This window comes from Alligator mississippiensis, chromosome 1 (assembly GCF_030867095.1).
Source record: "Alligator mississippiensis isolate rAllMis1 chromosome 1, rAllMis1, whole genome shotgun sequence".
Classification (NCBI taxonomy): Eukaryota; Metazoa; Chordata; order Crocodylia; family Alligatoridae; genus Alligator; species Alligator mississippiensis.
In genome coordinates this window covers 206,105,357-206,543,652 of record NC_081824.1, presented here as the reverse complement: position 1 = coordinate 206,543,652, position 438,296 = coordinate 206,105,357, and the positions used below count along the sequence as shown (strand labels likewise).

At 43.6% G+C, this 438,296-nt stretch overlaps 3 protein-coding genes and 1 long non-coding RNA gene across 18 annotated transcripts; 1 reads left to right on the top strand and 3 right to left on the bottom strand.

Annotated features, from left to right (window-relative positions):
- Nucleotides 1-70,768: 70,768 nt before the first annotated feature.
- On the bottom strand, nucleotides 70,769-107,384 carry C1H2orf73 (chromosome 1 C2orf73 homolog). Of its 3 annotated transcripts, none has more exons than XM_019500845.2 (5): nucleotides 107,310-107,384; nucleotides 95,585-95,798; nucleotides 93,877-94,030; nucleotides 75,584-75,699; nucleotides 70,769-74,521 (listed from the first exon to the last, which is right to left on the bottom strand). In XM_019500845.2, exons 2-5 carry the CDS (start codon nucleotides 95,765-95,767, stop codon nucleotides 74,078-74,080), a joined length of 897 nt encoding a protein of 298 aa, XP_019356390.1. In that variant the 5' UTR covers nucleotides 95,768-95,798; nucleotides 107,310-107,384; the 3' UTR covers nucleotides 70,769-74,077. The 3 variants fall into 3 exon arrangements, with proteins under 3 accessions (XP_019356390.1, XP_006274512.1, XP_059575360.1); XM_006274450.4 differs by lacking the exon at nucleotides 107,310-107,384 and adding an exon at nucleotides 102,266-102,394; XM_059719377.1 differs by lacking the exons at nucleotides 95,585-95,798; nucleotides 107,310-107,384 and adding an exon at nucleotides 102,266-102,423.
- A 23,613-nt stretch (nucleotides 107,385-130,997) lies between these two features.
- Nucleotides 130,998-290,605, bottom strand: ACYP2 (acylphosphatase 2). Of its 11 annotated transcripts, none has more exons than XR_009457616.1 (5): nucleotides 290,480-290,596; nucleotides 245,938-246,094; nucleotides 238,400-238,509; nucleotides 132,056-132,272; nucleotides 131,423-131,512 (listed from the first exon to the last, which is right to left on the bottom strand). XR_009457616.1 is itself a non-coding variant. In XM_059719339.1 (4 exons), the coding sequence occupies exons 1-4, from the start codon at nucleotides 290,509-290,511 to the stop codon at nucleotides 131,398-131,400; spliced, it is 414 nt and encodes a 137-aa protein (XP_059575322.1). In that variant the 5' UTR covers nucleotides 290,512-290,526; the 3' UTR covers nucleotides 130,998-131,397. The 11 variants fall into 11 exon arrangements, 7 of the variants coding, with proteins under 7 accessions (XP_059575322.1, XP_019356350.1, XP_006274505.1 ...); XR_009457617.1 differs by having other exon boundaries at nucleotides 132,095-132,272; XR_009457618.1 differs by having other exon boundaries at nucleotides 131,424-131,512; nucleotides 132,099-132,272.
- An 8,104-nt stretch (nucleotides 290,606-298,709) lies between these two features.
- On the bottom strand, nucleotides 298,710-304,191 carry LOC109286482 (uncharacterized). 3 transcript variants are annotated; one of them, XR_009457609.1, is made up of 3 exons: nucleotides 302,843-304,191; nucleotides 302,002-302,098; nucleotides 298,710-299,811 (listed from the first exon to the last, which is right to left on the bottom strand). It is a non-coding gene; the product is annotated as an uncharacterized LOC109286482 (long non-coding RNA). The 3 variants fall into 3 exon arrangements; XR_009457610.1 differs by having other exon boundaries at nucleotides 302,927-304,191; XR_002094530.2 differs by having other exon boundaries at nucleotides 302,002-304,191.
- Nucleotides 304,192-304,274: 83 nt separating this feature from the next.
- PSME4 (proteasome activator subunit 4) lies at nucleotides 304,275-419,779 on the top strand. Its single transcript, XM_019500772.2, has 47 exons — nucleotides 304,275-304,570; nucleotides 322,240-322,380; nucleotides 323,864-323,980; nucleotides 329,986-330,030; nucleotides 332,837-332,986; nucleotides 334,307-334,370; nucleotides 335,016-335,090; nucleotides 336,456-336,578; nucleotides 337,930-338,022; nucleotides 341,577-341,842; nucleotides 343,454-343,640; nucleotides 345,918-346,007; nucleotides 347,089-347,153; nucleotides 347,239-347,389; nucleotides 350,105-350,203; nucleotides 350,566-350,635; nucleotides 351,372-351,439; nucleotides 352,021-352,236; nucleotides 354,952-355,109; nucleotides 358,023-358,118; nucleotides 375,728-375,783; nucleotides 378,490-378,546; nucleotides 378,823-378,878; nucleotides 378,977-379,075; nucleotides 381,246-381,308; nucleotides 381,464-381,559; nucleotides 383,286-383,417; nucleotides 384,425-384,634; nucleotides 387,683-387,819; nucleotides 389,396-389,449; nucleotides 390,606-390,735; nucleotides 391,312-391,393; nucleotides 393,721-393,874; nucleotides 394,424-394,493; nucleotides 396,703-396,828; nucleotides 397,678-397,830; nucleotides 399,308-399,412; nucleotides 400,612-400,703; nucleotides 401,109-401,240; nucleotides 402,916-403,124; nucleotides 403,497-403,582; nucleotides 404,338-404,466; nucleotides 406,235-406,390; nucleotides 414,014-414,176; nucleotides 414,629-414,762; nucleotides 417,516-417,655; nucleotides 418,142-419,779. The coding sequence occupies exons 1-46, from the start codon at nucleotides 304,374-304,376 to the stop codon at nucleotides 417,648-417,650; spliced, it is 5,487 nt and encodes a 1,828-aa protein (XP_019356317.1). The 5' UTR covers nucleotides 304,275-304,373; the 3' UTR covers nucleotides 417,651-417,655; nucleotides 418,142-419,779.
- The last annotated feature ends 18,517 nt before the right edge of the window (nucleotides 419,780-438,296 follow it).

Sequence of the window (438,296 nt, the reverse complement as noted above, 5' to 3'; positions counted from 1 at the left end):
CACAACTCCAGGTCGATGCTGAAACTCTTCAAGGACACCTTCTTTGGTGCACTGCAAAAGTGTACTCCATTTGACAGTTCACCATAGAAGATTTTCTTCAGCAGGCGAGTGTCGGTCATTCTTGAAAGGTGGCCGGCCCATCTTAGCTGTGCCAGTTTCAGTAGCGTGTGGATATTGGGGAGAGCTGATCTTCTGAGCACCTTAGTGTCCAGAATCTTGTCCTTCCACTTGATCTTTAGTATCTTTTACAGGCAGCAGAAGTGGAAGTGGTTTAGTTTCTTGACATGACTGGTAGATGGTCCAGGTTTTGCAGGCATAAAGGAGGTTCGGGGGAATGATGGCTTTGTAGACCTTCTGTTTCATGAACGTTCTGATGCCTCTGCTCAAAGTAAAATGTCAGAGTATGTCTACACTGCCTCTCTCTCTTCTCCAGGCTGCTGCTGCTGAAATAAAAGTTCCTCCAATGTGGTTCCACTTGGTAGCACCAGAACACAGGCTGTCAGGGTGCTCTGGGGGACCACCCACCATGGCTCTTGAGCCAGAGAGACATGGAGAATGGCAGTGAGAGATAAAGAGTCCTCACTGCCTCAGGGGCAAGTTTGCAGCATGCAGAATGAGAATAGGTAGACAGGCCACCTTTTTGGAAGCAGTCTGAAAAGTATCACAATGACAATGTAGACAGGCCATCCATCCTTGTAGATGCCTAACCTTTCGTTCAAGTTGAACACGGCTGAAACATGACTTTTACTCTTCACACCCCCCCCAGAAGGATAGGTGCCCACAAACTCCTTACTTGATCAGTGTGGGCAATATCGCTATCTTGCCTGTCACTCAGGCTTTTTAATCAGGGCATCATTTCCAACTCAGATTTCACTCTGGGTCCTCACACACAGGCTACAGCTAAGCTCTAATCTTTCATTATTCATCCACACAATTAAAACTCATGTCCAAGCTCTCTTTGTCTCACCAATCATTTCAATGGACTGCAACATCCCATTTTCTGGCTTTGACAATGCAAACTTTCCCATATCCATCCATTTTGTTGCTGCAAAAATAATTTTCCTAGCCTACCACTTTGCACCATGTCACCTCTTCCTTTACCGGCTTCCCTTGGCTTATACTTCTCTATCACATTAGGCATAACCTACTCATAATTTTCAAGGCCTTCTATGACACACCCTGCCTCTCCATCGTCTCTCATTCAGTTTCCAGAGGTTGACTCCTGCCTCCGATGCCAGTCCATGACACTTGCCTCTATAGCCTCCTTGTTAGGTTTTCAAATAAGCACTTTCATGCTTCTCCCATGCTACCCTTCATGCTTCAGAGAAGCTCCCTCTAAGCATCTCAGAAGTTCTCAGAAGTGCTTCATTACTCTCCTTTATTCTCTCCTCAAAACTTCCTTTTGCCACAAGGCCTACAGAAAACTTGACTACAGTTAAGCTGTAAATCTGCTGAGACTACTGTGCATGATGTTGACTGGTATTGTCTCCTTGTGCTTGTCAGTCTATTCACCTGTTGCCTCATGTTTTATTCTTAGGCTGTGAGCTTCTTAGGGTGGGGGCTGTCTTTTAGTTCTTTTTTGGCAAGCACTTGCCACAATGGGGACCATATCCATGATTAACAATCCTAGCTCTTATGATCATATAAACAATAATTATGGTGATAATAAGGGTTACTATGTAAGCGATAGTAAACCAAACTTACAAACTTATTAGCTGTTCTTATAATGAAGAATAGGACATATGCATCAAGGAAACAGCATTTTAGAAGTTTGCATATATAGAAAAGCAACCAAACAAAATAAGCCATAAAGTTGACAAACCAAATTATTCCACTCTTCCCAACCATCAATAGAACCTAATTTTCCATATCGGCATACTGCAATTAACATCTGTTCCCACAGGGAAAAAGACTACTCAATATGAGTAGGTTGGCAGAATTTAATCCAAGTCATTTGAAAAGTTCTACAGGAAAGATAGCTTTCCAATCTAGATTTTCTTTAATACAAGGACTAAATATTATGATATTTCTAAAAATAAAATTCCCATCATCTCAGTGAGAGATTTGCCAAAGGAGGGTAAAGGCCAAATATTTGACCCTGAATAAAGGCACACAAGTGTCCAAGCATCTGTTGTAGAGCACATTGCACTCTGTTTACATGGATAAAACTTCCCAGATTTAAGTAAGCCTGCCCCAAATTTTGTATTAGTGTGGGAAGCATTGCTTAAATTACTCTGATCATCAATAACAGTAATTCAAAGACTTAAATAAAGGCAGAATAATGTATTTTGTTTGCCAGTAATTTTAATATGGAAGTTTTTTCTCAAGATTAGTTTGCAGCTAAGTTAAATTTCCTTTCTGAAAAACAACCTTGTTTAGTTGTTAGGAATTTCTACCATGCTCGTTTCATATTACCAGCCTGGTAACAGTTCCTTTAATGCAACATCTCTTTGTTTTGTAGCCCTTTAAGCTTAGAGGGGTATGATAAATGTGAAATATAGGATTGGGGGAGTCTGTGGTTTTTGCATTATTACTGTATTTTTTTCTTTTTATCAAGGTTAGATAACTAATATCCCTTTGTCAGGCATTAGCATGAATCCAGTCATTTGGATTTTGTTCAGCAATTCATAAAGTATAGATTTTAGTCAGCAAATCTTGTGTGATAAAACATCTCAAGCTTAATAAGGAGGTGTAATAGTGCTTTGCCATTGTGCCTACTACATTGTTTAAGGAGAAGAGATTAAAATTTTAGTATTGTTGTATTTCTCATATTATATATAATATGAGAAATACAACATTAACATTTCTCATATATGAGAAATACAACAATAATTACTTACTAAAATAAAAATAATAAAATCCTTACATTTGAGCGCGCGCACACACACACATATATATAATATGTGCTCAAGTGTAAGGATTTTATTATTACAGATTAGAAAGAACATTGGAAAAATTCCATGCTTCACCCAACTATTAATATCTCCTGTGCAAGTAGGCAGGGGAAGAAAAAAAGATGCCAAATGTATGGGAGAGAGTAGGCAGGGACATCCAACATATTTTAAGATTCTGGCTGTCTTAACCTACATAGCTCAAACAAGGGTGGGCCAAAGATTATTGTGGAAATAACTAGCTGGAATGAACGCCTGTGATCTGCAAGAACCAGAATAACAGCACTACTGTGGGCTCCTGCCAGTTATACCAGTCATTAACATTTGTTTCCTTCCTTCAGCTGCTTGGATTTAAGTAAATCATGCAATAGCTAAATATAGATTTTGTTCTGATTTTTTAAATTAAGTGTTACCTTTTTGCAAGAGAAACATATGTTTTCATAAATGTAAACATTTTTATGGTTTAGTGTGAATATCCCCTTGCAGGATGAGAAAGCCAAACACAACAGCATTGCACAAATTACAGTGGGAATATCAACAAGTGAAATTGGCTATAATATAATGCCAACAAATGAAATGAACTAAACAGACTAGGTTCCTCAAACTAAAGGCTAGATTCCAATCCCTTTAATTCAGTTTGAATTATGTGGGATTATTCATGGAGTAAAGTGCAACTCAAAATAACTGGTATATTATAAAATATTATTAACAGAAGTGGAATAACAAAGTAAAACAGTGTTAGTCCTTGACACCACAAAGACTTCACTTCATGCATGTGAGTATTACCATAGGGAGCAACAGGACTACTCCAGTGTGTAAAGGTAAGCACATGGTTAAGTCTGTGCAGGATCAAAGCCTAACTGTAAAATGTAGTTTTAAAATGAAAAAGAATCGTTTCAATAATCTAATGAGTTGTTCAGAAGAAAGCAAAGAGATTTAGGGTGCAATTTTAGTCTTGGCAATGTCTCTCATATTTCAGGTATGCCTTTATTCAAACTGAAATTACAGTACAGCATTTCCAAAAGGAAACAAAAAGAAAATATAAGAGCCACCAATATTAAGCAAATAAAAATCTGGACAAATGTTATTTTAGGGTGGTGCCAAAATTCCAAGAGAGAAAAACATCACAATTCAGTAAGAAAATGAAAGCAAAAACCTACTAGCAATAACCTTTATTTGACCATATACAGCATGCCCACTGGTTGGTAAAGATGTGAGGAAAACTGTTGAATTGATTTCCAGAGTGACCCAAGGACACAAGATCAGTCACCATTGCAAGCAAGTGATGCACATTTCCTATAACACTCCTTTCTTACCCTTGACTCCTCATCCCAGATTTTGAGCCCAGGACCACAGACTTCAACAGTAGCATGGACCACAGGCTTGAGAGTAAAATCTGTTAATGTCAATGATATAACAGTGTGTGTGTACAGCTCCTCCTACTCTTTGTTATTTTGCCATTGACTTATGCCCAGAAACAATAGGGTTTCTCTCTCTTGTACATTTATCCTATCTAATGTAATCATGGATACTTACATAATTGTATACATATCTATACCTACCATGAGCTCAGCTAAGCTCTTGCCTTCAATAATAGTTTGTGGCAATGAGTTCCCCATGCATTGTTTACAAACATATTTCCTTTTTCCACACTTGAATTCACTGCACACAGACTGAGATGGAATTCACAGGAGTGAATAAGATCCAGGGAAATCCCTGGTGTAATTCTCCTTTCAGCCAGCCCATTATGCTGGCAAACCTCTACCATCTTAATGAAGTTATAAATGTTCTTTCAGGGTTTCTCCATGTAGAATACATTGCAGTAATATGATCTAAAGGTGTGAATGATATGGATGACAAGAGGTGAGGTCTGCATCAGTGAGAAACAGTCACAGTCTTTGAGCACAATTCAAATTAAAAAAAGACATCACTTGCTCTGGTTGCCTCCTGGGAGCCCCAGAGCACATGCACACTATGAAAGTGTCTGTTTCTCTCTAAATATTTTACATGCAACACCCCCTTACACACACAAGTCTACTCTCTCATCAGCCATCACAAATTAATTAATAGTTCTTCCAGTTCCCCTGTCAAACGGGGGAATGTATTGTAGGCATATGAAGTGACACTCTGACCTGCACCTTCTGGAGATGCAGCTCAGGGAAAGCATGGATTATGATGCTCACCTTTGCCAGGTCTGCTGTAGCAAAAGTTCTCAGCATGACTTAGGCCCTGTGGACTACAATGTTGCATACTGCAGTCCCACACCTGATATCCCCCACCCCATCTCTACCATGACCCTGTTGTAGAGGTTTCCAAAAGGGTCCCTGAAAGGAAGCCATATGACCATCATCAGCAATGCCTGACTGACAGAAATCCCCGCCCCCTCCCCCCAGCTGGATATGGGCCCTTTGGAGCCCCTTGTCCTCACCTAGCCCTTTTACATAGCTCAACGGGGTTGAACCAGAAGTAGAGATTTCACCGAGAAAGTTTAAGTAAGTTGCCCAGGTCCCAGTGTTACTCTGTATCAGAATGGGAAATATATCTGTTCAAAGTCTTAGCTACCAGAGTCTGCTTTCTACACCAACTATTCAATGCAGTCCTAGCCAAATCTTTCAGGGTCTAGCCATACAAGCTTTGTGATCAGAGGAATCAAAGGCTGTTGGTGAATATAAAATCAACGGCAACACTTAATCTTTGCCATTCCTAGGAGGCTGTCAAACACACAAATCAACAGTGTCCACATCATAACCAGGACAGAAACCCAATTTATAGGGATGCTAGAACACCATATATTCCATATTACTCAAGAGCTCCATTGCTATCATTGTCTGTTATCTTGTCCCAAATGAATGGATTAGATACCAAGTGATTGTCTAGGTCAGTAGAACAGTTTTTTTTAATCAAGGGCCTATCTGTGTGCTTGACAGAAACAGATATCCTACCCTCTCTTAGTGAAGGATTATCACTGACCAGCTCCTTTCCCCTAGATTATCCTTTATCTAATATTTCCTCACAAGCTTTGCATACTGCAGAGGCTGGTCACAAATATTCCTCAAGAGCACAGGGGAGTTAGGCATTATATTTCTACCAGGAGAATCACTGCTCTTCCAATAGAAAGTACAAGTGTACACTTTATTTCTCCTGGGGGAAACATGCCTCCTGCAAAAGAAAGGGCCATGTAAAATAATTGATTACTTATAATTTTTGCAGCCATTCCTTCCATTCTAGCTTCCTATTTTCCACACCAGAAATCATCTTTTTGTTAATTCATAGTTTTGGTTTTATTTAGTATCAGACCAAATTACTGGTTCTAATCACTCCGGGAATCTTCTGTTTAAAATCTAAATATTGTAAATGGAGACCATTGTTGCAGCAATATGCATTTTAAATACAGGTTTCCCTCGATTTATGTTGTGCGTGCATTCCCGGAGAATGGTGCATAAATTGAATTTGCATAAAGTGAACCCACTTTGCAATGTAACAGATAGGGATAGGTTCCCATGGTGGTAAGGGAGGGAGGGAGGGAGTGAAGCTGGGACTAGGGAAGGGGTGGGGGGAGGGGTGCGCTCCTGGGGTTGCACAAGGCAGCAAAGCAGAGGGAACAGAGTGGCATTCACCCCAGCCCCAGCTGCAGAGGCCCCAGGAGCAGCTGGTGCCAGCTGGCTGCACCATGCTCTGCCTGTCCTCACTCACCTCTGTTCTTGGGCTGTGCCATGCCCTGGTGCAGGCAGCTGGTGTTGGCTGCTCCCGGGGCCACTGTAGCTGGGGCTGGGGTGAGTGCTGTGCCCCACACTGCTCAGGGCTCTGCTTGTCTGCACTCACCCCAGCCCATGCTGCAGTGGCCCCAGGAGCAGCTGACACCAGCTGCCTGCACCACGGTACGGCACAACCCAGGAGCTGGGGTGAGCCCAGGGGTGCAGGCAGAGCGTGGTGCAGCCCAGGGGACAGGCGGAGCATGGTGCAGCCCAGTGGCTGCATACAGCTGGTGCCGGCTGCTCCTGGGGCTGCTGCAGCTGGGGCTGGGGTGAGTGAGGCCACTCCCTTTCCCCTTCCCCCCAGACTTACCTGCTTGGATGGGGGTGCATCTATGCTGATTGTATAAGAGTGAATTTACCTCACATATAACGAATAATGGGACTAAATATGCTCATCGCATAAGAGTGAATTAGCATATAAAGAACTCACATAAATCAAGGGAAACCTGTAATAGTATAAGTTCTCCAAGTGCTTTCCAGACACTTGATGTACAGGTGGAATCTACAAATCCTCCCACTTCCCTGCTCACATTTGATTTTCCATCTTGAAATACTGACACCAGATTCTGTCTTCATGTACAAAGGCCAATTTTTCTATTCTAAGCTTCCATTTGCTAGAGATAATTGAACCACTCTAATGCATTGATCTGTAAAGTGCTTTGTAATATCTTGAATATGACAGCAGGCAAAACCAAATTCTGGTCTATAAGTCACTAAAATAAGGTTAATCTATCTGCTGAGACAATCATTATGTTCTGATCTCTGTTTTCTTGCTGACATTTTTCACACAGTATAAAATGCAGGAGAGCCTGCAAGAATCTGGGGGACTGTGTAAGGGAGGTAGTCAAGCCTCCCAGAGCCACGTTGCCTCCTGGCTAGAATAGTAGTGTCTTGTTGTTGTAGATCACCTGTCACACTTTCGATGTTATAAGAGATATGTTTAGACACTCCTGGAAGGCAACTGAGAATGGCTATGGACTCAAGATGTCAGCAGCTCTTCACAGGGTTCCACCACCCCCATCCCCTGCCCACACCACACTTGATGTTCTGAGCATTGTTAATTGCCTGTAAGATCAATTGCTCCCCTCATTCAAAGGACCCTCATTTAGGATCCTTGCCTAAGTGGCTGCTTGCCCCATTCTTCCCTGCATGGGACCCAAGGCAGCTATCTCTTGCCCTTCTGGTGCCCCCGTTGCCCTCCTGTGACTGGGGCCCTCTCTCTCTTCTTCTCCCTCTCCTCAGGGAGTAATTCCATCTATGTCTTCCTCTTCTCCTAGGTCCCCAAAGTGGTTCTCTTCACCCCCCAGTATCGGACACACCGGCCAATCAAGTCTCTCCGTTGGATTCAATTCCCCACTGGGTCTTGTCAGGTAGGTCCCAAGGCCAGAGCTTTTACTTTGGCTCCTGGCCCCTTGCCTGCTTTCTGATCTCCTCTTCTCCTCTCTGTTCTCTTTTTTCTTCCGCCCCCTGGATGCTCCCTTGGCATCCCTTAAATCTTCCTTTTTCCAGCTGGGTCCACCATGGCGGCTTCCCATTCACTGCCTGTCTGACCCAGGTGATTGTCCTCTGCTCTCCAGTGCAGTCTCTTTTTTTTCTCCTTTTCTTTTCCCCCACCATTTTTTTCTTCCTGAGCTTAAACCCCAGTGGCTGGGTTTGCCATGGCAGCCTTTGATTTACCGTGGCCCCAGCTGACTCCTCCTGTTGTTTTTGATGTCTCCGGGCTTGCCGCGGCTTCCCCGGCTCCTCGGGGTAAGTTTTTCTCCTTTGTTTTTCTTTCATTCTGTTCATGGCAGGGTGCTTCAGGTACCCTGTCACAGACTGGAAAAAATATGGTAGACCTGATTGGTTGTCAGCCCATTCGTTGACAATGAACAGGCAACCCTTGCTTAATGCTGCTTCACTTAGCACTATTTCACTATAACGCTCATTTGAAATTGATACCTGATTTCACTTATCACTCAGCAGGGGCAACTGGTGCCTCCCAAGTCTGGGGGGTGCCAGATCACCAATGGGGGGGGGTCCCCCAGTGACTGATCACCACCTGGGAGGGGGAACTGATCACCAAGCTAGTGGCAAAACCTGAAGTGCACCTCCAGTTTCATGGCTGGCGCTTCCAGGGGGTACACATGTGCACCCGTGTGCACCCCCTATGCATCGCAAATGGCGCTCAGTGAGTTTTGTTATAACACTTGCAGTCACCATCTTGGGTCATTAAAAACAATTGTGATTGCCATCTTGGGTCGTCAAATCCTTTCAGTTTTGCTTAATGCTAATTTTTTCAGGAACCAATTAAGAGCACTAAGCAAGGGTTGCCTATATCTTACCCATTACAATCCTCATTCCTGAGATAAAACATCTTTAAAAAAGAAAACAACCCCCCCTGCCCCCCCCCAGAATTGTATTGCCTGCAAAGTCAGGAAGTTTTCATAAATCCAAATTGTCACACATTTTTACTTTTACTACAAAGAATTCCTGATCACTTTAGAACCGATCTTTGCCAAAGTGTGTCAGACAGCATGGTATTATCCAGATAAGCAAGAACAGGGATGTTATAATGTTTCCTAGCAGCAGTTGCTGCAGCTTAGAAACATTTAAAAAAAAAGCAGATAATTAATGATATGCAGGTGAGATACCTGAATCTGGCTAGCTGGAACACTGCAGGGTTTCCATTAGCTGCTGTTGTTACGGTCCATGGTTTACAGGATAGGCCCTGCTTCACTGCTTTGTTATACAAATCTCACACTGATGTCACACCACTGATTCCAACTGATGTAACTGAATGATGAACCAGGTCCACAGCCTTCATCATGGAGCTGTATCCTCCAGTCATTCTGAACAAAGCTGCCTTCTAGAACATGGGATTCCTGGAGAGTCACTGTGTGCAATGTGTCATCCCCTGTGCAAATCTTGTTCAGTTTTGGATGGTTTTCCTTTTTTCGGTAGATGAGTGTGTTGGGCAGTAGAATTCTCTCTTAGCCTGGGTGCTGGAAAAAATTGCATCCCAAAAGATATGGAGCATTGTAGCCTGCTACTGCCATTTTGAGATGATTTTGAAATAACATCTACAGGGAATAATCCCACAATTATGATTGTATTATGCAATGCAACTTCCCACTCGCCTCTCAAATGATGCTATTTTATGATGAAAGTTCTAACAGATGGCCTGAATCTGCCAAGCTTTGATGCATGGCCAGTATCAGAATATTATCAGAACTGAAAAGCAAACTCCCCCAGCCTTGCCACATCTAGTAATGCAGTTGTAAGGGAGTAAGTGAAATCTGTTACTTATCTCTCCTTGGGATACCTTAGATCCAGGCCCATAGGGATCAGGTGAGCTTTTGACCAGCACATCTTCTCTGAAGAGGACCAGGAAATGGACCAAGTTTTGGGTCCACTCCCCTCTTTATTTGCTGGCAAGAGTAAAAGAGTGAGTTCTAGGGTAGAAAAGGTGATTTCACTGGCATGGAAAAGGCCAGTAATAAATTGCAGAGAACACAGGCATTGTATTGTGCCTCTTTGGGATGGCACAGGTGGCACATGCCACCATGTTCTGGGCCATGCATAAGCACACTGTCTAATTCAGATTAAGTAAACTGAAAAATAGAGAGAACTATGTTTGCTGTGTTCCTTCTAGGTTTTAACTGGAGCAAGAGCTGGTACAAAGAATTGAGCCAGAAATGAGACACTGGTTGTTTTGGGGTTTTTTTGTTTTGTTTTTTTATAGTGTCCCTTTAAGTGCAACAAGAGAAATGCACCTACTGTGTAACTGTTTGGCACTAAGAAAAAAACCGCTGAAATTCAAAGATGACCACGGGTCACAATTGCAAAATGCCATGTCCCCAAACACCTTTTCTGAGTCTTAAATTTTGCAGCATCAGCTGCAGTATGTGAAATTTAAGTCCACTCATGTTGATGTGGTATAACCAGTGTAGGTATATAGGGGAAGCATTGATGACAGGTTCATTAGGGAGGTGCTAGCCCCTACATAACACACGCATTCAAGGTGCTAACAGATGTGCAACTCCCCACTGGAACTCATGGTGCTTTGCAGGAAGCACCATGAGTTACAGCTATCCCTGGGACCCAAACAGACATTCCCTGTTGGGTCCTGGAGATTGGGAGATGAGCTGCAGTTCAGAGCACCTGTGTTTTTGCAGTTTCTCTCCCTCAAGCCCCACTCCTCTGCCCTCCAAACCCCATCTTCAGAATGGGGCCAGGGAAAGGGAGTGGAGGGACCTCGTTCTGGCATTGACTAACCAGTGCTGGAGCGTGGGGTGGGTGGATTGGAGCCCCCTGAAGTGGGGGGCTTCAATCCAGCCACCCCACCCTCCAGTGCCAGCTGGGCAACCCCCAGAATGAGCTCCCTCTGCTCCCTTTCCCCCTTCCCATTCCAAAGACAGTGCAGGGAGCAGAGCTTAGCTGTGTCAGCTGAGCCCATCTCCCAGCTGCTCTGACAAATGTTAATGAAGGCTCTCCACCTTGGAGCACCTTCATCTGAACCCTCATATTATGAGGGTTCAGACTGTTGCCTGATCGGGCATTTTTAAAGCACTCTGCAGCCGTGAACTTCTGTCAGTGCATAGCTGTATAGCACTTCCAGTGACTGATCGTGCAACAAACTGTTACATCTGTCAGCACCACTCTTATGTCTGTCAGCACCCTCGCATTCTCTTTGTTTCTGAATTTTCAGACTGTATTTCCTATACCACTTACGGAAAACTGCCTGGATATGTGAAGCTGGCTCTTCTTCTTTCCAGTCAATAAACTGTATGCAAAACAGCTAAAAATAAACTGAGTACACTCACTCTAATATCACTTCCCCATGTAAATGTGTGTTGCACCTACTGAAGTAAGTTTGCAAAAGCCTGGGTTTATAAGTCCAAAAGTGATTTATAAACCCAGGTTTCATGTTCAAAAGTAACACAGGAGTCTATGTGTGTGTCTGCAATGGCTCTGTGCCATTTTCAAGGTAATCAGCTTCTGCTTTGCAGCCTCCAAACCTGAAAAGGTACTGAGGATGCTCCAGAGTCTCCCTCTGGCACTGCTTGCAACCTTGTTCCTGGGCAGGCTTGAGAGTGGCAGTGGGGACACAGTTTACTGCCACATTTCCAGTTTGTGAGTATATGGAGCAGGAGTACAAGGTCAGGATTATTTTTTGGCAGCAGCCTCAAAAGCTGTGCAGAGCCAGTGTCCCATACCTTCTGTCCCATGCATGCACATGCTGATCTAAGTACCAGTGTAAGGCTTTAAAATGCGTCTTGGGCTCTTAAGTCACTTAGGCAGTTGTGGGAGTGCAAACTATTATGTGATTGCAAAGGGGAAGGGCAACTAGACCATCTTTATAAAAAGATATGCTCTAATTGTAATGCCATTTGGGAAGCCCTGCTCTTTGTAGGCCAAGCCCCTAAGGCCCACTCTGCTTGGCTGCTTTGGCTTGTCAGACAAGGCATCTGACAAACCCAGAAAGAAAGGACTCTTCATAGCTGGCACAGTCCCTTTCCTGCCATTCAGAGACTGCTGGAGTTGCACTGAAAAATCATTGTTCTTGTCCCTGCAGTTGCTACAAGGTTATATTTAAGAGGCAGACACCTGAGCCCAGGAGGTTTTTTGTTTTTTGTTGGGGAATAATATTTCATAAAAACAGATGAGGGATCTCATTTACCTGAAGAAAAGGGAATCTTAAAACCTGTCCTAAAATTAAATTTTGAGATCTTGATCTTACAAACCACATGTGAGTAGCTTTACCTGTGCGAGAAGTCCCATTGGAATATTTAAACATCTGCTGCATCAAATCCTGGAAGTGCTGAAATTGGTGATATTGAGGAGTGTCTCTACAAAACTCATTTAAAATAATTCTTACCTGTGCTATTAATAAATCCTGTTCTTGGGTTTTTCCTTTGCAGTGGGTGCCATGCATGTGGACCCTTATGCCCATGAAGAACTCCACTGAATCAGATGAGTTCCTTCAGAGTCAAAAAGGTCCCCTCCTCTGGATCTGAATACAAGATCTTGGCCTAGATGATTAAAAATGGAAGGCAATCAGGGCTTAGATGATTAGAAATGAAGCCATTTAAAATCTAATTTACTTTTATAAATTGTTTTTGTTCATTGTAACAGATCCTGAGGTCCTTGTTTGGCTTTTACATGGCCACAACTTCCATGAAGCAAGCAGGAGTTTTTCCAGAGTAACAATGGCATAAAAGCTGATTCAGGAGCTTGGAGTCTAGTTCTTCTTTGCATTGTGTATTTCTCTTGACAAACATGATTAAATCAGGTTGGCTACTTTCATTTTTTGGGTCTCCTGTATTAGCCCAGTGAGGTAGGTCTAGTTTGTCCAGTATTAAAACAGAAAGCTTTGGAAAAAAATCTTGTTTTCACATACTTGGCATATCTCCACTTCCTTTTTTCTCCCTTTCTCCTGAGTTATTTTTAAACAAAGCCTAAATTTGGGGGCAAACAACAGAAGCATTGTTAGTCCACCCTTGTTAGCTCATAGATGATCTGCTCCTGTTTTTTCCATCCAAGCAAAGCTAGGAATTGCTTTTCAGAATGGCCCAAAAGACCTAATATGTATGCATCTAATATATCTAGAAATAGCAGAGTAAAATTATAGCCGAATGAAAGAGGAAAGAAGGGAAAGAGATGTTGCTGAGCAGCACCAAAGAAGCTTTACAAAGAGAATACTTTAAAGCTTCCTGTGGAGTCAGGTCTGTCTGAATGTATTTGCTAACATCCCTTACCACTGTTCATTTGGTGCACATGACAGAAAGTCTTCCTGTGGTGGCACTTCCTAGCTTTCAGCATGTGGTACTGATCCTGTCACAGCTGTGCCAGGAAGGATGTTTTGAAATGTACAGAGTTTGTGGCTAGATGCATTCATGGATATGTATGAATATGTTCATGGATATAAGGATATGTTTACACTGTGGTCAAAGGAGCAATTAGAACTTGTGTAATAGGCACCTGTCTCGTGAGACAACAGATTTGCACTGAGTGAGGCATCAGCTTGTTGAACATCTGCAAGTCTGGCTGTAAAGCCCAATTCCTGAATGTCAGGCCCTTTTACACTTATCACATATGAAGTTCATATCTAACAGTCTTGAATGTGGTGTGTGGTTCTTCCTGAGGTTTCTTCTTTCCTTTGTATGTTAGGCTCTTCTTTCTTCAACAGCCTTCATTCCATGCTGAATAAAAGTTTCCAAGCACTTTGATCGTCAGCAATTTTCTCCCAGTCATTTGGCTCCTTGTTCATTGCCTTTACATCTCTCTTGCAAATATATTTGAAACAGAGATAAGGACACCCATATCATCTTCTTCCTGTAAAGAGTTCTCCACACAAGAGATCCATAGGTATATGATCATCCACCATTCTCTACGCAGGACAAAGCCAAGGTCAGTGCTGAGTAAGAAAAGAATGGATGCTGGAAATGTTGGCATGTCCCAAGACCTAAGCATAGGCAACTCTGTCCCACCAGGAAATTCCTAGAATGCAGCAAAGGCAACATAGGTGGAAGATGTTGAGGTGCTTTTCTTGAGTCGATATGTGGTCCAGGATTTACTGCTGTACAAAAGGGTGCTGATGACATAAGCATGATATACTTTGACTTTGATCTTAACAGTCAGTTTGTTGTTTCACATCCATTTGTTCAGCATGCTCATGATACCTGATGCTTTACCAATACAGGCAACCCACGCTTAATGCGGTTTCGCTTACCACAGTTTTGCTATAGCGCTCATTTAAAATATGTACCTGGTTTCACTTAGTGCTCAGAGCATTTTGTTATAAGGCTCAGTGTGGGGCTGGGGAGAAACAGTGGTGGTGGCGCAGTGAGTGAAGAGGTGAGTGACAGCCAGCAGGGGCCCAGAGTAGTGCAGCAGGAGAGCGGGATTTGCTCCTGCTCGTTGTGCTGCAGCCGGTGAGGAGGAGCAGTGGCAGTGAGAAAGCCCAGGGTGGGGGCATGACCACAGAGCCTGGGTGCCCAGGACCGGGGCCAGCAGGTCCCAGGGTGGGGCAGCAGGAGTGTGGCAGGAGCCCGCAGCCGTTAGGCAGGTGGGGAGGAGTGGCGCTGACAGCAAGAAGGGGCAGGTGGGCAGGGAGCATGAGTACAGGAACCAGGCTGGTGAGAGAGTGGGGCCTGGGGTGGCAGGACACGTGTGTGTTGTCCCTCGCTCTAGGCCGCAGTGGGGCTGAGCCTGTGGAGCCCCTCCTGCCTCCAGGCTGCAGTCCCCCCACACCCGGGCTACAGCCCGTGCCCCGTTCCAGTCATGCACTCACCCGCAGGGCATGGAAACCGTCCTGAGCCTGCAGGCAATCCAGCGGCAGCAGATAGTTCCAGTGTCGAGTGCCCTGGATTGTGCCCCCACTGGGCAGAGTAGGGCGTGGGCGCTGGCAGGCGGGTGACCCCACTGCTTCCCCCATGCCGGCCGGAGCCCCACTGTGTGGGGTCTGGGCTGGCAAGTTGTGCAGAACCAATTATATTTATTTACATGAAATCCTATGGGGAACTGGGTTTCACCTAACGCTGTTTCACTTAGCCACTCGTTTTTTCCAGAACCAATTAAGAGCACTAAGCAGGGGTTGCCTGTACAGTTATTCAGTTCAGCCTCAAGTGACAGGGTATTGGTTACAATGGAGCCAAGATACATAAATTTACTTACAACATACAATGTGTTTCCACCTATTGTTATCGCTGGTGGTAAATCAGTTTTCTGGCCCTTAACATTGGTCTTTCTGATGCCGATTATAAGACCAAACTCTTGGCAAGCATCAGCAAAGCAACTAATGAGGCTTTGAAGGTCGTTCTCAGTGTGGACTATCACTGCAGCGTCATGCAAAAACAGCAGCTCATGAATCAAAACTTTCTGCACTTTAGTCTTCACTATAAAGCATGTGAGATTGAATAATTTCCCATCTGAGCATGTATGTAGATAAATAGTTTGTGTAGACATAACTAAAATATGAACCAGTTGGTTTGGGTACTGAGAGCAGTGTAGCCATGGGAGCAGAGAGCTAACTGTCCAAGGATTTACCCTTGGTTCTCAGGCAGGCTTTGCAACCTGTGGTGGGCTCTGGGCTGCTGCAGCTACTCTATTATTGGTATGTGAGCCAGGTAGTTTCATGCTAGTTTGGCAGCATCTAGAGAAACTGTAGTCCCACCACTAACAGCAACATAAATGTATTCTAGATATGCCTCACCAGGTGGCTCCTGGAAAATATCTAGGCAGGACATGAGATTTATATTTTTATTTACAATCTTGCATACATGCAGATGGAAATGGCTGCATAGGATTTTCTGTTTATATTACCCATATACTTGTATCTGCTCCAACAAAATCTTCTCTCATCCCATCAGCAAGGCTTCAGGAACTGAGCAAGGACTCCTGCCAGCACTTCTGGACACTGAGGGCTGCTGTGATGCTGGCACTGAAAGCAAAAAAACTGCCTTTGCTCTTGCTCTGTTTCTGCCCCTGCTGTTGGCTCTCAACCCAGGTGGAGCTGGAAGAAGAGAGAAGGAAGCAGGCAATAGCCAAGTACCTCAGGGTCTCCTTGGTGGAACATGAGTGGGACAAGAGGAGGGTTTCTCTAAGAGGTTGGGCTAGACCACACAGGTGTCTTTGAGCATCTCACTAGTCTGTCCCTCAGAGTCTATATTCCCTTTTGGGGACTCACAGGTCGCATTCAACTGTCACATCTAGTCACTCTTCCACTTAGCTCTGTGTAGAGAAGAGAGCCCTTCCATCTTGCTGGGCAGGCCCAGGTAAAGGCTGCTATATCTGTTGTAGGCTTTAGGCATATGTGAGTAGCTGATATATTGAACACACAGGGAGCTGAGCCCTAAGTTCAGTGGGGCCCGAGAGGAATAAGTTTGAACATCACTTTGCTAATAAACTGAAGCCATGAACAAGTGTCCATTTCTAGCAGCTGAAATTTCTGAGAAAGTGCTTCTAGGAGAGGGAACAGCACAGCATTCAGTCTGCTACTGCCCCGTCTCCCCTTCCCCAGGCTGGGGTGATAGCGGGATGGGGAAGGCATGGGGGCAGTAGCTGCTCTGCTCCTCTTGTTCCCTACCCCTCCATTCCCCTCCCATAGACCAGTCTGGGAGGGGAGGGGAGGGCAGCAGTGGGGCAAAGCCCCCAGCCCGTTCCTCACAGAAGGCTTGGGGAAGTGTGGGGACCATTGCCATGCTGCTGGAGGGACAGCCTCCTCAGCCCTGGTTTCTGGCCCTGTGGGCTTTTAAACCATCCCATGGGCTGGCCAGCTGGGTGGCATATGCAGCATTTAAAGCCCACAGGGCCAGCAACCAGGATGGGGGGAGTCTCCCCAAGCTCAGTTCCTGGCCCTGATATCACCACCCTCACTACCCCGTTGGTGCTCCCAGGTTTGGGGAGGGAGGCAGGGAGCAGTGGGAGCAGCATGCCTGCCCATCCTTCTCCGTGCCAACCAATTCAGGAAGGAAGGAGGAGCAGTGGAGCTCATCCTTCAAACTGGGAAGTTCCTGGTCTGCATAACAAGCTGGGAGCATTGCTGCACCGCTCCCCGCCCCACCCAGACCAGACCACAAGGGGAACATGCAAGAATTACTCTCAGAAGGGAGATCTACCATTCACACCCCTGCCCCTCTTATGAGACCAGTCCAATGAAAAGATTACATAGAAATTCCAGTATAACCAACCTTGCTCTCTTCATGGAGACTAGTGAGATGCAGCATCCATAATCTGATCTAGAACAATACCTAAATCAGTTCAGATTTGCACAAGTGTAACTGAGTATGTGGACCCCAAACACTGATCAAAAGCTGTTGGAGAAAGTTAAAGGGAAAATAAAAAGAATTCACCAGTGCTTATTGTGATTTTGCCCCAGCATTATAAACACTGTTAAAAAACTATAGACGCAGACAGTAGCTCTGTTTACACTACAGGAAGTTGCACTTAGGATGCACTTGTATATATGATTTAAAAAAAGAAACCTAGAACACACTGTATGTCCTCTGAAAAAGGAAAAAGTATGGAATGGAAAATTCAGTGTGTTCCCACCACTTATAGTTTGATTCCAGTGTGCATGACACACGGGGCCTGACCTAAAGTCTACTGAAATTTTCCTATTGACTTCCCATAGTGAAAACTGGGGATGTGAACTATGTATTTCCAGGCAAACAGAAGAATTCAATATGGTATATATCTAAGCACTGAGGGGAAACCATGCATACTGGCTAAAAAATGCAACAGTAAGAGACTATCAGGGTTAAAGGTAGGTGCAAATGACATCCTGAGAGATTTCACTGTACTATTTTGATACATAGGGTCGGAAGGTCACAATTTCTTGAAGGGACTTTCTTCTATTTGCATTACCCTTTTTTGTTTTGTACTTTTATGCATTTATTTCTGTCAGCCTTGCATTATTCTGTGCCACAAAAAGAAAAATAAACATCACAGAATTATAGGATTAGAATATAGGATATGTTATTCCTAAACGCTAAGTAAGACAAGAACAATATTGATTAATTGAAGGGCACCTGTGCTGAGCATAAAGATGCCTTCTGTTTATCACCCTTATATGTAGAGTATAAATCAACAATAAAACATAAGCTTTCATTGTCAACAGTCCCTCGATATGACTTGAGTTCCAGTAAACGGGGAAGGAAATCCTCGGAGAGTCTGTACATGACAGAGGAGGCTAATCTGAGATCTGCACATTCAACTGCAGATATGGCAAACAGATCCAGGAGGAAGGAGTAGATGCTGCTGATGTTGGGTCACAGCTCTTTCCCTTTCCCTTTCTCATCTATTGGCCTCCATAGTGAAGTGTGTTAACTTGAAAAGATTGATGCCTTGTTGTAGATCACAGTACCACTAGGGACAATTCAGTGCTCGAATCTCCCATGTACTGATGTTAACATTACATTTCTTCAGATTCACCTTCAAGGTTTCCTTCTTTTGTCCACCCCTTGAGTGGCTGCAATTCACCCACCCCACCCTCCAGCGCTGGCTGGGGAACCCCTAGAGCCAGCTCCCTCTGCTCCCTTTCTGAAAACAGCATGGGCTAGTGGGAGGGGAAACTAGATTCCCCTCCCACCTGGAACCAACACTGAACTTCTGTTTGGTCTGGGGGATTGTTATAACTTAAAAGGCTTCCTGCAAAGTGTTTTCAATTACAGCAGAGAGCTGCACTTCTGTGTGCACCCCTTGTGTTCCCTCGAGGGTTAATGTTTCATGCAGGGGTGGGGCTGTCAGCAAGAAGGGAGGGGGAAGGGAACAGCACAAAGCTACCTGCTTGCCACTGAGCTGGAGGGGAGGAGGGAGGTGGAATGGAGCCCCCTTACCTCATGGTCCCCCCCAGCAACCCTGGCTGGGGTATTGGGGGGAGCTGGGCTGGGTCCACAAGAGGAGGGGGCTCCATTCTACCCCACCCCTGCCCCAGCCAGGCCTCTTAAGGGTAGCAGCAGAGGTACCAGCTGCTTTGCCTGACCCACTGAAGAGGGGTAGGGGTGGAATGGAGGCCCCTCACCTTGCAACCAACCCAGCTCCCCACAAAACCCCAGCCAGGGTAGCTTGGGGAGACCTGCAAGGCAAAGGGGATCCATTCCCCGCCCCCCACCACAGCTCAGGCCAGGCAAGCCAGCAGCTCCATGTTGCTCCCTTCCCGCTACCCCTGCTGACAGCCCCAGAGCTGGAGACGGAGCAGGGAGAGGGGCAGTTCAGCAGCCTCCTTGGAGGCTGATGGAGCACCCCCACCTTCCGGCCAGGGCCAGTGCAGGGAGGCTGCTTAGTCATGACTGCACTTGCTGAGTTGCACGCATGTCTCAGTTCCAAGTACAAAATGACCATTGTGCAATCATCGCCTCCCTGTAGATCCATGACTAGGGGCCTGTGTAGCATGTTGAGGTCCCAGGGACAGCCATGATGTCCCCTGGTGGCTCCATAACCATGCTCCACTCTACCTCTAGGGTGCCCTCCCTTCTGTCTTGCCTGCTATGCCTTGATATAATAATAGGATTAAAAGGAAGGCTGCCCCTGGGCCTTAGTGTGGACCCCAGTCCAGTTGAATCTGCACTGGGGTTCCCTGGCACCCTACTGGTCTCAACCTCACTATTCCCAGGTCCTTGGCTGGGTCTTCTCTTAGCCATGCCACCACAGGGCTATTACAGCCTTAAGGGCTAATTGTGTGGCTCTGTTCCTTCCCTATACCATGCCCCAAGCCTTGTGGGTGTTGCAGTATTGTTACTTTCCTGTTGGGGCTTCAGCCTCCTCCGCTGCTACCCCTTTCCTCTTAGCTAGGACTTCTAGCCCTGGCCCACTGTATTAGACCTGGATTTGAGGTACCAGCTCTGATCTAGCCCTCCAGGGCTCTGGGCCCTGGCCCCTACCTGCCAAGCCCTGGGCCCCTGTTGGGTTGTGCCTCCCTTGGGTGCAGGGCCCCTGGCCCATCTGACTGCACCTCTCTTGGGCACCTGGCCCCTGTTTGGCTCTTTGACCCCATGCTCTGTTCCACTCTGGGCTCAACACTTGCTTGAGCCCCGCCAGGGGTAGGTATTTGCAAGGCAATTGCATGACCCTCGGGCACTAATGGGACCTCCGTATACCGCCCCTTACAGTCCCAACCCAAGCCACCAGAGCTAAATTGCAACTTAAGCTATAAGCCCCCGTGCTATAACATAAACAGTCCTCTCTGGGCCCATCAACATGAAAGGGGAAGCAGCCCCAAGTCCTTTTAAGAGGGAAAACTTTCCCTCAGCTCTTGCCAGGATAACTGCCCAGCCCTAAGCCATGTCCTTGTGATGTCCCTGGGCCTTACTGGGGATCCAAAGACCAAACAGCAGTCCCTCCAGCATTCTCTGGTAGCTCACCTGGCCAGGAGTTAATACCCCTGTGGCTTACAGGGCTGAACTCCCTTACTAGCTCTGATACTGGGCTTATATGCCTTCCAAGACCTTGCCCCCTTCACGTCAGGAGACTACCCTGGGCTGCCTGCAGGTGCCTGCTAACTGACCTCATTGCCCTATTTGGGCTTGGCTTAGCTGCTGGCAGCTCTGGGCTTTCTAGTGCCTAAGGAACATGCCCTGTTCGCAGCTTACAGCTCGTCAACTGTTGTTCTCTTGGGAAGTTACTCCCCAGAACAGTTACCTCTTGTGTAGCTACAAGTCTGCCTGATGGTTGCCAGCTGATCAAATACAATCTGGTTGCCCAAATATTAGCTACCTGCCTTGCCTCAAGCCACCTCAGATTACTGTAGCTTCTCTTATTAAAGTAATGGGAACCCTCTGGCTCCCTATTACACCCGGGAATGGAGCTAGTAGGGTACCTCATTCTCCTGTCCACTCACTCTCCCTTGCATCCTGCCTCTTCCTTGCAGAAACTCCTACACAGGCAGCAGGGAGTGCAGAGCAGTAGCAGCAGGGGGGCAGGAGTGTCTATGTGCAAGAGGGAGGCTTTAGCATCCCCAGCCAAAAAAAGAACAAAAAAGAAAGGAAAAAAAAAGGAGGTGGCATCTCCCCCAGGAACAGAAAACCTCCAGTCACTGCTCCAGCCCTTCTCTGCTATCCCCACTGCTAGAGCTGGAGTTGGTACAGGGAAGGTGAGGGTGTAGGGAGGGTGGATGGAGGAGAACTGCACATAGCACAGTGCTAGCCAGTTATGTCTCTGTTTCTGAGCAATTAGAAGTTGTTAGTAGTCGTTATCTCATATGGCCAGACACCAATCCCTAGAAATCAGATGTGCCTAATATCAAAAGCACTGCCACTGTTGTCATTGACCTGAAAATTAATTATTTAATTAATTAGTAGCTTTACACGCAGGTTCAGCAGGAAGGCCAGTGACTGAATTAGTATTTTGCCTCTGCAGTGGTCCTCTCACAACACAGCTGAGCCAGTAAGTACTAAATTAACTCATTTCTATTTCTGAAAAAGAAGTCTTATGATCAAAAGTTAGGGAAGATAGGTCTGGGTCCTTTGCTTCTTTCTCCAAACAATCTGGCCACAGTCTGGCCTTATGATCACCAGAAAAAGGAATTCCACAGCTGGAGACCCCATCCAGCTGGGATCATGAACATTTCCTTTATGTAGCTAAAAAGACCTTACTTCTGCTGCTTTCCATGATCCATGATTCATGTCATCACTAGGCAAACTTGTCAGGAAGATATGATGACAGCAGTAGTGAGGCAAGTAACTCACAAATCACTCCGATTTCCCAGCAAGCAGCATGGAAGTCAATGGTTTATCCCTGGGTCTCCTGCTAGCAGTGAATCTGCCTAGTTTTCCTAAAAGAACATTTCTTGATTGCTTTTTTTATAATGTCATATTTGTTACTTACTACCTTAGACAACTGGGTTTAGGAAGCCTAACTGGATATTTCATGGCTTGGGACTATTGTCTGAAGTGCCAGTCTGAGGAAAATGATTGCAAGAAATTCCAAAATCATAGATACTCTTCAAGAGATAGCAGATTTCCCCCAGATATGCCCTGTCCAGTTCAGTTCCCAGCATTCAACCTGTGGCTAATGTGCATCTGGATGTGTATGAGAGTGAAAGTGTGATGAGCATTAACTGGTATGAGATAACCATGGTGAAATACTGTAGCTTGGGTGACTGAGGGCCTGAACTGAGAAATTTTCCCACATAGCAAAGGCCCAGTAGGGACAACTCCTCAGTGAACTCCAGTGATAGTTTTGTAGCTGTGCGAAGACAGAGTTGCACAACTGTGCCAGGGGTCATCATCAGTGCCTGGGGGTTTCTTCCCAATGCAATCTGAGCTGCACGTACTGTAGAGTCATTGGAAGTCTTGCCAGCTTGCTTTAATGCACATCTTGCAAAATATAATATCATATTCATATAATGCTTGATGGGGAGCCAAGATCCCAGTGCAGCCTGCTGCAAATATATGTACTACCTAGAAAGCAGTAGGTATGTGGGCCTATACTCATTTTAACAATTATATTACTGGTAGTAATCCTTCAACTATCATTTCCAGAATCCATCTGTCACAAAGGGTGGACTTATATCCCAATAGTGCAACCTCCGTCTGTTTATCTGCAGTCCATCTTCCAAACTCAGCCCTGATAAAAGAATTTATACAATTACACTTGCAGTTAATGAATCACAGCAGCATGTAAATAATATCTCCATCCCATTTATATGCCTCAGGTGATGATTTTCCCCACATGTAAATCACTACATGATCCTGTACACAGAACGACAACTCATTCTACCAGTGAACCAATCTCAGTGGAAGCTTTAAACTGACTTCCAGGATTTGTAATAAAGTGCTTATTTTAACAAAGTTTCTATCTTTAAAAAAACCAAACAAACAGAAAAGCTTAAACAACTTTCTATTTCTCTATTTTTTCCTGGCTTATAACTGATCACACAAAAAGTTCTGGTGAACTAATCTGACCTGTGCTTTTCCTCTGGTCTTCACTTGGTTGGCAGAATTGATCATTTTATTTCACCACATTTTAGTTTGTTTTATTATCAACTGATCTGGGGTCAAAGCAGAAAAATATGCCCATGGTTGTTAATACCCCAGGAGCTTCTATGCTGAAAATTGTGTCATTTGTTCAGGTCTCATATTAAAGGGGATTTAATACACCAGTATTCCTACTATTTTCCATCTAAGCCATTAGCTTTGACTATTATAGCATCATTGCTCTAAATCAGTACTGACATAATACTTGAAATCCCTTTGAAGTTAATGGAGTTGCACTTAGTTTTTCCTGAGGTGAACTTGCCCCAGGATTTTAGATGTAAAAATCACATTATATTTCCAGACCTTGTTAGCACTCACTTTTTGACAAAAGAAAGAACCTGTGTCAGTTTCTTATCCCCCCTTTCCCATACATTTCAGCAGAAAGAGATTGTATTTCTCCTGCATCTGACATGAGTGAGACCATTACTGGAATACTGTCTCTACCTCTGTTGTCCTCACTTCAAAAAAGCTGTTGAAAAATTGGGAAAGATTAAAAACTTATTTAAGGTCTGAAAACATGCCTTATAGTAAGCAACTTATGAAATTTGATGATTAAGTTTATCCAAGAGAAGGTTAGGAGGTGAATCTATCACAATCTGTATAAACCCACATAGGGAAGATATTAGTGATAATAACTGACTTCAGAAGAAGGCATAATGAATCCAAGAGCTCAAAGCTGAAGTTACGTAAAGCTAGAGACTTGAAGGTTTGCATTTTTAACAGTGGAAGTAATTAACTATTAGCACAGCGATTCTCTGCCAGGGTGCCCTGGGGTGCAGAGAGGTAAGCACTTGCTCATCTCCACCCTAACCCTGTGTGAGGAGGTAATTACCATAATTACATTTTTTAAATGGGGAGCTGCTAAATTCAGAGAAAGGGTGGGGGCAGGGAAGGGTTGCTTTCAATCTAAAAAGGTTGAGAACTCCTCCATTAGAACAATGTATCTAGGGATGAGAGAGATTCAAGATCAGAGGCATATCTATACCTCTTCTTGACCTCAGTCAGGAGCACAGCAGTTAAAGCGTATTAGCATGCCCCTTTCAGGTAAGCAAAACCCCAAGATAGAAGTCATCTTACTGTGTCTGGGCATGTGTCAGTAAAATGTATCCAAAACAGAGCTTACTGCCACACACACACCTCTATTCTAAGGCAGCTACGTTACATCTGTTTTGAAGTTTGGAACATGCCACGTGGTTTTCTAGGTTTCACTGGGGTGCTTCCTAGCACAGTCTGGACACAGTGTTAATGCACTCATGCGGTTGCTTTCAAAGATATGCTGTAACATAAGTGATAGACTCAATACAAAAAATATGGGACATAAGCGTTCCAGACTGCAAGGGGCTGGGGGGGGAGCAATATGCAGAGGGCACCATGTGGATGTGTTCATGCACACACATGCACATGGCCAGCAATACAGCCAGGCAGCAGTGGAAAGCAGCTCCCCCCAGCTGCCTGCAGGTAAGTCTATTGGAGGGAGCTGGGGACCTCCTGCAGCAGGGCAGGGGGGACTGGGGGGCTGTAGCTTGGGATTGAGGGGCAACAGCATGACCAGGGACAGGACACTGCCATATCAGGGCTGCTCAGAGCCAAAAGCAGAGAGGGGCGGGGGGAACAGGACAGCCACAGCTGGACCCACATCCTTGTGAGCAAAGGGGCAGGGGGAGCTGTGATTTTCCATGATAAAAAAACAAGATCAAACACCAAAATATATTATTATATACATAATGATTGAGGTACTGGTAGGCCTCCAAATTGTTTTAACATTGCAATATATATCAATAAAACATTGTGTTCAACTGATACCTACATATAAATCGTGGCGTTTCATTTTAATTGCGGAAAAATGTGGATTTGGGGGGGTTTAAATCAGAGAATTTGGGGTTTTTTAAACAGAAAAAAACAGGATCCCTGGTCATCATAATGGTTCCAGCTGACCTTAAAATACATTACATACCTTCCTAGTATTTAAATCTTGAGTCCCAAGAACCACAGATTCGCCACTTATGGGACCAACTCAGACCTAAATATTCTCAAGGCAGAACAGAGGAATTCTGCCCCCTTCACTCAGCATCAGTCTTTAGATCAGACTTTAACAAGTGATGTCTCCTTTGCCACATACCTTCTGCTGTGCCGTTTTAGTAGTGCACCAGATCCCTGTTTAAACCAAGGGCTGCAGGCCTTCTGTCAGTGCTGTAGTTGTGGTGCTGTTCTCCATATTAACCTTTGGGGTTGCGTAATGTTCATCCCCATCTTACAGCCACCCACACCCATATCAAGAGAAGTTCTGAGATCAGCGGCCAGCAGTACAGCCTCTGTAGACTCCTGCTGATATGCAAGCCAAAGAAGGCAGCAATGATTTGAAAGCCATCATGGAAACACTGGACTCTGGGAGGAAAGCCAGCATAAAAGCACTGGGCTCTGGGAGGAAGGCCCCACCCTGTAGGTATATCAAAGGATTATTGGTTAACCAGGTTGTATTCCATATAACTTCTTATCCTCTACATGAGCACAGCTTGAAAAGAAGATCTTATTCTAATTCAGGAAGATCCCAATAAAGATACTGTCAGGGCACTTTCTTTAAGTCCAGTGGCTGGCCCTGGGATCTTCAGCCAAAGTTTCCTTTTTTTCTTCACTGTCATGCAATGGCTGATTCTTGTATTTCACTCCAAGACAGCTGCATCTCTGTGGTGCTGTGCTAATAAGCACATTTCTTCCCTCAGTACACTAAAAATACAGTCCATGCTCACCAGACAAAGTCAAATTTGCTCCTTTTTGGGGGGTTTCACTTGATTAAACAGGAAATGAATATTAAGATAAAGATTACTTCAAATGTTTTCCCCAGGGTTTGGCTGCTTTTTGCTCTGGACTGCTCTGCCTATATACATCCCTCCCACCTATCTTGGATGCAGGGAGGGGAAACAGGCTTCAGACAGAAACCATTTAACCTTTTCTCAGCAGGATCAACACCTGCTACCACCTTGGGATACATCAGGAAACTGTGCTAGGCTGTGCACATACGTGTCTAGGGTGGTCTGCCTTCTGCCTGGGTGAGAATAACCCAGCAGGGGATGATAAAAAACTCAGCAGCAGGCTTTCCTGTGAATTTTCTGTCAGCTTGGAGGAACTTGTGCCCTCCCCTCAGAGAAGCTGAGGGTTCCCACCTTGAAGTCTATATACATCTTTGGAGATCAGCCGGAAGCAGGGGTGGATCCAGAGGGGGTGCAATGGTATGGATTCACCCCCCTTTTGGATTGCACCACACTGTAGGAGCCTTCGAATAATTTTTAAAGTACCAAAAGCAGGTGACAAATCCTTCTTCCCTTCCCCTGCCTGCTCAAAAGCATGCTACCTCCCTGATCCTTTCCCCCACTTCCCAGGGACAGGGAAGCACCAATCCCTTCCTGACCACCATATAGGAGCTGGGCTCAGCTGGGGACAGGAACAAACAGCAGCAGGGATGGCTGGGGGTTCGCTTCCCCTCTCCCTGACCGGCAAAGTGAGGGGGAAACTACTTTCCAGCTGCTCTGCTGCTGCTGTCCCCTCCCCAGCTAAGTCCAGCCCTGGATCAGCCCGACTGCCTCCAGATCCTCCTACCCCGAACAGTAAATAAAACAGCAACAGCAAGCAGGGGAGTGGAGGGCGAAGGGAAAGGGGAGGGGAGGAGAGGGGTCATGCCTCTGAGCAGGAAAGTGAAGGGAGGGAAGATAGTCACTAGCTTTAGGGACTTACAGTCCCCAGAGCCTCCCAGGGCATGGTCTACCTGCACTGATGGGAGCAGGTGGTACAATTGCTCCTGCAGTGTGGGGTTGCTGCTCCCACACCCCTCTTTGGGAAATCCTGGATCCACCCCTGAGTGAAAGCAAGGGATGTCATTGTGGAGGCCCAAATAACCAGTCATGCCCTCAATCCTACCTGAGCATTGTTCCCCTGAGAGCGAGTTAATCCCCCATACCCCCTTTGTCTTACACCCCCAACAGGTGTAAAATACAAACTATAGTGCACACAACAGTATTGCTTACTCTGCTTTCATCTATACATCCAGCTGAGAGACAGTTTGACTAGACCTCTCAACTTGCATCTTCCTGGCCGTGATTTCTTCCCATCCTGATATGTTTTATACATATACCAGTCATAACCAGCAGCTTCTTTCTGTTCAAGGCAGTAGAAGGGAGCATGGATGAGGGACATCTTTTATGTAGCATTTTATAATCCAACAGCAGGAGGGGTGTCCTACAACTGTAACATATACAAAATATACTATAAATTGGGATCAAATTCATTTCTGGTCTCACTCCACCTCTTACAGCACAGTTACACTGAAAATTGAATTGTTCCAAAAAGCAGTAGATTTCTTTTCCCTTTATTCTGCCTTGCAATAATTATCCAACTATTATTCTAATGAAACCTTCTGTGCAAAGAACTCCTCACATCACTTGGTTAAAAAGCCTGTAACTGAGTCACACCCTGACTCTTTATTTTAATTTACGCTTGAAAGCTTTTGATAAGAAAAACAGGAAACATTCTTACAAATAAAAAAAGATATATGCAGGGTGGATCTACATCCAGCTAAAAAGGAAGACTTTCCTCTCTGGAAAGTGCCAAGTAATATTTCAAATTCTGTTCTTTTTCGGGCAAGGGACACGTTAATACGTTGTCTTTTAAAATTCCACTTCAACAAAGACTCCAATCACGTCTCTGAAGCAATTTAGAGAAGTCAATGGTAAGGACGATGCCCTCAGCTTCAACTCCCCTAGCTACGGTCTAAGAATAATTTGCTCTCCATTAAAAAAAAATAAGGTCAGAAAAATATCCCCTTTGTCTTGCATGTGCTTTAATGACAGCTAGTAAAGACACTGCAGTTAAGGGCCTGTCTGGCCACCATAAACCCTTATTTTAAGAGTTTTCAAGAGGTTTATAATAGGTATAAAATAACCCACTTTTGTCTGAGTCTTGTAAAATAACTCAGCTTCAATGAGTTGTTTTCAGGAATGAACAATAAAACACTGTTTCTTCCCTTTCACAATGAGGTCTTTACCCAGTAGGTGTGGAGACTGTAAACAGTTAGGACTATTTGCTTTGAAAAGGAGTCTAGTTATTTACAAACTTATATTTATTGAAGTTATTTACTTGCTGCTGCTGCTCAGTCCCATCTTTTGCTATGTTCCCACTGCCTCCATGGAAAGAGTTCCTCATGAAATGACTGCTGATTAAATTTTATTCTCTCTTGCCTACTTAATGGTCCAGCACCTTTTGAGAACTCTGGGAGGTACTAGGATTCCTGGAGTTCCCTAAAGCATCAGGGACAATACTAGCCTTCTGGTTATCAGCCAGTGTAGAACAGGGCAATTTGATGGCTCTACCTCTTCTCTATTTTTCTCCACTTTGGCCCAGCTAGCACCCAAAGAATCACAGAATCATAGAAAAATAAGGCTGGAAGGGACCTCCAGAGGTCATCTAGTCCAACCCCTTGCCAGAGGCAGGCTCATCTCTACCCAAACCACCCCAAATCCATTGTCCATCCTATTAGTACAACTACACAGTGGCTAGGGACAGACATTCAAAAAGCCTGAGCCTGAATTGATTCAATCTTTGCAGGTTAGTTTAACGTGGCTAGGCTAAACCAGTTTGTAACCATAGAGACATCCTCTCTAGACTGAGGAAATGCAGGCATGTCAGGCTAGAAGCCAGGGGGGGGTGGTGCTAGAACAGCCCTCCCTTCCCTTCTACAGTACTGAGCTGACGGGGGGTGTGGCCAGGCCCCGGCAAGATGCTTTAATTAGGGAGGGGTTCCCCCCTTCCTCCTTGATAATAGAGCATTTATCAGCTCTGTTATCAGCATTTAACACCCCATCAGAAAACAAAGCTCTCATTAGTTCAAGCTCTTCTTAAACAACTTTTTGCAAGGAAGGGAACATTCCAGTTACTAGCTGACCTGTTGATTACCTCCAAAAAACCCTAAAGACACTGTCCTGTCTGCCTTACATAGACCTCTCAGCATTAGCTAGCATACCACATGCTGGCTACCATCCATACTGTGGGAGGGAGGAGGGAGGGATCCCTGCTTGAGCTGTGAGCAGTGAGGGAGGGGCGGGGGGGGAGCAGGAGAAAGCCAGGCAGATGCTCTGTGCCTGCAAGTCTCTGCTGGAGCACCAGCAAGGGAGAAGAGGGGAGAGGACAGCCCTGCTGTGGAGCAGAAAGCCCCACCCAGCCCAGAGAGCATGCTGGGATGCTGGGGGAGTCTGGTTTAATTTAAACAAGGAAGGGGTCTGGGACAGACATTGCATAAACTGGTTTGACCCAAATCAGCTAAACCTGATACTACATTCAACCAGGTTTAGCTTAAACCGGTTTTAGCCATTTTCAAACTGGTTTATGTGCACTGAATGTCTGTTCTATTACAGATTTAAACCAGTTTCTGATCACTTGAACCAGTTTATGTGTAATGTCTGTCCCTAGTCAGTCAGCCCTGACACAACTACAAGACATAACATGCTCATCCACCACACATAAGGCAAGGAGACTGTGGTGGCCATATCCTTCTGCTACAAGGTTTGTTAAAATTTGCTTGAGAGGTGCAGGAGCACCACAATAATGCCCTGTATGGCCATGCATCGCATGATGGTAGATAGTCTACATACAAACCAGCCATCTACACCTAGAGTTCAAACTTCAGTGAGTGAGACCTAAGCTTTGGTGTGGAAGGTCCCAGGTTTAAAACCTTGCTGAGGGCCCTGATGGGTGTTGCTCCTCCGGTGAAAAGCTAGTGTCCTACTTGAGAAAATTCTGGGAGAGATAAAAGAGAGGGAAGGAAAAACTTGTGCCCTCCCTGCTTGTCTGTTCTCAAGGGCAGAGGCACAGCGTGGCTCTGTCCCAAGCACCCTCCTGCAATCTACATTCATATGTGCACACAGAAGGCAGCATTAGAAACAACAGCTACATACTTATTAGCACAATAAACCTCAATGGATCCTCTTCACACAAATGAAGGACCGGTTGTGAGGGGCAGGGGAGGGAATGTCATTCTCCAAATGCACATTTTCATTAATCTCGCACTTCATTTGAAATCACCGCAGCAGGGGACACAAGAGATGGCTCAGGAATGTCGGCTGCTGAAACACTGCCTTTCTGGCCTGCTTACTAATAATGTTGTTGAAGGCTCTAAAGCCACGCTGCTCGGAAGAGAGCATTTTCTGAAGTAACGGCATTCCTGGAAAGGGCTCCCGTCTCCCCCAAGCTACAGCCTCTGCAACTTGGCTTGCACAGCTCCCTTTCAAGCAGACTCTTTCCCACAGCTTGCCACAGGGCATGTACATTAAAAGGATGGGGAAGAGTCAACCTCTGTATGCCATGCACTTTGGTTTCCCCAAAACAAGCAATTTCCTGAGCTTGTTATTATAATTAAAATTTCCATTTGTCTCATTTTAAACAGTGACAGTCGAACGCTGGGGGACTTAGTAAAAAAACCCAGAGAAACAGCAGCAGCTGCTCCCATTTGCTGCTAACACCCTCCACTCCAGCAGGGACCAAGCTGCTATGCTCAGGGCACAAGCTCTCATTCACACCCCAGTCTAGGCAGCAAGAAGCTTGGGGGATGGATGCATCCTCCTAGGATGGATGCATCCTTTCCTGTCAGAGCTATCTGTTGCTAGGCCAGCTGCAGCATTGCTAGCACTTGTTCCAGCTGCTGGAGTCACGTGATACTGAAGAAATCTCAACTTCTGTATCATTCTTAAAGTAAGTTGTATCATGCGTATGATCCTGAAAATGTGTCCTAGGTGAATCCCCAAGCCTTAAACACTCCAGATAAAAAATAATTAAAAAAAAGAAAATAAAAGGTAAGTCAATCTAATTTATGAGGGGGCTTGCCTCAGGAGTTTTGAATGCCTCAGACTGGTAACACTGAAGAAGAAAGGTGTTGGCAGCCTTTGTATTTTCTAGTGGCGTGGAGTTCATGTCACAAAAAAGACCCCAAGGCACTGAGATAGCTTACTATACTGAGTGGCATTTAGGGCTTGAACAGAGTCAGGGGAAGGAGTCCAAGGAGATGGGGTGTTGTTTTTGCATAAGTTGCAAAGTACTTTGTGCTCCTTGATTGTTTTGATGACTTCTGAAAAATCACATTTTCAAATTACCACCTAAAATAGGGGAAAAAACTCAGAAACTACCACAGCTTGTTAGCAAAGTGGACATGGAAAGTCTAGGCAGCAATCTTCCAGCTGAATCCTCCAGGTCAGGGTTGAAGCACAGTAGTACATTAAGAGTAGAGAGTTCTAGACACCCTGCATTGTACGACTTCTGTGGATAAAAAGAGGTCTGCAGTTTCCAGTTCTGTCAGTAGCATTCCCATGAGCACTAAATTCATGTTGCTTTTATGTAACCAAGTACATTTTGTGCAAAACGGTCAATTCTACGCCCTCAAAATCTTACGAGCTTCCCAGTGTATAAATCCCAGACCTTGACATCTGAAGAATGGTTGGCAGATCCAACAAGAAATGCAGCCAATCTAGATGTCAAAGGTATTTGCTGGGTTTCCACTCCACCAAAAATATTAACACCTAACTCCAGTGATTGTTAATCAGATTTTTGCGGCACCGTGGGGTGTTGCGAGATCCTCTGAAGGTTCTTGGTGCTGGACATTAGCGCTGTACAAACACCTACACAATTCACAAGATAAATCCAGAGATCTCAAATAGGACTCCCTAGTAGCAAAAGCATTTGACCAGTTATAGAATTTGAGTTCTTTGCAATGGAAGAATTGCTTTATTATTTTTCTATCTTCAAAAAATATGTGAAAGCCAAGAGCTGGCATTTGCTAAGGGGTGCCTTGAGTTTAGAAAGGTTGAAAAGCACTGTTTTACTTGATACTTAAAAGGAATGTGATTTCAGTGAGAGTCTATGCACAGCAGATTAAGGCTGATATTACAAATTTGGTGAAGAAGAATTTAGTGAGTCTTAGATCTAAGTGTCTCAGAAAGAATGCTCAGAGATTTACACATTCAAATCCTGAACCCTGCCCCTATAGCCTGGGTTTGTTTGGTAAGTTCATCATCATGAAAACAAAAGAAAACCCATGCATACTTCCATATACACTCATGGAAAGAAGTGATATATTTGGGTTCAACAGTAGTCCAGGAGTCCTCTATGGTCCAGTGGTCGAATCCTTGTCCCCCACACACGAGACCTGTGTTCAATTCTTGGACACTCATACAACTACATCCATGGAAGCACCAAACATCTGGACTCAATTCTGTCTCAGTGGCCTAAAAGGAGGCTGGAAGCTCTGGGCAGCCTCTGCTCCTCCAAAATTCCTGCCCAGGCATATGCATCAAAGGACTGGTGGGCCCTCGTGCATATACCATGATCCAAGAGGATTGATGGTTGTCACAGTAGCCCAAAGAAAAGGGGGGAACCTCAAGTGACAACCTCCCACTTTTCATTAGCTGACTTCTTGTGAGACTCTCCAGAAAATAATAGTAACTCTGATACAACCATAGGAAGTCTGAGTCTCCCCTGCTGTACTACCAACAGTCATCTACACCACAGAACAGTACAAAATGGGTTTTATATGCTACAAAATTAGAATTGCAACATTTTCACCTATTTTACCAATAAATAAAGGATAGAATTTTCTGCCGTGTTGACTAGAACTGTTTCACCGATGCCACTGGAGCTAAGCTGATTTATGCGAGCTGACACCCATAATACGTTGATAGATAACGTAGAGATTCAGGCTTGTTCAAGCTTTGCTTAAACAGCGCTATCTTTTACAGAAGGTTGGTATAGTTTTACTTTTAAAATAAAATGAAACGTGGTTAGAGCTTTACTCAATGCAAACTCAAACCCCTAGGTTCTATTTCTTGGGCAGCAAAGCATTTGTTCAAGAATGAAATCCCATAAAGGTAGTTAATATACCATTTTCCCTTTAATGCCGCTTATAAAATTCACCATTCTCTGAGCCTCACTTGTAATCTTACAGCTTCTGTTCTAGTCTCTACGTTTTTTTATGAGAAGACTCCTGTTGAAATTTTGCTTTCAGTGGCTAGAAAAATATTCTGGTTTATGTTGGCAAAGGCACAGAGATCCTAATTTGTATAGGGCTTTCTTCTGAGACACAGCTGAAAAAAGTAACAAGCCCTGTTTTCAGAAGAGGCAAGTGCAAGTCCCAGTGGGCCTGCTGAGGAAGCAGAGCCTGTCTGCCACACGTGACTGCAGGAGCACAGCTTTCTCAGGGGACCCTTGGATGCTGGAATACAGTAAACTGGGTTGCAGTCAAGGGACAGCAAATCTGCCTCCAGTCCAGTGTCTGTCTCTCTTTGGCTCTTATGGGGCTTCCGGGCTCCACCCAGCACAGAGCCAGAGCTGCAGACAGCTAGCTTCTTTCCAAAACAAAAGCCTCCTATTTTCATGATGAACCAGAGCCCCAGAAAAGAATGGGACTGGAAGATGTGTACCTTCTCTCATCCCCTGCTCTGCCCCCTCCTTTGCTTCCCAAGCCTGCAGAGAGGAAGACAGAGACAGGGAGGGAGCCGGCTTTCAGGCGCCAGGCAGCCCTGTGTGCACTGGCCCTGGCCACTGGCTTCTGAACAGCTCTCAGCACCGCCGGTGCCTCATTCCAGGGGCAGCTGCTCTGAGCAGAGAGGAGATTTCTGTCTTTTCCTAGGACCAGCTTTCCTCTCTTAATCAGTTGGGGTAGAGGCAGTCTTGATAGAGCAGGGAGCTAGGAGGAGATGAGGAGAGGAAAAGGGAGTAGGGTGGAGCCTCCCCTGGCAAAAAGTACTTGCAGTTTTTATAAACAGGGAACAGTTCTTCCACTGAACAATGAATCAAGAGGAGACAGAGTGGAGATCGCCATGTCCGCAGCTGAATCCTGCACGCTGCCTATTGCTGTGGGAAGAAAGCCCAGCCTGTGGAGGTGGGAGTGGCGGCCAGTTAATGTTCACAGCACAGAATCTGTTCTCACTTACCATCAGCCTGGGATGAAGTAGCAACATTGACTACACCCATGGAGGCAAGAGTGGGATGACTTGGACCTGGGTATCATGCAGTTGCAGACCTCTGTCAGGAAGCAATGTTTTCCTGACTAGGATTGTAGTTGTTCAAAGGCCAGCAGGCGCTAGCTGGTGTGCTCTGCTTGGCATCCCAGCCCTGGAGTACTTGCTTTGATCCCCGCTTTGATCCCCACTTGGAACCTTTGCTCCCCACTCCTGTCCCTGGTTTTGCATTAGCTGTCCCAAGAATTCTGCTGGTACATGCTTACATGCCCCCTAATAACAGAAGCGGGTAACAGTTTGTGTGGGCCCAGGCCTGCATTCCCCACGTGTACCAGATCAGGACTGGAGAAGAACACTGGCAGCTTGGAAAGGGCTGGTGCCTCTGAAATCAGCTCAGGGAAAGAACTACATTTGCAGCTGGTGGCTGCAAATCTACCTGCAAAATACACATCAGTCTGCAAACCTAGCCACTCTACTGGCAAGCACAAAAGGGCAGCCTGGCACATTTCGCTGACAGAAGGCAGGGTGGATATGCACATTAGGGCATCTGAACACATGCTCCAGTGGAAGTGGGATGTGCTTTAATTAGAGCGGCTCTTATGCAGGTTTTTGTGGCACTGGGGGGTGTTGTGAGATCCTCTGAAGGTTCTTGGCACCTCTGAGAGTCGCTCTAATTAAAGCACCCACAGCGTTGCAGACTTCAAAATGGCAGTGGGGGTGGTTTAAAGCTGGTTTAATGAGCTTTAATTAAAGCACCCTGCTGCCATTTTGAACCATGGTAACGCTGAACATGGGACATAGAGGCTGTTGGAGCATGCTAGTTAGCACGCTCCAACAGACTTGATTGATCGAGTCTACTCTGACGTGTGCTAATTAATGCATGTTGGAGCAGACATCCAGCATGTGTATAGGTGCCCTTAGAGACCACCTAAGATACCTCACCTTCTGCCTGCCTTCATACTAACATGGCTAACTGCTTCTTTCTACATTTTGCTGGGTCTTTTGTAACTATCTAGTCTCCTGTTGGTCCATTAGGGTCAGCTACACAGCTCCTCCCCTGCAGTATATTTTCCATTATTTTTCCCCACCTACTTTTGAACTATTAGTTTTTTATCGCAAATGTGTTCATATTTAAAATTTCTTGACTCAGATTTAAAGCGTTCTCTCACACTCTCTCAGGTACACACCAGCCTTTCTAACACAAGTTTTCTTTTTGACATGCAAACATCTCAGTTCAGGGGCCTGCTTTTATTTACATCAGCATTTACACAGCATATTTGGAAGGGAAGTGATTAATGGCCCATTGTAAGAAGCAGGGCATGGGTATCGGGGTGGTTCACCCGGATGACAAGGGCACAGTCCAGGAGCTGAGACACGGTCTTGGGCTGGCTGAGGAGATGAAGTCAGGAGCCGAGCAAGGCAGTCCAGCCAGACAAGACGTACAACAGTCTTGGCTCAAACACCTTGCTCCTGGATGTTCTGGGCTTGTAAGGGCCTATGCAGGCCAGGCCTCCTGACTGTAGTCCTGAGAGGTGGCTCAACCTAATTCATGACAACTTCCAGCTGGGATCTGGGGCAAAGTTCTCCCCAGCTGGGCCAAGGCTTGCTACACCCATGGCGTTTCCTCCTCTTCATTCTATGGTCTCTATGGCTCATACTTTGCTCCCAGCCCCCAAGAGCCATATCATCCTTTCCTTCTCCCCTACACCCTCCCAGGGGGAGACTGACACTAACCAGACTTTCAGAACGGCCCCTATAAGTGCCTCAATTGAACGGTATGGGCAGGGGATGCGCCCATCAAGGCTGAGAGTGGGGATTCCCTTGTGGGACAACTTAATCCCCTGTATACCTGGAAACTCCAGGAGGCTTGCCCCTCTCTCCAGGAGGTCATCCCTCCTCAAGCTCTCTCTGGGGTGGTTAGATGCACACTGACTCCAATGTGAGACAGCGACTGACCAGCACAACAGAACCTGTGACTCTCATTGGAGACAATAGGAACTTTTCCACTGGAGTCATATCAGGCCAATGACAAGTCACATAGGTGCTTTTATATCACACACAGAATTAAATTAATAAATTATTTAGTCCAACCCTGAAAAGTTAGGAAATGTCAGGAACAAGGTTGACAGACTAATGGATCTTAGGGCCAGAAGACACTATTATGATCATCTAGCCTGACCTCCTCCATTTCACAGGCCAAGGACTTGTCCCCTAATAATTCCTGCTTCCAGCCTGTAGACTCTGGTTGAAGGGACATCCAACTAAGATGTATAAACCCCAAAGGACAGAGGAGCCCTTACATCAGTAAGGAAGCTGTGACAGTGGTTGCTTACTCTCCCTGTTAAATATTTGCACCTATTTCCACTCTGCATTTGATTTCAGTTCGTAGCCATTGGTGGTATATCTACACTACTATTTAGAGTTGCCTCCAAGCATCACTCAACCAGCACCAGACACAGAAGCTAATCCTCCCTGTTTATAAGTTACTCTGGGACTTACACTACAGCCATACCTAGGGTACCTGTTGTTTCCCAAGTGGAGCCATTGTAGGAACCAGCATGCCTGAAGTTTCTGTCTCCTTTGCATGGCTCTACTTACAGCAACAGAGACAAGAAGTGGCATATAGGGGCATGTGTAGATGCAACGGGGGCCCTAAATTGAAGTGGTCGGTTTTTAAACCCACCGCTTCAATTTAGGGCCAAGTAAACCCCCTGTCATGCACACCCCCCACCCACCCCCGCCACTTACCTACCTCTCCGGCGGGGAAGGGAGGATGAGCTGCCAGTGGGTGGAGCGGTCCCTGGGCTGCGGGCAGGCTGGTGCTTCCCTCTGTGGCAGCAGCGCGCCCCCCCCCCAAGGCAGCACCCAGCTCAGGCAGTCCCCGGGGGCACCGCAGCCACATAGGGAAGCACCAGGCCTCCGCACAGCTCAGGGAGGCAGGCTCCGTGGGAGGAAGTGGGGAAAAAAAATCAGGCTCGCTGCTTTTCTTGGGCAGAGCCTGCCTTCCTGGGCAACTGGTGCCACCTTAGTCAGTGTCCTCCTTGTGACCAGTCCCACTGACTGGGGGGGGGGGGGAGGGGTCTCCCACAGCCGATCCTGCTGACTGGGGCGGGGGGTCCCCCATGGTCAATTGCTTTAGCCAATCACAGGAGTGGCTGCAGCGATCTGCCAGTGCTTGCAGGGGGGGCACCAGCGCTCTCGCCTGCCCCCCCTGCCCATCACCTAAACAGCAAGTGCAACCAGTCAGGGGGTGCACTGGCACTCTCAGGGGGTGCATGTGCACCCCCTATGCAATGCCACTGGCTACCAGGCTACCTGTAGGGGCAGCTGTGCCCCAAGTCATTTAAAGCACATTACACTGCCGAATTTCCTGCAGTAGCTGGAATTAATGCACAATACACCACCAAGGCATGCAAACACCCACACCATTAAAGTGGTACAAAACCATTTAGTCCGCTTTAAAGTGCTGTGCACAAGTGCCTCTCGTTTTGTCTACATAAGGCCTAGAATGTCAATTCACTCAGGTGCAGCGAATTGTGGGATTGCTGCTAGAGGCCTACAGAGACCAAGCTCCTAACATCCAGCAAGGAGGGACAGGGTAGGTGGAGAGGGGGTATGTGGAGACTTGATTGTAGGCCCCAAAGTTCAGCAGAATTGTTCAGGCTGCACCTCCGTCAAAGGCCGAGCCCAGGAGTTTACTGTGCAGGCTGTTGGTATGGACCCAGATGCAGTCTTAAGGTTGACTCCAATTAGCAGTGTAGACATAGCCTGGATCTCATTTTACCTTTGTCTTGTAGTTTATACAATAAGAAACCAAATTTCTCCCTCATAGATAGTTGCCTGAGCTCCCTTTGCTTATATACATTATAATGCTGTCTTTAATTAGAGACTAACCTCCTATCTTTCCATAGGAGCCCTGCCTCATTCAGTGCCCAGATTAGGCAGTACTCAGTTAATGACCCGTTAGACAATGCCTTTTTTCCATTCTCATGCTTCAACACGTGACCTCAGACCTTACTTGCTACAAACAATCAAGTCCTGCTCTAAAGTTAGAATTGTTAATTTTGTCATTTGCTTTTCAGTGGTACCCAGCACTACAGTATCTGAGTCCTTCACAAACATAAATTACTTCGTTTTCACAAAACCCTTGTGGATTGCATGGGTTATGATGATGTCCATTTTACAGCCAAGGGGCCGAGGCACCGAAAGAATGTCAAGTGACAAAATTCTGATTCCCCATTTTAACCTTACTAGGGCTGATGTTTCAGAGCATTTAGCATTATATTTAACACTTTGTATATCCACATCCTGGCACCCTATTCACTTCAACTGCAACTGTGAGTACATGGCACTTCTGAAATCAGACCCCAGGGCCTCAAGTTAGGCATCCAGATAATGAGGAACACTCACTTAGTGGTCACCTGTGGAAAAATTTGATTCAAGTGACTTGCTAAGTGTCACATAGGTCCTCTGTAGGAAAGGCAGGGATAGAAGCCATTTCTCTCTTGCAGCATTTGGCTTCCTTACACGTTAGATACCTTTCCTCTTCTGCAGTCCCATTCCTCTTTCACTACACATACTGCAGCTGCAACAACAATGCAGGAAACATAAACAAAGCTCCCTTCTTTGGTATATGCAATCTTCCCTCATCTCAAAGTAAGATGCATCCTGTGCCCTGCATGAGGCAGGAGTCTTCCGGGAAAAATAGCATGTGATCACATGTAATTAAAAACTCACTTATAATCCATAACCGCAAGGTAGGAGGGGAGGAAGCAGAGAATTAAGGTGACACACATGGGTGACTGGTGCCTCCTGAGTCAGGGAGGGCACTTGCCCTCCCAGTGACGAGTCAGCGACCACTGGCACTTCCGGGCACACTACTGGCCTTCCCTGGACAGCGCTCTCAGTGCTCTTGCCTGCCCCCCTACCCGTCGCCTAAGCAGGGAACGCTGCTGTCAGGGGGTGCACCAGTGCTCTCAAGGGGTGCATGTGTACCTCCATGCACCCTCTACGCATTGCCACCGGTGACACAACAACTTTAATTGTTACATGTTCCTTAACACATGTGGAAATTGTACCTTTAATTTGTAAACATTCTGCTTCGACAAGCTTTTCTGGAGGATTGTTGCATCCAGGTCCAGGCTCTGTGACACTCAAATGCAAGTGTCCCATGCCCCCTTGACTAGGGTGACTTGGCAATAAAAAGAACTATCCCATCATTGCTTTGAAAAAGGCAATTGCTCTAAACCAGTACAAACTGATCGCTGCCTGCAAGTCTGCCACTGACTTTTCCTAGGGAAAGGGCATTTATTTTTCTTGAGATACATAGCTCAGCTGTGCAAACAATGAAACAATTCTAAGCAATCCAATAAACCAGCAATTACCATTTAAGAGCTATCTAATGGAGAAGGGAAGATTATTCTTAAAGTTATAGCAGAAACAAAAGCCTGAAAACAAAACAGCACTCATGATCCACAGCTGAGGGAAGTCATGGCTTCTCTAGGAAATGGTTCTCTGATTAGTCAGGGAATTGCCCAAGGGCTTAGAACAGGGCACTACATACATGGGCTAAAGTTGGAAGAGCAGTGGCTCATGTGATGAGGTAGCACTGAATATTTTATCATGGTGATCCGCTCCCCAGGAATCCAAGCTTAACTGCAGTTCTTCAGGGCCTTGAAGAACTGCTTAACTGCAGTTCTTATGTTGCAGCTGTGAAATCTATGGCTCTTGATTCAAGCCATTCAGGCTTAGTCACAGCAAATGGTGCAGCCACATCCTCCATAGCTGTAACCGTGGAGACAGCACTGAAGAAACTGAATAGAGGCACTGAAGCCAGGTATAGACATTACGCTTTTACTAGTATAAGTGATCAGAATCCAGTCTATACCCATACCAGAACAGAAGTGTGGCATGCAAAACCAGTCTGTCCCTGTAACAGGACAGAAGTTCAGCACACAGACTGGTTTAAAAATGACAGAAATCAGTGAAAAATTTGCCCCCTCCCCACCCCCACTCTCCCAAGACCAAAAGTGTATTCTTTTTGCTACTGATCTAAACTATGCCGCTTACAGAAAACCATGTAACTGAGATCGATTCCAGCTTGGACCTACTAAGTACCTAGCCTGAGAGAGCAAGGAGTCAGGAAGGAGAGAGGGGTGTCCAGGAAAGATGGATACCATAACCCTGTAATAATGCAATAATCACAAAGAAGAGTCCCACCATTACATGGTGATATTGCAAGCATGCATGTAGATACCAATTGGTTCTTGTGCAATGCTGGAGCACTGACCTCCAAAGTACTGTAAGGGCATTGCAGAATTATGGTGGGGATCTTTGCAACTCTGCTCAATGAGGACACACCTCTCAAGCTCTTCAAGGCTACCTAATGCTGTCCTATATAATCAGAGGGGTCTAAACACTGGTATGAACAGTCTTCCTGGAGCTCCACCTAAGATGTTAGGAACTGGAAGTCATGCTAGATGCCATTTAAAGTGAACTTGCCTCAGAGTTGCAATAAGCTCTTGCAGTTGACTTATGCTCTTGATTTCATAATGTTTTGCCATTCTTAACATTCCTATTCCTTGCCTGGGTATCTCTGCTCCTTACTAGAATAGTTGGATGTACAGCACATTCCTGAATTTTAAGCACTCAAAGTGGTTGTGCTAAGATCAAGAAAGACAGAAAAAACCTCTGCGTGGAGTCTGAAGCTATAGATTTAGGGCCACTTTGGAGCATTGTTGAAGACATTAGTATTTTTATTGCTCTTGCTTTCAAAAAGAAAAAGCTCAGTATATGCAGAGGTTGGGAAGAAACAATGAAGCAGCAAGGACTTCAGAGGATTTAGTATATCTGAAGATTTTACAGCTGTGAAGGCATGGTTTTCAAGTGCTATGTGCATTTCAAAATATTATTTTTAATTGGCCCAGAAAGAATTCAGTGCATAGACATGCATGTTCAAATCTGTCACTTTGTTCTCAGAGCTCAGACATCATTAGCACTGCTCTGAAACAGCTGCAAGCTGGAAGGCCAGTTTGGGCACCGATATGTATGTTCGTGTACAATCACCTCACTTTGCTACTGCCTCCACTACTACTGCCGCTGACTTTTGAACTGGCCTAAGATTTAACTAGGCTAGGCAATAGTTACTAAGGACATCTGTTTGCCCTCTGGACCCATCTGGATGGTTTGGCAACTTGCATTATATAGGAAGAATATAGAATAATTTACAACAACAAAATCAAGTATGTGTTTTTGCTCTGAATTCCGCTTATTTGCCTCATATCCTTATCTCCTACTAGATACTCTGGAGTTGTGTGTTATGCCTTGTGAACCGCCTCTCTGAATTAGGGTTGTGGGAAATCTCAGGAATTGGCATAAGAGTATTCTTGATGGAACAGTCTCAGGGGAAGTAAAGATTCTCATTATGATTCAGAAAATATCTCATGCTAAACATTGGACCAGTTTCTATACTAGTTGAAACAGCTGCTACTCCCACTGAAGCTAGTATGAGTCATGCTTGCTTACTTTAGGCTTAAATTTGTCCTAGTGCTCCTCCTCCATAGTACCAGGAATATGCAAAACACTGACCTGCTCTATGTATTCAATGCTCTCTCTTGGCTTTAGCAACTTCTAGTGCCAGTGGAAAGTACAGCATGGACACTCCACTGGTGTTCATATCTACAAGTCAGGAAGCAGTAGGGCATACTCTCTTACCCCGAGTCACCAGCAGACTTTAGCTCATAATTGAACTGGCAGAATCATCTGTATCCATGATGCTGTAGAGGCTCAATCAGGGTGTGGTGTGTCTGCTGCCCAACAAATGCTTCTAACCATGATGATGACACTTAGTGTTATGCACCCAATCGGTCCTCTAGCAACATGACCTGACACCTACTGAGGTTAATGGAAAGGCTCTGATCGACTTCAATGGCCATTGATTCAAAAGCTAGGAAAGAAATAGCATTGAAGTTGGAAACTCACGTCATGGAACTGAGGTTGGACTGTAACTACATTCACCTTTTACTGACTCAAGCTAAATTCAAACCAGAGGTAAGAGGCTCCCTGAACCAGCGCACAGAACTGTCCAAAATCATATTCCTCTTGACTCTTATGGGTAGAGCTTCTCATTATCCAAAGCTGCTTAAGAGACAAATGTGGTCCAGGTGGGCTTTATTTTTTTAATCTCCATCTTGTGTATCTTTGATCTTGTGCATCTCTGTCTTTAATCACAAGTTTTGAATGAACTCCTTGCTATTACATCTCTTGCTGTATTCTGCTCTGGTCCAATGGAGGAGAGCACAATCCTTGGAAGCTTGTCTCATTTACAGTGGGGGTGTCAAATTCATCCAGCCCCACAGGTTAGGCGAGCAGTACAGGGCCAGGTGAGCAGCATCAGGCCAGAATCAAAGCCACAGACTCACCCCACATGCCAGACTTGGCACACAGGGCCAGTCCGGTGTTCTCCTCCTTCTGTTCTAGTTAAAGAACAAGTAAAAATCCAAAACCCTGAAAACTTGGGGGTCGGATGATCTATTGAGGTCCCTTCTGACCCTAGCATCTATGAATCTATAACATCTATGAATCTAACAACTCTCCTGACAAAAGTGCTTGGAGAGTTACAGGTTGTAAGCCGTAAGGAATCCTTTCCGTCAGCTAAAACACGAAACCCTTGGCCACTCTTTCCTTTCATCTCTGAGCATGAAGGCAGCATGTTTACCTTCCCCTTAGTTGTTGGGGGTGGGCTAGGGGAAGAGGGAAAAAAGAGAAGCTAGAGAAAACCAGCGTAGTCAGGACTGAGAGCTCAGAGTGGCCTGGCTAGAGATAAAAAGCAGAGGAAAGTTACTGCTCCACTCGAGACAGGCAGGCAGTCAGGACCAGTATGGGAAATCAAAAGAGCTTATTTGTGGTTGTGGGCTAAATAAGCAGAGCAAAGAAGGAGAAAACAGAAGACATGGCTGAAAATATCTTTATCATTGTACATTCTTATTCTTATCTTCTTCTGGTGGGGATTTTATGGTTTTGCTTCTGATTTCCTTGGGGAAGGGCCCTCATACACTTGCACCTACTACACTCTGAATTACAATGAAAAGAACAATATTGGTTGTGGCAGTACTAAACTAAAGGTGTAAAAGTACTAAACTAAACAGAGGTAGGTTTCTACACCTTGCTTTCTGATGCAAGGGAGATATTTTACTGGTTACTTGAAGGAAGTTTTATATCAGCTTTGTACCCCCAGAACATCACAAGCAGAATGAACAGTGTTGATCTGTCCCATTGAATGGGATTGAGGTAGGGAAAGTCCAGATTTGTCTTCAATGTGGCTTTTATCCCCAGACTTATGCTGTGCCTATGCAATTTAGGAACAAAAACCCCATTAACTCTGCATGGAGTTGATATTCTGTTACCTCTCAGCTCCATGTTCTTGGGGAACCCTGGCAAAGGACGCAGCCTGTCTGATTCACAAAGAATCCCCCTCCCCCCCCCCCAAACAAAACTGATTAAGATGCAGTGGGAGACATACCTAAAGCCCTCCAGATAAGGGAGCAACTGACCTAGGTTTCATTTGCATCCAAGATGGAACCAGATGACCATTCATTTACATGGGAGATGGAGAACAGAAAGTCTGAAGCAGAGACTGCAGTGAATTCTGGGATCAGAGAAGCAGGGGAGCACTGCATGTTGCGGAATCTGTGCTCCAAACGCTAATCAACCCACATTTACACACACCCAGCTTAGCATTTATCAGACCAGTTCTAATCTGGATTTACAAAGGACTTTCTCCCCCTCCACACACACACACTTCTAAGCAGAAGTAAAGTTTTATAGGCATCTTGGGCCATACATTCCCCGGTCCCACTATGGGAGGCCTATTTAAACTTGATTGATTAAAACTCGGTTGCCGGGTTAGGGAATGCGGAGGCAAAAAGGCCGAGTCAGAGGAGGTATGGGCAACATTTGAACAATGGTAAAGGGGTTCATCACAGCGTCCAGCCCATTGGAGCCCTGACCACAAGTGTTGTCATACTTTCCCCGGGATGACTGGTGGAAGTCCTCCTGCCCAAAGGTTATGAGCACCCCAATAATTGCCTTGAGTCTGTTAAAAGACTATAGTAAGATCTGGAAAAGTCATGCTAAGCTGAAGCTTGTTCACAAGTAAAAATCCAAAACCCTGATGCTGCAAGCTATCTATTGTTTCTGGAGAAACCATGAGATATCCCATCAGTATATCTGCTATCCATAGGAATTTCAAGCTGGCTTCTAAGTGTCTGGGTACTCCCTAACCCTATGTGTTTCCTGATTATCAATCAGGTTTTTTTAGATGTTCCAAACCAGATAACCCCTTGTCAAGAGAAAAGATATTAATTTACACTATTGAGAATGCTTCGAAGAATCTGAACTGAGGGTATAAAAATCTGTAAAAAAAGCAGCAAAGTGTGTGTGTGCTTCAAGAGGAAAAATCTTTCTGACACCATCCGCTGTTGTTCTCGAGAGGCTAGAAGAACAGATCATCTCCCTTCAAGGACTGTGCCAAGAACTTTACCTATCAGCAGTGCAACCCGAGTGCCTTGGACTGGTGAGATCCCAGCTCTCGCACGCTCTCTTTTCTCTTTTCTCTCTAGGCATAGATTTCTGAACCTGAACTGTATTAGTTAAGCTTGAGCTAAGTTTCCCCAAATACTTAGTGAAACCAGGGTAGTATTGTAATTGTTTGTGTTTGTTTTTCCTTTGCATGGCTATTACTACTAGTACCGTTATATATTTCATATGCTTAGCAATAAATAACTTTTATAGTCAAACTGGTAGTAACTGGGTATATTTTTCCTTTTCTACTTCTCCTTCCCTGCTTGCTCTGCAGCAACGCTTCTTTTACCTAAGCTAAAGATCCCTGGGAAGCCCAAAAATACTGTGGGGTCTGCTCATCAAGAGGCTAAAGATTGGGACGTGATGAGTTTGAAACATATAAGGGGATCAGCTTGTACAGGCTGATTGACCCAGTTTGGCTCAGACGTGCCCTAATGAACTGAATGCTGGCCCATGAGGGCATCAGCTGGACACCCAGCCAGATTCAGAGGTAGTCTGTTTACCTGTGTGCTTGTGTCTGACTGCAGTTTATTGTTGCTCTGATGAACTGATTCGTGGCATATGAGGGTGTCAGCCTCTCCATGCTGATCAACCCGACTGGGTCAAGCGTGTCACGTTAATCTGCGTGTGTTTGTGTGCATGACTGATTTGGTGACTGGAGGAACCCAGCCCCATTGAGACTAAATCCTGCAAGATAGCTCCATTGGGGGTGAGGACCTGCAGAAGGGAGATATATAGCTCCGTATAGAAACACAAGTAACACAAGCAGCACATTGACAGAATTACCAAGACCCTAGAAACATATCCCTAATAAATGAGCACACTCCAAGGTGATGGGCAAATCTGGTAACATTCCTAAGACTGCAAGGTAAGTTTTAAGGCATGAATTTACAATGTATGTTCTACTCCACAGCAACTGCCTGTGGGCACACAGTTGCACTGTGCTAAATGTGAGAGAGTTTGCCCCTTAATAAATGTGGGGTGACCTACTTCACATTTGTCACAAGCAGTTACGCTGAAGTAATGAACATGCTGTAACTTCACTCTCTGGCTTATTTTTCATTTAGTAAAGATACACATACCCTTGGGTAGTTTTAAAAATCCCAGGTTCCAGTTGGGAACTATATTTTTAAGAGCTGTCATGAGTGAATAGTGTTGAACAGAGACTCTTGTTATACAAAGTCAATCAGTTAGAACTTAGACCCTGAATGAAACAGACCTGTTACACCCCTTGCCTCCAGTGACTTCTAAGTAACACAAAATAACATGAGTAAAATGGAAATTAAGAAGACACCTTGAGAAGAGTCAAGCAGTTAAAAGACCCAAAGCTGAAACCCTCCAGAAATATGGAGATTGGCCAGAGAAGGTTTATGCACCATCTCACTCTGCATCTGGAAGCATGGGTGGCAACAATGAGGAAGACAGGCTGCTTGTACGTGCCACAGGGATTTACTTTGGTTTAATCCTCCTGAAATTGAAGCAGTGGGTTTTTAAAAACACTGCTTCAACTGAAACTGAAGTAAACCTCAATGGCGTGTACACAAGGGTTGGGCCTGATCCTTACCTGCCTCTCTGACAGCAAGAGGGTGGGGTGCATGGGGCCTGGTGCTTCCCTCTGTGGCTGTAAAGTAGCAAACTAAAACACCTCGGACATGTTTTATTTTGCTATGTCTCAAAGTCATTTAATGCATAATACACCTCCAACAGTGTAAACAGCAACGCCATTAAAGCAGTGCAAAAGGGCATTTAAGCCACTTTAAAGGCCAATTTTGTGGTGTGTACAACCCCCCATAGTCAGAAGGTTGTTTCAATTATGATAGTACCTGGTTCTGATACACTTTAGTAATTTTTAGCTAACTTAAGCAGAAGAGACTAACTATGAAATGTGTTATGGAAATATGATGAACACTGCACTCCAAATTACAATGGAGCATATGAGAAATATGTTTCTAAGCAGAGAGGGCAAAATGTAGGTTGAAAGCATAGAAGAATTTGGACTGATCTGAGGTTAAAGAGTTAATCTTACAATTCTGAAGTATTAAGGCAGTCTAATAAAAGATCAAGCTGTGACTGGCATTTGGAACAAATCATTCAGAAAACTTTGACAAAACAGTTGGAATCTGTAGCTTATGGAGTTGTAGCCTCTGGAGGATGAGCAGCATTCACCCAGTGTTTACAGCTCTTGAATGTGACAGAGGCTATAAAATTACTACAAGAAAGGAGAAATGAAACAGGAAAGTACATAGAGTTCTGAGCCAGTGTCCCCCTCAAAAGCAGAGGTGTGCATGCTGTGGCAAACATCACAGTTCAAGACAAACCCTGGCATATGGAGAAAATGTTCAGGGCACCGCCATGGATTGCATCAGTTTATAAGAGTTTGAGAGTGCCAATAGTGGGTGTATGCCATGAACAAAGAAGGTGACAACAGTACCAGTGGCTTAGAGGAAATGTTCATGGGGCAATGGACAAAAAATTGCAGAGGAAAGGACTGTTAGCCTGAAAGCAAATTAAACCTTTGCTAATCTTAAATTGGACACTGGCTCTCAAGCTAAAATGCTGCCAAAAGCAATACTATTAACACTGAAAGAAAACGTGAATTATAAGTGACTAGATAAAACTTATAGTGATTAGCTTCTCTCCACTAAGGGAAAAAATGGAATGGATACAATGCATAATAGTACCAGAGAAAGGAGTATTGATTATTAGCCCAAAATATGATATGCCTTTGGTCTCATTCAGAGGAACCAGAGCAACTGAAGAACAGTGTGAGGACATCTTCCTGGAGAAGGGGAAGCTCACAACAGAGTATAGAACAGAAGAACACAGCAAGTAGAAGAACCAAGAGAGGAGACGCTTACTTGTTTACAGCTTCCTGGCAATAGTGGTGGTCAGCAGCCTAGGGCTAATTAGACTGGTTGTATGCGTTTTACATTCTGTATTATTTAAATGTTGCTTGTTAATTGTTGTATTTAACCAAGAAAAGAAACAGCAAGCAACTGTACCTTGAGGAGGCTTTATTTGAACCAGCTGGAACTAGCTGTTATATTTTGCAGTAGTTCATTACACAATGTTAGTTAGAACAGATGCTGAATAAAGCAGACCTCTGCCAGACTCCTGATTACCAAACATGAACTTGTACAGTTGTGACAGAGCTGGGGTATCTTGGTCTCCAAATTCATGAAAAGAAAGTCTATTTCTAAAAGTAAGCACTTACATAAGGCAAGTATGCAAGAGTTTTACTAAAGCAGCTAGTAACTTTAAATCACAATATGCATGCATTACATCCATCCACCTTTGATTTCCCAGGATGAAGAAGGGAGGTATCCATTTACAATTCGGGACAATTAGGGAGAGACTTCAACCTGGAACTCAAGTTCAAGGTTCTGAAAGCCACAGTGAGACAACTGGATATTAAATATCTTTTAAATCTTATGTGGATATTCTTTAAACTCTATAGGATGGTTTAAAAAATGGAAAGATTTTACTAAATTTTTACAGGATTTTTTCCATAAGGTCCCACTCCTTGCAGGTTTTCAAAACTTGGCTAGACAAAGCTTTGGCTGGGATGATCTAGTTGGGAATGGTCCTGCTTTGAGCAGGAGGTTGGACTAGATGACCTCCTGATGTCCCTTTTAACCCTAACTTTCTATGATTCTATGATTAGTGAAATAAAGTTCTAGGGATGGAAAAATGCCTAAATAAATGTTCTACTGCAACTCTGCATTACAATGGGTAACTCTGGAATGAAGTAGTAATTAAAGTAGTGAGCTATAGTGGGCTAGTCATGAGCCATCCCTGTGTTAGGATGACAATTATTAGGGCTGTGCGAGGCTTCAGATTGTGCTTCGGATCCAGGGCCGCTTCAGACACTTCGGCGTCCGAAGCAGCATGCCCGAAGCAAAGCATGGGCTCATTTAAGCTGTCCGAAGTGGTTTGCAGCTTCCAAAGCGCTTCGGAAATGCTTTGGACGCTGAAAGTGAAAGTTAGAAGAGGTAGGGGGAACAGAGGAGGGAGGGAGAGCAAGAGATATGGGGGAGAGGGTGTGGGGGAGAAGACTGACATGAGTACATGGCCACTGAGAAGGATTTCTCTCTAGCTGCCTTTCCAATGACAGCGTCTGCGGGGGGGACCTAGAAACAGCATAAAAGCCTCTGTTTGGAGGCATGCTGTGCCTTTTGCTAGCTTGTTCCCTCTCAGGAACTGAGTGAGAAAGGTATCTTAGCAGACTCTAGCATCTCAGCTTGGTTACTTTATTCAGTAGTTGAACTTGCCTGCTCCTTTTTGTTGTTAGGAAGGATTGGGTAGGATTTAGCTTATCTTAGTTTAGGTATTTAATTACTATTACTATTCAATTCATTTCTTTCAATTTATATTTGCTCTTTCTTTTTTTGCAAACTTTGAAAAAAGAAAGCTGTGTTTTCCCTGCCAGCGTGATCCATCACTGTGCAGGGAGGCACACAGATTGCACACACATACACAATATAAATAAGAAAAATCAGATATTCATAGGAGAAGACAACAGACTGCACGCAATTTTTACATAGCTCTTAACACTGAAGCAAACAATCAAAGAAGAGTCCAGTGCACACACGCAACAGAGGGAATAAAACACACAACACAAAAGGAGTGACACACGCACACAGACCTTTTGCAGCACAGGAAAGATTAATATGAAGCGTGCTGGAAAGGCAGGTGCCAGGTCTTCTGGCAGGGGAGGGAGAGGGGGTAGGGGGAGAGCTAGAACTGCAAGCTCCCCCACAAGCACAGATGCATTCTATTCCCGAGCAGCCATGACATCAGTGCTGCCAGTGGAAGCGAGGTGGTGGGAGCAGTGTCTGTACCTGATGTCCCTGTACCTGTACCACCTCCCCTCAGTCCAGAAGTGGGCACCAGCAGTGGAATCACTGCCTCCTCTACCCCAATTTCATCTCTCAGCATGAGCCCCCCCACTGCCAGAGGAGGAGCTGGAGCTGGAACCAGAGATGATGAGTGTGTTGGTTCAAGCAATTCTGGGGATTGAGGGGGAATCAGACTTTGTGCTCCACACCCCTCAAGTTTCAGGTCTTCTCCAAAAAGCAGCACCTTGGAGGAGGCTGAGGTAATGGAGGCAAGTGGCTCAGCTAAGGCAGCTCCTCCTGCTGTTCAGCCTCAGCTTGCTGAGGAGTGAGATAAGGCAGGATCCTCAGCCTCAACCCAGAAGTGGGGGAGTAGTGTAGTGCAGGAGTATTTTGAGCTGGCAGATGACCCCAGGTTTGCCATCTGCCAGCACTGCCGAAGGCACATGAGCCGTGGCAAGAATGTGAGACACTTCTCCATCACGGTGATGATGCTGCATCTGAGGAGGCAGCACCCCCTTGCCCTTCTTCCTGCTCAGCCTGGCATCAGTGCGAGTGTGCCAGAAGGGAAGTCCCCCACTCACTCCAAAGCCCTCTTGCCCCCAAGGCAGAGGCAGGCCACCTTGGACCAGTGGGGGAAAGGTGGACAGAAAGCGGGGCATGTTCCCAAGGCAAGCGAGATCACCCAGAGCATTGGGGAGATGCTTGCTCTGGATAGCCAGCCCTTCTCCCTACTTGAGTGGCCAGGGTTCAGGTGGTTCGTAGCACATCTGGCCCCATTTTACAAAGTGCCCACACACACTACTTTTAGCAGGAAGGTGGTGCCCTCGCTGTATGAGGCATGCAGGGAGTACTTGAGGGAGGGGCTGTGCAAGGCAGGGCCGCAGGTAGCCTTGCACTTCACCTCCGACATCTGGAACAGCCGGGGTAGCGATCACACCTATCTCTCCCTCACAGGGCACTGGTGCGCTCAGTCAGGCTGTTGGTGGGCTCTACTGCAAGCTGAGGTGCTGGATGACTCCCACACAGCAAGGGAGATCATGGGGGATATGAACCGCATGGTGCGGGGGTGGCTCGTTGGGCAGACCGAGCTTACCCGCGGGTTCATGGTCACTGACAACAGGGCCAATATGGTGAAGGCTGTCCGTTATGCCAACTTTGTTGGCATCTGCTGTGTGGCGCACAGGCTGCACCTAATAGCGAGGGATGCCTTGGAGGGAGACAGGGCTGCCAGTGATGGTGCCACCACCACCACTGCAACAAGCCAGCTGATTTCAAAATGCAGGAAGGTGGCGGGCTACTTCCACTGCAGCATCAAGGGGGCAAGATGCTGTTGGAGAAACAGGCAGAGCTGAGCATCCCTCAGCACAAAATCATGCAGGATGTGGAGATTCGGTGGAACTCCACATACCTGATGCTTGAAAGGCTGGTGGAGCAACAGAAGGTCATCCATGAGATGGCCTTGCTTGGGGAGATTGGGATCAGCGGCCCCCTAAACAGAGCTGAGTGGGGTACCATCTCCCAGATCTTGGTGGTCCTCAAGCACTTCCTCGAGGCCACCAAGACCCTTAGCGCTGGTGATGCTCTCCTCAGTCAGGTGATCCCCCTAGTGAGGGAACTGGAGAACCAAATGGAGAAGATCCAGGGGATCAATGTTCCTGGCTGGGGCAGGCCTCTTTCACCAGATGTGCAGGCACTGGTGAGATGGCTGAAGGAGGGGATCAGGAGATGGCTGGATCCCTTGCGGTCCAGTATGGTCCACAGGATGGCAGCCATGTGCAACCCAAGGGTGAAGGGGAGCATGTGCACTGGCAGCCCCAAAACCCTCAATCACTGGACACAGGTGTTGGTCAACAAAGTCAGGGAGGCCAAAGTGCAAAGGCAAGGGGAACCATTATCCCGTGCCAGCACCGGCACCAGCACCAGCCAGTCTCCTCCACGCTAGCCACTGCCAATGTGGGCCATGGGCATGGCTTCAATGCTGGGGTTCAAACGCACCAGACCCTAGCCTCAGGCAAGTAGTGCCGAAGCTTCAGTGGCTACCTATCTCACTGAGGATGTGGAGCCACTGCGAACCCATGGCCTACTGGGCAAACTACAGCCAGATGTGGCAGGATATGGCCGCAGTTGCCTGGCAACAACTGTCCTGTCCACCAATCAGTGTTCCAAGCGAGAGGGTGTTCAGCATTGCTGGGGATGTTGTGACACCCCACTGCACCTCCTTGGATCCTACATTGGTGGAGCAGCTCGTGTTCCTAAAGGTGAACCTCCCACTGCTGGGGTTCCCCAAGCTCCACCTGCAGACAGACTGAGTGCCACCTTCCTCACTCTGTCTGCACCAATTTCCTTTTTTGAGTTTCTGAAAAGCCAAGTAATGCCCCACTTTCAGCTGGAGGGGGCACTAACTGCATCACCAGCCAGCAGGGGAAGAACATGATCCTGGTGAGCTCATTCCCCTGCCAGGATGAACTTGGAGGTATGGGATTGGGGCTATGGGGGAGGAGGAGGCCCCAGGTCCTGGGCATGACCGCTAAAACTGCACCCTGCCTGGGTGGGGAGGCCTGGTGGGACTGCATTTATGGGACTGGCATGGCAGTCCCATAAATGCCAGGACCAATGATCCCCTGGTGAAAGGCGGGTAGGAGGCAACATAACCTCCAGCTAATGCATGCATGCACAAAGTCCTGGCTGGGGAACGCCCAGATATATCACGTCTTTGACAGGCCTGACATTTGCTGGTTGCAGTGCAGTTGTGAGGTTCTCAGTGAGCTCAGCTTAACTGCCTGGGATGACAGCTTTAGGGTTGAAAACCCCTTTGTCAGGCTGAGGAAATACCTGCAGTTGCCTTGGATGGAAGGAATAGTAAAGAAGCCAGAGGCTGGCCTGGCCCATAATGCGGGCAAGAAAGCCAGTCAGTGAAAACGGAAATGGAGGCATCAGGGGGTGAGGGACAGGCTGGAGTGGGGGGCAGAGGCAGAAAGGGAGATGTAGCAACGCAGGTAAATGTGCAGAGGTGCCTGGAGTGTCAGATGTCTGGCAGGTCACAGTGTGCCAGAACTCCACTGTGTATATTGAGTCCATGAGTTTCTATGCCTACTACCTAGGAGACTGATGAAGTGCAGTTCATAGGCCCAGCTCTGAAAAGTGGCTTGCATTGTAATTTGTTCCCTCTCAGGATCAGGCCTGAGAGACTGGAGGCAGAGTGTTTTTTTGGTGAGGACTGTGCCCCCCAGGTAGTTGGGTTTTGTTGTCTTTGATAGATTCTGGTGTGCAGTGTGTGGGGGTACTGGAGATAGTTGGCAGGTTTTGTGTTTTGAGCTGTAGGAAGTTGGCTTCAGTTCTGGTGATGAGGTTAGGTGCTTGTTTGAATGTACAAACCACTTCTCAGAGCTGGGCCTATGAACTGCACTTCATCAGCCTCCTAGGTAGTAGGTACAGTAACTCATGGACTCAATATACACAGTAGCATTCTGACACACTGCGACCGACAGGACATCTGACACGCCAGGCACCTCTGCACTTTTACCTGCGCTGCTACATCCCCCTTCCCCACCTACCCCCTACCACAGCCTGTCCCTCACCCCCTGATGCACCTCCATTTCCATTTTCACTGACTGGCTTTCTTGCCTTTATTGAGGGCCAGGCCGGCTTCTGGCTTCTTTACTATTCCTTCCATCCAGGACCAACTGCAGATACTTCCTCAGCCTGACAAAGAGGTTTTCAACCCTAAAGCTTCCAAGCTACATTTTTTAAGTACTCCTTTTTTTTTCATAATACACATATAGACATAAAAACACAAGGTAAGCCATCACATACCATGAGTAACATTGTATGTCCAACACAACACAACATCCCCTTTTTCAGGCTCTGGGGCCTGGGAGCATGGTGACCTCCCCTTGCGGGGTCTGCTCCCTTTTGGGGTCTCTGGCACGCCAGCTGGAGGAGCTCCAGGCCACAGTCCACAGACTGCGTGCCATCAGGGACTGCGAGCAGGAGATAGACTCCTACTGCCAGGCCCTTCTCCCCCGGGAGGCAGAGGGTAGATCACAGTCTACCTCCATGCCAGAGGAGGACTCTGGGACCTCCTGCTGTGTCCAGCCAGGGGCATGGACCAAGGTGGTCAAGGGCCCTAAGGCCCGCCTCACCAAGGCCCCTCCCCTGCCAGAACTGAGCAACAGGTACGCACCTCTTGCTGCCCCAGCAGAGCCTGCTGAGTTGCCGGCCCCCACAGGCAACATGGGCCCAACTGCAACTCCCGCCCCTGCTCTCCCCAAGACAAAACGTAAGGTGTTTGTTGTGGGAGACTCCCTCCTGAGGGGGACGGAGGGGCCAATCTGCCACCCCGACCCCTTAGCCCGGCAAGTCTGCTGCTTCCCAGGGGCCCGCATCCGGGACATTGCGGAGAGGATCCCCAAGCTCCTCAAACCCACAGACCACTATCCCATGCTCCTTATTCATGTGGGCACCAATGACACGGCTCGGAGCACTCCCAGCCAGGTCATGAGGCACTACAGGGATTTGGGAGCGGGGCTTAAGGGTCTGGGGGCACAGGTGGTGTTCTCGTCGATCCTCCCAGTCTCAGGCTATGGGCTGAGGAGGGACAGGAGGATCTATGTGGTCAACCAAAGACTGCGGCGCTGGTGTCGTCGGGAAGGCTTTGGCTTTCATGACCACAGCCCGCTCTTTGGCGAGAGAGGCAGCGAGCTGCTGGGAAGAGATGGTCTCCACCTCTCTCCCCTAGGGAGGAGGCTCTTCTCAGCCAGACTGGCTGACCTGCTCCACCGGGCTTTAAACTAAGCCCATTGGGGGACAGGGGGACAACCGCCACTGCTGGCCCTCTGAACAATCCTTGCAAAGCCAGCGGATCACGGCACTCAAGGAAGCCCACCCCAGCCCCAGCCCTGGTAAAATCTGTGGGCAAGGAAGGAGCCCCCAGGGGGCACTTGCCTGCCTGTACACAAATGCCAGGAGCTTGGGGAATAAGCAGGAGGAGCTCATCCTCCTGCTCAGTGCAAGCAATTACGATGTCATAGGGATCACGGAGACCTGGTGGGACTCCACCCATGACTGGACCACGGGGATAGATGGCTATACCCTGTACAGGAGGGATCGTGTAGAGAAAAGGGGCGGGGGTGTAGCTCTCTATGTTAAGGAAAGCTACGCGTCCCTGCAAGCCGATATTGGCGACCAGGGTGGACGGCTGGAGACCCTCTGGGTTAAAATCCGTGGGGAACACAGCACAGGGGACACAATGGTGGGAGTCTATTACAGACCTCCCACCCAAAGTCCTGAGCTAGACCAGGAGTTTGCCCAGGAACTGGCTGAGGCAGCTTGTTCCAGGACCATGGTTGTCATGGGTGACTTCAATTACCCAGACATCTCGTGGGAGGATCGCTCAGCAAAATCTGAGCGGTCGCAGAGCTTCCTCTCGTGCGTGGATGACCTCTACCTGACTCAAGAAGTCTATGGGCCAACGAGAGGCAAAGCGCTGCTCGACCTGGTACTGGCTACTGGGGATGACCTAGTCGGCGACCTAGTGATCGATGGGAAGCTGGGTGACAGCAACCACGAGCTGATCACCTTCACCATCCGCCGAAAAGCTGGCAAGTCAGTCAGCAACACGCAAGTCCTTGACTTCAGGAAAGCCGACTTTGACAAGCTCAGGAGGCTTGTCAGTGAGACCCTAAGGGACTGTGACCACAGGGAGAGGGGAGTTCAAGAAGAGTGGTTGCTCCTCAAGGGAGCGATCCTCAATGCCCAAACTAAGTCTATTCCATCTCGGAGGAAAGGCAGCAAGAGGGCACAGCAGCCCCCCTGGCTCTCCAGGGACCTAGCAGACCTCCTGAGGCTAAAAAGAAAGGCCTACAAAGGATGGAGGATGGGAGTCACCTCCAAGGAGGATTATTCTGCACTGGTCCGGTCCTGTAGGGAGCAGACCAGGAAAGCCAAGGCTGCAACTGAACTCCAGCTAGCTTTGAGCATCAAGGACAATAAAAAGTCCTTTTTCAGATATGTGGGGAGCCGGAGGAAAAGCAGGGGCAACGTTGGACCCCTGCTGAACCAGATGGGGCAACTGACAACTGACGCCCAGGAAAAAGCCAACCTATTAAATAGGTACTTTGCGTTGGTCTTTCATCAGCCCCATGGGACGCCCATGCCCGCTACAGGGCCGGGAAGTCCGGGTGAGGGTGATCCCCTGCCCTCCATTAATGCTGACTTCGTGAAGGAACATCTTGAGAAGCTGGATACCTTCAAGTCAGCCGGCCCTGACAATCTTCACCCCAGGGTACTCAAGGAGCTGGCGAGCATCATAGCCCAGCCTCTAGCGCGGATCTTTGAAAACTCTTGGCGCTCTGGTATAGTGCCCGAAGACTGGAAGAAGGCCAATGTGGTGCCTATCTTCAAGAAAGGGAGGAAAGTGGACCCGGCTAACTATAGGCCCATTAGCCTGACTTCTATCCCGGGGAAGATCTTAGAAAAGTTTATTAAAGAGGCCATCCTTAATGGACTGGCCGACGCCAACATCTTTAGGGATAGCCAGCACGGGTTTGTTGCGGGTAGGTCTTGCTTGACCAATCTCATTTCCTTCTATGACCAGGTGACCTATCACCTGGACAAGGGAGATGAGATTGATGTCATATATCTTGACTTCAAAAAAGCCTTCGATCTGGTGTCCCATGATCGTCTCTTGGAGAAACTGGCCAATTGTCGCCTTGGGTCCTCCACGATCCACTGGCTGGAAAATTGGCTCTGGGGTCGGACCCAGAGGGTAGTAATTGATGGAAGTCACTGATCGTGGTGTCCGGTGACCAGTGGGGTCCCCCAGGGCTCTGTCCTTAGACCCATACTGTTCAACATCTTCATTAATGATGTGGACACTGGAGTCAGAAGCGGACTGGCCAAGTTCGCAGATGACACCAAACTTTGGGGCAAAGCATCCACACCAGAAGACAGGCAGGTGATCTAGGCTGACCTGGACAGGCTCAGCAAGTGGGCGGACGAGAATCTGATGGTGTTCAACGCCGATAAATGCAAGGTTCTCCACCTTGGGGAAAAAAACCCTGCAGCATCCTTATAGGCTCGGCAGTGCTATGTTGGTTAGCACTATGGAAGAAAGAGACTTGGGGGTCATCATTGACCACAAGATGAACACGAGCCTGCAATGTGATGCTGCGGCTAGTAAAGCGACCAAAACGCTGGCTTGCATCCATAGATGCTTCTCAAGCAAATCCCAGGACGTCATTCTCCCCCAGTACTCGGCCTTAGTGAGGCCGCAGCTGGAGTACCGTGTCCAGTTTTGGGCTCCACAATTCAAAAAGGATGTGGAGAAGCTTGAGAGAGTCCAGAGAAGAGCCACGCGCATGATCAGAGGTCAGGGAAGCAGACCCTACGATGACAGGCTGAGAGCCCTGGGGCTCTTTAGCCTGGAAAAGCGCAGGCTCAGGGGTGATCTGATGGCCACCTACAAGTTTATCGGGGTGATCACCAGTATCTAGTGGAACGTTTGTTCACCAGAGCGCCCCAAGGGATGACGAGGTCGAATGGTCACAAACTACTACAAGATCGTTTCAGGCTGGACATAAGGAAGAATTTCTTTACTGTCTGAGCTCCAAGGTCTGGAACAGCCTGGCACTGGAGGTCGTTCAAGCGCCTTCATTGAACACCTTCAAGATGAAACTGGATGCTTATCTTGCTGGGATCCTATGACCCCAGCTGACTTCCTGCCCTTTGGGTGGGGGGCTGGACTCGATGATCTTCCGAGGTCCCTTCCAGCCCTAATGTCTATGAAATCTATGAAATCTTTACTTCTTGCTGTCAATTCCTCTATAAAAAGAAAGGCTCTGTGACAGGTCCGTCTGGGTACCTTTGATGCTGCTGCTGCTGGTACTGGTGTTGAGCCAGCTAAGCTCTTTTACCTGTTGTCACGTAAAGTGGAGGAGTGGGTGTAAAACTGTAGGAGGGGAGGAGGCCTCACTGGGGCACACTGCCGTGTTGTGCAGAGGCCCCAGCGCCAGGAAGGGTGCACCTTAACACACACACAGTGTCACCCACCCACGTGACGAGTTTTACCTGTCAGCAGGTTGAGGTGCAGGGCCCCAGAAGACAGACTCCCCCAGTGAGACACACACACAGCTGGAAAGCTCCGTGGCCTCAGTAGGGGCCACCACCCCTGCAGTTTTCAGCCCGCTGCGCCTTAACACACACAGGGTCATCTGTGTCATGAGTTTTGCCCGTCTGCAGCTTGAGGTGCAGTTCCCCCAAAACCCCTGCACCAATCTTCTTGAAACCTGGCAGGCTTCATGGCCTCAGCAGGGGCCACCACCCCTGGAGTTTTCACCCTCTTGTGGTGTAACACAGATGTGACATGAGTTTTGCTTTCAAGAATTTAGGGTGCAGTTCCCCCCAAACCCCAGCACCTATCTTCTTGAGACTTGGCCGGCTTCATGCTCTCAGCAGAGGCTATCACCCCTGCAAGTTTAATCCAAATCAGATACATAATAAGAAAGTTATCGATATTTCATTGATCCCCCATTATACCCTATGGCTGGATCTCCAAGGCGGCTCCGAAGCTTCGGAGCCACTTCAGCCGGATTGAAGCGGCAAACCGATCTAGAGCTCCATATTGGATTGCTGACATCCAAAGTGTCCGGATCCGAAGTCGGATCGAATACCTGCCTACTCGCACAGGCCTAATAATTATAAAGCCGTTAGAGACATTCAGGAAGTGAAGTCACCCTTCTGCTTCCCTAGAACCTCATGCTGTACAATGGGGCAATCTCACTTTAACTCTTCCTGATTTCTAAGGGTATCTCACAGAATCATAGAAAGTTAGGGCCAGAAGGGACCTCAGGAGGTCATCTAGTCCAGCCCTCTGCTCAAAGCAGACCCCTCTCCGATCATCAACTAGATCATCCCAGGCAAAACTTTTTCTAGCCAGATTTGGAAGCTCCATCCTTGGATGTTTTCAACCACCTCTCTGGGTAACCTGTTCCAGTGTTTTACTGCCCTCCTAGTGAAAAAAAACTCTTCCTAACATCTAACCTAAATTTCCCTTGCTGCAACTTGAGACCATTGTTCCTTGCTCTGTCATCTGCCACCAATGAAAACAGTCTAGCTCCATCCTCTTAAAAAAAACAAAACATTATTTCCCAAACCTTGCAGGGTCACGCCCCACCACAGTAAAGTCAGATACTCTTGGGCTCCTGTACTTCAGCCAGTGCCACCGCTTCCTTCACTACCAATTCCTCCTGCCACTGACTGCTGCCACTTCCCCTCTCTGGTGGCAACTGGTGGTAGGGGGAAATTGGCTGTAGTTGGCAGTGAGATAAAGCAACAGAAGCTACAGTAGGGAGGTGAGAGACTAGGTGAAGTAGGGGGCACTTCCTATTTCACATGCAGCTCCCTATAGGAACGTTTTACATCTGATTTTGGGGGGGGGGGGGTGCATCCTACAGTTTTGGAGCTGCTGCTGTAGAGGAGTGGAGCAGCACTGGAGTCCAGTCATCTTCAGAGTTCATACAGCTAGCATGATACAGTTATATAGGCACTAAAGAGTTTTATTGCACACTTCTTTGAACAGTCAGTTTATAACCCCAGTTTGCTTCTGTGGAAGCTTTGCAACAACACTCTTGGCAAACCAAAGTCAATCCCTTATGCCATGCAACTTGGAAGCAGAGGTCCTCCAGGCCTGAGCCAGATACACTTCTCTGTCATTACCTGAATGTTTCAGTTAAAAGGCTAGCTTCCTTAATGAGGCCTAATAGCTACCTCCCCACTCCCTGTGGGACAGAGCAAACATTTTTTCTTTTCATATAAAGGGGGATATATCTACAGGGAGGAACTGAAATTGAACTTTTTTGGTGCACATTTCCCATATCACAGCCTTTCAAACAGATATTCAAATGAAAACCAGCCATGCCTCAAACATTTGAGCAAACAAAAACCAGTGTATGTGAATGTTTGCAAAGGATGAAGACAAAGGGGCACAAATGTGGTTACACTCAGCAGCTGTTCAGTGTGTGAATGAATGTTCAATATTGTGGTACACAGAGTATTTGACAAGCAAGGAGGTAAAATGGAAATGATGGCACTATGGTGGCAGCAGAAATATTGTGATGGTTTATCTGTTCTAAATCAACATTTCTTTTCAGTTAGACAGTCTTACAACTATGTTTCTTTACTTTTGTGAATAGTGCATGATCCAGAAGTGTTGTTGAAAAGAAAATGAAAGATAAAGCTACCCTACATGCTGTAATAAAAGTTTTTACTGTAATTCAGGCTTAATTAACTGACTAATCACCAATCACCAAGAAAGAATAAAAGCAATCCAAAACTGCTCAGTGCAGAGGATGAACACAGGAGTTGATGTGTTAAGCCAAAATGGCTTTTTCAAGAGGATGTTTTTTATACTGAGTTGCTGTCAGTCATAGGAAGGACACGATAAAGACTGACTTACAGCAGGTCTGGCAAAATCATCTGGCCCCGTGGGCTGAATCAGTCTCACAGAATGGCTCAACATGCTAGAGCCACCCCACAAGGCCAGTCTAGTGGAGGCTCTGCAACCAAGGACTGCCTCTATGTGCCGCTTGCAGATTTTGTACCAGCTTCAGCCCTGCACACGGAATGTAGTACATGCCAACACAGGTCCCAGCCCTAGCCCCTGAGCAGGGCCAGTCTGTGGGCCTGATCCTGACCAGTCCTGGATCCAGTGCACCTGACTGGTCTTGCCAGCCTACATGCACTGTGTGCAGCCTGAACCAAATGGGCTCTGTGTGTCACACGCAGTGCAGTAGGGCTGGGGCCAGTGCTTACTGCATGCAGTGTACTGGTCTGAGACCCACAAGCAACACTGCAGGCTAGGTGATAAGGCTCCACCAGCCACATTTAGCCCATGGACTATATCTTTGACACCCCAAATTTACAGTACACAGTCCTCAAATTGATTCCATGGTCCAAGTCTCCTTTCTGTAACTGTTGGGCATTGAGCTGGGCTGTTTGGACAAGCAGGAACATTTTTACTACATATAAGAATGGTTCATATACTGGAGTGGCATGTACACCCATTCATTTATGCTTTAATCTTTGCAAATCTCATCCTCTATAATTGCATATTGCTTTCAACTCATTTATGTCACTCTGTGCTGCTGAGTGATGGACAAAATTGTGACAGAAGCTTATTCTGTAACCTAGGCGATTGGAAGGCAGCATTTTTAGAAGAGTTAGAACATTCTGACACATATATTAAGCTCATATTTAGCTCTTCTTTCAGTTTAACACTCTAAAATATCAGCAGAGTTACACCATGACTAGCGCGAACTAGGTGTATAACCTTCACAACCTTTCTATGTAGAGGTGGCTCATGTGACCACCAGCACTGAGGTTTCTGAGCACTTTGCAAGTGAGAATAAACTGGTCTTCACAAAACTTCTGTGTAATGAAGTGTTATCCCTATTTTATACTCACTTTGCTGAGGCACAAAGAAATTAAATGACGGCCCAAAGTCACACGGGTTGTTTGGAGCTCAGGCCCAACGTTAAAACAAAAATCTCTGAGTCTCAATTGAGCACCTACCCCAAAAGATCATCTTTCTTCTGTACAAAGAGGATTGTTTCAATCAGTCTGTGCGTGCCTCTACATATGATCTGATACGTTTCAGTTAGAACACTCTAGCATTGCTGAAGTGTCACATGTATAAGCCCCTGAGGGTTTAAAAATGGCTGCTGGGGCACTTTAATTAAAGCTCATTGGATGACCTTGAGTTAAAGCGTCCCCTAGCCAGTTTTAAACAGGCAGGGGCTTACTACATGTGATGCTGCAGCATTTTAACCAGAGCCGCTCTCTAGGAACCATTCTAATTAAAATGCCAATCCCCCTCCACTCCTGGGCACACGTATAGGCACCCTGTATGTTCAGTTGGAATCCCTCCCCACCATGCTATTCACTTCCCATAGACCAGGAAATCATTCAGCTCAAGATTACTCTTCAAGGTGATGTTGTCAGGGCAACTTGACTATGCTACATCAACATGTAATGCTCATGTAAGAATAGGCTCTTGACCCAGCTCTGTGGCAAGTATAACAATCTCGGTATGAGTATAGGGTAAAACCCTCTAAAGAGCTGTAAGTTTGCTAAAAGCCCTAAAATACTATTCATTATTTGATTAAATTCCCTCTTTTATTTCTGTAATTCTGTATGGCTGGAATTATGCCAATGCTGAGTTTAGAATAAAAATCTACAGATCTGTGCTAAAAATGGCTAGACACACATTTTCCAGTTAAATCCTTCACCTGAGAAAAATGTTACACTGCCCAGCACAATCTCCATAAATCACCTTTCGGGCTTTTCTGCATCTGCTGCCCTTTCTTAGACTAGCAAGATGTTAGATTCACCACTCCCCATGGCACCTGATGTGAACAGGAAGGGGAAGAGAGAGAAAGGGACCAAGTGGAAAACAAGAGATGGAAGGGCTTATGTCAGGGATGTCCTTAAGTGCCACATCATTGGAGGCAACATGTTTAATTGGTATAAAACTGTTGGTCATTTGTTAGGCTTTGCTGGGCCCCTAAATGTTCCTGTAGAGGCTTTCTTGCACCTCTCTCTCACCACTGGAGCTTCTGCTGCCAGAAAAGCCAGAGTGTAGCAAGGCTGAAGAAAGCCAAGGATCATTGTACCACTGACTCAGGCATTAAAGGGCCATATTATTCCAAGGAGAAAACAGTAAAATGGTCCTACCATTTAACCAAGCAGACAGAACTGTTGCTTGCAGAGAAAATCCCCCCCCAAAACCTCCTTGCTTTCTAGGTCTTGTTCTACCTTTTATTTCAAAATAGCTACTGTAATATGCTAATATTTGGAATAAAAGCATTCTTTGGAATAAGGCATACTATCCTGCTTCACAAGTTGCTTTAATGCAATTACTGCACAGTGGGTGCATTGACATGTGTCCCTACGGCACCTTTGTTACTGTGACATTATTTAGGACTTCCAAAAGGAGTTTTGGAAATCCTAAATGATGGCAGTTATATCCTGTACTGCACCATGCCAGAGCCGCACTTTTTCTTGCCGCTATGTTGGCGTAGCAATGTGCTATACTGAGGGAGTGCATTGCTATGGTGACATAGCGTCTTATGTAGATGCACTCAGGGACTCCCATAGATGGACATCCATTTATTCATTACTACTGTTGTTATTGTGGGTATAAGTGGAAAATAATGTGGTAAGCACTTTCCAGACAGCAATAAAGGAATGGTCCCTATCCCACAAAGCTTGCAAATGAGGGACTCAGTCCTCCAAGGTTATCCACCTGACACATTTCAAGACAGAGTACTTACAGAGAGAAAGGAATTGATTTAGAACAGTAATGACTGGAATATTCAGAAGCTTACTGATTTCTGCTTACAGCCTGAGACTTACAAATGATTAGCTTTCCACTCAGGGCACAGACAGCAGCTCACTTTAATGCTCAGGCATCTAACACCTCTCAGTCCAAGAAGAGAGTCTTTCTACAGTAGAGGGCCAGCAGATATTCCCTGTGGAGATCTTTGAAGGACACCACGTCTTTTTATAAATCTTTACAAGTAAGACTGAAGGTTTGAACCTGCTCCCAGCGAAGAGAAAAGCAAAACTGGCATTGACTTCCACAGAAGTAGGAACAGAGTAAGCAAGAGGAGAATTCCATTGGTAAGAAAAACCTCAATTTTGCAGGGACGCTCTTGTGTCATTTTAATGTCCTCTCCCTGAAGGAGTGGATAGGTGGAACTTCCTGGGTAAAATATCTTGTTAGCAACAAGGCAGAAGTAGAAATGTGACGGGCTAGCTGGCAGTGACTTAGCCCAGGGGTTTTGAAAGGGCAAAAGATGATTGGAGGACTTGGGATTCCCTTTCCTCACCAATCAGGCCCCAGAGACTCACCCTCCATGTCCCCTGATTGGCTCCTTGGGTCACCTGGAGGGGGTTAAAAGGGGCAGCACGGCTGACTCAGGGAGGAGACAAGTGAGGGGTCACAAAGAAGGAGCTTCAAAGAGCTGAGCCAGAGGGGTGGAAGCAGTTGCCCCAGAAGAGCCTGAAGGAGCAGGACCTGCAGGCAGCAGTTGGACCCTCAGGGCATGTGGCCGGCAGGAGAGGCTTCCCACTTCAGCAAGGATCTAAGCAGTGACCTGAGAGGTTCCCAGCTCGGCTTCCAGCTCCTCCGATCGAGACCAGGCAGCTTGACATGAGGCCAGAGCTCCGGGAAGGTCAAGACCCCTAGCAGTTTGGAGTAGTACCAGTAGTAATGGTTGTGTGGCAGTGTTTTTGCCTACCATGTGGGAGAGCTGAGTTCAAGTCCCAGCTTTGGTGACTTGGGGTGAATGAGCTAACAAGGAGGATTTCCTCTTGCAGTAGAAAAGAGTCATTGAGTTTTCTCCCCTTCCAGGTATCTAGGCCCTATATTTCTTTGTCCTTTGACGTTTTGTATTTTGTGCCTTTTTTATATTTCCCCAACCAGTATTGTTTGCTCTGCTGTTTGTGTTTTTATATTTTGTTAACCCTGTCTTTTGCCAATGATTGTAATGTCTAACCTTTGTTGAATCCTGCCCCTTGGGGCATTGTGGTGTCCACTATACCCCCTGATTATGCCTGTTATGTTCCCAGTATTGTTCCCTCATTAAAAGGTATATGGTTAAGTCCCCATTGGTGGTCTGGCTCTGCTCTAGAGGGGGAGGAGAGTCCCTACACCTTCCACAGCGCTTGTGCACCTGCTCTGATCCCTTCAATTGGAGAGCGGGTACCTTTTGGAGTACCGCCCGGGTTACAGAAACAACCTGCAATAAGAAGTTAAATTGTCTAACAAAGCATAGTGCAGCAAGCTGACTAATAATTCTACTGTCCACTGTTAGAATTTGAATGGCTCAGTGTGTTATGAGGCCTTGCTAGCTTATCTTGACACCAAGAGATGCTTCTTTGGAAACACGAAGACTTCTGCTCTGTGGCTACCTCTGTGATTACTGAAAAGTTCCACATGACCATTAAATGCAGCATAAAACCCACCATGAAATCCTATGTGGCCACCAATTTGTTCCTCTCACAAAGTTCTTAATGGCATTTCAGTGCCCCTGGGACTTTCGTATGCATCTTTACAAGAAAGTCAACTCAGTGACATTAACCTCAGATGAGTATTCTGTCGAGAACTTGCTGTTACAGCTCAATGGGCAACTGTGTTCAAGTTCGGATTGTAAATTCTTCCTGTTTGATTGCTCAGACAGACATTACCTATATACCCTTTGTGGAGAGTTCACCGTGTATAGTGGCCCCATGTGCCTTCATTCTGCCATGTCCTGAAGCCTGGGAGAAAATCTGCTTCCTCCTCCACCAACATAAAGAATATCCATGATGCAAAAACCGGTGGGCAAAAGAAGGAGAAAGTAAGGAAAAGGGCAATAGGAAGAAGTAGGGGACCTGGGCAGGAAAGGGAAATCCACTGCCATGTGGATCTTCATGTTCACTGGAGAAGCCTCCCCTCTATTCCCCCAAGGACAAGTGGATGAAAAAAGACACCTGTTCCCATTCAGCAAAGGGCCTAGAAACTTAGGCTGGGCAATGAGCTTCAGGTTTCAGGCTCAGTGTTTACTTTACTTAAACAAAATGGTTGTTCTTCAAGGTTTATAAAATTCAAGGTAGTGAGCACATTCTGTACAAGAATGTATACGTTCTCAGAATAAACAGGGGCCACATACTCATACTCATATTTTACTTTGACATACATATGAGCCTTTGCCAGTATATCCTGTACCACTAAGGGGTAGTAGACAGACTATCCTATGTTTTCCGACAGGATAGATACGCTGGAATAGAAATGTCTAGGAAATATTGGGGTGGTTTCTGGAGCAGTGTGATGGGAAAATGTCCGTAAATTTGGGGCCTTACTTTTCAGAGATTAGGTATCATTAGATACAGTAAAATTCATTTTAATAGTACTCACAAAACCCAACAATGAATGAGTCAATGTTTGAAGACAATTTATCTGTCTGCATGATAAGACCCCTGATTATCTTGCAAAATAAGGTCAAATACAGTTACTCCACTCATCACAGACATGCTTATGTCAGCTAATTGGTTGGCTTTGACTAAGCCATATTTCTCAAGCCAAAAGTATTCAGTTCATATCAATATTTATTGTTTATCATGGAGAGCAGTTCCAAAAGAGGGACACTTTCTGGGAATTTATGTGCATTTTTAGTGCTATGAAGCAAGAAGAGCAGAGTTGTGAAGAGCTTTGGCAGGTACAGGAAAATAGCGGAATGAGATTTTTTTTTCTTATCCAGCAGTTATTCAGATTCTTACTGCTCATCGGGACACTGTCCATTTACATTTCCTGTGTTGTACTTTGTCATTCTATCAATAGTTGAGTGCTATAACTCTTCTGCAGCACGGTCACTGCCTTGTTCATTCTGAGAATATACACATTTTCATGCATAATGTGGTCACTACCTTGAAACCTTTTCCTGTTACCTGTTTTTCAGATCAGGACCCCATGCTGCTGCACACTGTACAAACATACAAAAACAGTCCCTGCCCCAGAGACTTTAAAGACAGCTCAGTCAAAGAGAACTCCATGAAGGTAATGATGAGAGTCAACAGATCAGTCTTAGGCCCGAGAACAGAACATGGTCCAGTTCCCTTAGCTAGTGACTACATTGTCTCACAATTTTTTTTAATGTTATGGTTATATACACAGGACTCAACAAGCCCAGAAAGAACTGGACAGGATTGTGGGAGGATTCTTATTCAGTGGGATTGCTTGCTTAAGAGTTGCCAGTTTGAGCTTCTGTACATTAACTAAGCTAGTCAAATGTGTTTTCGGTATCAACAGCAAAAGATCCCAAATATTTCCCATGGTTAGGACCACAGTTTAATAGGAAATGTTTCGTAGACGCTTTCCCTAACATTTGTGATTGGACAAGCCACTCTCCCTCTGACTTACAACTACAGCAATTGCATCCAGAATAGTAGCCTTCGCAGACCACGGTTTCAGAACTATCACTCTACCTTAAACTCATGTACTTATAAGGCTGAATGCTGAATGCAGGCATAGAGCTTTAAGTGGCAGCCTCCTGTCACTCATTACTACAGAGCAAAGATCTGTGGATACATGCCCATCAGGTTAACGCTACATCCTACCATGTCTGTGGAATCCCTCCCTTCACAAAATCGCTAGACTATAGCACAGGGGAAAATTACAATCCTGTGATAGGGCTTGAGCACGCTCCTAATAAGCTGCCAGGCCTAATTGTAAGTATGGGCCCAATGCCACATATAATGGAGGTCACTTACCCTGCTGCCTTAGGTAAGTGAGTCAGCTCTGGTTTTCCAGTACTCAGACCAGTCCATTTTACATGGAGCTATCTTAACTCCACAATCACCTGGCTTGACCAACAAACCAAAGCCTGCTGTCTTCCTCCAGATATTGAGAGAAGAGCAAGTTTTAGCTTTGGGTTTTCCCTTCATTAGTGGGTTCTCACTTGCAGCTGGCCCTCAGCCTCCCAGCTAGACACCCTATCGTCAGCTGACAGCCTGCAGTTGTTCCAAGCCCTCAAGGTGCTGAGCACCTCCTTACATCACAGTTTTGCAAAACAAAACCTGAGGGAAGGCAGCAATTCACATCTTTGTTAGTTAGTTCCTTCTTGGTAATATACCACATGCTTATAGATTTCAGCTGTTTTGGGAGAAGGAAAGAAAAAGTGATGCTTGAATTTGTCCTGGGAGTGAAATCAGAAACATCTGTTGTTGTCATGAATGACTTCTCCGCTGAATTCGGTAGAACATATCTTTGCCTGATCAGAGGTAGTTTCATTGACTGTGATTACTGCTGTTGATTTGGGTTGTTTGGGGAGATTCCAGAGATTCACTAGTCCAGGAAGGAAATTTCATCTCTTAATCTCTATTAAATTAACATTAAGAAGTGTTGACACAACAAAGAGAATTTGTATTTTCCTTACCTGGTGTTCACTGGACATTGAAGAGCACTAGGGACTGAGACCCTCTATTTTATCAACAGAACAGTTGATCCATGGGCAGTAGTGTATTCTTTCCCCACTTTGCCTTGTCAGTGTCCTTCAACTGTAACCTGGAAGGATGACCTCTAGGATAGAGAGGATAGTTCCTTTTCCACAGCCCAGGAAATCCTTTCCTCCTTTTTGAAAATGCCAACAAGAACAGTGCCCCTAATAGGTAGACACTTGTCCAGTGGGAATTGCACCAAGACTATTAACTCACATCACAACGATGCAAACACAGATAGGAATGACTTCTAACTCCCATCCTGAGCTACATTTAAAACAGAGACAGGGAGGGAAGACTGTCCAGTATCGTAGTAAGTTTCTCCTAGAATTGAATAGTGTAGGACAAAAATGTATTTTGGGGGAAAAGAAATCCCTGATCTGAATGATAGCTGCTTCATTTTTACTTTGAGTGTCTAGGGAAGGGACACGGGAGAACATGTAAAACCTTCACTGTGTTTCCCAATGAGCAGAGAGCTGCTAGGCATTTCAACAAGACTTCACTGAGTCCTTCCCCATTTCGTGGCTGGACTATACTCACTGTAAGCTAAGTTCACTGTAGGTTTATGCTGCTTTCCACCAATCAGACTAGAACACAGGGGCCCTTGGTGCTGGAAGTCTGCCATATAACAGAGGTTATTTCAGTACAAAATCCCTTTTAGCGGGCTCCTGCAGGCTGCCAGTTCAACACTAGCAGTCAGCAATGGTATTAGGGGTGGGCTGCAATCACAGGGGCTGTGAGAGTTATTTGTTCTCCACATCAGCACCGTCTCCGCTAACAGAACCCAAGCAGAGCTATCAATCTCTCCAGAGCCCAGGAGGCCCATCTGTCCCTGGGAGGGGGAACGTGCACTTCTCTGGGGCAATGCCTCCCTTGTGCTCCACTAGAGAGGTTCTACAAGGGTTTTAGGAAAGCAGAGGATGGAGGCAATAACTGGAGTTTTGGTATAGCCACAACTTCTCTTCTGTCCAGTATCTTTTTAATGCCCTCAAAGAAATCTTCCAGTGTAGAAAGTTATACTATCTGATGCAAACAGATCTAATTAACTGCCTAAGTAAGCAGGCTCTTGAGTGGCATCAGAGATGTGGAAAAACAGAACCCCCCGCTTAAAAAGGACAGTAGAGTTAAAGTTGGAGTTTGGGTCAACAATTGCTCATTTATTTTGTTGTTCTCTGTCCCTAAGCTGCACAAGCCCAGGTTGGACTCACAGCAAGACCACCGTGCCTTACTTGTCTCCACTGGGAGGGTGAAGATGAAATGCTACCTGGCCTGTCTCCATGAATGCTTTCCCCACACCTGCAAGGTGCAGCCAGCCCCATTGGTGCAGGGAGTCTGGTTGCACCCCCATTGCCATACTATCATGGGTGATTCAAGTGGATGCTGTTGGCCTGTGAGAACTTGATGACTCCTTTTATCTTCTCACTGGTGCTGCCTGGAAGAATTTTTAGTTCACAGATCAATGACCCAGATAGACTGGAACGGCTTCCAAAGTGATTCCTCATGGTAGAGCTCCTCACAATACCTCCAAATGTTATAAAAAGTCACTGCACATATTAGAGATTCAAGTGCAGATTCTGAGCAGTGGCTTTGGGAACTCTTGTAGATTTGTATTTGCTGTGAATATTCCCCAAATGTCAGCATGGGCTTTCAAGATGTCCTTCTCCCCTATTCCAGGCTCCCCCCCTCCTCCCCCCCCCCCCCCCCGCTATATTTTGAGACTCTGGTTCCTTAGGAAGTTTCTCATTTAAAATATAAAGCAAAGCCCTAGTACTGCAGCTGCACTCATTAACTGAATGGCCTGGGGCCAGGCCATTTCCATGCACACCCTCCACATTAAAATCTAAAGAAGAAAGCTCAGGAGTGAGAATCCCCTGGCAGGCTTCTTTCCTGTTGGTCCATTGTGGGCTGAGATGTGCCCTTCGGGAATGGCCTTCCTGAGCATCAGCACACAGGCAAAGGGCAGTGTAGGAAGTGTGCTCAGGCCATGCCCTACATATGGCAGGGATGTCAAACGTCAGGCCCATAAGCTGTATTCAGCCCACTCAGCTATTCTTGTCCAGCCTGCAGGGTTATCATGGGCAATGTGACAGTCAGCAGGAGGAGGGTGAGCAAAGGCTGATACAGTCCTGGTAGCCCAGCAGCCATTTGGAGCCAAAGGTAATGCCACCGCATTGCCCTGGGCCAGAGCTGCTACCCTGTACCCTGGGCTGGATCCACCTTTCAAGGATCCACCTGCAGCACCTGGGATGCAGCCTGGGACATGAGATGAATTTGACACCCGTGCTCTATGGCAACAGTAATAGACATGGAGTGGCTATGCAGCTCCTCCATATGGGGGCATTCCTTCCCTTCCATCTGTCAATAACCAGCAGTATGTGAGCCCTGTACTGGGTGGAAGGATTTTTGTCACCCAGCAAACAGCAAAGGAGGGGGAAAAAATCTAACAGGAATGTGCATGTGCATAGAAGATACACAATATAGAGACTACACGCTGGCATTCAGGGTACCATCAACCAAACAGCATGGTGGCATTTTTCAACATTATGCACAGTGCGGTATATTTCTTTCTACATTTTATACTACCGTAGATGCCATAGCCAGTCAACCCAGAGAAGCAATGGCAGGGAGAAACAGTGTAGTGGCTACTGGCTCTTAGTAGCTTGACCATTCTGGCCCACCATTGTCGACTGCTGGTCTACAAAGTTACATCCATTGAAGCCAATGTGAGTTTTGCCATTGGCTTAAATAGAAGCAAGCTCAGTGCATTCAGTAAAATCACCCCATGTCAGACCCGGTCTGTTGCAGTGGGTATTTTGGCAAACAGATGATTCCCATTTTTATTCAAACTAACCTTTTGTTCTGGTGCCACAGAGCTAAATATTGCCTTTTTAAGCTGGTGTATGGCTGTTGCCACTGAAATACCATCTCACTGTCAAGGAGCAAGCCAAGCTCTGTCACACTGTCAGACTTTTGAAAAGTCTTTTACTAAAATAACAGTTTTTTCAGTGAGATTTACATCTCTATATGCACATAATTTATTCTCTCTGCTCACAGAAGTCTCAGGAAGGAGTCTACTTCTAACAAATCACGGGCTGGTATATTTAGACATCTTAGCCAGAAGATGGCCTTTTTTAGAAACATTTGTCTATTGCCCTATGACATGAATAGCAGTGAGGTCACTTTGAAGGAAAGACATATTGACACTTTGAAGAAATACATATATTCAAAATATTTCAATGCATTTAATGTAAAGACAATTTCCAAACAAGATTGTGTATGCAAACAGTATGTACAATGCCTATAAAATGCATTCATTAATATAGATGCAAATAAAAAGCATCCTTAATATGAACAAGAAATTTGCTACAGAAACAAGTGTGCAGCGCACAGAAGATAAAATCTACTCCTTCAGTAAAAGTCTCAAATTGAATACAATCAAAGGCACAATCCACAACCAATCAACAAGAGAGGCTTAGAACAAGTAGAACATAATCAAAAGGCAGATCTGAGCCTCAAGAAGTCATGAAAAGGAATAAAATATACGTGCTCTGGTGTTTTAGTGAACTACTCATTAAAAATACATACTTCTGGCTCAACTGCTATATGTGAATTGTGTAGAACTGCAGTGCATGCAACATATATTAGTTAGGAAATATGGATTTGATCTTGTAAACAGTTGCACATAATTCACTGCTCTGTGCTATGGGTAGCAAAGAATGTGCCATCAGTTTCCAAGTCTTTTAAAAAGGTGAAAGATATAAAAGACTTAAGCATCTCGGGAAGCTGTTGGTTCAAAAGAAACTTCACAAGGAGCAAAGAAAACTCATCTATGTAAGAGCTTACATCTACTGCAATGAATGTAGTCAGATGTACGGACATTAGATTCATATGCCCTAGTAGCCCAGAAATCTGGCAACTGTTATGTTCTAGCTGAACCATATTGTCCTGTATAATCAGATAGCAATAGCCTTAGCCCCACAAAATATTGCAGCTTCTTTATCTGCATCAGATCTTCAATGGTATACCATTTACATTAAAAAAGCTTTAATTAACATGTCCAGATTGCTGAAATGTACCTTGTATGAGATTACACCAATCTGAAATCTACAAATGAACTGATCTACAAGAGAGCTTCTGGCAAGATCAACAACCAGCATGTTACTCTGGCCAATTATTTTGATTCAGAAGCATCATGAAAGTATGACATCATTTATGTGGAAGACCCAATCCATGAAATCTATATTGCCAGTAAGGATTTAAAGTTGTGAACAACTTTTTCTATGGTCCTTTAAGTTATCTTCTCCTCAAGGTGGGATGACAAAATAACCTTGGTGGAAGGTGGAGATGCTGAAAGCAGGAGAAACTGAATGGACAGGCTGAAAAAGAGAATGAACTAATGATTCAGATGTCCAGGAGTGGACTTCCCAACCCTGGTCTGCTAATAAAATTCTCCATGCACGAAAAAGGGGGAAAAGTATTTATATGAAGAAGGGTCTGCACATTCTTGCCCTATGACATTAGAATATGAACAGTATCAAGAAGAACTACTAGTAATTTTCAAATCTTAAAGAGTCAATTCTATGTTTGTACAGGATATCCTATTCCCTCACTCACCATCCATTTTTTTATCATTTTAAATTGCAAGCTCTCACACGCCATGGTCCAACTTCTATTGAAGGTAGTGATAGTCATTCCTGTGACTTTAATGACAGCTGCATACACCATGTACTTCGATAATTTAATATACATGTTATTTTGTACCATGGTATCCATCTTGATAGTTTATTCTGGCATGAAAAGCCTGTGTCTTAGTATCATGGACAACATGTTATGACTGGATATAAAAATATCTTTGCCTCTGGTGAAATTTACCTTGCCTGGTATACAATCCTCCTGAGACTGGGCATGGCTTTGTAGTGAGAGCCCACTAGCAGCCATAAAGGACATCCAGTCTTCTGGGAGCTGGGCTTTTATGTTTAACATAGATATTAGCCTTTTTGCAAAATACTTCATTTTTTTGCCAACTGTACAGTTCTAACAGACTTCACTCTCTCACACATGCTGGTCAAAAGTTTAATGAATAAAATTAGAAGACAAAAAAGAAAACTATATTACAAAAGGTACAGTTCTGATGGTTTTGGTTATATCTATATTTACAAATGTCAAAGTGCTTCAGCGTCAGACCGTTGGTAGAAACGGAGTTACATGTAATTAGTATAACTAGTGCGTACACTGAAATAAAGAGGCAGATTACTCTCAGAAATGGCCTGTGGCTCCCTCTTACATCAGTGCAATCTGAGTTTGCATATCCAAAAGTCCAAAGTTGACCTCTAGAGTAATTTAAGAAATTTTACTGGCATCTGAAGCAGAACAAATAATCAGCACAATGTGACTAAGTTTGTCTGAGGGTATTTTCATTTTTAGCTCCGGTAAGGAGGACCTGACAAAACTAGGTAGAAATTCTCTCAAAATAAGTTCTAAAGAAACTCTGAAGACTTCCCTTGGCTCTGTTAATGGCCTTTGAGAAAAGAACATATAGCATGGTTGCAGCTACAGTGGTTGTAATGTCTTACTCAATATAGCAAGCAGCAAATCAAACTCCCATTGTTCTCACTGCTGAGAAATGCATACATTAACCTCTTCGGCACATTAGTGGATCAAGTTCAAGAACCGCAGGTGATAACTTGCTTTATCTCTTTGATGAAAAGCTGCTTGGTAACTGGAGTTGAAACTTTCTGATTTTCCCTGAGACAAAGAGTAGGCGGGGGCGTTTCCTGTGTCAATAACAAAGCAGGGGGCTGGGGAATATATTCCAGAAATCTTTTCCAAATATTCCAATGTATTTCAAACTTCAGTAAAAGTTTGCTCATCAGTCTCTGGACTAACAGTTTTTCTGGACTAAAAAAGAAGCTAGAGCTCATAGGAAAATATCAACGTCCTTGAAAAAAGGTTCATTCCAAATTTGTCCTTGTTAGCTTTATAGAGTAGTGACACGTTATTTTTGCATTCCTGTAGGCTGCAGCAAATTGTCCCTCTTGGCTGTCATTGTTTCCTACGGAAGCAACAATAGCTGCCATTTATGACAAGCTGACACCATATGGTGTGTGAAATCATGCTCTATGGGGCAGCATCAAGCAGATAACACATATCACAAATGTATATGTTAAAAGCAGCAATAAGAAAACCAAAACCAAATCCTGGCACTTCTGTTCTTGCAAAAAGAAATACATTTTGAAGAATCATAGTCACTTCCAGCCCTGAAAGTGTTAAAGTCACTCAAAGTCAAATTGGGGACAAAAAGCATACAAACAATCCAGACCATTAAGTTCACGTTAGGAAGGCAATGAAATTCCACTGTAAAAAAAAAAAAAAGTTCTTATGAGCGTACAGTTTTCTAGAAACATCAAAGTACAGTGCAGCTGTTGTTATGTCAAAGGAGTATTGTTTGCACTCTAGCAGTTCACTGGTGTCAGCTTGTGTTTGGTGTTATTGATATTAGCTTAGGCAAGAACACTGGCTGCCATAGTGATTCTAGGCTCTCCTTAATTCGGTGGCTGGTGGTAATAAAAGTGACTGTGTGGTTTTATTTGCAGTAGGTAACTTATGCAGAGATTTGTTGATGGGACTTTTCAGTATTGGACATAAAGGCTCCTCCCTAGCAGGATGGATAACATTCACCTCCGTTGTCTGAGAAATGCTTGAACTCCTCCGTCCTCTTGCAGGAATGCTGGGGCAGGCTTTGGCTGCTGCTCTGACGTCTGGTTTTGATAAGCAAGTTTCAGAGCCTAGTGGCCCCTGGGAATTCTGCAGGCAGTAACTGGGTGAGGTCATTCGGCTTTCCACTGAGTTTCCTTTCTCTGTTTTTGGCTGTCCTAGTAAGCGTGACCCTCTAGCACTCTGGAATACTTCTGTTCCCTTAGGAACTATCGGCCCACTCTCTGGTTTTATCTCTGTCCACACAAAAGCTCCATGTCGCTGGAAAGGGAAACAAGGTTGACGTTAACCAGAGGAACATAAGCGGCTAGTAGATGCAGCTGTGAGCTGAGTTCATTTATTAGCTCAAGTGTTGGCAAAGCATTCACTTGTTTCTCGGCCTCTCTACTGGCCATCAGCCTAGGTCCTAATAGCTGAAAGCACTGGAATAATGGCTGGTCTGTCAGCCTATTTTATTCATGAAATGGGGCACGGCAGGAATATTCGGAAAGGAGCAACAAGCAAAAGAAAATGCATCTTATTTTCTCTGGTTCACAACCATTATGCCTCTCAGAGTGTGTGACCAGCCTACGGCTCTCCAGTGCGAGTCTATTCATATCAGATTTCATTTCTTGCTACATGGGTTGCTATGGATACAATTCTAAACGGCTGCTTTTGTGGGCCTGGAGATTTATGACGGCATCCCAAATGATTTGGTCCATCAGGGTCACACAAGATCTTTTTCCCCCTTTTTAATAAGCAGAAGTGAAAACAAACACAAGGCTGTCCTCTTCAAAATGCTTCTGAAAATTGAATTCTGCACTTTGGGCCTGATTCACAGCTACTGGATCGGTCTCCCACATTACATATGTCATCACCGACTCAGAAGACGCACCTATTCTTATCCACACATATACTTATAAACCCAAATTCCTACTATACAAAAACTGTCAACCATTTGGAACAAATATTTAAGGAAGTGACTTCAAAATACGCACTGAGTCTGGCTTTTATCTTGTCCATGCCATGCCTGCTCCACTTACCTTGAGTGTAAATGAGCATATTCAGTCACCAGAGAACCAAACTAGTGAGAATTAAATCATTAGGATTTTTTTTTTTTTTTTGTAATCAGTCACCAAAGCTACAGGAAGCCAAATAATACAATGCATGCAAACAAAAAAAATGACGTGAAGTAATATTAAAAAGCATGTCTGCAATCCTGGCAGTTCTAAGGTATGTGACAATAGCTCTTGGTTTTAAACCTGTTTGTCGGAAGTGCTGGAATAAACTTAAACCTCCAGCTTCCTGTTCACTATTAATCATACAGGATGCACATGGTCTTACCTTTCCTTGAATGGGTTCATTAGGAGTTACTCTGGAATTGTACTGATGGTTAAAGGAGATCTGTTCCTGTAAAATTTTTGGAAGCCTTTCTGGTGGTTTGGGATTAGCAAGTGGAACTAAAAACAAAAACAAAAAAACCAGTCAATCAATCAATCAGAGATGCATGAAGTGCTCCCATAGTTTTACAGCAAAAAAAATCACCATGATTTAACGGCACTCACAGATGTTAGACGTTGCATGGAAATACAAAAGAAAAATGACAGGTGCCTGTCCTGACTTGTTTAGATAAACCTGACAGTCAGATATAGATGTAATGTCTACCAGGAACAGCAGGAAAGAAGGACACTAATGACAATGATGTGATAGTAGGGATACTCAGTTAGGCATGCATACAAACCATGATGATTCAAGGGCTTTTTGGAGTGTAAATGTGCTTGTTTTTCATAGGCAGCGCTGCAGGCCTTTTGGAAGACATTGGATGGGGTGAGAATAAAGCCCAGACAAATAGACTTTGGAAGTAAAATTCCAAGGATCATTGGGGGGGGGGGGGGGGGAGGAAGAAAGAAGGAAGGAGAAAGCCTATGAAATCATCTAGTACACATGGAATTCTTCTTGTCAGATTATTTCCTACTGCTTTCCCTAGTTTAGTTTTAATTGTCCCTAGTGACATTAGACCCTTCTTTATCACCAGAATGACTATTCTGCTTTCTCTTAGGGTCAGACTGGCCCATGGATGTGCATATGTGACAAACATGAAGCTTCCCCCCACCTCTTGTGAGTCTCCACAAAACCCAAACAATGGATCTGCCTCATCCCCAACTGACCCACAAGTAGCCTGGCATACCAGGAAAAGAGGCAGCACTTTCCAGAAGAAGGCTGCATTCTGCACAGCCTCCCTATCAGATCAAAACTAGCCCTAAAATGAACCTCAACAGTCTCTGGCTAGAAACTTTACCAGCACCTTACATGCTGCCATTTACCACTACCTTTTATTTACAGTTCTTTAGCCAGTTTTCAGTCCCCAACAGAATTCTTTTCCAAGCCAACTGGAATGATTCTGCATTTAATATTTGATGTGATACAGGTTGAAATGCTATACTAAACCATGCACAATGTATGCAGTATTGATGTAGGAAAATAAATTAGACATATAAGTATACACCCCTTATATGTCCTAATATGACTAGAAATATTGGGTGTTCACCTTGTGACATTTCATAAAGGCCCAACTTGCTGAGAGCATGGTTCAACACTTCATGCAAACCAGATCCCTTTAGTTAGTCACTTAAGATTGCTAGTCACTTTTGAAAAGGTAGGCTATGTATGCTTTCATTTGCTCTGTGTAAACAGAGCTAAATTGTTCCGGTTGTTAGGAGATGCATTTTTAAAACAGTAAATGCTGAGTGTAGAAACAGAACTGAAATCTGCCACAAATACAACTACAACTTATACCGGGGTGGCAAACCTGCCATGAGTGACACTGGCAGCCTTTGTGTGTGGCACATGGCAGATCAGGGATGGGACAGGCAGCCAGCAGCAGATAGGGCAGGAAGCAGAAAGCAGAGGAGCAGATTGGGCATGAAGCACAGGGGAGGGAGTAGAGAGCAGAGCAGCATATCAGGTAGGACAAAGGGACTGGGGTGGCACTTGGAAAGGGTGAGTGACAATTTGTGGCATGCCTGCCAAAAAGGTTAGCCCTACACTGACCTATAACATAAAACCTAGAGCATGTTAGCAAATACTGACCTCATGCCATACACTGCAGGGCCACGGCCTATGCTGACCAAGTCATTTCATTTTTAACAGGCATGTGTTAAAATGATCCTATTCGTTAAATGTGTTTTAGAAGATACCTGTTATATACTAAGAAAAACTTAGAAACAACTAGGCAATGGTTCACTCCCCACTGATACTACCACCTAGCAGTCATTCAATGGCTGAGCTGGGAAGAGAGCTGATGAGGCCTATCTGGGATAGACAAACTCTACTACAACTTGGACATGTGTTTCTGTGTGAGGTGGGTGGCAGTGGATTCTTGATTTGGTCCGTGACACGCTGTTTCTGCTGCTCCCACTTCTACATCTCCTGTTATTGTCATAAAGTTTCAAAGTTTCAAAGTACAGCTAAACCATCCATTCAGTAGTTTAGCTCCGCTTCGGCTGAAAGCTTGTTGGTGGTCAGTTGTAAGATCACAACAAGGAATATCCAGAAGAGTGTTGGAGTGATGCTTAACTCCCATTTTAACTTCAAAGGGATCTGTGATAGATCCATTATTGAGAATCAGCACTCGCATACTGTCATGGAGCAGGCAGAGAACGGTGACATATTTCAGTGGGCATCTGTATTGCAAAAGGATCCTCCACAACACTTCTTGTCTGACAGTTAAAAACTTTTGTGGGGTCAAAGGAGGCCATGTAGAAAGGTTTATGTTGATCACAGCATTTCTCATGCAGCCGATGAGCTGTGAAGATCGTGTCAGTTGTGCCTCTTGATGCCCTAAACCAACACTGAGGTTCTGGGAAGAGCTCTTCAGCAAGTGGAAGGAGATGGTTCAGGAAGGTTCTCACAATGATCTTTCCTGTGGTGGACAGAAAGGCAATACCTCTGTAGTTTCCACAGTCAGACTTGTCTCCTTTTTTGAAGATTGTCACAATCATGGTGTCCTTGAGGTTGTCTGGGATTTCCTCATCTTTCCAGATCCTTAAGATGAGGGCACAACACTGTGATGTGAGCTCCTCTCCTCCCTTTTCAGAGAGTTCAGTGGGGATTCCATCCACCCCACATGCCTTATTGTTCTTCATCTGCTTAGCGGCTTCCCTCACCTCATTAAGGGCTGGAAAGGTTCTGAGATCATCTTTGATTGGGTGTTGTGGAATGGAGCTGTGAACGCTCTCATCAACAGCAGAGTCTCGATTGAGAAGGTCTTCAAATGCTCCTTCCAATGGGCACTGATGACTCCCCTTTCCTTAACCAGGTCTCCTCCATTCTTAGGTCTCAAGGGGGTTGGTCCCTGAGTGCTCAGACCATAGATGACTTTGGAGCCTCGTCTTTCCACCATTTGTTCTTTATATTATGGGTCCTCCTTTGGACCTCTGCCTTGGCCTGTTGGAGATTCAATTTATTTTGCTTAGAGTCGGTGTACTTTTGCCAAGCACAAAAGGCCTTGAACTTGTGATCGATAAACTCTTGCATCTCCTGATTTTTCTCATCAAACCAGCCTTGATCTTTTCTGGTAGAGAATCCAAGTATCTCTTCACAAGCGCTTATGACAGTGGCTTTGAGAGCACCCCACACACTGCTGCCATTCTCCCATTGTTGTTGATTGGAATTTGGCAGTCTTTTGTTGAGGCACTGGTGGAAGAGGTCTCACTTGCTTAGGTCTTTGAGTCCTTCAGCACTGATCTTCCATCGGCACTGCTTCTGCTGCAGCTATTGTTTGGGAGCCAGTTTGAGTGACATAACTAAGTGGATGAGTCAGCGATCAGTCCAGCAATCATCAGCTCCTAGCATAGCTTGGGTGAGGCAGACATCTTTGTGATCCCAAGTACAGACAATGACATAGTCAATCAGGTGCCAATGCTTAAATCACGAGTGTTGCCACGATGTCTTGTACCTGTTTTTCTGGCAGATCAGGATGTTGGTGATGATAAGTCCACATTCCACATATTTGGTCAAGAGGAGGATGCCACTGGAGTTGACCTTTTTGACTCCTTGCTTGCATCCCAGATGTTAGACTGGCATTGAAATCACTGAGAAAAATAAGTCTGTCTCCCTCCAGAATGTCAGAAAAGACATAGTCAAGGTTGGCATAGAATTCCTCCTTGGGTTCATCGGCAGCATCAAGAGTCAGGGCATACATACTGATGACAGTGGCATATTGGCTCCCCACCAGTTTAAGACAGAGAGTCATGAGGCACACATTAATTCCATTTGGGAACTCATTGAGTTGGTTTATGAGTTCATACTTAATGGCAAAACCAACTCCATGAAGTCAAAGTTATTCTTCCTGTTTACCCTTTCAGAAGAAGGTATGTTCTTTGAGCTGGTATGCCTTTATGTTCTTTGAGCTGCCCATCTCTTGCTCGCCTAGTCTCGCTCAGTGCATCTACATCAGTGTTGTGCCACCTGAGTTCTTGGGCCATGATTACAGTGCAGCATTCTGGATGTTTACTATTAGGGTTGTCCAAGAGGGTCCTGATGTTCCAGGTCCTGAAAACAACGGTGTGTCTTTGTGGGTATTTTTGACCACAGGAAAACTGATCCTACTGGACACGGTTATCCAGTCAAGAAGGAAAACATAATACTGTATCAGACAGGCTATGTTTAGGGCCCCTCTTCCAGTCCCCTCCCCATGTGGGATAGCAAAGCAGATCCTGAAGAGGCATACTCAGTCACAGTTACAGATGCCAAATTACACTTCTGCCACATCCAAGTGCTAAACAACCCTCTTGTAACTGCTGCCTTTGTGTCCATTCATGACTAGAAGTTCCAGACCTCACAATCCTGTTCCCGTCACCATTAGCTGGTTGCCAAAGGGCTTGAGAGCTTGAGGAATGTGCTTGAAAAGCTGTTGTCATGAAAGACACCTTTGCATGATTTCTTTTATTGTGGAGAAGCTGCTGCACATCAGCTTCCACATGGCTCTTCACAAAACAGGACCTTGATCCAATGGCAAGGAGATCACGACAACTGGGAATCTTGCTCCACTGCAGCTTTCACCCATCTTTGCAGCCATTGAGATTCAAACATCTTCTTCCGCCTGCTCCACCACTGAGGACTTGTAGACTCATGGCTGGGGGATGAGCAGGCTTATCATAGTGGTGACCTATACTTTCCAAGTCACAGTACTGTCAAAAGATATGTGTGGCTTTTCAGGAGGAAAACCTTTGTCATCTGTTGTCCTCACCACATCCTGGTGGTGCTGCTGCTGCTTCGTCCATGACAAAGTTACCCCTGATTATTTCACAGCTAAACTTCCTTGCAGGTCATTCTGCTACCTGTGGACATGCTGGGTAGCAGTACAGCTCTGCCCCACAGACAGAAAGTTACAGGCACATCAACAGAATAAGGGTCTGATCAGCGGCTGCTGTTATTAATGGAAGGAACCCTGTTGAGTTCTGTCCGAGTTGTACTGGGCCTAAGGTCCCTGCCAGATGTAACGGTATAAGTGTGATAGGATCTGATGCGCGATCCCACCATCACACTTTCTGCCACAGGAATCATATCCCATCATGCCTTATTGATGGTGCAGGGAGAGCCCAGAATCACAATCCCAGGCTCCCCCTGCACCAGCAAGCAGCAAGCTCCCATGACCAGGAGCCCCCTCAGCTAATGACAGGGGCACACCAGGCCACTCTTTCAATTAATGGTGTGATAGGAACCAGCTACAAAGTTATTAAACATTTTTTGTGGAATAACTTTTTGGTTTATTCCTTGTTTTATCATGTTATTAACTGATTGAACATGTGGCCGGATCACAACTTAAGATGTGATTAACTAGTTAATTATGTTTTAAGTTAATGTATGGCAGGGGCCTAAGGGATTCAAACTATAAGAGGGAAAGGAAAGAATGGTGTGATGGGGATGAACTGTGTTCTCAAACCTAGAGGTAGTCCCTTCTCATCATAATCAAAGTATATGGGCAGGGAAGTGTGAATGAATTTGTGCTGGTGCTACCCATACTCTATCACTTCAGGGGATTAAACAGAAAAAAAAGAGTCTCTAGGGCTGTCACCTGGGCACTTATTTGAGTGCACCAACAGAATTATATCTGGGGACTTGCCCTAAGCCTACTTTGACTTCAAGACTGAAAACATAACTAAGCTACCTTTAAACCAGTTACCTTAGTCACTGTTAAGCAGTGTAGTCATGGTAGTATGATGAATGGTGTGGGCTAAAAAACTTGCTGAAGAAAGTAAGTAGGCACATGAGGAATTCACTTGTGCCAAGCTTAGTGTTGCTGTGGCTGGACTGCTAGCGGTACTTCAGCTAGACAGTTTAAAACTAGCTTGGGTACATCTACATGAGTTACAGTTACAGCAGTGACTTATCCTTTGATAACATGCTATACAGTGCAAAAATAGTGTTTGGAGGCACCACTTGGAGGCAAAGGGTAAATCTGGCACAAGGATGATAACAGAGAGTCTTTTGTTAGAATCCTATTAAAGGAAACAAGATATGTAACTGAGTAGACATGGAAATGGAGGTCAGTAATCTGGTCTGCAAGGTCAACGTAAGGTGAATTCTGACTCCATATTTAAGTGCTCAGATGCCAGATACACCAGCCATTGATGAGCTGATTATATACAGACTATTGATTAAATGAATCTTCCACTCTTTTTGCAAGCTGCAGCTCTGTCAGCTAGATTGTAGTTATTGGGGGTTTGAGGCTCCAGCTAGCACGGGTGATCCACTGTTCCGGCACAAACTAGTAGCAGCTATACTGAAGTTTATTAATGTGCTAAAAGCAATGAGTTAGCAATACTAAGAAGACCTGAAGAGGAAGCAATTTTACTAATTGTGGGAGTGGACTAGAAGCCTAGAAATTCTGGAACCTAGAGGTGTAACTGGCTAGTTTGGTGCCCTGGGAGGCAGCAGCACACGCTGCAGGGCCAACAGCTGGAGGTTTGCTGCTGCTGGGGAAATGTCACTTGTTTTTTTGCGAACAAAATGCAAGTTGAAGAGCCAAAATACCACCAGTTTTCATCGGCCAAAATAGGAGGTGAAACACCATCAACTGCTTCTGCACCATGCAACACCATTGCTTCTCTGCCCAGAGCCACTGCAGGGAGCCAGAGCCACTGCAGGGAAGGTGCAGGGTGTGGGAGAGATGTGGGGGCAAGAGAGTGACCCCCATAACTCCATTCCAGTTACTCCACACTGCTTCATTATACTACTGACTATTACTGCTCTGTTGCTGATTTGCTGTGTGACCTTAGGTCTGCTACAAAACTTCTCTTGACAAAACAAGGAGCAACAGTCTCAAGTTTCAGTAAAGGAAGTTTAGGTTAGATATTAGGTAGATTTTTCTCACTAGGAGAGTAGTAAAACAGTGGAACAGGTTACTCAGAGGAGTGATAGAAGCTACATCTTTGGAGGTTTTCAAAACCCAGCTTGACAAAACTTTGGCAAGGGTGATCTAGTTGGGGATAGTCTTGCTTTGAGGAGGGGATTGGACTAGGTGATCTCCTGAGGTCCCTTCCAACCCTAACTTGCCATGATTCTTATTCTTTCCCTAGCTACGGGAGAAACAATACTTAACTACCCAACAGGAATGCTGAACGTTTAGAGAATTATCAGAGCCTGTAAAGCACGCTAACACGTGAGTGACAAATACCTAGCAAAGCACTGTTGTAGTTTTTTTCAGATTCTGAAGAAGCCCAGAAAAAATGTCCGTTTGAGGAAACTGCAAATATATGTATGGAAATGTTTGTGATATACTTGCCAGGGACGTGCACAACTGTAGCTTCCACAGATCCCTGTGTTTTTAAGGTTTGCTGGGAGTTACTATAACCTTTTTCATAAGTACACTATGTAATTAGAAGAAATAATAGTAATTTCTTTAGGTAAAGAGACTGCATGTGTTTCAATGTAGGTATGAATGGTACGTCTGGGTCCTTTTAGTAATACTTAATAACTGAATCTGGGAGTTCAACCAATGAAATAAATTTATATAAGGAAATGGTATTTTCTACGTGACTGTAAGATAACAGGAGCTCATCCATAGCATGAATATGCTTGCAGCTCAGGTGCTAATAACTGTGAATATGCATAATATCATTAATTAAGTAGATTGTGTTCTTGCTACAGTTGAGCAAAAGTTAATATATTAGCTCACTATAGAATTTCTGCAAAGCAAAAAGAGATTATTTATATTACTATCTAATTTCTAGCCAACAAAATATGGAAAGGATATTTTCATTAGAGTCCCAAAAGGTGTCATTTTTCTAGTAATAAGGTTTAATTCTACTGGAAAAATGTTATTCATTAATAGCATCTCTGTTGAATTTTTTTCTAGCTGAGCCTCAAATACATTACTCAGGAGACCAAGGTATTTGTCAAATAAAGTATTCACTCTTTTTCCCTAATGTATTTAATACATTATTCAAAATAGCTTGTTTCAGTATTAATACAGTAAAATACTATATTACAGTTGTCCTGTATTAGAAATATATACTATTTAATGAATACTCTACTGGAATATTTGCTAGCAAAACTACATTCATAATAAATTATACAATACTTCTGTAGAAAATGAAACACTAAATAAAAATATTCCCAAGAAATTCAGGGAGGTTAGGGAAAGGTTAGATCGCATTAAAAATGGCCACCCAATCTTACTTAGTTCGCCCAGTTAGATTGACCTAACTAGGGATCTAAATGTGAACTGTACAGAAGTTCAGGAAGGTTAGCTTGACCTAAAAATGGCTGACTTGATCTAAGTTAATTGTACCTCTGAGGTATTCTAACTTAGATTGGGTCTGGCAAGGCAGATCTGTATAGTTCCCAGTGTAAACCCAATCCTGCCAAACCATCCCGGTCCCCACCAACCCCCCATGGATCTTGCTAGGCCCCCTAATTCTCCTGGAGACCCAGCTTGCTTCCCCTAATTTGCCCACTCCTCCTGTAGACACGCTTGCCCCCCCCAATCCTCCCAATCCTCACCATAGACCCTGCTTGACCACTGATCCCTCCCGATCCTCCCTGTGGATCTGCTTAACCTTCTAATCCCCACCCCCTGCAGACCCTACTTGCTCCCACAATCCCTGTGATCCCCCCTAAAGCATTCAGTGAGCTTTAGTTAAAGTGCTGCCACCACCATTTTGAAGCGTAGGGACACTGATACATGAAACGCTGCACTTTAATTAGAATGCCTTTTGGAGCCACTCAATTTAAAGCGCACCCCTCCACCTCTGGATCACGTGTCAAAGCACCTTATGGGAAGATCTAGCAAGATTCAGGCAGACATTTAGACTTGAATTAAGGATTTGGGCAGGGAGGCAATATTAATTTAGATGGCACTGAGTGTACTTCACAAACCTGTATGTGCACAACTATGTACTCTATAAATAGAGAAGTGGAGATTTAGCCTCACAATGTACTTTAGTCATCATAGGTTCAGTGCTGGTAGGACTTGGTACAGGTCCTAGCAAAGGGCTCCAATTGGTGGAAAGACCACATAGAAGGGATTCATCAGCACAAGATGACTGCAGTCTTTCTTCACCAGCCAAGCTTGGTCTCAGAAATGAATGATACTGGGATCAGTAGATAGGGAGAGCTGGGAGATGAATGGAATCAGCAGCCTCTGTCACATGTTAAACTGCCTACTGTGGCAAGGTTTCACAGGCATTCATGGAAACTCCATGGAGTAAAACACATATCGTATCCTCTCCAGTGGGTAAATCCTACTACTCTTGATGCAGCAAGAGTCATTAGTGCAGCGTGTGAATCTGGTGACTACAACTTAGCATGGGGTTGGCTAATCCATTTGTGCAGCAAATGTAGCTTACACTCTGCAAAGGAATGGGTGGAGTTGGGAATCTGGGTGCAGAATATTTCAAAAGGCAGACAAGGTTCTTTGGGTGAATCTGATATCTTTTATTAGATCAACGTAAATAGTTGGAAAAAATGTTTTAGCAAGCTTTCAGGTTTAAAAACCCTTCATCAGGCTGAGGAAGTCTCTGTAGTTGGTGTGTGCTCTTCCTGGATGGAATCTATTCATTCCATTGAGAAAGAGCACGCACTCCAACTGCAAAGACTTCCTCAGCCTGACGAAGGGTTTTTAAACCCGAAAGCTTGCTAACATTTTTTTTCCTAATTATTTAAGTTGGTCTAATAAAAGATATCAGATTCAACCAAAGAACCTTATCTGCTGTGTCCTTAGACCAACATGGCAACAACCTATACCCCTGTAACATGGAGAATATTTCAAAAGGTATCAGAAGACAGAGGCGCATTCTGGCTGGAGAACTTTACACAAATAAAACTCACAAGTAGGAGAAACCAAATGAGCTCCAAACCTGAGAGTTAGAAACAGACTACCTTCTGTTAAATATGTGAGCTGCTAAAATGCCTTTGAGGTAGAACAGGTAGAAAGAATCCTTATCAGCCTCAGTAAGCAATAGCCCATGCACTTATGATAACACATAGGAAAACATTAGCTATTGTTTCCTGGACACTGGGGGGGGGGGGGGGGGGGGGGGGGCAGAGGGAAACTGTCATATACGTAGCAAAAAAGACCATTTTTTTCCTATCTCTATAAAAGCAGACTTATGGGAACCATACATTACTTCCTAGGTTACAGCTCAGCATATATAACCTTTTATGGAATAGAGCCATTTAACATACCAGTTCCAAGGTATAATCTTCCATCACTTCTAGATGCTGTAGCTGAATCCAGGCAGACAACTGGCTCAACTTCAAAACAATGAATGTGCCAACACCTGGAAACCATTGCTTGCCTCATGAGCACAATAGTGTGATTGGGGATGACGTGCTCCGGGCATTTGACAATATCCCCACAAGCAATCATCCAAAACAGTTCATTATTTGTAGTAAAAAGTGTTATTGAGCACCCCTCTAAAGACTGGACTCCCCTTTGCCCTTCCACTCTGTGAGGAGAAGCAAAAATATTGGCACTCCAACCAGTGAGAAGAGAAATCTCAGCCAGCACTGGTTGTTCAGACCACATTACATGCCTTGCATAGCATGACCCTTTCTCTAGCAGAAGGCTGCATTTCACAGAGCAGCATTGATGCTGTTTTCTAGCTAAACACAATGACCTTGATAGTCACAGTGGCTAAAGCCTTGATTTGAACTTGTACAGTGGAGCACTGCCAGCTGGTACCCCCAGAGACCTTCTGCCCCCTCAACAAGTGAAGTGGGGCAGGAAGATTCAATAATAAATCCTGGGCCTGCAGCTACACCCCGTGACAGTGCTTTGATAACAGTGTCACCTCATCTGCTTCAGGTTAGGCTGGCATAAGGCCCATGAAGAATCAGCAGGACCCTTACTGTCAAGGTGTGGTTAACATTGTGACCCTGTGCTTAGACTACACATGAAGGGAGCAGGGAGAAAGCCTCCTGATGAGAAGACAGGGAATGTTTACTTTTTAAACCCTTTGTTTAGCACAAACATGGTAATCTGCACCATATGGTGCAGAGAAACAAAGGCAGCCTCAACCCTGAAGAGCTTGCAAGAAGGCCATACGGGGCTGGGTTCTTCAACTGCACATTCCAGTATTGACCCTGCTGCATTCCCTGAGCAGCATTTGTGAGCTCAGAATCAGACGTGAAGTGCACTGAAAGCATTTCCCAGGAGCCTTGCAGAAGCTGCTTTTCTCTTGAAAGAAGGTAACAGGATGAAAAAATTGCCATAAAGGCAATGGATGGCATTTCTGAAAGGCCTAAGGGTTAGACTTGCAACCTATTCCGAGTGAAGTAGGTAAGTAACTCTGGCCCTCCTAGCTTAAGTCTCATTGAAAGTCCATGTAATTAGGCTCCAAGTGCTCAAATCACTTTTGAAAATGGGCCTTAGGTTTCTCAGTCAGTTAGGATTTTGTGAAAAATGTTACCCTGAATCTGGTGTGTCAGAAATCTGATGCACAATTTGTAATCTATTGAATTTATTTTTCAGGAATTCTGAAAAGAAGAATGGGGAAGAACACCCCATAACAACTAACTGTAGCAAAATCCCCCATATAGTGGGGGAGGTGAAGGCTGTCCTTGTGAGTAAAGCACTGCATGCATTCAGACTCAGCACATTAAAGTTCAAGTCCCAGCCTTGCCATACAGTCCCTGAGAGACTCTAGGCAAGTTGCAAAGGGCCAGACTTGCAAAGGTATATATATAGCCACTTAGATGCAGATGGGTGCCAAGTAGAATTGACATAAGTATCTAACAAGGTAAGTTGCCTATAAGCATCTGCATCAGTTCCAGATCTATAAGGTGGGGAAAATATTTGCATCTTAAATGCTTAGATTAAAGACAAATCCTGCCCTCAGTCACCTCCCAACACTTCCATATAAGTCAATAAGGGTAGTGAGAGTGTATCTAGGGCAGGATTTGGCCCTGAATAGCACAGCAATAGGAAAAAGGATTTGCTGCATGACAAAAATAGACTGAGTGCTTTGTCATGTCTGACAAAGGTATTGAATTCCATAGCACAGATCTATAGTAACTTTGTTAAATTAGAAAAGTTTCCAAAACACATGACCAATCCAAACTGATGCCTGGTCCAGGGTGGATAGGTTTTTCCAAGGGTGGAAGAGGGTTTTAGCACCTGGATAAGTCATCTAACTGACTTGCCCTCTGTTGCTTTGAGTGTTTAACCTTCTAAGTCATCCCATACAGAAGCTACAGATTAAAATAAACACCAATAAAGACTGTATGACTAGGCTGTACAGATCTTATTCAAACTGGACAACATTTACAAATTAAATTAGCAAGATAATTTCACTCAGTGTATCTACACATGCATTTGCACTGCAGAGTTGACTAATTAGCTCAGCAGTAAAGTGCACCATCTACATGTGCGCAGGTAAACTAATTAACTTCACAGTAGATAGTACTGTTGGGGACAGTACTATCTTATTGCAGAGTCATTAAGTCCAGTCAAACACTTGTGTAGATAGTGACTGTGGGGTACAAATTGTATCTGGTCAGCCCAGCCAGCTCGGGGCCAGACCCCTGGCTCCTGTCAGCCTTCTGCTACCCAACACCACCCGCCAAAGCACAGGGCTGACTCCCTCTGCTCCAGCTCAAATTACTGCAGTCCTGGGCATGTAGATGCTGAGCCCAGGAGCAGTTAACTCTGGCTTGAACAGCTCTGGAGTTTATTGCTGCACATTAATAGCACATGTAGATGCACCCAGTAAGAGCAGGGGCTGCTAAAAGAGCAGCAGGATGAACTCAATCCTTGCTTGTTCGGACTTATTTTTTTTAATATCAAATAAACTTGTATGATAGGGATAAATTAGCATAGGCCTATTAAAGCTATTCCTATTCATAACAGGTGAGTGTCTAGTCTATAGAACTGATTCACAGTTTCCTCCTATTTCCTGTACTACTTATGTCATTAAAACACATCTTCATTTATGATCCTAAAAATGTACATTTTATTATACAGAATGGCTCCACTGCCAAACTACTTTCTAAGAAATGTGATTTATCTGTGTATATAAAACGTGTCATGAGTCACATGAAACCTGATAGACGGCTAATGAGAAGCCAATTTGCCTTTGATGCAACACATATGGGCTGTACAAGATGAAAGAATCAAGGCCTCCAACTCATTTTGGTTTGGAAAACCAGACATGAACAATTATTTTTCAACAGATACAGCTCTGGTGCAGGGGGAATATTTGTCAATCTGACTATGGATGGTAGCCAGACATTTGTTGGGTGATGTGCCATACAAAGGGCACTTTCATTTTTGGCCTGGTATAGCATAGCTGAAATACCAAAGACCATGGGTAATTAAGTGGGTTGATGGAAAAGAATGATCAGATGATAAAATGAAATTGGTATGAACATTCTCATAGACTAGTTACTGAGTCTGTCTTTGAGGATCTGTCCCCTGGCTGCAGCTGAGTAATACTTAGTACAGTTTTAGGGGTAAAGGGATACAATGATGCCCTTTGCAGTCCCTCACTTCTGGAACTCTTGTCCCTAGAAATCTGGTCCCCGGGTGAAGCTCACTGTAGACTGTGCCAACTGCCAATGGCCCACAGAACTGTTAAAACAGCTGGGGAGCACTGGAAGCCCAGACAGTCCCAGTCACAACCTTTCACCCCAATCATAATCCCACACTGGCAGCTGGGGAAGGGAGGAGTTACCCATGGGCTGCTACAGCTGCTCTGCACTGCCCATTGATCGTTCTACACAGGGGAAGTTTTTTAAGGGCCTGACCCAACCTGTGTAGGGCCACCTTACACTAGTGGTACAAAGCAGGTGTAGCAGGGACCAGGATCAAGCATTTCATTTTCTGTTTATCTTGTACACCTACGAGATGAATAAGACAGATTCACAGTTTCAGTTAATATTGGCGTTTGGACAGTGTCACTCAGAACTTGACAAAATGGCATTTGTTTTGGAGCTTTGTTAATATTTGGATTGGACAATCTGCTCTAAAAAAATCCCAGAGGCCTTGGAAACAGAGGAAGTGATGAGCAACCCTACAGAGTCCTGTTACTGTGATTCTGGACTGCAAATCCCAGAGACCTTGGGGACAGCAGGAGGAGGAAGCAAACACACAGTCCATTCCAGCTAAAGGTGAGCTCTAGTGCCCCCTGATTTCTGCCCTGAGCCACTGCAAGCATGTGGCTGCATTTCCTGAATCAGAAGTAAATGTGTGTCCAGTTGCTTCTCAGTTTAATCTCTGCAGTTTAGGCTAATCTTCAAAGACTGAATCAATTCAGCCTCGGGCTTTTTGACTGTCTGTACTTAGCTTTGGAGACCAGCCTAGCTGGTACAAACTGGAGCAATCTCATAGGCTGCCCCAACTTCTGCTAAGGAAGAGAGAGAATCAGAGAGTTTTAGCTGACTCCTTGACAGTTCCCCAGCCCCAATTCTCAGCCAAAGCTTCAGAGACTAGGGAATACACCCTCAGATATTCCTTTACCTGGTTTCCAAGTTAAAATGGTGGTACCCTACTTTCACTGGCCTATGGGCAGCAACAGTGAGCAAGTAATGTGGCAGAATCAATATCATATGCTGCTCTCCCTGCCAACCTCAGCATTAGTTTTTAAATTTCCTGTGGCTTGAGCAATGTCCTGTTCCCCATGAGCCATGAGTTATGGCCCACTGAGCTAAATTTTGCACAGTAGCTTACTGAAAACATTGTTTTAAAAATGAATAAATCTTGTACCAATTTCCTTTTGGTACTGGCCAGCTTTGGTCAGTGCAAATCTGTTTAAAGAAGCAAAAACAAGAACTTGTCGTGGTATGATAGCAGCTATTTCACTATGTAATAATATTATGATACTGAGCATTAATATTAAAAGTAAGTCTTCTTTTTAAAAATACCCAAGAGTATTCAGCCAACTGCATTATCTTCAACCATACCATCGCTGGCTGTGACCTTAACTCTTATAATCTAAACAGCTTGGTCAGCAAATATATATAATCCCTGGAAAAACAAAGATGGTGGTCATACAGTAGGCAGGTCTCTTACCTCTGAGCTACGATGACCACAGTCTCAACACAAACTTAAAAGGCACTCCTGGGTATGGTCTCTTCGGGTTGACATTAACAATAAAAGTCAATAAAAGAGCCATGGTACTTTTAGTAAGAACAGAGGCATTACTGACTGAATCTGAATTAGGGTTATAATCACAGGCCCATCTAAATGAAAGTGACTTTGCATTTTAATTGGATGTAGTATTTATTTTCATTCTTTGTCCCAAGTGATTTCATTATGTTGATATACCATGTTATATAGGTATGGTGTACCTATAGCAGAGTCCAGCATGCTTCAGAACAGCATTTGACAAAGTAGTTCAAACATGTAAACTAAGAGCTTGCAACTTTGATTGGATGGTATTGTGGGCTTTCAAGTCATATTGTGATACAATGTTGTATCAGGAGGTAGTGGAATGTGGCAAGGAGAAAAGACTGGGAATCAGAAAAGAAATGCATCCTAAAATAATTCATACCCCAAGAAAGTGCATAACCAGCCAAGGACAGGGTTTGTGTGTTTGCATGTGTACATATGTAAGCATGTCACATGCATGTGTGAAACTGGGTGCCAGGATGTGCTTTCTGATCCCACCACGGTTCCAGTAGATTGAAGTCTTTTAAACTTGACAATGATAGAGAATCTAACAAAAAAGAAATCCACTGTTTCCGAGTGAGATTTTTGCATATGGATATTATATACTATCTTTTTATGCTTCCCTCCAGATGAAAGAAGGGACTGATTACTATAGATCTCTTTTCTCCCTCACCCTATAGGGAGGGAGCCAGCAGGCTGGTGGATCTCACTTTAGAAGAAAAATGATGAGGAAATTCCTAGAAAAGACACCACTTCTTTCATTTGTTGCTGGTGAGAACTCAATCTATTCAGCAGATTCTCTGGATTCCCCAACTCCAGATTCTCTTGCTGAGTCCATCTCCCCAGCCAGAGAGGAGAGGAATGCCTGTGTGAGAAGTACTTCCCCATGCCAGGATAAAAATAAGGAATTGCCTCCCTCCTCTTAGTGGAGGGGGAATAGTGGAGAAGAGGCACTGTGCTCCCTATGCTTTCTTGTACAATTTCTGACTTTTTGCAGAGGGATTTGTAGTTTTTCTGTGCTCTATAAAGCTAAAGCGAGGCATTCTTGACCTATGCTGTTGAGTCTATGTACAGAGAGCAGAGTCCATTGTGACTCTCCGAGTGGCAAATCCCCTCACCATGTTTAAAGACTACTCAGGTCCTGGTATCTCACTGGCCTATAGAAACTCTGTAAAGCATGACATCTGGACCAATATATTTTTTACTTCATGCAAATCTTTCACTAACATTAGCAAGGTCAGTAGAGTGAAAGCACTGATTTGTTAAACAGAAAATACTTTGTTGTTTTATGACATTTAAATTGGCATTAAAATGGCTTTTTTTGGTCTTTGCTAGTGAAAGCAATACAGTTCAGCTGTAGCACTTTGACATCACTGTTCCTCAAGACTTCTGCTAAATTCTTGTCGTTCTTGTCTATGGTGCCTTTGAATACCATCCAGCTGTAAGCAGCAATCTCCTTGGATCCTAGAATATTCAGTCAGGGTGTTGGTTTGTGGATCAGTTGCGCCTTTATAACAAATATGGATGGAATCAGAAAATGTAATAGGGCACCTGGTGTTAAATGCACTGTCAGAGTAAAAATAAGCGACCTTAATCATAACAGCAGCAGGACAGCTCTGCCACTGCTACCACAGTACCACTGAGCATATAGACCCAGCCCTGAAATGAACAACTGCTCTCAAAGCCAGGCAGTTCAATGCAGGTCTCCTATTCTGTACCGAGCACACTGTGGATTGCCTTTTGTTCCTCAGTTTAAGACTGATTTTATGGAGGTCTTAGAACCCTATTCACCCTGTGGCCAGAGAATGCAGCACCAGTCACTATGATGATGTGGCATGAGATGGCTTCAGAGTCCACTCAGGCAGTTTTTGAACATTTGGTCTAGACTCTTTTTTATTATTAAGTTGTTCTGGAGACAGATGGAGAAAAGGGAAAGGAAGATACTTTTTTTTATTATTATTATTATTATTAATAATAATATATTTTGTGTTCCAGGTCAAATCAGCCAAATCGGTTCCAAATCATATTGATTGAGCAGAACTCTATCATTCCAAAAACCATACCAATTGAGCAGGCAGAACTCAATCGTTCTAGACACTATGATGGTACTACAACCAGCAAGCATCCTTCGTCCCAGGCTTTCACCCTGGGACTTCAGATACTCCCAAATCCATTTGCAGGCATCCTACGTGCAGACCCAAGCCTGGAAGTCTTGAGATTCAGGTGCCGCCACAAGATGCCAAGAACTACACTTAATCTGGGCCAAAAGGCCGAGAAGTGAAGATATTTACTTCAGTTTTTAAGCACAGTTGGAACAGCCCTCCATTTAATTTGCTCTTTGCTGCTCTCCTGTTGATAAGGTGTAGTCATTCAGGGAGCATCAAAAACAGCAACAAAAAAACTCCTTGGGGGAAGAGCCACGTGATCAACTAACAAATAAAGAATATACAGAGCAGACAGCTCTTTTCTAATAGAAGTATTTACCCAAATTACAAATACCAAATATTCTTGGAAATAATGAGAATAATTCAAACACATATTTAAACACAGTTTCCAAACACAGTTTCCAAACACATATTTAAAAACTATAAGTTTTCATCATTTCCATATCCTGAAAGAGTCCATGTTTTTGCACTGAAGAAGAGAGGTAGCCAAAGTCAGCATGCATTTGCATGCATTACAGATAGTGGTTGTTCTTCAATGGTCAGCATTCATCAGATCATTGTTCAAATTTCATGGCAATGAATGCAGGATGGGTGGATGAAAAGCTGGATAATCAGAGAGACTCAGTTTTCAGTTACACTGCTGTAAACCCAACGTAACTCCATGGACTTCACTGACACAAATACTGTTGTATGGTACCTCATACCAAAATACCCTTATTATTTCCTATTCTGAGTATAAAGAAATCTAGTCATACCACAGGGATGTACCTACTTGCAAATGCTATTTAAAGTTGTACACTGTTCAATCGTAGCTTGATAACAGTTTCTAACTTGGTATATGAGTAAAAGGTACTTACCTATTCCACATGATGGTGGTATTTTACAGATGTATTTAGGTGGACAAGTTAACTTACAGGCTGGGTTCTGGAAATCAGTTCTTTGGGTGGTCTGTCTGTCATAAGATGGATTATAATGTTGTATATGGGATTTACCAGTTGGCCACCAATGATCCTTGAAAGTCAAAGGAAAGAGAAATGAAAATCTATACATGCCCTTAAGTGTGAACTGTCATTACATTGTCTATAACATCTTTTCAGATCTCACAGAGCTTTAACTCTCCTGCTAGCTCCATGTTTGCTTTATTTACTTTGGATCCTAACACTGACCCTAACCAGCCTACTCTTAAATATGATACAGTCTCATTTTATTTCCCCCTCTTCTGTTTTTCACTGTTATTCTTCCTTCATATAAACACCATTTAACTGTCTCTCAGATTCTGGGGCTTCCCCAGGTGATTTAGGAAAGTGAGATGTCAGGTATATCATTATGTACAAACTGCCTTCTCACACCACTCTTACAAGAGGCCATTGTGGCACATCAAAACCAAACCTGGAAAAAAATGTTTCTAACATTCACATGTTTGGCAACAACATCCCCAGTGCAGAGGGAAACCTGTCTAACATGTTAAAAGCTCATGTTACAAGCTGAGGATAGTCACTATTGTAGCAGAGTGCCTATGCAGACACTCTGACTGGGGGTAAATTTCACCCAAAATGAACCACCCTTTTGCTAAACCAACCAGAGAGTATCTGATTATTTCCTGGCACTATGGAGAGACTCAATGCATTTTATCAGACGGCTCACGTAGAAAGGATTCCATAACCACACTCTAAAATGTTATCTGCCATTTGTACAGGCCGCAGGACTGATCAGAACCATTTTACCTATGCAGAAAGAACGAAAATGCAGTACATTTGCAAAGCAGCCATGTTAGACTAGCCATTTAAACTATCAAGCAAGATGACACCTGGCTTGTTCTCTTCCTTCTGGAGTTCAAGCTTCTCGTTCCTCTGCACTGGGCAGGAAAGCCTACTCCTACATGCTATTTAACAGTTTAAACAGCTAACCTTCTTCCAATGTGGCTGCTTAGCCTACCATACTGTGACACACTTTCTGATGCTGAGAGGCACCTTACTTAAATGAGACAATTCACAGACCAAAGCACTCTTCAGCATTGATAAGGTTCAAAATCCGTCCCCTGCAACATTAAATCATTAGATTAGAGTTAAATTCCCCCCTGTGCAAAGAGCCAGTACACTGTTATCATGTTACCCATTCATGCTGTTTTAAGAGGTGCATCAGCTTTGTGCTCACCTTGTCTAAGGGTCACTTTCCTAGAAATGAAATAGACAATCACACCTTTAAATCAATTTCCTTTAACTATAATACACAAATCAAACCAGAAACTACATGTGATAAAGTAAATCTAAGACTGACTGCATCTGACAAAAGCAAGCTTTACTTATGATTTTCCTAACACTTCTTTGTGCCTGACTATTGTAGGTATCTTCATGCTGTGACTGGTCTTCATGCCATATGCACCGCCATGCCTTGGCACAGCAGAGTGAGTTAGAGAGTTTTAAGACTTAATTCTGAACTTTCTTACTGTGATGGGGTTCAATTCAGATCCTTAGTGCTATTTAATGTAGTTCTCTCATGCTGCATAGAGGTATATATTATTTAGAGTATGATATTCGTTGGAAAGATAATGCCAAATGATCCCACCTCTTTTTTCATAGTAGGTTTGGTTTCCATATAGACTATTGGTTCATTTAAGAACCTGACATCACAGTCAATGACTTTTGCATAACGTGGGTATGGATGATTGCGTTGCTCTGGTGAACATGGTGGCTCACGCGGTTTGTTTTCTCTATTGAGCTTTTCTAGCCTCTTAACTGGCTCTGGCATATCACGATAAAATACTCTAGAGGTATCTGGGCTGGAAGACAAAAGAAGACCAAGACATGACTATTTTCACATACAAACGCTATAACGTGTTGATAGTTAATCTATTTATATCACATAAAACAGGATAAGAAAATAGTATCTGCTAAGAACTTAAACAGGCTTAAATCCCATTTCACTCACTATTGTAACTGCAGGATCTGATTTCACTGCACCTACTGTGGGATTACATGAGTGTACATGGCAACAGAATTTAACTTCTATGGTATGCTTCTTCCCACTCACTAGTTTTGGATAAGTGTAACTCAGTGTTAGTCCCAATGCATGCTGAAGAAATCAGAATTGGCTAGTCAAATATTTGTACAACATTAGATTGTTGCAATATGAAAGTTGGCATCTCAGGTCTGCTTCCCTTTAAATATTTACATATGTCTCTAACTTGATACAGTCTGCACAAAACTATTTTGTGTTGCAAATGCTTGAGGCCAGCTCCTTTACATGTTCTACCTTCTATTCCTGATCCTTCCTAATCTGGTTTTTGCTCAGGCCAGTCTACCAGGACAGTCCTCCCAAGCATTCTTAATGATTTGTTCGTAGCTAATTCCAAACGGCTGACTTCTATTCTTATCCTTCTTAACTAATCAATAGCTCACTTATGTCTCTATCACCTTGGCACATTCTTTTTTCCTTACTCTACTCTCCAATGGGTTTTTTCCAACTTATCTAATCAATCTTCCGTAGCATCTTAAGATAATCACCTTCCTTTCCTGACTCCTTTCTCAGCGGCTGCTCCAGAACATTCTGTTCTGAGTCTCCTACTCTTCTCTGTTTATGCTCTCCCTTTGGTGATATTATCTCTGATCACAGCCAACAATATCATTAGCATGCTGATGACCTTAGTTACGCTCCCCCCCTTCCTTCCCTTTCTCCCTGTAGTGTTTCATTCTGCTCCTACCAGTTTCATCTCTATTTCCAGAAGGCAAATTATCATTAATTAAACATGAAAGTAATAAAATAAAATAGCATTCTATTAAAACAAAAACCAAAACCTGCCCAAGTACCTCAGAAACAGTTCTATGATATAAGGATTGGTATGTTATTAGAGAAGCAACATATTGACTAGATATGACCAATATTTTGACATAAAAATGGCTTCTTGGAAACCAAAACTATCCATTTCCAAAAGAAGTAATATTAACCTTACTCACATCAAAGCTTCAGGTCTTGAACAGAAAATAAGCTGCCAAATACAGGTAATGATACCAAATGATGTCAATCACTTATATAATTAATCAGTGGACTCAGGGTAATCAATAAATAAGGAGTCAATGAGAAGCCATGGCATTTGGGCACTAAAAAAATCTCCCTTTTTCCACTGAAACAGTACTACTAATAATTTTGTTAGCATTATGGCTTTGCCTAAGGTCCTGCACAGGATTTCATAGACATTAGACATTAGGGCTGGAAGGGACCTCAGAAGATCATCCAGTCCAGCCCCCTGCCCAAAGGGCAGAAAGTCAGCAGGGATCATAGGATCCCAGCAAGATAGATATCCAAATGTCTCTTGAAGGCATTCAAAGTAGGTGCTTGAACCACCTCCGGTGGCAGTCTATTCCAAACCTTGGGGGCTTGGACACTAAAGAACTTCTTCCTTATGTCCAGCCTGAAACAGTCATGGAGGAGTTTGTGATGATACTCTACTGTTCTGTGTATTGCAAGCTTACCATGTACTGGGTACTGTACAAACCCAGAACAAAAAGACAGTCTCTCTCCTGCAATCTGACCCAGCTTCTGCAGAACTCAGTGACTATTTCTCCATTGATTACAACTGGAATTAGCTCAGTAGTCTGAGGTGTTTACAACCTAGTTTCATACTATGCATCTCATCCATTTACTGTCCAACGATTTCTTTAATTTTATTTATTTACTAATTGGTTATTGGACTGGAGGAGTGCAGCCTTTACTTTGGTAACAAGCTGACTTGTAACTTTAGCAGCACTTGGCAGTTTAGGGCTGTGTTTACTGAGTACCCATGTTTATGAATTCTAGTAGTTTTGCTAAAGGCTGGTTCAGGTGCATTTAATGTATAACAAAAACGAATCAGGATTAGATCTTTCCTTCCTTTCCTGCACAATCCTTCATTTAAAAACATAGAACTCAAAGGGACTGCTTGGGTCAATGAATACAGTATCCTGATATCATAGGCAGTGATGGTATATAATCCCTTTCACAAACTGATCAAGTTCCATTTTATAACTAGTTAGGTTTCTTGCCCCAGTCACTCCTCAGATAGTTAGGAACCTTCTTTTAATTTCCAGCCTAAATTTATTCATGGCCAGTTTATTCCGATTTCTTTGCATCTAAACATTGTCTTTATGTTAAAAGAGCTGCTCTTTCTCCTTGGATTTTAACATCCTGATATAAACTTACTGTGAAAGGCAGTGATGCCCTCAAGTACACTGTGCCGCTTCAGGCAGACTAAACCAGAAGCAACACAGTCCTTTCCATAGATGGGCTAATTAGCACAGAGCTGCTCTAATTGGCACCGTCATTCTTCAATGCTAATTCACCTGCCTACTGAGCCATAGAGTCGCTGCTTGGAGCTGTGCAGCATGTTTGAGGGTGCCACTGCCTGGCACAGTAAATTTACCATGCAAGTATGGCCTTAATTTCAGGCTCTTCATTCCCCTGGTAATCCTAGTCATTTTTGCCAAGCCTGCTGCAATACAAATTCTCCATTCTTGAACAGTGTGACTAGAACTGTATGCTCGGTGAAGGACCAAAAGTAAAGTCGCTGCATTAGTGTCAGACTACATTTCGGTTAACAATCTCTGCTCTTCTCTCTTAGCTGAGAAGCAGTGTGTATGAGCCTGCTGGCAACACCACCGTAGTGCGGCTACACTGCTTTTAGTTCTGTGTTTGACTTTGCATTTTGTAGCATTAAATTCATCCCACTTCTACACTTCAGCTTTCAAGGCTATCTGATTCTTTTTGTAAGGTATTCCCAATCCTCTGTCCTGGTGATACTTCCCAACTTAGTGTCATCAGCAAATGTCATTAACACATTTACTTTATGTGCAATGTCACTAATGAAAACATTACATAAGATTATTTCCAAGACCAGTGCTTGAGAACTCCACTTGACAATTTCCCTCCAACACAACACTCCTCTTCTCAGTATCCTGCATTGCCTCCCCTTTCACTAGTCCCTTATTCAGCTTAAAATTCTGCTACCAGTCCCTGTTATATTTTTCCAAGGACATTCTGAAATAAAATTACTCCAACTACAAGTGTACAAGCTATACAGGGAACTACACGTGTACAAGCTATATGGAGATTGCCATTAACAGATTCAACAAAAAATAACTTTAGATTCTCATGTGCACAGTCAGCACGTTCACATAGTTTAAATAATAATTTCCCTTGTGTCGCTGTATTAGATGTTTTACCAAATCCCATATGGGTCTATCACATTTCTTCTGTCCAGAGCAGTATTTCTCAACCTTTTAGGTAGCAAGTACCCCCTAACTTCTGAAAAATTTAATTAGTACCCCAACACTCAATTTTCCAGGGGATTTTATATTTACAGATTAATGTGTGCTATATGTTGGAAGAAGGGCTGTGTATATAAGGCCATGATATAACAGCATCTATAGCATGTCTGATCTGGTGTGGATAGGGTTGCCACCTTTTACACCAGGGGTGCACAACTCAGGTATGTACCTAAGCTAGAGGTGACGTTGCACAAAGCTAGGAGGGCTTAACCATTTTGTCCTGTTTCTGTTTACCTCTGCTTTTTATTCTTTAACTTCTGTTCCAAAGTCTTGCATAGTCTATTTTTACTGGCCACTTTCCCCACCATAGATTCATAGATACTAGGGTCGGAAGGGACCTCAATAGATCATTGAGTCCGACCCCCTGCATAGGCAGGAAAGACTGCTGGGTTCAGATGACTCCAGCCAGATGCCTATCTAACTTCCTCTTGAAGACCCCCAGGATAGGGGAGAGCACCACCTCCCTTGGGAGCCCATTCCAGACTTTGGCCACTCTAACTGTGAAGAAGTTCTTCCTAATGTCCAGTCTAAATCTGCTCTCTGCTAGCTTATGGCCATTATTTCTTGTAACCCCCAGAGGCGCCTTGGTGAGTAGAGCCTCACCAATTCCCTTCTGCATCCCCGTGATGAATTTATAGGCAACCACAAGGTCACCTCTCAACCTTCTCTTGCGGAGGCTGAAGAGGTCCAGGTGCCCTAGTCTCTCCTCATAGGGCTTGGCCTGCAAGCCCTTAACCATATGAGTGACCCTTCTCTGAACCCTCTCCAGGTTATCCACATCCCTCTTGAAGTGTGGCGCCCAAAACTGGACGCAGTATTCCAACTGCGGTCTGACCAGTGTCCAATAGAGAGGAAGTATCACCTCCTTGGTTCTGTTCGTCATGCATCTGCTGATGCACGATAAAGTGCAGTTAGCTTTGCTGATGACTTCGTCACACTGACGACTCATGTTCATCTTGGAGTCCACTAGGACTCCAAGATCCCTTTCTACTTCCGTGCTGCCGAGCAGGTCATTTCCTAGGCAGTAGGTGTGCTGGACATTTTTCCTCCCTAGGTGCAGCACTTTGCATTTCTCTTTGTTAAATCACATTCTATTGTTTTCTGCCCATTTGTCCAACCTGTCCAGGCAATGAAGTTAATCTTCATAGTCCGCAGAGTCCTGCAGACATCAGTGACTTCTATGTGTTTCTCATGTGGCTAAATTTTGCAGATTTCAACTTCTATACCTCTCACACATCCATTAACTTTTGCTAAAAAGCAATCATGATCCATGTTCTTGTGAACTTACTCCTTAATTTCTGGAGTCCAGCTACTGAGGAAATAGCAGAGCAGAATGACCAGATTGTTTGGAGCTGTATTACGTTGGCAAAGAAAGCTCCCTGAGGCTAGAGGAGTTGATGTAGGTATCTCAGTGAGCCAGTCCAGCTGTACAGAAAACTGACCACTGCCCAGCTGTTTCCCACAGGGAGCTCTTCAAAGAAATCAGGGGAAAGACAAATACTGTCACAGCTGTGACCCACATGCACAGGGATAGTCACTCCAGAAGATTATTCTCTGGATGGGCTCAAAGTTTCTCTCAGCCTTATTAATTCTGCCCTACTTTGTGAATTCTTCCCTTTTTTAAATCATTGGGATTATAGTGACAACTTCTTTTGAAGCCAGATAATCAAGCACAGGAACCCCAGTTGATAATCTGCTCATGAATATTCTAGCAGATGATTCTTTGCCTCATTATATCCATCACCTAACCTGTGTGTTAAACCAGTTTATTATGGCTCGAGAGCAGTTGCCGCTAAAGTGGCAAGAGAATCCTGCAACCTTTAGGAACAGTGGCCTTTATGTGAGCTTGTGCCACTCAGATTCAGGCTGCTCCTGGGGCTGGTAATGTTTCTTTTACGGCCCGCACCTGCCAGAATATAGGCCAGAACATTGCAAGCCCGATAACAGACCCTTTCAAAATTCCACAAATAAGTCGCATTGGCCCCAAAAGTGGTAGGCTAGGTGCAGGGCCAACACAAAGCTATTCTGTAAGATCTGAAGTCACTTGGTTGAGAAGCTCCTTCAACTTGGACTTCCTAAATGGATGTGCAATCAGACACTTCTAATTATTTGTGGTTACACTAGAACTAAGCAGAACCTGAAAGAACGGAAGAGATAAATCATACTTTGCTACGTGCCTTGCCTTCTCCTGCTACCAGAGCTCTGCTGCCCAAGCCGAATATCACCATGTGTAAGGTGAAGTGACTGAAGTTAGCAACATTTTTCTTTACTAGTGAGCGCTGCTGTGCATAGTGTGACACATAAAAAGATTGATGTGCTTGAGAGGTGTCCCCAGAACAGCTTCAGCGCCTCATTTCCAGGTTTGGTATGTGTACGTGGAAGCTTGAGAGTGGCCTCCCAGGGGTGTCAGGGTGCAGCATAGACACAGACTAATGCAGGATCAACTTGAGTGGGCGCATGTCCTGGACTGGCCAGAACTGACACAGTCCCGGAGAATCTCACGGGGAAGGCGTGTGGGGCTCAGATCCTGGGCCGTGCACGTGCGGCTGGTCCCATGTGTGCCACATGCAGCATCCAGGTGAACTTGGACCCAGAAGCAGCACTGGGGGCCAAATGTGGCCTGCGAGCTGCATCTTTGCCACTCCTGCCATAACACAACCGGGAAAAGGCTTGTGCACCCCTTGCATCTGGCCAGCTCCTCTCATACAGTGCCTGGCACCAGGCTCTCTGGCTGCACACCACTACAGTGGTATCCACGGGACATGGCACACCAGCAACCTCCCCCATGGCGCCTGAGGAGTGTAAGGCTGCTGGGTCCTCCCTTGGCAGGGGGATGCCCGGCGAAGCAAAGGCTGCGTGCCCCGTCCCCTCCCCCCATCCCCAGGTGCCCGCAGGGCAGCCCCGCAGAGGCATCCTCCCTCCCTCAGGCAGCCCGGGCAGCACTTACGGGCGCAGCGGGCCCCGCTTCTTGCGGATGGCCGGGATCACGGGGGGCTGCCAGTGGGACATGGCGGCGGCGGGAGCAGGGCGGGCGGCGGCGCGCGCTGAGCCCGGGGCAGCTCGGAACGCGGCCCATTGTGACCGCCCCGTTGCTAGGCGACCCGCGCCGCGCGGTTGCTAGGAGCCCCGGGGGCCCGCCCCGCCCCTCGGCCTCGCTCCGTCCCTCTGAGCTGCTCCGGCCCGTCCCGCCGCCTGTGCTCGGCTCCCCTCAGCAAGGGGCAGGGGGAAAGGGACTTCCCGTGTCCCTTCTCAGCTTCCTACTGGCTGGTTGTTTTTTCCCACAGGGAAAATAAAGCCAGGGCGAGTGACAAGCCGGTGTTTTCTGAGGGGGGCCTCGAGCCCGGGGGGAATCTGCCTAGGAGGGGAGTAAAGCACAGGGGCAGGGCTGGGGCACAAGCCTAATGAGGAGAGGCGGAGGGAACTGGGTTTATTGAGTCTGGAGAAGAGATTTTGTTTTAAATTTGTGTCCAAGGCCAAATGAGCCAAAACTAATTCCAAATCCGAGTCCCGCACCATTACTACTGGCAGACACCCTCCACCCGCACCGGGGGCTTCAGATGGTCCCAAAATCTTTGGTGGGCATCTTACTTGCAGGCCCTGGGCTTGGGGTTCAGATGCCCCCAGGGTCTGCTTGCCCTCAGCCAGAAGGCCCTGGGAGCAAGCCAGGGGAGTCTGGAGAAGAGAAGAGTGAGGGGGGATTCATTTAATAGCAGCCTTCAAGAGTCCAGCAGAGGGCAGCGAGCATGGTTTGGGGGCTGGGGCACATGCCTTGTGGAGAGGTGGGGGGAACTGGGCTTACTGAGTCTGACAGGAGAAAACGGAGAGGGGATTTGATTGCAGCCTTTGCTCTCTGAAGGCGGGTTGGAAAGAGGATGGAGCTGCCCTGTTCTTAGTGGTGGCAGATGGCAGGACAACAGTGGTCTCAAGCTGCAGCAAGGGGAATTTAGATTAAATATAAGGAAAAACTCTCTCCCTAAGAGGGTCATAAAGCACTGGAACAGGTTATCCAGGGCGGTGGTGGGATCTCCATCCTTGAAGGTGTTTAAGACTCAGGTAGACAAAGTTTCAGGTGGGATGATCTAGTTGGGGATGGTCCTGCCTTGAGCAGGGGTTTGGACTCGGTGACCTCCTGAGGTCCCTTCCAACACCCCTTTTCTTTCATTCTCTGATTTTACAATCATAATCTGGGTCCTTTCTCATCACTCAACTAGCTCAAAGATGCTATGAATCCAGCAGAAAATGGCCCCTAGGAAATGACCCCTCCCCTGTCACACAAGTCACCTTGAGCCACCCTGGCCCTGACCAGGCAGCAGTGATGGTGGCAGATCAGGTCCCAGCCCTGGTACTCAAATCCAAGACAAGGCTTTTTTTCCCCTCCATGTTAAGCAAAGAAATAAACCTTATCTTGGCTTTGAGTATGTAGAGTAGTTATTGTTTGGGGCTGAATCGGCATTAAGGTTAATTCACCTCATGGTCAAAGTACTGGTGGCTTCTCCCCACCCCCATCATTCCCACCCGGTATCTGCCTCAAGCATAACTTACTCAGAAAGGAGAATCTGGTCCCCAGCATAGATAAGCATCCTGTCTTATAGCCAGTATTTTAGTCAGACATGAAAAACACAACTCTAACTGCAGGGGAAGTAAAAATAACTCCAGCTTCTAGAGTCTGGCTTGCAGTAGGGATCCACTATCAGCTCACCTGCTGGATTTCACTCTAAATTTCCCCAGGGTAGACACTGCCACAGAGTCAACCCCCCCTGTACACACCTGCCAAAAAGGGACAAGACAGACTCATAACTAGGTTCTGTCAGGGAAACTGAATGGGTCATTTGAACTAGTGTTGAAAAACATCTAAACCAGACAAAAGCATTGAAGGCAGCTTCAGGGAATTCTTTCTTGTTTTTTTAACGCTTGATGACTCCGTCAAACAGCACTGTAGAAAGGTAACTGTTATTTCACCACCAGTTCAAGGGAACCCAGAGCTAAAACCTATGTCCAACACCAGTTCAGCTTCCTGATGGGTGACAGCACCAGCTTTTTAAGCAGATTCCCCACTCAACTGTAACAAGAGTCTTTTGTCCTTTTACTAAACTTCAGCTCTAAATTCAACATTGGATGCTCTCACCTGGTCACCCAGATTTGGGTTCCATCTGGGACAAAGTTGTTCTGAATTGTTATTTTAAGATTTAGAGTTCAGCTGCCTTCTGCACTCCAAATTAAAAATCTAAATTCTGGAAACTGTAAACCTACACACTACGTGAACTTAACACCTTGACCTGCAAGGAAAAGACATTTATGACACCCGTGGTACAACTAAAACTAAATAGATTAGCTAAGAGGGTATTTAGGTATAGCCTTAGGTATTTAGAATAGCCTTATGGAAGGATTTTGTCATCCTGGTTAGATTGGTTCAAATATTGTTTCCTTCTAGCAAGCAGGAAGGTAATCAGTTGGGGCACCTGCTTTTCCAAATGTTTGCTATTCATTCAGTTGATACATGATGTGAGTATGGATCCAGAGTTTTCTTTTTAGGTGTGGAGAACTCTGTGAAACTGTATTAGATATCTAATAACAACAGCAGAAGGCAAGGCACAGTGTCACCTTATAAACCAACTCATTCAGAGCAGCATAAGCTTTCATAGGCTACAGCCTACTTTGTCACCTGCTGTGAATGGACTTGCAGAGAGCAGGATACTAAATATAAAGGAATAAAGTCATAACAACAAAGCTGTAAATAAAGTTCTAATAACAAAGGGATATAATTGATTTAGGAGGTTAATAGTTTGCTTTTCTTGGGTTAAACTAGCCTGCCTCTGGAGTTTAATTTGATTTGACCAAGCTTAATTTGATTGGTCAAACCAGAAGCTTATTTTCCCCCACCATGTGTACACAAGATTTTTTTAAATTGATGTTAAATGCTTATTTATTTATAGTGATAGGGAGGGATAGTTTGACCAGATGAAAATTCATTATTTGCCTGCAGAAAAAAAATCACAAACAAGCTTTTATGCAAAGACCTCCAAATAGAAATCAGCTAGCTCTGATCAATTAGTGGTGGCTTCACTCATCTCAAATGAGTAGAAAGGTGCTCGCCTCCTCCTTGTGTGCCATCTCAAACAAAGCTCCCTCAAATCAGCACTTGCAGACTGTTATTATCCTGAACTACCCCTTATCTTTACATAATTATAGTTGTGGTGCATGTATTGCTATAGTGATGGCTGTGTCAGCGCTTTCCTTATAAGCGCAGAGTTTAAAGGATTTGTAACTTGGCCATTCCAATTTACCCCTCTATGACCTCGCTCTACAATGTAGCAGCCTGGGAGAGTGACAGGAGATGTATCTTATGTCACTAAAAGGGGACTGATCCAAGCAGAGTGGGGGGTGCCAGCATTTTCCTGAAGCTACAGTTATGTGAAAATAAAGAAAACTCAATGTTTGCATGCAAGAAAGGACTTTGAAGTGAGGGACAGAAGTTCTTGAGGAACAGTTTTCTTATCCTTTTATCTCCACCTCCAGCTTGTATTTTTCAACATGCTTATTTGTTTTACTCAGCTAGACAGACACTTTCTCTTTTTCGCATGGGTGGTTAACACAATCCCACTGTGGCTTGACACTGTCATGGAACATCACCCCCAAATACCCAGCATGGTGTGACCATGAAAGCAGGAAATCCATAGAGAAGCTGTAACTACATTACAATGGCCGCATCTACACGAGGCGCTTAATGCGCAGTAGCCTAATAACTGTGCAATAACATGTCACAGCATGGACAGTGCTAATACCTTACTGTGCAGTATTATTAGGCTACTGCACAGTAGTATCACTAAAAAGGTGTTCGCTGGTGCTACTATGCAGTAACTGTAGTTACTGTGCATTTACTTAGTACTTCATTAAGCAAGTACTAAAGTAAATGTGCATTAATAAACGTGTAGATGTGACCAGTGAGTAGCTAAAGACATTAGCTGTTGCTATCACCTACAGCAAAAGTGCTAGAAGAGGTTGGTAGGGAAACAGAAACTGAGACTGTACTTGGTGCAGCATTAGAAAGGAAGTTACATCCTGATCAGTGGTGAAAGACTGAATGAAAATTCAGAGGCAAGTGTCAGAGGAGAATTGCAAGGATTTCTGGGAGTTTGCAGACTACCAAACTCTAGTTGATCTCAGACTCAAGGGAGGTGAGAGGAGACTGATGGAAGAGATTCCCTTGGAATATGCCATTAGGATATGAAATATCAAGTTTAGTGCAAAGTAATCCTATTGAAGAGCAGAAAGAAAGCAACTCAAAGCAGAGCATTCTGTCTATATTTCAGAATTACACAATGCAGTCATCTGTATTTACATGAAATAAGGCAAACTGTTACCAAATCTGATAACTCTCTCTAATCCCCCAGATCTAGGAACTATCACAAGTATAAAGAAGCATAGTCTATCACGGTGTAGCCTACCCACTTAGGTTGGATACAGTGTAAAATGCAAATCCTGTCTCTGAACCCTGGTCAAGTTTTGAATGTCTTAGATAGCTATGACTTGCCTTTCTCTTTGGCCCAGGTATGGCTCATTTGGGGCTCATTTGTGGATTATGCTCCAACTTTGTGTTGGGGAGTTGAGTTGCATCATGGAGGAGGTGACCAGGGGATAGTAGAATAGTGCCTCCCACTTCACACTGCACAGCTAGCCAAGCAAGCCTTCTGGCTGAAGGGAAGTGGAGAGATGTCCATAGGCTCTGCTGCTCTCTGCTTCACCCCCTTTGATGTCCTAGCCTCACTTAAGAAGAAAGGGAATCAGAGCAGAAGGAGAGATTAGAGAAGGGAGGGAGTTAATGCCTTGGTTCAGCAATAAGCTTTTCATTGAGTTACAGCACAGAGAGGAAGGAGATGAAAATAAACAGGGCAGGATGGAAGTTACTGATCAATCAAAACTATCTGTTTTAGGAGAGAGGGTGTACTCATGCATGTGTGTGTGGTCTTTTGATTAGAATACTGGAGACCTACCTTTTACTTCCAGCTTTGTCACTGAGTCACCATTTGACCTCTACATGCCAGTCTCCCATCTGTAAAATGGGGATAATGATAATAAATGTTACTGTCATTTGAAAATGCTTATGGGTGAAAAATCCGTGTTTATGTTTGGCATGAAGGGCTTATTGGCACACGTTTAGGATGACTCCATTAAGCCAAGCAGGTCAATTAAAACAAATGCCCATGAAACCCTAATCCTAGCCATCCTGGACTTGGGTTCAGTCATGTATGTTGAATGAAAAATGTAGGACTTCTTTGAAGCTGTTTATTGGTGCTATTTTCACACTGATTCACTTGAAATTTCAGGTTTCATATGCTTACCTGCATAGGTCTTTGGTGGGCAAAAATGAGAGTTAAGAAAGAGCTGAAATTTTATGCTAGAGTGAAAACAAATCTCTCTGGCATATTATCTGAAAGGAGCTCTGAGGTTTGAAATGGGATGCAGTGCTTCCAGCAGAGATGAATTAGTAGGTAGAATGCAGGTGAAACAATCACACATGCAATCTAATCTATGGATACTAATCTTGTATAACAATTATATGCATATAATTTGATAGTCCAGGATTGATAAGGGTTGATATTAAGGTCTGGTAAATAGACACTAAAAACTGAGTAATTTGAAAAATTATTTATGTATTCTTTGCTAGCCAGCTGTAGCATTGTTTTCTTTGCTGAATATTTGTTTTCATTACATGTGTTTAATTGGTTGCTTCAGGTTATTTATTAGCAAGACTTTTATCCCATGTAATTTGTCATATAGCTGTAGCTTTTAGGTCCTGCTTATTTTCTTTAAGTTTACTCTCTTAACTAAAACTTATGTTTCTGATGTTCACATATGAATTCTATTTTGATGACCTTCCCTGAAGATGCTTGCTCTTGTATCTCCTCTGTTGGAGTCATCACAGTTTTCAGCTGTTAAATATACATACAGCTGATTTTTTTTATGAACTGCATCATTTATTTTCATCTTTCTAATTCCTTAGTTTTTAAATTCTTTTTGCATCTCAGCAATTGTTGGGTTTTTCTTTTTATGTACTTCAGTTTTGGGTTGTAGTAGCTAATGGTCCACAGAGTCATGCTAACATTCCTTAGAGACCATACCTTAGCAACATTCTTACTGGAGGACCCCAAGTTCTTCCTTGCTCCAAAAGAGCTTGGGTATGGCAACCTTCAGAGCATGGTGCAAATTACAACTGTATCTCTTGTCTTTTCCCCTAAGGAGTGAAATGGGGACCAAAATAATATACCATATTTACTTGAATCCAAGATGACTTTGAATTTAAAATCCCCCCACCCCCAATAATTAGAGTTGAAACTTGCGGGAAATGATAAATTTGTTATAATTTCCATGTCTAAAATCTAATTTTGGTGTGTCATCTTAAATTCGTCCCTCCCACCACTGCAAGGAGGAGAGCAGTGGCAGGGAAATAAGCAATGGGGGATAGGCAGCCTGATCCCCACCCCTTGTCCCCATTACTTGCACCCCCACCATTTACCCCGCCGGGTAAATGTAGACTGGGTGTCTACAGCTCCCAGCACCTGCCCCTGCCCTTGGTGGCTGCCCCCTGCTACCTTTCTCCCCACTCCATGGTGCCTGTCCTCACCTGATGTCTGCCCCCCCCAGCACTTGCCTCCTCCCATTGCTTATCCCTCCCTCTACTGCTTACCCTATGTGGTGGATCCAGTGCTCCAGCTCTGGCTCCAGCTCTGGTCCCTGCCAGGTAGCAATGGTGGCAGTACTGGCTCCAGGCTGAGTCAGGGCTGGAGCCAGAGCCACAGCAGATCGCCAGATGCTGCACAGTCTTCTTTGTGCTTCCCCCTGCATGCCCCCTCCCCTGCCTGGCCTCAGCCCTGGTACTCAAATCCAAGACAAGGCTTTTTTTTCTCTTCTCCATGTTAAACAAGGAAACAACCCTCATCTTGAATTTGAGTACATAGCGTAGTTATTGTTTGGGGCTGAATTGACATTAAGCAAAACTAAATTGCTCTTTATCAGAGTAACACATTAACATTTTTTTAAATCTCATCACTCAATCAGAGGAAGTGTTTTAAAAAACTGCAAATAAATCAATAGGAATATCAGAGTAAAAAAAGAAAACTAGATACTAAATACTCCCTGCATTCCTATCTGTTTTCCTTTCCTTTGATGACCAGCTGTGGACATGTGGTACATACTTAATTTGGATTCCCTGCCAACTGCACAAACTCCAACTGTATAAATTGTACATCTCCATTGCCACCAAAATCAACACTTCACGCAATGAAACCATCAGAATCCACAGATCTTACATGTCTGTTACAGAATGGGGTATATCTTATCTGAGGCACCAAATGCCCTCATGGAAACTAGGTGGGTGAAAAAAATAACCACTATGCTCTAAAATAAAGCATTGCAGAAAACTGATAAAGGACAGAAACACCCAGTGACTTGAGGGAGAACACTTTTCAGAGAACAAGCACTCCATTTCTGATCTTGCAGTAATTCTACACAAAGGAAACCTACCAAACACCTTCAGAAGATGGACTTGGGAACAAAAATTCACAATGTTACTAGATACTAAACTCCATATAGAAAATATAGATAACAATTTCACCATTTATTGTAATTAAACTGAGGTCTCTTCTAACTTCTATGTAGTCCACAAGAAATAATGACCTTTTCCCCTTTTGATGGTCTTATTTTTCTACATAATTCTGCTATCTATTCAACTGCACTGCTTTTGTTTTGAAGCTACTTCTGAGAGCATTGCTTTGCTCCTAGTTTACTGCCCTCCTCCACTCCACTAAATGACTGGTTTTATTTACATATGGAGTTAATCACAAGCTGTTGTTTTATCTGATATTTAGCGTAGGATGAATTTGCTTCTTTTTCCAGACCTGAGGAGGGGCATTTTGTCTCCCAAATACACAGTTGGTCAAATAAAAGGTATCACCAAAAGGACACGCTTGATTGTCACAACTGTAAAAACATTATATTAATGGAACATAATGACAAACAAGTGAAGGGCTCAGTTGCAAGTTAATCAGCTGCTGACCAGTATAACTCCAGATACACTGAAGGCAAATGGCTTACTGCAGGGATTTGATTTGTTGCCCTTTACTAAATTATTTTCCTGCTACTGGGGTGATGAAAGTGATGTGCAAAACTAATAAACAGAAAGAAATGGTTTTGGGGACAAATCACACCAGCAGCTACAAGTGGAAGGTGAAGGCTAAAGTTTGCCCTGCTACAATGAAGTTAAAAAGGTTACACAGGTGTCAATGACAGCTGCATTCTCCCTCTGTGTGTAACCTGATGATATTTTTGCAGCTGTAATACAAAAACAATTTATTGGCCTTTACATCAAGCACTGAAATAGTTCTTAGTGTCACATTCATGTTTCAGACCAATCTGAAATTCTCAAAGCATTAATGCAGGCTTCTGCTCACACTGCATTTGCTCAATGAAACACCCTACAGGGCTAGCTAGGAGAGCACAGAGATCACAAGATGTGAAACTGGCTTTGTGGTTCTCACTCAATCAGCCCCTATTTCTTCTAAGGCCCCAATCCTTTGAGCAGCTCCATGTAGGTGGGGACATAACCTTGAGATTATTGAAAGAACTAAGATTGAAATTGGGCCTTTATTTACAAGGCAACGGATTCTATTCCATCTACTAGCTATGCAAATGGACTTACTCCATGTTGCCTGAGTACCGAAAAATCCATTCATGCTGCTGCTTTTTTAACAGCCATAATCTTACCCTTAAGACTGAATCATAAAAAAAGCAGCAAGGAGGAGCAAGAACCACCCACCTTTTGTTTTACAGTTTTCAGGGACTCAAGTAGGGTAGAATAGATTTGCATTCTATTCCACTCACACGCCAAATACATGCAACAGAATGTGGCTCAGGATGTATATGTTGCAAAGGCACCTTCACACTCTCAGCCCAGAAACCCACAAGCTTTTGTTTCTTGTTTTCTACTATGTTGTCTGAGTAACTCCCTGCTTCTAGAATGATCAATTTTCGTAAAGCAATTGTAATTTCAAAAGAAAAGTTCTGTAGATCAGTACTGTACTGGGCTTTCCCTCTGTGACATCACCATGCAAGCTTACTTCAAAGTTGTATATATATGTGGGGTTTTTTTACATTAAATCATCATATATGTTTTAGTATTGAGCTGGCATCATTTGCTCAGGGCACTACTAGGACTAAGGTCCAATAATGTGGAAAATGAATGATCATTTATCCATTCCTAACAGAAGAATAATCTCTCGAGTACAAAGCTGGAGTCACTAGAAGGGAACCAAATGGTATATGTCAGTGGTTCTTAACCTTTTTTTAAAATAAAGGCGCTCCTCAGAAAACATCTGCTCTTAGTTTTCATTAGCTTTCTGACTGTGAAAAAATATTTTTCTGTTGCAAAGAGCTGAGAATCAGTACAGATTCCAATTTGAAATTTCTAGGTCTATCTTGTAAATCACGTTTGCAACACCTAACAATTCCCAGGGTGCTCTGGCACCCTGGCTGAGAATAACTGGTATATGCCTTGTGTATTCCTAGGCTGTGGAAACAAGGCTTGTATTTATATCTTTGTCATGCCTTACATTTCCATGGTGATTTTCTTGCATTTCCATTGATCCCATATGTAAAGCAGTTGAGCAAAGGGACTGAGAATCAAGACATCTTGGTTTTGTTTCCAGCTCTGCCTCTGACTTGTCCTTACAGAAGATTAACTAATGTGGACTCTATTGCCTCAACAGTGTCCTATTTACCTCAGGAGAACTACACAGAGGTATGTGCCTCCGTTGCCACATATATTAAGTAGGGGAAATGACATTTATCCACATTTGTGAAGCGCTTTGGGGACTGGGTGCAAGGTATTATTACAATTTCGAGTCTTACTTAGAAGAGACAGATTTGGGAGCTGGAGGCAGTGCATGTGCAGCAGGTTGTTGGGATACCTGCCAACCTCAGCTCCTGGAATGGGGAAAGGTATATTTACAGTTCACGAGAATTTCAGTCAATGCCAAGTCAAAATTATGACTTTACTGAAAGAGTGAAGGTAGAAGAGGGGCCTTTTATCAAAGCTGTGACTTTTACTCTTTTAACTAAATGCTCTTAGAAAGTAGAACATAAAACCAGCTTAGTGCACCTCAATTAAGACAAATAACAATAATTACAAATTTAATCATTATATAGCTAGGGAATTAGAAAAAGTGTGATCTTGTAAATCACTTTGTGCCTGCAACTCCGTTTAAAATGATAGAATAGTCTTCTTTCACACAGGCACATTACTGACTGCTAGATTATACTGCCTGAATAATGAATTCAAGTAATCAGCATTATGGTATTCAGGCTATGGCTTAACTGTGATAAATAGTGCATAAAGTCCTATTCTTCCTGCTATATCACTCATTGTTTTGAGTACACATTACTATTTAGTCATCATTTTGTTTTGAAAGTGTCAGCAAACTTAGATAACTGAATAGGTTTTTTCCCCTTTCCCTCTGAGTTACATGGTGCCTCATTAATGGGTTTTAACTTAATCTGCAGAATTTTATGGCTGCCTATTTCCCAGCCAACATAAATGCAGACATTTCTGATAAATAAAATATGTTACAGTTATAACACCATCTTCATCTCACAGATGCACAATTGGGCCAGCATTCTGCATTCTCCTGCTGGGTGCTGAAAATATCCCCAAACAGTTGTCCAGTAGTGCATAAGTTATACACACTTATGTCATGTTTGCATGGCAATGTTATGATCCTAGTTGTGTCTGAACTGGAGAGTAGAGCCACTACAAAATATCAGTGATAGATTATAGTAGTTACAAGGACCTCATAATAAGCCTTGAGTAGCTACAGATATGTCCAGAACATCAAGATGCCTCTGTCCTTTATTAGAGCTTGTCTTTTTAAAAATGTATACTACATGCTGGCCCCTCTGCTTCCAACATATTTCCTGTAGCTTTCCTCCAGAAAATGTCTTCTCAGACTCAAGAATTACTTTAAGATGCTCATGCTGAGGCCTTCTTCTCCAAGTAGTTCTTGAATACAACTGTTCTTGTTCCTGCTGCTCATTTTTTGAACCCCAGGCCTAAATTTCAATACAGGTTTCCCTTGCCAACCACTGTTTTGAGTATCCATGGTTAATATTCTGTATACCATTTTGGCTACCATGGTATACAGTTCTGAGTAACCACAGTTTTCCGTGGCCGTGTATCAGCCTGTCAATCCCCTGGCCCTGCTCGTGCCTCTACTCCCCGCTCCGCCCCGCTCCGCCCCTGCTCTCCCAGCCAAAGGGGGCCCCCAGCCCTGCCAGAGGTGCACGTGGTGGTGGGGAGCTGCCCTACCCATGGTGGCAGGGAACAGCAGGCCCACTCACCGCTGTTCCCTGCTGCCCTACTTCCCTCCCCTGCAACCCGGAGCAGCAGGGAGCAAAGAAGCCACATAGGGATCTCACCTGCCACTGCCCTGGTGATGTGCCTCCTGCATATGGGGCTACACTGAGGGCAGCAGCACAGGGTTGCACCCCTCAAACCAGCAGCAGGCGCAGGAGGCGCATTGCTGGGGTGAGCAGTGGCAGGCAAGGAGATCCCTGTGCAGCTTCTCTGCTCCCTGCCGTGTTGGGTTGCGAGGGAGGGAAGCAGGGTGGCAGGTTGCAGTGAGGAGCGGGCCTGCTGTTCCCTGCCACCCTGTTTCCCTCCCCCGTGACCCGGTGCGGCAGGGAGCAGAGAAGAGACACGGGGATCTCTTCACCTGCCACTGCTCACCTCAGCAATGCACCTCCTGCGCATGGGGCTGCACTGAGGGCAGTGGCCCTTCCCCAGACGAGCCACCCACGGCCCCATCCTGCTCCCCGCTGGGGCCCTGCAGCCCCTGACCCCAAGAGGCGAACGCAGTGAGGGAGATGCTGCCTCCGCACCCTGGGCATGTTCCATCTCTGCCCACCAGCACATACCCCCTACAACCTGTCTAAATACCCTAAGGGTATACCTACGCCCAGTTGACCACCCCGTGTATTAAAGGCAAGTAAAAATGATTTTTATACACTATACTGTACAGTATTCAAGTCCCTAACCCCATTTTCCCCATAAGTCTTTAGTTTGACCAATTGTGGTTTTGCCAACCAAGGGAACTTTCTGGAACCTAACCCTATGATTTGCGAGGGAAAGCTGTAATGCTGACCACCAGCAGCTCCCGTTGATTTCAGGTAAGTTATGTATGTGCAGCATTTCTGAAAATCCAGCCCCTACTGGGTGTGTCTACACAAAATGCTTTACTATGCAGTAGACTAATCTGTTGTACAGTAAAGCATCACCTAGTAGCCGTGCTCATCAGCTACTGCACAGTAAATTAATCTACTGCGCAGTTAGCTAGTCTCTATAAATACAAGTACTAAACTAACTGAGCAGTAGATACTGTGTAGTAGGGCATGTCAAATTTGCTCCCAGTCAGCCACACCAGCAGGGAACCTGGTCCTGGCACTGCTCAGCTCTTGGCTCCCCCCAGGAGCTGGGAGCCTATCAGCATGGGGTCTGGGTCCCTCTCTGCGCCCCCCTCCCCCCCCTTCCTGGCACTGTGGGGTTTCTGACTTACCGCAGGAGCAGGAAGCTGAACAGTACTAACAGTGGGGAGCATTTCCTTCCTTGCTCAACCAGGGGCTGAGTGGGAGCTGTCCTGCTGGTGGGGCAGCTAGCAGTGAGCCCCCAGCTGGGCAGGGAATTCCTGCTCAGCCAGGGGGGGCCAGGAGGCTGAGCAAGGATTCCCTGCCCAGCTGGGGGATAGCTGCTAGCTGCCCCACCATTGGGACAGCTTCTGGATATCCCTGGCTAAATGGAGAACCCCCACCCAGCTGGGGGCTCCCTGCCAGCTGCCCCACTGGCTGACTGGGGCAGGGGGCTGGGAAACAGCTCTGGGGGTGGGGACTCTTTCCCAGGTCCCCACTCCAATCAGCTGATTGGGGTAGGTGGCTGGGAAGCAGCAGCTGTGGGATGGCACATTTTCCCTGCCCCATGCCCCAATCCACAGATTGGACATGGGGCTGGGGGGCAGCTGACTTTAAGATGAGATAGTCCTCGCCACCCCACCGCCCCCAGACCAGGCCTTGACTCTGGTGCTCTCTGCCAGCCCAGGGCTGGCACCCAGGGGAGCCTGGAGCTCCCCCTGGCTGATGTAGATTGGGACAGCAGGGCTGGAGAAACCCTGAACTGAACTGCTCCCCTTGGGAGAAAAGTAGCTCCCAATTGGAACATGTGTAGACATGCTGCCAGGGAAAGCTTACTAAGCAGTAAGCTTTCTGGGAATTAATGGCATGTGTAGATGTGCCCACTGTCTTGCTGTTCTGGCTACCTGACTGGCGCATTATTTAACATTTTGCTTTGCCTCTTCCCCACTAACATGTCCCAGCATTGTTTTCCCTCTGTCTATACAACCTCAGATCTCTGTTCCCACTTCCAACCTGAACAGCCCCATAACATTTACCTACTGACTGGTGTACGCTCTCTGCAATGAGAGATAGCTCTCATTTACCAGAGTGTTTGAAGTGGGTTGTACAATAATTCAGGTGGGTGTTTTAGGTCCCTGACAGACATGCAGGTAAATACACAATGGGATGTGACACACAATCCACACAATCATGCCTCCTGCCATTCCACATTGCATGGCAGGAGGTGTGAATGTGGGATCATGCATCAGATCCCATTATGTCCTATCACCAATGCAGGGGAGCACAGGAACATGGGTGAGGTGATGGGGCTCCCAGCCAGGGGGTACACCTGGCCACACATTCAGTTGAATGGCATGACAGAAACTAGCCACAAAGTTATTACATGTTTTTATTATAAAAATAAATTGGTATACTTTAATAAATATATTAATATATTTTATTATCCTCTAATCAAGTATAGCAATAGTATCTTAGTACTGGAAGTCTCAATACCATTTACACATTTAGAGTTAATATTGGATGACTACACAGTCCAGTGGGTGGCAAATTGGCTAGAGGGTCATACCCAGAGAGTGGTGGTGGACAGGTCGGTATCAACCTAGAAGGGTGTGGGCAGTGGGGTCCTGCAGGGCTCGGTCCTTGGACCGATACTCTTCAATGTCTTCATCAGCGACTTGGACGAGGGAGTGAAGTGTACTCTGTCCAAGTTTGCAGATGACACAAAACTTTGGGGAGAAGTGGACACACCAGAGGGCAGGGAACAACTACAAGCAGACCTGGACAGGTTGGACATATGGGCGGAAAACAACAGAATGCAATTCAACAAGGAGAAATGCAAAGTGCTGCACCTAGGGAGGAAAAATGTCCAGCATACCTACTGCCTAGGAAATGACCTGCTTGGTGGCACGGAAGCGGAAAGGGATCTTGGAGTCCTAGTGGACTCCAAGATGAACTTGAGTCGTCGGTGTGACGAAGTCATCAGAAAAGCTAATGGCACTTTATCGTGCATCAGCAGATGCATGACGAACAGAACCAAGGAGGTGATACTTCCCTTCTATCAGGCGCTGGTCAGACCGCAGTTGGCATACTGCGTGCAATTTTGGGCGCCGCACTTCAAGAGGGATGTGAATAACCTGGAGAGGGTCCAGAGAAGGGCTACTCATATGGTTAAGGGCTTGCAGGCCAAGCCCTATAAGGAGAGACTAGAGCACCTGGACCTCTTCAGCCTCCGCAAGAGAAGGTTGAGAGGCGACCTTGTGGCTGCCTATAAGTTCATCATGGGGGCACAGAAGGGAATTGGTGAGGCTTTACTCACCAAGGCGCCCCTGGGGGTTACAAGAAATAATGGCCATAAGCTAGCAGAGAGCAGATTTAGACTGGACATTAGGAAGAACTTCTTCACAGTTAGAGTGGCCAAAGTCTGGAATGGGCTCCCAAGGGAGGTGGTGCTCTCCTGTACCCTGGGGGTCTTCAAGAGGAGATTAGATAGGCATCTAGCTGGGGTCATCTAAACCCAGCAGTCTTTCCTGCTTATGCAGGGGGTCGGACTTGATGATCTATTGAGGTCCCTTCCGACCCCAACATCTGTGAATCTATGTATCTATGAATCTATTACTGCTGCAGTGTCCCAGCACTGAGTGTCAACAGTGAAGCCCCTAACATCCAGACTCCAACATTTATGTGAAGGGGAATCTCAAAGGCATTCAGTGTTGACCTAGCAGCTCTCACTGAAGTCAAAGGTAATATACCACAGCAGTCATGGGGGGGGGGGCAGAGTTAGGCTAATGCCGAATGCTTTTGAGAAGCCTACTCCTAATGTATCTTTAGCTGATTGTTCATTTGGCATTCATCACCATCGTATCTGAGCACCTTTCAAAATCTAGAAGGAAATGCATATTGGATTATTCTGCCTGTCCCTGATATATGGTAAGCAACTCAATGACTCAGATTATACCCAGGCAGAAGAGAATAGAAATGAAGAGAAAGCCTGTTCCCACTGAACCCAAGGTAAGCTCAGCAGTATTCCTTCCCAGAGCAGGCTGGTTGGACTTGATGATCTTTCAGGGTCCCTTCCAGCCCTTAATTTCTATGATTCTACCCTAAACCCTTCTCCACAGTTAGTTTAAATTTTTTATGTTATGTCACATAAAGGAGGGGAGAGAATGAAAAAAAACAAACTCTTTTTTTTGGTAGGTACCAAAGAGGTTTCACATTTAGAGTTTGATTGTCCAGATCTGAATCAGGCTTCTATTGATGTTAAAAGAACTGTGCTGTTTACGTCAATACCTCAGTTTAGAATCTGGCTGAAATAAATGACATTTCTTTTCACATACAGTATTTTTTTTTCTGACAAAATGAGTAACAAAGATCTTTTATAACTGAGAATGATCCTAGGCCTATGAACACCATAGACATAAAGAGCTTCAGTTTACTGTTTTGATTCACTAATGAACCAATTGGCCATAATTTTCCGGGCCTCTTAACTGTTTCCGATTCCCTTGGCTCCTCAAGGTCAATGCTCTTTGCAATAACCTTTTGACTGACGCACTGCAAGTTTCCTTTAGTGTTTTATATACGGTACAGCTCCACATTTCTGAAGGCTTAGGACAGTGATTCTCAATCAAAGTGGCACCTTGGGGTGCTATGAAATCCTTTTAAGGGTGCTATGGGGTGCACAAAATAGATACCCGGTTAGGTGTGCAAACACCTACACATGACTTACAAGATAAACCAGAGATTTCAAATTGGAATCCATAAAGTCAAAAAACATTCAGACCTACTGTTGTTGGAGTTCTTTACAACAAAAGAATAGCGCTATTATTTTATCATAGCCAAAAGCAAGTGAAAACTAATAGCTGGAATGTTCCAAGGGGTCTCTTGAGTTTAATGAGGTTGAGAACCACTGGTTTATGGGAACATCTGAAATCTTCAGGCAACACAGGCATTAGATAATTAAGAAAGCAATATGTACTGTATATTGACATCAGGGGATGTGACCATATGGGCTAGGGACAGAAATTACACATTAACTGTATAAATAATCGGAAAGTGGTTCACACCTATAACAGAACAGAAGCTCAGTACACATCAACTGCTTTCAAAATGGCCAAAATGGGTTTAAGATAAACCTGGGTGGATGTACTATCAGACTGAACTGATTTAAGTTAAATTGCTTTACTGAACTTCTGTCCCAGATCCCCTCCATTTTCAAGTTAACTCAGTCCTCCAGCATCCCAGGATGATTTGTACCTCCCCCACAACCACCCCTTGCAAGGTAGACAGGCTAGCCTTGGCCCAAGCTGTCTGCTCTAGCCTGGCAGGGAAGCATGCCCTAGTGCCCCTGGCTTCCGGCCTGAGCCACTCCAGGCATGTGGCTGCATTTCCTGAATCAATAGTGAGTGTCTGTTCGCTTGCTTATTGGTCCAATCTACTCAGTTTAGACTAACCTGCAAAGATTTAATTGATTCAGCCTCAAGCTTTTTGACCGTCTGTACTTAGCTAGGTTGGTTGCCTAAAGATGTTGGTGACAGGTAGAATAATAGGGTCTGTGCATCCCATTCCACTCATGTTGTTTATATTTGGTACTTGCAGAAAATAATACAGTAGTCTGTGATTATTACAGAAAAAAGGATTTTTCTCTTTTCTAGGGCTGGATCACTTAGGGTGAAAGAAAATATTAAAATCCTGAAATATATTTTCAGGGACATATTTTTGCATAGTGTTAATACTTTCATAAATAATTAAAACATGTTAAGTATCCAAGTTCCTAAACAAGGCTCAGAAGCATTGGAATTTGGAAGCCAGACTCTTAAAGCCTCCAGGATGTGTTCTTTTTCCAACCCCAGTTGAGTTACTGAACTCTGCAAGCATCCCGACTGGCTGCTGGGAGTACCACCTATCCCTTTAGCACCAGCTGGGGCCCTGGGTCTGCAGGCCAGTCAGCAGTTCTGCTGTGCAAGCCCCCTGGTTTCTGCACTCTGGGTCTCCTGGTTCCTGGCCCTAGTTTTGGGGGGTTTTTTTAACTTTGATTTTGGATTTCCCTGCAGTTCTGTTTCCTGGCTTCTGATCCCACTTTGGCTTTGTTTTTGATTTCACCCTGTGAATTGCCCCCCAAATTGGTACTTGGCATCTGACTCACGGATCCTGACCTGCACTGTGTCTCTGGCTTTGGTATCTGGCTCCTCCCCTCTGACATAGTCCCAGACCCTGCTTTCCTTTGGCAACCTAACCATTAGGCAAGACCATCTATGCCCTTGTCCCTTAAAACTTGACTGGCCTCTCACTGTTACCTGGGCCACCCAGAAGGACAGACCCATCCTGGGATGCACTCAGATGCTCAGGTCCGTGACCTGCAGACCCAGGTGAACCACCTGTGTGAGCTGACTGCCTCCCTGCAGACACAGCTGGGAACGCTCCTGAAGCAGGATGCTACCTTGCAAGGCTGTCTGCCCTTGCCAAGCCTGTGTACCCAAGATGCCTCTCCCCAATAGATTTGATGGAATATTGGGGAAGTTTCAGGGATTCATTAATCAGTGCAGGCTCTTGTTTATGTTACAGCCCCAAACTTACCCCACTGAGCATGGCAAAACTGGACTCTTAATTAGCCCCCTGCTTTGGGCATCTCCCCTACTGGAAATCTCTAGGCCCTTCGTCTGATAACTATGAGGACTTTGTGAGGGCCATGAAGGTCCTTTGTGGTAACCCTTACCTGAGGTGTTCAGCAGAAAAGGCCCTTCAGGCCCTTAACCAGGGGCGCCAGTCTGGGGCCGCCTATGCAGCTGAATTGCTGTGGTTGGTGGCAGAGACCCAGTGGAATGAAGTGGTACTGTGGTACCATTTCCACTAGAGGCTGAATGAGGAGGTTAAAAGATGAGCCTGCATGAATCCAATTGCCTCACAATCTAGAGACCCTTATTGATGTATGTATTTGCTTTGATCTCCAGCTAATTCAGTGGTGCCTAGAAAGGGGCTGTTCATCCCAGGAACACTAGATCTCTGCCTCCCCTCAGCAGCCCCAGGATATCATTGTCAGCCTGAATGCACACTAGTGGCAGAGGAGCAGCCTGAACACATGCAAGTGGACACAACAAGGACTCTCCTGTCACCAGGGAAAAAAGAGCAATGGCAGACACAAGACTGATGCTTATACTGTATGGGTGTTGGTCGCTGGGTAAATCACTGTTTAGTTAAGCACAGGGAACCTGCCTCAACCTCAGCATTCTCATCTATGCCCCCCCAGAAACTAGGAGGATCAATCCTACAGCCCTCCCCACTCCAGTTTCCCCTCCAGCTTTCCCACCCAGCTATGAAAGACTGTGTGAAGTGGGCAATGGTGGACTCAGGAGCTTCCATTAATTTCATGGATGCAGACTGCAAAAGTCTATCAAATCCCAGTTCAGTGCCAGGATCCACTGCCACCAGAGCTGGAGAGAAAGGTTACATTTAAATAACACAATCCAGGGAAGTTGGAACCAAATCCTATCTGCCTATTACTGCTGATAACTTTGACCAGATATTCAAAGTTCCATATGCCTGTACTTGCACATATGTAATGCATGCATCGCTATCAGTTTGCATGTGCAAATCAAGTATCTGCATGTGTTTTTTACCTACATGCATACACATGTACAGAGTCTAAGCTCTAAACTGTGTATTTGAAAAAGGACCATAAAGACCAATTGCAATGGAGTATATTAAAACTTGGTTTAGACAGGAGTTGGAGATGCTGAACTATAAATATTTTGTACTAATGAGCGGTAGGTGAAACGCAAATTTCCTCTCAAGCTATAGTACAGGGTGCCAGTTTTCTAGAAATACATAAACCCTTTGGTGTTAAATACAGCTTAAAGTATGATTACTATCTTATTTCAATACTGGTTCTGGCTTGAATGAAGAATTAGCTGTGAACAAATGAGCTCACTTCATGGCATAGGATACTTTGGCTGCAGTACTGTTTTTTCAGACTTTCTTATTGGATTTTTCCATTCCCTCCAGACTCTTCCTTTTCTTAACTTTCTACCCACCTTTCTCATTTTCCTGGAGTATTTCTTGATTTTGCCCTTATAATCTAGTTTTCTAGTAGCAGCATGTGACGTTTCTCTTGCTATGGTTACTATTGTTATCATAGAAATCATAGAGAAATAGGGCTAGAAGACACTTCCAGAGGTCATCTAGTTTAATCCCCTGCCTGAGGCAGGATCATCCCTATCCAAACCATCCTATACAAATCCATAATCTAAACTCTTAGTAAAACTACTGTCAACCCTGACACAAAACACAACACCCTAACCTGCCACAGGTAAAGCAGGGGGACTGTGTGGCAGGCTAGGGCGCTGTGACACTTAATGTCTTGCTTCTGTAAATGCTGGTTAATATATGCTCAAGAGATCCCATGCCCCCACTTCAGAAGAAGGCAAAAACCCCCACAGTCCATATCAATCTGACCATGGGGTAATATTCCTTCCTGGCCACAAATATGTAAATAGGTCTGACCCCGAGCAAAGGGGCAAGACCTGCTAGCCAGGAAACTCTGGCTTTAAGTCCCAGTGGGAGCACTGGCACACCCCAGTCACAACCCCCAGCTTTTGCTGCAGCTATCACATAATGCATTTAAAGAAAGCTTAAAAAAAATCCCTGACACATGTAGCAGAACAGAGGGGGTGAGGGGCAGGATTCCCTCCCCTCCCCTTGCGGCAACCAGCAAAGCTCAGAAGCATGGGAAATACCCATAGCAGAACATAGGCATAGCTATATCTAGATCAGGGGTGGGTAAAATGTGGTCCGCGTGCCAGATGCGGCCCGCCAGGCCACTCCATCTAGCGCGCAGGGCCCCTAAAACATTTAGAAAATTAATATTTATTTGCCCCTGGCTGCCTGTCATGTGGCCCTCAATAGCCTGCCAAAACTCAGTAAGCAGCCCTCTGCCTGAAATAATTGCCCGCCCCTGATCTAGATCATCCCTGACCAGTGGCTGTCCAACCTTTTTCCAAACACCTCCAGTGATGGACAGTCTGTCACTTCCCTAGGCCGTCTATTCCATCGTCTCACTGTTCTAACAGAGAAGTTTTTGCTAATATCCAATCTAAACCTTCTTTGCTGCATTGGTCCACGTCCTACTGTCTGCAGCAAAAGAGAAAAAGTGTTTTCTCTCTTTGTGACAGTCCTTCAAGTATTTGAAGACTGCTATTGTGTCCCCTTCTTAAGCACCTTTTCCTTGAGCTGAACATGTCTAGCTCTTTCATCCCCTCCTATGCTTTCCAAGTCCTTTGTCATCTTTTGTTGCCTGCCCTTTTTAAAATGTGGGGTCCAAAACTGCACACAGTACTCCAGGTGAGACCTAACCAGTAGGCCTGTGCAAAGCGGCTAGTATTACCTTCAGATTCGGATTTGTTTGATTTGGGGGACAGAGATTTGATTTGGTGATTCAAATCACTGTCCTGAATTGATTCGGCTGAATCTGATTCAGAGATTTGGCTGCCATTGAATCAGCCGCATCTCTGAAACAGACAGGCCCCATCCCCTGCCCGCTCTCCCAGCCCTGTCAATGGCTGACCCGCCCAGCCCTAGCCTCCCAGCTCTTTTAAAAAAAAAAGCTCCACACTCACCAGCTCCTGCCAGGCAGGGGGGGGATCCCTGCTGCCCCCCACTGCCCTGTGCTGCCTAGGGGTACTCTGTCCCTAACCCCCAAAAGCCCCGAGGACTGCTGCAGCAGCCGGTGAGTGGGGGTTTGTTTTTTTTAAAGAACTGGGAACTGGGTGGGCAGGGCAGCCATGGGGTGGGGCTAGGAGAGCAGATGGGGGATGGGGGCTTGTGGCAGAGCCCCCCATGCAGCATGAGGCAATGGGGGGCAGCAGGGATTGCCCCCCTCTCCCTACCTGGCACCAGCCAGTAAATGGGGGGGGGGGGTTTGTTTTTTTTAAAGAGCTGGAGTGGGCGGAGCAGCCATGAGGGCGGAGGCTGGGAGAGCAGGCAGGGGATGGTGTCTAATGGGGGTCCTCCCATGGTCCCCTCCCCCCGACCTCTACTTACCATCATGGAGTCCAGGTCCAGCTCCCTGCGGTGGCAAGCAGGGACTGCCCAAATCTCTCCAAACCTTTTCCAAATCGATTCAGACCTTTTTATTGGTTTTCTGATTTGATTTGGATTCAGAGATTCGGCCTCCAAATCTCCTCCGAATCAAATCAGCACCCGAAGCTTCGCACAGCCCTACAAACTAGTGCCGAGTAGAGAGGCACTATGGCCTCCCATGTCTTGTACCTAATGCTTCTATTGATGCATCCCAAAACTGCATGTGCTTTTTGTTGCATCACACTGCAGACTCATATAGACTCCCAAGACTCCCAGATGCTTCTCTATAGTGCTGTCATCTAGCCAGATGTCACACATTTTATATTTGTATTTGTTATTATTCTTTCTGAGGCAAAGCACCTTGCATTTGTCAGCAGTGAATTTCATCCTGTTAGAGTCAGCCCAGCTTTCCAATCTGTCCAGATGCCTTTGAATTGCACTCCCAGCCTCCCATGTGTTCACAGCCCTTTCCAGTTATGTCACCTACAAACTTGATCAAAAAGCTTTTTCTGCTAGCATCCAAATAATTAATGAACATGTTGAACAGCACTGGGCCCAGCACAGACCTCTGTGGGACTCCACTTGAAACCTCCTGCCATTCAGACATGAATCTGTTAATAATTACTCTTTGCTTACTCTTTGCTTGCAGTTATTGAGCCAGTTGTTTGTCCACCTTAGTTTTGTCCAGCCCATAGTTCTCCAATTTATATATGAGAAAGTAAAGCGAGAACTTGTCAAAAGCCTTGTTGAAGTCTAGATACACTATATTCACAGCATTCCCTTATCCACCCAAGTGGTTACTCTGTCAAAGAGAGAGATCAAGTTTGTTTGATATGATTTGTTATTAGTAAATCCATGCTGGCTTCTTATGATCAGCCTTTCCTCTTCTAGATGCTTGCGAATGGTTTTCCTTAGGATATGCCCCAGTAACTTCTCAGGTATTGAGGTGAGCCTAATCTGTTGGTAGTTCTCCGAGTCCTCCTTTTTGCCTTTTTTTAAAGAGGGGCATTACACTGGCCTTTTCCAGTCCTCTGGCATGTAGATCATCCCAAGGGCTCCGAGATCTCCTCTGCCAGTTCCTTCAATACCCTAGGATGAAGTGCATCAGGCTCTGTTGACTTAAATTAATTCAGACTCATCAAAAGCTCTGTGACTTTCTATTATTTCACCCCTAAGCTTGTCACCTTTCTTATCCAAATAATCCTTGTTAGGTGTCTGGCTGGCAGTTCCTTGTGCAGCCACATTGGTCTCTTGCCATTCCTCTTGTGCTTCCATCATGTTGGAACTGTTTCTTGTTGGGCTTCCAAAACTTTGCCCTTTAGAAGCTTCCAGCCCTCCTCGGTGCCTTTATTTTGTGGGCCACTTTCCCATAGCACCATGTGTATTAATTCCTTGAGTAGGATTGTAACAGGGCACCCTAGCCCTGCCACCAGAAAGCAGGTCCGCCCTTTAAGGCCAGGACTTTCTGGGCACGGAGTGGGAAGGGGTTAAATGCTGAGCCTGGCCAGCTAGTCAGCTGACTGGAAGGGGCAGGACTATAAAAACCCTGGGCAGAATGGCAGTAGGGAGACAGCAGCCAAAGGAGAAGGAGTGCCTCTGAGCTCCACAGAGAAGCTGGGTGAGTGGTCCAAAGGCAGGAACTACAGAAGCCATGGAGAGATGGCAGCCGCACCACAGCAAGGACTGTAGCCAACGGTGGGGAGCTGAAGCACAAACCCTGCGAATGTAAGCTGACATGCTGCTTTTCGTGATCGTATTTGCTGGTGGCAATTATTACGCACGGACGGGACTGTTTATTTTTCTCTTTTTGATTATTGAATAATACTAGTGGTTTGGGTGAGGCTATTAGAGGAAGGAGGAGGCCTCGTTTTTGGGGCCCACTACAGAGTGGAGACCTCAGTGCCAGTGAGGGCGTGGTTTTGGGGGGTACATAGATCCCGGTGCCAGTAGGGGTGCAGGATTTTGGGGTGCATTGACCCCAGCACCTGAAGACACTATCTTAAAAAGGCCAGGGAGTTCTGGTGCACCTGGGGTGCAATTTTATTTTATTTTATTTATTTATTTATTTTTGGACTGGGAGTGTGTGGGTTTGGGGCTGTCCCCAGGCCCTGAACTTGCAGCCCCCTATTTGTGGGGCCAGCAGCCGGGCCTCTGGGCCAGAGGGGCCGGGCTCCAACCTGGAGCAGGAAAGGGGGCCACGAGCCTCCAGATGCCGGAAAAGGCTAGAGTCTCAGAGTCAAACCCTGTTTAGTGGGTTTACATGGGGAGGCCTAGCTAGAGAAAGACGGGGGTCAGGCCCGCGTAGGTGGAAAGCCCCAACATACAAAAAATTATGATAGGCAGTCTCCCGCTCGCAAGAACATCGTCATAATAATTTTCCATCAAGATGTGGCAGGCGAAGAGGGCGGGACATAAGAACTTCAGGGAAGACTCTAAGGGCGCCCCACATAAGGCACGGATTACCAGAGATGATGGTGCTGGGCAGGGTGACCTGTTACAAGGATGAAATCTGCCTTTTTGAAATCTAGTGTCCTAATTTTGTTGACCTCACGCTTTCCCCATCTCAGATCTCAGGATCTATCATATCTTGATTGCTTCTTCCTGAGTTGTGCATCACCTTCATATCCTCCAACAGTTCTTCCCTATTGGACAAGCTCCAAGATAGATGATTCCCTAGATGTACCCTCCACCTACTGGAACAGAAATTTGTTCTCCACACAAGTTAGGAACTGGCTCAACATTTTACGTTTGGATACATAGTTCTTTCAGCAGAGGTCCAGAAAACTGAAGTCTCCAATCAGTACTATCCCAGACCTTTTGGATAGATTTTTCACCTCATTGAACACTACTCCTGATTTGGTGGCCTATAATAAATTCCCACCATTATATTGGTACTGCATCTTTTACCTATCATCTTCACCCAAATGCATTTGGCTATGCTGTTGTCTTCCTCTTGAACCTGGGAACAAATGCGTGTTTGACATACAAGATGACACCACCACCTCTTCTCCCAACCCTCTCTTTCCAAAACAAAGTGTAATCCTCAATTTTGATGTGCCAGTCAGAAGAGCTGTTCCAAAAGGTCTCTGTGTTACCAATCAGCTCACAGTTCTTTTCACAGGCTGCAGCTTCCAGCTCATCTTGTTTATTTCCCCTACTTCACGTAGTTGTATACATACCTCAGACATATTTTGCATTTTGACCTACTTCCTTCCCTTTAGCACCACTTGTTGCTATCCTGTGGTTCTTTCGTTTCTTTCCAAAAGTGGAGTTGCTTCTTTGGTCCCTTTCCCCTCTGGATTGTTTGCTCTGTTGCTGGAGGGTTTTGATTAACCTAGTTTAAAGTCCTCCTTGCTAGGTTGGCTAGATATTCTTTCTAGTTCTTGTCAGATGGATCCCATCTCTTGATAGCAGTCCTCCACCCCAGAACATTCACCTGCTGTTTTGAAGAATCCAAAGGCTTCACATCGATATCACCATCTCAGTCATATATTTACTTCCAGGATGCAATGGTCCCTGCCTGGGCCCTTGCCTTCCACAGGGTGAATCAATAAGAACACCACTTGTGCTCCAAGCTCCTTACTTCTCCTGCCAAGAGCACCACAGTCATCTCTGATCCGCTCACTGTTGTTCCTTGCAGCATCACTGTACCTCCATGGACAAACAGGAAGAGGTAGTGGTCTGAAAGATGGATGAGCTTTGGCAGTCTCTTTCTGACGTCCTGAATTTGGGCTACTGGAAGACAGCACATCTCCTGGGACCCCAAATCCAGATGGCAAATTGGTGCCTCTGTCCCCCACAGAAGGGAGTCACCAATCCTCAACACTATTCTTTTCCTTCCTTCTTGCAGTGGTCTTAGAGCCCCTGTCCCTGGGGCTTTGCACTTCCTGCTCTTGAGACTGCTAGGTACTCTGCATCATGCCTGAATATATCCTCTCCTTTGCCTTTTTCTCACCTCTTCCACTGAAGAATACTTGAAAGCAGATGCTGACTATAGTCTGTTCCTCTTCAAATGTGGGGGCCCTCCTCATTCAAGTGTTCACATGCTGCCACTTCTTCTTATTTCCCTTTGGTCTCTCTAGTACCAGTCTCTCAACTTCTGTCCAAGTAATCTTTTTTTTTCTTGATGCAATGCAGTGCAGATACTTGTGCTGCCAACATCTGAATCTTTTCCTCCATGCATGTTCCTTTTGGGAGGAACATGAATGTGGCACATCCCATGCAGGTCACGACTGCTGACCCAGCCTCCATTTGTACCTCCTTTGCCCCCTGGAGTACACACAAGCTGTAAAGGAGCTGGGAAAAAAAGGAAGGTGGGGAAGAAAACCACACGAGAATGCACACACCAAACACCCATACCAGGGTCCTTGCCCGTGCTCTCGCACAGAGTCTCCTGCTAACCTGGCTCCCTCCTCAGGTCTTCGTTTGCTACCCTCTCTTCACTGGGGGCTACCTTTTTTATAAGGCAGCCTAATCTAGTTTCACCCCTCACTTAGCTAAGCAAGCCCCACAAAGAGCAAGCCAGGTCAATCGGTCACTTCAGGGAGGAGAAAAAAAGGGAGAAAAACATACACACACCTGACAGGAAAAAACCCCACATGCATGCACTAGGCAAGCACTCAAGCACCAATTACGCACCCAAAGTCACTAGCTTCCAGAAATGTCTCCTGAAGGCAGTCCAGTCCCACTATGGAGCTGTTTACCACAGAGCAGCTGCTCTCTGCTTGCTTCTCTGTCACTATTGCCACAATTTGTAGGCCTGCATCTGTAATTGGGTGCAAGAAGCCAACCCCCAGTGCCCATGAAATCCCAAGCTTCAAAAGAGCTTGACATAGGAGGCCTCTTGCATTTCTGCACAACCCTGCTGAAGTTTGTAGGAGTCCCTATGAGCGTACAGGTTTCCTACCTGGCTGCAGTTTCAGAATCAGAAACTTAATTTCATGTATGGCTCCTTCTTTTTTTATATTGAGCTCGTCCCATCTGCTCTCTGACCTTCTCTTGACCATTCCTGTTCATCACAATAACAAGGCAATATAGTTGAAAATGCTTTTGATTTGAACTGGATGTCTTTTACACCAGGTATTGTCATAGAAGTTACAAATCATTTAGATCTTGGAAATGGAGGATATAGTTATCAGACAGAGGATGCATCCACCACTGAAATGCTATTACACTTTAACTTTAGGGTTTACTATTTGAATTGAACAAGGGTTATTCATGATGACTCCAACAAAGGACACTTGTGTATAATCACAAAAGCCATGTGTATTTTGAACTACCATTTATAAATAACTCTTCTAAACACCAGAATGAAATCTTTAGTGCTTTAAACATAAGAGACACCGTGAAAATGAATCTGGTAGTCAGCAGAAATACAACTTTCTATGTACATCTTGTCCTGAACATGACAGACAATCTTAAGTGTGCTGTTACGTAATGTCCTTAGCTAAAACAAGACTCCTTCAAACTGACTCCATCAGTCCCCTGAATGTGCTTGGAGCAGCCAGTAGAAGTTGCAATGAAGCTTCATCACAAACCCTGCGGATCTTCCTGCATCTTGATTTGGAAGAAACCCCTCTAGCACTGAGGAGATTGTTCAGAATCAGTGGCTGCGTCTACAGGCGATGCTGATTGCGTTGTTGTTACTGTGCAATCATTTAGTACTTGTGCATACTAAGTACACAAGTACTTACTACTTAGTATGCGCAAGTACTAAATGACTGCAGTTACTGGAGTTACTGCGCAGTAGCATTGCCAAATGGCTTTTAGGAGACACTGACTGCGCTGTAGCTCATTAATACTGAACAGTACCGTTGCGTCACGCTTCATGCCATGTGACACTACTGTGCAGTAGTAATGAGCTACTGCGCAGTCAGCATCTCATGTAGACGCAGTCTGTGTTGACTATTTTTGGTCTGTTTGCCAAGAACATAAGATAAGAATTAGACCCCAATTATGCAGACTTAGCCAAGTGCTGAACTTTAAGAATGAGTATTAAGTTCATGTGCTTAACATGACATAACTAATTAAGTCTTTGTAGAATCAGATCTTAAGTGATAATCATAACAGTGACTTTTATGATGTAACTGCCTGCCCACTTACAGCAATCAACTCCTTCATATATGTCACCAAAAAGACATTAAATGAAATTAACATTTAGGTAGTGTTGTCCTTGGCTGAAGTTGGAGACCTAGGAATGAAAGCCAATGCATCTCATTATCATATAACCTAAGCTAACCAGACCTCATTACAGAAAACTTTTAATCAGAGGTGACTAGATGCATTTCTTCTATGAGGCAATGTACATTTATTTCAGAGCGCTTGCTATGGCTTTAACTAATTGCTACAAATATAAGAGAGCTTTACAATTCATAGCTTTTAGAGTACATAAGGATGCCGCAGCATCCTTATAGGCTCGGCAGTGCTATGTTGGTTAGCACTATGGAAGAAAGAGACTTGGGGGTCATCATTGACCACAAGATGAACATGAGCCTGCAATGCGATGCTGCGGCTAGTAAAGCGACCAAAACGCTGGCTTGCATCCATAGATGCTTCTCAAGCAAATCATGGGACGTCATTCTCCCCCTGTACTCGGCCTTAGTGAGGCCGCAGCTGGAGTACTGCGTCCAGTTTTGGGCTCCACAATTCAAAAAGGATGTGGAGAAGCTTGAGAGAGTCCAGAGAAGAGCCACGTGCATGATCAGGGGTCAGGGAAGCAGACCCTACGATGACAGGCTGAGAGCCCTGGGGCTCTTTAGCCTGGAAAAGCGCAGGCTCAGGGGTGATCTGATGGCCACCTACAAGTTTATCAGGGGTGACCACCAGTATCTGGGGGAACGTTTGTTCACCAGAGCGCCCCAAGGGATGACGAGGACGAATGGTCACAAACTACTACAAGATCGTTTCAGGCTGGACATAAGGAAGAATTTCTTTACTGTCCGAGCCCCCAAGGTCTGGAACAGCCTGCCGCCGGAGGTTGTTCAAGCGCCTTCATTGAACACCTTCAAGATGAAACTGGATGCTTATCTTGCTGGGATCCTATGACCCCAGCTGACGTCCTGCCCTTTGGGCGGGGGGCTGGACTCGATGATCTTCCGAGGTCCCTTCCAGCCCTAATGTCTATGAAATCTATACATTAGTAAATGATTCTGAGATCTTGGTTAAAAAAATAGAAGTATTTAAACATTTTTAATAGATCACAGATAGCTACATTATTTTGTGCATAAAATAAGTATATTTACTTGGTAAAGATTAGATTCTATACAGTCAAGTATTACATATTTCAGTTTACACTAGTATGTACTAGTGATTTTAAGTTATTCTGTACAGAACACTCAAAGTAAGCGAAATAGATTATTTTTAATTGGCATTTTAGTAAAGATTGATTTTGTGAAATTTCTAACACAGCAAATGAGTATTCCCGCATTATAAATAGGGAATTCTTATACTTAGCACTTCTTTATTTCTGTTGTACACTAGAGATGTCATATAGTTGTATGGATCCACAGAAAGTATTATGCAGCTGAAGCATTATTTGTTGCTTAAATATTTTTCTCTCCATTAGTATCTGGTGTTAAATCCTGAAAAATCAAGCTTGGTGATCTCCTTCTCATTAGAAAAGTTTGTTCGCGCTATCCGAGAACTGGGACTTCCGACTTTACTCAACCAGGCCTTCCTGTAAAGAAAAATAGCAAATGGGTTAGCCCATAACGAAATGCATGTGTGGCATTTGCTCTTCTGTTGTGCTTTCCTGTTTAAGAGCCTTATGGAGTTTAGCTTTTCAATGACTCCTGATTAACATTATCCAAATATTTTATCTCCCTCTCTCCCTCCAGTGCGTTTCCCCTTATCTCTTTTAAAATAAAAATTATTTAAATAAAAATTCAATGTTTCAAAATATATTATAGAATATATTTGTGTCCAATAAAATCTGAACACAAGCAAAAAATGGCTGGTGCAGGCTTCTAAATCTGTGTTATTAAAATGAGTGCTCAGTTTTATTAAATGAATGCAATTAAAAGGGGCCATGTTTCTTCAGTATTGTGTGCTTTCTGGCATCATTAAAGAAATGTTCATAGTACAAAAACAGTAACAATAAAGTATAATAAGGATCTGAACAGTGTGAGGGGAGGGGGTAAAAGAATACTTAACTCAAATATATATCACATAAAAAACCTATATCGAATATTAGGTTGCAACATCAGGAACTAAAACATACCAGAATGAGGTAGTGTGCAATAATTTGACTTTTGCATACCCACATATTACAATCCAGTCTTTAATTACGTCAGGTTTATTAACTCCACAGGACACAGGCATAGGACTGTTCATACTATTCATCATAAATTAGGGTTGTAGAATCTGGTCCTTATTTCATGATTTGTGTTTCAGATAATAATTAGGAAACTTTTTCCATGTTCTGTTTTCACTGTACACTGTAAGAATATGGCGCAGAAAAAATATTATAAATGTATCCTTCCCAGGCTCACTAAAAACACATGAAAGTACAATCAATTATTAATATTTTAAGCTTCTGAAAGTCTTAATTTCTTTTGCTTTGTTGAAAGAAATAATGTATTATTTTAACTTGTAAAATACCTGTCCTAGTAAAATCTTGTAAAGTCTAAGCTGGCTTTTGCCAAAGTATCAGGCCAAATATTGTGCTACGCTGAGCTTTCTTTCCAAAAATGAATGCTTTTGTTCCACAAAATACTGCACATCCAATATGCTGTCTGACATGATAATACAGTCCCTTATAATGGTAACTGCGTATCCTTAAAAACTTGCAGCTGTGTCAACAAACGATAATACAAATTATGAATATAAGATTTAATAATTGCTGTGCATTTTACTGTTGAATGATTTTACAAAAGAGGTTCATTTCTGGATCAAATTGTTTCACAAGATTCTGGATCAGCATATACTTCATTAAGGCAAATGCAATAAAAGGGTATTTTTTATGTACCACCTTTATAAAAGAATTAATTTCTAAGTGAAAAAAATCCATACTGCATGTACTTTAGCCATGAGAAAACTATCTTAAGTAACTGTTAAAGAATTAGTTAAAATAAAAGGTTTCTTTCAGTCTAATACTAATTTGAAAAGCTAAAACAATGAAATTGTTAATCTGTTCTACTGAAAGTTACACTCAGTATTACACAGATAAAATACTCTTGTACTGGGATTTATCTAGGCATCTCTAACATGAGATCCACAAATGTATGGAGGCTGTAGACCTTGATTCAAGTTATGAAACACACCTGGGAAATAGGGTCTGTAAGAAGAGACTTAAGTGCTGAAAGATCTTTTAATGCAGAATGCCTCATGATTCAATGTAATATCTAAAAGTGCCTCTAAGACCTTTTCAGACTGTATGGAACAACAACATTTTCCATCAGTATCACCACCAAAATGGCCAAATCTATAGTTGTATTCATGGCTCTACATATCCAGGCTAAATCCCTGAAGTCTAGTGCACAGATTTCTGGTTCCAAAAAACTACTATTCCTCTATTTGGATAAGAAAGGAAATATGCCCCAAATCCTTAAGTATTTTAGGAGATGTATAAATATACTCCAGGGTTTATGACCAAGGCATACAGGATAGTGCAGTGTGAACCCTTTCTATTTGGCCACTGCAAGGGGAATCCAACGTGGGAAGAGAAAGATTCATTGCAAAACAACAAATAGAAACTGGGATGTGTGTGTATTAGAAAATAATTGGCTCTGCAGAAACAAGCCTTGATTCTTTTATTGTAAGGCTTTGCTGTAGCTCACATTAATAAATATCCAATTTCTACTGGATTTTTATACATTTTCAGACTCAAAAAGGATCATTTCCAAAGAAGTAGGTGGGGTGTTAGCTAGATAACTTGTATGTGATCAAAATTTATTTCATACTGCCAGCCATTACTTAAAGCTGGTGCTTATAATGCATATGCTTCAGTGCCCAAATACGAACTGTGTAGGACCTCCCTACCTGCTGTGCTTAATTTCAAAATCCAAGTTTATCTTTAAAACCAAACATGTTCTTTACCCCTTTGTTGCACTGCAAAACTTAAATTTTACAAATGTCTCCTTGAAGAGCGGACCCTAGGAATCTATTAAATTGTCACATGTGTGAAGTGGACAAAATCTTTGATTTTTTTAAAGACCTTTATACATGATAATAAAACAGATTAAATCATCACAATTTAAATCATTTGTAAATTTGATTTACAATCAAGTATTAATAATTTTCAATGAATATCAATGTGCTTTGTAGGAAAAAAATGCAAGTGTGTAAAAAAACAAAAAACAAGAAAACAAAAAAAAAACCCTAGTAAAATAACATGGCCAAAGTCTTTTCAAGTGGACTTTACAAATAGAATTGTTAATACGTATATTATATTGTAACGAGTCCAGTAAGGCAAGTGCTAGGCTTACAAAGATCTGATACTGTATCTAAAAGCCACACAGGACATAAATGATATTCATCTTATTGTCTCACTGCTCAGTTCCCATCTTTACCACAAGCTTTCTATGAAATCTTACTTCCTATATATTTGTATAGGAATGAACACAACAGGGCCCTCACTGGGGCATATAAGTAAATAACCATTGTACAGATAAGTAAATAATAAAAATAATATATCTGATGCAGAATGCAGAGCAACAGCTTTATGACAGACATTTTCCTCTATAATGCAAGGAAAAATATACTCCCTTATTCATTTGGCAGAAAACTCTCTGCCATATGTGGAGAATGTTCAGTTAGAAACAGAATTATATCAGTAGATACTTAAATTATTATATCATCTTAACCAAAAGCTATCCCTCCTGTAATATTTTAGCAGCACACGCACACTGTGATATGCCAGGTCTGGTAGCAGAGTCGTCAATATGCATGAATTCCACTGTACCCTCTTGTCCTAAGGGCTCATATTGAAGGCTGCCTCTGGTGGATCCAGCCACGAACAAGTATCTGCCTGGTCAGGTCTGGGAGTCAATGTGGCTAGATGTGATTCTGGCCATGCTACTCTTTGCCTATGAAACCTAGACTATTCCAAACTCATAAACCCTTATATATTAGGTGCCTAGACACTGCTCTCTGGTTTAGATAAGCTGATGTGAAGTGAAGTCACCTAGGCGTGAGGTAGAGTTCATTCTTTCAGCTCCCTCTTGTTTCTTGAAGATTATGTAGGTTTTGTCCAGCTAGAAAGTGTGTGTAAATGCCATCCAGAATGAATAGTGGCATATACAGTCATGTTCGCTCTCAAAGAGAAATGACTAGTTGAATCCATTTACTTCTTTGAAGCAGGATAGCGCTCAGTGTTATACCACTGGAAAAAACCTGTTCTCCAAAAGCAAAATGAACAAGTATCCACCTCTTGGGAATATTCTGTATGGACTCTTGGGAAACAAATTCTCAGAGTTAGTCTTTTCAGTAGGAGCAGTTTTCACCTTCATCAAGTTAATGGGATATTCTGACAGGGAGACAAGCTTATCAGCTACTGTCATGGACCTGAGAATCAGTCTCAGCTGGACCTGAAGAGTGATTTATTAAACATACCATATTTTTTGCATACAACATGCTCCAAAACAAGATACATACCTTGATCTTGAAAGGCAGAATGAAGAAAGAAAGATCTTAGTGGGTGTGTTTATGCGTGCCTATTAACGCACAGCAATAAACCCCGGCACTTATTGCCCCAGAGCTTATTGCTGCTGAGCAAGTGTCTGCATGTGCACCTGGGATCACAGCATGTTGAACTAGGGCAGAGCAGCCCCAGCTGGCAAGGGGCCCACAGAGTCAGCCTGCTAGCCGGGGCTGCTCTCCCTGCCTCAGTGTGCTGCGGAGGGGCTGGCTGGAGCACCCTTGTGTCTCAGCCAGGCTGGGCAGCGCCTGCATGTGCACTGCTGCAGAATTTTTTACTCAACAGCAGGACAGTACTTGTATTTACAAGTACTATCCTGCTGCAGAGTAGATTAGTTTACTCCAGACTAACAGCTGTGCATGTGTAGATGTGAGACATTTCCTGCTCAGCTAATTAGTCAACTGCAGTAAATGTCTCGTGGAGATGCGCTCTCCTTGTAGTAAGTAACTGAGGAGCAGCAGCTAGGGAGCCAAACCTCCTCAATGTTCTGCTCCCTGTGGAGGGCACGCAGACTTTACTTTCACTTTTACCTGGTAAGCAGCAGAAACTGTTCTCACCATATTTCCTTACATATAATGTCCACTTCAATTTCCAGCAGCTGTTTTTCTGGAAACAAAGTGTGTGTTTGTTTAAACGAAGGGTTCCTTGTCAGGAGCACTTGGTTGGTAGCTTCTTCATGGCAGTGCAAGCAGCGCCAAAGTGGGCACGGAGCAATAACAGAATTAACTTTGAGCATCACGCTTGTAAAGAGATACAGTGGTGATAAGGCACACAGCGAGTGTGTGCGTGATGTTCTTGGTATAGCCACTGCGCCCTGGCTTGAAATTGTGTCCCTAGGTAATTCAGTTTATTTCTGATAATGTAATCATCACCAGTAAAGCTATGCTTTAAGTTTTCTGCAACTGGAACTCTGGGATGCTAAACAGCACACATTTTCAATGGATCTCTCTCCAGGTTCTTGTATAAAACTCCAAGACAGATCAGACAGTGGCTACTGTGTTTTTGTTGTGCAGTGTCTGGTGGTTACCGTTTTCAAAACATCTGTATTTGCAAACCAGAGACTACAGTTACTTCCTCACTGAAATACAAGGGGGAGGAATTTGTTTCCAATAACTCTGTGTAGTGAAATTGCTGTCAAATGGAGACTCTTTTATGGTGGCCAATTACACCCGTATCTAAATGGAGAAGCCAGGAAAGGCTTCTATACCAGGGCAGTCCACCTTGCAAGCAGTTAGGGGCCACAAGCCACACAGGCCTCACAAGTGCAGGCCAGGTGCACACAGAGCTGTATGTGTAGGTGCACTGCCCCCCCGTACCATGCTGCGCACAAATGCTTCCTCTCCCCCGTGCCCACCACTGACAGTACTTCACTGCCCTGTGTGTGGATGTCCCCCCTTCCCTCCCCCTACACACTGTGCTACACCTTGCTGCGTCATGCACAGGTATTCTCACTACACAGTGCCACGTGTGCAGACCCCCAACCCCCTTCCCAGCTTTCTGGGATGCTGCCATGCCCTGTACTGCCCCAGAGACTGGAAAAGGAAGTTGAGGGAGGGGGAGCCTGGAGCCCTTGTCTCCTATTGCAGACAGAGCAGTGGAGTGGTGGTGGCCAGGTGGGAGCCTGGGGGATCACAAATAAACCCCTCACAGGCTACATGTGACCTGCCAACTATGAGTTGGATAGCCCTGTTCTACATTTCCTTGCTTCATTCTGTTCTTTTACCTGATTTCTTGCTCTTTTCCCCCCATGCCCAGCACTCTTACGATTTTTCCTTCCTGATGCCAGAATACACTGGAGCCACTAGTTACACATACTAGACATTTTATGTTTGCCAGTGGTACCAGCAGGGAATGAGTCTCTCTCTTGCACAATCTAGAGCTGTTATCCACTGCTCTTCAGCAATGTCTGATGGGTTTGCTAGAAATAGAATCCAATTCATTTGTTCCATATGGAAGAATTCAGAATCTGTTGAGGACATTTCTATAAACTGTTCTGCAGAACAGTGTGCAACTTACTCTTTGACATTAAATATTTAGATAGATACTTGTGTAGTGATCACTGAGCCCTGGTCCTCTGCACCCACTAGAATGGCTATACTTGGGGGACTGTAATAAAGAAAGGACAATTCCCAGGGGCAGGCCAGTTTACAACCCACACTATGGCTGCATGTGTTTCTGTTTCCCTCATATCACATGGTGTCAGAAGTAGGCCTGATCCCACTATGGCAGGCGTTTTCAACCTTTTAAAATAAGTATACCCCTGGTGGCCAGACATGGAGCCAGGGGTGGGACACAGAGGTGTGTGGCTGGACACAGAGCGGCGAGTGTGGGGTGGTGGGTGGCGGTGCTCTGCCCCTGCCCACCCTTGGGTACCCCATAGGGCCTTCCCAAGTACCCCCAGGGGTATGCATACCCCCAGGGATATGCGTGCCCCCAGTTGACAACTCTTGCGTTCCGGTATTTATTATACAACACACACTCAGTGTGATCCAATCCTCTAGAAAGAGACTGAAAAAGAACTGAGACACAAACTCTGGAACAGGTTAATAACCAACCTCAGAACATTATTCCCTAGAGCAGTGCTTCTCAAAGTGGTGGTCCACGGACCACTGCCGGTCCACAAACCACTGGTCACCGGTCCACAGCAAGGTGCCAGGAAAGAAAGAAATATATTTTCAGAAGCATAACATTGATATGTCATAGCACCACAGTTCATACATTCCAACACTCCAGGTGACGTCACGTCATGAGAGATGAGGAGAGAAAGAAACAGCCGGTCGCGCATTTGTGTAGCGCTGTTACATGCAGTTGCTGCCACCAGCTGAATCAGGCACCGGTCCCTGGCCCACTGGAAAAAAAATTGCTGGTCTGCCACATCAGATAGTTTGAGAAGCACTGCCCTAGAGGACTTCATTTCCTGAATATTGCATACCATGAAACCATTCCTAATCGAGCTCTGGCTGTATACAACCTCAAGAGAACACTCAAGAATTCAAAGATGCATCCAACTCTGAAGCAGTTCTTACTAAAGACCAGTCATTTAAAACATACTGATTGTTTCTGGGGTTAATTTCCTTTAAATCAGGAAACATCCTCAGGATAAAAAAGCTTTACAGTGTCTACAGTTTGCCACATTTAAAAAATGATGTATTTAAAGCAGCTTGCCATTCAAACTCTAAACCACACTTACCTGCTGATCATAAACTGGAGATGGTATATTTTGGGGAATTCAGGAAACAATTGAATCTGTCATTCTTTCCCCCTCGTCATTTCATTAACTAAAAGTGTTTTTACGAAGTGAACCTGACTTGTTACCTTGGCAACTGAGATCCTTACTGTTAACATATTATTTGAAAATGATGTCTGAATTGTTACTTTTGCACAGTCCTAATTAAGATTTCAGTAGAAATAACTTGGCTTCATGCAGTTCCTCAAATACGTGTTTTTTGCTTATAATCTTAAAAAGATGTGAGATGTGTGCCTGTTACTTTGCCATATAGGTGCCAATCACCTTGATGTCTATTACTGAAAGAATTCATTTACTTCTGAGGCTGTCCAGCAGCGCTCCCCGATACATGATGCAGAAGGAATAAATTCTGACTGGACCTGATCTGGTTGTAGACATCTTTTAGCATCTCATTCATAGTGACTCTTACACGTGGTTCACACAATAATGGACAATAATTATAGTAATGACTGACAATAGTAGAATTGGTGTTCAGTATGAATGTACAGGAGGATTTCTCTATTGGCTACAATAGGTAAAATCTTCTCTTGGATTTTTCTTAGCTCACTGCTGTTGATCATTACAGAATGGAAACTTATTGCAGTGCAAGTTCCAGGCCAGCCAGGGAGTGGCTGCCAGCATTTGTTGCTGCTCAGCAAATCCAGGATAAGTGGCAAGAGCACAAACTTGACCTCTATGTAACTTTTATCAATTTGGTGACAGAATTTGACACAGTGAGCTGATCTCAATGTTGGAGCCATAGGGAAAGGCTGAACAGTCTAAGAAATATTCTGTCAGTCACATGGCAGCTCTGTGATGGTACGTGTGGCAGGATTCACTTCCAAACTACAGAAGGCTTGTTTAGCCTCTCCATACTGTTGAAGTGGGACAAAGGCTGCCAAGCAAACTACACAGGAACTACATGCCAGTGACCATGCAATGATGGTCCACTCCAGGGAAGATCTTCATCTCCTAGTAAACTGTTCTGGTGCCTTTCAACTAATGATGGACTAAACATCAATTGGGGGAAAACTGAAATTACATCTCAACCACCACTGGAAGACAGACTAGCACTCTTTCTATGTCTACTGACGGAATTGTACTTCCAGGTGTTTGTAAGTTCACTTACCTTGGCAGTGTTTTGAATGATTGTACCAGTACTGATGGGGAGGTAGCAACCTGCATCCAGAAAGCTAATAGGGCTTTTGGCAGGCTTACAAAGTGAGCAGGCAACATGGGATCAAGATTTCCACCCAATTAAAAGTATACAAAGTTATTAAACTCACCATGCTGCTTAGATGGGTGGGAGTCTTGCATATTTTTAAAAAGGCACATCCACAGAAGTTAAACAGAAATTCCAGAGGCACCTTCAGACCCTATTTTAAGTGAACTGGTATAACAAACTGACCAATGACTAAGGCATTCACCTTGCTGACTCTAATGAGGCATTAAAAATAGAAACCCAACTGTGATTGGTCAGATCCCAGACTTGGCTGGAGAATGGGTGAAATCCCAAGCAGCTCCTATGCAGTAAACAAGAACAGTGGAAGGAGAGGCATCACTACCCTGGGATGTTCTGGAAGGACATTCTTCAGGCGCATTTCATCAAGTGCAACCTACTGGTTAATGCTTCAGAAACTTTAGCCATAAACAGGCAACACTGGAGCACCAAAATAAAGGAAGGTATAAACTTTTCTGAATTGCAACTGTAGGCCTTAGGGCAGGAAAAGCACGAGGTAACAGTTGCAGCAGAAGCAGCAGCAGCAGACTTGAGTGGTCTGCACATTATGTGACATAAGGAGCTTATTGTACACAGGCCTTTACAGTCATCTGTGCATCCACCACACTTGACACAGCACAACTGTGGCATTGTTGTCCTCAAATACAAAGGACTCACGATGCCCACAAAAGTTGTGTGACTACAAGTCAGACAGGGTTGTGTTTTTAAACATAATTTTGCTATTAAGGGAGAAAACTGGATTGCTTGGCCTGAAGGATAGTGCTTTTCATGGGCCTAAACTCTTGAAATTTTAGTTACAACCTCAACCACATGCAGCAAATCAACCAGAAGCTGAACTTTTATAATAGCAGTGTTGTTGCCTCATTTCTTTTACTCTAGGAAGCCACAAGATACTAAGTTTTATATGAAGAATTGCAGAGCAGCCAGGTCCAGTGTAAGGTAGACATACCACCTGGGTCAGCAGCAATGATGGTTAAGGTTGGCCCCTTCCAGGGGCCCTTGTGGGCTACCCAAAGCTCTATCACTAAGTGCAGACATTTGCGGGGTGGGGGGAAGGTTAGGGAGAGGATAGATCACATTAAAAATGGCCACTCAATCTAAAGTAAGTTGGGATGGGGGGACCTAGCGGTGTGGGGGGAAAGCACAATCTGCAAGAGTGATGGGGAGTAGGCACAAACCATGGAGTGGGGGGAGGGTTGGAGAGGGCAGGCGCAATCCATGGGAGCAATCAGGAGGATAGGCAGGATCTGCAAGGAGTTGATGGGGTTCAGGCACGTTTGGCAGGATCAGGGGAGTTGATGGGGTCCACAGAAGAGCTTGAGGGGGACAAGGGGCTATTTTTAGCCCCTGACACCCCCAGTGAACCTACCTCCCCATCCCTTCCTCCCTTTCCCCCATCAATACTTCCTCCATTCCCAAAATCTGAATGCTGATAAAAATGGCGCCCAGAGCAGCCTGTGGGGTGGAAGGTTTGTGGGGGGGGGGGGGGGGGAACTGGCTGGTCCACAGGGGGGCGGCTAAAAAGAGGCCAGGGGGCTAAATATAGCCTGATGCCAGGGGGCAGGTAGGGAAAGTGCAACCCCAGGGGTGGGGCAAGCAGCTGGGCTCTCTCAACCCTGGAGGTAATTGTACTGAATTTCCATGCACCAGTTGATTTAGTTTGAACATACACTGATTCAAGTCTTAGACTGGTTTATGCCATTTTTAGACCGGTCTGTGTGTATGCAACTTCTGTACAGTTAGGAGTATAGATTGATTTCCAATTACTGAGACTGGGTTTAAGCAAGATTTGCACTTGGGCAAACTAAGTTAGATCGGGTGGCCATGTTTAACCCAATCTAACCTCCCTCTTCCTCCCACAAATGTCTGCACCTAGCCTATGTTCACAGCATCTACTGCTGTGATTAGGCAACCTACTGTATTGAGTGTAGCAGTAAAGAGGAATCTGAGCACAAAGTTGAGAGTATCCAAAGGAGGGCTGAAGAAACTAGCAGGTAGGAGTGAAGCAGTCAGAGAAGTCTTGGGGTAGTAAACTAGGGAAAGGCAGGCTTTGAAATGCAAAATGTTGGGAAAAATCTGGAATGCCTGAAGAATCTGAGGAGAGAAGCACACTGGACAGGGTCCAAGCAGCCCAAAAATATAATCTCAGTTCTACCTGCAGACTGGGCCCCAGAATCCTATCAAGCTATTTACAAAACGGCTCTCTAGCTTAGGATGGACCTGAAACCTGTCAAAGCAGAATGCATCTGTCTGCACAGCCTTTGAAACTAAGGTTCCCTCTGCTGCTCCTGCCATGGAAACTGATGCATCCAATCAGTAAAAGTAGGTCAGGTGATTTGAAATTGTTGTGCCTGCTGTTTCATAAAGAACTTAAAAAAAAAAAAAAAAAAAGCATACAACAGACTAAACATCAGGTCAGGATCAAAGCCATTAATTAAACGTATGTTGTATATACGCTTAATATAATTCATTATACAGTGCATAGAGAGACAGGAGTAGAAAAGTGGTGGAGAGAGAATGATGGAGACTGCACCATTCTCTGGAGGTGACTTTTTAACTCATTTTTTAGAGTGACAGCTCCACAGGCTGTATAAAGCAGAAGCACAAATCAGACTAGGTCACTTTAGTGAGTGAAAGGAAAGCAAAAATATCTTGACAACCGGGACCAGGTGTACCAAGACAAAGGCCAAGAACTGGGTGAGCATGAACATGAAATGATGCTCTCACGCCTAGCCTGGTGTGGTCCTTTGAGAACAGAACTGATACGTTTGTGTGTGGGGAAACTTGAATTGGCACTGCCTGTGTCGTAATAGTTCTGTACATTAACAGGGGACACCAGTCTCGTAAACTGACCATTTGGGAATTTGCAGAAGTTTTAGAACGGAGAGAAAAATACATTTAGTCCCAGCCAGTCCCCACAGATTGACTTGTTTTTTTAGGTGGAAGGTGGGGTAGATTTGCACCTTATAGATTAACTAAATCAGAGATGCATGGCATAAGCATTTGTAAGCAGCAGCTTGCTTCATCACATTATGAATGGACTACAGCAGAGCTTCTAAATATTAAGCAGTGATTAGAATACGAAGGGTAGGGAAAGGAGAGCTTTACCTGGTATACCTAAGGTACATTCATGACATCATCATATGCATGCATGGGAAGGAATCTCTTGAGAAATTCCACCAAGACTTCAACAACTTCCACCCCTCCATCAAACTGACTCTGGAATACTGCACCCAGCAAACACTTTTCTTGGACTCCACTGTGAAACATGGCAGTGGCCACTGGCCCTATCACCATTACACTGAATCAGAATGCTCCATGCCAACATCTCTCATCTTAAGCACACAGCTCTAACGTCTACAAACACGCTCTATGTTACAACTCTATCTGCTCCAATCCCACTGACTGCAATTCACAACTTAAGGATCTGCAGCCCGGAGTCCTACAATAACAAAGCCATAGACACTCAAATCAACACAGACAGATTCAGCCCCTGCTCCAACCTGCTACAATACCAATCCCAACGACAACAGAATCCCTCTGGTTGTCACCTACAGCTGCCAGCTTGAACACCTTGACACATCCAACCCTTCCTGAAAAACAATGATAATCTTAAAGTAGGCTTTGGGGACAAATCTGTCCCGGTTTACAGGCAGTTCCCACAACCACAACCTCAAATGGCATCTCTTTAGCCTCAGACTATCTATCTCCTAGTCTCACCAAGCCACCAGACATTTCTCCGAACCTAGATGCCAGCTCTGCCCCCTCATCAACAAAGACCACATCATCACTGAACCAAATAACACAGATTACAACCTCATTTATCTGCACCTCTGCCAAATTCATATATGCCATCATCTGTTTACAACCCCCCTCTGTTGTCTACATTGGACAGACAGGGCAATCTGTGTGTGTAAGAACAAATGGACACTGATCTGACATCAATTCCAGAAAGACACACAAGACTGTAGCAGAACACTTTAACAGCCCTGGACAAACCACTGCTGACCTCAGAGGGGCTGTTCTTAGACAAAAACATTTTAACAACAAACTTGAATAGAAAATTTTGCAAACAGAAATCGTCCACAGACTGGATTATATTAAGTATGGTCTAAACCAAGACCAATGGGATTCTTATGCCATTACCTAGATTCGTTTTTATAACCCCCATGTCCCATAGTGGGTTAACTGCTTTGTTTTTTTCCTCTCTTTTACCCACCTTACCTCTCACAGCAGTGCATCCTCTTTTTCTTCCCCACTCCCTACCCTTTATATTCTAACCACTGAATTTTATTTAGAAGCTTCCTGCAATCCCTTCACAGCATCTGATGAAGCCACTGCTTATGCATCTCTGTTTAGTTATTCTGTAATAGGAGTGGGCAATTATTTGGCCTGAAGGCCACACAGGGAGTTTTGATCAGCTGTAATGGGCTGGGTCAGCATCCCCGCCCCCACAACTCACCAAAACTCTCTATGCAGCTGTGGGTGGGAAGAATTAGTGTTCAAAAGTGGAGTGGGAGGGGTGGGAGAGGCTGGGATCACATGCCCCTGTCCTCTGGGGTATGTGGGGGGTGGGAGGGTGCTTGTGTGTTTGTGGACAGGGGCTGCCTGGGCACTAGGTCCAAGGAGCCTGCTGCAGATGGGGGTGCAGCAGAGCTGTCCCAGGGCGGGGTGGTCTGTGCTGCCCCCACTGTGTTGCTCTGCATGGGGCCAAGACTTGCCTACTCATGCCAGGGCAGCCTGCGCTGCACTCCCACCAGCACTTACAGCCCAGCTGGGTGCTGCTTTGTGCCCCCCCACCTCCAGAAGTGGAATCTGGAGTTAAAGCCCTGCACACCTGTCAGGAGTGGTGGGGTGCAGTGTGGCAGGAGTGAGAGAAGGAGGTATTGCTAGAGGTGAGGGGTGCAGAGCATCTCCTGGCCAGCTGCAGTTGCCCTGGGAACAGCCTACTGGAAGCTGCTTCCTGCCCCAGCACATGGGGCTCTGGCTCCAGTTCCCAGGAAGGTGGTTGAAAGCTAAGCTGAAGCCTCGGTGCTGGCGCAGGAGCCATCCAACTGAATCTGCTCACCGGTCCATCTGGAACTGTGTGGCGTGGCACGACATGGTGCAGCAGAGGCAAGAGCAGTTTCTGGCAGGTTGTTCCTGGTGTGGCTGCAGCTGGCTGGGTGCTGTTTGGCGCCCCCTGCCTCCAGTAACAGCTCCTCCTCTCACTTCTATTGTGCTGCAACCTCATCATGCCCAGCAGGCGCTCAGGGCTCCAGATCCAGATCCTGGTTGCCTTCGGTGGAAGGTGGCTGGGAGCTGAAGCCAGAGCCTTGCATGCTGGGATAGTAGCTGCCCAGCTGAAACTGCTCGCTCAGCATGGCGCAGTGCAGCAGGGGAAAGATCAAAAGCAGGCATCATTGCCAGAGGTGCGGGGTGCAGAGCAGCATCCGGCTGCAGCCACACTAGGAACATCCCTGGCAAAAGCTGCATGCTGGCCTGGGGCTTGGGCTTATGGGCACCAGCAGGAGCCTGGTGCAAGCTATCCCAGTGAAAGTGGGCACAGGCTGTATTTTTTCCTGCCCTTGGTCTTTAAGGGGCAAATCTACCCTGCCTTCTGCTTGATTTAAAAAAAACAAAGCTAACTCTCTTCATGTTGGTTTTTAAATGCAGCAATGAATGAATCTTATTAATTTGTTCATACTTTATCTGTGTATCTTTTTCAGTCAGATTATGATGCTTTTAAGGTTACCATTTGTCCAAAGAATGTATAATCAAGAATTTCTTTGAGGTATAAATAAAAGTAACATCAACAACAAGGTCAAATGAACAATCTGTGACATGTAAAAGATATAAATTAGTTGTAAAATCCTGAGATTAGTGATTCAATTTTATGACTATAAATTTTAGATGTCACATCTCTATTTTTAAATATAATCAGAAAAATGACTTTATGTTAATATTCATCCATATTGTATAGTTTAATAATATTGGGCCAGATTCTCTACTGATGTAAATGCCCATCATTTCAATGGAGTTGTGCAAATTCACATCAGGAAAGAATTTAGCCCATTACTTCTTAGAAACCTGCTTCATTAAAAATAGGATGAACCTTGTATAAAGAATTTACCTCTAGTTAATTCACAATGAAAGACAGTGATTTCTGAAATGACAGGAAATTGAAAATAAAAAATAATTTTCTTTTCCTGAGAGGCACTGTGGACCTTTGCACTATGTTGCCTTTTGTCATAGGTGATCTTTGAAAAAGTATTTTGCTGAAACTTTCTGATCAGAAGTGTTGCTCTACTGAAATAGTTAGCAGAAGCTAAACATTCAAACTTGGCTTGTTTTATAGCTCTCTCACTGAGTCTTGAAAAGTAAGCCAAGTTTGTAGAAATTTGGTTCAGTAGTAGTGAAGTTATGTTTTCACACAATACATAGTTAATCTGTGAGTCTCATAAGACATTATTAGGAATGGTAGTGTTTTACATGCACATTGCACTTGTCCACATGACTAGAGACGGTGCAAGGAGCAGAGAATCATGTACTAAGCATGCGTTCTACTCTCTTGCTGCACCAGTACACAACAAAGCTCAGGGAAGCAATATCCACCTTGGCTCCTTTCTCTTCTAACAAAACTATAGAACACAAGGAAAGATTCGGGCTCATAATGCAGACTAAAAAAGAATGCTGGCTATGTTGTGCATTTCATGAAGTTCAATTAAAAATGATTTTTCACATCAAGCCTAGTAAATAACAAAAGAAGCAAAAAGTGATGAATGATGAGATGTTATGCTACTGTACCAGTTTGAATGGGAAGAGAAGACAAGTGTCTCTGACATTTGGACACTGCTGATTAACATATATGAATAACATAACAAGTGGTTGGGTTGAAAGTAAATGCCACATGTAAGTTGCAGAACCTGTGCAAGAAGTACATCTTTAACCAGCACTCATACAATTAAAATCCCTGTAGCTAGCTGAGTTAAGGAAAAATCATTTGTTTAAATTACCCATTGTAAGCATCATCCAAACTCCACATTTGGAAAACTTTATTCAGCTGTCACACTAATTACAATAGTCAGTTCTACTTGAACTCATTGTCATTTTATGACCAAGAAGAAGTACTATATTTTGTCTCATGTAGCATGCATTCCAAAAAGCAGCTGCTGGAAACTGGGCTGCACATTATAAGTAAGAAAATAAGGTAACAACAGTTTCTGATTCTTAAACTTCTGCTGGGCAAAACCTAAAGTAACTCTGCATGTGATCCCCAGGGAGAAGAGCAATGAGCAGGCTCCGCTTTATTTACTACAAGGCAAGATCTTTTTTCCTTCATTTATGTTGTATTTATGTGAGAAAATATGGTAAATCAACTACTATACTAGAGAACAGTCCCAGCAATTACAGGCATATGAGCCTTATTTCACTTTCAAATAAACAAATCAGTTAAAATGACAGGTAAAACAATCATAAAGCCCCTACAATCAGTCATCCTCAAATTTTGCCAACCAGTGAGCAACAATAATAAGAGCTTTCCCAACTATACAGTTGGTCCAATAAAAGTTATCACCCCAAAAAATCCCTGCCAGCAATAATGAGCAAGTAACAAAGCATCGTGTTGAAACAATGTATCTGTGGAGAGCAAGGCAGCAAACAACATTAGTCTCATAGGTAGGGTTGCCTTAAATGCCGTGGGTTGGGGGGCACTAACCTGGATAAATGAGATACCATAAAGAACAAACTAGCACAGCTTCTATAATGGAAAAAATCAAGGCTCATTAGAATTGGCTGAACAAGTCAACAATATTGCAGGGAAAGCAGAACTAGTTAATGTTAATTATTTTGACCTTCAAAAAGTTTTTGGCTTAATCACTCACAAAAAGTTATTAAAGAGCTATTAAAGATTATGGGATAAAATGTAAAGTTCTGTCCTGAATTACAAAGCTGCAAAGAAGCGACGTAGGAACAAATGGTCCATTTTCAGCCTTACAGGATGTTATCTAACTGGTGCTCAACAATCCTGTATTAAGATCAGTTAATACTTATAAATAGTTTGGAAAAGGAAATGAACACAGAGGTGGAAAAATATGCATCTGACATGCAAAACTCTATTTAGATTAGAGGTAAAACATGCAATTGAGAGATGGGAGCAGGTATGTCAAGGTAGCCTTAAGCCAGGGGTGGGCAAAATACAGCCCACAGACCAGATCCAGCCTGTCAACAGATTTAATCTGGCTCATCAACAGATTCAATTTGGCCCATGGGTGGACAGCTACCAATTCATTCGATCTGGCCTAGTGATGCTGGGTGGGTGGGTGGGGCTGCTTCCATCCAGCAGCATCAGCCCTTGTCATGAAGGCATCAGCTGTAGACCTGGGCAAGGCTTCTGCCACAGCGGGAAGGTGGCAGCATCAGCTTTGCACACTGCCAGCAGGCTCAAGAGCCCCAATGCAGAATCTGCCAGTAGTGCCCACAGCTGATGTCACTGCCCTCCTAGTGTGGTAGAAGCTCCTGCCCAGAGCCCTGACCCAGAACCTGCTACCAACATCAGCTGCAGACCCAGGCAGAAGCTTCTGCTGCACTGGGCGGGCAGCAGTGTTAGCTGTGGACACCACTCACAGGTTCCATGCTGGAGCTCCAGAACCTGCTGGCTGCGCCCACAGCTGCCACTGCTGCCCACCCAGCATGGCAGAAGCTCTTGCCTAGGTCCGCACCTGAGCATTGGGGCTCCTGGCAAACTACAGCTCTGGCCAGGTTCTGGAAGGAGGGGGAGGAGGAGAGAGACAAACAGAGACAGGTGGATGTGGCCTTCAACAGTCCCCAAAACTCATTAAGTGGCCCTCCAATTGAAATAATTGCCCACCCATGCCTTAAACCACCTTTGTACTTCAACCACCTCTGTACTTCAACCACCTCCTCATCCTAGATGGCTCTGAAGGGACTTATATAGGGAAGTCCCTATGTAAGTAACGGACAGCTCAAGCAACCTATCTTCATTAGAGAAGCCTTCATTTAAGTGGACCTGCTCTATGAGCTGCAGCATTTCCAGAATCTCTGCAGTGTTTGCACCAAAGTGGTATTTGAAGTCCTGTGTGTCAGCAGGATTTCTCCCTTGGGGTCCTATGCAGCCGCAAGTTTCTACTGCTTCCTAGGCCGTGGAGCTTGCCGAACAGTGAGTAGATCTGTTTAGAAGAGTAGCAGGTCTGCGACACAAGCCAGTTATACATTAAAATTCTGAGCAGCAGGCATTTGTGGAGGTATACTGCAGGGAATGAGCTTCCTCCCTCAGCTAACTGCAGCTAATACTTTGGGTACTCCCTGAAACCTGTTAATGCTATGTGACCTAAAGGAATATACCCCTTCTGGGTGGAATAAAGCAGTGTGCACAGCCACAGGAGACAAAGTGAAGAAGAAAAAAGAACAGGTCCTTGGCACAGATCTCTTTAATCTTTGTTTTTTAAACTAGCCTGCAGTTGAAAGGAGCAGGGCTTCCCCAGCTGTGAATGATGAGCCAAGATTTTGATGAGGAAGCTCACATCTGCTCATCAGTGGCTTAGCCTATCAGTCCAACAGCAGCATTGTGAAGGGACTTCCTAATTAAAACAGGAAGCCCGTTTTCCAGCTTATCACTTGGGGTAAGAAATGTTTTTGAACAATGCAAGATAATTTTTTCCTTGTTTGGGAATGGAGCTCAGCCAAGGGGACTAACTCTTTGAGATACATGAACCTTTCCAGTAAGTCAGCCAGACGACTGCCCCTTGCATTAGCATGCTCAGCACATCCCCAATAGTCTGATTTCCACTGGAAAGTCCAGATTTATTTGTTTCAAAGGCACTAAAAGTCATTTCAGCCTGAAGCATAATTAATTCCTACAAGAAGCACTCGGAAGTCTTCCTATTATCATCCTCAAAACTCCACCTTATACACCTTCCATATACATTCACTTTAGCTAGCTGAAACACAAGAAGAAAAGTCATGGGGACTCGTGGCTTATGGATTTCAACTGTTTAAATGAATTTTCCTGGCTTTATTTTTTCAGTCTAAGGCATTACCTTTGTTTTAAAAGGCAAAATGAAAGGAAAACAACTGCTAAATTCCCAGAGGTCTGTAGGAACTCTGAGCAACACTGACCAAGATGATTTTAATATTCCAAAACTTGCAGTGCTTTAAATTTCCCTCATAAGCCCATCATTTTGGAATACTCCATAAGTCAAAATGGCAAGGGACCTCAAACTAACCTCTATCTAATTTTGTGCCTGAAAAGAGGCATACACAAGTGATTATTCCTGTCAGATTTCATTATGTAAGTTGCTGTATAAAAATGCAGCAGAGAAGAGACATAGAAGATAAATTTTAATAACCAATTTTGCAATAGAAGGTTGTTCAGAAAAGTACTCATTAAAAAGCATGCCAGCAGATTTCGCTGGAGAAGAGCAATACTCCTCAGTGAATCTGATATGATGAACCTGAGCTGTTAGGAGTAGGATTCAAAGTTATGCAACATTTCTTGGCTGCACCATAAATACAGCTACAACGCAGAGGAAGCAAAGGATTAATGTGAGGAAGACATAATATGTAGTTGTTCTTCTGCTGTTTATCCCATGAGGCATAATTGCGCATTACTTGAGCACCCAACCCTTGCAGTAAAGTGAATTAGAGTTGTGTGTGTATTTAACAAATGTGTCATTGGGGCCAGGATCCATAACATATGCTTTGGACTTCATTTGATTTGTGCCAAGAACTGAGATTTGTTGTTATGCGTTATTTATTGTTTTCATAAATAGCAGTAACAGGAGCAAACATTTAAAAGCAGCAAGCCCACAATTACATGCTGCCCCTTGACTAGCTCATTCCCTCCACTAAAGAGGGGACTAGAGCAGATGAAAATTTAGAGAGCAGAGGGAGAGGCCAGTTCTTCAGTATGCTATCCCTGCAGTCTGATCCTACAGAATGTCTGGACACAGCAGACTGGCAGGGGAGGGAAATTTCCTGTAAAAATGACAACCCAATTCAATTTAATTTATAATTAAAAGACTTAGTATTTTATCAATACCAAAAACAACGCACATTCATTCACAGAATTGTATTACTCAGTTTGTATGGGCATTACCTACAGCTTCATGCTCATAAAATGAGCATTTGTAAAAAACCTAACTCCAGACTGCTTATCTCTGCTAGTCTGGGAATTTCCACAATGTTCTCAGTTCACATATTCTAAAGACTTTGTTCTTCTGCTAATTGCTCTAGTTTAGGAGTATTTCTGGACAATGAACAACAATTTTTAACTTGTTTGGGAATGCGGCTCAGCCAAGAAGACTAACTCCTTGAGCAACATGAACCTTTCCAGTGAGTCAACCAGAGGAGGACTGAGCTATCCTTTCATTAACATGCTCAGCACATCCCCAGTGTCATTCCCATGAGTGAGAGTCCCACAGGAAAGAACAGATTTATTTATGAAAGAACTAAAAAAAAATTTCAGCTTGAACCAATAAGATATCACATGATATCTTGATAATCAAAATCAGTACATGTAATATCTAAAGGAGCCTTTTAAGACAATGCCAAACTATTCTGGAAAGCATCTATGGGCATGTCTACACTGCCTCCATGATGAGCCCAGACTGCCACTGAGAAGCAAGGCCTGGTGAGAGTCAAAATGGCAAGAGATCTCTCTGATCAAGCCAAAGCCCAGAAAGCAGGCAGTGCGTCTGGTTTAGAGTGACCCCGGGCACGTTCTAAGAAGTGTACCTTAGACAGGGAGCAAGAGAGCAACACTGGGACATGCACTCATGGCTGGACTAAGTCAACTACACTGTCTAATTTTGGGGCTTTGGCATGTGCTAAGTGGGGGGAAAGGGGGCAAAGTACAATTCTTAGCAGTATTTCCAGGCTCAGCATGAAGGAAATTATAGACAAACCCTTAGATATTTCAACTGAGATCTTAAATAAAAAGCCACAGAGCTTTAATTCTTAACTATATGCTATTCCCCAGATTCCCTTCTGACTTACATTACTGAAATCAATTCTTTATCATTTCTAATGGTCTGTCATCTCTACTGTTATTATTAGCAGCAGCCACGGAAGAAAAGTGATCTACTCATGTGAGATGCAACATTGCTGTAAGCTTCCTTATGGCAAAGTCCACTGTTGGTGTCTATAAACCTTCATTATGAATATATTTAATCTATAGAGATAAACGGAAGTTAACATAACACCTACAAACCACTTACAGAAATTGTCAGAGCATAAAAACGTATTTTAACATTAATTCTCAACATTTTTCTGATTTAAAAACTTACTAGATGTTTTAAACAAAGCCCTTTTTAATTTTTTTGAAATAAAGTCCAATGCATTTCACTGATGAGTCAATCTGTTTCCATCAGAATTGAAAGATGAAATGGCAGAACATTAGCAGCTGATGGGTGCTGTAATATAAATGTTTTATAATTACCCTGAGTCTGCCTCCTGGGCCACTGTCTACAGAAGAAGCTTTTTTCTACTTCTGCAACTGCGATATAAAATGAATCAAGATGAGATGATCCGGGATTGAAAAGCAGAGCTATCCTTTACTCAAATTTGTGTCAAAGGAGTAAATGTTATCCAAAGTTAATATCTGTATAAAGCAAACCCACAGGCTTATTAATTTTTCATTGTGATTTTGTTGTGTGTACTATATAATTTATCTTCCCTTAGTCCTAATCCCTGCTTTTCAGTAACTTCATAGCATCTTGTGAGCGGGGAGGAGAAAGCCCCCGCAACTTGCTCCATGTCCTCCTTCTCCCCACCGACGCGCTCTGATACTCACTGCAGGTGCAGCAAGGAGCAACAGCTGGGGAGAAACGCTGGGAAAGGGAAAGCAGGCACAGCAGTTTTGGAGCTGCCTGAGCCTGCAAGTCAGCGGGGGAAGGGGGCATGGCTGGAGAGAGGAGCAGACTGCTCAAAAGGCAGCAAAAGACTCAGCTGGGGAGCCGGGAGGGAGAGAGCAGAGCGTTGGCAGGGAGACGCCAGCAGGAGACCTGTGGAATCCAAGCCCCAGGAGTGGAGGGGAAGAGCCAAGCACTGGCGGGAAGACAACAGCAGGAAACCCGGGGAATACAAGCCCCAGGAACGGAGGGGGAGAGCTGAACACCAGCGGAGAGATGCTGGCAGGAGCCCCAAGGAAACCAAGCCCTGAGTGCACAGGGACACCAGGTAGCACCTCCAGGGAGAAGCGGCCCACCTGGACGCCGACACAGGCAGCCGGGGCTGCAAGGGGAGACCCAGCATATGCAGCAGAGAGAGACACCAAGGGACCACCGACACTCCCAGGTGGTGCAGCAGGTAGGGGGCCGCAGAGTGCCATGCAGCACAGTGCAGGAGAGACTCCAGCTCAATCAGAAGCCTCCCCATAGAGATGAGCCAGAGGAACCATGGAACATGGGGAGGGAGAGACAGGCAACACGGCTGGTGGGACCCAGACAGCACAGTCTCAGTTCAGATGGGGCTGAGTTGGGAAGAAGCGGGGACCAAAAGAGGCTCCCCTGAGAGAGCTGGCAGAGGCCTGGCAGAGGGTTGCCACCCCTCCCGGACACCTATTAGGTAGAAGGGAGCCAAGAAGTCCCAAGCGAGATGAAGGGCCCGAGAGGCAAGATCCTAGGGACCCATCAGCGGACACTGACCTCTTATGTTTATTTGTGTTCCTAAGTTACAGTTAACCCAAGACTGGGGTATGTTTAGTTGTCAAGGCCACGATCCATAGATGAAGAACGGATTTTGGAAGACTGATGGCCAGAAGGTTGCTGACCACTAGAGGTGGGCGGTGCAGACGAGACGGTATCATCCTATAGTACGACCTGTGGAGAGCAGAGTCCTCCTTGGCTGTGGATGTGGTAAGGGTGGGGTAAAGGGGAGGTTGGAGCCCCACAAAGAAATGCAGGTGTGAGATCTCATGGGCCACCTATCGGGAACTGTCTCCCAAGAAAAAATAAAACATCTAAGACATGGCAGGCGAGTAGGAGTAGCAATGAAACCACATGGGTGGTGCTGAATCCAGATCTCAACCTGATGCTGCAGGGGAGCAAGGCCCCATTCAAGAAGGGGCCAAAGCCCTACAACACCTACCTGCGAAATAGCTCATAAGATTTTGGCTGTTGCCTGTATATTCTATATTAAGGGGAAAATATTCCTTAAGCAGCTCACAAAATTTCAAGCAAAATCAATCTAATTGCAGGCCACATACTACTTCTACTAAAGTCAATAGCAAAATCATCACAGGGTGCATCTGCATGAGATGCTTTACTTCAAAGTAGTGTAGTTTACTGTCCTATAAGCATGTGCATCTACATGCGCATATGCTTACTGCACAGTAAACCTCACTAATCGTGAGTAAATTTGCTACATGCAAATGCAAGTAGCAAATTTACCTGAGATTACTAACAGCACAATAGTGCTCATGCACAGCTGTGCAGTCTGCTACTTGTGTAGACACATCCACTAAGTATAGTATGGAAGAATTGTGTCCTTATTCGTGATATCAGAGAAAGATTTAATACTAACTCAACAAGTGCTTGCAAAACCCCAAAAGAAACATATCACAATGAACAAGAATGTAAGAAAACAGCTTTTAAAAACTACTAAGCTGCCTGGTTCCATTTTGGCATGTTTCAGACACCATACTTACATTAGATATTTATATTACTGATTATTTTCACTTGTGCTACCATCTCTTGCCCTTGTATTTCTTGTGAAACAGATAGTTATGGAACCACAGAGGTCTGTGAAGTGATGCATAGGAAAGGTGTTTAGAAGTCAGCACATTCATGGCTGCAGACAATAGGTAGTTGTATTATCTACCCAACCTATTAATACACTGATTCCTAAACTGGGCAGCATTTTCTTGGAGGTTATTCTGGAAATTCAATGGATAGATCAGTCTTTAGGGATGGACTTGAATGCTTGGTCCCTGCTCTGATCTTTTCCTGGGGAAAATGAGCACACCAGAATTGGGGAATATTAACATTGTTCTATATCTTTAGTAAAACTGAAAATTGGGTCCACAGCATGTCTATCATGTGGGCGAGTTGGAGATGACCTGGAAAAATCTCAGGATGGTCACTGGAATATAAGACACCACGAGTGAGCCTAATAGCAGCACCATCTCTAGATTGGGCAGGTACTGAAGTTTCACCAGATTCATTTGGGAAAGCCTAATAGCGGACTAGACAGTCATTCCCTTAATCCTTATGGGTGGTCAGCAGAGCTGAAAACCAGTAGAATTCCTACCTGAATCTTAATTCTGGACATGCAAAGCCAGATAGATATATCCGATGTTTTGATTAATTCTGCACAGAAGCAGATGAAAATATGATGCGAAGTATGTGATGACTCTTGTATTGCTTTACTATGTCTACCAGTGGGTCCACTTATACATTCAATTATTTTGTTTCTATTGGTTTTAGAAATTTAAGAAAGAGAACCTTTTTATGAAACAGTCTATAAAAGGTTCATCTGTGGTTCATTAGAAAATAATGATAATTCTAATGCATTTCATCCCACAGGATACCAAGCTATTTCAGAAGCACAGTCATACAGTACAACACTACCCACCAAACTGTTGGGTGGAAAGGAGCAGACAGGCTGTACCCTATTGTTACAAAACATCATGAGAAGATGTATTTGGCTAGGGGCCCAGGGAAAACTTTAAAATAACATGGATCTCTAATATCCACAGAAGGCAGACTGAAACTCTGTTTTTATAGTCTTTCAGAAAAAATTAAATTGATTAAAAATAATCTTTGCACACTGATCTCTATAGTATACAATGTATCTACCTCAGTAGGAGAGTGTTAATTTTATTCTGTTGGGGTCTGAATTTGCTGTCTTAAAATATCTAGCTAGATATTCCAAGACTGAAACTTTAAATTAAACCTTCCCCCACTTGAGATGGCTTGAATTATATATCCAGTCATAGTGGTTTGCTGTGAGTATAGAAAGTCTGGATTTCTCTCAACACTTTCTAATCTAAATAATTCCTTTTGGTTTGTTTCCATTTAGTTGTCCAGATCCACTAAAATTTCAACAGGACTATAAGCAAAACCCGAACACTTTATACTCAAATTTTCCTAGTAAAGCATTTAGTGAGGATTTTTTTTTTAAATGAGCAATAAAAATCAGGTGAAATCAGCTTTCTTCTTTCCTGATGGATGTAATTAAAAATGTATCAACTCTTACATTTTCCTCAGGAAAATTACTCAGGCAATGCCAACTTGCCAGGATTAATTTATATATTCAGTGATGATGGACAGTAACACTACAGAAAGTAAAAAGTAAACTACTATGTTTAATATATAGGGTTTCCAGTTTTAGATAGATATTTAGTGGTATGTACTTGATAAAAATTACTGGTGAAGGACACATACATTTATAATAAAATCCATACTTTTTATGCAAGTCTTGGCTTTTTATTCTCCCATTTCCTCAGGTTTCATTTGACTGCCAAAAGATATCAAACATCTCATTTGTTTTTCCCAACTGATGCCATTTCCTCCCAGAATTTCATTTAACATAGTCACTAAAATCAAACTGGTCTTTTCCTAATCAACTCCATACTGCCCACTCCTATAGTGATTAAGTAATTTAGATTTGTTTTGCACTTTGAATAGAAAATTGAAAGGACTATATGTTAAGCACTTATGCATAGTGCTGTGAAAAATATAATTTTTTATAGACCTATTCACTGAAATTTTCAAAAAGGTACGAATAAACATTTCTGTTAGTATTATGCTTTATAAAATTTATATTTTGGGCTTTCAGTACTATTGCCTCATTAATAAAAAAAATACCAAAATGAATCAATATTGCAGTTCCTGTTAGTTTATGATCCCACAACATATGCAGTTCTTGGTTGGCTCAGTACTTTGAACTAAAGCTTGTGTCTTATTCTCAACCATTAACAATGAGCCTTATACAAAGAACCTTTGCAAAGGCATGAGTCGGGAAGCTGGAATCATTCTTCATCTCCCCAGGACATGAAGTATCAGAGGAGCCATTCTGCTTAAAGTCCAATTCCTGATGGTTTTTCTAACTAGCATATGTGTACAGTTGTGAGCCAACTAGTTGTATGTACATTCATGCTTTCTGCCACTTCTGAACTGGTACACATTAAGAAGCTATGGACCATTGTTTTGCAACGGGGCTGGGGTGTTTGACCTATTGGGCACATCTATATGTGAGATTAATGTGCATGAACAAACTCTGAAGCTTATTGCTCCAGAGTTTATTCATGTACAGCATGTGGAGCCTGGTCAGATGAGCCCAGGCTAGCAGGGGTTCCAGGCAGTCAGCCTGCCAGACCAGGGCTGCTCTAACTGGGCTCCATGTGCTGCAGAAGGGCTGGCTGGGGCATGAGGGTGCTCCAGAGTGGGGCTAACCAGCAGGAAGCCCCCACACGCAAGCACCCTCCTGCCCCAGCCAGCCCCATCACTGTCTACATGTGTGCTGTGGTGCATGAAACAATGCCGCAGGGTACTATTTGTGTTTAGCTGGACTACCCTGACTGCATTTATCAGTCTAGTGCAACTTAATAGGGTTGCACATGTAGATGGTGACATTTCATGGTGGAGCTAATTAGTCAGCTCTGCAGTAAACGTCTTGTGTAGACATACCCACTATGACCTGCCTGCATGGTGGACTCAAGGCAACTTTGCTGCATTTAGGGCTTTCCACACTTGCAGTGTTGCATGTGGTTGTGACACTATGTCTGGATGCAGGATTTAACCTTTTGGCCTTTAGCTACAATAGTCTTGATTTTCAATGATGTAGAAATGTATCTTGAGTTGAAATTTGAGACTAAAATCCATTGCTTAGCAGAGTAAAGGAAAAATGCAGTTTGAAATAGCTAATATCAAAATAAGTTTTCAGTTATCTAGTGTTTCTATCAACAGGTGTACCTACTGCTATATTTCTAATTGTTTTTATTGAAGACTAATACATTTTATAGAATAAAACCTCCTAGAAGATGCACTGAAATAAACCTTGTGGGAAAGATTTTGCTTGGCTGCTTACTTGAGTACAAACACACAGAGAGTGAAAACATGGTTGACGTTTTGTAGCCAAGATGGTCCAGTAAATTTACAAAAGGAATGTAATTTACAATTTACAAGGAATGTAATTCTTTTTTTGAAAAAGATAAATCAAAAGACTAAAATATGAATAAAAACAATTTCAGTCAAAAAGTTATGTTATAACATATCTATCAGAAGAATATAGTCTTAGGAGAACAGATCTAGAATAGATACCTAGGAACAGTTATTTCAAAACTATTCTGTGCATTCATATATCAATGACAAACTTACATTCCAAACCATATGGGGCTTTTGATTCTCCAAACTAATTCTTTAGATGAAATTCTATGCCACTGAAATTGATGAGAGTTTTTATACCAATTTGAACGAAAACAGGATTTTACCATTTACATATTGCCTCTACTGCAAATTGGGCCTTCTGCAGCCGTTGTTGAGGTTAGGTGGGTAGGACTGGTTTGTAGGTTTCCTCAATATGAATCAAAATTGACATAGTCAATCAAAAGTCAAGAAATGAAAAAAAAAAAAAAAAAAGCAGAAAAGTTGTATCTGATGCATGTCAGTCTGATGGTTATATCTGATACCATCCGAACCTTTTTCTGCTCCCATGCCTGGTAGCTTAATATATATTATACTATACAATTTTACTAGAAAGCACACAGGATATGCAAGTTGTCTGAGGTAACACTGCTGCAGAATGTTAACATTTGCATTTAATAAAGGATTAGATACATTATATGTGCAGCATATATAACAGTTATAAAAATAATAATATATACATTATTATAAATGTGGGGTATATTCATATATACCTGCTGCTGCTGTGGTACAAAACTGAGCCTTCACACTTAAACACTATTTCATGCTCTTCCACGTAGTGGTGGGACAAAGGCACAGAGATTCAGGTCCCGATTCTCAAAGGTATTTTAGCACCTAATTCCCATTAACATCAATGGGAGGCAGGCATGACATGGAAATTAACTTCTGAGAATCTAGGCCTAACAGATTTGCCCAGGTCACAGGAAGTCTATGGCAGAACTATGAAATGAACTGAACACAAATTAATTGGTATTTTCCTGCTACATTTCGTGTTGCACACATAGTTAAAAAATGTGAGTGTTTACTTTGTGGGTCAGAAATGAAAGATGGTCCTTATGATTAAGATAGACTAGGAGTGAAGAACTCCACGTTCAACGAGTCAACTTGTGCTGGCAATTTATTAGATAATGGGTTTGGAAAATGATGATTCTGTTAACAAAGTTTACCCTTTATAGACGTAAGGCTATAAACTATTCAGCAAGCAGATGTGTACTCCACATACTTTAGATTTTCCTAACAAAGCAGGAATTTAGCTACAGACATTCATTAAATGTAAAGTAAAATGTGATTGAGAGCCAATTCCTGTTTTTCCTACTAGGTACCTAAGTGGCCACAGGTATGCAAGTGTGACCCTATCTACCCTACTCCAGTTTCAGAAAAACACTTGACCAAAAGTGTGATGCTATTATTTTGCTCACTGATCTTTGCGACTTCACCGTATGGCTTAGATGGGACGAGTTAGAAAAATAAATGCTTTAATGCAGGGGGTGCCAATATTTTGAAGCAGGGGGCTGCTTTAAACAGACCTTAGCTTTATGCACAGGCCACTTCTTACCCAGCCCACACCTTGCCTGCTGCCACTGCTCCCCCACTGCAATGCCACTGTTGCTTCTCCATGCTGCCCAGCCACCTCACAGGTGAAACTCACAGCCCCCTACAGAACCCCCAGCCACCAAAACACAGCTGAAGTCTCCCAGCTCAGTGGACCGGATAAAATGGTTGCTGACTCCTGCTTTAACATTGTTTCAGGGATTTAAGCACAGTAGAACCACACTGCCACCCAAGAAGAATAGGATCTGGCCTTCAATCTTCTGCACTGGTATGAGAGTCTTGAGTCTGCATGCTAATCTAAAATAATATAGGTGAGTTTAAAGCTAATAAAACCCAGGGTGTTCTAAATCCAGGTTGTCACATTTTAATTCTGCTCTATTACCCTTCTGTTTTGCAGCATAAATGCAGAACCTAAAGTACACGAGTAATCTGTACTAGAAACATATTGCCAGCAAAATGTAATTTTAAAAAGCTCCCTCCATCTTTGGGTTATGGAAGCACAACATTTCCCCCTCAATCATCCGAAATGGCAAAAAGGATTATTTTTTAATTAAAAAAAGAAATCTTTTCTGGCTTGAAACTCAGTACAAGAAGTTATAATCCAGCAACAATATTTTGGTTTAGTTATAAATCTCTGAAAGTAAGAACTTATAATTCAAGTGCTGACAGATCCTTTACTATATTGTGGTGCAAACAGTTCTGCTCTATTATCTTCCTTTTTATTCATGCTGGAGGAACAACCCTTTATTTATGTATGTAATCTTGCTTGTTCATTCATACACTACAGTATAAAAAAAATAATCTCGCTGCACCAGAAGTCCAATATTATTTATCTTCTCTTATTTTTCTCTTGCAAAGAGAAGCAGGAATGCTCCTTAGAGGTTTTTAGTTTGGCTTTAAGGTATTTATTTCCATCTTTTATTGTTTTCATAATCCTATAATTTTATACTTTTACTTATGATTTATCTTTCTTAAAACTTCCAAGAGTTCTTAAATTTATGAACACCAAGTTCATAAATTCTGTAGGTCCCCATTTCCATTCCAGTTGTTGACAGTACTGTGAAATCATTTCAGGCTCAGTTCAAGAAACATGCACAGCAATAGGTTAAAAAAGATTAGAATCCACTTATGCCCACATCAACTGCCATCCTAAAAGAGTTTCATAATCATAATCAGGGATCCTGATTCATTACAGAAGTATATATCCTGTTACTAAGGTATTTATGGCATACTGTATTAAAATATTAAGTGGCTAAACTAAGTTGATGCTGCAGAGCTTGGATTCAGCTACTTAGACAAAGAAATCAAATATCGACATGAAGAGGAAACACCCTTTCTAATCCAGACAAAGGCAAATCACAAGATCACGGCTGGGACTTGGCAGAGTCTAATTCAATTAAATATTAATAGCTACTAGTCTGCTGTCCTTTTACAGCAGCAGTAAAACCAAAAAGCACAAATAACTAAATTGCAGCTGGAGGTTGGAGAAGCCATAGCCATTCCACGCCCTCACCCCCTACTCCAATTATTTGTGGTTTTGCTACATGCGACCCTGTGCAATAATGATGATCAATAATTAGCATCCAAGAGTAAAAAGCTGCAAGACCAGATAGATTTGGTGCTGAAATAAAACACCAATACAGTGCTTACTTAGCCCCCAATGCTAAGTTAGTGGCTCAACTGGTGACGTTGTTATACAATAACACGAGAAGCACTGTGCAACTTAAAAGAAGGAAAGATTAATGTTAAATATGCAACTGGAGATGAATTTGGAGTCTATTTAAAATATATATAGATTCATAGATTGCAGAGTCGGAAGGGACTACAAAGGATCATCGTGTCTGACCCCCTGCCCCTGACAGGAAAGAGGACAAAGGTCAGACGACCCCAGCCAGGTGTCTATCAAGCCTCCTCTTGAAGACCTCCAAGTTAGGTGATAGCACCACGTCTCTTGGAAGCCCATTCCAGATTCTGGTCACTCTTACTGTAAAAAATTTCTTCTTAATGTCCAACCTGAATCTACTCTCCACTAGTTTGCACCCATTATTCCTAGTTACTTTGAGGGGTGCTCTGGTAAATAGCATATCTCCAATTCCCTGTTGTCCTCCCTTGATAAACTCGGACGTCTCTTGTGAAGGCTGAAGAGATCCAGATCTCTCAACCTCCCCTTGTAGGGTCTTGCATGGAGGACACATGCAAGTAGCCCTCCTCTGAACCCTCTCCAGATTCTCCGTGCCCTTCTTGAAGTGCAGCGCCCAAAACTGGACACAGTACTCCAACTGCGGCCTGACCAATGCCGCATATACATTTGCATTTGTAAAAGGTAACTAACCAGAAAGGCTCTACTTTTCTGCACCATATTTTAATGGCAAACAATACAATTACACTCTCCTTAGGGACACTTACCAGCAGACCACACTGAAAGGGGGAGGCAGGACTGAAGCGGCATGCTCACAGACCGCTACTCCTTAGAAGGAATATTGGCTGCAGCCCCTGGTAGGCCCACTCCCAGCGTTGCTGCCACCTGCCCTGAGCATAGCCCGGACCAGCCCCAACCAAGAAGAGCCTGGTGCTGCCCCAAGCCCAGCCCACAGCTGCAGCCCACCCTGCCCCACACAGATCTGGAGGGCACACACCCCCCATGCCCTTCCGGACAGCACGCAGCAGCAGGAGCAGCATCCCACCCCTCTGGGCCCCCTGGCTGAGCTGCGGTTCTGTCCCATGCCACGCCCCACACCACCTGGGCAGCCCCAGCCCCAGCCCCAGCTCCACTCCCTCCCTCACAAGAGGGGCCTTGATCTGCCCCACCATGCCCCTTCCCTTCCCCTCCCCTCCCACCACAACAGACTTACCAGCCGCGTGCAGCTTTTCAAGCTGCTGGACCGCGTATCAGAAATTGGATCAGTATCAGCCCATATGCCTCGTTAAAAATCAACTATCAGTACTGGCCCCAAAAATCTCTATTGGTGCACCCCTAAGGCAGCAAGGTACTTGGTGGAAGATGGCCAAATGAACTCCATTTCTTTAAAACTCATACAAACAGAGGCAGATCCAAAGGGGGTATAGTAGGATGGATGCACCCCCTGCCCTTTCAGTTGCCACCAGGGGAGCAGCAGGCAGGGACTTTTATTAAGTCCCCAAAACAAGTAAGAATTTCCCCTCTCCCTTCCACTCTGTGCTCAGCAGCATCGCTTCTACTCTCCCCCCTGCCCTACCTGGCACTGCTGCTGCTACCATCCCCTGCTGCAGTGGGGGCAGGGCAGCTCCAGAACCATTCCTGCCCATCTCTAGCTGGGCTCTATGGGGAATCATGCTCAGCCCAGGCCAGCAGTAGCAGTGGGAGCAGGTTCACAGGGGGGTAAACGTCCTGCTGCCATCACTGCCGTCTCCGGCTGAGCCCAGTTCCCCATGCAACCCAGCTGAAGCAGAATATAAGTAGTTCTGGAGCTTCCTCCCCTCCCCACAGGTCACCCAGGCAATATGGGAGCAGCAGCAGTGGGTGGGGAAGGTAGAATGGGAGGGGACATGCCACCAAGCAGAGAGGGGAGTAAAGGGGTTGCTGAGAGGCGGGGAAGAAAGATTTTTAACTGATTGGGAGACAAAAAAAAGGTCCTGCCTGTTGCTCCTTTGGCATGGTTTGCCTTCCCTGGTTGAAGGGGAAGAGGAAGTTAGGAGCAGGGGTGCAACTACCTTTGTAGCACCAGTCACTACTCCCACATCCCCTTAACAAAATCCTAGATCTGCTCCCTGCGTGCAGACAACCTACACTTCTGGGTTTCATTAAAAAACAATGTGAGAAGATACAAGAGCAAAAGGGACTCAAGGTATTGCAGGCCATATGTGCATCATTGGCCATGTGCAGCATGGGCCATGGGTAACAAAGGCCGTGTCATGACCTGACCTGATTTTGACCTATGTATTAATGACATAAGTTGTGCATGTACTATAGACAGTGATACGGTGCACTAACATAATCAAAGGAAATAGAAAATGATTGGCATAGCTCCAAAGTATAACCAAATATGGAAAACCCTGTGTTAAGTATATAATCGTGGTTAAATTCTACGACTTTGTACTTCTTCAAAGCTCAGCAAAAAAGAAGATCCAAATCAGCACAAGTCTCCAAGGGAATAGCGAAGGCTGGCAACAGAGTTGTTTTCCCTTGAATCCAAGGCTACATAAGCACAGTCTTTATTAATACAAGTCAGTATTTGTTTTTGAGTTGTGACCGGAATAGTCTCACTGGTCTTCCATCTCATTCTCAACCCCAGTTAAACGTGGAGTAACAATATCATCATTACATCGTCTTACTAAAAGTCATAAGCAGTGCACCAAGTCACTAACTTTAAGTAGAGAAACAACTCAGTTCTGAAGCTTGGTGGGTGAACAGACTCAACACTAATGTAAATTCTGAGCTAGAAGCAAGAATAACTTTGAATGTTGTTAGGACTGGCCTGAAATTATTAAGTCTTTAAAAAAAACCCTTTGCATCTGTTTTAAGCCAGGGGTTGGCAACCTCTCGGCCTGGAGTTTGCAATCCATCTGCATCTACAGGTGGGAAGTCTCAAGCCCTTCCCCACTTCTGAATGGCCATCGTCCTGGCCTCTCTGCAGCAAGGGTAAGCTCAGATGTTGTGCAGCAGCAGGCTCCACGGTACAGGGGAGTGCTGAAGAGGGGATAGGTGGTACAGCATAGTTCTGTGCCATATACATTAAGCAAATTAAAATACAGCAAAGAGCTCCCAAATGTCAGAAGCATGAGTGGTAAAACTGCTGAAATGAAGCAGAACTGAAGAATGAGGGATCAAATATAGGGACAATCAATCAGAGCATTGCCAGCATCTGCATCATCTTTTTACCACCGTGTTCAGGAAGATCAGAATCTGTACAACCACTGCTAGATATATAGCCTTTAAAAGACAGGATACTGCGACCCTTGCATGTTTTGAGGAGCTGGTTTAGATGGCATCAAGGAAGATCTGGTATAAAACCCCACACTGGTGGGCAACCAAGGCAGAACATCCACAAGGCAACCTGGGGAATCTGTAAGCCCTTCATCTGGAGTTAGAGCGTTCAGCTAGGGACCCATGAATGTGGATAAATAGAAATCAGATTCCACCATAGATGGAACAGAGGCTAATGTTGGAGGCCTTGTGTAAAAGTCTCTGTAAACAAAGCTGGTCAAATCTACTTGAAACAAAAAAACTAAAGGCTTATTTCAAGTAAAGGATCAAGGGCAGATCTATAGCTTTCTCACAGAGAGTGGGGCATGGACTGCTGTTTCTCTAAGCTTACAATCACAACAGGTAGAATACCAATCTGCACTGGCTATACTGATATATGAATAGTTTTGGGTGAAGGGCCGCTTACTGAGTTTTGGCAAGCCATCAAGGGCTGCATCACAGGCAGGGGCAGATAAATATTAATTTTCTAAATTTTTTAGGGGCCCCATGGGCCAGACAGAATGGCCCCACAGGCCACTTCCGGCCCACAGGCCGCATTTTGTCCACCCCGATCTAGTCTCCTAGTTCTGCTCAGATCCCAGTGGTGTCATTCGTGTACCTCTAGTAGTCACTGCTTCCTGGATGGTTCCAAGTTGCATGCAATTCCTCATGAAGAATACTTACATCACTATTCTATAATGTGAGAATACACATGAATATCTAGCAGTATTCTTGTTTAAAGATATATTAAAAGGGTACAAATACATTTATAAATAACTTTAATTTGAAGGACTCCAAGTAAAAAAGACTAAATGTTATTCACTGTTCACAGACCTACATCTGAATTTCAGAAACATCTATGGTTGGGAATACAGAACAAATAACTGCAGGCAGAATTTTTTACAGATAATCATGAAACTACACAATGGTGTGTTTGCTAAAGGCTAGAAACCTTTTGTTGGAAGTAGAAATATATCTTTAAAAATAAATGTGTCATTTGCATTGATTTTTTTCATGTAAAACTGCTACATGCTTTCCTAATATTTAGTCCTTTGAAATAAATTTAATTTTGGTGAATGATGTGTTCAAAAGAAAATTCTGTGGGAGGTGTCTATAGAACATAGCCAAAATGATTTTATGCTCACCCACTCACCTTGAAGGAGCTGTCAGCACAGACGAGGCAGCACTGCACTTCAATCAATGGTGTTTCCACTGCTGAAGTGAAGCCATTTCAACACGGGTCAGGCAGCAACACCCACAAATGCACCAGGCTAAGTTGTATGGGCTGCCTATACTTCTGTGCCGTGGCTCAGTGCCCCCCTCCCACCCCAACACACCGCCAGCCCCGCAGTTTTTTGCTGTGCGGGGCTGGCAGTATAGGAGGGGATATGGAGCTCTTGGCCAGCCCTGCACTCTGGGCCCACCCACAAGTTGTAACCCCCCCCCAGACTCAGGAGGCACCCCAGGCTGAAGGCACTAAAGTCACAGCTGTGTGCCACTTTTAGGTGGACTATGTGGAATTACTGAGTGATATCTCCAGTTAGCCTACCTCCACTAATTAGCAGTAGCAGCATTGCTTGAATGTGGCTACACTGTACCTCTGCCCAAATTAAGTTAAGTAAGTACACTCACTTCACTCTTTGTCACCATGCCTAATGTTAACAATAATGGATGAAATCCTGGCCCTACTGAGGTCACTGAGAGTTTTACCAGTGAAGCTAGGATTTTCTCCCTATTTCTTTTACAAATATTTTAATGTAGGAATCTCTACTTATAAATCATACCCCAATTATAACAGATTACATAAACCTTTATCATTAACATTATGGTTGTAAACAGACAGAAAGGACTGTGCTAAGAAGTGAACCAAATCACTTCTGAAATGATCAGTTACCCCAGGCAATATTATAGTATCTCCAAAAATGCAGATGGGCTAGTATTGCAAGTGACTGAGCCCCAAAACCGAAAATACTAAACTGCTTTTGAGGATCGGGACTGAGTTCCTAAAATATCTCTCTCAAGAGAATCTCTCAGTGCAGTGCTTTCAATCTGCTGATAATCTGACATGGACCTGTGGGTGCCAGGTATTGCTGGGGGGAAACGAAAGCCTGCTTTAGCCTAAAACTCTCAAGGTAAGTTTCAGTTCTCTTCCCAGTTGTTCTACATTCACATCTGGTTTCTTTTAGATCTGTATAAGGTTAGTTTAGGGCACCTATAACACTGTCAGAACGGTGCCTCAAGAGTATTTTAACTGTTCAGCTTCGTAGTTCTAAACTGTAAAGTACTCAAAAAGCATCACTTTGACAGAGTTGTAGGTCTCTGAACTAGCCAGACCAAGATATTGTATAAAAGATACTCCAGGAAGTAGACCATCTAAGATAATAAATTATGTAGAGATAGTATAGCAGTGGTTCCCAACCCTTTTCTGCCACGACCCACTGCTGGGAGTGGAGTGTGGCTGTGGTAGTGGCCTGGGGGCGGGGGAGCTCCTGGCACACAACACAGCTCATCCTTTCTGTGCAGCGCCACCAGCATTGCCCCTGCGACCCTCATTTGGGTCACAACCCAAGGTTGGGAACTGCTGTAGTATTAGAAGAAATGTAAAACTCACCAATAAAACACATAAGAAATATGATTCAACAGAAAAGAGGTCTTTACAGTTTTGATATTCAACCATCATCCAGTCCTGCAGTTTATGATATCTTAGAATTCTCTTTGGTCTAAGTTAGGACCCTATCCCTATCCTACAAAACTTATTACTAAGCATAGCTGTTACTACAATGACTAAGAAGTCATGAAAGTTACAAAGTTATGGGACTTCTGTTAGGAAGTTTACATGAAGTGAACTAATTGTATATATAGAAAAATTAACCCCAAAAGAAGTATACATAATCCAGACAAGTCATTGTATAATCTGATTTACATATCCTACCCCATTTCACCCTCTTTTACTTTTCTAGTCTTCATGTGTTGTATGTATGCTCTTTGAAATAAAGATTGTGCCCAACCTTTTGTTTTATTAAACACCCAGGAAAAAATTAGTTGCTGGTCAAACCGCTTATTCCCCAAATTTACAGATCTTCTTGTCTAAGTAAAGAATGAAATTTCCAGATTCACAAATGTATCCTGATGAAGTATGCATTACATTCAAAAGCTTGTCTAACTTTATTCCAATTATGCAGTTGGTCCAATAAAAGATCACCTCAAACAAAAAATCCTTGCCTTTTGCATAATTCTTGAACCATCATGGCTACATCACTCTAACACTGCCATTAATTAATTAATTAAATTTAATTAAAGGTGAATTATTTAAGAAATTTAGTGTTTGTGTCAGTCTTCTCTTTATCTTGAATGATCTTAATAATGGAACAGTACAGTCATTTCAGGTTTTTCACGTTTTCTTTAAAATCTTATGAAAAGGCTGTGTTTAAAAAAATAGGCTGTAATTAAACAAATGTATTAACTGTTGTTGCGTCTAATTTTTATGATTACATAAGCTATATTAGAGTCAAATCCACTGCTTAAGGAACTTTTATGTTGGTCACTGGAACATCAGAGCGTAAGACCAATCACCACACTTCTTCTACAGCTCATTTGCATACAACAATTCTATTGGTTGTCTGAAGCCTGTGTCAGGAGGTAGACTGGACATAGTGACAAGATGCATCACTGGTAAATTGTCTGACCCAAATATTCCATGGCTGTATGCTAATTTGGGTACCCAGGAACAAAAAAGCACTCCACTTTGACTCCATTGTATACTGAGGAAGTATTTCCAGAGAAACTGAGGTGGAAGCATAATTAGGGATGAACCATAATAATGCCCTTAGTGTTGATCTGTAAAGCACAACTCAATAACCCAATATGCAAATTAAAAGCCAGATTCAATAAATGGAGCTCCACTGAGCTGCTTTAGTGATATAAAGTAACTGTTTTAGCCAGTTTAACTAGCCACTATACTCTGCCTGCTTTTTGCTGCTCTGAAGTATGAGTGAATTTGCTCTTTAAAATTACACCTGATAAACATTCCTTTAGACTTCTTCTTCATTACTCTAAAATAACTTTTAACTATTAAAAAGCCAGGCCACTCCCAAACAAAACATTATGCTGAGATACAGCTAAGTCAAACATCAGTAATTTGAGAGAGAAAAAAAAACCCCACAAGGAAGTTGTAACTTTCTTAAAACAAAACATTATAAACCCAGGAAATTTAGAGTTAAAATTATAATGAAATGAAAGCCAAATATGTTAAGCATGGAAATGCACAAATAAGACATGTAAACATCTTAACTCTGACAACATTTTGGAGGTGGGCACTTTAAATACAGTTTTGTCAATTCTTAGACCAAACTGCTCCAATATTTTTTTTCAGAATCATATTATTTTTGCATGCCATCAATGCAAGCCACGGTTAAGATCATCATGGCACCCAATCTGGCATAATTAAAGTATCAGGTACTGAATTTTCATGGCTGAAAGGAATTCATGAGGTATTAATTGCTAAATTTCATAATGAACACTCTTTATTTCAGGTGCAGGCTGCAGTACAGAACAATTTTTAAAGACCTGGCACTGATCCATATTTCTATAATTTTTTGTATAAATACTGGAAAGGGTAAAAGAACATGTCAAAGGAGAGTGTCTTGAGGTGTTCTTATCCAGAACTAGAAACATTTTCTAAGTATTTCCCACGGTTGCCAATGCTGGTTTAGCTCTATTAATATGATCAATGTTATGAACTCAAGAATGCTATGACATCAGTCGGCTCACTGACTGTCCCTGGCATTTTGAACACTTGTGTCATACAAGCTTGAGGAGAACAGGTTTAATTGACATGCTTATAAAAACATAGCAGCTGAGGGGTTGTCTATGCTACCATCACTGTGATATGAGAACACATTCGGAAGTCAGCAGTTACTAAGAAACATAAAAAGTAAATACACTGCATTTACCCACAGCAAACTAACTTTAAATGACAATCACAAAGGAAAAACTTGCCAAGTACTTGAGCCCATAGTTAAAGGAAAGTTTGGACAAACTGACTCATGGGCACCAGTAGTGTTCTGACCCAAAAGAGGGAAAAGATATGAGAGGAAAATTGGCAGAGGTCTGACCAATGGTCCTACAGAGATTTGCCTTCACAATGTCTGTTGTGAAACAATCAGCTCACTGCCTTGTTTAAACAAAATGCTGCATTTTAACTGAGACTTGGCACAAAATATAATTTTATTATTCAACAAAGATCTTATTAGACATTCCATGCTTTGACCTTTTGATATAAAGTAGCCTGTTACAATGAGCACCTTTAAGAACAGACTAATCTTCATTAAAAGTTCCTGGTTCCTGGAGAGAAAAGGAAAAGGTTACAAGTAACATTTTCTTTAATGAATTCTCACTTATTTTTCCTTCTTCCTTTATATAAGCACACACTTGCTATCTGTTGAAGGCAGTGGAAGAAAAATTTAGAGAAAAGATCGATCTGTTTTAGACACTGTTCAATATACCATCTTGGTAAGGGGACAAATGGTGCATTTGTTAGTAACGGCTAATTTGTCACTTTCAGATGAGAAGGAGAAATGATATTGTCTGGGTGCTTTTATTTATATTTCTCTTCTTTCAAGAATTGAAGCCTACACATTTCTGAAATGCCTCAAGATTTTACTTTAAATTTTACTCTTTCTGTACTAGATTCAACATGTGGTACAGCCACCATTATTCTGGCAGAGAACCAAGATGTCTCACAGCAAAGTTTGAATTAATAACAAGGTATTTTCAATTTCACAAACTTTATGGGTGGGTTCCCACGTACAGAGGCGTTCACTTGTAGAGGCACAAACAGCACGAATTTGTGCCGCTACTTTCTGCTCTACTGCATGCCCCTGCACATGAGCTTCGGCACACAGCAAAACTTCTCGGGTAAGGGTAGGGAAGGCTGCAGCCAGCACCTGTGCTGGCCCCAGCAGTATTACCTGGTGTCCTGGTGTAGTAGGGGCACAGATCCTGGTGCAGTAGGGGCACAGATCTGGCAGGACAGAGCCTGGCCAGCAGCCAGAGAATTGCTTTAGATGCCCAGCCCTCCATTTGTTCCGACACATGCTACTGACATGTGCTCTGTGCCATTTTTTCCCTGGAGTTTTTTGTTGTGTTTTTTTTTGCTACCAGGAAATCCACTACACTGTAAATTTGCAGCACGGTGCATGTTTTCACATTCCCGACATGTGGTTTGTGCTGCCACAAACAGCATGCCCCGCACGTGGGGACTCACCCCATGTGTATTTGGGATTGTCTGCAGTCAGAGGCTGAATCATGCCTTTAACCAGAATTTCTGTTCTGCACTGCCCTCTGTAACAGGGAACCCCTGTCCCTGTTCCTTGGATGGCTGTAGAGAGGGTAGGCAGTTAAAAAGGACAGCGTAGATATAGCGAATCCAGGACTAATAAGTCCTGGTAGCTAACAAGCAACCGACTGCACTTGGCCATTGGGTGCAGCAAACCCAATCATGTAACCGGAAGGAGACTGGGTTAGGGATTTAAGCCCAGCCTGAGACCAGGTAAGGGGAAGAGAGGAGCTCTGGAGAATGTGGTCACTACTGGATATGGTCAGGTGCATGAGCCACTCAAGGAAGCTGGGGAGAAGGCTCCCGAGCAGGTAAGGCACGTGGGCGACATTTATCCAAGGAGGGAGACTGCTTCTTTTGTTTTGAATGTGCTGGCTTGTATTCCAGACTTATGCCTGGAAGACTGAGTTGTAGCTACAGGGGTGGAGGAGGCCACAAACAGGGGTCCTGGGTGTGACTCCACCTGTAGGGGTCAGGAGATAGCTCCAAACTGAGAAGCAGGGGTCAGGAGATAGCTCCAAACTGAGAAGCAGAAACTGGCACACTGAGACAGAAACACTTCTCTCTCAAAGCGACAGGGGGGCTTCCGTTAAGCCAAGACTGATACCCCAGAAGCTGAGGTCTTGTTCAGTGGACAGTCAGGGGCACAGCCAGGGAGATAAAGGGGGCTTAGGCTAGAATAGCTTAGAATACCTCAGAAACCTGTGAGAGTGCTGGGTGAAGGGCTGGACAGAGGACCCAAGCAGGGTGGCTGACCTGATTGGGCAAACCAGGCTATGTGCAAAGCCGCTACTAGTCTGAAGACTTCCCACTCCCCAACAATAAACAGCAGCAAAGTCATGGCAGATGACAAACAGGAGGTATAGGAAGCCTGAAAAGGGAGCAGGTGATGTTTAAAAATGTTTCAGCCAGGCTAAATGTTTCAACCACCTGTATTATACCCTCTATACTCCTGATGTGAAGCAGGGTCTGAAAAAACTGTTCCCATGTAATTCCTAGGAATGCTGATAACATTAAACCAGTACAGAGAACCAGATTTTCAAGTGCTCAGCACTAGCAGTATAACGAGGGTGGGACGAGCAGGATCCACTCCAGGTACTGGCTATAAGAGGCACTAGAATCACTCCAGCCTGGAGTCTTCACCATGGCAGGGAAAGCTTTGCACTGCTCCTGCAGGCAGGCAAGACCACCCTACCCCTCACTCATGTTGCCCTACATCCCATCCCCAATCTACCACGGTCAACGTACCCCTTTCCCTACCCTGTCCTGCATGCTCAATGAGTGCACTATGTGATCATGACAATGGGTTCCCTCTGCATCAGTAAGCTGAAAGCCATGTACCCACTGCCTGGTGAGAACTAGTGTGGTCCTGGGCCCCAATCAACGTTCAAGTGGACTGCTGATCACAGTCCTGGGACTGCATCTAACCTGGTTTGATACACTGGTGTGGTTCCAGGGCTGGGTCCAAAAATCAGGTGATTGTTCGTTCCAGCACTGAAGTTGGTTTGAGATGCTGATGTGGTCCTGGGGCTGGGACTGCTGCACATGCTATATGTATATGTATATGTGTGCATACACACAAATATACACACATATACATATTTCGAAAAAATAGCTCAAAGCTTTAGTACATTATGCAGATCTTCTATAAAATAATTTAAAGAATATAATATCTCCCTTGGTTTCAATTCTTCTTTCCCTTGCCTTTTTTGTGTTCCTTAATTCCAAAGCCATTCATGAAGCAGTAGTTGTTGCTGTCTTTAATAATAAAGGCAGAACAGAAGCTGGAATGGCAGATCAGGACACTATCACAGAACTAGCCAGCTCTGACTTGTTAATGCTTTGATGTTCTTTTTATGGAGGCAGTACTACTTAAAAACATGTAAAAAAAAATTTGGATTCCTTTTTCAGTAACTATACCAGTCAGTCAAATACACTTCCAGCATATATACAAGTTACACTTATCCCTGAATAATTGCAGTTGTGAGCTAAAACCTGGGTCTTCAGGTTTGTAGGCTAATACCTTATTAGATGAATTCAAAGGGCATCTTGTAACATCAGCTGTTGTAAGCATAAAATTAGATTGTTTTAGTTTACAAGAACATCACTATTTTTTCTCAGCTGCATTCCTGTAAGAAGAATGCTTAAAAGATACAAAAATCCTGCTTTCTATATATCAGGAGTATTCTTTTACATTTTAGGCATAACTCAAGCCTTTCGCATGTCACCAAAACCGAAGTAAGTCCAACCAAGCGAAGATGTCATATCAGCCATGTTACAAAAGGGCCAGTTATTTAATGCTTGAGTTAAACGTGACATGATTGGGACTAACTTGACCCATGTCATATATTTATTGTATTGTGCACATGGGAAATCTGAATCTGGGGAAAGGATCCAAAAGAATTCCAAGTCTGTCCTTCTTAACTGGACCAATTTAAACCAAAACTAATGTGTTACTTGTACATATCTTTAAAAATGTGATTTCCCACACCATCAGTTTAGTAATGGCCTGATATCTTGCAGTGGCTAGAGGAAATACTACAAGGACCTCAAGAAAATGGATGCCAGCATCAAGAGATGAGGAGAGCTGGCTGCCAACAAACTCCAGTAGCATTGCAACCTCAACCAAGCTTGCCTTCGAAGCAGAGAAGAGAGCGTGGAGAAAGGAAACGGAGAGGAATCTCTGCCTATAGCCTACTATCCCCTGCAGAAAGACCTGCAACTTCTGCAGACAATTCTGTGGCTCAAGGATTGAATTCTTAAGTCATCTCAAGACCCATCAATGAAGTGTGGTAGAGATCATCCTTGAATCGAGGGATTGCCAGTGACAATTATTTTTTTAATCTTTTTTTTTTTTTGACCAGTGAAATATTTTGGAAGATTTTTCCAGATTAAATTAACTAAGAAAGAGATGTTACATACTGGAGCTCTTGAATGTGTATGGTCCATATGCACATTGCACTGTGGACACATGTGAACGTCATAAGCTTAAGACTTTTACTAGTAACCTGTACTTGTCCTGTTACTAACAGTACCTGGGAGGTGTGTGTGCATCCTGATTTTTCTTACACTTTACATCAAAGGTATTAAGGGCCATATGTATTTCCTGTTCCCCAGTTTCCACTCAGCTGCATAATCCCTCAAAAACCCCCTCATACTTTGAGGAAAAAGTGTTTTAGGGCCAGATATGCAATGTGCACATAGACACGCACCTCAAAGAATCCAAGTTACTGTAGGCATGTAACCTCTTTTTCTCCTTTTAGTGCTTGCCCACATGCACAATATGAATGAATTTGAAACACTGAACAGTCCATCTGAAGGCAGAATCTCAGAGGAATTGCAGCACTGTTTTCCAAAATATGGTATCTGATTTGGAAACAAATGAATAAAGGCCCAGGTGGTAACTTTACAGTTGTCAGGTGTTGAGACATTTACTGAGAAAAGCTGGAGGCATTGCATGACCTCTCATGGGCTGCACTCCAATCATTGCTGGAGGTTCGACTAGTCAGAAATCCATTTGGGGTCTGTGTAGGGAGATCACCAAATCCTGCCCCTGGGATGTGAGGCTAGCCCTGAGCAAGAAGGCAGCTGAGAGGAACTGAGGAACAGAAGGCATGAGCTGCCCTCTATACTCCTGATGTAAAGCAACAGAGGTAAGACACAGGTCCAACATGCAGGTATTGCTAGTCAAAAGTCTCTGAACTCTAGCACAAGAGGCACATGTGTATCCCCAGCAGAACATGCATACAGACAATCCAAGCAGAATTATTATCATTAGAGAGGAAACATGTTTCAGCATTAAAACATTTCTATTTGCTAACTTTGTACAGAAAAACAAACTCATTATATGCAGGATTTCAGATTTAAATCTATTATAAGAGAGTTCTTGACCTTTAAATGCAACAGAAACTACCGTGCAACAAAAATATACCTTGACTTTAGCAAGGCTTTTGATACAGTCTCCTACAACATTCTCGCAGACTGTAAGGTGGACAGAAAAGTGGCTGGATCATTGGGCTCAAAGGGTAGCAATCAATGGCTCGATGTCTAGTTGGCAGTTGGTATCAAGTACAGTGCCCCATGGGTTGATCCTGGGGCTGGTTTTGGTCAATATCTTCACCAGTGACCTTGAAGATGGGATGGAGTGCACTCTCAGCAAGTTTGCAGATGACACCAAAATGTGAGGGAGTAGTAGATACACTGGAGGGTAGGACTAGGATTCAGTGAGACCTCGACAGATTGGAGGACTGGACCAAAAGAAATCTCATGAAGTTCAATAAGCAGAAGTGCAAAGTCTTGCACTTAGGGCAGAACTATCCCATGCATCGGTACAGGTAAGGGACCAACTGGTTAAGCAGCAGCTCTGCAGAAAATGATCTGGGGGTTACAGTGGACTATAAGCTGAATATGAGGCAACAGTGTGCCCTTGCTGCCAAAAAGGCTAAAGGCATACCAGGCTGTATTAGTAAAAGCGTTGCCAGAAGATTGTGGGAAGTAATTATTCCATTCTATTCTGCACTGGCGAAGCAACATCTGGAGTACTATGTTCAGTTTTGGGCCCCCCACTATAGAAAGGATGTGGACAAATTGGACAGAGTCCAGCAGAGGGCAATGAAAATAGCTAGGGAGGGCACATGACTTCTGAGGAGAAACTGAGGGAACTGGGCTTATTTAGTTTAGAGAAGAGAAAACTGAGACAGGAACTAATAGCAGCTTTTAACTACTTGAAGTAAAGTTCAAAAGATGATAGAGCTAGACTGTTCTCATTGGTGGCAGATGACAGAATAAGAAGCAGTGGTCTCAAGTTGCAGGAAGGGAAGTTTAGGTTAGATGTTAGAAAAAACTTCCCTATGAGGAGGGTAGTAATACACTGGAACAGACTACCCAGAGAGGTCATGGAATCTTGGTTCTTGGAGGTTTTTAAGATCTGGCTCAACAAAGCTTTGGCTGGGATGATCTAGTTGGGAATGGTCCTGCTTTGAGCAGGGGATTGGACTAGATGACCTCCTGAGGTCCCTTCCAATCCTAATTTTCTATGAACCTACAATACAGTGAATTAGAAGAAAGGAATTAAATAGAAGGCTGCCAAGTTCAAGCAATACTGCATGCTCCCAAGTTGATATCAAGTGCAAACAAATTCAAAAGCAAGTCATGCTTCTCCCAATTAAAAAAAATTAGAAGAGTTTTTCATCCTGCCTATTAACTGTGTTAACAGTTCTTTGTTAAATTGGTTCATGCTGGAGCACATGTCTAACATGCTTCTTGCCAAGAGAAACAAAGCAGGCAGGTAAAAGAGAGAATGAAACCCAGTAGTTTGGTTGTTATGCTTTTGAAATGACAATTCAGTGAGAAATAAACTGTAAAGGCTAACACGATATTATTAATAGAAGGGTCTATCCATTTTGCTCAGGTCTGCATTCCCTATGATGAAATAGCAAGCAACAGTTATAAAAAATAAACTGTAACAGGCAATTAAAAATGATAGCTCATCAGAAAATAGGGGAAATAATTCACCAACATAGTACAAACTTCCATTTCTGTTTCATACTGAAATTTCATTTGTAAACCAAAATCTTCCAATCATCTTTATTAAAAATACAGGTTTTAATTTCATTTGGCAACTCAGTGTTTATACACAAGCTTCAGGGGAGGACGAGGGCAGGAGGGTATGCTTTAAGTAGAGCAGGTCTCAGATGAGCTTTAGCTAAAACGCCCCTGCTGCCATTTTTCAGCACAGGGATTATGATACACGTGACACTGGAGTCTGCTGGAGCACGGTAATTACCATGCTCCAGCAGACTCAATTAATTGAGTCTGCTCTGACACACTGTAATTACAGAACGTTGGAGCAGCCTCGATGTACGTGTATAAGTGCCATCTGTGGCTACTACAGGTGAAAGGAGTCTCACTTAAAAATGTCATTGTCAATATTAGCCACCAGGAGATGCTAACCTGAAGCTCCAATTCAGTTCTTTGTCCTCATGATGACAATATACTGCTTTGCAATTTACATGGGAAACAAGGATACATGGGTGAAGGAAATATCTAGAATGTAATATATAATAACTGCTACATATGCAAGTAGATTGACATCTAGTGTGAAAACACAGAACTACAAATTCTACAGAGCAAGTAAATTAGGATAATTCTAATGCTGATTAAAAATTACAGCTATTTAAAGTATAACTAAAGAAAGGCATTTGCCCCATATATTAGCAAATTTCAGTTTTGCTATTTAAAATGAAATGGTTACAATGAGGCCAAAATATTAGAGCCGAAAATCACTATGCAACAAAAATTACATAGTAATACACACCATATAATGCTGCATAGGGTATGTAAATGACCACTGGACCTAGGCACAAATTATTAGGATTGAGAGTCAGTTGAGATATAGAACGGATATTCAGGGAAGCCTCAAGAAGCTGGTGAAAATATTTGAGGCTGTGTAGAGTGAGTGAAAAATCAATGCTATTCGAAATTCACAAAACTGTTCATGTTTGCAAAATGCATAATAATCCTAGTTGAATGTTATTATTATTTAGTAGTCCTCTTGCAACTTCTGCTAGTTTTTTGCCATATTAAGCTTAGTTCTCTAATATAAGCTGTAGTGACGTGGTGGCTATAGGGTGGCTGCAATGCCCCTGGGTGGTCGTGTGGCCTCTGCCTGGCTCTGGCTCAGCTACTGCCCTTTCCCTTGATCTCTCACCCACCATGCCTTGTTCTTATTGAAGGTTATATAAGGGAGGCTGCCCATGGGCTCTGAGTGAGCCTGAGCCTGTGCTGATCACCACTGGGCCCCTCCTAAGTCTCCTCAGTCACCGTTCTGTGCCCTCAGGCTCGTAGGCCCCCTCAGCCTGTCTACACCTGTGTCAGGCATCTGTTGCCTTATGGGCTCCTTACCTCTTTACCTCCCCTACACCACGCCCCAAGACTTGTGGGTGGTTCTCTCTCTAAGATGTCATTTATTCATACACTCAGCTCCCTTTGGCTCCCAGAGCCCTGGTCCTACACGCTGCCCTTTTCCTGGGCTCCCAGGCCCCTTGTTCTGTGCACTGCCGTTTCTCTGGGCTACTGGACCCCTGGTCCTGCACACTGCCCCTTCTCTGGGCTCCCAGACCCCTCATCCTACACACCGCCCTTTCTCTGGGCTCTCAGATCCCTGGTCCAATGTGCAGCCCTTCTCCAGGCTCAGGGACTCTCTGTGGGTTCAAAATAAAACAAAGGCCACTTGCCTGTAAAACCCTGACTTCCTCTGAACAGACTTGCTTCTGCTCCCAAGCCTGTGGGGTTGCTTATATCAACTCCAGTCCCTTTAGGAGCCCTGCTGCCCAGACCTCCTCACCTTGTGGATGCCAGGGAGACACTGCCTGACTGACTCAGGCTCTGAGCTTATGTAGCTTCTGCCTGAGCCCTCTTCCAGGAGGTGAGTCTCTCATTAGTTCCTTCTGCCATCTGCAAGCAGCCTTGCAGGCTGTTTGCTCCCTTGAAAGAGCAGGCATGCCCCAGTGCCCTGCTAGATAAGCACAGCATATAAGATATGCTTATTTTTGTCCCCACATTACAGCATTTATGTACTACCTGCCAGTACAGTCTCTCTTATGTGTTAAATATGTTTAAAAGGAAATCTTTCATATTTATAAAACTATGACAAAAATTAGGATGCTACTATAATTTGATTTGATGACACTCAGCCGTAGAGGATAGTCGTAACTGCCTCCTCCCCTTTTTTAGTGAATCTAGTACATTTTATATAGAAAGTCTCTATAACAAAACAATAGCAAATCTGTACATCACATAGCAACAGGTACAAATATCTATCTTAGACCTTAGTAAATCCAGCCAGAAAGACTTCATATGTCAGACTTTGAATTTTCTTAATTATATTCACATGCTAAACTAATTATTTCTCTTTCCACATGACACGAGTCTTGTGAAATTTCTTTACATCTGATCACAGAGCAACATCAAGACATATTCAGAAACTAAGATTACCTGTTCCCAGAAAGAACTCAGAACTTATTGAAAATATCAGTTATGTTTCTATGAATTTTGATATAGCTTAACTGTAGTTTGCTAACTAGTCACACCTACATTTGAGAGCTTCTCACAGTGAATTATTGTTGCCACTGTGACAATTTTGGAAATCTGTTGATGTCCAATTTAAGAAGTTTGAAAAGCAACTGGTAAATGCAACTTATACAGATACCATGTCAGGATGTCTTTGTGCTCAGTGCTGTATAGACTCATAGAGAGGGACAGTCTCTACAGTTTACCTAGGATTTCTCTGTAACCCCCTCTCTCAGCCTATCGCATATGATTAGTGTGCCCTGCCTTCCATCAGGTGGAGCTGGACTAGGTTACCCTGTGCCTCATCTGCATATATGTTTTTGGAGGATCCCAGAACTCATGACAAAAACACCAGTTTCCTGCGGGGCTAATTAGTACATGGATCCTTTGCAGGGGGCACCTGAAATACACACACATACCAAACAGTGCTGAGTAATGGAGTCACTATGGCTTGAAGCGCTGTTGACTCTGGTAGGGCCCAGCCCAATGAACTATATGGCAAATTATGAACCTTTTGGCTTTGGATGATATCATACATAGTTTGTACTACATATAAGCAGGTACAAAAGTGCTGCTTAAAAGTGTGTTTATGGAGTACCTGTCCTAAAACTTGGAGCAGTTTCCAAAAGGTAAGATGTATCATTAGTTCTGTATGAATTAAGTGTATGGGTACTATATACAAATTACTATATTCTTATTTTGTGGTTAGTGTTTTCAGATTTGCTCTTTTCTTCCATGTCCTCAGGGAGAGCAGGGTCTGACAGTAAGGAGATGGGGATGGGGCTGCAGGGGGAAGAAATTATGTGGGGCAGAAGGCAAGGGGACTTTTTGAGCTCCCCCTTAGATTTATTTTACTTGCTGTATCAGTAGGAGAGGGGCAAATTCAAGGCAAACCGCCAATAATTAGATTCTATACCTGGAAAATTATTGCAAATTTATAAATGTCCATATATAGAGTCCAATTATAGGGGGTCATCTTACATTTGAGTAAATATAGCAACATATAAAAACCCACAGAATATTGAAATAAACTATACAGTAACCCCCGACTCTCCAACAATATCCCAACTCAGCCCTAAATATCTGCTTCTCTCCACAGACTGAGACCTTGTGGGGGTGGAGAGGCTTGTGTGTCTCAATGACCCTCAGAGCTATGCCACCTGAAGTCTTACTCTCATGGCAGAGCAGGCCTAAGGAGAGATTGCAGACGAACCACAGTACAACCTCAGGTCCCAATGGTGGAGCAGGCAGAAGATGATGTCAGGATCTCAATGACTGTAAAGACAGAAAAAAGCTGCAGCAAGATGGAGGTCTCCTGTTGTCTAGGGTTCTCCCTTGACACTCCCTCTCCACTTTGTCAAGATCGTGTGGTTGCTGTTTAAATGCACCAGCTTCCTCATGTTAAACAAAGTCATGCACAGACTTTTGTTACAGAAAGTAACATACTCTCCTGTACCAACCTCCAAAAGCCCTGCAGTGATGGACCAGTGATGATGGAGACAGGACTAGTGAATCTGGCAGTCTCCTGCCATGAATCTCCATGCAGGAGGTGGTAGCCTGACAGTTGTCTTGCACTTGGGTTGAGATAGGGGCATAGTTCAGCAGCTGCTACCATGACTAAGCAGTCCTGTTCAGGATCCCCCTTTGCTTACTCCACATGAAGGGGACAGGACTAGAAAAGGTGCCCTAAACATAGGCTATCTATCTGCTCCCGGCTGGATAACCACATCCAGTGGGATCACTCTGTCTGCAGTCAAAAATATCATAAGGATTTTCACAAAATGGAATGTTCACACTTTGATGGATAACAAAGACAACAAACAACCAAAAAAGAACTGCCATTGTCTCCAGGAAACTAGTGAGCTAAAACATCAATAATGCAGCTCTGAGAAGACAATCAGATGAGGGTCAGCAGAAATAAGAAGGTGGAGGCTACATCTTCTTCTGGAAGGGGAAAGAACAGTTCTGTTCCAAACTTTGACCACATTTTCATTAATACTTACAAGAAGGACAAGATCATTCTCTTTGATGACTTCAGTGTCAGAGTTGGACATGATCTGGAACTCTGGAGTAGCACTATTAAGAAGGAAACAATAGGGAAAGCCAACTCCAGTGGTATGCTTCTCGTCAGCGAATGTGTGGAGCACGATCTTGTCATCACAAACACCATCACGAACATCATCTTCAGAAAGAGTGACAAAAAGAAGAACATATGAAAGCACCTTCTCTCTAAGCATTAGCACCTCCTCGATTATTGTTAGAGCCCATGATTCAATAGATCTCCATATCACGCAAGCCATGTGATGAATGGATAACTGCTGGACAGATCACCATCTTATCAGATACACTATTAACATCCATCAAATTTCTTGAAGACCTGAAGGTCTGACAGGATCTCGAACAGTCTATCCACAGAATGCTCTCTGCCCTGTCCACAAAAGAAAGCAAGAATGAGGAACTCTGGAAGGGGTTTAAAACCACCATTTATAGGCCTGTTTTGAATGCATTGGCTAACTATCCATTGATACCAAGACTGGTTTGATGACAGCGATGCTGAGATCCAAGCTCTCCTCGACCAGAAGAGAAGGAATTCTTTTGCTTGGCAAGATGACTCCTCATCTCAGCAGAAGGAGACATATCAGCTCCTCAAAGCCAAAACTCAAAGGAGAATCCAGGAAATCAAAAATCAGTGGTGACAAGATAAAGCCAAGGAGATTCAGCTCTGTGATGACAAACACGACATGCATAGCTTTTTCCAGCAATGAAAGCCATCTACGGCCCAACTTCCCAGTAATTGCAGGATAGTATGATGCTCCTCAAAGACAATGAATCTATTCAAGCTAGCTGGAAAGAGCACTTGGAGGCACTCCTGAGTTGACTGTGGTGGATACTACCACTGAGACCATCCTCCAACACCCTGAAAAAGGATCGTCCACCAACCATCCTATCCTAGAAGTCTGGCATGAAGGAAACTAAGAACAACAAGGACTGGCTGGACTGGGTGACATACCTGCTGAAACCTACAAGGCTGGTGGTGAGGAACTGGTACTGAGACTCCACAAATGTATTCTTTGAATTTGTATTAATGAAGAGATCCCTGGGCACCTGAGGAATGCCAGTATCATGACTGTCTTCAAGATAGGAAATAAGTCTGTGTGTGGGAACTAGTGAGGTATCGCCCCCCTTTCCACAGTAGGAGAAATCCCACCTGCATCCTCCTGAACCATCTTCTACCTCTTGTTGAGTAAGTTCCGCCAAAATGTAAGTGTAGATTCTGCCATATAGGATGGTTACAGTCATCTGGTCATAAACAAGCCTCAGGACCTTGATGTACTTTCCAGGACATCCAAATCTGGCCCGTATTTCCACAAGGCTTCATGACTCATCAAATCAAAGGCCTTAGTGAGGTCAATGAAGGCCATATACAGGTCCTGATTTGTTCCCAATACTGTTCTTGGATCTGGTGGTTAACAAAGATCCTGTCAGTTGCTCTATGGGATGCTCTACATCCATTGAATTATGGGCTCTAACAATAACATAATCGAGGAAGTGCTAGTGGTAGAGCAATGGACATGATCTTTGTTACCCATCCTATATGGCAGATCAGAGATGAACTGTTTGTCAACCAAACTGGGGTGTCATTGCTCTGTTCTCCATTTTTTGACAGTCATTTTGGTTCTCATTAAGGACCACCTACCTTCTCAAATTGACATAGAATGCTGAATGGATGGAGGGTTCTTCAATCTGGGACATTTTCAGTCAAAGACCAAAATACTCAAAACAACCATTCTTGACCTTGAATACGCTGATAACAACACCATCCTTGTGTGCACTATGGAAAACCTCCAGACCACACTGAATCTCTTTGCAAAAGTCTACTGAAGTCTGGACTTCTCTTTCAACATCAAGAGACTAAAGTGCTCTGTCAGCCTGTCCCAGGCCATGAATGTGAATCCCCTGCTCAAATTACAATTGACAGAAAGACTCTGGAGGTAATCAAGCACCTCCTTTATCTCGGTAGCTCCCTTGCTCAGCACATGAACACTGATGAGCAGATCCAGGACAGGATCCGGTGCTCAATCGCCTCCTTTAGGAAATTGCTTCTGTGTGTATTTATTTATAAAAATCTTCATAAAGACATCAAGATCCAGGTCTACAATGCAGTCATCATCCCCACTCTCTTCTACACCTTTGAAACGTGGGTGACCTACTAGACAGCTGGTCATCAGAAGCCTGGAGAGGTATCACCAACAATGTTACTGGAAAATCCTCCACATGAAATGGGAAGATCACCGTATAAAAGCCACCATCCTTGCCGAAGTCAATGTTACCAGCACTGAGTCAGTGATCCTCAAACACCAACTTCACTCAATTGGACATTGTGTGTGGATGCCTGATTCTCGATTCCTGAAATAAGTGCTCTACTCCCAGCTTACTAATGGCCTGAGATTTCACAGTAGCCATAGGGAACACTACAAGGAAAGCATATTTCAAGAAAACAGATGCCAACATCAAGATCTGGGAGAAGCCAGCTGTCAACTGACTCCAGTAGCACTGCAACCTCAACCAGATCCCATTTTGAAGTAAAGCATTTTACCGTCAAAGCAGAGAAGGGAGAGTGGCGGAAGGAAAATGAGATAAATCCTAATCTATGGCCTACTCTCCTTTGCAGAAAAGCCTGCTACTTCTGTGGACAGGTCTGTGTTTCATGGATTGGACTGTTAAGTCACCTCAAGACCCATCAATGAGCCATGGTAAAGATCAACCTCAAATTGAAGGATTGTTGCCACTGCCTCCAAAATTCCTGCTGAAAAAGGAGTTTTCTGGAAAATGTCCAAGCTCATGGTTCCACCAGGCCTCAAAGGGGAAGGAAGTTCCAAAGCTGAGGTGTGACTGTCAAGAACAATTTCCCACATATTTTTATAAAGAGAACTTGGCATATTGATAGTATTTGCAGGAGGTTCCTCTCAGCTGATTTTAAAGGACTGTAATAAAGCATAAGAAAGAAGGCAGTCCCTTAGGTAGGCAGAGCCCAGACTATTTAGATGTCAAAACCAGCACCCTGAATTTTGCCCAGAAAGCTATTAGGAACCAGGAAAGACTCTGGAGCACTGGACTGATAACTCTGAAACTCATGCTAAGCCAGGGCCTACTCACAAAAGTTAAAATACAAAATACTGATGCTAACTACATAGTGCAAGAGGATGCGAGTTCATGGCTAGGTCATCTGAGCAGAAATAATAAGGTACCCCTTCCAACTTATCTTCCTATATTCATGATGATTTCAAGCAGGGTCCTAGTTGTCTGGTATGTAACCATGTGAAATGTCTATCCTTGATTAATTACTATGGTAAATATTTCTTTTGCAATTAACTCACGTTATGTAAAGAAGGAGTCATTCTCCATATATGACAGATGTTTCCTCCTGATTTATTTCTGTTTTGGCTAGTGGTTCCCTTGATTTACCAAAGACACTCCCCCAAAACCTTATGTTTTTCCTGGTTGTTAATTAGTTTCTTGATATGTTCCAAACTTAGTAGAAATGAATAACCTCTTGTCACTGAAGAAGGTAATTTATTCAAATTGGAACTTTCTGATGACCAATAATGAGCAGTTTGATTAATATGATTTTCCTATCAATTACTGCCTGGGACTCTTTCTTGATTTACACAACTACAAGAATGCTTTGAAGATGCTGGACTACAGGTATAAGAACAGAGTGAAAACAGCTAACAGCGCACACTTCAGGAATGAAAAATCTCTCTGACAAGAGCTGCTGTTGCGCCCCAGGCATCTCGAGAAGCTGGAAGAAACAGACCATCTCTCTTGTCGCCTGTTTGGTGAGAAATCATCACCTTATAGCTAATTACTGGACTTTGGTTTGGGCTCACTTGACTTGACTTTGAATACTTGTAGTAAATAAAGCCTTTCTGTCACTCATCGAACGAGGTGTTGTGTCAATCCCTAGGCTAATCTGGAATCCAAGGTTTTTATGGGCTAACAGGACCTATGTGCTCCTAGTGACTCACCGCCATCAAGAAGTTGAGCTGCCTCATTTTGCACCAGCTGCAACTTCTGGGTCATTGGGTGCAGTCTGACAAAGTGTTTGGCATTTAGTCTACATCTAGACTTATACAAGCCAGCATAGGTTCAAAGAATAAATATAAATATGCTTGAAGGTTTAAAGCAGAGAGCTTTAGGCAAAAGCAATAAAGAAGCATGTGCTAAGCCTATTGTGTAGGCTTAAATATCAGATATAACTTTCATAAGAGGGAACAACGCACATACTTCTCCACGTTCATCCTTTTCATAGCCAGCGGAGAAGGGCATGGCCCTGGACAAGGGCAGATCCAGGGGCGGTGCAATAGTACACTTGCACCCCACTTTGATTCCTGCTCCACCCAAAATTTAAAACCAACTGCCTGACAGTGGCAGCAGCATTTCCAATCAGGCAGTGCTAGGGAATCATTTTGATTTCATGGCTCATTATAATATACCTGATCTCTTCTACACTCCTTATTCTATATGTGATAATAATCTCCCTCTCTTGTTTTTAATGAACTTGATGTTCCACCTATCAAGCTATCCTTTCTTCTGCAATTCTGATGTCTGTTAGCTGCTCCTGGTAATGACACTCCTATTTCACAGCCCTGCAGATTATTTTATCTCATCCCAATGATGTTATATTTGTTTTTGCTTTAATTTAAAACTAAATAATACAGCCCTAGGCTCCCAACATATTAGTAAAGTTTTCAGTTTATTTTTAATATGTGTTGATTTATATGTGATGATAACACACCTCACCATCTGCACCTGCCTTTTCAAAATTCTAGATCCACCCATGACCATGACTGACATTTCACTACTCCTTTTGCAGAGGTAATGTCAACTAAAATGGCAATTGCAGACTTCATGCTTGACAAGCAATAAGGCTATGTCTACAGCATAAACTCACCATGCCTAGGAGCAATGTCCTAAAAGATGGAACATGGCAATACACAGGCTGCCTTCTGAATTGAAAACTGTAGCTGGCTACATAGTCAGCACTGCTGACTGACATATGAACTGTCCCTGCTCTTTTCTGCATCCTAATTAGATTGCCTGTAGTCTAAAGTGTGTCAAGGCTGTGGCTACACTGTGTCCAGTTCAGGAGATAGCGTACCAACCATAGTAAGTTTGGGGTCTTGACATGGCCTCAGTGAGCCTGGCCACTGCACATGGAATACGAAGGGAGAACAGAGCTCTGTATCTTCTCTTTCCCATGTAAACCTACTCAGGAACCAGGTAAAATATGTCCCTTAAATTATATCAGAGCAGATACTGTATTTTCTCCTACACTACCCATAGTGTCAAGCATGTTGTTTACTCCTCCATTATAAAAATAATTGGTCATCTTCTATCAATAGCTTGTGTATTTTCCTTTTGCCTCACCATGCCAATACTTCTGCGTCCCTTGTGGGATTGCACTATTGTCTGAAATTCAGTGAAGCCATTTATAATATAAATTATTTACAGGCATTCTTTTATGTGTGGGAGATGAAGCTGAGGAGAAGCTATAAATGAACCCTAGACAATACTAGTTATATGTTCCTCATCACATATAGATTTATGATTGAATGAGGATACGTGACTATAAGGTTACTTTCCTAGTCATTTGGTATATATAGTACAAGCTGCACAATACTGGTATTTTTCTTCCGAGCGTTCCCTCAGTCTACTGCAGTGGTCAGCAACATTTTTGGGGTGAATGCCAAAACCCCCCACAACCCCGATTTGGAAGATGTTGGTGGGCCTGAAGAAGTGGGGGGGGGAGAGGGGGGGGAGAACAGGCCCCACCACAGAGCCCAGGCTGCTTACAGCAGTGCTTGCAGCCTCCCCACTGCCTGCTGCAAGCAGCCTGAGCTCCATAGTGGATGACAGGGACCTGCCCAGAGCCAGGGCTGGCTGTGGCATGCTGGACAAAATGGCGTCATGTGCCATGCTCTGGCATGTGCGCCAGGGGTTGCCAACCCCTAGTACAGTCACTTGCAGTAGCAAAACTAGGGGTGGGTGAGAGGGGCACTAGGACAGGATGTCAATTTAAGAGGAGCACCTGAATTATCCCCCACCCCCACAGAGTTTGCACCCCAGCAGCAAGAGCAGTCCCAAACCATTGTTCTTGCAGAAGCAGCTGGTGCACAGACTCCTGTGCACTATGTAAGATTCCCTCATTTCCCACTTCCCCCATCCCTTCCTGCAGGGGTTGTCTATGGCACAAACCCTGCTTGTTATGTCACCAGTGACTGGCTCTTTTAGCCCATTCTGCATCACAATCTTCATTGCTATTTTCATTGAATTTATTTAAGGAGTCTTTTAATTACATGTTCACAGTGGATCTCTTGCAAAGACTTCTGCTTGCATGGGGACCTACATCCCCTTTCCTTCATTAATTCTAGGAATTTCATTTGTTTAGTGTGATGATGACAATGCCTTTTAGTCAGGATCCAAAGCTTCAAATGACTGTCTCCTTGTGTACTTGATCTTTTTTTAAAATCAGTCTGGGTTATTACCCACAAAATAGCTGTATGGGTTCCTCATTTCTACTGATCTGCAGAACTTCCTCTTCTGTTTGTATCCCTTATCTCCCAATATTTTGCACTGAACAGATTTAAGAAATGCCTTTCTACATTTTGTAAACTGAAAGCAAAACAGATGTGTAATAACATTGAAATAATCATTTTAAAACTTCAGAGACATTTTATTCAATGGCTGCAAATGTCCTTCATAAATGACTCAACAATTTCTCACTCATTATTTCAATGTTGTTTTCCGTTCTTTCCAGCATTATGTTCAACCCTCCTGTCAGTTTGGCAGAGATATCGGATTTCCTGGCCATCTTGATCACTCCTGATTCTGATTTCCCCACCTCAGTGTGTGCAGGGTTGCAAAACTGATGTTTTTCTCTCTTGTCTTGCCCTTGATTTTGTAATAAATTTCCCACTTGTTTTAAGTTACATGTCAGCAAGAGGCATTTTTCTTTGTTTAGTTTTGATGTATTAGGTTTATAAGACAAGGGTTTTTTCCCTGGTCAAGCAAGGAGAAAAAAAGAGGTAAAAGATGGTTCAGGAGGATGCAGGTGGGAATTTCCCCTTCTGTAGAAAGGAGGGCAATACCTCGATAGTTCCCACACACAGACTTATTTCCTTTCTTGAAGACAGTCATGATGTTAGCATTCCCCAGGTTCCCAGGGATCTCTTCATTGCTTCAAATTCAAAGAATAAATTTGTGAAGTCTCAGTACCAGCTCCTTGCCACCAGACTTGTAGGTTTCAGCAGGTATGTCACCCAGTACAGTAGCCTTGTTGTTCTTTAGTTTCCTTTACACCAGACTTCTTCTAGGATAGGCGGGTTGGTGAGGGATCCCTTTTCAGGGTGTTGGGGGATGAACTCAATGCCACAGGCAACTCACAGTTCAGGAGTGCCTCAAAGTTCCAGCTACCTTGGATAGATTTGTGTCTTTGAGGAGTGTCAAGCCATTCTGGGATTGCAGGAAAGCAGGACCATGGGAAGTTGGGCCATAGATGTCTTTTATTGACTGGGAAAAGCTATGGATGTCATGCTTGTCACCATAGAGCTGAATCCCCTTGGTTTTATCTTGCCACTATTGACTTTTGATTTCCTGGATCCTCCTTTGAATTTTTGCATGGAGAGCTGATACATCTTCTGCCGAGATGATGTGCCATCTTGCCAAGCAGAATGAGCCCTTTTTCTCCAGTCACAGAGGGCTTGGATCTCAGTGTCTCTCCCATTGAACCAGTCTTGATGTTGACAGTTGCTATAGCCAGCCACAGGTTATATACTGAATAGATAGCAGTTTTAAAACCCTTCCTGAGTTCCTTAATGTTGCTTTCAGTTGTGGGCATGGCAAAGAGCTTTCCATGAAGTCACTGTGGAAATCCTTTCAGACCTTCAGGTCTTGAAAAGATTTGATGGTCAAAGTGCTTTGCATTGCTTTTGGCCTTTTTTTTTTTTTTTTGGCATTTCTGAGCAATCTGGATGTTCATAATGGATCTGACAAGACAATGATCTATCCAACAGTCATTGGTTCCGTGCATGGTTCATGGACATCCATTTGATCATGGGCTCTAACAGTAATATAGTTAAGGGGGTACCTGGAGGGTCTGTCCAGGTAGTCTTGTATTTGTCACTCAGTCTGAAGATGGTGTTCATAATGACAAAACCATGATCTGCACATTTGCTCAGGAGAAGGATATTGCTGGAGTTGGCTTTTCCTACTCTTTCCTTCCCAATGGTGACACTCTAGATTTCTAGGTCAGGCCCAACGCCGAAGCTGAAGTCATCAAAGAGAATGATCTTGTTCTCCTTGAGAGTATTAGTCAGAACATGGTCAAGGTCAGCGTAGAACTGTTCTTTGATATCATCATCAGCACCAAGCATTGGAGCATACCCAGTGAAAACAGTGGTGAACTGATTCGGCTAAGGTTAAGATGGAGGAACATAAGATGTTCACTGATGTCCACAGGGAGCTTTGTAAGTTGACAACTTATGACTCCATAAACTGAAAAGAATCACTTCAGTAATAAAACAGATGACTGCACTTGAAGGCTAAGTAGAAACAGTCAAAAAGAATTGATTCATTCTTTACAAGTTTTTTTAAACTGCATAGATTGAACCAATAAGCAAGTGAACTGATGTTCACTTTTCAAACAGGAAAGGCAGCCAGACCCCTGTAGTGGCCCATAGCCAGGGGGGCACTAGAGCACACCTCCCAGACTGCTGGACACTGCAGGGGGCTAGGAGCGCTCTGATTCCCCAAGCCACACCACCTTCTCTGCCTCCCTGCTGGCTGACCAAGGGGTAGGGGGAGAAAAAAACCCCCCTTTTCTCCTGGCACCAAACCCCCCAGGCCAGGAGTGGGGGGGGAGGGGAGGGTTACTGAGGGCTTTACTCTGCCCCGCCCCCAAGCTGGGAGCAGGGCTGGAATCTCTTAGCCATGCTCCCTTCTCAGCCTCCTAGCCGCTGAAGCAGCAGGGGAGAGAAGCTTGCATCTGGGCTTAGGTCTGCCCCCAGAGCCAGAAGCAAGAGCCATGCCCCCTCCTCAGCCTGGAGCTGGCTGAGGCGGGGAGGAGGAAGGAAAGCCTGCAGCAGAAGGCTTGGTTCCACCACCCAAAGCTGGGAGCGGGGCTGGAGTCTCCTAGCCATGCCACCTTCTCAGCCTCCAGCCAGCTGAGGGAAGGAAGGAAACCCCCACTGAGCTGGGGTCACACCCTTTCTCAGCCTCCAGGCCAGATGAGGGGAGGGAGATGGAAAAGCCCATAGCAGGGCCTTGGTTCTACACCCCCAGAGCTGGGAGACATGCCCCCGTCACAGCCAGCCTAGAGGCTAAGGGGCTGTGGCTCCCAGCTACAGGCTGTTGGGGCAGAGCCAAGCCTTGGTGCAGGGTTCTCTCTGTCTCCCTGCCAGCCCAGAGGCTGAGAAAAGGGCAGGCTCCCAGCTCCTGGCTATAGAGGGCAGAGTCGAGCCCCCTGCTGCAGACTCCCTCTCCCCTCCCCAGGTCGGCAGAACCCAACTTGGGGTCTGATTCCTTTCTCCCCCCACCTACTGGAAGCACCCACCAGGGAGCCTGGTGCTGAGGCAGAGGGATGGGTTCTCTCCTACCCCACTTTTCTCAACCACCCAGAGGAGTGATAGTGCTCTGGCTAGGGAGCAGAGGGATGGGAAAGACCCTGCTTGCTAGAGTAGACAGCCCAGGCCAGGGCTGCAAAGCACCATGGGATGTTGGGGGGCTGTGGGTTAATTTGAACCGGGTGGGGATCTAGGACAGAATTCCATAAACTGCTTTGACCTAGATCAGTTAAGTCTGATACTACATCCAGCCAGATTTAACTTAAAACAGTTTTTTGGCCATTTTGAAACCAATTTAAATGCAAAGAATGTCTCTTGTTACAGGTTTAAATCAGTTACTGATCACTTAAATTGGTTTATGTGCAACTTCTGTCCCTAGCCAAAATGACCACTTACACATACGTGTCTAACATACCTAACATAAGGAAAGGACTTGATAGTCACAAAAGTAAATGTATGGTTTGGAACTGATAGTTATGGTCCCCTGCAGGGCCATAAAACAAATTAGAGGCATTTTTTACACAATATTCATGGCCTGTTATATCAACAATATGTTAATGAAGCAGCCTATTAAAATTTAAATTTAGGAATACTACATCTGACAGTTTGGTGAGAAGTGGTATTTCCTATGTGCCTGTCCCGGCAGGGAGCGGGAGGAAGGATCCCGAACTAAAAAGGGGGAACCCTGGGAACAAAATACATACAAGAAAAAGAAAATAAACATAAAAATAAAACAAAAAAACCACTTACCTGCAGCAGGAACCACGGCGCAGCTGGAACTGGGAAGGAAACCCACACGGCTCATCAGCCGCGCCTTCGTACAGCTAAAGCCGGCTGGTGACGTCACCAGCAATCACCAGCCGGTGGGAATAAAGCAAACCACTGGTGAAGACAAGAGAGAAGGGAGAGCACACCTGAGGAGGGCACCACCACAGGGTGCCTCTCAGGAGTCTCCCAGGGAGGCAGGAGGACATCTCGTCAGGGCAGATGAAGAGCCAGAGGAGGCTCCTGACGTTGACCATGCCAGCAGCGGTGGGAAATGGCTCATTGGAGTGAAGGATGAGCCAGAAGAAGCTTCTGCAGCTAGCAAAGGCAGCAGCAGGGAAGAGAGCGGAGAGGTGGATGTGACGATGGACACCATATCAGGTGGGAGCATCAGGGACACTTGGGAGACGGAGGAGACTTCTGCTTCGAGAGGCTCCAGGCAGGATCAGCTTGAAGGGCTGCAAAGTAAGGTAACCAGAGACAGGGTGCCATCCCTGGATGTAAGGAGCAACCAGGCGTACACAGAGGGGCTGCAAGGCACCAGAATAGTGACGCCACTGAAGAAAGAGAAGAGGAGCAGGGCCATATCCCGGGGAGAGCCAGATAACGTGGGAGAGACGACCCGAGCAAGAGGCCACGGGTACCCGGCCCTGTTTAGGGGTCATCTCCTGGATTGGTCTTAGGGAGTAAGACACCTGGCACCCTGGCGTAGGGGTCAAGAAAGGGGCTGCACAGACCCCTCACAACATAGTAGAGTATTATTTTGTGTTTTCCTTTGTGTTTCCCCCATTTGGAGGGGTTGAGGGGTAGGATTACATGACACAGCTGAGGTAGCGGCGGCAGAGCTCTTATGGGCTTCGCCTTTTTGGTTAAGACACCAATCAGGCGTCATACCTTGGAGGGAGTAGGTTTCAAGGCTGGGATTACCGATCGCAAGCAACCCTAGGCTAACCAAGCGAATCAGCCTTGGGAACTTGTGCCCTGGACGGGAGGGGCTAGCAAGGCTGCCGCAACTCAAAAGGCAACAAGAGTGGGAATGTGGCCAGGAAGACCCAGTGACCCACTGAGGTGTGGTGTAAGGTCGAGTTGTAGGGGAGGTGGAGCCCCGCAGGCAACTGCTGGACAGACCCCACGCTGCAGAGGTACCCCGAGTAGTCACCCCACCACTGGGGGGTGGCAGGCGAGATTGGGGGAGGCCACTCTGGGAGTAAACACCTACTCAACAGCGAAACCATGGGGCGACCACCACTGGCCACTCAGACCAAGGCCGCATGTGACCGGATGTTCAAGGCCCAGCGGTCACAGTGCCATCTAACCTTCCGATTCATGTAAGAAACAGCAAGTGTTTTTTTTGCTGAGAGAGGAGAAAGAAAATACCAATGTTTTTATCTTAGACTGTCAAATCACATGAAAGATATGTTATTATTATGTTGAACAATGTGATCTGAAGAACTAATAATCTGGGTCTAAGGTCTAGTAATGAATTTAGGGCTATTTTATTCTGTGATAATAAAGTGTTAAACTAAAAAGTAATAAATCAATGTCTCTCTGTCTTAGATATTTTTAGCAATTTAAAGACAGACTTTTAATGTATTATTCCCATTTTTTCTTGTTTTTGATTATAGCATAATATTTAGCATCTATTATAACTTCAGGATGGCTTTTTGTTTTTTACTATATTTTAGTAATAATCTGGGCAGAACAGCAAAATTCTATTAATGATCTTTCTTAAAGATTAATTAAACATAATACATTTTACATTGTTGTATCTGGAGTGCATACATTTTAGGATAAATGAGACTGTCTATGACATTCTCATAATGGTGTATCAAATGTCTGCCAAAGAATTTGTTAAAAGCTAGGGTAACAAGTCACTCATGATCGTTGGAATAAGACTACAAGTATAATCAGAAAAATGGCAAAATTCTCCAATAGTCTTACACACAAAAATTTTAATACATTTAAGGACTGTTGATTTTCTTAAAATTTAACTTTTGCTTTCAATATTTAATGTGGCTAAACTACAAGGTATGATAATAGTTACCCTTGTAAGCAGCAGGATTATTTCTTCTAATATATTTATAACAAAGGATTGAACTGTATTGGTAGAAACTTGGGAACTTGAAAGATGCTGAACACTTGCTACTTCCACTTAGGACCTATATGTAATCTAGGGCTTTTTAAACACCAAGCTGGCAGCAAATAATTATATAAAAGGTGCCTATCCATGTAGGGGTTTTCTTGAGAAAACTGAGCTCAGATTTAATTACTTGGAGGTAACTTTTTTTTTTTTTTTTTTTATGATTTAGCACAGTTTTAGGATTTTAGAAGCTAGCTGACAGAATTATTATTTTTACCCTGCTTAAGATTCATGTGATGTATTTTTAACTTTTCAATACAGTATTAGGATTTGGTCCTGTAGATCCTTCACTCTCTCCTAAGGGCAGGTTAGCTACAGTGAAATTCTGATGGGACAGCTGATTGTTTCTTTATTTGAGGCCACACTAATGTTTGAGGGCCCTGTTGAGCTGATCAGCAGCATGAATGAACACTGACAAGTGCAAGGTCAACACTGACAAGTGCAAGGTGCTGCACCTGGGGAGGAAGAACCAGCAGCAGACCTACAGGCTGGGGAACTCCCTTCTCGTCAGTGCAGAGGCAGAAAAGGATCTTGGAATCATTATTGATGCCAAAATGAACATGGGCCGACAGTGTGGGGACACAGTCAGGAAGGCCAACCACACCTTGTCATGCATCCGCAGATGCATCTCGAGCAGGTCCAAGGAGGTGATCCTCCCCCTCTATGTGGCACTGGTTAGGCCGCAGTTGGAGTTCTGCGTCCAGTTCTGGGCACCGCACTTCAGGAGAGATGTGGACAGCACTGAGAGGGTTCAGAGGAGGGCTACCCGCATGATCAGGGGGCAGCAGGGCAGGCCCTACAAGGAGAGGCTAAGGGACCTGAACCTGTTCAGCCTCCACAAGAGAAGGCTGAGGGGGGATCTAGTGGCCTGTTACAAACTAGTCAGAGGGGACCAGCAGATATTGGGGGAGCCCTGTTCCCCCAAGCACTACCAAGAGTGACTAGAAATAATGGTCACAAGCTAGCAGAGGGTAGATTCAGACTAGACATCAGGAGGCGCTACTTCACTGTCAGGGCGGCTAGAATCTAGAACCAATTTCCAAGCGAAGTGGTGCTGGCTCTTACCCTGGGGGTCTTTAAGAGGAGGGAACACCTCACTGGGGTTGTTCGACCCCAGTACTTTTTCCTGCCGTGGCAGAGAGTCAGACTTGATGATCTGCTCAGGTCCCTTCTGACCCTACCAACTATGAAACACTACATAAACAGTTTGAATGGTTAACAGACTATGGCTGAGATTCAGTGGGAAAACTAGTCCACAGATCTTTTTTACCAAATTAAAAGCTGAAAGTAATATGCCTAAAAACTCAGATATAGGACATATAACCACTAAAGAAAACACTATTAATAAAATGGCTACCCTGAGTCACAAGTTTTTCAGTAATACTGAGGTGACTTAAACGCCTATGAATAGTAATTCAAATCTTTTTCTTTTTTACATGAGAAAAGATTTTCTGAGTCCAAAACATCTTAAGCCTCATAAGTAAACTGAAAGATGAAGAGAGGTAACAAAAGCTAGCAAATTGCAAACTATGAGATTGGATTTGAGTTCTACTTTTATCTTGAACAGTGACTGGCAAATGCACAGAAAACTAAATATAACTGCTTTTGAGCTTTTGAGGGCCCAAACTAGAAATACCCTGATATTATTGGTGTGTTGCCTTTATAAAGAAGATAGGGAGTGATTGTAAGAATTTTATAAGAGATTTATTTTTTATCTTATCCACTGTTACCCTACATTAAAATAAGGAACTGATTAGTAGTAATGACAAACAGAGGGCAAACTGAAATGGAGACCAAGACCAAGGTGAAAAATATCTCAGTGTAATAGGGAGATAAAATTATTTCTTACTACAAAAGATGCAATATATCTAGCATACTTTTATATGCAAATATGAATTTACTTCTAGGAAAAAAAATACATTTTGCATTATTTATTGAATGCCTTGCCAGCACAGAAATTAGTTCAGACTGTAGTAGAACAAATAGGTAATATGGTACAGTTCTGATAAACCAAAATACTATGTTCATTAGTATTTACAATGGGCCAGTTTTTTAAACTTGGAAGTAATTAAGTAGCAACCTACTCTACCCATTGCTTTCAATGGGATTACAGGCAACCCCCACATAACGCTGTTTCCCTTAGTGCTATTTCACTATAACGTTCATTTTAAATAGATACCTGATTTCACTTAGCGCTCAACGAGTTTCATTATAATGTTTGCAGTAGCTATCTTAGGTCATAAAAAACAATTGCAGCTGCTGCCATCTTTGATCATCAAATACTTTCAGTTTTGCTTAACGCTTGCTTTTCAGGAACCAGTTAAGAGTGCTAAGCTGGGGCTGCCTGTACTCTGTTCTAAAGCATATTTCAGCACACATTAAAAGATGCAAATTTGAACACAAAATTATGTTTCACAATGGTAGTTATTTTACCTCAGTAATTTTAAATGAATAAAAATAAAAGAAGAATAGTTTATTCATGTTTTTAAAAGTTTTTGAGATGTATACAGATAATATTCTCCTTCTGGAATGTGCTTGTTTGAAGAAGAAATTTTACATTAATGTAAAGCCAATTAAATCAACTCATAAGCACTATTTTGCAAAAATCAACATAGACATGAGACACTTTTACTTCCATTTACTATTCTTTTTAGACACCACCTAATGTCACCACGTTTATGCTAATTTAACAGAAAATAGCCACAGCAGAGTGATGAGAACTATATAAATATCTGAATAAAACAGGTACACGTCCTATTGCATTATATAAGGTAAACTTCTATAATACAAGCCTTTGGATTGATTACTAGCTGTACAACTCTGAAACAAAAAGGAAAGATTCTAACATGACAATACTGTTGCCAAAGAATTATGTGTTTCATAAATGAAGATCAGATGTTTGTTCTTGCTCTCAGTGATGTAAATATCAAAACTTACAAAGCATATACTGTACATACTTTTATTTTTGTGGCACTGCCATTGGATAATATTCATTTGAGGAGATGCAATCCTGTTCAGAGTTAAGTTGAGGACCCACCAACAGGTTAGGTTGTTTTTAAAGGCTTCACATCACCTGTTAAGACCAATCTATTACTGGATGATTTCTCTTTGTCTTTTACGTTTTCAGTCAGCTAGGTGTACTTTGGCATGTTATACCCTCATGTCAGCCTCAACACTTGCAGTCACCATTACTGGAGTCAAACTGCTTCTCCTTGCTGATCTCCCCAAATCCAAATTTGTTAGCTTTTTGTGTTGTACCTTGATGACCTACCTAGTTAAGTGTGCATTTGCCTGAGCAACTGATGTTAAGGGGACTAGATTTACTATTTTTCTGAGAGTGGTCTAATTCTGTTAATTACTAAATTAACATCTGAATGTGTTCCTATTTTGTATATGTGTCCAAAGACTTATGTTTTTATTTATGGAAAAATCCTAATGACTTCATGGGAGTTTTCCCTTAAGTTAAAAGTGAGTAAAGCCTTTTCAGGTTTGACCTCAAAATCGTAAGTGCATTTGGCAAATCAAATAAATACAGTACCATTTTTCAAAGGGTACAAAGTAGAAAACTGTAAGCCCATAAAGAAGTAAAACTTTCCTGACAGTAACTATACTGTACATTGCAAGTGAACCGGAAAATAGTTTCTTGGCAAATTTATATCCTACAGTGTTCTAAAGAGGAAGCTAACAAGAACTTGCTCAATACCAAAAGCCTTGCCAATCCCAGATACACTCAGTTCTGTTCCCGAGAGTTAATGATTCTAGGAAGCAAGGATCTGTGCAAGAGGAGAATACAAGAAAAAAAATATGCCTCACATTTTTCTCTCTGCTGATACTACCAAACTATAAAAACAACAGAATAAATACCTGTCAAGACAAATCAGATAAAAAACCCTCATCCCTATCCAGGATAAATAATTTGGAAACACATTAAGTCACCCAGTGAAAATTACATATACGTGCAGCCCAAAAATTAGTCTTGTTTGGAATCTTGTAAGTAAATCTCCCTTTATGTAAAACATAAGAGATAACTTCAGCCGAGAGGTCTTGTACGTTCAGAATTCAATATATACAGTTGGCAGTGTAGCCTTAACAGCTGCACAATAATCTTATGTAAAGTTGATTTTTCTAACAAAATTAATTTAGCGCTCTCTGATTCTTTTCAGCCTGTAGGTCCCATTTTCTTTAAGCACCAGTATGATTTATGTATATAGATGCCCATTTATGAATGTCATTCTAAAGGGAGGTTCAAACTTCAAGTGTAAAGAGTCAAAAGAGATTTTGTAACAACTGTAATATGAAAAACCCCATGCAAGCCATAAAAACAATTAATACCATACAGCTTGATGAAAAGGTGGTTCACAAGAGACCCATTCTGATGCCAAAGGTTTCCACAGTGAAAAATACAATTTGTGCAAGGAAGTGAAAGAAAAACATTTTTTCCTGTTGAAGTTTCCACAGGAGAACAATAATCAAGGGATCAGGGATATCTAGACTCCATTATAAAGCCATTCATCTGAGCCCTCTCTCCCACAGCTGTAAAGTCCCATGATTCAGCATGTTTTTTTCCTCTCCTACCTATGGTACTTCACAATTTCGCTGTCCTGTCAGCTGATATACATTGCATTGCAGTTCAGTCTCAACAGGTAGGTAAAGTAGAAGTGAATTGATTAAGATTTGGTGCATGTGATGCCCTCACACCTCCTTTGATCACTTAGGATTTCCTAGAACTCTACTCATAAAGTTTATGTTCCATGCTATACTGCAATGATGGCAGTATGGCATGGAATCCATACACTATTGGCCAATCATCCAATCACCACACTACTGCCTAATCCTACTTTTTGTGGGACCCCGATCATGAACAACGCGTGCCCCCAGCAGCTGTGGGGGCACGACGGTGCTGGCAGCAGCAGAAGTGCAGCAGTGGCAGCGGGGCAGCTGTAAGCTGCCGCAGACGCTTCTGGCACTGTCGTGGCGGGAGGACAGTTAGGGGGTGGCAAGTGCTGACCAGGGGTGGATGACCACCCACAGACGTCACCAGCAGTGTCGGTGGCGACCAGCAGCAATCACTGACTGCCAGCAGGCACCGCCGGTAGTGTTGGTGGTGAGGCGGGGGTGGTAGTGAGCAGCAGCTGCCTACAGGCGCCACTGACAGTGTTGTCGGCATCTTTTCGTAGGGGCTGCACACCATGCTCAGGGGGTGCAAGTGAACTCGCATGCACCCCCTACGCGTCGCCAATGACCCCAACAGTGATGCAGAATCCCTCCTATGGCTGAGGTGTTATGACATCTGAGAAGAAAAAAAATCAAGGTTCAGCTGAATCAATTGTCATAAAACTAAACATTTCCTCAGCATTTGATTTTTTTAAAAATAATTACATAGTCTGACTTTAAAAAGAAAATGTGCACATAAGTCAGACAGGGTTAAGATGGCATTCCTTAGCACAACTGTAGATGTCCTAATAATGAACAAGTATTATCCTCTTCAGTCTCCCTGTCTCCACTTTCATTTACTAACTCCAGTAGTATGTCTGATGATATTAGGAACAAAAGACTTCTTATTGTGTTGCTATGGACCTAGACAGAAATTACACAGAACAAGAAAATGTTCTAATGAGCCTCTGGAACCCAATCACATTAGCTATGACTATCCTCTTTTCACTAAACAGTATTACTAATCCCATGAGTTTAAATTCAGAAAATGCCAGAAAAATCATGCAACTAGCTAAATTAAACCATGAGATTTAAAAAATAATAAGTTTTGAGTTTTTTATTTGTCTTCTTGGTTTTGAGGCATTAGGGGGTCAGGCACAGTTTCAGTTTTCCTCTACAGTCAAAGGGGCTGAAACTTTTTTTTAAAAAATGAAAACTGAAATTCTCACATAACGTTACTAACAGAAGTCAGGGCTGTAAGGAAAATGCCACATGTTATGAGTATCACAAAAACTATGAAAGTTGGCAACACTGTCTTATAGGATCTATCACTGAATCCTTAGGAAAAACCACTAGTGACTTCACAGGTACAAAAAGTCTAAAGATTGGCCATGGAGTATATTTATGACAAAAATTACTTTATTCCCCAGTTATAAAACTTCATAACTAAATGATGTCACCTGAGGTATTTCTTATAGCAATGATCTCCATCAAAAACAGACCAAAAGCAATGTTAAACATTCAGTCTTCAGTTCACACATCTCCCACCCCAATATTTGCCTGTTTTTATTTTTTAAATAGTTCCATTGAGACACATGCTGCTTGGAAAAATACTAATTTGCTAACAATTTTTGTTGTTTAAGGATATAATATAACATATCCTCAGTTTAAATCAGTGTCTCCCAAACTTTTGATATCTGGGGGACACTTTTTTCAGAATTAAAATTAGTGGCGCACTTCACCCTTACACCTGAAAAGGGGTGGCAGGTGTGTGTATGCATGCATGCATGCATGCATGCATGCATGCGTGTGCATTTTTTTAAACATACAACATATTCCATTCAGCTGTCAGCAGAAATCATACCAGTACTGAGATGTACCGTTTAAGAAATGACATCAAATACACCTTCCTTTTAAGAAAAAGGTTAGTCGCTATACCAGTGGTTCTCAACCTTTTCAGCCTTAAGGCCCTCTTCACAACTTTTTTGAATTCCACAGCACCCCAGCTGAAAATCACTGAGATAGATCTAAATTCAGAAAAGATATAGAGGGGGGACTTGAGGCTACAGAAGTTGAGAATCACTGATCTAGCTGCTGCCATTTAAGGGTGGCAGGGAACAGAACTTCACCCTGTTGTGTCCTGCTCTTTCTACTGTTTGCCCACTCCTGACCCCTGCCAAGGGCAGTTCCACTGCTGAGATTACTCCTGCATAGCATCACACACTGGCAACCACCTCTGAGGCCCCTTCAACAAGCCCTGGGAGTGTGGGAAGAGTGAAGGAGATAAGCTGGGCTCCAAAGCATGGCTCCATTTGTGCATCTGCCCACTCACCCTTTCACATCAGAATGCACTGCTGGGAGTGTTGTAGGGGCTGGCACAGGGACTGCCTGGCTAGGGACAGACATTCAAAAGGCCTGAGCCTGAATTGATTCAATCTTTGCAGATTAGTCTAACCTGGCTAGGCTGAACTGGTTTGTAACCGTACAGACATTTCCCCTGGACTGAGAAAGTGCAGGCACATGCCTGCAGTGGCTCAGACTAGAAGCCAAGGGGTGCTAGAGCAGCCCTCCCTTTATTTCCACAATGCTAAGTTGAGCGGGACCATGGCCAGGCCCCAGCAGGATGCTCTGATTAAGGAGGAGTCCCCCCTTCCCTTGCTGCCCCTGACCAGTCCAGCAGGGAGTTGATAACAAAGCATTTATCACTCCATCAAGAAAGCAAAAGCCTCTCTCATTAGTTCAATTTCCTCTTAAACAACTTTTTCCAAGGAAGGAACAGAGGGACGTAACCAGCTGACCTGTTGATCAGCTCCAAAAAGCCCTAAACAGACACTGTCCTGTTTGCCTTTTTCCTGTCTGCCTTACACAGACACCTCTCAGTGTCAGATAGTATACCACACGCTGGCTATGGTCAGTGTTGTGGGAGAGGGGAGCAGGCAGTGGTGGTAGGGTGGGGCATGGGGAAGCCAAGCAGAACATGCTGTGCCTGCAGTCTCTGCTGGAGCTCCAGCCAGGGAGCAGACGGGAGTGGGCTGCAAAGCATCTGGGATGCTGGGGGACTCTGGTTTAAGGGGTCTGGGACAGACATTGCATAAACTGGTTTGACCCAAATCAGTTAAGTCTGATACTACATTCAACCAGGTTTATCTCAAACTGGTTTCAGCCATTTTCAAACTGGTTTACATGCACTGAACGTCTGTTCTGTTACAGGTTTAAAACAGTTTCTGATCACTTAAACTGGTTTATGTGTAATGTCTGTCCCTGGCCCCTGGGACTAAGAAAGCCCAGAGATAGATAGCAGCAGCAGTGGCAGTCCCTTGGGGAGCAACCCCAGGAACTGTTGGAGTAGCTGGGGCAGGCACAGGGTGCCAGATACAGGAAAACAGCTTTTACCTCCTCACACACAGGGATCTTATGGCATGCTTCTGTTGCTCACACTTCTGTTGCCACAGCATGTCTTTGGGAATCACTGGTTTAAACAGCTGAATTCATGGGCCTGATTTTCTGTTGGGTTCTGGTCATTTAGTCTCCCCATGTTCATGCAAAACAGCCCAAACCCTGACTCTCCTCTGCACAGAAGTACAGAGATGCTTAGGATGATACTGAGTTACGCCACTGCCACTCCTGCTCTGCTTTCAATGCAAACAGAAGGGCTAAGGTATCTATACATCTGGTTGACTTTTGTCTGCTGCAGTAGACTCAAGGCCAGCTACTTTACTCTACACTGGAGCCTGACTTGACTGGGGAGCTGAAAAAGCAGGGCAAGGGGTGCATTAAATATTTCTCAGTGTCATTTGAACCTTGTACATGATAAGCACACTTTGGCTAGTCCAGAAAAGCTAAGCTATAAGCTTTGCTTTTAAAGTCCAACATAATCAAGCACCGACCAGGTTATTATAATACGGAAGTGGTAAATATGCATTTGGTATTGTACAAACTATGGACAAAGGTAAAGGTCCCACCTTCCATTGCAAAGGATAGCTCTTGGTTCTTTAAATGAGTGTGAATTGAGTGTCCTAAAACAAAAAGGTTGTTGTATAAGACAATGGGCAAGGTATTTCATAGAGCTGGAAGGTGGTATAGCATAGCCCTGCCATTTTGGAAGCATGCATTTATATGTGACCTTCAGATCAATTCTAAAAAAACACTGGTATGGTACAGTTGATCTGCTTTGGGAAGAGAGGAGAGGAGGAAGGGGGTACCAACCAATGTGTTTTAAATGTGTGGCATTGACATCAACTTGGAAAGGACAGTATATTCCAGCCCCAGGCAAGTTGTTATCACCTTTGTTCATATTTATTTCACCGCTCCTACATTTCATGTAAGTATTTGCCTTAACTAATCCTGTGATCTGCTGAACATGACTATTCAGGATAGGACTTTAGGAGCTGCAGATCAGAGAAGTTATTTCCACCTAAAGGCAGCTGTTTAAAATTAACACTTGCTTCTTATCAGATATGGCTAAAATATTTTAGTTGACATCAATCATTATTTTAAGTACTATAAATTCTCTGCCCTTCCTGATTCTGTCCTTTGAGTATTTTCCTAAGGTCAGTAACAACAACCATCTGACTATCAGGGGAAACTGCTAGTGAAAAAAAAATACACTTCAAAACCAGAGGGAGTAGACATTTATTGCTTTCCGGTGATGCCAGATTTGAAAAATATTGTATGGGAGCCTCAAAATGTTCATGTTCAATTAAAACATAACTGTATATCATCAAAATAAGACTATCCAAGTATACGTGGTTTTTCATTAGTAACATATCATATTGATGTAAATAGCAAATCCAAAATTATCTCTTAAAACTTGACTATCTCAGTTGATTCCATTTCGGAAGCATGATTATGTGTATATCATTCTCTGCAGAGCTCCACATGCATAAGGAGCAACACAAAGACAATTTAAGGACATCTGAATAAGGGTGTAAAGTGGGGCTCAGGAGGTACAGGCTAAATTTATAGGTCTGTAACACACTTGCAGTGTGAATTTGAGCAAGTCACTTGACCTTCCTCTGCCAAAGTTTCCCATCTGTTAAATAATACCTCCTTGCTCAAATTCTTTGTGTTTCTTGCCTGTTCAGATTATTTATTTTGAGGACTGCCTCTTATTATAAGTATGTACTGTGCCTAGGACAAACGGAGTTCTGATTTTGACTGAGCTCTCTATGCACTTAACTAATACCAATGAATAAGATATCACCAGGCACATCTACAAGTGAAATTAATTTGAGGCAATAAACTCTGGCAGTTTGCACCAGAGTTTATTGCTCCTGGGTACAATGTTTACACATGTGCCCAGGACCACAGCATGCTGAGCTGGGGTTGGAGCACCTTTGGGGTACTCGCCACATGGCAGGGGCTGCAGGAGGCTGGGACAAAGCCAGCAGGGAAGAAAGCCACGCAAAGCCCCCAAATTTCATTCTAAGGGGGAAGGTGTGTGGTGGAGCACCTTTGGGGCACTGGTTCTGTTGTTAGGGGCATGCAGAGAGCAGATCATGCCACTGCTCCAGGCCCCAGCCCTGTGCTGTCACCACACAATGATCCTGGGGTCACTACAGAGATCAGCTGGGACCTGCATGGGCAGGGCACACAGCCAGGCGGATAGGATAGGGCTGTGGGTGGGCAGAGAGCTGTGTCTAGCGCCAGGTCTGGGATCTTGGGGTGGTGACAGCATGGGGCAAGGGCCCAGAGCACAGCCACAGTCCACTTCCTACATGCCCCTGCCCACAGAACCCATGCCTGTTGCAGGACCAACTCTGCCCTGGGCCCCGGCCCATGCTGTCACTGTCCTAAGATCCCGTCCTAAGACGGGCCTCGCCTACCCATCCTGCTCCTGAACACTGCTTCCTGACTTCCCACTCATGACCCCACCCCATCACCTGGCCATGCACCCTGCCCATGTGGGTCCTGCCCCCAGTCGTGGGTGCAGGGAAGACCAGCCAGAGTGCTTGGGCAGCGGGGCCAGATCTGATGGTGGAAATAAGTCCAGCTGCCGTGCTGCCCCAGCCCTGCTGTGTGCCTGGGGAGTGGTAGCACCAGCTGCATTTGCCACAGCCCAGGCTGCATCCTGTGCCTGGGCTGGGCAGGACTGAAGGACCTGCTGCAGGCCAGACAAAATCCTTCGGCAGACCGGATCTGGCCCGTGGCCCATATTTTGCCCACCCCTGGTTTCTCCTAAATTCTCCTAAAGTATAAATACTTGTGTCATTTGAGTTACTTGGGATATTATGCTAAATTTGATTTATCACTTCTATTTTTGTGCGGCACATATGGCAAGTCAAACTGCAATTTTAATGAATGTTTAATTCTGTACTACTGTTTTCTCTTTTAAAGGTCCCTTCTCTCCTCTACCAGGTATTAAAGTATTAACATTGTGATGGAAAGGGCAGGTTACATGAGCAATTATTTTAATAATTAACCTACCAGAGACCACTCTAATAATTACTGAACTATACTACTTTTTTTTTATATAAAGAATACAAAGTGATTCACAACATAATGAAACTAGAACCACAGAGTGAGTTACAAAAGAGCTACAGAACAAGAGCTCTTCAGCCTGGGTTTCCTTCCAAAAGCTAACAGAAGGAAAGCAAAAACTTTAAAAATGGAATTTGAGTCTTTGCAACCATTTTTATATTCTTGGATCCACTAAGCCTCTGTCTTCATAACCAGCTAAGCAAATCTTTGTTATAACTTTAACTACATGCCTCTCTGCTCCCCCGCCAAAATGCAATATATATTATTAATCTTGAAGGGCAGGATCCAGACTTCCACTCCATGACACTGCTAGACATCACAAAGGCACTTTAAGCCAGGAAAAATTGCTGATGTAGAGAGTAAACCGATTAATGTATAAGTACATTCAATACTCAACTTCAGAAGATTGTGATTCATATCTTGACACTCCTGGTATGGTTAGCATACTAAGTATTTGCTCTTCACACTGTGTAGAGTTTCCTCACCTCACTCACACTTATACTCAGCACTTTTTTCCAACTGGAAGGGAAAAATACTTTGTGAAAGCTGGAAAAATAGCTACTGGAATAACAACTGAGTTAGCAGTGTTCATCACTGGGACAGCCTACATTTGATCAGCTTTTCTCTCACTAGTACGTCTCACAGAAAATGCTGTGGGGATTACTGCGGAAGGCTTTTGAGAGCATGAGGATAATATGATAATATGACAAGTCGTGCTATAACAGAGAGATCTAGAAAAACAGCCAAACAGAATACAGTTTGTTGCAAGGATTCACAGGAACTCTATTTGCCTGCACTTTCTTTAAAAAGCTGACCATATCCTAGCTTTGACAATGGGGTTTTGATAAACAGACTGAACACATGAATGAAGCCTGGGTCTAACAGAAAAACAGTGAGCATATTTTTTGTGGTCTCTGGAGCTTAGCAGCATGGCTCAGGAACAGCCCCTCTGGTCAAATAAGGAGCAGCACGGATGGCAGAGAGGTTTTCACCAGTGATAGCATGAAGAAAATGTTATTTATCCCCCATATGAATATGGTACTATGGCAGGGGGTAATTGTGTAGAAATTAAAGCATTTCATTTCAGACAGGAATGTAATTTGACTAATAACTAGAATTAGAAATTTTCTGATGCAACCAGTCAGAATATACAAGTGCATTAAAACTGTAATTTTTAAACACCTGCTTGACAGACAATTTGGGTTTTCAAGGTCTGAAGTTTAGTGGCAGCCCCAGAAATCCTAAGATCTGGGGCTCTGGATCAGATTCACCATCTGAACTGTACCAGGCCAGAGGGCCCCACAGCTTATGGAGTGGAAACATGGCTCTCAAGGCATCTAAGGCTTATCATTCTGTGGAGTACCCCAACACTGAGAGCAGCACAAGGAGTCGCCAGGAATAGGGGGCAGTCAGTTGCCACTTTATAATTTTTCCATAAAAATCAAGGTGAAATCTTTTATTTGTTTATTTTTTTAAGGTAAAACAAGTTTTTTGGTTTTCAGAATGACAAGCTTTTTAAAAATGGGGGGAAAAAAAATTTAGTTTCAACCAGATTTACTGCCAATTTTCATAGAAGCAGTTGCCAACTAATTTCAAATTCACAGAAGTGTTGCCAGGCACCACATTCTTTTCTGGAGGACATCTTTGGTGTCTATCTGTACATGTGCTCTGCAATGGTGAGGGAGGGGGAACATTTTAATTAGAGCAGCTCCTGGACAGCTGCTCTAATTAAAATGCTGCAGTGTCACATGTGTTCAGTGCCCCATGTTTCAAAATGGCTGTTGGGGCACTTTAAAGCTTGTAGGACGAGTTCTGATCAAAGCACCCTGCCACCTTTAATCGAATCTACTTGGATGCATTCTAATCAGAACGCATCGGAGCACGTGTATAGGCATCTAAGACTATTTAGCTTTTGGTCTAGCATATTACAGCTTTCTACAAATCCCAACCAGCAAGTGTCTTTTTTGTCTGAAGTGAAAGGAGTATTATTGCATAAAAATTGAATTTTCTATCTGGAAAAATTGCATTTCTCTGGTAGAGGATAGAAACGAAATCAAGGCTTTCTTCAATGAATGTATGTATTTTAAAAGATGGTGTCTTAACGTTAGAGAAATTGTGATACCAGAATTTAGAAAAAACTTCCATTTGCAAAATCCTACCTGTATAGTATACAGTAACTAAGAGTAACTCCTACCATTATGTTAGAGAAGTAACAGAAATGGGATGAAATTAAATAGGAAAGGATACTGTACAAGGCTAGATACATAGGGCAAATCCAGATTAATCAGCTAGGTACCTAAGTGGGGCTTACTTAAAATGTAGGTGCTTACTTTCCTAAAAGCTACCCAGAATCCCTTCATTCTAGCAACCACAAAATTTATTAGGAACCTAAATTCAAATTATTACTTGCATTCTGAATTGCAAAGATCTCTGTGCTCCTGAACTTCAGCTTATGTGCATACAAGGAGTGCACCAGACTGAACAGCTGGACAATAACTGCCATGTACATTACACTGTGATCCAAAAAGGAGATAGAGAATTACCTAAATTCTGCCTAAGCCGCTGCAGAGACAGTTCATTAAGACCATGCCTTGAACTGAGAGCACTGAGTCTCACACAGTGTACAGCAAGTAGTCATTCTCACTTTAAAAGCAAGGTCAGAAGAGGAGACGGTACTGCCAGCACCCACCTAGAGTAGAGAACTCAAGCAGGAAGTGGAAGAACTGAGTTATAAGCTCTCCTTGGCCTAAAGAGATTCAAATCCACATCTCATACCTCCCAGGGACACATCCCCATATACAGGGGCATGAGTTTGCAGCAGGGGAAAAAAGTAGCAGCATAAATTCATTCCACTACTTTTTGCCGCTGTGCACATCCCTGAGCATGGGCTTTGGTGCGGGGCAAAATGCCCCTTTTCAGGGAAAATGACATTTCCCCACTCCTCCCGGCTCCCAGCATGCTGAAGAAGCCCCATCCTGCTCCCCACCAGGGCCTCCAGTCATACATTGTAGCCCCAAGCCCCAAACCACCTGGCTAAGCAGCAGCCCCAACCCCAGCCCTGCCCAACTCCTTCCCTCAATCCTCCCCCACCCCAACCTACCTGCAGGAGCTGTTCTCCAGGCTGCTTGGCAGCCACGTGCATGTACATGTTGCCCTGTGCCTGCCCACCCTCCTCCACTCCCCCAGCCCCCTGCAGCCTGGAACTCTACCAGCCTGCAGAGAGCTCTTTGCAAGAGACCAAAATCTGAGTATTGCTCTGTTAAAATGAAAAATCTGTTTTTCTTAGGCAAAAGGGAAAATCCATGTTTTTTTCTGTTTTTCCATGGGAAACAGAAAACCTGGATTCCTGCTCATGCGGGTCCTTCCATCCCTGCTTTCCTACGAGCAATAGCATAATCTGCCCATAAAAACTTCCCTAACCTCAGGAACTTACCTTGAACCTCTGTACTTTGCCAGGATCAGTTCTATGAGTTTTTGCAAACATGGCTATATTAGCCTCCAATTTTGAAGTCTGTTTTTCTTTAATCAAGTTATGAAGGCTTTACATATTGAAGGAAAGGATCTTTTTGGATCAGCAGCAAGCAAACAAATGAGAATAAGCTACATCTTCCTACTCTGCTGACACAGGAGTGCCACTCTGAACACGGACAAAGTATAAAAACTTACTAAGGAACAAATCATTCATTCTCATTGTAAATCAGACCTTTCGCCTGATTTCCAAGAACCACAAAAAATCATCACAAAATACTGTTTTTTCAAAGAAATAAATTAAGCTAATAATGAAATGTTAGTATAGTTAACTAGCATTAAAACACATGCACATGAGATGAAGCCCACTGTATCTAAACTCTTCTGAAGCCTGCCAGATTACTGTACTCACCACTTATGGGAGCAATGTAAAAAGGAAAGGCAGATATAACCAAGCTATTTTTAGAATATCTGCAATCCAGTTATGGAATAATTCTCAATCTTCTACTCAAAATGAATAATATAATAAATCTAAAAATTAGATTATTAATGCACTAGATTACAGAATAAGATCAACAGCCCCCCATAGACGACTCCAGGGTCTGCAGGGTCCTCTATAACTAGGGATCTCCATAAATCGTAAAGGAAGTGCCCCTTGCAATGGCTCCTAATTTCTTTTTCATTTTGCCACTTGCCCTTCCAACCCCTGATTGGCAGAGGGGCCCTGCCAGCTTGACCGTTTGCCACTGATCGCTAAGGAAGTGAAAAACTGCAGTTTTAAATATGACAGTTTTTGCTTCCCCACTGGTCAACAGCAAGCTGCAGGGCCACTGGGGCCCCTCGGCCAATCAGTGGCAGGGAGGCAAAAACCAGAGCATATTTAAAACTGCAGTTTTCACTTCTCTGGCAATCAGTGGCAGCATTGGTGATGCATATGGGGTGCATGCGGGTGCACATGCACCCCCTGAGCTTGGTGGTGCACCCCTTGCAAAAAGCGGCGCCAATGCTGCCAGCAGCGCCTGCACGCAGTTGCCACTCGCCCCCCCCTTTGTGGCCGACACCACCAGTGGCATCTGTGGGCAGTCCCTGATTGCCGCTGGCCACTACTGTCTGCAGGTAGTCACCAACCGCTGGTCAGCGCTCGCCGCCCTTCCCCCCCACACCGCCAACACCACCACGGCTGCCTGCAGGAGCTCCCCACTTGCTGCCAACACACCCCCACCGCCACCACCTGCAGGCAGTTGCCGTGCCCCCACCCAGCCTCCAGGGACACATGGTGTTCATGAGCGGGGCGGAGAAGCAGCGCCCACTGCCTCTGCCCATATAACATACAGTTGATGACTATTCATTCAGATTCCTCTGTCAGTGGTTGATTTTGTGCAAACAAGTACCCTGGAGAAACTGGCTGCAGAGATAGTTTAGGTTTTCGACAGCCACTAACACTCTTGCCTAACCTAATAGTTAGGATACCAGGAAAGTATATTAGCCCTTTTAATTCTTTTAGCAGTGAAAATCAGTAACACTAATGCTAGCACCATATATTTGAGAATTTGGGTTCCCTCTAAAACACAAGGGAAATAAAAAACAAAATGCATTCATACCAACATTAAAAGAATTAATACTGATCTGATGAGGTACCCTAAAGTGATATAAAGGAAAGAAAAAAAATATTGGTTGCTTACAAATGTGAACCCCACCCCCCCAAAAAAACAGTGCTTTACTTTCAGCTAGGTGCACCCCTGTACTGAGTGCAGCACATGCTCAGAAGAGGCATTGCGTTAGTTTGACCCAGCTTTCCCAACATCTGTATAGATCATGTACTTCAATGGGGCTTTTTGACGCCTTTATCCAATAGCTGATTGAATCAGCTTTACATAAAACTGCCAAAAAAGCCCTGCTAAAGCATGTGATTTATACAAACTCTAGAGAACCAGGCTGAACTAACGTGCTTCCTTTTCTGGTAAAGCTCTGTTTTTGGTTTCTTTTTTTCCACATCTGGCAGCAGCCAAAGTGTCTAGCACACCAGCTCACTCATTGAGAGCTCAAGGAACATTCCTCAGTCCTTAGAGTCAAAATTGTGCTTTGCTCTGGTGAATAATGTTCTAAAAACACCTGAGAGATGGCAGGCCATCTGTTTTAGCTAGAATTGAATAAAATTTGTGTCCATGTTGCAATTAATTTTTTACTTAATAAAGTACAAAATACTCTATTTACTTTCATATTACACCCAGCTCCTCCTGCTCCCTACCACCAAGTATTCAGAGGGACTCAACTATGAACTATTTAAGCCAAAATAATATTCACATTTATATAGCTCAATTTTAAATTCTCAAATCTCATCAGAAAAGACAGTGCTCTCAAACATCGTGGCTGCTTGCAGATGTTAAAAAAAACAAAACAAAACAAAAACCCACCATGCTTTACCAGAAGAAGCAGTGTGTTACTTTGACCTGGCTCTGAAGCATCTATATAGATTAGGCGCTTCAGCAGGGCTTTTTGGCACTTAGCTAAACTTGATTCAACCAGCTATTAGATAAAAGCATTAAAAAAGCCCTAGTAAAGCACCTGATCTATACAGATGTCAGGCGAACTGGGTCCAACTAACACACTGCCTCTTCTGGGCATGGGCTGGGCTCCGTCATTAATCCTTCACTAATTCCACCCACAGGGTCTGATCCAGGGCTCACTGAAGTCAAATTAGGGTCAGAGTGTTTTAATAGAAGCTAAGTTTTGAGTGGAGGAATAATGGGTACTTGTCCCATCTTTTTAAAAAAAACTTTACTGGATTTTTAAAAAGTATTTTAATGGACCTACCAGTATTCTGTCTGTTACTTTGCTTCCATTTTAAGGGATTTTGGTGGAGCAACATTTATATTCTATCTGAAGAAACATTTGCAACAGTCAAAATCTATAAAGCTATATGAGGTAAACCTTTAGATAAACATAGGACTGTGGATGGGACATTCTGTTCTCATGATGTTAACACATCTATGTGATCACCTTGCCTTTCTTACTTTTAAATTAAAAGTTTAAAATTAAATACCAACATGGATTTTTTTTGCCAGTTCACACACCATAACTTCTGGGTAAGAAAACATACTTTATCACTTCATATTCATGTTACTTAAGAAACACACTATGATTTGGTAAGATGAAACTATACCCACAATAAAGGTTAAGAATTTTTCAATCAAAACCAGCACTATGATTCTACAAAAGATGTCAATAAAAAAAATGTCTGATTTGGGGCCAGATTCACTCCAATTAAGACAGACTTGATTTTTCACTCATGTAAAAATTTCTACACACACTGAAAAATCATTGTACCATATGCTATTTCTTTGTAGCTGAGTAATGCCAACTAGTAAGCCAAGAAACATCCTTAAGAGCAGATGAAATATGCAAGTTATTCCAGCCAAAGCTAATTTGCAGCTGTTCTCAAACTAAAGACCTCTGTACAAATCATGAAGGAAATGTATTTATTATTTTGTCATGTTTCTCGAAAATAATTAATCAGTCAAAAAAGCTTGGTGTATAAAAGTAAACAATTTCATGCAGTTCTTCTGCCAAATAGGTAACCTGTATTTGAATGTTTTGTGACCTTTAATATGCCTGACATCTTTGTATTTGAGAATAATAATTTTGCACCAGTTATTAAAATAACATTTGTTTTTTTTTCAGCAGTTAATGATATAGAGCATTCTGCTCCAAAATCTGCCCTTAAAAATAAGGTCAGTAGGCTTTCCTAATACTGAAGTCAGACACCAAGGTTGAAGATTTCACTTTGTCCTCTGCAGCTAAGAGCTGTTTGAAGTTGAGCTTTTCCGCATTCTTTACATGGTTATATACTTTATACTGTTATATATTTATACTTTAAACTCAGGATGGCATCTGAGTCAGAACAAAAAGCATCAAAGCTCTGATTCATTACTTATTAATATAACATATCACATTGCTCCAATTACAAGTCAACCTTTTTCTCTATCAAAAACACTACAAAAATCACAACTGGTTTACAGGGTTGACTTATAATTAGGCCCTCAAAAATACTGTCTTATGTGCTTGCAGTATTTTTTTGCATGCAGCAAAAGTACTAAATCAGGATTTTGGGGGTACAGTTTTATTTTAGCATTTTAGTGCATGTAAATAACAGTTGAAGAACTTCACTGTAGTTATTGACTTGTATTTGAGGAAAAACTGTTTTCTCTATAAATGAATTGAAGATGTTGAGTTGACTTGTATGTGGGTTTAAAGTCTGATGCGACTAAACTGGTACAGAGATTCACCCCAGGAAAATGAGAAAGAAAATCATCTCCTCAGAAATCAAACCAAAGGAAATTTTATTTTAAAAAACTTACACTAACACAATAATATGCTACGTGCTATTCTTTTAATATAAAATGCTGATAAACTAGGTAAGAACCATTTAAAAATTAGCTCTCTCTTGGACCTCTGATTTATAACTCCAGACAGTAAGGAGGAAGTGAAAGGCAGTTGACCAAAACTTTCTAACCCAAGTATACTAGATGTACACGCATCAACAGTGGAATATTTACATGAACAAACACTCAAGAAAGAACCTTCAAAAACACTGCACAAACCTTTGTCACCTGAGTTAAAGGAATGACTGACAACAGTGGGAGGAAACCTCAGTTCTTGGAAAACCTCACCTCAGTCCCTGGAAAAATCATGGAGCAAGTCCTCAAGCAATCCATTTCTAAGCACTTAGAGGAGAAGAAGGTTATAAGGAACAGTCAGAGTGGATTCACCAAAAGCAAATCATACCTGGCCAACCTGATTGCCTTCTATAAATGAGGTGACTGGTTCTGTGGATGCAGGAAGGGCAGTGGACATGATATAGACCTTGACTTTAGCAAGGCTTTTGATATGGTCTCTCACAACATTTTCACAAGCAAGCTAAGGAAGTATGGGTTGGATGAATGTAAGGGGACAGAACACTGACTGGATCATCTGGCTCATAGGGTAGTAGTCAATGGACTGATATCTAGGTGGCAGCTGGTATCAAGTGGAGTGCCCCAGGGATTTGTCCTGGGGATAGTTTTGTTCAATATATTCATCAATGACCTGGAAGATGGGATGGAGTACACGTTCAGAACGTTTGTGGATGGTACCAAGCTAGGGGAAGTAGTGGATACACTGGAGGGTAGGGTTAGGATTCAGAGAAACCTTGACAAACTGGAGGATTAGACCAGAAGGCATCTCATGAGGTTCAATAAGGAGAAGTTCAAAGTCCTGTACTTAGGATGGAACAATCCCATGCACTGATACAGACTAGGGACCAACTGGCTAAGCAGCAGCTTTGCAGAAAAGGACTTGAAAGTTACAGTGGACAGACAATAAGCTGAATATAAGCCAACAGCATGCCCTTGTTGCCAAGAAGGATAACAGCATACTGGGCTGTATTAGTAGGAGCGTTACCAGCAGATCAAGGGAAGTGATTCTTCCCCTCTATTCACAGAATTATGGAATCATAGTAAATTAGGGGTGGAAGGAACCTCAGGAGGTCATCTAGTCCAACCGCTTGCTCAAAGCAGGACCATCCGGGCACATCCGGAGCACAGTGTCCAGTCTGGGCAATCCACTACAGAAAGTTTCATAGATTCACAGAAATTAAGGGTTGGAAGGGACCTCAAAATATTATTGAGTCCAATCCACCTGCTCTGGGCAGGAATACTGCTGAGATCAAATGATCCCAGCAAGGTGTCTGGCCAGCCTCCTCTTCAAGACTTCCAAGGTTGAGGACTGCACCACCTTCTTGGGAAGTCTATTCCAGATTCTGGTCACCCTTACCATAAAGAAGTTCTTCCTTGCATCCAACTTGAAACCATCCTCTAACAGTTTATGGCCGTTGCTCTTTCTCCTTGATGTGGACAAATTGGAGAGTCCAACAGAGGGCAACAAAAATAGTTAGGGGGCTGGGACACATGACTTCCGAGGAGAGGCTGAGGGAACTGGGCTTATTTAGTCTAGAGCAGAGAAGACTGAGGGGGGATTTAATAGCAGCCTTCAACTACTTGAAGGGTGGTTCCAAAGGGGGTGGAGCTAGACTGAGAACAAGAAGGAATGGTCTCAAGTTGCAGCAAGGGAAGTTTAGGTTAGATATTAGGAAGAACTTTTTCACTAGGAGGGTAGTGAAGGAAGGTGGAACAGGTTACCTAGACAGGTGGTGGAATTTCCATTCTTGGAGGCTCTGGCCAAACAAAGCCATGGGTGTGATGATCTACTTGGAGGATGGTCCTGCTTTGAGCAGGGATTTGGACTAGATGACCTCAAGAAGTCCCTTACAATGCTAATTGTCTATGATTCTCAACCAATAATGCAAGGGAACTCCAGGTTCAGTCCCCTGCTAGTGTCATTATTGTCCCTTCTATAAACTGATCAAGTTCCATCTTAAAAGATGTTAGTAATGGGGACAAAAACAATCATTGGAAAACTTTTCCAGAGCCTCACTGATTAAATGTTTGGAAACAGTTTAATTTTTAGTCTAAATTTATTCATGACCAGTTTATACCCATTTGTTCTTGTGCATGCTCAGTGATGACAACCTATCCACAGATTTCTAGCTACTAAAACTGAAATATCTACTGCACATGTGTAATTGAATGGAATGTAATTATAAAGAAAATCTAAAAATTTAATACAAATAAAAGTGTTGCTATCATTATTTATGTGAACCATCGTGAGACAACAAGAAATTTTGCATGTTTCATAGATAGTTGGTGACAGCAGGGGAATGGTGAGATTTAGGCATCTTGTATTCCATTTCAGCATCTTGAGAACTTGTGTTTATTCTTTCCCCAACTTGCTCCCTGGGTCTCATCCCCTCCAATCTGATCCTGTCTCTACCTCACCCCAGGGACTTCACATACCTGTCCTCATCTCCTCACTTTTCCAGTCCCAGTTTCTATTCTTCAGCCTTCTGATTGTAGTCCAACCATCCAAGGTCCCCATGGCATCTTGCCTGGCCATTTGCTGTCCCCCACAACCAAACTCTGCAGTTCCTTGACCACCCAGTCCAAATGAACTGCCTTTTTGCTTAGTCATACCCTGGCTTCTTGTCAGATCTTTTTCCCTTCTACCCCACTTCCTTCCCAAATCCCAATGGTTGCTAGTCTTCTTGCCATGCCAGTCCAGCCTCCCCCCAAACTCCTCATCAATCTCAGCTTCTGCTCCATCTACAGACATCATATTCCCCCTCAGATCCCCAATTTGGACTCCATGTTGGCAGGGTCAAGCATCTCCACTCCACTGCACCTCTAGGTACCTTACTTCGATCTAAGCCCCAGTCCTCTCTTACTTTCTCCTGTACTCTGCCTAGATGCAAGAAGTGACATAATTGATACCACAGGGAGATAGGCATGCTGCTCTCAGATTCAGTGTCCTGCCCCATCCTCTCCTAGAACTGGTGTTATGCGGAAAATCCAGCTTTATCCCTGTGTCCCTCGGCTGGCAGAGGTATTCTCAATCATGCTGTGGGAATGGTGCATGCACAGCACTGTCATGGTCAGAAGCTGGGAAGGAGTGAAGAGTATGCCACATCACTCTGCGGAAATGGCACACCGAGGAGCTATGAGGGAGTAAAAAAGCCCAGTTGCTCTGTAAAGATGGTATGTGTATAGTAGCTCCTGGTACTTATTAAGCTGTAACTCAGTCATCTTGACAACTGAGTAATGGATATTTGATTAAATGAACCATTTTTAGAACTTCACATTAATATATCTATTCATTTTATTTGGTATTTTGAACATCCTTGTAGCTTTATCAAGGATGAGATCCATAAATTTCTAAGATTTCTTTTTTTCTAACGGGGAGAGTTACTAGTCTGACTATTGTCCAATCCATCTATCTGGTTAGGAATTTGGTTAAGAAGGAGTCCTTTATAAAGAGAATTAAAATAAAATTTTGCCTACTACTAGTCAGGCAAAAAATATACTGTTATAGATTCATAGATGTTAGGGTCGGAAGGGACCTCAATAGATCATCAAGTCCGACCCCCTGCATAAGCAGGAAAGAGTGCTGGGTCTAAATGACCCCAGCTAGATACTCGTCTAACCTCCTCTTGAAGACCCCCAGGGTAGGGGAGAGCACCACCTCCCTTGGGAGCCCGTTCCAGACCTTGGCCACTCGAACTGTGAAGAAGTTCTTCCTAATGTCTAGTCTAAATCTGCTCTCTGCTAGCTTGTGGCCATTGTTTCTTGTAACCCCCGGGGGCGCCTTGGTGAATAAATCCTCACCAATTCCCTTCTGTGCCCCCGTGATGAACTTATAGGCAGCCACAAGGTCACCTCTCAACCTTCTCTTGCGGAGGCTGAAAAGGTCCAGTTTCTCTAGTCACTCCTCGTAGGGCTTGGTCTGCAGGCCCTTGACCATACGAGTTGCCCTTTGCTGTACCCTCTCCAGGTTATCCGCATCCTTCTTGAAGTGTGGCGCCCAGAATTGCACGCAGTACTCCAACTGCGGTCTGACCAACGCCCTATAGAGGGGAAGTATCACCTCCCTGGACCTATTTGTCATGCATCTGCTGATGCACGATAAAGTGCCATTGGCTTTTCTGATGGCTTCGTCACACTGCCGGCTCATGTTCAACTTGGAGTCCACTAGGACTCCAAGATCCCTTTCCGCCTCTGTGCCACCCAGCAGGTCATTCCCTAGGCAGTAGGTGTGCTGGACATTTTTCCTCCCTAGGTGCAGCACTTTGCATTTCTCCTTGTTGAACTGCATCCTGTTGTTTTCCGCCCACTTGTCCAGCCTATCCAGGTCTGCCTGCAGCTGTTCCCTGCCCTCCGGCGTGTCCACTTCTCCCCATAGCTTTGTGTCATCTGCAAACTTGGACAGAGTACATTTCACTCCCACGTCCAAGTCGCTGATGAAGACATTAAAGAGTATCGGTCCAAGGACCGAACCCTGCGGGACCCCACTGCCCACACCCTTCCAGGTCGAGACCGACCCATCTACCACGACTCTTTGGGTGCGACCCTCTAGCCAATTTGCCACCCACCGGACTGTGCAGTCATCCACATCACAGCCTCTTAATTTGTTCACCAGTAAGGGGTGGGATACTGTATCGAAGGCCTTCCTGAAGTCCAGGTATACGACATCCACCCCTCCTCCTGTGTCCAGGCGTTTCGTAACCTGGTCATAGAAAGAGACTAGGTTGGTCAGGCACGATCTGCCCGCCACAAACCCATGCTGGTTTCCCCTCAGCATAATTTGTCCTGCCGGGCTCTCACAAATGTGAGCCTTGATAATTTTTTCAAATACTTTACCAAGGATGGAGGTGAGACTGACCGGCCTATAGTTGCTCGGGTCCTCCTTCCTCCCCTTTTTGAAAATGGGGACCACGTTAGCCCTTTTCCAGTCCTCCGGGACTTGGCCTGTGCGCCACGAGCATTCGAATATTCCCGCCAGTGGCTGTGCAATGACGTCGGCCAGTGCCTTCAGCACCCTCGGATGGAGCCCATCCGGGCCTGCCGACTTAAAGGCATCCAGTTCTTCCAAGTGACTCTGCACCACCTCAGGATCTACGCATGGAAGTCTGGCGCCTTGCTGCTGCCTCTCTACAACCCCAGTGAGAGACTTGTCGTGCCCCTCGCTTAGGAACACTGAGGCAAAGAGGCAAAGATTTCAGATTTCTGAAAAAATCTGTTTCTATAAGCAAAAACAACAAGGGCCTTGAACTAGTCTACATCCTGCTATGTTAGCACTAACAGCACATCTGATAGTTAGTTCCACAATGTTTTGAAAATATTGGAGATAAGAATTACATTGGATTCCAACAATGTATCAGCTAGAATGAAGATTTTTTTTCAAAGGGCTTAAATTATTCAATAGGACTTAGACGACTAACTGGTATTTGTACCTTGGAAAGTCACCCCCACCCAAGAAAACTCAACAAAACATGTCATTATTAAAAAGAAAGGGATTATCTTGTTCTTAACCCTATTCTTAGGATTTAGTTAAGATTTACTGACATCTGAAAGAAGAGCTGATGTTCAGTGTGGTTTAAAGAAAAATGTTTGTCCTTCTAATAAGCTAAGAATTCTAAATCTACTTTTGAGATAGCAGCTATATTAGCTTCTGTTTACTGCATAGGCTGATGCAGCTCTGCAACCCTACTTGATATTAGCTCTACAATACAGAAGGTAAAATTGAATATTATCCATTTAGTTGGCCATTACTATTATCAGCGAGCAATAACAGTTCATAATTCTGTAACATTTCTCAACTGTGAACCACAAAGCACTTTACAAATGAATAAGGCTTTGCAACATCCTTATCTCATTTTAAAGACAGAAATGGAAGCACAGCGACAAGGTGATTTGTGCAAAACCAAACAGTAAATGTGTTGTACCACTTGGAGATCTTTGCTCATGCTTGCTTACTCCTATGGTTTTTGAGCCAACATGCTACAATGCATATTGCAGCCCCATTTTGAAAGGCACTGTGCACTAAAGGATTTTGTTCTGTACAATTACAAGGGTAAGGGCAGCAGACTGTGACCTCAAATGGGTTGTAACCCTTACACAAAGGGTTGCAAACCCCACAGATGTTAAATTATGCTGGAGAGACTTAGATTAAAAATGAGGATACCCCCAACAGTGAGAATGCCGGAAGTTGGAGTATGATACCCAGAAAAAGGATAATGTCCCATAAAGACTTGGAACCATTCATCTAAGAAATAACGGGTTGCCTTCATTTGAGGAAAAATATGGGTAACTGAATAACTTGGTTAATATGAAATTCAAACTATTTAGTGTAAAATTTTTGGGTGGATCCTAAGCATGGGTGACTGGTGCCTTTTGAGTCGGGGGGGCACATGCTCCCCTGACACTGGTCAGCGGCAGGGGTGGAGAGGGTCCCCAGAGGCCCATCTCACTGGCCAGGGCCAATTTCACTCACCAAAAAGCAGCCATACTGCTTCCAGAAGTCCCGTAGCCACTTCTGGAAGCTGCGCAGACACTTTTGCTGGTGTCAGCTGGTGCTCGCGGGGGTGGGGGGGGTGGCGTGGGCGGCGGCAGCACTGTTGCTCCTGCCTGCCCCCCTGCCTGCTGGCTAAACAGGGAGTGCAGCGTGACAGAGGATGCACCGGTGCTCTCAGGGGGTGCACGTGCACCCCTACACATCACCACTAATCCTAAGGGAAACTTGTCATGAAGAAAATGGCAGAAACACAACCCTCCTAACATATACAATAGCCATAGAGAAGGACACTTTTATAAACAAGTGGAGAAATGAACACATGGCCAGAAACAAAAGTTTTCTTAGGCACATAGGTTCTGGACTGAGATGCCAAGGTAAGTGTAGTTTCAGTACTTATGTGATGAGCTCTGTAAGAAGGGATCCTGGTTTTCCCTGATAAACAAAATACCAAATTCTCTGCTAAAAAACCAAAATCCATGATTAAAATTTAAGTCCCCCACCACATCTCCTAGCCCTGCTGGGGCCCCTTGCCCCCAACCCGCAGCCCCTGCTCCCCCAGCTTTGCTGAAGGTGGCCCCTAGCTGCCAAGGCTATAGACCTGGGTCTGCAGCCCCCTACCCCTGCTCCCTCCTGCTGTGGGCTCAGGTGGGCCAGCTCCCTGCCACTGCATGCACTCCCTGAGTGGAGGGGTGACCCATGCCCCCCAGATCTGTACACAGGGCAGGCGCAGGCTGCAGGCTTGAACTCCCACCGTTTCTTCCCCCCGCAGCCTCCAGAGCCTGGTGGTTGTGCCCGCCAGGCTCCGGAGGCCCTGGGGGAGAGAAGCAGGGGGACATGGAACAGTGGCTAGCAGCTTCTCTGCGTGGCTCCGCTGTTTCCTGCTGCCCTGCTTCCCTCCCTTGGGGCCTTGTTTGGCAGGCACGAGCCAGTGTGGCAGACAACAGCGGGGCCACGTAGGGATCTGTGTGGCTTGCCCCTTGCTGCCCTGACGACGCGCCTCCTGCATGCGGGGCTGCAGTGAGGCCAGCAGCACAGGGCTGTGCCCCTCAAAGCAAAAAAAAAATTGAGGTGTCTCTTCCTCTGTTTTTCAACTTTTGTTAAAAGGATTATATGTAACACTTCAGGAAAAACATGTATACCCTTATAAAATACAGATGTTGTAGCTGTCATTCAAAGGAAAAAGTCACGGACAGATGACAGTTTTTAAATCCTCAGAGATTCATGCTTTCATGCATTTTGTTTTCAAAACCAAAGGGAAAGGAAAGGGGGAAAAGAGCCAATGCTAAAACAAAGGAACTTCCCTGGACTCCCTGCAAAAGTATCATTTATATTTATTAAATTTAATCTTGATAGAAGAAATTATATAACTATTTCTAACTAAATATTCATAAGAAGGAGTAAAACAAGTTACGCTAGCTGGGGATGTTGCCACCCCGTATTAGGTAAGCAACAGTATAGAAGAAATGAAATGGTTATTGCTCCCCATGCCATCCTATATTTTGGCTTTTGTCCATATACATGAACCAAGGGATGCTGAATTTGACTGATGATTATAATTTGAGTCATTACATAAGCTTTGATGTTTGCATGTAGGTAGACTATTTACATCCAGGAACAACTTCCCTTTCTCCCCTAGAATAAATATCTTGATTGAATTATATATCTTCTGTAATCTGAGCCATGATACCTAGGTTCACTTTATTACCATTAGAAAGCCTCAAAATTCCTAACTTCCTCCTATTACAATAAATGTTAGAATAAAGTAAAAGAGATGAAACTATTTCACAGAATGTAATGCTAAAAAGGACCATTATGATGATTTAGAGTGACCTCCTTTATGGTGAAGGCCATAGGACTCCCCTGAATTAAAAAGGTATGCGCTAGTTCAAATAAGAATTAAAAGATGCCCACTCTTGATTTAAAAATTTCCGGTGTAGAATCCACCACAACCTTAGGTAAGCAGTTCCAAAACTTAGTTATTTTCACTGTTAAAAATTTGCATCTTGATTTTAGTCTGAATTCATCTAGCTTCAGTTTCCAGCCATTAATCATTCATTCCTGCTATAAAAGAACATGAATTCCTTGCTGAAGTGGTTAAAGAACTGGCCCCAAGAAAAGAGATGGAAAAAGATTACAAATATGGTAGGATGATGAGAACCTTTTCAAGGTGGGCAAGACTTTTCTAAAGAACTTGGAATAGATGTAAAAACTGCATTACACTAAGATTAGAACTTATCAACACCTTAGTATACCAGTGGGAACACATTATAAAATCCATGATTTAAAAAAAAAAAAAAAGGTAAAAAAATTGAAAAATGAAATTGTTTGTTTAGCTTCTGGTATTTCTAAACAGCTTAAGAGCAAAAAATGTTAGGGATGGCGTAAAGGGGGCTTCCCATGCTGCCTGGAGTCGTGTCACCTCCCAGTTGGAACAGCAGTATCTTGCAGCTGTAGATCACCTGTCACACCTTCAATGTTCTGGGAGATAAGTCTAGACACTACCAGGAGGCAACTGAGATCAGTTATGGACTAAGAGTTTTTGCGGCTCTTTGCAGGGCTCCACCATGCCCATCCCCTGTCCTCACCACACTTGATGTTTCAGGCGTTGTTGATTGCTGCTACAGTTCTTTACTATCTTAACCTGAAGGATCTTAACTAAGGTTTCTGCCTAAGTGGCTGCTTGTCCTGTTCTTCCCTGCATAGGTCCCAAGACAGCTACCTATATCTCTGGTTCTCTCTTTGTCACTCTCCCATGCCCAGGGTCCTCTCTCTCTTCTGAGGGAGTAAAGTTGCCCCTGCCTTCCTTTTCTTTTAGGTCCCTGGAGTGGTTCTCTTCACCCCCACAAGATCGGACCAACTGACTCCTCAAGCCTCCTTGTCATTTCCAATTCTTGGTTGGACCTTGTAGGGTAAGTCACGGGGCCGGTGCTTACCTTCTGGCCCTCTTTGCGTTCTTTTTTGCTGGGCTTCTCCCCTTCTCTTCTCAGATTTCTTTCTCCTTCTGTCTCCTCTCAGGATGCTCCCTTGGTGACCCTTAAAACTCCCACTCTCCAGCTGGGTCCATCGTGGGAGTTCCCTATTGCGTGCCTGCCTGACCCAGCTGTTCCCATCGCAGAGGAGTGCCGGCGGTGTACTTTCCCTTTTCTTTTGTTCTTTTCCCGCGCCACTTTTCTTTTTCGGTGTGGCTGCGTGTGCTGCAGCAGCCTTTGATCTGCGGAGGCCCCAGCCGGCTCCTTGACTCGTCCTGACCACGGCAGGGTTTGCCGCAGCTCCTCCATCTCCATGGGGTAAGTTTTTCTCTTTTTCTTTTTTCTGGCCCTGCTCATAGCAGGGTGCTTTAGGCACCCTGTCACACATGAGATCTAATAATATAGTATTTGAAGCTTCCTAATTATAAGGCTTTATTATGTAAGCCAATCATTGACATAAAGACCATTTAAACTGGTTTTAGCCTGTGTTTGTATCAAAAGATGTTAAAATGTTACCATTTAATAACATGTAAATACAGAAATAAAGCAATGAAATATTTTTAATAAGATTACTAAGTACAGAATACCAATTTTACTGAGCTACAAATTCACATTGCCATGCTGTAAGAAATCACCAGACTGACTAGAGCAATATACTATCTTTTTTTTTTCATTGGTGTAAGAAACAGTGACATGGGAAAACAGTGTCATTTAGTTAACTGTGAGAGTAATTACATACTCACAATTAGAGTTGAAACAGATCCATGTTTAAGAAAACAATAATGTTAAACTACTGAAAACAACAGTAACAGGCAGCACAGTCTAGGGCAGAGGTGGGCAAAATACAGCCCACAGGCTGGATCCGGCCCACAAACTGAGTGGATCCAGCCTGCGTGGGGCACCTGCCAAATGACTGGATCTGGTCCATGGTTGCCCCTACAATGCTCCACATGGTGCCAAGCCCCACCTGGGGCAGCCAGCGCTGCACTCCTGCCTGTGCCTGCTGGCCCCGGCCCCAACCAGCGCACACAGCTTCCAGTGGTGCTGTTCCCAGTGTAGCTGCAGCCGCCTGCATGCTGCTTGGTGCCACTCGCCTCCAGTGCTGACTCCTCTACCTACTCCTGCCCCTGTTGCGCTGGGCAGGCGGGAGGGAAGGTGCAGCTGGGCAGCTCCTGCTCCAGTGCATAGGGCTCCAGCTCTAGCTTCCAGAGGCACAATCCACTTTCTGCACACCCCTGCCTGTGGGACTCATGCCCATCGCAGGGGAGTGCGGCAGTGGATTGTGGCTCTGTCCCAAGTCCCAGCCCTGCACTGTCACTGCCCCATGACCCAGCCCCATGATTCCAATCTCACCCACCTGTCCCACTCCCAAACACTGCTCCCCACCTACGGCCCCATCCCACATAGGGAGTTTTGGCGAGTTGCTGTGGGAGGGGCGGGGTGAGAGGTGCTGACCTGCCCCACAACAGCTCAAAATGTCCTATGTGGCTTGCAGGCCCAAATAATTGCCCACCCCTGGTCTAGGGGATCAGTAAGGGGTGGGAATAAGCAGACCCAAATTCTAGTGCTGGCTCTGTCACTGACCTGCTGTGTGAATTTGGATGTGTTTCTTCACTTCTCTCTCAGCTAACTCATTGTCCTTCTGATTTTAACAGTGAACACTCTGGGGCAGGAACTGTCATTTTTATCTATGTACTAGCCAATTGCCCATCAAGAATGACAGGGGGGGAGGGGGCTGGGATGGAGCGCCACCACCTTACGCCCCATGCTGCTGCTGTTCTGCCTCTTGCAGGGAGCGGGGTGGGGGAGCCGAGGCCAGCACTGCTGACCTCAGCTCTGCCACCCTCTGTCCAGTCCTTAGCGCAGGTTCAGAATCATGGTGGCGCTCCCCCACAGCTGTTTCCGTCAGCCAATCAGAGTGTGAATAAAGTGTTACAGGCAGACAGACAGACTTAGGCTTATTATAATAATAGAATTGTGACCTAGACAAGAAGACTTCAAGTTAGAACCAGGAGGCACTACCATAGAATACTAAAAACAATAGTACAATAATAAAAAGTATTATTGAATATACTCCAGATTTTCTGTAAGTACCACTGACTTTTCTTTTAGCCAAGTACAGCTACTTAGCTACCTTTTTAGTTTAAAAGTATGCTTTTACTCTGACAAGTGGCTATATATGATGTGTACCTTTCAGCACATCAGATCTGCTGCTTATTTGTGTTTAAAGTCATATCAGTGTAGCAAAACAACAAAAATAAGCCTTTTTAATGCTTCCTTCTGTTGGTTCTGTAAGTGAAAATAGCTAAGAAGCAGTGACCTTGATTCTATTCATTCTTTTAAATCATCATCACAACTGTTTACTAAATTTTACTTGTAAGAACAACCTATTTCTAGCAACCCAACTTAGGGCAGTGAATTGCAATTTACCCTATAAGACTTTTTATAAAGTAGTGATCTGTGGGTTTGTCTAACTTGAAATATTCCATTGTATTAGAATATGACCCTGAGAAGAATGTAAAGGCAGAAGCTTTACTTTTAATGCTGTGTTTGTTAGATGTGATCACTTAACATGATATGTAACATGGCAATCCCTTATTCAGTGGTTAACATCGTGGTAGTTTACGCTGAATTAACTTAATTTCCCAGTAAGGACCAGGTCCATGTGAAAGACAGAATCCAATCTGGCAGACCTCAGCCCGACTTGAGTTTAGCAGTTTTTCTGTGGAATCACAAAAACATTACAAACATGAAACTCCACAACACCATTTCTACACTCACTTTTAGATTAAGCTTCAATTTAGTTTATTCAACCAAATTTACCCTTAGCGCAACTTCCAGGATCAGTGAAGTTGCACCAGGAACAAAAGGCTGTTTTCCTGTTCTCCATTTTGTGCCACAGAGGTCCATACCTCAGAAAATGAATTTTTCAGCTTGCTATACTGCATGTTTCTGCATTCATGTAGAAATAATCTTATTTTCATTGCAGTCCATCCCTTTTTTGACTAGGGTATAAAACACAGTAGAGAGATGGTCCCCTGTATACAGGTAAGAAAGCAACAGTTAATATCAAACCTTTTCATGAAACTGTTCTGGAGTATTTTTATCATGTTCTTGTAATTACTAAAACCTTTTTTTTAAAGACAGTTGCACAGTTTTGCAAACTTGTGCAATTGTTTCCTACAATCTACTTGAAATTTTTTTTACAAAGATGATGTAATGGTTGCTTCCTTGCTAAATTTGCTACTTTTGAACCTATAGCTCATTCCTTCCACCTTGACAGCCCATTCTCACTGTTAACACATACTATCTGTTGCTAGTTCTCCTCCAATATCTCTTTTTGTGGATCCTTCTCTTTCCTCTGTCTTCTCCATTCCTCCCTTTTCAATCACTTCTGTTAATGCTGGCATTATGCTATGCTCCTCAAAGTTTACATGACAAGGTAGAAGAAAAATTAAAGACAAATGTAAACACATTCAGATTATTTCCAAATGCTTTTGCTTTTCCTCAGCATCTCTAAAATTAATTCTTGTCTTTCTGTTCTCAGAATTCTGCTCCTCATTACACCTCAGCTTGCAACACTGTCCTTTCTGGCCTTGAATACATACACATTTGTCCTCCTCCACATACAGAAAATATATCTGTCAATATCATTCTGCATTTCAAATATGAGATATTTACATTAATTAACATTTAGCTAAATGAAGACCAAAAAAAGGGAGCCACATATTTTTTACCTAGAAGCTCTCTGCCTTTTTTTGGAAACACTGAAACCAAGGTAAAACCTAGACAACTGCTGATAAAGGTGCACATTAAGATTTGATTTAAAGTAGCTCCTACATTGTCTGTATTTGCATTTGGCATATACCTTATATTCTTTTCTCTTAATAGTCAAAAATATTTGTGATAAAAATACTAAGGAGTGAAATAATTGTGACTTCAGTTTGCCCAATTTTTAGCTTTAAAAAATCCATAGTTTTAGAGACTGGGAATATTATAGTTGATAAAATTCACTTCTCTAAAAAAAGAGAAAACTACTTCAATATACCGCAGTTAACAGAAGTTTCTACTTTGAAATTTCCATTGGGTATTATTTCTTAGTATCATGTCAATTCTTTTAACCTATTTAACAAGTAGTTATAATTTGAAATAAATTCTAAATGTTGTTATCCATGCATGGAAGTCTTAACTCCTTTTCTGTAAACGAATATAATGCAATCATTACAACAATCAACAGACAAAAATCTGTTTTAGTACTGCAAGTTGCTATGGCAACAACTAGAATGTCTACACAGACTTAGCTTCATTTTATTAATAAGGAGGAGGATCACAATACTGCAAAGACTAAAGCTTGCACTTGTATCACCCTCATTTATGCACAGGAACAATAGAGATTTTTATTTTATTTGGATCAGTTTACCTTAAAACTTCATACCATTCCCTCCAAGTCACACTGTTTAGAGGCCTGAGTTTTGAGAGTGACCTTAACAAATCCCATTCCCCTAGCTCAACAAGTGAAAACTGTGAAATGAAGATTTTAGTGTCTAGGGGTCATGGGATGCTATCTGTGTGGATGTGTAACAGGCTGGGGGAACAAGACCATAGATTATAGTAAAAATGAAGACTATAATGAAAAGAATGATAGAACTCTACCAGATTGATCTAAAAATAGTCTTGTTTCACATAAAGCATTTCAATTTGAAAAGTATAAATATCTGTAAAACTAACAGCTCCATCTAGAGTTCAAAGAGCAGGTATTATTGAATGAAACTGCTAACATATATTACAAGTAGCAGGGTCTTGTATACATGACTTCTATAAAAAAATCTAACACACACAGCATGAGACCTTCCCTTTTCTGCCAATGCAATGTTAACTACATTACACCTTTGTCTCAAGTACAGTCACTGTTCTTACAATATAAAAAAGTGTTGTTGATCTATTAGTTAACATAAATTAAATAAATATTTTTATTTTTAAGGACAATTTGCAAAATGTTTAACCTAATGATATGACTGTTTTGGCAGGCACTTCACCATCTGGAAGTGATTTTCCAACTAAATAAAACTATATTTTAATATAAATACATTTTTAAAGGCTACTTTGCTGTGTAGAAATTACTTAATCTTTTCCTTTTGATTTTTTTTATTTTATTTTTTTTGTAAAAACAAAACAAACGCAGATGGTCAAATTAGAGAAACACATTAAGAACAAAATCCTGCCCTCATTCACACTCTGTAGACTTCCTAGATATCAGAGGAGTGTATGCAGTGTGAAACCCTGGTCCCATGGAGTAGATGGGAGTTCTGCACTGAATAAATGTTATCTGGATTTCACCCACAGGATATAAAACAAAGCATAGTATAGCCCTAAAGCTCTAACTAACACAACAAAGACTTACAGATAGTTAATTTTAAGCAAATAAGTATTCCCACTGATTACCCTAGGTCTTACGCATGCTTAAGGCTTTGTGGGAATGGGACATGCAATACTACCTTCAGGGATCAGTAACATTTTCTGGCACTAGGGTAGCATGACTCTATTTGAGTAAGAGGCAGGTAGGCACTAGGACTCACTCACTTCCACCTTCCATAGAGTAACACAGGCAGCACTCCCCCTCTGCCAAAGCCCCTTGCACCTGGCTGTGGAATGACACTGGCTGTCCCTCGCCACTGAATACCACTGAAGCTACGGCTCCGCAGGCCGGATCCAAAGGCTCTGTGGGCCAGAGGCTGCTGACACATGTGCAACTTCATTAATTTCTACCTACTCCTATTAAATGCCTGATCCTGTATGCTGTTACTCCTATTAGTAGTGCAATTAATTATGCAGGAGAACCCATTTCCATACTGGCTTTAAGGTATGTTTCTTTATATGAAATTTCCTGTTCTCTATATCATCATTTTAAACTTTACTAATAATTAGAGACAGTTAGAGGCATATGGAAAAAAAATAAAGGAAAGCTCCACTACAATGATATTGTAAAGACTTCCCTCTTTTAATCTAATGTTATGGGCTATACATACCTGCATTACTCAATACCCTAAAAAGGTTAGGAGAAAAATATTCCTAATGTCATTTCTGTGGAATGATTTAAATTAAAATATGTATTTATATAATAGATATATATACTTTAATAATATTATAATCATATAATAGTAATATAAATACATTTCCTTGAGCATTCAGAGTATATTCTTCAGAAATACAATGGCTCACAGGTCACTGTTTTCCTAGCATCTCCAGACTCATACTTTCTAGGGGTGTACTGACAAAAGTTTTTTGGGTCAATACTGAGGGCCGATTATTAATGAGCCATATCGGCCAATACCACTCTGATTTCCGATATGCAGCCAGGCAGCTTGGAGATCAGCGTGTGCCTGGTAAGTGTTGGGGGGGAAGGGGCAGGGGAAAAGAAGGTGCATGGGAGGCAGATTGAGGCCCCAGTGAGGGAGGGAGGGGTTTGGGGCAGGCACTCCCCAGCTGGTGCAGTGCAGGGCACAGGACAGAGCTGCGAGTGGCACCTCCAAGAGGCACGGAGGCGGGTATGGATCCCACCACTACACACACCACCGGGGGAGCCATGGGGGAGGCATGTGCCCCGCATATCTGTGTGCAGGGCAAAGGCAGGCTGCTGCTGCAAGCTGGGTCCAGAGGCAGCGCTGGGCTCTTCCCTGCCGGGGTGCTGGACCAGAATGTGCTTGGGGCAGGCAGTGGTGGCGCTGGGAGTATGGGGGCTACAGCCACATCGTAGCCTCACCGTAGCCCCCCCTCCCAGCACCGCCACTACCACCCACCCTGAGCGCAGCCCCGGCCCAACCCCTCCCACTGGGAAGAGCCCAGCGTAGCCCCCGACCCCAGCCTACCCTCACCCCACACACAGATCCAGGGGGCATATGTCCTGCATGGCTTCCCCAGAGATACATGTAGCAGCGGGATCCACCCTCCTCCCCACACCCCCAAGACAAGCCTCACACAGCTCTATCCCACGCCCCACCCTGGCTGGGCAGTGCCTGCCCCATCTCCACTCCCTCACTGCAGGAGCCTCAATTGCCCACTCCCATGTCTCTTCTCTCCCTCCACCCCTTCCCCCCCGCAACAGACTTACCAGTCAGAAGCTGCTTTCCAAGCAGCGAGCTGGCCCCAAGCATGCTGCCACTGTGTGCATACATGCAGTGTTTATTGGTGACATTATTGGCCACATCAGCCAAAAAAAGCCAACTGCCAATAATGTCAATTTCCCTTGATTGGTGCCGATACAATACGAACCGATGTATCGGTGTACCTCTAATACTTTTAGTTGGAGCTACCTGCACACATCTGAGTCTGACTTCATTTTGAAAATAATAAAATCAAAAATCATTCTTGAGGTTTTTGGTGACATACTTTTGGGTAAGCAGCATTACCTCCAGGCTTTTAGGAACAAATTGCAAACTCAGTAGCACTGCCTAAGAAGCCTGGCCAGGGTCAAGGGAGACATGTAAGAAAGGACTATTTTCTTCCTTTAATCCAGAGCAGCTGAGAAGCCAACTATATCAGCACATTGGATGAAGCAGCCAATACCTCCATCTCCACATGGCAAAAAGGAACACCAAACAGCACTGGTTCTCTGATACCACCCTTGAATGCAGCTATCCCACACATTATTCTCTCTCTTCTTATGCAGTGAAACCATATTTGTTTGACTACACAGGACTCACTAAGACTATGGAAGTGGGGGCTGAAATTCTCTTTCTACAGTAAAAGAAAAATCTATGGGGAATGCTTTATGGCTGTCGTATTTCCATTCAGCTACAAGCAAATGGAAATATTTTTATTTCCTACTGAACAAAAGTTTTAAAGACAAGGAACTCTACTGCAGACAGTGGTAGATCTAATGTAACAAAGTGCTTTCTGGAAGGTTTCCTTTGTAACTTGTTTTTAAGCAGCACTACCTTTATTTCTTCAGAGTAAACCATGCCTCCATTACGTCTTCTCATCTTTGCTTCTTTAATATGTTTCTTATAGATAAACCAAATTGTCCTTTGGCTCATGTATCGTCTGGCTTCCCTCTCCTCATTTGGTCTCTTTCCTCCATTCCTTTTAGCCTTTACTGGCTGTTCTTTGATCATTTCCTCACTAGATAGTTTTTCTCTCTTTTCCTCTCTCCCTTTTCCTCTAGTATTCTCTCACACAAGCAATTTTTTCCAGGACGCCTTCCTTTCATTTCCACATCTCTCAGGTATCCCAATTCCCACCTCTGCACTTTGGGCCAGGATCTTTGCTCATGCTGTTTTTACACTGTTGTACCCATTGATGTCTGACTGCTTCTCTTACCCCTCTATTCATATGCTTCAAACAGAGAAGAAAGGACAGAACTTCAAAAATCTAATGTTAAAAAAAAAAAGAAAAAAACTCCAAGAATATTCCTCAAAATTGTGTTTCTACCCAGTTTTGCAAAATGGTTATACCTTGTTTGTTCTACTATACTCCATTTTACATAGACTTTTTATATCAACTCTAAAACCTCTTGGCAGCATATCCTGTAGGGCTGTGCAAAATTTTGATGGGTGTTTCGTTTTGAAGCTGTTTTGACACATTTTGAGCTCAAAATAGCGAAATCAAAATGAAACAGCTTCAAAATGAAACAAGGGCACATGAACAGTTTCAAAATATTTCAAGTTTCGAAGCCAGGCTTGCTGTAGCATGGGCCCCTGGATCTGTGCATGGGATGACAGCCCCCAGATCTGCTCATGGAATGACAGCAGGCTGCAGCTGCCAGCTGGGGTCAGTGGCAGCACCAGGCTTTCTGGAGCTCAGCACGGGCTTCGCCCAGCACCGATCCCAACCAGCAGCAGCAGCCTGCTGTCATCCCACAAGCAGATCCAGGGGCCCGCGACCCCCTCAGCAGGAGTCTGCCACAGCCCCGCAGCCCTCCTGGGGGGCACAGGCCCCCAGCTCTGCACACAGGATAGCAGGCTGCTGCTGCCAGCAAATGATATGAGTTTTGCTTATCAGCAGTTTAAGGTGCAGTTTTCCAGAACCCCCTCCTTGAAACTTGGAAAGCTTCATGCCCTTAGCAGGGGCTACCATCCCTGCAATTTTCATCTGAATCAGGCAAGAAATTACAAAGTTATAGGCATTTTCATGATTCCCCATTTATAGCCTATGGGTGAAAAGTTTCGACGAAACGAAATGGAACAGTGCTTCGAAACAAACTGAAACTAAACACTGTCCCTTTGAAATGGCAAAACAGAAGTCAAAACGAAACAGTGCTGTTTTGCACAGCTCTAATATCCTGATATATATTTCCATTTAGCACATGTATGCATTCTTGTAGAATGTTCAATATTTCCCATACCTTGCAAGTCATCTCTTGCAGAAGCTTGACATCAACAAAGAAATCCAACACTGCCTTAAAAATGCAAGTGCAGCCTTTTGATGCCTGAAGAAACAGGTGTTTGAAGATTGTAACATCAGATCCAAAAACAAGCTCATGGTTTATCAAGCAGTTGTGATCCCCATCTTACTGTACAGAGCTAAGAAGTGGACAATGTACAGGAGACACTTCAAGTCTCTGGAGAAGTACCACAAACACTGCCTGTGGAAGATCCTTCAAATCCAGTGGGAGATAGGTACACCAATATTAGCATCCTCTCACAAGCCAACACCAGGAGCATCGAGGCAATGATCATCTGATATCAATTTCGCTGGGCCAGCAACATCATCTGGATGTCTTACTCCAGACTTCTGAATCACGTTTTACGCTCCCAGATCAGTCAGGGTGTATGCTCAAGAGGAGGGCAGAAAGAGCACTTCAAGGACATCCTCAAGGTCAATTTGAAAAAATGCAATATCATCAACTTATTGGAGATTATCGCTCAAGCACCACCCAGCAGGAAGAGTCTGCTGCAAGAATTTCAGTACCTTGAAACCTTATCATGACAACAGGAAACGCTAGAAACAGCATGTTGTGAACCAAATCAAGAATCTAGTGCCACCCACCCCACATGGAAACATGTGCCTAAGTTGCAAGAGTCTGTCTATCTCAGATCAGCCTGGTCAGCCATCTTCAGATGTAAAGCAACCATGCATTGGCAACGCATAGAGGGCACATGGAGTTGCACGTGCACCCCCTGGAAATGCCAGCAATGAGACTGGAAGTGCTGGTGGAAGTACTCGGTGATCAGCCACTGTGGGAACCCCCTCCTCCCCTGGTTGGCAATCGGCCACTGGGGACCCCCCCATTCGGTGATCTGGTGCCCCCTCCAAACTCAGGAGGCACCAGTCACCCATACAATCATGTAAGACAATCATCTCAACTGCAAGGGATTGCTGCTGCTGCTGCATTCTTTGTCTTATCTTCATTCATCACTGTAGCACTTCAGTCAACTGCAACAGTTGACAGTAGTGAATAGCATAAAGTTGAATTAAAACTGATTTTTAAGACTGTATTCTGGAGCCTTCAGCATTCTGGTAAAAAACTAATCGTTTTCTACACTAGGAAACTGAATGGGATTCTCAGTTAATCCCAAGTACTACATAGAACTTTAAGAGGCTCTCCTTGAAATGCTCAAGACAAAGCTTGCAGAATAATCCAATACATTCTTCTAGAGAAGTGTGGAACTTGTGATCTTTTTAAGATTTAAGGAAGTTTCATCTATCATTAGCAATTTCCTTCATTTCCTGTCCTAGTTCAGCCTACAGATTTAGTGGAATCTGGCCAATTAGACTTCACAAAGAGTTCCAAATAAGTACTAATTTCATACAGAGGAAATCACAAAAAATATCATACCACTAAGATTGTGGACAGATGTTATGTTTGTAGTGCTATATATGTCCTTGTAGTTCTATAAAAAGCAGGTGTACAGACATGAGCTCGTCCTGTCTTGCCAAAAAACAGCAGAAATGCTATAGAAATGTTCCCAAAAGAAAAAGAAACTTCTCTGTGGCACGTGTTACAGCCCCAAATGTAGCATGTAGTGCTACAGGGTACTTCTTGCTCCCCATAGCATCCCACAGTGACCCATTCTTCCCATTCTTCAACCCCTTACTGTCCCCCTTGGATGGAGAGTACATCTTTACAGCAACTTTATAGCACTCCAGCTAGAGGGCTGTGTGTTCCTCCTTGCACTATATACTTTCAGAATTACACTGTGCAATACCACTTGTAGTGCTACAAAGCATGTCTGTCCGCAGCCTAAGGCCCCTGCCACACATGGCATACATTGTAGTGTGTGCCAGGGGTTTAGTTACATAATAAATTTAGATCAACCACATGTGTAAAATAAGGCCAGCCACACATGGGAAATAATTATCACACAATTAACTAGTTAACTGCACAATAAATTTAGACCAGCCTCACATGCAAATTATCATGCCATAAAAGTGTCTATCCACCTATAAAAAGAGCCACTCAGGTACAAGTAAGGGGTTGAAAGCATGTAATAACTCTGTAGCTGGTTTCTATCCACCTTTAATTTAAACATGTGCCGGGGCCCTAATAGATAGAGTGGCAATATTATCTGTTCATTTAAGTACTTTTGGAGTTTCTAAACCAAAGTAGTAAACAGAATAAAAAAAAAAAGGGGAAAAACAGGTCTAACTGAGAGGCTGAAGGAAGAATACTAAAAAGGTACATAGAAGAAAGCCATTGTTGGTAAAAGTGACTGCATAAGTAGCTATATTCATCTACCGACATTAATGCAGTGCTGAATGATACAATTAAAAGTTTAGAACCTGACTCAAAATGCACCAAACTCATTTATAGAGCAGTTAGATAAACATTTGGGCACAAGCTACCCAGTAAGATCTGTGGAAGAACAGTTTGATCTGAAAGCTTATCGTTGTGGGAGATGTTGATACAGTGGGTCCAATAAAAGATATTGCACACAAAAAAACACAACCCTTTACAACTCATGTTCAATTTGTGATGTATTATAAACCCAAGTTTACAAAACTGCAGATACAAAACTGCTGCCCATCTAGTCCTTCTCCATCCTGTATCTGTGCAGCTGAATTCTCCTACTTAAGTATACTTAGCACTTGTCCTTATTGAACTGCATTTTATTTATTTCAGACTACCTCTCTAATTTGTCAAGATTAATACTCATTCTAATCCTGTTCTCACAAGAGTTTACCATCCTTCCAGTTTAGCACCATCAAATCAGTACATTTAATATGTTCCAATATCCAAGTCCATTAATGAAACCACTGAATTTGTACCAGAACTAGGACAGACCTCTGTAGAACACCACTTGATGCATCCTTCCAGTTTGACAGTGAACTAGTGTTAAATACTCTTTCAGTACAGTTTTGCAATCAGTTGCACAACTACCTTCAAGCAATTTCATGTAACCATATTCCCTAAACTTGTTTATGAGAATGCAAGACAGTGTAAAGAGCCCTTATTAAAGTTAATATATTATCACATCTACTATTTTTGTCTTAACCAGAAGGTCTGTTGCCCTTTCATAGAAGGAAATTAGTTTGTTTTGAAATGGTTCACTCTTGACAATTCCATGTTATCTGTTACTTACTTGTTACCTTAAGGGTGCTCTCAAACTGGTTGCTTATTTGTTTTAGTATCTCTCAAAAAATTAGGCCGACTGGCTAATAATTGACTCTTCTCTTCCCGTTTTGAAAATAAATGCTATGTTTGTCCTCTTCCAGTCTTCTGGAATTCCACTTATCTCCACAGAGTTTTGAAAGATAATCATTATCAGCTCTGAGATTGTTTCAACCAGTTCTGCAAGTATTCTAGGGTGAATTTTATCAGGCCCAGGTGATTTTAAAACATTTTACCTAAATACTCTCTAATCTGTTCTTTTCCTATTGTAGTCTGAATTCTTACCCATTATCTCTGGTGCTAATTTTGTTAGACATATTATCAGTTACTCTTCTTAGTAAAAACTGAACAAAATTCAGTAATTGAACAAAATTAAACACTTTAATTTTTTTGGCATCATCTTGTCAGAAGGGGAGGAATACCTAGACTGGCTGGAAGCCAAAAAGAGAGGAAGATGTCACTGCCAGCAATTGCAACTGAAATGTTCAGTTCTCCCTTCTCAAAATGTGTTAAAAAGTCTGAAATGAGTCTGGGATCTTGCAGCTACAGGGTTCATAGAAGGAAGGAAAAACTAATTAAATGGCTTTCAGGGCAGGGGATGAAAAGCCCCAGAGTTCTTGGGGGACCAGGCACCCAAGCCTTTTGTCTGCACTCCACACTTCTTCCAGTAGCATACAGATATTTGGACACTTAACCCATTATTTTTTCTTCTGGTCTCTTTCCTTACCCTATACATAATGATAACTTCCTGTTTTAGGCGCTTGTACAGATCATCAGGGTTTTATATCTGAGCTCTTACCAACAGAGCAAGATAATTTATGCATTTTGAATTAATACACTTTTTAAAACTGACAACAAAGACACACTCTTGCATCGTGTCAAGCTCTACTGAATGCAGCAGAAAAAGAAATTCCCTAGCATTTTTATATGGAGGGGTCTACATAGTAAAGAGAAATGTATAGTGCTAAAGATGCTTGCAATTAACTGAACATTAGTTATTTAATCTAGATATGCATTTATATCCGTATATATAGATAGATATATTATATCTATATATATACACACACACACACACACACATATATCTATACACACGCACCCCCTTCCCCTCTCCCCTCCCCCAGCCCCTATATACATATATAATCTAGATATACAGCTAAGTTTGGTCCAGCATGCTAGTGATGATTTACAATCCAGAATAAAACTCAGCTAAACATCTAGTCAAACTCAGTATATTTGTTATAGAATGGGGGGGCTGGGAGAGGAGGGGGATAGGGGCTCATGGCAGAACCCCCCACACAGCATGGGGCAGCAGAGTGAAGCAGGGATCACCCTCTCCCACCCCGCTGGCAGCATCCGGTGAGTGGAGGCTTTTTTTTTTTTCTGAAGAGTTGGGACACCGGGGCTGGGAACGCGGTCGCAGGATGGGGTTTCATGATAGAGCCCCTCACACAGCGCAGGGCAGTGGGGGCAGCGGGGATTGCCCCCCCTCCGGCAGCAGGCAGTAAGTGCCAGGCTTTTTTTTTTTTTTTTTTAAAGCAGGGACACTGGGGTCGGGTGGGGGCAGCCATTGATGGGGTTGGGAGTGCAGGCAGGGGATGGGGCCTGTTCAATTTGGAGATTTGGGTGATTTGGCAAAGGCTGAATCTCTGAATCAGATTCAGCCAAACCGATTCAGGACAGTGATTCGAATCACCAAATCGAATCACTGTCTCCCGAATCGGCCGAATCTGAAGCGAATACTAAGCACTTCGCACAGGCCTACTAGTTCAGATACACATTTGTTAACCACTCCAGGTGCAATTTTAAAATTATCTATCAGGAAATGCAACATTTTTTTCTTTATATTGCAAAAATAGGACTTAACTTTAATAAAACGGTGTTTATGAAACTATTCCTATAAAAGAAAATGTTGGCAGAATCTACATCCAAAAGTCATTACACATAATGCAGTTGGCAAAGGAAAGCTTTCACCAGTCATCCTTACTGAGCAAATGATACACTGAAAGAGAAACACGTACCCACCCACCCACACCCTACAAAATACACTTGGAAGTTGGCCTGGGAACAACTGAGCTGTTTCCAGGCAGCCCCTCCTCATAGCTATGGCCCTTGCCATATTTCATATTTCCAGGAGTACAAAGCAAACCGCACCCTAGTTTTTAAATCTATCACAGCATTTTTATATTTTTATTTCCTGATGGCAGAGAGTGTCTTTTTGAAAGCCATATATGTTTCAACCTCATCAGATATTTGGTATTAAAATATTTCTGTTTAAAATTATTTAAATAAAAGTTGAACATGAATTCTAGAAAGTTCCTTAGAGTATTGTTCTACAAATCTATTTCAAAAAGTTAAAAATACATTTGCAATGGATAAAGGCTTGATACTGTTTTCATCTGAAAATTCATGATTCTTAGAACACATAAAACAATTAAAAATACAGTTCCCTAGGCATACAATCACAATCTACTAAAGTAGCTCCTTTGTATTTTATGGTTAAAAGCCAAAAAATATCTGTGGTTTTTACTAATTTTTTTACTGCAATTCTCTCACCATTAAAATACCAACAACAATAAATACATATACAATCTAAAACTGAACCTCTAGTCCTGATGCATGACTTATACAGCTATAAGCTTATGGTATAAGCCCTAGGCCTGTGATGTTTCTTAGGATAACTTTTCTTCTACAGAAGACAAAATACATAAAATCATAAACTATTAGACTTCTATAAAACCTCATCATAAGAAAAACAAGTTACAGCATCAACCATGAACAGCTGTACACCTGATGTTTATAAGATCCTAGCAGGTCTGCACTGTGATTTTTTTTTAAGTTTGACATTACTTCTGCTGTTAAGTGTTCACCAGCAGTCTTCACACAAAATTTATGTTTCAATGATGTGAATGTCTTGCAAAAAAATCAGATAACAAAATACAGATGTATGACTGCATGTAGGATGACCCAGAAGGGAGAATAAACTAAGAAATAAAGCCTCATATTTAAGACGCTCTCAATTCTGGAATAAGCAAAAAAAAATGCCAAAAAACTTAATCAGGTGGCACCCTGAAAGGAAACTATCTACCCAAAATGTGCAGTTGACTAGAAAGATTTTGTGGTAAGTTTCATGTATATGGAAAATAAGAAGCACACACGCATGGCTGTTTTCTATAGAAAAAAGCCCTACAGCAGCTGATACAATACAGGGTAGTACAAAGCCACAGCCATTCTTCAGAATTTAAATCCGTTACCTGCGGAACTAATACAGTTATGAACTAAAATTAATTACCTTGTGTCAACTTGTGCTGGTGGTTGCCATCTTGCTAGAAAATGATGTAATTTACAGCACTAGGGTACAGAAACTCTATGAAAGAGATTGCTCCATAACAACCATGGTTCCTAGCTAGATAGAAATCCACCCCTTATAGGACAGTGTGACAGAAAATCTTTGCTACCACAAACACCATTTACACTCATTCTATACCCTGGCACAGCTAGCCGTATTTTCCTGATATTGCTACTTCCACCTCCTGTTAATTTTTGTCTCTATCAGAGCATCCTTTCATTAGTGTTTTGTTATAATGTAGTCTCTTCTCTGCTTTCTGTTCATTGAATATTCCTGTTTGCTACCCTTGCAGTTCTCCCACACACCAAAAGGCAAACTGTTGCTTAAAGCATCAGTGACAAGTTTTGTAAACATTAATTTATTACTACAGCAATATGTTATTGATATACAAAAAAGTATCTTTTAAATTGTTTCTCAACCCCCCTCCCCACCACAAACTTAACAGATAACTAAGGTTAACACACTGGCACTGAAGTACTTACATTGCATTTACTTTATCTTCTGGGCCCTGAACTTGGCCAGTCACTGTTCCTTGTCTGGTATTTTTAACCCAGCCAACTACTCCTAATTTTCTTGCTTCATCTTCTGTGTACTGAATTGGGGGAAAAAAGACAAAAGGTCACCAGCATATTCAGTACCCACAGTTAGCATACAGAAAATGTACACAACATATTTAAGACTGAAGTTTCATTTTCACAGCTTGCTTAAGACCTACTCTTTTTTCAGGATGCCATATTTTTCCTGCTAGTTTTGAACATGCAGAATCAGCTAGTTTTTAAACATGAAAGCATGTAATCAGTTTATTATGACATTTTTCTTTACTGGCTATACTGTTGCAATAATGCAAGTAGCAGGATAACTTCTTTCTGATGGCTTTCTCTTACGTTTAAAACTTTTGTAATGCAAGAGCTTCATTTGGGGGGAGGGACGAAAAGACCTACTTTTTCTGTGTAAAGAATTTTCAGCCTATATTATTCATGCAGAGGTCAAGGGTGTGGCTCCATCACCCCAGACAATTCAGTTCAAAGAAACGGCTACAAAACTTTCATGTGTGGCACCTGGGGGTTAGAAAAAAACAAGCTTCTTTTGGAAAGGCACTTCTGGACCCGCTATCTTTAAAGGAGCTATGACATTCTATCTTCAAGCAAACCAAATGTCAAAATAACTAGCAAATTCTCTCCAGAGATGAGCAAAGAATAAAAAACGAAACCACTTCATTTAAAGAAGAGAAGACTGTACCAGCAATTAAAGACTTCTTTACACCTTACTCCCTGTAGTTCCCAGTTTACCCCTTTACACCTTACTACCTGTAGTTCCCAGCTCTCTAAAGGATTCCTTCATATGAAAGTGCCTCTGGAGCTGCCCCCTTTTACATCAACCTATCCTCTGTTCTCTCATATTTCCCTCTCTGCATTAGATATGGTGAGGAGGTTGGTTTTCTCCTTCCTTTTCTGCTCTTTGCAGCCCATTTCTCTATTGTCACCTCTTTTTCCTCTTCTGAACAGTCTGACTCTTCCTTCTATCCCCCTTCACATTCATCCACACAATGTCATTTACTGTTAACCCATCTCTTCCTCATCAGCCTTCCTCTTTGATTTGGTCTCCAGATCTCTCCCCCACACCTTGCAAGCTCATCCTCAGTGATGAACGTGTTAATACTGTTTAGCTGCATGTTTGCTCACCCTAGCCTCTTTACTGACCTGCACTCCCTGTTCGATACTCCCATTCAAAAAAAGGGCCCTTTGCTTGACTTGGCCTTCATCAAGCACTGCTTGCTCTCTAATCTGTCTACTGTTGTGTTCTCTCTCTATAACCATTACCTGGTTACTTTCAGCTGCCTCCTTCCTGTTGCTTGGCCTTTCAGTGTGTGCCTGCCTTGTCTCGAGGAGGCGATCTCATGCCACTTTGGAGTGCATACCCGGGATTGGCCGCTGCATTTGTTCCAGCGGTCTCAGAGAGGGTCCACGATTTCCCTGGGGGGAACCCAGAAACTTTCCTGCCACGACTTTGATCTTGCTTTCAGTGGTGGGGCCCCCTCCTGTGGTCTCTCTTGGATCGGTCGCACTCCCTGGTGGGTATCCGTGGGACTCCACCTCCCCTACACCCCATCCATGCGCCAGCGTCTAGGATGGCCACTTGACGGTTCGATGGCTCACCCTCTGGTGTCAACTCCTGTTCTCTCCTCATTGGCTGGGCTACAGATGACCTCTCCCAGCCCTACGTCTCTTTAGGACGTTAAGCCATCCTTGCTCTTCCGCCGGGTCTTTCATTATAGCTCAGCTGCCTGCTGTGCTATCCCGGCCACTCCTAACCCTGGAGCGCTGCCCGTATCTCTGACCCTCATCTCAGGTTCCTTCCAGGCAATCCCCCAAAGTAAAAGAAAAAGAAGAAATTAAGAGAAAGGATAAGGAGGTAGGGCTTTGGCCCATCCCCACTCACTGGCCTGGCATCTGTGGCTCCTGCAGTCCCTCAACGTGGACCCCCCCAATGGGTCCATCCCCAGATCTCTTGAAAGTTGTTGGCACCGCCTGTGCCCAGCACGGGAAGCACTTCTGCTGCCTGCTCCCAGCAGTCCCTCTCCCGCTGTCTTCTTGGAGCCAGCTTTTATTTTGTCCCGGTGGCATCATGGGATGACGGCATCCACCCACGCTGCTTTTATTTGGAGATAAACACGGCTCAAAAACCTAGCGGGTGCTCTGTGCCGACATGGCTCACCCGTCTCTTCCCAGCCTGAAATAGGTAAGTTCGCCCTGGCTTCAGGGCTTTTCTTGCAGGGATGGGCTGTCTCCATCCCAGGTCCTGTCACGGAGGGGTCTCTTGTGCCCCTGTTTCCATCCCCCTGGGACATATTATTATTATTTGCTCTCATCCTTCTTTTGTTGATGTATGCCTGTGGATACTCACCATATTTCATTCTCTTCCACCTCAATGTTCATCTACCTAGCTCCCAGCCCTGGTTCACTCCAAACATCCATTTCTATTCATATGCAGTAAAATATAATGACTGTGAAACTCAATCTGAACTAGGCCTACTCACAAAAGTTAAAATATAAAATATTGATGACAACTGCACAGTGCAAGAGGATGTAAGTTTGCGGCTGGACCTTCTGAAAAGAAATAATGAAGCATCACTTCCAGCTTATCTTACTATATGATGATTTTAAACAGGCTCCTTTGTCTGGTATGTAACTGTGTGAAATATTTATCCTTGATTAATTAGTATAGTAAATATTTCTTTGCAGTTAACTCATGTTTGTGTGTAGAGACATTTTCCATACGGGCTTTGATTTACTCGTTTTAACTCAATGGTTCCCTTGATCTTTGAAGGATGACTCCTCAAAAACCTTAGGTTTTTCCTGGTTGTTAATCAATTCCTTGATAGGTTCCAACTTAATAGAAATTGATAGCCTCTTGTTACTTAGGAAGGTAATTCAATCAAAATTGGGACTTTCTGATAACCAATAATGAATAGTTTGATTAACAGGATTTTCCTGTTATTTATTGCTCTGGATGCTCTCTTGATTTACACAACTACAAGAATGCTTTGAAGATGCTAAGTTGAAGGATGTAAAAGAGGAATGAAGCAGCTAACAGGGCGCGCATCAAGAATGAGAAATCATTCTAGCAAAAGCTGCTACTGCGCCCAGCTGATTTTCTGGTGAACAAATCCATACCTTGAGAAGCTGACAAGACTGAGACTGCCTCTTTGCCGGTATTGGTGAGATACTATCACTTTTATAGATAAATAGACTTTGCTTTGCTATAGGCTCATTTAAAGTGAACACCTGTAGTAAATAAAGCCTTTCTGTCATTCATCGAACGAGTCATCTTGTCAATCCTTTATACACTAGTCCTGAATCTCATTCCATGACTTAACAAAATCCCGTGACTAGATACTTGTTCCCAGACAATTCTTCTGGCCGAATTAAATCTCAGACTCCTTCTCTGGCATTCCTTTGTGGATAGCTAGCTAATAGAGAGGTCTTATAGAGAGGTCTTCAACAAGGCTAATAGAGAGGTCTTAATTGCTCCCCAATCCCTCTCCATCAGTTCTTTTCTCAGTGACTGTGGCCATCACCATCCTGCCCGTCTCACAGGCCTATACCTTGGGCATCATCATTGACTCGGATGAGTCTCTAGGCCTTCATATCCAAACTAATATTGCAGTTTTTTTCAGCATAACGTCTCAAAGAGACAGAGCCCTCCTTCCTTCTATCCAGAAAACTAAAACTCTCATCCAGACTCTCACAGAAGCTTTTCTCTCAGCTACTGCAACATCCTTTTCTCTGGCCTTGAAAAATCTAATCTTGTCCCAAATGAACAGTTCCATTTAGAATGCTGCTGCAAAGACCATTTCCTTTGCTCATCACTTTGACTGGTACCTCTCTTTCTGCATCCCTCCCCCTTTCTGGATCATGAGATGAATAGCTTCTTGTCTTCACTTTTTCAAAAACCTCCACTATTGTAATCTCTTATTCACTATGAAGTAATTGACTCCATCCTCAATCAGCTCAAGAAGCATGTCTGCAGTGCTCACCTGATAACTTTTCAAACACCTTCAAATTTTCACCCATGCTGTTCAAGATTCTTGGAAGCCGCTCCCCATAAATATCTCCAGTTATGTCATTTTTATCCTTCAAATTGCTCTTTAAAGCTCATCTCTTCTGTGTTAAGTTAGGCCACTGATATGACAAAACTACTATCATGCTCAACAATATGATCTCATTTAACACATAACCCTCCATCCACCTCTAATCCATTTTACAGTTAGATTGGAAGGCCTTTAGGGCAAGGATCATTTTTTTGTTCTGTGTGTATACAGCACCTATCACAATGGGGTCCTTGTCCATGACCAGGGCTCCCAGGTTCTACGGTAGTACAAACTACTGGTCTCAATAAAAGAGCTTGAAGTCCAGTTAACTGTTCTGTTCTTGCATATGGCTCTTCTTACAGAATCACAATAAGGCACGCTGGCAGTTTCCCATTTATTTCTTGTGCTGAATTTAGACACTTCAGTGTAATCTCTACTTAAAATTCACCATTCTAAAATATGTGTCTTCATAATAAGAAAGACATACATAATTTTATAGATACCACAGAGAACAGAAAGTTTGTCTCAGAAATTAATTAAAGAATTATTCCACCCAAACACAAAAACTGAAGTATCCAATTCAAGGCACTATTTCTCATATATGTTTTATTTGGATCATAGGTACTTTATCTATTCTGTTTCTTTTTGACCAATTTAGAAAAGATTGTATCTAATGGGTATCTCAGGTTTATAAGCTACATTGCAGAGTATTAAATAGACTCATGGCCAAAAAAATAAACTTTAATTAAGTTTTAAATTGATCTGTTTAAGAGGTTTCTCTCATTTTTTACAGTCTACCCAAGTACTGCAATACCATGCACAGAAGCCATATATGCACATACCCTGATAAAATCTTAAACTGGGGTGGGCAAAATACGGCCTATGAGGCCATTCTATCTGGCCCGTGGAGCCCCTAAACAAATTTTGAAAATTAAAATGTATCTGTCCTTGGTTTCTGTCAAAAATGACAGGAACTAGGGGCAGTAGGACCCAAGGGAATCCTTGGCGGGTTCCTGCAATAGCAGGGCCCACCCAGCCCTGCCCCCCTAGCCGGAAACCTCAGCAGGGGCTTCTGGTCTGGGACCACGTGGCTGCCCCAGCGTGGGAAGCTTAGGTAAGGGGGGGACAAAGGGCAGGGAAGGAGCTGGTGCAGAGCACAGGGAAAAGCACCCCTCCCCCACCCCATAGCCAGCACTTCCTGCTGCAGGTGCTCGCAACCTGCATAGGGCTGTCCAGAGCAGGCACAGGCAGCCCCACATGGGCTGTGAGCGACTGAAGTGCAGGGTGCCGGCCACGGGGCGGGCGAAGGGTCACTTTTCCTATGCTCAACACCAGCTTGTAACCTGGCCCCACACCAGCTCTGGGTGCACCCATTGGGGCTGCACTGGGGCAGCCCCCCTGCTTGCTGTGCTGGGCAGCGTTTGCTGCTGCTGCCTGCCCAGAGTTCACACCACAGTAGGCTGTGGTGAGGCTGTGCTGTCCAGTGCACAAGCTCCGGGCGGGCAGCTGCAGCAAACACTGCCCAGCGTGGCAAGTGGAGGGGGCCACCATGGCACAGCCCCAACGGGTGAGCCCAGAGCCAGCCCGAGGCCCAGCTGGGCAGCAGGGGCGGGTTACAAGCTGGTGTTGAGCGGAGAAAAGTGGCCCCTCGCCTGCCCCGTGGCCAGCGCCCCAAGCTGCAGCCGCTTGCAGCTTGCATGGGACTGCCTGTGCCTGCTCAGGACAGCCCCATGTGGGCTGCAAGCGGCTGCAGAAGGGAGCGCCGGCCATGGGGCAGGTGAGGGGCTGCTTTTCCCTGTGCTCCGCACCAGCTCCTTCCCTGCTGATGAGCAGGGGGTCGGGGCTGTGCACTGCCCCCTACCTGTACTGCGGGGCTGGAGTGGCACTGGGAGTGAGCAGGTGCGCACCGGTGTCCCAGGGCCAGTGCCAGCAGGGCCCAGAGCAGGGCGGCAGGGGTACAGGGTCCCAGCCTGCAGGGGCTCTATGAAGCTGAGCCAGCTCCCTCCTCTTCCTGCTGGTGCAGTCCAGTCTGGCTCCACAGACCCCTGGCAGCCTGCGCCCTGCTCTGGGTCCCACTGGTGCTGGCCCTAGGACATTGGTCCCAAGACAAAGACATTGGTCCCAAGATGTTCACCGGGGGCGGGGCACCTGTCAAGGGGCAGGGCTACCCATGAGGCCCTCGACAGCTTGCCAAATGGGCAAGCGGCCCTTCGCCCAAAATAACTGCCCACCTGTCTTACACCTTTCCCAAGATGCTAAAAGATAAATTCAAGGGCAGTATATAGAGCAGAATAAGACTACCATTCAAAAGACTTAATATGCATTACATTTAAAACACTTGGTCTACTCACGTGCAAAAAAGGCTGCCTGCACAAATTAGCATACTGAAGAACAGTTCCTGTTTAGACACTATAAACACAGTCTCCATGGTTTAGTGTTCTGCTGCATCCATAAGAAGTAATTTGAATTATCTATTTGGTTATATTCACCTGCTGCTGATGGATTGGCTGAAGTGTGAGTGACAGATTTGTTTTTGTTTCCTTATACAAAAACCTCCATACTTACTTCTATGCACTTAAATTTAAAATAGGCATGGAATAATAGACTACTTTCACTTACACAAATAGGTGCACCTCCAACTTGCAAGCTACTAGTAATTTGAAGCAAAGTAATAGCATGCAGTTAGAATGGCAACTCAGCATAGGAGACTATTATATGAGAAGTGATAACAGGAAGTGACCTCCTGCCTAAGCACCTTCTGTAGACTATGGATGACTGGGTAGAGCAAATAATAATCTATACTTCACATATCCATTATACGTTAAGTCTTTCCCTCGTTTCTATCATAATCTATTTCACAATAAATTTATTGAAAAGTTTTAAGCCAAATATTTTAGGTCAGTATCTTCAGAAAATACAGTATTTTAGCTATTGCCATTGTGTGGTGCATGTGTTCTCTTGTTTCTTAGTTTTCTGCCTATCTTTGAACTGTAATGTTCCTGCTGCAAGTTCTGCACTGGTAGAGAAGCTTGGATGGGTACAGAGATCAACACTTCACATCCTACAATTATCAGTTATTATTCATTGGGGGGGATGAAAACGCTGAAACGCTGGGATGATTCTCTTAAATTCTCTAAAGTATTTAAAATAGTACTTGCATTTCCTTCTAGCAATATAATGAGAGCACATATTGCTTCAGAAGCTTATATCAGAACTCCAAAACTAACATTTTCCCCAAGGTCAACACATTATCAGACATTTGTGACATTTAAACTCTGCATGTGTACATGCTGGCAATCCCAGTTAAAGTTTCTAGGTACTATCACAATTAACGTCTATATAAAAAAAGAAAGTCTATTTTAATAGTAGGATAATTATATACCAATTATAAAAAGGATCTCTAATTTTAAAAAACATGCAATACTTAACTGTCCAACTATGGACTGAAAACTGGAAATGCCAACTGGATGGATGCCTGTGTACATTAATAGAGGCCTCTTGCTGTATTTTTAGCACTGGAAATATTATACTGTAGTAAAGCAGAACTGGTACACTGCTTGCTGCCTTACCATTCTGAAACAAACACCTAAAAAAGAATTAAAAGAAAAATAAGTCTAACTCAATTGAAAGAATGAACACTACTCCTCACAGCTCTACCCAATTTTTGTTTCAGTTAACCATGCAACAGAGATTTGCTATGCTCTTTTACCGTGGAACTTTTAAAAGTGATTACACCCAATTATTACACTTCTAAAACATAAAAAAAATAATTCCTTAGGGGTCAGTAAGGGAGGAAGGGAAGGAAGAGGAGGGGAGAAATACATACATACATACGTGTGTGTGTGTGTGTACACACACATACATATACATATACACACACACCCTAAAGACTTAGTTTGACACATTATATATATATATACACATATATATAACACACATATATATATTGACCCTAAAGACTTAGTTTGAGCAAATAAAGAAAATTACTTACCTATAATTAAATTTCTCTGATGACATCCTTCTACAGGATTCTTATTCTAAAGGCGTGGTCTACAATTAAAAGTTCTTCTGGTAGTTAATAATTTTTTGCACATAAAATTTTGACACATTGCCCTGGCGGCTGTGGGGGGCACAGCAGCAGTGGGAGTGTGGTGGCGGGAGCACAACAGCAGTAAGCAGGGGAGCTCTCGCAGACGCCACCAGCACTGTCGGGCAGCGGGAGGATAGGGGGTGGCGAGCAGCAACTGCCTGCGGGCGCTGCCGACAGTGTCAGCAGCACTTTTTTGTAGGGGGTGCGTCGTCACACTCCAGGGGTGCACATGCACCCGCATGCACCCCCTACGTGTCACCCCGGATTTTTTGCATTCCTTACAGATATAGCTACATTGACAAACTCCCTAAAATAAAACAGTTAGACCAGCAAAAATATTCCTTTTGCCTAGAACAGTGTATTCCACTAGGGAAAGTGGGTAAAGCTATACTGACAAAAGGATGCTTTCACTGGTATAAACTGCATCCCTACCAAGAGGCTGCTAGGTTAGTCATCCCAGCAAACCATTTTAAGCCTTAGCCTTATTCTGTAACTACAATCCCTCAGAACTCCACTACAGCTTCAAGTTTTAATTCTTGTTTAAAACAGAACAAAAAACCTACATCATATATCCTGAATTAGCTTTTCTTTTGAGGAACCCTGCTTCCAGTGCAATTGAAAAAATACCGAAGTAGAATATTCAGAATTCATACAAAGGCATTTGCTCCCCCTCTGGCCCTCTTCTACTGTCCTCAAGAATCAAAAAAATCATAGAAGATAAGAGAGTTCCATCTTCTCCCGCTAAGGAAATAATAGCTGGAGTCTGCATAAAACTATCTTTAGAGCAGTCCCCCAGGGTGCTCCATAATAGTACTGTTAGGTTTGCACACAGAAATCCATGATGTCAAAAACATTCTGACCTGTTGTAATCTTTCTGTGTCATTAGCAATAGAAGAATTGCTCTATTATTTTTCCACAGTCCAAAAAAAATACGCAGAAGCTAAGAGCTGACATGTTCTAAGGGGTGTTTTCAGTCTAACAGAGGAGTCTTGTATTTAAAAAGTTTGAGAACCACTGCAAAATATCACCAGGGTCAAGTATGAAATAGGTGATATATTAAAAATATATTTTCCACATTTTAGCACCTCCATAGAGCACTCCCAATGAAAAAGGTAGGTAATTATTTATGAGAGATTATCACATAAGTAGACTATGTGGAGCACCTTATTTACATGGTTTATTAGAAAACCACAGAAACCCTGTTTGAACAGTCTCCACCTCCACAACATCACTGCTTAAAGCCTTACAAATGCAGGATACACAAGGGATTTTTTAAACAGGGAAAAAGAATGCATTTGTATTCATCATCTGCATTAAAATAATGCTTAGGACCATACCCAATAATAAGGCCAATATTGTGTTAGGCACTGTCTAGTAAAAGCAATGCATGTCATTCAGATGTCAGCAAATATATATTTTTAATCCTTTTCACGCCATTCGCACGGATATGACTCAGCAGCTTCCCATCACACCATCCAGCCAAACATTACCAAAAATACTCAACACTGGTATATACTGAGGTGCTCAGCCTCCAGCCCATGGGCCAAATACAGCCCACGGAGCCACTGCTGCAGGGCTCCCCACAGGTCAGGAAATTAATACTGTTACACCACCCCCGCTGCCAGGTTTTGATACCCCGTCCCTACAGAGCCAGATGGGGGCTGGGCCATGTCTCCTTTCCTCCCCCAACACAGCTCAGTCAGGGCCAGACCATGCTCCCTTCCCCACCCATGCAGATGAATCAGGGCTCGGCCATGCCCCCTTCCCCTGCATGGCTGGATCAGATCTGCACTGCTGTCCCAGCACCCACGCGTGGCCAGAGAGGGCCCCACAGCACCCGCCCTAGGAAGCAGGTCAGGGCCACTGGCCAGATGCAGCCCACAGACAAACCAGGCACTAACCATCCAGTCCACTGGGGAAAAAGTTTGGGCACCACTGGTATATACAGTTATATTTCTATGGAAAGTATTGATGTCACATCCCCAGGGTTCAAATTACACTTTGACTCTCGCAGGGGTCTGCAAAAAGGACTGGGCTGCCCATCACGATACCCTAATAAAATCAGAGACCCCTCCCCCAGGTTCTGATTCTCAAGTCTTACAGGGGGGCTGTCATCTATTATGAGGGGGTTCAGCCCCCACCCCCACAGCAGGCCTTGGAAGAGATAGGCCTGGGGCCCAGAGATAGAGAGAAAGTAAACATAAGGCTAGGAAGGACTAGGTACTTGGGAAAGGGTCCAATGTGGGGAGGGGGGAACCCTGCACATCCCTTTTTACTGGTGGCAAGTCTAATGCATGTTTTTTCCAGATAATGTGGTTTCTTGTTTGTGAAGGGTATAAGCAGAAGCTGTTGTTTTTCTGTTGTGTTTGTTTTCTTCAGGAAATTTTGACTCAGGTTTCTCCTACAGATCCAAGTAACATTTGGAGACTGTGACAGGGCACTTGGTGCACCTGTCACTGGAAGAGGAGAGGCTACCTGAGGAGCAGCCTGCAGGTCTGGCCGAGGTTAATGAAAGAGTCAGTTGACTAAGGAGCCAAGCTTAAGCCACATAAGCCCAGGGCCTGAGCTGGTCAAGCAGTCTAGCCCTGGAAGCCACAAGGAGTAGATCTCCAGCCTTAACAGCTGAGCTGGGGAAAGCAGCACCAAGCCCAAGAACAGGCTAGGCCTTAGAACAGGAGTGGGTGAATCCATCACCTGAACAAGAACGACAGAGAATGGAGGGCCAGGGGGCCCAAAGTCCAGCTAGTGAAAACAGCAGAGCCCACGAGGGGTAAAGCAGGCCTTGGAATGGACAGGGGCAATGATCTGAGAGGGCTGGTGGTGAACAGCTCTGGTGGTTGCGGAATGGATTGAAGGGAAGGTCTCAACTGGCAGACTGAGAAGGAGACCAGAAGAATAAAAGGCCTGGGGCCCAGAGGCAGAAAGCCTGAGCCCACTGAGGGGCAGAGCATGGGGGCCACAGCAGGCCTTGGAAGAGATAGGCCTGGGGCCCAGAGATAGAGAGAAAGTAAACATAAGCCTAGGAAGGCCTAGGTACTTGGGAAAGGGTCCAGTGTAGGGAGAGGGGAACTAGGAGGGTCCAGTGCCCATTGGGGACTAGGGTGTGTTGAGAAAAGCTCCAGTGTCTGGGGCCTGTCAGAGAGCAGATTTGTCTTACCCACTCATGACTCGCCAGTGATCTGCTATTGATGAGGATGGAGCCCATGAAACTATCCTTTAAGGCAATGGCCACGGGCATCTGTGGTCCTACGAGCAAGACCAGGGTCGGGAAGCCCTAGGGCAGCCTCCCTTTGATCAGAAATTAATAACATCAAGGCATGGTAAGTAAGTAAAAGGGAGAGGCCGCCAAGGGGAGTCTGGTTGGCAAGGGCTGAGCAGCCACCAGGAGCATCATGACCACCCCTGGGATGGGCACTTGCTACAGACACATATTCCAAAACTCTGAGTAAGCAGGCAGCCCTTCCTCACTAACACTGCATTATTCTTTCCATACAACACAAATACACAGGAGGCCTAGCACTCAGCAGCCGGCTTACGAAAAGGCTAGTTTCATTTAAGCACCGAATGTCCACGCTGTTTGTCCAGCACTGTTGCAGACATGCTCCTACCGCTTAAACCCACAAGAGACGTCCACCTGCTTCAGACCTCAGATAATGCAAACCTCCACAATATTTTCCACAGGCTTTGGGGGAGGGGTAGCATAAAATAACCTAATCGTAAAGTGCACCCAGCTGTTCGGTGTCTCCCGCAGACAGTCCCAGGCCTTACTGCTGACAGCTGTGAACGAAGTCTGCCCCATGGAGCACCAACATGGGCCTCCTGACTTCAGGCACTTTTAATTACCCTTGGGGCATATATACAAGTGCTCAAGACATTGGGGGGGGGGGGCAGTAGTGCTTTAATTAGAGTGGCTTCAAGAGCCTCTCTAATTAAAGTGCCCAGAGCATCTCCATGTATCAGCATCCCCACGTTGAAAAATGGCAGTGGAAACGCTTTATCTAAAGTTTGTCTAACAAGCTTCAGTTAAAATGCCCTGCTGCCATTTTTCAGTGCATGAACACAGATGCACAAGACACTGGAGTCTGCTGGAGTGCAATCATTACTACACTCCAGCAGACTTGCCCCAATGCCCTGTAATTACGGTGTGTCAGAGCAGCCTCTCTCCACTGTATAGATGCCCCCATGTTACCAGCCCTAGACAGCCATGATGGAGGTAGCAAGTTCAGGAGAGGCAGGATGGCATGCCCCTATCTTTTTTTTACACCAACAGCCTAAAACAGGCAAAACACCTGATCTACAGCCCATCAGCAGGAAAGGCACAAACTGTTTGTTTGTTTTGGGGTTCTTTTATCTTGTTCAAGACCAAATCAGTCCCAAATCCCATGGGCAAAGGCAAACAGTCAAGCTCCAAAATTTGAGAGCACAACTCAGTTCTCCAGTCTGCATGATTCTACCAGGGGGCAAATATCTTTCTTCCCATGTCTAAGGCTTCAGATACTCCCCAAACCCAAGGCAGAAGGGTGCAAATTATGGGGAGCTGAACCCCTGCATAAGAGACAAGAGCCCACCTGTAAGATTTGAAAATCGTAAGGGGGGCCCGGTTCTGACGGGATTCCACCTTCCAATGAACCAATTTATTTTTTGATGCAGACCCTTCCCCCCCCCCAAGGTCAGAGTGTCATTGATAACCTGCCAGGTGGGCATCCTGGAGGGCTCCGGGCTCAGGTGCCCCCCCTCTCCAACAGGGGAAGTACAACTACAAGAATTGTGACCCAGCAGTGTGACACAGGACATTAAAGCTTCCTGGGCCGGCAAAACCCCACCCCCCTGGCTGGAGGGGGCGGGTCTCGAACGCGCGACGTCGCTGGCAGCCAAAGGGCGAGGCGGCGGCGCCAGCCCCAGAGGGAAGAGGAGGGGAAGAGGTTCAGACTCGCTCCTACAGTTCCCGCCCCATTCAGGGCCGGGTTCTCAACCCTGCGCATGCTCACTAGCTGGTGTGTGTGTCTCTCCCTCTCTCCCCCCACCCTTGCGCCGTCGCCATGTTTAAAGTTCTCTTGCGCCGCTGTCGCTGCTTCCTACCTCCCTTTTTCCCCCGTAGCCTCGCACCTACCCTGCACGCGGCCAAACACCTCATAATCCACCGACTTGAAGACCCCGGCAGCCTTGGCGAAGCTGGACATGGCGGCGGCGCTGCAGGCAGCTGTGCGAACGGCGGGGCGCGGCGTTCGCGTTTGGCAGGGGCCCGAACGGCGAGCCGCAAGGATCAAGCTTCGCAGGAAAGCGGCCGCCTGCCAGGCGCAGCCTGCGCGCCAGGGGCCCGAGCACCCGGGGTGCGCCCACTGGGCCCTGGGACACGCGTGCTCCCTGAGGGTGTTCAGAGCTGGCACGGCCCTGGTGCGGGGAGAGAGGGCTGGCAGCTCTATAGTCCCTGCAGGGCAAAAGCTGGGCCAGGACTCCCAAGAAGCAAATGTTGGCACCTGTTAGAGGGGGAGGCTGGGATATGCCCCCCCGCCAGAAATTCTTGCCCCCGCTCAGTGTGACAGCCCCCCCACGAAGTCTCTCCCACCCGAAGCAGGAGCAGGGCCTGGGCAGGGACTTGAGTTAGGAGTCAGTCTCTTTTCCCTTGAGGAGGATGGAGCAGAAATCCTCCAGTGAGGTAAAAGACTTGGGTAGGGCCTGGTGTCGTTGTTTGGGTGGTTATTTTTTAGAGGGGGAGATTTTGCCCCTTTGCATGCCATCTCACTGCCCCTCGTGTTGACTTGTTCATAATAACACCAGTCATGCCATTTTCCCCTCTAGCATTCAAATGGCAGCCCTGTGACAGCCCATGCTAATGAGGTGGGCAATGTTAAGAAGGGTCTTGCCATATGTTTTTAACAGGCACTACCAAGCAGGGAGCTACCATCAGGCTTCTAGCCAGAAGCTCAGTGATTCATAAGCCTTAGAGTTGTTGCCTTCTAGCAAGTGACTGTAGATGTCAATGTCTGGCAGGTCAGCTCCACAGGAGGAAATTGGTGCTGCAGGGCCTGGCAATGTTAGTGCAGTTTGTTCAATTAACGCTGTACATGCCAACCTGCGAGTGAAGTCACAAGCATTATGCGGGCAGTCAGAGTGTTACGGTGACTCAAACAACTCTTTCAGCTCAAACATCAAAGGCAGGTTACCATGGAGCAACTCAGCAAGTCAGTCAGCCCTGACGGGTTACACCCGAGGGTACTCAAGGAGCTGGCTAGCATCATAACTCAGCCCCAGGCATGGATCTTCGAGAACTCGTGGTGCTCTGGTGAAGTGCCTGAAGATTGGAAGAGGGCCAATGTTGTGCTTATCTTCAAGAAAGGGAGGAAAGTAGATCTGGCAAACTACAGGCCCATCAGCCTGACCTCTGTCCTGGGGAAGGTCTTGGAAAAGATTATTAAAGAGGCCATCCTTAACAGACTAGCTGAAGGGATACCCAGCATGGGTTTGTTGTGGGTAGATCTTGCTTGACCAATCTCATTTCCTTTTATGACCAGGTGACTTATCACCTGGACAAGGGAGAAGAGATTGACGTATATCTTGACTTTAAAAAAGCCTTCAGTCTGGTATCCCATGATAACCTCTCGGCTAAACTGGCTAACTGCGGCCTCAACCTCACCACAGTCTGCTGGCTGGGGAATTAGCTCTGCGGTAGGACCCAGAGGGTGGTGGTTGATGGAAGTCATTTGTTGTGGTGCCCTGTGACCAGTGGGGTCCCTCAAGGCTCTGTCCTAGGGCCTATACTGTTCAACAACTTCATCAATGACGTGGACATTGGTGTTAGAAGCAGACTGGCCAAGTTTACCGATGATACCGAACTCTGGGGTAAAGCATCCACGCCTGAGGACAGAAGGGCGATCCAGGCAGATCTTGATAGGCTCGTGAAATGGGCAGATGAGAACCTGATGGTGTTGAACACTGAAAAATGCAAGGTTCTCCACCTTGGGAGGAAAAACCTGCAGCATGCTTATAGGCTGGGCAGTGCTGCACTGGTTAGCACTATGGATGAAAGGGACTTGGGGGTCATGATTGACCACAGGATGAACATGAGCCTTCAATGTGATGCTGCGGCTAGTAAAGTGAGCAAAACGCTGGCTTGCATCCATAGATGCTTCTCAAGAAAATCCTGTGATGTCATTCTCCCATTGTACTCACCCTTGGTGAGGCTGCAGCTGGAGTACTGCATCCAGTTTTGGGCTCCACAATTCAAAAAGGATGTGGAGAAGCTTGAGAGGGTGCAGAGGAGAGCCACACACATGATCAGAGGTCATGAAAACAGACCTTATGATGAGAGGCTGAGAGCCATGGGACTCTTCAGCCTGAAAAAGCGCAGGCTCAGGAGGGATCTGGTGGCTGCCTATAAGTTTATCAGGGATGCTCATCAAGTTCTGGGGGAATGTGTGTTCACCAGAGCGCCCCAAGGGATGACAAGATCAAATGGTCACAAACTCTGCTGCAACCAATTCAGGCTGGACATAAGAAAAAACTTTACTGTCCAAGCCCCCAGGGTTTGGAATAGACTGATGCCAGAGGCAGTTCAAGCACCCACTTTGAATGCCTTCAAGACACATTTGGATGCTTATCTTTCTGGGATCCTATGATCCCTGCTAACTTCCTGCCCCTGGGGCAGGGGGCTGGACTTAATGATCCTCTGGGGTCCCTTCCAGATCAAATATCTATGAAATCTAGTTGGAAAGAAATGTCTTCTAGATAACAAGATTGCAAGAGAAATCAACTCAGTATTCACAACTTTTTCCAAGCAAAAATAAATCACATAGGAACAGAGGAAAGGATGTCTTGGGTCACTTGAGTCCTCCTGTTTCTGGGCAAGCATATTGTATAACTGTGGTTTTTAGTCTTGCTAGATGCAAGGCACCCCTCTGAAAACATCAGTTCTTCATTTTCACTCAGTTTTTGAATACAGGAAAATAACAGAACAATTGTTTTGTTGCAAAGAACTCAGAATGACCACAGTGTGTCAGGCTCTTTAATGCTATAGATTTCTATTTGAAATCTCTGGGTTTATGTTGTGAATTGCATTTGCTTTCCTGACAGTGCTAACATTGAAAGGATCTCAAGGGACCCTGGTTGAGAATCACATGTAAGATGGTTAGGTTCTGTCCTTTCAGTCTCTACTGCTCCCATGGGAAGGGTTGTCCAGAGCTTCATTGCTTGAATGATCAGAAAACTTTTTTTCTAAACTCTAGCCTAAATTCATTAATGCCTGTTTATATCCATTTGCTTTTGTGCCAGCATTGTCATTTAGTTAATGGTTCTTTTCCACAGCATTCATGCTTTGTGCCGCCCCTCCCCTCCCCCCCTCTCCCCCCATGTTTTTTAGACAGCTTATCTTTTCTTGGGTTTGCTTTGCTAGGCTAAAGAAACCAAGCTGTTTTAACCTAGTCGTATGAAAAAAAAAAGGTTCTTCATTCCCCAGATGGTCCTGGTAATCCGTCTCTGCCCATGTTCCAGTTTGAAGTGATCTCTCTTGAACATGGGTGACAAGAACTTTACACCATATCCCATGTGAGGTCTCATCGGTGCCTGATACAAGTGCATTAATAGTTCCTTACATCTACTGGAAGTGTTTCAAATAATGCATCTTAAGTTTGCATTTGCCTTTTCTTAGTGTGCAACTCATTAAGGGTTCATGATCGTCCTGTGATCAGCTGGCATTAGTCATTTCCAGCTGATGAGCTTTCAGTTTATCACAAGACAAGGAACTATACAAAAGCTTCAGAGGGTATAGACAAATGAACATTTAAGTCTTTTTAAAAAGGGAGGTGGATCTGCTGTTCAGACACATCTAGGCTGTCATGCTGTAGCTGCAACATCTGCATCATTGTATAGCAGTGCCAATAAGCTAAATCTCCTTAACTTTAATACAATTGGTGCAGTTTTGCTACACTTGCATCACTACAGAATCACACAAAGGTAAAAGTTACATCCTCTCAGCTTATATTGGTATCCTTACATATTGATGTGCTTGTTATACTTGTCCATAGCCATGACTACATGCTGCTTGCATAATGAGAAGAAAAACTTTAAGATGGTAAGTAAGAGTGCTATTTCAGGGCTCCTACTGTTAGGCCCCAGCCCAAGTCTGGGTTCGTGCCCCGTATGCAAAGGCCAATAAAGATACCAGGGGTGAAAGTATAAAAATGATTTATTGCTAGCAATAAAAGGTGCAAGCGGAATAATCTCCCAAGACAAGCACACGCACATTCAATACTGAGCCCCTTATATACTAGAGGTTGAATCTTCATAAGCATCCTTGTTTGCTTATTGGTTATAAAGGAGTGACGCAAGGAGTTCTTTACTGAGCATGTCTCTATACCTGTGTTTTAGCTATGTATCTCATTAACTTACATATATGTTCCATTAGCATATATCTTCCCCGCCTCGGGGCGTGATTTTTAGTATTTTAATGAGCTCTTTGCTCCAGTACCTCTGATTCTGTTTTTTGTTTTCAAGCTTCCTCTATCTAAGACTGTCTGCCCCTTATCATTGCAGATGGGCATTCGACACACAACATTCACTTTTGCTTAGGCTTTGCATAGTAGTTTCTAGGTCAAACCTTACACTACTATAACCATATGCAGTTTGATTATGTTTTCTTTCAGTTATAAACATTAGGCAGACTGATACCAAATGTTATTTCTACCTTGTATACCTAGATATTTCCTTGATACTGTTGCCAAATTAGAGCATTTTTAGTACTGTAACATAACTAAACATATTTTGTCAGAGTTCAGTATTTGTGGAATGCATCTGGTGGGCCATGTTCTCCTGTACACCAATTTTTGTATGTGGCTCTGGTTGTGGAAAAGGCTTCAAAAGTCACCTGTTATGGCCCACTCAGAATTTCCTTCACAGAGATGAGCTCTCAGCTGCTGCAGAACTGGCAAGGTTAGTATATGAGCCACTAACTGAAAATGCAGCTATAGGAAAGGGGTTTATTGGGAAGGGGGAGTGGCTGCAGTGTGGTGTGATCTGGCAGTCCCCAACAGAGATACGATCCTTTGCAGACTGTTGCCAAGCAGCATACATTAGAGCAGACTGCAGGAGCCAATACAGAACAAGCCAGAGAATCAGTTCACCAACCTTTTCTGAACCGCGCTGATTTCAGCACAAAGAATTGCTTAATCTGAGGGACTTTGCAACAATATATGCTGTTATTGATATAAACAAACATCAATCTCTTTCTCCCCAGCCTCATGTTAATGTTATTTAAACTTTTTTTTATTAGAAAAAAAAAGAAATGGAGATTGGTATTAGTGTACCTGTGTTGAGGTTGTAGTAATAGTCTAGCTCAGTGGTTCGCAACCTTTTTAGACTCCAGACATCCCTTGTTAGACTTGGGGTACCCCTTGGAAAATGCCAGCTCTTAGCTTTCATTCATTTTTTACCTATAGAAGGACAACAGAGCAATTTTTCCCTTGAAAAACTCAAACAGGCCACAACAGTTCAGAGCATTTTTAATACTATAGATTCCTATTTGAAATCTGATTTTGTGAATCCTGTTTTTGCATGCATAACAGTGCTAATACTGTACCACACCCCATGTCCTGTGACATCCTGGGTGAGAATCACTAGTCTAGCTACAATATTACTGGACCAGAGCCATATCCAGTAAAGTTTAACTTGAGGGGTAACAGCCATTATTGTCATGACATCAAAGGGAGAGTTAAAAGTAAAAAACAGATCAAGATCCAGGATGAGCTTAAAGCACTTTCTTGGGAAATAGGGAGATAAATTAGAAGCACTGCAAAACAAAATAAACACTATTAACAAACACAAAAGTGTTTTATCCTAAACACTGTGGAGAATAAAATACAACCAAAAAGTTGTTTCATTGTTTGTATTTTGTACTGGCTTATTTTGAAATCTAATAAATGTCATATTTCTTGCTAAGGCAGAAGCAGCACCATTTTGTTTTGAGAGCAGAAATTTTCAGTTATGTAAAAAGAGGACCCACAATAGCACAGTTTGAACATTCCTGGTCATTTGCTGCCACCTACCAGGAATTCAGTGCAAGACAGGTCAGAGGTAGAACAGTAGCTTCTGTTTCCATCACGCTCTACTGCTTTGTCCTGACGCACAATTATTTCAGATTTGGAGACTCCCTATTCCTAGAAATGAAAGGCACTGTCGTGGACACATGGACAGCCCCGCAATATGCCAATTTATGACACCTTTAAGTCTGCTTAAGTCTGCAGCTGCTTTCTCATCCCCATGGTATATTGATGATATTTTGTGTACAGATGGGAAAGAATCTAAAAATATTCCACCAGGACTTTAACAACTTCTATCCCCTCCATCAAACTGAGTACAGAATGCACCACCTTGAAAATTCATTTTTGAACACTGTCATGAAACTGCAATGGCGCTTAGCCTTTTACCCTAAGCATGTAGATCTCTCATCTATAAATAGACAAGGTTCTTTGGGTAGATGTGATATCTTTTATTAAACCAACTAAGTAGTTGGAAAAATTGTTCTTTGCAAGCTTTTGGACACAAGTGCCCTTCTTCAGGAATAGGGAAAGTCTCTTGGTGTTTGTGTGCTTTCCTAGATAGAATAGAAGCCAAAATTCAAACTGCAGACCTGTGGAAAATGCAAATGTGTGGCAGTAAGTTCAAACGGAATGGGAGACAATCGCTGTAAAAAGTTAGTGGGGTATGGGGGTGAAAAGGTGATAAAATGTAGCTGGTAAAATGCAGACAGATTACCCAGGGTTATCAGACGGGAGGCAGGTTAAAATGTGCCATAAATCCAATGTCTATATTAAGAGCCACTCTCAGAGCCACGCTAACTAAAGCACTACCCTCCCCCATCACCACCTCTAGAGCGCATGTAAAAGTGCCCCAAGGTAATGATTCTCAAACCTTTTAGAGTAGAGGCACCCCTGAGAAAATCCCTTTTCTTATTTTAGCTCTATAGATTCCCACGTGGAATCTCTTGATTTATCTTGTGAATCATGTATGCACACCAAACAGTGCCAAAAGTGTGCAGCAACCTTCAAAGGATCTCAAGGGACCCCAGGGTGCCACTGCACCCTAGTTAAAAATCACTATTCTAAGATGCCACTGTGCCCTGCCTTCGGTTAGTATATATATGCAGGAAATAAAAGCTAGCATGCTGCAACTCAGGCTTTGGAACTAGAGGCTCTTCTGAGAGAACTTGGACACTCCTGGAAGGCAGTCCAGGAACGGTTGAAATGCCTTGTAAGGACCCTAGAGCTCACTGTGGTCTATGAGAATGGTCACAGATATTTATGCTGCTCATATTCTGCCACATAAACAATCAGGCTGTGTGGGCATACAATAAGCAAATGCACTGTGGAGTTGGCACGGGACATCTATAAGTGAGCAAACCGCATATATCAAGTCCCTGAGGAGGAGACGTTTTTTTAATGTTTTTTTCCACCTGGTCCTGAAGTCTTTCCACCACTTAAGTCTTATCAGGCTCCAAGGTCTACGCTTATCCATAAAAGCGAAACAGGGAAACAAATAGCTGGATTTCTTGAAGTATAAGACATTCCCTCATCACACTGCAGGTGGTGATTGCTAATTATCAAGACTCCCTCCCACAGACAAGCTTCTGTCACTGGTAGATCAGCTCCAGGCTAAACAAAAAAGCAGAAACGTAGTTCATAATATTAATGGGTAAGTATAAAAGGACTGGTGCCTCAGGGGTGGCTGTGATGCCCGTTGGTGGCCACATGGCTCCTGCTCCACTCTGGCTCTAGGTTATCCTCCCCAAATCCTCCCCCACGACCATGCCTTGATGTTCTTCATTATCTTTGGAAAGAGAGACTGCCCAAGGGTCCTAAGGTGAACCCTACTCTGTCCTTCTACCAGAAAATTCCTCTCAGACCCTACTGGTCCCCAACCAACCTTCATGCTAGGTAGGCCCTCCTGGCCTGTATGTACCCAAGGCACTTGATGCCTTATGGGCTAATCATAGACTCTGAACCTCCCCTACAGCTGTGCCCATGCCTTGCAGATGTTTCCAATCATCACTTACGTGGGCCCTTCATCCCCAACCACCAGACCACCTCAGATTTCCACTGTCTTGTTGAGGCCTCAGTCTTCCCAGCCTCCATCCCTCTGCTCTGGCTGCTTCCTTTAGCCCTAGACTCACTGCCCCAGGCCTGGCTTCTTGGACTCCAGCCCTATCAGTCACTAGTACTTCTATGGGCCCTTGTCCCTGACCCTCCTGACCCAGGCCCCTGGCCCTGTCTGGCTTTCACCCTTCTAGGCTTCAGCCACTTTCCCCAAGCTTCAACCATCTGACTAAGCCTGACCTGTGTCTTAAGCTCCTAGCCCCTAGCATAGCTCAGGCACCACCTTCCCCTGACAGTCCCAAACCCAAAACACCAGTCAAAACTCAAACAAAAAACATACGCACTCTGGCTGTAACTAAACCCTTAGCCTCCTGGCCATATACCAAAAAACTCCTAAACAGCTTTGGGCCTTAGTCTGCTGCTAGCCCCCAGCCCCTTTGCTTGCTGTCTCTATGCATAGCATGCTCATAGTCCGTCTCCCAGCAACAGGCATCCCACTGCAGAGCTCTTTCCTGTTCAACCTCCAGGGCCAAACTGCCTGGCTTGGCTTTGGCCCAGGTTTATATACCATTCAAGCCCTGCCTACTCCTGGTTTGGCTAGCCTTGGCACAGCTGCTGCTCTCTCTCTAATGGGCAGCCTGTTACTGCTACCCCAGTTACTATAGCCAGGCCTCTATTGCGTTGGCAGGGCTCTGTCCTATCATACTGTTGCTGTGAAACTAGCCCAGCAATAGTCCTGCTCAGATTCTGACCTCTGACTGTCTATTCTTTTGCAGCCAGCCCTTCTTGGGCTGCCTGACTGCAGACTGCTACTGTTTTCCACTCTTAAAGTAACAGGAGCCCCAGGCTTCCTGTTACAGACAATCTGCAGTGGAATGTAATTACTCTAATACTGTTGCCAATGTAATAATTATAGTGATTATTGTGCATTTGTGCTGCCAGCACATCAAGTGGTGGAACAGGAGGGCCAGTGGTTGTAGTTCAGAGGTCAGTTTGCTGGTCTTCTGAGCTCAAGATCCTGAGTTTAAGATCCCTGGCTGCCTGGACTGGGCACTTCTAGACTGCACATGGCTTTTAAAAAATAACAACAACAATACTACTACTACTACTACTAATAATAAAGAAAAGCAGAAAAATGGGCAAAGCGGTGAAATTTTTGGATAATCTTTCTTTTGTCTGATGCACCACAGATTCCAAGAAGAACTAAAATAGTTTGGGAGCATACTTTTATTAATTTACTGGATCTTTTATCTCAAATTCTGAGCAAGTTTCTCCATGGTGATTTAGGCTGATGGCTTTGTTTCTGATTTGCTGAGAACACTAAACTGAGTAGTAAATTGAAATCACAGATTATATTAGAAAATAGGAAGCATTCAATCAGATAAGCATGAAATTAAGTGGGAAAGGTTTTCTATCTGAATAGCAAAAAAGGTTTGTATCAGATGATCTTTGACATGCTGAACAGTCGAAATGTTGTTAAGTTTTATCAGGGTCCAGTAGTCTGTCTAAGTGTGGAGAGGCAACCAGGGCAGCAATGCTGGGTGCAGAATTGCAGGGAAAATAACAGCTGCCGTTGGCAACTGCTGCTGTCCTATGCATAACTGTTATGCCTCTGTCAGGGTCCACGGCCTTTTCAGCTTTCCACCCTCCAGTGCATGGATCATCAGTTTCCACTCAGCCTATTGTAGTACTTTTACAAAAGGAGTGCTCAGTCTGTTTTATATACTGCACATACATCTCTATCATGGGACGTTAATCTCAAATTCACAAAATGTAGGGAGTCTGTTGAAATCATTGTCAGGCCATTCTCTATGTAGTTTGCCTTGTGAAAACAGTAGAACATTACATGAATTGGCTAAAGTCATAGAGTCATAAAGAAGTAGGGCTGGAAGGGACAATCTAGTCCAACCCCCTGCCTGAAGCAGGATCATCCTTATCCAAACCACACCATACCAAAACCTAAACTCTACGTAAGATTACCCTCAACCCTAACACAACATAGACCTAACACCCTAACCTGCCACAAGTAAACCAGGGGAACCATGACAGCCAATGTCATGCTTCTATAAAATGTTGTCAATATACTCTCAAGAGGTCCCATGTAGAGGACCACACCCCTCACTACAGAGGAAGGCAAAACCCCCTACACTCTGTACTAATCTGACCATGGGGTAAAATTCCTTCCTGACCCCAAATATGGCAATCGGTCTGACCCTGGGCAGCAAGAACTTCTAGCCAGGAACGTCCAGCTTTGATCCTAGCAAGAGAATTGTCATCCCTTGGCAAGGTCACCCATGATGAACAGGCCTGAGGTGAGGTTTCATAGAAACCACAGTCCAACCCCCAGTCCTCAACAGTGGATCAGGTGGAAGATTTCAGGACCTCAACAGCTGTGAAGACAGAAGAAGGCTGCAGCAAGATGAAGGTCTCCTGTCATCTAGGGTTCTCCCTTGCCATTCCTTCTCCACCTTGTTAAGGTCATATGGTTGCTGTTTCAATGCACCAGCTTCCTCATATTAAAGTTGAATGCAGGTTTCTACCACAGGAAACAACACACTGTCCTATACCAATCTCCAAAAGCCCTGTAGTGATGGACCAGTCACCATGGAAACAGAACTAGTGAATCCGGCAGTCTCCAGCCACGAATCTGCACACGGGAGGCAGTAGCCTGATAGTTGTCTTGCAGCTGGGTTGAGACGGGGTGCAGTTTGGCAGCTGCTACCATGACTGAGCAGCTCTCTGTTCAACCCACATGGCAAAACGGCTAGAAAAGCTGTCTTATCGGGTCCTAGCTGGATAACCATATCCAGCAGGTTCACACTCTTGCAGTTAAAAACATCATAAGATGACAATGATTTTTTACAACATGGAACATTTGCACCTTGAAGGACAAAGAATGACCAGAAAGAAGAAATGGCATCGTCTCCAGGGAACTAGTCAAATACATTGACATTGCAGCTCTGAGTGAGTCCCTTGGATGTGGGTTAGCTAAAGAGGATGGAAGTTACACCTTCTTCTGGAAGGGAAAACCAGCCCAGGACATGCTTCTATGGTGTTGGCTTCACCATCAAGAATCAGCTCATCAGTCAACTTACAAAGCTCTGTGTAGGCATTAATTAATGTCTTATAACCCTTCATCTTAAGCTCAGCAACAATCAGTCCACCACCATCATCAATACATATACCCCAATGCTTGATGCTGACAATGATGTCAAAGAACAATTTTACTCCAAACTTTACCATGTACTGACTAATACTTGCACAGAGAACAAGATCGTTCTCTTCTGTGACCTGAAACTCTGGAGCAGCACTGTTGGGAAGGAAGGATCAGTGAAAGCCAGCTCCAACAACTTCCTCCTCTTGAACAAATGCACAAACCAGTCTCATCATCACAAACACCATCAGACAGAGTGACAAATACAAGACCACATGGAAACATCCTCACTCTAAACCCTGGCACCTCCTTGACTATGTTATTGTTAGAGTCTATGATCAAACAGATGTCTGTATCTTGCAAGCCATGAGATGAACTGATGACTGCTAGACAGATCACTGTCTTGTCAGATCAGTTATGAATAGCTGGCTTGCTCCAAAACACCAAGAAAACAGCTAAAAGCAATGTGACTCTGAACATCAAATCTCTTCAAGACCTGAAGGTCTGTAAGGATCACTAATAGTGTCTCCATAAAAATCTCTCTGCCCTGTCCACAAATTAAGGCAATATTGAGGAACTCTGGAAAGGGTTTAGAACAGAGGTTGGCAAAATACAGTGAGATGTGAAGCTGGTCCTGCCACCCCCAGGCACACACCATGTTGGGGGCAGCACAGTAGCTGGACTCCATGTCCTGACAGCCATGGCAGTGGCGGCTCCTTTCAGCTCCCGCTGCTAGTGTCTCTGCTACCACCAGACCTAGACTTGCTGCCTGAACACCCCGGCCTGTCTCCCTCTCACCCACCACCAGAGGCACTGGGTGGATCCAGCCCCCTCTGTGGGCAGACCCCTCCATGGAGACCAGCCAGGGACCCACATGGGGAGGACACACTTGACTGAGTGGATGGAATGGGGCTGCAGGTGGGCAGGGAGCAGCATCCAGGAGTGGGATGGCTGGGCAGGACTGGGGCTGGGTCCAGGGCCATGTTCATGAGGTGGTGACAGCATGGGGCCAGGGCCTAGGGCAAAATGATCTGCTGCTCGCACATCCCTGTGATGGGTGCCAGATCTACAGGTAGGGGTGTGCTAGCAGTGGATCATGGCTGTGCCCCAGGCTCCAGCCCCATACTGTCACCGCTGCATGATCCTGGCCCCAGCCCTGCCCACCTGTCTGGCTCCCAGATGCTGCTTCCCACCCAGCTGTAGCCCCATCCCATCTGCCTGACAGCACATCTGGTCCAGGGAGTCCTGGGTCATGATCAGTGAACAGTGACAGTGGGGGGCCAGGCCCTGGGGCAAAGCCACTTTGGGAGTTTTGGTGAGCTGCTGCAGCTGGGAGGGCATGCTGCCTTGGCCCACAACAGCTCATCAAAACTCCCTAAGTGGCTCTCCAGCCCAAATAATTGCCCACCCCAATTTAAAACCACCATCCATATGGCCTGTGCTGAATCTATCGCCCATACCATCCATCCACACCAAGACTTGTTTGGTGAAAACAATGCCAAAATCAAAGCCCTCTGCAATCAGAAGAATGGGATCATTCTACTTGGCAAGATGACACTTTAGTTCAGCAGAAGAAGGAGATGTATGCATTAGGTCCTCAAAGCTGATCAAGCTCAAAGAAAGATCTTGGAAATCAAAAATCAGTGGTGATAAGATAAAGCCAAGGAGATCCAGCTATATGCTGACAAACATGACAAAATAATAGAAAAGTAGTGTCAGAAGGGACCTCAGGGGGTCACCTAGTCCAACCCTCTGCTCAAAACAGGACCATCCCCAACTATATCATTCCAGCCAGGGCTTTGTTGAGCCAGGCCTTAAAAAACTCCAAGCATGGAGATTCCACCACTTATCTGGATAACCCAAGCCACTGTTTCACCATGCTCCTGGGGAGAGAGTATTTCCAGATATCCAACCTAAACTTTCTCTGCTGCAACTTGGGATCACTGCTTCTTGTTCTGTTATCTGCCACCACTGATCTAGCTCTATCAGGGAATGGATGGGCAGGATCCCCTGGGAAGCCAGTCTGATGGGGAAAGGATCATGCCATCTAGCTCCATCCTCATTCAAACCCCTTCAGATAGTTAAAGGCTGCTATCAAATCCCCCTTTAGTCTTCTCTTCTGCACACTAAATAAGTCCAGTTCCCTCAGCCTCTCCTCAGAAGTCATGTGCTCCAGCCCCTAGCCATTTTTGTTACCCTCTGCTGGACTCTCTCCAACTTGTCCACATCCTTTCTGTGGAGGAAGGCCCAAAACTGGACATAATACTCCAGATGTGGCCTCACCAGTACAAAATAGAGGGGAATATTTTCTTCTCTCAATCTGCTGGCAGTGCTCCTTCTAATGCAGCCCAGTGTGCTGTTAGCTTCTTGGTAACAAGAGCACACTGTTGTCTCATATTCAGTTTATTGTCCACTGTAACCCCCCAGGTCCTTTTCTTCAGAGCTGCTATTTAGTCAGTCAGTCCCCAGGCTATAGCAGTACAAGGAATTCTTCTGTCCTAAGTGCAGGACTTTGCATTTTTCCTTGTTGAACCTCATGAGATTTCTTTTGGCTGAATCCTCTAATTTGTTGAGGTCACTCTGAATCCTAGCCCTACCTTCCAGTGTATCTACTACTCCCCCCAGCTTGGTGTAATCCACAAACTTGGTGAGGGTGCACTCCATCCCATCTTCCAGATCTTTAAGATATTGAACAAAACTGGCCCCAGATCTGACCCCTGGGGCAGTCTGCTTGCTACCAGCTGCCAGCTAGACATCAAGCCATTGATCACAACCAATTGAGTCCAACAATCCAGCTTGCATTCTGTCCACCTTACAGTCTATTCATCCCACCCATACTTCCTTAGCTTGCTTGCAACAATGCTGTGGGAGACCATATCAACAGCCTTGCTAAAGTCAAGGTATATCATGTCCACTGCTTTCCCTGCATCCACAAAGTCAGTCATCTCATCAGAGATGGCAATCAGGTTGGTCAGGCATGACTTGCCCTTGGTGAATCCATGCTGACTGTTCCTGATTACCTTCTTTTCCTCCAAGTGCTCACAAATGGATTACTTAAGGACCTTCTCCGTAATTTTTCCAGGGACTGAGGTGAGGCTGACTAGTCTGTACTTCCCTAGATCCTCCTTCTTCCCTTTCTTAAAGATGGTCACTATTATATTTGTCCTTTACCAATCGTTTGGGGCCTCCCCCAGTCACTGCAAGTTTTCAAAGGTAATGGCCAGAAGCTCTGCGATCATCAGCCAACTCTCAGCACCCTCAGTTGCTGCATTGCATCTAGCCCCATGGACTTATACATGTCAAGCTTTTCTGAATAGTCCCTAACCTGTTCTTTCACCACTGAGGGCTGCTCTCCTTCTCCCCAAACTGTGCTGCCTGGTGCAATAGCCTGGGGAGCTGACCTTGCCTGTGAAGACTGAGGTGAAAAAGGCCTTGAGTACTTCAGTCTTTGCCTACTCATCTGTCACTAGGTTGCGTCCCCCATTCAGTAATGAACCCACACTTCCCCTGACCTTCCTCTTGTTGCTAATATACTTGTAGAAACCCTTCTTGTTATCCTTCACATCCTTTGCTAGCTGCAACTCCAATTGCATTTTGGCCTTCCTGACTTCATCCCTGCATGTCCACACAATATTTTTACACTCCTAGGCATCTGTCCAAACTTCCATTTCTTATAAACTTCCTTTTCGTGTTTAAGCTCACTGAAAAGTTCTCTGCTAAGCCAAGGTGGCTGCTTGCCACACTTGCTATTCTTCCTGCACATCGGGATGGTTTGTTCCTGGGCTCTCAGTAAGGTTTCTTTAAAATACAACCAGCAATCCTGGACTCCTTTCCCCCTCAGACTGGCTTCCCAGGGGATCCTGCCCATCAGTTCCCTGATGAGGTCAGACTCTGCTTTTCTGAAGTCCAGAATCCATACTCTGCTGCTCTTCTCCTTTCTTCCTTTTGTCAGGACCCTGAACTCAATCATCTCGTGGTCACTGCTGCCCAAGTTTCCATCCACTTCTACATCCCCCACCAATTCTTCCCTGTTTGTTAGCAGTAGGTCAAGAAAAGCATGGTCCCTAGTTGATCTCTCCAACACTTAAACCAGATGTCGTCTCCAACACTCTCCAAACACTTCCTGGGCTGCCTGTGCGCTGCTGTATTGCCCTTCCAGGAGATGTCAGGGTGATTGAAGTCTCCCATGAGAACCAGGGCCTCTGGTCCGGAAATTTCTGCCACTTGTCTGAAGAAAGCCTCATCTACCTCATCTTCCTGGGCTGGTGGTCTATAGCAGACCCCCACCACAACATCACCCTTGTTGCTCTCCCCTCTGACCTTAACCCAGAGACTTTCAGTAGGCTCCAGAGACTGGAGTCCTGAGCAATCATATGGCTCTGTTACATAAAATGTTAACTCCTCCTCCTCTTCTCCCCTGCCTGTCCTTTCTGAACAATTTGTACCCATCCATGACAGTGATCCAGTCATGCGACCTATCCATCCATGGACACTGATGATCAGGCAGACCAGTCTGAGCCAAGTACATCAGCAGCCCAGCCTAATGAACTCTGCCCCAAGTTAGGAGCAGCAAGCACCCTGATTTGCTGCTGGGAGCGCCACCTATCCATGTAGCAGCAGTGGGAGCCCTGGGTTTGCAGGCCAGTCAATAGTTCTGCTGTTGAAAGCCTCCTGGTTCGTGCACTCTGGTTCTCCTGGTTCCTGACCCTGGCTTTCAACTTATTTCTGCACTTTGGCTTTGGATTTCCCTGCAGTTCTGTCTTCTGGCTCCTGAACTTGCTTTGGTTCTATTTTCAGACTTTAATCTGTGGATTGCCTCTTGGATTTATGCTCAGCATCTGACCCCTGGATCCTGACCCTGGACTTCGTTGGCTACTCTGCTTCTGGATTTCCTTCAAGTTTTGGTATATGGCTCCTGCCCTTTGACCCAGGCCCAGACCCTGCTCTCCCTTGGTGACCAGACCGCCTATGCCCAGTCCCTTACACGCAGTTTTTTCCGGGCAATGAAAGCCATCTATGGCTCAATTTCCCACAGTCCTACATTCCTATACAAGCAGGATGGTTCGATGCTCCTCATAAACAACAAAGCTAGCCAAGCTAGATGGCTAGTTTTGAGGCACTCCCGAATCGTGAGTCAGCTGTGATGAATACCTCCATTAAATTCAGTTTGAAAGGGGACTCTTTGCCAACCCTCCTGTCCTAGAAGTAGTTTGGCATTTCAAGGAAACCAAGAACAAGACTACTGGACCAGATGGCACACCTAGGGTCTTTGACAATCCCTAGTTTAGACGGTTCAAAGCAATTTTCAGTTGTTTTTGCACTTTCATAGGTTTGTCTGATCCAGGTTCTAAGGACTCAGAGAAAAAGACTAGGGGTAAGTAGTCAATTTTGTGCTCCTTTCCAGAGCCATTCACAGATACTCACAGTCTGACTTCCTTCAGACATTTCTGACCACTGTTTTACATGGTGATAAGTTTGATAAGGCTTAATAAGCATGTATATTCCATATACAGACCTTACGGGCAAGATCCCAACATCCATCCTTGGGTCAGGAGGTTCCCATGCTACAATAATTCTATTAAGTATGTGTGGTGGTCTAGAAAATTCCTGTTTATAAAGAAAACTGTGAAATCAAGCAGCACATTGGAAAATTGACATCAGAAAGCTGTTTCCAAAGTACTTCAAAACAAAGCTAATGGCACAATTGGGGTGGTCAACAATTTGTATCTAAACTTTTTTTAATAGAAAATGGGGTTTTAGATTAAATTCTTTTACACAAATGATCTGCTTTCATCAATAAAAATGAGTTGTTAAAATAGTTCAGAATTTTTCAGTTTTTAGGACAAAATATTTCAGTATTTGAGTTTCCAGTTGAAGACTTTCAATTTCTAAATTTCAGTCAAAAAACTCAAAAAAATTCTGCAGAAAAAGAATATTTACACAAGCTCCAGAGTTAATGTTCAAAATATTGAATTCTACCACCTCTACTATTGCTATAACCCCACTGTGGACTTGACAGAATGCTCCACACCCTGTCCCAGTTCACGAGTGTGTCAGGATGAGCATATTCTATATTTTATTTTCCAACACAGTTCGAGCAAGTTCTGTTTCATTTTCTACAATGAACATTAACCATTCTTACCGATAGAAATTGCAGTAGCTTGCTCATCTAGCACTCAGTACAGTTTGTAATCAAGTGATATGCCATTGCAGAGAGTGATAAACAGTTTTTCTACAAACTGTCTGAAATTTGTTTTCTCCATGGTTAGAAACTTAGGGTATTTCTCAGTTTGCATATATAATCCGCCTTCTGTGCTTATCTCAAATCAGCAATGGTCCTATTTAAGTGCTACATAGTTTCTTGTATCTGTTTTCTTTCTTCAGTCCTATGGCTGTTTTGGCAAACATGTGACATGTGAGTCTAAAATGTCAGACACTATTAACAATATTAAACACTGGCTTTTGTCCCAGATCTCTGGGAGGCAGGACAAGCAATGAGGCAGCCAATACACAAAAGCCCATGTCACAGCAGACTTCCATAGGGATGAAGCATTGGGAGGAGGGGGGAATGAAGAAGAGGGCATGGGCTGAATTTTGAAAGAATCCACAGCATCCAAAACCAGAGCCAAATTTTCCAAAGAGGTGAGCTATTTGACAAGTTGGCTGTAGGTATCACAATGAGAGCTGGTAGGTGCTGAGCCTTTGGAAAAATCTGGTCCTTATTTAAATGCTTAAAAGGGTCTGAGTTACTTTGACATTATAGTTTCAAGTGTTAATGCTGAGTGCTTGAAAATTTGGCCCTGGATTCTTTCAGAAACTTAGATCTCCATCAGAACATGGGGAGCAGAAAAATGGGAGACTGCAACAGGCTAAGTTTCTGCTGGTGTGGTCTCACCTTTGATTTTGGAAGAAATAGGGGTGAAATGGGGAAAAAAAACATTAGAAGAGAAGAAGTGATAGAGGAATTTGGGGCAGAGAGAGACAGGTTGAGAAGGAGGGAAAAGGCCAGAAGAGATGAGAAAGAGATTACTAAAGAGGGGATAAGGGGGACAGAGTGCACAGAAAGAGAAAACAGAAGTCCCACTAAAGGCACCATCTGACAACTACATTTCTTGCCACTTTTATTCAAAAAATGTCAATAGTACTGCCCCCATAGCTGCAATTGTTTTGGGGAAAGCTTTCTCCAAGGGATTGGTATTTAATTACTTGAGAGGTGTTGTTAAATGGCTGGTAACCACAATAGTGGTGGTTAGTGACAAGTTGGTATTTAGTGCTTAAAAAGTTAATATCCCTATGCCAGTGGAGGTGCAACTAATTAAAGAAGTTGCCATGTCACTGTTCTAATTTGAAATTTTCTGAAGATTATTTATATCACACATTAATTTTGTTTACTTGTCTGCACAAACAATTTAGGTAAGAATAGATGGAAAGTATCATTTGTTCTACTATATTTTCAGGAAAATAACAGATTTTCACAGCTTTTGAGCTCTTGGAAAAGATATGTACTCTAGGTTTGGGTTGTTTCTTTTTTTGAAAGAAGTAAAAAAACCCTCTTCCTAGCTATTTTTATTTACAATATACACATCATTCTTGTTCTTGTTTTCCAATGAGGAAACAAGATTAATGTTTAGACTCACTTTCAGGCTGTCAGTCAAATAGTTTGGAGTACCAGACATCAATTAAGCTGTTAAGTTTTTGTTTGGGTTTTTTTGTTTGGATTTGCCTCTCCCCAAGAAAAAAAAATCCTTTTCTAAAAATATGTAGCTGTGCATCAAGCCAAATGCCCACAATCCCCTCATCTAGATGCTAGGAAGGTTCTAAAAACTGTTCCTCATGCCCTCTGGGCTTGATGTTGAGATATATATGTCCATGGTAAGCAAGAAGATTGTCCATCTATATCCAACTGTTCTGCACCATTAAAGGAAAAAACTAGAATTCGGAGAACTGCCCTCTTAAATGCAATAATTTAAAGGAAATAATACTTTTAAGTTCAAGTTTTCAGCTGAAAATCCACATCACTCTTAGCCCTTTAGGGAAGAAGGAGGTTGTGGAAGGCGTGTTTAGACGTTATCTATCTTAAGATTTTTCTGATTTTTTTATCAGGATTTTGAGTTAAAGAGATATTAATTAACATGAGTAAATAAAACTAAATTTAGGAAGGAAAGGAATCAGCTAGTAGATAAAAGTGCCAAAAAGCCCCGCTGAAGCACGTAAAGCTATACAGATGCTGGGTGAGCTGGGTCCAACTATGCAATTCGTCTTCTGGGCATACACTGTGCTTGGTGCAGGGGTGCACCAAAATGAAAGCAAAGCACTGTTTTTATTTTTTCCATGTGCTGAAAATAGAGCACTGGCTTCCCCTCCCCCCCCCCCCATATCTGTCAGCACCCCCTGACTGTTACTGAACCTACTATTTAATTTTTTTCAGAGTGATTAAAACAGCTATTGGATAAAATTGCCAAAAAGCACCACTGAAGCACACGATTTACACATTGGGGAGCCAGGTCCCACTGACATGATGCCTCTTCTAGTAATGTGCTGGGGGGGGGGCACGTTCCCTGACATCTGCCAGCGCCCAGAGCATTCAAACTCCTGCCAAATCATTTGCTGCATAAATATAACACTATAGCCTAATCTACTGTATAACCACATCCCCAATCAAGGGACCTGGATATAGTAATTGTCTCCTGACCTTCTACAATGCAGTCAAGGGTCCCAGCCTGACAATCTGAACTGTATGAGCAGACTCTTATTACTGTGCATAGGCCCACTAAAGTCAGTGGAGTCTGATGTAGATTACAGAGGTCCAGGCAAAATCTATGTAGATGGAATTTAGCTGTGCCTCTTTCAATGGCATAAAACCTTCAGCTCCTCTTTTAAGTCACAGACTAATAGGCTTTTGTGAACATGTTTTACCATGTATGGCATGCATCTTACATTGTCATGGTTTACTGCAGTCTTAACATGATTATTTTTGGAGCTCAGAGAGCAGAGGTCATAGCCAAATACTGATGCAGAGGATGGCCAGTTCTGCACTGCAAGATGTCATGGGCATGGCTTTGTCAGAGAAGTGAAAAGATCATATCCACTAACCAGTGTAACTATGCCAGCAAACTCCCAGATGTAGATACAGTGATACTGAAAAAGAAGGCTTCTGCTAGGTTAGTTTATAGATCATACAACTATGCTAGCAGAAAAGCCCTTTCTGATGTCATATACTGTATGCCCATTAGGGGCTCTCCCAACATAACTACGCCAGTGTAGTTGTAGCAACACAGGGTGCTTACAGAAGTTACATTTTTCATGTGATAAGACCCGGTGAAAGCACTCTACAGCCGTAACATAACAAACGTTGACGGCTGCAGACTACTTTTAAAATGGCTGATCACACAAAAAATTAACCCTCATTAAATCAGCTATTAAATGAAGGCGCTCTAGAGCGGAGCACCTTAGGGAGCTTGTGTACAGGTTCTCTGTGAGGGTTAATTTTGGGTGATTCTGCCCATCCAATGTGCTTTTGTGGGGCTGGGCTGATGCTTGTGAGGGTGAGCACCAGCCCAGGCACATAAAGGCACATGGGATGTGGACAGAATTGCCTCAAATTAACTCACCCCAGGGGCTGCCACAGAAAGGAGATAGAGTCTTCTCCATGCACAGCAGAGAAGGGAGGGGGAAGGGAATGGGGATGGTGGAAGAAGATACCTCTGTCAACATGATTGCGCCAGGAGCTGGAGTGGGCGGAGAGAGGTCTGAGCCACCATGCCGCATGGGCCCAGCCTGACTACCTCTGCTGGGGTCTTGGGGGGCAGTGGGCCTGGACCTGTGAGGTGGGGAGGGGGCTCAGATTCCATCCCCCAACCCTATCCCAGCTCTTGGACTGGCAACCAGGGCTGCTATCAGGATGATGATCATGCCAGGACCTGGGGGCAGGAGGGAATCAAAGCCCTATGACACATGGGCCTGGCCCAGTACTACTGCTGGGGTCTTGAGGAGGAACCAGCCCAGGCTTGCAATGCAGGGGGGTCAGATTCCCTGCTTGCCCCAGCTCCCAGCATGGCAGGTAGGGCTGCTGGCAAGACTCTCTGCATGCAAAGCCAACAGACAGCATGTCTGGTCATGCTGCAGAAGGGAAGGCTCTCTTCCTAGAATCCTACCCCGGCAGCATGTATCATGACAGCCAGGGCCAGCACATGTGCAAACCCCTGCTGTCATCACTATCTCATTGTGTCCCGGCCATCCCTCAGCACACCACAGCATCTTGCTTCCCATGCATAACAGGCAGACCCAGGAGCTGCAGTAGGTCCTGCTGATTACCCTGCATGACTCTCACCAGAGGCTGTGGGACATCATGCCTGCCCAGCCAAACCTGATGTGGCAGTATGTGGTCCTAGCATGTGCCCTTACGCCAGCAAGCACACAGCTGTCAGTCCTGCTTCTGGCCACCCACCCTTCCCTGTGCCTGCCAAGCATCCTTGACTGTGCCTCCAACTTCCTCATGGCCGATGAAGATGAGGCCATCCTGGATGCTATGGATGCCAGGGTTCTCTGGCACCACCTCCAGACTGTTGAGCACAAGGTCTGGGGCAGGGGCAGGCAATTATTTTGGCTGAAGAGCTGCTTAATGTGTTTTGGTGAGCTGTCAAGGGCTGCAAGGGTAGCCCCACCCCTCAACGGGTGCCCTGCCTCCTGGTCACCATCTTGTCACTGGGGGTCCTGCCCCTAACCTCCAACCTTTGCCACTGGAAGTCCCTCCCTTTGCCCCAAAAGTATTCCTTTTGGGATGGGGGGGAGGAGGGGGAAACATCTTGCAAATGAAAAAATCCTAAATTGTATACTAAACACCTAAATTGTATACTAAAAATCTAAAATAACATATTTTAATTTTATTTCAAAAATATTTTTGTCCTCATATGTGTGTTTTGTTATGTATATAGAGGTGATTGCATAATAGTTCAAAATTAAGTCTTACTCTTGTACATTGTGGGAGAGGGGGGTGTGGGGGCATGTGGAGGAGTATGGAGGGGTATGGGTGGGTGGGTATGGCTTTTTTGGGGTTGTTGTGGGAGTATCTATGTGGGTGTGTGGGTGGGTATGGTGCTTGTGGGGTGCTGTGTGTACATGTGTGTGTCCATGTGTGTGGATGTGGGGCATGGGGGAGGGCACCCAACTGCAACATGGGGTTGCAGGGCTCTGGCTCTGTGCCTCCAATGTGGGGTCCCAGATAGAGTGCCAGAACCCCACATTGAGGCATGGAGTTGGCCCAGCTTGATGGCACGGGGCTCCCCATAGCTCCTGGTACTACTGCATCATCAGGCCAGGCTGGCTCCATGTGTATCCATACAGCCCATCTGGCTCCATGCATGGGTCCCAGAGTTGCAGCTGGAAACCGCGTGGTGCCTGGAAAGGCTGGGCCAGGCCGGGTCAGCTCCGTGCCATGCCCCTGCTTTGGGATGTCCATCTTACTCTTCTGGCGTCTCCTTTCCACCTCTCTCAAGCAGTCTGCAGCTCTTTGGCCACCCAGCCCTGAACCATCAATCCATTTGCTTTGAGCTGGCCTCCTACACACAGATGTAGCATCTACAGACGAAGGGAGACAGAGCCTTTGTGAGAGTTTGAAACTTTCAGTGATAACAATGAAGCAAAAAGAGAGGCTTTTTGAACCCTTTCATTACTTGCTTGGACACATGCACAGACACACCTAGGGAGCTATGGTCAGTTCCCTGTATGGATCCCAGGGCCAGTATGCCAGCTGTGCTGTGGCCAGGCAGACAGTTTGTGGGTTGGGGAAACAGGAGGCTTGCCCGGAAAAGAGGGTCTGGGTGGGTCCCTCTGTGGGCACCACAGCAGGCAATTGTTCTGCTCCCACATTGTTCCGCTTCTGGAGGCAACTTGTACCATCCATGGAGCAGGGAGAGAATCACTACTCCAGGGAATGCTAGTGTCACTTTTATAACGTTCCCTTCCTCTCTCCTTCCCTTTCAGGAGAGGCATTTAAGTACTGGGTCTGTATGAGAGTTGTATGCCAGTCCTGACATTGCTTGGGTGAGACCCAGCTGAGATGGTGGGCTTCTCATGCCTCTTCCCTCACCCATGTCTCCCTTTCAGAAGCAGTGCCTGGACCCTGCACCCCTGACTACACAGTTCTACAGTCAAAACATTTCCCTGGTGAGAGTTGGCCAGGCCTGGAGGAATGAGCTTTTCCAGTTGTCCTGGGGGGGAGCCCCAGCCGCTATGCTGTACTCCTGCTGTTGGACATGGTATCCCAGGAGCATCTTGACAACTGGAGAGGAGCCATTTGCTTTGGCACATCCCAGGAAAGCCCGGGTTGCCATACAATGTGAGAATTCACCTTGAGTGGTACCTGTGGCTCCACTTTCTCTTCTAGGTTGGCGGATCTCCTCTGGCGGGCTTTAAACTAGGCTCATTGTGGGGAAGGGAAGATGAGGGCGGGGGAAGCCGTGGACCACCAAACCATGTGGCACCCACAAGGACAGCCCAGCCTGAAGAAGGAGAACATCGGGAACCTGCAGTCCATGGGGCAGCCAGCAGTACAGCACAGGTAAGCAATAAGCAGGTAAGCAATAAGGGGCCTTTTGGGAATCAGAGCTGGGGGGCAGCAAAGGCACCAGTCACAGGGCTCAAGTGCCTATATACTAATGCTAGCAGCATGGGGAGCAAGCAGGATGAACTAGCACTCCTGCTTGCAGAAAACACCTACGACTTACTAGGGCTAACAGAAACCTGGTGGGATTCTTCCAACGACTGGGCAGTACATATTGAGGGTTATAAGCTGTACAGAAAGGACAGGGTGGGTGTGACATTGGAGAGCCTCACATCCAGTATCACCCGCCGTTAGGAAGCCCCTCCCCTCGTCCTGCCTGCCACGATTTTGATGTTATGGGTGATTCGAAGGAGGGCTTCAGTGGAGCTCTTTTACCAGAGGGGTTCCCCGATGCGGGTGTACTCATGGTTGATGCTTCCATTGTTCCACGGGGCTCCACCACCCCTACACCCCATCCACTTGCCAACCGGTCACTTGCTGGTGGGATGGTGGCCTGCTGTTCTCTGCAGGCTTACTTGCTGGAGGTGTCCTCCGACCGTAGGGACCTAGGGCTAATGGTCGTCCTCAGCCAGCCTGCCTTCAAATCCTGCTGGCTCCTCCACCAGCTCAGGTCGTCTCGCTTTCCTCCCCTGGTTTTAGAAATAATATTCCTCCGGGATGGGGAGGCTTCCCAGACCAACGACCTGGCCCCGGCAATCGCTAGGGACCACTCCTTCTGCCCCTGCCATGGGGGTTTGGATTTAGCCTCAGCTGCTGGGCTGATGCAGAGCCGCCTGATCGAGGCTCTCGCTCTGGGGAAGCTGCAGCACCATCGATGTGCTGCACGTCCTCTCTCTCTCTCTCTCCCTTGCTTCCCCCTCCCGCGGGGTTTGCTGGGGCTTTTAAACTCTCCCGCGGTGGCTGCTGCGGTCGCCACGATTGGCTCAGCTGTTCCCCTTACCGGGAACAGCTGTTTAAACAGCCGGCGTAATGCCGGCTTGCGTGGCTGTAATGGCGGCCGTGGCTGCTGCCGTGGTCCCAGCTCCAACGCTGCCGTCCCTCCCGGGGGTAAGTAACCTGGCCCGGGGTTCTGTCTAGGGGCTGTTGCTGCCTCCCAATCCTTCCTGCCTTCTGTCTGTGCCCGTGACGGCGGCATGCCACTGTCACAGTGGGGAAGAAAGAGGGAGGGGTTGTGCTCTATGTCAATGAGCAATATACATCGACCCTTATCAAGATGGAATTGAAGGAGGAGAAAGTAGAAGGATTGTGGGTTAGGTTACATGGGGGTCAAGGAGAAAGGGATTTGGTGGCAGGGGTCTCCTACAGACCCCCCCACCAAGAGGAAGAGCTAGATTTGGGGCTCCTGAGGCAGCTCTCATAGACCATAAAAACTAAGGAGGCGGTAGTCATGTGGGACCTAAACTACCCAGACATCTGCTGGGAGACGCAGACAGCAAAGTCCCACCGTTCACGCAGGTTCCTATCCTGTGTACAGGACCTCCACCTGACGCAGGAGGTACATGGTCCCACTAGGGGGAATGCCTTACTGGACCTGGTATTGGCAATGGGAGATGATATGGTAGGGGACCTACAGATCGGTGGTCACCTGGGGGACAGTGATCACCAAATAATAGAATTCATCATAAGACGTCGAGTGGGTAAGGTAACTAGTAGGGTGAAAGTGCTAGACTTTAGGAAAGCTGATTTCAGTGAACTCAGGTGATTAGTCAAGGACACACTGCAGAGTAGGAGTTTTGAAGAGATGGGAGCCCAGGAAGGGTGGCTGTGCCTTAAGGAAATGATCCTTCGGGCACAGAGGGAGATGATCCCAACGCGGGGAAAAAGAGGGAAAGGGGCCAGAAAGCTTCCCTGGCTGACCAGAGAAATCCAGAGCAGCCTACGGGCTAAAAGGGGAACATATAAAAAGTGGAAACAGGGAGAGATTACCAAAGAAGAGTATACCTCCTCTGCTCGCACTTGTAGGGAGGCAGTTAGACGGGTCAAAGCTACCATGGAGCTGAGGATAGCATCCCAAGTTAAGGATAACAAGAAATTGTTTTTTAGATATATAGGGAGTAAAAGGAAGGTCCAGGGTGGAATAAGACCCCTACTAAATGGGCAGAAGCAATTGGTGACGGGCAGGGCGGACAAGGTTGAACTCCTCAATGAGCTCTTTGCCTCAGTGCTCCTAAGTGAGGGGGAAGACAAGTCTCTCACTGGGATTGTAGAGAGGCAGCAGCAGGGCGCCAGACTACCATGTGTAGACCCTGAGATGGTGCAGAGTCACTTGGAGGAACTGGATGCGTTTAAGTCGGCAGGCCCGGATGAGCTCCATCCGAGGGTACTGAAGGCACTGGCTGACGTCATTGCACAGCCACTGGCAGGAATATTTGAACACTCGTGGCACATGGGCCAGGTCCCAGAGGACTGGAAAAGGGCCAATGTGGTCCCCATTTTCAAGAAGGGGAGGAAGGAGGACCCGGGCAACTATAGGCCAGTCAGTCTCACATCCATCCTTGGCAAAGTCTTTGAAAAAATTATCAAGGCTCACATTTGCGAGAGCCCGGCAGGAAAAATTATGCTGAGGGGAAACGAGCACGGGTCAGTAGCAGTTAGATCATGCCTGACTAATCTAGTCTCTTTTTATGACCAGGTTACAAAACACCTGGACACAGGAGTAGGGGTTAACGTCATATACTTAGACTTCAGGAAGGCCTTCAATACGGTATCCCACACCATACTGGTGAACAAGTTAAGAGGCTGTGACTTGGATGGCTACACAGTCCGGTGCGTGGCGAATTGGCTAGAGGGTCGTACCCAGAGTGTCGTAGTGGATGCGTCAGTACCAACCTGGAAGGGTGTGGACAGTGGAGTCCCGCAGGGCTCAATCCTAGGACCGATACTCTTCAATGTCTTCATCAGTGACTTGGACAAGGGAGTGAAGTGTACTCTGTCCAAGTTTGCGGATGACACAAAAATGTGGGGACAAGTAGAAACTCCGGAGGGCAGGGAACAACTACAAGCAGACCTGGACAGGTTGGACAAATGGGCAGAAAACAACAGAATGCAATTCAACAAGGAGCAATGCAAAGTGCTGCACCTAGGGAGGAAAAATGTCCAGCGTACCTACTGCCTAGGAAATAACCTGCTTGGTGGGACGGAAGCGGAAAGGGATCTTGGAGTCCTAGTGGACTCCAAGATGAACATGAGTCGTCAGTGTGACGAAGTCATCAGGAAAGCTAATGGCACTTTATCGTGCATCAGCAGATGCATGACGAACAGAACCAAGGAGGTGATACTTCCCTTCTATCAGGCGCTGGTCAGACCGCAGTTGAAATACTGCATGCAATTTTGGGCGCCGCACTTCAAGAGGGATGTGGATAACCTGGAGAGGGTCCAGAGAAGGGCCACTAGTATGGTTAAGGGCTTGCAGGCCAAGCCCTACAAGGAGAGACTGGGGCACCTGGACCTCTTCAGCCTCCGCAAGAGAAGGTTGAGAGGCGACCTTGTGGCTGCCTATAAGTTCATCACGGGGGCACAGAAGGGAATTGGTGAGGTTTTATTTACCAAGGCGCCCCCGGGGGTTACAAGAAATAATGGCCACAAGCTAGCAGAGAGCAGATTTAGACTGGACATTAGGAAGAACTTCTTCACAGTTCGAGTGGCCAAGGTCTGGAATGGGCTCCCAAGGGAGGTGGTGCTCTCCCCTACCCTGTGGTCTTCAAGAGGAGGTTAGATAGGCATCTAGCTGGGGTCATCTAAACCCAGCACTCTTTCCTGCCTATGCAGGGGGTCAGAATCGATGATCTATTGAGGTCCCTTCCGACCCTAGCATCTATGAATCTATGAAATGCTGATGCCTCAGGATGAGTTAACGATTGCCAACACTCTTGACAGTCTGTTCAGCCTGTGACCTGATCAGGAAAGTAATTCCCACAACCCTGGCTGCCTACCAAGAGGCTTGCCATGTGTCGCCCTTGTCTTTCCAGCACCGTTCCTCTGCTCTGGGAGGTGTGGGGGTGGGGTTGTTTTGCTTTAGGGGCTTGGGGAGGGTTGCGTGGCAGCGGGGTGTTGCACCAGGGCTGGGATGGAGTTGTGATTGATGGGTGGGGGTTGGAGGTTGCCCGGAGGGATCTGTTCAGTGAGTGCCTTCACCATGATAATCACCATCAGCCAGCCCCCAAATGACTTTACCCATGGATCAGATCAGAGGGGACTGTCAAAAGTGCAGATGTGTCTCCTGCCAGACTCTGCAGGTGCAGAACCAGGGAGTCAGTCTCACTGCCAGAGCAGTGACTGAGATAAGGTTTCCCACGTGGGACTCCTGCCATCATGTGTCCCTTTTTAGAAGTTTGGAGGAAGGTTGGAACAGAGGGAGAGAGGAAGATAAGACAGTGGGCTTTTGTGGAAAAGGTTTCTTTTTTTCTCTTGTGCTGACACAGCTGCCTGTTATCTGCTATCTGTCCCTAACCCCGGTAGGGCTTCTGCCAGCTGGCCATGTGGCTATGCTAGTCCCAGCGCTCACCCACAACCACCACTGCATTTTACACATTGCCTGCAGAGCTCAATAAATGCTTTGATTGTCTTAAAGCAATCAGGGCTCGCAGTAGAGGTAATAACTTTTATTAGACCAACAAGATTTTTGCAAAACAAAATTCTTTCATTGCAAGCTTTCAGGCACAAACACCCTTCATCAGGCATCAGAAAAAACATTGTAAAAGTCCTCCTGGGTAGAAATGAAAGTTCATATTTCATAGGAATTTACAGAGGAGTCAATAGATGGACTACTTCTCTGGGCAGTCAGTTTTTAGCTGGTAAGGAGTCTCTCAGCTCTCTTGTGATGCCCTGTGATGATTCAAATTACCTTGAACAAAGGCGTGAGCAACATCTCAGGTTTCAGGTGGTCAAACTTGTTTCCTCCTTGGGAAATTATGAAGATTTTATTTAAAACTGTGAAATCTTCCATGTGTCAGGTATCCAGAGACTGCTTACCAGCTAAGAACTGGTCTACTTTGTCTACATTGTCTACTTTCCTGTCTGGGCCCCTGTTTTGTTAAGGGGCAAGGGGAATCAATTCATCTTCCACCTGTGCCCCCTGCCCCCCTGCTCCAGCCGCTTGCCACCTCCCCTCTGGCCACTCCACACTCAGGCCACTCACCACCCCTCCCTCCCAGCCCCACACAGGCTGATATGTCCCAGGCATCGCACACCCCTAGGGACAGCTATGCTCCCTTCCCTTCCACAGTGCTGAGTTGAGGAGGGGTAGCCAGGCCCCAGCAGGACACTCTGATTAGGGAGGGATGTAAACCCCTCACCCTGCCTGCACCGTCCCAGGCTTTTTCCTGCTCACTGTTCAAAGTGTGGGAATGTTGCCGGACCCTACATCTGTTGATACTGAGTTTTTCAATCTCTGTCTCCCTGCTTCTTCAGACTGTCTGCAAACCAGGCCGTTTCTAACACCTTTCTCTGTCTGCTCTTGAGGACTGACAGAATGCAGCCAGTTTATCATCCCATCAAGCCCTCATTAATTTCAACCTCTTTTTATCTGCAGAGTGCATTTGCATTTGCAAGCCACTAGCTGTCTGCCTTTATGCCATTAAATTGGAGACCCACATAGACACCTCTCAGCATTAGCTAGCATGGCCAGGGGGAGAGGGGGGGAAATGGCCAGATGCTGGGTCCAACTGCTGGAGTCCCTGCCACGGGAGAGGGGCAAGAGGGGGATCCCTGCTTAAGCAGCCAGTGGAGAGGGGGTTGGGAGGGAGGGAAAAGCCTGGCAGCTGCTGCAATCCCTCAGCCAGTCAGAGCAGTGATAGTGCTCTGGCAAGCAAGGAGAGGGGCAGGGCCACCCCTGCTCTGCTCCAGCAGACAGCCCCACAAAGCATCTGGGATGCTAGGGGACTCTGGTTTAACTTGAACTAGGAAGAGGTCTGGGACAGACATGGCATAAACTGGTTTGATACAAATCAGTTACGTCTGATACTATATTCAACCAAGTTTATCTCAAACTGGTTTCAGCCATTTTCAGACTGGTTTATGTGCACTAAACATCTGTTCTCTTACAGGTTTAAACCAGTTTCTGATCACTTAAACCAGTTTGTGTGTAATGTCTGTCCCTAGCCCAGGTGTCTCACTCTGTACTGTACATATGCCTCTATCATATGAGGGTCCAAATCACGAAGAGGGAAGGCACTTATATGAATTAGGATGATGGAGCTGGAGGCTTAGGACATGTTCCATCCTCTCTGCTGAAGCTGGGCCACTGCCCAGTGTCCCTAGCAGAAAGGAATGTCACAGTACCGGGACCAAAACGAGAACATTCAAGAGGAGACCTGACTCTGGCATTTAGTAAACCTGGTCAGTGCCATAGCAGGGGGAAAGGTTTGGGTTTTGGCCTTGATCCTAATGCTATTTATGAACTTTTTGGCTATTTAATGAAAACTTGATATAATGAAGATTAACCTGCGTCCTACAGAGATACTAGAAAATCTTGTATTTCTGGTTAAAACAGTAGTAAGAAATATTCTCCTGAAAATATACCATATTTACTCACAAGCCACACACATACCTTTACCCCAAAAATCAGCCCCTCCACATTAGGGTATCTGATTTAAGTGGGAAAGACTTTCTGCCCAGATTTTCAGACCCACTTTGATACTTGCTTCACAATGAAGCAGCAGTAGCATTACTATTTAGGAAGCTGGAGTAGTCAATTGATTTAGTGATTGTTCTTCATTCTACATACGTTAATAATCATCTGCTTTTTAATGGCCTTGATGATCCACTAATCAAGCTACCTTTTCTTCAAGCAATTTTGCTGTTTACTAGTTGTTCCTGATGTCTCTCCTCCTATTTCAACAGCCCTGGAAACTCCATACCTTTTTCAGAATCAAATCTATCCATTAAGACCAATCTTCAGCAACAGCTTTTAGTTGAGCAGGAAAGGGAGGGTGAGTCACCTAAAGATTAGGCTCTGTCCCAGCTCTGTGCAGCTATAATGCTGGAAACATCTTTTTTCTTACTTCTGCATTTCATAAACAAGTTGCATTACTGTTCCCAGGATGTGTTGTATGCAAGAAAATATGGTAACTGGAAAATAAAAATTGGAGTAATAAATTACTAATCTAAAGCAATCTGTCAGCCTCTCTTCAAGCCAAGGTTCTTCTAGTTAATAAAGTGAAATTAAACATAATATAGAAATGTAAATTGGCCCTTCCCGTATCAAAACATTTTTCTTGAATCAAAAAGATCTCTGATAAAATTATATTATTTGGCTTTGAACTATAAAAACACATCAAAATTACTGGGTTAAGCCTTTCAACCCTTATGATAGATTCAGGGCGTGGGGAAGCAATCTTGGGTTGTAGATGCAACCTAAACATAAAATCCACTTACTGTAGTGGATATAAATCTGTATGGATATAAATCTCCATACAGAATTTCATTATCATTTGTCAGTAAAAATAGACTTTATAGGCAGTGTGTGAAAAGAAGGACAATTGGTACCAGGCCAATAACATTTTAAGGTTCCATAGTTGAAAACCTAACTGGCTTTATTGTACTACTGTCCAGGACTGTTTCTGCTGTCCAGGTTCCAACATAAACATCCCAATATAACAAGCCTATAAAAGAAACACCATTCAGGAGATAGTCAGTTTTCCACACAAACAAAAGGTCAGAATTAATCGAGCAAACAGACTATTCTTACTGAATCTTTAGACATTTAGCACCTTAAAGTCTGGTCATTTTCTGAGGGTTATGGAGGAATAGTTAAGATGCACTGTGCTGGGGAAACGGAATATTTTTGGCTGCTGGAAGATAGAGCCAATGAGACATTTAACTACATGCAGAATAATAGAATCATAAAAAGGGTTGGAAGGGGCCTCAGGACCTAGTCCAACCCCCTGCTCAAAGCAGGATCATCCCCAACTACATCATTCCAGCCAGGGCTTTGTCAAGTCAGGCCTTAAAAAACTCCAAGGATGGAGATTCCACAACCTCTCTAGGTAACCCATGCCACTGCTTCACCACCCTCCTGGTGAGAGTGTTTCCAAATATCCAACCAAAACTTCCCCTGCTGCAACTTGGGATCATTGCTCCTTGTTCTGTCATCTGCCACAACTGAAAACAGTCTAGCTCCATCCTCATTCAACCCCCCCTTCAGATAGTTAAAGGCTGCTATCAAATCCCCCTTTAGTCTTCTCTTCTGCAAACTAAATAAGTCCAGTTTCCTTAGCCTTTCCTCATGTGTCCCAGCCCTGTAACTATTTTCATTGCCTTCTGCTGGACTCTCTCCAACTTATCCACAAACTTTCTGTAGTGGGGGGAAAAAAACTGGACACAGTACTCCAGATGTGGCTGCCTCACCAGTGCAAAATAAAGTGGAATAATTACTTTCCTTGATCTGCTGGCAGCAGTCCTACTAATGCAGCCCAGTGTGTTGTTAGCCTTCTTGGCAACAAGGGCATAATTCAGCTTATTGTCCACTGTAACCCCCAGGTCCTTTTCTGCAAAGCTGCTGCTTAGCTAGTTGGTCTCAAGCCTATAGCAGTGTGTAGGATTATCCTGTCCTAAATGCAGAATTTAGCAATTATCTTCGTTGAACCTCATGAGATTTCTTTTGGCCCAATCCTCCGATTTTTCAAGATCACTCTGAATCCTAGCCCTGCACTCTAGCGTATCTCCTGCTCCCCCCACAGCTTAGTGTAATCCACAAATATGCACTCCATCCCATCTGCCAGATTGTTAATGAAGATATTGAACAAAACCACCCCCAGGACTGACTCCTGGGGCACTCCACTTGATACTGGTTGCCAACTAGATGTCAAACCATTGATCACAACCAATTGAGTCTGACAATCCAGCCAGCTTTCTATCCACCTTACAGTTCATTCATCCAACCCATTCTTCCTTAGCTTGCTTGCAAGAATGGTGTGAGAGACCAGATCAAAAGCCTTGCTAAAGTAAAAGTATATCATGTTCACTGCTTTCTCCGCATCCACAGAACCAGTCATCTCATCATAGAAGGCAATCAGATTAGTCAGGCATGATTTGCCACTGGTGAATCCATGCAGACTGTTCCCGATATAGATCTGATTGGTCTTGGAAGTAGCATAACTGGGTGGGGGCGTGGAAACTGGATCAGCAGCTCCAGGAGCCATATTCAGAGAGGGACATAAAAATAGCCACTGCCACAGCTGGCCATGCTGCCACCACCAGGGCACAGCAGCTGGTCCTTCTCAGGACAGTGCTGCTGTCTGGGGTGCAGAGCTGCCCTGTAGTGCCTCTGAGCCTTAGCTGTTATTAGCCAGGATTCCCAACTCCAGGTTTCCTTTCCCTTGTGCCATGTCCCCCTTTCTTTGTTGTGAAATTAATAATGGCAAAATTAGGCTTATTGCAAGATCACCCCAAGGAAACATAAGATTTAAAAAGGATCCCCAAGTGGCTCCAGGCCAGGAGTCTATAATGATGGCCAAAAAGAGACTGATTAGCAGCCTGAAGCTGGGAGCTGGTTGGAGCTGTGGTGCATCTTGCACCACTTGGGGATGGGGCGGTGTCTCTGGAATTGGAATAGATATCATCAGGCTCAGAGGAGAAAGGTAAAATTAGGGAGATTCCTGTTCTGGGAGGTAGCAGATGAGGGCTGGGGCTATCTCTGTTCTTCAGTTCAGCACACTCAAGTTGAGGACCTAGTATTTGATTTAAATGCAAATGCGCAAGCACTGGGACGAATGTCTAAATTTGGTAAAATCTTGCTAAAGATTTTGCTAGGGGTTCTATAGTTTCTTCAGATGCAACACACTAAGAACAAGAACATATGTGCATTTAAAGCAATCAGGGTCACTATTCTTTACACCCACTTGCTTCTGAAAATGGGGAGTTTCAATGTTGCCCTTTCCACAGCCACTACAGCAGTGATGTCAGTTTTGTGGGGGATTTGGAGCTACATGAAAGAACTAAGCAAGCACAAAAGAGTGTGGGCTGGCAAAGGAATGGTTCATAATGGAGGTGGGCTGACAGCTATTACAGTTTGCGGCATTGTGAAGTTGCTTGATTCATTCTCATTAATGGTATTAGCACAGTATTTCTGCTGGAAAGCAACAAAAAAAGGCATTTATTAGGGTTTCAGGATCTTGAAACATATTAGCAAGGCATATTTCATCGAGTATTTAAAAAAAGTCCTGCAGAATTAATTAGATTTTCCATTCTTGATGGGTAATTTAACTAGCTCAACCAGGGTGTTGTGGCACCCAGGGGTACTTTGATATCCTTTCAAGGGTGCCATAGGGTGCCATGCAGTGTTAGTACTGCTTGGTATACAAACATGATTCACAAGATAAGCCCTGAATTTTCAAATAGGAAGCCAAAGTGTTAAAAATATTTTGACCTGTTGTGGTCTGAGTTCTTTGCAACAGGAATTGCTGTTGTATTTTTCCATAGACAAAAAGTTGTGTTGGTGATTCACAGCACCACTCTCTCTTACCGCACCTAAGTTCAGGGCAGAGGGCCCGGATCCCTGGCCTCATAGCCCTGGCAACAGGGGTCCCCCTCCAGCAGGGCTGGGGGCTGTGAGTAGAGTGAGGGGCACTGGCAGGGCTGAAGGGCTGTGGGTCGGGAGTGAGGGACAATGGCATGGGTAGTGCAACAACATATAAGGGTTGCTCAGCACCACAAAACAGAGGGGAGGGGTGACAGCCGCAGCTGGATCCACATCCTGGTGAGCGAAGGGGGCAGGGGGAACTCTGACTTTCCATGACAAAAAAACACCAAGGTGTTTATAAGTTATTTTATTATAGTGATTAAGGCACTGGTAGGCTTCTGAATTGCTTTAAAATTGTAAAAATATCAATAAAACAGTGTGTTTGACTGATATTTATGTATATAGTAGTTTTTCATTTTAATCACAGAAAACCATGGATTTTGGGGGGTTTAATCAGAGCATTTATGATTTTTATCAGAGAATGTATACTTTTTAAACAGAGAAAACCAGGATCCTTTCATATCGCCCAATCCTTCAACATAAGTAAACCACTTCTAACAAACACTCAAAGCTGCCTCTGGGCTGCCATATGGCTGTCAAAGCTACCTCCACTCTCACCGACTCCCTTAGCCCCTGGGAGTACCTGCCCTGTGACCTGCAGCTTCCACTCCTTGCCAGCTCAGATCCTTGCAGAGTTTGGGGCTGCACTGACCCTGTGCTTTGGGGAACCCAGACTTATATCCCCCGAGTGCCTTCTCTTCCAGTCAGGTGCATTCCTGACCAGTGGCCTCTCAGCTTCAACAGCAAGCTACTGCTGGTTCTTTGGCTAAGCTGCAGTTCTTTCCCTGCTGCCTACCTGGGGCTCTACCCTGCTATCCTATTGTTATGCAAGTAGTCCCGCAGTAGGCACTTGCCACCCTTTAGTTCCCTGGATGCCTACTCTCCTCCAGCTAGCCCACGTTCAGCTGCCTGCTCCTGCCTGTGGACATTTCTGCTGCAATTTCTTTCTGAAAAGAACAGGAGCCTCCGACGTGAATACCTTCATGAGTCCAGAGACCTGTATCCACCCGCACAGAACAGCACAGCACAGGTGGGTAAAAGATGGGAAGCAGTGTTTGCCCTAGCAACTATCTGTTAATGTCCAGAAAGGATGATATGGATTCTCCAAACCTATTTTGTGACACCGCCATGGAAGAGACTGGTTGGTATAATCTTCACGGGGTTATAATTATTACTCCACTACTTCAACCAAAAGAATATTAGGTTTTCCTGAGCCTACTTGGCATGATTTCCTCTCAAGCTTATTATTCTGCTGAATATATCCTTAACACAAGTCTCTTCTTTTGTAAATTCACCACTCGTTTCTTTCATGGGACTTGAGAGACAAAGCCAGATGCCATCGGGTCATGGGCTGTTCCAGTTGCACAAGGAGGACTGTAACAGGTATCCGCTCTGGGCCGATCTAAACATGGCCCGCACACCTGTTCCTGGGGCAACCGCCTGCCTTCTCTCCTGCCATGCCTTGCTGTTAATTAGTGGGAGGCTGCCCTTGTACCACCCTGCTACCAGGGGGCGCTATCTGCGGCTCCGTTTCCTCCCCTACACCGCAGCCCATGCCTCACCGATGGAATAGACGTTATATCTTAGCCTTATTACAATCTGGCTCCTCTCTGGGCCTTCCTTCCTTTAATACGCACCCTCTCCAGCGCTAGGGCTCTCCCCAGCCCTATCTCACCATGTGCCCTCTTCTCCGGGGCCTCCTCAGTAATGCCGCCCTCTCTCTGGGGCCTTCTCAAGCGTAGCCCCCTTTCCTGGGGCTCACCACAATGCTGCCCCCTTCTCTGGGGCTCACCGCGCCTGCACTGGGCCTTCTCAGTAATGCCGCCCTCTCTCTGGGCTTACCACGCCCACACTTGGGCTTCTCAGCAGTGCCCCCTCTCCGGGGTTCCTCAGTAGTGCTGCCCCTCTCCAGGGGCTCACCGTGCCCGCACTGGGGCTTCTCAGCAATGCCCCCTCTTTGGGGCTTCTCAACTGTCCCTCTCTGAGGCTGGGGTCTGTGCACCCCAAATGCTGCACCCTCACTGGTGCTGGGGTCTCCACACTGCTGTGAGGCCCCTATGAGGCCTCCTCCATCCCCTGATAGCCTCACCCAAACCACCAGTAACAAACAGCAACACAAACGTAAGCCACTTGGCTATAACAAAAATGGAAGCCACCCAGCCATAACAACAGTCCAGCCTACCAGGGAATACTCCATCCCTCAGCAGTGTCAGGTGCTGCTCCTACATTCAGGTTTTTCCTCTCTTCCATGGCAGAGAGCTCCTTCCTCCCTGTCTGTTGGCAGTGAACTGCCTCTGACCCCAGCTCCTAGTGTTTATAAAGGAGCCAGGCCCTGACCCTTTCCATCAGCTGACCGCTGGCAGGTGTGATTGCTTGTTAGCTTCCATTCCCCTGGCAACCCACAGCTGGGCTCCTTGTTCCTTGCTAGGGCTCTTTCCCTAGCAGTTTCCCCTCTTAGGAGCAGGGCACCTAAGTGCTCTGCGACAAGGACACAGGTGTTACTTTAGGACTAGACTAGCTTGGGCTTTAAAACAAATTGGTAAAAATTTCTGTGCCTCTCCTCACTGCTTGTCAAAATCTGATTTATGCTATTTGTAATGAAAGACAACTTTAGCACAAGAACAAATGGGTGTAAACTGGACATGAATACATTTAGGATGAAAATTATATCTTACCACCAGAAGAGTGAAGGTTTGGAAAAGACTTGCAGAAGGAAAAGTGGGTCCAAAAAGCCTAACTACTTTTAGGATGTAGTTTGAGCAATTCATGAAAGAAATTATAAGACCTGGTGCTTACAATAGCAGTGAACTGAACTTTTTGACCTAAGAGATCCCTTGAAGTCTTATGTTCCCACTTAAACAATCAGCCTTCAGCCTCATCTATCTTTAAAACTGTACATTGTGTCACTAAGTCTGTTTTTCCCAATGACAGTTTGTTGAAGTAGAGAGCCTGTAAAAGAGAACAGGGCTTGATCTACGATACTTACAAGAAGTAAAATTGAAAATGACTTGGTTACCACAAACCGACTGTCATAACAACAGAATTGAGTGGGATGGAGATCTGAGAACATAAGAATCTTCTTCACACACTGAATTTCTTTAGAGGTAATATAGTCACTAAACAGCAATGGTAATAAAAATGATTATTAATAAAATATAATTTATTCTGATAATAGGTCATTACAAACTTTTCTGTAGCTTATCAAAATTAAGATAAAAATGTAATAAAAATAAGACACATTTAATAAGATACATTTAAGATAAAAATTAAGATAAATAATTCAATAATAAAAACTTTTCTGAATAATCAGAAGCAAGAAGTCAGCTAGAGAACTGGAGATGACCAAGGTGTAAAAGGTGCACTTAGGGATAGCAGGAAGCTAAACAAATTCTTTCCATTGGTGTTTACCATAGAAGATACTGCAAAAATTCTCATGCCAGAGCAATCCTTTCTAGTAGGTGAGTCTGAAGAATTAGACTACACAGGAAGTTTTGGAACAAATCAACAAAGTACATGCTACTAAATCGCCTGGGCCAGATGGCATTCACCTGAGAGTTCCTCTGAAGGAACTCAAAGGTGGAATTGCACAATTGCTCTCAATAATATGTAACCTATGATTACAAATAGTCCATGTGCCAGAGGACTGGCTGGTTGCCAACATAACACTCATCTTCAAAAAGGGCTCTAGAGGTGATCCTTGGAACCACAGACCAGTGAATCTCCCTTCTATCCCTGGCCACGTTGGTAAACACAACAGTAAAGAATAAAATCGACAGTCCCACAGACAAATATGATCTGCTGGGGAAACATCAACTTGGTTTCTGTAAAGGGCAATCCTGCCTTGTTTCAGGAGCCAAATCTGGAAGACTTAACCCACAAAGGTGAATTTGTCTCGGTAGGGTGGAGCAAGAGGGTTGGGTCAAATCAGGCTGACCAACAGTACTGGTTTCCCTTTAGTACTGCTGGCTGGATGCCTGCCCTGAGTTTCATTAGTGTATTTCACACACACGAGGACAAGGTTGAGGGTACAAAATAGGAAAGGATTTATTAAACCTGGAAATAAAGCAAGGAAAATACAATAGTAGTAACAATAATAAGGCATGCAGGAAACAACCTGGCATATACACAGTGATATAGAACAGGGCAGTTCCTTACCAAATGTAACACAGAAGAACATGGAGTACAGTGAACAGTAATTTCCAGCAATCCAGATCCAGAGGAACAAGTCAAGTCAAATGAGGGCAATCTGAGGTCAGAACCAGTTGAATCAAGCAGAATATCCAATTGAATAGGTCACGATTGGAATGGGGTGTTTGTAGTAGTACCTCTCACTGCTCAACCCTCCATGGGGAACTTGAATACTACTCACACCATGCAGTTCCAGACACAGCCAAGTACAGAAATCCACAAACACCAATCAGCACAGACACAAATCACCAAATATCACTACTCAAGACCACGACACACAAACTCAATCATGCACCCAAATATTCAGACCACATTTACACACAGAGATGCTTTAGTCAGCAGGTTTTTATTCCCAAAAGTCACGCCACTTCCTTACCTCCAATCAGTCTGGGTAAAGGGCTTGTCCATCACTGTCCATCAAATATTTGCCAATCATTTTCCTTCACGCTTGATACATTCATCCATCAATTGCATCAATCGCTCACCTTTACCTCAGAACATACACTGCACATTCTGTCTTGACTGTGCATGCCCTGCTCAGCAAGTCGAAAGTTCATCTCCTTCCAAAGTCTTCTCTGGGTAGCTTCGCCTGCCCATGCTTGTAACACATAACCATTATATCATCTTTTAACTATATACAAGCTGAGACCAAAACTGCTCTGGTTACAGCCAGAATCTGCTGGAATTCTTTGAGAGTGTCAACAAGCATGTCGACAAGAGGAATCCAATTAACATAATACATCCAGACTTTCAAAAAGCATTCGACAAGGTCCCTCACCAAAGGCTTTAAATAAAACTGTATTGCCATCAGATTGCTGATTAAAAAGAGGAAAGCAAAAGGCAGGGCTAAATGGTCACTTTTTAGGAGGGTGGAACATCAAAAGTGGGGACCCGCCAAGTTCTGTGTTGGGCCCTGTTTTGTTCAACATGTTAATCAATGACCTAAACATGGGGGTGTACAATGAAATCTCCAAGTTTGCAGGTGAGACCACATTATTCTGGGTAGTCATGTCCCAAGCTGATGGAGATGAGTAGCAGAAAGATCTCACCAAGCTAAGTGAGCAGGCAAAAAAATTACAAATTAACTTGAATGTTGACAAGTGCAAGGTAATGCACCAGGGGAAAAATTAACCTCAATTACACATACACTGTGCTAGCTTCTGAACTAGTTGTTATGACTCAGGAAAGAGACCTTGGATTCATTGTAGATATGTCTTTAAAAATGTTAGTCCAATGTGCAGCAGCAACCAAATAAGCCAATAAAAGGTAGGGCATCATTAAGAAGAGAATTGAAAACAAAAGAGACTGTCACCATGAGATGATACAAATCCATGGGGCACCAACATCTTGAATAGCATGTGCAGTTCTGTTCCCTATATCTCACAGCGGTTGTCAAATTAGAAAAGATGCAGAGAAAGGAAACCAAAATGATCAGGAGTCTGGGGAAGTTATCATACTAGGAGAGACTAAAAAGGTTAGGACTCTTCAGTTTGGAAAGGAGAAGGCCAAGGGAGATATGATAGAGATTTCTAAAATCACGAAAGCATGAACCCAGGGAACAGGGAGCTGTTGTTCACCAAGTCCTGAAATACTGGTGTAGAGATGCTGAAGGGTTTCCTCAGAGCTTGCAAGCTCAGTCAGGGTGTTTGCTCTCTTGGGACAAGGATCTGCAGTGTGACAGCTGAAAATTGTGTCTAAGGTGCTTGCTGAACCCTGTGAAGATTAGACTAAGTGTTTTTCTGTCATTTGTTCAAATATTTAGCTATATGTTGTTGTTAAGAGCCTAATTAAAGTCAAAGATGTAGTGAGGCCTTGTATGTAGTAATGAGGCCTAGTAAATTTAGCAAGGCCTTGTAGAAGTAATGGTAGGCTTTGTGGCATTGTAAAAATTAACCTTATCAAAAGAATGCAAGGCTTGTACTGCTATTGGTCAGTCCTAAAGAAAGTTTGCAGTGGGAGAATCTGGATGGCTGTAAGTTATCAGCATAGCTCAGAAGTTACAAATTGACTGGCACATCTGGAAATCATTTAGAAGGAAGATGCAGCTCTGAAAAAGAAGCTCCTGATTTAAGATTGCTGCTGGCCTGGATTCGGTGGGCCTGTGGATCTCGAGGAGCCCAAGGACTGAATACCAAGGTCCTTCCCGTTACCCCTTGGACAGTGCTGATCGGGGATGCCTGACTTCGCTGAGCTTTGCAGAAGAGAAACTTGTTGTACATCAGGCATCAGAGGGGACTGCTGATAAGTTGCTGACGCGAATAATTATTGTCTGTCCTTGTTTTGTTATTTATGCATAGTTGTGTGTTTGTCCTTGTTTTGTTATTTATGCATAGTTGTGTGTTTGTTAAGTCAATAAACCTTTCTTACCTTTCTACCCCCCACCACTTTCTCAATCCTGAATCCTCCATAGGCGACTGGGATGCTGTAGCAGGCTGTGCACACAATCTGTGCACTGATTGGACAGCTGCAACTCCAGGGTGGGAAGCCAGGGGAAACAGGGGAGACTAGCTGGGGAGAGGGTAGCTGAAGCTGTGCTGAGAAGGGCTGCTACCAGGATAATTGCTTCTGAGAGGACGACTGGCAGAATTGTTGCTGAGTGAACTGCTACTGAGGACAGAGGAGCCACAAGCTACTGAGTACCCTGCAGGATCACCTGGTATCCTTTACTAAAGGAGCAGGGGTTGTGCAAATGGGCTTCCCATCCCACTCTTAAATTCCCTGGGTGCAGAGAGTCACTGGGAGGGAATCGGGGACAGGGGTTGCTAGAGGAGGTTCTTTGGTAAGAGAGCTAAAGAAAGTAACAGGGAATCATGGCTGTGTGGGAGCTCCAGCAAAGAGCTCAGTACAGTACATCTGAGAAGGGGCACTCCAGGTGCCAAACACAGGGGAGCTGCCTTGGGAAGTGTCTGGGGAATGGTGTGATTGATTGCAGGCATCCAAGAAAGACTGGAAAAGGGACGAAACCCTGGTCTCTGGAGCAGCCACACTTGAGGTCCTGACAGGCACCCCCATCTTCTGTCCAGATGATGGCATCGCTGCCCCTCTTCTGAGGCCGAGCAAGCACCACTCCATGGATGCTCACCTGCAGCCACTCCGCAGTGGGCAACTTTGCTGCGGATAGAGTGATTCTGTGGGGACCTGGCTGATTAAGTGTATAAACCTGTTATAAGTTGCTTGAGTGTTAAAGTTGATAACAAAATTGCTTTTTTGCTACAAGATAAGCATTTGCTCTATCTGCTGGTATAGATTATTATCGTGCTCATTGAAAATTGTTTGTTTCTTGTTATTTATGGAATGTTGAATTTGTCACTCTCTCAGTTATAATTGTAAATAATAAATTATTGTAAATATTTTTTTTAGTGTGTGGTCTGGTGTGGGTAGGCCCTTGGGAGGACACTCCACTGAGTGGTGGCTCCCAGCCTGTGGATGAAGTGGGAGTAGACCAAGACCTATTGGCAACCCGAAAATTTGGACATGGCTGTGGTAGCACCACTGCCAGGGTTACATTAGAATGAATGGGCACCCAATTAAATGAATAGGTGTCAGGTTTAAAACTATCAAGAGAATGTACTTTTTTATGCAGCACATAGTTAACTTGTGGAATTCATTGCCACAGGAATTAGTGAAGGCAAACAGCCTAGCCAGGTTCAAAAAGGGATTGGATAAATTTATGAATGATAGCTCTATTAAAGGCTATTGAACAAAATGGAGATGTTTCCTCTGGCATCTCTAACCCAAAAAGTGGTGGTTGCTAGGTGGGGTACTGAAGAGAAGATAGATGACTCTAGAGATATTTAGTTCAAGGCTTTCACTTCTGTCAGCACCAGCGACAGGATTTTGGATTAGATGGACCACTGCTCTGACCTAGTATGTCACTTTTTATGTTCTTAAGATATTATTTTTATACATGGCTTTAGTTGATTATTTAATTATACTAAATATTTCAAATAATTGAAGACAATTTCTTCACAAACTCTGCTTTCCATCCATCAGTTAAAAATCACCAATGGAGAGAGGTGGTTACCTGTGTTAGGACAAGGCTGAAGGTAGTGCAGGATGGCACCTTAGAATCTAATGGGTTCAGAGGGGCATGAGTTTTCACATGTGACAATGTAGGCATAGGTTGTCACCTATGAAAGCTCATGCTTCTCTGAATTAGGTGGGCTCCAAGGTGCCACCCTGCCTTGCATTCTGGTTAATCACCCAAGTGACACCTACTTAGCCATATAACCATATTCATTGTCTCCATCCAAACTGTGCTGTACAACCTGTTTTTTGTTTTCATATTCAACTTCATTGTCTTTTACACCATGTTTTGGGAGATGAACAGTAAATCTTAGTTTGTGTGCTTCATGCTTTGTAAAGAAAGTTCCATTGATAGGAGTATTTAATTGCAAACTGTAAGCATCCTACAACAGTAGATCATAAAAACCACCAGGTCAATTTGAAACAAGCCATAAATAGTGTCTTATCAAGAAGACATCTTGTATAAGAGATGTTTTTTGATGTATAACAAAATACATTCTATAAGTTATTTATGTTTTGAAAAAAATCCTACTAGTGTGAAAAAATGCCAGGATATTTTTCAGGATACTTCAAAGAGTGGTGTTTCATGTATGTTATCAAAGCTACAATGCAAGATGTAAAAATCTCTCTTCTCCCTCTTCTTTACAAAGGGGGAGGGGGAACCCTTTACTTTAATCGTGCACAAAACTCTAAAGCTGCAGTTACTGTATCTGCTTTCCTTAAGAAATAGCTAGAATAATACCCAATATCTTAAATGTTTCAGATGTTAAGGAGGATATTTATAGTTGGGAAATGTCTGTATGGTGCTTCTATATTTCTGAGTTACTTTGTGGATATGTTTATTTATGTTTCTGCTTAAGCATTAAATCTCATTTCTGCCAGGGCTTAAGATGAGAGATATATTTGCCATTATTTTGCATCTATATGTAAATGCATATAGAAACTGTTGAAAAACATTATATTAGATGAATATAAAGATGATTTGGGTACAAATATAACTAGGCTGCTTATACTATAGATAGCAAATATTGTAAAAAGCTATTTGAGTATTAGTATTCATCTTAATTAGGTAATTAATGATTTGGTAAATCCTAAGCAACTCTTCACCAAACTCAGAAAAATGAGAAAACGCCTTTTCAAATACTGGGAGACTGTCTTAATTTAATTATAGGCCAAATTTGTGGCTGGAACGATGAATAGATTGGGCATGCTTTTGGTAGGCAACTTGAGTAGCCTAGCCTAGCTCTGATAGTGCTCCAGAATTTACCCTTAACATGACTCATTGATCCAGAACTGGTACCAGCCTTTGATATGTAGTTTATAGACAACCATCAGCCCGACCTAGGCTAGGGACAGCCGAGAGCTAGGAGGAGATAAAAAGACACCTAAACTGGCAGGGAACCTGAGGAGATGTATGGTTTTATAACCCAAAAGACTTCTGAGATGCACTGACAATGGACCAATTTCAATGAACAGGTGCTCAGCTGGACTTAGTTTTAGGAGCAGTGGCAATTAGACAGAGGCACTATGAGAGACCGTGTAATTTGCCAAGGAACTTTAATCTATCCTTGAAACTATAAACCATAAAATATAGCCAGTAGTGAAAGGAGATGGAATCCTGCTGCCACGACCCCTAGACAGACAGTTCTGTGTCTAAATTGGAAGAAGGATAAGGAGATTCTAGTCTGGTTTATAATACTATTGAATGATTAAAAATAGTGGTCAACTGGTCTTGTAAAACAAGGGACATTAGCAATAACAGAAAAAAACATGAAGTTGCCTGGCACAGTGTATTGTAGGTATTTAGTGAAATACCTTTTACTATGATTAAGAATTGGTAGTTGTTCTCTTGCTCCTGGTTATAGCATACTGTTCCATAGATTGATACTGGAAGGTCCCACCTAACAATAGCCTTCCTATTTATCAATAGCAAAGATGGAAGAGGTACTACAAGCCACTGAAGAAACGCATCAGGAAGGCATAACAGAGTCTTTGATCAATTATTGGGCTTCAGCCATAATTCTGGTTAGGGAAAAAGCTTGCAACACCAGATCCAGTGTGTTCACAATAGAAAATTAAATCAAGTAACTTTTAAAGGATTCTTATCTATTATTATTATGTAATGAATGAATGAATTAATTAATTAAATATTCAATATTAATTATATTATTAATATATTGATGATAATAATAATAATAACAATAGATGATACTCTGGATAGTATAGCAAGTTCAATCTGCTCTTCATATAGCTACTGTAATAGGTGCTGCCTCACAGGGGACTGCAATACCTCTTAGGGGCACGCTACATTTCCCTAATCCAGATCCCCCTCCACTCACCTGCCAGGCCTTGATAATTTATCATAATTAATGTATTTGGGGGTGCTGCCTGGGTTTCCTCTTGTCCCTTTTGTAGTCTGTCCCAACCAAGTGGTAATTCAGGCCCAAGCTATGGTAGGCCTGACCTTTCCTTCAAGTTCTTTTTGTAGTTTTCAGAGCAGGGATTGGGACTAGGAATTTTAGGGTGTGGTATGATGATGAAAGCCACAGTTAACTCCTGAAAGCCACCATGCAGAAGTGGAGATTGTTGCTCCTGGAGAAGTGGTAGAGTGCCAGAACTCCTTGTAATGCAGAAGGACCCACAGTCTTAAGCAGCTCCCCGTGGCACAGTGAACCCAAGATGCAGCTCATAGGATTCTCTGGTGTGGGCCTCCCTCTCCAGCCCATTGCTGAAGGGTAGGTATAGGGGTGCAGGCCTCCAGACCTATCCTTTGGGGAGCCCTAAGTCCCAGACTGTCTGGGCATGGGTGAAGCTTCCCCAAGAGGGTGTCACCGATAGACTTGTCTTATAGTTAATTATATTTAATTATATTTGGCGGGTTTTTTGGTATTTATTTTCTGTAATAAATTTGGGCTTCATGTTTACACTGCTTGGGAGGAGGGGGTTTTGTTTATACAGTGTGCCCCAGCAAATTGAATGTTCCCAGATTTCTGGGTGCGGTCTCGAGTCACTAGCATAATTTATGGGGTACCCCAAAATGTGAATGTGGCCCTTCTTGTTGCTGACCAGTGCCCAGCAGAAGAGTTACATTTGTTTCACTGAAACTTTTGGGTGTGAGCTGACCCAGTGTTACGGCTTCATGAAAGTCACGGTTTTGGAAGGGAGGATTTCTTACTGTCAAAGGGAGGATTTCATCGCTGTCAAAGAATGCTGCTTTTTGTTTCCTTTTTACCTTGGTTTATGACTTTTGCAGATAAGGTTGCCTTGTTTTTACGACTTATCTTAGAAACTTCAGAACTGTATCCAACACGTGGTTATATTAATCACTACTCAGATTTTCAATTAATAATGATATAACATATTTGGAGTATTTATTTCAAAGCCTCCTTTTACAATGTCTTTTCAGACCTTTTGCTGGACGTGTTAATTGCTTTCTGTCCTTTGCTAACTAAACTAGTTGTTACATCTGCAAAGGTTAATTCTGCAGTCATCCAGAAACAGGCTTTTCAGACCTCCTGTTCTTGCCACACTTCGGTAATTTGGCATAGACCTCTTGAAAATGGTTAAAGCTGGCCGTGGGTGATTATACATTTCCACCTTACCATACTCAGTTAACAAAGACATCTTATTCTTTCAAATGGATTTTAACTGACTATATACAATTCAATTTTTTATCAAAAGGCGAAACTTCAGTTGTTACTTGTATCTACTATCAAGCGTGATCTAAAAAGCAATTATTTGCACTTGTCCTAGCCTAATATTAATTTGATTAATAGATTCTTTTTCTATTTCCCAGGCTATTACTTACCACTAAAATGCAAGCTAAAGCACATATTGTCATAATTTAAGATTATGCTAAATTCAGAATTTGCAACTGCCAGTGTTTCAGCTACTAACCATATCTGCAGCCAACAGTATTGCATCTTAAAAGCAGGTATGGGCAAGTGCAAGTGGCTCCAACAAAAGGGGGAAATACTGCTTTAACAAGAGGACAAGGCCTGTGGCAAGGTAAAGCAGTGACTTTTGTCACATGCAGTGCACCAGACATTCCCAAAGTGACTGGAGAGACTATTGAATGGCATGCCTCTCTTGTCCCATTTGCTAGATCAGTAGGGGCCAACCTTTTTTGTAGGTAGGTGTGTTACAAATTAGCCCTGCACCCTGAGTGCCCTTCCATGAGTTTGGATCCAGCCCATGGCTGTGTCCTGCAGGGCCAGGGTCTGCAGAGATGGCATCGCTAGGGTCCTGAGGCTCACAGTTTATCTCAACTCATTCTTGTGCTGCACTCCATAGAACTGATGTCCCAACCCTACCTCACCACATAACATTTGTTCTTCAGCAAGGCTGTTGGCCATGGCAATCTAGGCATAAGTAGTGAGGGATGGGGGTGGGATGAAAGGCATGAGAGCGCTAGGCTGCAGGGAGTGCTTGGGTGTTAGCAAAGGCTGGTGGCCTGCAGTGGTGGACAGATTGCAAGCAGTCCCACTGGCCAGGTGGCAGCCCTCTGGTCTAGGTGTTACACCTGACTTACAGGTGGCCAGGGCAGCAACAATAAAAGAGACCTTAGACCATTCCAGTCATACGGGATACACTGATTTATTGACAGATTAAACAAAACAAAGCAGCACGAAACATTACATGTGGGATGAGTAGCCTTGCTCAGTGACGTTGCTGGCCAGGTGCAGTCATCAGGCAAGGGGACTTCTGCATACGTGCAGTGGTGTCTTCAGTTCCCAGTACCCAAGTCACTGTTCACAAAACTCTCCTTTTACACTTCTCAGTCCCTTTGTTTGCTGTCATCCAATTACATTCTACCTTTCCTTATTTGGATTCTAGCTGATTTCATGCTTACATCACTTGTCGATTCTTATTCATATTCATCATATATATTTGTACTATTTCCTCATGTCTTGCAGTTGTCTCTGTTTATTTCCTGTTTATTCCTCTCTTGCCCCATCTATCCATATACACGGTCAGCAAGTCAGCCAGCTTGTAGCAATAATATGAGGGTTATTTATAGATCAAAAAGGTGCATTCAAGAGTTTTACTCTGCCAAAACAAATATCTCCCCGCTGTGGTCAGTCTAGACTTGGTGGCCAGCTTAGACCTCCATATGGTTCTTAACATGACTTTAACTTATGCCATTTCAGACATCATATTAGTCTATGCATAATCCTCATCAAGCTTAACTGTGGTCTTATCATTAATTCTATAATTTTGTTGTTTGAAGGAGGTTACCAATGGTTGGTTAACTGTGCACTATGACATAGGTCTGCATGAAGTGGGTTTTACAAGTTAGTTTTACTCTACATATGGGAGCAGGTACAATAAACTCCTCATATTGGGGCACTTAGTTAAACCACCAAATATCTGGAAGTTTGCCCATCATCACGTCTCACATTTATTTCAACCTTGAAAGGACAGATTAGACATTGAACAAAAATCCACTATGGGGAAAAATAGTTGGTTAACATTGTTCACACTCTTACACCAAGTGACAAGTAAATGCTGTTGACAAACCTGGTGTTAGATGGCCTAAGGCAGCAAGCAGTTCAGCAAAGGAATGTATAAGCAGCATTCAGCATAATAGAAGCCATTGGTAAGATTTGAAATTTCTCATGAATGGAGGGACTGCATTTCCTTCACAGCTACACTTCACTTGGATTCATCAGTTCTTAAAACCTACAGCCAGAAACAACAGGTGGAAGCAGGCTTATTTAGGGTGTTCTCAATTGATAGTCCTCCTACACATTAAGAGGGAAAAGAGCTACTGATGCAAACGGTGCAGATGGATCCCCAGCACAGAAAGCTAGTCCTTTATTATATGACTCAGGAACCAAATGTGCTTTTACACACCGAGTGCAGCCAAGGCACGTTGCAAACTTGAAGAATGGATTCAGCTTTGACTCACTCAGTAAAATGCTTTTGTAGAAGTGGATCATCTTGCTTCTTTTAAACAGCTGAATGTCAGAACACTGGTGGGGGAGGTTAAATGATTTCCTTTTTTAGAAAACATGTTAAAGCCAAGCATGTCTAATAGCAAATATGTCAGTGTACATAAAATGCCTTGAACATGCAAAGTATATTATATGTACTTAGTACTATTATGGTAAATAGTCAGAATTGTTATTTCTAGAACTACTTCTTTCCATATAACATATTCTGAAAATAACAAGCACATATGAGAGTACCAGAAAGTCAAATTAATTTATAGCAGGATTTATACCAGGATTAGAATGTTTTCAGTATGGCACTGCTTTCCATGTTAATTTACAATGGATAAAATAATGTTTAAATAGACAGCAACATAGATGGATGTAGTTTATTAACAGTAACAGAATACAGTTTTAAAATTAGTTTGAAAATACCTAACAAAAAGTAACCAAATTTGAGTATATTATATCTAGCTTTCAAATACTGTAATTTTTTAAACACTTTCCTGTGTTTAAATCTGCTTCTGGTGTAAACCAATGTCATAATATACCAATATTTCAGAATGTGGGGGTTTATTATTAGGAAGACAGGAATTAAAAAAAAAAAAAGGATTAGCCATGACAAATATGCCCAAAAAGGAGCCATTTTAATTTTTTTAAAATCTCAAATCATCCAAATAATGAATAATCTAAGTTTTCATCTAACTCCATTCTTAAACACTGGAGCCCACCTTTGAACTTCAGCATCTGCACCAGTTCTGAACATGATTTATCTTTGTCAGCCACAATTGTTATTGCCCATTTTCATAGGTAGGCTAGTAGACAATGCTTCCATTTGATTTATAGTAATGTGTGAGAAGACTTGGTTGATGCATATGTGTAATATGCTCATTAGTGAATAAAGGTTTTTGAGGTAGAGAAAAAAGTGTTTTATAGACACTGAGCAACAAGCAAGCTTGTCCTAAAGCTGCTTCAAATAATAGCCTAAAGAAACAAGGAATACATTTTAATTGTTTGCTTAAATACCAGTTCTCAGGCATGCCCCACCCCAGAATGTTTAGTCCCAAGAGATTAGGACTATGACTAATAATAACAAAGCACTCCTAACAATAAAAAGAAAAAAAGCAAATCAATGGGTTTAACTTCAGTCTTTTTTGTTGTGTCATTGTTAAAGAGCGTTCAATACAATCTCTAAATCATTAAATATGGGCGCACATCTTCAGATTATTCCCTTTTCTAGAAACCTGGAAAAGTAGCAGACCTTTTTAAAGAAATAGTTGGAAACCTTTTTGCCAAAATATTGGCAAAAATAACTCCATCCCCCGCCTCCCTCCCCAGCCTCATTATGCAAAACGGACAAGTAAGTTTTGTTGAAACTTAAAAAAAAAATCTGAGATAGAGAATTAATATGAACAATTTCAGCTCAAATAGTTAAATTTGGCAAACTTATCAATGACAGAAAACTGGATCTTATTTACAGAAAAAATAGGGAAAATTTAAATATAAGCATTGCTGTCTGAACCATCAATAGTTAAAGCACTGTATCAAGCTGTCTGATTTTTTGGATGCTGAATGCTCTGAACTTCCATAAAGATGAATGTAAATGCCCTTTTTAGGCACTTGTGTGAAAATGTTAGTTTATGTACTTAAACATAATTGTAGAAACCTTTGCTTTCCTAAAGATTATGGCACTAATGCCTTATTTCCTACAAAAGAAAGTAACAGTCCTTGCACTAATTTTTTTGGATCTTGCAAATCTGTTTTCCTCTTTGCTCACATCCATAACCACAAGAAAACCTTTTCTTGGTGTGATTGGTTAATGACTGTCAGGTGTGAATAAATAAAACTTTACAAGATAGAACCCATAGCGGGATTTGATGGGAATTCTTTCACCAGGAAAATTACACAGAAATCTCTGCGTACTGCAGCTCTAGCTTACTTGATTTTTCCTCAGGTTGTCTGTCATATTTCTTCCACCCTCTGTAACTCTATAATTGTAGGCCATTGGTTCAGCATTCAAAGCCAGCTGTTTTCCCCTGTAAAGGGAAAGATCAGAAAACTGAATTTGGCCTTGTCAGTAGCTTTAAATCTAATCAGTTTGCAGCTGTTGCCGGGTTACAGTGCAACTCTTAAAGGGAATTTCAATTAACAATTATATTTAGGAGACAGCTGGAGATAACAGCTATCACTGCTCTTGTCATATACCCAACATGGGCTTCCATCCTACACCCACTGAAGTCAATGAGAGGACCAGGCAACATTTGAAATTCACTTCACTGACTGAAGAAGTTAATATTTCAAATGGCAATCAAATGGGCAGAGTATTTCTTGATCTGGAATCAGATTTACTACTCGGTTTCTCCTTGCAGGCTGATAAACAGGTGGTCCTCTTGCTCTGGCACTTCAGTCTCCCACACTTGGATATATTGATTCTCATACTTCCCCCAGTCTAGCTATAAAATCCACCCACTCGCAAGTGAAAAACAAAACAGGAAATCCAGGCAGACTATCCAATAGCTTGGTGGTTAAAGCAGTGGGATGTGAGAGGCCCCTGCTGCGTGTCCCAGGAGGTCACTATCCCCAAGAACTCTGTGGATGACAACTCCCCACCACCCAATCGCCCAATGGACTAGTGCCCCACTGACAAGGTAGGCCAGAAAACGCCTATTCTAAGAACCCCTCTTCCAAGACTCCCACTTGAGCCAGGGACCCAAACAGTTCCTGTGCAGATCAGCATTTATGTCCATTGATGATAACTCAGGCTGCAGAAAAATAGGTACCTGGGGCACTTGCATGCTTACAGGTTTTGGCTGCAGCTTGGTACCGGTTTTGAAGATATCAGTGGTATCTATCTGTTTAGGTACCTGAGGATCTTGTCTTCAGCCCCCTGAGCAGGGTTGCTCAGCTTGTCCCACTTCAGACCCCAAGTCACCAGAGATTTCTAGTTCTGTGCTGCCTACATGAGCCTTTAGGACTACAGACATTGATCCCTCTCCTAACTGAACAAGCTTCTTCTTAGACAAAGCAGGTGAGTTGAGTCTGTCACAAAAATGCTGCTGCTCAACTGACCCAGTCACAAACCCAAGCCAAAACCCATCTCCTAAGCACAGGTGATGCTAACCCACACCTATCATGGGAAACCAGCCAGTCTCTAATCCAGGCAATTTTGCAATAGCTATAGGCAGGACTTGCTTTGTCTTTGTTCTTAACAAAGGATACAAGTCTTTTTGTGCTCTTGTTTAGGGAGACTAGATTAAAGTCTGCATCTGGCAGCAAACTTCCCTAAGGCTGTGAATAATCATCAGCAGGGAAACTCATGACTGGATTTTGGCCTAGCCAGTGAACAGTGGAGGTGGAGGACGGGATGGGACAGGACTTTAGCCTGGCCAGTGAACAGCAGGCATGATGAATGGGAAGAAAACAGGGATTTTGGCCTGGTCAGCACACAGGGGAAGCACACCTGAAGAAGCCCGGGGGGGGGGGGGGGGGCCGAAAGAGGAGGATACCTTAACAAAAAAAATAAAATGGGGGAATGCAAAAATCTAGACTTTTGGTTCAGACATGATACCTTTTATTAAACCAACAAGGAAATGGCAAATATATATCTTTTTCAGGCTCTGGGAAGACGAAAGAATAAGGGCGTTTGAGCCCAAAAGCTTGTAGAAAAAGAGAAGTTTTTTTGTTGCCATTTCCTCATTGGTCTAATAAAAGGTATCTTCTCTGAACCAAGAGTTCTAGAGTTTTGCATTTCCTTTTGAATCCGACCAACACGGCTACCGAATACATCCCTGAAATGGGGTTGTGGGGAATGGGGGGACACTTATAAAAAAAAAAAACAAACAAAAAAACCAGAAGCGGGGGAAACAGGAAAAAAAGCCAGAGGTGGAGGGAAAAATAAATCAATATTGAGGAGAAATGACCCAAAAAACCCAAAACAGGGCAGGAAAAGGAGGTGGAAAGACGCGCCCTGCTCTGGAGACGAGGGCTTGTTAACCCGCCACCCGTTACTAGGGCCACGGACTGTCGTCACCAGCCGAGCGCGAGAACAACTGGGGAGAGGGGGAGTTAACCCCACCCCCTCCCCCAACGGAGTTTGAGGGAGCGCCGGGCACCGTGGCCCCGCCCCCTCAGCCAAGCATCCGTCATCGCCCCGCCCCCTCCCTCCCCTCGGGCAGGAAATGACCTCCGCGCGCGGAGCGCGGGGGGGGGGACGCCGCGCGCGTTCGGTTGCTTCGTCACCAGGCACCGCTGCTGCGCGAGTCGGCGGGGCCGGGCGCGGCCATCGCGGCGGCGGTTGGGCGGCCGTTAGCTATGGCCGCAGGCGGGGAGGAGCGGCGCGGCGCCGGGCCGCAGAAGGAGGTGGCGTACAACCGCCTGCTGCCCTACGGCGCCCGGCTGGAGGCCGAAGCCGCTTGCCTGCTCTCATGCATCAAAGACAACCTGGGCCGCGCCCTGCAGCTCCGCGAGCTCTGGCCCGGCGGCCTCTTCTGGACCCGCAAGCTCGCCACGTGAGTCCTGGAGGCGGCTGGGTTACGGCGTCGGGGCCGGCGGCGGCTCCGTGTCCTTGGGTCTGGCTCACTGCCCCGTGCCCGAGGCTGGGCTGCTTCAAGGAGCGACAGACCCCTCCCGCTTCTTGAGCCGGGCAGGGGAGGGCCCGCCGGCTGCAGTGCCTGGGGCGAGTCGCCGATTTCCATAAGTTCAGGGCTGGGAGGGACTTCGTGAGATTATAGGGTCCAGCCCCCTGCTCTGGGTTGGAAAGACTGCTGGGGCCAAATAACTTCGGCGAGTCCCTTAAAGTGAGGGGTTGGGAGGGTGTCGCTGGAGTCTGCAGGGTGCTGAGTGTTCAGGGCCGGAGCTGCTTGTCCTCCTGCAGTGGGGATGGGCCTGGAGATTGAGTGCTCCTTTGCTCCAAATACGTTCAGGGGTGTATTTAGTAGTCGTGTAGGTCTGAGACTAAAAGAAATGTGAAACTTTCCAACTCTTGGTTCAGGGATGATAGCTTTTATTAGACCAACTAGGAAATGTTTCTTAGTTCAGATCATCCCTTGGTTCAGAGGCGATATCTTTTATTAGACCGACTAAGATCTCTTTCTTGGTTCATCTAATAAAAGGTATCACCTTTAGACAAAGAGTTTGAGAGTTCTGCACTTCCTTTGCAGGCAGTGGTTGTGGTAAAGGTGGCTTTCTGGTCAGCTTCCTGGAGCCCTGCCACTGAGTTGGAAACCAGTCACTTGCCTAGGGAACGGCATGCCCCCTCGGGATGTTTTGGGGCTGGGGGTGGGGAGCTGGTGTAAGGACATAGACAAGGTTATTTGGGTAAATGTGATATCTTCTGTTTAAAAAAAAAAACCAACTGCATAGCAATTGCATAGTTGGAAAACTTGCTCTTTGCAAGTTTTGCATAGTGGCTTAAGCTTCTTTTTGGCCCTGGAGAGAACACCAGCAGACTCCCTCTATGCCTGAAGAAGAGGGTCTCTGTGCCTGAGAGCTTAAAAATAACCTTTTTTCCCCCAGCTATTCAGTAGGTTTAATACATGATTTTACATTTACCCAACTAACTTTGTTTCTCTCAGGATGGGAATGTTTCCAAATTGGGATTCAGCTCGGGAAGATGCAGGATTTAAATCTTGCAAAATAAGCCTTGAAAGATTGCATTTGTGCTGCACTAGTTCAGCACCAGAAATCTTGGTGTAAACGCAGTGCTTGTTCTTTAGCTGTGTTAACAAAATCCTAGCAGCGACATATAGAACAGGGCATCAAACCTGGCCTTCACTAACCCACCCAGAGCACTCGTGCCAGTGCGGGTGACAGCGCTGGTGAGAACAGTTTCTAAAAATCCCTCCTGCTGACAAAATCAGGAAGCGTTTTGATTCTGAGGACTGTCAAAGTGCAGGTGAAAATTTCCCTGGGTACTAATGATGCTCTTTCCAGCCCAGTCTTGTCATATGATGACACTTTTATAAAATGGACTGCCACAACTGTAGTCAGTGCACCACATCCCTGTGAATAAACTTTCAATTCTGTTTTTTCTAAATACTGTGTATCCCCTACAGTGATGATATTTGCTACATATGGAGACTAATAAGAGTCCAAGTTCCTGTTGAACTCTGTGATGGCTTGTGTTTAATTGTCTTAATTGATAAATAGATTGTGAATCTGATCTTCACTTCCAGAATTTAAAAAAAAGGAAAAATAATATTTAAATACGCTTTTTGAACATTTAAGAATGTAATAAATATCTTCTATGTTATAGGGGTGTAGGTTGTAGCTGTGTTGTTCTAAGGACATAGGCAGACAAAGTTCCTTGGGTGAATCTGGTATCTTTTATTAGACCAACTTTTATTATTTTCCAACTATTTGGGTTTGTCTAATAAAAGATATTAGATTCACCCAAGGAACCTTGTCTGCCTAATAAATATCTGGGTATTTAAAAATCTGCTTTTGTAAAAAAACAAAAACAAAAAAAAAACCCAAAAAAACCCAACAAAAAACAGTGCAAGTGACCTTATGTTTACCAAGTAGCTTTCTTGGATAGAATTACAGTGCTAGTTGCAAAATGACTTGCGAGATTGCATTATGAGACTTTTGAACCTGATTGGACATGGTGATACTGTTTTTCCTGTAGACATCTGCTAACTCATACTGTTTACAGTGATGCCTCTTGTTTTTTAGTCTTATGGCAGAAGTTCATATGCCAATATTTGCAAAACATATTGGGCAGTTGTCAGTGGCCCAGAGGAAGGGCAGCCTCTTATAGGTAGGGTGACTTGAGAAAGCAACAATACACTTGTTAGCATTAAGCCTCTTGCAACTTCAGAGTGTGACTATTTTATACACTAGCCATTACTAAACTGCAGCTACTGCTGGTAGTTTAATCTGTAGGATAATACATGTAGCTCATCCAAAATAGCTATTATGCTACTCCTGTGAATCTCAAAAAAAACCAAGCAGGTGTAATTAGTGTGCTTTGCCACCCATTCTTTGAAGTTTGAATTTGCTGTAGGTCAAGTGCAACTTGCATGATGTCCTTTATTTTGTCTGAAGACTTCCCTGTTGTAATATAATGCATTCCAGAGCCTAGAGTGCACGTTTTTCTGTTTGGTGTGGGGAGCAGAGGGAAACAAAACTTAGAGTTAGTTTCATATTCGCTTCTGTAGTTTCACTTTGCTTTTGACACTTCTGTTTCCTGATCTTGACTAGACAAAATATGTATGAAAACACTTCATATGGGTCTGAATATACTGAAAATTATTCTAAAATACGAAGATTTAAGTATTTTGGCCTGAGTCAAGCTGATGTCGAGTGAAGTCTTTTATTTTATTGTCAGTGGTAATGGGTAAAAACTTCTTCACATCTTGAATTAGGGTGGATTGATTTTTATATCAAGTCCATTTAAATAATTGATTTAAATAACTGATTTAAATCAGCAAGCCTAAAACTGGATTTAAATAATTGATTTTTATCAACTTTCCCGTTGTACTTTTTTTTAAAGAGAGGTGTATTTTCAGTACAATTTAATAAATGTTACATTTAATAAATGTTGATTTCATTGCTTCTACACTGCTCCTTACTCTGTTCCACTCTCTCATCCACACAAGAAATTACCAGCAAACCAAGACTCCTTCTCCCTGTGACATAACCCACCATATCCTTCCCCCTTTTTCTCCACTCCAAGAAAAAATACCCTCCCCCCTAATAATCCATGTTTTCTGTTCTTATTAGCCTCTGGCCTTGTGTGCTGCAGTATTTTAGTGTTCAGACATGGATAGAGGATTTGAGAAGTTAATGTTTACATCTCTGTACACATGCAAAGGGACCAAGGGCCATTTGACTAAAGTACCCAGAACCATTCGGAAGCAAGGGGTTGGTACTTACTGAGCAGTTGGTTGTTTTTCCATGAGCTGGAGAGTAAGCCTCCACTGTGGGTGCAGAAGCATAAATACTCATAATTTGAGATCTTGGGTACAGGGAATAAAACAGGTTTGATACCATCCATGTGGGCTCAGTGGATAATCCTGTTTAAGGAGTACACATGGTATCTGCTGGAGTCAGAGGCCGGGTTTCAGCACTTGATATGACTCTGCAGATCCTTTGCATCCAGTAGTATCTGTCCTGCATCCCTTGCAGGATCAAGCCCCCGGTACATGAAATACTGTGCTGTATTTTTAAAGCCTGACCTCAAAAGTTAAGGGGTGTCCGTGTGTCCCAGTCCTGCATTCTTATAAAGCAGAAATTTGGCTTTTAATTCGAGGGTTTGAGATTCATTGACTCAAACGTATTATTTAGTTTCTTTTAATGGATTATGTTCGGTTCACCTTAAATTGTAGTTTGACTTCCGCAGTTATTTTGCATGTTTCATTTTGGTGATGTAAATGTACTCTTGCACAGTATGGGAAAGGAACGCTTTCTCCCATTAAGCAGACATTCATACGGTTATTTTTGTCCATGTGTCACTTAATGTGAGTTGTCCATTGAAGTCATGGGGCTATTTTTTACAAGTGAAATTATTTGTATCATTTAGCAAAAAACTAAGATGTAAATTTTGAACCAGGTTCCATTATAAGCCCTAATTTTAATATTCCCAGTTCCTTCCAGTTTGTGTTAGCAAATTCTCTTGTCCTGTGAGGTGCTGCATTTGTCCTGAAAGCAAGAGGGAAAACTTATAGAAAACATGTTGTTTTTTTTAAATTGACTTAGTCTGCTACTTTATATGATTATCTAGTTAAAAAGCTTCAGTTTCCCTTTTTTATTAAATTTTCTTGAAAAGTTGTGCTTAACCAATATTCTTGAAATAGTGTCTATAGTGGACTAATGTATAATAGTTTATGATTTCTTACAGGATATACAAGAAGATCGTTCCATACTTTCTTGCATACATAATGTGTCTTGGAATATGACTTGTACCTTGATTTTTGGGAAGGTAGAATGAAGAGAGAAAGTTCTCTCCACGCCTTCCTCCCCAAATTACAGCTGCATAGAGGAAGGACAGAGCTAACTTTTCTTCTTTCCCCCCACTCCTCCCAAAGTGGCAGTGGAAATACGGGGGTGAAAGTACCTTCCCACTTGCTAACCAAACTAGGCTGCAACTTTTCTTTCCCCCTGTGCCCAGCTGAAGTCCAAATTAGAACTCTAATTCAAATTGCACAGTGGACATTCTCTGTGCAGGACTAATCTGAGGCATGTTTCCAACTGGTTGACAGAACGAGAGGAAGGAGCAAGGTTTATTAGGTTTCTGATGGACTCTGGAGGATATGAGTCAAAAGGGGTAGAATTTCAAGTTGACTGTGAAATGTTATCTTAACTTAGTATATATGTGTGTGTGCATGTCTGTGGTCTTTTAACCTTCCTCTGAAAGGACAATAATTCGATATTTTCTGTTGCCCAGCACTTGTATTTTGGGTATTTAAAGTATTCTGGAAGGACTTGAGCATAGGGTAGTGGTAAATGCGAACAACTTCAATTCCCCATATAGTTTGGTGCATGTGAATGGAAGATTGGGAGGCTCCCAACAGCCTTCTAGAATTCTGAAGTGTTGTACCCATGCTCTTCTTATTTATTTGGTCATAATTTTTTCTCTGATGGGAAAGTGTTAGGTACTTTGAACACTCTGGGTCTTGCTGCTTTTCCTTTTTCTGTGTTGCTGAGGACACCATGGGTAGACTCTATTTTATAATATTGTCTTGGTGACATTTGAGTCAGCTGAAGATGAATGATCTGATTCTCTCCCCTTCCCCAGTCTGCTTGCATAAAGAAATCTCTCTTTGAAGTTGTAAAAATAGAAGCCATTTGACATGTAGTTCTGTTTTCTTCATAGTGAGATGTCATGCTTTGGGAACTAGGGTAGGTTTGTGCTTGTTTCCCCTTTTAAATTCTTATAGGAACAATGTTTAGTATAGTACAACTGCTGTTTCTGAAACTGGTTAATGGTTGCTTTTTTTTTTTTTAATTCCATGAGTGCTGGTAAAGACACCCAAATTTTCTCCTGTATGACACTGCTTTTCTTTCTCCTGATACTAAGTTAATTGGACCTTACTGAGTTTTACTCCAGACAAATTCATATCAGCATCCTCGCCAGTTGTGTTTTGGGTTTCTGCATTAATTTTATTTTCTTTAAAAGTTTTTGAATACTACATTTTGATTAAATAGGACTACTATATCTGTTAGTCTGCTGCTAGTTATTTTGAGGTGCTTCCTACAAATTAATTGAAAAGTAGAGAATTATTAAGAACTACAGGCTGTGGGAAAGGAACTAAATAACTAATTACCATCACTTAAACCTCCCTTTCAGGATCCTCCTCTTCCACAGTTGATACTGATGTGTGCTCGGTGCTGCTTCTGCTGCACAGTCTGGGAGCTGATATAAGCTGTGGACAGGGCTGGTATGGGCATACCTGCCCAGCATGCTGCAGCAGCTGAAGCCACTGGCTTCCTGCAGGCCAGATCCCATGACTTTGCGGGCTAGATGCAATCAGCTGGTGGGCCGAATCCAGCTTGTAGGCTGCATTTTGCCCACCCTTGCTCTAGTCTCTGGTCTACAATGCGCCTGGAGGAGCGGTCCCAATGGTAAAGGGTGCACTTGTCCCCTCAGGTACAGACCAGATGCAGGGGAGGGGGGGGTAGAGGGTGGAAAAAACAGGGCACAGCTAACCTCTTTTCCCTCCTATTCTCAACTGGAACCAGTTAAGTCCAGTTCAGTGGTTTTCATCTGGGTTGAACTTCTAGAAAGTTATGGAGGGGTACCACTACATTCTGAAAGTTATGGATGGGTGCCTTGAGGCTAAAAAGGTTGAGGACCGCTGCTCTATTGAAAAGGACTAGTGTTAAAGGAACAATTCTTAGTTTCTCAACCAGGGTGCCATGGCATCTCTTTAAGGTTTAGGTATGCAAACATGGTTAGGTTTGCAAACACTTACACACACGGTTCACAAGGTAAACCCAGAGATTTCAAATAAGAATCGATCCCTTCTGACCTGTTGTTCTTTTTCTGAGTTTTTTGCAATGGAAGAGACCTAGCTATATTACTTTTCTGTAGTTAAAAAATGAATGAAATCTAAGAGCTGGCACTTTCCATGGCATGCCTTGAGTCTGAAAATGTTGAGACGCACTGATTTAAAATCTTCTCTGATCACTACTAATTCTTGGTCTAGTCCAGCAACCGTTGTATATTTCTTCCCCAAAACAAACCTAGAAGAGGATGAAAAAGGTGTAGCAAAGCAAGGTCAAAGGGATTTAGGTTTGCTTGTGATTAGTTAAAGTCTTTTTTTGGTTAGTTTACTAATTTATAAATATGAAGGTTTGGGGATGAAAACATTTTGACTTTCAGGAAGAAAACTGGAAAGAAAAGTATGGGAAAATGAGACATTAAGAATTTGAGGAAGTGTTGTAAACCCAAAATGATATGCAGAACAGTTGTGAGGTATGCTTCTCTGGCATATCTCACCCAGAGCACTTAATGTTAAATGCAGTTTACAATAAAAGCAGCACTTAAGTCTGCCAAAATCACAATAGCTGGACAATAACAAGGAAGGGGAAGGTATGCTCCTGTGTATTAGTAGTAGTTCATGGCTGTGCTGCCTATAAAAAGCACCACTAGGTTTTGCTGTAGCAAGTTCCCTTTTTTAGTAGGAAGCTCCTCTCTTTATTTTTTCTATCTAAACATGGAAGCAGGGTAGGACAGTGTACTGGATTTTTTGCTGTGTGAAACATTAAGCCTATTTTACAGAAATTAAATATGAAAGAGGAGGTTGAGAGTTAGGATCTGTGGCACTGCCTGACTGCAGCCTGCCTTGCTGTCCTTCGTGGAATTTTTACTTGTGGTGCTGCATGTGTTCAGGCTCCTTTTTGGAATTCCATCTTCTGCATTAACCTCTGCTTATGCAATAGAAGCTTCACACACGATGTCTGGAGTGGAGAGAGAGTTTCTTTTACTCTTTTAGAAGAGTACAAGTGTCTGCTAATGCATTCCCTCCCACGGTCTGTCACTCAGACCCTCAGTAGACATGAAAGTACAGTAAAAGTTCAGTGGGGTCTGATGTGGGATACTAACAACTATGCTTCCTATTCTGCGACATGCATGACAAGAGGGGTGATTGTGGGATTCTGCATCAGGTCCCACTTAAGACATGATTAATCTGTTAATTACATTTTAAGCATAATGTCTGTCAGGGGCCTCGGGCTCTAGCTTAAAGACTATGAATAAATTTAGTGCTTACTTCCGCAGTGTATTACTTTCCACTTCCCATGGTCGTGACCTGATGGAGAAGTGGGGGCATGTGGCCTCTCCTGGTTGTAGCCTAGGCTGGCTTGCCATGCTGGGCCTTCGGTTTGGGGAATTTGGCAGAGAGGGGGGTAGTTTTATTAATAGCCACTGCTCCTCTGGTGCCAAATTTCCTTGCCTGTCGGGAGCCCTGGAGGCCTGATGGGATGGCTTTGCAGGCTGTATTTGGCACACAGACTGGAGGTTGAGCACCCTTGGTCTAAGGGGTTTTGTCTAGAGATGCACCAATACATTGGTCTATATTGTATTGGCACCGATAAAAGGAAAATTGATGTTAGCGGCAGTTGGCTTTTTTGGCCTATGTGGTCGAAAAATGGCACACAGCCCGCATGGCAGCTTGGAGAGCAGTGTCCGGCTGGTAAGTCTGTTAAGGTGAAGGAGTGTGGGGGGAGAGGGCAGATCAAGGCCCCCTCGGTGAGGGAGGGAGTGGGGCAGGGACAGGTGCTGCCTGGCTGGCAGGGCAAGATGTGGGAAGGAGCCACAACAGGCTTGTTCAGGGGGCACAGCTCCCAACACTGCACCCCCAGGGCAGGCATAGGGGGCGTATTCCCTGGGTCTGTGTGTGGGGCTAGGGCAGGCTCCCACTGGTGCTGGGGGCAGTGCTGGGCTCTTCCCAGTGGTGGGGCTGGGCTGGGGCTGTGCTCGGGGTGGGCAGCAGGGGTGGCAGCACTGGGACTGGGGCTACAGGGTGGGTCACCCTGTAAACTCCCCTCCCAGTGCTGCCGCACACTTCTAACGCTGCCACCTACCCCTAGCACAGCCCCGGCCCAGCCCCCCTGCTGGGAAGAGCCCAACACCAACCCCAGCCCCAGTCTGCAGTGGCAGCCCGCCCTCACTCCACACAGATCCGGGAGGCACATGCCCCCCATGCCTGCCATAGTGCATGCAGTGGTGGGAACCATGGTCCCTGGATGAGCTGCTTGTGGCTCTGTCCCACGTCCAGCCCTGGCTATGCAGTGCCTGCCCCAGCCTTCTTTCTCCCTTACCATGGTGGCCTCGATTTGCCCACCCCCCCCTTGCCTCTTCCCCCCTACCAGCGGACTTACCAGACAGACACTGCTCTCCAAGCTCCTGGTCTGTATATAGGTAATCGGATCGGTATCGGCCAATATGGCTCGTTAATCGGCCATCGATATTGGCCCAAAAAATCTTTATCGGTGCATCCCTAGTTTTGTCTAATAGCGACAAAACTGGCTATTGTCATGCTTGATACTAGTACTTGGTGAAGTTATGAGCACCAGATGATGATGTGAGCTCTATGAAACCTTTGGATAACCATCACAAGAGTTTGAAAAATGCATTCAACATCTGATCTAAGAGCTAAAGTCTATGCATTGGGCTGTAATTCGCCAGCATCTTAAGTCACTTGTTCTTCTGAAGCAGCAGGAGAATGGTACATATAATGCCTGCTGTTTGGTCTTAGGTTTTGCCAGCTGAATTTTGAGTTGTAGATTAACTAAAGTTGGACTACTCTTTGATTTAAATAATATTGGACTATTTCTTATGCACCTGATTATGTATCAGTCTCTCTGTAGACTTCATTTACTATATTAGTTGCACTTGAAGCATGTTTGGAATGTTTTATAAACATAAAGACTAGAGACTTAATCATTTTATTGGGGGGGAAAAAAGAAAACTCAGATTCTGAAAACAGATTTTTCGAGTCCCTGGATACCACTGCATCTATTAATCTTTTGAATATATAGATTTCCCTCGCTTTGTGGGTTCTGTATGTTCGAATTCGCTCTTATGCAGTGACCCTTTTTATACCAAAAATTTGTTATGAGAGGTAAATTTACTCTTAGGTGATTGGGCTGGTGGAAGCCCTCAACCAGCTGCTTTGTACAGTGCCTTGCACAAGAGCCTCACACCAAAATACAGTCTTCTGTGTTGATCTGTGTTCCTCGCTCACTGTCTGCAACATGTGTTTCTGTAGTTGCCATCCCCATTATGGTAGTGCCTTGTGCTTGTGTGTCTTGCCTGCTGTTGGTGAGTACCAAAATGGTCATGTAGAAGTGGGTCTTGGGGTTGGGTACAGTTGAGGTCTTGGAACATATCCCCATTTGTTACATTGTAACATGGGTTCCCTTTATGCAAATTCAAATTATGCACTTTTTTCAAAGAACACATGTATAGGAGACCCTTGCCATTTGCAGGGGATCTGTTCTGGAGATCCCCACAAATGGCAAAATCTGCGAATATTGACGGGGCTCCCTGTCAGACCCCACAGCTGCTCCCTGCTCCCCTGTGAGAGGTTGGAAGCGCAGGGCTTCCCCACAGCGCCTGGGGACCGCCCTGGCTGCCTCCAGCAGAGAAGATGCCGCCCCTGTTCCCGGTGCCCACCTCTGCCCTCCTGGTTCTGCTCTCTGCTCCACCCTCCCTGGCTCTGCCCTCCCCTGCCCCATGTAGTGCTCTGTGCCTGGCTTAACTGCAGAGGCAGGAGCTCGGTGTAGTGCCAGAGGGAGCCACGGCAGCGCTCGACCCAACCCACCCAGTTGGCATGGCACACTGCCAATACTTGAATCCATGAATAGCGAGGGTTTCCTGTACAGCATAAAGCAAGGGAAACGTGTATTCTTTTTTATGGCTATGAACTTATTTATGTGAAAGCTTAATGCTTGTATAAATAAGTGGTAGGTGCCCACAGTCCAAAGAAATTTCCTTATTTACTACTGTTCAGTGGGCAAAAAGGATTTTAATCTGCTGTTGGACAATTTTTTATAACTGATGTTACAAGAAAATATACTAACCCATATATTTTATGTAACCCACATCTTTTCCTCCAACACTAGTTGGGAAAATTGGGGTACTAATTATATGTAAGAAAAAGGGCTCCCCCACAGGTCTAGCAATTTTGGGGGGTGGAGGGGTGCAGAGTGGTGGTAGCATCAATTAATGCAGCACACCATATTGGGCCTCAGAAACCCCATGCCTCTGGTACTTACTTGTTGAGATTTTTTTTCTTCCCCCTCTTTTCTTGAGGCTTTCCAAACATAGGTTTTGTGTTGTACTTGGGGCCGTGTCATATGTGAGAAAGTACTTGAACACGCTTGTACCCTTACACTTTTTTTAATCATTTCCTAAAACTGAGTAGACTTCAAATTATTCCTCTAAACATGTTTTGTGTTTCTTAAATGAACCTAAGACATTACCTGTGGCTAGGAGGTGCTGAAACAGGCCGTTATAGAGAAGGAGCTTAGCAAGGCTTAACTTCCTGCTTGAACAGTAATATATCTCCTTTCTGACCTTGAGTTCTTTAGGTGAGCTGGTCTTCTGGAATTGCTCTTCTTGTCCTCATGCAGTGTAGCATCCTTTCCATTTAGGAGGGTATTGTGCTAGGCTTGGCACACACGCACGCACAGGGTGGTTTTTTATTTCTATAAAGTGATGCAACTTTGTGTAGGTCTATATCATTTGGTTTGAAATGAGGCATACCAAGTGTGTTTGCATTAGTAAATGTTACTGCATTTAAATCAAAGTGTGGTCATGCAAAGTTTGTATGATTTAACTAAATTTGTTTTTTAAAGCATTTGAGACCACCTGAGGAGAGATGAGTACTTACTGCACCTTTTCTGAGGGGGAGAGAGAGATTGATTAAGGGAGGCATTTTTGCCAAGGACTTAACTAGTAAAGTGTTTTCTTAAGAACATGCGCTTATAGGCTTGGCAATGCTAGCACCATGACCGAAAGAGGCTTGGGAGTCATGACTGACCATAAGATGAATATGAGCCACCAAATGCGATACCACAGCTGGCAAAACGAACAAAATTTTGGCTTGCATCTACTGATGTATCTTGAGCAAGACCCATGATGTCCTCCTCCCACTGTACTTGGCCTTGGAGAGGCTGCAGTTGGAGTACTGCATCCAATTCTGGGCTCCATCATTTAGGAAGGACATGGAGAAGCTTGAAAGAGTCCAGAGGACAGCCACGCGCAATCAGAGGGCAAGAGAGCAGGCCTTATGAAGAGAGGCTGCGAGCTATGGGACTCTTCAGTGTGGAGAAATGCAGGCTCAGGGGTGGCTTGGTGCAGCCTATAAGTATATAATGGGTGTGCATCAGGATCTGGGGGAACGCCTGTTCACCAGAGCACCCTAGGGGATGACAAGGTCCAGTGGTCACAAACTCCTGCAAGACCTTTTTGGGCTGGACATAAGGAAAAACTTCTTTACTGTCCGAGCCCCCAAGGCCTGGAACAGACTCCCCCGAGAGGTGGTGCAAGCACCTACTCTGGACACTTTCAAGAAACATTTGGACATTTATCTTGCTGGGATCCTTTGACCCTAGCTGACTTCCTGCCCCTTGGGCAGGGGGCTGGACCCGATGATCTAACAAGGTCTGTTCCAGCCCTAATATCTATGAAATCTATGATAAAGTTCACTTCAGGCCAAAGGCAAGTTTGTCAAAATTTGTGTGTAGCAAAGGTAAGATCTGTGAAATGAGACATGCATGCTACTACAGTAAAAGTAGTACAGTCCAGCTGATTGATAACTAGTGTTTTGAAAAGAGGATTTGATCTAGTGCTGTCTCACCTAAATTGGCAAATAGTGCTTCAACTACAAAGCATATGAGGGTTGAAAATTAAATCCATATAAAAACATGGCCTGCCTCTGTACATTGTCTTTTGTTGGAGTCAGCAACTTGAATCATGGCTGGTAGACCAGAAAAACCCACCACCCCAAAACAAAAAAAAGTTCAGGATGCTGGTGAACCAATCTGTTTCTTCCCAGGTGACTAAAGCGTATAAATTAACCCACTGTAACATCTTACTAGAGTTGAGGCATGTGTGGTTTGTTTTTAGTTTTTTATTGCAAGTTTGCTGCGGAGAAGAGTCCTAGATGGCATATAGGGTTGGTCTCTCTGCTATCTTGCAGCAGAAATTATTGTTTTGTTGCTAAGAACTGTACAGTGGGATAACTAATTTGTCAGTTTTCGTGCAGTAAAAATATACCTTGAAGAGGGAACCTTAGTACTTGGGTACTGTGCAAAAACTCATGAAAAACAGCTATTTTTATCCATTATAACATAGCTGCTGACAGGCATGGGGAAAAAAACCAGAAGGGACATTGCAGTAGTTTGACACAGCTCTGCAGTGTCTGTATAGATCACACACTTCAGCAGGGCTTTTTGGTACTTTTATGTAAAGTTGATTCAATAAGCTATTAAATTAAAGTACCAAAAAGCCCCATTGAAGCATTGGATTTGTACAGATGTTGGGTAAGCTGGGTCAAATTAACGGGATGCCTCTTCTGGGCATGAGCTGGACTTGGTGAGGGGGCATGCTGAGTTTAAAGTCTCTCTTTTGTTTTCTTTTCTTTTTTTTTTGTGCATGCGTAAGCAGTCTATAACATGTTTTTGTTTTGTTAAAATAAACTATTTGTAAAACATTGCATTTTTTTGTTTAAAAAGTTATTTTTGTGACCTTGTATGAAAGATCCATAAAAATGAAAGGGCAAACTGGTGAGCTATACAAGGCTAATTATGAAACTGATTGCACCTGAATTCTACATCTGTATAAAGTACATTGAATAAATTTGCCTTAGACCTTCTTCCTAGTTTGTGTACTACACTTCTCCCAGCATCTTCCAAAAGTGACAGGCCGGAGATGTTTTCTTATTTGCCAGCTCTGTAAGAAATAATAGGACTATCCTGAACTTTCAGCTGTCTGCTTATGCAACCTTCAGATCCATCTCAGCTACTGCTATTCCTTCTGCCTGTAACTTCATAATTGCCTTCTGACTCCCTTACTGCTTGTAAAGTCACTGAAATAATTTCCATACTCTCCCCCCAATCAGCAGCTCCATACTGGCTATCTGAGACTATTTCCTGGTCTCTCTTTGCCCCCTCCCCCCCAAACTTCCCTTCTGCCTTTCCCCACTTGCTCACCCTGTATGCTACTTCTAATGAGAGAGAACATGTATGAATGTATGAGAGAGCATCTCTATTTATACTCCTCAGCATCCATAATGCTTCCTTTTGTTTTCTGTCATGCTTTGTTTTATATGTACTGATTACATTTATGATTGATTATAGGTTGCTTACTACCCAGTACACTGATTTTCTGAGTGAGGAAGTAGATAGTAGAGTCAACTCTGTAGGAGGTGGAGACCAGAAACGGGAAAGAACATGATACGCCTAACACGTTACGTAACTGCAAGGAAACTTTACTTACTGGTTCAGGGGAATAGGTTGTAGCTGTGTTGGTCTAAGGACATAGGCAGACAAGGTTCTTTGGGTAAATCTAATAACTGCAGGATGCTTCCTCAGCCTGACAAAGAGGGTATTTATACCCAAAAGTTTGCAAAGAAGAATTTTTCCAACTGTTTGAATTGGTCTAATAAAAGATATCAGATTTGCCCAAAGAAGCATGTCTACTTATTGTTTCAACCTTTTTGAGTAGAGCGTTTAGGAGAATTCTGCTCTTCTTGTGTCAGGGTGACCTTTTCATTAGAATAGTTTGCCATTCTCTGAGCCAGTATTCCTGACCTCCTGTGAGAGGGGGTGTGCATATTCTAGAAGGCCATGGATGTTTTCTGCCTGACTCTCTAATAATAATTTCATTACAGCATTATATAAAATAGGAATGATGAAATGTTTAGAAATGAGGTAGCATTCCCAGGGGTGGCTTCTGCATGTTTCTCCTAAGATGTGACCCTTTGTGGTATTGAATGTCAGAAGTGCTCTGAAAAAAGCAGTGCCCATCAGGACAGCATGAACATTCTCATCTGACACTGAACATTTGGAGCAGAAATTATACAGCAGAGAAAATAAAAAGGAGCAATTTTAAAAAAGATATTTTTAATTACTTGCTATTAAGTAATTTTCCATAAAATAAATCTATTTACAAATAATTCCTATGACCTTGCTATAATCTACTAAAATAACAATTGAGCTCAGGTAATACATATTTGCTGCCAGAGTCTTGAGTGTCAAACCACTGAACTGGCAGAAGTTAATCAGGAACCAGAGTTTGTTGAAGTGATTAATAAGCTTCAGATGGTTGTTCTCTTCTGAAGACAAATTAAAATGGAAAAAAAAAATTGGTTTCAGTTTGATAGCCAGCTTGCCCTAAGCATTAAACTCATATTCAGTTTAAAGAAAGAATTTGTTTGCTTCTTCCAATCTTTGAATATAACGTAGTGTTGCGAGATCTGCTAGCTTTAAAATCTTGCTGGATGGAGTTTCAAGAAACAATATGTTTCATTTGTTTAAGATACAAATGCATTTTTTCTTGTGCATCCAACACATGTAACATAACTATAAAAATGTCTTTTTATGAGGTGAAAACTATTTTCTACATTTTAATTGATTCTAGTTTCCATCTAAAAGCATGATTTAAAATAATGAAATTGGTTAGAAATATCATTCACTATTTGCTAATGTAATATGTAACAGTTAAGAATATAAGGTTGAAATTACTAAATTCTCTCACATACGCTATGTTCCTTCCAGGAAAAAAGTCAGCTGCTGGAAATGGCGGGGGGGAAATATGGCAATAACAGCTTTTTCAGTAGGAGCCTCTGCCAAGGAAAATAACTTGCTATAAGCTGCCCCTGTGTGGTATTACTTCACTTTCCCTAGTCGGAGACTCATGTTGCATCCCGCATGTTCCCCCCTGGGCACCAGCTGGCAAGTGATGGCAGTGCAGAGTCCCCGCTGGCAGTGCTGGGAGCGGGGGTGTGCCCTGCTGCCACTTACCCAGCCAGTGCTGGGGGAGGGGGTAGTAGATGTGGCTTGCTGCAGGTGGAAGGGGGCAAGTGGCAGCAGGGCATAGCCCCTGCTCCCAGTGCTGCCACGCTCACATCAGCACTGGGAGTGGGGGCTCTGCTCTGTTGCTGCTTGCCAGCTGGCGCAGCATGCAAGGGTGGCAGCGCTGGGAGTGGGGGCTGTGCCCTGCTGCCACTTGCCCCCTTCCACCCAGAGCAAGCCGTGCCCACATCCCGCAACCCTCTGCCCCATCCCCAAGTAACATGCTTCCTTCCCCCCCCCCCCCCCCCCCGGGTAGTTTGTCTCAGCCCCTATCCCTCCCTCACCCCTTCCCTTCCACCTCCCCCAACCCCAACAGACTTAGCAGCTGGAGGCAGCTGTGTCAACTGCCTGTCACGTCTGTGTGTTAAGCCACAGTGAGGTGAAAACTGCAGGGATGGTAGCTGTTGCTGATGCCACAAAGCCTGCCAAGTTTCAAGGAGATAGGTGCAGGGTTTTGAGGGAAACTACACCTCAAACTGCTCACAAGCAAAACTCATGACATGGGTGACACTGTGTGTTAAGGTGCAGCAGGGTGAAAGCTTCAGAAGAAGCTAGCCCCTATGAGGCCATGAAGCCTGCCACCTGTCAAGGAGATGGGTGTAGGGGCCCTGCACCTCCAACTGCTGACAGGCAAAACTCATGTCATGGGTAATTGTGCAAGTGACTGTCTCTGTCTTGGGTCAGAAGCAGTTCTGGGCTCTGTATTGATTCTTTCCTCTCCTTAGTCTGTGGTTTTTCTAGGTGTTAATTCTTGCTCGTTAACTCATTATCTAGTAGCTAGCTACTGTGTATTGAGTTGGTCCCTGAGTGAATCATGATTGATTGGTAACACAGTAGCATAGCAGCCAGGCCTGCAGGAGTTCCTCCTACCCTCCCCCCCTCCAAAACAGATGCAGTTGCGCAAGCACCCATGACACGAGTTTTGCCTGTCAGCAGCTAGAGGTGCAGGGCCCCAGAACCCCTGCACCTATCTCCTTAACAGCTGGCAGGCTTTGTGGTCTCAGCAGGGGCTAGCAGGCCTGCAGCTTTCACCTTGCTGCACCTTAACACACACAGTGTCACCCAGAAACTCCTGTACCTATCACCTTGAAACGTGGCATGTGTCACACTCTCAGCAGAGGCTACCATCTCTGCAAGTTTAATCTGACATCAGCCAAAAGACGACAAAGTTATAGATATTTCATTGATTCCCCATTATACCCTGTGGCCGAATCTTTTCCAAATTGACTCAGAAAGCCTAAAGCTTCCGGCGATTCGATTCAGATTCGTAGATTTGGCCTCCGAATCTTCTCCAAATCCAAAGCTTTTTACAGCCCTACCATTCGGTCTATGGCTTAAGCTCCAAAGCGGTGCTGAATCTTTTGGATCTGATTGGACCAGTCAAATCAGGACAGTGATTTGAATCTCTGAATCAAATCACTGTCCTGCAAATGGGCAGAATCGGAAGCGAATACTTGCCGCTTCACACAGGCCTATCCAAGTACTTCGGCTCAGCCTACAGCACCTGTAGTATCTTGCAGTTGGGGTTTAGCAGAGCAGCCCCAGTGTTTTGCTTGCCTCCAACCCTCAGCCCCCTGCAATGGCCTGCAGTTTCTCTTGGAAAATACTATACTTGCCAATATTTTCAAGGAGAGATTTTTTTTCTTCATTTTTTTCTTTCAAAGAAGGATGTGCATCTTATTTGGGGGCACGTTTGTATGGAAGGAAAATATGATATATAATTGCTTAAATGCCTCTAGTATATTCCCCTCATTAATAAAGGCTGTATTTAGTTGTAAATCAACCTGTCATACAGCTTATTAACCAATGAAACATAATGTTTCTTTGGGAAATTAAGACAAAAGCATTAGCAAAAGGCCTAGCAAACACAGAACAAGATGAAAATTTATTATAGAGAAAGATCTTGTATTTGTCAGTTAAAACTGGTGACTTAAATCAATCTGACATGCTATGCAGTGTTGTACAATCCTCAGTTGCTTTAGGCTTTTTATTTTTCTTGTAAATGTTTTTCATTTACTAGCAGGCTCTAGTGGTAAGACTTTAGGGTAGATTAACTTCAAGTTGTTTAACAGCAAAGTTCTTGGGCAGCTCTGTCACTTAAGATGAGCCTTTTTAAAGCATATTTTTTTTATTCCTCTTATTTTGCTTTTAGGTATATCCGTTTATATGGGAGAAAATTTAGTAAAGAAGATCATGTGCTTTTTATTAAGTTGTTGTACGAGTTGGTGACAATTCAAAAGCTGGAGATCAGCATGATGCAAGGATTTGCACGTCTGTTGATAAACCTTTTAAAGTAAGTACTATTCTCTACAATCTATTAAAACTCTTATCTTTAAATATTTTAAGTCCATAATTGAAATAGTTTAAACTTGTTCTACAACTTTATGGTGTAGCTTGTCTTCATGCAAATGATTTTTCTCTTCCTTTTTGTTGCTCAAGGGATCTTTGGTAAAAGAGAGTAGATTCTTAAAACTGTGATGCCTTTTAACTCCTTTTTGAGTTTGATAGCAACAGGTAGGTGACCTGTTGCTGGGGGTACTGACACTTTTCTGTTTTCCCACATTTCCTAAGCAGGAGTTCAATAAAACTTCAGTAGTTTGCAAGTAAGCAGTCTAGAGCAGGAGTTCTCAACCTTCTTTGATCAGTGTACCTCCCTCCTCTCCCCCCCCCCCCATCCAGCCACTGGGACTCTTGAAAGCATGGATGTAATTCCTGCCCCCCTCTTACTGTGAGGCATGCTGGGCTGGCTACTCAGTCCCACTCTCCTGGTATCAGAGCCACAGCATTTTCCATATCTGTGAACCAGTTCCCAACTGGGACTTTTTGGAAATATTCATTTGTGTGTCTGCATCCTCAAAGGCAGATGTGTCATAAATATAATTTATTAATGGGCATGTCTACACAAGACATTTTACTGTGCAGTAGACCAGGGGTTGTCAACCAGTGGCCAGACATGGGGTGGGGGAGCTTACATGCGGCGGCCACCACCCCATAATGCCGCTGCTTCACATCCAGCTGCGTGCCAGCCCCCTCCCTCCCCCCTGCTCTGAAACAGGCCACCAGGGGTAAGCTTATTAAAAAAGGTTGAAAACCCCTGCAGTAGACTAATTATTGCGCAATAAATGTCTAGGGATCTACACGTATTCTCCTGTTACTCTGGAGTAAACTAACTTACTCTGTAGCAGGATAGTACTTGTATTTAACAAGCACTACCTTGCTGTGGAGTGAAAAAACCTGTAAATGCTGCCACGTCTGGCTGGGGCATGAGGTTGCTTCAATGCAGGGGCTGCCTGCTGCCTAGTCCCTCAATGAAACACCTTTGTGCCCCAGCCAGTCCCTCCACAGCACACTGAGCTCGGGGAAGCAGCCCCAGGCTGGCAGGCGGTTCGTACCACGGTCTCAAATACACCTTCTAACAGCAGTAAACTCCAGAGTGTATTGCTACTAGATGCCCGTTGAAACAACACACTCAGGAGCATTAAACTCTGGGGCAAGAAGCCTGGAGGTTATTGCTTCGCATTAATTGCACATGTAGCCATGCCCAGTGAGTTGTGGTACTTGGCTAAAGCTCTGTAGCATGGCTTACATCTATAAGGAATGCGTTTAAATGAATGGTTTGTATATAAGAAATTGCCACTGAAGTGGAATTAGAAGGAAATAGCTAAAAATAGATGTCAAAGTCAGCATTCTGTTTTTCAGTTTCTAGGTATTCTGATGTGATGCATGCTGCATGGATAAAGTTTAATCCTAAAGTGTGCTTTATTGTCTTAAATTAGGAAAAAAGAACTTCTCTCAAAAGATGATTTGGAATTACCGTGGAGACCACTTTATGAAATGTTGGAGAGGATACTGTATTCCAAAACTGAACACCTGGGATTAAATTGGTTTCCTAAGTAAGGTTCACTTTATTTTGAAGCATTTATTTTGGTTTTGCAGTCTTTAGAATTTTGACAAGTGAGGTTTCCAATTTTGTTTTTTATGTTTTAGAAGTAGATATATAGTAAACAAGCAAATATTTTGATGTTTGGAAGTTAAGTTAAAAATGTTGGATCATCATATACATTCCTCTGTCAGTTAATAGTTTTTCTCAGTGTGTCTATTTTTCATATACTTTTTCAGGTTTTCCTAAGTACATCACAGGATGAGTCTTCCACCATTTCTATTAGGAAACTAAACTGTTAGATTTGACGCTATAGTCAAAATAATAATATCCTCTTAATTCCACAGTGAGATTTAGCAAAACAAATAATGAGTTCTTTGGTACACATGTACCCAATACACATGAAAATGTAATCACTTTATATAATAGTGGGTATAGTGTATTTTCTTCCATATAACCTACACCATTTCTTCGCATATAATTCACACTCCAATTTTCCCCAGCTGGCTTTTGGGGAAAAATCATCCCCACGTGTCCACCCTTTCCCTGCTGCCAAATTTCCAGATCCTCGGGGAGTCATCCTACACCTCCCTAGCTGTGTAGTGAATTGGGCCAGGGCGTGGGGTTGATCTGTAGCTGGACCTGGTGCACTGGGTCCAACCCTAGGCATTGGCTCCAGAGCCACATGGTGACTTGAACCCAGCATGCTGATACTGAGGGTTTGTGCTGAGTCCGATCTGGCATGTGACTTTAGAGCCAGTGCATGGGGTCAGACCCAGCATGCAATCCTAGACTGGGGGGGGGGGGCATCTGACTTCAGCATGTAGGTCTTGAGCCAGCCAGGTGGTTCTGGATTTGGTGTTCTGGGTCCGACCTGACGTGCGGCTCTCGGCCTGTGTTGGACCCAGACCTGGCATACTGACCCTGTCCAGTGTGTGGGGCTGGGAGCAGGCTTGGCTCCCCAGGCTGCTGTCACTCAACTGTCTCAAGGATCTTTCTGTCTTCAGGCTTCCTTTCTAAATCATAGTGTGTAATATATATATATAGGGTATGCTGTATGGAAGAAAATATGGTATGCACAAGAAAGTACTTTATGTGGAAACGATTATATATAAGAATTTAGACCTCCAGAATGCAAATATGTAGGTAAATCTAGTTATTCAAAGTTTAATGAAATGTTTCTAAAGATACTTACTTTTAGAGGGGGCATGGTAGCAGCCTCTAACCTGCATATTGCCTTTGTATAAAGCCACTATAGAATGAGTGAAATCTGGATATAGGACTTTGTAGGGACATTGGTGTATGCAATACATATTGGCTATTGCCAGTCAAATTACAAAGCAATCCTGATTCACAACCCAGCAATCCTGAATCTTTACTATAGAGTCTATTTACAATAAGAACCAAAAAGATTGTGATTTTATTAGTGCACTACTAAAGGATTATACCAGGTAATAAAAAAAAGCCTTGTCGCATTTTTGTTCACAGTATTTTGGTTATCTCTTTAACTTGCTGGTTTTTGTCAGGTAAAAATTCATAGCTTCCTTTGTTTAATTTTCTTAATTGCCTACTCATCTCTGCTCAGTCTGTTGGATTCCCCTTATTGTCTTGTCTGGTACCACTCCTGACTAGAGCTGGCTGAACTTTTCAGGGAGATGGGGCTGCTGTTGAGAGAACCTCGTGTTTTTCTGAGAGATGCTATAAAATCAAGCTGTGAAAAGTCATTGAATGACACAGTTACTATGTTTACCTTCTCCCATTCTACTTTTCAAAACTTCTCCAGCTCTGGAAAGTTAAAGGAAAAAGTGAAGAAATTGAGAGATTCATTTACTGTATCTAGTGACAAAATAGAAAAAGTGGAAGTGAAGGGGAAGAGCAATAAATTCAAATTTTTCAATTTTATTTAAAACCTTCTTGCTTTCAAGAATCAAAACGATGAGTACTTCTGTTTGAATTGAACCTTTGTCCTGAGAATTTGAGTAGAAATATTTTATATAACATTTTCACAAGAAAAAACAGGTTTTCTGACCAGCTACACTTAAAAATGACGCACACTTATTTTATTTCTTTAGTCAAACCCTGCATTCCTGTTAAGTGTCTTGACCAGAAGACAACCAAGTTAGGGCTGTGATTATGTTAGGAAAATCTTTGCTGCTGAGCTCTTTTTTATAATTATGATACAATTCTATTAAAGAATACAGTCAAATTAAAAAATCACACACTTACATAATTTTCTGAGAGGAAAGTGTTATTAGTAACTCAGAGATAAGAAGAAAACACTTTTTTTCTTGGTTGGTTGGTTTATCTTACTCATTTGTCACATTCTGTTGAAACTGCTGTCATGTGTTTTGCCCTGTAGGATCTTTTTATTTGGTTTAACATTTGTCATGAAAGAAATAACAGGGGGCACAAATTGGTGTGGTGGACAGGGGGAATTAATTATAAGATCCAAATGGAGATGGTATAGCTGAAAACATTCTTTTGGATTGATTATATTTGAAGCTTTCAGGATCTTATTATGCAGTGCGATGTGTTCTCATATGGTGTTCTTTTTGCAACATTGATGTTCAAATTGAATGAGTTCCTTTTGCTGAATGTGAAAGGATAATTATTTAAATATTGCCAGGTTAATCTTACACTGTAGTTGTTGATGTAAATGTTGTATTCCATTTCACATTTAAATCTTTCTTTTCTTGCATTCAGTTCATATCGACCAGGCTTGTCTTCACCTAAAACATTTGTGCTTAATGTTTTACATAGGTGGTAAGGACACTTTCTGTTCAGCTCTGGCCGATGTGTTATCTTCTGCATGTTTTGTTAGACTGTAACACTTGTCACGCAGGTGTAATTTTTTTGCATAAATTAATTGTTTTGGAAAACCAATGTTAACATTACACCACTGTTTATGAGAATGTCGCACTGTATTTAAACCTTTCTAATTGTGGAACAACATACCGTGTGTGAAGTGGCTGATACAATGGCTATGTGCTAATTACTTTAACCAACAAACGTATTTCAAATAGTGAAATGCTAGGATAAAATCTATGTTTTCAGTAAATGGTAATTTGAATTATGGACAAAATGCATATTTATATAGCATTAGAAATGCATGTCACTTAATTTACTACAAAACATTGAGAGCAAATAGAAGAACAAGAAACCCCGTAAATAACAAATTCTAGTACCAAGCTTAGTATGAAATGAGTTTTACCAATAACTGGAGGGTTTTGACTACAGTGGATTTTTGCCAAGTGGAAATTCTTTTTTTAAAGCTGGTTTATTATGAACATGCAGAAATATAAGTAGAAAATTAGGATGATATTCAGAACGATATTTTAGTACACAAACATTCTAAGAAAGTATATGTTTAGTTGTAACACCCATGTACAGTATTGGATTGTAAAAGTTAATTTTGGCACACTGGGTGGAATAATGCAGTTTGAAGCTGTGGCTGGTTGCTCATTATTTCTGTATAAGCTTTTAGAGCAAAATGTTTTATTGGATGGCTAGAATGTCATTTACTGCAGCATGATTTTTTTTTCATGGGTGGATATTGTGACGTTTGTGCATCCCACTGTGTTTTGATCTTTAGTGTTGTGTGTCAATATTTTAGTTCTTATTGATTTGTATATTTTAAGATATTGTACACACTCTGTATTCAGAGTGTTATTGAAGGTGTTCCAGGTTAGCTAGGACATGCCCTTTTACATATGAAGAAAATAAACCTCATAATACCTAACTCTGTTTTTGGGCAAGTTTTTGTAACTTTTGGTTTTTTTAAATGTAGCTGTATGACAAGACTGCTAATAACCTAGTATGTCTGTCTGTAGTTAACCTGGAGGGCCAGGTAACTTTAAGTCAAAGAATGTTCATTGAGATTTAGAAAATTAGAGATTTATAAAGGTAACAGGCAGTATAAAATAGGAATCTAAACTAGTGCAAAAATGAGCAAAAGCCATTGCTTAAGAGGGTTAAGACAGTTCATTCAAATCAGTAGCAAAGACAGTAACTAACACCCCCTGAGACTGAATTTTACTTTCCAGCTGTACTACCCTGTCTTGCTTCTGACAGGTAGATAGTTAAACTAGAATCTCAAAATCTGTGTTCATTGACTTATAGTTAAACTGGATAATGGGCTTTCACCTATCCTTTATATTTTGACAAAATCAATATTTGCTGTCTTTTAGTCAATTATTTGTAGTTTGCATTGTGAATCTGAAGATCTGCTTTAAATTCTATTGAAAACTAGTGGAGTAGAAAGACCAGTCTCATCTCTTGTATTAGAAACTGTCAGTTTTAACCTCCTTCCCTCCCTCCCAGTTCTCCAAATTCTTCTTTGCATTGCATGTTTGAGTGGAATGTGGTAACTTTTTTATTCCACACAACTTGAAAGACCATTCATGTCGAACTTCAACAGCTTTTAGTATTATAGTCTGCCAGACTGCTGCTGATCCAGCTCTTTCTTGTCTCTCTCATGCGGTGAAATGTACTAGGTTTTCCAATAATTTAATTATTCGGGAATATTTTTTTAGCGTTACTCTATTTTTCTTTTTCTTCCTCTCCCCTCCAAATCTTTTGTGGCTATATATTACTAGTATTTGAGAATTGCATATAACTTTATTATTTGCAACTTTAATTTATTTTGTTAGTGCTGGGTAAGGGCTGCAAAAAATGTCTTTTATAAAGTACTTCTTAAATTGAAGTAGTGTTGTGGGGAAGGATAAGAGAATGCTGGTTTGCAGTGAATTCTGTGGTGAAGTTGAAGGGTTGATAGATAGTTCATAAGCTGATCTGCCTGATCTATTCACAGTCTTTTTTTTTAAGTGGAATCTATTCCCTTTGTTGGATGGCTGAAAAGTAAGGCATAGTATGCATGTGGCCAGGATAGAAAATAATTTTAACTGGATTTCAATGTTTGATTGGAGAGCAGTCAGCCTTTCTTCGTTATATCCTGATGAGGGCTTCAGTTTTGTGTTGTCTGTCTGTCTGTCTGTCTGTCTGTCTGTCTGTCTGTCTGTCTGTCTGTCTGTCTGTCTGTCTGTCTGTCTGTCTGTCTGTCTGTCTGTCTGTCTTTTTTTGCTGTGGTGAGAGATGTAGAGTGTTTCTTTTTAAGCAGTGTGTAAGCTACAGCTATAATAACAGTGAGGATCTGACTTCCATGTAATCTTTTTCTTCAGGGAATCTGGTGAAATGTGAGCTACCATTTTGTATTTATTATAAAGTATTGCTCATTATAAGGCTGTTTAAAATGTGAAATTGCCCTTTACAGTGCCATGGGTATTTAAGATGTCTTTTTCTTCATCTTTTTGAACAAACTTACTATGTGTATGAGATCTGGGTTGAAGGTATTTGGTGTTGCCACGTGTGAAGTTTCACTTTGGAATTATAGTAGAACAGTTGTTAACTTCAAAGGTAACAAGTTTTGCTACCTGTCATTAGGAGAACTTGTTCAGTAAGTTTTTGTGTTAGGAAGCTGGTAAAACAACTAGTCAGTTATAGGGAATTCATTTTATTTAGTTAAGAATATATACACATGCATGCAAACATCTTTCCCCTTCCTCCCAGGGTTTTAGAATTAGGAGTCTAAGATAAAATTTACTGAAATAAGTTGACTTGGTTTGTCTTGAAATTTTCTCTTCTATAATAAATGCCACTTTTTTTCCTATTACTGTTTCAAGTTTCTATAAAAAAGCTATTATGTTTCTGCTTGTTAATATACAATAGAGTGCAAGATGTAACTGTTTAATAATTATATTAATTTTTCACTTTTTGTTGAGATATAGTGAATATTGGAGTGGAACAAGGCATAGAATTAGGGGTTTAGTAAAGCAGCTTTAATCCTTGTGATTAGACCCATGCAGAAGAAAAGGATTAGCTACTGCATGTTCACAGATGGTGTCTAATTGCATCTATATCATCTTGGACTTAAAACAATCATATGATGACTGTCTTAATTATATGCTGTACTTGAAATATACTAATGTAATTCTTCAATAACCTCTTTCTTTTTCATTTCAGTTCTGTAGAAAGTGTCCTAAAAACACTTGTTAAAAGCTGTCGGCCGTAAGTATTTGAACAGCTTTCCAACTTTTATGAAATGCATACTTTAAATATTCTTTCCCCATAACACATTCATCTCTTTGGGATTGTGTTGTCTGAACTAAAAAGCATAAGGTTTCACATTTCTTTTCTCCTTCCTTTGCCAGCATAACCCTTAGCATTTGGAGATGGTTTTGAAAAGGAAACTATTTTTAGTAGTTTATATTTGATAAAAGCCTTTGTTCTAATGCAGTAGTGCTCAATAGGGGTGTGCGAAATGGGCTGTATTCGATTTGGATTCAGCCTGAATCGGGGACAGTGATGTGATTCATTGATTTGGATCACTGTCCCCGATTTGATTCAGCTGAATCCAAATCTGAAGATTCGATGCTGATTTGGAGAATCAGCGATTCAGCCATTTACACAGTTAAGTGTTTTTTCTACATACCTTGAGGTACCAGGTGTGGCGTATGAACGCTGCAATGCTGGGGTGGATGGAGTGTCCCACAAGACGACTTCTGGTCTACTTCTGGGTCCGCTGCTGAGCGTGCAGGGGCCCCCCTGCGGCTTGGCGATCGGCTGCAGGGGGACCCCGGGTGCCTTCCAGACCCAGGAGGGTACCGGTCACCAAGCTGGGAGACATGGGTGGGCCCCCCAGTGCAGTCCCGGGCAGACTCAGAAGTGGAACGGAAGTACATCTGATTCACTTCTGAGTCTGCTGCCTAGTGCGCTGAGGAGCTCCCCCGCGCTCATATGGGATGCTCCATCTGCCCCAATATCGCAGCATTCACTGTACCTTGAGGTATGTAGAAAAAACACTTAAAGCTGTGTCTCCCTGAATTGCTGAATCTTTCTGACTCTCTCCGAATCAATTTGGAGGGTTCAGATTTTGATTCAGAGACATTAAAGGGTCTTCTGTTTCGTTTCGGAGATTTGGTCACCAAACCAGGCCGAATCTCCGCTGAATTGAATCGGGGACCGAAGCTTTGCACAACCCTAGTGCTCAACCTTTTCCTGGCAGGCCGGATGGGCAGTCCCTGGTCTGACTGTGGGCCAGATGGAGGTTCCGATCCAGTATCCAAGACCAGTGTGGTGGCTACCATCCAGCCACATGGGCAGCAGCCTGGCCTGAGCCCAACCCCCAAGGGAGAAAGGGGGTTTCACCTGGCCCTATGGGGAGGGAAACGCGATCTAGCTTGGGGGGGGGGGGACGCGAAGTGGTGTGGCCCAGCTTGGCCCCAACCTAGGGGAAAAGGGGGTGCAGCCTGGCCTTCTGGGGAGAAGGGGGTATGGTCTGGCTCTGACCAGGTGTGTGGGATTTGGAAATTTGGGGGGGGGGGGGGGGGGGGCTAGCTGTATTATAGTCACCACTCCCCCACCACCAAATTTCCTGACCCTGTGGGCCAGACTCAATAGTTTTATGGGCATAACTTGGCCCGTGGGTCAGAGGTTGAGCATCTCTGTTCAAATACAAATCTTAACAGAGAGAGATCTTTCTAATGTGATCTGTGAAATACAAAATACTTTTTTTTATTTCATCATTTTAAATCAATATGAACGTACCTTTATTAGTTTTAAAGGAATGCAACTGCATAATGGTTATTATTTCCTTTTAGCCAGTATCACTAAATTTAATTTTTCAATTATTCACTTCATGTCTGAGAGAGAAATTTTTGCTCCCTAGTTCTGCTGTCCTAGAAGTGGATGCTAATTTAAAGGCTACAAGCCATGTCTCAACCTAAGGGTGATTTTGGAAGAACTAATAGCATGATTTTTTAATTTGTTGTATTTCAACTGTAGTAACTTTTTGTATAAGTAATTCCATATTCTCATGATGCAACACACTAGCTTTTTATGTGTGTACAGCTCCCTAAAGAAGATAAAGAATTTTGGAGTGACTGTCTTCCAGAAAAGTAGTATGCTTTATTCTAAGGAACTGGGACCTTTTCTCTCCTTCAGCTAAGGTCTCAAATGCCATTAGGAGTTAGCTTATTTACTTGAATCCAAGAGAATTTTTTTTTTCTTCCATGTGCCCTCTATTCAACACAGGGGAAGAAGGTGGGGAGCCTCACCTGGTGTTTGAATACTGCTCAGAGTGGGTGGCTGCTCTAGCTCTAACCCACCCCTGGAATGGGAGAATGCATGGGAATTGCTGTGGCTCCAGCTCTAGCCTTCATGTGCATGGGCTGAGTCAGAGTTACTACATAGGGTAAGCAGTGGCCAAAAGGGGCAGGAACAAGGGAGAGACAATAGACAGGGTACAAGCTGCCTGTCCCTTTCATGTTGGTTGTTCCTCTGCCTCTGTTTCCCCATTGTAATGGTGGTGGTGCGGGAGGACTCTCCAAATTAGAGATGGCCCTACAAATTAAAGATGACTCTCCAAATTAGATTCCTTAATGTACAATTTTAACAAATTTATAAAATCTAATTATTGGGAAGTTGTCTTAAATTTGAAGTAGTCTTGGATTCAGGGAAATGTGATGCATGGTCTCACACAGTCTTTACCTCAAGATGGTTCTTCTTTATGGGTTTTTGAGCTTTTAGGTGTAACATGAAGCAGGGGGAGTTGATTACAGGTGCAGTCTTTTTAAAAATAATCTATGGTTTTGATCTTGAATTGTCATATCCTTTAGTTTAATTTTTGTTTTTGTGAATTACTGGTTTGGTTCTGATATTGTTCTTTGTAATAAGTAATTATTGACTGGAGCATGTGAATACATGACCTACTGTAAAATTTAATTTCATGGCAATCCTCTACCCTTCAAGAAAACACTGACTACATAGTGATTTTTCTGAGTGTGTATCATTTAAGACTTTTCTTCTTTTTTAGGTATTTTCCAGAGAGTGCCACTACAGAAATGCTAGATGAGTGGAGACCTTTAATGTGTCCATTTGATGTTACCATGCAAAAGGCCATCACCTATTTTGAACTGTTTCTACCCACTACCCTTCCTCCAGAACTTCACCATAAAGGTTTTAGGTAAGTATATCTAAATATGCAGGGGACAGGACTAGGAGAAATAGTTTCAGTTTGAAGGAGGGGAAATTTAGGGGGATATTAGGAGAATTTTTTATTGGTGTGATGGGGTTAATTAAGCATTGGAAGGGAGTACAGAAAGAGGCTGTGGAATCTGCGTCCTTGGAAATCTTTTAAGACTAGATGATACCAGGGCAGTTGAACTGGTGGGCCTGTAGGCCATATGTGGCCCAAAAGAGGTTAAGTTGTGGCCCCTAACTTGGTGTTCTGCCATCAGTCTGGCTGCAGGAGTGCCGGCTGACATCACCTGTGGCTCATCTGGTGCAGCCTGTGCTGCATGTAGCCTCCACTGGTGAAGCCCGTGTGGTATGTGGCCCCTGGGGGCTTAGAAATTGGGAGAGCCCTGGGTTAGATGAGTGCTAGACCAAGATGGTTTAGTCAGGGATGATCCTGCTTGGAGCATGGGTTTGGACTAGATGACCTCCTGAGTGAGGTTCCTTGCAACCCTACTTTTTGTGATGCTATTAAATATCTTAAAGCTTGTCTCTTATATTGTAATACCCAACTGCATGATCAAGGGATTGCCTTTTAACTTCTTGTTTTTGAAGTCTCGTATCATGCTCCTTGGAGCCAGTGGCGCCGCAGGGTGAAGTGGGCCCGGACCTGGTACGGGGGTGGGAGGAGGAGCTGGACCCCCACAGTGGGGGGTGGGGAGGCAGAAGCAGGCCCAGGCTGATGCGGTGGTGGGGGGAGGGGAGGTGTGGGCTCGGGTCTGGGTCTGATGCACGGGGTGTGGGGGAGGATCGGGCTTAAGAGGGGGTGGAGAAGCTGGCCTGCTGCAGTGGTGGGCGTGGGGGGAGCAGTGGGCCTGGCCCAATGTGGCAGGGGGAGGGGAGGAGTGGGCCTCCCTCCCCCTGCTGCTTTGAACCCGAGCCTGCTCCTCCTGTCCCCCTGCCACTGCCTGGTGGGCCCAGGCCTGCTGCTTTAAAGGAGAAAACCCATGGCAAACAGGAAAACCTGGATTCCTGCTAATTACTCCTCATTTAAGCAATTAGCTGCTTGTTCATAGGTGCTCTCTCCTACCAGTGTAGGGCTTCATGTGGGCTGTGTTGTGTGGCTGGGCTTGCCTCCTCCCCTCAGTCAAAGGGAGCTGGGAGAGGCTCCCAGCAGCAGCTGTGTTTTCGGTTATTCGTTTAACCAATATAATTACAGAAGGTTAAGTGAATATTTTTAAAAATAATATTTACATCCCTAAGAGTTGCCTGTCTGAGTAGAGAAGTTGGAACAAAGCTGAAATGAACAGCTTTATTTCTTCTCTTTTAGGCTTTGGTTTGATGAATTTATAGGCCTTTGGGTTTCAGTTCAAAATCTTCCACAATGGGAAGGGGTGAGTATTTTCTTTTTCTAGTTGCTGTAGAATAGCTTCATGTTTATAGCACTTCAACATGTTTACATTTTTAATTTGGATGCAGTCAAATGCTGTTCTGTTCTTATCCTTCTCTTTTTAATGTGAAAATAGGGTGGTGGTAATTTCATGACTCCCAACAAATTGTCACCGTCTGAGTAAATAAGCCAGCAAAAAAGTGATTTTATTTGTTTAAATCTTTGTTATGTTCCAAACAATTGGTCAGTGTTTATGGGGATGCAAATGCTGTTCCAGTTGCTGCAAATTAGGATTAATTGAAATCCCATCAGTATAACAATGTTTCGTGCTTCCATATTTTGTAGTGAATGAGAAATCAAGGGGGGGTGTGCATACACTTTTCTTTTTTATTTCCTCACTTCCTGATTTTCTTTAGTCGTAAGCATTTAGAAATAACAGGGGAATGAAGGTTGTCAAATTTTTACATTAGACTTTTATTTAAATTGCTAAATTGTAGCATATGTGATATTTGGTTAATATACCAATGTTGAGTGAAAATGTATCTTGCCTCCATGGTAGCTGATGAAGGGAGTCTGATTCTTCTGTTTAAAAGTCTGTGCAATAAAATATTGACATGTTTTTGTTTTGTTTTTCTTTCCCTCCCCCTAGCATTTAGTAAATCTTTTTGCTCGCTTGGCCACTGACAACATAGGCTACATAGACTGGGATCCATATGTACCAAAGGTAACCTTGATCATTTGTTGGAAGTAATTTTTGGTTCTCCTAAAATAGATCTTTGGTAGTCTTACCAAGCTAAATATTTTCTGTACTGTCTACCTGGGCCATACTGTTACAGTATATAATCTAGGAAGAGGATGGTATGTTGCATGAGTTAACTGGGAAGGGCATTGACATATTCCTGTAAACACTTAAGCACATGAATAATTCTACATGCACAAGCAATACACAGTTCCTTTTAAGAATGGGGCCTCATATGGTATCTTTTTGAAATGTGGAGCTTGATGTGTTCTCTGAATACCTCAGATGGTTGATTTCAAGCTGTTCATGGCCTTTTAACATGTCTTATTTAATAAAAAAAAAAAAATCTGCTGCTAGTTTTCTTGCCCATCTGGAGCTGTTCTTGAGATATGTGGTATGCACCCCTTCAGAAGTTGAGTTATTTCTGTTTCAGACCTTCCAAATCTTGAGTTAGTAAAGACATAGTAGAGTGCTTGGTTTATTCTATGTTTTTATTATGATTTGAACACTGGAAAATCTAGGCCATTGTCCTTGCAAATCGTCCAACTGCATAATGACACTGGGAAGGTTCACAGTAATGCCTTCATTAAATTAAATGCATAATGTAATGATGCCGAAGAGTGAGAGGAAACCATTTCCCCAACTCTGTCTGTTTTTTGTGAAGGCTGCTGCTTGTTCATCATTTAATCCTATCCTTTTCTGAAAGAATGCCCGAAGCTGTTCATTAACCGTAAAGAAATTGAGAACTTTTCACTGAATATTAAACCTATAGGATAATTCCCAGATAGCTACTAATGTCCTGACTTCTGCAGTATATCACTTTTAAACTAGCATGTTCATTAGTGAATGAATTGAGAATTTATCAGTTACTTCAATAATTGGGGTGCCTTTTTACAAGTCACTGAAATAGTCTCTGTTTCTTTTTTTTTTTGTTTAAGTCCTGTTTTTTCAGTTATATCCTGTCTCTAGGATGCACGTTTTATTCAGAGGTGATCAGACATGCATATGTGTGTACAGTTTTCTGGTGCCTACAGTGTTAAATGTCATGGTATTTTTTCTAGTGAGCAAATTCAGCATAATGTAAAAATGCCTTTCTCAAAGTAACCCTTTGCTGGGAGCTGGTATTCTATTTGTTGTCTACTGCTAAGACCAGGATCTGTAGTGCCTGTAGATTCCCAGTGACCAAAAGCACATAGGCTGTTTCATTGCACAGGTAAAATTTACTCTAGTAAATTAATTACAGAAAACAAAAACATGCAGGAATAATTGTTCTGTTCTAAAATATTGTAAAGTAACTTAGAATTAATAGGTTATAATGCTCTTTCTAACACTGAGTTACTCTTAAAACAGATATTTACAAGGATTCTGAGAAGTTTGAATCTTCCTGTGGGGAGCAATCAAGTTGTAGTTCCAAGATACTTAACAAATGCTTATGATATAGGCCATGCGGTAATGTGGATCACAGCCATGATGGTTAGTATCTTACTTTTATAGTGTATCAAAAACTGCTAGTGCAAAGCTCTAGCACCTTTATAGCTAAAGTGGATGTATAAGTGTCTTGGTATTCAGTTCCCTTGCAGAGGCTTATTTTTCTTAGGCTTTCCTTCTGTCTAATATTTATTTAAAAGTAATGCCTTCCCATTTATTTGGAATATTGAGTGTGAGGTTTACTTCAGGGCTACTGTTAGTACCGTCTGGAAAAAAAAGCCACCAGCTGCACTGGTGATGAAAAATGGAGTGCAACGGTGAGATTTATCCATAGTGGTATTCTCACTCTTAGGAATGAGTGAGATTTAGGTTCTCTCCTTGGGACTTCCTACTTAAAGGTCAGAGTTTGAGGGAGTGTTGTGTGCTGTAGGTGGGTTTTTTGACCCTTTAAAGCAGCAGTGATTATAAATTAGTGTGCCAGTTGGTAGCTTTTTTGATGTTTTGCGCCACTAGTCCCCTTGCTTCTATAACTTTTGGGGTAAGAGAACTCTGCCTTGTTTTATTAGACCCAGAAGTGACAATTATCTGTGACTGATTTCAGGTATAGCTTCGAAGAAAATCATTTAGAAGTACAAAAAAGAACGTGTTAATGTAAGAGGGACTGGCTGACCAAAGTAAACCAGGAAAATATGTGAGCAATCAAACTTTGTCATAAATTTATGACAAATCTAATAAAAATACACTGAAACTATCAGGAAGCTTCTCTGTGCCTGGCCCTTGTAACTCAATACTTGACTTCTTAAGTGCCTTACCCACTACAACCTGGAGGGGGAGCCTAATAATATATTTTATCTTAAGTCTGTTGCCCCAAAATGTAGCCAATTCATTATAATGCAAGGTAAAATACATCTGTAAGACTACTGAAGTCACAACCCAACCCAGGGTTTGAGGCATAATTTTCCATTGACCATTCCCCTTCCCAAGAAGAACAGTTTAACTTTAAGTGCACTGGAATGCAGCTGTGCTGCTTCATCAAAGGGTGTAAATAGATGGCAACGCTAAGAACATTTCTAGTATTATGCTGTAGCTTGCCAACATGACTGCATGGAATAAAGTAATAATTCTATGTAGGTGCCTTGTTCTAAATGGAAATGCATGCTCAGGAAGCTGATGTATTAATGTTCAAATATCAAATATGATTTTATATATTTTTTATTTTTACCATCTTAAAACTATGCTGTTTTTAAGGATCGATTAAAATATATCTTCTTAATTCTCAGTACATGTAGGAATTTCAATATGAATGTCTAAGAGAGATCTTTTGCAGTATCTCTTTTCATCCTGGTTATCCTATTTAGTGTGAACATTGTGTGTGTTGTTTTTTGGTTTTGGACAGGGTGGACCAAGCAAAATAGTACAGAAGCATTTGTCTGGGTTATTCAGTAGCATTGCATCCTTTTATCATCCTTCAAATAATGGTCGATGGCTGGTGAGTTTAAGTTTAAAGGTTTGATTTTCAGTACTAAAAATATTTTAAGTTTTACACTGAAAATGTAATTCTAGCACAAATGTCTCTGCTATGCCCTTCATTCTTAGTACAATGTTTGTACTGTTTCTTACAAATTATTTTATCTTATAATAAATAGTAGACTATAGTCATGATGAGAATCTACTTTCTCTTAAAAAAAAAAAAATACCAAAAATACACAGGTGTGATAATGAAGGTAAATAGAAAAGTAGCCAGAAAATGAGCAAATACAACTAATTTTAATTGGGTATAGTACCAGCTATGAAACTCAACTTGTCAAAGTAACTTTGCTGCAATTATGTATTATACCTGTCAGTTTTAAAGCACCTATGAAAGCCTTATCTTTGATTAAGTAACAGGGGTTTTTTTAGCATTTAAATCGCACTTTACTAGTAAGGCATGCTCTAGTTTTGTTGAGCTACCATATATATATGTATACCAGAGGTATACCAGAGGTACACCAGTACATCAATCCATATCATATTGGCACTGATAAAAGGAAAATTGACATTATCGGCAATCAGCTTTTTTGGCTGATGTGGCTGATTTAACGTTGCCAATAAATGCTGCGTGCATGTGTAGCTGCAGCTCAGCACGCAGGTGGCCAGGAGCACAGCCTGGCAGCATGGAGAGCAGCATCCAGCTGGTAAGTAAGTTGTGGAGGAAGAGGTGTGGGGGAGGGAAGAAGTGTGGACAGGGACCCAACAGAGTCTCCTGTGGTGAGGGAGGGAGTGCGGCTGGGGTAGGTGCTGCCCATTCAGAGTGCAGCATGGGACAGAGATGTCCCTTGTCAGGGGAGGAGGGGGGGGGTTGGCTCCTGCTTCTGCTTGCACCCCAGCAGGGCATGGGGGGGCATGCACCCCCTAGATCTGTGCACAGGGCTGGAGTGGGCTGCCACTGTGGGCTGGAGCCAGGGGCAGTGCTGGGCTGTTCCTGGCGGGGGGGGGGGGAGAAGACTGGGCCAGGCTGCTCTCAGGGCAGGCAGCAGTAGCACTAGAAGTGGGGCTACAGGGTGGGCTACAGCCACCCCAAAATTCACTGTAGCCCCCCATCACAGTACCACTTGCCCAGTCCCCCCCACCACAAAGAACCCAGTGCTGGCTCCAGCCTGAAGCAGCAGCCTGCCCTCATCCTGCACACACATCTGTGGGGCACATGTCCCCCCCCATGCCTTCCCAGGGTGGTGGAAAGGCTCCCCCTCCCCTTCCCACACCCCCTTGGATGAGGTTTGGGTCCATCCTGTGCCCCGTCCTGGCTGGCTAGCACCTGCCCCAGCTCTAGTGCCAGTCCCACTCTCTCCCTCACCGCAGAGGCCTCTGTTCCCCCCTCCCATGCTCCTTTCCGCACCTGCCGTCACCCCTTTCCCCCCAACAGACTTACCAGCCGGATGCTGGTCTCCAAGATGCTGGCTTGCATTGGCAATTATGTCAGTATTGGCTGATATTACTTGTTAAATATTGGCCATTGGTATCAGCCCAAAACATTTCTTGTTGGTGCACCCCTAATGTATAACAAAATCTCATTTTGATTATTCAGTGCAGAATTAATTTTTGTTCAGTACGCAGCTAGTTGAGTCATAAAATCCACTGTTTAAATATTAGACCTAAAAATAGCATAAAATGTTGGTACTGGATAGAGTAGAAGTAGGGAACCTTTGCTTTATTGCATCAGGGTGCTGGTTTATCAGGGCTTAGGTCTGAGTTGGAGGCCACTTCCAGCCTGGCTTATGCCTCAGCTACAGATTTGACTGCTGTTTCCCCTTGCCCCCACCCAGCTTTGCCACTGCTCTTGCACTGCTGTTCATTAATCAAGCAAATCAGTACTCCCTATCACACTGATGAAACACCATTCTGGGAGACCAGATAAAATGGCTCCATGGGTCAGATCTATCCTGTTGCCAACTCCCTGAAATAAAGGATAGATTATATAAATTTATATATATTCTCTGTGTGTACACACACATGCACACACGTATATGTAGATGTGTGTGTGTGTGTGTTTTATATATACATATAAATAATATGAGTTTAAAATTTTAACATTATGGTTCCCAACAGAACTGTGTGTACCTGCATCTTTCCCTGGATGGTATTCTTTGGAGTAGGAGATAATGTTGTCATTACTGCTAACATTTAATAATAATAATAAACTTAGGTGAACTAATGAGAGTTCATGGGATCTGGATTTGTTTTTGTGCAAGTGCATATTCTATTAGTTGAATAGGATTTGCTTGGGTATGATTTAAGGTGGGGATGGCCAACCTCCAGCACAGTTGCTAAAGTGGTACGGGCAACCTCTGTATGGCACATGGTGGATTGTGGGGGGGCAAGGAGCAGAAAGCAAAGTAGCAGATTGGGCAGGAAGCACAGGGAAGGAAGCAGAGCAACACATCAGGCAGGGAAGTGGTAATGGAGGGGCACTGGGGGAAAGTGAAGAGCTAATTTGTGGCCCACATGCCAGGGAGGTTGGCCCCCGCTGAGTTAAGACAGTGTTTTATATTATTAACCCTTGTTGTGGGGTATTTCTTGATCTATATGTGTTGATGTCTTTCCCAACCCTCTGGGCAAATAAGAGTCCACATACAGGGAGAGCTTTATAAAGCAGTGATGCTCAACCTCTACAATCCATGAGCCACATCTGGCATAGGGTTGTTCCATAGGTGCGATCCAGCATGATCATGCATCAGTGCAGTTTGGCATGTGGGGGTCATGTCATCTGCATCACAGGGCTCCCTGTGGATCTGGAAGTTTGGCAGTGGAGCACTGTCGGTGTTAATTGCTGTGGCTCTGGGAGCAATTAATGCTGCTACTGTTCTCTTGCAACCAAATTTCCAGACCTGTGGGGAGCCCTGTGGGCTGAATAATATGGCTTTGTGGGCCGGAGGCTGAGCACCAGTGTTTTAATACCGTTACAGTTGGGTTTCTGGGATTTCGCATGATCCTTAGGTGGTATAGTACAGTTATGGTGCACCCTCTGCATGCAGCACAGACATCTCTATGGTGTCTAGTAGTGAGCAGAAGTTAGCGTGGCAAGACTGCCCTCACTGGTGTTAGGAGCCTGACTCCTCCAGCAGCACCTCTAGAATTACAAGGGTGGCTTAAGTATTCCAGAATATTCCCCTAGCATGAGTGTGCAGAGGATGCTGTTGAAGATCTCCTGTTACTGGTAAATAATTTCCATTTATCTGATTAGTCACTGTACAAATAGCTCTAGGAAAAATAAAGTACGTAAGCATGTGTTTGACATTTGCAGAAATGAGTAGGAGTGACAGTGTAGCCTGTACTGGTGGGTGTAGCAGCTTCCATTGCACATTTTGGTTACTTAGATTTTACAACCTTTCAGTAAATATCTTTTCCTGTTGTGTAGTTGCTTAAGTGTCTTAAGCTACTATGGCTGATTTTTTTTTTTTTTTTCTTTAACTGCCTGTTGTATGGATTAAGTTCAAGTCTTGCTGATGTCTTCTCACTGCTAATTATTGAGACTGATTCTGTTACCGCTGGTTATATATTCAACAGAACAAGCTGATGAAACTACTTCAAAGATTACCAAGTAGCGTTGTTAGAAGATTGCATCGTGAACGTTACAAAAAGATGACTTGGCTTACACCTGTGCCTGATAGCCATAAACTTACTGATCAAGATGTTACAGACTTTGTAGAATGCATTATTCAACCTGTTCTTCTGGCTATGTTCAGTAAAACTGGAAGTCTAGAGGCTGCCCAAGCCCTACAGAATCTTGCACTAATGCGTCCTGAATTAGTAATTCCACCTGTACTTGAAAAGTAAGTTCTGTTGAAACCATAAAAATGATCAATGCAAATTAAAAAAAAAAAAAAAAGATTCAGAGTTTGTGTCTAGAGCACCTGTATAGGCCAACACAATTTTTAATTGTTGAGAGGATACTTGGGTTGGGTATAGCTTTTTGAACACACCAGAGTTTTAGCATCTGGATTGGTCAAGGTGTGGTGTATAAGAGGATGTTGTTTTGACTGGCTGCTGGTGTGGCTTTTGGGTTGATAGCTACCATAAATTGCAATGGCCCTTACATGACTTCAAATTTTCAGGGGACCAATGCCAGATGATTTGAGGAGCACCTCATAGTCAGCTTTGCACCACTCTCCCCTGACCTGTACTGATCACCTTTTTTCACAGCTCAGGGTCTTGACAAAAGTATATATAGACATAATGCATATTGTGAATGGCACATGGTGTGTAATATGCTTCATAGTATTTTGATTTTTCAGTGTGCTTTATCAGATCACATATTACATAATTACATGTCATCACAGTATTTAGTCTGTTGCTTCTGATTTTACAGGCAAACCACAAAATGCATATTTGGAATGCTTTGGGCCCCTACCAGTGGGTTACTTCTCATTTCACTCTTGCACATGGACATTCACCTTCCCAAAACAATCCATGTTGTGAAAAATCTTATGCTCAGCTCCTTCCTGCAGAAAACAATTGAATTTTATGTCTGAAAAGTTAGCCTGACCGAATGCCAGATCATATGCTGACTCAAGAGTTCATAAAAATGTCTATCTATATAGAACAAACATATCAAGTAAACATTGCAACAATATGACAACTGTAAGTGAGGTAGTAATGATATTGTACCTGTTCATTCTGAGGCAGCAAGGGGAGTCAAGTGTAGGGATGGGGCAAATGGCAGAGGGGTCAAGCAGCTTAGGCACAAACACAGGGGAGGTTCTGTGGTGGGGGGAGGCAAGCAGCATAGGGGCAAATCATGAGGGGGACAGGCAGCAGGGGCAAGGTTCAGGGGTCAGGTTTCTTGACTCCCCCAATGCCTGTTCCCCTGCCACTGCTTGTCTTTTTGCCATCTCTTTCACTGCCAAAGCAGTTCGGGGTGGGGACAAATTGAGGACAATAATTATATTCTGTACAAGAAAAATTAATACATTTTCCATGTATAGAATCTAATAGAGGAATAGCTTTGAATTCAAAGTTGTCTTGGATTTGAGCAAATGCTGTGTGTTAGTTGTATACAGGTTTGGTGGATGAAAGCCCCCTAAAACTCTTGTTTGTGAGCTTATATATATATATAATATTTATTTTTTTTTTTAATGTTCTAGTCATGTTATGACTAATTCCCTATGCTAGGACAGTCTATAACTTATCCATCAATGATTCTCTAAGATACCAGTAGTTAATAAGACTCAGATAACAGGAGCATGTTTGAAAAGAACAGTGTTATGTATCCTTTGTGAAATGAACTCTGGAAAAAGTTTGGACCAGTAGGAATTTTTAAAAGGAAACTTTTGAAGCTGACATTTGGTATTGCATATCTATTTTAATTGACTATAGTTTGTTTAGAAGCTCAAGGTTATTCCTGTCTCTATTTTTTTTATATGGATTTTTTTAAAATTGTATAGGACATATCCGGCACTAGAGACATTGACAGAACCTCATCAGCTCACAGCTACTTTAAGCTGTGTAATTGGAGTAGCTCGTAGCTTGGTGTCTGGAGGCAAGTGGTTTCCTGAAGGTCCAACACACATGTTACCTCTGTTGATGAGAGCATTGCCTGGCGTGGATCCAAATGACTTCAGCAAATGTATGGTGAGCATATAACTCTTAATTTTTTAAGGTATAAAGTACTATTTGGCTACCTTTAAATTGCTTTGAGACCTCTTTAATATTAATCTCAAAGTAAATGAAAGATATGTTAAAAGAATTTGAGGTTTCTTGAATGAGTCTGGAGTAGGTGCCTGCACCACTTCTGGAAGGAGTCTATTCCAGGCCTGGGGGGCTTGGACAGTAAAGAAATTTTCCTTATGTCCGGGCAAAAATCGTCTTGGAGGAGTTTGACTGTTGGTCCTCTTTTTCCCTTGTGGTGCTCTGGTGAACAGATGTTCTCCCAGGTCCTGATGTATACCCCTTATGTACTTATAAGCAGCCACCAGGTCCCCCTGAGCCTGCACTTTTCCAGGCTGAAGAGTCCCATGGTTCTTAGTCTCTCTTCATAAGGCCTGTTCTCTTGCCCTCTGCACTCCATCTGCAGCCTCACCAAGGCCGAGGACAGCGGGAGGATGACATCCTAAGATTTGCTTGAGAAGCATCTATGGATGCAAGCCAGAGTTCTGTTTGCTTTACCAGTTGTGACATTGCATTGGTGGCTCATGTTCATCTTGTGGTCAGTCATGACCCCCAAGTCCCTTTCATTCGTAGTGCTATCCAGCATAGCGCTGCAGAGCCTATAAGTAAGCTGTGGGTTCTCCCCCCCCCCCGAGATGGAGCACCTTACATTTATCAGTATTGAACGTCATCAGATTTATATCTGCCCACTTACTAAGTTTATCCAAGTCAGCCTGGCTCACTAGCCTGTCCTCAGGTGTGGATGCTACACCCCAAAGTTTAGTGTCATCGGCGAACTTAACCAGTGCGCTTCTGACACCAATGTCCACATCGGTGATAAAGATATTAAACAGAATCAGTCCAAAGACAGAGCCTTGGGGGATGCCACTGGTCACGGAGCACTTTAATGATTTGCTACCATCGACCACTACTCTCTCGGCCTGACTTTGGAGCCAATTTCCCAGCCATCTGACTGTGGTGTAGCTGAGTCCACAGTTGGCTAGTTTTTCCATGAGGAGGTTATAGGACACCAGATCAAAGGCTTTTTTAAAGTCCAGATATATGACGTCAATCTCTTCTCCCTTGTCCAGGTGATATGTCACCTGGTCATACAAGGAAATGAGATTGGTCAGGCAAGACCTACCTGCAACAAACCCATGCTGACTGTCCCTTAAGATGTTGCCCTCAGCCGGCTTATCCAGAAGGGTCTCCTTGATACTTTTCTCCAGAATCTTACTGGGGATTGAGGTTAAGCTGATTGGCCTGTAATTCCAGGGGTCTACTTTCTGCCCTTTCTTGAAAATGGGTACCACATTGGCCTTCTTCCAGTCTTCAGGTACTTCACCTGAGCATCATGAGTTTTCGAATATTTTTGTCAATATTTTGATCAGATATTTAGACAGTGTAAACAAGTGGAGGGGGGCAGGATTTTTAGCAGGCCTGCCAGAAATGAACCCCGTGCCCTCCCAGAGTGCCACTCTGGTCCCCTTCCCCTGATTGATCTGCTTCCTGTCCTGCTCTTCTGCTCTACCTTCTGTTTCCTATCCCTTGTGTTACTGTGATGCTTGCCCCTCCTTGGTCTGCTGTGTGCCACACACAGAGGCTGTCCACACACTTGGGAGCAATTATGCTGCTGGTTGACCACCCCAGTGTAAACAATTTATACATAACATCTTACAGGGTGGCTTTTACAATTTCATACTTTTTTCATTGTAACATATCTGCATATGGGATTGGACAGATTCTTGGAGGAAAGATGCATCAGTAGCTATTGAGCATGGGAGTTCGGGATATAGCTTCTGAATCAGAGCTTCCTAGACCTTAAATGCTGGAGGCCACAAGTAGGAGAGGAGCAGTAGAAAAAACCCTGGCCATATCCTGCTTCCTCTCCTTTTCAACATCCACTCTCTGCCACTGTGCATCAGCAGCATGCTGGGCAAGGTGAACCTATAGTCTGACCCAGTAAATGACAGTTCTTACATTTTTATATTTTTACGTATGAGGTAAATATTTCCCGAAATTCAACATATAACAAGATGGCTTTACTAAAAATTCAGTTATTTTGATGGTACTAATTTTAGTGGTAACTGGTACAGAGACTTTCTGCCTGGAATGGGAGGTAATTTGCCTGTTTTCTACATAATTTCTGGTTAAGCTTAATGCCTCAGCATGAACTCATATAGCTTGTTTTCAAGTCTCATAAGCTTTTGGTACAATAACGTAGGAATATATATTAATATATATTTTTCAAATTCCCAACAGATCACATTCCAGTTTATTGCAACATTTTCTACCTTAGTGCCTTTGATAGATTGCTCGTCTGTACTACAAGAAAGAGATGATCTTTCAGAGGTAAGAATGCTCTGTGGACATAAAATATAACTAATACAGTTTTCCTGTCTCCACCTCTTCCTCCTTCTCTGTTTATTTTTTATTCTGTTGCTCCCTTTTAAGTGTAGAATAGGTGTGACAATTGGCCTCTAAACTAGCTTTTTTTCTGCACTGGCCTTCAAAATGCTATTTCTGCATTTGACACAGACAGTGGATGCAGAGATGTAGAGATTAACTGCCCGTGATACTGGACACTGAGCATCAGTCTGTGTTGTGGCAAACTGCAAGCCAAAAAATTCAGTTTAGTATCTTCACTGTGGCCTCTAGTGGCAGTTCTCAAAACTGTGTAAGACTTGGGTATCAGAGAGAGATGGCCTGCAGAGTCCTGTCATCTGGCCCCTGGTGCTGACTGGGTCCAGGAGTTGACCCAAAGGCAGCATGCAGAGTGCACAAGGTGGTCCAGTGTGCTGCAGATGGTGCCTGCTGTGGCAACTGCACTGCCCATTTCAGTGCATATCAGCTTCATCAGTGCTGGCACAGCCATCACTTGTGACAGCAGCTGAGTGCAGCCTCTCTGGCTGGTTCAGGGCGTGTTGGATTTGGCATGCAGGGTGTGTCTGAGGGTCTGCTATGGCCTGTAGAAGGGCCCTGTGCCACTCATCTGACCTGTGGGGCCAGATGGGTTTGACACCCTTGATACAAGGAAGTACAACTCGAGCAGAAATTCCAAGATTTCAAAAACATCTTGTGAGGGGACAGATGTTAATGTTGCTAAATATACCACTAGTTACCACCAATAGATAAACTTGTTGGCGATGCTAGCTGTCAGGGTTTTAGTGGCTGCTTTCACCTGAGTGGATACGTAGCCAAAGTGTGGGGCCATGTCTGCTTGCAGCACAGTATGAAGATTAGACTGTGGCTTCCAACCTGTGGCTACAGAGAAATCCAGGTTGACACAAAACTTAGTATTGTAGTCCGAGTCCTTGCTTACTAACTTTCTAAAAATACTTTCAGTTCTTAAATTTAGGATTATAAAACCCATTTTATTTTATTAGGAAAGTTAAGCATTCAATTTTTGTCTTCTTTTACTTGGAAATTGTAGGTAGATAGAGAGCTGTGTTCTGCTACTGCCGAGTTTGAGGATTTTGTACTGCAGTTTATGGACAGGTAAGTCTAGATTAATTTAACCAAAATAACTTAAATTGCAAGCCTTTGCTTTTTTTTCACTTCCTGTATTGATCAACTTCTATAGATGTTTTGGGCTCATAGAAAGCAGCACGCTAGAACAAACTAGAGAAGAGACTGAAACTGAAAAGATGACTCATTTGGAGAGTTTAGTGGAATTGGGCCTCTCTTCTACTTTCAGTACAATCCTCACCCAATGTTCGAAAGATATATTTAAGGTATGTGGAAATTTTTATTTGAGAAAGGAGGAGAGAAATACAGTAACCTTTGACTTCTCTATTTTATTTGTGGGAAGGATTGGTTTTCCTTGTAACAAAGTGCTTATCCATTTTGTTTCTTCCCTTTCTAACACTTCAGACTTGTTGCGAAACAAAGGAAAAGAACTAGAAACTTTGCCACCCTTAGTGATACGCAAAATCCTCAGATACTTACCATCAGTTAACAAGAAACTAAATCATGGGAGGAATTAAGAGATTTGGTACACAGTGTGTACCTGTATAATTTAAATTGGTATAGAAAAATTGTGTAAAAATTAGGAGTAAAGCTACATTGGTGTAAACTTAAACCAGCATAATTGTCCTCTGCTTCTGTCTTGAGGGTGGCTGTTTGCTCTGTGCAAATTATTACAAGCTTTCTTACTACCTTGTTGCAAGGCACTCTGCTATACTACCACCCTTTTTTAGTCACTATATTGGGAGGGCTCCAAGTCTGTCAGCTGAAGGCACTGGGGTAGCTTAAGCTGATATACAAAATGAAGTTAACCCGTGTGTCCAATGTTCTTCTTTGCATCTTGTGGAAACTGTTGAATTTTGTCCTTGTGTTACTAAAGTTGCAGATTGTTTGAGTGCTTATATGTTACCACTGAGCTGCTTCACTGAATACAGGGTGCCTAAATGTGCCTTCCTTTAGTTGATTATAAATCTTATAAGTGTGTTGTGTTGCTATAACACTTAAATTTGTATTTCATCTCACTTGCTTAGGTGAAATATGTAATTATTTTGATACTGACACTTTTTAAATGTCGCTTTGAATTTCTTCCCTTTATTATTGATCTAACTTGGGAGGATGTAATAAGTGAGAGAAGTGGTGATGGTTTTGTCAGTTCTAGTCTGAAAGTCTAGGAAGTAAGTTAGGGCCTGTTGATCCTCCCTCTGCACACAGGGGGAATAAGATGGTTGTCTTCAGGGACTTGCACAGTAACAGCCTGCTTCCTGTTCTTTCTGTAGCTTTTGGTTTGTTGCCTTTTCTGGGCACTTGTCAGTAAGTGTCCAGTGTTCCTTCCCAAGGTAGATCCATGAGCATTCAATTTGACAATATTCAAGAGGCACTGTCCCAGTGTGGCATCAACTTGGGCCAGCGCTTATTTGTTTTCAAACATTTAAAGACAGATTTGTAGTGTAATTCTCTTGTAGACTTGTAATGTAAATGCCTTAATGGTTATTTCCATCCTCTGACTTTGTAAGCTAATGCCGTTTCTGCAAGATTTTTTGTTACAATTATTTTCTTTGTTTTAACAAAATGAAAGCTTTTTTATTATAGAGCTAACCTCTACAAATATCATCAAACTTTGTAGCATCTTTTAATGGATACTACAGAGATGTTCCTTAGCATGCCAGCCATGAAAGTAAAGTGTCGCAAAGAATTCTGATAGTCGGCAGTTTTTTTTCTTCCTTCAGAAAATCTATACCCAAAATGATTATAAAAGAAATCCATGTCAATTAATCTTTTGAATATTCATTTTAAAATGAATGCATACAACTTTTATTCCTGATGTTCTACATCCATGCTTGTTTTCCTTTTTTCTTGTCAAGTATTTATATTTGAAAGAACAGGAGTGAATAAATGATTTGCTACATTAATGCCCCAGCGGAGTCCCCCAGGGCTCGGTCCTTGGGCCTGTACTGTTCAATTTCTTTATCAGCGATTTGGACGACGGGGTGAAAAGCAACCTGTTCAAATTTGCTGATGATACCAAATTTGGGGTGAGGTGGGCACGCTGGTAGGGAGGGAAAGACTGCAGCAAGACCTGGATAGGTTGCAGGGGTGGGCTAACAAAAACAGGATGCGTTTCAACACAGACAAGTGCAGGGTGCTGCACTTGGGCAGTAGTAACCGGCAGCACACTTATAAGATGGGAAACTCCCTTCTTGAGAGCAGAGGCAGAAAGGGATCTTGGAGTCATTATTGACTCCAAGATGAACATGGGCCGACAATGCGAGATCACAGTCAGCAGGGCTAACCGGACCTTATTGTGTGTCCACAGGTGCATCTCAAGTAGGGCCAAGGAGGTGATCCTCCCCCTCTACGCAGCACTGGTTAGGCCGCAGCTGGAGTACTGTGTCCAGTTCTGGGCACCCCACTTCAAGAGGGATGTGGACAACATTGAGAGGGTCCAGAGGAGGGCCACCCGCATGATCCGGGGACAGCAGGGCAGACCCTACAATGAGAGGCTACAGGACCTGAACCTGTTCAGCCTTCACAAGAGAAAGCTGAGGGGGGACCTGGTGACCGTCTATAAACTCACTAGCAGAAGGGTTTGGGGGAGACCTTGGGTTTCCCCTTGCGCCCCCCTGGGATAACAAGGAATAGCGGGCACAAGTTGTTGGAGAGTAGGTTTAGATTAGACATCTGTAAGAACTACTTCACAGTTAGGGCAGCTAGGATCTGGAACCAGCTTCCAAGGGAAGTGGTGCTGGCTCCTACCCTGGGAGTCTTTAAGAAGAGTCTTGATGCCTACCTGGCTGGGGTCATTTGAGCCTAGTTTTCCTCCTGCCCAGGCACGGGGTCAGACTTGAAGATCTACAAGGTCCCTTCTGGCCCTACTTCTATGATTCTATGAATGCCACGTTTTCATGTGTTCATGCGAAAAGACATTGCTCCATTCAAAAGCTCATTAATTAGGTAGTAACTTCTGTCTCTTGTATTCCACTCAGGTTGCCTTAGAAAAGGTTTTTAACTTTGCTGTTTCAAATATATTTGAGACAAGGGTTGCTGGTCGGATGGTTGCTGACATGTGCCGAGCTGCAGTAAAAGTGAGACATTATTCTTGTTTACTTAAATTCAAGAAAGAAAGGGTTTTGAAACCTAAATTTTTCTTACATGTGCTTAAAATACATTGTTACAAGATGATATAAGATCATTTCAGTTTTATGAGATTGCGAGTTCAGCTCTGTAATATAATACTGCGTTTGCTGAGAGTTTAAAAAAAGAAATTGAGGTCAGATTTCAAGCCTCAAAAGCTTGGGTTGAATTGTAGCTAGAGCTGAGTTGGACCATGTTCTTGTTCACTTTATCCTTAATTTGTAATAATGCTTTAAAACGATTTGATTATCAAAAATACATAGCTCCAGAAAGTCTTCTTGTTTAGATTTATGGTTGGTCATGATGTTTTCAGTGCCGTCCTGAGGAGTCTTTGAAGCTCTTTGTGCCCCATTGCTGCAGTGTAATAACTCACCTTACCATCAGTAAGTTCAAAAGTTACCTAATTGTATTGTATTAGTTTCATTTTGATTGAGTTTTATTGATCTAAAGAATAAAACTGATACTTTAAAATAACAATCTGTTTTTCTTTATAAAGTAGCTTACTGAAAAGAGTGCTTTGTGGGGGTGGGTGTTTAAGAGGGCTGTGATGATAACTAATTAAAAGGTTTTGAGAAACCATTTTTGAAAAGCAGTCTAACAAACTTCTTGGCTGGCATGCTTCATAGAAGCATATTTGCAAGTAGTCCATCATGGGGCTGTCCAACTGGCAGCTCATGGGTTTTCCATCTGGCTGCTACTTCTCCCACCACTCGTACTGCTGCTAGGCTCTTTGGGTTCTCTGCCGCTGGGCCTGAAGCCTGTAGGTAAGTAGGGAAGGGAGGAGGAGTACACAGGGCACCTGGGGCTTGCAGGCCACTGCGGGGGTGGTGGGTGTCTCCTACTCATTCAGAAGTTGGTTTTTGAGTTAATATTTAAATGTAATTAGTTTTATTTGATCACATTGGGTTCAGGGACTTCTGGATGGGTGGGAACACATATGTGATATTGCAGGTAAAATTATGTGGTTAATTAAATTAAATATACAGCAGTATAAGTATCAGATGTCTTATTTAGCTTATTTGAAACTCTGGACTTAAATGTTTGAAATCATTTAAACCTCCAGTTTGAGCATTTCATTTCAATTTAGGTAACAGAAGTGTTTAATACTTTTGTCCTTAGATGATGATGTCTTGCATGAAGAAGAACTAGATAAGGAACTACTCTGGAACCTTCAACTTTTGTCAGAGGTACCATGAAGATCACAATTCTGTTCCTTAATTGGATCATCTTTGCTGTTGAAAGACACAAATATTTTACTGCAGCAGCAAAGATTCACCCTTTGTTTGAAAGATGCTTATGTTAAGCAAGAATGGATAATATTTACCTTGTGTTATGTACTCAATCACATACAACTTCAATAAAACTTTAAAATCCGTTTGCCCTAGCATCAGTAATGATGGAATGGGGTTGCTGCTGCAGGAAAGAAACTAAGAAGCATAGAGAGCAAATCATATGATTTTCAGATTAACTGGAAGACGCTGTTGGTGAAGTCAGAAATTCTGTACATGATGGAGCTTTGAAAGTCCTGGGAGGTTGGGAACAGCATAGAGTCAGAATTTGTAGGAGTCAAGCTGATGCATAAGTTTTCATCTAGCAGCAGAAAAGGCTGTTTTTGTACTTGCTACATACTGCCAGTTCGAGATCCCTCCTCACCCCCTTTTTTAAAAAAAAATAGTCAAAGCAGATGCTTATACTGTATTAGGCTTTTGACCTGGTTCGAACTAAATCATTTTAGTTCAGCTTTGAATGTTTTTCCCTTTTTGGTTAGATTACACGAGTGGATGGAAAGAAATTGCTGCCATACAGGGAGCAGCTTGTGAAGATTCTGCAGCAAACTCTACATTTAACCTGTAAGCAGGGTTACATTCTGTCTTGTAACCTACTGCACCATCTTCTTCGTTCTACTACACTTATCTACCCCACAGAGTACTGCAGTGTGCCAGGTGGCTTTGACAAGCCTCTTTCTGAATACTTTCCTATCAAGGCAAGGATTTTCATTTATTTAGGATTAGAGGATTTGTCAAAACATTTAAAATGCTAAACTATCTTGTTTGTTTTTATTTGAAGATTTATCAACATGGTGACTATGGAAAGTGTAATTGAAAGATGCTTTAAATGTTGAAATGTGCATCGCAATAGACTTTATTAACTAGTCTTATTAAATAAGATAAACAGAAAATAATACTTGATATTGTAATGAGTAGCTTAATGACATGGAACATACTTCATGTAGTCATGCGAACATAGGCAATATTAAATGGTATAAAGCAAAGACTGATACCCACTGTGTTTGTGTTGTAATATATGGTGAACAGATTTGAGATCCACCCATCTTTAAATGTAGCGGTACAAACTGCTGTTAGTTTTAAGATGAATCAGAAGAGATTTTTGATTCTTTGATATTCCAGCTATTCTTTTAAAGCAAATAAATGATATAAATACCTGTCAGAAAAAATCACTGACACGTTAGATATGATCTTCAGAAATGCTATCTTTCCTTTTATCTTTTGATCCAAATCTATACCCTTTCTTTTTACAAATGGAGACATTGGAATATATTAATAATAAAACAAATACATGTAAAGATGATCAGTACGGAGAATTAGACAGACATTCCAAGAGTTATTTACATACGATGATCAGAGTTACAAATCTACAATGAAACTATGTTGTTGCATTTCCAATTTAGTTAAAATAAGATTAGAGGCAGCAGTAGTGTGTGTGTGTCTGTATGTATATATCTGTGTGTGTGTGTGTGTGTAAATATATATGTGTATATACACACACATACTTGAATTATTTGCAAGTCTGCTGGTTTATATCATCCTTGACGTGACCTATTGAAGTATAACATGCAAACAAAGGACAAATTGTCAGTTGGTTCTCCAGTCTCTAAAGAAGCCTAATCAAGCTTTCATAAAATAAAATCATTGCAGGTCTCACCATCATTACCTGAAAGCTAATGCAGTTAAGCATTTATATGAAATGAAAATTAAGTCACATAACTGTGCATGCCTTATAGTAAGAATATACCTATCTTACTTCAAGGTTGATATGAAGAGGAAGCGACATTCTTAAGTGCTCTTTGTGTCTTTTAAGTGCTTAGCACATGCTTAACTAGCCCTTTTTATAACAACTGGAAATTGTCATAATTTTTTATCTGTTGCTTCTTTTGTCTCCTGGGGTTTTTTCCCTATCTTTTCTTATCGTTCTGTCGATTTTCGTGGGGAGCTTGGTTATTTTTCCCTGAAGATGACAAATTAGCAGCAGACTGCTTTGTACAACTGTAGTCTTCACTTTGTTCCTTGTACTAGATTGATTTATTTCCAGGGTCTGCTAAACTAAAAGCTTTAGAAATATTGGTAAGATCTTATTCACGGAGCACTGCATAGTGTTAGAGAAGGACAGTGGATACAGAGGCAGCTGGCAAACAGACTCAGATGATGCAGCCATAGTTAATTTGGATCTCTCACCCTCATAAGCAGGGAAGAGTGTGCTTATTACTAGCTCACTTCACATCTGTATTTCCTCTGAATATCTCAGAGCATGAACAAATAATCACGCTAAATTCAGTGGTTGGAGATGTTCAGTATCTGTTAAGTAGGACAACTCAGCTGTGAAAGAAACAGGTCCAAGTTGTTCTGATTTAGTGTTCATTTATTGACTATTTAACAGCCCTTGCAGCAGCAGGAAATGGGCTGCTATTTTCCCCCTGCCTAACCTGTGGCAGGTTAGGGTGTTATGTCTTGTGGCTGTGTCAGCGGTAACTGTGTAGCTTTACTAATAGGTTAGACGATGGATTTATGTAGGACAAGTTGGATAGGGATGGTTCTGCCTCTGGCCAGAAGGCATAGACTATAGATCACTTCTGAAAATCTCTTTGAGTCCTATTTTGTTATGTTTCTGTCATGGGATGATTACAGCCACAAGAAGAGTAACTACATAGCAGATGTTCTGTGGCAAGTCTCCAGTGTCTGTTAATTTGCTTACTTTTAAGCATTTTTCTGTGCACTCCAAATTTGCGGATTCTATAGCGTAATGAGCTCTGCTGCATAGAAATCAAGAAATAAGAGGTACATTGTTAACATGGAGAACCATGCTAGCCAGATGCAGCATGAAATGGTTAACATAAAATTTGTGGAGTCTTTGAGCGCTGAATGAGGATACCTAATTTCATGATTGTAGCTCAAATGATAACCATCTTACCAGATTTCAGTCTTAAGGTTTTTCTGATCTCTGCTGGAAAGATCAAAAATGGAAGTCATAACTGCAGGGGTGTAGGTTGTAGCCGTGTTGGTCTAAGGATATAGGCAGACAAGGTTCCTTGGGTGAATTTGATATCTTTTATTAGACCAACCCAAATAGTTGGAGAATAGTTATTAAGTTATAACTGGGCACTTTCTCTGTCTTCGGGTGGGAAGATTATCTTGATGCAAATGCAGAAGTTTTCAGCTAATTATTCATTTCAAGCTTGTCTTTGTGTTCCAAATGTATTACAGATTTTTTTTTCTTCCCCCTTGGGTTGGCAACTATATTTCAATCTTTCAAAACCACTCAAATTCATATTTAGGAGTGGTTTGTTATTTTTAAAGGAACATTTTTTGTGTTTGGAAATAAGTATTCATTTAAGTACTTTTTAAACAAGTGTTTTGCTTTATAGTTTGCTAAATGGAGAAATGTTGTGCTTCTGTTTGTATAGGACTGGGGTAAACCAGGTGACTTGTGGAACCTGGATATCCAGTGGCATGTTCCTTCATCTGAGGAAATAAACTTTGCCTTTTACTTATTGGATACTTTTCTTCAGCCTGAGCTCACAAAACTGGAACACCATACAGAAGGAAAACTAGAAATGTCCAGGTTAGTAATATTGTGGGTTACAAAAGGTGACTTTGTATCTAGTTAGTTTGCATGGCTTATGTTAAAAAGTTAGCACCTATTGCCCTGGTACTATTAAAAATAAAGTTAGGTGTATAAGAATAATCTCATAATAGCTGCAAATTATTTCCTTTTATTTTTGAACTCCCAAGATAAAGCACACTTTTTAAAAGTCAGCATATAGTAGTTCTTGCATCAGTATGAGCCTCAGTCTAAGAAAAGACTACAGTACATGGACTTGGCTGTTGTAAAAACTCATATAGATAGTGTCCCCTAAACAGGGCAAACACTAAATTAATGCTTCTCTGTGAAGCAAGATGTGGGGCTCCTTTCCCACCTTTCTAGGCTCCCATGTATCTGTGAAAGCTACTGGGTGCCCTTTGCCTTCTTCCCTCAAGTACCCCAACCAAAAATATTCTAATATTATAAAAGCCTTAATTGGTCTGTCTGTCTGTCTATAACGCTCTATTCATGCTCTGATTGGCTGACACACGGTCAATGAGTGCAAAGAAGCGTTTAGACAGGTGGCAGTGCACCGCCATGATGGTGGAGACACATTGGAAGGAGTGGGGGGAGAGGCCAGTAAAGCTGGCCTTGCTTCCCGCACCGTGCCCTGTTCCCCTGGATGCAGCAGCAGTGAAGCGGATGGAATGGGAGGGGGAGGGGAAACCACCAGAGCTGGCCTGGGGGGCGGGGGGTCTTGCTCCTTGGAGGTGATGGCAGTGCCGGGGGGAGTGGAGTCGGGATGCCCCAGGAGATGTGAATCCACCAGTGCTGGCCTCAGCCCGCCCCTCCCCTTCTGTCGTCACCACCTGCAGGGCCAACAAGGCAGTGGGGGCAGGGGAGGAGTGGGCCTGGGCCCAGGCCCAAGGTTGTTTGGGGCGGAGGGGGAGCAAGCCTGAGCCGGGGGAGAAGCTGGCTTACCACAGCAGTAGTGGGGGGAGCAGCAGGCCTGGGCTAATGTGGCCTGATGTAGCAGCTGGCGGAGGGGAGGAGCAGGCCTTCTCTCCCCCCCGCATTGGCCCTGAGCCTGTTCCTCCTCTCCCCCCGCTGCAGTCAGGTTGGTCTGGGCCTGTTGTGTCCATATAGTGTCATGTCGTCGTCCGTGTCCCATCCCATTGTCCCCCCCGGCCTAGGTTCTCCCCACCGTCAGGCCTGGTCCTTCCCTACATTGGGCCCAGGCCCACTTCTCCCCTCCTCCCCACCATAGTGGTGGGGAGGGGATGAGTGGGCCCAGACCTCAAGCAGCAGGAGGGAAGGGGGAGCGGGCCCAGGGCATTCTTGACAGGCATTTGGATAATATTTTAAATAAGAAACCAACAAGAGCAGGAAACTCACCTGGTGTTTACATGTCTTTACTCTGCTTGTATGCTCTATTCTTGTCTGTATCTGCATTTCTGTGTTAAGCTTTTGGTGGCAGAGATCACTTTAATCCAGTGGTGCTCAGTGTTCTGAACATGTAGGCCAGATGAGTGGTGTGGGGCCAGTCTGCAGAATGGGTGAAGCCCTACACTCATCTTCCTGCCCCTTCATATTCAGACCGGGTTGTGCACTGAAAATGGGTGCTGTCTGGCTGGTGGGGGCTCCCCATGGTTCTGGAAATCTGGCAGTAGTGCCACCACTCCCTTGCTATACACAGAAACTATCAAAAGAGTTACCAATAGCTACTTTAGTGTATACATTTACAGGCACTTAATCCTTTTCAGTTTTCCTTTGTAATGAAGTTACAAAATCTGATTTAGTCTTCAGTCTTTAGTTGTGTAAAAAAAAAATAAAAAAAAAATCCTTTGGTACTGTTTAATCTACAAGTACTAAAGATGTTGCAGTCAAGGATCCTTTAAAATGGAACTGTCTAATACATTGCCATGGCCAAATATAACCTGGAAAGGTGGGTCATCTAGCCCAAATTTGGGCTTCTCACTGTGGCTGCCATAACCACAGGAGCTATATTAACTCCTTGTCTGCTTGTGCCAACACACTGGCTCTGGCATTTGCAGTGAGAGGCACCGAATGCTAGATCCAGAGGTCAGTTGTCCAGCTTAGAAGGAGCTCTTCTATCCAGATCCTGCCCTTGAGGCCATTTGAGTTTGACACGTGTCCTTAAAATAAATCTTGAAACCAAAAATAAAATAATTGCATAATAATCTCTGGATCATCATGGTTACAACATCACTCTTACACTGCCAGAAATGCTTGTCATGTTTAAAAAGAACAACACCCCCCAAATAATATTGTATATGGCTGCTTTCCAGTTTTTCTTTTTTAGGAAAACATTGATTATCATTAAAAAAAAATTATGTCCAAGTGCATTAAATTTTAAATGAAAATCTAACTCAGTCAGCTTGTCCATTTAAATCCAACTTACATATGGTTTTACTATGATAGAGAAATACCAAAATAGCATTATTATTGCATTTTTCTGTAACATTGTGACTTGCTTCCCAGTGGAATATGTTATGGGCTGAAGAACACTTACTTAGTTCTCTTATGGTGGACAATTTTTTTTTTAAATATAGATTTGGATATTGGACTAGATAAAGTTATCAGGTATTGTTTTGGGATTTAGAAAATCAGGATTATCTACCATTGAAATCAAGTTCTTTATCTCATAATGCAGGTATTTTCTCTTACTTTAACAATGTAGAATAGCCAGTATAACACAAACAAAGCAGAGGTTTGCAGCTTTCTGATAGATCCTTTCTCAGCTTTTGTCAAGTCATCTTTTATATTTGCGATTTAGAGCTGATATTTTTAGTGAGGAGAAACTTAGAAGTTGACCAAAAGAAAATGCTTTCATTTATAGAACTTAATAAAATGAGACTAAATAGAAAAATTATGTTAGGACAGACAAATGCACAAAAAATTGACTTACATTTTAAAACGTTTGACTTCCAGAGATGATGTACAGCAGTGTCTCTCTATAGTACACAACTGCCTGATTGGTTCGGGGAACGTTCTGCCTCCTCTAAAAGGAGAAAGGATAGCTCACCTGTAAGTAATGTTTGTGATGTATAACAACAAAATTAAATGTTTTAAGCTATAAATTTATAAATGGAGGGTTTAATTTTGTATTTCTAGTCTCTTAGTGAATTTTAAGGTAATATGGAAACTTGGAAGTTAGCTTTTCTTATGTTACTAAGGCAGATATACTGTATTATGCTCATGGCTATAGAAAAACTTGGATTTTTAAGATATGAAATAATACTTAACACTGATTAGTGCTTCTCGTGGATAAATGACAATATGCTTTACAAAGGTGGGTAATCAGCATTGTGTTGATGTTATTTTACATGTGGAGAAAATCACAGACACAGTAATTTATTTGAGTTCAGCAATAGAATAAGGAAGAGAGGAGTGCTCCTTACTGAGGTTCTGTGCCCATAGCCACTGGACCAAGCAAGGGCTTTCCCTGCTAAAACTGCTTAATTATCCAGTATTTAAGTGTCCATTTAAAATACTTGTCTTGTCTGACTGGAAAGAAAACACACCCTGTAACTCAGTATGTTAATGTCTTGCCCTGATTCCTGTCAGGCAGCCTGAAGGAATAAAGCCATCAGCACTCTGAGCTTCTTTTTGAGGACATGTACTTCTTCAAAGCATAATTTGTGATCTCTGCCAAAACATTTCCTTAACTTAAAGAAATAGGGCAAACATGTTCCTTCTTAAAGTTAAGCAACATATATGCCTGAGTAAACACATAGGTCTAGAAGGCAAGTCTGGCTGTCAGCACCAGCAAAAATGTTCTCTGGTAAAGTAAATTGTGATTTAAAGGGTAAAGGGAACTAATATATTTTCTGTTGCACTGCAGTTCAGGCTTTAATTTAGTCGGTACAGTAGGATGAGCATTTATTAAAGCTTGACTATTGTAAGAAATGTTGAAATGTAGAAGTTAGATGTATGCATGTTCTGACTCATGCTCCTATAGCACATTAGTTTGAAGAGCATTTTCAAATACTTTGGTATTCTGTGTTCTAGCTTTTATGGGCAGAGCCCATATGGATTCTGGTAGGAAATGGATTCTCAAGTGCTCTGCCCAAACAGCAGCCACTTGAAGCGTAGTTATGGTACTGCTTGGCATCCATTGTCCCGTGCAGGAGGCTAGTGGGGCAGTGGTGACATTCTGATGCTGTTTAATGTGTCATGCAATACTTTAATCGTAAACACTTCTAGGTGTATGCCAGAAGTGTGAGGATAAATGTTGGTTTTGCCTTTTGTACTGGGGCCTCGACAAGGGAGAGTACTTGGGTACAGGTTGTTTTTTTTTGCCCTAAAACAAATGGAGGAGAATAAGGCACTGTCTACTCTCAAATGTGTCAAGGTGGCAAATAAGTCCCTCTCCTGTAACCGTCTGTGGGTATGTGAGCATATAAATAATAAAAAATAATAGTGTGTACTTGTAAGGGGAATTTTCCTACTCAATTCCTAATTCCTGTCATACTGTCTAGAATCAATATTTTAGTTTGGTGCTGTTAAAGAACAAGCTTCTTATTAAGGAGTGGGAATCTTTAGTGTGTTGCAGTTACCATAGCATTATAGAAACTTAGTGTTGGAAGGGACCTCAGGAGGTCATCTGGTCTTAACCCCCTGCTCAAAGCAGTACCATCAGCAGCTAGATCATCCCAGCCAAGACTGTCTACCTGGGTCTTAAAAACCTCCAAGGATGAAGATTCCACAGCCTCTCTGGGGTAACATGTTTCAGTGCTTTTACCCTCCTGGTGAGAGTTTTTTCTTGTATCTAACCTAAACTTCTTTTGCTGCAACTTGAGACTTGCTCCTTGTTCTGTCATCTGCCACCGCTGAGAACATCATCCTCTTTGGAACCACTGTTCAGGTAGTTGAAGGCTGCTGTTAAATCTCCCCCTCAGTCTTCTTCTGCAGACTAAATAAGCTCAGTTCCCTTAGCCTCTCCTCAGAAGTCATGTCCTGGCCCTCTAACCATTTTTGTTGCCTGCTGCTGGACTCTCCTCAATCTGTCCACATCCTTTCTGCAGTGGGGGGCCCCAAAATTGAACACAGCACTCAAGATGTGCCCTCACTAGTGCAGAATAGAGGGGAATAATCACTTCTGTTGATCTGCTAGCAACACTCCTACTAATTTAGCCCAGTATGCTATTAGCTTTCTTCAGAACAAGAACATACTGGTTCATACTCAGCTTAGTGTCCACTGTAACCCTCGGGTCCTTTTGTGCAGAGCTGCTGCTTAGCCAGTCTGTCTCCGGCCTGTACCAGTGCACGGGATGGTTCTATCCTAAGTGCAGGACTTTTTACTTCTCCTTGTTGAATCTCATGAGATTTCTTTTGGTCCAATCCTCCAGTTTGTCTAGCTGTCTCTGTATCCAGTCTGACCCTCCACTTATCTACTACTCTACCCAGCTTCATCATCTCAAGATTTGCTGAGGATAAGGGGGAAAAGGGGCCAAGAGGCTTCCTTGGCTGACCAGAGAAATCCAGAGTAGCCTACGGGCTAAAAAGGGGGCATATAAAAAGTGGAAACGGGGAGAGATTACGGAAGAGGAGTATACCTCCTCTGCGTGCGCTTGTAGGGAGGCAGTTAGACAGGCCAAAGCTACCATGGAGCTGAGGATGGCATCCCAAGTTAAGGATAACAAGAAATTGTTTTTTAGATATATAGGGAGTAAAAGGAAGGCCCAGGGTGGAATAGGACCTCTACTAAATGGGCAGAAGCAATTGGTGATGGACAGGGGGGACAAGGCTGAACTCCTCAATGAGTTCTTTGCCTCAGTGTTCCTAAGCAAGGGGCAAGACAAGTCTCTCACTGGGATTGTAGAGAGGCGGCAGCAGGGTGCCAGACTACCAAGCGTAGACCCTGAGATGGTGCAGAGGCATTTGGAGGAGCTGGATGCCTTTAAGTCGGCAGGCCCGGATGAGCTCCATCCGAGGGTACTGCAGGCACTGGCTGACGTCATTGCACAGCCACTGGCGGGAATATTTGAACACTCGTGGCGCACGGGCCAGGTCCCAGAGGACTGGAAAAGGGCCAATGTGGTCCCCATTTTCAAGAAGGGGAGGAAGGAGGACCTGGGCAAGTATAGGCCAGTCAGTCTCACCTCCATGCTTGGCAAAGTCTTTGAAAAAATTATCAAGGCTCACATTTGCGAGAGCCCGGCAGGAAAAATTTTGCTGAGGGGAAACCAGCACGGGTTCGTAGCAGGTAGATCATGCCCGACTAATCTAGTCTCTTTTTATGACCAGGTTACAAAACACCTGGACACAGGAGTAGGGGTTGACGTCGTTTACTTGGGTTTCAGGAAGGCCTTCGTTACGGTATGCCACACCATACTGGTGAACAGTTTAAGAGGCTGTGACTTGGATGACTACACAGTCTGGTGGGTGGCGAATTGGCTAGAGGGTCGTACCCAGAGAGTCATCGTGGATGGGTCGGTATCGACCTGGAAGGGTGTGGGCAGTGGGGTCCTGCAGGGCTCGGTCCTTGGACCGATACTCTTCAATGTCTTCATCAGCGACATGGACAAGGGAGTGAAGTGTACTCTGTCCAAGTTTATGGATAACACAAAACTGTGGGAAGAAGTGGACACGCCGGAGGGCAGGGAACAACTACAGGCAGACCTGGACAGGTTGGACGTATGGGCGGAAAACAACAGAATGCAATTCAACAAGGAGAAATGCAAAGTGCTGCACCTAGGGAGGAAAAATGTCCAGCATACCTACTGCCTAAGAAATGACCTGCTTGGTGGCATGGAAGCGGAAAGGGATCTTGGAGTCCTAGTGGACTCCAAGATGAACATGAGTCGTCAGTGTGACGAAGTCATCAGGAAAGCTAATGGCACTTTATCGTGCATCAGCAGATGCATGACGAACAGAACCAAGGAGGTGATACTTCCCCTCTATCGGGTGCTAGTCAGACCACAGTTGGAATACTGCGTGCAATTTTGGGCACCGCACTTCAAGAGGGATGTGGCTAACCTGGAGAGGGTCCAGAGAAGGGCCACTCGTATGGTTAAGGGCTTGCAGGCCAAGCCCTACAAGGAGAGACTGGGGCACCTGGACCTCTTCAGCCTCCGCAAGAGAAGGTTGAGAGGCGACTTTGTGGCTGCCTGTAAGTTCATCATTGGGGCACAGAAGGGAATTGGTGAGGTTTTACTCACCAAGGCGCCCCCGGGGGTTACAAGAAATAATGGCCATAAGCTAGCAGAGAGCAGATTTAGGCTAGACATTAGGAAGAATTTCAGAGTTAGTGGCCAAAGTCTGGAATGGGCTCCCAAGGGAGGTGGTGCTCTCCCCTACCCTGGGGGTCTTCAAGAGGAGGTTAGATAGTATCTAGCAGGGGTCATCTAAACCCAGCACTCTTTTCTGCCTATGCAGGGGGTCGGACTCGATGATCTATTGAGGTCTCTTCCAACCCTAATGTCTATGAATCCCATCTCCCAAATTGCTGGGTTACTGAACAAAACCAGCCCCAGGACTGACTCCTGTGGCACTCCACTTGATACCAGCTGCCAATTAGGCTTGAGCCATTGATTACTACCCTTTGAGCCCAACAGTTTAGCCATTTCACTGTCCATTCATCCAACCCATACTTCCTCAGCTCATTTGCAAGAATGATGTGGGAGACGGTATTAAAAGCCTTGCTAAAGTTGAGATGTATATCATGTCCATTGCTCTCCCTGCATCCATAGAACCAGTCATCTTATCATAAAAGGCAACCAGGTGGCCAGGCATGACTTGCCCTTGGTAAATCCATGCTGACTGTTCCTGATCCCCTTCTTCTTCAAGTGCTTAGAAATGGATTCTTTGGGGACCTGCTCCATGATTTTTCTGGGGGACTGAGTTGAGGCTGACCGGCTGTAAATCTCTGGATCCTCCTCCTTCCCTTTCTTAAAGACAGACACTGTATTTGCCCTTCTCTGATGTCCAAAACCTCTCCCGATTTGCCATGAATTTTCAAAGATAATGGCCAGGAGCTCTGCAATCACATTGACCAATTCCCTCAGCACTCTTGGGTGCTTTGTGTCTGACTCCATTCACTTGTACACATCCAACTTTTCTAAATAGCCCCTAACCTGTCCATTCATCACTGTTGGCTGCTCACCTCCTTCCAGAACTGTACTGCCAGGTGCTGTAGCCTGGGAGCTGACATTGCCTGTGATGACTGAAGTGCAAAAGGCATTGAGTGCTTCAGCCTTTTCTGCATTATCTGTGACTAGGTTGCCTCCCACTTTCAGTAAGGGACCCACACTTTCCCAGATCATCATCTTGTTGCTGAAGTACTTGTAGACACCCTTGTTACCCTTCAAATCCCTTGCTGGCTGCACACCCATCTGTGCTTTGGCCTTCCTGATTTCATCCCCACATGCCTGAGAAATTCTATTATACTCCTCCATAGTTTTCTGTTCAAGTTTCCATTTTTTGTAAGCTTCTTTTTTGTGTTAATTCACTGAAGAGTTCCATGCTAAACTAAGCTGGTCTTCTGGCGTACTTGTTACTCTTCCTGCACACTGGGATGGTTTGCTCCTGCACCCTCAGCAGAGGGGTTTTTTTGTTTTTGTTTTTTGGTTTTTTAAGTACAACCACACCTGTCCTCCCCAGACTGGCCTCCCAAGGGATCCTGCCTATCAGTTCCCTAAGTGAGGCAAAGTCTGGTCTTCTGAAGTCCAGGGTCCTTACTTTGCTCCTTACCTCCTTCAGGATCTTGAGCTCAGTCATCTTATGGTCGCTGCTGTCCAAAGTTGCCATTCACTTCTATGTTCCCCACCAGTTCTTCTCTGTTTGTGAGCAGCGGATCAAGAAGGCTTCTCCAACACTTGCACCAGGAAGCTGTCCCCAATGCTCCCCACAAACGTCCTGGATTGCCTGTGCACTGCTGTATTGCCCTTCCAGCAGAGGTCAGGGTGATTGAAGTCCCCCATGAGAACCAGAGCCTGTTAAGGGGGAACTTCTGCTAGCTGTTTTGAAGAAAGCTTTATCCACCTCATTTTTTTTTGGTCTTGCGATGTGTAGTGGACACCCATCAAGACCTTACTCTTGTTGCTCTCTGATCCTAACCCAGAGACATTCAACAGGCCTCTCTCCAGTTTCCTACTGCAGCTCTAAGCAATCATACAGCTCTTTTACATAAAGAGCAACTCCTCTTCTCCCCTGCCCGTCCTTCCTGAACAGTTTATATCCATGTATGGATACACTCCAGTGGTATGAGCTATCCCACCAAGTCTGTTACTTCATTTGCATCATAGATGCAAGGTTTTCCAATTCTTCCCGCTCGTTTCCCAGACTCTATTCACTATCACAAGTCATAAGATGGACAAAGGCCTACCTTGGTTTTCATAGTTTCATAGTTGGTAGGGTCGGAAGGTACCTGAGCAGATCATCAAGTCCGACCCCCTGCCATGGCAGGAAAAAGTACTGGGGTCAAATGACCCCAGCAAGGTGTTCGTCTAACCTCTTCTTAAAGACCCCCAGGGTAGGAACCAGCACCACTTCTCTTGGAAGTTGGTTCCAGATCCTAGCCACCCTGACTGTGAAGTAATGCCTCCTGATGTCTAGTCTGAATCTACCCTCTGCCAGCTTGTGACCATTATTTCTAGTCACTCCTGGTAGTGCTCGGGGGAACAGGGACTCCCCCAATGCCTGCTGCTCCCCTCTGACTAGTTTGTAAATGGCCACTAGATCCCCCCTCAGCCTTCTCTTGTGGAGGCTGAACAGGTTCAGGTCCCGTGGCTTCTCCTCGTAGGGCCTGCCCTGCTGCCCCCTGATCATGTGGGTGGCCCTCCTCTGAACCTTCTCAGTGCTGTCCACATCCCTTCTGAAGTGCAGTGCCCAGAACTGGACGCAGTACTCCAACTGCGGCCTGACCAACGCCGCATAGAGGGGAAGGATCACCTCCTTGGACCTGCTCAAGATGCATCTGTGGATGCATGACAAGGTACGGCTGGCCTTCCTGACTGCATCCCCACACTGTCAGCCCATGTTCATTTTGGCATCAATAATGACTCCAAGATCCTTTTCTGCTTCTGCACTGACGAGAAGGGAGTTCCCCAGCCTGTAGGTATGCTGCTGGTTCTTTCTCCCCAGGTGCAGTACCCTGCACTTGTCAGTGTTGAAACCCAAACTGTTCTCATCTGCCCACTCCTGTAATGTGTCCAGGTCCAGTTGAAGCCTATTCCTCCCTTCTAGCGTGCCAACTTCTCCCCACATCTTAGTGTCATCTGTGAGTTTGAACAGGGTGTTTTTTACACCCCCATCCAAGTTGCTGATGAAGATGTTGAACAGTGCGGGCCTGAGGACCGAGCCCTGGGGGACCCCACTGTCCACACTCCCTACGTCGAAAATGACCCATCCACCACCACTCTCTGGGTGCGGCCCTCCAGCCAGTTAGTGACCCATTTGACTGTAGGTGTCAACGCCACAGTCCCCTAGTTTTTTAATGAGAATGGGGTGAGAGACGGTGTCGAAGGCCTTCCTGAAGTCCAGAAAGACTGTCCGCTGCTACCCCTGCATCTAGGGATTTTGTGATCTGATGTTAAAAGGCCACCAGGTTGGTCTGACAGGACCTGCCTCTAATGAACCCATGCTGGTTGCCCCTAAGCATAATCTTCCCTGCTCGCCCCTCGTGGACATGTGCCAGGATAATTCTCTCAAAAAGCTTACCCAGGACCAAGGTAAGGCTAACTGGCCTATAGTTTCCTGGGTCCTCCTTCCTCCCTTTTTTGGAAATGGGAACCACATTGGCCCTTTTCCAGTCATCTGGCACCTCACCTGAGCACCACGAGTGCTCATAAAGTCGTGCCAGGGGTCCCACAATGACCTCTGCTAACTCCCTCAGCACTCTGGGGTGGAGATTGTCAGGACCAGCTGATTTAAATACATCCAGTCCCTCCAGAAGTTCCCTGACTAGATCCTCACTGACTTTTTGCCTGGGTGCGCCTCCCCTGGGGCCTGAGGAGGTCCCGTTGGATGGGCTGATCTGGTCCCTGCTCAGGAAAATGGAGGCAAAGAAATTGTTAAATAGGTTAGCCTTGTCATCTGGTGCGACAACCAGATTTCCTAGCGTGTCCTGCAGTTACCCGATACCTTCTGTTTGCCCCCTATGTATTTAAAAAAGGACTTCTTGTTGTCCTTGATCCAGGTAGTTAGTCCCAGTTCCATCTCCGCCTTGGCCTTCCTGACCGCCCCCCTGCAGCCCCGAGCTACTGAGGTATAGTCCTCCCTGGTGATGGCCCCTCCCTGCCATTGGGTGTATGCCTCCCTTTTAGCCAGGAGACAGTCCCGTATGCTTTTGGTGAGCCATGGGGGCTTTTGTGCCCTCTTGCCCCCTTTGATTTTATATAGCTTCTCTCTCTCTCTCATATTTGGAATTTATATTGACAAGCAATAAGTGCCATTTCCTGTTTGGAGGAACTCCAAGACATTTTTCTCTTCATAAATTTTGTTGATGCTTTTTTTGTCCCTTTCAAATTGGAGTCCTGATCTGTCAGTCAGATTTGAAATGACTTCGAGTGGTTTTGAAAGCTGTGAACGATGTGTTTTGCTTCCTTTTTTCTTCCTGGATTTTTTTATTGCTATCTAATGTAGAAGCTTTATATTAGTATCTTGAAAACAAATTTTGGCTACAGAAATTGAGTCTGTCTTAACGATTTTACATCTGAATTTCAAATCTCATACTTATTCTAGGTGAATATCCTTTCAACCTCAAATGGTTTGTTTCTTGCTATCAACTCTTTTGGAAGCCCACATAGATAATCCTCAACAGAAAACCTCTTGACTTTTTTCTTTAACTTTAATTTTAATGTCTCAAATGGCAACTTTTCCTAGCAACATGAACAGTTTTTACCTTGGATCTTTTTATGATCCCATAAAGTCTTTTAAAAACCATGATTAAATCAGTTCTCTTCTTGTTTTTTTAAGGCTTAATTTAGAGAGGTCTTGAACAGTCTGTTACCTACCAATAGCCCTCCAAGTCATAGAATCATAGAAATTAAGGGCTGGAAGTGACCTTGAAAGATCGAGTCCAGCTCCCCCCTGCTGTGGGCAGGCATACTTCAGAGATTAAATGATCCCAGCGAGGTATCTGTCCAGTCTCCTCTCAAAGACTTCCAAGGTTGGGGACTGCACCACCTCCTTGGGAAGTCTATTCCAGATTCTGGTCACCCTTACCAGAAAGTAGTTCTTCCTCACATCCAACCTGAAACCATCCTCTAACAGTTTGTCCATTGCTCCTTGTCCTCCCCTGGGGTGCCCTAGTGAACAGATAAATTGAGATTTAGGATCAGTTGCCCACACCCAGACTTGAACTGTTACCCTTTTTGTTTCCAAGCTCACGACTCAGGCCCTTCAGTCACAGAAGTGAAGTTCTCCATCACCTAAATAAACCTCGTAATTGTCTTTTGCACTTCAGTCAGTGTCTTTAAGAGCTGGATGAAGGAAGAAGGCTGATGAGAATATTAGGGATCACTGAAGCCTTCTTTGAAGAAAAGGTGCTAACCAAAGATTTTATGGAGAGAAGTGTTTTTTTTTATTTATTTATTTTAATAAGCTTGAATAATCTGTCCTACAGGCATCCTAACCTCTGGTTAACTGAGGCTGACTTGACTCATTTAGGATAGATCAATATATAATCACTACAACTTTTGGTTATTTGTGCTCTGGTGTTCCAGGGTGTTGTACATAATGGGTCATACATAAGGAGGGAACCCAGCCATGCACTAACTGGGAGATGTAATATTTTTTGTTCTGTTTCCATTGAGGAAGGGACAGAAAAACTCCTATGCACTAGTTCATATAGGTAAGTCTGTTCTGGCTACATTTCTTCTGTAATGCTGCATCTAGATTGCAGGGAAACTAAGTGAAATTGCAAGAAACAGTATAAAGTTGATTTAATCACAGTTGCCTTGTGAATTCATTATTGGAATTTTTTTTGCATGTATTGTCAAAATATGCCAGAAAGCCCTAGTCACTGAGGCAGTAAGCAAGCTTCAGTTGCTCAACTTTCGTGCTTCAAGTTCAGCTCCTGTATCCACTATAGTTTTCAACAGTGGTGATTTAGTTTTTAGTTAAGTCACTGTTTAGAAATGTTTGTGAGGCTGCATTATATAGATTGTACATGCAAATTGAATTGTCAAAACCCAGTTTTGAACATTTAAGCTTGCAAAGTTAGTTTAAACACTGACTGGCCTATTAGATGCCTTGTCACAATTCTTCCTGCCCTAAATGTTCCTTTTAAGGTATACACATATGTGGCCAGCCTCCTGAACTTCAGTCCCTACATAGTGTTAGTTTCCTAATACTTATGGAGCTGCTTTGCAGTGCATGGCTCTTTGTAGTGAAACAAATATATGGTATGAAGAATTTTCAAGGGTTTGTTTGTACCAGATATTCTGGTCAGTCACATTAATACCAATTTAACAAAACTATTGCACTGGTTGAAAAGATGATTCCACTAAAATAGCTTACAAAGATTTGAAATGCGACTCCCTGGGGTCACTTTTAAGCTGGTACATTGTGTGTATGTTACAGATTTGTAGTAGTTCAGCATTAGGGAAATTTTGTGCAAAACAGTGCAGGCCAAGATTTTTGGCTGGTTTGTCACAAATTTGACCCTTGTCCTCCTTGAATGTCACTCTAGTTCCCTTCCGTTGCCCGATCTCCCACTCTTTCTGCTTCCTCCCCTGTGCTCCCTGCTTGATCTCCTTCTTTGCCTTCTGCTTCCTTCACTATTTGCTGTTGTGCTGTCTGTCCCCTCCCTGATCTGCCACATGCCATGCACAGAGGCTCCCTTGCCACTTCTGACCAGTCTGCAACACGCTTGACGCTCTGGTGTAGACAGGTGCAAAAAAGAGATGTAGATAAATCCCTAAACTAAATTTAAATATTTTTTTTCTTCAGGCAGTGGCAGAGATGATACTGATTTTGAATGGGCTGCCTAGTGAGACCCCTAGATGTCCAGATTAGGTTTTAGGATGCATCATGTCTGGTTAATAGGCAGTCAGTTAAGTATAAAGAAATCTAAAATAAGAATAGGCCCTTAATTTAATCTCCTTGGAAATTCTGTCCTCAAATCTATTTCCTCAGTTGTAAGGCTCAGTTTCTTAAATACTGTACCATTAAATCAGGATTGGGCAAAATATTGGTCTACAGGCTGGATCCAGCCTGCCAACTGATTGGATCCAGACCACGGTACTCTGCATTGGGCTAAGCCCCACCTGCTTCTGCTGGGGCAGCCTGTGCCATGCTGTAGATAGTACCTGCATGCTTGGGCCCCGACCAGTACATGCAGCTTCTGGTGGCCTGTTCCTGGTGTTGCTCTGCTCCCTTTGCCTCCAGCGGGATCCACCCAGCTGAAGCTCCCTGCCAGACTGCCTGGACTGGGGCAGCAGGAAGAGGAGTCACGGTTGGAGGCACAGACAGCAGAGCAGCACCCAGCCGGCTACAGCTGTACTGGGAACAGTCCTGCTGAAAGCTGCATGGGCTGGCCAGGGCCCAGGCTGGTAGAGCTGTTCTGCTCCCCTTGCCTCCAAATGCAGCTCCTCCTGTTCCTGCCCTTGTTCCACGGCTCCAAGTGGAGGAAACTTCAATCAGGCGGCTCCTGCCTCAGTGCATGGGGCTCTGGCTTCAGCTCCCAGCTGCCTTCCACCTTATCCATCCTCCTACCTGGAGCGGTGTAGCACAGGCCGGCCCACAACAGCTCGTCAGAACTCCCTTTGTGGGCCTTGGGCCCAAGTAACTGCCCACCCCAGTTCTAATTGGTTTAAATTTCCTAAAGAATCAGAATCTATCCAAGAGATTCAGCATTATATATTCCCCTTTGATTTATGCATCTTCCTGTACAAGTCAGGGAAGATGAGTATTTTATGTTTGCCATTGATACTACATTAATTCTGTTTCTAGCTTGGATCTTGGTTTTCATGGGTGTTTTCCTTCTGTCCCCAGCCTGAGGTTAGGCAAATAAACTGTTACTATGGTCCAGCTAACTTCCCAGTTAATCAATGGTTAAAGCTGTGCTTTCTTGTAATTTCTCAGAACTGATGTAACACAAATCCTTGGTGTCACATACTTGTAAGTGGCACAGAAAAGACAGGATCTAAATTGCATAAGAAAGTAATTATTTTTTTATATTAAAGAAGTAAAAATGGAAAACTAATCATAAAATTGTAGATCAGCCATATGGTTAAGAATATCATGAGCTCACTACTTGGTTTCAGAGCACAGGGGTTCATAGTGAGGTCAGAATTGTCTGTCATAGTTAACCCATATTTTCATGTGCAGTTGCTAGGCTTTATACATGAAAATTGTTTTTGCTCTGTCTTTAAGCTTTTTATTCTGCTATCTTGGTCAAATATAAATAGTAGTCTAAATTACTTAAAATGTTACAATTTTTGCAAGTTCTACTTAACCTTTTGGGTAAATAAAAAATAGTTTAGAGCTTAATGTAGTCACCCAACTAGATTTTCAGATAACTTCTTGGTTTTAAAGGGTGAGACCTGGTTTTCTCCTAGCTTGTACTGTCAATATATGTGGATTATCTTTGTGGTAGTGGAGTATTGCCATCTTATTTTTTTGTGGCGGTCTGAGTTAGTTTTGACAAAACTTTTATGTGAGGAAATAGAATTGAAGGCATCCTCTTGAGTAGGTAGGATCCAGAACCTGTTGTGCTAAGAAGTTTAGTTTAGTTTTAAACTCTGTCGTGTATGAGCATTAATAGAGTTGATTCCACTGGCATCAAACTCAATCCATTCTCTATGTTGATTCCACTTCCACTTTAAATGAATTATGTTGAACTCTCTCGTCTTCCAGAAAGAAAATAGTGATGTGTTGTCCCTGTGCAGTCTCATACCAGTCGTAGGTCAGTGGTTCTCAATCTTGTTAGACTCAAGACACCCCTTGGAAAATGCCAGCTCTTAGTTTTTACTTATTTTTTTTTACTACAGAAAAATAATAGAGCAATTCTTCTATTGCAAAGAACTCAGACTGCAGTTCTTCAAACCTTTTTTGACACTATGGATTCCTACTGGAAATCTCTGGGGTTTTGTGAATCATGTTTGTATACCTGATTGTGCTAACATTGCTTGGCATCCTTGAAAGATCTCAAGGCACCCCGAGATGCCATGATATCTTACTTGAGGAACACTGGTCTAGGTTGTTACTATCTTGGTCTGTTTTATTTTTCCCTTTCTATAATGACCACTGTAGCACTTGTGTTTCAAAGATTTCAACTTTGTTCAGCTAAACAAAGGGAAACTACTTCCCACACATCACATCTGTTGTACAGAATGCAGGATTGCAGAATTTTAAATGGTTAGATCAACTGGAGAGGTAGATAATTTCATGGCCAGCTTTGGAAGCTTGGCTAACGATTACTGGTTTTGGGCTAACGATTACTGTTTCAGTGTGTAAGCTGATTGTTAGGGATTCAGTATTCCTTTTTCCCTGGTGTGAGCATGCTTTTTAGGGGAACGAATGCTGTATTCTTTGTTTTCGTTGGAGTACCAAGTAACACATGTTTCTAGGACTGAATTTCCGAAATTGTTATCCTAAACAAGTTTATGGGACTTAACTCCTGCTTGAATCCTCATTCTTTAGCAAATTTTGTCATATTTTGGAGTGCTTTTTGACTACCTATAGTTCTTGGTTTTTAAGAAAATGCAGTTACTGACTTCTTTGGAGTAGGGAGACCTAAGAATTGCACACTAAATAAGCTAAAGGGAGAAGGAGGTAGTCTTGGTAACTTGGTTGCTTCTGGCATAGGGCTTGTGTGACTGAATTAAAAGTGCAAAGAACTTTAGAATTTAATGCTAGTGAGTTAATGCTGAAGATTTTTGTCAAAATCTTCACTAGTACGTGGATTATGGCATAGCTTCAGAAATATTACATATTTATCCTGCTGCAAAGTATGCATATATATACATATAAAGTTTTGTGTGTTTATATGTAATAAGGGTTTCTAATACAGACTGCTTATGAAGCCCTCATGCATTTTTGCCTGTAGACTATTACAGCTAAAACCTGTATCCCTTTTTTACTCTTCTTCATTTGAGCTGCATCTCTAGATTCCCTTCTCTACAACTGAACATTACTGAATGGTGGCTCTAGCTTTCTTGGGGAAGTAGAAACAGGGTTACTCACTGAGTCACCATTTTTCCTTCTTAAATACACTTTGTTAGGATATGTATTGCTCCTTTTTTGGCACAACTGTTGTAGGAGCTTTTTCCCCCACTCCTTTTCCCCTCCCTCCTCCCAACTATCTGGTCACTGAAGACATTAAGACTAAAGGTCAAAGATGAGACCAGTTCTTTTTAATTGTGTAAGGATGTGACATCATACAATGAGGGGCAGGGCTAGCTAACCTCTCTTGGCATCTCCAGGAAACTACCCAGCTCAGCTGGGGGAGCTGCACACTGAAAAGGAAACAGTTACTACTCCACGGTGAGTAACCCTGTTTTCTCCTTGTTTCACCTTCCAACTGTTTTCTTTGACTTTTGACTTGGATTCTTGTATAGATAGTAAAGATAAAATAGTTGTTCTGGCCCGTGATCAAAGCCTAAATATGGAAAGATACCTGCTTGCAATTGGGAAAAAGATTCTGTTCAGTTGGTGGAGTCAGAAGGAAGTGAGCTGACTTTGTTGTTGAAGCCTGTAACTTAAACCTAGAATGTGGAATGCGTCTGAAGGGGCAAGGTAAAATGTCTATGAACTTGGGGAGAAAAAAATTAGTTATAAAAAGGATTCGGGTTGGTAGCATAGAGAGTAAATTAATGAATTCCTCATATTAGCTGCTGCTGGGCTTTTTTGCATTAAGATGCTTTAGCTGTAAGTTAAGATGTACTTTCAGTAAATTATTTTTGGCAGTTCCTCTCTGGCTTTAAATAGGTACTGAAATGCAATATTATGCAGGATGATGGTTAGTTTCTGTTATGTGGTTTGACCTGATTTTTGTATAACATGAATTATTGTCTCTTTCTAGTAAAAAAAAAAAAAAAAAAAAAAGAGAGAGAGAGAACAGGATCTTTCATTCAGCGTCTGCTTCATAAATTGAAAATAGCACGTGCCTTTTCAAGTGTAGAAAAAATTGCTAGTCAGTAGCTTCAGTAGCTCAATAGCTAAGATCTAGTGCTATATATTACCAGTGAGGAGAACCTAATTAGTAGGACCAGGTTGTTACCTTTATTAGTTCTGAATATGATACCTTGCACCATGGGTAGTCCCATTAAGGTCAGTGGGTCAGTTTATGGATTAAGGTGATGCATACATTTAAAGATATGGACATTTTAAGCTTTTGATTTCTAGATATTATCCGAGTTTAAATTGTCACTTAGTCCTTGCTCCAGAGCCTGAAGTGTGGCATAGATAGTCTTGACATTAGAAAATGTTTGTCTTCTTGGCCATATTCTGCAGCAGTATCCATAGGTAGAAACGGGGTTGGTTGGTCTGCTGGAGGCCTCATAATTTTCACTCCTGTCTGAGAGTAAAAACAAGAAAATATAAAAAGGAAATATTCCTAGTTCAGGAAAACTTCTAGGTTTGTATAATCTTGTTCTAGTGTTTGTTTTCTCTCATGAGTAAAAGAGCTGTTTGTGATCGTATGTTTGTCCTTATTGGCATATAAATTAACTTTTAATATTAGGCTTCTGTTACTTGGAACCAATTTTTGTTCCTTGTAAGCTCATTTAGCAGTTGCCATAACATACTGTCCTGAAGGAAGTCAGTTGTCTCGCATCTTCCTTTAGCAGCTTTTCCTGTTAGCTTGGTGGGTAAGAGGAGACTTTTAGGAAGCACTCTGATTCAGTTGAGAGAAGGAATCTCCTTTTACTTCAGTATTATAGATAGATTCTGAATTGGTATGTGTTTTTCTCCAAGAGTAGACTTGGGGTTTTTAGAAGTTTCTATGCTGTTTAGAAAAATGCTGGCTATATAAAAATATCGGCATCTTATAAAATGTTTAACAGCTTTTTTTCCTCCTAAAATAATGCATCTGGTATGGAAAGGTATTTTATTATCAGGCTTCCAACTCAGTGCTAATTGAAATGTAGCAAGGAAGATAAGGCTACTGTCTTTAGAAACGGAAGCTTTCAGTTTAAAGTTGTACTACAATGCCTTTTTAATTGATGTGGGATTAAAGTTAATGTGTGACTATTTCTAATATACATCTCAAAATCAGTATGTTACCTAGCAAGAGCTTATTTTTAAGGTCTTTGGTTTCTCCTGGATTTGTTGATATCCCTAACACTTATCAAAATAAGGATTGTAGCTCCCTGTTCTTTTTTTGGATACCAATGATATATTACTATAGGAGAAACAACCCTCTCTTTGGGTCTTGGCAGAGAAAACCTTTTAATATACCACCTTAAATTTGGAGAGAGGTAGTTAGCTGCAGTCAGGCAGAAGGCAGGGCAGGATGGCATCTTTATAGGTGAAACCTGTTTTGTTCAATGCTATGAAGTAGGCTGTCACCTATGAAAGTTTATGACTCTCTGAACCAATTAGTCTTTAAGTGTTGCCCTGCTCTGCCCTGCTTTCTGCCCTAAATCTGGAGGAATATTTCATTTTGTTTTAGTACTGTGTTAATTGATGCTCTTGTTAAACTATGTGCACTTCTTGGCACATGATCCAACTTCCAACATTAAGAGGCTGATGTTCCTTTTCTTCAGTTTTCTTTCTCTTTTGCTTTACTTTCACCCTTAATACATTCCTCAGTTCTGCAGGAAAAAAAGTTGTATTTCCAGTATGGACTACTTGGTGATACTGCTTGCACAACACTTTAGTGTAATAATTATGTAGCTCTTGAGCTTTTTTGAAAAGCATGCTGGTGGCTTTGTCCTTGAGGGATTGAATCCATGTACCTTTGAGCCTGTGAATGTATAGTGTTAGAAACAAAATAAAAAAGATGATGTGAAATGTAGACTAATGGCTCTGCTTTGCCATTAGGTACATCGGCTTGCAATGCCATTATCTCCTGTTGCATTTATGCTGCTATGTGCTTAAATCTACAAGAATGCACAGCTGAAAAACTAAGGAGAGTCAAGTCATAGCTGTAATCTTGGATGAGCATTTCTTTATAAGGGAAAGCATGTTTTGTGTGTATACACATCTGTTTTTTCTTACTTGCATTTTTTTCATGGCTTGGTTAGTAGTAATGGCCTTCAGAGCAGGAATAAGGGTTGAGCTTTATGTACTTTTTGTTTTAAGGAAGGACCACAATTCCAGGAGAGAGGAATGTAATTCAATTCTATACTTAATCTTTCAAATAGAGATCAACTCAGTTCCTTGCCATCCAGCAGTCTAGATATGCTGCAGTAATTACCCAGTGCATAATTCTAGTAGCTGTACTTTGCCTTGTGGCCAGTTTAAGTGAAAATGCAATAAAATAGCAGTAACTTGGGTCTAACTTTTGTTAAATAAAATATATTCAACAATTTAGGCTCAAGGTAGCCTTATCATGCTTCTGTATCTTTTAAATGGACTACTCGCAAGGTATTCATAGTTTCAGAATGTTAGCTGTCTATCGCATATTGTTAGTAAATCAAGCCTTGTTAGGCCTCATCATCTAAGTTTGTTAATGCAAGTTAGTAAAAATCATTTGGTACTCCGCTTCACAATTGTGTAACAAAGTATGTTCTCTCTTCACGCAGGCTCCCAAGTCTGGTGTCTTTGGAAGAGACAAAACTATATACTGGTGTTGACTATGGTAGGTCGATCCTATTTCTATTAAATTGGGTCATGAGAGAATTAATTTCATCCTCTTATTGTTGCTGATGCTGTAAAGCATATCCTGCTTCAGTGTGTAAGTGTGGTATGAATACTGGTCACTAGCAGTTTGGAGTGGTGATTAGGCCTCTGTGTGTTTCTGGCTAGAGGAGGAGTTGGGAAGTTTATGGGCCTGTAGCAATTAAGAGTATACCAGGCCCAGAGAATAGTCTGAGTACTGCACAAAAAAATGGAAGGAAACATCTAGGTGACCAGTCAAAAATAAGATGTCCTGGTGGGAGCTAAGAGCTTACCTAATATCTGACAGTTTCAAAAAACAAAATGATCTAGTACAGAGGTTGTCAAACACATGTACCCTGGGGATACTTGAGATGGACCTAGGGGCTATGTGTGGATGGGTGGGGACAGAGCACTGCTATACAGCATGCTGTGCAGCCATAAAGGTGCTGCCTGCCTGGCCGGATGCAGGAGGTGGGGAAAGCTCACACGCGGTAGTTGCCACCACTCCGCATCTGGCTGCTTGCCTTCCCCCCCCCCCCCCCCCGAGAATGGGGGTACACTGCTCTGCGTCTGGCTGCCAGGGGGGTACAATGATGCAAAAAGGGTGAAAACCCCTGATATTGCAACTGATTACACTACTTTAAAAATCAAAGGGGCTGATCCTGCAGCCCTGCACAGCGTCCAGTACTTGAATTTTAATAGTAATTGATTACTGTGTGAGACCTGCATCTACCATTTGCATCCTGAGCTCAGAGTGCCTAGTTAAAGAGTACCTTGGGCATCAAAGTCTATTATCTAGCCAAGGGGTTTTCAACCTTTTTTGTAAAGAGTGCACCCCTTCTGGTAGCAGTGGCTGGACATGGAATGGGGGGGGCTGGCACACAGGGACTCAAGGTGGTGGATGGTGGTGGCGGCGAGTGCCACGTGTGAGCAAGCCTTTCCCCTTTAACACCCCCACCCCCCGTGTCTGGGTGGTATCTTTGCAGCCGACGCAGGGGGGCTTGCATGCAGGGACTCAGGGTGGTGATGGGTGCCACGTGCGAACAAGCGTTCCCCCTCCCCCCCACCTCATCCAGATGGTGCTTTTGCGGCCTGCAGAGGGGAACCGCTGCCCTCACACCTTCCCCCCCACCCCCGCGCCCCCCACTCCTGGGAGGTGGTGGTACTCTGTCCCTGCCTGCCTGTGCATACCTCCAAGCATCTTCCCAAGTACCCCTGGGGGTACGCATACCCTCCAGTTGACAACCCCAGATCTAGCCCAAATAGTTCATAACCTTTTCCTTTTCATGATTAAGAATTTGGGTCCTTTGTCACCTCAGCTTATATCAGTATTTGTGCCAGTTCCTGCCATTTGTCTCTAGGCATTTTAATGGCCTTTGAACTGGGACGTATCTGTTTTTATGAATATGGTATGTGCCGATTTGTGCTTTTGACAGTATTACTTGGCAGTTAATCCCAGGCAAAAGGGATGCTCACCAGTCAGTCTGAATGGCTGGATCTTGCATTTCTGTTGGCGAGGTGCAGAAAGCCAGGCCTGTCATCAAAAAGTTGCCAGGCCTCTCATCATTAACTCAAGAGAGACTGGAATTTAGTTTAAGAACCATGGCAGCTCCTATTATAGTAGAATGTGAATGCCTCCCAATTTTTTAACATGTTAAAACCTTGCACCCCTGTGAAAGAGGGGTGCTGTTATCCCCATTTTATAGATGGGGAACCAAGGTAAGGGACGTTCAGTCAGATACCTAACTACTTTTAAGCACCTAATTTATGTTAACTCTCAGTGACAATTAGGTACCTAAATTTTAATGTAGCCCTTATTTTATTTATTTTAATCTTAGTTTTTGAGTAATGTGTCTGAAGTCACACAAGCTGCCTATAGGAAATAGGAATGTGAAAGCCAGTTTGCCTTTCAGTACTATAAAAGGGATTAGCCTAGTACAAGGAAGACTTTTTTTATCAAAGGAAGCTATATGCTTTGCTCATCTTGAAGGGGATGGTAGGTTCTTCCTGCCTTCAGTCATTCCTACTGTTTGGACTGGTAAAGTACTGCTTTCCCTTCTCCTACAAATAACCAAGGGAAATAGAAACTCCATTTTCTCCTTGCTTAAAGCCTTCCATTCGTTCCTTCTTTCCCAGTCAATATCCTTTAGTGCTTCTGCACCATAGCGACATGGACAGAACAGCGTGCTTATTTTGCTCTGCCTCTATATGACTGTAGCACTTAACCGCTACTAACTCTGCTTAATCTGTAAAACAGGAGCATATTCCAGTCTGCATGGGAGTGCAAGCCATTTCTGGCATTGTCCCCTGGCTCAAGAGCCACTGTTGAAATGGGTGAATATTGCTGAAAACTTTGAGAGGAGTCCTGATTAGTACTTTGGTTGCCAAAAGCTGATGTCAATGCATTGTTTAAACGAGATATAGAAAACTGGGTGGGATACCCCATGACTTGAGCAAGGAGGTGCAACAGGCTGCTTCTGTTAAAGGGGGTGTGTATGTGTATGAAAACATTATTTCCCCATACTTTGTTCAGTACTTCCTTATATCTCAAATTAGTCTTTGCTTGTCCACGTTTGCTTGCCCCATACTGTTTTTGTTGATCTATCCTCTTATTACTCTGCTTTTTTTCTAATTCTGTATAATTTAGAGAACATCTTGTGTATAATGTTCTTGTTGGCTTGTCTAGATTTGTCAAGAGAGAATTACAGAGAAACAATTGCTAGGATCACAAGGAAACTACTCCGTAAGTATATTGTCATGTTGTCTCCCTAATTTTACATAGAACTTGATTACAAAAATTACAAAAATGTAAATGCTTCCTGTTCACTATACTCTTAAATGTCATTACATCATTGAAAATCAAAAAGAGAAAAGTCTGTTTTGTGGCCTTTTCTTTGCTGCATGGTTCATGCAACGTTTTCAACTTCAGAAAATAAATAAAATGTTGAATTTTATGTCACTGAAAGTTTTGTGCTTCATATCAGATAACAAGCTTTTATTTCCCTCCCTTGAATGATAGATTATATACTTGATAATTCAGAAGATGACACCAAGTCTTTGTTTCTAATCATAAAGGTATGTTTAATGTACGTGTGTGTGTGTTTGTTTTTTAATTTTAATGAATTCCTTGGTTTTACTCAGTGTTTTTGTTTTTTTGTTTGCTTTGGTGATAGATCATTAGTGATGTGTTACAGTTCCAAGGATCTCACAAGCATGAGTTCGATTCCAGATGGAAGAGCTTCAACCTAGTGAAGAAATCAATGGAGAACAGGGTCAGTGTATTGTTTCAGGAGCAATTTTTGATTGTTCCTTGATTTTTATTCTTAGTTGCACCTTTCATAAATTCCAATTTAAACTGATAAAAGTTGCAGTATAATTACATATTCTAAATGTATTAGATTATTTTTATCACTGTTTTTATTAAGAAAGATTCTAAATGCTCTGTAAATATTAAGCCTTGTAACATCCCCTTTTATATACAGCATCTTTATGCTATTATTAATGGGTCCTTATGTTTACTCACTAGGCAGGAAAATTAAATGCATGCATCTTTTTTTGGAGACTAAACGCATGGAATTTATTACTTGGAAAGCACCAGTCGAGTTAGTATATGAATTGCATCTAAGTTCAGAAACGCATAGGAACCAATCTCCTTTAAGTGTAATAATATTTAGAACAATTCATCTGCTGAATACAGGCTAGTTTTCAAAAGGAAGAAACAAATATCTATGTCTAAAGTGAACCAGTAGAGACATAGACTTTTTTAAATCAACTGCCTAAATTGAGAGGTTAAATCAAGAGATTAAAAGACTGTCAGAATGTGGCAGTTTTGACAGTCTTGTAGTAAATAGAGTCCTAACTAATTTAAGGCATTAAAATAAGGAGCAGATAAGGTACAACTCCCTAAAAAAAAACAGTGGAATTTTAAGCACCCAAATACGGGGGTAGGGGGATATGTGCCTAGAATCTTAAGTTGGTCTGGCAGCAGGGCACTGATGTGATGTGCATTTATCAGTCAGCTGCCTTGGACACGTACATCTTCAAGTGTATATCTCATGTTGAACCTTGCTATAGTCCCTCTTTGTGCCTTGGCATCTCCTGGTATTCCTTTATTAATTAAACAAAGGATCATGTATGCAATAGTGGAGGTAGTTGCAATATGATGCATAGCCTCTTATCACATGGGACAAAAAGTCCTACATGCCTTACAGGCAAATGTTAAACCGAACAGCAACATTTATTAATAAATATAGAGCTGGAGATATAAACGTAGTATATGTAGGACTGGATGGGGGTCTCTGGTCCATTATGTTCAAGCTTCTGCATTCAGAGGCAGTCATTTTGTCCAGTCTGGCTATTCTTGCACACGCATACATTTTAGTGTGCCACAGGTAAAGAGCAGAAGAAACTGACTTTTATTTAAATAAATAAATTGTATGCATATATTATATAAAATATAAATAAATAATATAAAATGGTGTGTGTAATAGTAACTGTTTAACATTTAAAATAAAAGCTTTGTGGATTTTTTAATAGGATCACAAAATAACCCATAGTGGCTAGGAACAGAAATAGGAAATGCCTACCTCAGTGGCTAGGGACAGAAATTATACACACAGTGGTTTAAGTCCAGGGTTCCCAACCCCTGGGCCTCAGCCCAGTGCTAGGCCATGAGGGGCTGGCTGCCAGACCAGAAGTGACCGTGGACCAGCAAACTGTAGAATGGAAGTGACTGGCATACTGCAGACCGGCAGCCAACCCTTTTTTATACTGAGTATAAGAAAGGGTTGGCTACCTGCCCAAAGTATTCCGGTCACTTCCAGTCCTCAGACAAACCAGAGGTTCCCAACCTTTTTAAAGTGATCAGAAACTGGTTCAGATCTGTAACAACAGAAATTCAGTGTACATAAACCACTTTCAGGATGGCTGAAACTAGCTTAAGATAAACTTGGATGGATGAAGTATCACACTTAACTAATTTAAGTTAAATCAGTTTATTGAGCTTATTTGATCAGTTTATTGATCTGTCCCAGGTCCCCTCCAGATTCAAGTTAACATGCAGTCCCCCGGCATCCCAGGATGCTTTGCACCTCCCCCGCAAATGCTCCTGTTGCAGGGTAGGCAGTCTAGCCTTAGCCCAAGCTGTCTGCTCCAAAGGAGCAGGGAGGCATGCTCTAGCAGCCCCCAGTCCCCCATGTAAAGATCACCAAAATGATTTACAGCCAGGATGCACTGACTCCAGCAGCCAGGATGCACGGACTCCAGCAGCAACTGTTATGGAAGTCTTTCTTTATATATATGGCCCAACTGTCAGGATGTCTTTCTGTACATCTCACTACTAATAGGATGCATTATGTGAAGTGATCTTGGGGAGAGGAGTTCAGGGTTCAGATGGCTGATGTGGATGTGGAGATTTTGAACCAAATTGCTCTTCCTTTACAGCTTCAAGGAAAGAAGCAGCATATCAGAGCCTTGCTGATTGATAGGGTCATGTTGCAGCATGAGGTAATACTTGTTCACTATCAATTTCCAGTCACTATTGTACTAGGAAAAATTGCATGGCTACATAGTCATTTAAAGGCATTCTGTACAGTAACTCCTATGTTTGTGTAACTCTAAATATGCTCTATATCTAACATGCAGTTTTCTACTTAATTTAGCTGAGAACACTAACTATTGAGGGCTGTGAATATAAAAATACACACCAGGGCATGATCAGGGATCTTCTGTGCTTGTCCACAAGTTCCTATGGTCAGGTAAGCAGAAATCATCTTTGTTAATTTGCAGTTGTGGGGTTTTTTCAGCTTGATATTTGCAGTGGATACATGTAATATAGTTCTTTTTTTGGAAGGCTTTTCATTGTTAAAATATCTTTATTTGTTTCTAATGCTATAGAAACATTTAATCGCTTATATGATTATTTTCAGAGTTCTTGCCAATCCTTGTCAGGCCAAAAAATTAATGTCCTTTGAAAGCTATACAGATCAGGTTTGTTTTTTTTTTTTTGTCCTGTGAAGTACATTTGCTTAAATTGATGGAAGCCACATGCATATTTCCAAAGAAAGTACTAGGCCCATAAAATCTGGTGTAGAATCATCTGGATTAGTTACCAAATTGAATTTGGTATAAATGTGCTAACTGCACATCTTTTAACAGTTCTGTAGATTAAATTCTCTATCCATACCACAGATACAGCAGGGATTGTGGCAGTTCAAGCTTCTCCAGACCCTACTGTCAGTGTATTTTAAACCTAGCATAGAGAAATGGCAAGAATACTTACTTCTTTGCTAGCCTACAGAAGCCTTGGTAGTGCTTTGTGATTTCCATGTTTCCTTGCTTGAGTCTTTTCTAGTGACAAATGTAGCAGTAGTAAGCAGCTTTACATTGGTTAAGAAGTTCAGTGGTGAGCACTGTAGTAAGGAAGAGATCAGTATATTGCTATCAGATTACTAGTGCAGACCCTGATTGCTACATTTTTATCAAAATTAGACCATATAAAGTAAGGCAGTAAAGGGGAAAAGTTTAAAGCTGTGCTCACCTGGTACTATGGCTGAAACAAGAAATTTAAATCAAAATTCCATATTTTTTCAAGGTTTCTGAAAACATTGTGGAGAAGTAGTTTATCATGTAGATAATTAGCATACTTGGGGGGGACTGCTTTGTACCTAAACAGCACAACCTGAATTCACTGGAAGAGGCTATGAAAATAATTTTAAGAAAAAAAGAAAATAATTCTGACATCAGTTTTAATCCTCTTCCTGCACAAGTCAGTATATCATTGTGTGCTGGTGGGGTGCCCAAAGGATTAGAATTACGAGAATCAAAAGGAGGGGTCCCCCAATGATTTCTGCTGGAGAATCAGTTCACTTCCAGATATCGGCCTTATTAACTGTTATTATCTGTGGCTTTCTGCTATGCTATTCCCAATAAATTGGATACTGCTAGACTGGATCACACATTCCACTGCAGCAGCAAATTGTAATAACAGGCATGATGTATTCTTTTGCAAATTGCTTTAGTTGGATCATAAGCCTTTTTGATACCTTAAATACACAAAATAGCTGATATCAGTAATGGGAGTTCACAGCACTGTGGAATCACCCAGGTGCATTTGGTTTCAGACATGCATTTCTTGTCTAGGGAGATTCTGTGGGTTTGAAGACCACCTAACCACTGCTATCAGAAGGAACAGTCCATATAAATATGGAAAAGTAAATCTGACTTTTAAAATGCAATGGATATATTCAGTAATGTTGGGCCAAAACTTTAAAGTTATGTTGATAGTGATCTTTTTAAGTAAATGCTAGAAAGAATGAAGTATATTGAAAGCAAATGTGTGATAGGGTTGGGGAATGCATTGTTAACCTTTCAAAAATAAAACGGGCTACGTAAACCCCGCCCACTATGATGAGAGCTAGGGTATCAATGCTGTGTATATTTGTTTACATACACCTTGAAGGTCTCTAATATTTGTTTTTACAGGTCAGAAATAAAGCTCAACAAGCCTTCTTCACAGCACTGGGAACATATAACTTTAGTTGCAGAGATATCATTCCTTTGGTTTTGGAGTTCTTGCGTCCAGATCGGCAAGATGTCACTCAGCAGCAGTTTAAAGTACTGTCTCAATTACTTAATTTCAAATCTGTCTCCAGTTTGTGTCTGTGTAAGAGATTTTTATATGTTAAAATACATGCACTTTATTTTAATATTTTTATTAGCATGACTTTGGGTTGGCTATTTCTCCCATGAATGGCTAACCCTAGAGTTGAGCGTCAGTAACCTTTCCAAGTGAGTGCCAGGAAATAATAAAAAATATTTCCCCCCACTTTTATATATGCATGCTCCATTTCATAAATCGTTAATACCTATTAGTAGCTTTGCCATTTCCAGTAGTGCTGGGAGGTATCCTGAATTGAACAAGGAGTTGAACAACAAAAATATGCTCTGATATATCACAGATAGGTTGGTAAAAAGGTGATAGGATCGTAGGCGTGGAAGGAAACCTCCCTGAGCCATTTAGTCCAGCATCTTGTATTTGGAGGCACTCTAACTGAAGGAAATCCCACAATCACCATGTCAAACCACCCTCCCCTACAACTACAAAAAAGGACATCCAAAAACCCTTGTGTTAACAACAGGATTGACAAGGACACTGGAAATCCCCAGCCACTGTTTTACAGGGTGGTAGCTGGTTAATCCCTGCTCAGAATATCCTAGGAAATGGACTAGACCCCATGCCACAAACCAAGGCAAACATCTCATAGTCCACACCAGTCTGATTTGCAGGAAGAATTGCTTCCTGACCCCAAATTTAGTGATTGATATGACCCAGGACAGAGAAGTGAAGCCCTCTAGCAATGCTACATATGCATTTCAAGAATCACGCTGAATTATGGAGAGAGAACTCGCTAGTAACTACCTTTTTGAAAAGCATCAGAAGTATTTTCACACTCTATTGAAAATGAATACTTAATATGGCGAGAACTATGGGAATATCTCATGTTTGGGTAGTGAAGCTCAGGGCTTCCACCTCCATTAGCATAGTATTTTAGTTGCTGGTAAAATGGATTGTTTTATTTAAATAGATATATAATTTATTTTTTAAATTTGGTTTTCTACAGGGTGCCTTATATTGTCTTCTTGGAAATCACAGTGGCGTATGCCTGGCAAATCTCCATGATTGGGATTGTATTGTACAGACTTGGCCAGCAATAGTCTCCTCTGGACTTAGCAAAGCCATGTCTCTGGAAAAACCATCTATAGTTCGACTTTTTGATGACCTTGCAGAAAAGATCCACAGACAGTATGAAACAATAGGATTGGATTTTACAGTAAGCAGAAAATTAAAAGTTAATATCTGTAATTCAGAAGATGTTTTATTTATTTGATAAATTGTCTCAGTTTTACACGTATTTTATTTTCTCTGACTTCTGACATTAATGGATCAATCTCGTACTGATTTCTGGTGTGCAGAAATGAACACCTTTTATTTCTGAGACTTGAATGTTATAAGTTTCATCCTAAAATTACTAGATTGCAGCCCCTGTGTTAAGTTTTAAAGAGGCCAGTATGAAATGTGAATGGAAACAGAAGTTAGGTTATCGCCAGGGATCCGTGTTTTCTGTTTCCCACGGAAAAATGGAGAAAACCACGGATTCCCAATTTTTATCGGAGAAAACACAAATTTTTCTTTTTAGCAGAGAAATCTGTGGATTCTCCACTTCTGTAAAGAGCCAATTGCAAAAAGGGTGGGAAACCCCCAGCCCTGGCTGGAGGGAGAGGGGGGGCGGGCAGAGCCTGAGCCTCTGAGGCAGCCAAGGCCAGGCTCAGGCTAAGGTTTGCCCTTCACCCCTGAAGCACAGAGGTAAGTGGGGCTGTGGACAGGGCTGAGGGAGTGGGGGGGTGCTGCCAGCCCCAGGCAGCACACAACAGCTGGGAGCAGGGCCAGGGGTGAGGGCAGGGATGCCCCTCTATGGGGGGGCTTTGTGGGAAAGCGATGTGGGTGGTGCCTGCCACGTGTGGGCCACATACATGCTGCCTGGGGGAGAGGGAGGCTGTCATGTGGCCGGAGCACAGCTCCATGGCTGACTCTAGCCACGGCAAGGGCTTTTGGCGGGGGGCGGGCCTGGAGCTGGGGCTTGCACACAGCGGCCGCTGCCCCTTACTTGGAGGGCTGTGATGGCGGTGACGGCCACTGCCTCCAAAACCTCCCACAGCTGCCGTGGAGCCGTGCCTGGATCTGTGCAGCTGGCCGCTGGGTGGGAGCAGCAGCGTGGTGGTGGCCAGGCAGCATGAAGTCATCCCCAATACCACCCCACACTGCACTGCCGCCGCTGGCTGCACAGCTCCAAGCATGGCTCCGTGGCGGCAGCAGCAGTCACTGCTGGCACGGGCTGCCGGTGCCAGCGGTGATGGCCGCTGCATACAAAAACTCCTGCTGCCGCCGTGGAGCTGTACTCGGAGCTGTGCGGCTGGTGGCAGCAGCGCAGCACAGTGGTGGTGCTGGGAATGGCTGCGTGCCACCCGGCCACCATCACGCTGCTGCTGCCTCCTGGCAGCTGGCCGCACAGCTCCAAACACAGCTCTGCGGCAGCAGCAGGAGACTTTGTATGCAGTGGCCGCCACCACTGGCACTGGCAGGCCCACAGGCAAGCGGCAGCAGCTTCCCGTGCCAGCAGTGACAGCCGCTGCCTCCACAACCTCCTGCTGCTGCCGTGGAGCCGTGTTCGAAGCTATGCGGCTGGCGGCAGTGGCGCAGTGGTGGGGCTGGGAATGGCTGTGTGCCGCCTGGCCACCACCACCCTGTGTCACGCCACTGCCACTAGCCACACAGTTCCAGGCACGGCTCCACCGCAGCAGTGGAAGGTTTTTGGAGGCAACGGCCATCACCACCATCATGGCCCTCCAAGCAAGTGGCAGCGGTCACTACGTGCAAGCCCCAACACCCCCCACCCCCCGACACTCCCGTCCCACGCCATGGCTGCAGCATTGGCCACGGAGCTATGCTCCAGATGCATGCCAGCCTCCCCCTCCCCCGGGCAGCAGGCCAGGCGGCATGTGTGTGGCCTGCATATGGCGGGCACCACCACACTGCCTCCCGTATCACTTGCCTGCAAAGCCCCCTGCAGAGGGGCACCCCTGCCCTCACCCCCTGGCCCTGCTCCCAGCTGTTATGTGCTGCCTGGGGCCGGCAGCACCCCCTGCTCCCTCAGCCCCCAACCATCCTCCCTCAGCCCTGCCCCACAGTCCCCAAGTCCCCCTAACCTCTAGGATCCAGGGGCGAAGGGCATGGCTCCACGGTGGCAGCGCTTACCCACAAAGCCCCCCCACCCTGCATGCAGCCGCCACCACCCCACACCACCGCGGAGCTGTGCAGCTAGTTGTGGAGCATGCCACTGCACGCAAGCCCCCTGTTTCACCCCCCCAGCCGGGCGGCACATATGTGACCCACACATGGTGGTTGCCACCACACTGCTGCTGCCGCACCTTGTGCCACTTGCGCATAAAGCCATTCGGGTGGCTGTGGGACGGTAGTGCATGGCGCAGTGGTAGACTGCAGTGGCAGCCTCCGTGTGCTAACCTCCTGCCAGGCTGGCTGGCATGCATGTGGCCCACAGAGTGGCACCCCTGCCCTCACCCCCTGGCCCTGCTCCTGGGAGTGAGCACAGGGGCACACTCCCCGCTTCTTGATATACACTCCCAGCACCTTCCCTTTCCCCCACCCTGCCCCGCCCCTGCCCCCCCACACACTTACCTGCTGGGGTGGGTGTCAGTGTCACTCACTGTCTGTGGGTCCGGTCTGGGGGGCTGTTGTGAGGGGCATCAGAAGGGCTGTTGAGACTGGGGAGTGCAGGACACTAGCAGCACTGGGAGGGGCTTTGGGGGGGCCTTTAATTTTTATCATGGATTTTGGGTTTTTAACTAGAGAATTCACAATTTTTAATCAGAAAACCAGGATCCCTGCTAAGGGTGGTCCCTTCAGATTGTGGCTGATGTGTAGTGGTGTGAGTGTGAAGATGCTTGCACTGTCTTTGCTCTGTGTTATGTCTGCTCACCTTTTTAGGAGCTGAAACACTAAATTTACCTAAATGAAAAAGGGTTTTGGAGGCATTATCCTAAAATATTTTACTTTTTTTTTTTTTTAAGGTTAAAATTTTAAGGCATAGTTTATCCTTTAAATCAAATGCAGTCACCACTCCATCTATATATTTTTATCTTTGCTTCATAAAATAAGAATGACATATTTGGAGAAATGACAACCAAGGAGAAGCTTGAACTACCTCAGTAGTTACAGAAAACTGAGTATTAGCCTCTTCTGAAAGGATACTAGGAAGTTCACAAGCTGCTGGTTAGCTGAATGTTTCCCTTTTGGTCAACAGGTTCCAAAGAAGTGCACTGAGATAGCTGTACTGCTGCAAAAATCGGAACACCCCAGCACCAACTTGACAATGCTGACATCAGAAGAGATTCAGTTAGGAATTCAGCGCCAGAAGGAAAAGAATGCTGAGGCTTTGCAGTAAGCTAGTCTTTGGTTAACTATACACAGCTGCAATGTTATAGTAGCTTTTAGATGATTAATTAATTAAGCTGATAGCTGATATCTAATTGATCTAGATTAGTATAATGAATGTAACTTCTGTGGAGGAAAAATTGCTTTTTTTTTTTTTTTTTTTTTAAGTTTTGAGACCTGTTTGTGAGATTTATGTAGAGCAGTGGAGCTCAACCTTTTGGACCAGTGGACCCAAGTGCTTGTGAGCCAGCTGTACCATGGGCCAACACCCCTCTCCAGTAGGGAGGAGAATGAAGGGGTAGGGAAGTTGGTGGTGCTAGTGCTGGAGGGAGAGAGGGGAAAAGCAGTAGGATGCAGGGCAGGGAAGGGGATGCACTGGGGCAGGCTCCTTGCCACTGATTCTAAAAAATAATCCTTTTTTCAAAACCTGATCTTTTTTTTACTTCATTGTTTCAAGTTTCCATTTTTTTGTCAGTAGAACTGACTTTCAGGACTCTTCATTTGCATTTGAAGGGATGCCACTGACTTCAGTTAGCCTCTATACATTCTTATATCATACTCCTCACTATAATGCAGTGATTAGCAATAGTGTGTCATAGCATCTGCTTGTGCCAAAATGAGACCCTTTTTTTCATAAAGGGTGTCATGTGGTATTAGCACTGTTAGGTTGGCACACATCTTGGTGATTCACAAGATAAAACTACAGATCTCATATAGTGTCAAAATCACTCTCACCTGTTGTGGTCTTTCTGAATTCTTTGCAACAGTTGAATTGCTTTGGTTCTGTAAAGTTGGCATTTGCTGAGGGGTGGTTTGAGTCCTACAACAGGTGCCTTGCATCTAAAAAGTTTGAGAACCACTGCCATATTATCTTGAGCTCACTATTGGTGCATTCTTGTAATAACTGTTGGCAGTACAGCATTTTCACATAGACGTGTTACAAGTACCCATTAAAACAACTATATTTCAGATTTTACAGTAGGTTACATTTGTGAATTTGAGATCTTGGTTTGTAGTCCGTTTAATTGGCATTGCTGTTGTATACCTTTTTTATTTCAGCTTTATTACATGTAATCACCCTCTTGAAGTGTTTATGAAGAGAAAATGGGGGGGCGGATTTCCTGGGTGTTCTAGGAAGATTTGGTAATAAGGGAATATCACTGCTGCAGTAATAGGAGAGAAGTGGTGGTGATATGAGCCAAGACTGATGTGGCTCTGGGTGCCATGGCAATTAATGCTCCTGCCATTTGCCCCACCACCAAATTTCTGGCCCTGCCAACAGCACCTCAACCTGTGTGATACTGCTTCATGGGCCAGATCTGGCCCACAAGGCTGTATCTTCAGTGTCTCTGAGATAAAGTAATCCTTTGGTGGATTCTTCCTCAATTCGGTAGCATTGCTGCTCCTCCACCTTCCCAAAATTACAATTACTAATGCTGCAAATGCTGTGCATTTATCACTGACTGTGGTTTATTTTGACTTTGGATTAAAGAGGTCTTGACATTTTTTTGCGCTGCTTGGTCTCAATAGAGACTAGAAGGTCTTCCTCTCTAGATGCTCATTTTGGTTTTATTTTTTTCAGAAACTATGAGAATTTGGTCAACATGCTCTTAGATAGTGTGGAAAAAAGAAATCTGTAAGTTTGTTCTTCTGTAAGCTCCTTTGAAGAAAGGGAGGGGGGTACATTAGTAGTAATAAAAATGTATAATAGTAAAATGAGTAGTTTAAGTGACTAGGATATGTTCTCTTTGACTTTCGTTTCAGACGAGCATGAGTTTTTTATAATGCAGTTTAGATAAGATACTACAGATCTTTTGATTATTATTTGTCTTTTTTTTAAATGTATTTTATTTTGTCTTATTTCACGGATTGTCATGGATTTGGGGACTGACTAACTCCACAAATGGTCTTCTGCCTCCCTTATAGTGAAAAGGGAAGAGAAACGGGACAGTGTGCTTAATTATCTATTCTTTCAAGCTATTTAGTTTATAACAGGTACAAGGTGCATGTTTCAGAATAAGACAAAATGGGCACGCGTGCACGTAAACTAATTCAGCATAATAAACTCGGTGCAGTTCGCTCTGGACTTTGTTGCTCCCAGGACTGCAGCATGTTGAGCTGGGGCAGCATAGCCCCAGCTGGCAGGGACCCACAGAGTCAACCTGCCAGCCTGACACTGCTCTCTGCTCAGGCTCAACGTGGTGCAGAAGGGCTGGCTGGGGCAGGAGGGTGCTACAGTGGGGGGCTAGCCAGCACAATCTATACACAATCTAGACATGCCTTGCGGTGGAGTAACTCCACCATAGAGTACTTGTGTTGGGCAGTACTATCCTATGGCACAGTTAGTTTACTCTGGTCTGACAGCTCTGCTTGTGTAGATGGTGATGCTTTACTGTGGACCTGACTAGGCAACTGCAGTAAGCATTTAGTGTAGCTGCATCCAGTGTGTTCAATTCGGATGCATTACATAGTCTTGTAGTATTTAGCAGCCAGACTGCTGTGCAGTGGCCAGGTTCTGTTAAGCCTGTGGGATTGCAGTATTCATATGTGCTGATCTCTCTGTTTACCACTGCTAAGAATTAGCAGTTCTTGGTATTAAAAATATTCTGCCCAATACGATTCTGAGTAATGGACGTTGTATTTAACTGCCCTAAATCATTTTATTTTATTACTACATCTGCTTAACTTTAGTGATTTTTTTTTTTTGATTTTTTTTTTAGATATATTTTTATAAGCATTTTTGTGTAAGGTGCTGTCTTCTCCATTATTGCTTTTTGCATTTTGATTTTCAGCCCCTGGAAATTTGAGCACATAGGCATTGGCTTTTTATCCTTGCTCCTGAGAGATGATAGGGTGCTGCCTGTCCGTGCCATAAGATTCTTTGTGCAGTGTCTAACCCATGATGCCATTGTGGTTCGTAAGGTAAAGTTCATACTTGTTGAAAATTCCCACTTTCAGGTGGATCTCTGGTCCAAGTGTAAATGTTTTGTACAGAGCCCTATGTACCTGTGAGTGACTGCATGGGTACATGCTAATTTTTGCCACTAAAAATTAGTTTAGGAAGTTCAGTGGCATTAGCTGTAGAAGCTTACATGTATAATTCAGTGAATACTCTGTTTATGCTAGTATTCCTTTTTATGGTATCTCCCTTAAACATAGTCAGTTCAGGAGTTCTGGTTAACAGAGCTTAAACACAGTGCAGAAGGATGTTCCTCTCTGCTTTCTATGTATACTATTCATTTGGTTTATTGCGCTCATTGCATTAGTGTTTCCAGCACTTGAAAAAATTAAAACAATAAAAAATGTTGTCAGGTGTGAACTGCAGCTCCTGAGGAGGCAATCTCAGCTACTGGTGTGCTTAATGGTGGTAGTTATACATTTGAGGGAATGCCACTAAGCATTGCATTAGTAAGATGAGCGGCCATAATGTGAATACAGACCAGTTCTTCCACTGAAAATGTGAAATGGATACACTAATCCTCAGATTCTTATTTTTAGATGGCTATTTCAGCTGTTGCTGGCATTCTCAAGCAGCTGAAGAGAGTCCACAAAACAGTGTCCATCTGCCCATATGAAGTCAGTAAGTATTTGATAAATGTTTAAAGTCTCTCCTTCAAATTTTCTGAAAACACCTTCCTCAACTAGCTTACAAATAAAACAGTCTGTGTTCTGTGAATTCTTCAAGGTGTTAATGTTTTAAGCAAATAAATAAACAAGATAAGTAGCCTAACTAGAATTTGTTTTCTCCTTAAAACAAAATGTGTTAATTTTATTAATTCAGTGGGTTGTAATGAGGGTTAAAAATTTGATCACACTTAATGTATAAGACATGAGCTTGATCATCCCTCTTTGAAGGTGGTGGGAACTTTGCATTAACTTGAATGAGCACACATTCAGGTCAGTTGTATTATTGCATGCCTCTACTTTTTTCAAATCTTATTCCAGCCATATTCATGTTATGTGATATTTGAAAAGTATTTAATAAGAGATTCTTTTATATTATTTCTATATTTGTTAATAGAAGAGCTGACTTTTTCTGATTCTGAAGAACCCAAATGCCTACAAAATATAGGCAGACAAGGTTCTTTGGGTGAATCTGATATCTTTTATTAGACCAACTTAAATATTTTTAAGCACAATTTTTAAGCAAGCTTTCGGGTTCAAAAACCTTTCGTCAGGCTAAGGAAGTGTCATCAACTTAGCCTGACAAAGGGTTTTTGAACCCGAAAGCTTGCTTAAAAATTGTTCTCCAACTATTTAAGTTGGTCTAATAAAAGATATCAGATTCACCCAAAGAACCTTGTCTGCCTATGTCCTTAGACCAACATGGCTACAACCTACACCCTTGGACTAAATATAGAGGGCTCTGAAAACACTGCTTTTAGAAAAAAAAAATCAGCCTCAGTTTGGGGGATTATCTTGCTCTGGTGCAGGCATTACCATGGAAACTAACAAAAAAATGCACCCAACTATTGATAGAAATATCATAAGGTCAGCTTTTATTTTCACTGCAGGGTTTCAACTCGTTTCATCAGTTCTTCTCCATGGTGCTTCAAAGTACCCAACACCTCTCAGAGATTTCAAATTGTTTCTTAATATTTTAAGGGGGGGGAGGGTAACTTTCAACTTCTAAACTAAAGTTAGTACTATCTTTGTTCCTCTTTCTTGGGTTAGGTACTTGCAAGCTGATACTACTTCAGGCTAGGTTCATATACTCAACTTCTATCTAGATTTTGGGAAAACTTAGTTAAAATAAACTGAAGGATGGTCAAAGTAGTGTTTCCAGAAATTTTGGAGGATGAACTGCATTCCAAGGATCACTTAAAAATATTTATATTTGAAATTATTTGAAGGGTGACTAGGCATTATTCCAATCGCACTGTGTTTATGGCTACACGTGTATGGGTCAGGCTGTCAGGAGGAAGGAAAAAGGGATAACAGCTTGCACTGCTGACCAGGTAGGGGCTCTCAGCAGCACCACTGGAAGGCTGAGTCATCCCCCCAGAACCCCCAGGGTTTTCCTGGGAAGCAAAGTGGTGGGGAGCAGGGGTGGATCCTCCTCCCAGTTCCCCCAACTTGCTGGGGCATCTTGCTGGGCTCTAGCCCAGATCTCCCAGACAGCAGCAAGCTGTGGGGGTGGGAAATCCTTCCTCCTCCTCCTTCCCCCCCCCTCCCCCCCCCCCCCCCCCCACACACACACACACACACACACACACACACACACACACACACACAGGCAGGGAGCCAGGACACCCTGCCCAGCTGGAGCAGAGCCAGGGGTTCCCTCCCTGTTCTTCTCCCTTTCCTGTGTTTGCTGCTGCTTGGCAGATGGGGCTGGGCATGATATCCTGGGTTCCCTGTGCTTGTGTGGGGAAGCTGACGGGATGGGGTAGGACAGGGATTTTCCCTATGCTTGTTGCTGCTTTGAGAAACCCAGGCTTGCTGTAGCTGGGCAGGGTGTCTCTGGCTTCCTGTAATTGTGCAGGGGTGGATAGCCCACGTGCATCCTGCTTGCTGCTGCCTGGGATGCTCCAGCCTGGCATTGTGGGGAGCGGCATTGCTTTTTACACTAGAAGTCTTAAATCAAGTTGAATATTTAAAATGTAGATGCTTCATAAACATTTGTACCTGGTTATAGAGTATCTATTTACTTACATTTACAGTTATTTCCCTGGTTAATTGGCAAATGTTAACTCTTTAATTACAACGTGGCCAAAGCTCCTAGAGAGCTCTGTACAAAGATGTCTTCATTATGTATCCAAGACAGACTTCATTTGAAGAAGGCTTCTCAAAAAACATGATTTCTTGAAGTCACTTGAAAATGCTAAAAGAGATATAACCATGATTGGGACTATCAGCTCTCTAAAAAAAAATTTGATAAGAGTATGAATTTTTTTTTCAAAATAGGTGGAAATCTTAAGCCTCCTAGCATTCAGGCTGGTGACAGACTTGATAACCAGTGGTTGCACTATGATGGTCAAAATTTACCAAAGACTAAACAAGCTTGGGAATCGTGCTGCTTTGTGGAAAAGACGCACTGGGGGTATTACACCTGGCCTCAGTGAGTATTAAATGACATGCTCCAGGGGCAAAATGCTACAAGAAAAGCAATGTTTCTGACTAATGCGGTTAGCATTAAAATGGACACTTTATTTATTTATTTATTTATTTATTTATTTATTATTTTAACGTTATTACCTTTTATTGAACATGAACATTTTTTAAACTGTTTGCCTTTTTATTTGTGCTGCTGGTACTTTTTGTACTTCTTGTTTGGGCCATGAATATAAACTCTATTTTTCCATAGAGTGCAAATTATTCCAAATGCTTTCATTTTGATTATTTTTTTGTGTTGTAAACCTTGAATGGGATTATTTTATTTGGTTAACTATTTTCATTGGAATTACATGCACAGTTCATACATTTTGCAAAAATCTTACAATAGCAGTGCTGGATTGAGTTTGTTCCAATAATGCCTTTTTAAGGCTAGATATCATAAGTATTTATGATATACATTTTAAATATAATGTAGATAAATAGAAGGTAATGTATGCATTTTTTTTGCCTTTTATCTTGAAAAATGTTAATGCATGTGTTCTCCAATTCCTAGAAACATGTTAGTTTATGCTGCTGCTGATCAACAGCCAAAGCTTGGGCGAGGAAGAGAGGAGTTGTTAGAGGTAAGCCGCCATGTTGTGAGTATTGATTGTTCTGGTTCAAAACTAGCACAGATTCTTATCTGACTTCTAAGGGCTTGGATACATGCATTTCAAGTGCTGTGCATCCTGTACCACTTCACATTTGGCACCACATGGCAGATGCAGTACAGTATGTATATTTTAAATACTTACGATATTTTACGTTGTGTTACTGAAGGTAATTTTTGACTGGAGGGGTATACTTAAATTGGGAATATAGCAATTGATTTCCAGTTTTTGGGAAACATGGGCACTTGATAAAGCAGCTGTGTAAAAGATGGCATAGTTATTCTTATACAATTGAGAGCCAGAGCTTAGTATTCAAAATATAACTGAAAAATTAACCAAAATAAAGCTTAGGAAAGCTGCCACAAAAGGGGCACATGTTTTAGATTAGGTGGGCTCCTTGTTGCTTACCAAAAAACAGTCTTGTTTTCTGATTCTCTAATATACAGCTTTGGAACAATAAAGAACTGGACATGGTCAGGAGAGTGGTCATAAGGACAGATTTGATTCATTGCTGTCAGTGCAGATTTAAATGGCTTTTCTAGGGGTTGTGTTAGTTGGAGGGAAATGAATATTATGATGCACAGAAAAGCTTGCTGGCATTAAGTTGTTGACAAAACTCTTGTTTAGAACAGGAGTGGGGAATTATTTCAGCTGGGGGTGCTGCTTAACAACTTTTGGTGAGCTGTTGAAGGCCTCAAAGGTAGCCCCACCCCTTGAAAGGTGCCCTGTCCCCGATCGCCATCTTGGGACCTCTGACCTTTGCTACAGGGTGTACTCTTTTTGGGAAGGGGTTTTGCCATCTTGGAACCAGAAAAAAAAACAAATCGTATACTAAAAATCCAACATTGACTATTAACATATATATTAATTTTTGTTCAAAAAATATTTTTGTCCTGATTTGTGTGTGTTTGCATAATGTATAGGGGGGGGTATTGCATAACAGCTCAAAATAAAGTCTTATTCTTGTATATTGTGTGTGGGGTGTGGTTGGTGGGGGGTGTGGGGTTTGTGGGGGTGTTTGGGTCCCCTGCCACATGGCATGGCACACAACCCCTGCTGCTGGTGGCAGCAGCAGGCAGCAGACTCTCAGTGCGCTCATGGCCCCCAGCAGGCAGAACCCCCCACAGTGGCGCATTTCTCTGGCTGAGTCCCAGGATCTGCAGGTAGTAGCATGGAGCTGGGCTGGCCTGCTGACATGTGCCTTCAAAGCAGACCAGCACATCAGGCTCCCAGCAGTGCAGGTGGGAAGTCGTGTGCCATCAGACCAGACCAGGCTAGCTCTGTGCCTCCACATGGGGCTCCCAGCACTCCAGCAGGGAGCTGTGTGGAGGCACAGAGCCAGCCCAGCCCAATGGTGCACAGCTCCTGCCTGCAGTGCTGGGAGCCCCATATAGAGGCATGAAGCTAGCCCAGCCCAGCTGCAGCTACATGCTGACATGGAGCCAGCCTGGCTGTCTTGATGGCATGCAGCTCCTAGAAGGTGTGCCGGGACCTGCGTGTGGTGGCGTGGAGCCTGCCTGGCCTGATGGCATGCGACTCCCTGTGGTTCCCAGTCCATGCATCATCGGTTTGAGCTGGCTGTGTGCTATCCTGTGTGGCTCCTGGCACTCCTTCCGGGAGCCATGGGCTATTGGGCTGGCTGGGCTGGCTCCGTCACAGCATGTATGGCTTCTGGCACTCAAGCCAAGAGCACACTGGGCTGGGCTGGCTTTGTGCTTCCACATGGGGCTCCTGGCACTGCAGGCAGGAGCTGCCCTCCCTACTCACCAGCTGTCCAGTTGTGTGCCATCACACTCTACACCTCCACGTGGTGCTCCCAGCTGGAGTGTCAGGAGCTGCACGGAGGTGGAGGCACAGAGCCTGCCTGATCCAATGGCACGTGACTTCTGAAAGCCTGCACCTCCCACCAGCTTTCAGTGGGACAGCCATGAGCTGGTAATAGTTTTTTGGAGGGGCCCTTTAGGTGGGATAGAATGATTTCATGGACTGGATCCAGCCTGCAGGCTGTATTTTGCCTGCCCTGGTTTTGAATGATTGAAAGTGAACAGCCTGTTTGAGGTCCTGCTCGATTGAAGTAGTAATGAAATAAAAAATAAGACTTTGACTAAATAAGGTGGGTGCTATCATGGTGGTTCGAGCACCTTACAAATAGACTAAACTCTCACTTGTTTTTCTCTTATAGGCAGAGCAAGCTATATATGATCACTTTTCTGATCCGAAATTTGTTGAGCAGTTAATAAAGTTCCTATCTTTAGAAGACCGAAAAGGAAAAGACAAATTTAATCCTCGCAGATTTTGCCTCTTCAAGGTATCAAGACTTCTATGCGTAACTTGCTTTCTTTGTGTAGATAAAATGATCAAATAAACATGAAAAACATGCACAGGGATCCATCCCATCGCTGTTAATGTTGTTGGAAGCTTTGCAATAATTGCAACTTTGATTAGCCTCACTAGGGTATGTAGATTGCCTCGCTGAGATTATGAAAGACTTGGGTGTGTTTTCATTTAAATATAGGAGAAGCAACAAGTTAATGTTACTGCAGGTTGAGATTTGAATTTTTTTTAACTGCCTTGAAGTAATAACACATTGGAAGTGTAACACACTGAGTATTTCCACACGTGTGGCAGATTGCACAGTCATTTAGTACTTGTTTAAGCAAGTACTGAATGACTATGCAGTAATTGGCATTACTGTGCCATCCCACCACTGCATGGTTATTTTTAGACGCTACTGTGCAGTAGCAACAGTTCGTGCCCAGCAACACTATAGCGCAGTAGCTTGTTGCTACTGTGCCATAGCATCTTGTGTAGATGCACCCACTGAGTTGCACACGTTTTTGGTGACTTTCTAATGCATCCACGTGTATTATCCATTTTACTGTACCGTATCTACAGTCGTGTATCAGCTGTAGTAGTAGATGGAGCAATTTTTTCAAAAGAATTCAGGATAGTAAATAAGAAATAAAATATTCCAAAGAGATGATGCCTTAGCAGTTCAGTAGAAGTAACAATACAGACTGTTGTTTTTATGGACCTGGATATTTCACATCAACATTAAGCTAAAATTTAAAATAATGTTTAAAAACTTGAAAGTGGTGTAGAATAATTCCAAAATAATAAATGCTTTGAATTTCTATTTTGTAACCAAACTTAACAGGGCCTGTTCAGAAACTTTGACGATGCCTTCTTGCTAGTTTTAAAGCCCCATTTGGAACGGCTAGTAGCAGACTGTCATGAAAGTACTCAGCGATGTGTAGCTGAAATCATAGCTGGCTTGATAAGGGGCTCTAAACACTGGACATTTGAAAAGGTAGGAGTGGTGTGTGTGTGTTTGAATGCTTCAATATTCTGAAGAATTTTTTTAAAGAAATAAATTCTTGTTGGTTTGTTGGCAGGCAAGGTTCTTTGGGTAGATAGTTTGTTAACCTTTCTTTACATGTTAATGTGTGGGCTGAAGAATTGCCTGCAGCTTAGTTTGGTGGTACTCACTGTTTTGGGCCTGTAGGCAAGATGAATAGTGTAGGACCTGTCCACAGGCTGGATTGGGCCCTGTGTGGCTTCTGCCAGCCCCTGCACGCCTGGATTGGGCCCTGGTGTGCCACACAGGGCCTTGTGCTGGGATTGGGCCCTATGCTACTTGTGCTTGGCCCCATGCACCAGGATTGAGCCACGATGCCCTGTGCCACCCCTGCACAACCCCATGTGCTGGGATTGGCCCCGCCCGTTCCCACATGCCAGGATTGGGCCTTACGCTGCCCTGCATGTGTGATCTAGCACACAGAGCCCTGGTGTCTGGGTTGTGGGGCACTCCATGGGTTTGGGAATTTGGCAGCAGGGGAGTGTCAACCTCTCTCCCACTGCTCAACTTTCAGACTTGTGGGGAGCCCTCTGAGCCAGATGACATCGCCCTGGGGGCAAGAAGCCCCCAGAGTTGAGCACTGACTTCTAGGTGCCTTGGTCTATTTCTGCAATTGTCAGTAAATGAAAGAATCATTTAATGGAAGCCATTAATACCTACTATCAAAATGTTACCTGAGTCTTGCTTCTTCTTGCTTCACAGTAGAGTTTTAAAATACTGCCAATCTGAAAAAAGATGAGACTGCTGGGAACAGTGCAGAGGCAAGTGGGATAGGGCACACAGGCAGCAGAGAGTGGTGGACCAGTCCATGGTGGAGGAAGAGGGAAGTGGGGTGATGAGAAATGGGAGAAGCATTACAGGCCCCTGATGTAATCAAGGAGTTCATACACCATCTCAAGCGTGGAGTTGAGGCATAGGGGATCCTTATGAGGGAAGGAGGTGGAAAATGGAAACACATAATACATAATGCCTCTGTGATGGTAGAGGGAAAACAAGGAATGCAGGAAAAAGAGAGGAAATAAAATGGCATGCAGGAAAAAGAGGGGGCAGTTGAACTCACTGCATAGGAGAGAGGGCTTTCAGGGGAGTCCTCAAATACAAAGGGATGGGAAGGCAACGCATAAACTTGTGGGGAGCTGGAGAATGGAGGGAGTCTCTGGTGTCTGTAAGGAGCTCAGCCTACAGAAGCAACAGTGATAAACTGTACAACTCCTATGGTACTTCAAAACACCTGTAAACAAAACAGAAAGGGATCTTACCAGTCTCTTTCATGGCAATATTTTTAAGACTGGAATGTTGAGCTTCTGCAAGAAGCTCACTTTGCTTTTTGTGGGGGTGGAAGAAAGGGGTGGGAGGTTTGATTTAGAGCAGTTTAATTGGAACCCAAAATGGAAAAACTACATCTTCTTGCCTTCTGTCTGTTCATCAGGTAGAGAAACTTTGGATGCTTCTCTGTCCATTGCTTCGAACAGCTTTATCTAACATCACAGTGGAAACGTATAATGATTGGGGCACGTGCATAGCAACTTCCTGTGTAAGTATTCCATATTATTTAACTTTGTTTGGGGGTTTTTGTAAGATTGAATAGATAACGGTAAAGTGTTGCCTAAATTTTTCATGGAGAAAAAATGTTTAAATTTATTGTGTTAAGATGGAATTTAGAATACTAAATACTACTAAACATATATATTTACACTAGTCCTTGAATTATTACAGAAAATGATCATCTGCTTTTGTTTCTGGAAATGTAAAGTTTCATCTGCTTCCATTAGGGTTTTTGGGGGGTACGGGTGTCTTTTTATTAAAGCTAGTGTTAATATTTATGCATTTACTATAATGTTTTATAACTAGTACTGGCAACCCCTGCTTAACACAGTTTTGCTTAGCACTATTTTGCTATAGTGCTTATTTAAAATTTATACCTGATTCCACTGAGCACTCAGCCAGTTTCGTTATAGCACTCGGTGGAAACAGCCAGTTTTGGTGGGCAGTAAGGTGGAGAGAAGTGGTGAGTAACAGCAAGTTGGGTGGGCAGGCTTGAGTGCGGGGCCCATGCTGGTGCCCTGAGGTTAGGGCTGGCAGAGGCCCAGGGCAGGGCAGGTGAGTTGTATTTATTTACGTTAATTTCTGTGGGAAATTGGGTTTCACTTAGTATGGTTTTGCTTAACGCTCGGTTTTTCCGGAACCAATTAAAAGCACTAAGTGGGGGTTGCCTGTACTAAACTCTTTTATATCCTTTTTGAACTTGGATGATGGACCTGTCCTCATTTGCTAAAATATAAAGTATAGAGCTTTTTCATATGCTTGGCAAAAATAATTTGGGAAAACTCAGAATAAGTAGTTTAAGGAACCCTGTTAATCTCTTGACTATAGTAAGATTCCTGTACACGAGATGCATATACCTTTCATAAGTTGGTTGCTTTATTTAATTGTTACAAAAATTAAAGTTCTTTACAATTTTTTTTATCTACACTTTGGCAGATTTTTTGAGTAATGGCAATGATTTGCCATGCATGAGTAAAATATCGTGATTTATGTCTTGTGCTGATTCTGTTTTCCTCAGATTACTTTGAGAAAGGTAAAATATTTTTCATTTGCATAGTAGAGCATTCTTAGGACTTAAGATATTCAATACAAATATCTATCTTTCTTCTGTATGGCTTTGGTTAGAATTGGAATTCTGCTGAATTTCAATAATTGATGTATATAAATTTCCCCTCTTCTCTCCCTCAGGAAAGCAGAGATCCTCGGAAATTGCACTTTTTATTTGAACTCTTGTTGGAGTCTCCCTTAAGTGGTGAAGGAGGATCATTTGTAGATGCATGGTAAGAATTTAACTTTGTTTTTTATTATGTATCAGTAAATTCTCCCTCCTCCCCTCTCCATACAGATGTATCAAGTTCACTTCAAGCAGTGTTTCCTCCTGCCTGGAGGAAAGGCACAGAGCTTCACCTTCAATTTGTATACTCCACATAAACCCTTTTGCAATTGCAGCTTTTGTGCCTTTCTCCTACAGCCCTTAGGTCTGTGTGCACAGACCTAAGGGCTTTGTGTAAAGTGCATCACTTTAACGTCATTCTAACAGGATTCAGTAAGTATTGTGGAAATGCATTGTTGATATAGCAGTTGTATTGTTTTATTTTGTGATTACATCCAGCATTTGGAATAAGATTTGGGCATAGAAAAACTTTTTGTAGTTAATGTTACAATATTGATGTTCTGATTTCTAGCCGGCTCTACGTATTGCAAGGTGGCCTTGCACAGCAAGAATGGCGAGTTCCAGAACTGTTGCACAGATTGCTTAAGTACTTGGAACCTAAACTCACACAGGTCTACAAAAATGTCAGAGAGAGAATAGGAAGGTCAGTGTTCTCTTCTGTAGTCGTTTTGTTCAGTGTGTACATATATGGATCATTATTTTTCAATAATAGAATATGCTCTGGGGTGTCGTTGATCTTCTTCTACCTGAACACTGCTCAGCACATTGGGTGTACTACTGAGGCTGTTACATGCCACAGTAATGCCCTTAAATTGCAGTGTAAGTGCTGATGTCAAACTTTGGGTCATTTCTTCATTCATGTTCTTTACACTGAAAATTCTTAAGCTCTGAAAATTGCGTGTATCCAGTGTTTAATGTGGAATAAATGTAATGGGTAATATTAATTGAAAGCATCTTGGTGACTGTACAATCCTATATCTAGGGACCTACCAAAGTCACAGTGGAAATGCGCTGCATAGCAGCTCCTTTAATCATGCTCCTTTTGCCAAGCACTTGCCCCCCCCGCTGATTGGTGAAGGGGCCCTGGTGGCCTTGCCACTTGCTGCTGATTGGTCAGGAGGCAAAACCGGAGTTTTAAATATGTCATGGTTTTTTACTTCCGCTGTCGATTATGCAAGGGCCCCCAGCAGCACTGCCACTTGTTGCTGATTGACTAGGACATGGAAACTGCAGCTTTTTCTTCCCGGCCAATCAGCAGGGGGGCTGCAAGGCACGCTCAGCCAATCAGCTGTGGGGAGGGGGGCAGCAAAAAAAAGAGCAAGGTTAAAAGAGCCACTGTACAGTGTACTTCTGCTGCAGTTTAGGTAGGTTCCCTAAGTCTTGAAAGCTCCAGCCAACAACAGTACGAATTATGGATAATGGCTTTTGTTATGTTCAGGAGTTAAGTCTACCAGAAACACTTAGCTGTAACAAATACTATGTGACCTACAGTTTGCCATCTTGAGGAAAGAGTTCTAGGCAGACAGTTGACCTCTTTTGTGCATGGTTTTTTCATCTATTTTCATTGGGGCCTGAAGGGACCTCGAAAGATCGAGTCCAGCCCCCTGCCCCAGGGGCAGGAAGTTAGCTGGGTTCATAGGATCCCAGCAAGATAAACGTCCAATTGCCTCTTAAATGAATCCAGAGTAGGTGCTTGCACCACCTCTGGCGGCAGTCTGTTCCAGGCCTTGGGGGCTCGGACTGTAAAGAACTTCTTCCTTATGTCCAGCCTGAGACAGTCTTGGAGAAGTTTGTGACTGTGATTGTAATGGTAATTGTAAATAAAGTATTTCTAGATATTAAATTGCAATATGTTATCAAGCTACCCTACCTTCCAAATACCTATTGTTAGAAATCGCTAAAGATGCCTGATCTAAATTATTAGAAATAGCAGCAATAGCTTATTTTTCTCTTGCTTTCCTAAACTACGAAGTGAAAGGCAAAGCAAGGTCATACATTCTCAACTCTCTCTTCTGTTCTATCTAACATTTAAATGTTTATATATAGTGAAGCAGCTCGGTGTACTAAAGTATTTTGTCTTGGTGTGCTGTAGCATTTTGTTATGACTTGATTCCAGGCAGGCATCTGAGTCAGATTTTCAGTCTTTCAGGTAGCGTTTGTTTTCAAAAGGTTTTACATGGGGACAGGAGATAATCTACTAGAGGCAACATTCAGTTTCACTCAGTAAAGTGAAGCAAACAATAGTCACTGAACAATTCTTGTTATTTAAGTTGTGCAGTGAAATGAATATATTAAACTCTTGAACTATTTATTTTTAGTGTTTTGACCTACATATTCATGATAGATGTTTCTTTGCCAAATACTGCTCCAACAAAGTCCCCTCGTATCCATGAATTCACTACACGAATACTTGAAAAACTGAAACCCCTTATGGAAGTGGATGAAGAAATTCAGAATCATGTAATGGAAGAGAATGGAGTTGGTGAACAAGATGAGCGAACTCAGGGCATTAAACTCTTGAAAACCAGTGAGTTGCTGAATTTCACTTGTCAGAACATGTTTAGTTGCAGAGTATTATGGCAGTGTAACACCATAAATATTTATAATATAGAATTTTGCTTTATACCAAAGAGGTTTCTGTGTATCCCTTATAGTTTGGGCTGCCAGCTGATGTTGGTAGCCGAGAGTGCTCTGATTTACATTACTATTCCCTGATTAGCAATATTACTGAGATTTGCTTGTGAATTCTAATGCCAAGAATACAGGGTCCAACTTGCTACTAGTACAACACCAGTGATTTAAGTGAATGTCTTTTGGGTTTTACTATTAGTAAATCTGACTTGACTTGTTTTTTGTTTTTGACCTTTTTATTCTATAAACATTTCTCTTTTATACACAGTCCTGAAGTGGTTGATGGCAAGTGCAGGTCGGTCCTTCTCCACAGCTGTCACAGAGCAACTCCAGCTTTTACCTTTGTTTTTCAAGGTAATTTGTTTTCATTTTAATACTGAATTGTTCATGTTTAAAGGGTGTTTGGAAAAAAACTAAAAAGTTGCAATTGAAATAGAAAGCTGCTTAAATATAGCATACTTGGCCCTTGCTTACTTTCTAATTCATTTATTTATTCAATTTGTACCACCCTTCTCAACAAAAGCTTGTGTGTGAAACTGATAGCCTTGGGCTTAAGAAGGTAGAACCACTATTTTTAGTTGTCTACTGGAAAGAACTAATATATACATATCCTGTATCTCTAACATTTTATGCATACAGAAGGGAATGTTATTACCCCATGAGTAATTAATTACCTTTATCAAATGTAGAAATATCTACATGCCATTTATGATGCAGCAGTTCATATTAAAATGTTATTGTCTATGTGTGTCTTACCATTGGGCACCCAATAAAACTCATTATCATGATGTCTGTATTAAGCGGGTGAGCTTTGTGTATCCACTTACAGAGTTGCTGGTACACATAAGATACTCCTCATTTGTAAGTGTTTTATGTTTAAACCAGCTAGGTGTTTCTCAGTAGACAGATTTTAAAATACAGAAATGCTGAAATGTCATAAATGTGCATGTTCTGAAATGACTAGCCTAGTTGTTTAATCTTTACTACTGAAAGTTATTTAAACAAATGCAGAAGTTTTGTTTTTTCCTACATAACGTATTGCTGTTATAAGGTAATTTTTCTTCAGCAACAGTTATTTCCTGAGTGTTCTGTTTGATCTTATCTTACAGATTGCCCCAGTAGAAAATGATAATAGCTATGATGAACTCAAGAGAGATGCTAAGATGTGTTTATCACTAATGTCTCAGGGGTTGCTGTATCCTCAACAAGTGCCTTTGGTACTTCAGGTGCTAAAACAAGTGAGTCTGGTCTAAGTTATTAAAACAAAAGTTTAAGACTATGAAATGTGCTAAGCTTGTTCTTAATTATCATTTAAGCTATGTATTGACTGCTAAGGCAAGTACAAAAATCTTCTGCCATTTCAGAACTATTTTCTGCTTCTTTTTTTTTTGTCTATAGCAACGCTGTTGCCAATGTAGCTGCTTTTATCACATATCTATGTTGGAGTAGCAAATTTAACCAACATAAGTGATTAGATAACTTTTGGTTGCAATTGTAATTTGCTGAAAGTGCATGCAAAAAGGTGTGCAAAAAGTGCATTTGCTCCTCAGTGCATGCAAAAAGGCAGCACTGAGGAGAGTTGTCTGTTTCTGCTGGAGGTTCTGTAATGGATTCTATTAGTATTGGGTCATCAAGATGGAAATTGGCACAGAATTAACTAGCAACATTAATTAAAGTCATTAAAAATTTTTGCTGAATAGAAATGTTTATTAACAGCAAGGCACTGAAAATTTTCATAAAGGGCTTAGTTCTGATTTGATCTTTCTACTAAAATTATGCCCATTGTTTTAAAGTATAATTATTTTGAAATGTTCATTCAAAAGTTCATTCTTACTACAAATACAAACCTTTTAAAAGGAAAAACAAAATCTGCTTCAAGTTTTAATATTCTTTTAAACATTTGGCCCCCATGAGATTTTTTTGCTGGGAAAAGAGGTATTTTCATTTCTTAAAATTTTAAGTTATAGATCAGTAATTCTCAACCAGGGTTATTTGAGATCCTTTCAAGGGTGCTGTGGGGTATCTCACCATTAGGTATGCAAACATGATTCACCAGATAAACCCAGAGATTTCAAGTAAGAATTCATAGTATTAAAAATATTCCAAATTGTTGTAGTCATTCTTTGCAACAGAAGAAATACTTCGTTTCTTGTCAGTCAAAAAATAAGTGAAAAATTAAGAGCTGGCATTTTCAGAGGGCTGCCTTGAGTTTAATGAGAGGTACCTTGAGTTTTAAAGGTTGAGAACTACTGGTTCAGTAGATTCAGTAATGAGTCAGTTTCAAATAAAATTATCACTTCAGAGAGATCCTCAACTTGAAATTCATTTCAGAAGTAAATCAAAATGTATTGTCAAAATGCAGCACACTACAATAGGTTCCCCTGCTTTTTGGGTCAGGTAAGGGGTTACAGTATTTTTCTGTTTTAAAAAACATGCCTTTTCACTACTTTACAGAAGACTCACACAAATGAAAAAAAAAATGACTGTAAAGGGAAATGGAGAAACTGGCTACATGTATAGTATAGTCAATACACACAGTAGGAACTGAGATCTCTTGAAAAAGTACCCATTGTGGACACCTTTTTTCATAGTTTAGACTTCTAGAGCCCTGCATGTAGGATAAAATGGTGACTTTTAGCATAATTTTTTCCAAAGTCCACTATATGCAAAAGATTTCAATGTGCAACTGAGAAGAGCCAAAGTTTTGGCTTATTTGTAAAAGGCAAATGACACTGAATAAACCACAAGTCGTGACCTGTTTAGTACCTCAGTTTTGTACATCCTGTACTACAAATATTTGACATGTTCAAATGCTTTAGAGTTGAACTTAAAAACAAGTAAAAAAGAAAAAAAGCTCAGAATAAAATATTTCATTAGAATAAAATATTTCATTGATATTTGCTATAGCAACAACCAAATATATAACTTGATTTTGAAACAAACCAACAATTTACTTAAATACTCTTATTTTTAATTCTAACTACTTTGTTCTCTCTCTCTTTGCAGACAGCAAAAAGCAATTCTTGGCATGCTAGATATACAGTACTAACCTACCTCCAGACCATGGTATTTTATAATCTGTTTATCTTCCTCAACAATGAAGAAGCTGTCAGTGACATCAGATGGTTGGTAATAAAGCTACTGGAAGATGAACAGCTTGAGGCAAGTATAGTAATTTAACTGTCAGTGAAAGGCAATGAATGCAAAAAGAAAAAGCAGAAGTTAGTATTTCCATGTTTCTTTAGCATAGGTGACGCGAAGGGAGGGCATGGGCAGGCATGTGCCGGCATGTGCCCCCCCACGACCTCTCCACCCCAAGATTGGCCAGTACTTGCTGGCAAGTGGGGGCACAGAGAGAAGTGCCAGCTGGTGCTCCCCCTGAGATTGGCGCTGTCCTGGGAGTGGGAGTGCTTGGCACCAGCGGCCCTTCTGGTTTTGCTGCTGATGCTTCCGGGGTCAACAGTCGGCCACTGGGGGACACCCCTCTCCCCCTTCCTCCCTCTTCTGGTTGGCGATTGGCTGCTGGTGCCCCCCACCTCCCCCCCAGACTCCTGAGGCACCAGTCTCCCGTGTTCTTTAAGATGCCTAGTTTCTTACCTTACTTTCTATAACCTTGTACAAAGCATAGAAGATGACCTGTAATTAACACTAATACAGAAAGAGCTTTAGTGTCTCGCAGTATATTCTAGCTGTATTATATACGGCTAAATACATCTTCAATATACACACACACACACACACACCTAGCTATATATTTTAGTTATGTATACCTCTTCACCTTTTATATAAGCTGTGTAACAATTTATTTTATACAAAATTATGCTTTTGGTAAGAAAATAAATTTTCTAGAAAATGTTTTATTTGAAATAATATAAAAGCAAAATTCTCAGTGTTTTCTATGCTCTCAGATTTCAGCAGTAGGAAGTATAATATCTCTAGCGTACAACGGATAGCATGGAAATTCATTAGGAAAACTCAACCTGCAGATTAAAATAAATTTCTACCATCACAACTGACTTGTTTAAAAAAAAGTTTGTACCCAGCAGACCTGCTTTGTTTGCAATTGGTCATTTTAGCATATTATAGTGACAAAGGTTTTTTTGGTGGGGTTTTTCTTTTTTAATTTCATTTTGTTCATGTAGGCAGTATTGGGTTTACAGCACCATGAGCAAGTTAACTGTACTTTATAAATATTCCCATGTCTGAAGAAGATAGTAAGTTCCTACTGCAGAACCAAATTGTGTCTAAGCAGACTTGCAAAAGTATGTGAAGACAGTAAGGTTCAACATTTCTTGCAGAATCTTGTATTGTGTGCTGCTGAAGCTGTTCCCTTGGGCAGCTAAGAGGGCAAGATATTTATGGGGTCAGAAACTGAACAAGCAAGGAGGATTCTGACTGGCTCAAAGAAGGGCACTTATTTGAGGGGGAGGAGTCTTGGGTTTTGGTCTCTGATATTGGGACTAGTAACTGATTTCAATAGAAGTAGCCCTGGAAACAGGGACTGTAACATAGGGCTCCCCACTCCCATGGGAGAGCTTTTCTTACTGAGCTTACAGAATTTTGCTTGCTAATCTGGCTCCATGAACTGCATTCTTGGCCACCCAGTGGGACAGCTTCACTTGGAAGGGTGGAGAATCTTAATCCATAGCATGGTGGTTAGGGCACTGTCTTGGGAAGTGGAAGGTGTGCATTCATATTCCCTGGCATGGTAGGGTTTGAAATCTAGATCTCTGACTTCCTGGGCAAGTGTGCTAACCGTTGTGCTGTTGTACAAAACATGGGCACCACCACTGGCTGTGAGTAGCAGTAAGCATGGAGGTTACAAGTGTTTTTGCTGAATTCACTGCTACTGTTGATGCATCCCGTCTGGAAGCTGTGTTCTAAGATAACGGAGATGCTCATGTGCAGCTCTGAGTTGTTTTCTAAGCTCCAAAGAGGAGAGGGCATTCAGATATTCTTGTCTAGCATTTCCTCTTGGCTAGCTATAGGCTTAGCCAAGTACTTTGTGCCTAGGCACTCTAGATTGCTTATGGGAAGTTTTTCCATCCATTGTAGAGAAACTGTAGGTGCCAAACTTTAGGATTTGCCTTATAGGATAAGCTGCCTAAATTTTAGGCAGTGTCATTGTTGGTGTCTGTGAAGACCATTTGGATCTGGCTCTTCAGCTTTGTTTGTCAGATTGAGGCCCCTCTGGTGATGGGGTGAGTGGGGGCCAAGGGAGGGACAGAGCCCAGGCGACTCGTCCAGGACCATGGGGGGACTCCCGCTGCTACACATATGATCACCACCACCCCCCACCGCACCCCGGGATCCGTGCATGGCACGAGGTCACTTTGCACCCTGAGCTACAGTGGGGCTTGGGATGCGAAACCCAGTGTGCAGCAGCAGCTGCCTTATTCCACGCACAAATCAGGGGGACATGTGTCCCCCAGGCCTCCACCGGGGTGTGCACAGCAGCGGGAGCCCTCTACGCTCCAGGACAAGCCACCCGGGCTCTGACCCTCCCCTGACCCATTTGGGGCCCCACTCACCGGGTGGCAGGGAGTGCGGAGGGGGATTGTCCCACTTGCCTGACCCTGGTGGCAGGGGGTGTGGCTCAGCCCAGCCACGTGCATCCCACCACTCATACATCCCACTGCTCCCAGACTGTGTCCTGGCTGCTCCCCATGTGCGTCCCACCGCACCCGATTGTGGAGCCCCTGACGGTCGATCTCATTCTGGGGGGGGCTCCCCCAGACTGAGATCGACTGTCAGGGGTTCTCCAGTTGACCAGTTGATCGCAATCAACCAGTTGGTGACGCCTGCTGTAGTGTCAACTCCATTTTTCAGCAGAGCTTCTGCATACCTGTCACATACTGTAGTGTTAGAATAAGCCAGTGAGCCTGTTTAACGTTACCCTTTCCAGTCAGAGCATTCAGATCAACTAGATAGTATTTTTTTTAAATGGTTTGTTCATTTTTTAATAAGTCCATGTGCAAATATTGGATAAAAGGTATGTCCTTGTATTGCTCGGATATAAATCAGAAAAGGCTTGTTTATGGAATAAGTGCTTATGATCTTGTTACCATAGAAACTTTGCTTTACTGTGACAATCCTTTTTTTTATAGGGATTGGCAAATTCCAATCTGTTCAGCATTTACCACAGAATTGCTTTCATTATGCTCTGTTTTTAAGTTGAAGCTTATGATTTCAGTATAAAATCTAATTTTGAATGGCTTATATCTTTCTTTTGAGCTGAAACTTAACATATGGGTTCTCAATTTTTGAAGCATTTTTTTTCAGTAAAATGTTAAAATTGATGGCTCACTTTTTTTTTTCTTTAAACCTTAACTCTTCAAATTTGGGTGGGGTCGCAGGATTTACCATTTAGTTCAACATTATCCAACATCTTTCTTAGTCATTTGAAGGAAAAAAAAAACACCACATGAAACCATTGCTGATACAATTTTCAGGTGGTACAAAATTAATAAATGACAGACTTTCCAGTTTACATAGTTAATCTGGATCACTTGGTGGCTTGGATGCAATAAAACACCAATTTTAATGCATTGTGGAAGGTGCTGACCGGAAAGGAGTTTTAACGATCATGAGCTGGCTCGTGTGTGAAAGAGCAATTGTGATTCTGAGGTATATGGACAAGAGAAATAGAGCGAAGGCAAGGGAAGTGATTGCCTCTGCAAACCGTATCGGGGAGACGACCACTACTGGAGTACTGTCTGGTTCAAGCCTGTCTTCTAAAATGATTTGGGGGGGGATTGAGTTTAGTTAGTGATTGGAGCAGTCTGGAATATTTGTAGAGCAAGGGTATCAGATGCTTCAAGATTCTTTAACTGAGAGGACATTTGTCCAATGACTAAAAGCTGAAGCTAGAGATATCAAATTGAAAATATGGGACAGATTTTTCTAAGTGAAGGCAGCTAACCACTGGAACATCTTGCATAGAAGTAACAGATTCTTTATTCCTTGAAGTGTTAGAATTGGTTGCCTTTCCAAATGATATGTACTAGTCCCAACTACAAGTTATTTAGTTGGATGCAGGAATTAGTGCTTGATGTTCTGCAGCCTTTATTATACAGCTCCATTTTGATATTAAAATCTAACAAGCGAAACCACCCACACACATCCACCCAAGGGTCCCTTAAAATGTTTACTTTCTGAACAGCAAAACATCTGATGTTTAAAATGAGATTGACGGGGGTGTGCAGTTATTTCAAGTGGAGAGACACTTACTGAGTTTTGGCATCGAGGGTTGCATGAACACAGCCGGGACAAATAAATATTAATTTCTAAATTTTTTAGGGGCCGGATGGGTCAGATAAAATGGCCTGGTGGGCCACATCCTGCCCGCAGGCCGCATTTTGCCCACCCCTGTGTTAAATGAACCAGACTGTCAATTTATATAACCTACCTCAGGCCAGCTTCGATTGGGGCTTTTCTCCTCTTCTGTTTTCTCCTCTCCTAATCTGTTTTAGGAAGTTCTCCAGAGAACAGCTGTTTTCTTTTTCTTTTTATACTTTTATATGCAGCAAAAAATCTCTATTAATTTACTCTATATCACAATTAAATGTCCTGGCTAGAATCTGTTTTATATTTCACTGTAGTCTTCTTTTTAAGAACCTTAAGTCCACACTTACAAAGGTATTTAGGCAACTGACTTGCTGACTTGTTGTGCAGTGTACTCCTTTGAGATTACTTGATCCCACCTTTTCCTTTGTGGGCTTTGTCTTCATTTTGCTTGCTTACTCCCTTTTTGTTTTAGTATTGGTGTGTCACTAAAGACTATTGGTTATCATTAACTAAAAGGAAGCCACTGACAGCAGTTTGATTTCCTCTATATAAATGGATATTAGAAAATCTATTGTAAATGAAAAACATTTCAAAGAACACTTCTGTTCTTTGGATTTTACATCATCATATGAATCTGTAGGTTTTTAAATCTAAGTTGTTAGTGAGCTGTGATACAGCTATGTGAGAGCTATAAGTATGTATAATTTTAAGTAGGGGTGCACTGATAAAGGTTTATTGGGCCGATACCGATTGCTGATGTTCAGCCTGGCAACATGGAGACCAGCATCCAGCTGGTAAGTTTGTTGGGGGAAAGGGGCATGGGGGGAGCAGATTGAGGCCTCCATAGTAAGGGAGGGAGTGGGGCAAGGGCAGGCTCTGCCCTGCTGAGCAGGGCACAGGGTGATGTCAGCAGCTTATCCAGGGGCACAGGGGGGTGGCTCCTGCCTCTGCACGCACCCCTGGAGGATGCGTGGGGGGCATGTGCTGTGCCGCAGGCCCCCCACCAAATCCGCACAGGGTGAGGGTGGGCTGCCCACTGCATGCTTGTGGCTCAGGCTGCTCCAGCCTCTTCCCAGCAGCTATGCTCAGGCTCGGGCTGGGTGGGGCAGGTGGCAGCAGCACTGGAAGGGGAGGCTACTGCAAATTTTGGGGTGGCTCTAGGCCCCCTCCCAGCACCACTGCCACCCACCCTGCCAAGTGCAGCTACCAGGTAGAGGGTGAAACAGCCCTGGACCTGAGTGCACAGCAGGCAGCCTGCTTTGTCCCCACACACACATCGGGGGGATGGGGGAGGGGGAACATCCCCCCCCCCGTGCCTCCCCCAGGGATGCACACCATGGCAGGAGCCACCCTGCGCCCCCCAGATGAGCCATCAGCTCTGTCCCATGCCCCGCCCTGCCCCGACTGTGCAGCCTCTATCCCTGCCCCAGCCCCACTCCCTCCCTTACCGTGGGGGCCTCGATTTGTTTCCACCCCCACCCCAATGTTCCTTCCCCCGCAACAGATTTGCCATCCAGATGCTGTTGTCCAAGCTGCCGGGCTGCACTCCTGGTCACATGCATGCTGCAGGTGCGCACATGCATGCTGCATTTATCAGTGACATTATTGGCCATATCAGCCAAGAAAAGCCAATTGCCGATGATGTCAAATTTCCTTTTATCATTGCCGATACAGTATGGACGAGTGTATTGGTGCACCTCTAATTTTAAGGGCATTATTTCTAAATGTTCCTTTCAACGATGGGTTCCTGTTAGTAAGTTTTTTTAATCTGAGGCTATTGAAAATGGATTTTAATACAGTGAACAGTAAAGTGAATGACTACAGATCCCTTGTGAGTTTGCTCAGTTTACAGCCAAGCTTCCTCCTATTCTGGGACTTGCATTAGCACTTCATGTTTCATTTAATAGCATAGTCCTTATGAGGCTCACCAATTGCTGAAAACCAATACTGGCAGGCTCTCACTTATTACTTTTCTATGCTGTTAATAAAGTTGATCACGTTTGACTAATACACTGCGGAAATATAAATGGAAGGGAAGGATGTCTCAAGAGTCTACTGTTAACTCACTGTTTAATTATCACAGCACTTGCAGCTATACTTGCTGCTTTGTGGAAGTTCAGAACATTATGTTCAAGGATATAATTTATTGTAATCTTCTACATTGGATTCGGAGCATTAGTAGGTGCTTGTACTCTAGATAGATGAACGTTCTGCTTACAGTTAAGTGTAACAGTATGTACTTACCGCTAAATGAGGCAACTGCTGTCAATATTTTTAACAAGTTTAACTCAGATTTTTAAAAGTTTGGAGTCTTTTGTTAGCTAGTATATGTGTGAAACTTTAATAGAAGTGGACTTATTGGTAGGATCACATTTGAGATAAGGCAGAACCTATAGTTCTAGCTCTTTTATTAAATTAATTGATTTTAATGACAGAGTAAGAATGGGGACATGACTGAGTAAGCATACCTAGTTTTGGAAGCCAACAGTAAATTTGGCTGCAAATACAATTAAAAATAAATTTAATTGAATTAAAAAATAAACTATTTTACTAAGAATGCATGACTTACCAGCTTAAATTGTGATGTGTCTTGTACTTTTGGTAATGAGTGACCAGAGATGGTATAAAGAAATTTTACTGATGGTTTGACTAGGGCCCATGGCAGTAAAGTGAATGAGTGCCTTAGTTTTATAGGATTGAGTTGGTAACTACATACTACTCTTGTTTAATAATATCAGTTTTATTACTTAGATGCCATAGAATTCTTGCATTATGACTAGAAACGAGGTAACTTTAGTCTTTAATTCTCTGTGCAGTAGACAGCTTCACAACATTCACCTAGAATAATCTGTATTGTGAACGTACATTTTTAAATTTGCACACTAGGAAGATGATGTTGCTGTTGTCAGGTCTTTTGTGTTCCACACGGAGTGAGTAAAATATGGAAGAGTAGAAGTTATCTACGTGTTCCCTATGTAAACTGATTTTAATACAGTGATTATATTAATGGATAAAGCAGGTATCTCTGTAATTGTGATATTACTGCAGTAGAAAAGGTATAAATAAGAGGCATTGTAAATTGTTTGAGAGGACATATTTGTCAGCATACACGTAATATTTTTAGCAGTTCAAAAAATCACATAGCTTACAGTGTAAGTTGCTTAAAGCTGGAGTTAAGTAAATGGTGGGAGCAAAGAATGATTAATTTTATATGCCACCCTTTCCAAAAAAAGGCTCGGGGCATAGATCACTAGTTTTGGCTACTTGTAGGAGGAGAGGTTTTAACTGCAGGTGTATTGTGGTTATCAATTTTGTTTGCTTGCTTGCTTGTTTGTTTGTAAGTGACCATTTTAATATTAATGGTGGTATTTAATGCCCTGTGACGATGAGGAGATAAAATTTGAAACACTTCTCAAACACAGTGACCTGACTGACAGGCTCAAAAGGGTGGCAGTGACATTAAATGGGAATTGATGCATCTGATCTCTTTTATCACAGGTGAGAGAAATGGCTGCTACCACACTGAGTGGTCTGTTACAGTGCAACTTCCTCACTATGGATGGTCCCATGCAGACTCACTTTGAACAGCTCTGCAAGATGAGGTTACCAAAAAAGAGAAAACGAGACCCTGGCACCGTAGCAGATACCATTCCTTCTGGAGGTAAAAAACCAAGCTCTACCTTTTAAAAAGCTGGCTAAGGAAGATTAAAATGTTCTATGTTCTTTCACCAGCTGATTATGTGAGCATGCCCCCCAGTGCAGTTGTTTGCTTATAGAGATTTACAGTTAAATGTTTGTAAACCATCATGATGATTTTTGTTCATCAGTCTCTGCTTTTGCCTGTGCCTGTGCATGACACAGGGAGAAGGAGACCTGCTTGTAAAATCCTGATTTCAAATAGATGCATTGAATAATCTTGCAGCATAAATCATAAATAATAGTATACGGCTGTAAAGTAGGGAATGTAGATTTTACAGTGTGCCTTTTCCATTAAAAATAATGAAAGAGCTGGAATTACTGACAGTGAAGTTTGGTCTGCGTCTGCCATGGAAGCGTATCTTAAATGTTAGAAGCATATACTGCCACAGCTCTGTTATTGTCTTCCCATTGCAGACTTGGTTAAGCGCCATGCTGGTGTGCTAGGACTTAGTGCGTGTATTTTGTCAAGTCCCTATGATGTACCCACCTGGATGCCCCAGCTGTTGATGGACCTCAGTGCTCATCTGAATGATCCTCAGCCTATTGAGGTAAGAACACCTACTCTTAATCCATTCCTTTTTCTGTCTTAATATAGCAAATCTAAAATATGCTGCTTATCCTCTGATGAAAGGCTGTGAACGAGTGCATTCGTTACAGAGGGTGGGAGCAGATGCAACACTTCAAGCACTGCAAAGTGAAGCTGCACTTTGAAGCACTTAAAAAATGGAATATTTTAGACACAGAGGCATGTATAGAGCCCTGCCACATACCCCAGCTTGAGACCTTCAATACCACCTTAGCTGTATGCAGTGGCCTGCTATTTGACAAGTGGGTGTGACAGGGGTCTGTGGTGACCTGCAGCTCCACTCCCCCCTTCCACCACCACTACCACTCTGGCAAGGTCGGGAGTGGAGTAGACTGTCAATGTGGCTCTGCTTCCCTACAATTCCCCCAAATGGGGGGGCGTGGAACAGGTGCCAGTGAACTGTCTCCTGTTTGCCCTGCCTCTAAGAGAATCACCCCTGCTGGAACTAGGAGACCAGATGCAGAGAGGTACACATGGATAGGGATTTGGAGAGCAGGAATGCTGGTTCCAGCAGGAGGGTGGGGGCAGCATGAAGCCTCTAATCTTCTACTTCCAGAAGGTGGAGTGGGAAGAGGGAGCACTTGCTGACTGTGTCCTGCTCTCTCTTCCTAATAATAATTGTTGGAACCTCTCCTTAAATGATCCGTCTCCAGCCTTCCTTGCAAATTATTCATATGGAGAGAGCCAAAATTATTGTTTTGGGGCTTGGGTTCAGTGGCACCTGAGCCCACTGCCAGTGCAAATAAAACTGAAATTCAAGAGGAAGAAAGAAAACAGTTTTAACTTATGTATGGTTTAGACCGTATCATAAGTGGCTTCAGGCTTGCAAAAATTTTGCAAAAGGTGCCCTTGGTTCATGAGTCTTGGCAACTACTGATTGAGAGATAAGAAGTAAAAACTAGAGCTGCAAAAATACGAAACCTGAGGCCCAGATTGGATACTTCTTTGGGGTCCTTAATAGCTTCAAAAAAAAAAATCCCAACATGCATACACACTCTAGTGCAGCAGTTTCTTCAAAACTGTAAGCACTTCCTATTGCATTTAAAATATTTTTTTATTCTGTTCCTGGGATCTTTTGATGGATATAGAATCATAGGAAAGTAGAGCTGGAAGGAATGTCAGGTCATTTAGTTCAGGTCCCTGCTCAAGGCATGATCATCTTTGACTCAACCATTGAGGCTAACTGTTTGTGTAACCTACTTTAAATAATTCTAGGTTTTTTCTTCCTCAATTTGAAGATAGACATGGTAATCCACATTCTGTCTGAAATTAAGCAGAAGGCAGGCCAGGTGGTTGGTTAGAGACTGAGCATAGAAATGAATGTTGTATTTATCCCGGAAGAAACTGTTTTATCCTGGGACAAAGTGCAGTCATTCAGACATCCGTGTTTGTTGCAGAACAAACCCTAAAAAAGTTTGTGGGATAAGAAGTGCTAACAGTTTGTACTGGGATGTTATAAAGTGTATCTGAATAGTTGTCCTAGGATTGCATCATTGAATCAGTGGCAGAAAAATAGCAGTGCATTTGACTGCTCATTAAACCCTGATTGGAAGAGCAGTGTGTCTACATGCCAATCCTGGGACTCTTCTCTGCTGGGACAGCTTGTCCTGGGACAAATGAAACATCTGTTCCTAGCCTGGGTCTGAAGCATGACCTTAGGTAGAAATGTACTTCATCAGATGTCATTTGAAGAGAAATGAGTCTTCCTTCATAAGTTATGTTTACCAGATTGAGTCATTTTTTTTGTTGCTCTCTTTCTAATTTGCCCCTATTTTTCTTGAAGTGCAGAGCCCCAAACTGGACATGGTGCTTTAGATGAGGCCTGTCGGTGCCAAATAGAATGGAAAGATCACTTTCCTTGATTTGCTAGTGACACGCAGTACACCAGTGGCTTCTTTTGCGACAAGAGCGCGTCTGCTCATATTCAGCTTATGGTCCATTCCAACTCTCAGGTCTTTTTTCTTCAGTACCACAGCCTAGCCAATCATTACTTAGTCTGTATTTGTGCATCCAGTTGTTCTGCATCTAAGTACAGGACTTTGCACTTGTCATTACTGAATTTCATGTAGTTGATTTTGAACCACTTCTCCAATTCATCAAGGTAGTCTGAATCCTAGCCTTACCCCCAGAATGTCTGCATCTCTGCCCAGCTTGGTGTCGCCTGTAAATTTATCAAATGTGCACTCATTCACATCCTCCAAATCTGTTAATGAACATATTAAACAATATTGGACCCAGAATGGACTCCTGGGGAACCCTATACTGCATCTTATCCCAGCTAGACATCAAGTCATTGAAGGCTACTCATTGAGCACATGGATCCAACTGGTTGTGTATCTGTGTTACAATACTTTCATCTAGTCTGTATTTCCGTAGCTTACTAATGGGATTGTCATGGGATACTGGTGTCAGAAGCCTTGCTAAAATGAAGATATACTATATCTGCTGCTTTCCCCCCATCCACAGAGCCCTTCATCTTGTCACAGAAGGAAATCAAGTTGGTTAGGCATGAGTTGCTTTTGATGAATCCATGCTGACTGTTTTGGATCTCCTTGTTTTCCTTCAGTTGCTTGGAAATTTCCTTACTAACCTTCTCCATGTTCTCTCCTGGTACTGAGATCAGATGGAGTGATCTATAATCCCTTGGACACTCCTCCTTCCCTTGATTTAAAATATGTAAAATGATTTCATAAAAATATTTTTTTTCTTACACAGATGACTGTAAAGAAAACACTGTCCAATTTCCGGAGGACCCACCATGACAATTGGCAAGAGCACAAACAGCAGTTCACTGATGACCAGCTGCTTGTCCTTACAGACCTCTTAGTATCACCCTGCTATTATGCATAAATAAGGTAAACTTGCATGTGTGTTGGTTAAGTTGGGGAAACACTGCTGCCTTTTGTGAAATCTGCTGTAGCCATCTACTTGAACAGAGTGAAGGAAAAGGGCCTCAAATCCAGAGGAGAGTGTTCTCTCCAAACTAACACTTTATCCAGCTCAGGGGAGCATCTCCTGTTGGCTAAGGACTGGTAATGATCGGCTGTGTGTTTATTGTGTATTCCCTTCCTTACCCTTTTTTTGACTAAATTTTTGTGGTCCCCCTTTGCTCCCACCCCTTCGCCAATTAGCTTCCCCTTGAGCGTCTGTCACAGGACCCATCACTAAAGAAACATTGAAGTACTTCTCTATACTTCACCCTACCCTAAGAGCAAGTACAAGTCTTTGGCTTGTATAACTTTGATTTCCTGTTTGCTGAAACTGTTAGTTTTGAAGGGAAATTATTTTTGTTTTTATTTTGTTCTACAGTATTAACTTTTTTGTAACTATTTCTGTTTCAGGTTTCATTTGGAAAATGAGGATGTAGAAACATTTCCGCAAAATAAAGGAAACTCAAAACTAATTTATCGTGTAGAGAACTTGGTTTTGGAACTATTTTTAAATGCGAATATTCAAGTCCTGAGAGGGCTCTATTCATCAAGAACTCCAGCTCCACAGGGAGCAGCTATGAGAGCCTTGCAGTCTTCCATAACTGCATCTGTGGAGCCTGGTTCTGACATGTTACAAAGTACCATGTCACTGGCCTGTGTTACAAAACTGCAGTTATTTCTCATGCACAGTGGCTTAAGCCGGATGTCTCTTCTCTTATCTCATATTCTCTCTTCCTCCACATCCCCAGCTATTTTTAAGCAGTAAATATGCAGAACACACAGGATTGTGTGAGTCAGAACCTTCTCAGTGAACCTCTCCAATTTTGGTTGATTTAACTTTTTATCTGATTGACCTGCAAGACCAGGAGCCAGTTTTTTTCACAAAGGATTTATTTTTCACTGTGGGTTTGAGCACCCATTAGATGATGGCCCTGTATCATTTAATCCACCTCAGATCTGGATTACTTTTTATAATCTCTATATAAATGTAAATATCCATTCTGCTTTTTGCAGCCTAGATCGGCAGGGCAGGAAGTGGGAAAACTTCCGTGGCCTAGTTGAGTTTTAATAGAAGCTCAACCAGGTGCAGAACACAAAACTATGACCATCTGCAGCTTTCTAAGGCAGGTGGAAAGGCTGGGGATCCTTTCAGATGAATAGAGACCATAGATGTGAAGTTCTTGTCTCAAGCAATGTTTCAATTAATAGAATGAAGAATATATGCTTTGTGCATAAAAGCACTGAATGGCTGACTTTTTTTTTTTTTAAACAAGATACTCTCATTTACAAAGACTCTTAGTTGCTATTTGAACAAGCATCCCTTGCATAAATGGGAGACTGCTAAGATAGTGGAAGTTCTATTTTTATTTTTTTTTTGCCTGCAACTTTGTTCAGAGACTGATATCTATTGGCTATTTAATGACATGTGTAATATGTGTTACATAGATGTAAAAGACTGTATAAATTGTAGAGGCATTGCATTGATGAAACATTGTACAGTTTGCAACCTTTTACATAACACCATTGTGAGATTATTTTGTAAAGATTCACACTTAGATGTTAATACTATAGTGGTTTTGGCTTTTGTATCAAATCAAATGCCATTAGTTTTTTTTAAATTATTTTCTTTAACAGAATATCTTTCCATGTCTAAAAGGCAGAGATTTTATTTTGTTTTGGGTTTTCATTGATCTCATTACTTATATCTGATGCAGATTTTTAATGCAATGTTTGTGGCCATCTCTAAATGAAGACATCACATGTTTTGATGTGGTAAGTTTATAGAATGCAAGGTACTTCCTACATTGAAATAAATTCCCAAGTTGGTGTGTGTTTCATCTTTCATACAGCCAAACTGGAACACTATGATACAATTTGAATCATCTACCTGCTGAGTATGTGACTCAATCCAAACTTAAAAGCACAGCAGTGTTCCTAGTACAGTATTTAGTAAACGTCAGCACACAGATGTAACCACTGTATAGCGTAGTGCCAAAATTATTTCAATCGTGTACCTAGTTTAAAACCCAATAAATGGATTGTTTGTAACATCTGCATTTTTCATCTTTTCAAAAATAGACATTAATTGTGTAAAAAACCAGAATGTAGATTTGTCTGCTCTGATATTTCTCTGGAGATTTTGTGTCAAATCCTCTTCATACCTGCTTTTCCTCTGGTAAGAGTTTATGCATTATATACACATAATAATACACTTGTGTTTTAAAGTCATTTGATATTATTGTATGTATAAATGTAGCCTCTTCACCAGCCACTGAAATACTTTACCTTGGGACTAGACTATGAAAACTGTTTTAACATCACGCAGCTTGTGAATGAATAGTACTGCATTAATTTGAATCCAGGGTGTAATTTGAAGCAGGCACAATTGGTATTTACTAAGGGTGTGCAAAATAGCACTGTTCTGTTTTGACTAGATTTTTGAGGTTTCAGTGGGAACAGCATTTTGTTTCGAATTTAATTTAGAGTAGAAACAGCTGTTTCATTTCACTTCATCGAAACAGTGAGGCTGTTTCAACACTGTGTTGACGTTTTGCCCATTTGCTATAATAGGGAAGCTCAAAACAGCCTCTCTCATCTGGCAGGCAGATTGGGGCCCAACCCCAGGATGGCTGCTGGAGCTGTGCCAGTTCTCCAGGCTGACTGACCCAGATCTGCCTGCCAGATGAGGGAGGGAAGCTGGTGCTGCCACCTGGGACTGGGGAAGGGAACTGAGCCCAATTGCTCAGTTCTCCTCCCCAGGGTTAGATGGGGCTGGGGCAAGGAACTCAGCCCAGCTGGGCTGAGTTGCAATCAGGCTGGGGAAGGCAGCACTAGAGCAGGGAACTGAGCCGGGGCTCAGTTCCCTTCCCCTGCGCTGTGATTGACTTCCCACCCCAGTCACAGGAGGTGGGGAGAGTCGGGGCTGTGCTCCCCACCTGGCTAAGCCTGGAACTGCTGGAAGTGCAGCGCTGGTTCTCCCCTGTCTCCCACCACCTGGTTGCTGCCTGCTTCGAAACTCTAAACATTTCACCTAGCCTCGTTTTGTTTTGAGGCAATTTCGAAGCCCTTCGTTTCATTTTGATTTTGCTGTTTCGAGCTCAAAATGAAACGGGCGGCGAAATTTCCCACAGCCCTAGTATTTACGAAAGTGAACATTTCACCAAAATACAATAGTATTATAGTCCAATAGTATTATAACTAAAAGCCTTATGAAGATACTGGTTCTGTACTGTCTTGAAGGGTCCCTCCCTACCTATGCCGCTCACTGATTCCCTAGAACTTGAGCAGCTGTTTCCCTCTTTGTTTCCCTCCTGAAGTGTTGTGAAGTCTGAACTTGCTTATGTTGTGAGATTTGAAATGTACCTCAGGCTTCAACAGTGGATACACTAAGAAAACTTTTAAAATCAGAGATTCAGATCTCTTAAGCACCATATAGAATAAAAGGTATTTTGTAATTTTTTGAGCCAAGGTCAGGGGAAGTTGACCTTGGGCCAGCTTTATAAAGGTGAAAGTTTTACATTTTTAGCTGGCCAACTGCCGCTGGATTAAGGAATTGGTATAGAAATGGAACTGATAATATGTGAAGAAATGGAACAGCAGAGGATACATTCATAGTATCTGGGGAACAAGCAGATACCACTGACCAGGATGGACACTCTACAAAGCAACAGCAAATTACTTGGCTTAAACAGTTGTCCTGGTAAAGCACAAAACCTATTAAAAAAAAGTAACTATTTCGTGGGATAAAACATACCTATAACTGATTCAAAGTAATGTCCCTGAAGTATATAATATGCAGTTGAGGTTTAACTTGATCTGTCCTTGTCTCAGATACCTTCTCAAAGCATTATGGTGTAAGTCAGCTTCTCATTTTTCCTGGAGAAAGCTTATTGTTCCAGGATCCTACAGATATGCAAGTCATAGAATCATCGGGCTGGAAGGGACCACAAAGTATCATTGGGTCCAGCCCCCTGCATGAGCAGGAAAGGCATCTGGGGTCAGATGGCCCCAGCCAGGTGACCGTCCAGTCTTCTCTTGAAGACCTCTAGGGTAGATGATTGCACCACCTCTGGGGAGAGCTTGTTCCATAGTCTGGACACCCTAGTTGTAAAGAAGTTTTTCCTAATGTTCAGCCAGAAACTATCTTCCAGGAGTTTGTGGCTGTTGTTTCTAGTTTTCCCCCAGGGTGCCCTGGTGAACAGTTGTTCACTGAGCCACTGATACACACCTCTGATATAGTGGTAAGCCACAATCAGGTCCCCTCTCAGCCTTCTTTTCTTTAGGCTGAAGAGTCCGAGATCCCTCAGTCTCTCCTCATAGGGCTTGCCATGCAAGTCCCTGATCATGCAGGTGGCCCTTCTCTGGATCTTCTTGAGCTTTAGCACATCTTTGTTGAAGTGTGGCACCCAGAATTGGATGCAATACTCCAGCTGCAGCCATACCAATGTTCAGTAAAGTGGGAGAATCACTTCTTTGGATTTACTGGAGATGCATCGATTGATGCATGCCAGAGTTTTATTGGCCCTAGCAGCTACTGTGCTGCTTGCGGGCTCGTATTCATGCTGGGGGGGGGGGGGGGGGGGGGGGGGCGGTGGCGGTCTATTGTTACCCTCAGATCCCCTTCATGTGTAGTGCTGGTTAGGTTAGTGATGCCCAGCCTGTAGGTGTGCTGGGGGTTCTTCCTTCCCAGATGCAGCACTTTGCATTTCTCTAGGTTGAACCTCATCTGGTTCCGTTCTGCTCAACATGCCAGCCTGTCTAGGTCTGCTTGTATCTGCGGGTGTGTTCACACAACCCCATATCTTGGTGTCGTCCGTGAACTGGGCCAATGGGCTTTTCACCCCCTTACCCAGGTCGTTCATGAAGTTATTGAACAGCACTGGACCAAGTACCGACCCCAGGGGTACTCCACTGCCCACATCTTGCCAGGATGACACCGATCCATTCATTTGGACTCTCTGCATCCTACCCCGCAATGAGTTTCGCACCCACTTGATGGTGCCACAGTTGAGCCTGATATCTTCCACTTTTCTGATCAGTACCTCATGGGATACCAGGTCAAAGGCTTTCTGGAAGTCGAGTTATAAGACATCAATTGCTTTTCTCTCATCCAGGCGATACCTGATCAGAGAAAGAAATGAGGTTGGTCAGACGAGACCTGCCTGCGACAAAGCTGTGCTGGCTGTCACTCAGTATCATGCCTTCTGCAAGTTTGAATGTTTCTAGGATTTTCCCTGGAATAGAAGTTAAGCTAATTGGCCTGTAGTTTCCCGGGTCTTCATGCTTCTCCTTGTTGAAGTTGGGCATAACACTGGCCCTCTTCCAGCCCTCTGGGATTTCTCCAGAGGCCCATGATTTTTGAAAGACTTTTGCCAGGGGCTCTGCGATTACTTCACCCAACTCTTGCAGTATTCTTGGGTGGAGCTCATCTGGTCCTGCTGATTTTATATACGTCTAATTTCTTTAATTGATTGTACACCAGTTCTATGACAATGGTGGGAACAGTGTCAATCCTGCCCTGCTCATTCTGTGCCCTACCTGGCATGTTGTTCCCCTTGGTCTTGTGAAGGACCGAGGCAAAGTAGTCATTTAGGAGTTGCGGTTTTTCCTGAGTGGTAGTAACCAGGCATTGAGCAGTGGCCCCACACTCCCATTAGTTTTCCTTTTACTCCCCATGTAGCTAAAGAAGGACTTGATTCTTGTAGCTAGTTTTAGTTAGGTTTCTGCCTTAGTGTGCCTAATTGGGTTTCTACAAGTGCGGGCCGTTGTCAAGTAGTCTTCCTTAGAGGCTGTCCCAAGCTTCCATTGTTTATATGCCTCTTTCTTTTTCTGTAGGAGGGCTGCAACTTTCCTGCTTAGCCAAGAGGGTTTTTTTTGACCCTTCTGCTACTTTTTCTCCATAAGGGAATGGAATTTCTCTGAGCCTTAAGGACTGTATCCTTAAGGAACGACCATTCTTCTCATACTCCCTTTACCTGTGGTCCTTGGTCTCTCACGGCATTCTTTACTAGTGACCTGAGCTTATTAAAATTTGTTTTTGAAGTCTTAAGACTTCAAGCTTGGTATCTGTCTATTGTCCCACTTCAAGTATCTGTAAAGTACCAGAGAATGCAGTAATATTAATGGATCTACACTTAAATGGTCAGAGGAGTCAACTTTCTGAAGTCATAGGCAAGAAGAAGACCAGAGAGAAAATGTCCTAACATTTCCTCAGCCCCTCTTCTCCTCCCCCCATGCTATGAATAAAGCTCATTCAAGTTAAGAAGGACAAGCCTGTCAGAGAGGCAGGCGTGACCAGGGGTATGTGTGTAAAAGGCTGTGCTTGCCCCTCTTGTCCCAGGTTTGGATTAATCGGGACCACTTCAAATGAGATGTGTGTTTAATAGTCCTAGAGTGGGAAATGTTTTATGGGGTATCTTTTTATTCACTGATGAATCTGCCCATCTTTGTGGCTTTCCTTAAGCATCCTATTTGAAGGCTACATAATTCACTAGCTGGCTTCAGTCATGTCTCACCATTTCTTTCAAGCCATAAAATATTTCATATCCTAAACATTTCCCCTGTCTGAGATCCGTAGCTTTTTGTGTCTCTTCCTGCAACTATCGGCTCCTTCAATATTTCTACTGTATTGCAATCCTAGCAGTATAGTAAAACTGATTTTTTTTTGAGGGAAACAGGCATCCTTTCTTTCCTTGGTCTCTACTCTGGCTTGGGGAACAAAAAATGAGAGGGGTGTGGGTGCTGTTCCAGTGTGATCCATCTTCCTCCATCTATTCATAGATGCTAGGATTGGAAAGGATTGACCTCAACAGATGATTGAGTCTGATCCTCTGCCTGGACAGAAAAGAGTGCTGGGGTCAGATGACTCTAGCCAGATGCCTATCCAGCCTTCTCTTAAAGACCTCCAAGGTAGGGAAGAGCACCACCTCCCTTGGAAGCCCATTCCAAATTTTGGCCACCCTTACTATGAAGAAGTTTTTCCTGATGTCTAGCCTAATCTGCTTTCTGTCAGTTTGTGACCATTGTTCCTTGTTACCCCAAGAGGCACCCTGCTGAACAGAGCATCTCCAATCCCTTGCTGCGTCCCCCTAATGAATTTGTAGGCGGCTACAAAATCATCTCTACCTTTTCTTGCAGAGGCTGAAGAGGTCCAGGTCCCTTAGTTTCTCCTCATAGGGCTTAGCCAGTAAACCTTTTACCATATGAGTGGCCCTCCCCTGGACCTTTTCAAGGCTATTCACATCCTTCTTAAAGTACAGTGCCCAAAACTGGATGCGGTACTCCAACTGTGGTCTGACCAATGCTGCATAGAGGGGAAGTATCGCCTCTTTGGTTCTATTTATCATGCATCTGCTGATGCATGATAAAGTGCAGTTAGCTTTGCAGTTGTCACACTGTGCAGTCGTCACACTGACGACTCATGTTCATCTTGGAGTCCACCATGACTCTGAGATCCCTTTCTGCTTCTGTGCTGGTAAGAGGGTCATTTCCTAGCCAATAGCTGTGCTGGATATTTTTACACCCTAGGTGGAGCACTCTGCATTTGTCCTTGTACTGCATCCTATTGTGTACTGCCCACTTTTCTAACCTGTCCAGGTGTGCCTGCAATCATTCCCTACCATCTGGTGTGTTCACTTCACCCCACAATTTAGTATCATCTGCAGACTTGGACAGAGTACACTTCACACCCACATCCAAGTCACTAATAAAGACACTGAAGAGTACAGGTCCAAGGACCGAGCCCTGCGGGACCCCACTACCCACCTCCTTCCAGGTCAATTATTGACCCATCTACTACCACTCCTTGGGTGTGACCCCCCTTTTCCCCCCCCCCCACACCAACTTGACACCCACTGGACTGTGTAAACATCTACATCGCAGCCTCTTAACTTATTTATGAGAATGGGATGAGATACCGTATCAAAGGCCTTCCTAAAATCCAAGAAAACGACATCCACCTCTACTCCTGTGTCTCGGCGTTTTGTGACCTGATCATAAAACGAAACCAGATTAGTCAGGCATGATTTACCTGCTACAAATCCATGCTGGTTACCCTGCTGCATTATTTTTCCTGCTGGACTCGCACAAATATGATCCTTAATCTTTTCAAAGACTTTTCCAAGGATGGAAGTGAGACTGACTGGCCTATAATTACTTGGATCCTCCTTGCTCCCCTTGAAAACAGGAAACGCATTGGCCCTTTTCCAGTCTTCCAGCACCTGACCCGAGCACCACAAGCGCTCAACCAGCTGTGCCAGTGGTTCTGCTATGACACTGGTCAATTCTTTTAGTACCCTCGGATGCAGCTCATCCAGGCCTGCTGACTTGAACACATCCAGTCCATCCAAGTGAATCTGCACCAAGTCCGTGTCGATAGTTGGTAGGCTAGTGTCCCTCTGATGCCCATCTAAGAACCCGTTAGGAGATTTATCTTGACCCTTGTTCAAGAACACTGAGCAAAAAATTAATTAAAGAGCTCAGTCTTGTTCCCCCTGTTTGTCACTAATTGCTTCTGCTTGTTCAGTAGGAGTCCTATACTGCCCTGCACCTTCCTTTTACTCCCTACATACCTTAAAAAAAAAAAAAAAAAAAAAGACTTGGTTTTCTTTAATTTGTGTTGCTAGCTTCAGCTCTGTAGTTGCTTTGTCCTTTCTAAGTGCCTCCCTGCAAGTGCTCACCGAGTAAGTATACTCCTTGGTAGCTTCCCCCTGCTTCCACTGCCTATATACCTCCCTTTTTGCCCTTAGGCTCCCCTAGATTTCTCTGTTTTTAGCCAAGGACATTTTTTGACCCCTTTCTCCCCTTTCCCTTGCTCTGGGATCGTCTCCTCTGTGCCCAAAAGAACGTTTCCTTTAGGAATGACCCTTCCTGGACTCCCATCTCGCCAGTACTCCTATCCTGCAGTGCTTCATTAACAAAATTCCTGAGCACACTAAAGTTAGCCTTCCTAAAGTCGAGCATTTCCACCCTACTAGTTACCTTACCCATTCTACACCTTATGGTGAATTCCATTGAATGGTGGTCACTGTCCCCAAGGTGACCACAAATCTGCAGCTCCCCTACCAGATCATTCCCTGTAGCCAACACCAAGTCCAGTAAGGCATTCCCCCTAGTGGGACTGTATACCTCCTGCATTAGGTGAAGGTCCTGTACACAGGTTAAGAACCTGTGTGAATGGTTGGATTTCGCTGACTGCTCCTCCCAGCAGATGTCAGCGTAGTTTAGGTCCCCCATGACAACCATGTCCCTAGACCATACGGTCTCTGAGAGCTGCCTCAAGAATCCCAAGTCTGTCTTTTCCTGTTGAGGTGGTAGTCTTTAGCAGACCCCCACCACCAGGTCCCTTTCCCCTCGAACTCCATGTATCCTAACCCACTATGCCTCAACTTTCTCCTCTTCTGATCTTGTTTTGATTAGGGCAGTTGTATAATGCTCCTTAACATAGAGCGCAACCTCCCACACCCCCCTCTTCCTACTCTGTCCCATCTGTACAACTTATAGCCCTCAATGCATACTGCCCAGTCATGGGCAGAGTCCCTCCAGGTTTCTGTTAGCCCCACTAAATCGAAGTTATTGTCTGCAAGCAGGAGCGTGAGTTCTTCCCGCTTGTTCCGCATGCTCCTAGTATTAGTATAGAGGCACTTGAGACCTCCGAATGGTGCCTTTGATGCCCAATGGGCCCCTTAGTATTTCTCTGGGATGTACTGTTGCATGTATCGTAGTTTGTAGGTCCTAAATTCTCTCCATCTCCTGCCTCCCCATCCCCTGTTGAGTCTAGTTTAAAGTCCAATGTAGGAGATCAGCCAACCTGTAAGAAAAGAGACTCTTGCAATTACTTTCCCCGCTGGAGCGTGCTAACCAGAATAAGGAAAAGGCTGAGTTCCTTTATTGGCAAGATACACAAGCTGCCACCACTGCTTCCTGCTTGCAGTTTCTGAAGAGAAGCTTTTTTTTTTCCTCTTCAAAGACTCTGTACTCAAGGAGATGGAAAAAAGAACTCTAAATGCTGGTTGGTAGTCCCTTGACTACCAAACACATTTCCCTTCAACTATATTGCACTGGTTGTAAGGACCACCACAATTATGAAAAGGTCAAGTCAAGATTGTAGAAAATCATTTTTGTGTTGGATGGATTCCATGATGTTGTTAGCACCAGCCTCTACCTCTAGCCAATGCATTTGACATAGGTTAATTACTTTGAAAACAGCTCCTCTGTGCCTCAATCTCCCAGTAGAATCCTGCTAGGAGAGGAGCTACATCAGGTTCAAGACATTTAACTGCTCCAGTCAAACTTAAAGACTGCAAATCCTCAGGCAAAGGTAAGATTTCATCCTAGTAAAAGTATCAGAGAAGGGACTCCCTGTACTTTAGGGGGAAGATCCAAGCCAAAGAGAACTAGTGGGAAGCCTGGGTCAGGGCATGAATCAACCCGTCCTTGAGTTTGACTATATTTTAAACCAATTCTGTTAAGCTCAGCTGCCAAATTCTATCAATTTCTGGCAGGTGGACAGGTTACTATAGATAATATTTCTTTGCTACAGTTTCTCCAAGCCACCTGACAATATCAGCAAATCTTTAATTCAGCTATTGATTTTTTTCATGCTCCTTTTTATAAAGCGCAGTTATTGATTACTGCAAGTCCCAGATGAAGTCTCTGATTGTAGTGCTGCCCTCATAGGGTCCCAGTTTGTGTGAACTGCCCACCATGTGTTCTTGATTCTCAGTTTGCTGTTGCTTGAGCTGTTTAAATAATTGAGATCCTTTTTGTATTCCCTCCCCCCACCCCATTTCCTTTTTTCTTGTTCATTTTTTTAAGTGGTGGGCTGGGATCATCTACTTCAACTTTTTTTTTAACTGTTTTTCAGCACTTGTCCAGGATTTGTGTTAATGAAGTGGCAAAACGCACACCCTTCCATGTAAAAATTTTAATGTTGAAAAAATTCAAAAGTTAACACTTTATTGCAGAATCTAGTTGTAGGACTGGACTGTGAATCAAAAAAAGATGCTCTGAAACCTTGTTCCTTAACATTGTTCAACAACCATTACAAGACCAAGGTGCTTATTTGAAGGCCATGTTTTTAGCCCAATTGTAAGGGCTAAGAACATGGCTGTTTCATCGTCCTCCCCAGGGAAGATATATGAATGTTATAAATAAAGAGTTAATGGCTTCATGCCTTATGAAAGATGTTGCGAAAATCATTGCTTTTATGTTTCCTGTGTCAAAAACCTAGATTGACTTTGCTGTCAACAGCTCTCTGTTTAAAAGGGGGGAACTAGAGACAAATTTGGGTTTCTGATGTACAAATGGTTGTGTTTTGTTCCTTGTTCCCATGGAAATCCTTTTTGCCTCAATTCATCTCTTTGCTGCCTGAATACAAGATCTGAGTTCTAATGACCTTTTTATCTTGTTTGCCACATTCTGCAATATTTTTCAGAGCTAGGCAGAACCTACGTACAACACTCCAGTGTTCTGGCTTGTTTCAGTGATTCATATTGGAAGGACTAATTGGACACAGATCCTTCTACCAAATATTTTTAAAGGCTACCACTTTTATACTAGAAGCATAACTTGTGCAGTATCTGAAGAGGAAAAGTTCTACATTTGAGCGGTTGCAGCATTAAAGAAAATCTCTTCTTTTCTGCAGCCTTTTGTTTGATTTTAAACCCTTGATTTTAAACCATTTTAATTGATTTCCTTCAGAAAAAAAGTGTGTATAAACTCATTTTCCTTTTGAAAATCTATCAGTAGTAGTTCTGTGAATAATGGTTAACTTTTCCTTTCGCTTAATGGGTGGAATTCTGGCTCTATTGTCTGAAGGTAATGACTGCTTTATCACTGCAGAGCCAAGATTTCTCTGAAGGAATACACATGAATTTAGAAGAATTCAAATGAATCATGATTTAAGAGGATGAATATGGGAATCATCAACACAACAACAAAGATGGGCATGCTGAGAAAAGCATAACATGAAACAAAGAGAGAACAGATGCTCTGGGTTTATTTTTTGGCCTTCGCATTTAGATGAACAGCTGAAAAAAAAAAAGTCACAAAACATGGTAGAAGCATCCTGGCCAGGAGTCTATAGTTCCATTAATAGGGTGATGCCAGCATCCAACTGGCAGCACAGCTTGGGGAGGAGGTGAGCAGCCCACAGTGGCAAAAGAACAGGTTAGGGACTATTTAGAAAAGTTAGCTGTGTATAAGTCCATGGAGTCAGATGTGATGTACCTGAGGGTGCTGAGGGAGTTCAGTGTGATTGCAGAGCTGCTAGCCATTATCTTTGAAAACTTGTGGTGACTAGGGGAGGTCCCGGATGATTGGAAAAGGGCAAGTATAGTGGCCATCTTTAAGAAAGGGAAGGAGGAGGATCTGGGGAACTATAGACCAGTCAGCCTCACTTCAGTCCCCAGAAAAATCATGGAGTAGATCCCTAAGGAATCCATTTCTAAGCACTTGAAGGAGAAGGTAATCAGGAGCAGTCAGCACAGATTCACCAAGGGCAAGTCATGCCTGACCAACCTGCTTGCCTTCTATGATGAAATGACTGGCTCTGTGGATGCAGGGAGAGCAGTGGACATGATATACCTTGACTTCAGCAAGGCTTTTGATATGGTCCCCTACAACATTCCTTAGCAAGTAAGCTAAGGAAGTACAAATTGGATTAAATGGACTCTAAGGTGGATAGAAAACTAGATTGTGGGGTTCAAAGGGTAGTAATCAATGGCTCAATGTCTAGGTGGTAGCTGGTATCAAGTGATGTGCCCCAGGGGCTAGTTCTGGAGCTGGTTTTGTTCAATGTCTTTATCAACGACCTGGAAGATGGGATGGAGTGCACCCTCAGGAAGGTTGCAGGTGATGCTAAACTGAGGGGAGTAGTAGATATGCTGGAGGATAGGACTGGGATTCAGAAAGACTTAAACTAGAGGTTTGGACCAAAAGAAGTTTCCTGAGGTTCAATAAGGACAAGTGCAAAGTCTTGCACTTGGGGCTGAACAGTCCCAAGCGCTGGTACAGGCTGGAGACCTACTGGCTAAGCAGCAGTTTTGCAGAAAAGGACCTGGGGGTTACAGTTGAAAATAAGCTGAACATGAAACAATAGTGCGCTCTTCTTGCAAAGAAGGCTAATGGCATACTGGCCTATATTAGTAGGAGTTTTGCCCACAGATCGAGGAACGTGATTGTTCCCCTCTATTCGGCACTTATGAGGCCACATCTGGAGTACTGTGTCCAGTTTTAGGACCCCCACTACAGAAAGGATGTGGACAAATTGGAGAGCAACAGAGGGCAACAAAAATGGTTAGAGTGCTGAGGCACATGACTTTTAAAAGCTAAGGGAACAGAGCTAATGTAATCTGTAGAAGAGAAGACTGTGGGGGGGGAGATTTAATAACATCTTTCAACTACCTGAAGGGTGGTTTTAAAGAGGATGGAACTAGACCGGGGCAGGCAATTATTTTGGGTGGAGGGCCGCTTACTGAATTTTGGCAAGCCCTTGAGGGCTGCATGACAGGTAGCCCGGGGCAGATAAATATTAATTTTCTAAATTTTTTAGGGGACCCACAGGCTGGATAGAATGGCCTGGCAGGCCGCATCTGGCCCTCGGGCTGCATTTTGCCCATGCCTGAGCTAGGCTTTTCAGTGGTGGCAGATGAGAGGGCAAGGAGCAATAGTCTCAAATTATAGCAAGGGGAGTGTGGATTAGGTGTGATTAGATATGAGGAAGAACTTTCTCATGAGGAGGGTAATAACCCCTGCTAAACTGGATAGGACAACTGACTCCCAGGAAAGCCAACTTGCTAAATGGGTATGTAGCACTGGTTTTTCAACAGTCCCAAGGGGCACCCCTGCCCATTACGGGACGGGAAGGCCTGGGTGAGGGAGATTGCTTATTCTCCATCAGTGCTGACCTTATGAAGGAACACCTTGAGATGCTGGACACCTTCAGGTCAGGCGGCCCTGACAGTTTACACCACAGGTTACTCAAGGAGCTGGCAAGCGTCACAGCTCAGCCCCAGGCACGGATCTTCGAGAACTCGTGGTGCTCTGGTGAAGTGCCTGAAGATTGGAAGAAGGCCAATGTGGTGCCTATCTTCAAGAAAGGGAGGAAAGTGGATCTGGCAAACTACAGGCTCATCAGCCTGACCTCTATCCCGGGGAAGTCTTAGAAAAGTTTATTAAAAAGGCCATCCTTAATGGACTGGCTGACACCAACATCCTGAGGGATAGCCAGCACAGGTTTGTTGTGGGTAGGTCTTGCTTGACCAATCTTTTCCTTTTATGACCAGGTGACCTATCACCTGGACAAGGGAGAGGAGATTGATGTCATATATCTTGACTTTAAAAAAGCCTTCAGTCTGGTATCCCACGATCATCTCTCTTAGCAAAACTGGCCAACTGCGGCCTCAGCTTCACCGCAATCCGTTGACTGGGGAATTGGCTCTGTGGTCAGGCCCAGAAGTCGTGGTTGGTGGTTGACAGAAGTCAATCATCGTGGTGTGCTATGACCAGTGGGGTCCCCCAAGGCTCTGTCCTTGGGCCTATACTATTCAACATCTTTAATAAAGATGTGGACATTGGTGTCAGAAGCAGACTGACCAAGTTTGCTGACAACACCAAACTTTTGGGGTAAAGTGTCCACACCTGAGGACAGGAGAACAATCCAGGTTGATCTTGACAGGCCCAGGAAATGGGCAGATGAGAACCTGATGGTGTTTAACACCAAAAAATGCAAGGTTCTCCACCTTGGGAAGAAAAACCTGCAGCATGCTTATAGACTTGGCAGTGCTACGCTGGCTAGCACTACAGACAAAAGGGACTTGGGGGTCATGATTGACCACAGGATGAACATGAGCCTTCAATGCGATGCTGCAGCTAGTAAAGCGAGCAAAACGCTTGCTTGCATCCACAGATGCTTCTCAAGCAAATCCCAGGACATTCTCCCATTGTACTCGGCCTTGGTGAGGCCGCAGCTGGAGTACTGCATCCATTTTTGGGCACCACAATTAAAAAAGGATGTGGAAAAGCTTGACAGAGTCCAGAAGAGAGCCACATGCATGATCAGAGGTCAGGAAAACAGACCTTATGATGAGAGGCTGAGAGCTATAGGACTCTTCAGCCTGGAAAAGCGCAGGCTCAGGGGTGATCTGGTAGTCGTTTATCAGGGGTGATCACCAGGATCAGGGGGAACGTCCGTTCACCAGAGCACCCCAAGGGATGACAAGGTCAAATAGTCACAAACTCCTCCATGATCGCTTCAGGCTGGACATAAGGAAGAATTTCTTTACTGTCTGAGCCCCCAAGGTCTGGAATAGCCTGCTGCTAGAGGTGGTTCAAGCACCTGCTTTGAACGCCTTCAAGAGACATTTGGATGTTTATCTTGCTAGGGTCCTATGACCCCTGCTGACTTTCTGCCCCTGGGGCACGAGGCTGGACTTGAAGATCTTCCAGGGTCCCTTCCAGCCCTAATGTCTATGAAAGTACTGTTACAGGTTACCCAAAAAGGTAATCTTGGGAGATTTAAAGACCCAGCTGGACAAAGCCTTGATTGGGGTGATCCTGAGGTCCCTTCCAACCCTAATTTTCTATTACTCTAATTAGTCGTAAAAGGTGACTAGCTGGAAGAGCGTTTAGCAAAAAGTCTTAGGTTGCTGTACTGAGTCATACATTTATTAAATTAAAATACTGTCATATTTTTGGTTTGATGTAAAGAAACATTTTAAAAATAAGTTGAGCATCACAGAAGGACTCCAACTATCCTTTATGGCCCTCTGGTTGCATATTCAATGCAGTAGTGTGCTTTTAAGCATCTGTTGAGGTTTTTGCCAGAATAGCTAACAAACTTACATAAAACCATGCTGTACTAGGAATCTTTGTGCAGTAGTTTCATGGCACTTGTATCCCTTCCTAGACAGGCTTTTGTTTTACATGCTGGCATCTTTTTTTGGTTACCTAAGATTTTTGGTGCTCTAGTTTCTGTGCTGAATTTTAAATTTCTGAGAGAAGGGAGATTAGAAAGCAGATCCTTAGAGAAGAGAGAGAGTGCATTTCCTGAACATCAGTCCTATTTACATTTCCCAGATTGGCATCCAGAAGCACAAGTCCTTTTGAAAATGTGGATCACTTTTTATTTGTGATTGGCAAGTAAATCCATCTAATTGCATTTAGTAGTAAATTATAGTAGGAGTTACAACTTTATTGAGACAACATAGGAGCCCTAGTCATAGACCAAGACTCCATTGTGTTAGGTACTGTATAAATATGGAACCAAAGGGTATTCTTGCCCCAAACAGCTTAAGATGTGTGTATAGGATGGGATAACCGATGGGTCCAAACATGGAGGAAATACTGCATTCAGTATTGGGAGGGACATTAATTATCCATGATGCTATATGTAGGAGTTTTGTTTAACTTTCCCTGGCTGTAAACTGTCTTTCACGGTGTGGTAGGCAGTTTAATGTATTCCTGCTAATAAAGCTATTTGAAATTGGCACTGACTCAGCTAAGATGTACAGTGTGTTCACTTCAGGCCCCAGACAGGTGACTACGAGAAAAGAATGCTTTCAGCTACTGCAGTCAGTGTTTTGGGACAAGTTAACAGATTTGTCTCCCTCTTATAAAGTGTTGCCAATATTGTTACATAACGCTCAAACTAGTTTCAAATCTAAACAGAAGCAAGTCAGTTCTAAACAGCAAACAGAATGGAATTCACTGCATCTGAAATCATGAGATGTTTGCATGACTGTGGTCTGGAGTTGATGGATAAGCAGCTCTTCTAGAATACCTGCTTGCAAATAGGTGCCGTTCCAACAGGTACTCACCCGTTTGCTTATAACAGATAGCTACTCTGGGATAATTCTGGGTACACAGCCTTTACATCAGTGTTGTTTTACCCCTGACTTTCCCTGGGGTAATTCGACACTGGATCCAAGTAAGTTGCACCAGCACAGTGCTGTCTGTCATATGTGCATTCCTTGTTGTGCCAGTGCGAGGACTGATTACATAGATGTGAATGTCATGAAGCACAAGCCCTGATGTCTTTCAAAAGTCATTGGCACTTCCTCAAAGCAAGAAGATGGGTGGACCTGTGGGGATGAAAATATTTAAAATGTACTCACCCTTCCAAACTGTTCTGTAAGGATGGTGAAAGCAATTGTGAGATGTGATTGTCCTAGTAATGCTTGGGCCGAGCGTGAAGTTCTGTTGGAACTATCATGTGTATTTTAGATGTTGCATGTATAGTGTCAATTGCCCATAGAGTGTGACATGGGAGCTGGTACTTTGGGACACATCTCCAGAAGATCTGGATGGTTCAGAGTGTCTGCAGAGCCACTCTGGGGACCTAGAAACGGGAAGGAGCATTTCTGCCTTTATTGTTCTGGGAGGGCATCTCTAGCTCTTTTCCTCACAGGAGCTTCGAAAATGTCATTGGATGGAAATTGGTAATTAGGTTTGAAAAGAGCAAGCAGCTAGGCTCCCTTTCTTCAGGAGAAGTAGAAGCTGCAGTCCACCCTGCAAAACCAAGCCTAAATTTGGGGATTGCTGCTTCTCTTTCCCCAAATCCCAGGGTAATCTGTAATTTATGAGAACAGGAGCCAGCTCTGGGTGGTCAGTTTCATAGACTTGCCAAGCAGTTGCTAATGAAGGCCACATGACCATATGGAACATTGCTAACTTAGGTGTTCATGTGACTGGACCTCAAAAAAGTACCTAGTGCTTCTCAACCTTTTTGGGTTTGGCACTCCTCACTGGACTTGGCACCCCTTCCCTCCATAACTTTAGTGAATTTGAGTGGCACCCAGTTTCAAAAACTACAGTGCTTGCTTCCTTGCAGCAGACCATGGCAGTGGGGTTGGGGAACTGTCCAGGCAGGGACAAGTCTGAGCCTCCACTTACCTGCTAAGTTTATCTGTTTATGTCCTCTTACTTCACTGCGCTTGTCAAAAGATCTGGGGCACCCTGGTTGAGAATCACTGTTCTAGGGCATTAATACAGGAAACAGCACACCTTACATAATTCTGGCTTCAAACTCTGCTATTCATTTAGTACCTTTTAAGTATGGGATTGTAGGAGCCTGTAGAGGGGGGAGATGACTTCTAATTACTAGCCCATTTCCTTTCCACATAGCACTGGTTAATGCATTTTTAGGCATTCAGATTAGTGTGAATAAAGAGTTGCTGCTACCAGCTAGCCTGTGTAAACAAGACAACTCTCATGACACCATGCTTATAGTACAGATAGTGTTCCACATTTTCAGTTTTTAGTGAATTTCACTGGTAGATCACAGGTTTTTTTTATTGCAGTTATTCAGTTTTTACTGATTTATACCCGTTTCTCAGTGTAAATCAGTAAAAACCGATGGGGGGGGAGTAGTAGTGGCAGCTGCACATGGAGCAGGGGGGTGAGAGGAATGAGGGTGGCTGGAGCTCCCTGAGGGCGCAGGGCTCCCGGCTGGGTGGGATGGGAAGGGGTGCGGGAATCGCTGCCGGGGCTGTCGGGTCCCAGCTGCAGCAAGCGGCTCTGGCCCTGCCCCGGGAGCTGCGAGCCCCGCTGCGGAGGGAAGGCAGGAGAGCTCCACTGCCTGCGGCGCATGCTGCACCCGGCTGCTCCGCACGGGCCTGCAGCCACTGCCCGGGGGCAGGGGGCTCCCGGCTCTGACCCCAGGCGCGGTGGGAGGGGCTGGTGCTGGGGTTGGGTACCCCGCATTGGGAGCCGTGCGCCGCTCCCCGCTTCCCCCAAGTGCCCCCTGGGAAAAGCCCGGCGCAGCAGGCTCCTCAACCTGTAGCCCTCCCGCGGGGCATGTAGCAGCAAGAGCTGCGTCCCCCAGCCCCACACCGCGCACCCACTCACCGCTTCCCCCGCTTTGCTCCCTGCTGCGCCGCTCCTTCACTAGTCCCAGCCTTACTCCAGTCCTTCCCTCCCTCAGCGCCGTGGAACCGTATTATTTTCCTTAATTTAACCCCAGTTTTCTTTTCTTGGTCTTATCCTGATTTCAACCTGCTTTTTATGTTTGGAAGATAAACCCTGACAAATTCCGGGAATCTTTTAAAAAAAAATAAAAATTGAAGACATGGAATACTAAGTATGGGGTAGCAAAGGCACTAATGATAGACTTCAGTGTATTATTGGGGGTACAGTGAATCAAGTGACTTCTTATGGAGGGGGAAGCAGATCAAAATTTAATTTTTACTTGGAAAGTAAATATATGCCAGACAAGGATAACAGGAAGGCAATACTTGAGCCAAGAGTGAAAGAACAAGCACAAGCAAATGCTTCTCCAACACCAAACAAGCCGCGTTTGACTGAATCACTAACCTACAGCAGAATTAGTGCCCGCCTTGCACTCATTACCTTTAAGTACTGAAAGGTATCTCATGCGTGGGAGTAAAAGCCTGAAGCCTTTTAACAGCTTAGAAATCAAATCGATGCCTTTGCAATGGCTGGCTCCCGGTACTTACTCCTGTGCCTAGGGCTCTGTAAATTGAGAAAGAGAGAGGGGAGTAATGTTTACAAAAAGACAAATGTATAAAGACGGATGTAATATCTATTCCATTATGAAAAATAGTTCCTTGAGGAAGGATTTGAGGAAATAAAAGGGAAAAGAGAGTGGGCCAGTTGTGCTCCGTCATTTTTACTCAGCCTGGTTTAAAATTGAGAAGGGTGGTTTTCTTTGACTAGTGCTGAGATTCTCCTGCTTACTCGCCTTTATGAGTTGATGCATTCCTGTGATGGTACCAAAGGCCGTACCACACACTCACTTAATGCTCCTAAGCACAGGTGCTAAAGGAAAGTGTTTAGAGAGGTTCTCTGCATATTGATACTCCCCTGCACCTTTTCCTTTTACAACTGCCAGCACTTAGAGGCCTAGGAATTTGAAATATGCTCCCATAGCTACCATGTACCATACTTCTGCAAGTTCCATGCTCTAAAAATTGGTCCGATCCTCTTTGAACCTGGTTAAGTATCAGTCTGTCCAACCTCCTTGGAGCAGCGAGTCCCATGAGCTAATTACAGGCAGGGAAAAAGCCTTTGGCTTGTTTTAAATCTGCCTCCTAATGTCATTCCATGTCCTCTCCTTGTGAGAGAGAGTAATCGTGACCTGCAGTCACATCTGAGCTTTGTTCCCACCTTGGTGGTGGCAATTTCCATGTTGGTGCCCTCAGTTCCCTGGGGGTAAGGCCAGCCTTACCAGCCATGTTTATTGAACGCTGCAAAGAAGTATTTAATAATGCTTTTGGGCCATACATAGACTAGCTTATGTTTTTATCATCTTCTTTCCTCGTGGCACCGCTACTTCTTTCCGTGGCTTCCTGCCTGGTTGGGTATGGCTCACTCCTGCGCGGCTACAGGCCAGCTCGCTTTACCTCCCGGGTCCTTTCTGCATCTCCTGCAGGCTCTCTGCTTACTCCCAAGGGGGTGGCTGCACTGGCGGCTCCCGCCCTGCCGGGTTTTCCCCCTTATTGGGAGCCCACGCTCCATTTGACTTCATGAAACACCCTCCCTTCCTCTGCGGGCAAGTCCGAGGGGAACAAGGAAGCCACCGCTGGTGGGGGGCAGGGTCCGACTGGGT

Bases quoted from the DNA above. Each gene is read 5' to 3' on its own strand.
- C1H2orf73 (XM_006274450.4), bottom strand. From the start codon at position 102,327: ATGTCCCACTGGCAGCCCCCCGTGATCCCGGCCATCCGCAAGAAGCGG. The intron at 75,700-93,876 runs GTAAGTACCTTT...TTTTGTTTTTAG, and splicing joins ACCACCATCATGTGGAATAG to TTCCACTTGCTAATCCCAAA. The intron at 74,522-75,583 runs GTAAGACCATGT...TTCCCTTTCCAG, and splicing joins ATGAACCCATTCAAGGAAAG to CGACATGGAGCTTTTGTGTG.
- ACYP2 (XM_059719339.1), bottom strand. From the start codon at position 290,511: ATGGACAAGCCCTTTACCCAGACTGATTGGAG. The intron at 246,095-290,479 runs GTAAGGAAGTGG...ATTCTTTTTTAG, and splicing joins TTTACCCAGACTGATTGGAG to GTGTTTGTTTCAGAATGGTA. The intron at 131,513-238,399 runs GTAAGTACTTCA...TTTTCTTTACAG, and splicing joins GAAGATAAAGTAAATGCAAT to GAAGGCCTGGTTGAGTAAAG.
- PSME4 (XM_019500772.2), top strand. From the start codon at position 304,374: ATGGCCGCAGGCGGGGAGGAGCGGCGCGGCGCCGGGCCGCAGAAGGAG. The intron at 330,031-332,836 runs GTAAGTATTTGA...CTTCTTTTTTAG, and splicing joins CTTGTTAAAAGCTGTCGGCC to GTATTTTCCAGAGAGTGCCA. The intron at 390,736-391,311 runs GTAAAGTTCATA...TCTTATTTTTAG, and splicing joins ATGCCATTGTGGTTCGTAAG to ATGGCTATTTCAGCTGTTGC.